The 576716-nt window shown below is 38.1% G+C and overlaps 6 protein-coding genes and 1 pseudogene across 16 annotated transcripts in view; 3 read left to right on the top strand and 4 right to left on the bottom strand.

Annotated features, from left to right (window-relative positions):
* Positions 1-72998: 72998 nt before the first annotated feature.
* On the bottom strand, positions 72999-404563 carry NUBPL (NUBP iron-sulfur cluster assembly factor, mitochondrial; the record flags this gene model as incomplete). 5 transcript variants are annotated; one of them, XM_082853543.1, is made up of 12 exons in its annotated part: positions 72999-73143; positions 82298-82380; positions 87071-87191; positions 106789-106874; positions 142242-142335; positions 218551-218641; positions 218728-218767; positions 261227-261317; positions 264364-264405; positions 319110-319144; positions 322631-322778; positions 404467-404563. In XM_082853543.1, the coding sequence occupies 11 exons, from the start codon at positions 322728-322730 to the stop codon at positions 73081-73083; spliced, it is 846 nt and encodes a 281-aa protein (XP_082709669.1). In that variant the 3' UTR covers positions 72999-73080. The 5 variants fall into 5 exon arrangements, with proteins under 5 accessions (XP_082709669.1, XP_082709667.1, XP_082709665.1 ...); XM_082853541.1 differs by lacking the exon at positions 404467-404563 and adding an exon at positions 377256-377309; XM_082853539.1 differs by lacking the exon at positions 404467-404563 and adding an exon at positions 323356-323463.
* Positions 112593-113909, bottom strand: LOC309970896 (HIG1 domain family member 1A, mitochondrial). Its single transcript, XM_082853597.1, has one exon. It carries the CDS (start codon positions 113894-113896, stop codon positions 113615-113617), a length of 282 nt encoding a protein of 93 aa, XP_082709723.1. The 5' UTR covers positions 113897-113909; the 3' UTR covers positions 112593-113614.
* Positions 377229-378251, top strand: GPR33 (G protein-coupled receptor 33; the record flags this gene model as incomplete). The annotated part of the gene is made up of 1 exon (XM_082853527.1): positions 377229-378251. The coding sequence occupies one exon, from the start codon at positions 377229-377231 to the stop codon at positions 378249-378251; it is 1023 nt and encodes a 340-aa protein (XP_082709653.1).
* Positions 399241-401626, bottom strand: LOC309968686 (ATM interactor-like; annotated as a pseudogene). Its single transcript has one exon. The product of its transcript is annotated as an ATM interactor-like (transcript).
* DTD2 (D-aminoacyl-tRNA deacylase 2) lies at positions 404553-412842 on the top strand. The gene is made up of 3 exons (XM_082853585.1): positions 404553-404676; positions 408260-408329; positions 412306-412842. The coding sequence occupies exons 1-3, from the start codon at positions 404566-404568 to the stop codon at positions 412629-412631; spliced, it is 507 nt and encodes a 168-aa protein (XP_082709711.1). The 5' UTR covers positions 404553-404565; the 3' UTR covers positions 412632-412842.
* A 23544-nt stretch (positions 412843-436386) lies between these two features.
* Positions 436387-549259, top strand: HEATR5A (HEAT repeat containing 5A). Of its 6 annotated transcripts, XM_082853318.1 has the most exons (37): positions 436387-436588; positions 448943-449025; positions 454866-455066; positions 456352-456563; positions 458307-458415; positions 462437-462586; positions 463270-463444; positions 468980-469140; positions 470549-470804; positions 471413-471568; positions 472999-473249; positions 475676-475787; positions 480770-480922; positions 481931-482030; positions 493786-493895; positions 498353-498516; positions 498739-498914; positions 505054-505159; positions 505919-506109; positions 507401-507560; positions 510300-510489; positions 511382-511551; positions 517420-517558; positions 520108-520287; positions 522085-522324; positions 523782-523963; positions 525820-525888; positions 527314-527493; positions 529195-529414; positions 532902-533150; positions 534892-535019; positions 536782-536929; positions 537782-538054; positions 539649-539873; positions 545089-545243; positions 546352-546565; positions 546859-549259. In XM_082853318.1, exons 3-37 carry the CDS (start codon positions 454941-454943, stop codon positions 547164-547166), a joined length of 6138 nt encoding a protein of 2045 aa, XP_082709444.1. In that variant the 5' UTR covers positions 436387-436588; positions 448943-449025; positions 454866-454940; the 3' UTR covers positions 547167-549259. The 6 variants fall into 6 exon arrangements, with proteins under 6 accessions (XP_082709444.1, XP_082709443.1, XP_082709445.1 ...); XM_082853317.1 differs by lacking the exon at positions 448943-449025; XM_082853319.1 differs by lacking the exon at positions 448943-449025 and having other exon boundaries at positions 545092-545243.
* Positions 549260-549262: 3 nt separating this feature from the next.
* The window catches only part of LOC309968689 (uncharacterized protein), a gene marked incomplete at its 5' end in the record, with an annotated part of 48302 nt that continues 20848 nt past the window's right edge, over positions 549263-576716 (bottom strand). The window contains one exon of the mRNA XM_082850049.1: positions 549263-549375. The remainder of the gene's footprint in view (positions 549376-576716) is intronic.

Below are 576716 nucleotides of genomic sequence, written 5' to 3' on the forward strand. Positions count from 1 at the left end.
GGAGAGAAAAGGAGAGAGGGGGAGAGAAGGAGGGAGGGGGAGAGAAGGGGAGAGAATGAGCACATGGGCTACCCACAGCCCCATGGCACCAGGGTGGTAAACATTTGGAGAGAAGCCAACCGTCTGGCACCTCGAATCTTCCACATCTCCCCAGCCAGCTCCTCTGGGCTCTTTGTGCCCCATATCACCCAGGCTTTAAATTACCAAGACCTGGGTCTGGGTTATTTTGTCCAAAACTTTCCTCTGGACATCTAGATTGCAATGTAAGATGTACATTCTTGTTTTTTCTTTTTTTAAAACTTTTTCCTCTTTCTTCAAACCCTTCTGTCGAGGGCTGACTTTCAACAGATGGCAGTGAGGGAGCTGCTCTGCTACTTACGAAACCCTGACCCAGAAGCAGGTCGTCTACGAATGGTTTAGCACCAGGTTCTCCACGAACGTGCGGACGGGCGAGGGGGCGGCCGCCTTTCCGGCCGCACCCCGTATCCCAGGACGAAGGGCTCTCAGCACCGGATCCCGGTCCCAACGCGCGGCGGGGCAGCCATGCCCCGGGGGACGCGGGCGGCGGCCCACCAGTGGGGACGGCGGGGAACCGGCTATCCGAGGCCAACCAAGATGTACATTCTTGGAATCAGATTTCTGAGGCCTAAATGCAGGACAGTGTGGTCTTAGCAGTCTGGCTGCATCCCATTTCCATCAGCCCATCTGATGAACACACAATGAGGTGCGCATCACTTCCGCCCAGCTCAGGAGACGGCAATCGTGCAGGTAAACCTGAACAACCCAGCCAGGGCTCAGCTAGTCCTGACTATTTAGGGAGAGTAAGGAGGACGCAGAGGGTCTCACATGACTTGTGGAATCAATCCCAAGGCTGTCAAATTGCTCCTTCATATGCTGTGAAACTATTGGTTCCAAATCCACCCCTCGATTCTGTAAGACAGAAGACCATTTCAGAAAGACAACCCAAGCCAAATCCCCGACAGCCTCGTAACAAGCGCTATAATATTAATAGTAGCAGTAATAATGATGGTTAACAAGCATCACTTACTTTGTGCCGGGTACAGTTCTAATCTTCACATGGATTTACTAGGAATATGATCTGTGGGGCAAGGCGAGGACCATCCTGAGTCAGGTGGCCTCAGGCAGCTTCCTTGCCCTCTGCTAAGCCTCCGACACAGACTCGTCTTGACTCTCCAACTTCAACATTCTTGCTCAAGTCTTAGCCAGCCTAGGACCTGGGTCTACGTCTCCTTATCAAAAGGGAAGAGTAGCAAGCCCCTGACAGCTTCATTGAATGGGGTGACCTTTAGGAGAAAACCCCAGAAGGAGGGACTGTGCATCCCCAGGAGGCAAGCACTGTTTGTTCATTGCTTTTGTTCCTCTAGAGAGCTGTGAGATGGGGAGGGGGTTGTCTAATTTGGTGAAAATACGATATGTAAAAAGCCTAAATTAATTCATAAAGTTATTATTGTCTTTCTAAAGCAGCCTATCCTGGGGTACCTTTCTGTAACTCCCTAAGTATACCTACAATATGATTTTAAAGTTAGATTTACGGAAACCTCATCAAGCACACATGCACCGCATGGCACACACCTGTGTAAGTGCTCCTAAAATGCTAGTATGCATGAACCTTATTTTTCTAGCATGTGTCCTGTGTAGGGGAGGGGAGGAGGGGAGTAAGAACAGCGTCATGTAGTTGCTCCCTGTGCACTGGCTGCACAGTGGAGCACAGGGTGCCTGGGAACTTTAGCAGCATCATTACACGTTGTCCTCACAACATACACATGGGAGAGGTACGATCATCCCAATTTACAGATGAGGAAACTGAGGCTTGGGGGTCAAATGATGTCTTCATTACTGCACAGCCATCAGTAGCAGAGCTTGGTTGGAACCAGGCTTGTCTGACTCCAATGACCAGAGCTACAGATAAGATGCAAACAAAACAAGATGCAGAAATTCTCCCAAGTTATGCCCTGATGCTCCCTGATTACAGATGTGACTGTAGAATCCTGTCATTTCCTTTCTTTTTCGTCTTCCTTGCTTTCTCAATCCAGTCAGAATGAATTTTAAATGTGTCCCAAGTGGGGTGTGCCTTTGGCTGCAAAGAGCCACTCAGACACTGGAGCAAGTCCAGCCAGTAGGTCTGTGAATAAACGTCCCCTTCCAGAAACATTCTCTACAAGCACAGCTTGACTAGAAGGACTTAGATGCTGGAGCTGGTCTAAAAGGGCCATCACCGAAAGCTGCCAGGTCCGAATAAGAGATGCCCTAGCTGCAGAACCAGTGACACCACTGGCTCTCATACCATGTCTGAGAGGAGCACAACAGGAGGTTCTCCAGGAAGCTTCTTGAAGTTCAGAGGAGTTGACCTCTGTGCAGATTCAGCAGCCTGACGAGCCAAGGCCAATTCCAGGCCTGGCATGTCTAACAAGTGCAGCACTCGAGCCCAAGACGCTCAAATTGTTACCTCATGTTAAAAAAGAGCCCGAAGCTGCAAGCAATTAGCACTGCATCTGTGAGACTAGGGAAAGACAACCAAGAGAACGGGGCTTAAAATGACTATTTTGGTCCATATGGAAAATCGATATGTTGCGTGCATGATAAAATCCTTTTGGATATGTTTTTAAACCTTACATTTTTAAAATTCAGGTTTTAAAAGTTATTCTGGGAAAAGCAGCATGAGTTCTATAGCATCAGGAGATCTGTAAGTAAACTGAAAAGCTGTTGGAACCTTCAGTAGAGGAATTAATGTAATAAATGAACCCGGGCATTAGTGCAAATGAATCAAACTGCATAAATTATAATTTTAATCAGTCATGGAATTTCAATACTCTAAGGGACCTTGAAAATTATCTGTTCCAAGAGCAAGAATTATGGAAAATAAATGGTCAGGTGGAGAAAATCTCCTGGCTAGAGAAATGTGCAAAGAAACAGAGAGTCAGGAGGCAGCATGCACAGTGGTTTGAAAGTTCAGGGCTTTGCAGGATTGCAAGAATTCTTCAATAAATGCATATCAATCAGTGTGATAAACCATATTAACAAATTGAAGGAGAAAAACCATATGATCATCTCAATAGATGCAGAAAAAGCTTTCGACAAAATTCAACACCCATTTATGATAAAAACCCTCCAGAAAGTAGGCATAGAGGGAACTTTCCTCAACAAAATAAAGGCCATATATGACAAACCCACAGCCAACATCGTTCTCAATGGTGAAAAACTGAAAACATTTCCACTAAGATCAGGAAAAAGACAAGGTTGCCCACTCTCACCACTATTATTCAACATAGTTTTGGAAGTTTTAGCCACAGCAATCAGAGTAGAAAAATAAAAGGAATCCAAATCAGAAAAGAAGAAGTAAAGCTATCAGTGCTTCCAGATGACATGATACTATACATAGGGAATGCTAAAGATGGTACCAGAAAACTACTAGAGCTAATCAATGAATTTGGTAAAGTAGCAGGATACAAAATTAATGCACAGAGATCTCTTGCATTCCTATATAATAATGATGAAAAATCTGAAAGAGAAATTAAGGAAACACTCCCATTTACCATTGCAACAAAAAGAATAAAATACCTAGAATAAACCTATGTAAGGAGACAAAAGAAGGTATGCAGAAAACTATAGGACACTGATGTAGGAAATTAAAGGTGATACAAACAGATGGACAGATATACCATGTTCTTGGATTGGAAGAATCAACATTGTGACAATGATTATACTACCCAAAACAATCTATAGATTCCATGCAATCCCTATCAAACTACCAATGGCATTTTTCACAGAACTAGAACAAAGATTTTCAGAATTTGTATGGAGACACAAAAGACCCCGAATAGCCAAAGCAATCTTGAGAAAGAAAAATGGAGCTGGAGGAATCAGACTCCCTGACCTCAGACTATACTACAAAGCTATAGTAATCAAGACAGTATGGTACTGGCACAAAATCAGAAATATAGATCAATGGAACAGGATAGAAAGCCCAGAGATAAACCTATGCACATATGGTCAACTGATATTTGATAAAGGACGTAAGAATATATAATGGAGAAAAGACAGCCTCTTCAATAAGTGGTACTGGGAAATCTAGAGAGCTACATGTAAAAGAATGAAATTACAACACTCCCTAACACCATACATAAAGATAAACTCAAAATGGATTAAAGACCTAAATGTAAGGCCAGACACTATAAAACTCTTAGAGGGGAACATAGGCAGAATACTCTATGACATAAATCACAGCAAGATCCTTTTTGACCCACCTCCTAGAGAAATGGAAATAAAAACAAAAATAAATAAATGGGACCTAATGAAACTTCAAAGCTTTTGCGCAGCCAAGGAAACTGTAAACAAGATGAAAAGACAACCCTCAGAATGGGAGAAAATATTTGCAAATGAGGCAACTGACAAAGGAGTAATCTCCAAAATTTATGAGCAGCTCATGCAGCTCAATATCAAAAAAACAAACAACCCAATCCAAAACTAGGCAGAAGACCTAAATAGACATTTCTCCTAAAAAGATATATAGATTGCCAACAAACACATGAAAGGATGCTCAACATCACTAATCATTAGAGAAATGCAAATCAAAACTACAATGAGATATCACCTCACACAAGTCAGAATGGCCATCATCAAAATATCTACAAACAAAAAGTGCTGGAGAGGGTGTGGAGAAAAGGGAACCCTCTTGCACTGTTGGTGGGAATGTAAATTGATACAGCCACTATGGAGAACAGTATGGAGGTTCCTTAAAAAACTAAAAATAGAACTACCATATGACCCAGCAATTCCACTACTGTGCATATACTCTGAGAAAACCATAATTCAAAAAGAGTCATGTACCACAATGTTCACTGCAGCTCTATTTACAGTAGCCAGGATATGGAAGCAATCTAAGTGTCCATCGACAGATGAATGGATAAAGAAGATGTGGCACATATATACAATGGAATATTACTCAGCCATAAAAAGAAACGAAATTGAGTTATTTGCAGTGAGGTGGATGGACCTAGAGTCTGCCACACAGAGTGAAGTGAGTCAGAAAGAGAAAAATAAATAGCATATGCTAACACATATATATGGAATCTAAGGGAAAAAAAAGGTTCTGAAGAAACTAGGGGCAGGACAGGAATAAAGTCACAGATGCAGAGAATTGACTTGAGGACACGGGGAGGGGGAAGGGTAAGCTGGGACAAAGTGAGAGAGTGGCATGGACTTATATATACTATCAAATGTAAAAGAAAGAGCTAGAGGGAAGCAGCCGCATAGCACAGGGAGATCAGCTTGGTGTTTTGTGACCACCTAGAGGGGTGGGATAGGGAGGTGGGAGGGAGACGCAAGAGGGAGGAGATATGGGGATATATGTATATGTATAGCTGATTCACTTTGTTATAAAGCAGAAACTAATACACCATTGTAAAGCAATTATACTCCAATAAAGATGTTAAAAAAAAAAAAAAGGAAGTTCAGGGCTTTTCACAGACAGGCTGGTTTCGAAGCTCAGCTCTGCTTCTTGATGGCAGTGTGAACCTGGCTGGGTGTTTGATCTTCCTAAGTGAGTTTACACCTCTGCAAAATAGGTCAGTGCAACATAACATTTTCTGAGTCTTAAGGGAGAACGTCTACAGAAAAGACTTAATATGGTGCCTGGGAGAACACATGGTGCCTGGGATGTCAGCATTCAGTACATAAACAGAATCTAAGTGAGCCAGACTGACACACTCACTATATATCCCTGTTGCCTTTCACCCATGTGTCTATGAAAGAAAAAATAATATACAGTAGACCTAAGCAGTCAAATTTCTGACCATGAGAGCAGGACATGGTACCCAAGGACTTTTCTGGATTAAAAGAATGATCTTCATAGAAGGCATCTGCATCTCAGCTGAGAAAGAAGCCAGACCTGTTAAGCAAGAGAGGAGGCCCCATGCAGATGGTGAATCTCCTCCCTTATAAGGGTTAAGTGAAAGCTTCCGGCGATGGCTCTTGATGCAAAGCTGCCCCAAAGTTATATAACTCTGGGCAAATTTCTGGCCAAGGGAAGTTCAAAATGAGCTTCAATGGTATTTCCATTTTAGCCTGGAGTTTGAACCAGTGCTGCAGTAACAGTGACTGATTGAGAAAAGCTGAAGGTTAACAGATATTACTCCGTTTGTGTGTCTGTCTTTACATCTTAATATAACTTAGTTTAGCCTTATAACATTTATTAATCATGCTGAGCAAGACAGTGTAGAATAGCGGGAGAATCGCAGGCTGTGGAACAGAACAAATCCTGGAACTGTCCATTGGTACCGTGAGCTCTTAATATGGGGATAACCATACCTGCCTCAAGGATGCTGTGAAGCGCTGGCATAGGGCCTGCCACATAGTTGGTGCCTAATAAGCATTTGTTTCTTCTTCCCATTTCTTTCACATTTGTTATGTTAAAAAACAGCTCTATTTTTGAATAGAAAAGAGGGCTATACTTGCCTGACTCGGTTTCCCACACCAACAGGACTCCCAGCTGCTCAGACCAAAACCAAGGACTAGATAGCGCTCTCTATTCGGCAACAGTGCACCTGAATCACAGACATGGTGTCTGTGAAGGGATTAGCTGTGGAGCATAATTTCCCAAACCTGAACCTACAGTAGCAGAAAAGACAGCTGGGCTTGGAGCAAGAGACAAGGGTTTTCATCCCATTTTTGCTATTAGGTAGTCTTTTTTTTTCTAAGCACTTTTATTCAAGAAAATTTGAATTATATATATATACACATACATACACACACACACACATACACAAATACTTACAAGAACATATTAAATACTACTTTGTCATGACTGCTGATACTAGCTAGTCTTTTGACTGTAGGTAAGTCACTTAACACTTCACCTGTGTCTCTCACTCCAATTCTACAAAACAAGGAATTTTCTTTTTTAGACTGGACAACATCCAAAGTCCTTAAAGCCCTAAAAACTCCATGTTTCTACAGTTTGGTTCATGCTGTTTGTTAAAATGTGTGACTGTGTTCCATTCCAAATCCTGCTCTGTGTCCGCCACGTTGGTCTGAGTCATGATTTGTTCCCTAAGTTAGAGGCTCCATGTAAACAGTAACTGCACAAACAGAATCTGAGTGAACCAGGGTGCCAGCTGGTTCACTGCTGTAGCCTCTGCTTACTCTGGAGATCAGCTAAAGCCCTGGGAGCTGGGAGTAAACAGATCTGCCAGGAAGATAGGATTTTACTGTGAAAATGAGCTTTCTGACATGTTTAAAGCAGCAGAAATGGTCTGAAGATTGTTTTATACCTAAATGATCCCACATGAATTTTAAAAAAAAATAAAACAACCTCCCATACCTCTGCAGGTATTTAGTTCCTGTGGCTGATATAAATTTCACTTAACTCCCAGCTGACCCCTCACCCTGGAAAATTTTTTGTCAGAATTCAAAATAAAATGAAGGCACATGCCAATTAGTAGCCCCAGTAGTCAGACTGATGGGAGCAAGAGCTTTGGTTTATAGAACATTAACATCTCACAAAACTAAGTATCTGATTCATCACTGTAGCCTTATAGTTTCCCTAACAGTTAGCAGTGTTTTGCACACAGCAGGCTGGGAGCTCTTTGAAGGCAGAAAAGGTATCTTATTCATGTCTAGCACAGGGCCCTGGTATATTATAGATGCTTGTAGTAGTTTGCTAGGGTCACCATAACCAAGTGCCACAAAGTAGTTACTTAAAAAACAGAAATATGTGATTTAAACAACAGAAATGTATTTTCTCACAATTTTGGAGGTTAGAAATCTGAGATCAAGGTGTCAGCACGGTTGGTTTCTTCTGAGGCCTCTCTCCTCTGCCTGCAGATGACCACCTTCTCCTTGTGTCCTCACGTGATCTTCCCTTTGTACATTTCTGTCTAAATTTCCTCTTTTTAAAAGGACACAGGTCATATTAGATTAGGGCCCACACTAATAACCTCATTTTAAATTAAAATAGCTCTTTAAAGACCATATCTCCAAATACAGTCACATTCTGAGATATTGGAAGTTAGGACATCAACATATAAATTTTGGGGGGACACAAATCAGCCCATTATAAGTGTTGAATGAGTGAATGGTGGAAGGATGGGTGGATGAATAGATGGATGGATGGATGGATGGACAACTAGGTAGTCAACGAACACTAGGTAAATCAAGTAAATTTACATAATCACTTGTGGAGATTGGTTTTGCTATAATACTCCAAAGGTTTTTACATTATATATTTTCATCCAACCTTACAAGATACTTTTAAAAATTATTACTCACCAAATTCCATCAAGCTGACAAAACATAGCCACACCCAGACTTATCAATGTCATTTCCCCTGTCTAATTATCCCCATTTGTAATGACTTCCTGTACCCAGGAGAATATCAGTATCTGCTTACAATAAATAACCACTACCTCTCCCATAAATAACTATATACTTAGAATCTTCACATTAGGGAAACAGAAAGAACTAAAATAATTGTTTTAGTTAGATCTGTTGCCTGATAATTTCATTGTTCAGCCTGTTTTGGTTTTCAACCAAACCTGGCCAGCACTCAGTTTCTAGGTTGTCTTAGCATACTGATTCCATTCAGTGAACTATAGAAATGCCCCTATAGAATTGTAGGGGACAAGGAAAAGGCCCACCAGGGTCTCAGGCTCATTTGGTAGCTTTGAGTGCTGTCACACCTCTGATGGCATAGAAATTCATGAACTCGCCCTCCACTGCCAATGATCCTTCTCTATGTTTCCATCTGGCTGTAGAATAAACTTGATCACAGTAAAACTATCAAGGTGGTTGAAGGTGTGTGTCTGGAGGGGGTCAGCAAGGTACCTGAGCTCCTTGCCCTGTCCCACAATGTCCTGAGTCATGGTGCTGCCCGCCAGTCTGATTCACAACTCCCCTGGTGCCAGCCTCTGTCACAATGGGAGGAGCTGCCAGGGGACACGCCCAGCCTTAATGAATGAACTCTTTGTGGCACAGCCAGTATGAGACTGATTCATGGTGTTGTGGGTCCATGTGGGCACTCATTCATTCATTCCTCTCTCATCCATTCTCTACTGGAAACCTTGTTCAGCAGATAAGCCATAGCATGAGCTTCCCTTGAAGAAGTGTGGTAATTTTAAAAGGTTCCTTTATGTTTCATACCAATTCTCTGCTTAAAGATAACAACAGAGAGATAAACAGATAGTGTGAGTTGTATCTGTGTAATATATGAATTAGGTATTAAAATTTAAAGACAAATTTATTGTGGTCCTTGGTGGATGACAATGATGAATTATCTTGGCTATGACCCTTGGGCAGATTAGCTACTCTAAATTTAGGATTAACCCATGCAATTGTCCCCCTGCTGCCTTCCCCTGAGGCTTCCCGAGACGAGGTGGTATGTCCATGGACGTCACTAGGCATGATGCCATTTGATTTTGACTGTGTGTATAGAACAGGCCCTTGAGGTTCTAGGTTTTCCCCATCTGCAGAGTTCCTTCCCCATCCCCACACACCTAGACAGTTGTATCGGGAAATAATCAAATATATTCATGTGCCATAAAACTTCTTGTCAGGGATTCAAACCGAGTGATTTCTGACCTCTCTCTGACTGCCTCTACTTTTAAAAATGTGCTTTAACTCTATCTGTGACATGTTTTATTGTAAACCACTTCACATTCTTTTTGAGAGTGGGTGGCATGTAAATCATAGTTGAAGAAAACCCTTCAAACCGATGTAATATTCCCAGAGCATGAAAAGTTCAGTGAGGAGGCAGCAAGATGCAGGGTCGGTTCCCCTCAGGCCCACCTGGCCAGGCACACCTGTCATCCCCTCATCAGGGCCTGTTCTCTCCAGGCTGAGGGATGATGGAAGAGCCATCCAGAAGTCTGTTAGGAGCCCCACTCTGCCAGAAGCAGAGCATTTAATTCACTCAAGCCTTGCTCTGCTGACAAGCTCACATCATAGAAAGACAAAGATACGGTGACGAGAGCTGTTGCTTGGACCTATTTTTGGCCAACGAGGGAGAAGTAGATGGATGACAGAATGGAGCTGACTAGCACTTGGAGAGAAAGGGGCCTTGCCATCACATGATTGTAAGAGCCGAAGAAGGGAATATGTGCAGCTAATGTTCCTGTGACTGTAGGAAAGCAGAACTCCACAAGTCCAGCGAAAAGAAGGTGTGGTTCGATGGATTGAACAAACCCAGAGGGCAGCATAATGTGGAGGTTAAAGTACACACTCAGGAATCCGTACATACCTGAGTCAGGCTCACAGCTCTGCCCTCACAGCTGTGCAAATGTCACCTCCCCGTAGCTCAGGTTCCTCACTATCATCATGAATAACAAGACCTACCTCATATGTCAATTATGGGAATTAAATGAGATAAGATATGTAAAGCACGGTGCCTGAATCATGGTAAGCACTCAAAGGGTGACAATTACTGTGCTGTTACCACTCTTGCAGGCCTCCTATGTGTAAGGCACTAGGCTAGATGCTTTTTGATCCCTTGGTCAGAGACTCTAATCATATAGAGTTTGATTCTGAAAGGATTGAAGGCTCCACATAATATAATTCTGATTATCTATTCATACCTAATTCCGGAGAGGAAGAAGAGAGGGAGTTATCCAAAGAAATCACTATGTCTCCAATCAGTTTGTATTTACAAGGACACTTACAAAGGCAGGAAGGAGGAATTTGCAGCCAAGAGCAGACACAAAGGAATGGCATAAAATGAAAGAATCAAGTCAGGGAAGTGGAAGGCTGGATTTGGGATTAATGCACACAGAACAGCAAGGCTTAGAACAAGAAAAAGAACAATAGAAGGGCTCGCCTACTGCTTGGGGCAGATGACACCAGTAACTTAGACATAATACAGTGAATACAGAGTTATTCAATTCCTAGTTTGTTTCCATCTTCTCTATCAAGAAGAATGATCTGTGAGCCAGCATGGAGAACACAAACATGGCCAAGGGGAAATTAAAGTCTGAGATAGTGAGGAGATAGGAGGAGGGTACCTGCCACCGTATTTAAGTCTCCAGGCTCCGATGAATTCTGACTCGGCAGCATCTCTAAGTGCTCCCAGATATGCACTGCAACAGGCACGGCAAGATATACAGCCCCAGGGTGCTCAAAGAACACGAGTTCATGATTATAATATCTGAAAAATGGCACTATGATAATATGTAAGAGTTTATGAAGCATGGAAGAACTTCCAGAAACTTGCAGAGGGGCAAATGTTTCAATATAAGTATGAGAGACTGTTAGCAAAATTCTAGCACAGATTCGATGCCTTGTGTTGACCCAGGAAGATGAATGCTGGTCGCACCAACCTCATCCCTCTCACAGGGTTCCTCAAATGGTAACTCTGTGCCACAGACATTATCCACTTAGGAAATGGTAACAAACAAGGCTTCACAATCTCTTTGTGAACCAGGTAGAAAAGTACAGACTCTGTGACAGTACAAGTAAGAACTCAGAGTGGCTCAACTATAATCCTCAAAGAGGACTGGAGAACAGGTTAGCATCCGTCTGTAGAGGGATTTTAATGTCACGGAACTTGGTCTTCAGTGCCTCTCTATACAGACAGGGGTCTTGGCTTGCAGAACAAAGGAAGTTCGCTGACATCTGCTGGGAGAAAGACCAGGAGGCAGTGGTGGGGTGGAAGAGGGGCTGAGAGGGCAGCTGAGGGAGCAAAGAGCCTGTGTTTGGATCCTAGTTCCACCCCTTGTTAGCTGTGTGATGTTAACAGAGTTACTTATACTCTCTGACTCAATTCCCCCCTCTGGAAAATGGGGGGAATAACTATCAACCTCACTAGATGAGGTAGATTAAATTAGTATGTATTAAAGCATTTGGAACAGTACCTGATTGGAGAAGTTATCAAGAGCCCAACTATCTTGTCTGGCTGAAATGGTGGAATCTTATAAAATGAAAGCTATAAAGAGAAAATATTAATAATAAATGCTAATGCCAAATAAGGAAAACAACCTAAAAGTCTAACAATAGGGAATTGATAGTACATATGTATGATGGAATATGATGGCCATGAACATCATGTTACGGAAGAATAATTAAGGCAATGAAGAAAATGAATCAGGGTTAGGGAAAGGAGGTGATGGAGGCCAAGGTACTCTTTGGGGAAGGTGGTCTCTGAGGGATGGTACTAATCAGGAACTGAAATGAGAGGCTGGAGCCATGCAGCCCTGGGAAGAGCAAAGGCCCTAAAGCAGGAAGGGGCTTGGATTGGAAGGAAGCACATGAGGCTGGAGCACAGTGTGCAATGCAGAGAGGAGAAGGAAATGGGGTTGGAGAGGCCTCGCCATGCAGGGTCCTTCCAGCCAAAGGAAGCTCTGGGGTTTTATTTTATGTGACATGGGAAGCCACTGGAGACTGTGAGCAGGAGAGAGTTAAGATTTTAAGGGGTCACATTGGCTACTTTTTGGAGAACAGACTGTAGGGGGTAAGAAAGGAAGTAGGGAAACCTATTTTGGGCAATAATAATTTAATAGTTTAGTGGTAATTTTTTTGTTTTTGTTTTGTTTTTGTTTTTGTTTTGTGGTACGCGGGCCTCTCACTGTTGTGGCCTCTCCCGTTGCGGAGCACAGGCTCCAGACGCACAGGCTCAGCGGCCATGGCTTCACGGGCCCAGGCGCTCCGCGGCATGTGGGATCCTCCCGGACCGGGGCACGAACCCATGTCCCCTGCATCGGCAGGCGGACTCTCAACCACTACGTCACCAGGGAAGCCCCTAGTGGTAATTTTGTAATTTAATTTTTTATTTTTGACTGCGTTGGGTCTTTGTTGTGCACGGGCTTTGTCTAGTTGCGGCGAGCAGGGGCTGCTCTAAGTTGCAGTGCGCAGGCTTCTCATTGCCGTGGCTTCTCTTGTTGCAGAGCACGGGCTCTAGGAGCGCGTGGGCTTCAGTAGTTGTGGCACACGGGCTCTAGAGCACAGGCTCAGTAGTTGTGGCGCACGGGCTTAGATGCTCCGTGTCATGTGGGATCTTCCCGGACCAGGGATAGAACCTGTGTCCCCTGCATTGGCAGGTGGATTCTTAACCACTGCGTCACCAGGGAAGTCCCCAGGTTTGTGGTATTTTAAGAAAAAGACGATGGTGGCTTAGGTTGGGAGGAAATGGTGAGAAGTGGCAGACTGAAAATATATTTTGAATAGTATGACCCTAATTTTGTAAAAAAGAAATACACACATACACATATGCTGGGAAGATATATATGCAAGAATGAATAGTGGTTATCTCTGGATCATGCTATTCATGGTGACTTTAATTGTCTTCTTTGTGATTTCCTGCATTTTTCCAACAAACATGTAGTATTTAAGAAATCAGAAAGAAAAAGAGGACATTTTTGGAAAAGAAAAAATCAATTACCCAGGAACAGGCCAAGTGAGGTGTGGATCAGTTAGAGCCTAAGTAAAGAGATGTCCAGGATCTGACTGACAGCAATTTCAATACTTGTTGACAGTGTAAATGACGAACTAAAAAAAGGAATAACTGCAGGTAATACGACATAATTTAGGGACCGCCTGATAGGGACCTCGCTCTCCGTGGGAGCAGACTGTCCCTTGCACTCTGCTTTATCCAAGCCCACCTGGTATATCATGTGTAGTTCTGGGTGCCACAGTCTAAGATCTAAATGAGCTAGAGGAGGGCACTCAGGATAGGGAAGGGGCTTCAAACCACAGACTGTAATGGCAGGAGGGGTTACCACCCACTGAGCACCCATTCTGTGTCAGGCACTTTAAAAATGTGAAGTAGTTAAGATACGAGATGCTCAGTTTGACTGGAGGGAAAAGGTGGCAAATGAACATCTTTTGAGCACTAATGGAACCACTGCACTAATCCCTTTTTCATACTTTATGACATCTGATCCTTACCATGATATTCCGAGATGAGCATTATCTCTGTTTTGTAGAACCACAGTTCTGTGAAGTTGAATTAGGGAAGCAGCATTGCATCACTGTGGACTCGAGCCAGACAGCCTGGGTTCAAATTCTAGCAGCTGTGTGACCTTGGGCATGCTACTCAGTCTTCCTAAGCCTCAATTTCCTCATCTACAGAAGAGGGGTATGATACCTACCTCAAGGGATTGTTCAAAGACTAAATTAGTTAATACATCAGAGTACTTAGCACAGTGCTTGGCATATAGTAAGCTCAATAAAGATCAGTTATTATTGTTAAGAAAACATGCCTAAAATCACCCCATAAGTTGGGGAACCAGTGGAGAAGAAAAGAATCCTAGTTACTTTCTAGGGGGTGAAGTCTGTCAAAGGGACGGAGGGGGAGGCTTGTACTGACTTAAAGAAGTAGAACCAGACCCAGTGAACATAAGTGTAACAGGGCGTTTGGTAAGGCGCAGCCTGAAATTAGTTAGCTAGGTAATGTCAGTTACTTTCTGCTAAAGTAAATACAGATTTTCCTGGTTCAGGCAGAGTCATTAAGTGGTCACTCTTATTTTCAATGCTGTAAGATGCCGTGCCCCATTGGCCTGGAGGGAGAGTCTAGTAAAGCTACCTGTGGCCTGACAGCGCCTGCCCCTTCGAGCAACACCCCTTGTTATGCAGAGCTGATCTCTGAGAGGTGGAGCAACTGCACAAAGGTCAGGAGCCTCCCGGGAGGAGATGTTATTAGGATCTCCCTCATGGGTTAGGATAGACCCTGTAAGAAACCCTTTGAGAGGAAAGGAACCAAAGATCTCAAAGGGAAACGCACCATGAGAAAAGGAGCAGTCTAGTCTGATTGCCTTGGGTTACCAGCAGGGCTGCAGGGTAACTCTTGCAGGGGTGTGGGGGGGCTTGTTCCAACACAGCCCGTAGCTGCAACTAGACACCCTTCTGACGTGTGAGCGACTTGAGAACAGTGACTGAGACTATGAACTAAAAGACCTGCCACCTTGGAGCGCAAGCACACATACCACACAAAGGCTCTAGGGTGAGAAGAGAATGCCCGCAGCAGTGGGCAATGGTGCTAGACCGTGCATAGCCAGAGTTTATTGTCACCGCCTGGTGAGAGGCAGCAACACCAACAGACCATGCAGACTCCCCAGGTTTTTCTCTGCCTGCATTTGGAACCGGGACTGACCCTTGTGGAATCAATGAAGGGTGTTCTTGGTGTTCTTATATGTTTAGAAGAGGTAGGAAGTGCAGGGGTTAAGAGAGAGATTTTGGACTTCCTACTGGTGTGAGCAGGAAGATATTCCGGCAACTAACAGGGGGAAAAAGACATATCTATTATATTTAATCCCCATGCTAAGCTAGTAAAATAGGTTAAATCAGTTGTATTTATTCAATAAGACTTGATTAAGCTCAACATTAAGAACTTTCTAAAAATCAGAATTGGGATTTCCCTGGTGGTCCAGGGGTAAAGAAACCGCCTTACAATGCAGGGGATGCAGGTTCGATCCCTGGTCAGGGAACTAAGATACCAGGGCAACTAAGCCCGCACACCAGAAATACCGAGCTCGCGTGCCTCAACTAGAGAGCCCGCGTGCTGCAAACTACAGAGCCCACTGCTCTGGAACTTGCACACCACAACTACAGAGCCCACACACCCTGGAGCCTGTAAGCCACAACTAGAGAGAAGCCCGCGTGCTGCAACGAAGAGTCCGCGCACTGCAACAAAAGATCCCTCAGGCCTCAACGAAGATCCCGCGTGCCGCAACTAAGACCCGACGCAGTCAAAAATAAATTAGATAAGTAAATAAATAATAAAATAAATCTTAAAAAAAGAATCAGAATTAATAATAATAGCTAATATTTATTTAACGCTTATTATAAGCCAATATCTTTCTATGCCTTAGCTCATTAATCCTCACAAAACTCCATGAGATGGAGACTACTTTTCATCACCATTTTACAGATGAGGAGACTGAGGGAGGGAGAGACTAAAATAACTTGTTCACACAGTAGACGTTGATGGAACAAGAATTAGACGATAGGGCTTCCCAATCGCAGAGCCTATCCTTTTAACCCCTATATCCTTCCATCCCCTTATAAAGATGGAAAGAGAGTGTAATACAGCATGGCACAGGAGCTGATGGGATTAGAATAGAGGAGTGTTTGGGCTAGAATGCCCATAAACTCCTTTCCTTGTTGCAACACTGAGATTTCACACTTCCTTGCAACCTTAAGAATCTGTGTGTTTCATTTATCTCTACAGAATTGCTATCAAAATGAATTGTTTGTTATGAGTGGAAAATAAGCATAGGAACTATTGCTAAGGAATATAAAGATAAGCCACACGTTGAGACGCATTCTAAGTCTGTAGGTCAAATTGCATTACAATGGCCTTCAGAGGAGTAGTATTTGTTCATTCACCAAATATTTATTACATGCCTTCTATGTGCATTGTTCTAGGTGCTTGGTACATAGCAGTGAACTAAATAGACAAAGATCCCTGCCTGTGTGGATTTTACAGTCTTATGGGGGGAGAGAAAATAAACAGTAAACATTATAGCTGAGTAAATTATATAGTATATTAAAAGGCTTTAAGTACTTGATCATAGTTGCAGTTTTAAATTAGGCTGGCAGGGGAGACCTCTTTGACATCTAAGCAGAGACTTGAAGGAGGTGAGAGAGTCAGCCATGTAGGTATCTGAAGGAGAAACATTTGAGGCAGAGGATACAACCAATGCAAAAGTCCAGGACAAGAGCCTGCCTGGTTGGAGGAACTGCAAAGAGACCCCCATGACTGGAGCAGGTTAGGGAGAGGGTGAGGGGAAGAGGTGAGGCCCAATCAGTGGCAGAGGGGTGGCAGGTCTTCCAGGCCATTGTCAAGATGTTGGCTTCGATACCAAGTGAGCTGAGGAACCGCTGTGGGGTTGAAAGCAGAGAAGTGACATGATCCGACTTACACGAGTATATTAAAATGCACTGCATTTTAGGTTGTTTCAAAATGTTCTTTATCACTGAGATCGTTGTTCATGAGGAAATGGAGCTGACACCTAAACGAAGGTCTGCACAACGTGCTGAGAACCACACAGGTCTTGTGACTGGAGTGGAAGGAGAGGGGGGGTTGGTGAACTTGAGTAAAAATAATTTTGTCATTTAGTTCAGAGCCGATGGGAGGAATAACTAATAACAATAGCTGTAAAGGTCACTGCAAATATTAAGTGCTATCAAATACTAACCACTACTTAAAAATAAAAAGCCTGTCATTATTCTTTGGCCCAGGAGTCAGGACCTCTGGCCGCCTGCAGGCCTCGGTCAGCCTGTTATCGCTTCGGCACCTTTAAAGGACTTTTCCTTCAGCCTGGGTTATCTGATGGCTGAATCTCCCCTCGACAGCTCTGGTGGAAGGAACCAAGCTGTTTACCATGTGTACTCAGCAACAAAACACAATCCTGAGGGTAGGGGTTGATGAACATTTGTTTAAACAAAAAAAATCATTAATTTGTAAGCTGTGCTTACAAGACTCTCTGAGAAGCACTGAATGTTTAAATGAGTGACATGGGGATAGACGTAAAAAGCTCTTGCAATGAGCTGTTTACACCAATCCATTGGGTCATGGAAATTTTGCTTGAGATTTATTTGTGTGGGAATAACACTAGAATACTAGCTTGCCGGTGCCAGCTTTGAAACCGACACAATGAATAGCTATTGTTCTGACACTGTATCCGGCCGCTCACATCCATACACACTGAAGACGACCTTCCTCTCTAGAAATAACTTCCAGCCATTATAAATATTTTTAATTGTTATTGGGATACCCAATGTTCTAGATGCCTGGAAAGGAGGGAAATTGTATAAAGATATTTCAGATTCTCTCCTAAAAGGATTCCACAACTTCTCTATTTCGGTTAAGTCAGGTCACCAGTATTACTGCATTCCTAGCATAATGAGATATGTTAAAATAGTTATATAAGATAAAGGGAGGCGAAAGGAAGTGTTATTAAACATCTATTAAATACCAGATTCTGTGTTATGATACCACTTCATTTCACCATTACAACCCAGTAAGAATAGATACTATCCCCTATTTTGCAGAAGAGGCAATGAAGGTTGAGAGAGATTAAATAACTTGCTTAAATTACTTAATAAGTGTCAGAGCTGGGATGTGCACTTAATTCTGTGGACTCCAAATCCAGGCGCACCTAACACACAGATCTGCCCTCGAGAATACTGTCATCTAGTGGGTAAGGCAAGGCTTACACGTAGAAATCCATTGGAGAAAAATACCAGCAGTACAAAAATCAAATGCTTACAATTCACGTGATCAGGACTCCTGATTCCAATTCTGTAAACGAGTATAAATGCCTACAAAGATCAGGGCCCTGATCAAAGCACTTTCAGGGACATTAGTGAAGGGACCAAAGGAAGCATGATTTTTTTTATCAATGACATAAATGCTTCAGATGATGCAAGATGACTGAGAAGATGGGCACGAGGCTGTAGGCCCAGGATAGCACTGCCCACCTTCTGAGCGGCCTGGGCCCACTTACACCTTCTCCCTAAAGTTCCACGGTCTATAGGATAATAGACTCAGGATGGGGGATGTCCGATGAAAAGTAAAATCCTAAGACAGTAAAGAAAACGTGAATTAGGTCACAAAGACAGCAAACAGAACTCAATGGTAACGATGAAAATAAGCCTGAAAGGTGACTGATGACCTGCGAATGTTTTAGGAAATCTTTAGCTTCTAGGATGTCTGCCCTCTTTCTTGGCGTCCACTGGGGTTTACTCTGGGAATGGCCACTGTGTTATAAACTCAACCTTTGGTGCTCTGCCTCGTGGTTCTGGGATGGGACCCTCTGGCCTGCTGCTCCCTATTAGGCTCTGCAGGTGGCAGGGGACACACGGGGAGTGCGCTAGATGGAGACGGCAAGGCTGTAGAAGGAAGGAGGATGCTTTTTCCTGTTTGCTTTCTGCTTGCCTCCCACTTCTCAGCGCCTCCCCAGCCTCACTTCTTCACCCTGGCGGTGACAGTTCATTCCAGTAGCAGGAGTTGATTCTAGCTTGCAATTTTTCCAGTACTCACAGAACTAGCCTCATAATGCATGACCACCACCAGCGAAAGCTTTTAGGTTTTAATAATTCTGACCTCTTCCCTTGTTCCTCTAAACTTTGGGCTAGTAGCTACTTCCTTCAGTGACCACCCCCAAGATACCCTAATGTAGTCTTGGTCTTCTCAGTCCTGCAACACTTAGTTAATAATTCTGTATATTAAAATTCTCTCTCTTAAAATAACAGATGTGGTTTCTGTCTCCTGACTGGACCCTGACTGATACACAATTAATTTCATTGTTAATTTAAATTAAAGCAAATTAGAAAGCCATTTAATATATGCTAAGGTCCAATACAGATGTCTGGAACAGAAATATTTTGTTCATCCCTCACACCCACACAAGGCTGATGGTTACAAAATGCCAATTTGACCATGTCCCTGCCTGGTTTAAGGTCCTACAATGGCTCCCCACTGTGTACTGGATAAAGTCCAGGCTCCTGGCACCTGGCCTTCCAGCCATCCAGACTCTCCCACTATGCCTTCTCCAAACCTACCACGCTGTTGATCACACCCCATGCCTTTGCCTAGGTTGTTTCCTCTGCTTAGAATTTATCCTTCAAAGTCCAGCTCAGATGTCACCTCTTCTAAGACACCTTCCCTAGGTGTCAGCAACACCCTAGTGTTCCTAAGTCAAAATGTACTCTCCTATCAGACCATGTGCTTCTTGAGGCCAAGGTAGACATAGTCTATCACTGTTTCAGCACCTGGAACAGTGCTGGGCATTCAGTAGGCACTTAATAAATGAACTTGGACTTATCTTTTTTTTTTTTTCACTATCCAAGTTTCTTGCTGCCTACTTGATGCATATCATTTAAAACAAAAACAAAAAACCCCCAATGTTCAGAGAACTTTAAAACTCACTTTCTTTCCACTCCTCTTTGGATAGAATACGTCTCCAGATACAAAGCTGTTCATATATTGTTGTATTGGATTATATCCTTAGGAGGTGAGGACATTATAATTTCCTTAATTCAGTGCCAAGGCAGGCCGACATCATCATGAGCGCAGAAGCTACAGTTGACAAAGGGGTAGAAATGGCCATTCAGGTTGTTGGCAAAAAGAACAGTGGCTCCTCTGGCCAGGGCAGGCCACCACCATGCTGAATGGTCCTCACAAAAGTCCTCTGAAGTCATATACGATCGTGCAAGAGGGTAAGCAATTTGCCTAAGGGAATCTAGAACTCAGCTGTTCTGTGTCACCAACTGTGGGGATAAGGATGTTACTCCTGGGAGTAGCTGGTCCAGGCAACCCAGTGTGGCCAGGGGTCCCGCATGGATTAGGCAGTGGTAACACTTCCTAGTTGACTATGTCCTCAGGGCAGTAGGATTTTTGCTGTCTCACACCTTGGCAGTCATTTCTCCCACCGCTGGCTAATCACGCATGTGCTCCACCACCTTAATGCTCCCTCAAGTCTGAAAGTACCAAGCGGGTAGATGTGGCAACAACAGTGGTACCCTGGAAGCATATAGCAGGCAGTGCAAATCCAACTCCTACCAAGACCACTGTGTACTCAACATTCTGGAGGTGAAACTGGAAAGGAACAAAGGCAAAAAAAAATTACAGTTTCTCTTTGTCCTATAATCTATCTTTTGATCTTTTAATATGTAGATAATATGGATCTGTTCTTACATGGGGAAAGAACATGAGTCAGTTTGCTCAGAGATAACTGTGACCTCTCTAAGAAAGATAGTATGTTTTCACCCACAGAGTTGCTAAGAGAGTTGTGTTTGCACACTTGAAGACATCACAAGGATTCAGCTGAATCTTACTGAGAATAACAATTACCTGTCATAAGTCGGGAGCAATTACACCTGTTAGCGTTTCTGTCACTTTATTTTCAAGAATCTCTGCTGAACAATTGCACAACTATTTGCTTTTTATCATTCTAATATTGAAATTTTGTGTAAACCTGATCTATTGTGAAAAATCCACCTGAGAGTTGTGGCTTTGATGTGGCACTAAGCATTAACATGGAGCACGAAGTCAGTTAACAACAAAAAGAGATACATATCCTGATCGAATGTAATAAATTTAAAGAAACAAGCTAAATCTTTCTCCTTGTAAAGAGCACTTGCTGCGGGATGAGAACTATTTTGAGAAATTCCGCAGAAGGACAGTGATTGACAGTGGGCTGGGTTGTCTTTCTCCAGATCCACTCACCACCCTCTCCAGTCTGACTGTCGCCCCAGAGGCATAACCTATAGACCGTGTCAATGGGCTCTTGTGCTTCCCAGCTTCTGGTTGGCTTCTGCCAATGGGGAACTCGCAGGAGATGGGTCCCTGTTCAAGCTGTCCCTGGCAAATCAGAATCTGTCTTCAGGACCCCTTCAGGTTGACTGTGTCCCTGACCTAAGGTAACTTCTTTCAAGGCACCTTTCTCTTATCTGTATTATGGCCACCCCTCCTCCACCCATTAGGGCCCAGGGTGAGGGCAGTTCTGCTGCTTCTAGTCCTGGGTTACCACATGACCTCTGCACCCTGCCCCAACACACACCCACATCTCTGTAAATAGCTCCCTTATAAATAGACTCTCAACAGATTATTTTAATTTGGTGTGCCATCTCTTTCTTGCTAACTGGACAATGGACCCTAACTGGATAATGTTATATTGCTCAATATGGGGGGGGGGAGGAGAAACATTGCAGTCTCATATTGAAAATCTGCTTTCCAAAGACTTACTATGCAGAGATGCTACTCAAAACTTTTAACATGGTGCTCCAGCAAGGTCCTGGAGGCCCTGCTGAACCAGGCATTATCCTTTTAGTTGCTGGATTATGGAAAGGCCTAGAGCATCCCAGGGGAGGGGCTGGGCAGCCAGGGCAGAAAACGCTTGCAGGGGGTGCTGTCAGGATTGTAGCTATTGACCAACCAACACGGAAGGGTTTAGCGTTTTAACAGCTGGTGCATCCCAGTTGAACATCAGCCTGGGTAATGGGCCTACCTATCTATTTTCACCTTTGGGTTAGCAAGTTTCAACCACAAAGTTCATTTCTATGGTTATTTAACATACTCTGAAGGCAGAAATGCAGACAAAAAATGAGCAGGGGACAGATGTTGCCTTGTATGTATAATGAATGAGCAACAAATTTTGCATTCCCTCCCCCCACCCCAAGTGAACCAAGAAAAGAACCAATTTTAAGCCTCTGGCAGAATGGGTAATGTATTGACAAGCTCGACATATGAACCAAATTTCAAAGGCTGCCCAGCACTATCAGGCGATTTTTAGAACTGTGACATTTGCTTCAAAGATTGTGTCTGTGCTAAGCATTTTGCATCTCTTATGACAGCCCTTTCAATCCTGGACTTTGGTTTCTGAACTTATTTGTTTGAGTCCATAAAATAAAGCACTGTTTGATCCTTAGCCACACACAGGGAGTTTCTTGATCCTTTTAGAGCTGATCTTGTGTAATATAATTGGTTATTCCGTCTCTGAATCAGAATTACTATCACATATTTTTATATTTCCTTCTATTGCTTCTACGGTGACACCATTTACATATCTCAAGTGATTAGTCGTGAAAACAGGCCATATGCTTGTAACACTTAACTATCTGGGTTTTTAATCCTGTTAGCTTCAGCCATGGACAATTATATAAATTCCTTTCTTATTCACCATGTTGAAAATGATGACTAGCTAAACTATCTTGCTAATGTAGCATCAGATTTAAGAAAATAAGATACCTTATGAGTTTGCCAGAATTTCAAAGAGGATCTTTTTTTTTTTTTTTTTTTTGCGGTACGCGGGCCTCTCACTGCTGTGGCCTCTCCTGCTGCGGAGCACAGGCTCCGGACGCGCAGGCTCAGCGGCCACGGCTCACGGGCCCAGGCGCTCCGCCGCATGTGGGATCTTCCCGGACCGGGGCACGAACCCACGTCCCCTGCATCAGCAGGCAGACTCTCAACCACTGCGCCACCAGGGAAGCCCTCAAAGAGGATCTTTAGCTACAGGACAATGGTTTGATGTGAGAGAATATGCATGTCAGCAGCTAGCATTTCAAATACGGGTATTTCTCCTTTGCCCCATTATCAGCTGGAGGTAACATGGTGCCAACAGAATTAGAAAGCAGGCATGGAGCATGTGCATATATGTACAAGAGGCTAAAGGATATAGGATCAATTAAGTTATAGAAGAAAATACGGTGATTATCACAAATTGTACTGTGCTGTAAGCCAGCCCTTGTTTAGTATTAATATCAGTGTCAGCTGATATCTATAATATAATTCACAAATTTTTACTGCTGCTTAGTCTTCTGTTCACAAGAGTAACTGATCAAGGAGGATATCCTGTCTTGATATGAAGATATGTTCTTCAAAGCTTATTTTTTGAGTCTTTCCTTATGAGATTTATGAAATCAAACATTTCTCCTTATTAAAGAAAAATATTATGCCATAAGCCTGTACTTAAACAACCACCTCTGGAAATAGGTAAAAAGAAGTGCAATTAATTAATTGTGCTAACTATTCTTCCCTGAGGACACTAGCCAGGGCTTCAGGCATTAATTAGAATAATATTAATAAAACAGAATTATCAAGCTACAGCTAGTACTTTTCCGTCTTATAAAACATACCTAGAAACGATAGGTATTTGGTCCAGTTAAGTGAGCAAACAAATTCTTTCAACGTTTCTAAGTTTCTGTGTCAAAATTTTCTGAGAACCGTGGCAGTCCCAGGGTCTTTGTTCGTCTCGCTTGCCAATATGTTCCAAAACACACCACACAAAAGATCTCAAGGTGTGGAAATAATAAGTAATCTTCTCGTTTTCTAGTAAAAAGTTAGTTGTTCTGGGAATAAAATGTACCATTACCCAAACTCCAAGTGGGGAAACTCAATCAAACTGCAATAAAAGTATAACGCAAAATAGGCAGCAAAGTAAACCCTTGACTCCTAATGCTGCTGACAAACGGCTGCTGGCCACCCACAGAGACAATTACAGAACCCCTACAATCCATTACCTCAGTCAAGTAAATTTCCATTTACTACTCAGGAGCAGAAGCTATAAATTTTCCTCTAAATGTGCTGCCCTAGCAAATCTGTGGCCAGAAGATGCCAACAGCATTGCTTCAGCCACAGCATTGGCTCTCCCACCTGATACCAGTTCCGGGGCTGCCTCTCTAAAATGGCCTTAGGGGACTTTCTTTAGTCAGAAACAGACAGCAATCAATTTGATAATATAAAAGTGTCAAACCAATTCATTTACAACTTAAAAAAAAGTACTGCTGATATTACAGTCTCGAAAAATGCAGACACCGAGCCATCTGTATTCTCAGCAGGGACACAAAACAGAAGACCATGGAGGCCCAGAAGTCAAGGGGGCCTGCAAGGTCTTCTAGCGGGATGACCATCCTCACTCTGAGAGCACTTCTATGCCATTCCTGGCAGAGAGGCTTTCGCAAGGTAGTCCTTCACTGCTTAGGTCAAATTGGCAATTATTCATACAGATCTAAAACTTCCATCTCTCTAATATTCCCCTTCGGTTTTCACTTTTTGTTTTTCTGAGGAAGTAGAAGTCTAACCTTCTTCTCCCTTACAGCTCTGCATGAAGTTGGCGTCCACCATAATGTCTTCTCTACGCCTTATCTCTTCAGTCTTACTGGCTGCCTCTGTCAGGTTAAGAACATAGGGGATTCAAAAATGAGCATGACGCAGTGTCAGGCACACGTGTAATTAAACTTAATTCATTAGGATGACTGCCATACCCACAGTATAAAGTCCTTTAGAAACTGCCTTTTAAAGTTTGGGGGATTTTTTTCCCCATAGCAATGTAAACCCTTTCTCAACAAAGTCTTACATGAAACACTATACGTGGGTCAGACTGAGCAGAGCTGCTGCGGGTGAAGTGAGATGAGGGCTCAGCCTCCTTCTGCTCCCTTCAGAGGCCCTAGAAACACCCCCACCCCGTGGAGCCCCAGAGCCCTATGCAACACAGTGTAAACAACCACGGCTCTAGAACTTCAGAGAAGGTAATCTGAATATAATCTGCTGGTCAGATCTGGAGAGTGAAGGTGTAAAAAGCAGGTAATGGAAAACTTCCCTAAAGTAAGTGGCACCTGAGCTAGATGGTGAAGGGTGAACAGGATTGAGCAGCTAGAGCAAAGGACGGAAGCTTGGCATTCTGGCTGCACTGAGGGAGTGATTAGCACAGAGAGTGTGTGTAAGGGAGTGTTGTGAACCAAAGCTAGAAAACAGACTGTGGACAGAGGGAGGAAGGCTTTGAATGCTATGCTAAGGAATTTGTACTTTTCCTAAAGGAAAGGCCATTGGAAGCTTTTAGACTGGGGAGCGATATGAAAAGATCTGCATTTTAGAAAGGTAAGTACAATGGTGATAGGGAGTTTACACCACAGAACAGAACAAAGTGGTAGAAATTAATACTGAGGTTGTTGCACTGGGTGAGATGAGAAGAGCTTGTTGGAAGGACATTTTGGAGACAGAATTAGTAGGAGCTGTTTGCTGGTGGATTAAAGGAGACTTCTAAGATAAAGCTAAAGCTTCTTATTCACTCATTCAGTTAACAAACATTTACTGAGAACCTACTATGTGCTGGGCACAATTTAGAGATGAACGAGAATAGTTTTTTTGCCTTCAAGAAGGTGACAGCCTGTTCAGAGACAGACTGGTAGTCAGTTAAGTAGAACACGAGTAGTAAGTATGTCTACAGAATGTGTACATGATGGTATGAGGGCATAAAGGAGTGAGAGGCAGATATACAAGCTGCCTCCCTCTACTCTATTCCACCCTCCTTCCAGTACACCTTACTGTGCATTAGAGACTGGAAAGCTAAGGACTACGTCTCCCAGTTTCCTTGCTGCTCTATTTCCCCACGTGGACTTAGCCTTTGCCAAACAAAAGCAAAGACTGAACGACTTGGAACACAGGTGTACCTGATGTAGAGGTTACCTGTTACTGCTGCCATCATTTATACTAACAAACATGGGTGTGGAGGCTTTTTTATTTTTTAGTGGCAGTCCCCAGCTTCCTGGGTACCAGCTTCCAGCTGACATAGATCTTCGTGGAGGCAGTGATCCCTTGGTGGGCCAGTTCTGCAGTGATAATTTTGGAGTCACCCCTGGAAACTCAGCCTAGAGCCTGCTCCTCTAACCCTTCCAATCATTTTATGAGCACCTGTTCCTCCCCTCTTCCTTTTTTAAAGCTAGCTGAATAGACCGTTAGCTACAACTAATTCCTAATTGAATCAAAGAGATACTTAACATAGGCTGGAGCTGGTCAGGAAAGGCTTCCAGGAGAAGATAAAGCTTGGATGAATCTTAAAGGATGAGAACCAGGAAAAGACATTCTCGGCAAAGCCAGGAAGGTAAGGAAGGGAGAGAATGATGTGTTCAGAGAACTGCATAAGATTCACAAAGGGGAAATCTAGGAGGTAAAGATAGAAGGGCAGGCAGAGGCACATTCATGACAGCCTTACGTCAGGCTAAGCAATCTGAGTTTTACTCATAAGAGTTACTGGAAATTGTAAGCAAAGGAATAATATAAGCAGATTTGTATGTTAAAAAAACATCTCTGCAGAATTGTGAAGTGAAGATTGGCACAGCTAGAGAGTAAAGAGAGGAGACTTCAACAGGAGGGAATCGCAATAATCCTGGCAAGAAATATTGAACATTGAGAGATTAGCTAAGAGGAAGCAGAAGTGGAGTGATGGGGACAGATTTTAGAAGTAACAAGAAAGCAGAATCTCTGAGACTATAAGGCCATCTAATACCAGGGTGTTGTCGAGGGTGATACTCCATTTTCTGGCTTTGGCAACAGGTAGATGATGGTGCCATTTACTTAGATATGGAATAAGAAAAGGGGAGTGTGTTTGGTAGGGGAGATGAAGAGTTCAAGTTTGGATATGGTAAATTTAAGAAGTACCCATAGTACAACTAAGTAAAATTATAAGGAGGCTTTGGGATAGATGAGTTTGTAAGTCAGTTTGAGAGTCCTTCCATGTAAGTGAACACTGAAGACTTAGGTAGAAGGATTGCAGAAGAATGTGTAGCCTGAAAAGGAGGTAGGGCTGATGATAGAGACCCAGGGACAACAACTATTTATAAGATAAGAATGGAAAAAGGAGAAGATTGGGCCAGAGAGATAAGAGAATGAAAAGAAAATGGTGCCTTGGAAGGCCAAGAGAGAGACAGGAAGAAGGGAGAAATGGTCTAGTGTCAGATGTCTCATACTGGTCAATATAAGCACACACACACACACACACACACACACTGGTTTTTGCAAGGCCTAAGCAAAAGCATTTCAATGGGAGAATTGGGCAATGCATTTTAACAGAGGGGGAAATGTAAGCAATAGAAAAAGGGAGAAAATATCGAAGGCTACTTTTTTTCAAGAGACTTCAATGTGATGGGAGGAAAGGAAAGGCAGTTGCTAGGGGAAGACATAAATACGAAAGTCTCATGTGCTTTTTTAGATTGGAATGACTTAGAATAGCATACAATTATTGCAAAGTTGTTGTATGCCAGGCGCTGCTCTAAGTGTTTCACATGCATGAACTCCTTTCAACTACCTAATGTGATAGGTACCATTATTCTCAGTGCTTTTCAGAGGAGGAAACTGAACAAGGATGAGCTTAAATGACTTGTCCAGGGTCACAACAGCAGCTCCAGGATCCATACCTGAGTGTTCTGGGTACAGGGTTACACGCATAATCACTGTGCTTTACTGACTCCATACCTACAGGATGAGCAACCAGGCAGAGGAGAGGAAAAGGTCGAAGATGCAGAGTGTGTGGCGTTCCCAAGGAGCCCAGACAAGACAGAGCCCTCAGGTAGGAGGTAAGAGGTAAGGACGAGTATAAATAAAGGAAAGTTATAGCTGAGGGGGTCAAACAGTTGACGTTGTTGGCACCATACCTCTATTTTTCCCTGCCCAGTAGGAGGTAAGAACATCTATTCAATGGGAGAGAAGACATGGAAAGGGAGAGCCCTGGATCTGAGAAAGAAGAGCCGAGGTAGCTGCTGAGCAAAGGAGAGAGGGCGTTGCTGAGGGACAGTGAAGGGACTGAGGAGCTACCCTGGGCCACAGCTGAGGCTGGAGCCCAGGACTTTGCTCCCAGTTTGCCAGGTGTGCGATATGACTGAACAGAACTCAGGTTAGAGCAACAGAAACTGGGAAGTTCTCTGCGAGTGAGGGAAAGGTAAGAAAATGAATGATATGGGATAGAAATAGAAATAAATATTAATTTATTTAACAAACACTAAATAGTAATTACTATGTGCCAGGCACTCTTCTAAACATTTCTAAATATTAACTTATTTAAAAATGGTCATCAATAGTCATTGTTTCCATTTATTGTTCTGTCTAGGAGCTTCTTTAAAACTCTTACGACCCTCACAACCTCCCTATAAGGAAGCTATTATTCTCATTTAAGGAAAGTAAGTTTCAGACATACTAATTAATTTGCCCAAGATCACAAGATTTAGCATGTGGTGAAACCAGGCTTTGAGCCTATGTCTGCATCTCCAGAGCCTGTGTTTTCCACCACTCCACTCCACCTTCTTTATACAGAATGAGGTGATGAATCAAATGTTTAGGCTGGATAGAGGACATAAAGCCAAAAGGGGACAACTGTTTGGCTGAAAATGGAGGAGCGTAGGGTGGAGGTCTCGGTGTGTTTCAAGGGCAAATAGAAGGGGAATAAACTGAAAAAGTAGAAGGTTGGGGTCAAACATTGATATTCCAGAGTTTAGGATTTCAAAGGGAGAGCAAGAGCCCTGGGTCTGAATGGAGGTGCTGGGTTAGGGTCTTAGATGAACACAGAATGTGGAAATGACAGCAAGAAGGCAGAAGTATGAACAGGTACCATGAGGCTCAGGGGAGGAAGGGTTTTTACAAGAGGATGAAGAACCAGTGGGTTGGAAGGGGCTGTGGAGGGCTAGGGATGTAGCAGCCAATCTCTCCTCCTACCCTCTTCCACATTCCTACTCACCCCTTCCACTTGTAGTAGAGTTAAATGATGAATTCAGCACAACTGGGATGAGGTTAACTATGCAAATGGTGCCACACATACACAAAAGTGTTCAGTACGAGCTATAGAAGAGCAAGAATTTGGTATAACCTGATCGAGGGCATGCATGTATGTACATATGTATTTAATAAATAGTTATTGAGTTCCTATTACACGCCAATAAATTCTACTGGAGACAGAAAATAAACAAACAAATAAAACAAGACTGATGGTAAGTGCTATGGAATAGAATAAAAGCTGGATAAGGGGTATAGGGAGTAAAGGAGTGGGGAGGTATGCATGTTGCTAGTTTATACAGGGAGTTTGGGGAAGGCCTCAAATGAAAGGTGACATTTACGCAGCCTTGCAGATATCTAAGAGAAAACACACCCATGCAAAGGGTCTAAGGTGGTACACGCTTAGTGTGTTCAAGGAACATCAAGAAGGCCAGTGTGTCTGGAGCAGAATGAGCGAAGCAGGGAGCAGTAGGGGAAAAGGTTGGGGCAGGAGCAGAGCATGTAGGTCCTTATGGAACATCAGAGATTTTTTTTTAGCAGAGGATTAACATGATCTCACTATCTTTTCAAAGGCTCACTCTCACTACTGTGTGTCAAACAGTCTGTGTGTAGTAGGCGTTAGGGAGGAAAGATACCATTTAAGAGGCTATTGCAACAAGCCAGGTGGACCAGGGTGCCAGCAACGGAGGTGGTGAGAAGTACTTGGATTCTGCACGTATTTGGAAGTAGAAAGAGCAGAGCTTGCTGTTGGATTGTGTGGTTGGCAGCCTCTATGATGGCCCCCAATGATCCTCACTTCCCCTTGAGTGTGGGCTGGACCTAGTGACTCACTTCTAATGAAAAGAATATGGCAAAAGTGACGGTATGTCAGTTTCAAGACTAGGTTACAAAACGTGACTTCTGTCTAGCTGCCCTCTCTCACTCTCTCTCTCTGGCTAATTCTGGGGAAATCCAGATGCATATTGTAATTTTCCCTTGGAGAGGCCCATGTGGCAAGAAACTGTCAATTCCAGCTAACAGCCAGCGAGGACCGGAGGCCTGCCAACAGCCACGGGAGTGGGCTTGGAAGTGGGCCTCCACAGTCAAGCCTTGAGATGACTGCAGCCCTGGCAGCACCTTGACTATAGCCTCGTTATAGACACAGGCCAAGGGCATGCCAGTGCTTTAGAAAACAGAGGGGTGAGGGGAATCAGCAAATGAGACTGAAAAGGAGTAGATGGTCAATAACGCGGAGAAGACCTGAGACAGAGTGGGGGCCTAGAAGTTTCCAGGTGAGGTTTCTAATGCTGACATACCCTGCTGATAAGTGGGGAAGGATCAGACTCAGAGTGGACCACTGGAGATGGCAGTGTAGAAACCACCAGATAAGCACTACTCTCATGAGTACGTGTGTATGCTGGGGGTGGGGAGGGCTCTAAAGTCTGACTGGAACAGAACAGGAGAAGAAGTGAAGACAAATACAGACTCTTCTGAGGAGCTCTGCTGTAAATGAGAGAAGAAAAATTGGGTGGCAGCTGGAGGGAACTATGTGACCAAGGAAGGGATTTTCTTTTTTCCATGAAAGACGTAACAGCATATGTATGACAGCTAACATGTGTACAGCTAGTGAGAAAGATCCAACTGAAAAAATAATTGATGATAAGTAGAGAGTGGTTTAAGCGCTGGAACCACATCCTTGAGTTGGCAAGAGGAGATGGGATCTACTGCACAAATGGAGAGGCTAGTCATGTATGCAGTAGGCTGGCAGGCGTGGTTGCAGAAGCAAGTGGAGGAAGGCCTCTTCTGATTGCTTTGGTTTTCCCAGTGAAGTGATAATCAAGGCCATCAGCCAAAACGGGAAGCACGTAGAAGTTGGGGGTTTTAAAGAAATATAACAGAAAGATTAAGAGTCCAGACTGTGGGCCAGGCCGCCAGGGTTCACATCCCAGCTCTGCCATCTAACAACATTGTGACCTTAGGCAAGTTATTTAACCTCTCCGTTTCCTCAGTTTCCACATCTATGAAATGTGGATAATTATAGTACCTACCTCAGAGGGTTGCTATGATGATTAAATGAATTAGCACACATAAAGCAAGGTTTTACTTGCATTACAGACAATATTGAGTTTCTGGACGTGTTATGCTAAGGGACTAGTCATGGACCAAAGGGAAATCACCAAAGTGGAGCTACAGGCATTTAGGTCTTTCCCTGGAACACATGTTAGTTTGTTTCCCATGTGGATCAGGGGAAGGGAGCTCTAAGGCAACTTGGCAGCAATGCTCTGTGACCCTTGTGCATCTCAACTCTGGCAGTAGTTACAATCTCCTGGGGAGCTTAACATAAACATCAATGCCTGGACCCCACCTTCGATTCTGACTCATTGGTCTAGGGTGGAGCCTGTGTTGGTACTTTGAAAAGCTCCTTTCGTGAATGTAATGTGCAGCTAGGGTTGGGAAGTGCTGGTCTGCTAGGTGGGCCACGAGAGTTGTATTCTATTAAACATTCTACTCATCCAATACACTCTGATTCCACATCTACCAAGCAACTTTCTAGATCTATTTTGGTTCTGTAAATGGTTTCTCCATAAGAGGAAAGTGTGCTGGTCAGGCCAGAGTATCTAGCCTGAGTGGTAGTCACCTTCTCATTGTAAATGACTAAAGTGTCTCTGTGGTCATGTGCAGTGGCATGAATCTCTGGGGGGCACAGACAAGTGGGAAGTCACCGAGGTGTCACCATCTTCTCAGCCTCATCTGTGGGCGCAGATTAGCAAACCCCTCCCTGAAGACACTTTCATCAACAGGAAGTAAGTGACTAGATGTGAACACCACATTTCACAAGAAGTGTGGTGAAAGGGAGAGCAGAGAATACTGGTTCAGCTCTCATACCTGTGATATTGGCATGGACACTGGACATAACTTCTCACAGCCTAGAGCCATGGTTGCTAATGTATGACCCATGGACCTCCTGTATCAGAACCTCCTGCTAAATTATAATATCTGGAAACAGAGCAGAAATCTACATTCTAATAGGCTCTGTGGGAAAATATTACGTATGAGTAAGCAAGGGAATTTAGAGAGTTGAACAGATTTTTACTTTCCATGAAGATAATAGATGAATAATTCAAATAGTGCAGAAGACCTTAAAACCTACTGTTCCCTTTTCCACCTCCCAGTGGCACTACCCAAAGGGCAAACTTTCTTAATATTTTTCTTTTGGAAGTTATTTTACCTCTTTTGGATAATTTCTTGGATAAAATTAAGAATTATTTCTATTTCTTAATTTCTCAACTAAAGCAATTTTATTGACTCTGATATGAAAGATAAGGATTTCGCTTATACTATCCCATTTCTCTCCTCTCTTTCTAATGCTTTATATTTTTTTACTTTTTCTAACAGTAACCACTGTAACATTAAATAATATTCAAACCTCTATTTCTTTTTACATAGAAATTTACATCCTGTCTTGACTTCCCATCTTTCCTAGTCCCTTCCACATTCTACCTTGTGTCAGGTACATTTTGAATTTTACATTAATAGATTCTTCAATAGATAGACCTTCAATAGATATACCACCTCCTGCCCCCAACCCCCAACTGCTTACACCTGCTTCCATAGGACCTGCTGACTCTCAACCTAGTGCCTTCTCTACTGGGCAGATGACTCCCTCATCCCTGCGACTGGTGCTAGGCCATCACCTTTCCCTGCCTCTCATCTGTCAACTCTTCCCTGGTTCCATTCCCTTCCCTGTCATGGGTTCATTCTTTTTGGTACGTCTGTACTTTCATTTTGGTTGGTTCTTGGGAGTAATGGAAGGCAAATGTGTGCGCCTTGTCCATCTCCATGAAACAGATGTCCTGGAACTCATTTTATAGAACAACGAACTGCTGGTCATTGTTGTTTTGCACCTCAGTTCCAATGCCCTCTTAATTATGTTTGTCCTGCTCTTTTTTATTTAAAGACTGTTCTTGATAGAATATGCATTAGGCAATTTTTCATTTCCTTTGTCATAAGTTTATAACAATCTGTTCTCCTTGCTTTACACTCTTTTAAAATCTACCTTATTGCCATTGAAAGTACTGCACATAGCTCATCCTATCTATAATTCTTGGATATTTGTCACACTCTTGGGTATTTCGCATTGGCCATACCTCAACCTCTCTTTTCATTTTGAGTCTAACTTTTAAAAAGCAAAATAAAATCTCCCAAAGTAAGTAAAAAATATAAAGTTGAATATCTCATTTCCAGAGACAGTGTGATTCCACTGCTCTATAAAGCCTATGCCTACAGGAGACTGCATTTAAACTTCAAGTCCTCTGTAGTATGAATGTATGGCTCTGTGGTTAAGATGTCAGCTTTGGAATGGGATCAACTGTATTCAAACTCTGCTGTGCCACTTCCTTGGTATGTGACCCCCAGGAAGATATATCACATGGCAGAACTTAGTGGGCCATTCTCCATACTCCTTTCCCTTTCCTCCTGGGGATGCAGGTAGACTCAATTTCCTAGCCTTCCTTGCAGTTACAGGTGACCACGTGATTGAGTTCTGGCCACTGAAATGTAGGTGGAAATTCTAGCCCACAAAAACTGCAGAGTCCTCCATTGCCTCAATCACCCTGGCTGCTGGCCTGATATGAATATCCAGGGCAACCTTGGAAGCCAAGGATGGAGTGAGAACTCCACCCCACCCTCAACTGAGGCTGCCAGTGAGATTTTACATGATTCAGAAATAACCTTTCCTTGATTAAGGGATCAACTTCCTTTTTGTTAATCCAATGAGGCTTCAGGTTTATGTTACAGCTGTTTGTTATACTCTAACCAATATACTTAACTTCTCTAAACCTCACTTGTCTCTTCAGGATAATTCTAGTACCTACCGTCATAGTGCTGTTAAGAGGTTTAAAAGACAAGCAATGAATATAAGGTATGCTAATGCATAGTGCCTGGCAAATGGTAAGTACACAATAAAGGTTCATCATTATTATTCTATGAAACCTGTTGTTAATTATTGTTGTCTGTTATGTATGATATAATAGAAGGCTCTCACACACAGTAAGATGCCCATTCCTTGCTGCCTGAAATTCCACCATTCCTTTCTATAAATCAATGTCCTCTCCTTTAAAGCGTAACTTTCCCAGTTTTAATTATATGATTAACATATTTATATGTTTACTGCAAAAAAAATCTATAAAATACAGAACTTATAAAGAACTAAATATTGATCATCTGTAAATCCTGTCATTCAGAGATAATCACTGCTAGCATTTTGGCATACTCCCTCCTAGTTCTTTATCTATTATTATAGGAGTACATATATATAATACACACACATATATAATCAAATTAGGAACAATACTAAACATATAGTTGCTTTTTTCACCTTACATTTCATCTTAACCAGTTTGCCAGTATTCAAATATACTTTGAAAAGATGATATTTGATGGGTGCTTATGGGCATACAACAATTTATTTAACTATTACCTGGATATATCACACTTTAACCATTCTTTACTGTAACACATTTTTGTCATTTCTACCAGAAAAAATAATTGTAGAATCAACCTCTTGTATGGAAATCTTTGCCTCTCTGATTATTTTCCCTTTCTGCTTTCATTTTCCTTTACCTGGGCCCATAAAAATAGCTTTTAATACCACAAATGATATAATAACTGATACTTATTTCATCTTGATCTATGTTTTATCTTTGCTATTTCTTTTGTTTTTCTTGTAGTTTTAAAACAAAAATGCACTTGGAAAAGTTCATACGTCTTTTCTCTGAATGCTTCATGTTAATATATTTATCAAATTGTTTTATTTGCAGAAAGAAAACACAGGGCTATATTTAAACTGTGAGAGTTAGAGGCAAAAGGAGTTCTGAGAGAGGGGAAAGGGACAGGAAGTGGATGTGAGATTAGAGATAAGATCTCTGCCTATCTCAGAATTTCACATCAAGGGAAGTCTCCTCTTCTCCTGTTGTTCCAACCGTCACCAGTAGATGAGCTACTGTAGTCCTTCCTTTTATACTCAATCAGATGCAAAAAGAACATGAAACATTAACAAGCTAGGAGCCTGCTTAATTGAGTTTTTGCTGAGCATATAGATAGCATTAACACCAAGAGTAAACAATGGCACCAATAAAACATAATCCTTGCATTGGACTCTTGTTTATTGAATGGCTTTGGTCAGTGTCTATAGATAAATTAATAATGATTCTAGCTTCCTCTGTCTCTAGCAGCTAAATCAATGCCCACTCTTCAGGTCAAGAAGATGCAATATTTCTACACTACATGGTATCTTGGCAAAATGTTTGGATATGTGTAGGAATGTAGGTTTCAGACTTCCTGGAAGGTTTCCATGAATCATAATTTTATATTCTCACAGATGGTATGGACCATGTAAGTCTGCAATTGGCATGGAGTGTGCAGCAGAGTCATTTTCTAAGATAAATGCTCTTTTATCTCATTTGCATTTACTTCTGAATTGTTATATATCCTCTTGGGTGAAGGACTAGTCACAGGTATTTATTGGAATGACTGTGTCGCTCTGCTTCCCCCTCAAGCTTCCATCAAAGTGTAACATCAAAATAATGGACATGAACTCAACCTTCAAGATGGAGAAGTAAGATGTGGAGATCACTTTCCTCCCCACAAATACATCAGAAATACGTCTACATGTGGAACAACTCCTACAGAACACCTTCTGAACGCTGGCAGAAGACCTCAGATTTCCCAAAAGGTATATATATATATATTTTTTCCTTTTTCTCTTTTTGTGAGTGTGTATGTGTATGCTTCTTTGTGTGATTTAGTCTGTATAGCTTTGCTTTTACCATTTGTCCTAGGGTTCTTGTCTGTCCATTTCATTTTTTGTTTATTTGTTAGATTTTTAGTATAGTTTTTAGTGCTTGTTATCATTGGTGGATTTGTTTTTTTGGTTTGGTTGCTCTCTTCTTTCTTTTTTTTTTTAATTAATTTAATTTTTGGTTGTGTTGGGTCTTTGCTGCTGCAGGTGGGCTTTCTCTAGTTGCAGCAAGCAGGGATTACTCTTCGTTGTGGTGTGTGGGCTTCTCATTGCAGTGGCTTCTCTTGTATTGGAGCACGGGCTCTAGGCGCACAGGCTTCAGTAGTTGTGGCGCACGGGCTTAGTTGCTCTGCATCAAGTGGGGTCTTCCCAGCCCAGGGCTTGAACCATGTCCCCTGCATTGGCAGGCGGATTCTTAACCACTGTGCCACGAGGGAAATCCCTCTCTTCTCTCTTTCTTTCTTTTTTTTAAATTACTTTTTAATTTTTAATAATGTTTTTATTTTAATAACTTCATTCTATTTTCTTTCTTTCTTTCTTTCTTTTTTTCTCCCTTTTCTTCTGAGCCATGTGGCTGACAGGGTCTTGCTGCTCTGGCCGGGGGTCAGGCCTGTGCCTCTGAGGCAGGAGAGCCAAGTTCAGGACAATGATCCACCAGAGACCTCCCAGCTCCACATAATATCAAACAGTGAAAGCTCTCCCAGAGATCTCCATTTCAACGCTAAGATCCAGCTACACTCAACTACCAGCAAGCTACAGTGCTGGACACCCTATGCCAAAAAACTAGCAAGTCAGGACCACAACCCCACCCATCAGCAGAGGCTGCCTAAAATCATGATAAGGTCAAAGACACCCCAAGACACACAACCGGACATGGTTCTGCCCACCAGAAAAATAAGATCCAGCCTCATCCACCAGAACACAGGCACAAGATCCTCCACTAGGAATCCTACAAAACCCATTGAACCAACCTTAGCCACTGGGGGCAGACACCAAAAACAAAGGGAACTACGAATCTGCAGCCTGAGAAAGGAGACCCCAAACACAGTAAGTTAAGCAAAATGAGATGACAGAGAAACACACAGCAGATGAAGGAGCAAGGTAAAGACTCACCACACCAAACAAATGAAGAGGAAACAGGCAGTCTACCTGAAAAAAGAATTCAGATTAATGAGGGTAAACATGATCCAAAATCTTGGAAATAGAATAAATACAGGAAATGTTTAACAAGGACCTAAAAGAACTAAAGAGCAAACAAACAATGATGAACAACAGAATAAAAGAAATTAAAAATTCTCTAGAAGGAATCAATAGCAGAATAACTGAGGGAGAGGAACGGATAAGTGACCTGGAAGATAAAATAGTGGAAATAACTACCACAGAGCAGAATAAAGAAAAAAGAATGAAAAGAATTGAGGACAGGCTCAGAGACCTCTGGGACAACATTAAATGCACCAACATTCGAATTATAGAGGTCTGAGAAGAAGAAGAGAAAACGAAAGGGACTGAAAAATATTTGAATAGATTATAGTTGAAAACTTCCCTAATATGGGAAAAGAAATAGTCAATCAAGTCCAGGAGGCAAAGAGAGTCCCATACAGCATAAATCCGGGAGAAACACGCCGAGGCACACATATTAATCAAGCTATCAAAAATTAAACAAAAAGAAAAAATATTAAAAGAGGCGAGGGAAAAACAACAAATCACATACAAGGGAATCGCCACAAGGTTAACAGCTGATCTTTCAGCAGAAACTCTGCAAGTCAGAAGGGAGTGGCAGGACATATTTAAAGTGATGAAAGGGAAAAAACTCCAACTAAGGTTACTCTACCCAGCCAGGATCTCATTCAGATTCGACGTAGAAATTAAAACCTTTACAGACAAGTAAAAGTTAAGAGAATTCAGCACCACCAAACCACCTTTACAACAAATGCTAAAGGAACTTCTCTAGGTAAGAAACAAAAGAGAAGGAAAAGACCTACAATAACAAACCCAAAACAATTAAGAAAATGGTAATAGGAACATACATATCAATAATTACCTTAAATGTAAATGGATTAAATGCTCCAACCAAAAGACATACACTGGCTGAATGGTTACAAATACAAGACCCGTATATATGCTGTATACAAGAGACCCACTTCAGACGTAGGGACACATACAGACTGAAAGCAAGGGGATGGAAAAAGATATTCCATGTAAATGGAAATCAAAAGAAAGCTGGAGGAGCAATTCTCATATCAGACAAAACAGACTTCAAAATAAAGACTATTACAAGAGACAAAGAAAGACACTACATAATGATCAAGAGATCAGTCCAAGAAGAAGATATAACAATTGTAAATATTTATGAACCCAAGATAGGAGCACCTCAATATATAAGGAAAATGCTAACAGCCTTAAAAGGGGAAATCGACAGTAACACAATCATAGTAGGGGATTTTTTTTTTTTTTTTTTGCAGTACGCAGGCCTCTCACTGTTGTGGCCTCTCCCATTGCAGAGCACAGGCTCTGGACGCGCAGGCTCAGCGGCCACAGCTCACGGGCCCAGCCACTCCGCGGCATGTGGGATCTTCCCAGACCGGGGCACGAACCCACGTCCCCTGAATCGGCAGGTGGACTGTCAACCACTGCGCCGCCAGGGAAGCCCAATAGTAGGGGATTTTAACACTCACTTTCACCAATGGACACATCATCCAAAATGAAAATAAATAAGGAAACACAAGGTTTAAACGATACATTAAACAAGGTGGACTTAATTGATATCTGTAGGACTTTCCATCCAAAAACAACAGAATATACTTTCTTCTCAAGTGCTCATGGAACACTTTCCAGGATAGATCATATCTTGGGTCACAAATAAAGCCTTGGTAAATTTAAGAAAATTGAAATCATATCAAGCATCTTTTCTGACCACAACGCTATGAGACTAGATATCATTTACAGGAAAAAATACAAACACATGGAGGCTAAACAATACACTATTTAATAACCAAGAGATCTCTGACGAAATCAAAGAGGAAATCAAAAAATACCTAGAAACAAATGACAATGAAAACACGACGACCCAAAACCTATGGGATGCAGCAAAAGCAGTTCTAAGAGGGAACTTTATGGCAATACAATCCTACCTCAAGAAACAAGAAAAATCTCAAATAAACAAACTAACCTTACACCTAAGCAATTAGAGAAAGAAGAACAAAAAAAAAACCCCAAAGTTAGCAGACGGAAAGAAATCATAAAGATCAGATCAGAAATAAATGAAAAAGAAACAAAGAATAAAAAAGCAAAGATCAATAAAACTAAAAGCTGGTTCTTTGAGAAGATAAACAAAGTTGATAAACCATTAGCCAGACTCATCAAGAAAAAAAGGGAGAAGTTTCAAATCAATAGAATTAGAAATGAAAAAGGAGACATAACAAATGACACTGCAGAAATACAAAGGATCATGAGAGATTACTACAAGCAACTGTATGCCAATAAAATGGACAACCTGTTAGAAATGGACAAATTCTTAGAAAAGCACAACCTTCCAAGACTGAACCAGGAAGAAACAGAAAATATAAGCAGACGAATCACAAGCACTGAAATAGAAATGGTGATTAAAAATCTTCTAACATACAAAAGTCCAGGACCAGATGGCCTCACAGGCGAATTTCTATGAAACATTTAGAGAAGAGCTAACATCCGTCATTCTCAAACTCCTCCAAAATATAACAGAGGCAAGAACACTCCCAAACTCATTCTACGAGGCCACCATCACCCTGATACCAAAACCAGACAACGATGTCACAAAGAGAGAAAACTACAGGCCAATATCACTGATGAACATAGATGCAAAAATCCTCAACAAAATACTAGCAAACAGAATCCAGCAGCACATTAAAAGGATCATACACCATGATCACGTTGGGGTTATCCCAGGAATGCAAGGATTCTTCAATATATGCAAATTAATCAATGTGATACACCATATTAACAAATTGGAGGAGAAAAACCATATGATCATCTCAAGAGATGCAGAGAAAGCTTTCAACAAAATTCAACACCCATTTATGATAAAAACTCTCCAGAAAGTAGGCACAGAGGGAACTTAACCTCAACATAATAAAGGCCATATATGACAAACCCACAGCCAACATCTTTCTCAGTGGTGAAAAACTGAAACCATTTCCACTAAGATCAGGAACAAGACAAGGTTGTCCACTCTCACCACTGTTAATCAATATAGTTTTGGAAGTTTAGTTTGGAGAGCTAATCAATGAATTTGGTAAAGTAGTAGGATACAAAATTAATGCACAGAAATCTCTTGCATTCCTATACACTAATGATGAAAAATGTGAAACAGAAATTAAGGAAACACTCCCATTTACCATTGCAACAAAAAGAATAAAATACCTAGGAATAAACCTACCTAAGGAGACAAAAGACCTGTATGCAGAAAACTGTAACACTGATGAAAAAAATTAAAGATGGTACAAACAGATGGAGAGATATACCATGTTCTTGGATTGGAAGAATCAACATTGTGAAAATGACTCTACTAACCAAAGCAATCAACAGATTCAGTGCAATCCCTATCAAACTACCACTGGCATCTTTCACAGAACTAGAACAAAAAATTTCACAATTTGAATGGAAACACAAAAGACCCCAAATAGCCAAAGCAATATTGAGAAGCAAAAATGGAGCTGGAGCAATCAGGCTCCTGGACATCAGATTATACTACAAAGCTACAGTAATCAAGACAGTATGGTACTGGCACAAAAACAGAAATGTAGATCAATGGAACAGGACAGAAAGCCCAGAGATAAACGCATGCATATATGGTCACCTTATCTTTGATAAAGGAGGCAAGAATATACAGTGGAGAAAAGACAGCCTTTTCAATAAGTGGTGCTGGGAAAACTGGACAGCTACATGTAAAAGAATGAAATTATAACACTCCCTAACACCATACACAAAAATAAATTCAAAAAGGAGTACAGACCTAAACGTAAGGTCAGACAGTATAAAACTCTTAGAGGAGAACATAGGCAGAACACTCTATGACATAAATCACAGCAAGATCCTTTATGACCCACCTCCTAGAGAAATGGAAATAAGAAAAATAAACAAATGGGCCCTAATGAAACTTAAAAGCTTTTGTACAGCAGAGGAAACCATAAACAAGACCAAAAGACAACCCTCAGAATGGGAGAAAATATTTGTAAATGAAGCAACTGACAAAGGATTAATCTCCAAAATTTATAAGCAGCTCATGCAGCTCAATATCAAAAAAACAATCAATATCAGAAAAACGAACAACCCAATTCAAAAACGGGCAGAAGACCTAAATAGACATTTCTCCAAAGAAGATATACAGATTGCCAACAAACACATGAAAAGATGCTCAACATCACTAATCATTCAAGAAATGCAAATCAAAACTACAATGAGATATCACCTCACACCAGTCAGAGTGGCCATCATGAAAAAATCTACAAACAGTAAGTGCTGGAGAGGGTGTGGAGAAAAGGGAACCCTCTTGCACTGTTGGTGGGAATGTAAATTGATACAGCCACTATGGAGAACAGTATGGATGTTCCTTAAAAAACTAATAATAGAACTACAATACGACCCAGCAATCCCACTACTGGGCATGTACCCTGAGAAAACCATAATTCAAAGAGAGTCATGTACCACAATGTTCATTGCAGCTCTATTTACAATAGCCCGGAGATGGAAGCAACCTAAGTGTCCATTGACAGATGAATGGATAAAGAAGATGTGGCACATATATATAATGGAATATTACTCAGCCATAAAAAGAAACGAAATTGAGTTATTTGTAGAGAGGTGGATGGACCTAAAGTCTGTCATACAGAGTGAAGGAAGTCAGAAGTAGATAAACAAATACCATATGCTAACACATATATATGGAATCTAAACAAAACAAAACAAAAAAGGTTCTGAAGAACCTAGGGGCAGGACAGGAATAAAGACGCAGATGTAGAGAATGCACTTGAGGACACGGGGAGGGGGAAGGGTAAGCTGGGACGAAGTGAGAGAGTGGCTTGCACATATATATACTACCAAATGTAAAACAGATAGCTAGTGGGAAGGAGCTGCATAGCACAGGGAGATCAGTTCAATGCTTTGTGATGACCTAGAGGGGTGGGATAGTGAGGGTGGGAGGGAGATGCAAGAGGGAAGAGATATGGGGATATATGTATATGTATAGCTGATTCACTTTGTTATAAAGCAGAAAGTAGTGCACCATTGTAAAATAATTATACTCCAATAAAGATGTTAAAAAAATAATAAAGTAAAATAACGGACACACGTCTGCCTTTCTGTCTTCACACAAAAGATGGTCACTCTCAATAACATCGTCTTCAAATAAAAAAGGCAACAATAGGAGGTACAATCAAGGTCCCAGCAGGAAACAGATGGCATACTCAAATTAGAGTAATTCACGGAGGGCTTAATGCAGGGACTGTTTACAAAGGTGTGGGCAGGGTATACGGAAAACACAGTGATAGTATGATGCTCTATGCCTAGTAAACAGTGGGGTGGTGACTGGCCCTAGGCCTGAAGGGGTCAGTTACCAGAGCCAGAAAGGACAGAATCATGTGGAAATGTCTGTATTGAATTACTTAGTTTAAAAACTGAAGTAATGTTAGCTTACAATATTGTCTTAGAATATTGTATTAGGTTCAGGTATATAAAGAGTGATTTGATATTTTTATAGATTACATACCATACCAAGTTATTATAAAATGTTAACTATATTCCCCGTGCTGTACATTACATCCCTGTGATATACTTATTTTATAATGGGTAGTCTGCACCTCTTAAGGCCATTCACCTGTTTTTCCCACCCCCACCCCTTTCTCCTCTGGTAACCACTAGTTATCTGTGAGTCTGTTTGTGTTTTGTTATAGTTTTTCATTTGTTTTGTTTTTTAGATGCCACATACAGTGAACACTTATAGTACTTGTCTTTGTCTGACTTACTTCACTAAGCATAATACTCTCCAGGTCCACTCATGTTGTCACAATGGCGAGATTTCATTCTTTTTTATTGCTGAGTAATATTCCATTGTGTGTGTATGTGTATATGTATATATAAAACATCTTCTTTATCCATTCATCTGTCTATGGGCATTTAGGCTGCTTCCATATCTTGGCTATTGTAAATAATGATGTGAACACTGGGGTGCCTATATCTTTTTGAATTAGTGTGTTCACTTGCTTTTGATAGAGGGATGTACCCAGCCCTGTGTGACCCTGAGGAATAAACACCCTGATGTCACTCAACTCTCTGCCCTGATCTCCTGCTGTGATTGCCTTGGCAGAACCCAACTTGAAGCCAGAGAATGGAATAGCCATACAAGTCACTCTCGCAGGGCAGAGAGCAGGAGAGAGTGGGGGAAGGTGAAGAGTGAACATGGAGAGATGCATGGAAGATAGCTGGCAAAGAAGAAAGACCAGAACTCAGTGTGGATGTGCCAGTAAGAGACATCTATGAGACATCCAGACAAGGGGTCAGGGAGGCAGGGCATCTACGACTGCAGTTCAGGCCAAGGCCTGAGGTGGAGACACACACTTAGGACTCAGCACATAGATGCTTTTTAAAGCCACGGCGCTGAAGGCAATCATGAGGGGGTTGTGGAGGCAGGTGAGATCCGTGGGCAGAGACCTAAGTCTGTCCTAGCAAAGAGACTGTAGGGAGAGGAAAGCTCAAGGGGTGTAGAACCTGGAGGGCAGGTGAGCAGAGTGAGCACCGGAGGGAGAGAGGACCCAAGGGCCAGCATCACAGGAGGCTCATGGGTTGACTTGGAGGAAACATGAGACATGGTGTCATTGGCGACCTTGCTGCGTTGTGGTGGAGACTGAGGGCCCAGAGCTTGACTGCAGAGCTTGGCAGAGGGAATGGGAGCAGGGGATGGAGAGTATGAATGTGAACAACTTTTTTGAGGAGTCTGTGCTGCAAAGAGGGGGAAAGAAACGGGAGGGAGCAGCAGCAGGAGAAGTGCAGTCAAGAACAGGCTTTTTAAACAGAGAGATAACATTAGGTTTGTATTCTGATGAGAGTAATCCAGAAGAAAGAGCAAAAACGATGGTGGAGGAGAGAGAGGGGACTATGGCAACAAGATGCTCCCAGGCCCCCCGTGTTAGGGCAGCTGCCACTCAGTTCCAGCCAATTGCGGCCAGATCTCTGGTTTCTCTAAGAGAAGTCAGCAATTGACTTAAAAAATCAAACAAACAAACATGAAGTCTCCTGATATTTAAATGATGACAACTAATTAAAAAATTTTTTTTAAATTCTCTGAAGCCCAAACAAAACTCATCAGCAGGCTGCCAGTTGGCAACCTCTCCTATACGGCAAAGCTTTATCTCTTCCACGGTTACCAGGTGTGGCCTCCTGATTTAGGGACCTTTGAAGGACACTTGCTGTATGATCTCTAAATTCTTTCAACTTGTAAGGACCCCTGCAGTGGTGCTTGGCCAGGGTGAGGTTAATGATACAGTCACTGTCCCCTTCGTAAAGGGCAGCGGAACTGAGGTTGCCAGTGCGGGCTGCACATCCTATACTTAGTCCTCATAGTTAATACTTAGGCTTCACATATGCCCTTTACCTCCTCCCACCTCCTGCTCACTAAGGAAACTTACTATTATCTGCAGGCCAATGCAAATAAAGGTCACCAAGAGACACTTTCCAGCCAAACACCGAATGCTGGCATGCGGTAGAAGGGCTGATTGTTTGCAGGTTCCCAGCTAATAAAAGAAATGCCAATCAAAGGGGGTCTCTGCCTGGTCTGAAACTCGCAAGGAGCCCTAGCTGTGAGCGATGGCCCCAAGCAGGACAGCGCTTGGACTTCCAAGGATGCCCAGCACCTGCACAGAAAAACTGCAGAGCCTGGAGAGTTGACGGTCCTTCACTGACCCAGGGAGGGCACGGGGCCTGCCAGGCAGGGAGGAAGGAGAGCTGACATAGTCATACAACCTGCCTTCTTCCAGAAGCAAGAGTGAGGAAAGCCACCTTGGGTGGGCGGCTGCGATTTTATACTCACAAAACTGGTCTTCAGAATAGGGTTAAAATTGTAGACCTCTCTAATTTTCACCATGTGAATAGAAGCATTAAAAATGCTTCTCTGGCCACAGTGCTGGTTTCCCCTAGTGGTGCCTGGCTCTGCCTGGAAGCATAATATCGGCCCCCGAAAAGCTGTATTTTAAATGAGTTCCTCCTATTTAAGAATGAGTCACTAAAGCTTCAATTGGAACAGAAACAGCTTTCATCTCCGAAACATTCTGCTCTCAGTCACCTTTTGGTTCAGTCCTATGGAGAGCAAGACAGGAAAAATGTTCCAAGTATCCTGTCACACTGTGAAGCTATAAAGCATACCTGTTTTCCCCTCCATCCTGCTAAAACCTGCCCAGGGAGAATAAAGAGGGCAGGCTGAGGAGAAGAGAGAGTCCTCCATCAAAAGCACTTTCAAATATCTTCACCAAGGAGGTTAAAATGGTTCCCCCTGCTCCCAGGGAGAAGGAAACTGGGGAAAAATTGATCAAGAGCTCCTTGGTAGGGCAGGATTCTGGAAAACAGAAAAACCAAACAACCATGGACAACATTTAAAACAAAACTAGATAACAAAGTATCCCCATGAACCCCAAAATATAAATGGGTGGAGACAAACCAACACTCGTAAGACCTGCATGGTAGCCCATCTGTGCAGGAGGAAGAAGAGGGAAGCAATGGGGCTTCTGACTTATGGACCCAAGAACAGAAAAACCACAATATAGTCTATAGGTATCACTGGAAAATATGGAGGACCAATTTGAGAACAGCAGCTAAAACTGGGAGGTTTTACCTTCACTAATAGCAAGTGAGTGCAAGGGGCCTGAAGTAAGAAGGACAGAAGGGGCCCCTGTGAAATCAGGGCTCCCTTCTAGGACGGGACCCATACTAGGGAGGAGCTGCTGGGAGTGCAATCAAAATTGAGCAGAATAGGGACAACAGAGCCAAAGGAAAGAGAAAGTTCAGACCAAAGTAGGGGAGGGAAATGGAGCCAAGAAAGCTGAGAGAACAAGCTGCTACATATTTGAACACTACACAAAATCAACAAAAGAGGGGCTCTGTGAAGTAAGAAACACTTTGCTGAGCCCCCGCCTCATTCCAAAGTTGACAAAAACTAATTTCACTAAAAATGAGCTATAGAAAAATATCAAGGTAGATACCATACAAATTATCATAAGGAAAAAGAAAATAATGAACTCAATAGCATCCCACAGGCAAGGAAAGCAAGCCAGAAAGACATGTCCACAATATACTGATAGAACAAAATTGTAACCTAATAAATGAGTTTAAAATGAGTTCAAAGACATTAAGAAGATGATAGAAGACTTGAAAAAAAAAATCAAAGTTAGAAAAACTCAGAAGTGAGGTGAGAGAACTCACACAAATTAGAAACAAAAGAGAAAATCATTTCAGAAATGAAGAGTAAACTAGAAGGAATCTAAGGACAAATACACAATAATGCCCTAAGAGAAACAAAATGTGCTAAGGAGAAACATTTTAAAAAGCAAAAAGAATCTGGATGATGCCAGATTGTGGGAAACTCTGAAGAGTTCAACAGAAAATGAGAAATATTAAAGATATACAAGGGAGCTTGAATGTATAGGTAAGAGTCCCTTCAGAAGAGAAGCCAAATTGAAAGAAAAAATACTAAAAACTATAACTCAAGAAAAATATCTTCTAAAATAAAAAACCATTATATATAGAATGGATAAATAGCAAGGTCCTACTGTATAGCACAGGGAACTATATTCAATATCCTGGGATAAACCATAATGGAAAAGAATGTTATATATATATATGTATAACTGAATCACTCTGCTGTACAGCAGAAATTAACACAACACTGTAAATCAACTATACTTCAATAAAATAAATTTTAAAAAAACCAAAAAATAGAAAACATATATTTGAAATACATACGGAAAAAAACACACTATGTTCCTGAGAATATCAACCCCAAATGATCAACCCAATATGAGGCCGTATCTGGAAGGGAAGGGAAGGAACAGGAAGGGAAAATTGTTTGGGCACCTAGAAAAAATAATACGTGAATTATAAGGGAAAGAAAATGAAATTGCCATTAGTTTTTGTTTTTGTTTTTTTTGCGGTACGCGGGCCTCTCACTGTTGTGGCCTCTCCCGTTGCGGAGCACAGGCTCCGGACGTGTGGGCTCAGCGGCCATGGCTCACGGGCCTAGCCGCTCCGCGGCATGTGGGATCCTCCCGGACCGGGGCACGAACCCATGTCCCCTGCATCGGCAGGCGGACTCTCAACCACTGCGCCACCAGGGAAGCCCTAGTTTTTTTTTTTCCCCACAGCAATGCTTTTTCCCAGAAGGAAGTAGAGTAAGATAGTCAAAGAAAGAAAGTATGAATCAAGGATTTAATATCCAGCAAAACTCATTTTCAAGTATAAAGGGTACAGACAAACTTAGCAACATGCAAGGACTCAGGGAATACTATTCCTAAGACCCTTTCCTGAGAATGAGCTTCGGACAACCAAGATGGCTAGCACGGCACTGATATAAGGACTGACGGTGGACATTACATATAGTATATTTTACCTGTGGAACAAATACTGTGTGAGGGCTAAGAAACACTGTAGACAAAGTGCAACTATGAAAAACTGGGGGAAAGTAGATGCAAATATATGCATAGATGTATATATGTATCTACAGACACATACCCTTCCTAGCTGTGTTTGCTGAAAAGGCCTAGACACAAAGACTGAGCATCCCTAACACTAGATATGGTTTTAAAATGTAATTTCTCACTAAAAGAACCTGGGGCTCATTAGAGAAATGGTAAATTCCAGGTATAATGTGATGATTTGATATAGATGTGATAATTTGAGTTTCAGTAATAATAAATGCAATGTATTTAAGCAAATAATTATGTTTAAATCCATAAGTTCTTAAATGATCTCTTAAAAAATAAACTGGTCAACATTGAGGTATGACAGGGAACTAATTCATGAGAATTAGTAAATGAAGGGAAAGAAACGCACATTTATCTTTCTTTCTCTACATGAACTATACCATTGATTAATCAATAATAAGGAAGAATCTCTTTATAAATGTATTCCAACTAATAAATGGAAAGAAAGGATAGAATTAAAATAGCATCATTTTGCAAATCTAATGAGTTAAAGAATGTACACATTAAGCATCAAGGTTGTTCCTATCATTAAAAGAGAGACAACCAGATAGCACGTGCCTTCTATGATCTTACCAAATACCACCTAAAATCTTGCCAAAGTGAGTCTGATCCAGGGTCTGGATCCAGTTGCCAATTTTCAGGAAATACAGAGGACATGGGAACATGTTGCACTGCACCAAGAGACTGCAATCAGCACAATCCAGATTTGGGGAAACTCTAAAGATCAAATGGCCTGGATTCTTGTGTACAGATTTTAAGGAAAACAAAGGGACAGAGAGGAAATCTATAAGTTAAAAGAGACTTAAAGACACACTGAGTTTTTTAAATAAGCAAGACTAAACTATAGTGCTAAGGATGCACATATGCAGGAGAACACTAAAAAACGCAGCGAAGTGATTATAATAAAGTCAGGATATGGTTACTTTTGTGGGGAAGGTGGGACTTCTGGGTGGGTGTATTAGTCAGGGTTCTTCAGAAAACAGAACCAACAAGATATTTATAGATACATACATACAAATCTATCTATCTATCTGTCTATCTATCTATCTATCTATCTATCTATCTATCTATAGATTGATTACAGGAATTGACTCACGAGATTGTGGAGGCCGAGAAGTCCCACGATCTGCCATCTGCAAGCTGGAGAACAGAAAAGCCAGTGGTATAATCCAGCGTGAGTCTGAAGGCCTGAGAATCTGGGGACCGATGGTATAAGTCCGAGTCTGAGTCCCAAAGCCTACGAATCAGGAGCTCCAACGTCTGAGGGCAGGAGAAGATGGGTGTCTCAGCTTAAGCAGAGAGCAAAGTTGTCTTTCCTCTGCCTTTTTGTTCTATTCAGGCTCTGAATGGACTGGATGATGCCAGATTGGGGGAGACTCTAAAGGTCATATGGCCCGGAATACATAAATTTTAAGGAAAAGAAAGGGATAGAAAGGCAATCTGTAAGTTGAAAAGGACTTAAAGACACATCAGATTTTTAAAATGAGCATTGGTAAGGGCAATCTTCTTCACTCAGTCTACTGATCCAAATACTAATTTCTTTCAGAGGCACCCTCCTCACAGACACACTCAGAAATACATCATGTTTTACCAGCTATCTGGACATCCCTTAGCCCAGTCAAGGTGACACATAAAATTAACCATCACAGTGGGTGACAAAGTCCTATTTATTGACTTGACAAGCATGTTCATCTCAGAATAATTGTCATACAATCGTTTTATGTTGTTTTCTGTATCTGTGTTTTATAATAATAATATCATATTATTATAATAATAGCCCACCTGAAAGGGCTCTCCACCCTCTGTGGGTGGGAGAAGAGCCTGATGTGAGGTTAGGAGATGGGAGGAATTCCTCTACAATGTTGGGGAAGCAAGCAGGAAGCAAGGTGGCCCTTCCCAGTAGGCTGATGAACCACCAGCACATTTTTGGATTCTCCTTACCGCGTGGGAAATATCACTGGACCCTCCTCGAGAGAACTATTAATTAATAATACTGGATAATTATTATTTTTAAGTCAGGAGCTACGCAAAAGGTACTTTAACTCAGGTTAGGAAAGCTCAAACTAATTTCACAGACACCTTTTTTGTTTGTTTGTTTGTTTTTCTGTGTTTTTTTTGCGGTACGCGGGCTTCTCACTTTTGTGGCCTCTCCCGTTGCGGAGCACAGGCTCTGGACGCACAGGCTCAGCGGTCATGGCTCACGAGCCCAGCCGCTCCGCGGCACGTGGGATCTTCCCGGACCGGGGCACAAACCCGCGTCCCCTGCATCGGCAGGCGGACTCCCAACCACTGCGCCACCAGGGAAGCCCCACAGACACCTTTTGAAATAGGTTGTAAGTGCATGAGGATTGGAAAGGGGGTGTATGACTTTCTGGAAAAAGCGAACCTTGTTCTAGCCCTCACCATCAAATCCTGTTTCACCTAGAGCTGTGGTCAATTCAACTGAGTGTACTACTGTGCTACGGTTATCTAATTCTTGGTGATTTAAAGACTTTTAAAATCTGTAAAATGGAAACATTTCATCCAATTAAAAAGAAAATTTCCCATTGCAAAAAGCTTATTAGCCACTAGAATAAATGACTAAAGGAAGTTTTGCTATCTCTTTCCCATGACAGCTCACAGAGCCGTCTGCTCAGAGTCCCCCAGGTTCAGGCACACATGGAGACAGGTCTGACAGATGTCTCTTTGGTGTCTCCCAAGGAGATTATGACTGCACTGTCACTGCCCAGGTGTGATGGCCATCACAGGAAGGCAGAAGAGCATGGCGGCTGGAACACAGATGTGTGTCAGAAAGACTTAAGTTCAAATCCTGGCCTTGGTCACTTACTAGCTCTGTGACATGGGGCAAATTAATTAACCTTTCCAAATGTTTGTTTCCTCATCTATAGAATGAGGGTAGTGATCACAACTATTTCATTAAGTTGTGTGAGAAATGAATGTAATGATGGATGTAAAGGGCAAAATACCTGACACACACAAGAATTCACTAAGTGTGAGCTATTCTATCTTTATTACTATTAACGTCAAGGTCATCACCAGAAGGATAGTCTGTTAAGGAAGAAAATACTTTAGACCAGTGGTTCTCAAAGTGTAGCCCCCAAACCAGCATCATCTGCATCACTTGGGGACTTCTTAGAAACGCAAACCACCCCCCTCCCTCCAACTCCAGACCTACTGAATCGGAACCTCTGGGGTAGGGCCCAGCGATGTGTGTTTTAACAAACCCTCCAGTAATTCCAGGCAAGCTAGAGTTTGAAAACCATTGATCTCATTCCATCGTCTGTTGAAGCCTCCTGTAAACTTTTGCAGCCAGAGAATTTGAAATTTTCAGGAAGGCTGCTAAAATTTTGTTTTATTGACTGAGCACAATCAACTTGAAATCTAGCCTTGATTCTATCAGCCAGTGATGCTGAAGAGAGAATCCCTGCCTGAAGTCTCACTAGCTTTATAAGTACACTGAAAGCGAGATTGTGGATTGTCATCTATGTGTTCCTCAGCATCTCACACGCTGTCTGACAGGCTGTAGACACTCGATAAATATTCATTGCCTGAACAATGAATGAAGAGTTAGGAGAAAGACTGGAGATGATTATAGCATTCCACCAGCAGATAAGTGCAAATCTAAGGTAATCTAACTTAGGATTTTGCTTTAAAATACTTGCTTTCTAGAACTCAGGGGACAATCATCTGCTTGGCTTAGTCAGCAATGTAAGCATATCTTATTAAAATGTACGACTTCCAACTGAAATTTGAAAAAAGGATCAACAGTGATTTTAAAACCTTTTAAATAACTAAATTCCCACTGAAACTGAATTTGGGGCAGTACTCAGTTAGCCCTTGGATTAAAGAGACAACCAGAAGAAAACAAATGGACAAAGAAGGATTTTAGCTATTGTTTTAAATGCAATTCTGGGGCTAGACCCTGAAAATAAAGAGAGGGAAATTACTTTCTCCCTCTATGTAGGTATATACATATATATATATTATATAATATATATATATAATATATATATTATAATAAAAGTATAAATGATCCTTTATACCCTGAAGCAAGACAAAAATCCAGATTAATCAAAGGAAAATAAAAAAAATATACTGAATATAATTTATTAAGGCAGGAAATTATAAAAATTTTGTTTAAGAAGGTTTCAATAATTCCAAATTTCAATTAATCCGCCTAACTCATTAAACTAATGTATTTAGAAAGCAGCAGTCATTATCTAGTTGAAGCACCACATCTTCACATAGAAAAATATCTTTTCCTTTAAGATATAGTACCTAAAACTAACAAGTGCAATTCTGGGAGGCACAGGAAAATTAAATGCAGTTTGGCACCCATACACACCTAGTGACTCTACAGAAAAATATTAAAGTGATAAAAAAGTGCCAGCAGCAGTAATGCCAGGATCATCCATATTTATTTTGCTTCTTGTATTTGACCATCTATCAGTGTGAAGAGCCCTCAGTAAAAATGAATGGTTTTATCAATATTCTCAGCAAAACATATTTGGTTTCATCATTGTAAGATCTACTGCCACCAACCTTGAAAGTTTGGTCTCCTGGCCCGGGGACACTACCTCTCTTGCAGATCAGTATAATCTGATGAAAAGCATATATTATCTAGAGCAGCTCTATACATTAGAGAAAAAGAAAAAAAGAAAACTGGGTGACTGACAGCAGTTCCTTGGTGGCACCTGATGAAATAATGCAGCATTAACTAATGAATTAATAGGGATATTGGACCTATCATTTTTTATTTTGGGATTAGAAGTAATGGAAGACCCTCAGGCACTAAAGAAGCAACATCCATTCATTTGTAAGTAGGTTGAGAAAGATAAGAGACATCCCAAAGAGCTTAACTTACTCTCAAGGAGAACTTACTGACTCATACATTCATCCGTTCAGTCATTCATTTAGTTCTCTGTAATTCTGTACTTGGGTGTGCCTTTAGATTTACTTTAGTATTTAAAAAGTAGGATGATTGACTTGTCCATTTTTCTCTGCATTCTATTGACTCTCTTTTTGGTGACTGCAAACTTTTCAAGGATTTCCTTCTTGTGAGACATTTAGAAACCTCTCTAATCTTTCTGAAATTAATAAAAATAGTTTAAAAATATTGCTCTTTTAAAATTTGACAATGTTCCCTCCCTTTATTTTTCCACTTAAAAAAGTTACTTATACCCTACAGCAGTGGTTGTTCACAACTGTGATAATGGAAGAAAAACTCAATACTCCTTAAAGAGTCACATGTCTGCTGAATCTTTGCACAGTTAAGGAGAATATAAATTTCTAATACTGAAATTATGGAATTTGGGAGCTGAAGAATATAAAAGGTACCTAAGAAAGAAAAAAATGCTCCAACCTCCACCACTATGTAATGACTCCCAAAGCTCTGTCTGAAGCCCAGTCTCCTTTCTGAGCTCCAGGCTGGACACAGAGCTGCCTTCCTGACACTATCATTCTGATGGTAAAGAGGTTTGCAAGGTCTTCTCACACACAAACACACACACCCACACACACACAGCATTTGCCATCATGAATTCATGAAATGGCCTTTTAAGAGTGGGCCTTTATACGGGAAATGAGCTGGCTTCTCCATCTAGAGATAGACTCAGGAGATTGTATCAGCACACGTTTCCTTCCGTGCCTGTTTCTGATGCCAACCAATGTTGCAAATAGCAGATGACAATTCTGATCCTCCCAGATGCTAGCAGTGCAGTTAGGAGCTGTCCTCACTACATGCTCCGCTTGCTGGCTAGCATCTGAAGGAGCAATTTTATTACTTGCTTGGATTAACTGATGAATATACACGCAGAGGTCTTTTTGAGAAATCTTACTTAATAGTTCTGCAGAAGCTATGCATTTGACCCAAAGAATAAAACGGGTAGTCAGTAACTACAGAGGTGTATTCCAATACTCACTATTGGCTCACTAGCACCTGAATCTCTTCATTAGGGATGAACCTCAGACCACCAACAGCTGGGCAAAGATGACGAGAGATTACAGGGCAAAAACTGAGAGATGGCTGTTACTGCCACAAGCTGGGACCTATCTCTGATGTGTGTATGTAATTCCTGCTGTAACAGGGTCTTTTCAGTTACACATTATAAATCCCCTCGTTTAAATGACTGGGATTACGTGATCAGTACTGTTCCTTTTGCTTTAGCAACCTATAAGATGAAATGTGAACTCACGTAGCCTCGATGGAAGGGAGTAAGCCAGGCTGTATGATCAAGGCCTAATAAAAACCCCTCAAGACGTTACAATGGTTACACATGCTCCACAGGCACCAGAGACTTAACATGGCCAAAACCAGTTACCATCCTCCTCCTAAGATACCCTGTTTCTCTTCCTACTGCCATCTTTCCATGACTGGTACCATCTGCCCAACCACATCTAGACACCATGTCCTACCATTTCTAAATCCTATTTGATTTACCACCCTGAGTTGTTGGGTCAGATATAGTAGTTGAAAGTGAACATTTAGCAGGTGAGGCAAGTTGAAAGATGGAATGGACCACCGTGAGGAGGCAGGGGAAGTCAGGAGGAGGTGGTAATGCTCTCTGTCCTTCAAAGAGTCCTAGGTAGTGAGCTAACCATTTCCGGCCTATATGGGTGGAGCATGTGTGTCTGGAAGAGATCCAAACTGCATGTCCCCCTCCACAGAGACCCTCTGTACTGACATAGTTTTTTTCAACGGCTTCTTGGTACACTGGTACACCAGAAGCTGTCAGGAAGTCCCCTTGGAGACTGATAATTGCTGCAAGTATTGGCTGGCTGCTGAGAGACTAGTAGTGAGAACTACAGGATGTCATGTTCCATGTGGCACCACCAAAGTCCTGAGAGACTCTGCAGTCCTGGCTACCGTGCTGTCTAGCGGAGTCCCAGGGACAGGAATTGAATGCAGGCCTCTCCAGCCACTGCCACTTCCTTCCTCCCTGAATACAGCAGCCACCAGAACACGTGGCCTTGAGAAGTGTGAAGGTCAAAGCCAGCAAGTTGAGTTCAAACTAAGCCACTGGTTAAAGAGACAAGCTGGAAAATGACAGTTAGAGAATGGAGATGTGGGGCAGGGAGTCAAGGCACCAGGAAAGTCAAAAGTGAGAAGAGGCAGAGCTGCTCTGGATGAATTCTGAGGACAAAGTGTGAATGCCTGTTGGGATCTTTACCTGCTCCCAGGATTCTGTTATTGGGCAAGCCGAGATCGTTCAGGTGGTTCAGACAGGGAGCAGAGCAGCAAGTTGAGGTGGTTCATGCTCAAAATCCACGATTCCACTGTGTTGTAACAGGTAAGCTCATCTGCGGAGGAAGAGACACTGGGATGGGTAAGAGATTCCCCAGAACTGTAGATGTCTGAAATAGCCTCCGTGGGAATGGAAAGGGAGTTGACCAGGGACACAGAAGCAGCACCCAGCAACCCCGGGGACCCCGCTGAAGCTGGAAACCACACATTAAGCGTAGCAGCCTTACACTTGAGTGTGTGGTTTCCTACAGTGCTGCTGAGCAGTTTCAGGAGAGGGAGCCAACTGCAGAAGTGATAAAAGCTTTGCCATGAATGAAGTAGGGTACAGTGGTTATACAACATAAGGGAGTGAGGGAGAAGCAAATGAACATTTACTGTGTAGGTCTAGATTGGAGAAGGAAAGAAGGTGTGAGGGTTATTTCTGTTTCAACTTGGCTGAGCCACGGTGCCCGTTTATTTGGTCAAACGTTATTCTGGATGTTTCTGTGAGGGTGTTTTCAGATGAGATTAACATTTAAATCAGTAAACTTTATGTTAAGCAGATTGCCCTCCATAAAGTAGGTGGGCCTTAGCCAATCTGTTGAAGGCCTTAATAGAACAAAAGACTGACCTCCCCCAAGCAAGAAGGAATTCTGCCAATACACAGCCTTTGGACTTGAACTGCAACATCAGAGTTTTCCATGGGTCTCCAGCCTACCAGCCCACCCTGCAGATTTTGGCCTTGCCAGCCTCCATCAGCATGTGAGCCAAGTTCAGTAAAGGTAACAGAATGTGGGAAGAGGAAGAATGGTAAATTACTAAATTCACAGTTAGGGGAGTTTCAGAGTTCAGATGCAGAGCAGATCTGAATGAGAACAAAGTCAGGAGAGTGGAGTAAGAGAATGAGGTGCAGGTGCGTCTGTGGGCTGTCTGCCCACGTGCACCCTGAGGCAGTGCACTCAATGAGTGTGGGAGAATGGAGAGAGAAGACTGAGAGCCAGGGTGCCAGCAGACAGGGAGGGCTGCCTGCTCACATTCCAATGGCTCCTTATCACCTCTAGGGAATGGCAGGAAGCCCTTCATGACCTGGCCCTTCGCCCCTTGCTGGCTCACCTCTGCTCAGCCCCAGGCCAGCCCAGCCTCAGCCACCCTGACTTTCTCATCCGTGGTGTGGAAGACTAAACTCTCAGTCTTCAAGCCTTTGCACATTCCATTCTTCTTGCCCTTCTTGGAAGGGCAATCCACTCCTCACCCTCCCTCCACCCCATTCATACTGGCAGCTTCAAATGAAATCAAAAAGAATTCTCACCTTGACAAGCACACCTAATAAACCCAAGACCATCTGGGCAACAGTCTCTTAAAAGGTCAGGAAAATTTCTTCCTATACTCAGTAATTAGCTGTACCTTGAATGAAACAAACTGCACTTTTCTGTGGAACTGCAAGTTCCACAAATCCTTTAAAAACTTTCAGGCTGATCAATCCAAATCACATCCCAGGATTTGAGCTTTCCAGATTTATTGATAATTCAGGTAGCATCAGAGAACTGCATCAATTACTTGCAAAGATGATAACAGGTGGCAACAGATGGACTCACCTCTAAGCTCTTCATTATCTGCAGGCCCTTGCCCATTGCCAGACTTCGAATCTCAATGTTTAGTGCAGAGACGTGCTTTCTGCCTTGATTTCTTTTCCTATTCTTGATTTCCCCCACTATAGCCTCTCTTGAACTTAGTACTTTATCTAAAAAGTGGTAAATAAAACATGAGCCTGGTTTTAACTTTTAAAGCATAAAGTAGTTCAATAAATAGAGGAGTGGATGGATGTTAATCAGTTACAGTTGATTCATGGCTTTCCAACTGATATCTGGATCAGAGACTCTGGCAGTGAACTTTAAGGAACCAGGAGCTCTGATTTCTTTCTTTGGCCTGAGAAAAATTCACCCCTTTGGCTCATTTTCTTCCCTCCATAAAGATTGTGTGGTGGTGGGGAGAGACCTTAGGGGACTGGAATAACTCCATTCCAAGTGGCCACCCTTGCATGCTTGCTCATCTTCCCAAACCATTGTCTTCAAGTTCTCCCTAGTAATACAGACAACAGCATCATTACAGAGTCACATTGATGAGCAGAGTTGTCCACAGGTGACCCTTCTTTTTACATTAAGCAAGCTGAAGCTCTTAATGGCAGACAAAAAATATGATTCTTTGCTTTCTTAAACTAAACGCTCTCCTTCTTTAATAAACTCCTCATTCACAGCCTTTTCCTGATGACCAGATGGCCTAGCAAACTTAATCAATTCAAGCACTCCACACTTCCTCCCCACTACCCTCCACAGTGGGGAAATCAAGAGGCAAACTCCTTATTCCTCCCAGATGCCTACCTCTCTCGAGGGCGTCCCCCAATCTTTATTCTTTAAAAAGAGCAATGGAGTAGGGAGAAAGCAAATATTTCTTTACAGCTCTAAAATAAATCTTTCAGAGGAGGGCAACAGTAAATGAATAAACGAAATGAGTCAAAATTATACCTTGACTAATATTTAATTCAACAAGAATGTCACTTACGGTTATTCTAGTTTATCTGGTATAGCTGTTTCAATTACAATTTCCCTTCAAATTCATATCTAGTATTCCAGACAGTAAAGCAAAGAAATTCTGATGGGTAATGTAGGGCAATGTGAGTAGAATCTTACCTCCATCAGTTGATATCCACTTAATACTATGGACTGTTCCAGCTAATAAAAGCTTATCATGATTCCTGAGTTTCTTTGGGTTTATTTTCCTTTAACAATCTTACCTAGGCAAATTTATTGAACTTCCCAAACCTATTTCTTCTACCCGAGGAAATGGGTACCTTAGGCTTACCAATATATGAAAAAATAAAGAGAAAGAAATTCATATTGGTAAGCTACTTTCCTGCACAGATAAATTGACTACCAAAAGGAATTATTCCCACAGTTAGGTCTCTCACATCATCAGGAAATGTACCCTCTCCTCCTTCCTCAAACCAGGTTTGGAGATGGTGACTAATGTTCTTATTTACATGGGAACTGATATCTCCTTCATTTATTGTTTAAAATAGTAGCATGTTAGGGTTGCTATGAATTGTAAAGGAAAATTAGCTTGCAACAAGGAGTTTTATTAACAGAGTTGTGAAGTGAAACCAAAACTGAAGTGGCAGCAGCTATTCTGCATTTGGAAAATATGGTCTCAGAAAATGTACAAGCAAGTCACATACACACTTGTTTCTAAAAGCTCAGGACACTAAAGCGTTCCCAAAAGCATGGCAATAAAGCCATCATTCAGAAGTAAAAGTGGATTATACAGGTTCCCGCCTAAACACTTAGGTGGCACATTTTCCCATCCTTTCAATATTTCTTTTATAAAAAGGCAACTTGACTAAATAGCTCCTGTGTCCTATTCTTTACTAACAGGAAGTGGTTATTATGAATCTTCATTTTTTATATTCATTGTAAAATGTAGTTAATTGGAAGCTTTAGATAAATACAAAAAGCTTGTTTATATGAAAATTCCTCCCTAGAAAGGATAAGAAATCCTCCTGGTTCAACAGAAAACAATTACTCACTAATTCAAGACAGTAAAAACTCTCTCCTCACCATAAAAAGGCATAAACTAATAAAAAGTTTTGATATTTTTGTTTATTGGTGATTTTATGCATACTATTTATAAAAATTGGTTAGTGCAGAGGGAGACTAAATAATGTTAACTGTTTCAAGCAATAGTCTGAACGCTAATTAAAGAGTAAAGAGATAGACTTAGAACAACGTTTTTTCCCTCCACAAAACATTTTAACTAGAGGGTCATAGGATATTTATTTTAAAACTTTCTAATCAGTAAAAGAAACATTTCCTTGGTGCAAAAAAGGAACAAACATCACCCAACATTCCCTATAAATTCTTCAGCAAGGAAAATTGGGCGTAATAGAAAAAAAAGAGCACAGATTTTTGTTCCTAAAATAAACTTTATGCAATCACAGGAAGCACTTAGATCCCTTTTTTTCCTCCTCTTGCAGGAAAATGAAACAATCTCGGGGCCACAGAAAATAACACAAGTTTTAGAAAATCCCTGTGGTGTGAGAGAAAAAAAACTTCAAGTGAATCTCTTCTGAGTCCCATCAATGATGTAAAGGACAACAGATGTTCAAAGACTCAGGCACTTCAACAAGAAGTAATTGATTTGTACTGGTGAGAGTGATGACTCCATCCAAGGTTCAGGAAAACAGGACAGCAGAGAGTCACACACACAACACTACAATCAATATGTCTACACACAACTAGCTCCTGGCTTCATTTTGGCTAAAACAGCAAGTGTAAGAAGAGTAATGATGGCAAGAAGTGCAGAAGAAAAGAAGCATAAGAAGAGGGGAAGAAGAAAAAGTGGATAGGACTATTTTATTTTAGATTGCCAGCAGGTTCCACTAAAAATTAGTAAAAATATGGGCATGCCAATCATGGATGGGGCAATTTAAGAAAAATCAATTCATAACTGTGGATACATATGGTACATATGCAAAAATTCATACAGTGCGATTGGGTAGAAGAAAAAGTTTATAACATTTTCATTAAATTTAATTATAGGTGTCAAGAGAATAATATAATACTTTCTGCCTTAAAAGTACTTTTTCTTAGAATATCCAGTTAGGAGGGCATTTTTGCCATTGCTACAAAGGGCACATTAGTAGGCAAACATTTGTATAATCCCACCATAGACTTATCAATTAAGTCCTTCTCAGGATGAAAGATCAAAATATAGTTTATACAGAGTAAATCAGGAAGAACTTCAGACTTTATAGAGATTTCTCCCTCTGTGGCTTTAATGTAAAAGGTGATTCCACAAAACCTTTTTAACACCTTCTATTTGGGCTGTGACATTCCATGACCACACCTTGAATTTAACAGGTCAGAAATAGGATAATAAAATAAGTTGCATTCAATAGATTAAAAATGTAGTTTCACATGACTTTTTAGACTGTTGGGTTTTGGCAACAGCAACTAGGCAGAATGAACTGCTAAATCATTTACGGTGCCAAAATACACATTTCACTTCCTCATGCTCTTCCATCACCCTTCTCCAGCCCTGGTTCCCTTAGGGAGCTCTTCCTGTGATGGTTTTCCAGCTGGTCTCCCTATTTTCCCAGATTTTGTTACTGAATTCCCCTCCCTCGTATCCCCAGCCCATCACCATGGCCCTCGTTTCCTACATGTGGCTGGATCAACCTTTTAAAAATATGGCTTCCATAAGTCACTTCCAGAGTCAAGAACTTATGAGAGCCAGTTTCTTCGTTACCTGACAGAGATAGCTGACACATACATGCACAAACACGTATGCATGTGTGTATGTTTTAATGCAGGTTGTAGCTTTCCACGTACTTTTTAACAACATAACCCAGGGATCATTCCATTTCAGAACATATGGAGGTGCCTTTATTCTCTTTCATAAGCTGCATGATACTCCACTATAGGGATGTTCCACAATTTATTTAACAAGGCTCTGTGGAAGGGAAATGGGTGGTTGACTGAGAAGAAGGAGGAAATATATTTTTTTCTACAAATGATATTTTTAAGGTTACATCATACACACAAAAGAATATGTACAAGTGAATATGTACAAGAAACAAAACAATATCAGTGACTCCACCCATCCTCCCAAGTTAAAAAAAAACAAACTAGTTTACCAACACTGTATTTACCTTTGTGTTCCTTTCATGCCTCACTCTCCTGTCTCTCACCCTAAAAGTAACTCTTCCCTGATTTTAATGTTTATCATTCCTATGAGTTTCTAAGAAAATTTTATCATATATGTTTATATTGCTAAATCAGAAATTAGTTGGTTTTGCTTGTTTTTGAGTTTTATGAGATGTCTTTGCAAAGGTGTTGCTGAAATAGGATCTCCATACTGTAAACAGTCTTCTGTAACTTGCCATTTTTGCACATTATGTTTCTAAGATTCATCCATTTTTAAAAAGTAGTTGTAGTTCATTCATTATCACTGCTGCAGAATATTCTACTGTGTGACTACACTACAATGAATTTATCCATTCTTCTATTGCCAGACATTTGGGTTATTTGCAGGTTTTTGCTACTCCGAACAGTGCTGCTATGAACACTCTTATATGTCTTCTGGTGCACATGTGCAAGAAGTCCTCTAGGAAATACCAAGAACAGAGTAGTAGGTTATGTGACTATAATATTATAACAAAGAGTTCTTCAAAGTGGTTGTTTACCGTTTTACCACCAATGTCTAGAATATGTCCCTTCTAATACTTGGTTTATAAGACTTCTTAATTTTTACAATCCAGTGAGTATAAGTGGCCTCTCATTGGTTTTGATTTGCATTTTCCTGATTACTACTGGGACTGAGCTGCTTCTCTTATGTTTACTGGCCATTCATGTTTTCTCTTCTGTGAAATGCCTGTTTTGTTTCTATTGTCTAGTTTTCAATTAAGCTATCCTTTTTAAATTTTCTTACTGATTTGTAGGAATTCTTGAATTCTTAGGAATAACTAGTTATAGGCGCTGCAATATGTTCTCTCAGTTTCCAGTTTATCTCAATTTCTATATGATGTCCTTTACCAAAGAGACATTCTTAATTTTAACGTAATGCCAAATTTATCAATCTTTTCTTTTCTTTTGTATTTGTTTAAGAGATTCTACACTCCTAAGGTCACAAGGTCCTACATTTTCTGCAAAATTTTAAATTTTTACTTTTAAAATTGCTTTTTATATGGCATAAGGTAGGAATCCAATTTTTTCTGTCCCAGCACTGTTTCCCCAATGATCTGCAATACTCATTTTGTCGTAAATCAAATATTCAAATATGCACACACCGTTTCTACGTTCTTTATTTGTCAATTTTCTATCTTTTATTAACACTGTCTTAATTACTGTCAGTTTATAGTGTCTTGATATCTGGTAGGACAAGTTGGCCTCCTTGTCTTCCTGCTTATTTTTCTTCTTCTTCAGGAGTTTCTTAGCTATTCTTGGATCTTTACTCTTCACGTAAATTTTGAAATCAGTTTGTTAGGCTCTATTAAAAGGGAGAATTATTTTTCACGGAATGTCTTTTTATACCTTTAAAATTTTGTCTGGAAGGCATGTATTATAGATAAAAATATATTTTAAAAATCTTATGACTGCTTGTTGTGTCAAGGTCGAACTGCACTTCATGTCATTCAAGGCCCTCTGTAATCGGATCAGTTTTTCCCATCCTATTATCCTATTACCCATGGCATCCAAATATGAAACTACATCTCTAAGTAGGCTAGTTTTCCCACAGCTCCCCAGGAGACACTATATTCCGCCCACTTACACCCATTTCTTTGCTCATATTATTTCCTCCTATTTAATCCCCTATTCTTCAAACCTGATTCCAGATCTTCTTTCTCCAATCCATTTCCCTAGAACTACTAATGTACTTAGAGTTCAGCTCTTATTCATTTTAACATTTACTTTGTGATAGTTTAGTGTCCTCAGTTAAAGTAGAAGCTCCCTATGGACAAGTATGGGCTGGGAAACAGTTGAAGAAATATTTTTGATTGGTTCTTCTCAATGTTAAATGGATTTTAGACTAATCACTATTGTTGACCTTTGGGTCCAGTCACAATAAGGTCTTTTAGTTTGAATATCTTGGCTTTCTTTTGTACTTGATCTCGGTAAGTAACTAGATTAGTGAACTACAAGAGAAAGCCAGTAATTAATGGAATTTATTTGCAAGGAACTTTTACAACATAATTAGAAAATACTTTCATCCGCAAAGACAGCCTAATAGCATATTCTCATGGTGGTTTACAATGTATCTGTATAGTCCTCCATCTGAAGAGATGATAAAGAAACAAGTGTGTGAACCATAATTAAATCCATTAGGCACAGTGTGAGAAATAATGTTTAAACAACAGTTCAACAGCTGCAACACCCATATTCTACAAAATGTTTTTTTAATGCTTGAAACAGATACAGTTAAAGATAATTTATTGTTCCTATTTTATATTTCAAAATAAATAACAACAAAAAAATCATTATTGCTTGATACATTCAATTTGTAAAAGACAATTGATGTTATTGTAGAGGTCCAAACTAACCTACAGTATTAAAATTACTAAAGGCATAAATGGGCTAAAATAAAAAATATAAATGGGCTAAAACAAAAAATAACAACTACAGAACTTTAAAATATCTACGAAAGATTAAAAATAATAAAGACTAGGAAAGCAGTTTGCAAAAATCTTCAAAAACACAACCACTTTTTGTCTTCTTTTTAAATTAAAGGATATTCTTTTGTTTTAAACATCCTTTATGTATTAATCAAGTTATCTGTTGTTATAAACCTGACATTCCTGGGAATAAAAGTCAGCTACTTTTCAATTAATAAGTTGAAAGTATGGTACATCAATATTTATATAGGCCATCTAATTTCAGACTTTAACAAGGTTTTCAAAGCATTGATATACTTTAAACTGAAGATTGGGTTTAAATGTTATTATTCAAATAAGAGTTTCTGATTAGAAAAGTGGTATATGACCAAATTCTATACTATACTCTATATAGACTTTAAGCCAAATTATTTAAAAATAGCTTTAAATGTGAAAACAATTTGCTGCTTCAGGTCATACAAGCAGATGTGCCAAAAGTAAGAAAAGAAAGCAAATTATTGAACTGATTATGCTTCAAGTTTCCATCTGAACTCCAAACATCAGTAGTCACTCAGACTGGCACAAGGAAGAGACAATGCTCATCTAGTTGTTCAAAAAGGTATCTTTAGTTAAAAAAATGAAGAGAGACTTTGAAAAAGGGATTTGAAAACAACTATACATGGCAACTGTGACATTTCAGGTATTTAAAAAGGGTTATCTTCTTATAAAAATACTATTCTGGAAAGTATAATCCAATATCAGAAAACAATTCATGAATACATCATTCTTTTTTTACTAACCTTATTGAAGTATAACTGATGCACAATAAACTGAACATATTTAAAGTGCACAACTTGATGAGTTTTGATCTAGGTATATACCTGTGAAAACTTCACCATAATCAAGTTAATGATCATTCCGTTACTTCCCAAAGTTTCCTCATTTCCTTTTTAATCTGTCTCTCTCTCCATACCCTTTCTCTCCCAGTACCCATCTCCAGGCAACCACTGATCTACTTTGTCTAGTAAAGTATGCATTTTCTATAATTGTATGTACATAGAATCACACAGGTTGTACCCTTTTTGTCTGCCTCATTCATTCAGCACTATTATTTTAAGAGTTAATAATTCATTTTAATAATTCACTCTCAAGATTTAATAATTCATTTTAAGATTTAATAGTTCATTCCACTTTATTGCTAAGAAGTATTCTATTGCATAGTTACAGACAATTTGGTTCATCCATTCACCTCTTGGTGGACATGTGAGTTCTTTCCAGCATTTGGAAAATATAAAATAAAGTCGCTAGGAATATTTGTATGTAAGTCTTCATGTGGATATATATTTGTTTCTCTTGGATAAATATCTAGGAGCAGAAGAGTTCGATTGTATGGTACGTGCATCTTTAATTTTTTAAGAATGTGCCAGACTGTCTTCCAAATGTAAATGTACTATTTTACATTCCCACCAACAGTGTATGAAAGTTCCAGTGGATTCACATCATCATCGACCCTTGGTGTGGTCAGTCTTTTTCATTGTAGCCATTTTTATAGCTATGTAGTGGTATCTCATTGTGGGGTTTTTGTTTTGTTTTGTTTGCATTTCCCTAATGACTAAAGGTGTTGAGTATTTTTCATGCTACTTTTCAATGGTATATCTTCTTTGGTAAAGTCTCTAGTCACATTATCTGCCCATTTTAAAATTGGAGTTTTTGTCTTCTTATTAATGGGTTGTAAGAGTTCTTTACATAGTTTAGATACAAATTCTTTGTCAGATATGTTTTACAAATATTTTCTCCTAGTCTGTAAATTTCCTTTTAATTTTCTTAATTATGTTCTTCCAACAGCTGTTTTAAATTTCTGAAGTACAATTTATTAACTTTTTCTTTTATAGATTTACAGCGATTTTCTGTGCCCTAATTAAGCAGTCTTTGCCTAACTCAAGATCATGAAGATTTTTCTCCTATGTTTTCCTTTTAGAAGTTCCATAGCTTTAGATTTTACATTTCGGTATATGATCCATTTTGATTTTATTTTTGTAGATGTGTAAGGTACAAGGCAAGGTTCATTTCTTTGTAAAAAGATGTCTAACTGACCACAATTGCTGAAAAGATGATCTATTCCTCATTGAATTGCCTTGGTACTTTTCTTGAAAATCAAGTTGTCATATCTGTATATGTCTATTTCTGAACACTTTATTCTGTTCCATGGGTCTATCTATCTTATACCAATACCACACTGTCTTGATTACTGTAGCTTTATAAATCTTAAATCAAGTAGTGTAAGTCCTCTGACTTTAATTTTCCTTTTTGGAAACTGTTTTGGCTCTCCTAGACCCTCTTTAGTTCCATATAAATTTTAGAATCAAGTTGTCAGTTTCAACAAACGAGTCTCCTGGGATTTTGATTGGGATTGCATTGGATATAGATCAATTTGGGGAGAATAGATATTTTAACAATACTGAGTCTTCCAAACAATAAACATGATATCTCCCACCATTTATTTAAGTTTTCTTTGATTTCTTTGATTAGTGTTTTGTATGTCAGCATAGCAGATCTTGCACATATCTTATTAGATTTATATTTAAATATTACGTTTTGTGCTGTTATAAATTGTACTATTTTCATTTCAAATTCCAATTGTTCACTGCTAATATATAAAAATAAAATTCATTTTTGTATATTGACTTTGGATACTACAACTCTACTAAATTTACTTATTAGTTCTAGTTACTTTTGTGTATATTTTGCGAGATTTTCTCCATAGACAATCATGTTACTTGTGAAAAGACACAGCTTTATTGCTTCCTTTCCAATATGTATGCTTTTATTTCTTTTTCTATTCCACTGACATGACCTCCAGTACAATATTGAATAAAAGTGGTGAGCCTGAAAAACCCTGCCTTGTTCCCTTTCTTAGGAGGAAAGCAGTCTTTCACCATTAGTTAAGATGTTAAGCGCAAATTTTTTGTAGCTGCCTTCTATAAGAGTGAAAAAGTTGTCTTTTATTCCCACATTGCTGAGAATTTTTATCCGAGATGCTGAATTTTGTCATACACTTTTTCTACATCTTTTAGAGAAACATATGGTGTTTCTTCCTTGGTCTGTCCTTCCGTTTCTTTTTTTCTTTAATCTGCTGTTTACATTGATTGACTTTCAATGTTGAACCAACCCTGCATTCCCAGGAAAATGACCCCCTTGGTCACAATGCATTACCCTTTCTATATAATGCTGGATTCAATTAAATAATATTTGCTGAGAATTTTTGTATCTATGCCCACGAGGAGTATTTGTGGTTTTCTTGCACTGTCTTTGTCTGGTTTGGGTATTAGGATAATGCTGGCTTCAAAAAATGAGTTGGGAAGTGCTCCCTCTTCTTCTATATTTTGGAAGCGTTCGTGTAGAACTGGCATTATTTCTTCTTTAAATGTTGGGTAGATTTTGCCAGCGATGGCATGTGGGACTGGAGTTTACTTTGTCAATTTACAACTACAACATACATTTCCTTTGGTGATTTATGACATTAAAGTTATTTCTTTTTTAGTGAGCATCCTTCTTCATTCCTGGTAATGTTCCTTATTCTGAAATCTGCCATACCTGATACTACTATAGCCACTCCACCTTTCTTCTGATGAATGTTCACACTGTATATCTTTTCTATCTACTCCTTTTAATCTATTTGTGTCTTTATATTTAGAATGAATTTTTTTTAGACAATATAGAGTTGGGTCTCGCTCTTCTATCCACTCTGACAATCTCTGATTAGTCTGTTTTGAACATTTATATTCATTGTAATTACCAATATGTTTGGATTAAAATCCTCATCTTGCTAGCTGTTTTCTATTCATTCTAACTGTTCTTCATTCCTTTTATACTTTGATTTCTGCTTGCTTTTGGATTACGTACTTAGGATTCCATTTTATCTCTACTACTGGCTTATTATTTAACCTCATTTTAAAAAATGTTAGTAGTAGTAGGCAGTCAACTGTCTTTTAAAATGATCAGAAACAAGTCAATAAGTATTTTTTTATTTTTATTTTTAACCATTTTCAGAGATCTTCTTCATTTCTTTGTACAGATCAAAATTTCTATCTGGTATTCTATTCCTTTTGCTTTAAGAACTTCCTATATAGCATTTATTGCAGCAAAGTCTGCTATTAATGAATTCTCTTAGCTTTTGTCTGAAAAAAGTGTGAATTGTTTTCACTGACTGCCTTTGAGATTTTCTCATCCTTGTTTTTCCAGCAGTTTTAATATGATATATCTAGGTTTTTAAAATCCCACTTGGAACTTTCTGAGTTTTGTTAATTCCCTAGTTTAATAAATTTTATTTTATTTAGAGAATTCTTAGCAGTTATCTCTTTAAATATTTTTTCTGTCCCAAGGTCCCTCTCTTCCTCTTCTCCTTATGAGATACAATTTATCCCCAGCTCTTATTTGTGTGTATGTGTGTTTTAAACTGTTTATACTCTTCGTACTTCAATTTGGGTACTTCCTGTTTACCTATCTTCCAAGTTCATCAACACTTTCTTCATTTGTGTCAAGTTTACTAACCAGCCCAAAGGTATTCTTCTTCCCTGTTACTTTTTAAATTTCTAGCATTTCTATTTTACTTGTTCTTATAGTTTCCGTCTCTCTGTGAAATTCCTCATCTAATTAAGCTTGTTGTTCACTTTTTCCATTAGCCCCTTTAACATACTAATTAGCCATTTAAAAGTCCTTACTTGATAGTACCAACATCTGAGTCATCTCTGTGTCTGGTTCTGTTAAATGTTTTGTCTATCAAGTAGGGGGTTTATTTTTCTTGCTTTTTATGTTTTATAATTCTTTCATTAAATACTGGTTATCACAAGTAGGACAGTAAAGACTGAGGTAAATAGCATTTATAGCTGAAAATGGGTATGCCTCTTATTTTGCTAGAAATTTAAGGTGTAGCACTGAGTCAATTTCATCAGGAGTTGATCTTATTTAGGTTTTGTTGTTGTTATGGTTAAAGTGCACCACTGGCTTCAGATTTCTCTGGTATTACCTTGTGCCTAAGTTGAAGGATGGGGTTGCCAAAGGATTTTTTCTTATTGTTCCTGCTCTACCCTTAGCTTTTGACCTTCTCTATTCACATTTTTGCTCCCTCCTCCAATAGTAGACTGCTGTTGCTTGATACTTAGTGCTTGCTAGCTTGCTGTGGGGCAGTGGGTTCTTAGTTGTCCTGGCTCAGCCTCAGCTTTGGGCAAGTCCTGTGTCCCTGAGCCTTGGTCATTGGGCTTTCTCGGTGGTCCTCCTCCTCCCCAAGGACAGGATATTTTTAATGGTTCCTGGGGCCAGGATGTCTTTCTCTTCCTATTCCTCTAGGAATAGAGGGTTTTTCTGTTTCCTCTCCCCAGTCATAATGGGTCTTCATCTGATGACAACAAGATTTGTTGCCCTCCCCCAGTGACTTATAGTATTTGTTCCACAGGGAAGGGAGGTCAGGCAGGGCTCTGTTTTTCTCACAGAAGCAACTGCTCTTCTCCTCCAGGCCTATACACTAAGAAAGGCTTTTTTCAGTACCCTACCCCATGCTCAAATCTTCTCTTAGGTACCCAGTGAAGTCCATAGAGAAAAGTCTATAAGGGGGTGTAAACTCCCCTTCTGTTAGTAGCTTCCAGGGGTTCTAGATTCTCCTGTTATCCACACTCAACTTTTAGCAATGTGTTAAAATTTTTCACTGAATTTGTCTTACCTGTTTGTAGGGACCTTGATGTCTTTTGTCTGTGCTCTGCCAAAGGCGGGGAAATCCTTACATCCTGTCTCCTTGGAGGGCTCTGTCTTTCCTTACATTTCAGGCTACTATGTTGCACTGTAACTTAGGTTCTCTGGTCAGTTTAATTAAAAGTTATGATTTTGTAGATCATACAGTGTTTTCTTATTGTAAGGGTGGGTATGATGTTCTTTCCAGTCTTCTCCATCCTAAGCAAAATTGAAACTCTCCAGTATTTTGTTGTTGTTGTTTTTGAACTTCACAAGCTGGCCCTAAAATTTATATGGGAATGCAAAAAATCAAGAATTGCCAAAATATTCTTGAAGAACATCAAGGTGATGATAAACAAGACAGTGAGTTATTGGTGCAAAGACAGACAAATACACCAATGGAAAAGAATACAAAGCCCAGAAACAGACCCACAGGAACACAAACACTTAATTTACAACAGAGGTGGCATACTGCAGAATAGTGGAGGGAAACACAGTCTCACAAGCGACAATTAGATGTCCACCTGGTGAGAAACTTACACCCACCTTACCTAATAACCAACAGGCCAATTCCACATGGACAGTAGAACAAAACGTAAAAGGCAAAACAACTCAATCGCTTCTACAAGTTAATATAGGGTAATATCTTCATGACTTTGAGGTATATATAAAAAATCAACAATCATAAAGGAAAATAATGATAAATTTGAATACACTAAGATTAAGATCCTTTGTTTATCAAAAGATACCATTAAGAGAGTGAAAGGCAAGTCATAGAGGGGAAAGATATCTGCAACACATAGAACTGACAAGGATTCATATCAACAATATAAGAATATATACATGCTCCAACAACACATTAGAAAAATGGGCAAGAAATTTGAATGGTACTGCACACAAGAAGATATTTAACTAACCAATCACTGTATGCAAAGGTGCTCAACTTCATTTGTAATCAGGGAAATGCAAGTTAAAACCACAATGAGATACCACTAAACAACTACCAGTAATTCCACTCCCAGAAATAACTCAACAGAAATTCAAGCACATGAACACCAAGAAAATATATACAAGAATGTTCAGAGCAGCATTATTTGTAATAGTAAAACACTGGAATCAATGCAAATATCCATTTAGACAGTGGAATGGTAAGTTGTTTATTCAAACAATGGGATTCTCTACAGCAAAGGATATGAATAAAGCACAGCTATATGCAACAATAGACATGCATCTCAGAAATATAATACAGAAGAAAAGCAGTCAGTATAGAGCAAAATAAAAGCAGTTAATATAGAGCAAAATACTGTATAGTTCCATTTAATATAAATTTCAAAAAAACAGGCAAAACTATAATGTTTAAGGGTACAGACTTAGGTGCTAAAACATCAGTTTGTTGTTAACTTTGTAAGGGAAGAAGAGGATAGTGATTGTGAAGGAAAACACTGGGGCTTTGGGGATGCTTGTTGTGGTCTCCTCCCTAACCTAGCTGGTAGTTACATGGGTGTTCACTTTGTAGGTAATTAATTGACCTGTATATTTATGTCTTCTGTACTTTACTGCATATGTAGTATACATCATAATAACCTCCATTCACTCTCCCTCCCCCCCCAAAAAAAACTTGTGGCCATTAATGAACTTATTTTTTACTAGAGGTGCTTCAAATAGAGTGGTGGACTTATCTGAAATATATTCTTCAGTTCTAACTTTATAGGATTCTAGAAAGGTATTTTGTGTTTCCTTGGAGTCTGGTTGGGGGGATTCCTCCCCTGTTTGGAACTGAGAGACACAGAATCCAGATAATGGTTCAAAAAAAATTAGCTTTATTACTGACAAAAAGCTGGATTAGAGGGTATGTGACCACAATGGGCCACCAAATACCCTACCTCTAAATTAGATGGACTTGCTTATTACCCAAGTCCAAGGTAGAGGCGGACAGCTTCAGGCTTTCCTGTAGCCTACCTCAGAAAGCTCAGGATTTGGCTGAAATCAAAGAAACACAGATATAAAGAAATTTGCCCATGAGTCACTCCTCTTTCCCCAGGATGGAGTGAGTGGGGGAGCTTGCCTTTCCCTCCTGGACAGGGGAATGGAAATTCTCTACACTCTGTGGAAATGTGAACAATGAGGAAATAAATATTACCCCTAGCAACAGGCAGACTAGCTATGCTTGATAGTCTATCTGAAGTCAGCTCTCTGAAGCTTAGCAAAGGCTACCAGGGGCAAAAACTTTAGAATAAGCTTCATTCTTGCTCTTAAACCTACTTTCCCCTCCTCCACTTTTAAACCTGGGTATAAACCCCAACCACAAGTTTTTTCAGTGGCTTTCCTGGAAGCATCTGCAGAGACTAGTAAGTGAGGGAGAAGGGAGCAGGTGATTATATATGTGAATCTTCTCTAAGTTGTATATTTATGAGTGAAGTCTATCTTTCCCGTTTCTCCATGAGATGTATTAAATTCTGGTACACAACTTTAAGCACCTCTGGAGCTTATTTAAATTATTATTTTTCCAGGTAAAGTCAAGCTTGGTTCAGTTACTTGCTTTTTCATATTTAGAAATACTCAATGATTATCTACATTGGCCTTCTTCCAAAAAGACAATAAAATACAAATACATATCTACAACTTAAAGTTACTTCCTTTTCAGAGTGATGAATGATGATTACTGTGTGTCCACAAATACTTTTATTCATGATTTTAATTAGCATGGATAATTTGGTCCAGGAGATTTCAGTTCAGACACAGCAGCGCAAGTTTGCTTTTTAAAATTATACTCTTATTTTTATTCTGAGATAATTGTAGCTTCACATGCAGCTGTAAGAAATGATACAGAGAGATTCCATTGTGCCCTTTACCCAATTTCCTCCAATGGTAACATCTTGCAAAGCTGTTGCACAATTTCACAACCAAGATACTGACATCCGTACGGTCATGATACAGAGCATTTCCATCCTCACAAGGATTTCTGATGTTGCCTTTGTATAGCCACAAACACAATTCCCTCCCCCATCACCAATCCCCTCCTTAACCCCTGGAAACCACTAATCTGCTCTCCATTTCTATAATTTTGTCATTTCAAGAATGTTTTATAAATTGAATCATATGGTACAAAACCTTTTCGGATTAGCTTTTTCATTCAGCCTAATTATCTGGAATTTATCCAGGTTGTTGCATGTATCCATAGTTTGTTCTTTTTTTTAATCGCTGAGTAGTAGTCCATGGTATGGATATACCACAGTTTTTCTAACCATTCACCCATTGGAAAACTCTGGGTTGTTATGGCTATTACAAATAAAGCTGTTATAAACATCCATGCACAGTTTTTAATGTGAGCATAAGTGTGCAAAAACATGTTTATAATGACATGTAACTCTTTACCTAATTTTCTGGCTGCTTAACTACAAAGGAACTCAGGCATTTGCCAAAGGTCACAGACCACCTCCTTGTAAGTGAGGATTAACTAATGACTCTTATCAGTACTTGCAGCTTTATAACCTTGGGAACCCTTGACTGGCACTCTCACTCTCTCTCTCTCTCTCTCTCTCTCAGCCTCAATCAGACAAGATGCTTTTCAAGGTGTATTCTTTGAAATATGAACTCCAAGAAATGCTCCTAAAGGGGAGGTTGGGAGAGTTCATGGTCAAATAAGTTTGAGGAAATTCTGAATACTATAATCTTATTCCTCTTTTGAAATAAACAAATGCCCTTTGGTGTACAAAAGGAAGGATCCAGTATCCAACTGCCCAAGTTCAAACCTCCACTTGCTAGACAGTAACCTTCAGGAAGACAGTTAACTTTCCCACATCTCAGTTTCCCCATCTGTAAAGTGGAAATAACAACAGTACCCCACTCATATGAATGAAAGATTAACTATAAGGACACGAGAAAACACTTGATAAATGTTAGTTATTATTATTAGTATTGCCATCAGAATCAGAATCATTATGATCTTATTAAAAACACACATGTCCAGACTCCACCCCTGGAGATTGAGATTTATTAAGTCTAGGGGAGAGTCTAGTCCAGATGAAGAAGTAGAGGTTTATCTGGAACAAGAATGTGTCCAAGATAGTACTAGAGGCAGGATTCAAACCCAGACCAAACTGCCTGATGGAGAGATGTCACACTTAACATCCATACTCACATTCAGTAAATTCTTTAACTCTGTAGTCTTGCAAAAAGAGCACAGTTCTCTCCTGAACTGAAGGTTGGGCTTGTAATATAAACTCGTGATTCCTTAAGGGGTAGTTCAATAAAATAAAATGCAGTTCTGTGAAGCTGGTACACAACAGCTTGCAAAACAATTCCTAAATGTAGCAGTAAGCATCGGTATGTAAAAACTTTGTTAAGTCATTGTTTAGCAAATCAAATTTGAAGATAAGACATTATTTCTTTAGAAATACAAGAAAACAACTATGATTGCTATTATTTCTGTAGATTTCACCACCACACTGCTGATTTCCAAAGGTCTTACTGTCAAGCACCAGGCGGATTTCCAAGACACTTGGGGAATCACTCTGGAGGTGGTGGCAATCTTCTTACCACTTCGGTAGCAATCCTCAGGTAGGCTTTGGCCTGGAAAAGAACAGATTTGTTTGTTCTATATTTCTCCCTAGTAGACATCAAATGACTCGCAAACAGTTTGCCATAGCTGTCTACTGAACTGAATAGTAGAAAGGCTGAATGAGATGAGGAAACTCAATAGTTAGAAGATACTGCTGTGAACATTGCATGTAGGGCAGGGGAGAAAGGAGTTTAGATTATTTGGAAGGGGACTTTCCAAAAAAAATATTTAGTAGCAGCAATTACTGTTTTTCAAACTCTAACTCCTGTGTCAGCAAACTAGCAATCCAGTCTAGCTGCAGAAAACTTACACCTTCCTCTTCTGACAAATTGATATCTTGAGTTAGATACTGCCAAACTTCTTTGGCATAAGGGCTATTAGCCATTTTTGAAAAGGCTATCTATTACCACCCTATGTTTATCTTCAGAAAGCATTTTCTTTATTCTCTCTGACAATGGTGTCTAATACCAGCACCAAGCACCCCTAGGCTCCTCCATTTGGTGAGATTTAAGTACCACGCAAGAATTCCTGGAATCAGTTGTCATACTCTTCATCTCTGGCACCCCAGTACAACAGAACACAAAAAGCAGCTCCCAGGTGCTAAGTGGGCCACAACTAACCTAATGCCTGCACAGTCCAGTCAGAACAATGGTCATGGCATTTGCATTTTAAAGTTTTAAACAATTGAAATGTAAATACTACTTATTTCTCCTATCTTATCTATAAAAAGTAACTGTAAGACAATAGTAAAATTTTCTAGAACCAGAAATTTATACATTTATATGTTTACCATTGTATACATACTACTTCTACTTCTACTACTACTACTACTGCTGCTGCTGCCGCCGCCGCCACTGTTAATACTACTGGTACTACTACTGCTACTACTGGAAGTAATGGTAAGAGCTAAATTTTACTTGAGTACTTAATATCTGCCAAGTATTATTTCATCTATCCTCAAGTTACCCTAAGGGGTAAATTCTGTCACGATTCCCACTTTATAGACAAGAAAACCAAGACCGTGAAAGGTGAAGAGTCTTGTCCACAGCATCACAGCTAGTGTGAGATGAGCTGGGCTCTGAACCCAGGCTGACCAGCTCCCTGACTCCGCATGGTAAAAGGACTGTTTGAGTCTTCTTCACCCTGACTTGATGAAGCGTTTAACTGTGTTTCACACATCTTGATTTTTTAAAACTATGCTTGAAAGTAAATATTTCCTCCATTGGGGGAAATATTTTAATATAGACCTCTCTGTATTTACATTATGAAGTTGATACAATGTATTAAGAAATCAGCAATTTGAAAAACAAAAGAATTTTGATATTTTTTATATATATATATATATAAAATCTTGTGCCACAAAGAGAAAGCCATATTTGTAACTCACACCAGAAACTTAAATATTTGCCACATATTAAGATCATAAAGAAAGAACAAAAAATGCATATACACACAAACATATTTGTGTGTGTGTATATGTACCTGTATCTGTGGATACATATGTATATATACATATACATATAAACAAGGAGCTATTGTATAGCACAGGGAATGCTGCTCAATATTCTGAAAAGAATTTGAAAAAGAATAGATACATATATACGTTAAAAAAAAAAAAAAGGTTACTTACATTTCCCCCCTGGGGGGTGGTGAAAAAAGCCAGTCATGTCTGTTATCTCTCAATCAACATGTTGGAAAACTGTTCATTATGAAAATTTTAAGTGATACTGATTACAATAATGACAAACCTTTAAGTGTATGTTGTCTGTATGTATATTGCTATGCTACTTGTTTCATTGTTGAAACATAAAATATATGTTTCACGTTACTACTTTAAATCTTATATTTTCGCTCTACTTCTTGAAAAAAAATCCAATGATTATAGTCAGAAATGTTTGACTTTAAAAGGAGCAATTGGTTATTTATAATATTAATAATTGATATATTTGGGTTTGTATTTATCAAGCTTTTGTGGTCTCTCCAAAAGACCTGATTTAATTTCTTATTCAAGCTATGCTAACTTATTTTCTACTAACTTTTAAAAAGAAGTATAAACTTGACCCCTTTTCTTTGGAAGTTGTATATTTAATATTTGTCAGTTTTTAACCTAGAAACATCAGTATAATTTAAAAACTAATCAGAGAGTAATTCTATTTAGTACCTTTAAGATCTACCTTGACAGTGTAAGGACATTACACATAAATCTACTTTCAAATGCTACTTTTTCATTGATGATACATATTTAAAAAATTTTTTTAAATACATGCACTGGTCCTAAGTGCACAGATCAGTGAAACTGTACACACTGAACACACCTCTGTAACTCACCACCTATGTCAATAAACAATACCTATGTCAGATCACTGAAAAAAACAACAACAACTATGTTCAATCCCTAATAGTTGAATTATACTTTATTTTACCAGGAAACTGTTAAAATTTCATTTGCGTCCTTTTTTTTTTTTTTTTAAAGAATAGCTCTCAAAACATGAATAAGGCCTTATACGTTTTTACTGAGTACATACTATACCAAGTACTAGTATAGGTAATCTCATTTATGTAATCTCATAAGTAATCTCACTTATGTAAAATAAACACTATTGGTTCAATGTGGATGAAGAACTTGGAGTTGTCTGCTCAAAGTCACAAAGTCAGCAGGCTGGAGAACATTCACACGTGGGTCCACCTGACTCCAAAGCCCAGCTCCTTCTACCACATTACATATTAAACAGTAAATCCAAACTACAAGTAATTCTAATCATAATGCTCTATCTAAAAATGGTTTCAGTCTCTGCTATAGTTAACAGAAACAACAGACTTTGTTTAAAAATGGAAATAACATATACTTTATAAAGAAATATTTCTCTTAAATCTAAAAGTGCTGATTTTCAGTCATGCATCTTTTTTTAAAAATCATCTTTATTGGAGTATAATTGCTTTACAATGGTGTGTTAGTTTCTGCTGTATAACAAAGTGAATCAGCTATACATATATCCCCATATCCCCTCCCTCTTGCGTCTCCCTCCCATCCTCCCTATCCCACCCCTCTAGGTGGTCACAAAGCACCGAGCTGATCTCTGCTATGTGGCTGCTTCCCACTAGCTATCTGTTTTACATTTGGTAGTGTATATATGTCAATGCTACTCTCTCACTTCGTCCCAGCCTTCCCCTTCCCCTTCTCCGTGTCCTCAAGTGCATTCTGTATGTCTGCATCTTTATTCCTGTCCTGCCCCTAGGTTCATCAGAACCTACAAGGAATAAATGCTGGAGAGGGTATGGAAAAAAGGGAACCCTCGTGCACTGTTGGTGGGAATGTAAATTGATACAGCCACTGTGGAGAACAGTATGGAGGTTCCTTAAAAAACTAAAACTAGAACTACCATATGATCCAGCAATCCCACTACTGGGCATATACCCTGAGAAAACCACAATTCAAAATGAGTCATGTACCACAGTGTTCATCGCAGCTCTATTTACAATAGCCAGGACATGGAAGCAACCTAAGTGACCATCGACAGATGAATGGATAAAGAAGATGTGGCACATATATACAATGGAATATTACTTGGCCATAAAAAGAAATGAAATTGAGTTATTTGTAGTGAGGTAGATGGACCTAGAGTCTGTCATACAGAGTGAAGTAAGTCAGAAAGAGAAAAACAAATACTGTATGCTAACACATGCATCTTTATAAATACCTTTTATCTCCCAGTAGCTTTTCTAGGTTTTTAAAGCCTAATATTTTACAATGAAAATTTAAAGCTCACTAAGGCAAGCTGAGGCCATATCATTCTATAATCTTAGTTCTAACTTATGTTAAATTAGAGACATAAACCTATCTGACTGCACAAAATACTGAATGATTCCATAATAATCAACTTTGCTACATTTAACCTTTGCTTTTTAACGGACTATCTCTAAGCTTAAACTTTCAATATATCACACTCAAAGCAATGGTTAGATTTTTATTTGCTGAGAAACCACTAAAAGTGCTTAGTTTAACAGTTTCAATTTCCACAAAACTGTTGAGATTGAATTTTTTCAACCAGTGCAATATCATTTCAACCAATACTTTTTGGTTCTTATTGTGTGCAAAGCATTGTTTTGGGAAATCTGTGGGAGGTAACAATAAAAAAGGGAGGCAGAAGTGATCACTGGTGAAGAGGTGGGGCCTTGAGATCAGACAGGTATGGTTTAAAATCCTGGTTCCATTACTTATTAACACTGGCCCTGGGCAAGTTAATTAACCCTTCTAGGCTCAGTTCCCATATGTGTAAAATGGTTATAATAATAGTATCTACCTCAAAGGGCTTGGGGCATATTAAGTAAGAATAAACTATGTGAAGTACTGGAATATAAGAAGCAAATAATAAATACTAGTGGCTACTATTATTACTATTATGTCCTCAAGTAATTTACAATCTCATTGAAGAGCTCATATTAACATATCCTTTTGGACACTTTTTCTGCCTGAGGAATAAGTAAATTAAATCCCTTCCTTCTGTTTAATCCACAACTAGGAAAAGCAAACATATACATGTCATATGTAAAAAATATGATTTAGATTTCTCAGACTATTAATACTCTCTTTCTCATCAACTCAACTCTACATGAACTAACCCTTCTCTCCTATTCAAGATCTTTCATTGGGCCACCTAGAGACACAGATAATACAGCTGGATCTTATTTGTCTGCTCTGTCATTATCAAGTAAAGGAACTGGATGGCAACCAAAGTGCAGAAGTTTTATGGTGAGCTTTTCCCTTTGTCTTTGTTTTTAAATATTTGAAGTTCCAATTTTCCATACACAGTCATTTCATATTAGGACTATGAGGTAATAATGTAGAAATTATAAGATAATAAAGTTTCTATTTACATTTAAAAGTCTTTACCAGGAATATCTTATAGCACACTTTTTAACACATCAATATTAAGATTTTTACTTGACAAAAAGAATGAAACCACAAAATTAACAGTCAATCATGAGTCCATCACTGTGTCCCGGACTCAATCAAAGGCAAAAGGTAGATATAGTTGAATGAACAATTATAATTACACAAACAAGAGGAAATGCTATTGAATTTAAGAGCTCTGAATCCTAAAGTGTCCACTTTCTCTCCCTTCCTCTATTGCTTTCTCTGGCTATTTTACACTACTTATATTTGGAGTTTCAATTACTCCCCTTTCCTCAGTGGTGCACGTATGCAGAAGGTTCTGACCTTTGGCTGAGTAGGCAGAAGCCTGATGGAGCTTTTTATTTTTTATTTTTTTTTGCGGTACGCGGGCCTCTCACTGTTGTGGCCTCTCCCGTTGCGGAGCACAGGCTCCGGATGCGCAGGCTCAGCGGCCATGGCTCACGGGCCCAGCCGCTCCGTGGCATGTGGCATCTTCCCAGACCAGGGCACGAACCCGTGTCCCCTGCATCGGCAGGCGGACTCTCAACCACTGCGCCACCAGGGAAGCCCTGATGGAGCTTTTTAATTGGTACTGTAACCCTTCCCAACTTTTCCAATGATGCCTCAAAGTCAGCACATTTCATACCTTTCGATTAATCACTGTGCTCTTAGTGTTTGTCTCTTCTGAAAGTTAAATATTACTGGGAGAGTTAAATCCCTAATGCCTAATTTTCAAAGATTTTATGGGCAGAGAATGAGAGCCCTGGAACCTGGTGCTGAGAGGAGGGAGTGATGGAAGATGGAGAAGAGAAGGTAGAATTAGAAAGAAGACAAAAAGCTAAAGATGAAACTTTTACTTGTTAATAAATTTGCCTGTAGTAAACCCCTAAAAGCAAACAATAAAAAGTATCAATCTAAGGGGCTAACTATTAACAAATAATTTTGCATATTCCGTCCCATTAACTTTTGCAGAAGTTTATCATGTTGGCAAGTAAACACTTCCTTCATTCTTTAAATGAAGACATGCAGGTAGAATGGGCACTAAGCTTCCATGCATATGGTAGAATTTGTTCAGAGGGCTGTGACCAGCTTCTGAGAGCGTATTTCCATTTAAGTTCATAGAGCAAAAGGGAAGGGGATTATCAGGAGGTAAGATTCACCATAAGAATAACCAGAAGGATCCTGATTCCAGGACCCAGCAACAGCTTCCTAATATCTAGGACAATATCTTTAATGCTGAAGCTGAGAACTCTACCCATATCTCATGAGTCAAATTCTGCTCTGATTTTTAGATGCCACCAAAGAGTGACATTTATTTGAAGCTACGTAAGGGGAAGGGCAAAAATGGACTCAATCCTTTGATAAAGGGCAGAAGAAAGACATTTATTGCTATAGCATCTTATAGAGAACATTTCAGAAGACATAAATACTCATAGTTGTATTCTACTTGGCATTTTTCAAAGTATTTTCACATTATCATCTCATTTAATCCTTCTCATTATGATAACAATTTACAGATGGAGAGAAACGTTCAGAGACATGAGGGAACTTGCCTAAGGCCACACTTAGAAAGTGGCATTCTTCTTAATGAAACCCCAAGCTAATACAGATTAATGCTTTTCCTTTCAAGCAGAGACCTCTTTGAGAATCTAATAAAGCCCTTGTTCAGTTCCTCAGAAAAATGCACACTCATATATTCTGGATATAACTTCATGGGATTCTCAGACCCAGGTTAGGATCCTCTCTGTATTATGCCCTGTGGTTGTGCACACCAGTGGGACCTGAGGGGCAGAGTGTGCCCACCCTCTTCTCTAGATCTCTGCGATATGAAAAGGAGGTGAACTGAAGCTAGCCTACATATACACAATAGAGAGACACTGAAGTAATCTTGCAATTAATTAGGAAGGGAAGCAGATACTGCACCAGGAAGAGGATACATGGACTATGGTTTCAGAGCTGAGTGTGGAAATAGCCTCTAGTACTACCTTAGACAAATTCCTTACTATAAATGAATCTCGCTTCTTCATCTGAAAAATGGAGATTATCATACATATCTCACAAATGTGCTATGAGAATCAAATAATATATTGTATTTAATACACTCAAGTACTGTACTCACTTCTTAGAAGGAATTGAAGAAATCATAGCTATTAGTAGAGGACCCAGAATGTGATACAATGGAAAGAGGACAATATTTGGAAGGAACAGACTTGCCTTTTAATCACATCTTACCATTTATTAGTTCTGTGACCTTGGGACACCTATTTCGCTTCTATGAGCCTCGGTTTCCTCATCTGCAAAATGCGGACTATTTATATATTACATTAAGTTCTTGTGAGCATAGAAAGTATATAAATGTCTAACAGTGTCTAGCATACTCTAACTGCTATTTTATTAGGAAGGTGGTTAATAATAATGAATGTCTGCAATCTAAGAGTAGGAAGCAATAACTTCCATGGAAACAAATTAAATACAAGGCTCCATTTTTTTTTCCTTTTCATGGACATGTCTAAATCTTAAAATTGCTCAGAAGTCTTCATATATAAGGCAGAAGTCTTCACATGTGAGGTTGACAATGTGGTGCATGAAATTCTCACTACTTTAGCAGAGACCTCACCAAATCAAATCTAACTTAAACCCCAAAGAGGCAGCTTGCTCACATTCCCATAAATGTCACCCAGCAACAGTAAAATAATAGGTCTAATGTTTACGTAAATGTAAATGAGATTTTAAAAACATGTAACTCCAACAAACTCTACAAACATTGTTGTTTAGAGTTTTAAATCATATTACCTTTTGATGGTTGCTATATGTTCTCTGTTATATTACATTCCTTTAACTTTTTGAAATGTTTCTTGCTTTTGGAGAATCTCAAAGAAAACAAGCAATAATGGACAGGTGGGAAAATATTTAAAAACGTAAGTTCATAATTGAATTAAACTAGTAGGTAATTATTTGTATTCACCACAGAATGTCTTTAAATTGTCTGTTCTCAGGAAGCATTTAAAAGTGTGTAATTTAAAAACCCTCAATTTTCATACAACTTTTCATTCACTGCATAAAGTACACCTATGGTAGTTGAGATTGCCAGACTTCAACTATGAAAGCAATAAAAGGTTATGGTTTTTGCTTATCCAAAAGATTTCTAAGAAAAGACTGAAAAGGAAATTTAACGTTTATTACCTAAAAGGCAGAGAAAAGAAAAACAATGATAAGTACTACACTGCGTTTACTCAGAGATCATATTCCCAGCAACTCAATCACCTATATCATAACTGCCAACCCTTAAGAAAGAGAAAGGAGCTCTGGGCACCTAAAAGAGATAATTCAGAATGAATCTACTTTACCAATCTGAGACTCCTGACTGTCAGTTTTGCCCTTACTTTATTCGCAGCTCTAACCAAGCTTGGCTCTTTTATTTTCCAGTTCACATGGGATTAGAGGAAGCAAGCTAGAATAAAAGGGGTAGTAGTTATGGACAGACAAAATAATGGTACTATAAAGTTATACTCATTACATAAGGGAAAAAAAGGAACTACTAGAAGACTGATTGGGGCTGCTTGGCAAAGGAGCACAAAAACGACATCAAAACTGATGTACCAGATGATGGCTCACTTTCAAACCTAAATAGCAAGTGCTACTTAGGAAAGAAGAGATATATATGGATGATTTTATTTCTATTTTAAAAAGGAGTAAAATTAAAGAATTTATGCTTAAAGGCATTAAGCTTCAGCAATCTTTGAAAATCTATCAACTGTATCCCCAATGATATTAGCTAATGAAACACTACTAGTTTTCCCACCTCACCTCCTCAATCTTATTTATTAAAATAAATGCAATGAAAATCCCATCTCTAAAGGTTTATACAGTTTCCCTATATCCGACTCAATATTTTCTTGTATTAGGTTTCCTTCTCCCAACAATCAGATGAACTTCTAATACTGAAATATAATAACCTCGGGCAGTTAGATATTGCTAGCCAGCAACATAAGAACTCTACAAGCTCTTACTGTTCGTGTTCTTCATGAAAAAACTGGTTGGGTGACAATTCTTTGTAGGTGACCGTGTCCAGTTGATAATTCAGAGTCAGCACTGGTATGTCTACCATATAAAATAGTAACTTAAAGATACTTTGGATATGTTAACTAATCTTTGTTTAACATATGTATTCCAAATAGACAAACTTGATCTCCCCAACTTTCTTTCTATACATCAAAAAGTATATATCTTGTGAAAAGAAATTAAAATACATATTTAGAAATATAACTTACCTCATCACTTTCAGGCTGTGAAAACACAATCGGCTGGCCTGTATCTGAAGCTTCCCGTATATTAAGATGTAAGGGAATATCTCCTAAAAGAGCCCACCAGATATCCATTAGTACCGCAAAAGTGTATATTGGCTTTTAGAATTTAATTCTTTGAATTGCAGAAAGAAACAAATCGACTCAAATCAACTTGAGTTATGACTATCCTCAAATCGCTAAATCTCTGAAAAACAAATTTCAAATGAAAATTAGGGGCAAAATATTCCATTTGAGGGCAGTTCCATGATCACATATGTATATATGAAAGCAGTGTGGCAGCCAATCATGGAATAAGGCCTCTGATTTATTCTTTGCTGGAAGTCTTTCAGCAACAAATAGCCTGGAAGACATCTGTAAATTTTTCTCCCTGTAATAACTGATATAGACATATCTTGCCACATAACAAGAAGAAATTGAAGAGGAAAAGATGGGGTGGCAAAGTAGTTTAAAAAAAGTCAACAAAATAATCTTCCTGATGGCAGATGACTGAGCTAAGAGAACTGCTGAAAATTAGGCCAGACCTGTTATTTCAACTATCTGCCTCTTTATCAGATAGAATTATTTTTCTTTTATTATGTATTAATCTATATAGCATTATATATAACTTGTGAGCTTGATGAGCTCTCAGAAAATATATAAGAACCCCCAATATACAGACTTGAGGTCAGAGAGGGTATGTGTCTTCCCTGAGGATATATTAGGTAGTAGGATTTAGAGGAAAAATGCTCTGATCCATCATCCAATTGACTCTTTCTACCACACCATCACAAATGAAGCCTTTCAAAAGGCTGAGATTAAAAATGCAGTAGGGCTTCCCTGGTGGCGCAGTGGTTGAGAGTCCGCCTGCCGATGAAGGAGACACAGGTTTGTGCCCCGGTCTGGGAAGATGCCACATGCCGCGGAGCGGCTAGTCCCGTGAGCCATGGCCGCTGAGCCTGCGCGTCCAGAGCCTGTGCTCCGCAACGGGAGAGGCCACAACAGTGAGAGGCATGCGTACCGCAAAAAAAAAAAAAAAAAAAAAAAATTGCAGTAAAAGGAGTAGAAGAGTTGACTTGTTATGGTACTCAGCATTCTTACACCTACTCCAAGTCCACCCAAAGGTTATTGAAACGTGTGTGTGTGCATGTGTGTGTGTGTGTGTGTGGTTTTTTTTTTTTTGCATAATTAACAAATTCTATTTTTATTTTATTTTTTTTTAACATCTTTATTGGAGTATAATTGCTTTACAATGGTATGTTAGTTTCAGCTTCACAACAAAATGAATCAGTTACATATATACATATATTCCCATATCTCTTCCCGCTTGCGTCTCCCTCCCTCCCACCCTCCCTATCCCACCCCTCCAGGCGGTCACAAAGCACCGAGCTGATCTCTCTGTGCTATGCGGCTGCTTCCCACTAGCTATCTACCTTATGTTTGGTAGTGTATATATGTCCATGCCTCTTTATCGCTTTGTCACCATTTACCCTTCCCCCTCCCCATAGCCTCAAGTCCATTCATCTCACACCAGTCAGAATGGCCATCATCAAAAAATCTAGAAACAATAAATGCTGGAGAGGGTGTGGAGAAAAGGGAACCCTCTTACACTGTTGGTGGGAATGTAAATTGATACAGCCACTGTGGAGAACAGTATGGAGGTTCCTTAAAAAGCTACAAATAGAACTACCATATGACCCAGCAATCCCACTACTGGGCATATACCCTGAGAAAACCATAATTCAAAAAGAGTCATGTACCAAAATGTTCATTGCAGCTCTATTTACAATAGCCCAGAGATGGAAACAACCTAAGTGTCCATCATCGGATGAATAGATAAAGAAGATGTGGCACATATATACAATGGAATATTACTCAGCCATAAAAAGAGACGAAATTGAGCTATTTGTAATGAGGTGGATAGACCTAGAGTCTGTCATACAGAGTGAAGTAAGTCAGAAAGAGAGAGACAAATACCGTATGCTAACACATATATATGGAATTAAAAAAAAAAATGTCATGAAAAACGTAGGGGTGAAACAGGAATAAAGACACAGACTTACTAGAGAGTGTGTGTGTTTTATGTAAAGAATTCATTCAGCCAGGCAACAGAAATAATGCAGAAGAATGTGTTACAAAATTACAAACCTACTACAATTTATATTATGAGCTACATGGAGGAACAGATATTTCATGCTCCTCCTACCAGCAAATTTTGAGATCTTAACCAACTGTTTAACTCTTTCCTAAAAGTTCAATAGACAAAATACATGAATACTTCAGTAACCATTTAAAGACCAGCTTTTCAGTAAATTTGATGTCTATTCTATAGATCAACTTTAGACTGTAGGAAGCTATCACAGGGGCAGGCAGGAGAAGATATTACAGAAAATACTTAGAAACCTGCAAAGTTTTTTCTCTTGATTTATGAACTGCCATTATATAGTAAAGAATACTGAATGCTTTCATTTCTACTACAGTAATGAAAGAAAAAAAAGTAAAACCTTCTCCGTTTTATAGCCACCTAGTGACATCACTTCTGCCCTCCAGAGACTCACAATCCGCAGAAGGGTAGAACAAGAAAGAGGAAAACCTTATTAGAAAACAGTGGCACAGTGAGAGCAGTAATAGGCTAACAATCGTATACGGAGAAGGATAAAAAGGAGTAAAGGTAATGAGAGTGGGTATGGTTTGGCCTGGCCTTGAAAAGTATTTTTGAGGGGTTAGGGCTGAAGGAAGCACATTTCAGTGACATAAGTTAAAGGGGTTTCTGTGGCATGATCTGAGAGCTTTAACTACTATGTACAAACTGCCCCTGTAGGTGAATATGGATAAAGTTCTGAAGAGCCATTTTATGAAATAATCATTTGAAACACAGCCCCATGGATGAAAATAAGAGGCAGCCAGAGAGTCAGTAAAGGGTCCTGGGGGTTTCACCCATCCAGGAGGCCATGGCTGTGAGAGCTCTTTCCCTGATTTCAGTTCCTCATTCCCAATTCCAACCTCTTCATCATCAGAGCCCCTGCTCCAGTTCATGGGACATCCCTCTGGGTCCCATGACATTAAAAGGAGGAGATGTGCTCCACATTAGAACTCTAAATTATTTTTCCCATAACACTTTGAGATACAGCAGTCTATAGCATTACCCACTTTCTGTGATCAGTAATCAGTGTTTCTGATTTTCTGATTACACTTGTGAGCTGTTGGTTAAAATGTATCTTCCGTATGTGAAACTGTTTCTCTAGGAGACACGTTTCAAGTTCTAAATAACTGACTTACAAAATCATACCACCCATTCATGAATTAGGGAATTATAATACTGTCAGTATAATTCAATAACGTCATTATAATTACACATTTACTTTATTATATAAGTGAATGTCAATCTGTTATGTTATTATGCAGATTTGGGAAATTGAACTTCCTAGGTTAAATGAAAAACTGTTGCAGAATATAATTAGTAGCTATTATAACAATGTATCAAAATATATCATTAGTATTCACCTGGTACTGTGGTAGCTGCTTTAGTACAAATGCATAAAAACAATAATACATTTAACATCAAATTTTAGAAACTTAATTATAATAAAGAATGTTTTGAAACTCCTTGATCTTTAAGGGATCTTAATTGTTAACTACCCTAAACTAATAATTCACTCTATGCCTCCGTTATTTAGCATCTAACACCTGCCTTTGCTCAGAACAGAAACTCGTAAGTAGGGACTTCCCTGGTGGCACAGTGGTTAAGAATCCACCTGCCAATGCAGGGAACACGGGTTCGAACCCAGGAAGATCCCACATGCCGTGGAGCAGCTAAGCCTGTGCACCACAACTACTGAAGCCCATGCGCCTAGAGCCCGTGCTCTGCAACAAGAGAAGCCACCGCAATGAGAAGTCCATGCACCACAATGAAGAGTAGTCCCCGCTCCCTGCAACTACAGAAAGCCCGCAGGCAGCAACGAAGACCCAACACAGCCAAAAATTAAATAAATAAATAATTAATTAATTAAGGAAAAAAAACAACAACTCATAAGTAGAATATCAAACATGTTTCCTAAAAAGTCCATTAAGTTGCTTTTGGATTTGTTAAAAATCATGTTTTATCCAAAATCTGTGTTTTGCTCCTTTAACACATGATTTTACTTCTCAAAACACTAATGAATCCTTCAATTCAGTAACATGAACTGTATAGACAGTGTAAATTTCAAGGGGCATATTTTATAGACATGGCATAAAAAGATTACAGAATAAAAAGGTTACATATAAGAAGATTACAGAAAACAGAAAATACTGTTTTCTACAGCAAAAGGACTAATAAATTCAGAACTGATCAGGACGGCATTTCTTCATACACACCAAGAACTGACACTTCCAAAGGTTGCTACAACATGCAGAACAGGTATTTCTGTATATATATCTGCTTATACTGAGAGCTGTCTTCCCAACGTAGCAAACAAACTGAGGATCATTATTTAAAATGTGGGCTTCAAATCACAATACTCAAACCACAAAACTCTCCTCTCAAATTCAAGTTATAGGCAGTTTTTATCTATAGCAAGAGTTATCATAATTGGCAGAACAAACCCCCTATTCAAAAAGCCTTCCACTAATGAAGTATCACAAAAAGCCAAAGAAAGGTTAACACACAGAACTGTGCTATACTAACGATTTAAAACACAAAGCCAAAAGCAATTCATCCTTTTCTGAGACATTCTTCATCACCATGCCTTTTCTTTGTAAAAGAATATCCTGTGGTCTTACCTAGAATATCAAGATCAAGGGTCCGTGCTAGTCTCCTTGCACCATCAGCACCAAAAATATGAGTTTTGTGTTTACATTTTGGACACTGGAAAACACTCATATTTTGGACAAGGCCCAGAACCTAGAATAATAAAGACACACTGAAATCAAAACAAAATTAAACCAAGTTTCAATCCATTATTTCAACAAGTTTTTACTGCATGCCTACTAGGTTCCAGTGATACAATAATGAATAAGTTATGGTCTCTGCTCTCAAGGAACTCAAGCTGGTGGGAGAGCAAGACACATGTCATTAACTCTAATAATGAGATAAATGCTAAAGAGTTATAAATGACAGGGATCAAAAAATTCTGTTTGGGAAGAATGAGAGGGACCTCTGAGTTGCCCAGAGAGAATCGCTTCTTCAGGTTGAGTGTGAGAAGAGGGGTTGAGGCCTACAGCAGGAATTCTAGGCAGAAGAAAGAGCATAAGCCAAGGCAGCGGACTACAACTTGTGTGGCCTTTTTGGGCTGCAACCCAGTAAGCTGCCAAGGCAGAAGCTAGTTTGGTAAGAAAGGTCAGGGTCAGATGGTAAGGTGCCAAATGCCATTCCTGTATTTGAGACTTTCTTCTTGAGACAACAGAGATGGTACCAAAGCAGCAGTGATACGCAATAAGATGTACGCTTTAGAAATTCACTTCTGAGGGCAACATGGGAAAAATAGCAGGAAGAAGCACAGGAAAAGAAATAGTTAAGAAGCTAACTGTGGACAAAGCCTCACAGTAAATAACAGCTAACACATACTGAGCGCTTATTCTATGTCAGGCACTGGGATAAGTGCTTTATATGCACTATCTTATTGACTCCTCACAGAACTTTATGAGATGGGTTTTTATCATCTCCTTTCTATAGGTGAGAAAAGTGACACAGCCAGCAAAATACTGAAACTCAGCTCTTATCAAAATGTTATTGTTCAAAGCAAAAATTTAAAGCTATATACAAAGTGTCCATCTCTTTCTGAGTTTCCCCAACTTCTGGCACAAACTAGATACTTCATAAACGTTTGTTGAATAAAACAGACAGGTTCTGCAAATATAATCCTTATTCATGATCCTTTTAATCTTACTTTTTATTGATGGGAAGCTGTGGTTCTCTTCTAGAATAAAAATGGGGAAAACAACTATCAGAGGCTTAGAGATAACAATGTCTGTATCATCCTATCAATCCCACCAATAAGATTATCATTATGGGAGATATCTCTATTAGAACATTTGCATTTTAAATGCAGAAGAGAACCGATAGTCCACAATGAAACATATAAATAAGAAGGTGATCAAATTTGTTATTCTTTCTGAAAAGAGAAACAGGAAAGACTAAGGTTTTCTACAACACATGTAAATGAAGACAAATAGTGAGGGACATGAGTATGTAGGTAAGCATTTTCCAAATATCATATGCCCTTTTGCTGATGTAAAGTATCACAAAAAATAAATCACACTGTATTTTGGTAATTCAGCACCATCTTCAGAAAGTTAGAGGAAAACCTAGCTAAATACCACACAGCTTATTTTATTCACTATGTCTATATAATACACTCATTACTTGGGTAGTTTTACTGCCATTTATGTTAAATGTGATATACCCCCTAACTGTAACGCTTTCAGCTTTAATGTAAAAATATCACTCTAGAAGTGGGAAAAGGAGAAACACAACGTGAAAATTTAAGTGAGGGTATATTCTAGTCCAGAGAGAATGGGAAAAGTATTCCTTCTCTGGAATCTCTTAGACTTCCCAAGATATAGAGGCATGGAGCAAGAGTGTATTTGAAGTTTGTTTGTGATTAACTTACTATTAAGTTGTTCACTATGGACTGTATAAATGTCTCAGACATTCTCTATATAGACTACATAAATGTCACAGACATAAGACTATAACCAAACTCAGTCTTTAATGACATCCTATTATATGCCAGTAACTAGGCTAAACACAAGGTGTAGCATATAGTGGTGAGCAAAACAGACTTGGAGCTTGCACACTAATTGGAGAAACAGATTGAAAACTTAGTGCAAAAATGTATTTTATAAACTGTAACAGCTTCTCTAGAAGCAAAGTACAGAGTATTATGAGACTGTAGAAAAGAGAGGACTCTATCTACCCTGGAGTCACAGAGGACTTCCTGCAGGAAATGTCTGATCTAACAGTTAAAGCAGGTAAAAACAAGGAGAAAGGGAGGAAACACACTCAAGACAGAAGTAGGAGCATGTCTCCTGTCTCCTTCAAGGAACTGAAATGCAGTATAGTTTAGGTATGGGGTGAGTGGTGCGAGATGAGGCCTGAAAAGTAGGCTTACAGGCCGTTTAGTGTCTGGGTTATATGAGTACAGAGACACCACTGAAGGGTTTTAAGCAAGAGAGACCACTGTGCCTATAGTTGTAGGAGACTCATTTCTCAGGACTGTAGGGTTTTAAAAACAACATGGAATGGAAAAACTAAAAGGACTTGTCTTTGTGTGTTTATTTTCTTAGACAAACACAAATCCAGGGCTGTGTGCTCTGAAATCAGTCATTTCAGAGGTGATAGTTTATAGTACTGTCTAAAATACTCTAGGTCTCCTCCTGCACAGTTCTCTGCATAGGATTTTTTTCCTGGGCACAAGGTTAGCATTTTTCTTCTTTGCAATTAGGTGAGGACATGTAACTTGCTCTGGACAATGAAATGTGAGCTGAAGTGACATGTGTCACATCTAGGCAGAAGCTTTAAGTGCTAATTCCCCATTATGTTTCCCTCTGTCCCTGGGACTAGGAAGCTTCCAGAAAGTGGCTGCTCCATCAGCCTGGGTGCCAGAGTAAGAACAATGCAGAGGAGTGTTACAGCCAAATCATAATGGACATGTAGCATGAGAGAAATAAACTCATGTTGTTTTAAGCCACTGAAATTTGAGGGTTGTTAGTACACATAATCCAGCCCATATTGGCTGACACAGGGGTGTAAGAAGAAAGTATTAAAATTTCTATTTCTTCCTTATGATTTCCTTTTTAATTCCAATTTTGTATGTGTGTTATAATGAAAATAACATATTGGCACAGTAATAAACGTGTACTATATATAGATACGTAGAATTTACAATATATATTTATATATAGTATACATTATAAAATCTATATATAGGTACAGATAATTTATATTATATATCTATATAATTTATTATATATCTATATACAGTATACATTATAGAATCTCTATATCTATAATTATATATATATTTTCAAACATCATTTATTAATTAGCATGTATAATCAAAACAATTTAGAGATAAACAACCCTCTCTATGTTTGAAATTAAGAGGTTGTGATACCTAAGCTTGGCTCTATTATTGATAATATTCTTCTAGTTAAAGGATAAATGCCCTAATACTGCTTCCTAGGTTACGTTGAACAAAGTAATTCCTCTTAACTCTAGAATTCCTTCATCTCAAAAACTTCCCACACAAATACCACTTTCCCTAAAAAATAAAAGTTGTAATGGAACAGAAGAGTGAGCCCAGAACAGACTCACACATGGAAGTCACAAATTTATAATAGAGATGACACAGCACTGCAGTGTTAATTGGATATCCATATGGAAAATAAGGAATCTTAACCTTCTATCTCACACCATACACAAATATTAATTACAGATGGATTGGAGAGCTAATATGAAAGATAAAACAAAACACGTTTGGAAGAAAACAGCAAAATAAACTTATAACCTTGGAGGCAGGCAAAGATTTTTCTAGCAGGACACAAAGAAGCACTAACATAAATGAAAATTTTTTGTTAAATTCGACTACTTTAAAATTAATAACTTATCAGAAGACATAGTTAAGAGAGTAAAAAGGCAAGCTATAGAGCAAAAGATGATATCTATAATACACATATATAACAAAGGACTTTTATCTAGAATAAATAAAGAATTCCTACAAATCAATAAGGAGAAAAAAAGCAGATAATACAACAGAGAAACGGGCAAGAGACTTAACAGGAACTTCATAAAAAAAGATACCCAAAGACGAACAAACATGAGAAAAAGTGTTCAATTTTAATTATCATCAGGGAAATGCAAATTAGAACCACAACGAGATACCATACATTTATGCTTAAGACCTGATTAGAACAGAAAAACATCCTTGTGACTACAACAACCCCCCCCCCAAAAAAAACCCCAAATACCAAATGTTGGTGAGGTCATGGAACAACTAAAACTCATAGCTTCAGTGGAGTGTAAAGTGGTACACCATTTTGGAAAACTGTTTGGTAGTTATCTACTTAAAGTGACGTATGCCTATATTAAGGCACAGTATTTCCACTCTGTTATACATTAACAAAAAATATGAACAGTTACCAAAAGACATTATAAAAGTGTAACTAATTATCCAAAAACGAAAAACTACACACATGTCCGTCAACAGTAAAATGGACAAATAAATTGTGGTATATTCACACAATTGAATGCTACACGTCAATGAGAATGAGAGAACTATAGTTACAATCAACAGTATGAGTGAAGCTGTCAAACATAATTTTAAGCAAAAGAAGCCACACAAAAGTATATACTTATTATTCCATTTATATTAAGTTCACAAACAGATAAAACTAATCTATGGTGTTATAATTTGGGTTCTGCTTTGGGGGTAGTGATCAGAAGGTGGCACAAGGCAGGAGCTTCTGGGGTACTGGTAATGTTCTGTTTCTTGAATACAAGCAATGGGTGTGTTCACTTTGCAAAAATTCATTGAGCTATATACACTCACAATTTATGCCCTTTTGTGTATGTATATCAGACTTCAATAAAATGTTGGCTTTTACAAAAGGTGGTCATGTGAACAGCGGCCAATAAAGCAATAAGAACAAATAACCAAAATGATGTTTTATTGGTCATCTTGTGAACCTGCACCCAAAAATAACCATCTGTTTTAAACATTATAGAATTTAAAATATTCTATAAAAACAGAGAGGTTGCAGTAAAACTAAGATGAGGTCTTTGGGAAGAACAATCCCCTATTCTTTCCACATGACACTCCAAGGAAAGAACTGAAATAAAAGCCTAAGCCCAGAGAGCTCTGAAATGATGGAGTTCTAGACCAGCAATGTCTAATAAGGTAGCCACTAGTTCACATGTGGCTACTAAACACTTGAAATGTGGCTAATCTGAATTGGGACGTGCTGTAAGTGTAAAATACACACTGGATATCAAAGACTTAGTATAAGTAAAAGAATGTAAAATATCTCAATAATTTTTTAGAGTTTACAAGCTATTCTTTAAGTTTTTTCATTGAAGTGTATCATGAATACACACAAAAAGTACACAAATCACAAGCGCATGACTGAATGGACTTATCATAAAGTTAAGTAGGCCCAGGTTACCATGATGCTGTCAATAAAACATTGCCAGCACCCTAGAAGTCTCCTTGTATACTCTCCAAATCAGGTTGCCAAAAGTATAAACTAACAACCTGGTGGTTAGATTTCTAACAGCATAAATTAATTTTGTTGTCTTGAATTTGATACGAATGTAATAATGCAATGTATTCTTCTGTGTCTGTATGATTCATCCAGCTAAACCGTGTACATCTGTAGTTCATTTTCAGTGAGTCCTAAGATTCCATGATGACTATATCACAGTTATGCATTCTCTTGTTAGATCATCCGTGTTGTTTCCAGATTTTTATAAACAATGCTTCTACGAACGTTTTAATACATGTCTTTTTTGCTGGGTATTAGGTTATGCATATTTAACTTCAGTTAAAAAAACGCCTGTTTTCCAATAAAATTCTACCAATTTATACTCCCACTAGCAAATGAACGAGAACTCCAGCTATGCCACAGCTTCATCAACATTTGGTATCATCAGGCTTTTTCATTTTGGCAAGTATAGTAAGTATGGAGTAGTACCTCATTATGCTGGATTTTCAATTGTCAATCTGTTTATACCAGGAACTATATTTCCTAGAATCTCCTTCCTTATATGGCTCCTGGTTAAAGTTCACCACAGGTAAAGTGGCATGAGATTTGGGAAGAGAAGGTGTAGGCTTAGGCCTTACACTCTAAAGGTTTCCTGTGGGCAGAGGTGGTGACAGAAATGTGCAGACGTACAGGTGCATTCCAGTTTGTTCTCATTCTGCCTCTGCGCCCAGCTCTCCTGTGCACTGTGGTTTTAATTTGTGTTGCCAAAATTAGTAAGGAAGTTAAGCATATTTTTACATGTTTATTGGTCATTTGTATATTCTGCTCTGTGAAGTATCTGTTCAGGTCTCTTGTCTTTTTTTTCCATTGATTATGTGGTTCTTTTCCTACTGAATTGTCAGAATTCCTAGTATTTTTAAATGCAATTCCTTTTTGCTTGATTCTCAATTTTTATATTGATTTCATGCTGAAATGACAGTATTTTCAATATACTTAGTTAAGTATACTATTAAAATTAACTTTACCTGTCTTTTCCTATTTTTAAAATAATGGCTACTAAAAACTTTAAAATCACATTTGTGGCTTGAATTACATTTCTCTTGGACAGTGCTGCTGTTGACAACTAAAGGCTGACTGTAGAACTTATTTTGATAGTTCTCCTACCTAATGTTGCTCTAAGGTCCTAAAGATGCAAAAAAAAAAATTATCAGGGTCTGTGATTTATGAATATTTTAAAAATTCAACAGAAATGAAACATTTACCTTTAAGACTATTCAGGACAGATAAACTGTCAAGTTTCTTTGCTTTTAGTTGAAATTACATCAACTGAGTATGCTAACACTCGTGTGGTTATCTCTTTCTGTTCAGAAGCTCATACAACAGTCACACACACATATATTTAACTAGAAAAGAGAAAATAAATTACTTCCTAAGATATGCAGACTATGTGGCTGAACAAGTTTTTCAAAACATGGGGTTAGCTGGAAGAAAATTTACAAGAGAGCTTCCAGTATTAAAAAGATTAGAAAATACTGCCCTCTTCATTTAAGAGCAGTCCTCTATACTCAATTATTTTTGAACAGGGGTAGCTAATGTAATAAGAAAGAAGATTATAATGCCCATATTACAATTCATAAAAATTCTGCTTTTAAATAGGAAAGAATACATATCTACACGACCACCCCCTACCCTCACTCCCCAAAAAAGCCTTATATTGTGTGAATACTTTATATGTTGTTAAGCTGTCTGTGTTTATTGTAGAGCTATTTTGTGTATCCTTTGATCATAGAAACATTAGAAAACTGCTGCTTTGCCATAGCTTAATTTACATAATACCACTGAGACGCAGCTGTAAGCATGCTCAATCATTTTTTAATGTCTCATCAAAGTATAAGATCCTTTTTTCTTTTTACCTCAGCTGGTTTTACTGAAAAAAGTAAATGCTACATGCCTGTCTAACATCAGCCACCACAAACCTTTAGCATGTTTTTCTTACATTATTCTAATCCATCACTGGCTCAGGAGGGTACCTCTTTTATTAACTTTTAAAAAATTGACTGTCTTGAAATATCAACATTGTCCTGAAATACTGGATTTTTGTGTCTAAATGTATTGAATTAAGCAGGCTCAAAAGACCCCAATTTTAATTTCTTCTTGGCATTTTAAACCCAGATTCAGGTAAGTAACAAGCAAGATTTTCAGGTTACTACATAATCCAATTTTTCAAGGTTACAATCAGGTTAAATTCTTGCCGGATGGAACCTGTCACAAGGATTAAGAACTATGATTTAAGAAAAAATGAAGGGGAAAAACTCACTGTTAAACAGAGAATGAATAATAACAAATGAAATTATTAGATTCACAAGTGCTTTTCAGTTCTCCATTAGCCTTGAACCAGTTTTTGGTATATTCCTTGAAGCATGTGTACAGATATTATAATTTTAAAAAATGAGATGGGTGTTCTTGTTTTCTCTTTCAGAAGTAGTCTGGTAATTAATGGGGAGGCCTGCGTTCATTCTCCTCTCAGGGACCAACTAACTACCTCCGGATCCATGAAGTACAACTTAACTTCTCCATGCCTTGAATTCTAAAATGAGGGATTGTAATGATTTCTAAAACCTACCACTGTAACAATAACATTCAGAGCTACCCTTCACAATGTCATGTGCTAAGACCTATGCAAAGTATTGTACATGTAATCTCACTTAACTGCCACAACGACCTATGAGATGGGTCACTAAACACTTAAGCTAAATTATTTGCTCAAGGTCACACAGTTAGTGAATAACAGAGCCAAAATTCAAATCAGCTGGGTCTATGTGTGGAAGTCACAAAACCAGACGACAAGTAAATGAACTGCAGGATTTTGTTCATGGAACTAGATGGCCTAAAACTATTGACCAGTCAACCCAGTTCAGTGGGGAGATTTAAAACAGTAATTAAGAGCACAGTTATAAGGGAAGACCTGATTTGAACCATCTTTATCATTCACTGATGCAGCTGAGCCTCAGACATCATTCCCTTCTCCTGGCTACGAAACTCCCCTTTCCCTTAACACCCTCAGTATACCTCTCCTGACTGTCAACAGAACCTATGGTCCCCTTAACTCCTCCCCATTTTTCAATCCACCAATTTTCTGTCTTTATTTGCCCTAGGCAATCAGGACCCCAAAGGAAAGCAAATTTAAAGGAGACTCCTCTTAATCTCTCATGCTGTGATATTCTATGACATTCACATTACTAAACCTCAACTCTAGATAACCCACAGAAATAGCAATTAAGAATGTGGGCTCTGGAAAGCAGACCATTTAGGACAGGATCCCAGAGGCCCACTAAACAGATGGGTAGCCTTATGCGAATTATTTAATCTCTCTGTACTACAGTTTCCTCATCTGCAAAATGGGGAAAATAATGTTATTACTTCACAGGGTTGTTGTGAGGGTTAGATTAGTTTAATTCATGTAAATCACATAAAACAGCATTCTCGTTTAAAGCATACATGGACTTCTGAGAGATGCTAGAGAAAGACAAAAATGAGCAAACATCTTCAGTCTCTAAGATGCAACTATGGCCGAGATGCATAATGCTACCTACTCAGTCTTATAAAGGTTGTCACTGAAGAAAAGTCATTTTTCAAAAGTGGAAAGATTACCCAATTGTGCAGAAGGAAGCCACATGCGATACATCATGTGCAAACTAATAAATAGCATTCCTAGAAAGAATACTAACAGCACCTTCCAAGGCCTGCAAAGCCAATAATGAAAGGTTCTCTAAATACATCAAAGGTATTAAATTTCTCAAAGAATCAAGGGAGAGAACTTGATGATCATAGAGGAAAAAACTATGCTCAAGGATGAAAAGAATAAATGTGTCACTTGCCTCCACTTGCATGTAAGATTACCTATTTCTAAATTGTTTTGTGAGGTAGATAGGCTTGAGGTATTAAAGAAAATAGAACTTTTGGGGTCCAAAAGACAAACTAGATGCTGAACAAGCTCCGAGACAGATATGATGAACACATAAGTTTTGAAGGCATTCAAGGGTGAAGATGTGAAACTCCTGGTCCAAATGGATAACCTACTGCCATGAATGGTGACTGTGCCAGAAAAAGAATAAACTACAATTCTGATCCTCATCACTAAGAACAACATGTAGGGTCTTTGGTAATAAAAATGGAAAACGGAAAGAAAACATTGATAAGAATCAACTATTTTAGGTTCTAAGATCACCTAATTTTTCTTAGGAGACAATATAATCATTAACCCTTACAAATAAATACCACAAAATCCACACCGCAGTAGGACTGTTTTTTTGTTTTTAGCCAGCTGGAAAAGAAAACCTGCTGGCTAAAAACAAAAGCAAAATTCCTATCTCTCTTTTATAAAATAATTAACTATTTGCAAGGCTGAAACAGTCATAGAATTTTCTCTCTCTCTCTCTCTTTTTTTTTTTTTGGCTGAGTTGGGTCTTCGTTGCTGCGCACGGGCTTTCTCTAGTTGCGGCGAGCGGGGGCTACTCTTAGTTGCGGTGTGAGGCTTCTCATTGCGGTGGCTTCTCTTGCTGCAGAGCACGGGCTCTAGGTGTGTGGGCTTCAGTAGTTGTGGCATGTGGGCTCAGCAGCTGTGGCTCACAGGCTTAGCTGCTTTGCAGCATGTGGAATCTTCCTAGACCAGGGATCGAACCCATGTCCCCTGCATTGGCAGGCGGATTCTCAACCACTGCGCCACCAGGGAAGTCCCTAGAATGTTCAAAATTAATTATAAGAAAAAAAAAAGTTCAGTGACCAGCATTAGGCTTTAATATATTTGTTGCCACGTCAACTATAGCACAGACAGCTAGCTGCTCACCAAAATCCATGGTCTCATCTTTCTTGCTTAGCACATAGCTAACCTATGTTTCTCAGGCTCCTTGAGAAACATGAATGTGATCACATAACATAGTTTTAGTTGGGGGAATGAGAGTGTAAGTACGTGTGCCACAACCAGGCCTCATCCATAAAAAGCTCCCATGACATCTCTCTGTACTGTCTTTCTCTTCTGGCTAGCTCAAATGAGGATGGCCCAATGGTGACCTTAGAAGTCACACTTTAAAATGGCAGAGGCTCCAACAGCCTAAATGACTTTGTGGAAGAAAGCCACCATGCTCACCTGTTTATATACTAGTACTGTTACATGAGCAAGAAAGAAGCATCTATTGTGCTTGCATCATTATAAATTTTGAGGTCTACTTGTGACAGCAATTAGCCGACATTAAATAATGCAAATTTTAAATAATGCAGAATTTTAGACTCTAAATAACTTTAACAACTTAATAAATCTAGAGAACAATTTAGGCTCAACTAAAATACTCAAGAAATAAGGAGATCTCAAAGACACTATTTATCTAAATTTTTAAAAATTTCTTGTTAAAATTCTTATTAGCAAATAAAGAGACTAGTCAAAATACCTAGGCCAAATACAAAAACACCTATGAACTATAAATTTATGTTTCATGATAGCAATTATAATAAACATTAGTTATATAACATTATATTGACATGGAGTGATTAGATTGTACCAAACACTGTACTAAGCCCTCACTTAATTCTCACCTCAACCCTCTGAGGGAAATACTATTATAATTCCCATATAATGAATGAGAAAACTGAGGCACAGATTAAGTAACTTGCTCAGGTCATACTGCTAAAAAGTGACAGATCTAGGATTTGAACTCTAGCATTCAGACTCCCGAGCTCACCCTTCTTAACTACTATGTAAAAGTGCCTCTGTAAGCTGTACCCTACTGCCTTAAAATTATAATACAATTTCTAATGTAATTTAATTTGCAACCATAAAAGATATACTTAAAGAATATAGCTCTCTATGTGCTTTAAAAAATCTGTGTATAAGAGGCTACAAATATACAGACAAATAAAAAATCTGGTTCGGTTAGGAGAAGGGACAGTCACATACATCATGTGATGTGAATAGTACTAAAAAGGCCAACACCAAATCATTTTCTCTACCAGTCTCTTCCTTGCCAAACAGTTTTAAATCACAATGCTTAGAGATAGGGCAGGGATTTGTGACTGAGAATCTAACCTCTTATTTCTAGTTCACTGTCAACCTGAGTAAAAAACTAGCTCCTGGTAGATTTATTAACGGCAGCATAACTCTCAAAATCCCTTTGATTTCTGCCTTTTTTTTTTCTAACCACCCTACTCTATGTAATCAATTGCCAAGCCTGTCTATTCTTCTTTCAAAATGTCGATTACATTTATTTCCCTTTCCATTTTCATTGCCATTACTCTAAATCAGACCCTTACTGCCTATCACCTACACTAGCGTTTTCCCAACTTATTAAAACTGTCTTATAAGAAAAATATTTGACATCTTGATTTGATACAAAAATACACGTATATATGTTTATGACTGAGACCATATCCCTATGAAATAACACTTTCTCTTCCTAAGGGCAATTTACCCTGATATTGTTTAAGAACATTGGTTACATCTCTCACTGAATTGATTTCCTGACTCATTTGTGGGTCACAACCTGTACTGTGAATGACTGTGACCATTGCTAATGCTTCCTTACTGCCTCCACACTCTCCTGGCTCCTATTCTTTCTATTCATCTCTATCAGATTAAATCCTTTTAAAGCTCCACTCTAATTTTGTCTATTTCCTATCCAGCATTCTTTATGGACGCCTCTAAAAATCTCAAGAAGAATGTCCAAATTTCTTACTCTAGTGTCTAAAGCTTGACTAAACCTAGGCCTAGCAAAGACATATCCAAACATATTACTTCAGCTATAGACAAATTGAACAACCCTGAACACTTGTGATTTCCTGATTCTTTTCAGACTGAATTCTGTCCCTCCCCCAGTCCTGTGATATACCTATGAAAATCCTCCTCCAATCATTCCTTCAGTATATATTTAGTGCAGCTATATGTTCTGAACACAGAAGGGGGTCAGTGGCTGGAGCTGACCTTATGGCACTATAAATGTGAAAGTACTGACAAAATGTGAAAACAGTTACAAAAGGGGAAACAGAGTGTTACTAAATCATACACTAGAAAGAGCTTACCTAGTCAACAGGGTCAGGGTAAGTCCCCCAGAGAAAGAGCTGTTCAATCTAAGCACCAAAGGGGGCTTCCCTGGTGGCGCAGTGGTTGAGAATCTGCCTGCCAATGCAGGGGCCACGGGTTTGAGCCCTGGTCTGGGAGGATCCCACATGCCGCGGAGCAACTGGGCCCGTGAGCCACAACTACTGAGCCTGCGCGTCTGGAGCCTGTGCTCCGCAACAGGAGAGCTGGCGACAGTGAGAGGCCCGCACACCACAATGAAGAGTGGCCCCCGCTCACCGCAACTAGAGAAAGCCCTCGCACAGAAATGAAGACCCAGCACAGCCAAAAATAAATAAATTTTTTAAAAAAATCTAAGCACCAAAGGATAAAAAGGAGCTACAGGTGAAAAGTGAGGGTAAAGTGTTCTCAGATGGGGAAACAGCATGCTGAAGTCCATGAGAAGAGAAACTATGGAAATCTTCCAGAAGTGAAAGACGACCAGGTTGCCTGTGGCAGAGATAATGCCAGTCAGAGCGGCCTTGAGGTGGGAACAGCAAATTGTGGATGGCATTATATCCCAGGTCAAATATCAGTATAGGGAGTATTCATCATATGCATGCTACATGCCAGGTAGTGAACATTTAAGGATTTTTAAGGCATGTTTCTTGCCCTCCAAGAAGAGCTCACATTCTTCTGATGGGACTGACAGGTAAACTTGTAGTGGGATAAGAGCCAAACTAGATATATGTTCAAGTCGTTCAGAGAAAAAATTATTAATCTTTTCTGGTAGTTTGGGAAAAGCTTCCTAGAGGATGTAATGCCTGAGCAGGGATTTGAAAAATGAATATGAACTGACAATGGCTTCTCAGGGAAGGGACCAGCATGTACAAAATTACAGGGACATTAAAAACAAACAAACAAACAAACAAAAAAGAATGGCTTTTCCATGAAAACCTTCCTTGATAGCCCAGAGAAAAGTGTTCTCATGTCCCTCAGAATTTAGGGCCCCTGCACCATAACAGAGTTAGTCTACAAAATGATAATGTACTTAAGGAAAAAAGAAAAAGGCTTCATCCTCACCTTTTTTTAAATCACCAATGGAGCTTACCACAGTACTTGGCTTATAGAAGGCACTCAATATAAGTAAATATATATTTGTAGAATAAACTAATAGCTATTTATTGAATTAAAATTAAGTGATCCCTTATGTACAGAAAGAATAAGAGAGTATACTTTAATATACTTTTCAGGAGCTGGAAAGGAGATTATCTAAGAAGAGAGGGCTGGATAGTGAAATCCCTGTGACTCTAAAAGTTCAAATGGTAGGGGAAGGGTTCCAAATTGAGGTGCCTGGTTTTCCCTTATAAAAGAAGGCAACAAAAATGGATGAGGTAAACAAGATGAAAAGACAGCCCTCAGAATGGGAGAAAATATTTGTAAACAAAGCAACTGACAAAGGATTAATTTCCAAAATACACAAGCAGCTCATGCAGCTCAATATCAGAAAAACAAACAACCCAATCCAAAAATGGATTTAGAAGACCTAAACAGACATTTCTCCAAAGAAGGTATACAGATTGCCAACAAACACATGAAAGGATGCTCAACATCACTAATCATTAGAGAAATGCAAATCAAAACTACAATGAGGTATCACCTCACACTGGTCAGAACGGCCAGCATCAAAAAAATCTACAAACAATAAATGCTGGAGAGGGTGTGGAGAAAAGGGAACCCTCTTGCACTGTTGGTGGGAATGTAAATTGATACAGCCACTATGGAGACCAGTATGGAGGTTCCTTAAAAAACTAAAAATAGAACTACCATATGACCCAGCAATCCCCTGCTGGGCATATACCCTGAGAAAACCACAATTCAAAAAGAGTCATGTCCTACAATGTTCATTGCAGTTCTATTTACAATAGCCAGGACATGGAAGCAACTTAAGTGTCCATTGACAGATGAATGGATAAAGAAGATGTGGCACATATATACAATGGAATAATACTCAGCCATAAGAAGAAACAAAATTGAGTTATTTGTAGTGAGGTGAATGGACCTAGAATCTGTCATACAGAATGAAGTAAGTCAGAAAGAGAAAAACAAATGCTAACACATATATATGGAATCTAAAAAAAAAAAAAAGGTTCTGAGGAACCTAGGGGCAGGACAGGAATAAACATGCAGACGGAGAGAATGGACTTGAGGACATGGGGAGGGGGAAGGGTAAGCTGGGATGAAGTGAGAGTGGCAATGACATATATACACTACCAAATGTAAAATAGATAGCCAGTGGGAAGCAGCCGCATAGCACAGGGAGATCAGCTCGGTGCTTCGTGACCACCTAGAGGGGTGGGATAGGGAGGGTGGGAGGGAGACTCAAGAGGGAGGGTATATGGGGATATATGTATCACTTTGTTATACAGCAGAGACTAACACAACATTGTAAGGCAATATACTCCAATGAAGATGTTAAAAGAAAATGGATGAGAATGACACAGCACATAAAGTAGTCACCATTAAAAATGTGTAAGATTGAAAAATTGTTATTATTTAAAAAAAATAGTCTATCTACAAATACTGAGATAATCAAGGATTTGGCAGAGTTGATATCATTTCAAGCAGAGAACAGAGAATTTAATAGTCATCTCTTCTTCTCCTTTCCCTATCCGAGCCTTGAGTTTTAAGAAATTATTTAAATTAACTTCAAAATGTTCTTGTAGACATTAATAAACTCTGACCATACCAATGAATTCCAAAGACATCACTGTTTCCATGGTAACTAATGCACTTCAAAAGGAAAAAACAGAGAGCAAGACTAAAACCCAGGGAAAAAATGAAATAAAGTGGTATACACAAGGCATAACATTTCTCCTTTGCATTTATGGAACACTTTCTAATTTCAGACTCCGAGTGCCAGAAGGATCTCAGAGGTCATCAAATCCACATCCTACTGGAAGCCAGGATTCCCTTTACAATGCAGCTATACAGTGGCTGTCCTCCAACTGCTTACAGAGCTCTCTGCTGGGAAGTTCTCACTCATTCACTTGCAAAGATTACTGAGCACCTGTCTTGCTCTGCAGGTTAAGAGATGATTAAGACATTCTCCCTCTTTTTCCAAATTTTTGCTGTTTAGAAGGCAAACAACTAAAACGGGTGAAAAACGAGGGCTATAATAAAGGTACAGGAAGAGTCAAAAAATAATAGAGGGAGTATGCATTTCCAATGACTTTCATTTCCACTCCTCTTCAGCCCCACACATCCATGAGCAATCATATCCTGTACCTTGTCATGACCCAGGACTGCTCCGACTCTGCAAACTTACACTCCGACATCCACTTTCAGATCACAAACAGCTCCTTTACTCCATAACTAATCCTCCACTGGTCCTATGAGCCTTATGCAGCCCAAGATCCTTCACCTGGAATACTCCCTTGCTGACAGCCTCAACTTTTATCCTTCAGTGGCACCCACCTAACAAAACTCTGGCTTCTTCTCTTTTAAAAACTTTTCTCTCAAGGATTTCATGATGCTTTAGAGTGAGCTGGACACATGCCTTCACCCTCATCTTACAGGAATGAGAAGCTAAGCATTCACTTAAATGCTGATAGAATGGCTATTATCCTGACCTTGAAGTGGCAGTAAGAAGGATTATGAATTATTTGTTCTCATAATTTTTGGTGGATAGCTCTAAGTTTTTGCTGATTTATAGTTTAAAATCTCATATGAGTAATCTTATTTAGTTATCTGAGTAGGCATTACTTGCATCTCGTTTATCTTGGAGGGCATAATAGGAAATAATACTGTTAAACTAAGTGCTTCATTGAGACAGTTTTCTATCTGAAATGGGCATTTGGTTACCATTGCTTTAAAATTTTTCCAAGCTAAACTTCAAACACAGAACACCATGGGGGGTTTTATCACTCATTTATCCTCATACAAAACCAGGCCCTCAAACATTTTCCAACTCTGCTAGTGAGAATACCCTCAAATCAACTAGGAGGTAAGCACACAGGCATCATCTTTTCCAGGGTCCTCAATTTTCATAAGGGCATGTTGATCCATCCAGAGCTCCATGGCTTACTAACTGTGTACAGGTCTGCACTAACTGGCAAGGGAGAACAGGTACTTGTTGAAGAGGATCATCTCAGCTCCACTACTCTACAATTTTATACTTTTCAGAAGCTCCCCTGAGATAAAAAACATTTACAAAAGCTTCCCTGAGAGTCTATTCATTCTAATACATCATTGGTTCTTACAATGCATCATGCTCTCATTGAAGAATTCTCTCCATACCAAAACAAACACAAAGTGTACAATTTGGTGGGGATGGGGAAGGAGAGAGAATCGTGAGACCCTCTGAAGCTAATCCCTGGCTACAGTCTAAAAAGCTCTGCTCTAGGCACAAAAACAGACATACGGATCAATGGAACAGAATAGAGAGCCCAGAAATAAAACCACACACCTAGAGTTAATGAATCTTCCACAAAGGAAGCAAGAATGTACAATGACAATCTAGTCAGCAAATGGTGTCGGGAAAGCTGTACAACTACATGTAAATCAACGAAGTTAAAACACACCCTCACACCATATATAAAAATGAACTCAAAATGGCTTAAAGACAAATATAAGACATCACACCATAAAACTCCTAGAAGAGAACATAGGTAAAACATTCTCTGACATAAACTGTAGCAATGTTTTCTTAGGTCAGTCTCCTAAGGCAAAAGAAATAAAAGGAAAAATAAACAAATGGAACCTAATCAAATTTACAAGCTTTTGCACAGCAAAGGAAACCATAAACAAAATGAAAAGACAACCTATGGACTGGGAGAAAATATTTGCACATGATACAACTGACAAGGGCTTATTTCCAAAATATACAAACAGCTCATACAACTCAACAACAAAAAAACAAACAACTCAATCAGGAAATGGGCAGAAGACCTAAATAGACATTTCTCCAAAGAAGACATACGGACGGCCAATAGGCACATGAAAAGATGCTCAACATGGTTAATTATTAGAGAAATGCAAATCAAAACTAACAAAGAGATACCATCACAGAATGCCCATCATTAAACAGTCTTCAAATAACAAATGCTGGATAGGGTGTGGAGAAAAAGGAACTCTCCTATACTGTTGGTGGGAATGTAAGTTGGTGCAGCCACTATGGAGAACAGTATGAAGGCTCCTCAAAAACTAAAAATAGAGTTGCCATATGATCCAGCAATCCTACTCCTCGCCATATATCCGGACAAAACTGTAATTCAAAAAATACACACACCTCAATGTTCATAGCAGCACTATTTACAAGAGCCAAGACATGGAAACAACCTAAATGTCCATTGACAGATGAATGGATAAAGATGATGTGGTATATATATATACAACTGAATATTACTCAGCCATCAAAAAGAATGAAATAATGCCATTTGCGCCTACATGGATGGACCTAGAGATTATCATACTAAGCGAAGTAACTCAGAAAGGGAAAGATAAATACCATATAATATCACTTATATGTGGAATCTAAAGTATGGCACAAATGAACTTATCTATGAAACAGAAACAGACTCACAGACAGAGAGAACACACCTGTGATTGTGGGGGTGTGGTTTGGACTGGGAGTTTGGGGTGAGCAGATGCAAACTATTATATATAGAGTGGATAAACAACAAGGTCCTACTGTATAGCACAGGGAACTATATTCAATATCCTGTAATAAACCATCATGGAAAATAAAACCAAAAAGCTCTGCTCTATAAGCTCAAAAATCTAACCCTGAATTAAGCAAGGCCACTAGGAGCCATAGAGATGGAAGCATCACGTTGGCTTCTTACTGAAATGCTTGTTCTAAACCACTCTCTGGCACAAGTCCACTTGATTTTGATGAGGCACACTAGGAGGAAGAACCCTCTATTTATGGTTACAAAGGTGACAAAAATGTGTTCATTACAATCAGGGTTTCTTTTATTTCTAAGGACCTAGAGAGTTATGCCTCTCTTCTCTCACCTCTGCTTCTCTTGAGCAGCAAGCTTTTTTTTTTTAAAAATTTTACTTAAGTATAGTTGATTTACAATGTTGTGTTAATTTCTTCTATATAGCAAAGTGACTCAGTTATACATACATACATATATATATATTCTTTTCCATTATGGTTTATCACAGGACATTGAATATAGTTCCCTGTCCTATACAGTATGACCTTGTTGTTTATCCATCCTGTATATAACAGTTTGCATCTGCTAATCCCAAACACCTGTTCCTTCCCTCCCCTACCCCCCCACCCCCTTGGCAACCACGAGTCTGTTCTCTATGTCTTTGAGTCTGTTTTTGTTTCGTAGGTATGTTGATGTGTATTGTACTTTAGATTCCACATATAAGTGATATCATATGGTATTTATCTTTCCCTTTCTGAGTTACTTCGCTTAGTATGATAATCTCTAGGTCCATCCATGTAGGCACAAATGGCATTATTTCATTCTTTTTGATGGCTGAGTAATATTCCATTGTATATATGCACCACATCTTCTTTATCCATTCATCTGTCAATGGACATTTAGGTTGCTTCCATGTCTTGGCTGTTGTAAATAGTGCTTCAAGCTCTCTTTTAACCTCATGGAAATGGACAGTTGTATAATGGTTCTATGTTTCTTTCCCTGTGGCTGCTGCAAAATTCATGGCATACTTCTAGCATGTATTTAAGTCCCCTAATGGCATGCAAGTTATTCACAGACTTCACTTCTGACTCCACCTGATTTTAATTGTCCTTTCTTTTATTTTTATATTTTTTATTTTTTTGCCATTTTTGTATACAAAATTCTTAGATACTTTCAAGAAAATGGTGAGTTACAAATGAGTTAAACTGTAGAAGACAGAAGGAAAAAGGTTATCTTTTTCACCTGTTTCCCATCAGTGATCTGTTCAAGTGTATCTACCTAAATAATTTCTTAAAATTCTCTTATTATTATTTTTTCAGTGATAGCTACAAATAGTTGAGAAAGGTAGTACTTGTTCAGAAAATTCATGCCTGAAGGATGTTCTAGAATTCTCCTTGATTAATATAACATGCATATATGTTTGTGCCTATATATGTGTTTTTAGAGTAACCATCAAAATGAAGTAGGGTGTTCATACAGATTTCTGCACAGAACTAAATTAAAATTTGGATTGTATTTCTCAATGATTTGCTTTTTCAGTTAGAAGTGTTTCAGATTTTTGCAACGATGAAGGTGTAAATGCTTACAGGCACGTGGACTTTTCGAAACATCTCAGCTCCCTTATGTGCGTCCATCAATGCAATGTCCTGGGGCGTGGAGATAATCACAGCTCCTAACCAAAAGAAAACAAAAAGAGAGCAAAATGATGCTATCACATAATTCCTTATGGAAAGATTACTTCCAAAATTATGTTGATTATACACTAAAAGAGTCTACTATATTAACTATTTAGGTAATTTGTATAAATTTCACATACATGAATGGGAAAGACAAGGAAATGTCTACTTTGCTCTTGCATATTTTTGACTCCTCCTAAAAGTACAACTGACCTGTGATTCAAGGTCACAGCTGTATCATCAGAACCTTCTTCCTTTTCAGACAATGTGCTACGTAAAAGATGTACAACGTAGGCTTCACTTTCAAGAACCTAACACCCTACTTGGGGAGACCCAAAATTAAGGATTCAACACAATGTGCTAAGCATTTTAATAAGGTAGGCCTAGAATGTTATGGAGTTATAAAACAAGAATAAAGGAAAGGTAACTAATTCAATCTAGGGGAGAGGATAGCAAAGGTGATAATGGATAGGGTCAGGAAGCAGGTGATAAGAAGAAATGGGGCAAAGTTTCCAGAAAGAAGTGGTAGCTAAGCTGAGTTCTAAAAGTTTGTATTACAGAAAACTCACTAGTGTAGAATACACTGTGGAGAATAGTCTGGTGGGGTAAAACTAGGAGCTGTGGCAGAAGTTCAGATGCAAAACAGTGGTAGCCTGAACTAAGGCAGCACTGAGAGTAGATGGAGATGGAGGCTTTCCTGGGTCTCCACTATTATCTCACAGAAACAAGATGGTTTTGAGAGTTTTGAGGGAAAGGGCAGTGCAATTTTTTCTGTAAGTGGAAACACCAGAGACCTGGTTATGATTTGTAGACACTATGAATTTCTTAAGTTTTGTGGTTTCTTCTAGATGATAAACTGAAAAAAATGAACATATCCCAGATCACCTGGATGACCATCATCTTATAACTAAATATACACTGCCATGACATTTCAGCATCCAAACCATCAAATTGGCAGTTCTTTGTCCCAGCTAAGGAGAACAGAGGTATAATTAACAATAAATAACTGATGGCACCAAGTGAAGAGCAAATGATACTATTAAAGAGTACTGTCGGAAGGGATAATTTGAAAAAGTTAAGAATAGAGGAAAGTGGAAGTGGAACCAAGTTCTCACAAAGCATGTAGCAACAATATAGGCACGCCAAACTCAGAAGAACTGTGCAATAACGTCTTTAACATCTTTTTTAACATCTTTATTGGAGTATAATTGCTTTACAATGGTGTGTTAGGTTCTGCTTCATAACAAAGTGAATCAGTTATACATATACATATGTTCCCATATCTCTTCCCTCTTGCGTCTCCCTCCCCCCCACCCTCCCTATCCCACCCCTCTAGGTGGTCACGAAGCACCAAGCTGATCTCCCTGTGCTATGCGGCTGCTTCCCAAAACTGTAAAATCAGTTTTACATTTGGTAGTGTATATATGTCCATGCCATTCTCTTTGTCCCAGCTTACCCTTCCCCCTCCCCGTGTCCTCAAGTCCATTCTCTAGTAGGTCTGCATCTTTATTCCCGTCCTGCCCCTAGGTTCTTCGTGACCATTATTTTTTTTTTTTAGATTCCATATATACATATTAGCATACGGTATTTGTTTTTCTCTTTCTGACTTACTTCACTCTGTATGACAGACTCTAGGACCATCCACCTCACTACCAATAACTCAATTTCGTTTCTTTTTATGGCTGAGTAATATTCCATTGTATATGGGCCACATCTTCTTTACCCATTCATCTGTCAATGGACACTTAGGTTGTTTCCATGTCCTGGCTATTGTAAACAGTGCTGCAATGAACATCGTGGTACATGACTCTTTTTGAATTATGGTTTTCTCAGGGTATATGCCAGTAGTGGGATTGCTGGGTCATATGGTAGTTCTATTTTTAGTTTTTTAATGAACCTCCATACTGTTCTCCATAGTGGCTGTATCAATTTACATTCCCACCAACAGTTGTGCAATAGTATTTAGCTACAAATTCATCTTGCAATTGGTATTTTCATTTCAGCAAAAACTTCATCTTTCATATTAATATCATTAATTTGAATTTTATTGATCTTGTAAGTTTGCTTGAATTTAATTTGTTATTGTTTTAGTTTTAAAAAATTATATAAGAGCTATAAGTTTAGGGAATCTGTGTTTATGCTTAAAGTAGTCTAATAATAAAAATAAGTCTATTTGGGGCATGGGGCAGATTATTTTCCTTTAGAAAGAGGGTCTTTTCATTAGTCAAGTTTCAGAAACACTAGCTTTGGAATTCAAACAGAATCAGTATTCAAATTTTTATTCCATAGCTGACTACTGGTGTGACTAGGGTAATAACTTAATCTCTTTGAGGTTCAGTTTCTTCATCTACAAAATGGCATAGTAATACTCAGGTCACAGGATGCAATAATTTAATGAACTAAGGTACATAAGATACTTGACATGATGCCACAGGGTAAACATTCAATAAACGGTAGCTGTGTTGGTAACACCATTTTTGTTATCTTTAATATTGTTATTAATACAAATGTCTTAGAAGTTGCTAGCAAGGTCATTTTCATATTTGCCATCAGGCAGCTCATCCTACTTTTCAATTTGTTCCATGGATCACTACATTCTTCTATTCTGATTTATTCTTCCGAAAAAACCAAAAATGAATTAACATTTCTCTTTTCCCTCTTTTAGAGATTGATGGAAATAACCTCTCTGCAAAAGTGTACTCAACTCTACTCTTTACAACCAATGTATCTCCATAAATTGCCTCCTTCTAGATTCTGTTATCATATCCAGGCATTTGGAGGGGAACTAATTCCAGTTCTGCCCCCATCCACCTGTGTGACTAACATTGGGCAAATAACTCAGAATCACTCAGGTCTCAGTTTCCTTAGCTGTAAAATTAATGCAAGGACAGACAGTCTTCAAGCTAGCTCTCTGATTATATGAGTTAGCATTCCCTCTTAACTATAGTTTCCAAAACCACCCCTGTTCAACCTGACTGCCTCAGTAATCCTATTTAAGCAAGTGTGAAAGACTACCTCCTCCAAAAATTATGGCCCCTCAGTCTCAGAGCCATTCTCTTCACATGGAAGCAAAACCTCCTTGGCTATTTCCTCCAAATTCTCTCATAACTATATACTAGTATGCAGGGAGTTTTCTATTGCATTAGCCCTAAAAAGTACCTTTAGCTTTCATATAATATAAACATTTTTTGTTTGAAACACCCTTTGTCCACTATTTGTATTACCACTGCACAATATAGTTTCATGGATGGTTATGATTTTTCTCAATTTTTTATCAAACAAAAGTAATAACACAATGCTGTGCACAAAACAGGCACTTAACAAAGGATCAGGGTTTAAATAATTTTCCTATATTTTCAAATCATTCTAGACTACAACTGTAGTTCTTGCCTTCTACTTAATAAATTTTAATTTTTCTCAGGGACCCTGGAACATGAACCAATATGAACTAGCCTAGATTTTCCCCTTTATACCATCACTGATATGTCACTTCAGTTTGTGACGGTTTGTTAGAAAACTTGTGCTCCCTCTACTGACCATAAGGAATGCTAATAGCAACAAAGAGAATGTTTAGTTTGCAATAAGTGGAATTATTTTCTGGGGGTAAAAACACAGTATCATAAAACACCCATCTCAAGAATCCCATGGAGAATTTTCTATCCATTGTCTAGGGTAAATGTCTAAGTCCAAATAATTAAATAATATTGTTTAAATGTTATTTTCCAAGTTGTAATCTGTGTAAGGGCTTTTTAAATCTCAGCTGAGATTTACTGTAAGAGGTTAGGTGTCTATCGGATTCTGGTAAATATGTAAACATCCTAAAAAATAATTATTTTGAGTATTGTCTTAATTGCCAATTCTCTTGAGTATTGAGAGGAAAAAACTGCATATCTGGATTTGGGTTCACAGTGCTCTAATATTTACTGCTACTGATGCTCCTTGATTTATTTAAAGATACTTGCAGCAAAAGAAAATAATCATTTTCTGCTAGCTTAACATAAACACAATTGTTTACTGACTATAAAGGAGATTGGTATTTTTTAGCTCTCCCCTGTCATTCTCCTCTACAACTCCCAAACCTCCTGAATTATAAACATTATTTGCTTTAATATCAAGGAATGCCCACTAATAATAGTATCAGATTAAGTAAAACATAATTTAAAAGGTAAAGTCACATCAAATGTACCCACAGACTGTGTTTCAACAGGGAATATAAGTAATTCTTTCATGAGTCACTGTTTTGGACTCTATGCTCCATTCCTGCAGAGGAGAGAGAGAATTGACTACAGTCACAAAGGGGATATGCTTTATTAATTTAAAGATCAATCATTTTGCTCACTTTAGAAATGAATTTTGTTACAGGAAATTATGTCAATTGCTGCCAAAAAGAATTATAAAACACAATAATTAGTGGAAAGCACAGTATTTCAAAATCATTGGTGAGAGAGAGCACTTGCACTTTGGAACTTAATTAAGAATTCAAGTTTGTCCAAGGAATCTGGATGCGTATCTGCTGTTTAGGGATAAAGATTGGCTCTTCAATAATGGAGTCAACAGGCTTCCAATCACCTCACCTTAATGATGCTAACAAAGAATTCACCAGGGGATCCAGATTACATTCACTGTGAACCACTGGGGACAGGTGAAGCTTCTGGAAATTCTAAAGAGCTTGGGGTGGAACGAAACAGTTCTCTTATGCTCACACTTTGCTCTCTCTCTCTCTCTCTCTCTCTTTCATTCTCATCCTCCCCCCACTTCTGATATTTCCAGTAAAGTTAAGATAAAATCCTGGTTTCCCTCCAGTCTTGAATCCATCATTATGTTGATCAGTAAACACCTAGGGGAGCCTACTTGTTGTACACATATTTCTCTGCAACTCAGAGAACTCTTTTGCTCTTCTGTGAGCGTCTGTTCATGTTGGGCTCTTAGATGTAATATTTTGTATTTCAAATTCTGTTAGATGCACATGAAGCTCAGCCTGCCCATGCTCACAGTGAGCTACCACCAAAGGCTGTCTGTTAATAATGAAACACATCCCTTTTTATACATATTCTTTCTCCATGAACTCCAGAGAGGAGAACTGCTATACCCTGATTACCTTAACTTTATTTAGCCAGGTGTCTTTCAGGAAATAAAGGCTGAGACTTTACATGGAAAAGCTTTGCTCCATTTCCAAATACTATCATACTTAAGACATGAAGACATTCTTCAGAGCTACACATCAAACTCTGATCAAATTTCTAACATCTATGACAAAGTGCAAAAATTTTTAAATGATAGACTGTGGGACTTGCACTTTTTCAACATATAAATGTTTAATAGATTTAAAAGTGGTTTCTAATATGAATCTGACTACCCATTGGCCATTAACTATTCATTGAACTTTAAGATATTAAGGAATTTTAGCTGTCAGACATATTATGAAGAAAATGCCTAGAAATTCTTTGACGACAAAACTGAATGAACTATATCAGAAGCATCCCATCCAAACACAGCCTAGATAATCAAGGAATTCAAACATCAGATAAGCTGGTCTAGACAAAGTGATTCTGAAAGCTGACTATATAAGAATCATTTGGGAGTTTTTAAAATCCTGGGTCTTTCCATGTCATAGTTCAAAAGTTGTTAATTCTCGGGCTATTTCTTTGAACTGTTAACTAACATACTATAACTTCTACCTATAATATATGTTGACCCAAATACAAAAGCCCTGCTTCTTTTTTTTTCACTTCCATTACAGGCAATTTATTTAGTTTAACATTTATGATTCTTTCAGAGAAAATAGACTGCACGTATTTAAAAAGTATTTTTCATTTACGTTTGCATTAGCACTTAAAATACACACTTCTATTTCAAAATGCCATTTAAAAATTATTCTAATATAACAGCAGCAAACTATAATTCTGCAATTACAAAACAGCTAAATGGGGATCTACAGTTAAGTTATTCTCATGTTTACAACTATGATTCTAAAACAGATACTACTTCAAAGCAGCTGTTACCAGCTCTTTAGGTTTGGTTTAAAAACACACACATAGTTGCTGGGAGGTTTATAATGTTGTATTCCATGCACTGTTCTGAAAGGGTTCTTCAAGAGCCAACCAGACCTTAAAAACAGTACTCAGTCCACAAGGCAGTCAGAAAGAGTTAAATTAACTGGGGTAAATAGGATTCCTACATCACATCAAAAGCATATGATATTCTGCAGCAACTGGGAGCATTTTCAGGTTTGGCATGTTGTCCTCTTTAAAACTAATTTTATCAGAAGAGTTTAAGAAGGCGGACACTGTACCACTACCAAGTGCATTTAAAAGTGACATGTTTTTTGGGCTTCCCTGGTGGCGCAGTGGTTGAGAGTCCACCTGCCGATGCAGGGGACACGGGTTCGTGCCCTGGTCCGGGAAGATCCCACATGCCGCGGAGCGGCTGGGCCCGTGAGCCATGGCCGGAGCCTGTGCTCCACAACAGGAGAGGCCACAACAGTGAGAGGCCCGCGTACCGCAAAAAAAACAAAAAAAAAAAAGTGACATATTTCTGTGCTAATCTGACTCCCCTGAATGACCTAGCTAATGAACTAGTCACTAGGCAAATCAAGTCTGCCAGAAAGGAAGCCAATATTCAAATTACCATGTTATTGTCCAACCCACAGAATTTATTTTCAACATAAACATATAACCTCAATATGAGATGTCTAACTAAAGCAAACACCACCAAGACCAAGACAGCATCTCGTCTTCTAAGGTTTAGGTTTTGCCCAGAATTCTTGATACATGGAATAGCCCACACCAAGAGTCATTGCTCCCACAACAAAGCCTTGGGCTGCCACGCGCATGTGGATCAGGTGAACAGACATTTTAGTATTGCCCCTGCTCTTCAATTTATATAATCCATATGCAACGATTGCTGCAAAACCTGCCATTCCAATGGGGACAAATGGTGCCTCTCTAGCTTTTCGGATAAGTTTAGATCCCTGATCTTCATCATATGAAGAAAGAGAAACATCTGTGTCACTTGACATAGTGATTGAAGAATCTTCAGACAACGGCACAACGTCGCAGGCTCCTACCGGCTTCTCGAACCCTGCTTCTTAAATTTAGATTGGAAACATTGTTGTTCATTAACCAATGGCATTATATCAGTATTTGCTTTATAATTTGATTCCCAATCTAACAAGGACTGAAGTTTCAGACTGAGTACCAGGAGTGTCCTTAAAGATAAAACATTGGCCACTAATATGTATAAAATGGATAACTAATAAGAACCTGTTGTATAAAAATAAATAAATACAATTGTATTAAAAAAAAAAGGATAGGGCTTCCCTGGTGGCGCAGTGGTTGAGAGTCTGCCTGCCGATGTAGGGGACACGGGTTCGTGCCTGGGTTCGGGAAGATCCCACATGCCGCGGAGTGGCTGGGCCCGTGAGCCATGGCCACTGAGCCTGCGCGTCCGGAGCCTGTGCTCCGCAACGGGAGAGGCCACAACAGTGAGAGGCCCGTGTACCGCAAAAAAAAAAAAAAGGATAAAACATTGGAATACAATGCCTAGTCTTTAACCCTTGGCTACAATTTGTCTAACAACAAAACAATTTTATTTTGGAAAGAATTTTTATAATTTGATGGCTAAAACAATAATTCTCTTCCACATCATGCGATTCTTTGCCAAATATCCATTAATTATAATCCTGTCCAACATTTGCACGGAAAGACACCTGGAAGAAGTCCAAAATTGACTGTCTCCTTTAAAGTTTCACACTACAAACTGAAAACATAATGAAGATTTACTATCTCTGAATACCAGGAAAAGCTATGACCTAAGTCTACCACCTATTAGGTACAAGCATGTTTCAAGCTTTACAATTTGAGGTAATTATAAATTATAAAATGTAGGGGAAAAACGGCACAAAAATCCGAAGTAGCCAAATATGGCCCATGGTCATTTACTTATTTAACGATGGCAACAGTAAGTTTCTGATTCTCCAAACCCCAATAGGCTTTCATGTTATAAAAACTACTGTCCAAATTGGCAGTCAAAGAGTATTACTGTAAAAGAGATAATTGAGGCCAAACTGCTGTTGGTGGGGAAAATACTAGTGTGGATTTGTACAGCTTTTTCTCAAGAATCTATCATGAGTGAATAGGAGTTCAGTTAATGTGGCAAAAGGCCCAATGCCTTCCACAAGCAATAAATGCCTTTCACTTTAAACGATGACTGAAATATTAAGGTGGCTTAATTTAAAATTCCCACCCCATCTCATTTAAGTGAATGAGAGGCAGAAAAGCCTGTGGCTTTCCTTCTACCTGTAGAGTCCAGACAGGAAGAAAGTGCATCGTCTCATTTTCATAATGTAACGCCAGTCTGGTAGTGCAGCTTCTCTTGAGCCCATGGATATTTAGCATATTGTCTGACTACTCTGCCATATACAGTAGCTTCTCCCTCCCTATAGAAAAGAAATCAAAACAGGCCCCACACTAGGACTACTTGGCTGTTTTCTCTGCCCTCCCCTGGAAGAATAAGAGAGAGGACCAAGATGGGATCATGTTGCTCCCCTTGCGAGTGTTGAGTCTTTGTCGCTTCTCTTTTAAGAACCATTTCCAAAAGTTTTATTCCTGCATCAATCTTTACTTAATGAAGTGAAGGAGAACTTTTTTCATAACTCTACCCTATCAGAATAAACTCTTCTATCCATTACTCCCCACTGCAACAAAATATACTTATATCAGAGTTTATCTCCAAGATAAATATTCTATTCATTAATTTGATGACAGTAAAATTTTGCTTTCTGATAGCATAGATTTTCACTAATTTGAGTGTACTACTGATATCTGCATTAGCTTCAAACTTTTAGAGGGCAGGAATCTTTGCTTTGTATTTCATGTATTGCAAGTCACTAATTCACAGTTATAATGATGATCATGAAGAAAAAAAAAAACTTCTGGTTATTTTCCACTTGCTGTGCTCCACTTCCTTCCTCTCCACCTTCCCCAAGCTCTGCTTCATTCTCTGCCCTGATCAGTGCCCAGGTAGCTGACCTCTGTGGACTGTATCACCTGAGTTTCCTTACCCTCTGGCTTTCAATAAGGATCTGCCAGTAGGAGGTATCAGCGGGATAGGAGGCTGTGGGAGGAGAAAGAGGCTCTAGTACTATTAGTACCACACACAACTGCTCCCTCCCTGCCTTGCAGGAGTTCTGCCCTTGGCTCTGTTCCTCTGTGACCACAAATCCCAACAGGCAGCCCCTCCTCCATGGCTTCAGCAGTCGCCAGGTCCCACCGACACAGTTCACTCTCTGCCCCTTCAGGCAGAGAGACAGTAAAAATTCCTACTGTCACTAGTCTCTGGGTACTTCACCATCTCTTGTTTGTTTCCTTAATGCTGCCCACACCTCGGTAACTAGTCCCTTCATTAAACCCACTCTGTTAATTCCTTTAAAGATGTGTCACCTCTTTCCAGCCAGGACCCTGACTAATATAGCACCTTAATATGAATAAATTACTAAAACTCTCCAGTCTCTCAAAAAACAAAAATATGCTTCATAGATTTCATGAGAGGCATAAACTCTTAATTCCAAGAGTTAAAGTCAAATTAAGATAGTCTTCAGATAGTCATACAGAGGATCTTAGTTGAAGCAAAGGAAGGAAGAAAAATATTTTAGGCAACATTTATTAGAATTCAAATACTAGCATAGTGCATATATTTTCAAAAATTTCAAGGAACTTATAATGTTCCTCAAAGAAATATTAATCCTCTTCCATTATGGATGAGCAGTTAAGTGTTCAATAATTCCCAAGAGTTCATCACTATTCATTAAAAAACAAAAAACAAAAAACTTGGAAGTCAACGATGGAATCTACCCAATTCAATATACGGCACCAACTAATTTACAAGTGAAACAAACAACAAGCAAAAACTCAGCAAACTGTATTACAAAAAAAAAAAAAGTAAGAAAAACAACAAAACAAAACCAGCACTGATAACTCTGGCTTTTCCCCTTGGCAGGTTCAACAAGACAAGAGTAAATCCAAAGACTGTAACCGGTTATTTGCCACACACTATTCTGTCTCCTTTCCCTCTAGCAATTACTACAAATACAAGGCACTTGCAGTATGTAATGATTCAGTCCACATAAGCTCAAATTTAAATCATTAGCCACTAATACTACTGTCAACACATTTATCACTATTGTTGCTACACAATTTTAACACAAATAAGAGGATGATATTTTTTTCGTTAAAGTTTATTCTTATAATAAGCTTGTCATCTATCCCATGGAACAAAATCGAACACGTACAAAGAGTTGCTAATTAGCATTCAGAAAGAAGGTCTTTTTGCTTGTACAGGTCTGCCTCCATGAATTTTGCAAAAGGATGTCTCTTTACAAGTATAAAACAATTTCATTCTCAACATGGCTTGGAGAAATGCAAAGTTCATATAAAGGCTCTTTGTAATTCACAACATTTCACTATCCGCCCCCTCCCCCAAAAAAACCTTTTACTTATTTTTTTTAACATCTTTATTGGGGTATAATTGCTTTATAACGGTGTGTTAGTTTCTGCTTTATAACAAAGTGAATCAGTTATATATATACATATGTTCCCACATCTCTTCCCACCTGCGTCTCCCTCCCACCCTCCCTATCCCACCCCTCTAGGTGGTCACAAACCACCGAGCTGATCTCCCTGTGCTATGCGGCTGCTTCCCACTAGCTATCTATTTTATGTTTGGTAGTGTATACATGTCCATGCCACTCTCTCACTTTGTCACAGCTTACCCTTCCCCCTTCCCATATCCTCAAGTCCAATCTCTAGTAGGTCAGTGTCCTTATTCCCGTCTTAACCCTAGGTTCTTCATGACTTTTTTTTTTCTTAGATTCCATATATACGTGTTAGCATACGGTATTTGTTTTTCTCTTTCTGACTTACTTCACTCTGTATGACAGACTCTAGGTCCATCCACCTCACTACAAATAACTCAATTTCGTTGCTTTTTATGGCTGAGTGATATATTCCATTCTATATATGTGCCACATCTTCTTTATTCATTCATCAGTTGATGGACACTTAGGTTGCTTCCATATCCTGACTATTGTAAACAGAGCTGCAATGAACATATTGGTACGTGACTCATTTTGAATTATGGTTTGCTTAGGGTATATGCCCAGTAGTGGGATTGCTGGGTCATATGGTAGTTCTATTTGTAGATTTTTAAGGAACCTCCATACTGTTCTCCATAGTGGCTGTATCAATTTACATTACCACCAACAGTGCAAGAGTATTCCCTTTTCTCCACACCCTCTCCAGAATTAATTGTTTCTGGATTTTTTTTTTTTTTTTTTTGCAGTACGCGGGCCTCTCACTGCTGTGGCCTCTCGCATTGCAGAGCACAGGCTCAGGACGTACAGGCTCAGCAGCCATGGATCATGGGCCCAGCCGCTCCGCGGCATGTGGGATCTTCCCGGACCGGGGCATGAACCCGTGTCCCCTGCATCGGCAGGCAGACTCTCAACCACTGCGCCACCAGGGAAGCCCTGTTTCTAGATTTTTTGATGATGGCCATTCTGACTGGTGTGAGATGATATCTCATTGTACTTTTGATTTGCATTTCTCTAATGATTAATGATGCTGAGCATTCTTTCATGTGCTTGTTGGCCATCTGTATATCTTCTTTGGAGAAGTGTCTATTTAGGTCTTCTGCCCATTTTTGGATTGGGTTGTTTGTTATTTTGTTATTGAGCTGCATGAGCTGCTTGTAAATTTTGGAGATTAATCCTTTGTCAGTTGCTTCATTTGCAAATATTTTCTCCCATTCTGAGGGTTGTCTTTTGGTCTTATTTATGGTTTCCTTTGCTGTGCAAAAGCTTTTAAGTTTCATTAGGTCCCATTTGTTTACTTTTATTTCCATTTCTCTAGGAGGTGGGTCAAAAAGGATCTTCCTGTGATTTATGTCAGAGGGTTCTGCCTATGTTTTCCTCTAAGAGTTTGATAGTTTCTGGCCTTACATTTAGGTCTAATCCATTTTTTTTTTTTTTTCGGTACGCGGGCCTCTCACTGTTGTGGCCTCCCCCGCTGCGAAGTACAGGCTCCTGCAAAGCACAGGCTCCGGACGCGCAGGCTCAGCGGCCATGGCTCATGGGCCCAGCCACTCCGCACCATGTGGGATCTTCCTGGACCGGCGCACGAACCTGCGTCCCCTCCATCAGCAGGTGGAATCTCAACCACTGCGCCACCAGGGAAGCCCTAGGTCTAATCCATTTTGAGTTTATTTTTGTGTATGGTGTTAGGGAGTGTTCTAATCTCATTCATTTACATGTAGCTGTCCAATTTTCCCAGCACCATTTATTGAAGAGGTTGTCTTTTCTCCATTGTATATTCTTGCCTCCTTTATCAAAGATAAGGTGACCATATGTGCGTGGGTTTATCTCTGGGCTTTCTATCCTGTTCCATTGATCTATATTTCTGTTTTTGTGCCAGTACCATACTGTCTTGATTACTGTAGCTCTGTAGTATAGTCTGAAGTCCAGGAGCCTGATTCTCCCAGCTCAATTTTTCGTTCTCAAGATTGCTTTGGCTATTCGGGGTCTTTTGTGGTTCCATACAAATTGTGAAATTTTTTGTTCTAGTTCTGTGAAAAATGACAGTGGTAGTTTGATAGGGATTGCATTGAATCTGTAGATTGCTTTGGGGAGTAGAGTCATTTTCACAATGTTGATTCTTCCAATCCAAGAACATGGTATATCTCTCCATGTATTTGTATCATCTTTAATTTCTTTCATCAGTGTCTTATAGTTTTCTGCATACAGGTCTTTTGTCTCCTTAGGTAGGTTTATTTCTAGATATTTTATTCTTTTTGTTAATGGTAAATGGGAGTGTCTCCTTAATTTCTCTTTCAGATTTTTCATCATTAATGTATATTATAGGAATGCCAGAGATTTCTGTGCATTAAATTTGTATCCTGCTACTTTAACAAATTCATTGATTAGCTCTAGTAGTTTTCTGGTAGCATCTTTAGGATTCTCTATGTAGAGTATCATGTCATCTGCAAACAGTGACAGCTTGACTTCTTCTTTTCCAATTTGGATTCATTTTATTTCTTTTTCATCTCTGATTGCTGTGGCTAAAACTTCCAAAACTATGTTGAATAAGAGTGGTGAGAGTGGGCAACCTTGTCTTGTTCCTGATCTTAGTGGAAATGGTTTCAGTTTTTCACCATTGAGGACACTGTTGGCTGTGGGTTTGTCATATATGGCCTTTATTATGTTGAGGAAGTTCCCTCTATGCCTACTTTCTGCAGGGTTTTTAATCAAAAATGGGTGTTGAATTTTATCGAAAGCTTTCTCTGCATCTATTGAGATGATCATATGGTTTTTCTCCTTCAAGTTGTTAATATGGTGTATCACGTTGATTGATTTGGGTATATTGAAGAATCCTTGCATTCCTGGAATAAACCCCACTTGATCATGGTGTATGATCCTTTTAATGTGCTGTTGGATTCTGTTTGCTAGTATTTTTGCATCTATGTTCATCAGTGATATTGGCCTGTAGTTTTCTTTCTTTGTGACATCTTTGTCTGAAAACCTCTTTTAAAGTGTTCAAGTAGTTTCTAAAAAATACCATACATTTAGATGGAGCTTTTATATTCATTATCTCATTTGATCCTTATAAGTCTATGGGGTAGGCAGGTGTTCCACAGGTAAGGATAAAGAGAGAGGTACTTAACACCTTGCTAAATATCCCTGCAAGTAAATAAAAGAATTTATTAACTTACAATGGAGCAATGCTAGTGATTCTCACCAGTAATTTAATACAGAGCCTGCATGTAACCAAATAACAACTGCCCACATGCAGACTATTATCCCAGACACCAAAAAAAGTTAATACTAAAAGGTTTCAACTAACCACAAGGATGTTATATATAGTACAAGAAAAAAGACAGCATCAAGATATCCCTAAAATGAAAATATTTTTCTCTCAAAGGAAGAGTGAAATAAAATGTATGTTTTTTAAAATAAATGCTTTAACTTACACATAGAAAAAAAGCTCCTAGGTAAAAGCAGTTGGGGTGGGAGAGATCACAGGAGTGAGTTAGCAGGATGGTAAGAAAGATAAGGGGGCGCAGATCTGTTCACATAAACAGTTACAATTAGTCAACTAGCTTTGTCATTTATTCAATCAATATTAATTGCATAAGCCATTGTCAAAGGTACTCTAAGAAATACTGTGATAAATAGGAAAAAATTATTGCATTCAAGCAGCTTACCACCTAGTTGGGAAGATAATACCAACACAGATAAAACACTCATTCATTGATCAACACTTCCTGAGTGGTCACAGGAAGGCACTGAGTTTAGCATCCTGAGAAACACAAAGATGAATGAAACAGAGCCTTAGCCCTCCAGGGTGTAACAGTCTGGTAGAGAAGATAACACAGTTACGCAAGTTTTGAACAGAGAACATAAGAAGTGCTATAGGAACGGTCCAAATAAAATGCTATGTGAATTCCAAAGAGGGAGAAATGTTTCCTAAATGCAGGTTTGGGGAAAATGCTAAGTAGTAGGCATTTAGAATAAAGGGTATGCAGGATTGGGGTACCCACTGACTGGGGAGGAAAGACATTTTAAGTGAGGGTCAAATGTATGCTAAGTTAGAGATTTTGGAAAGTAAAGGAAGGAAAGAGGGGGCAGTGAGTATATAAGGTTTTTGGGGGAGTGATCCCATGGTATATGAAGGAGTTTAGTGGGAAAGGAAGGGAAGTCAAATCACAGGGGGTCTCAAATGGGAGTCTAAGAAGCTTATGTGGTTTGTGGGATATGGGACATAAGAAAAAGCAGAACACAGCATATCTTAAAAGAGATCTAAAGTCAATGATAAGAGGAAAGGAAGATTAGGTTCATAAGTAGAGAAAAGATAATTCAATTAGGTCTAGAAAGGGAGACATGATTCTGACAGTCTGCTCCAGATTATATAAATTGATGAAAGCCATGGTTCAAGCCAGGCCAGTAACCCTTTGGTTGGTGCCCTTCCATCCAAATCTTGGGAGCTGGCTTAATTCTGGTATATACTTAGATATATTAGTTGTGAAATGACATTGGCCTGAATAAAACCAAACCTCAGGAACTAAGCCTTTAGCAAACACACATACACAAAGACACAATCATCATATGCATCTGTCCCCCCCAAATTCTTTTGGTAGGATACTTTCTTTGTTTGCTATTTTTTTCTAATTATAGAATTAAGACATACTGACTGTAGAAAATCTAGTCTTCTCATTGCCATTAATTTTAACATTGACATAATAAGCCATAGTATGACTGTATTAACACTGATACCTACAATGCTATACTGAGAGCTAGTGTGCCTGGAAACCAGCCAAATGCCCAAGACCAGTATGGTCAGCCCAAAGACAATATTGGTCTTCCCAAGAATCATTTGGGGCTCTCCTCCTAAAGCCCAAAGGAGACTGCTTCTAGACTGCCTCCAACCTTCCCAGGATGTATAAAGGGGCCCAAAGCAATCTCTTAGGAGTCAAAAACAAACAAGCAAAAAATGTGAATATAGGAGACACCAATCTAGACCATTGGTTGGATACTCACCATGTATGGGTGCACAGGTTTAGGCATATTCATTGACAAATTTATTTTTATCAGAGATTGCCTAGATAAGAGTAATTATAACCTAAATGGGTTGAATGGACCGGAATTAAACATAGAAAACCAATGAGTCAAATATTGTTGGGTTTTGTATTAGGGCAGCTTGATGTAGAGGTTAAGAGCATGAGCTTTAAACTCAATCAGAACTGATATGAACCTCAGTTATGACCCACTGTAACTGTGTGGTCTTGGGAAAGTTACTTAACCCTTCAAAGATTTAAGAAAATAGGGATAATATAACACCTGTGATCATTAAATAAAAAACAAATATATGGAAGGCTGTCATTAAATGGCAGTTTATTAATAACAGCCAATCATCATGGTACCAATTTACACAGAAATTTATTGTCTTTAAAAGAATGCGTGCTTTCTCAGCAAAGGAAACCATAAACAAAATGAAAAGACAACCTATGGATTGGGAGAAAATATTTGCAACTGATATGGCCGACAGGGTTTAATTTCCACAATATACAAACAGCTCACACAACTCAAAAACAAAAGAAAAAAAATCCCAATCAAAAAATGGGCAAAAGACCTAAATAGACATTTCTCCAAAGACACACAGATGGCCAACAGGCACATGAAAAGATGTTCAACATCGCTAATTATTAGAGAAATGTAAATCAAAACTATAATGAGATACCACCTCACACTGATCAGAATGGCCACCATTAAAAAGTCTACAAATAACAAATGGTGGAGAGGGTGTGGAGAAAAGGGAACCCTCCTACACTGTTGGTGGGAATGTAAGTTGGTGCCGCCACTGTGGAAAACAGTATGGAGGCTCCTCAAAAACTAAAAACAGAGTTGCTGTATGATCCAGCAATCCTACTCTTGGGCATATATCCAGACAAAACTATAATTCAAAGAACCATGCACCCCTATGTTCACAATATCACTATTTACAATAGACAGGACATGGAAACAACCTAAATATCCATTGACAGATGAATGGATAAAGAAGATGTGATGTACATATATACAATGGAATATTACTCAGCCATAAAAAAGAATGAAATAATACCATTTGCAGCGCATGGATGGACCTAGAGATTATCATACTAAGTGAAGTCAGAAAGAGAAAGACAAATACAAATACCATATGATATCACTTATATGTGGAATCTACATACGACACAAATGGACATACTTACAAAACAAAAACAGACTCACAGACGTGGTTGCCGAGGGGGGAGGGGGGAGGGGGAGGGATGGAGTGGGAGTTTGTGGTTAGTAGATGCAAACTACTACATATAGAAACATTAAACAACAAGGTCCTACTGCACAGCACAGGGAATTATATTCAATATCCTGTGATAAACCATAATGGAAAAGAATGTGAAATAGAATGTATGTATATGTATAACTGAATCACTGCTGTACAGCAGAAATTAACACATTGTAAATAAACTATACTTCAATTTAAAAAAAACAAGAATGAGTGGTATCTACTTTTTAAATTATAAAAATATACACGTTCATTATAGAAAACTTAGAAAATACTGATAAACAACAATTTTACTGTCATAGTCCAGATATAGCTAAGTTTATGTATTTTCAAAAGCATCTTTAGTACCTGGCCCTATTGGATTTTTTTAATGAAGCAGACTTGGCAAGTGACATATATGTTAAGTTTCCATAACAGAATTATAGAACACTAGAAGTTTCATTTTCAGATTTCTTTCCCAAGAAAAGACAAAGCAAACTAGGTGTGGTGCTATCTTCAATGTGCTACAATGAATCTTATTTATTCTTTAAGGTTCATCTCCATGATGTGTTTTACAATTCTCTTCAAACTCATGATCTCTTCTTCCTTTGATCCTCCATACCATGGGGTTTACATCTCTCATACAGCACTTCTCATACTCCACATTGTAGCTATCCATGTTTTTTTTTCTTACCTGCCACTCCCTCTCCCTGCCCTTCCCCTTGCTCTATCTCCTAGGGCTGGGACCTTTTTTTTTTTTTTTTTTTTTGGAGTATAGTTGATGTACAATATTACAGGCATACAATATAGTGACTCATAATTTTTAAATGTTATGTTCCATTTAGAAGTATTATAAAATATAATATCCTTGTAGCTTATTTTACATCTAATAGTATGTACCTCTAAATCCCCTACCCCTATACTGCCCCCACTAGTAACCACTAGTTTGCTCTTTGTATCTGTGAGTCTGTTTTTTTTTTGTTATATTCACTAGTTTGTTGTATTTTTTTGGATTCCACATAAAAGCAACATCATACAGTATTTGTCTTTCTCTGTCTGACTTACTTCACTTAGCATAATACCCTCCAAATCCATCCATGTTGTTGTGAATAGCAAATTTTCATTCTTTTTTACAGTTGAGTAGTATTCCATTGTGTGTGTGTGTGTGTGTGTGTGTGTACATCTTCTTTATCCATTCATCTGATAATAGGCATTTGGGTTGCTTACATATCTTGGCTTTTGTAAATAATGCTGCTATGAACATTGGGGTGGCATGTATCTTTTCGAATTAGTGTTTTTGTTTCTTTCAGATATATATATATATATATATATATATATATATATATATATATATTCAGAAGTGGAATTGCTGGGCCATATGGTAGTTCTACTTTTAGTTTTTTGAGAAACCTCCATAATGTTTTCCCCAGCGGCTGTACCAATTTACATTCCCACCAATAGTATACAAGGGTTTAGGGATGGGACTTTTAACTGGAGGACTGCGAACCTTCTGAAATCATATATAAAAATAGTGTTTCTGTAGGTACAAATACATTTTCATGGACGGAATCCATTTATATAACAAATACTCAAAAAAAGGTCCAAGAATGGAAAAAAGGTATGGAACGCTTGTCTAGGGCAGCAGTCCCCAACCTTTTTGGCACCAGGGACTGGTTTTGTGGAAATACATTTTCATGGACGGAATCCATTTATATAACAAATACTCAAAAAAAGGTCCAAGAATGGAAAAAAGGTATGGAACGCTTGTCTAGGGCAGCAGTCCCCAACCTTTTTGGCACCAGGGACTGGTTTTGTGGAAGATAATTTTTCCACAGATGGGAGGGGGATGGTTCAGGCAGTAATGCGAGAGATGGTTCAGGTGGTAATAGCATAAATGTGGAGCGAAGGGGAGTGACAGATGCTAGAGGAAAGTCTTGTAATTTAATTATCCTTGGATTCTCTACAGTAGGGGTCCCAAAGCCCTAGGCGGTGGACTGGTACCAGTCTGCAGCCTGTTAGGAACCAGGCCACACAGCAGGAAGTGAGCAGCAAACAACTAAGCAAAGCTTCATCTGCCACTCCCCATCGCTCCCCATCACTCACGTTACTGCCTGAACCAACCACCCCGTCGCTCACATTACTGCCTGAACCATCCCCTCCCCTCTGACCGTGGAAAAACTGTCTTCCACGAAACCGATTCCTGGTGCCAAAAAGGTTGGGGACCGCTGCTCTAGAGTGCTTAGCACCTACCTTCATATGGATAATATTTGCTGATTTACAACCTTAATGTTGACTATACTTCAATAAAAACATAAAAAGTAAAAAAGAGAAATGAAAACAAAAACTTGAAAAGAAGAAGAAACAGTAGCAAAAGTAGCAGCTACCTACTATGGAATATATTGCAAACTTTGAGTTGATGAGTTTTTCCCAAAAGAAGATTCTAAGAATGACAACAAAATAAAGTACGCACTGGTTTCCTTATTAAAAAAATAAAATAAAATTTTATTAATAAATCATAAAATCAATGTTAGGTTTATGTTTAATGCAATCTTAAAAAATATGTTTTCCAGGCTTCCCTGGTGGTGCAGTGGTTGAGAGTCCACCTACCAATGCAGGGGACATGGGTTCATGCCCCGGTCCGGGAATATCCCACATGCCACAGAGCGGCTGGGCCCGTGAGCTACAGCTGCTGAGCTTGCAAGTCCGGAGCCTGTGCTCCGCAATAGGAGAGGCCACAACAGTGAGAGGCCCACGTACCGCAAAAAAGAAAAAAAAAAAAGTTTTCCTCATGCTTCATTCTCTCATCTTATTATAAAAAATACTGTTTCTGAAAGGAGAATGGTGCTTACCAGGGGCCAGGGGGAGGAGGGAATTCAGAGTTATTGTTTACTGGGTAAAGAGATCAGTTTGGGAAGATGAGAAAGTTCTGGAGATAGATGGTAGTGATGGTTGCACAACAATATGAATGTACATAATGCTATTGAACTGTTATGTATATTTTACAACAATTTTAAAAATACTGCTTTTTATTCACATCTAATATGAATCACCTATTAGAGGGTAGACTCTTCATCAGAGATAAGAAAGAAAGAAATATACTGCTTAAATTGTAGGATATAAGAAACAAAGCCTCAAAGGAAAAGTAAATATTAACACCAATCTACACATTGTTGGTTTTAGAATATAAGCACAAATTATAACAGGGTGATATAATCAAAAATCCTGTCCAAAGAGAGGGGCTGTTATCTCAATAAACAAAGGAAAATTGCTTAGGGAAATCAGTTTATCTGTGTGAAGTAAATTAAACTTTTTCAAGGTACCAATTCACAACTCAGGGAATAACTGAAATTTTAGCTCAATTTTACCAACAGGATCCACATAAATAATAAAAGAGTTTTGGAAATCTGCAACAGGCATTTCAAACTTCCAGGAGTACAATTCAGTCAATAAACATTTATAAACATTCTTTTTTCTTAACATTTTATTGGAGTATAATTGCTTTACATTGTTGTGTTAGTTTCTACCGTATAACAAAGTGAATCACCTATACCCATACATATATCCCCACAGCCGATCCCTCTTGCATCTCCCTTCCACTCTGCCTCCCTATCCCACCCCTCTAGGTGGTCACAAAGCACTGAGCTGATCTCCCTGTGCTATGTGGCTTCTTCCCACTAGCTATCTATTTTACATTTGGTAATGTATATATATCAGTGCCATTCTCTCACTTCTTCCCTGCTTACCCTTGCCCCTCCCTATGTCCTCAAGTCCATGCTCTACGTCTGTGTCTTTTTTCCTGTCCTGCCCCTAGGTTCTTCAGACCTTTTTTTCTTTCTTTTTTTTAAGATTCCATATATATGTGTTAGCATACGGTATTTTTTTCTCTTTATGACTCACTTCACTCTGTATGACAGACTCTAGATTCATTCACCTCACCACAAATAACTCAATTTTGTATCTTTTTATGGCTGAGTAATATTCCATTGTATATATATGCCACATCTTTTTTTTTTTTTTGCGGTACGCGTGCCTCTTATTGTTGTGGCCTCTCCCGTTGCGGAGCACAGGCTCCAGATGCGCAGGCTCAGAGGCCATGGATCACGGGCACAGCCACTCCGCGGCATGTGGGATCTTCCTGGACTGGGGCATGAACCCGTGTCCCCTGCATCGGCAGGTGGACTCTCAACCACTGCGCCACCAGAGAAGCCCCGCCACATCTTCTTTATCCATTCATCTGTCAATGGACACTTAAGTTGCTTCTATGTCCTGGCTCTTGTAAACAGTGCTGCAATGAACACTGTGGTGCATGACTCTTACAATTGTGGTTTTCACAACGGTATATCCCCAGTAGTGGGACTGCTGGGTCATATGGTAGTTCTATTTTTAGTTTTTTAAGGAATCTCCATACTGGTCTCCATAGTGGCTGTATCAATTTACATTCCCACCAACAGTGCAAGAGGGTTCCCTTTTCTCCACACCCTGTCCAGCATTTATTGTTTGTAGATTTTTTAATGATGGCCATTCTGACTGGAGTCATTGTAGTTTTGACTTGCATTTCTCTAATGATTAGTGATGTTGAGCATCCTTTCGTGTGTTTGTTGGCAATCTGTATATCTTTGGGGAAATGTCTATTTAGGTCTTCTGCCCATTTTTGAAATGGGTTGTTTGTTTTCCTGATATTGAGCTGCATGAGCTGCTTGTATATTTTGGAGATTAACCCTTTGTCAGTTGCTTCATTTGCAATTATATTCTCGCATTCCAAGGGTTGCCTTTTCATCTTGTTCATGGTTTCCTTTGCTGTGCAAAAGCTTTTAAGTTTCATTAGCTCAAAATTGTTCATTTTTGCTTTTATTTCCATATCTCTAGGAGGTGGGTCAAAAAGGATCTTGCTGTGATATATGTCATAGAGGGTTCTGCCTACGTTCTCCTCTAAGAGTTTTATAGTGTCTGGCCATACATTTAGGTCTGTAACCCATTTTGAGTTTATTTTTGTATATGGTGTTAGGGAGTGTTCTAATTTCATTCTTTTACATGTAGCGGTCCAGTTTTCCCAGCACCACTTATTGAAAAGGATGTCTTTTCTCCATTGTATATTCTTGCATCCTGTATCAAAGATAAGGTGACCATAAGTGTGTGGGTTTCTCTCTGGGCCTTCTATTCTGTTCCACTGATCTATATTTCTGTTTGCGTGTCAGTACCATACTGTCTTGATTACTGTAGCTCTGTAGTACAGTCTGAAGTCAGGGAGTGTGATTCCTCCAGCTCCATTTATCTCTCTCAAGACTGTTTGGCTATTTGGGGTCTCTCGTGTTTCCATACAAATAGTGAAAGTTTTTGTTCTAGTTCTGTGAAAGATGCCACTGGTACTTTGATAAGGGATTGCATTGAATCTGTAGATTGCTTTGAGTAGTAGAGTCATTTTCACAATGTTGATTCTTCCAGTCCAAGAATATGGTATATCTCTCCATCTGTTTGTACCATCTTTAATTTCTTTCACCAGTGTCTTATAGTTTTCTGCATGCAGGTCTTTTGTCTCCATAGGCAGGTTTACTCCTAGGTACTTTATTCTTTTTGTTGCATTGGAAATGGGAGTGTTTCCTTAATTTCTCTTTCAGATATTTCATCATTAGTGTATAGGAATGCAAAAGATTTCTGTGCATTAATTTTCTGTCCTGCTACTCTACCAAATTCATTGATTAGCTCTAGTAGTTTTCTGGTAGCATCTTTAGGATTCTCTATGTATACTATCATGTCATCAGAAAACAGTGACAGCTTTACTTCTTTTCCAATTTAGATTCCTCTTATTTCTTTTTCATCTCTGATCACTGTAGCTAAAACTTCCAAAACAATGTTGAATAACAGTAGTGAGAGTGGACATCCCTGTGTTGTTCCTGATCTTAGTGGAAATGCTTTCAGTTTTTCACCATTGAGAACGATGCTGGCTGTGGGTTTGTCATATATGGCCTTTATTAGGTTGAGGTAAGCTCCCTCTATGCCTACCGTCTGGAGGGTTTTTATCATACATGGGTGTTGAAAGCTTTTTCTGCATCTATTGAGATGATCATATGGTTTTACTCCTTCGATTTGTTAGTATGGTGTATCACATTGATTGATTTCTGTATATTGAAGAATCCTTGCATTCCTGGGATAAACCCCACTTGATCATAGTGTACAATCCTTTTAATGTGCTGCTGGATTCTGTTTGCTAGTATTTTATTGAGGATTTTTGCATCTATGTTCATCAGGGATATTGGCCTGTAGTTTTCTTTCTTTGTGACATCTTTGTTTGGTTTTCGTATCAGGGTGATGGTGGCCTTGTAGAATGAGTTTGGGAGTGTTCCTCCCTCTGCTATATTGTGGAAGAGTTTGAGAAGGATAGGTATTAGCTCTTCTCTAAATGTTTGATAGTATTTGCCTGTGAAGCCATCTGGTCCTGGACTTTTGTTTGTTGGAAGATTTTTAATCACAGTCTCAATTTCAGTGCTTGTGATTGGTCTGTTTATATTTTCTATTTCTTCCTGGTTCAGTCTCGGAAGGTTGTGCTTTTCTAAGAATTTGTCCATTTCTAACAGGTTGTCATTTTATTGGCATATAGTTGCTTGTAGTAACATCTCATGATCCTTTGTATTTCTGCAGTGTCAGTTGTTACTTCTCCTTTTTCATTTCTAATTCTGTTGATTTAAGTCTTCTCCCTTTTTTCTTGATGAATCTTGCTGATGGTTTATCAATTTTGTTTATCTTCTCAAAAAACCAGCTATAGTTTTATTGATCTTTGCTATCATTTTTTTCACTTCTTTTTCATTTATTTCTCATCTGATCTTTATGGTTTCTTTCCTTCTGCTAACTGTGGAGTTTTTTGGTTCTTTCTCTAATTGCTTTAGGTGTAAGGTTAGGTTGTTTATTTGAGATTTTTCTTGGTTCTTGAGGTAGGATTGTATTGCTATAATCTTCCCTCTTATAACTGCTTTTACTGCATCCCATAGGTTTTGGGTCGTCATGTGTTCATTGTTACTTGTTTCTAAGTATTTTTAAATTTCCTTTTTGATTTCTTCAGTGATCTCTTGTTTATTTAGTAGTGTATTGTTTAGCCTCCATGTGTTTGTACTTTTTACACTTTTTTCCTGTAATTGATATCTAGTTTCATAGCATTGTGGTCGGAAAAGATACTTGATACGAATTCAATTTTCTTAAACAAAGGCTTATTTGTGACCCAAGATATGATCTATTCTGCAGAATGTTCCAAGAGCACTTGAGAAGAAAGTGTATTCTGTTGTTTTTGGATGGAAAGTCCTGTAAATATCAATTAAGTCCATTTTGTTTAATGTACCACTTAAAGCTTGTGTTTTCTCATTTATTTTCATTTCAGTTGATCTGTCCATTGGTGAAAGTGGGGTGTTAAAGTCCCCTACAATGATTGTGTTACTGTCGATTTCCCCTTTCATGGCTGTTAGCATTTGCCTTATGTATAGAGGTTCTCCTATGTTGGGTGCATAAATATTTCCAATTCTTATATCTTCTTCATGGATTGATCCCTTGATCATTATGTAGTGTCCTCCTTTGTCTCTTGTACTAGTCTTTATTTTAACGTCTATTTTGTCTGATATGAGAATTGCTACCCCAGCTTTCTTTTGATTTCCATTTGTATGGAATCTCTTTTCCATCCCCTCACTTTCAGTCTGGATGTGTCCCTTGATCTAAAGTGTATTTCTTGTATACAGCATATATACAGGTCTTTTTTTTTTGTATCCATTCAGCCAGTCTATGTCTTTTGGTGGGAGCATTTAATCCATTTACATTTAAGGTAATTATCAATATGTATGTTCCTATTACCATTTTCTTGTTTTGGGTTTGTTATTGTAGGCCTTTTTCTTCTCTTGTGTTTCCTGCCTAGAGAAATTTCTTTAGCATTTGTTGTACAGCTGGTTTGGTAGTACTAAATTCTACTAGCTTTTGCTTGTCTGTAAAGGTTTTAATTTCTCCGTTGAATCTGAATGAGATCCTTGCTGGGTAAAGTAATCTTGGTTGTAGGTTCTTCCATTTCATCATTTTAAATATGTCCTGCCACTCCCTTCTACCTTGCAGAGTTTTTGCTGAAAGATCAGCTGTTAACCTTATAGGGATTCTGTTGTATGTTATTTGTTCTTTTCCCTTGCTGCTTTTAATATTTTTTCTTTGTATTTCATTTTTGATAGTTTGTGTCTTTGCGTGTTTCTCCTTGGATTTATCCTGTATGGGACTCTCTGTGCTTCCTGGACTTAATTGACTGTTTCCTTTCCCATATTAGGGAAGTTTTCAACTATAATCTATTCAAATATTTTCTCAGATCCTTTCTTTTTCTCTTCTTCTTCTGGGACCCCTATTATTCTAATGTTGGTGCGTTTAATGTTGTCCCAGTGGTCTCTGAGCCTGTCCTCAATTCTTTTCATTCTTTTTTCTTTATTCTGCTCTGCGGTCGTTATTTCCACTATTTTATCTTCCAGGTCAATTCTCCGTTCTTCTGCCTCAGTTATACTGCTATTGATTCCTTCTAAAGAATTTTTAGTTTCATTTATTGTGTTGTTCACCATTGTTTGTTTGCTCTTTAGTTCTTCTAGGCCCTTGTTAAATATTTCTTGTACTTCCTCCATTCTATTTCCAAGATTTGGACCATCTTTTTACTATCATTCCTCTGAATTCTTTTTCAGGTACACTGCCTATTTCCTCTTCATTTGTTTGGTTATGTGTGTTTTTACCTTGTTCCTTCAACTGCTGTGTAATTCTCTGCCTTCTCATTTTGCTTAACTTACTGTGTTTGGGGTCTCCTTTTCACAGACTGCAGGTTTGTAGTTCCCATTGTTTTTGGTGCCTGCCCCAGTGGGTAAGGTTGGTTCAGTGGCTTGTGTAGGCTTCCTGGTGGAGGGGACTGGTGCCTGTGTTCTGGTGAATGGGGCTGGATCTTGTATTTCTGGTGGGAAGGACCATGTCTGGTGGTGTGTTTTGTGGTGTCTGTGAACTCGTTAAGATTTTAGGCAGACTCTGCTAATGGGTGGGGTTGTATTCCTGTCTTGCTAGTTGTTTGGCATGGAGCGTCCAGCACTGGAGCCTGCTGGTCGTTGAGTGGAGCTGGGTCTTAGTGTTGAGATGGAGATCTCTGGGAGAGCTCTCACCGACTGATATTATCTGGGGCCAGGAGGTCTCTGGCGGTCCAATGTCCTACACTCAGGTTTCCCACCTCCGAGGCTCAGGCCTGACACCTGCCCAGAGCACCAAGACCTTGTCAGCCACACGGCTGATCCAGAGAACTTCCAGGAGCGGAACCTGCAGCTTGTTCAGTCCACGAAGAACTTCCTGCGAATCAACAACACCCGCTTTCCCAAGTTCAAGTTCAAGAGCCACTCAGAGGAGTTCAGACTGGGCATGATCTCCTCAGCCCAGTATTCCAAGAACTACCTGTACCTGCCTGCTGGGGAGAATTTGCAGAACATCTTTGACGAGCTGCCGTTGCTCGTGCACCTGGATTTTGGTGGCTTTGAGCAGCCTGCCTGCATTACCACCAGGAAGAACAAGAAGAGTGTGTGGCAGTCCAGGAGCCGCCAGGTGTCCTGGACTTCAGGACCCACCGGCCAGCAGGTGCACTCTAGCAGCAAAGTCAGCAGCCACCAGGGGCTGCAGGCAGCCACCACTAGTAGTCTCAAGTATCTCTCCCCACCGTGGGCAGGGGCTGCCACATCCATGAGCCTCCTTTCTCCTTCCTCCTTCTCCTGGGCTACCAGGCAGCCAGGTGAGGCCCTGGGGAGGCCACCCTCTCAGGCTCTTTGCTGCCAGCCACCTTAGTGACCATTCTTAATATTTAAAAATACAAAAGTCCCAAAACTACTTAAAAAAAAGAAGCAGACTATATAGAACACTTACTACAAAAAAGATGAATTATTTTCCTATGTTACTTCACTTTACCCCCATTTCACACTTTACAATTTGCCTCAACAAAGAAAAAGCCTCAGACTTCAGAAAGGTTATAAATCTATCTAAAACATCAAAAATACACATAAGTATTAGTGACAATATTTCCAAACAATGTGTATATATTATCAAATACTTAATTTCTAAACCTTCTGATAATTGTCAGTGATATCTCTTGGTTATTTATTACCAATAAATAACTGATTTAAAAAGACATTTAAAACTTCCATTATTTTCCCCAAAGTCCTCATATGTATATAAGAGAGATTTACAACTATTTCTCCATTGGGATCTAGGAAAATCCTTAGAAACAGATTCAACATAAAAGCTAATAGTAACATTAAAATCCATAGCATAAAAAACATATCCACTACCATACTGAAGTATTGTGCATTTGATGTAAACTAATGTTTACAGCTCTCAACTTTAACATTAACTAATTAGCAGGATATCAAATTTTCCCATGGTTGTATTTATCAAAAAGCCAAATTTTCCCAATATATATTCTTATTAAGCATTTACTCAATAAATTATTACTGAGTGCCTGCCACATATCAAGCACTATGCTATAAGTGCTGGAGAGCTATGCACTAAATAGCCATGTTTTACCTAAACAATACTTAAGCACTACTTCTTTTCTAGAACACAGACATACATCACCACCTTTTCAAAGTGTCTATGTTTTGTAAACATGTTTATTCTGGAAATACTTTGAAAAATTTAGTTCATGAATCAGATCTCTAAAGGTAAATTTATATGTTTTTTAATTTAAAAAATTTAATGTTTTTTAAGAGATAAAAATGTTTGCCTGTCATGAAGTGTGTTTTTTTGTATGGCAATAACAAAACATCAAAGATAGCATAAATTAATTTAAACTTTAAGAGTTACCTGAAATAGCGGGGCAGAGTCAAGATGGCAGCACGGGAAGATGTGGAGCTCACATCTCCCCACAACTAGGGCACCTGTGGACGCTGGTGGGGACCTTGATGCCCAAGGAGATGTGGAGGAACCAGAGTGACCAGGTAGGACGTGGGGGGAGTGAAGGAAGAGGAGAAGTGAAGGCCAGACAGGACCCATGCCCCTGAGGGGTGGCTGGGAGGGGGGAGGGGTTCCCACACGGGATCCCCTGGGGAACCTGGGGAGCCTGTAGGATCAGGGGGGAGTGTGTCTAGCGTTTCCCCTGCCCACTCAGGCCCCTGGAAGCCTGCTGGGCTCCTGGGCCTGGTCCTTCATTCTGCAAGGGCCCCTCCAGCTGTGGGGGTCCAGGTCTGGTCCTCTGCCTCCTGGGGCCTCCTCTGGCCACGTGGCTCCAAGAGGCATGGGGGAGCGTGTGGAGAAGAAGAAACGCCAATGGGAAGGGGTCCTTCGGGATCGGAGGATAGGGGGCAATGCGCCTAGAGTTTCCCTCGCCCACTGGGGCCTAGTGAACCTGCTGGGGTCCTGGACCTGGTCCTCCAACCTCCAAGGCCAGAGGCACTCCTGGGCCCCTCCTGCTGCATTGAGCCTAAGCCCCACCCCTTACCCCACCCCCAGGGTCTTTTCCAGCCCCATGGGTCCTAAGCATAGGCTCCACATACTACCTAAACCCCACCCCCTGCCTAAGGCCCGCCCCTCACAGCCAAGGTCTTTTCTGGCTTTTTTTTTTCTCCCCTCTTTTTTTACTATTGTGGTTCTGTTTTACCTTCTGCTTGTTGTTTCAACTATATTTTTATTTTTTATTCTTTCTAACATATCTGTTAGTTTTCTAATCTTATGTTTTACTCTTTGTTATTGTTCTGCTCCTTTTCTTTTTTTCCGCCCAGCACAGCTTGCGGGATCTTGGTTTGTGAGCCCGGGGTTGGGCCAGAGCTCCTGCGGTAGGAGCTCTGAGCCCAAACCACTGGATTAACAGACAATCTCAGACCCCAGGGAATATTAATTCGAGTGAGGTCGTCCAGAGGTCCTCATCTCAGCACCAAGACCCAGCTCTAACCAACAGCCTACAAATTCCACTGCTGGAAGCCTCAGGCCAAACAACCAGTAAGACCGGAACACTATCCCACCCATCAAAAAAAAGTGGGGGGGGAGGGTGACAAAAAAATATGTCACAGATGAAGGAGCACGGTAAAAACCTACAGGACCAAATAAATGAAGAGGAAATAGGTGACGTACCTGAAAAATAATTCAGAGTAATGATAGTAAAGATGATCCAGAATTTCGGAAATAGAATGGTGGCACGGATGGAGAAAATACACGAAATGTTTATCAAAGATCTAGAAAAACTAAAGAACAAACAAACAGCGATGAACAACAAAATAACTGAAATAAAAAATACACTAGAAGGAATTAATAACAGAATAGCTGAGGCAGAAGACCGAATAAGTGAGCTGGAAGACAACAGGGGAAATAACTGCCAAGGAGCAGAATAAAGGGAAAAGAATGAAAAGAATTGAAGACAATCTCAGAGACCTCTGGGCAAACACTAAACACACCAACATTCAAATTATAGGGGTTCCAAAAGAAGAAGAGAAAAAGAAAGGGTCTGAGAAAATATTTGCAGAGATTATATTTGAAAACTTCCCTAATATGGGAAAGGAAATAGTCACCCAAGTCCAGGAAGTGCAGAGAGTCCCATACAGGATAAACCCTAGGAGGAACACACCAAGACACACGTTAATCAAACTAACAAAAATTAAATTCAAAGAAAAAAAGCAGTAACGGAAAAGCAAAAACAACATACAAAGAAATCCTCATGATGTTATCAGCTGATTCTTCAGCAGAAACTCTGCAGGCCAGAAGGGAGTGGCAGGATGTACTTAAAGTGATGAAAGAGAAAATCCTACAACCGAGATTACTCTATCAACCAAGGATCTCATTCAGATTCACAGAGAAATCAAAAGCTTTACAGACAAGCAAAAGCTAAGAGAATTAAACACCACCAAACCAGCTCTACAACAAATGCTGAAGGAACTTCTCTAGGCGGGAAACACAAGAGAAGAAAAAGACCCATGAAAACAAACCCAAAACAATTAAAAAAATGGTAATAAAAACACAGATATCAATAATAACCTTGAATGTAAACGGATTAACTGCTCCAAACAAAAGACACAGGCTGGCTGAATGGATACAAAAACAAGACCTGTATATGTGCTGTCAACAAGAGACCCACTTCAGACCAAGGGACACATATAGACTTAAAATGAAGGGATGGAAAAAGATATTCCTTGCAAATGGAAATCAAAAGAAAGCTGGAGTAGCAATACTCTTATCAGATAAAATAGACTTTAAAATAAAGACTGTTACAAGAGATAAGGAAGGACAATACATAATGATCAAGGGATAAATCCAAGAAGAATATATAACAATTATAAATATATATGTGCCCAACATAGGAGCACCTCAATACATAAGGCAAATGCTAATAGCCATAAAAGGGGAAATTGACAGTAACAGAATCATAGTAGGGGACTTTAACACCCCACTTTCACCAATGGACAGATCAACCAAAATGAAAATAAATAAGGAAACAAGCTTTAAATGATACATTAAATAAGATGGACTTAATTGTTATTTATAGGACTGTCCACCCAAAAGTGGCCGAATATACTTCTTCTCAAGTGCACACAGAACACTCTACAAGATAGATCAAACCTGGGCTCACAAATCAAGCCTTGGAAAATTTAAGAAAATGGAAATTGAATCAAGCATCTTTTCTGAACACAATGCTATGAGACTGGTAATTAATTACAGAAAAAAAACTGTAAAAAACACAAATACATGGAGACTAAACAGCGTGCTACTAAATAACCAAGAGATCACTGAAGAAATCAAATAAATAAAAAATTACATAGAAATGGGGAATTCCCTGGTGGTGCAGTGGTTGAGAGTCCGCCTGCCGATGCAGGGGACACGGGTTCGTGCCCCGGTCTGGGAAGATCCTACATGCCGCGGAGCAGCTGGGCCTGTGAGCCATGGCCGCTGAGCCTGCGCTCCGCAACAGGAGAGGCCACAACAGTGAGAGGCCCGCGTACCGCAAAAAAAAAAAAAAAAAAAAAGAAATGAACGACCACAACAACCCAAAACGTAGGGGATGCAGCAAAAGCAGTTCAATGAGGGAAGTTTATAGCAATTCATTCTCACTTCAACAAACAAGAAACATGTCAAATAAACAATCTAACCTTACACCTAAAGCAACTAGAGAAATAGGAACAAAGAAAACCCAAAGTCAGTAGAAGGAAAGAAATCATAAAGATCAGAGCAGAAATAAATAAAACAGAAATGAAGAAACAATAGATCAATAAAACTAAAAGCTGGTTCTTTGAGAAGATAAACAAAATTGATAAACCTTTAGCCAGACTCAACAAGAAAAAAAGGGAGAGGATGCAAAACAATAAAATTAGAAATGAAAAAGAATTCATAACTGACACTACAGAAATACAAAAGATTATAAGAGACTACTACAAACAACTATATGCCAATAAAATGAACAACCACAAAGAAAGGGACAAATTCTTGGAAAGATACAATTTTCCAAGACTGAGCCAAGAAGAATTAGAAAATATAAACAGACTTATCAAAGTAATGAAATTGAAACCGTAATTAAAAATCTTCCAACAAACAAAGGTCCAGGACCAGATGGCTTCACAAGCTAATTCTATCAAACATTTAGAGAAGAGCTAACACCCATCTTTCTCAAACTCTTCCAAAAAACTGCAGAGGGAGTAATACCCCCAAATTCATTCTATGAAGCCACCATCACCCTGATACTAAAACCAGACAAAGATATCACAAAAAAAGAAAGTTACAGACCAATATCACTGATGAACATAGAAGCAAAAATCCTCAATACTACCAAACAGAATCCAGCAACATATTAGAATGATCACACGGCATGATCAAGTGGATTTATCCCAGGAATGCAAGGATTCTTCAGTATATGCAAATCAATCAGCGTGATACACCATATTAACAAATTAAGGAATAAAAACCATATGATCATCTCAATAGATGCAGAAAAACCTTTTGACAAAATTCAACACCGGTTTATGATAAAAAATCTCCAGAAAATGGGCACAGAGGGAACCTACCTAAAAATAATAAAAGCCATATATGACAAACACACAGCAAACATCTTACTAAATGGTGAAAAACTGAAAGCATTTCCACTAAGATAGGAACAAGACAAGGATGTCCATTCTCACCACTCTTATTCAACAAAGTTTTGGAAGTCCTAGCCACGGCAATCAGAGAAGAAAACGAAATAAAAGGAATACAAATTGGAAAAGAAGAAGTAAAACTATCACTGTTGGCAGATGACATGATACTATACACAGATAATCCTAAAGATGGCACTAGAAAACTACTAGAACTACTCATTGAATTTCGTAAGGTTGCAGGATACAAAATTAATGCATAGAAATCTGGCGTTCCTATACACTAATGATGAAAAATCAGAAAGAAAAATTAAGGAAACACTTCCATTTACCATTGCAACAAAAAGAATAAAATACCTAGGAATAAACCTACCTAAGGAGGTGAAAGACTTGTAATCAGAAAACTATAAAACACTTATGAAAGAAATCAAAGATGACATAAACACACTGAGAAATATACCATGTTCTTGGATTCGAAGAATCAATATTGTGAAAATGACTATACTACCCAAAGCAATGTACAGATTCAATGCAATCCCCATCAAACTAACAATGGCATTCTTCACAGAATTAGAACAAAAAATTTTACAATTTGTATGGAAACCCAAAAGACCCCGAAAAGCCAAAGCAATCTTGAGAAAGATAAACGGAGCTGGAGGAATCAGGCTCCCCAACTTCAAACTATACTACAAAGCTACAGTAATCAAGATAGTATGGTACTGGCAGAAAAACAGAAATATAGATCAATGGAACAGGATAGAAAGCCTGGAGATCAACCCACGCACATATGGTCACCTAATTTATGACAAAGGAGGCAAGAACATACAATGGAGAAAAGACAGCCTCTTCAATAAGTGGTGCTGGGAAAACTGGACAGCTACATGAAAAAGAATAAAAGTAGAACACTCCCTTAACACCATACACAAAAATAAACTCAAAATGGATTAAATACCCAAATATAAGACTGGACACTATAAAACTCTTGGAGGAAAACAGGCAGAACACTCTATGAAATATATCACTGCAAGATCCTTTTTGAACCACCTCCTAGAGAAATGGAAATAAAAACAAAAATAAACAAATGGGACCTAATGAAACTTAAAAGCTTTTGCACAGCAAAGGAAACCATAAATAAGATGAAAAGACAAACCCTGGAATAGGAAAAAATATTTGCTAATGAAGCAACTGACAAAGGATTATCTCCAAAATATACAAGCAGCTCATGCAGCTCAGTATCAAAAAAACAAACATCCCAATTGAAAAATGGGCAGAAGACCTAAACAGACATTTCACCAGAGAAGATATACAGATTGCCAAAAAACACATGAAAGGATGCTCAACATCACTAATCATTAGAGAAATGCAAATCAAAACTACAATGAGGTATCACCTCACACCAGTCAGAATGGCCATCATCAAAAAATCTACAAATAAATGCTGGAGAGGGTGTGGACAAAAGGGAATCCTCTGACACTGCACTGTTGGTGGGAATGTAAATTGATACAGCCACTATGGAGAAAAGTATGGAGGTTCCTTAAAAAAGTAAAAATAGAACTACCCTACGACCCAGCAATCCCACTACTGGGCATATACCCTGAGAAAACTATAATTCAAAAAGAGCCATGTACCACAATGTTCACTGAAGCTCTATTTACAAGAGCCAGGACATGGAAGGAACCTAAGTGTCCACCAACAGATGAATGGATAAAGAAGATGTGGCACATATATACAATGGAATATTACTCAGCCATAAGAGGAAATGAAATTGAGTTATTTGTAGTGAGGTAGATGGACCTAGAGTCTGTCATACAGAGTGAAGTCAGAAAGAGAAAAACAAATACTGTATAAGACATATATATGGAATCTAAAAAAAAAAAATGGTTCTGAAGAACCTAGGGGCAGGACAGGAATAAAGATGCAGACGTAGAGAATGGACTTGAGGACACGGGGAGTGGGAAGGGTAAGCTGGGACGAAGTGAGAGAGTGGCATGGACATATATACAGTACCACAAGTAAAATGGATAGCTAGTGGGAAGCAGCTGCATAGCACAGGGTAATGAGCTCAGTGCTTTATGACCACCTAGAGGGGGTGGGATACGGAGGGTAGGAGGGAGACACAAAAGGGAGGAGATGTGGGGATATATGTATATGTATAGCTGATTCGCTTTGTTATAAAGCAGAAACTAACACACCATTTTAAAGCAATTACACTCCAATAAAGTTGTTAAGAAAAAAAAGCTCTTAGAGGAAAACATAGGAAAAACACTCTTGGACATAAACTACAGGAAGATCTTTTTTACCCACCTCCTAGAGTAATGAAAATAAAAACAAAAATAAACATATGGGACCTAAGGAAACTTAAAAGCTTTTGCTCAGCAAAGGAATCCATAAACAAGATGAAAAGACAACCCTCAGTTTGGGAGAAAATATTTGCAAATGAATCAGTGGACAAAGGATTACTCTCCAAAGTATATAAACAGCTCATGGAGCTCAATATCAAAAAAACAAACACCTCAGTTAAAAAATGGGCCAAAGACCTAAATTTCACCAATAAGATGCTCAACATCACTATTTATTAGACAAATGCAAATCAAAACTACAATGAGGTATCACCTCACACCAGTCAGAACAGCCATCATCAAAAAATCTACAAACAATAAATGCTGGAGAGGGTGTGGAGAAAAGGGAACCCTCTTGCACTGCTGGTGGGAATGTAAATTGATCCAGCCACTAGGGAGAACAATATGGAGGTTTCTTAAAAAACTAAAAATAGAACTACCATATGACCCAGGAATCCCCTGCCGGGCATATACCCTGAGAAAACCACATCAAAAAGAGTCATGTACCACAATGTTCACTGCAGCACTATTTACATAGCCAGGACATGGAAGCAACCTAAGTGTCCATTGACAGATGAATGGATAAAGAAGATGTGGCACATATATACAATGGAATATTACTCAGCCATAAAAAGGAATGAAATTGGATCTTTTGTAGAGATGTGGATGGACCTAGAGTCTGTCATACAGAGTGAAGTAAACCAGAAAGAGAAAAACAAATATCATATATGAACGCATATACATGGAATCTAGAAAAATGGTACAGATGAACCTATTTTTGTAGGGCAGGAATAGAGATGTAGACGTAGAGAACGGACATGTGGACACGGGGGTAAGGGGAGGGTGGGACGAACTGGGAGATTAGGTTTGACATAAATACACTACCATGTGTAAAATAGATAGCTAGTAGAAACCTTATATAGCACAGGGAGCTCAGTTTGGTGGTCTGTGACGACCTAGATGGGTGGGATGGGGGGGTGGGAGTTCCAATAGGGAGGGGATATGGGTGTGCATATAGCTGATTCACTTCATTGTACAGCAGAAACTAACACAACATTGTGAAACAATTTTACTACAAAAAAAAAAAAAAAAGAAAGAGTTACCTGAAATAGGAATATTCTGTGAGACTGATAACTGCACATCTCCAGTTCCTGGTGGCATGTCAACAACTAAATAGTCCAGTTGACCCCAATCTACCTAAAAACCAAGATGACACAAATAACATCACTGTATAAACAAATGTGGTGAATAGTGATATAAACAAAAATAAATGAATTAATAACAAAGCTAAAATAATAGCTTTCACTTGAACCATTAGTAAATGCCAGGGTCTGTGCTGAGGGCTGATAAATGGATGAAGAAGAAACAATCTTTGCCTCTAGCAGAACTTTTCTGACCAATAAGGTTAAATTTTCAAATGACACCACAAAACACACACATACCATAATGGCGAACCCCTTGCACAATGGACTTCTATTCAGGACCACTCATTTATTCTCACTGAAAATAGCCCGTATTTTACCTAAGGAGGTCTTAGCTTTTTGTCCTTTGTGGTTTTTGGTACAGTGTTTCCTATAGCAGATCTTAATATAAGTTTTAAGTTTATTATTTTTCCTTCATAAAACACACTAATAATGAAAACCAAAACTTAATAAGAGAATTTTAGAAATATACCTAGAGTTCCAAATTAACATTTTGATTATTTCTTTTCAGGCACTTTTCTAAGTATCTATATCTAGAAAAATCAGCTGTTTAACCAAGTCCTTAATGCTCAGCCTCAATTAGATAGGGCTCAAGGGTACCTCAGGCTCTTTTCTCCTCAAGTGGTTCTTCCTTCTGAGTCCCCAGTTTCAGTGAAAGGCCCTAGGATCCCCTTAGTTACCTAAGGCAAAGGCTTGGGATAATACTTAACTGTTCCCTTTCCCTTGTTATCCCCAGTTACTGATTATGCCTTCTAAAAATCTCTCAAATGTATCCATGTCTCTCCTTCTGCATGGCCGAGAACCAAACATAGGTCACTGGCATCTATCACTAAAGTCTCCCAACCAATCTCTCTGGTCTAGCACTGCCCATACAGTGTGTTCCTAACACCAGTGAAAATTGGTTTGATAGTGCCACTTTTTTGCTTAAAACTCTTCTATTGCTTTTAGGATAAAATCTAAGTTTTAGCTTCAGAACCTCTGCCTGGTCTTCTTCACTTGCTAATTCCTCCTCATTCTTTAGATCGTAGCTTGAAATTTACTTCCCATAACTTCCATTAAAGATTAGATATGGTGTTCCTACTATGTAGGAACAATTCTTCTAATCGTTTGTTCATTCATTCATTCATTCATTCACCCAACAAATGTTTATTGAGTACCTACTATATATTAGGCATTGAGCTAGGTATTGATAATTAAATGGTATCATGGTCCCTAGCCTCACAGAATTTACAATACAGAGGGAGACAGATATTAAGCACATAATGATATAACCTGTGCAAAGAAGTTAGAGAAACCGAAAGATCAACATAGCTGAAGAGCAGTGCAGGGGGAAAGATGGCATTCATTTACTGTTATTTCAGTATCTGTCTTCTCATGAAACTGTAGATGACAGAATACGTAACAAAGAATGGATACATAGGAGAGGCTCAATAAGTTTTCTTTCAAGAAATGAATGAATAAATAAACACATGCAAAGATCCAAAAATTTTTAAATGTAAATCATACTGTGTATATAATCCCATATCCTGTTTCTTAAAACTTAATAATGTGAAATAAGCCTTTTCCATATAATCACATATTTTTAAAATTTAGATGATATTGGGCCAGATGGATTCATTCATGTATTAACACATTTATTCAACACATATTTACTGAGAATTGATGCCAGGCACTGTTCCAGGTGATGAAGATACAGCAGTGAAAAAAACAAAGTCCCAGCCACCAGGCAACTAATGTTTTAGTGAGGAAGACAGGTAGATAAACAGGCAGAAAGACAAGCAAATCAAAGACAAGTGCTACAAAGAAAACAAGTACCCCTTACTACACAAAATTACTTGGTTCCTGATTTGGATATATCCAGATCAAATAGCAAGAGACAGTTTTAGGGACTTCCCTGGTGGTCCAGTGGTTAAGACTCCGTGCTTCCAGTGCAGGGGGCACAGGTTCGATCCCTGATGGGGGAACTAAGATCTCACATGCCACATGGCATGGCCAAAAAATAAAATTAGAAAAAAAGAGAGAGCTAGTTTTAAAATCTTCAATTCCTGAATTTCAGAGGGCAAGTAGTAAGAGTTCAGACAGCTAAGGATTTATCAAAGAATTTCTTTGAGTCTCTTCAGTTCCCATGGTCCGATGGTGAGGAACACATGAAGAAGAGGGAAAAGGAATAGAGTGGTAGAAGATGCTACTTTTGACAGGGTGGTCAGAGCCTGGAGTGAAGTGAGAAAAATAACTGATGCAATTCTCAGAAAGCATTCCAGGCAGAAGCAGTAGCAAGTACAAAGGACCTGAGATGCGGATATGCTTGGCGCATTCAAGGGATAGCTAGGAAGGCAGTACAGCCTTTCTAAAATAGCACTCCCCCAACCATCAGTCTCTTTCCTTCTCTGAATGTGTCCTTCTTCAACACATTTATCAGTATATGTCATGATATACTGACATGTCTTTTAGGAATTCTATAATATTTCTCAAACACAAGTACTTGACACTGATTTAATGACACATTTTAAGAGAATGATGAAATGATGAACATGAAGTAGTTCGTTTTCAATATAGGGTTTCTTGGTTTGAAAAATAGTTACCCCTAAGTTACCCATGACCATCATCTATGAAACTATTTACAAAAAAGACAAAGGATACTTTTCATTTTATATCCTCTGCACTGAAATTCCTAGCACTGGCAGACTGACAAGTCTCTTTGTTTCAGAGGACATCAAATGACTGGTGCCAACAATTTATCATTGTTGTTCTTTGGCATTTAATCATATTTATCACATTGGCTCCAATTTCTTATTTCTTTAAAGAGAACTGCTATTATGGTTCCAAGGAACTAAAAATATATCACTGTTAAGACAATTAATTTCAAATGACTCAAACTGAATTCAAATTTTCTGGGGGAAAAAAAAAACACCTGGACCAACACCTTCATCTCACATAGTAGGCATTTCACAAAGGCTTGCAGACTTGAACAGAACTGAAGTCAGTATCTGAGTTCCAGTTTTAGAGCATTCACTAATATTAATATTGAAATATACTGGCTGCCAGGAAGTTCCAGTTCTCTTACAAAATAATCACCAAAGCATTGATTTTAGAATGATTTAGGGATTCTCTAGATTCTTCTCAGTGTTTGTTTACGCATATAAATTATTTATTACTAAATATAGAGAAGTAAGTACTAGCAAAACACCCAGGTATCTCATTTAGTAAAACCAAGCGACCGATCCAGATTTTGTGTGGCCTGAACCATATACAATTTGGGTGGTCTTCTCTAAGAATTAGAATGCAGTTAGGAATGCAAAATTTGGTACAAAAGTAAATATTTATTTAGAATGTACAAGAAATCATCATAAAATGCTGGAGCCTTAGAGATTCAAGTTCCTTTCTCTGAGGTCTCTTGAACAACAGAAATGCTTACATAGAAATGCTTCCTGACTGCAACCGGCTTCCTCTCTCCACTGAGAACACTCTACAACTCCCAGCACCTCTTAGGAGGTGCTTAGGAGTGTGGAACCCTGAACTTAAGCTTCATTAGCCTCAAGGTAACCCCACCTCTAGTAAAACCTGCTTGGCTCCCTCTCAGGCTCCAGACTCAGAGGATCCCAGCAGAACAGACTGAATCAGTCTAGAAGTGGAGTTACCAAGGTAGTTCAGAGATGCCCTGTGGATAAGGAGGCAGTGCTGCAGCAGAGAATTCAGCAGTGCAGCCAGGAAATCAAATATGTGCATTACATCTAAAGAGGGACACAAACAGCATAATGGGAGGGTAAAAAAATAAAATAAAATCCAGTGGTCAGGGCAATAGTGAAGGATGGGATGAGGTACAGATTAGGGGCAGCATTCAGACCTGAGTCTGCCAACAGAGGCTTTGTGCAAGATGCCTCTTTTACACAGTAGTACATAACCTTTATTCCCCTCTAAAGGGTTTGAGATACAGGACTTCTGGAATCAAATATTGATATAATGTAGCCACTGAGCTTTTGTCCAAAGCCATTCATATAACATTAGAACAGCTGTTTTTTCATGTGTCCTATAAATATGCATTTGTAATTGCTATAACAGCACAACCTATGGTATTGCTTTTGTTTTTTACTGCTCTTTCTCTTTGTTTATTAAGACAACCAACACTTGAAGTTTATGCTATCAGAAATAACTACTGGGACTTCCTTGGTTGCACAATGGTTAAGAATCTGCCTGCCAATGCAGGGGAAATGGGTTTGAGCCCTCGTCCGGGAAGATCCCGCATGCCACGGAGCAACTAAGCCCGTGAGCCACAACTACTGCGCCCCCATGCCACAACTACTGAAGCCCATGCACCTAGAGCCCATGCTCCGCAACAAGAGAAGCCTGTGCACCACAACAAAGAGTAGCCCCCGCTCACTGCAACTAGAAAAAGCCCACACACAGCAACAAAGACCCAATGCAGCCATAAATAAATAAATACATTTATTTAAAAAAATAATTACTAAATCTCTGTTAAATTATTTTTATTTCTTTCTTGTCAACCTTACACAGGGAAAATATTCCAAACTAACACTGACTGGGGTAATTTTAGGCCAACATGTCTTCTCCAAACAATACTTTGTATTTTATATTCAGAATAATGCCTGATAATCTGAGGGTAACTCAAAAACTCAAATAAAGGCAATTCCCTCTTTTCTGAGGAATGACTGGGAGATAAAAGTGTGTCATATTTGGACAGATAAGGCTATGAAGACATCAGGACATCAGTTATGAAGAGTGTGGTGCTATGAATGGGTAAAGAAGGTGGACCACTTTCTTCCATGGATACTTCTATTAAGAAGCTGACCAAAGCAGCAGCTATCAGGCCTTGCTTCAGAGGATGCCAGGAGCACAAGTGCAAAGTGGCTGAGTTGTAAGTGTTGAAAAGAAAGGGCCCATAGATGCATTCCATTTTTGGCTTCTCAGCTGGCGGGAGCAGTGTACCACAGTCAACCTCCAGGGTAGCAGACTCCATCATCAGCACTACACAGGCCACGTTTAAGTACCACAGGGTCAACATGTGCTTTTCCAAAGCAAAGGCAGAGTGTCCCAGCTATCCCAGGTCTGTCAGCAAGGCCAATGTGAGCCAGGTGAAAACAATATCAGCAGGGATGGGCCCTGGGCCCCTGTCGAATCAGGGAGGAAAATCACTGCCAAGAAAGAGAGGCAGAGCTATAAACTGCTAGAGCCAAACTGGTGGCCAAGACTCCTGAGGGCAAGAAAAAGGTAACTTAAGAATGAAAAGAGGAATCACAAAGCAGGAGAAATGAGACAAAATCTAGACTGAGTAATTTAAAAGTGGGCTGTGTCCCGGCAGCCCATTCATATAATGCTTAGAATATTCCATCAGTGAGAGGGCAAATTCTTAAAGGAAGTTGGGCTGAGCCAGACACTGCCTCTTTCCTTCCTGTCTGCTCTTAATTAGTCACTGAAGAGTTGGTTTTGACTCTTATGCCTACTTGACTCATAATTAGTAGATCTCAAGGTAGTGTCCTGATGTCTGACTCTGTCTGTCTGGCCTGGTCTGTATCTGTTGCTACTTCTATCCTGTACCTAAGTCCTGCTACCTGTTCCTGACTTCCTGGTTCTCCAACCACTGTTAGGCATGTTTCAACCCTAATAGCAAATAGAACAGTGTACCTGTGCTTTGCTTAGAATCCCAGACATGAAACCATGCCACTATTGGCATAGGAGATGCAGCTAACCTTGTCTCAGGCCCATGGACAAATATGTCAGGCAAATCATCAAGCTCCTAGGATTTTTGATTCAACTAATTTCCAAGGTTTGAATGGGTCTTCAAGCTCTAAGAATTCTACGGTAATTATTTTTATACAAAATTATCTCCCCAACTTCAGTGTAAGCTTCCTGACAGAAGAACCCATTCTTTATACATCTCCAGACTCCCTTTCCACAGCCAATCCCCTCTCTAATGAACCAGTGTTCAGTGTTCAATCAATAACCACTGACTGATTCTAAGTCAAGTTGCTCCTTACAATTTTTTTTTTTTTAAACTTCTTTATTGGAGTATAAATGCTTTACAATAGTGTGTTAGTTTCTGCTTTATAACAAAATGAATCAGCTATACGTATACATATATCCCCATATCTCCTCCCTCTTGCGTCTCCCTCCCACCCTCCCTATCCCACCCACCTAGGTGGTCACAAAGCACCGAGCTGATCTTCCTGTGCTATGTGGCTGCTTCCCACTAGCTATCTATTTTACATTTGGTAGTACATATAAGTCCATGCCACTCTCTCACTTTGTCCCAGCTTACCCTTCCCCCTCCCTGCATCCTCAAGTACATTCTCTACATCTGCGTCTTTATTCCTGTCCTGCCCCTAGGTTCTTCATAATCTTTTTTTTTTTTTTAGATTCCATATATATGTCTTAGCATATGGTATTTGTCTTTCTCTTTCTGACTTACTTCACTCTGTATGACAGACTCTAGGTCCATCCACCTCACTACAAATAACTCAATTTCATTTCCTCTTATGGCTGAGTAATATTCCATTGTATATATGTGCCACATCTTCTTTATCCGTTCATCTGTCGATGGACACTTAGGTTGCTTCTATGTCCTGGCTCTTGTAAACAGAGCTAAATGGAGCTGCAGTGAACATTATGGTACATGACTGTTTTTGAATTATGGTCTTCTCAGGGTATATGCCCAGTAGTGGGATTGCTGGGTCGTACAGTAGTTCTATTTTTAGTTTTTAAGGAACCTCCATACTTTTCTCCATAGTGGCTGTCACATTCCCACCAACAGTGCAGTGTAAGAGGGTTCCCTTTTCTCCACACCCTCTCCAGCATTTATTGTTTGTAGATTTTTTGATGGTGGCCATTCTAACTGGTGTGAGGTGAGACCTCATTGTAGTTTTGATTTGCATTTCTCTAATGATTAGTGGTGTTGAGCATTCTTTCATGTGTTTGTTGGCAATCTGTATATCTTCTTTGGAGAAATGTCTATTTAGGTCTTCTGCCCATTTGTGGATTGCTCCTTACAATTTTATTATACTACTAAAATTAAATTTTTTGCCATGTGAGGTACCTTTTATATAAAATATAAACCTAAAATAGAACACAAAATAGGATTAAGTCTGAACCATATTTTTTGCTCTGCCCAGTGATTTATTCATAAAATCATGCAATATTTTATTTCGGTTGCAAGAAGAAAACTGCTATAAAGGTGAAATTATTTAAATATAAATACCACAATAAAAATCTGAATAACAAAAAAATTTCTACTTGAGTTGATGGCCTACTGGCTTGTGGAAATAAATGACACAACAAAATATAATGAACTTATCCTTGAGACTATTTTGATAACAGCTGACCCAGTTATAAGATGAAAACACATTATTTAAGTTACAACAATGATCTAAAAGTTCTTCCCTAATATTTTCATTTTTTTCGGATGAAAGTTCTCTAATCCATTTTCAACTTTCTTCCATTCTGGGACTTCTCTGGTGGAGCAGTGGTTAAGAATCTGCCTGCCAATGCAGGGCTCGAGCCCTGTCCTGGAAAGATCCCACGTGCCGTGGAGCAACTAAGCCCGTGCGCCACAACTACTGAGCTTGTGCTCTAGAGCCCACAAACCACAACTACTGAAGCCCACGCGCCTAGAGACTGCGAACAGCAACAAAGAGTAGCCCCCGCTTGCCGCAACTAGAGAAAGCCCGCGTGTGGCAATGAAGACCCAACACAGCCAAAAATAAATAAAAACAAATAAATAGATTTATAAAAAAAAAAAATTTCTTCCTTTCTGTAGGAAAAGGGGGTAGGGGTGGAAAACTTCTTGACTAAATCCCTCCAAAGGCACTACCAACCCATGTGATAGCAGTAATGTTTTGAGAAAGAAAGAGAAACTTTACTCTTTATCTTTCCCTTTATCATCATCTCACATTTCCTTAATTGTTCTAGCAGATATAGAGCAAGATTGACCCTGACAACCTGGAAATAGCATCAATTCACAGAGGACTTCTTACCCAAAAGTTGATATATGGGTCAATCTTTGGTACCTAGTTTCTAAAATAATGTTTAAAAGATTATCCAATTCCCAGGCTAGCCTACAGACGTCCCATGTAAATCCATAGTACAACTGAAACAGTAAAACTTCACAATATAAAAATAATGATGTTATCACAAAAGTAACAATATTTTAGTTAATTATGAGAACATCTCTCTAAATTCTCCAGAGTCTTGCTTTAGGCCACAGATGTTCATCACCTAGGAAGGAGATGTTAGTGAAGGATAGGACTGCTACCAAAAAGGCCTAAAATATTACAAACTTTCCTGAGAATCATGATATTTTTATTTTTAAAAATTACTAAAAGAAATTAAAAAATAAAAACTCTCCCTATATACCTAAAGGCTGAAGCTTCAATTTTTTTTTTAAGTAGGAGTAACAAATCACTTTATTAATCTAATCTGGGACAGTTTATAAAATATATTTAGATGTGTGGTACTCCCTTTAATTAGGAAAACTATAAAACCATAATACTCTTTAAAAAAAAATCCTTAGAAAAAATATTGTACTTGGGAGGATTCAAGGTCCTGAAGGAGCAGGATAGTAGCTGCCATAGAAGCTGCATGGAGCCCCAGAGAGGATTCCTAGTCATTGTCCAATGGCTTTGATGGTTCTTAAAGATGTTACTGAACTTGAGGGACACTATGTTCCAGCAGAGCAGTCTACCCAGTGTAGTACTGCATGCTAGAGATGATCTGTCCCAGTCAAGCTTATTTCTTTAGCTCTAGTTACCTGTGACCTGGAGTCCTACATTTGAGTCTTACGGGCCATCAGATCAAACTGGCTAGTGAATAGGGAAGAGGTGAGGGGAAGGGTCTACAGGTAACAGGTAAAGGGGTACAAATGGAAATGAACAGGTAAAGGGGTACAAATGGAAATGAACAGTTAATGAGAGCCTATTATAGGGTAGATACATTTACATAACATTGTAAAATGGGCATTATAAACTCTTATTTTACAGAGATAAGAATATTCAGGATTAGAGAAGTTAAGAAAATTGCCCAAGGCCAGGCTGATGGTGAGTGATGGAGATGGGATATAAATCCTGGTCTGGGTGACTCAAGTCATGCTCCCAAGTCTCCCAGAGAATTGGGTGCAGTGTCACTATTCTCCAAGCCCCTGAAGATTTCTGCTACCACAACCCCAAGAACAAATGAGCTTTATGAGACTTCCCCGGTGGTCCAGTGGTTAAGATTCCATGCTCCAAATACAGGGGGCCCAGGTTCGATCCCTGGTCTGGGAATTAGATCCTGCATGCCACAACTAATAGATCCCACATGCCGCAAAGAAGATCCCGCGTGCCGCAACTAAGACCCAGAGCAGCCAAATAAATAAATAAATATTTTTTTAAAAAAGAACAAATGATCTTTACTATAACACTTTTTCAGAGTATGATAAAATACATATATAAAGTAGACACTATAGACCCACAGAAAATTATTTACTTAGATAATATAAGTAAGAAATAGAAGAATTATTTGTTTCCTTTTTTCCCCCCTCCCATTTTCCTAGTTAATTATAATGATGTTTCTTCTATTTCTGAGCATTTTTTAATGGTATATCACAGTATTCTTTCCTTACATGATCCTTTAAGAGTCTTTTATATATTAAAGCATGGTCTTGGGGCTTCCCTGGTGGCGCAGTGGTTGAGAGTCCGCCTGCTGATGGAGGGGACACGGGTTCGTGCCCCGGTCTGGGAAGATCCCACATGCCACGGAGCAGCTGGGCCCGTGAGCCATGGCCGCTGAGCCTGCGCATCTGGAGGCCACAACAGTGAGAGGCCCGCGTACCACAAAAAAAAAAAAAAAAAAAAAAGAATATTTTATCTTTCAATAATCCACCACTAAATTCTAGTTTTTTTTTGTTTTTTTTTGTTTTTTTTTGCTGTACGCGGGCCTCTCACTGTTGTGGCCTCTCCCGTTGTGGAGCACAGGCTCCGGACGCACAGGCTCATCGGCCATGGCTCACGGGCCCAGCCGCTCCGTGGCATGTGGGATCTTCCCGGACCGGGGCACGAACCCACGTCCCCTGCATCGGCAGGCGGACTCTCAACCACTGCGCCACCAGGGAAGCCCTAGTTTTGTTTTAAGTCAATAACCATCATTCTACCCACCGTCTATTTTTATTCTGAAAATTAAAGATCTAACTCACATCAAATAGAAAACCAACTGTGAGAAACTGTAGCTCCATATTCAGTTACATTTTAAGTATGAGCTATTATAATGCAGCTTTCAGATTTCAAATTCTGATTCAGACATTAATCACTATGATTAAAAAAAAACAGCACTGGAAAGGAGGAGTTTGGTAAAAATCAAGACTATGAATCTAGCTGGGTACAGATAAGAGTCCAGATATCTACTCATCAAACAGAAGAATTCTAGTGTGGAAAACTGGCATACCTAAATTCCAATCATTTTTATCACTAATTAGCTAGATTACCATGGGTCAGCCAGTTAACCTCTCTGGCCCTCAATTTTCTCATCTGTTAAAGTGTTTTAGATTAGATGATCACTAAGGTTCCTTCCAACTACTTAAAAAAAGAAAATGTGACCATGACCTGTTTATGTAACTTGAAAAACATCTGTGAGAGATTTGCTTACAGAAAAAAGTAAATAAAAAGTATTCTTATCAAAAGCACCAAAATATCAAAACAAGCTATTTTTTTAAGGGAGCACTTTATATAAAAACAAGAAAGCTAAAAGCAAATTGGTATATTTAACACATTTATTTCATGGAACGATCATATTTCTTATGGAAAATTCAGCTTAAATTTACAAAGAACTCAAATCTAAATTTGTTTTGAACTACAATCTACTCTGCCATCCTAAAATACCTCGTTCTGGCTCATCTAGGAATTAATGTGTTATATCTATATAAAATGTCATAATTTACAAAATAGATGCATTCCTGAAGAGTTGTTGAGGGAACCACCACTAAGTTGAGTGGGGAGGGGACTCAATCACAAACCTTAAAGGTCAAGAGATATAATCCAATTTTCCAGCTAATACAAAACACTCATGACTGAGATATACTCAACCAAAAAAAGAAAGCTCGAATCATTCCAATGCTTATCACACATTCAGATACAAATTGTGGAATAATTTGTACAATAATAATAATATAAAATAAAAGCATGGAAGAAAATTGTCACAAGAATCTTTTCTATTTTTTTCTTTTGCTATACGTGAAATTGGTTTACTTTTGACTTACTTTATTACTCATACTTCATAACTTAAGATATGCTTTGTTTTCTGATTTGTCTTTTGTTGCTATGTGAACCGCTATTTGTAAGACATCCTCCTTTTAAAAATATGAATAAGCACCTATTAAATCCCAAGGATTTAACTTGAGACTACAGAAATATATTTGAGCTTTTAGAAAAATAAAAAGGATTATATTTGTAGCATAATTTTTTTTAACTGATATGTTTTCTGTAAAGAAAGAAAGAAATCAGCAGTTTCAGTTTCAGGCATAATGGTTGTGTGAAAGTGTCAATAAATAGGTCAGTCAGAAAGTCACATATCAAGGTTTTATTATTAATTCATTGTTTGAACTTATCCAAGCTGCTTAACATTTTTATGCCTCTGTTAGCTCATCTTACGATGGTTATAAACAGAGAATTTTAGAGCTAGGAGGGACTCTAGAGATTATCTTGTCCAATGTCCTTATTGTACAGATAAAGGAACTGTAACTCCAAAATCAAATGATTTGCCAATGATTTGCCTCTGCCAAATATGGATAATAAAAATAACTTTGTCTGATTTATAGAGGTTTCTTTCTGAAGAGGAAATGAAATCACAGATTTTCTAAAAAACATTAAATAATTAAATAGTAGTATTGTATTGAAAAAAGTTACTTTAAAGAGAAGCTTGTCATATCATGCAAGTCAAAATTAAAATTTCTCTCAATAAGCCTATCATGTCTACTCTTCTAACCAGGTGCTAGGAAAATATCTGTCTATTTCTGAGGTCACCACATTCCAAAATGACCTGAACAAGTAATTTAAAAATATATTTTCCATATGTTTACATGTCATAAGCTGAGTTAAGTGGCTTTTTGCAAATTAAAGGGAAATTTCTCACCAGTAAAAATTAAGCATGAAAACACTGGGTCAAAGTACAATTTAAAAGATGTAAATGACTAAAAATAAGGACTAGGAAGTGAGCAGAAATCACATCTGTTGTTTGAATATATTAATTAAATTTCTACATTTTAGTGACCTGTATCTTGCTCCTGTTAAGTAGACCTGCCACCTACAAAGCTGAAGAAAAAACAATAAATGTACTGTCATAAGTGACTTTTCCTAGCGAAAACTAAACAATGCAGCAGCTTTTAGCTATAACTAAGTTTAACAAAGCATTTTGAGAAGGATTAAGGATGGAGAAAGAATAGAGATGAAGGTGATACAGATATAGATTGGAAGTAGGTTTGAGGATAGAGGGGGGTAAAAAAAACACGTAAAACAGTCTAATTCCCATCTCATCAACTTCGCACTTTCCGACTTCCTACGCTACATAATTACTTCAGACGTACCCAAAAGACATCCAAGAAACCTGAAATCACTAAATTGCAAAGAAACAGAAAAACAGACCGAAGTTTATGCATCTCATTAAAAGACCGTTAAATGAGCAGCTGTTTCTCCATTCTCATTTATGCACACTGGTCATTATATGCAGGCTTGTTCACAATAATCTTGTACCCTGATGAACAAGTGAATGTGGTACTATATCTAGTTGTTCTTTCCTCAACAGGTATCTTCATATTCATCTTAATATTTCAGATCACACATTAATATGCATGCCTAAAACCAGAAGATAAATAAGTGGATACACAGAATCATCATTATAGAATTTAACCCTAACTTAGAAATTAATACCAACATTTACATGTGCCACGCGCTGTTCTAGACACTGGGAATACAGCCATGAACAAGATACCTGAAGCTCCTGTCTCCATGAAACGGGGATAGGAGGACAATAAACAAACCAATTAGTATATCACCTGTAATCCTGATGAAAGTTATCTTTCTAGACCTCAGTTTGCTGTCTATAAAACTGGAAAACTAATATTACTTAAGTATCATCATACCCTTCTCAAACAAAAATTACCCCCAAAACCTGTAAATAAATAGAACTTGTGCCCTAATTCTCCCTAACATATCCCTGCCTCCAGTGGCACGTGCATAATAACAGAATGCAGGCCAGAGTAGGAAGTAAGCAATGCCATGAAGTACAAGAAAACTAACTGTATCATGGTGAGGCTCAATACAAACCTGTGTTCTATACAGAAACTAACTCTAGTTAGTAAGCTATGGTTTCTCAGATAAGATAATAATGATACATACATGCTATTTTGGAACATATTTTCTCTTAGCTGTGTACTGATGTCCAGATAAGTCATTTTTAATTTAAATATCATGGCTGTCCATTTAAAAACCTTTGTTATCAACTAGACACTTGTTAATCAGATTATGAATTTCAAGTCACATTTAACATGAGAATTCTTTTTTTTCTCTTCCAGTGAAGAAATAATTTTATTTAATATGAGTACATACTTTTGCAAAATTGCATCAAAATAGGCATATGGTATGAGGTTTGATTCTTGTATTTAAAACAGCAAACTAGTTATGAAGGAACAAATAAAACTAAAGGTTGAAGTTCTGACCAAACTACTTCGGCATCAGAAAGCAAGACTATCTGGATGTAAGAAATTAACTCCTTGAATCAGGTATAGTCTCAGTAATTCTGAAATATTAACATATAGGACAATAAGTCAGAGTAAAGAAATATATGCAGATACCCAACATAAAATGTAAGTTGATTTTATGGCCTGAATCAATCCGTTGGTATCTCTCCCCTCTCTCTCAATTCCCCAATGAAAAAATAAAAATAGGGGGGAAGAAAGACCAATAGTGAGCAAACTAAGACTAAAACTTGAGCACAAACCAAAAAACTGGAAGAAATGTGTACTAACAATAGAGTCAAACTGCTGTCCTCCTATTTAAATAGTAGTCTTGTTCACTTTTATATCTTCAGGCTAAGTATAGTACCCAGGTACATATATACCCAATAAATGTCTCATTTTGTTGAAAAACATAGACAATCAAAAGAGACCTTCCACATCCTCCCACCACCAAAGCTACTAACCTTCTGTCACCACAGCCCACATTCTTTCCATATAATGTACCGCCTTTCCATAACAGTTACCCCATCCCCACTGTCCCATTCCTCTTCCAACATCCTCCAAAAGAAGAAGAGACATAGACATTTCTTACACAGACTCTTGATGAAAGCTCAGAACATAACATTTTCATGGTTTTGCAAAGATGACCTACACAAGTGATCTATGAAGAAAACTTGAGAATGACTGGTTAGCATTCCTCAGCTAGGCTCTTTCAATCAGCAATCATCTTAGGCTTGTGCTAGATATTTGGCCAAACATTGTAACATAAATTCAGCAGCAAATATCTATGAATCAAAAAGTCATGTTTTGAAATTTGATGCTCAGATGCAAAAATGTTGTGTTGTAAAAATAAAAGCCTTACTGGTATTCTCACCTTCATGGAGGGCTACTCCTCCCCCATTAGCAGTGTGGGCCAGGGAAGTTCCTATACGCAGGATCAACACATCTCTCAAAAACTGAATCTGGATGCATTTAAACTGCCAAATAATTTTGGCAACAAAGTTCTGCACATGAAATTTTCATCAATACTCCCAATTTTGTTCTCTGCTTTTTATAACAACTGAAATCACTGAAATTTGCCATCTGACGTAGCCATTCACAGAAACATGAAGCACCTAAAATCAATACTGATAGTGGATGTTTGTTGGCCCTGGGTTTCACACTAGGAGGTGCTATAGGCATCGTCACCATAAGAGAAGTAGAGGCCTACTGATGGCCATTAAACTGAAGGAAAAACCAACCACCCATGAAGCTACAAGTAAGGCGTCTAGCTCTTTCAAGAACTACTTACTCATTCTAATTTTTTTTTAACATATACACTCAATTTCATAGGTTCTGTCACATCTTTAAAAACCATGAGTTTAGTTAAGTAAGAAACTTCCTGAGATACAGATGATTCAGCAGTATTATCTTTACCTAAGGCCTATGCATAACATGTTATGCTCCGATATAGTTAGAAAAGATTTTTACAAGATACCCTCAACTCTGTATTTTGAAAACATAGGACTTCTGTCCTTTTCCCCAAAAACTAACTGTGGCAACAATTCAATTTCATTTGGGGTAATTATAGCATGACTAAATAAATTTTCTAATACGTTTCTGTTAAAAAAATTTTAAGAAACTATTTCCCCAAGAATATACAACACGGAAAGAATAGTCTCTTCAATAAAAGGTGTTGGGAAAACTGGACAGCCACATACAAAAGAATGAACCTGGATCCCTATCTTATACCATATACAAACATCAACTCAAACTGGATTAAAAAGTTGAAAGAGACCTGAAAGTAGAACTCTTAGAAGAAAATGGGGGTAAGCTCCTTGACATTGGTCTTGGCAATGACTTTCTGGATTTAACACCAAAAGCAAAGGAAACAAAAGCAAAAATAAACAAGTGGGACCGCATCAAACTAAAAAGCTACTGCACAGCAAAGGAAGCAATTAACAAAGTGAAAATGCAACCTATTTAATGGGAGAAAAAATTTTCTAATCACATATCTGATAAGGGGTTACTATTCAAAATATATAATGAATTCATACAACTCAACAGCAAAAAATCAAACAATCTGATTTTAAAAGAAGCAGAGGAGCCAAAGAGACATTTTTCCAAAGAAGACATATAAATGGCCAACAGGTACATAAAATGGTGCTCAATATCTCTCAATAGTCTAGTCATCAGAGAAATGCAAATCAAAACCACAATGAGATACCACCTTCACACCTGTTAGAATGGCTATCATTAAAAATACAATGAGATAACAAGTGTTGGTGAGGGTGTGCAGAAAGAGAACTTTCTGCACTGTTAGTGTGAATGTAAACTGGTGAGCCCACTATGGAACACAGCATGGATGTTCCTCAAGAAATTAAAAATAGAACTACCATATGATCCAGTAATCCCATTTCTGGGCATATTTCCAAAGAAAATGAAAACAGAATATTCAAGAGAATATCTGCACTCCCATGTCTATTGCAGCATTATTCATAATAGCGAAGATTCTGAAACAACCTAAGTGTCTGTCAATGGAAGAATGGATAAAGAAGATGTGATACACACACACACACACACACACACACACACACACACACACACACACACACACACACACACACACACACACCCCAGAATATTATTTGGCCATGAGAAAGAAGAAAATCCTACCATTTATGACAACATGGATGGACCTTAAGGACATTAAGCTAAGTGAACAGAAAGTAGACCTGAAACTGTAAAACTCCTAGAAGAAAACGGGGCAAGGTCCTTGACATCAGTCTTAGCAATGATTTTTTGGATTTGACACCAAAAGTGAAGGAAATAAAAGCAAAAATAAACAAGTGGGATTACATCAAACTAAAAAGCTTCTGCTTAGCAAAGGAAACCATCAACAAAATGAAAAGGCAACCTATGGAATGGGAAACAGTATTTGCAAGCCACATACCCAATAAGAGGTTAATATCCAAAATATGTAAGGAATTCATATAATTCAATAACCCAATTAAAAAATAGGCAACGTACTTGAATAGACACTCTTCCAAAGAAGACATACTAAAGGCCAACAGGTATACGTGTAGGTGCTCAACATCACAAATCATCAGGGAAATGCAAATCAAAACTACAATGAGATATCACCTCACATCTGTTAGAATGGCTATTATCAAAGAGATAAAAGATAAATGGTGGCAAGGATGTGGAGAATAGGGAAAACTTGCATACTATTGGTGGGAATATAAATTGGTACAGCCATTATGGAAAACAGTATGGATGTTCCTCAAAAAATTAAAAATAGAACTACCATATAATCCAGAAATCCCACCTCTAGGTATATATCTAAAGGAAACAAAATCACTAGCTCATATATCTGTACTCCCATATTCACTGCAGGACTATTCACAACATCCAAGGTATGAAAACTGCCTAAGTGCCTTACATGGATAAAGATATGGTACATATATACAATGGAATATCATTCAGCCTTAAAAGAGAAGGAAACCCTGCCGTTTGCAACAACATGGATGAACATGGAGGGCATTATGCTCTAAGTGAAATAAGCCAGACAGAGACAGACAAATACTGCATGGTACCACTTATATGTGGAATCTGAAAAGGAAGTTGAACTCACAAACAGAGTAGAACGGTGGTTGCCAGGGGTTGAGGTGGTAGAAGAAATAGGGAGAGGGTGGTAAAAAGGTACAAATTTTCAGTTATAAGATGAATAAGGTCTGAGTATCTAATGTATAACATGGTGACTAGCATTGGTAATAGAATTTGCTAAGAGAGTAGAACTTAAGTGTTCACACCAACAAATTTTAAAAGTAAAAAAAAAAAAAGGAAATATTTGAGGTAGTGAATGTGCTAATCAACTCAATGGTGGGAATCCTTTCAAATCATCATGTTATACAGTTGAAATATATTTTAATATTATTTATCAATATGCCTCGATACAGCTGAAAATAAAGAAATATCCAGGATTCAGTAAAAACATGGATGGATCTCACAGCACTATGTTGAGAGAAAAACGTAAGACATAAAAGATTCTATTACATGAAGTTTAAGGATAAGCAAAACTTATAAATACTGAAAGAAGTCATGTCTAGAGTAGATCTTAGGCATTCTCATCACATACACCAAAAAACTCATGGGTATGTGAGATGATGAATGTGATAACCTGACTGTGGTAAGCATTTCAAAGCATACACATGTCACATCATCACATTGTATACTTTAAATATATATAGTTCTATATGTCAATTATACCTCAAAAAAGCTGAAAAATACACATGTATGTATAAATAAATATCAATCAATCATATACTGGTTACCTCAGAGAGTGAGCACTGAGTGGGAAGGAACAAGAGGGAACCTCCTGGATATTAAAAATGTTCTAGATCTTGATCTGGGTAGCAATTATGAAGGCGTGTATAATATATTAAGATTAGTACACCTTATGTACTTTCTTGTGAAGTAAATAGCTTTTAAAATATTTTTAGGGCTTCTCTGGTGGCGCAGTGGTTGAGAGTCCGCCTGCTGATGCAGGGGACATGGGTTCATGCCCCGGTCCGGGAAGATCCCACATGCCGCGGAGCAGCTGGGCCCGTGAGCCATGGCCTCTGAGCCTGCGCGTCTGGAGCCTGTGCTCCGCAATGGGAGAGGCCATAACAGTGAGAGGCCCGCGCACCGCAAAAAATATATATATATATATTTAAAGTTATGGTGGTGGAAAAAGGCAAAAAAAAAGTCAAGAAAAATCTGGAGTGAAAAGTAACATCACAAATGGTTGCCCAGACCCTTGGGAAGCAATTTGGCTTTGTAATATCAACTCTGCAATACACAGAAGATATTCTTTCATACAAATATTTATAATCGGGAGGAAACAAAAACACTGAATTTCTAACAATGGGGAAAAGTTGGGAAGACTGAGTTATATATACTCACTCTGGAGTATATAGCTATTGTAAGGAGTTACCTTTATCGAGCGTATGTTTTATGTGTCACTGTAGCAGTTTGTGAAGCATGCTTCAGATATTTATCACACAAGTGAAATATAAACAAACACTGTGCCTTTCTGACTGTCCAAGATTATGAATGTATATCTACCTTGATTTTTAAAACCAGGGGAGCAGTTCTGCTTCTCAGTTATAAGATTAGTGGGAGACATCTAAGCAACAGACACAGAAGAGAGAGATACTATTCCCCCGGACTCTTCTGCTATCTGAACCATACATTCAAATGTCTTTAGTCCCTGGTCCAGATATCACTTGCGAAACCAAACAAGGTAGGAATGATAGCATCTAATCCATAATTTTCCTATTGCTTGAAGCAGCTAATAGCTGCCTTTGCCACATTCTTCCTGGTTTGCATCAGTTGAAAAAAACAACTTAACATATATCCATTTTGCATGGAAACTTACTAGATCTACAGAAATAACAAAAATGACACAAAGATATTGGCCTAGAGCAGTGTTTCGCAACCAGGTACAATTTTGACATCATCCTCAACCCAGGACATTGGCAATGTCTAGAGAAATTTAAATTGTCACAAGTGGGGCTGCTATGAGCACCTAGTGGATAAAAGCCAGATATGCTCCTAAACATCTTCCAGTGCATAGGACAGCCCCTTTTCCCCTCCCAGCAAAGGATTATCCAGTCTAAAAATGTCAAAAGTTAAGTTGAAAACTTTGACGTAGAGCTGCCATGACAGGAACTATAAAATTTTATGTCATCAGAACATCCCTGATTTATCTTTTTAGCTATAATCTGGAGGTCAAAGGCCAGATCCACAGAGACTATAGAGCATTCATAGAAGAGGGGTAGTTAGCAGAAGCCTGAGTATGTACAGAACCACTTACTGGAATCTTATCTGTGACTGAGGTATACAGTATTCCTGCTGCAACATTTCATATCTTTGATAATAAATAATACAGAACATCTATTTAAAATGAGGTAGGCAAAGCAATACTCAGAGGAACATTTATAGACAAGTATATTTATGATTCAAAAGAAGAATCAACTAAAAAATTAGAAAATAATAATAAACCCTGAGAAACTAGAAGAGGAAAGTAATTTAAAAATGAAGACATTTATGCTATACAAAACCAAAATGCTGAAAACAACTTTGACAATAAATCACTACAGAGATATTATAAGGGAAGAAAATTACAGACCAACATCCCTCGTGAACACAGATTAAAAAAAACCTCTTAAACTATTAGAAAAACAAATCCATCAAAATATAAAAATAATAAAACATGACAGAGGGATTTAATCTCATGAATACATAGTAGATCTAATTTATAAAAACTAATGTAATTTATCACATTAGCAGAATAAAAGAGAAAAACTGTATGATCATCTCAACATATACAGAAAAAGCATTAGACAAAATTCAATACTCATTCATAGTAACAATTCTCAGCAAATTAGAAACAGAACGATATGAAGCTAAGAGATGGTATCCATAAAAAAAACTACAGCTTACTTAATGCATTTACTTAATGATGAAATATTAAATGCTTTTCTAAAAAAGTCAGGAACAAGATGAAGAAATCCATTCTCTCCACTTCTACACTGTACTACTGGAAAAGTTAGTCAGTGTAGTAAGGCAAGAAATAAAAGGCATAAATATTAAAACTGAAAGCTTCTTTATTCCTAGACGACATGATTACATATGCAGAAAACCCAATGGAATCTAGAAAAATTGCTATAATAAATGATCTTAGGAAGAGAGCAAGATACTAGGTCAATATAAAAAACTCAATTGGGACTTCCCTGGCGGTCTAGTGGTTAAGACTTCACCTTCCAATGCAGAGGGTGCAGGTTCGATCTCTGGTCGGGGAGCAGATCCCACATGCCTCATGGCCAAAAAACCAAAACATAAAGCAGAAGCAACATTCTAACAAATTTAATAAAGACTTTAAAAGTGGTCCACATCAAAAAAATCTTTTAAAAAAACCTCAATTATATTTCCATATACTAGCAATACACAATTCAAAATGAAATTAAAAACAAAACAAAAAGATATCTAGAAATAAGCCTAACAAAGATGTGCAAGTTTATTACACTCCAAAATACTATTGCAAGAAATTTCAAAAGACCTAAATAAATGGGAAGATACATAGTGTTCATGGATCAGAAGACTCAATATTGCTAAGATGGCAATTCTCTCCAAATTGAGCTATCAATTCCATATCTCCCTAGCAAAATTCCAGCAAACATTTTGAAGAAATTGACAGGCTGATTCTAAAATTTCTATGGAAATGCAGACAGTCTAAAATTCCCAAAACAATCCTTTAAAAAGAAAACAAATCCAGGAGCCTTACCCCACAGCTATCAAGACTATGTAGTATTGGTGTGAGGCAGATTAACAGAATACAGAATCCAAAAACAGACTCCCCTACCCTCACACACACAAATATCTATCTACCTATCTATCTACCTCTCTATCTATCTATCTATACATACATACATACCTACATATACACATACATATATTTTTCTTTCAACCAAGGCTTCAAGTCAATTAAATGAAGCAAAGTGTCTTCTTACATTTAGTGCTACAAAACTGGACAAATGTACAGAAAAAAAAGCTGAACTTCTTTCTCACACCATACACAAAACTTAATCTGAGATGAAGCACAGGCCTAAACATAAAAGCCAGAACCAAAATTTAAAAAAAAATCTGTCTGTCAAAAGGCACCATTTAGAAATGACTGGCAAGCCCGAGAAAATATTTTTCTCTCTTTCTCTTTACCTCTCCCCTCTTGCATTCTTGCATGCACACATACACTCTCTATCTTGCTAGCTCTCAATAGGTAGGTAAGTAGGCAGATAGATGAAATTACATCAAATTATATAATAAATATATGACTGATATCCAGAATATTAAAAACTCTTACAGATCAACAAAAAAACGATCATTTAAAAATGAGCAAAAGACTGCACAGACTCTTCACAAAAGAAGATATTCTGATAGCTAACAACCATAGGGAAAGGTGCTCACATTTTTCGGCCATCAGAGAAATGCAAACTTAAAACACAGTAAGATACCACCACACTCTTAACAGCATGGCTAAAATCAAAAAGAATGATAGCACCAAATGTTGGCAAGAACACAGGGCAAATGGTATTCTCATACACTGCTGGTGGGAGCATAAATCACTTTGGAGAAGTCTTTGGTAGTTTCTTATAAAGTTAAATGTACATCTAATCTTTAACTCAGCAATTCCATTCCTAGGCATTAACACATACAAAAATATATGTTTTATATGTTCATCACAGCAACTTTATTTATAATAGCCAAAAAAAACCCCCCAAAAACAAAAAGAGAGACAAACCAACTGTCCCTCAACATAGAGTAAATAAATTGTGGCATATTCATATGATTAAATACTATTCAGCAAAAAAAAAACAACAAATTACTAACATGCAACACTGATAAATCTCAAAAACTTTATGTTGAATAAAGGCAAAACTATTCTATGATTTCAAAAATTCATAAAGTGGTTGCCTATGGCAACCACTGATTGAAAAGGGGCACAAGGGAAGTTTCTGTTGTAATGGAAATGCTCTTTATCTTGTTTTGCATATTAGATCGAATACATGGGTGTACCCAAAATCAAAACCTCACCAAAATATCCACTTATCATCCTTGTATCTTATTATATGTAAGTTATGCCTTATTAAAACAAAGAAAAATAACCAATAAACTAAATCAACAAAATCAAAAGCTTTTTTTTCTCAAAAAAGACCAATAAGACAACATTTTGACAAGTCTAAGAATAAGAAAAGAGATTTGATATTTTAAGAGATTACTAAGTACAACATCATACCAATAAAATTTTCAAACTAGATGAAATGGATCATTTTGTAAGAACTATAAATTAACAAAAATGACACAAGAAATAGAAAAAATGAATGAATAAATAACACAAGAAAATGGAAAATAGTCAAAGACCAACTCATATCCCAAAAAGCATTTGGTCCAGATAGTTTAGAGGAAGAGTTCTTCCAATGTGGAGATTAATACACACACAAAAAAAGAAAACTAGTGTAATCCTACATTTTAAAACTAGTGTTCTTCATATAGCAGTGCATTCAAGGAATATGATCCCAGAAATGCAAAATTTGTTGAACACCAAAAGACCTATTAATACAGTTCATTAAATTAAGTGAATAAAGAAAAAATGTTTAAAAATCATTACCACAAGTGCCAAAAGAAGGAACTGATAAAATTTAATTCTCAGTCTTCATTATTTTTGGAATTTGGAATATAATTTTTTTTTTTTGCAGTACGCGGGCCTCTCACTGTTGTGGCCTCTCCTGTTGCAGAGCACAGGCTCCGGATGAACAGGCTCAGCGGCCATGGCTCACGGACCCAGCCGCTCCGTGGCATGTGGGATCTTCCCGGACTGGGGCACGAACCCGTGTCCCCTGCATCGGCAGGTGGACTCTCAACCACTGCGCCACCAGGGAAGCCCTCTTGTCTTTTTTATAACAGCCATTCTGACAGGTGTGAGGTGATATTTCACTGTGGTTTTGATTTGCACTTCCCTAGTGATTAGTGATGTTGAGTATATTTTCATGTAGCTGTTGGCCATCTGTATCTCTTCTTAGGAAAAATGTCTATTCAGATCTTCTGGCCATTTGTAAGTTAGACTGTTGGCCTTTTTGTTATTGAGTGGTATGAATTTGTTATATATTTTGGATATTAACCACTTATGAGATAAATGATTTACAAATTCAGTAAATTGCCTTTTCATTTTGTTCATGGTTTCCTTCACTGTGACAAAAACTTTTTAGTTGGATTTAGTCCCATTTGTTTATTTTTGCTTTTGTTGCCCTTGCCTTGGGAGTCAGATCCAAAAAATAAAAACACTGCCAAGGAGTCAAGGAGCTTATCACCCAATGTTTTCTCCTTGGATTTTTATGGTTTCAGGTCTTACGTTCAAGTCTTCAATCCATTTTGAGTTAATTTTTGTATATGGTGAAAGACAGTGGTCCAGTTTCATCCTTTTGCACGTGGCTGTCCAGTTCTGCCAACATCATTTACTAAAGAGACTGTCCTTTTCCCTTTGTATATTCTTGTCTCCTTTGGTGTAATATAATTGACACATATGCTTGGGTTTATTTCTGACCTCTCTAATTTATTCCATTGATCTATGTACCTGTTTTAATGCCAATACCATACTGTTCTAATTACTGTCATTTTGTAATATAGTTTTAAATCAGGGAAAATGACGCCACCAGCTTTTTTCTTCTTTCTCAAGATTGCTTTGGCTATTCAGCATCTTGTGGTTCCACACATGTTTTAGGACTGCTTGTTTTATTTCTGTGAAAAATGCCACAGGAGTTTTGATAAGGATTGATTGCATTGATCTATAGACTGCCTTTGGTAGGAGAGACATTTTAACAATATTAATTCTTGCAATCCATGAACACAATTTCTATTTATTTGTGTCTTCTTCAATTTCTTTTGTCAAAAAATACTTTTCAGTGTACAGTGTAACCTCCTTGGTTAAATGTATTCTTCAGTATTTTTTTAATGCAACTGTAAATGAGATTGTTTTCTTAATTTCTCTAATAGTTTACTGTTAGTGTAAAAAACACAACAGATTTTTGGACATTCATTTTGTATCCTGCAACTTTAATGAATGTGTTTATTAGTTCTAACAGTTTTTTTGGTGGTGTCTTTAGGGTTTTCTATATAATAGACAATTTTACCTCTTCCTTTCTGAATTGAATGCCTTTTTCCTGCCAAATTGCTCTGGCTAGGATTTCCAGTACTATGTTGAATTAAATTGGAGAGAGTGAATGTTCTTGTATTATTCCTCATCTTAAAGAAAAAGCTTTTAGCTTTCTCCACTGAGTATGACGTTAGCTGTGGGCTTGTCGTATATGGCCTTTATTATATTGATATATACCCACTTTGGTGAGAGGTTTTTTTTTTATCATAAATGGATGTTGGATTTTGTCAAATATTTTTTCTGCATCTATTGAGATGATCATATAATTTTCATCTTTTATTTTGTTAATGTTGTGTATCACATTAATTGAACCATCCTGGCATCCCTGGAATAAATCCCACTTGTTCTTGGTGTATGATCCTTTGAATGTATTGTTGAATTTGGTTTGTAAACATTTTGTTAAGGATTTTTGCATCTATGCTCATAGGGACATTGGCCTATAATTTTCTTTTTATGTGGTGTTCTTGTCTGGTTTTGGTATCAGGGTGCTGCTGGCCTAATAAAATGAGTTTGGAAACAATTTCTCCTCAATTTTTTGGAAGAGTTTGAAAGGATAGGTAGTATATCTTCTTTGAATGTCTGCTAGAATTTACCAGTGAAGCTGTCTGCTACTGGGCTTTGTTTGTTGGGAGTTTTCGGATTACTGATTCAATGTGCTTACTAGTAATTGGTCTATTCGTATTTTTTATTTCTTCATGATTCAGTCTTTGATGATTGTATGTTTCTAGGAATTCATCCATTTCTTCTAGGTTGTCCAATTTGTTGACACAAATAGTAGTTCATAGTAGTCCCTTATGATGCTTTGTATTTCTTTGGTGTCAGCTGTAAGTTCCCCTCTTTCATTTCTGATTTTATTTACTTGACGCCCTCTCTGTTTTTCTTAGTGAGTTTGGCTAAAGGTTTACCAATTTTGTTTATCTTTTCAAAGAACAAGCTCTTAGTTTCATCGATCTTTCCTATTGTCTTTTTAGTCTCTATTTCATTTATTTCCACTCTGATCTTTATTATTTCCTTCCTTCTACTAACTTTGGGTTTCATATGTTGCTCTTTTCTATCTCCTTTAGGTGTAAATTAGACTATTTAAGATTTTTCTTTTTTCTTGAGGTAGGCATTTATCAATATAGACTTCCCTCTTAGAATTGCTTTTGCTGCATCCCATAGATTTGGGTATGTTGGATTTCCATTTTCAATTAGCCGAAGGCATTTTTGATTTCTCCCTTGATTTCTTTATTGACCCATTGGTTGTTCATTATCATGCTGTTTAACTCCACATATTTGTGGTTTTTCAGTTTTCTTCCTGTAATTAATTTCTAGTTTCATACCATTGTGATCAGAAACAATGCCTGATATGATTTCAATCTTCTGAAATTTACTGAGAATTGATTTGTGACCTAACATATGATCCATCCTGGAGAATGTTCCATATACACTTGAGAAGAATGTATTCTGCTGTTTTTGGATGGAATGTTCTGGGTATATATTAAGTCTATCTAGTGTAAAGTGTCACTTAAGGCTAGTTCCTTACTGATTTTCTGTCTGGATGATCCATGCACTGATGTAGGTGAGGTACTGAAGTCCCCTACTATTATTATACTATAGTCAATTTCTCCTTTTAGGTGCTAATATTTGCTTTACATATTTAGGGGCTCCTATGTTGGGTGCATAAATATTTACAAATGTTATATCTTCTTGCTGGATTGACCCCTTTATTATTATGTAACACCCATCTCTGCCTTTTATTTAAGTCTTTGTTTTAAAGTCTATTTTGTCTGATATAAGTATAGCTACCCCAGCTTTCTTTTCGTTTCCATTTGCATGAAACATCTTTTTCCACCACTTCACTTTTAGTCTGTATGTGAGTGAGTCTTTTGCAGGCAACAAATATATGGGTCTTGTTTTTTTTTTTTGGGGGGGGGGTCTTGTTTTTATATTCATTCAGCTACTCTATGCCTTTTGATTGGAGAATTTAGTCCATTTGCATTTAAAGTAATTATTGATAGTTATATGCTTATTGCCATTTTGTCAACTGTTTTCTGGATGTTTTGTAGTTCCTCTCTGTTCCTTCCTTCTCCTCTTGCTTTCTTCCCCTGTGGTTTGATGACTCTGTATAGTGTTTTGCTTAGGTTCCTTTCTCATTATCTTTTGTGTATCTATTATAAGTATTTGCTTTGTGGTTACCATGAGGCATATATATATAAAAGTTGACATACAAGTTTTATATGTATATAAAAAATTGATAACAAGTTAAATTTGAAGTCATTCTAACACCCTACATTTTTACCCCCCCATCCTATGTTTCATGTTTCTTGATGTCACATTTTATATCTTTTTTAATGTGTATCCCTTAACTAATTATTGTAGTTATAGTTATTTTTACTACTTTTGCCTTTTAACCTTTATAAGTTTTTAATCCAATACTTTTAGTATAAATTTATCTTTACCAGTGAGATTTTTATTTTCATGTGTTTTCTTGTAACTAACTAGTGCTCTTTTTTTTAGCTTAAAGAAGTTTTTATTAACATCTCTTGTAAGGCCAGTTTAGTGGTGATGAACTTCTTTAGCTTTTGTTTCTCTAGAAGGCTCTTTATTTCTCCTTCAAGTCTGAATGACAATCTTGCCAGGCAGAATATTCTTGATTGAAAGGTTTTTTTTTCTTTCAGCACTGTGAATATAGCATTCCCTCCTGGCCTGAAAAGTTTCTGTAGAGAAATCTGCTGATAGTCTTACAGGTGTTCCCTTGTACAGGCATACCTCATTTTATTGTGCTTCAGTTTATTGCACTTTACAGATGTTGCATTTTTTTACAAACTGAAGGCTTGTGGCAACGCTGCATTGTCAGAGGATGGTTTGCAATTTTTAGCAATAAACTATTAAGGTTTGTACATTTTTTTAGACATAATGCTATTGCACTGTTAACAGACTACAGTATAGTGTAAATGTACCTTCTATATGCACTGGAAAAACAAAATATTTGTGTGACTCACTTTATTGCCATATTCACTTTATTGTGGTGGTCTGGAACTGAACCTGCAATATCTCTAAGGTATGCTTGTAGGTCACAAGTTGTTCTACTCTTGCTGCTTTTAAGAGTCTCTCTTTATCTTTCAATTTTGATATCTTATATTTATATACTTATATTTATAATTATAATATGTCTTGGTGTGGGTCTCTTTGGGTTCATCTTGTTTGGAACTCTCTGGGCTTCCTGGACCTGGATGCCTGTCTCCTTCCCCAGGTTCAGGAAGTTGCAGCCATTATTTCTTCAAATAAGTTTTCTGCCCCTTTCTCTCTCGTCTTCTTTTGGGACCCCTGTAATGTGAATATTATTCTGCTTGATGTTGTCCCATCAGTCCCTTAATCTATCTTTACTTTATTTTTCTTTTTTCTTTTTCCTATTCTGTTTGGGTGAGTTCAACTGCTCTGTCTACCAGATCACTGAGTCTGTTGCTTCATCTAGTCTGCTTTTAAGCCCCTCTAGTGTATTTTTCAGTTCAGTTATTGTATTCCTCAGCTCTATGACTTCTGTTTGGTGTTTTCTTATATTTTCTATCTCTTAGTGGAAGTTCTTGCTGTGTTCAATAGAATAGATTCTTCTCTTGAGGTTGGTGAGTATCTTTATGACCATTACTTTTAACACTTTATCAGGTAAATTACTTATCACCATTTCATTCAGGTTTCTTTTTTAGAGTTTTATCTTGTTTTTCATTTGGAACATATTCTTCTGTTGCCTCCTTTTGCTTGGCTCTCTGTGTTTGTTTCTATATGTTAAGCAAAACAGGTATCTCTCCCAGTCTTGAAGAAGTAGCCTTGTGTAAAAGATGAACCTTATCATTTAACTATGCCATAGCTTTTGGCTGGCTCTCAAGCCTTTGTGATTATTTAAGCAGCCTGATTATTTTCTTAATAAGTACAAGTTGTCAAGGGTGTCAAGAACTGTCTTTCCAATTGTTTCAGACCTATGGGACCCAGAAACACAATCCTCCCTGGCTACCAGATATAGGTGCTCAAGGGATGTCCCCTGTGTGAACTGCACATGCCCACTGGATTTGGTGGGGCCACAGGTGTGGCACAGGGGCAGGGCGCTCACCTGGCTGGCTTTGGTGGAGCCATGGGAGCAGCACAGGGGTGAAGCACACCCACCTGCACTAGGATAGAGGGTGAGTGCCAGCACTAGCAAGGTAAAGGGAATGCAAATATGGTGCCTGCCAGTGCCTCAGTCCAACAGGTTCTTGCCCCACCAGCAGATGCTTTAGGATTAGGAAATGAATCTACTGCACATATGTTCTAGGCACTTCTCAAACTGCTGCTTTTCTGCTGGGTCCCAGGGCAAGTGAATCTGTTTGTGAGCCCTTTAAAAGCAGAATCTCCATTCCCTACAGTCTTATGGGCCTCCTGGATGCAAGTTCCATTGGTTTTCAAAGCCTGAGGTTGGGGCACATGACATGGGGCATAAACAACTCACTCCCCAGGGAGAAGCTCCACATTTGTGAGATTCCCTTCTGTCTGTGGGTCACCACACAGGGGATGGGGTTTTTGGTGGGACTGCATCTCTGCCTCTCCTACCTGTCTCAATGTGGCTCTTTCATCCTTTGCTGTGGATGAGTTAGTTTTCAGTTTCCCAGAGGAAACTGCTCCATATGTAGTAGTAGATTTGTTGTGTCCATGGGAGGAGATGAATCAGGTCCTTACTATGCCGCCATCTTGAACCCTCTAATCATGATGTGTTTTGTCCTTCTATGCTTGATTATCTTTGTCTGCATGCTGGACAATGTATTTGAAAAACATTATTTGAAAAAACAAACTGGTGCATTGGACGATGGCATCCACCTCCATAGAGAACTTTTATTTGCTTCTGTTAGAGCTGTCAATCCAAGACCATCTTAATCCAAGGTCTAGACTTAAGATTTCCTGATCAAACAGATGATAGGAAGTAGTACTACAAGTTTTTAGGGGGGATAAGTTAGCATGAATTCACTGCTATTCTGAGGGCTCAGCATTTTGTAGTTCCAGCTCATAGTAAGGGACAGACTACTCTTGCCAGACTCCAGGTTTTGATTTAAATCCCTCGGTCTTGTAAGGCATCTGAAAGCAGAACTCAGCTTCAAAGCTGGTAGGCTATGATCAATAAACATCCTTAGAACAAAAGTAGTTTTGAGAGAATGACCTATTTCTGTCAGTTCTGATCTTCTCACACTTCTAAGAATTTGTTTTCCATATTTTATTCAGCTTCTTTAGTTTTCCTTAGCAAGTGCTGGTCTAAATTACCTAGGCTGTCATTATATAAACACAGTCTTGTTTGTTCTAAATCATTAAAATCTGTAAACTGGGGATAAATGGAAATGTTCTTAACTTGCTGAAAGGATCCACTAAAAATGAAAGGTAAACATCATACTTAACAGTGAAAAAGGAGAGACATTGCCAGTGATATCATACTTGAGACAAGGATGCCTACTATCACTGTTACTATCTAAAATTCAACTGGTTGTGCTGGACAATGCAATAAGAAAAATAAAACCATTAAGAGATACAAACACTACAAAAGAAAGGACCAACTACCTAGAAATTCTATTGAAAAGCTATTAGAATAAATGATTCTGTTAAGGTGACCAAATACAGAAAAGTACACAAAAATCAAGTTCCTAGACAACAATTATTAATTAAATATATATAAGCAAAAAAGGTTCCATTAATGTGGAAATGATAACAGTTTAGGTGTAACTAAAGTAATATGATGTTTTAATCTTTCTGTTCTAATAAACATAAGACACTTGTATTGGGTTGGCCAAAAAGTTCGTTTAGGATTTTCCATTAAGATGTTATGGAAAAACCCAAATGAACTTTTTGGCCAACCCAATACATCTAAATGTAGATTTCTGTGTTATGGATCATTTATAAAAGCCTTTGAACTATTATTAACTTGACCAAAATAAATATGTGCTATTTATTTTGTATTTGTTTACTTGCATATTATCTAACTCCCATACTAGATTATGCAAGAGGGTAGGGACTGTGCCTGTTTCATTCATCATTATATGTTCTGCATGTAGTGTCTGGTATATAGGAGGTAAGATATACGTATCTGTTAAATAATTATAAGTGAATGAACTAATTTAATTTCTGATCCTTACACTCCTTAATGCTTTTAATTTGGTATAAAGTTCACCTTTTATACAGGTAATCAGTGTCATAAGAGGATACCAAAATCTCAGGTTCAAAATCAGATAACAAATAAATAATAACTTTGGCTTTCAAGTGGTTTTAAGAGCAATTTGAAAATTATCATAGAATCATCTACTGATAGCAACAATGACATCTCACAAAAAAGAGGGAGGGGCAGAAATCAGCCAGGTTAGTGATTGCAAAGTAATACCATTCAAGCAGGGACAAGGAGAATAAGAACCCCAAATTTTGATCACTAAACAGCTATTCACTTTCTCAACTATAGAACTGTCTCCAGAATCTCATTATAGTTGATGCTTTTGAAAGTTTCTCTGTTCACAGTAATCCTGGATCTGATTTCCTACAGGCTTTGTAAAGACACTTTCATGTTCTAAGGTGGTTCTAACAAAACACTTAATGCATCTACTCAGTAAATACTTTTCAAATAAATCTATCAAAAATTTTATAGCACAACACAGGAAAAGAAACAAGCCCATTTAACAGGCTGTCGGTTTCCATTTCCTCACTTGGGTTCATGGGAATTAAATAAATATCAAGTAAAAAGCACCTGAATCTGCTAAAAATCTGAGTGTTTCAAATGCTGTGACACAAAGTAGTAGAAACTACTAGCTTCAATTTTTCCTTCTACAATATAACAAAACTTGGATTTCTGCTGACAACTTCTTTACTAGGTTTCAGCGCAAAGCAATTTAGAAATAGACAAGTCAGAGATGCTTTAAAAATAAATTAAGGTTTATAATGGAAATGCTGACAGATGCTCCTTTATAATAATGCCTGGTGAGACAATATTTTACAAATGACTACATCACAATATGTGTGCAAGTGTTGTATATTAAAATGCAATAATGCCTAGCTCATAATTAAATCAGGACCATGAAAAGTTCAGTAGATGTTATAAAATGTGATGTGACAAGAAAATATACTAAGTTAAAATATAATGCAAGCAAGGATTTATTAACATTTGCCATTTAGAAGATTTAAACAAGAGAGAATCTCAGCATAAATACTAATGATAGAAGTCAGAGAAGTACAAACTCAGTACAGCCTAAAAATAGTTGACTTCCAATGTGACCAGTGTATACCATAGTTACTTAAGAAATCATATCCATTTTTGAGATGATCATATCCCTAGACTAAGACCAAAGTATAAATTTATAAATACATATATAACTCTTTTTTAAAAAACCTCTAGTACTCCTTCTTCTAGAATCCGTGATCAGCACTCAGCTTTCTGCTGCTGCAAACCTTTCCTGCTATTACAGATCATGCTGTCTTTGTTTTTGATAGCTACAAGCCACCATTTCCAGCAACCCCTGCTTTTGAACTCTCCACACCTATACTACAATATATAATGGTGGTCAAAGCAATTTGGGTCCAAAGACCCAGCATAAGCAATTCTACCACTGTCAAAGAAATATGATAAGCCTTCATTTACTGAGAAGCCAAAACTAAAGAATCAATTTCATGTTTCAAAGCAAAGTAGAAACCCAGGAGCATTACACAGACTTCTTCATTATAAAGCTATATGTACATATTAACATACACCTCATGATATCAGTGCATAGTTCATCTTAAAACAAATACTTTACAATGAATTTTCTTAAATGATACCATTTTCTCTAATTTCATCTAATGAAAATAGTGAATTTGTCTACTTGCATTGGTGTGTCCTACTGAGTTATTCACTAACTCAGTGGCTCTCAACAAGGGACACTTTGCTCCCCAAGGAACATCTGGTGATGTCTGGAGACATTTTTCATTGTAATGAGTGAGGAGAGGGGTGTTACTGACATCTGATGAGTGTTCAGCAGCTAGAGATGCTGCTAAAAATCCTACAATGTACAGGATAGCCCCTTCCAAAACAATCACCTGGCCCAAAATATCAACAGTGCCGCTGTTGAGAAACGTTCCACTAATTCCTTTTTTTCTTACCAAGCAGCAGTTCACAGTTTCCCTTATCTTGAATCCAAATAAACGCTCAAGCCATCAACCAAAAATCAGAACTAAACTTAAGGCAAAGAGGAGGAGTAAGGTATGCAGATGATCTCCAAGAACAACTGACTCATTCATTCAACAAATGATGGAAGTACTGTCAAATTACAGTCTGATACAGTACCAGGCATTGAGGACACCATGGTGCTAAGACAAGATCTCTCCTTTTATCTAGCTTATGTTCTAGTGATTCTCAGGCTGAAGAAATAGTCAAACTAAATAAAAAACCTTCCATGCCTGACACATTCTGGAAAACTGGTGTAGCTATGCACACAGCTCCCAATGATAGAGCATTCATTCTGTTTTTGGAAATGTCTTCATTTTAATGAGCCAAAATAACCTTCCCTGTAGCTTTCACCCTCTGATCATAGTTCTGCTCTCCTGAGTCATAAAGAACAAATCCCTGTTCCACATGACAGCCCTTTACACATTTAAAGACAGCTCTCATATACCTCTGAATTTTGTCTCCCAAAGGCTAAAACAATTCCTCCGGTGCCTCTTCATAAGACAGTTCTTCATAAGACACGATCCTTAAGATTGGAAGGAAATGAGGAAAAATACTAAGGTTTTGTAAGAATTTAGGCTATTAATTAGTAATTAATAAATTTTCTTGAGCTATCCTTTTCAAACCCACAAAACTGTTTTTAATAAGAAAGAATATAACATTTACTACCCCCATGTACAATATACTTGACACTTTATATGCATCATCATATTTAATTATCACAACAGTCCAGTGAAGTACATAATACTATCTTTACTTTAGACATGAAGAAATCAGACTCAGAAAGATTAAAGGAATTTTTCCAAGATCAGATGCTCTTCCTAAGCCCATGCTCTTTTCACTATACCATGTTACCTAAAAATGGTGCTGGTTTTCACATTTTAATTCAATCACTGAGTTTTAATTATTTCCATGAACCAGTTTTAAAATGAAGCGAAATCTCAGAGTAACTTATGCTTGCATTAAGAAGAAACTTGCTCTAATAAAAAAGCATTCTAACATCAAGTGCCTTTTAATAAGAATATATACATTCTTGCCCTACCTACACAATTCTCCACATATATACATTGAATTCCATTTGATTAACAAATTCTATGTAATATATGATTTCACAAGTTGCTATCCCTTAAGAAAACAATCTAATTAAGAAAGACAACATTCATTTGAAATCTATATACCTATTAGCTATACTGAAATAATACACAATGCCAAAAATTCTTAAAACTCATTCATGGGAGTCAGGCAGAATAATATAATGGCAGAGATTAGTAACAGACTGGATTTGCCTCTTAATCTCTCTGGGCCTTTGTGTTCTAACCTAAAATTGGAGAAAATAATAAAAACTACCTCACAGGGTTGTTGGAATACTGTAACAGGTTCTGAATTGGTCTCCCTACTTCCACCATTCTCACCCCTTCCTTCCCACTCCACCTACTTCTATTCTGTACACAAGCGGCCAAAGTGATCCCCTTTAAAACAAAAACCATATCATGTCACACCACTGCTCAAAAACCTCCAATAGCTTTTTTGTCATTTTGGAACAAAATCCCAAATCCTTATCAGAGCCTATAAGACCCTAGATGATCCAGTCCCTGGCTTCCTTACTCATGTATTCCCTCCACTCTGAATGCTCTTCCCCCAGATGCCTGGATGGCTCAATCTCTTTCCTTCTATTCAAGTCTGCTTTAAATGTCACCTTCTCAGATAAACTTTCCCTAGTCATTCTCTATTTCTTTCCAATAGCATTGATCACTAACCAATATTATATTATGTTTTTATTTATTTGTTTATTTCTGTCTCTCCTACCAAAAAGTATAACCCATTAGAACAGGGTCTTTGTTTGTTTCACCACTGTATCTCCAGCACCAAGCATGCTGCCTGGCACACTGTAGGTGATCAATAGTCAATCCATGAGTGAAGTGAAATAACGCAAATAAAGAGCTTAGCACAACACTTGAGAACAAGTGAGAACATTTAAACAATGTTAGCTATTACTACTATCAACAAAAGTATTTCTGTTATTTTTCATACATTCATTAAACAAACTATCTCTAAACACTAAGTTTGTGCCAGGCATTGTGCTGTGTAGTTTTTTACATGTTGATATTGCCTTTTGGGAAGTTTCTGAAAACTAGCTAGAGAGCCACTGGCATAAGATGATAATTGCACTTCACGAAGTAATTAAATGCCTCCAAAAGGCTTCCAGAATTCTACCCCTTACAGAATTTACGGTTTTTCCTTTAACTTGATCTGGTTGTATCCCATTAGCCCAGGCACAGTACCAGGCAATAGCAGTCGATAATAAAATGTTAACAGTGGGGCATTATAATTTCCTCCTTTAATAGTTTTTCAGGCTGTTGATTTTTCTTAAAACCAAAACCCAAGACAAACTCCAGCCATGAACAATTACAAAATATATGAATCACCAAAGCTACCCAGAGGCACTGATCATATTAACAAATCAAATGAGGTTACATGAGAGGCAACTGAAGTGTAATAGAAAGAGTCCCTTCCCAGCTCTATGTGACCTTATACAAGCTATTTAGCTTCCCTATGCTTCTGTTTCCTTACCTTCAAAACAGAAAAAAAAAAATTATTCTACCTCATAAAGATATTATGAAAATGAAATAAAATAAACAAGGTGAGATTCCAGGCACAAACTAAGACACCCTAAATGTCTGCTCTCTCAGCTCATGGAATATAAACTCAGGCAGTAGTGTGGAATCTACTAAAAATGCTCCATACTTTTGTATAATGTCCACACTATCTAGCACAGATTCAGTAAATATTGGCCTAGTACTATATTATACAGGGGAAACACACCTAATTACCCAGTGTTTAGATGGTAAAACAATCAGAAACCAATTTGTCTCGGGCTTTGTGAGTCACTGATGAAGTGAAACTGATATCCATGCACTTTACAAAAGGGAATCAGCATTTCTCTAAACTTGAAAAACCCCTAACATTGTCATTATTCATATGACTCCCCAAAACTCATGTCATTTTTCACTCATTTGTTCATTCAGTCAACACACCTTGAAATTCAACTACATGCCACCTACTATTCTAGGTGCTAGAGATGAAAAGAATCAGGCTTGGTCCCTCATCTACCCTTAAAGGAATTCAAAGGCTTTTTAAAATAGTCAATCTTAAGGGTTATGGAAGCTCTGAGGAGGAAATCAATCATTTTAGGAAAGGCTTCATAGAAGTACTCTCCAATAGAAGTTTCTGCAAGGATGAAGATTTTCTTTAACATGTACTGTCCAATACAATAGCCACTAACCACATGTAGCTATTGAACATCTAAAATGTAGCTAATATAACTGTGAAATGGAATTTTTAATTTTAATTAACTTTAATAGCCACAGGTAGCTAGTGGTTACTGTACTGTACTGCACAGCAGAGCTTTATAGGATAGGTAATAATTGAGCTGAAATATTGAAAAAAGGGAGTAAGGAATTGCTGGGGTGGGCGATAGCACATTCTAGGAAATGAGAAAGGCACAAACGACATGAAGGGCGATGAGGAGGATACATTAATGTGTTCAGGGAAGGCTGCCTGGGATGTGTGGCATGTGGAAAGGAGAAAAACAAAATGAGGTTAGATAGGACCAAAATATGAATGCCCCTGAATACCAAGGTAAGGAAAACTTTATGCAGCAGACAACAGGAAAACACCAAAGACTTTAAAGTCAGGGAATATATGACTATATCCACACGCTGAAAGACAATTTTGACCATAAGAGGAGCAATACATTGAAAGAAGAGACCAGAGAGGTAGAAAGATCAGCTATGGATGAGACTACTGCAGTCCTCCAAGTTAGATGATGAAGACTCTGGCTACTGCAATCACAGTGAGAACAGGGATGAAGGAACGAATTCAAGAGACATTTTGGAGATAAAATTAGCAGGCTTTAGAGAACTATGAGATGTGGCAGACAAGAAAGAAATCAAAGTCCAAGCTACTGGGGTACCAGCCTGGAAAACCAGATAATTTAGTCACTTTCTACACTGACTGAAGGGATAAAGGAAGTTTAAAGGCTCTTGCTTACAGTTGTTTATAAGAAAACAATCTAAATATCCATGAGTATCTTGAAAGCTAAATAAATTATGGAATTGTTAAAGACAGTACAAGTCTACTAAAACATTTTTAAAGAATACATAATACCAGGTTAAAATGTCACGATATGATAAATGAAATAAGTAGGCTATAAAGCAACACATACAGCATTATCCAATTTTGTTTTGTATATTGGTAGAATTTTTTTAATTGAAGGAATATGCCAAAAAGTCAACAGTAGCTTACTTTAATAGTGGGTTAATGGGCCATTATAATTTCTTTCTTGAACATTTTTTTCATTGTCTAATTATATTACAACAAATATAGGATATTTTTTATTTAAAAATAAACTTTTGCTCTAAAGCACTGTACCTTACAGCACTGGGGCCTGTGATAAATCTACTGAAGCCTGCAGCTTCACCAACGGAGGAAATTTGACACGACCATACCCCAAAGTCTACTGCAGGTTCATTATGGGAGACTAAATTCACAACAAATTTAATGAGGCAGTTTTTTTCCACTTGAAAAATTTACCACAATTACAAAGTGTAAAATGGATTCTTTCCCATTAAGTTTATTTATAATGTCTTATCGTGTATGGTTTATGTCTGTATACATGCAACTACAAGTGGGAATTTGCTATAAACCTGTATTTTATTCTGTGTAGTCATGCCAAAAAAGATTTATTCTGTTCATACTAAATTTCAATTACTCAGGTTCATTTGATATAGAGCAGACACTATATGTGAAGAAGTGGTTCAACAAATACTAATCTCTTTTATAGGTACATCCAGTCCCTTTTTGCACTTAACAAAACCTCGCTTTCTAAGCTCTAAATTTAGATTTACAAGGAAATCCTGACCTGGTATAGATAAGCCTACTAGAAAGGCATATGGCTATGGCAAATCCTCCTACATCCTGGATGTGAATAAAATACAATTAGATAAGCAACTTCCTTCATTAAATAGGAAATGAATAGAATTTTTCAACTACAATTTTAATCACTTTACTTTGCCATAAGATAGGTTGTTTTTCTCTTGGAAAACCACATGTACATTAAAAAGGGAGTCTTAACCTAATATTCCTAGCCATATGACAAGCCTTATTCTGATCATTTTACAGGAGGAGAAAATAAAGGGCTAGAATTAAAAGCATTTTTCTATTTCAGATGTTTAGAAACCTGGTTTGGTTTCCTTAACTAAAATTAGTTGTATATCTTATTTCCATGTTTTCTATTAAAACACACTGGTAGAGAAGCAATCTTTTCTCTGGGACATCTGTAAATAAGCCCCAGGGCTAGGTAGTAGAAATGGGTTCATTCAATAAATATAACGAAATTGAGGTCGAACAGTGAGACGGTAACAGATCTGGGACTAAGGCCAGGTCTCCTGGCTTGAAATCTGACAAGATTACAGTTCTTAAATTAAAATATATTTTCCCTAAGAGTTGAAACAGGGAACACGCTTTTAGGATACCAGTTAGTGACACGTGGGAAACATCAGCTAGCTCCCAAACCCAGAAGCTGCCTTAGATGTTTTAGCTAACTACCACATACTACATAGAGGGCAAGAGTCACTAAAATAAAATAATCACTCCACAAACAAAGGGAATTCAGAAACCTGCAACAGCAATTAGCCACCAGTATCTTACTATGTTTCTGTGCTCTGATGTCCATTTCCATGGAAACAGAAAAAGAAGTGAGAGGCAGCCAAGAGAAGAGATGTCAGAACTTGTCAGGTTCAGTGGCTAGAGCTGAAAGCTGCAAATGCCATTTTTTTCTTACAAACAGCATCAGCTGACTTCTGGCACATAATCGATTCTCAAGCTAGGCAATGTCAGCTTGCTTGGAGAAGCATAAAGCTAAAAAACAGGCTTAGGTTTTTGTTTTGTGTTTGAAGGCCTGGATTAAGGGAGGAGATGCAAATTAAAAGCAAACTGTTCAAAATTCTAAATTTCTAAAGCATAAGAATGCAACAGAATTGTTTCAAATTTCACAAAGTGAAGATAAGGATTTCTTAACTGTGATGCGGGGGGAAAAAGTAGGATCACCAAAGAGCATTATCTGTAATGAATAGCAAGAGGGTAGAGGCAGGGAAGAGACAGAAGGCAGAGGAAGCAGCAAGTACAAAGGCCCTAAGACAAGAGAATGTGTGATCCTTTCAGGGCACTGCAAGCACACAAGAGCTCTTAGTGTTGGGGAGAGGGTCATCACAGAAGGCTTTCCCAAAGGAGGTAACACCTAAGCTAAGACCTGAAGGACTAGATGGAGTTATAGAAGAGAGTATTCCAGCAAGAAGGAAGAGCATGAGGGAAGTCCTAGAGGCAAGAGAGCAAAATGAATCCAGGAATAGCAAATAGTTTAGGACAGCTGGAGCAGAGAGTGGGAGTAGGAGAATGAGTTGTGAACAGATCAAGAAGGTCCTTATTTCCCAAGTTGGATTTTGAACTTTTGTCCCAGAAAACAAATTTTCACTGAAGAGTCTAAATCAGGAAAGTACATGATGAGATCTGCATTTTAAAAAGATTAGTCAGGGGACTTCCCTGGTGGCACAGTGGTTAAGAATCAGCCTGCCAATTCAGGGGACACAGGTTCAAGCCCTGGTCTGGGAAGATCCCACATGCCGTGGAGCAGCTAAGCCCATGCACCACAACTACTGAGCCTGAGGTCTAGAGCCCACGAGCCACAACTACTGAAGCCCACACACTTACAGCCCGTGCTGCACAACAAGAGAAGCCACCGCAACGAGAAGCCCACGCACCACAATGAAGAGTAGCCCCCGCTCACCACAACTAGAGAAAGCCTGCGCACAGCAATGAAGACCCAATGAAGCCAAAAATAACTAAATTAATTCATTTTAAAAAAAGATTAGTCAAACTATCTCAGATTACAGACAGATACAAATGTAGAGTCTGTTACAGCCTTCCCAGGAGAAAGATAAGGGTGGATCACACAGTGGGGGAGGGGCAGCAGAGGAGATGGGAGAACAGGACACAGTGAATATGAGCAGTGGGAGAAAAAGAAGGATGAATCAAAGATGACACCCAGGATTTTGGCCTGAACAGCTACATCACTGAGTTCCCGTCACAAGCACAGAAGGAGGAGTTTCAGGTGTGTGTGGTACACTGATGAGCTCTCGTCTGGACTTCATGGCTTTGAGATATCGATGGGACGGTCAAGCAGAGCTATCCAGCAGGCAGTTGCACATGGGATGGGTGTGTCTACCACTCAGGAGAGATATCTGGGATGAATATTGTATCTGGGCTTCAGGGCTGGATACCATTGCCCGGGGAAAGCACAAGATCAGAAGGGATTTCAAAAGATGAATTATAAAGGCCTTAGAGCCTGTTCAAATGTTGGCTACACCACTTACTAATTATATGATCTAGGGTTACTTAGTCTCTAAGCCTGTGAACTGGGATAATTATACCTGTTCTAAGGACTAATATTTTTTTAAATTAGTAGAGAAAGAAGAAACTATAAAGGAGAATGAGAAAGAGAAGATAAAAAGTTGGGCTTCCCTGGTGGCGCAGTGGTTGGGATTCCGCCTGCCGATGCAGGGGACGCGGGTTCGTGCCCCGGTCCGGGAAGATCCCACATGCCATGGAGCGGCTGGGCCCATGAGCCATGGCTGCTGAGCCTGCGCGTCCGGAGCCTGTGCTCCGCAACGGGAGAGGCCACAACAGTGAGAGGCCCACGTACCGCAAAAAAAAAAAAAAAAAAAGTAGATATCACAGGAGAATGCAGTATTATGGAAGCTAATGGAAAAGAGTATTTCAAGATTAAAATTAATACATCAAATACTGCAAAGAGATCAATTACAATAAGAAATGAAAAGTGTACAAAGGATTTTTTTTTAAAAGACATTTCTGATGCAAATCAAAACTACAATGAGATATCACCTCATACCAGTCAGAATGGCCATCATCAAAAAATCTAGAAACAATAAATGCTGGAGAGGGTGTGGAGAAAAGGGAACACTCTTGCACTGCTGGTGGGAATGTGAATTGGTACAGCCACTATGGAGAACAGTATGGAGGTTCCTTAAAAAACTACAAATAGAACTACCATATGACCCAGCAATCCCACTACTGGGCATATACCCTGAGAAAACCATAATTCAAAAAAGTCATGTACCAAAATGTTCATTGCAGCTCTATTTACAATAGCCCAGAGATGGAAACAACCTAAGTGCCCATCATCGGATGAATGGATACAGAAGATGTGGCACATATATACAATGGAATATTACTCAGCCATAAAAAGAAACAAAATTGAGCTATTTGTAATGAGGTGGATAGACCTAGAGTCTGTCATACAGAGTGAAGTAAGTCAGAAAGAAAAAGACAAATACCGTATGCTCACACATATATACGGAATTTAAGAAAAAAAAATGTCATGAAGAACCTAGGGGTAAGACAGGAATAAAGACACAGATCTACTGGAGAACGGACCTGAGGATATGGGGAGGGGGAAGGGTGAGCTGTGACAGGGAGAGAGTGAGTCATGGACATGTACACACTAACAAACGTAAGGTAGATAGCTAGTGGGAAGCAGCCGCATGGCACAGGGATATCGGCTCGGTGCTTTGTGACAGCCTGGAGCGGTGGGATAGGGAGGGTGGGAGGGAGGGAGACGCAAGAGGGAAGACATATGGGAACATATGTATATGTATAACTGATTCACTTTGTTATAAAGCAGAAACTAACACACCATTGTAAAGCAATTATACCCCAATAAAGATGTTAAATAAATAAATAAAAATAATAAATAAATAAAAGACATTTCTGGTGACCCAGGCTAAAGCAGTGTGAAGGTGAATATAGACAGAAGTATATGGTAAATGAGGGAGTGAGAGACAGACTTATTAAATTCTTTCAAGAAGCTTGCCTGCAAGAGAGAAGAAAAATTAGGCTGGTATCTAGTAGAGTCAAAACAGAGTTGCTTGTTTTTGGTATTTTATTGGGAGAAATTTATGCATCACAAGTTAAGATGCTTTCAACTGCAAGTAACAGAAAACCTAACTAAAAACGCTTAAGCCATTTAGGACATGTATTGTTTATTTAATAAAAAGTCTAAAAGTAGACAACTCTGGGGATTTTTCAGAATCTTAGTGATGTCATCAGACTAGGGAATCATGTCCTTACAACATATTCCCAACAGAAAGAAAAGAAAAAAATAAACCTTGTTGCTCTGTTAGGAAGCAGAACACCTTACCTAGAGCTTTCCCCCCACTGCCCATCAGACTTTCCCTTATATCTCACTGCTTAGACTGGGTCACATGGCCACTCTTAGCTATAAGAGAAGCTGAGAAATTGTCTTACTTTCTAGACTCAATTTTGAGGCAATAAGAGAGATGGGAGTTGAGAATGACTTTTACATAGCCAGCCAATACTGTCTCCCTCATACATGTTTATGTGCTAATGTGAAAGTGTTGGTGAAGAGAAAGAAGCCAAAGATTACAAATGGAGGAGGGCAAGAATGAGTTCAGACACGGGCTACTTTGTAAGAGGGCTAGATGGAAGTTCAGAAAGTTTGTACCATACAAATTTAATTTTCTCTGTTAAGAAGAAAATGGGATCATTCAATAAAAGTTAAGGGAAAGTTAGAAGAAAAGAGGTCTTCAGAATAACAAAGCAGATTTTTAAATGGAGAATACGAGACGGTTGCCTAGCATAAGAGATTTCTGGGCCAGAGAGGGAAAAAAAACAATGGAAAAAAAACTTTGTACGGATTACTGGGCAACAGATGATTCAGTCAATATTAGATATCATTAATTCACATTGCCACTCACAAGGAGTTCTTTAGCAGGACCCAGCAGCCTGAGAGTAAGAAGAGAGAAAGTAGAATGCTGAGTCCATTCTAGATTAGAGTTAGGGTGGGTGGTACAGTGGAAAGACAAGGGTACAAAGGAGGTGAAGTTATCAGCAAGCCAGTGAAATAACAGGTCATGTACATCTATGTTAGGAAAGAAATGAAAGGTATGAAAAGGCAGACAGAGTGGAACAGTAAAGGAACCTGGGGTGTAGTAGCCATAAAAAGAAGGCTAAAAGGATGAAAAGCTACGGCAAGATGAGTAAAATGAGTACTTCCAGGGAACAAGATTGAGGGTGTACCATAAGAATGGATGGCTGACATAGAATGGAGGTTGAGGGCACTCACATTAAGAAGGTGAAGAAACTGAAAGGCTAGGATATTAATTGGATTGTCCACGTGGACTCTGAAGTCACTTTTCCAAGATGGTGGCTAGAACTCAGGTAAAAGGAAGTGTCAATATCTTTAGCAAATAAAAAAGAATGACCGAAGAAGAGCAGAAGTTGACTATACTTTTAATAACCATGATTATCAAAAAAGAATATAAGTATGGAGGGTTACTAGAGCAGAAGCTGCCTTAGGAAACAAGAAATGTGTCAAAACTTACCCTAAACCCATGGGTACACAGTAAGTGAAAGAAGAGATGCATCCACTTAAGAAGACTTCATGAAAAGCAATGTCTACAAGGAATTGCAGTTTTCAACTAAGGCAAAGAGACAGAGGAGTTTTCAGTTAAGGATACTAAGGAGAATTCATTTAATATAAATTGGAGGTCCAAGAAACAGAATCAGAATCACGAAACAAAACTTTGGGAAGAGGAAGGTAAGTTTAGGTTTAGGAGAGAGGAAATCCTAAACAGCGTAAAGAAGAGAAAATACTTTAGTGACCAGAGAGGTTTATATTTGGGTAGATATCAAAAGTGACAGGTATCTGGGATGTAATAGAATTAGTAGGCCTCGAGATGTCCAAAAGAACCAGTCTCAGCAGCCTCTCTACAGCTCGGAAAAATTGTACTTTCAAGGAATTCCCATATTGAGTTACAATACCTAGAAATTCTCAGCAACAGTGTTTTCAACATACTAGATTAGTATCCAAGTTTAGCTTTAGACATACATTCATACTGGAAACCAGTTTTATTCACATTTTATCTGTATAGTAAATAATCTAATCTTGCTCAAAAAGGCCCCCAAAAAACTGACCTTTGACTTCAGCTTCTGGGAAGTAATCTCTAAGATCTTTGTTTTCTTGGGGCCATGGGTTAGCCAGGTACTAACAATGTGATTTAGGATGGGGGCTTTGGGTCACACTCAGAGGGGCTGGAGACTAAAGGCTGAGATCAGCCACATGGATAATCAATAATGACCATGTCACAGAGGCCCAATAAAAACTCTGAATACCAAGGCTCAAGTGAGCTTCCTTGGTTGGCAATATTCCATGCACCGTGTCACACATCAATGCCAGGAAAGTAATGTGTCCTGGCTCCACAAGGAGAAGACAACGGGAGCTCCATACTTGGTAATTCCCCAGACACTGCCCTAGGAGCTTCCTCCTTTGGCTGATTTTAATCTGTCACCTTTCCCTGTAATAAACCATACCCATGGGTATAGTAGCTCCCAGTGAGTTCTGTGAGTCCTTCTAGCAAATTATTGAATCTAAAGATGATCTTGGAAACCCCTGAATTTGTAACTAGTGTCAGAGTGAGGGCAGTCTTGTGGGAACCCTCTTACTTTATATTTGGTCTAAACTGAGATATCTGTTCTCTCTAAATCAACTTGTTTGCAAGGAAAAAAAAATAACTTGAAAAGAACTCAATATATGAGGTTAGCTGAAATTTGTCACTGAATAGTAACTAGTCTACTGTGCTACTAACGGCCCTCTACTCCCATAAATTCTTCTGAGCTGTGAAGAAGTCTCAACAAATAACCACTAAGAAAAGTACTGTTGAGTTTTAATCTGGATCTAATAGCCACTCACTATATCACTGAGACGGAAAGTCATTTCTCTTTAGTGTATTACAGCTTGTTCCAGGTAACTGGGAAATGTCATTGTACCTCAGTGAAGTGTGATCAAACCCAAATAATGAATACCTATAAAACAATTTTAATTCAATTTTTTAATTTTTAAAAAAGGCATTTGATAACTACTATACTTTATAAATGAATTATATGACTGCAGTTACTGACATCACAACATAGAAGGGTTTGTTGAACTTCGCATTACCAAACACTACCAAAAAGACTTTATAACTAGCCTGCATATAAAAACTGTACCAAAGTAACATATTGTCTAAATTTTTTAAAATGCAATTGAAGTAGAATGAAAAACAGGCATTTAAATAATGAGTGTCATTGTAAAGAGATTTACCAAGACATTCTCTCAGATATGCCTTATAAGGTGCAAAGTATAAAATACAAAATCTACAGTCAAATGACACAGGAAAACTCTCAATATATTAATACCCATTAGTATTTCAGAGATGATATTAAAAAGTGTGTTTTTACTCTTTTAAGTGAAAACTTAAAACTTTAAGACTTCACTTGTACCGTTTAGTTAAAAGCTCAGCGTAGGGCGGACTTCCCTGGTGGCACAGTGATTAAGACTCCACGCTCCCAATGCAGGGGGCCTGGTTTCGATCCCTGGTCGGAGAAGTAGATCCCACATGCCTGCCACAACTAAGAGTTCACATGCCCAACTAAGGAGCTGGTGAGCCGCAACTAAGGAACCCACATGCCGCAACTAAAGGAGCCGGCAAGCTGCAACTAAGAATAACAGCACCTATTACACAGAATTTTGAAGATTAAATGAGATAATACAGGTAAACAGTATAAGTCTTGGTACACAGTAAAAACTCAATAATAGGTAGCTACTTTCAGTAGTTTAAAATTATCTAGTGATAATACATTAAGTCAACCTATTTAAGCTGATGCTTTCTACACTGAGGTAACAAATACACCAGACTTAGACTCTACCAAAATGAACCAATTTTAAAGTTCCAACATATTTGTTTCTTTGATATATATATATAGGCTTCGTGTAAATACAAAAAAGAAATTTTTCTTAAAAAAGGATGTTTTAATTCACCATGACTCATTTCGTTTGGTGCACTTTTTATCAACATCAAATTAACTAATATTATAAAAAAACAAGAATTAAACACACAATCATCTATGAATATAAATTAGTATAGCATTATTTTCAAACTATGAATGATTACATAGCACTGACACTTTTTTAAAATCTATAAGTAAAGGTTCACAGGAACGAAAAGAATCTATGGCAGCAAGTTTCATGCCTTTCTTATTTACAATTTCTGTAAGTCTAACCATGGAACAAATGAATAACATCAGAGGAAAGGTTGCTGTAAAAAATAAAAGGGAGGCCGTAACAGTCTTTGCAATGACTGGCATCCCAAGAATTATACACTGGGAAGAATAATCTGGCAGCCTCTGGGTAGGTAATAAGGAGGAAAATTAAGTTAGTGATGAGGGGATGAAAGAGGATGAACAGGTTGCCAAAGCTGTCACCAGCAGTTTAAAACAGTCTTTCAACAATAAAAAACCTGACCCAAATGAACGAAGTAGAAGCACTCTGCAATGACTGTGAAAAAGATGGGAATACAATTCAATCAGCACTGAAGTAATCACAATCAAAATAATTACTGTATCCCCTCAAATAGAAAACACCATACTGTAAGATACACCATATTTTACTTACCACCAAAAAGAATAAAAAGTTAATAATTAAACTGACATGATGTCAAGATTTATTGATTATAAAATATACTCCAATTTCAAAGATACTAAAATTTGAAAAACATGTATCTTAAAATCAATTAAATACAGACCAGATGGCAGACAGCAGAAGCAAGAAAAACTACAGTCCTGCAGCCTGCGGAACAAAAACCACATTCACAGAAAGATAAACAAGATGAAAAGGCAGAGGGCTATGTACCAGATGAAGGAACAAGATAAAACCCCACAACAACAACTAAATAAAGTGCAGATAGGCAACCTTCCAGAAAAAGAATTCAGAATAATGATAGTGAAGATGATCCAGGACCTCAGAAAAAGAATGGAGGCAAAGATCAAGAAGATGCAAGAAATGTTTAAAAAAGATCTAGAAGAATTAAAGAACAAACAAACAGAGATGAACAATACAGTAACTGAATTGAGAAGTACACTAGAAGGAATCAATAGCAGAATAACTGAGGCAAAAGAACGGATAAGTGACCTGGAAGACAGAATGGTGCAATTCACTGCTGTGGAACAGAATAAAGAAAAAAGAATGAAAAGAAATGAAGACAGCCAAACAGACCTCTGGGACAACATTAAATGCAACAATATTCGCATTATAGGGGTCCAAGAAGGAGAAGAGAGAGAGAAGAACCTGAGAAAATATTTGAAGATATTACAGTTGAAAAGTTCCCTAACATGGGAAAGGAAATAGCCACCCAAGTCCAGGAAGTGCAGAGAGTCCCATACAGGATAAACCCAAGGAGAAACACGCCAAGACACACAGTAATCAAACTGGAAAAAATTAAAGACAAAGAAAAATTATTGAAAGCAGCAAGGGAAAAATGACAAATAACATACAGGGAACTCCCATAAGATTAACAGCTGATTTCTCAGCAGAAACTCTACAAGCCAGAAGGGAGTGGCATGATATATTTAAAGTGATGAAAGGGAAGAACCTACAACCAAGATTACTCTACAACCAACCTGCAACCTACAACCAAGATTATCTCATTCAGATTCAATGGAGAAATCAAAAGCTTTACAGACAAGCAAAAGCTAAGAGAATTCAGCACCACCAAACCAGCTGTACAACAAATGCTAAAGGAACTTCTCTAAGTGGGAAACAGAAGAGAAGAAAAGGACCTACAAAAACAAACCCATAACAATTAAGAAAATGGTAATAGGAATATACATATCGATAATTACCTTAAACATGAATGGATTAAACGCTCCAACCAAAAGACACAGGCTTGCTGAATGGATACAAAAAAAGACGCATATATATGTTGTCTACAAGAGACCCACTTCAGACCTAGGGACACATACAGATTGAAAGTGAGGGGATGGAAAAAGATGTTCCATGCAAATGGAAATCAAAAGAAAGCTGGAGTAGCAATACTCATATAAGATAAAAGGGACTTTAAAATAAAGAATGTTACAAGAGACAAGGAAGGACACTACATAATGATCAAGGGATCAATCCAAGAAGAAGACATAACAATTATAAATATATATGCATCCAACAGAGGAGCTCCTCAATACATAAGGCAACTGCTAACAGCTACAAAAGAGGAAATCAACAGTAACACAATAATAGTTGGGGACTTTAACACCTCACTTACACCAATGGACAGATCATCCAAACAGAAAATTAATAAGGAAACAGAAGCGTTAAATGACACAACAGACCAGATAGATTTAATTGCTATTTATAGGACATTCCAAGCAAAAACAGCAGATTACACTTTCTTCTCAAGCACACAGGATAGATCACATCTTGGGTCACAAATCAACCCTCAGTAAATTTAAGAAAACTGAAAATATATCAAGCATCTTTTCTGACCACAATGCTATGAGATTAGAAGTCAATTACAGGGAAAAAAAGGTAAAAAACACAAACACATGGAGGTTAAACAATACATTACTAAATAACCAGGAGATCACTGAAGAAATCAAAGAGGAAATCAAAAAATACCTAGAGACAAATGACAATGAAAACACGACGATCCAAAACCTATGGGATGAAGCAAAAGCAGTTTTAAGAGGGAAGTTTATAGCAATACAAGCCTACCTCAAGAAACAAGAAAAATCTCAAGTAAACAATCTAACCTTACACCTAAAGAAACTAGAGAAAGAAGACCAAACAAAACTGAAAGTTAACAGAAGGAAAGAAATCATAAAGATCAGAGCAGAAATAAATGATATAGAAACAAAGAAAATAATAGCAAAGATCAATAAAACTAAAAGCTGGTTCTTTTAGAAGATAAACAAAATCGATAAACCATTAGGGAGACTCATCAAGTAAAAGAGGGAGAGGACTCAAATAAATAAAATTAGAAATGAAAAAGGAGAAGTTACAATGGACACCGCAGAAATACAAAGAAAGGATCCTAAGAGACTATGACAAGCAACTCCATGCCAATAAAATGAACAACCTGGAAGAAATGGACAAATTCTTAGAAAGGTATAACCTTCCAAGACTGAACCAGGAAGAAATAGAAAATATGAACAGACCAATCACAAGTAATGAAATGGAAAGTGTGATTAAAAATCTTCCAACAGAGAAAAGTCCAGGACCAGATGGCTTCACAGGTGAATTCTGTCAAACATTTAGAGAAGAGCTAACACCCATCCTTCTCAAACTCTTCCAAAAAATTGCATAGGAAGGAACACTCCCAAACTCATTCTATGAGGCCACCATCACCCTGATACCAAAACCAGACAAAGATACTACAAAAAAAGAACATTACAGACCAATATCACTGATGAATATAGATGCAAAAATCTTCAACAAAATACTAGCAAACAGAATCCAACAATACATTAAAAGGATCATACATCATGATCAGTGGGATTTATCCCAGGCATGCACGGATTCTTCAATATATGCAAATCAATCAATGTGATACACCATATTAACAAATTGAAGAATAAAACCATATGATCATCTCAATAGATGCAGAAAAAGCTTTTGACAAAATTCAACACCCATTTATGATAAAAACTCCAGAAAATGGGCAGAGACAGAACTTACCTCAGCATAATAAAGTCCATATATGACAAACCCACAGCAAACATCATTCTCAATGGGGAAAAACTGAAAGCATTTCCTCTAAGATCAGGAAAAGGACAAGGATGTCCACTTTCACCACTATTATTCAACATAGTTTTGCAAGTCCTAGCCACGGCAATCAGAGAAGAAAAAGAAATAAAAGGAATACAAATTGGAAAAGAAGAAGTAAAACTGTCACTGTTTGCAGATGCCATGATTCTACACATAGAGAATCCTAAAGATGCTACCAGAAAACTACTAGAGCTAATCAATGAATTTGGTGAAGTAGCAGGATACAAAATTAATGCACAGAAATCTCTTGCATTGCTATACACTAACAACAAAAGATCAGAAGGAGAAATTAAGGAAACACTCCCATTTATCACTGCAACAAAAAGAATAAAATACCTAGGAATAAACCTACCTAGGGAAACAAAAGACCTGTATGCAGAAAACTATAAAACACTGATGAAAGATATTAAAGATAATACAACAAATGGAGAGATATACCATGTTCTTGCATTGGAAGAATCAATATTATGAAAATGACTATACTGCCCAAAGCAACCTACAGATTCAATGCAATCCCTATCAAATTACCAATGTCATTTTTTACAGAACTGGAACAAAAAATCTTAAAATTTGTATGGAGACACAAAAGACCACAAATAGGCAAATCAGTCTTGAGGGAAAAAAACGGAGCTGGCGGAATCAGGCTCCCTGACTTCAGACTATACTACAAAGCTACAGTAATCCAGGCAGTATGGTATGGCACAAAAACAGAAATACAGATCAATGGAACAGGATAGAAATCCCAGAGATAAACCCACGCACCTATGGTCAACTTATCTATAACAAAGGAGTGAAGGATATACAATGGAGAAAAGACAGTCTCTTCAATTAGTGGTGCTGGGAAAACTGGACAGCTACATGTAAAAGAATGAAATTAGAACATTCCTTAACACCATACACAAAAATAAACTCAAAATGGATTAGAGACCTAAATGTAAGACCGGACACTATAAAACTCTTAGAGAAAAACATAGGAAGAACACTCTTTGACATAAATCACAGCAAGATCTTTTTTGATCCACCCCCTATAGTAATGGAAATAAAAACAAAAATAAACAAATAGGAGGTAATGAAACTTAAAAGCTTTTGCAAAGCAAAGGAAACTACAAACAAGATGAAAAGACAACCCTCAGAATGGGAGAAAATATTTGCAAATGCATCAACGGACAAAGGATTAATCTGCAAAATATATAACCAGCTTATGCAGCTCAATATTAAAAAACAAACAACCCAATCCAAAAATGGGCAGAAGACCTAAAAAGACATTTCTCCAAAGAAGACATACAGATGGGCAAGAAGCACATGAAAAGCTGCTCAACATCACTAATTATTAGAGAAATGCAAATCAAAACTACAATGAGATATCACCTCACACCAGTTAGAATGGGCATCATCAGAAAATCTACAAACAACAAATGCTGGAGAGGGTGTGGAGAAAAGGGAACTCTCTTACACTGTGGGTGGGAATGTAAATTGATACAGCCACTATGGAGAACAGTATGGAGGTTCCTTAAAAAACTAAAAATAGAATTACCATATGAGCCCAGCAATCCCACTACTGGGCATATGCCCAGAGAAAACCATAATTCAAAAAGACACATGAGGGGGCTTCCCTGGTGGCGCAGTGGTTGAGAGTCCACCTGCCGATGCAGAGGACACAGGTTCGTGCCGCGGTCCAGGAGGATCCCACATGCAGCGGAGCGGCTAGGCCCGTGAGCCATGGCCACTGAGCCTGCGCGTCCGGAGCCTGTGCTCCACAGGGAGAGGCCACAACAGTGAGAGGCCCGTGTACCACAAAAAAAGACACATGCACCCCAATGTTCAGTACAGCACTATTTACAATAGCCAGGTCATGGAAGCAACCTAAATGCCCATCAACAGATGAATGGATAAAGAAGATGTGGTACATATATACAATGGAATATTACTAAGCCATAAAAAGGAACGAAATTGGATCATTTGTAAAGACGTGGATGGACCCAGAAACCGTCATACAGAGTGAAGTAAGTCAGAAACAGAAAAAAAATATATCGTATATTAATGCATATATGTGGAATCTAGAAGTATGGTACAGATGAACCAGTCTGCAAGGCAGAAATAGAGACACATATGTAGAGAGCAAACGTACAGACACCATGGGGGAAAGTGGGGAAGTGGTGGTGGTGGAATGAACTGGGAGATTGGGGTTGACATATATACACTAATATGTATAAAATGGATAACTTATAAGAACTTGCTCTATAAAAAAATAAAATTTTAAAAAAATCAATTAAATACAGTTTCTGTTTAAATAATAAAAAGGGGTCAAAATCCTATAAAATCTGCAGAAACAATCATAACTCTCCTTATAGACTGTTTAGGATCTATTCAAATCTTTGGAACTTGAATAGCTCCAGCAGGCTTCTAACATATGATTCTGACCCATGATTCTCCCTCTCCACCTGATGAGATAGAATAAGGCTTTGCCCATCCAAAGGGGCCACAGCTCTTTTAAGGACCCAGTAAGTAATCTTACTTTTTCATCTTGATCTTTATTAAGACTCCTTAATTATAACTGCAGAAGACATGGTCCTACCTTTCATAATTACCCTCATCCCAGACTCAACCCAAATCACTGAAGCTTATTCTTAAAAGCCTGTATCAACAACACAGAAGAATGAAAAAGTTAGAAATTCTGAAGTGTTCAAGGTAGAAATGGGATACTATATGGTTTGGGCAATTACCCTACTCTTAATTTATTCATTTTCTAAGGCAAATTATTTTAGCCTCATTGGTTTTTGCTGCTAATGATTTGTGTCTAACATCATTCCCCCTTTGATTAGTATATTTCACTGGCTTGGCACATTTTTCTAGTAGTGATTCCTTTTGCACTAATTTTGATTGCTGACTTCAACTGAATGAGACACTCCATTTTATCAATTCTCTTAAAAACAAGCCAGGATTCTGCATGCTTCCTACTTATGTCAGAGCTACAGTAAGAGCCACCCTTAACATGAAATGACTGTCCAAGGACTCCTATTACTTCCCTCTGGTAGATACTTCCCTCTGGTAGTTACACAAAGAAGGAAATAGGAAAAGCTTCTCTGTGTTGTCAGACACGAAAGAATACTCAAGCATCTTTGCTTTATCAATGAAATACTGGCCAAGTGTAAACCACAATAATGACTTCAATTTCCTGGTAACTTTCTGTCCTTTCTTTCTTGTTACTTCCTTTCCTGCTCTCTTTTCAGATTCAGGCCTGGAGTTAAACCAGATGCTCCGCTTTTCTTTAATTGTCCTTACTTCCCTATTTAGGTACCAGAAAAATCATAAATGAAATCTGTTGTTGTACTCCATTTGGACTGAATAGTCAAATTGTGCCTCTCCCCCCATTCTATGTTCAGAAAGTAAGAATCCTGATTCTCTATGTTCACTGTTGAGAATGAAAAATTAATATGAAGGGACAAAATCCGGGCAAGGCCCCATCTCTCTCCTTCGGAAACACTTGATCCACTGACAGGGAAGTAAAACCAGTAACCTGAGTCCACAGCTTCAATCATTCCTAGAGTGTGGGTGAACCTACGAATAGGCTAAGAACACGTTTTTCACTCAGGCAAAAAGATCTATCCAAAGTAAACAAGAGCTTTGAACTGAAAAGAAAGGGGATGATCAGAGATGAGAAACCTAATACCCTACTGCAAAGTTCTAGGGAAGAAGGACATGTAACTAGATAGGTGACAAAGCCTAACCTTGCCAAAGGGGAAAGCCATGTGAAGAAATAGCTAATGATGTACCAAATGAGAAGGGGAGGTGACATGCTGGTTCCTGCATCCAGACCAGAGCAAGATGTGACTGAAAGGCCTAAAACCTGAGGAAGGAATTCAAGGACTTCATGACAAAGAATAGGAAAGTACCTTCATCTTCCAAAGGTGCCAGGACTAGGGCTGATCCAAGGCCAATCACTGATATAGAGCAGAAGATAATCTGGCTCAGCTATATACGGTCAGAGGGCTGCAGCAGGAGGCCTTCCTTGCGTGTCAGGTTAGAAAAGAAGCTCTGAGAAGCAGGGCCTGCCCAGACTTAGGAATTGCTCCAACCCAAAACTACACAAAACAAGAAGTGAGAATATCAGTAGTTGACAGTGGACAACAATAACTCTTCTTTTTTTTTACTTTGGTTGCTTTATTTCTATGGTTTTCTTGATAAAATTACCCATTTAAACCTTCTGGTCATTAAGTAGTTTTATCAGGTGAAAAGTGTCTCTACACCTGTGTTAACAGACACCAGCACACTGGTGAAGTAATGACACGTTAGATCTACTCTAACGCTTGAGAAATTTGCGTAAATGGCTTGGGGTGGGGGATTAGGGAAGTTGGTGCCCGTCTAGAAAACTGTAATAGCTTTCTGTCTCAGATATCTACAATAACAACGTGCAAAAATAAATTACAATATTCAAAGCTGCATATATAAGAACTCAATCATCACTGTGAGCTGGAGGAACTCATGTAACTCATCTCTGACAACCGGTAGAAAAAGAAGGGCATTTTAAGTAGAAGGAAATAACCAGCAATTTATATTCATAAGCCATTTCTAACTCCTGAGAACTTATTCCCTTTCAATGTGACTGCAGGGTTCCTTCTGTGACATGGAACCTAAATGAATCTGTGAAATCTGGTCTCTTGTAACAATACCACCAACTTGAATGGTCAACGCTATGTAACACTCAGCTTTCTCCTCTAAGTTCCAACTTTGATTGCCTTAAACAAAACACTATAAAACAATATCTGAAAACCATCAAAATTTCTAACATTCTAAACATTTTGCTTATGACCACAAGTCAAAAGTAGGTCTGTAACTAAAAGCTTTGACATTTTGAAAGTTGGAACTACATCTTACATATCCTTGGTCCTCAGCATCTAACCAATGGCCCAAACATAGTAAGTAGCCACTTAAATATCTGCTGCTAAAGATGACAAAAAAGTCCAATGATATTTTAAAAGTACAACGGTAATTATCTGATGCCAACTCAATAAATAATGAGTGAATAAATGCAGTGATCAAAAGAAATCCCTGTTAGGTTAATCAAATTGAGCTATTTACTAGATAATACTGCCTCAGAAAAGTATTTCAAAGAACTAGGCTTTAGTTATATTATCTCTCTATTTCCTTGTTGACTAATCTATAGTTTTAAAAGCGAAAGGAGAATTCAAAACTAGGCTTAACATGCTTGGCTCTGTCGCCTCAGATTAAGGTCCCAAAGAAATCCAAGAGCAGTAACTGAGATATTATATAGAAACTCTGCCTCATGTTTAAAGAGTTTCTAAGGAAAAATTTTGTCTTAGGTGCCTGAAAGACTACTATCCTGTCCAACTGAATTTATTAGTGTTCTTTATGCTTTAATGCTTCATGGAGGCCTAATAAGTCTTTTTAAATATGAGACTGCTAAGTACCTGGTGATGCAAAAATCATAGAGAGAAATGAATAAGGTCAGATGCCCAAAAGTGACAAGGAAAACATTCAATAACTTCATCTACAGTTAGTGCATGGTCTGAAAACCTTTTCCATGCAAGGCAATAAATTTCTTTGGTATATTTAGATATGGCTAACTTAATTATCTTCAGAACATCACTTAATATTTTATCTCTTTGTCTAAGTGTCTGGGAACTTCTGAAATTTAATATATCATGCTATAAATCTGAATGAGGGAGGTAATTTATATTAGGTATTAATGTCAAAAGAAGAAAACATAATTTCCTTAGAAACTGTTTAAACTATGAATGACTAAAAAAAAGGTCATTTAAAGTCATTTTCTCATGCCTCCATATATCTTAAGAATCAGAAAACCTCTGATCTATTACCACTGCCAAATAAGAAGGATTTAGATATGCTCCAATTAAGTACAGATGCCTTACAACTAATTAGTAATTATTTAAAGTTAAACATTAAATTGTTCAAAAGTTTACTTTAAAGCGAACTATTATAATAATTGGTGTAATAATAATTTTGTATATAGAATACTGTTTGAAATCAAGTGGGTTATAGATTAGAAAATATGTTTTTGTTATATTGACTTTACATTGAAATGGCACTGGTAATAAAAATTTCTTATATATTTCTAAAGCACATTGGCCAGTACATAATAAACCTCTGTTGCCTCCAACATTAAATACAGAAAAGAATTTGGCTGTTAATTATACTGTTAAACACTGGGAAAAATACACCCATTATAGCTTCTTGTATAATCACTTGCCGTTTGAGAAATGATGTATCAAGCTCCTTTGGCTCTTCCCATGAGAGGTACTTAGGGGGCTCAAGAAATTTTTTTCATTTTATACAAGATTAAGCAGAGCTTAGCCCACACTCAAAAGCAAAATTCTTTAGGAAACCAAAGGCTGAGAACATTCCTTATTCAGAAATTCCATTGTCAGGGAAATCACTAATACCAACTATCAAGGGAAAATGTCTCATTCCTATTGCAGGATCAGCTAAAGTGAAACTGCTTCTTTAGTTGCTAGGAAACAACCAACTCATTATATGCCATTATCAGAGCCCTAGAGAAGAAACTGGCATCTGCTTCACATTTGGGGATACTGGAGAATGAACTAAAAGCACTGAAACTGCTGCCAAAATCCCTGGCCTCCAGGGTTTACACTGTGACCACAGCAGGTGCTGACACCAGACTAGCCTTTGAAGTTCTCCTTTCCATACTCTTCTTCTAGTAACTAAAATTATTTTTCCAATATCCTGCATTTTTAAAGTCAAAGATTCTAACACTTCCTCATTTGAGTAAACTTAATTACATTTATGTCAAGCACAACTTAAAGGCAAAAAATATTACTCAGGAATCTTAACAAATAACAGAAAAATTTTAAACTATTAGTTATTCATTGAGTGAAATGTACTAGATATTTATGCCTTTAATTATTTAAAGTCAAAATGGAAAATAAAAGGGAATTGTTCCCAAAATCAGGAGAATAAAAAGAAAAACATACCCATCAATCTAGTACTCAAAATGACATTCTAACATTTATCTGCCTAGTTTTCCTAATCGATCATAAAGTTTAACTTCTATTTTTATGGGCTGGAATGCTTTTTTGCAATGTATTACGAAGTGTTCATGAACATCAACATATTTATTCATCAGTCTCTTCCCTTCCTTTTAGCAGATGAGGTTGGAAGGAGGTGGGGTGATATTATGCAGATAAATTACTAGACATTGGCAACTGAAACCATGAGACTCCCTATACAACTGCTTCTGTATCCAGAAAAATAAGTTATCCTTCAGAAGAAGCTGCAGACATTGGTAAAAGAAGTTGACAGACTATCTTCCTTCACAAAATTACAAAGAATGCTCCTGGCAGAGCTCCCCTATCCTAATATAATTCTTTGCCCCATCTCCCACTCTGATGCTCACCCCATTTCAATTATTCATACCTGCCACTCTCAGCTAAATAATGTTCCCTTGATACTACTTCATACTTTTATTCTCAAACAATTCAGTTCCACTCCACCACCGTGACTACCTTCTCCCAGCCTGACTCTTACCTGTGTCTTATGAAACATCATTTCCACTAAAGTTGCCAGATTCAGCAAATAAAAGTAGAACAAAATAAGGCCATCTGCAGCAACATGGGTGGACCTAGAGATTCTCATACTGAGTGAGGTGGGTGAGACAGAGAAGGACAAATGTCATAAGATATCACTTATATATGGAATCTAAAAGATGGTACAAGTGAACTTGTTTACAAAACAGAGTCACAGATGTAAAAAAGAAACTTATGGTTACCAGGGGAGAAAGGTAGCAGGGATAGGGAAGGGGGGAGGAGGAATAAATTGGGAGATTGGGGTTGACACATACACACTACTATATATATAATGGCTAATTAATAAGGACCTACTGTATAGCACAGGGAACTCTTCTCAATACTCTGTAATGACCTATATGGGAAAGAATCTAAAAAAGAGTAGATATATGTATATGTATAACTGATTCACTTTGCTGTACAGCAGAAAGTAACACAACATTTTTTTTTTTTGGCTGCGTTGGCTCTTTGTTGCTTTGAGCAGGCTCTCTCCAGTTGTGGTGAGCAGGGGCTACTCTTCCCTGGGGTGCGCGGGCTTCTCATTGTGATGGCTGCTCTTGCTGCAGAGCACGGGCTCTAGGTGCGCAGGCTCAGTAGTTGCGGTGCACGGGCTTAGTTGCTTTGCGGCATGTGGGATCTTCCCGGACCAGGGATCGAACCTGTGTCCCCTGCACTGTCAGGTGGAGTCTTAACCACTGCACCACCAGGGAAGTCCCTAACACGGCATTTTAAATCAACTATATTCCAATAAAAATTTTTTGAAAAATTAAGAGAAGAAAAAGTAGAGGACACTAACTCAGTTAAGTTTGAATACCGGATACACAATGAATACTTTTTTAGTATGAGTATGTCCCAAACAATATTTGGGACATATCCATACTGAAAAATTATTTGCTGTATATCTGATATTCAAATTTAACTAAGTACATCCTGCATTTTATCTAGCAACCCTATTACCACCCCACCATGAGATAATTTGATCCTTGACATTTTTCTCACTTTAATAGAAACCTGCCTTTCCTCAACAATACTACATTTCCAAAGTCAGAAGGAAGGAAAGTGGGGGGGAGGGGGGGAGGAAGGGAGGGAGGAAGGAAGGAAAGAAAAGAAGGAAGGAAAGAAAGGTCCAACTTGTCTAATGTCCCTCCTTCCCTAAACAAAATCAATTTATCTGTTACTTTTTACACCTATTCCTCCCAAGCTACTGAGTCACTTCTTCCCCACAACAGATGATTTCCAATTATGTGATGCCTCCAATTTTACACAGCCTCCTGATCCCTCCTGACTACCTGTCTTCCAGGAAACCAGACCTTGAATTCAATGTTTCCTTCATTAATGCCCTGGATGTTTTTCCCCTTTGGCCTTTCTGCCATGCCATTCCTGGATCCAACAACAGGTTTGCCCATGGCAGCTTTCAGGCTTCAGAGAGCTGCTAAAGAGTCACAAAAATCCAGCAAATCTAAAATATCATAATATTTAGCATCCAGTGGGCCTTTGCTATTACACAGGGATCGTTTGTCTCTTCATCTTTTTTTTATTGCTCTGAAACCTGTTAAAAAGCACTGCCTCTGGCCCATAGTATGCCTAAGCTTGATTTCAGAACCACCAGCATAATTTAGACTCACCTGGGATAATCTGTTAACAATGCAAACTCCTTGGCCCTCCCTCAGACCTACTGAAGGAAAGTATTCAAGTGGGGGAATGCAACAGAAAGGCTACAAATTTGAATTTTCAACTAGCTCTCCAGATAATTTTTATGAATACTGAAATTTGTGAACCAAATTTGCTCTATTGAGTAAACTCACTATCTTTTTCCTTCCACTGAGAAGATCAAGGAAAAAACAATTTTGGTTTATCTCTTTTTTCATGTCAGGTATGATGGGGTTCCCCCATCTATTCTTCTTTCCATTCTACTCACCAAACTTGGAACTAGAGACTTAGTTTCCAAAAATAATTCATAACCCCATTTTAACTCCATTCCCTTTTGCCTCTTTCATAATATTCCTCTTTCAATAATCCCCTCCTTCTTCACTGTATCCTATACCTTGGAAAAGGTATGGCTGTCCCATTTGGAAAACAAATGAAAAGGGATTTCATTTGATATCATTCCTCCTTAAGCTTCTATCCTATTTTCCATTCCTTTTCCCCACCCCCCTGAATGGCCTATTTTATATAATGGGCAGAATACACCTCCACCTCCAAGTTCATGCTATAAATCCATTCTTAAACCCCTATAATCTGACTTTTTTCATTCACTGTTCTACTAAAGGATCACAAATGGCTACCTAGCATTTACTATTCCTTGCCCTTTTTCAATCCTCATTCTCACTGACCTATCATTCTTAAAACTCTACAAACCAATGGTTCCCAAACTTGTCCACACACTGGAATCAGTTGGAAAGCTCCAAAAATGCTGATGCCTGGCTTACATACCAAGAGTTCATGATTTAATCTGTCTGGAGTGTGACCTGAAATTTGAAAATTTTAAAAGATTCCCAAATGATTCTAATATGCAGATATACTGGAAAACCATGGCTGCAAACACTTTATCTTTATGACATTAGTATCCTTAGTCCTTTTCCTACTTGAACTACTTCTTTTCCTCTTTACTAACTCCTTTTCCTCACAAAATCACCACCCCAAACTATGAATATTAACCAAAGAGAAGTCTTCAACTCATTACTCTTCTGTTACTATAATTAATATAATTCAAGTCATGAAAGTAGAAGAGATGTCTCAGGGAGGATGGTGGTGATGACAACAATAATAATGATACCTAATATCAACAAATCTAATACCCTACTTATTATAAGATGTATCATTATTTTATGTAGCAAGAAAAGAGAGGAAAACACCTAAGATGAGAAGGAGTCTAATAGAAGAAGCCTACAAAAAGTAGGGACCCCAAAAGACTAAACTCTCTTAAACTAAAGGTAACTAAAATATAAGTCCTCAAGTTAGAAATAAATTTCAAGGAAATGTGCATCTCTCCAGGCCCTGGCAGAGGCAGAAAAACATTACCTAAAGACAATAAATCAGAAATTGGTACACATGGAGCTTTTCAATCTGAATTCTTACCACCTGAGTGGTCCCAAAAACCTCTAACAGAGAATTCTATTTAAAGTTGCCTCAGGTTGAAAATGTCCCACGTGAATGGAGGCACAACACAAAACATCTCTGAAAGAACCAGAATTCAAGCCACTGATAAAGGAATTCTAAGAAGCCATCACTTGCAAGATGCATCCTGATTTGAGAAATGTTAACATATGGAAAAAATCTAATTTGTGTTAAGACTGATAAAATACAATAACAACAGGGCACATTTATGTGACACTTACTATGCTGTCTAAGCATATTACACATATTAACTCATTTAATCTTCACAGTGCAGTAGTTACCATTCACCCCATTATATACATAAGGAACTAAAGCCCAGAGAGGTTTTTGCCCAAGGATATGCAGCTATTAGGTGTGCAGTAGCGACTGGACTCAGGCAGATGTGGCTCCATAGTCCATGGCCTTAGCTACTGAGCTATGAACATAAATTGTGGAGAACACCAACATATAAGGGGTAGGCAGATAAAAAGAACACAGATATAAAGGAATTCATGAAAGCTGCCAGAGGAAAAAGACATATTACCCACAGGAGAACAATTCAGAAATGATGACAGATTTCTTACTGGAAATAATGAAAAGCAGAAGACAATGGAACAGCACCTTTAAAAGATTGAAGGAAAAAAATGCCAACACCGAATTCTACATGCACTGAAAAGATGAAGAGAAAATAAATACATTTCCAACAAATAAAAGTTAAAAAAACTCTTCATCAGGAGACCCATACCACAAAAAAAGACTAAAACAACTTTGTCAGGATAAGGAAAATGGATGAAACTCAGATTTAAGCATTTAAGGAAATGCAAATGCAAAGAAAAAACAAAGTTGTGGGTAAATATGAAACACTGTTTTCTTAATTTCTTTAAAAGATGACTATTTAAATAAATTTATAACACTGTATTGTGAGATTTAATAAAGTATATGTATTTAAAATATATCACAACAATACACACAGAATGGGAGGTGGTACTTCGTTGGCCAGAAAGTTCGTTCGGGTTTTTCCATAACATCTTACAGAAAAACCCAAATGAACATTCTGGCCAACCCAATAAATGGAACAATACTGTTAGAAAGTAATTAATCATGTGATTAACAATATAAACCTTAAGAAGACTGTGAAAAGAAAGCATTTTATTATCTCTAAAATAGTCACTGAATACTAATAGGAAGAGGTTTAGTTTAAAAGCCAATAAAAGAATTTAAATGGAATTCAAGAAATATTTCATTAATCGAAAAGAGTACAGTAAAAGAAAAGCAGAGAAAAAAAATAGATAGAACAAATGAGAAAAAAAGTAAAATGGCAGACTTAAACCCAACCATATAAATAATTATAGTAAGTGTAAATGGATTAAGCAATCCAAATTAAAAGGCAAAGATTATTAATTAGATGTCAGACTGGATAAAACAGCAAGACACAACTAAATGCTGTCTACAAAGATCCACCTTAAGTATAATGAAATAGAAGATTAAAAGTAAAAAGATAAAAAAGATATTCTCTGGAAATGGAGTATGCACAAGAAAACTAATGTGGCTACATTAGTATCAAATAAAGTAGACTTCAAGATGAGCATTTACCAGAGATAAAGAGGAACATTTCATAAAAATAAAAAGGTCAATTGACCAGGAAGATATAACAATTCTAAACAGGTGATTAGAGCTTCAAAATATATGAAGCAAAAAACAAAATACAGAAATGAACAAATTCACAATCACAGCTGGAGATTTTAACACTCCTCTCCCACTAACTGACAGAATAACTAGACAAAAAAAAAAATCAATAATGATATGAAACATTTGAACAACACTGTCAACCTGACCTAAATGATATTCACTGAACATTAACCACAACAACTGAAAAATACACATTCTTTCTAAAAGCACAGTGGAACAATCACAAAGACAGATCACATGCTGGTCCATAAAATAAGTCTCAAAAAATTTTAAAAGACTGATATCTTAGAGAGTAAATTCTCTAACCAAAACAAAATTACACTAGAAATCAATGCCATTAAGTTATTAAGAAGATTCCCTACTGTTTAGAAATTAAGCAACACACTACAAGTATCCACAGGTAAAAGAAAAGGAAATTAGAAATTATTTTGAATTGTTTGACAATGAAAACATATCAGAATTTGCAGGATTCTAAGCAATGACTAGAGATAAATCTATAGCCATAACTACATACATTAAAAAACAAGAAATGCTTATCATCAATTACCTAAGTTTCTACCTTAAGATGATAGAAAAAAAGAGCAAATAAAACCTGAAGTAGGGCTTCCCTGGTGGCACAGTGGTTAAAAATCCACCTGTCAAGGCAGGGGTCATGGGTTCAAGCCCTGGTTTGGGAAGATCCCGCATGCCATGGAGCAACTAAGCCCGTGTGCCACAACCACTGAGCCTGTGCGCCACAACTACTGAGCCTGCACTGTAGAGCCCACGAGCCACAGCTACTGAGCGTGCATGCCACAATTACTAAAGCCCATGTGCCTAGAGCTGCTGCTCTACAACAAGAGAAGCCACTGCAATAAGAAGCCCACACACCGCAACGAAGAGTAGCCCCCGCTCACTGCAACTAGAGAAAGAGAGAAAGCCTGCGCACAGGAATGAAGGCCCAATGCAGCCAAAAATAAAATAAATAAATTTATTTTTTTAAAAAACCTGAAATAAATAGTAACAGTATGACCAGAAAACAATGAAATAAGAAATAAACATAAAATAGCGAAATCTTAAAGGGCCAGTAGTTGATCCTTTGAAAAAATTAACAAAATTGAAAAATCCCTAGCAAGAAAAATCAGGAATAAAAGATAGAAAAAACAAATTGCTAATATTAGGAATTCAGAGGGAACACGGCTACATCCTATATCCTATCTGAAAAGGTAATAAGGTAATACTATGAACAAAGTTCATGTATATATTCTACAAATCAGGTGAAATGAACAAATTCCTGTAAAACTCAAGAAAACTGAAACAAGATGAAATTAAAGCTCTAAATAGAATTAGTCCTCAGAAACCTCCCCACCCACAGTGGCTGAGGGCAGGGTGGTGGGGAGGGGGGGAAGCGCTACTCCAGCTCTAGGTTTCCTTGGTAAACTCCACAAAATACAAACTTTAAACCAAAGCCAATAATCTTTCACAAAATAGAAGAGGAGGGAAGTACTTCCAAATGTATTTTATGAGGCCAAGATAGTTCTCATACAACACCTGAAAAAGACATTACAGGAAAAACAACTTAGAAACCAATATTCTTCATAAATATTGATCTAAAACTCCTTAATAAAATACTGGCAAATTGAATCCAGCAACATATTAAAACTAAGTATACTATTATTTATTGTAATTAAAATATCATGACCAAGGAGAATTTATCTCAGGAATGCAAGTTTGGTCTAAGATCAGAAAATAAATCAATGTATTATAAATTACCACATTAATAGAATAAATGAGAAAAACCACATGATCATTTCCATAAATGAAAAAAAGAAGCATTTGAAGAAGTTCAACACCCATTCAAGATATAAGCTCCTCATCAAACAAAGAAACAGAAAGGAATTTCCTCAACCTGATAGAGGGCATCAATAAAAACCTACAGCTATCATCTTTCTTCTTTTTTCTTTTTTGAATTTCATTTTATTTATTTTTTTATACAGCAGTTCTTATTACTCATCCATTTTATACACATCAGTGTATACATGACAATCCCAATTTCCCAATTCATCCCACCACCATCCCCACCCCCCGTCGCATTCCCCCCTCGCTGTCCATACGCTTGTTCTCTACATCTATCTCCCACTTTTTGCTCTGCAAACCGGTTCATCTATACCATTTTTTTAGGTTCCACGTATGTGCGTTAATATACGATATTTGTTTTTCTCTTTCTGACTTACTTCACTCTGTATGAGTCTCTAGATCCATCCACGTCGCTACAAATGACCCAATTTCGTTCCTTTTTATGGCTGAGTAATATTCCATTGTATATATGTACCACATCTTCTTTATCCATTCGTCTGTCGATGGGCATTTAGGTTGCTCCCATGACCTGCCTATTGTAAACAGTGCTGCAATGAACACTGGGATGCATGTATCTTTTTGAATTATGGTTTTCTCTGGGTATATGTCCAGTACTGGGAATGCTAAGCTCATATGGTAATTCTATTTTTAGTTTTTTAAGGAACCTCCATACTGTTCTCCATAGTGGCTGTATCAATTTACATTCCCACCAACAGTGCAAAAGGGTTCCCTTTTCTCCACACCCTCTCCAGCATTTGTTGCTTGTAAATTTTCTAATGATGCCCATTCTAACTGGTGTGAGGTGATACCTCACTGCAGTTTTGATTTGCATTTCTCTAACAGTTAGTGATGTTGAGCAGCTTTTCATGTGCTTCTTAGTCATCTGTATGTCCTCTTTGGAGAAATGTCTATTTAGGTCTTCTGCCCATTTTTGGATTGGGTTGTTTGGTTTTTTGATATTCAGCTGCATGAGCTGTTTATATATTTTAGAGACTAATCCTTTGTCCACTGATTCATTTGCAAATATTTTCTCCCATTTTGAGGGTTGTCTTTTCGTCTTCTTAATGCTTTCCTTTGCTGTGCAAAAGGTTTTAAGTTTCATTAGGTTCCATTTGTTTATTTTTGTTTTTATTTCCGTTACTCTAGGAGGTGGATCAAAAAAGATCTTGCTATGATTTATGTCAAAGAGTGTTCTTCCTATGTTTTCCTCTAAGAGTTTTACACTGTCTGGTCTTCCATTTAGGTCTCTAATCCATTTTGAGTTTATTTCTCTGTATGGTGTTAGGGATTGTTCTATTTCATTCTTTTACATGTGGCTGCCCAGTTTTCCTAGCACCACTTACTGAACAGGCTGTCTTTTCTCCATTGTATATCCTTCACTCCTTTGTCATAGATTAGTTGACCATAGGTGCGTGGATTTATCTCTGGGATTTCTATCCTGTTCCATTGATCTATATTTCTGTTTTTGTGCCAGCACCATATTGTCTTGATTACTGTAGCTTTGTAGTATAGTCTGAAGTCCGGGAGTCTAATTCCTCCAGCTCCGGTTTTTTCCCTCAAGACTGCTTTGCCTATTTGGGGTCTTTTGTGTCTCCATACAAATTTTAAGATTTTTTGTTCTAGTTCCATAAAAATAGCATTGGTAATTTGATAGGGATTGCACTGAATCTGTAGATTGCTTTGGGTAGTATAGTCATTTTCACAATATTGATTCTTCCAATGCAAGAACATGGTATATCTCTCCATCTGTTGGAATCATCTTTAATTTCTCTCAACAGTGTCTTATAGTTTTCTGCATATAGATCTTTTGCTCCCTAGGTAGGTTTATTCCAAGGTATTTTATTCTTTTTGTTGCAACGGTAAATGGGAGTGTTTCCTTAATTTCTCTTTCAGAGTTTTCATCATTAGTGTATAGGAATGCAAGAGATTTCTGTGCATTAAGTTTGTATCCTGCTACTTCACCAAATTCATTGATTAGCTCTAGTAGTTTTCTGGTAGCATCTTTAGGATTCTCTATGTATAGAATCATGGCATCTGCAAACAGTGACAGTTTTACTTCTTCTTTTCCAATTTGTATTCCTTTTATTTCTTTTTCTTCTCTGATTGCTGTGGTTGGGACTTCCAAAACTATGTTGAATAATAGTGGTGAAAGTGGACATCCTTGTCCTTTTCCTGATCTTAGAGGAAATGCTTTCAGTTTTTCCCCATTGAGAATGATGTTTGCTGTGGGTTTGTCTCTATGGACTTTATTATGCTGAGGTAGGTTCCGTCTCTGCCCATTTTCTGGAGTTTTTATCATAAATGGGTGTTGAATTTTGTCAAAAGCTTTTTCTGCATCTATTGAGATGATCATATGGTTTTATTCTTCAATTTGTTAATATGGTGTATCACATTGATTGATTTGCATATATTGAAGAATCCGTGCATGCCTGGGATAAATCCCACTGATCATGATGTATGATCCTTTTAATGTATTGTTGGATTCTGTCTGCTAGTATTTTGTTGAAGATTTTTGCATCTATATTCATCAGTGATATTGGTCTGTAATTTTCTTTTTTTCTGGTATCTTTGTCTGGTTTTGGTATCAGGGTGATGGTGGCCTCATAGAATGAGTTTGGGAGTGTTCTTTCCTATGCAATTTTTTGGAAGAGTTTGAGAAGGATGGGTGTTAGCTCTTCTCTAAATGTTTGACAGAATTCACCTGTGAAGCCATCTGGTCCTGGACTTTTCTCTGTTGGAAGATTTTTAATCACACTTTCCATTTCATTACTTGTGATTGGTCTGTTCATATTTTCTATTTCTTCCTGGTTCAGTCTTGGAAGGTTATACCTTTCTAAGAATTTGTCCATTTCTTCCAGGTTGTTCATTTTATTGGCATGGAGTTGCTTGTCATAGTCTCTTAGGATCCTTTGTATTTCTGTGGTGTCCATTGTAACTTCTCCTTTTTCATTTCTAATTTTATTTATTTGAGTCCTCTCCCTCTTTTACTTGATGAGTCTGTCTAATGGTTTATCAATTTTGTTTATTCTTCTAAAAGAACCAGCTTTTAATTTTATTGATCTCTGCTATTTTCATTGTTTCTATTTCATTTATTTCTGCTCTGATCTTTCTGATTTCTTTCCTTCTGTTAACTTTCGGTTTAGTTTGGTCTTCTTTCTCTAGTTCCTTTAGGTGTAAGGTTAGATCGTTTATTTGAGATTTTTCTTCTTTCTTGAGGTAGGCTTGTATATCTATAAATTACCCTCTTAGAACTGCTTTTGCTGAATCCCATAGGTTTTGGATCATCGTGTTTTCATTGTCATTTGTCTCTAGGTATTTTTTTATTTCCTTTTTGATTTCTTCAGCGATCACTTGGTTATTTAGTAAAGTATTGTTTAGCCTCCATGTGTTTGTGTTTTTTTCCCTGTAATTGAATTCTAATCTCTTAGCATTGTGGTCAGAAAAGATGCTTGATATGATTTCAGTTTTCTTAAATTTACTGAGGCTTGATTTGTGACCCAAGATGTGATCTCTTCTGGAGAAGGTCCGTACGCACTTGAGAAGAAAGTGTAATCTGTTTTTGGATGGAATGTCCTATAAATATCAATTAAATCTGTCTGGTCTATTGCGTCATTTAACGCTTCTGTTTCCTTATTAATTTTCTGTTTGGATGATCCGTCCATTGGTATAAGTGAGGTGTTAAACTCCCCCAATATTATTGTGTTACTGTCAATTTCCTCTTTTATAGCTGTTAGCTGTTGCCTTATGTATTGAGGTGCTCCTCTGTTGGGTGCATATATATTTATAATTGTTTATCTTCTTCCTGGATTGATCCCGATCATTATGTAGTGTCCTTGTCTCTTGTAACATACTTTATTTTAAAGTCTATTTTATCTGATATGAGTATTGCTACTCCAGGTATCTTTTGATTTCCATTTGCATGGAATATCTTTTTCTGTCCCCTCACTTTCAGTCTGTATGTGTACTTAGGTCTGAAGTAGGTCTCTTGTAGACACCATATATATGGGGGTTTTTTTGTATCCATTCAGCAAACCTGTGTCTTTTGGTTGGAACATTTAATCCATTCACGTTTAAGGTAATTATTGATATGTATGTTCCTATTACCATTTTCTTAATTGTTTTGGGTTTGTTTTTGTAGGCCCTTCTCTTGTGTTTCCAACTTAGAGAAGTTCCTTTAGCATTTGTTGTACAGCTGGTTTGGTGGTGCTGAATTCTGTTAGCTTTTGCTTGTTTGTAAAGCTTTCGATTTCTCCATTGTATCTGAATGAGATAATCTTGGTTGTAGGTTATAGGTTGGTTGTAGAATAATCTTGGTTGTAAGTTCTTCCCTTTCTTCACTTTAAGTATATCATGTCACTCCCTTCTGGCTTGTAGAGTTTCTGCTGAGAAATCAGCTGTTAATCTTATGGGAGTTCCCTTGTATGTTATTTGTCATTTTTCCCTTGCTGCTTTCAATAATTTTTCTTTGTCTTTAATTTTTTCCAATTTGCTTACTATGTGTCTCGGCATGTTTCTACTTGGGTTTGTCCTGTATGGGACTCTATGCACTTCCTGGACTTGGTGGCTATTTCCTTTCCCATGTTAGGGAACTTTCGACTATAATCTCTTCAAATATTTTCTCAAGTCCTTTCTCTCTCTCTTCTCCTTCTGGGACCCCTATATTGTGAATGTTATTGCCTTTAATATTGTCCCAGAGGTCTCTTAGGCTGTCTTCATTTCTTTTCATTCTTTTTTCTTTATTCTGTTCTGCAGCAGTGAATTCCACCATTCTGACTTGCAGGTCACTTATCCGTTCTTTTGCCTCAGTTATTCTGCTATTGATTCTTTCTACTTTACTTCTCAATTCAGTTACTGTATTGTTCATCTCTGTTTGTTTGTTCTTTAATTCTTCTAGATCTTTGTTAAACATTTCTTGCATCTTCTCGATCTTTGCCTCCATTCTTTTCCGAGGTCCTGGATCATCTTCACTATCATTATTCTGAATTCTTTTTCTGGAAGGTCGCCTATCTCCACTTCATTTGGTTTTCTGGGATTTTTATCTTGTTCCTTCATCTGGTACATAGCCCTCTGCCTTTTCATCTTGTCTATCTTTCTGTGAATGTGGTTTTTGTTCCACAGGCTGCAGGACTGTAGTTCTTCTTGCTTCTGCTGTCTGCTCCTGTGGATGAGGCTATCTAAGCGGCTTCTGCAAGTTTCCTGATGGGAGGGACTGGTGGTGGGTAGATCTGGCTGTTGCTCAGGTGGGCAGAGCTCAGTAAAACTTTAATCCATTTGTCTGCTGATGGGTAGGGCTGGGTCCCCTCCCTGTTGGTTGTTTGGCCTGAGGCGACCCCAACCCGGAGCCTACCCAGGCTCTTTGGTGGGGCTAATGGCAGACTCTGGGAGGGCTCACGCCAAGGAGTACATCCCAGAACTTCTGCTGCCAGTGTCCTTGTCCTTACGGTGAGACAGAGCCAGCTCCCGCCTCTGCAGGAGACTCTCCAACACTAGCAGGTAGCTCTGGTTCAGTCTCTATGGGGTCACTGCTCCTTCCCCTGGGTCCTGGTGCCCACACTACTTTGTGTGTGCCCTCCAAGAGTGCAGTTTCTGTTTCCCCCAGTCCTGTCAAAGTCCTGCAATCAGATCCCACCACCCTTCAAAGTCTGATTCTCTAGGAATTCCTCCTCCTGTTGCCGGACTCCCAGGTTCGGAAGCCTGACGTGGGGCTCAGAACCTTCATTCCAGTTCTTGTACTTCTGTGGTATAAGTGTTCTCCAGTTTGTGAGTCACCCATCATCAGTTATGGGATTTGATTTTATTGTGATTACACCCCTCCTACCATCTCATTGTGTCTTCTCCTTTGTCTTTGGATGTGGGGTATCTTTTTGGGTGAGTTCCAGTGTTTTCCTGTTTATGATTGTTCACCAGTTAGTTGTGATTCCAGTGTTCTCACAAGAGGAAGTGAGAGCACATCCTTCTACTCTGCCAATTTGAACCAATCGCTATCATCTTTCTTAATGAAGAAATATTTAATGTTAATGTCACTAGATGTGACATTTCCCTTTTATTGTACAGCTTGGTAAAGAGAATAAATATCATCAAATAAGAAAAAAATATCTGGATGAAGACTAGCATGTCTGCTTTCATCTTTTCTGTTCAACACTGTACTGATAGTACTAGCCAGTTCAATAAGAAGACAAGAAAATGAAATGAAAAGAATAGATTGGAAAGAAAGAAATGAAGCTGTTTTACTTGCAGACAATATAATCATGTGCATACAAGGTACCAAGAAAGCAACTAAATAACTACTTGAAAACAAATTTGGAAAAATTATGAATACAAGATTAATATATAAAAATCAATAGTATATGTACTATGTGCTAACTGTAAACAATTTGAAATTAAACACCCCAAAAAAATTCCATTTACAATATCATCAAAGAACACTTAAGATAAATCTAACAAATGAATTACAAGACCTATACACTGAAAATTATATAATATTACTCCAAGAAATTAAAGAAAATCTAAATAAATGTAGAAACATACCATGCTCAGGGTTAGAAGACTCAATGTTGTCAGGATCTCGATTCACCCAAAACTGATCTATACTGATAGTTCAATACTATCCTAATGAAAATACCAACATGCTTTTCTACACAAATTGGTAAGTTGAATATAAAATTTATACAGAAATGTAAAAGAACCTAAAATAGTCAAAACAATCTTAAGAAAAAACAAAGTTGGAGGACTCTCACTTTCTGATATTAAGCCTTCTATACAGCTTCAATCATCAAGAGAGTATGGTTCTACTCTAAGGATTAAACTATTCATGGAACACAACACAGTGTCCAGAGATAGACCCATACACATATGTTTAATTGATTTTTGTCTAATGTATCAAGTCAATTCAGTAGGCAAAGGGAAGTCTTTTAAACAAAGTGCTAGAACAATTAGATAAACTATTATAATGTGTGTTTTCCAACACTGCCAAGCAATTAAGTCAATTCTGACACTATCTACCTCGAAATAGCATCAGATCCCATACGTTAAGGGCTTAGTCCCACAAGACTTCACCCAATTCAGATGCCAATCACAAGTCCAGGCTATTACACGTGCTTCTGGGCTGACTGGCTATAAATGGGAGGTTCGCATGACCCCCTCCTCAAGTTCAGTTGAAAGCATACCTCATTGTATCACACTTCACAGATATTGCATCTTTTACAAATTGAAGGTTTGTGGCAACCCTGCATCAAGCAAGTCTATCAGGACCATTTTTCCAAGTGAGCATTTAGTCACTGTGTCTCTGTGTCACATTTTGGTAATCCTTGCAATATTTCAAACTTTTTCCATTATTATCATATTTGTTAATGTGATCTGTGATCACTGATCTCTCATGTTACTATTGCAAAAAGATTATGACTTGCTGAAGGCTCAGATGATGGTTAACACTTTTTAGCAAGAAAGTATATTTTAATTAAGGTATGTACTTTTTTTCTTTTTAGACATAATGCTATTGCACACTTTATAGACTACAGTATAATGGAAACGTAACTCTCATGTGCACTGGGAAACAAAAAAGTTTATGCAACTGCTTTATTGTGATACTCCCTTCACTGCGGTGGTCTGGAACCAAACCCACAATATCTGAGGTTGCCTGTATTTTACTAGAGCAGCTCACAGAACTCAGAAAAATGTTTACTTACATTTAACCAGTTTATTATAAAGGGTATTATAAAGGATACAGATGAACCGCCAGATGAAGAGATAAATACAAGGTTCAGAAGGGCCCTGAGCACAGGAGCTTCTGTCCCCATGGAACTAGAGTACACAACCCACCCAGCGTGTGGATGTGTTTTACAACCCAGAAGCTCATCGAATCTTGTTGTTCAAGAATTTTCATAGAGTTTAATCTGCAGCCCACCCCCCTTCCCGTTCCCAGAGGTCAGTAGGAGAGGCTGAAAGTTCTAACCCTCTAAATACTTGGCCTTGCTGGTGACCAGTCCCACCCTGAGGCTATCTAGGGGTCCTACCCCAAGTCACCTCACTAGCATGAACTAGCAGGTGTGCTCAAAACGAGGCTCCTTACGAATGACAAAGGACAATCCTATCACTCAGGAAATTCCAAGGGTTTTAGGAGCTTTGTGTCAGGACCCAAGGACAAAGAATAAATATATTTCCTATTATGACACAACTATGAAAAAATATAAACCTTGATCATTATCTCACTTCATACAAAAAAATTAATTCCAGATATACAAGCCAGACCTATAAATCTTAAAGGTAAAAATATACACAAGAATCTCAACCTTGGAGTAGACAGACAAAGATTTATTAGAGAGGGCAGAAAAAGTACTAAGCATTAAGAAAAAAAAAAATTGGAGGGGGGGGTTAGATTGGGTTTCACAAAAATTTAAAACTTCAGCTCATCACAAGGCAAGCCACAGACTGGGAGAAATATTCCCAATACATGTACCTGACAATGGACTCATAACAAGAATATATTAAAACTCTTGCAACTCAATTACAAGAAGAAAAATGAGCCAAAAAAAAAAAAAAAAGTGAAAGACTTGAACATACACTTCATGAAAGAAGATACAGCAATATCTAACATGCACATGAAAAGTGGCTTAAAATCATTGACCATAAGGGAAGCACAAATTAAAACCATCAGAAGATACCATTTTATACCCACCAGTGAACAGAATGACCACACCAAACACTGACAAAGATGTGAAACAACTGGAACTCTTATGAACACTTGTACAAGTATTTATAGCAGCATTATTCATAATGGCCAAAAACTGGAGACTACCTAAATGTCTATCAACAGAAGAACAGCTAAAACAATATTAGGTTATATTCATGCAAAGGAATACTACTCAGCAATAAAAAGGACTCAGCTACTGATACATGCAACAAGGATGACTTCAAAAGCATTAGACTAAGAAAGAGAAACCAGATACAAAAGGCTCTATACTATAAGGTTCCCTTTATATGAAGTATAAGAACATGTAAAACTCATTTATGTAAAACTCATTTATGGTGTCAGAAATCACAACAATCATGGCCTATGGGTGTGGGACTGACTACAAGAGAGTCCAAGGAAACTTTCTAGGGGCATGGAAATGTCCTCTATCTTGATTGGGGTATGGTTACACAGTCATATATGTTTATCAAAAATCACTGAACTCCATATATAAGATCTGTGAATCCTATTATATGTATAAGTTTAACTCAATAAATTAAAAGAAAGAGGGAAAAAAACTTTAAAAAACATTCCAGTTCAAGATGGCAGACCTACCACAAGTATTTTTCATCTCCCCACAAGATAGTAACTGGGAAGGGACAGGAGAAGAGCTTCTGGAACATTGGTATTCTATTTATCTTGTCCTGAATGATGAGTATAAAGGTGTTTTCACTTTGGGATAATCCATCTATCTGGACACTTATGATCTGTACCTTCTTCTACATATGTGTTATATTAAATTTTTTTAATCAGCCAATGAACCAGGTACCCTCCACAATCCACTGCTATATAGACCATCTATCCAGCTACTATATTTTCACAAAGGATGTTAAATTTACCAAATGCTGGTCTGCTTTCTAAAGCAAAACAAAACACTCCTTAATTAATAGCTCAGATGATTAGCACTGATCACGGTATGATCCAAAAATATCAGCTTTCAGCTCCTATTAAAATGTGCAGATGACAGAAGCAACTTTACAAAAGACTGTATGGCAAACATGCAGGCCAATATCCTAATATCCTAGAGGATACTCTAGGTATCCTCTAAGTATCTCAATAAAATAAGTAATGGATTCATTTTCTCACCCCTGATATTCATTCTGATATTTTGTAGTATGTTTGCTAAAAATGTATCTTCAGCACTTGTCAGAATAAACTGTAACTTTTATATGATTTATGTGCCAGCAAGTCAAATCGCCACATCTCCAATAGGTCCTCTGCCAAACTACCAAATTCCCTAAATATATATATATATATATATATATTTTTTTTTTTTTTTTTGCCGTACACGGGCCTCTCACTGTTGTGGCCTCTCCCGCTGCGGAGCACAGGCTCCGGATGCGCAGGCTCAGCGGCCATGGCTCACGGGCCCAGCCGCTCCACGGCATGTGGGATCTTCCCGGACCGGGGCACGAACCCGTGTCCCCTTCATTGGCAGGCGGACTCTCAACCACTGCACCACCAGGGAAGCCCTCTAAATATTTTTTAAGCTGAGCATTTAATAAATGTTAAAAGAATAATGAATTAAATCAGATGATTGAAGAGCTGAGAGCCTGGCTAAACTCAGAAATCAAAAATGTATGATGCCAGCAATTAACAGAAGTATTCTACATTCTCCAACAGTATTCAGCAGTAGATACAAAAGGCTGGGTTATGGTGGGACACTGAGAATACAGAATTGGCATCCTGCCTCCTCTCCCCTTCCCCAACACCCCACAAAATAAAAAAATAATATACTTCTGGTTCCTTCAGACTTTTGATCTTCTCACCTCTGGTCTCAAAAAGTTTTCTTTGTTTATAAAAGCAGGTACTAAATCTAAGTGTGACCTTCAGGTGCAGTCTTTCTGCAGCCTAATTATTCAAACTGTCAGGTTTAATCTCATTTTGTGGGAAACCCCCTTTGCCCCTCTCCTGAGGGCAGTTACACACTTGCTCTCTCTCTTCCAGGCTCAGGGGCTCATTTGCAGATGCTTTTGTCACCTGTTGGAATCTGAGATTTAAAAGGATCCCTGAGATTTAAAAAGGACAGAAAAGAGAGAACTTGCTCACCCCTTGCTGGGCACGGGCTATGGGGATTCTACATCTCTGAGCTAGGAACACCAACCCTTGGCCTGGACTTCTGTGTCTCTTCTCACTGACTTGGATCTCTAAGTGTCTGATCACTGTGGAAAGCGGAAGTACTTCCATCTTCTTGTGGCCATCCATAAAGACTTAGGAGGAATTCTCAATCATTTCCTGTTGAGAATTCTAACACTATCATAGGAGGCGGGAAATATTGTCAATGAGAAAATGTTGCCTGCCATATCAGTAAACAAGGATGTTGCAGCCATCAAGCCATCACATTACCGCCTCCCTGAGAGTTAGCCCTGAGGGAACGCAGGATAGAAACAGAATGCCCCCCATCTAGCAGTCAGCTGCTGCAGCCACCCCTGATGGTGCACCCTGAGGAAACTCAGAACGAGAAAGCACAGGATACTGGCCCCAGATAACTGAGGGCCCCAGATATCAAAGGAATGATTTCAATGAGCCCAAACTCTTGTATCCTCCCATACATAGAGAAGCGCTAAATTCCTTAACTTGAGATATGTGGTTTTCTTAAATTGACAGTAATCTTTTGATGTTCTGACTACCTGTCTTTGCTGCAAAAACTCTTATATATCCTGGCCCCTCCCTTACCTCTTCGAAGCAGTCCCTTAGAGTTACCTGAGAGACTGCATCCTGGGATGAAGTCCTCAGTTTTGTCCACCAAATAAAACATAATTCTCAACTTACAGGTTGCACAATTTTTTCAGTTGACAATATTAAAATCAAAATTCTCCTTCTGGTGTTTCCAGATTTCCACTGACTCTAACTTTAATTATAAACTGAATAAATATTGTTTTAGAATTTCTTTAAAGAAAAAAAAAATCCTGGCTTAATCCACAGAAATAAAGGTCAAGATCACAAAGGAACTGGAATGGATGGGGTCAGGAGTATAACTGAAATAACCAACTATGGGATCTGAGTGTGAAAGAGGAAGAAATGCAGCCAAGAGACTTAAATGTGCTGAGAAGACAGGAGGATTCTGGGACCAAAGATCAAAGAGCACATTTATCAGAACTCAAGCAGCAGAAAAAAGACAAGATGTTACAATGAAAAAAGAAGAGTTTCAGAGTTCAAGACATATTATATCTACTTACTTTCACAACTGGAAATGAATATAGGAATATGTATGATTAGAACTGCCAGCCTATGGCATGGTGCCTGACCCAAAGTAAAACATGAATAAATAAGGCGTAATTGTTATAAGTCAGTGGAGAAAATCCAAAGTACTTATAATAGTTACCTAGAACATAATTAACTATAAATTCACAGTTACTAAGAAAAAATAAAATTTATCCCTATAAATAACATAGAGCTCATCTGATATTTTTAGATTATCCAATCAACTGTTCTTTTCCTTAAGGACAAATTCAAGTTGATTGGACAGATACTATATAAATAAATATGTAGCCATATGTACTCAGAGTAAAATAAAATTTCATTTTGTTCTGAAGCAATTTTAATCATAAGCACTGTGGTTTATAGAATTTTTTCTACATCTAAGGAATTTCTACACTGCCGTTATAACTCAATATTGGCCACTACGAAATTAACCATAAATCTAAAGAAGGCAAATTACTTATAAAATAAATTTCCTTGCCTTGATGTAGACTCAACAGAGTCTGAACAGAGAAACAGAATAATATAAAATAAGACATTAGATTTTAGTACTAATAGGCAACGGGAAAGATTCAATCATGTGACAGTGAAAGTTGGTCTTGGCGCCACACACCTCATTATAAATTCAGTATATTGACTGGGTTCTTTTGCAAAACATCTCAAACCTGACTGCAAATTTTAACGACTCTCCAATCAGAAAATATTAACCACAGTGTGCCGATAATAAAATGATGCTTAATGCAATTTTCTTACCTGCCTCAACAGTTTCTCAATGGCTGACATTACCATAAGGCCTCTCCAAACAATGGGTGCAGTCTCTTCAATCAGGAAGCCCATGGACATACTGCAATGGGAAACCAAAAATACAACTAATTTATATAAGTTAATATTATTCTGAAAAGTAACATAAAGTAAAAAAGATATGCTTACCAAGCAATACCATAATTCAAAAGAGGCCGCATTAAGTTACCTGAAATAAGAAAAAAAACATCTTTTAGAAGAGTAAGTCATTATACGTAAACATATTGCGTTTTCTTATCAGAGAGTGTCAAATTAAAAATTAAACATTATACCAAAGCATACAACTAATACACCCAATGGGTGCAACATCTAAAAATAGATGGGATATAGTTTTATTAAGAAACACTTCATCTACTATTTTCAAATGTTCTAAAAAATAACCTCAATAAGTAATTTTGTCCACCAGGTTTATTCATATATATCGATAAATAAATTATATACATATGCTTATCTAGTATGTGTATACATGTATATTTGCAAACACACACACACACAGTTATTTCTTTTCTTTACTTGAAATTTTTGAAAAGTATAAGATCCAAAAAAAGTAACAAACTCTATTTTGTATTTCAACATAATAAAAGCCAAATGTGAAAAACCCACAGCAAGCATCATACTCAATAGTAAAAGACTGAAAGTTTTTCCTCTAGGATCAGGAACAAGATAAGGATGCCCACTTTTGCCACTTTTATTCAACATAATACTGAAAGTTATAGCCAGAGCAATGAGGCAAGAAAAAGAAATAAACAGCATCCAAATTGGAAAGGAAGAAGTAAAGTTTTCTCTTTTCACAGATGTTATGATCTTATATATAAAACCCTGAAGGTTCCACAAAAAACTATTAGAGCTAATAAATAAATCTGGTAAAGTAGAGGATACAAAGTCAAAATACAAAAATCAGTTCATTTCTATATACTAACAATGAACAATCTGAAAAGGAAATTATGAAAATCCCATTTATAACAGCATCAAAAAGAATAAATACTTTGGAATTTACTTAATCAAGGAGGTAAAAGACTTGCAAAATGAAAACTACAAAACATTGCTGAAAGAAATTAAAGAAGACATAAACAAACGAAAACGTATGCCATGTTCATTAACTGGAAGACTTAATATTAAGATGTCAATACTACCCAAAGCCACCTACAGATTCAGTGCAATCCCTATCAAAATCCCTATCAAGGTAATATTTCTTGCAGAAATAAAAAATCCATCCTAAAATTCATATGGTATCTCAAAGGATCCCAAATATGCAAATCAATCTTGAAAGAGAAGAACACAGCTTGAGGACTCATACTTCCTTATTTCAAAGCTTACTACAAAGCTACAGCAATCAAAACAATGTGGTACTGGCATAAAGGCAGACATATAGACCAATGAAACAGAATAGAGACCAGAAATAAACCCTCACATACACAGTCAAACAATTTTTTCACAGAGAGGCCAAGATCATTCACTGGGGGAAAAGCTGGGAAAACTGTATATACACATGCAAAAGAATGAAGTTGGACCCTTACTTAACACCACAGACAAAAAATTAACTCAAAATGGATCAAAGGCCTAAATGTAACAGCTAAAACTATAAAGCTCTTAGAAGAAAACATAGGGCAAGAGCTTCATGTCATTGGATTTGGCAAGGATTTCTTGGATACACACCAAAGACATAGGCAACAAAAGCAACAATAGACAAATTGGAGTTCATGAAAGGTTTTAAACGTTGTGCATCAGGAGATAATATCAACAGAGTGAAAAGGCAACCCAAAGAATGGGAGAAAATATTTGTAAATCATATATCTTATAGCGATTAATAACCAGAATAGAATATAGAGAGAACTCTTAAAACTCAACAACAACAACAAAATTCAAAACTGGGCAAAGGAAGTGAATAGACATTTCTCCAAGGAAGATATACAAATGGCCAATAAGCACATGAAAAAATTGTTCAACATCAATGATCATTAAGGAAATGTGAATCAAAATTACAATGAGAGGCCACCTCACACTATTAGGATGGCTGCCATAAAAAAAAAAAAAAACACAGGAAATAACAAGAGTTGGCAAGAATAGAGACAAATGGCAACCCTTGTGCACTGTTCATGGGAATGTAAAATGGAAATGTTATGGAAAATAATATGAGTTCCTCAAAAAATTAAAAATAGAATTACCATACAATCCAGCAATTCCACTTCTTGGTGGAATTGAAAGCAGGGATGAAAAAAGGATTGAAGGGTATCAGTGTCTTGAAGAGATATTTGTACACTCATATTCACAGCAGCATTACTCACTATACCTAAAATGTGGAAACAACCCAAGGGTCCTTTAATGAATGAATGGATAAGCTAAACGTGGTATAGATATGCAATGGAATATCATTCAGCCTTAAAAAGGAAGAAAATTCTGACATATGCTACAACATGGATGAACCACGAGAACACTGCTAAGTAAAATAAGTCAGACACAAAAAGAGAAATACTGTATGGTCCCCTTATATGAGATACTGAAAGTAGTCGAAATGATAGAGACAGAAAGTAGAATGGTGGTTGCCAGAGGGAGGGGAAAGTAGCAATGGAGAGCTATTGTTTAATGGATAGGGTGTTTTGGTTTTACAAGATGAAAAGAAGTATGGAGGTAGATACGTTTTATCATATGTTCTTTCTCCTCTTTAAAGAGACTGAAATTTAAAATTATGATAAAGCATACAGGCATGGTTTATATAAGAAATCCATTACTGAACTCTATTCACTGGATTCCCTACACACACAAAAAGCTATGGCCCTTCATTAAAAGATTGGTGAATAAGTATGCATTTTTATGTTCCAAGCTAAAATAAAATGTTTAAGTATATACTTTTTAATGGTTTCCCTCTTTAACTTCTGACTAAACTAACAAGCTCAATCTCCCTCATAGATAATTTGATAGCAATATTCTTTTCCATGTAACTAACTTTGTCAATTCTTTCCAAAGCATCCAAGTTAAATTTACAGAGAAATAACTTTCCTCCATTGGGCTCTGCACAATTTTCTACTTTCCATTTTCTCCAATAACAAATGCATACCAATTAAAAAGTCAAGTAGTACTATAAAAATTATTACCAAATGTCAATAATCCCCCAGCACTGTCACATTTCTTACTCCCCAGAGCCAACAACTATTAGTTGATTTCTTTAACTTCTTATGATGAATTAATCTTAGGCTTACAGAAAGTTGCAAGTATAGCCAGAGTCCTCATATACCCTTCACCTAGCTTTCCCTAATGTTATATTTTATATAACCATAGTACAATTATCACAACCAGGAAATTAATGTTGATACAATTAGCTAATCTGCCAAACCAAAAGTTTGACAATTTTTAGTTATCTCATGACATATTAAAGTATTTAGCTCTTTTTCACAAACACAGGCATACTTTTCATGCACCCATCTTCCCAATGCAATTATATCACCATTTTTATTAGACATCATGTAAATCTTACTAATAGGTGAGCAATATAGCACACAATACTATTTTTCCTTTCTCTCCCTGAATTGATAAGAAGATCTTTGCGCAGCATGTATGTGTTTCCTTCATTTTCTATGTATTTATTAGCAACTTCTTCCTATTTTCCAGTTGTGCAAATATCAAATACATTAATCAAATGCACTAGGCATTTGAGTTCATCATCTTGAACAAGGCTCTGCTGTTCTGTCCCTTTATAATGTCTTTTGAATAACAGAAGTTTTTACTTTTTATGTAATCAAATTAATCAGTTTTTTCCTTTATGGTCTATCCTTATTGGGTCTTGTTTAAGAAAGCCTTTACTAATACAGTCATTGAGATCATATCTTATATTGTCTTCTAAACCTTCATAGTTTTGCATTTTACATCTAAGTCCTTAAACCATCTGAAATTAATTTGTGTGTGTAGTGTGAGGATCCACTACTTTATTTGCACGTGGATAATAAATTGTCCTACCATCAATAGTCTGCAATGCTAGCCTTGTCTTAAATCAGGTTTCCATATATATATATAAGTCTGTTTCTGGACTATCTATTCGATTCTACTAGTTTATCTGTCTATCCTTGAGCCAATACCAAACAGGAGGCATATACTGCAGTTTTATAATAAGTACCCGTACCTGGCAGCACAAGTCTCCTGTGTTTTATCTCTCTTCAAGAGTGTCTTACCTATTCACAGGCCCTTTGCTCACCTTTATAATTTGTATATTCAACTTGGTCATCAATTTCGACAAGTGGACTTCTGACTGGATTTGCAAGACTATTAGAAGGAACTGAGATTTTTATAAAATTTAGTCTTCCTATCCATGAACATCATTTGTTTTCCAATTATTGACATTTTGAAAATCTTTCAATAAAATTTTAGAATTCTTTTCCTCTTGAAAATTGTACATTTTCTTTGTTAGGTTTTTTCCCAGGTACCCTGTATTTCTGAAGCTATTTGTATCTTTTTTTATGATCTATATGAAGTTTATTATAAAATTATCATAAACATCAATCTATATTAAAATCTATAGTTGATATAAAATGTGATATCATCCAGTATACATTCACCAAGGATTTGGCGAAAAAATTATCAATGTTGATAAATAATAATAATAGCAACAATCAAGTCTGTCCTGATAGATTCTAAATGCTTCTTCAACTTTTTATTTTTTATTTATTTATTTTTTTGCGGTACGTGGGCCTCTTACTGCTGTGGCCTCTCCCGTTGCGGAGCACAGGCTCCGGACGCACAGGCTCAGTGGCCATGGCTCACGGGCCCAGGCGCTCCGCGGCATGTGGGATCCTCCCGGACCGGGGCACGAACCCGTGTCCCCTGCATCGGCAGGCGGACTCTCAACCACTGCGCCACCAGGAAAGCCCTTCTTCCACTTTTTAAACCCAAGGATATTCTTCAAAGTTTACACCATATTACTCTTGCCCCATATTGGTATACACCAAAATTCCAATTCATGAGAGTATTCATTCACACACTCATTAGACAAAAATTTACTTTATAACCCCTAGCTGCTAGAGACTGGGATAGGCCCTGGTAAAACATCAGTGAACATCAGAGATATGGTCTAATGGAGCTTAAACTCCAGCAGACAGGAGAGATAGTGGTCTTAAAAAGGCTTATTCTGTCTGCATAGCCTATGTATGAAAATTTTTTAACACCTTTATTGGAGTATAATTGCTTTACATTGTTGTGTTGGTCTCTGCTGTATAACAAAGGGAATCACCTATACATATACATATATCCCCATATCCAATCCCTCGTGCGTCTCCCTCCCACACTCCCTATCCTACCTCTCTAGGTGGTCAGAAAGCCCTGAGTTGATCTCCCTGTGCTATGCAGATCCTTCCCACTAGCTATCTACTTTACATTTGGTAGTATATGTATATCAATGATACTCTCTCACTTCGTCCTAGCTTACCATTCCCCAACCCCATGTCCTCAAGTCCATACTCTACATCTGCGTCTTTATTACTGTCCTGCCCCTGGGTTCATCAGAACCATGTTTTTTTTTTTTTTTAGATTCCATATATATGTGTTAGCATACGGTATTTGTTGTTCTGACTTGCTTCACTCTGTACAACAAGCTCTAGGTCCATCCACCTAACTACAAATAACAATTTCGTTTCCTTTTATGGCTGAGTAATATTCCATTGTGCATATGTGCCACATCTTCTTTATCCATTCATTTGTCAATGGACACTTAGGTTGTCTCCATGTCCTGGCTATTGTAAACTGTGCTGCAATGAACATTGTGGTACATGACTCTTTTTGAATTCTGGTCTTCTCAGGGTATATGCCCAGTAATGGGATTGCTGGGTCATTGGGTAGTTCTATTTTTAGTTTTTTAAGGCACCTCCATACTGTTCTCAATAATGGCTATATCAACTTACATTCCACCAACAGTGCAAGAGGGTTCCCTTTTCTCCACACCCTCTCCAGCATTTATTGTTTGTATATTTTTGATGATAGCCATTCTGACTGGTGTGAAATAATACCTCATTGTTGTTATGGTTTGCATTTCTCTAATGATTAGTGATGTTGAGCATCCTTTCATGTGTTTGTTGGTAATGTGTATATCTTCTTTGGAGAAATGTCTATTTAGGTCTTCTGCCCATTATTTGATTGGGTTGTTTGTTTTTTTCATATTCAGATGCACGACCTGCTTGAATATTTTGGAGATTAATCCTTTGTCAGTTGCTTAGTTTGCAAATATTTTCTCCCATTCTGATGGCTGTCTTTTTATCTTGTTTGTGGTCTCCTTTGCTGTGCAAAAGCTTTAAAGTTTCATTAGGTCCCATTTGTTTATTTCTGACTTTATTTCCATTTCTCTAGGAGATGGGTCAAAAAGGATCTTGCTGTGATGTATGTCATAGAGTGTTCTGCCAATGCTTTCCTCTAAGACTTGTATAGTATATGGCCTTACATTTAGGTCTTTAATCCATTTTGAGTTTATTTTTGTGTATGGTGTTAGGGAGTGTTCTAATTTCATTCTTTTACATGTAGCTGTCCAGTTTTCCTGGGACCACTTATAGACAAGGCTGTCTTTACTCCATTGTATATTCTTGCCTCCTTTATCAAAGATAAGGTAACCATAGATGTGTGGGTTTATCTCTGGGCTTTCTATCTTCTTTCATTGATCTATATTTCTGTTTCGGGGCCAGTACCATACGGTCTTGATTACTGTAACTTTATAGTATAGTCTGAAGTCCAGGAGCCTGATTCCTCCAGCTCTGTTTTTCGTTCTCAAGATAGCTTTGGCTATTCGGAGTCTTTTGTGTTTCCATACAAATTGTGATATTTTTTGTTCTAGTTCTGTGAAAAACGGCATTGGTAGTTTGATAGGGATTGCATTGAATCTGTAGATTGCTTTGGGTAGAAGAGTCATTTATACAATGTTGACTCTGCCAATCTAAGAACATGGTATATCTCCCCATCTATTAGTATCATCTTTAATTTCTTTCATCAGTGTCTTATAATTTTCTCCATACAGCTCTTTTGTCTCCTTAGGTAGGTTTAGTCCTAGGTATTTTATTCTTTTTGTTGCAATGGTAAATGGGAGTGTTTCTTTAATTTCTCTTTCAGATTTTTCATCATTAGTGTATAGGAAGGCAAGAGATTTCTGTGCATTAATTTTGTATCATGCTATTTTACCAAATTCATTGATTACCTCTAATAGTTTTCTGGTGGCATCTTTAGGATTCTCTATGTATACTATCACCTCACCTGAAGACAGTGACAGCTTTACTTCTTCTTTTCCGATTTGGATTCCTTTTATTTCTTTTTCATCTCTGATTGCTGTGGCTAAAACTTCCAAAACTAGGTTGAATAATACTGGTGAGAGTGGGCAACCTTGTCTTCTTCCTGATCTTAGTGGAAATTATTTCACTTTTTCACCACTAACAATGATGTTGGCTGTGGGTTTGTCATATATGGCCTTTATTATGTTGAGGTAAGTTCCCTCTATGCCTACTTTCTGCAGGGTTTTTGTCATAAATGGGTGTTAAATTTTCTCACAAGCTTTTTCTGCATCTATTGAGATGATCATATGGTTTTTATCCTTCAATTTGTTAATACGGTATATCACATTGATTGATTTCCATATACTGAAGAATTCTTGCACTCCTGGGATAAACCCCACTTGATCATGGTGTATGATTCTTTTAATGTGCTGTTGGATTCTGTTTGCTACTATTTTGTTGAGGATTTTTCCATCTATGTTCATCATGATAATGGCCTGTAGTTTTCTTTCTTTGTGACATCTTTGTCTGGTTTTGGTATCAGGGTGGTGGTGGCCTCATAGGATGACTTTAGGAGTGTTCCTCCCTCTGCTATATTTTGGAGGAGTTTGAGAAGGATTGGTGTTAGCTCTTCTCTAAATGTTTGATAGAATTCGCCTGTGAAGCCATCTGATCCTGGGCTTTTGTTTGTTGAAGATTTTTAATCAGAGTTTCAGTTTCAGAGCTTGTGATTGGTCTGTTCATAATTTGTATTTCTTCCTAGTTCAGTCTTGGAATGTTGTGCTTTTCTAAGAATTTGTCCATTTTACCCAGGTTGATCACTTTATTGGCATATACTTTCCTGTAGTAATCTTTCATGATCCTTTGTATTTCTGAAATGTCACTTGTTACTTCTTTTTCATTTCTAATCCTGTTAATTTAAGTCTTCTCCCTTCTTTTCTTGATGAGTCTGGCTAACGGTTTATCAATTTTGTTTATCTTCTCAAAGAAGCAGCATTTAGGGGGATTTGAGAAGATGGTGGAAGAGTACGATGCGGAGATCACCTTCCTCCCCACAAATACATCAGAAATACATCTACACGTGGAACTGCTCCTATACAACACCCACTGAACACTGGCAGAAGACCTAAAACATCCCAAAAGGCAAGAAACTCCCCACATAGCTGGGTAGGGCAAAAGAAAAAAGAAAAAACAGAGACAAAAGAATAGTGACGGGACCTGCACCAGTGGGAGGGAGCTGTGAAGGAGGAAAGGTTTCCACACACTAGGAAGCCCCTTTGCGGGCAGAGACTGAGGGAGGCGGAGGGGGGAGCTTCGGGGCCACAGAGGAGAGAGCAGCAACAGGGGTGCGGAGGGCAAAGTGGAGAGATCCCCACACAGAGGAGCGGTGCTGGGCAGCACTCACCAGCCCAAGAGGCTTGTCTGCTCACCCGCCAGGACAGGTGGGGGCTGGGAGCTGAGGCTCGGGCAGGGAGAGGACTGAGATTGGCAGCATGAACACAGCCTGAAGGGGCTAGTGCACCACGGCTAGCCGGGAGGGAGTCCAGGAAAAAGTCAGGACCTGCCGAAGAGGCAAGAGACTTTTTCTTCCCTCTTTGTTTCCTGGTGCGCGAGGAGAGGTGATCAAGAGTGCTGCTTAAAGGAGTTCCAGAGACTGGCACGAGCCACAGTTATCAGCGCGGATCCCAGAGATGGGCAGGAGCCGCTAAGGCTGCAGCTGCAGCCACCAAGATGCCTGTGTGCGAGCACAGGTCACTCTCCACACCTCCCCTCCTGGGAGCCTGTGCATCCCACCTCTGCCAGGGTCCTGTGATCCAGGGACAACTTCCCCGGGAGAACGCACAGCGTGCCTCAGGCTGGTACATCACGCCAGCCTCTGCTGCTGCAGGCTCGCCCCGCATCTGCACCCCTCCCTCCCCCCGCCTGAGTGAGCCAGAGCCCCAGAATCAGCTGTTCCTTGAACCCCGTCCTGTCTACATGAAGAACAGACGCCCTCAGGTGACCTACACGCAGAGGTGGGTCCAAATCCAAAGCTGAACCCCAGGAGCTGTGTGAAAAAAGAAGAGAAAGGGAAATTTCTCCCAGCAGCCTCCAAAGCAGCGGATTAAAGCTACACCATCAACTTGATGTACCTGCATCTGTGGAATATGTGAATAGACAACGTATCATCCCAAACTGAGGAGGTGGACTTTGGGGGCAAGATATATTATTTTACCCCCTTTTCCTCTTTTTGTGAGTGTGTATGTGTATGCTTCTGTGTGAGGTTTTGTCTATATAGCTTTGATTTCACCATTTGTCCTACGGTTCTGTTTGTCCGTTTTTTTTTTCTTTTTTTTTCTTTACTTTAAAAACATTTTTTTCTTAATAAGTATTTTTTATTTTAATAACTTTATTTTATTTTATCTTACTTTATTTTATTTTATGCTCTTTCTATTTTTTCTCCCTTTTATTCTGAGCCGTGTGGATGAAAGGCTCTTGGTGCTCCAGCCAGGCATCAGGGCCGTGCCACTGAGGTGAGAGAGCCAAGTTCAGGACACTGGTCCACAAGAGACCTCTGAGCTCCACATAATATAAAATGGCAAAAATCTCCCAGAGATCACCATCTCAACACCAAGACCCACCTTCACTCGATGACCAGCAAGCTACAGTGCTGGACACCCTATGCCAAACAACTAGCAAGACAGAGCACAGACAAATCGATTAGCAGAGAGGCTGCCTAAAATAATAATAAGGCCACAGACACCCCAAAACACACCACCAGACATGGACCTGCCCACCAGAAAGATCGAGCCTCATCCACCAGAACACAGGCACTAGTCCCCTCCACCAGGAAGCCTACACAACCCACTGAACCAACCTTAGCCACTGGGGACAGACACCAAAAACAACAGAAACTAAAAACCTGCGGTCTGCGAAAAGGAGACCTCAACACACTATGATAAACAAAATCAGAATACAGAAAAACACACAGCAGATGGAACAAGGTAAACACCCACCAGACCTAACAAATGAAGAGCAAACAGGCAGTCTACCTGAAAAAGAATTCAGAATAATGATAGTAAAGATGATACAAAATCTTGGAAATAAAATAGAGAAAATGCAAGAAACATCTAACAAGGACCTAGAAGAACTAAAGAGGAAACAAGCAATGATGAACAGCACAATAAATGAAATTAAAAATACTCTAGAAGGGATCAATAGTAGAATAACTGAGGCAGAAGAACGGACAAGTGACCTGGAAGATAAAATAGTGGAAATAACTACTGCAGAGCAGAATAAAGAAAAAAGAATGAAAAGAATTGAGGACAGTCTCAGAGACCTCTGGGACAACATTAAACACACCAACAATCAAATTATAGGGGTCCCAGAAGAAGGAGAGAAAAAGAAAGGGACTGAGAAAATATTTGAACAGACAATAGTTGAAAACTTCCCTAATATGGGAAAGGAAATAGTTAATCAACTCCTGGAAGCACAGAGAGTCCCATACAGCATAAATCCCAGGAGAAACATGCCAAGACATATTAATCAAACTATCAAAAATTAAACATAAAGAAAACATATTAAAAGCAGCAAGAGAAAAACAACAAATAACACACAAGGGAATCCCCATAACAGCTGATCTTTCAGCAGAAACTCTGCAAGCCAGAAGGGAGTGGCAGGACATACTTAAAGTAATGAAGGAGAAAAACTTACAACAAAGATTACTCTACCCAGCAAGGATCTCATTCAGATTCAACAGAGAAATTAAAACCTTTACAGACAAGCAAAAGCTGAGAGAGTTCAGCACCACCAAACCAGCTTTACAACAAATGCTAAAGGAACTTCTCTAGGCAAGAAACACAAGAGAAGGAAAAGACCTACGATAACAAACCCAAAACAATTAAGAAAATGGGAATAGGAACATACATATCAATAATTACCTTAGATGTAAATGGATTAAAGGCTCCCACCAAAAGACACAGACTGGCTGAATGGATACAAAAACAAGACCCGTATATATGCTGTCTACAAGAGACCCACTTCAGACCTAGGGACACATACAGACTGAAAGTGAGGGGATGGAAAAAGATATTCCATGCAAATGGAAATCAAAAAAAAGCTGGAGTAGCAACTCTCATATCAGACAAAATGGACTTTAAAATAAAGACTATTAGAAGAGACAAAGAAGGACACTACACAATGATCAAGGGATTGATCCAAGAAGAAGATATAACAATTGTAAATATTTATGCACCCAACATAGGAGCACCTCAATACATAAGGCAAATACTAACAGCCATAAAACGGGAAATCGACAGTAACACATTCATAGTAGGGGACTCGAACACCCCACTTTCACCAATGGACAGATCATCCAAAATGAAAATAAATAAGGAAACACAAGCTTTAAATAATACATTAAACAAGATGGACTTAATTGATATTTATAGGACATTCCACCCAAAAACAACAGAATACACATTTTTCTCAAATGCTCATGGAACATTCTCCAGGAAAAATCATATCTTGGGTCACAAAGCAAGGCTTGGTAAGTTAAAAAAAACTGAAATCGTATCAAGTATCTTTTCCTATCACAATGCTATGAGACTAGTTATCAATTACAGGAAAAGATCTGTAAAAAATATAAACACATGGAGGCTAAACAATACACTACTTAATAACCAAATGATCACAGGGGAATCACAGGGGAAATCAAAAAATACCTAGACACAAATGACAATGGAAACACAACGACCCAAAACTTATGGGATGCAGCAAAAGCAGTTCTAAGAGGGAAGTTTATAGCAATACAATCCTACCTTAAGAAACAGGACACATCTCAAATAAACAACCTAACCTTGCACCTAAACCAAGTAGAGAAAGAAGAACAAAAAAAAACCCCAAAGTTAGCATATGGAAAGAAATCATAAAGATCAGATCAGAAATAAATGAAAAAGAAGTGAAGGAAATGACAGCATGAATAAAATTGAAAGCTGGTTCTTTTAGAAGATAAATAAAATTAATAAACCATTAGCCAGACTCGTCAAGAAAAAAAGGGAGAAGACTCAAATCAATAGAATTAGAAATGAAAAAGGAGAAGTAGCAACTGACACTGCAGAAATACGAAGGATCACGAGAGATTACTACAAGCAACTCTATGACAATAAAATGGACAATCTGGAAGAAATGGACAAATTCGTAGAAATGCACAACCTGCCAAGACTGAACCAGGAAGAAACAGAAAATATGAACACACCAATAACAAGCACTGAAATTGAAACTGTAATTAAAAATCTTCCAACAAACAAAAGCCCAGGACCAGATGGCTTCACAGGCCAATTCTATCAAACATTTAGAGAAGAGCTAACACCTATCCTTCTCAAATTCTTCCAAAATACAGCAGAGTGAGGAACACTGCCCAACTCATTCTACGAGGCAACCATCACCCTGATAGCAAAACCAAAGATGTCACAATGAAAGAAAACTACAGGCCAATAACACTGATGGACATAAATGCAAAAATCCTCAACAAAATACTAGCAAACAGAATCCAACAGCACATTAAAACGATCATACACCATGATCAAGTGGGGTTTATTCAAGGAATGCAAGGATTCTTCAATCCTTGCAAATCAGTCTGACGTGATACACCATATTAACAAATTGAAGGAGAAAAACCATATGATTATCTCAATAGATGCAGAGAAAGCTTTCAACAAAATTCAACACTCATGTATGATAAAAACCCACTAGACGGTAGGCATAGAGGTAGCTTAGCTCAACCTAATAAAGGCTGTAAATGACAAAACCACAGCCAACATCGTCCTCAATGGTGAAAAACTGAAACCATTTCCACTAAGATCAGGAACAAGACAAGGTTGCCCATTCTCACCACTATTATTCAACATAGTTTTGGAAGTTTTAGCCACAGCAATCAGAGATGAAAAAGAAATAAAAGGAATCCAAATTGGAAAAGAAGAAGTAAAGTTGTCACTGTTTGCAGATGACATGATACTATACATAGAGAATCCTAAAGATGCTACCTAAAACCTACTAGAGCTAATCAATGAATTTGGTAAAGTAGCAGGATACAAAATTAATGCACAGAAATCTCTTGCCTTCCTATACACTAATGATGAAAAATCTGAAAGTGAAATTAAGAAAATACTCCCATTTACCACTGTAACAAAAAGAATTAAATATCTAGGAATAAACCTACCTAAGGAGACAAAAGACCTGTATGCAGAAAATTATAAGACACTGATGAAAGAAATTAAAGATGATACAAATAGATGCAAAGATATACCATGTTCTTGGATTGGAAGAATCAACATTGTGAAAAGGACTCTACTTCCCAAAGCAATCTACAGATTCAATGCAATCCCTATCAAACTACCACTGGCATTTTTCACAAAACTAGAACAAAAATATCACAATTTGTATGGAAACATAAAAGACCCTGGATAGCCAAAGCAATCTTGAGAACGAAAAACGGAGCTGGAAGAATCAGGCTCCTTGACTTCAGATTATACTCCAAAATTACAGTAATCAAGACAGCATGGTACTGGCACAAAAACAGTAATATAGATCAATGGAACAGGATAGAAAGCCCAGAGATAAACCCACACACATACGGTCACCTTATCTTTGATAAAGGAGGCAAGAATATACAGTGGAGAAAAGACAGCTTCTTCAATAAGTGGTGCTGGGACAGCTGGACAGCTACATGTAAAAGTATGAAATTAGAACACTCCCTAACACCGTACACAAAAATAAACTCAAAATGGATTAAAGACCTAAATGTAAGGCCAGACACTATCAAACTCTTAGAGGAAAACATAGGCAGAGCACTCTATGACATAAGTCACAACAAGATCCTTTTTGACCAACCTCCTAGAGAAATGGAAATAAAAACAAAAACAAACAAATGGGACCTAATGAAACTTAAAAGCTTTTGCACAGCAAAGGAAATCATAAATAAGACCAAAAGACAACCCTCAGAATGGGAGAAAATATTTGCAAATGAAGCAACTGACAAAGGATTAATCTCCAAAATTTACAAGCAGTTCAATAACAAAAAAACAAACAACCCAATCCAAAAATGGGCAGAAGACCTAAATAGACATTTCTCCAAAGAAGATATACAGATGGCCAACAAACACATGGAAGAATGTTCAACATCAGTAATCATTAGAGAAATGCAAATCAAAACTACAATGAGATATCATGTCACACTGGTCAGAATGGCCATCTTCAAAAAATCTAGATATAATAAATGCTGGAGAGGGTGTGGAGAAAAAGGAACACTCTTGCACTGTTGGTGGGAATGTAAATTGATACAGCCATTATGGAGAACAGTATGGAGGTTCTTAAAAGACTAAAAATAGAACTACCATAAACCCAGCAATCCCACTACTGGGCATATACCCTGAGAAAACCATAATTCAAAAAGAGTCATGTACCAAAATGTTCTTTGCAGCTCTATTTACAATAGCCAGGACATGGAAGCAACCTAAGTTTCCACTGACAGATGAATGGATAAAGAAGATGTTGCACACATATACAATGGAATATTACTCAGCCATAAAAAGAAACGAAATTGAGTTATGTGTAGTGAGGTGGATAGACCTAGAGTCTGTCATACAGAGTGAAGTAAGTCAGAAAGAGAAAAACAAATACCGTAAGCCAACACATATATATGGAATCTAAGAAAAAAAAAAAAAGGTCATGAAGAACCTAGGGGTCAGATGGGAATAAAGACACAGACCTACTAGAGAATGGACTTGAGGATATGGGGGGGGGGGGAAGGGTAAGCTGTGACAAAGTGAGAGAGTGGCATGGACATATATACACTACCAAACGTAAAATAGGTAACTAGGGCTTCCCTGGTGGCGCAGTGGTTGAGAGTCCACCTGCCGATGCAGGGGACACGGGTTCGTGCCCCAGTCCAGGAAGATCCCACATGTCGTGGAGTGCCTGGGTTTGTGAGCCATGGCCACTGAGCCTGCGCGTCCAGAGCCTGTGCTCCGCAACGGGAGAGGCCACAGCAGTGAGAGGCCTGCGTACCGCAAAAAAAGAAAAGAAAAAAAACAAGATAGCTAGTGGGAAGCAGCCGCATAGCACAGGGAGATCAGATCGGTGCTTTGTGACCACCTAGAGGGTTGGGATAGGGAGGGTGGGAGGGAGGGAGATGCAAGAGGGAAGAGATATGGGAACATATGTATATGTATAACTGATTCACTTTGTTATAAAACAGAAACTAACACACCATTGTAAAGCAATTATACTCCAATAAAGATGTTAAAAAGAAAAAAAAAGCAGCTTATAGTTTTATTGACCTTTGCTATAATTTCCTTCATTTCTTTTTCATTTATTTCTGATCTGATCTCTATGATTTCTTTCCTTCTGCTAACTTTGGGGTTTTTTTTTTTTCTTCTTTCTCTAACTGCTTTAGGTGTAATGTTGGGTTGTTTATTTGAGATTTTTCTTGTTTCTGGAGGCAGGATTGTATTGCTATAAACTTCTCTCTTAGAACTGCTTTTACTGCATCCCATAGGTTTTGGGCCGTCGTGTTTTCATTGTCATTTGTTCTATGAATGACATTTAAAGTCAAGTGGGCGGAGACAAATAAACAGTCAATTATGAGATAACTGTTGTAAGATATAATCTTACAAATATGTAAACAAACTACTCTTGGCCAATAAAATGAGGAATGCTTAATTTCAATTAAAGAGAATGGGACAAACTTATGAAAGAGGTGACACTTTAAGGAATAGGCTGAATCTTTTTTTTCCCATTTCTGTACAATTTTTTTAAATTAATTCTTTTGGAATATAGTTGCTTTACAATATTGTGTTACTTTTTGCTCTACAGCAAAGTGAATCTGCTATACATATACATATATCTCCACTTTTTTGGATCTCCTTCCCAGTTAGGTCACCACAGAGCATTAAGTAGAGTTCCCTGTTGTATCTTTTTTGAAACTGCATTTTCTCTTTACTGCTAGTATATAGAAATTTAATTTTCTTGTATATTAATCTTATATCTAGCCACCCTGCTAAATTCCTGTGTTCATTTTAATAACTGTTCTATAGTTTTTTAAATTTATATGTAAATAATTATATTTTCTTCAAATAATGACAGTTTGCTTCTTTTATTTAATTTCTTATTCATGTATGTTATGTGTTTGAACTTATTTTGCAGATTAGGAGTGCCTGTATAATGTTAAATAAAAGCTGTGAAACCAGCCTCCTTCTCTTAGTCATAATTTTAAAGGGAATGTTTTTAATAGTTCACCAGTGAGTATGATTCTTGCTATATAGTTTTTAGAGATACACTGTATCAGGTTAAATAAAATTCCCTTTTGTTCCTAGTTGGAGAAGAGTTTTAATCCTAAGTGGTTGTTGGGTTTTGTAGGATTTTTTTTGGCATCTTTCTGAATTATAATATACTTTTTCTCCTTTAAGCTGCTAAAATGGTGAGTTACATTAACACATTTTTTCTAATGTTGAACCAAACTTGCTTCCCTGTATTAAATCCAGTTTAATCACAGTATAGTTGTTTAATACAATGCTGAATTTGGCTTCCTAATATTTACTTAAGTCTTTTTACATACGTTAATTAGGGAGACTGTCCTGTAATTTTCCCTTTTCATTCTAGCCTTATAAGGTTTAACTAGTCTCATAAACTAAGTTGTAAAGTATTATATATTTTTCTATTCTATGAGTGAGTTTGTTTAAGACTGGAATTACTAGTTTGTGTTGGCTTGCTATCTTCATGGTAATAAAATTTTTAACTACTGAATCCATTTTTAATAAATATGGAATAATCTAGATTTTCTATTTATTTCTGAATCTGTTTTGGTGATACACATTTTTCCAGGAATTACCTATTTCAAGAAAATGTTCAAATGTATAGTCACAGAGCGGTCCAAACATTTTCTCATATTTGAAACCAATGGTTGCATTTGTCAAGTCCCATCTTTAGTTCCAATTTACTTATAGGTTGTCTCTCCTTTTATTTTTTTTAAGTCTACCTTGCCAGGCATGTGTCTAATTTATTAGGATTTTTTTTTTTTTTTTGGTTCTGTTGGTCCTCTCTACTGTATCTTTGTTTTCAAATTCATTAATTTCTGCTCTTAATCATGTCTTTCCTTCTACTTTCTTTGGGTTTATTACATTATTCTAACTTCTTAAGTTAAATAGTTACCTTACTTATTTTCAGCCTTTCTTCTTTTTAAATATAAACACTTAATGACCATTTATCTCTAAATATTATTTTAGCTTTATCTCACGTTTTCATTTTCATTATTTCCTCTTTCAACCATGAGTTATTTAGAAATTGTTTTTAATTTCCAAATGTGTAGATGTTTTGAGTTACTATTTTGTTATAAACCTCAAAATTAATTGTGTGATATTAGAGAACGTGATCTGAATGATACCAATCTTTGAAATTTACTGAAACCTGTTTCATGGGCTAGCACATGGTCAATTTTTACCAATGTTCCAGGTATATTTGAAAGGATGAGTCTATATATAGCCATTGAAGCAAACTTATTTATAGGTAGTAATTCCTTACTTTCAGTAATACTTTTGCTTTAAAAGTCTTTAAAGTCTATTTTGTCTATTAACATTACACCCACTTTCATTTTGCCTGATTTATCATTTCCAATCCTTTAACTTCTAACCTATGTACATTTTTATGTTTTAGGCATATCTCTTCTAAATAGCTTTAACCTATCTGGATTTTGTTTTTGTTTTATTTTGGTTTTCTTTTCTCCGGTCTTACAATATTATTCTTTTAACTGAAGAGTTGTAAAATATTAATATTTATGTTGCTGATACATTTGAATTCATATCTACTATTTTGTTTTGTACTTTCTCTTTGCTTAACTTTTTTGGGGGACAGCCTTATTTTTTTTATTGTGATTCTTTCCCTCATTACATTTTTCCCACTTTTAAAATAGAAATCATACACTCCATTTCTATTCTTAAAATGACTACCCAGTTATTTAAACAAATATTTAAAGCATAAAGGTAATCAATACCCCTAACTTTTCTTCTTTGAATGCTTAAAATCTAATCACTCTCCCTTCCAGGCCAATTTATATGCTATTGTTTTCCTAAATTTTAGTTCTGTCTTGGAAAACTCTCATTCTCTCTTTAAATATTGCCTCTGTCACATTTTCTCCATTATCTCCTTCTAGAAGTCTGATTAGACCTGTGAGGGACCTTCCATGCTGTCCTCCATGTCCCTCAAACTTTCATTTTTTGTTCCCCAGTCTTCTCTATATGTTATATTCTGGGTATTTTCTTTTCATCTACATTCTAGTTAACTAATGTCCTCTTTAGTTGTGTCTAATCTTCTGCTTTATCTGTCCTTTTTTTCTTTTCTTTGCATTCTAACCAGAGCCGAGGACAAGTCCAGCATATATCCCAGTAGCCACCAATGTAAGGAAGAGTTATTTCAATGGTCATTTATTAAGGATGTCATCCTTTGGGCATCCCAGCTTTTATATGGTGATTCTCCATTGAAACTTACTCCCTTCTTAGGTGCCAAACTTTATCTCCATTCCTTCATAAACAGACCTATAAAATATAGGCCCTAAGCCACCAAGGATCAGCAGGTAATACCTAGGTAAACATCAATTCCAATGCTCACCTATACCAATTAGCTCACACTTTCTTATTATTTCTAAGTTCTGAGAAATTATCTTCCTTTCCTACTACCTCAGTCATGTATTGAAAAGTACTTTTTGTTAATATTCCATGTAATATTTTAAGGTATATTGTTACAAGAAGCATTTTTCTAAACATTGTCTGCCACACTGCCAGAACTAGAAGTGGAAAGCTGCTGACTTTTATTCAGTGATCTTATATCCCCCAAGATATCTTACAGAATTCTCATTATTTTTCAAGACATTTTCTGATCATATCTTTGAATTTTCTAGGTAGACAAACATATTACAAAGAATTCACGACAACTCTCTTTTCCTTTCCACCATTAATAACCCTTACTTCCTTTTCTTGTTTTAGCGCATTGGCTAAAACCTGCAGTAGCAATAGCAGCCTTATCTTGTTTTTAATGTAACATGGAAAAGATTATACCAAAATAAATTAAGAGAATCTGAGTATCATCTATTGACTTTCTCCTCCATTGAAACAGATGGTCTAAGTAGTTTGACTCTATTCAAAACAAGGGCTTAAAGTTCAAACTGGAATTAGAAATTGAAACTAGGTGATATGCACTAAATGTTTGTGGCCCCCCAAAATTCTTATGTTGCAATCCTAACCCCCAATGTGATGGTACTAGGAGGTAGGGCCTGTGGGGTGATTAGGTCATGACAGTGGAGCTCTCATGAATGGGGTGAGTGCCCTTATAAAAGAGACCCCAGAGAGTTCTCTTGCCCTTTCTACCACGAGTGGACACAATGAGAAGATGGTCATCTGTGATCCAGGAGGCAGGACCTCACTAGACCAGAATCTGCTGGCACTTTGCTCTTGGGCTATCCAGCCTCAAGAACTGTGAGAAATGAATGTCTGTAATTTAAGCCACCCAATGTATGGTATTTTTGTTACAGTAGCCTGAATAGACGAAGACACTGGGTCAGTCAAAAGCCTTTTCACGGGACTTCCCTGGTGGCACAGTGGTTAAGAATCCACCTGCCAGTGCAGGGGACACAGGTTCGATCCCTGGTCCAGGAAGATCCCACATGCTGCAGAGCAACTAAGCCAGTGAGCCACAATTACTGAAGCCCGCATGCCCTAGAGCCCATGCGTCGCAACTACTGAGCCCACGCACTGCAACTACTGAAGCCCACGTGCTCTAGGGCCTGTGTGCTGCAACTACCGAGCCCGTGTGCTGTAACTACTGAAGCCCACACGCCTAGAGCCCATGCTCCGCAACAAGAGACGCCACCGCAATGAGGAGGCCATGCACCACAACAAAGAGTAGCCCCCATTTGCCGCTACTAGAGAAAGCCCGGGCACAGCAACAAAGACCCAACATAGCCAAAAAAAAAAAAAAAAAAAAAAAGGTCTTTTCACAAGATTGAAAATCAAAACCTCTAACACTGTAAAGGAACAATCTTTAATCTACTTTATTAGTATGTTAAATCCTAATCTAGAGAAAATATGTACTTTAAATATTTCTTGTACTTTAGTGAATAAGCAATTGTAAACCAAAAGCTCAGCACTGTGAGCAGATTCATCACCATGTTACTTCAGTAACACGGTGAATAATGTATACTGAATTATTCAGTGAATAATGTATACTGAAACTCCTAAACATGTAGGGCATATACATTAAAGAGAAAGTTAAAGGCACATTCTTCACTATCTTCTCCTATGTATCAGTAAACAAAATTGATACTGCTGGAAAGCATTTTACTCTAATTAATAAAATTACCAGAATGGAATGTTGGCATAGGCTGAAGCCATACTTTTAAATTAATAGAGAAAGACTCTGAACAACAACTCATGATTACAAGTACAAATTAGTTTATTTGCCCTAGACTTTAAATTAAAGAAAATGTGTACAGCCATTCCTCCACATAAACTTAATAGAAAAACTAACAAAGTACTACTGAAAGTTTACATAGATTCTTTGGAATCCATTGCCCCATGAGTAACAGCATTTTGAAGAGACCATCATTAGCAGAACTTACCATGACACAGATCATTATTTCCCACTTCCTCATATCTTCACAGTAGCTCATGCATTGAAGCACAAAAGATTCTTACTGTAAGTCAAACTATTTCAATTGCCACAATGCCACTCACAGAATGAATGACACACTGCCACATCCTCCTCATTCTACTACAACGAAGTTCTATCATTTCTAACAGGTGCAAATTTAATTAATGGATTATATGTCACCAGTGGATTTCAAACGGATTTAGAGATTACTTTTATATTATAAATTAATTGTCAAGCTAGAATAGACACTGTGACCATGTCAAAATGAAAAGCTAGGTAAAAAAGAAATAGGCATAAGAAAGGCTGTTTTAAACCTTTCTATTAAAGTTGACATCATTAAATGTTCCAAGGATAATTCTGATCTAGAATCAGGTCTTCTTTCTGCAGCAATCCCATTGTTCATGAATCAGCTAAATAGTAGACATTCCCATTTACTTGGTATTAGCAATAAGCCTGAAAAAATCTCTGTACCTTCTACTCTGCTTCCTAGCTCCAAAAATAAAGGAAACATTTTAAATACAGTTGAACACCAATGTCAGGAATATATGTCTTTAAAAAATTATAACTTGGCATCATAACTAAAGGCATTAAATCCATTTTTTAAATGCAGACAGTACAGCCAAGAATATACAACCTCATTTCATGAGTTTTAAGAAATATTTAAACATAGAGTCAAGTAAATAATTAAAGTTTTATAAAAACAAGACTTTATCCACATATTAATGAGAAGACACTCAAAGGTACAAGAACCTTCAGAAAGTAAGAAAGGACATCCAGTGCAAACTTTACAATTTCACTTTCTCACATCTACTTTCCTATTCCTTCTTTTCTTTCTGAAACCAAGATCCTTTCTTAGGAGCAATCAGATGTAAGAAAGGAGTTGCAATCACTATTTTTCTTTCAGGAGGACATCAAGTGGCTGGGTGAGACAAAGTAGTTCTACCAATTAATAGTACCCAGGAAAGGTTTAGAATACCCTACTTGTTTACCTCGAAGAAAAGAAGGATTTAGAGAGAAAGTGAGTAAAGATGAGAATGAAATGGGTCAAAATTCAAGTGCCAACCTGGAGGGCCCATAGACAATAATACTGCAAATAGAAGTGGAAAGGAGGGGGATCTAGAATATTAGAGAAGGGAGCAGAAACTACGACTACAAAGAAAATTATTCAGTGTTTTTACAATTGCATACCTATCACTCAATATTAAAATTTTGTTTGTCTTCAGCATACTTTCCATTTTTGTACCACCCTGCAACCCTACTACATCATCCCAGAAACCCACTCATCTCAGAGCTGAAAGCCATTCAGGCACATCTTTCTTAAAATCTAACCTTTTTCCCAATTAGAAAACTGCCCTTTTCTTTTCCAACCCATCCCTTCCCCCAACTAACACTCTCATTTTCTCATGTGGGTGGTTTCCATTAGGACAAGAACCGGATATGAGTAAACGACGTTGAGAACTTAAGCTTTGTTGAGGATATAAGTATTTTTTAAATGGAAGCTGCTTCGTAGAATATAATGGAATAATGTATAAAGAGATTTTTTGAGCAATGGTTATTACCTCAAATTCTTGTCTAATCTAGGGCTAGGAGTTTCTTCATTTAGTTAACCGTTCAGCAAATATTTACTGAGTATCTAGAAATATAGGGATAAACTTGGCATCCTACTTCTGAACCTTGTCAGTTTATACTGCAGAGTTTAATAGGAAGAAGTGAACGGAGGGGCTAGAAAAAAAATAGGTGATAACAGGACTATAGGTAAGGATGATAAATCCTTGCTTTACATACTCCAACAACCCATACACCACCATCCTGGCCTCCATCCTGCTTTACACCTGCCCTCGGCATCACTAATTGAGCACTAACTGATCACATTCTTTCCTGCTGAAACCAGGTGTGGATCAGAATTTTTTCAACATTATGTTCCAGATAACCAGTTGGTATTTAAAATGAAAACTATGTGTTATCTCCATGTTAAAGGAGTAGTCAGGCATCTGTGAAAGAAAATTTAAGACGACAGAAGGAACCACTTATATTCAGTCTAGAAGAGTAACAAAAATAGCAGTTATGTGTCATACAGCACTGCATAGATACTTTTAAGATACTGTATTTCACTGAATCCTAATAACAATCCTATGAGGCAGTACTATTTCCATTTCACACTTGAGGAAAGTGGAAGGCTATCCCCAGCCTCTGCTTATCTAATATCTAAATCCCTTTCTTCCATGGTAGCCTCCAAACCAGCTCTCCATAGCCATCCCCTCTTCTAATCTCCTCCAGCATCTGACACTTAACAAATGTTACACTGTATGATTATCTATCTTTTTCATGCCTCTATCCTGCCTCCCCCACTAAATACCATATTCCCCTTCCTTACTACTTCCTTATATGGTGCTCAAAAATACATGTTTACATAATGGCCAAAACAATTTTGTAAATAGCCAAACAGTCGAAAGTAAATAGACATTAAAAGAAAACTGCACACTCTATATTTGGTCACCCAGGCATTTTTAGTACAGTAAAATATTATTATAAGAAATTACCCACTTCTAGCTGTGGCCTTGGAAAGTTGTCTTCACATGACATATGACATGTTTATATGTCATACTTCATATAAAGTAGTTAAAGATCAGAAAACTAGACTGCCCAAAGTTATACAGCTAGCAACGAAATCAGTAAGGATCTTAGTCTAGGCCTGTTTCATCCTAAGCCCCATATTCTTACCACACACATCTCCAAAGAAGCAGGTTTAAGGTCATGCCAACATACATGAGATCAAAAGATAACACACAGTTGGAAGGTTAGCTAATATAGGAGCAGATTTTTCTTCTATTGCTTGATGATGCCCAGACAAGTTCCCTGAAATAATTTAACAAGCTCTGATACACCAAGTTATTCTGTAATGAATGTGTATCATCTTTTAAGCCAACAAAAAGGTCATAGTTAGGGTTACAGCTGTAAAATTGCAGTGGACTATGTTTGGTTATTTTGATATATCTTTTAACTAAATTTCTGTAATCCCTATCTTTTTGTTTATATGGTGACATTTCCAGCCTTCTTATCAAATTTACATGACATACAACACCGGTTTTATTAGCCCACCTAGTTTCTAAAAATCTCAAATTCATTTTTAAGCAGAAACAGTGAGCTCCAAGTACAAGGGATTCAGGAGCTGTAATTTGAAACATACTAGCAATACATGCCCACAAGGCAAAACAAGAGCACTTTAGCAGCAAATTAGCAAAACAGGAGTGACCTACCGGAACAAGAAAATGTTATCTTAGCCATGTGACAAGGGCTTAGCACAAAACTGTACTTCTTACAGTAACTAAAATACCTATTAATGTGTATATTGTGAAGCAACAAAAAAGTCTAAACATTAAAAAATTAGACAAAATTATGACAGCCAGCATTAAAAAAAATAATAAGAATACAGAATACAATAGAGAAAATAAAGAGATGTACAGCAGAAGAGAAAACTCTGGCTTCAGTGCAGTCTTTACACAAAAGAATAACATTAAACTCAATTTGTTTTAAGAGTAAAGGAAAAGATACAAAGCATAAAAATGAAAAACCATTTTAAGAAGACTACCAAAAAAATTAGTATTTTTAAATAAAAGATAATACATCTACAAATACTGAGGGGCCAACTCCTTTCTATAAACATTTTGTATATACAATAAAAGCCTTACTGCATTACCCATTTAAGTTATGCTAGAGATCTGGGGACTTATATGAATGGCCCATGTATCAGAGTATCTAGATAAGAAACCAGAAAAAAAGAATTAATAGGAAGCAGTCACTGATGTCTGTGACCCCACAGTAAATTGAAGACTACTCAGAAGGGTAATAAACCTTTGCAATGTTAGCTAGTATTTTATTTTGGTTACGGGATACCATTAAAGCATTTATAGAATAGTAACTGATTTAAAAATTCCATTCTCTGCCATTTAAAATTATAGGCAATTAACTTATGTAATAGCTATAACCCTAAGAAAGATTAAATATAAATTACATTTCTGTAAAAATGAGTTTTATTTTAAGGTATCAATGAACACTCACCACATAAGAGATTTCTCTCCATTCACTCTCTCATTCAACATATTACTGAGCACCTACTATATACCAAGCATGAGGTTTCAAACTAGGGATACAGTGGTGAAGAAAAATAGACACAGTATCTTCCCCCATGAAACATAAAGTCTATGGGACAGACAGACACTAATCACACAATCACTAGACAAATGTAAACTTTTAACCCAAACAATTCTTACAAAGGAGAGCACAGAATTCCCTAGTTGCAGAGATCTTTGGTATAAAGGAAAACTTCTTCATTATTCAAAGAAGCACACCACAAACTTGATAGTTTTATAAAGTTTAGTTTTTATATATTGGTATCTTTTAAATCAGGGCACAGATATTGAAAATATTATTATTGGACAGGAAAAATGCCATCAGTTATCTAAAGAGAAAGGAAACTTTAAATGTGTATTACTCAATACCTGAGATAGCCCCTTTCTCAAAAATGTCACTCATGCTAAAAAAAAAAAAAGCTAAGTTAAAATTTGAGAAATAATTTAGTTTTCAAACAAATATACAAAAATCTGGAATAGTATTAAATTTCAGAAGTTTTTAGACATAGGCATTTTTATGATATCTAGCCTTCAAAGAAATAGCCAATGGATAGGAAGTATGAAGACAGCATTCTGCATAAAAAGCTTTGTTAGGTTTTCTCTTTACACACATTTGCAGTTACTTGGACTGACCCCAATGACAACTAGTTCATGTCTTAAAGACTTCCTCTGTATACATGGCTAATATTTTTGACAACACTATCACTACTGAAAAAGTGAAGCTTTAATTTGAATCTCCTAACAGCAAAGAGCTAAACTTGTCAAAGTCTCCTGAAAGATATGCAAATGTTAGAGAGATTATTTACTCCCCCTTGACCACATAAAATGTATACTTAAAAGCATTTTAAAAAAAAAAAGATGTCAGCTGTCTCAACTCCGGGTGCATAGTGTTTGATCTCCTCAATAACTCCAATTATACAGTTAGGTGAATTAAGTTGCCTAAAACATTTAAAACTACATTTACAAATCAAATAAATCGGATACTCTCAAACCTTACAAATGCCTGACGGGGTAGCCTTACCACCTACCAAAATCATTCTAAATACCTAAGCAACAATTGTAAATTTAATAAACAGAACTAATAAATGAAATAAATCCAATTATCTTGAATGCTCTAACACTATTTAGAAACTTACCAAACGATTTTACATCTTTTAAATTAAAATCCTCCTAGGTATGGTGTAGCAGCAAACTGGGAAAAAACTCTGGTTCCTGAAGACCTTGTGGAATAAAACTGTCTTATCAGTCCTGTATGGATTGTGTCATCTTATATGAAAGAGAAATAAACCTTGTTTAAGCTAACACTGCATTGAGTTTTCTTTTACTCACATCTAAAAATAATACTAATTAATACATAATATGTTTAATATCAAAGAAACATTTCAAATTAAAATTACAGAGCTAACATGACATTCCCTAATAGGTTTAATTCTCTTAAATGCTTCTAACACCTTTAAAAACAAATACATACATATAATATCACAATGATTATAAAATTTCTTCCTAAACTTAATACAAAAATGTTAATACTAATGGATTTGATTTGTTTCATAAAGTAGCACGTTTACCAAGATATGGTGAGGGATACAGATTATCAGTCAGGGTCAAACAGGGTCACAGAACCTAGGGGCTTCTTCCAGGAGAGTTCTACCTGGCTAGCATGCTAAATTTTGTTGTGTTGTTGTTGTTTTAATGGTACTAGGACTTTTCAAGCCAATGGCTTTGCTTACAACTCTATATCATACGTTCCTTCAATTTTTTTAAGCAACCTCCCAACATGTCATTTAATTGCCTATTTCAAATTGGTGATATTCTGTACGCTATACTCAGATTCAACTAATCTCTTTTCTGACTGATTGGATTCTGCCTTCTTTTCTTATCTTTCTCATCTGGCTCAATGCCACAATGCTACATTCACTTTATTGGCAGGAAAGATGGAACAGAGAAATTCGTTTATTGCTGTTGTTTTTACAAATGATAACCAACAATTAGGTATGACAGAAATCAACTCTGTAAAACAGAACCTTACATGTCTACCATTATTGATTACTTGACTTCCACAGCTGGCTACTTATAGAGCCTTATTTATTACCATAAAAGGTAATCTTTTCAAAGGGTAACCTTTGTAAGGGCAAGAAACATTCCACACTTTCAATGGGTTTTTGAAAATGAGTATGTCTAAGTGAAGGTGCAGTATGTAAATTCAACTATCTCACAGTGACTGCAGTTTGTCTATTCCTTGGAGCTGAGGAACTTAGATTTTAGGGAAAAAATCAGACATGCAATAGGGAAAGAGATTAAGAGAATCTGATGAACACAGCTGTTTTCTTTCCATACCATGAGAATTAGGTAAGCGTAAGCATAAAGAAGTAAGGAAGTGTAAAGAACTGATTACACTGCTTTTCCTCTTCCACTGTATTGCTCACTGTTTTGTACCAGATGATTAAAAATCCATTTACTAATATCACTTCAGAATATGCCTAGAAATAATGTTCAAATTCTGCAACCTTATTTAAGTGGGATACTGACAAAGTGACCCATGGCCAGGAAGACAATAAGAATGATAAGCATACTCAAAACTGCCTCATATGAGAAAAAGCTGAAGGCCGGAAGTTGTTTAGCTGGGAAAAAACTGATTATGGTGTACAAATATTTCACAGGTTATGAAAGGAAAAAGAATTAGATTAGTTGGTTCTCATGAGGGCAGACCTCGTAAAAGCATGTGAAAGTTATAAGAAAGCAGATTTGTGGGATGAATTGGGATATTGGGACTGACATATATACTATGTATAAAATAGATAACTAATGAGAACCTACTGTTTAGCACAGGGAACTCTACTCAGTGCTCTGTGGTGACCTAAATGGGAAGGAAATCCAAAAAAAAGGGGATATATGTATACAAACAGCTGATTCACTTCACTGTACAGCAGAAACTAACACAACATTGTAAAGCAACTATATTCCAATAAAAATTAATTTTAAAAAATAATAAGGCAGATTTTTGTTCAAAATTATAATAAATAGAGCTATTGTGAAACAGCAAAATCTACCTCACTGGAGGTGTTTGACAGAAGCTAGGTCATCACTTATCACACATTTGTGGATTCCGTTATTTTCAAATTCACAAACTGAGAGTTTCACACATAGCCAAAGATGCAAGGCAGCAGCCGCTTTCCCCAATGTTCCAAATTCACCAATAATTACCAAATATCATCCAATAAATGTTCTCTTTCTGTGTAACAAGGAATGACTCACACTTCCCCCAAGATTTTCTTAATGATTTATAGAAAGACTGAATTAAACCTAAAATATCCATCCATGTCTATTAATGAGTTAAAAGTGAAAGAGGCATGTAACATACAGCTTACATATAAATACAGCTTACATAAATAATTGTCACTATTATGCTTCAAAGTCAAATAAACACTCTGATATACATCAATATTTTCTTCTTTCTCTGGATAATTTTCTTATGCACAAATACATTATGGGTTACGGAGTATCTAGATTCTGGCCTATTACCCTGGGCAAACTTTATTAATTTTTTTTTTTTTTTTTTTTTTTTGGCGGTACACAGACCTCTCACTGTTGTGGCCTCTCTCTCGTTGAGGAGCACAGGCTCCAGACGCGCAGGCTCAGTGGCCATGGCTCACAGGCCCAGCCGTTCCGCGGCATGTGGGATCTTCCCGGACCAGGGCACGAATCCGTGTCCCCTGCATCAGCAGGCGGACTCTCAACCACTGCGCCACCAGGGAAGCCCAAACTTTATTAATTTTTTATATCACCCTCCTTATCTGTAAAATAACAGAGACCTGCTGATGCCCTTAATCAAATTAGGTAATCTAACATTATTTCTCCTTCCCTGCTTTCATCAATTCTCCAGTGCACACAGAAGAAATAACTTGGGAGTGACTATATATACAGAAAGGCAGAAAGATGACAATCTGTAAGTTGGATTTCTTCTCATTTCAAATCCTAGGTTTGCATCTTGAAACACCTCTGTTTCTGAGGGAGAGGGGCCAGGTGGTTACTATAACCCAGCTCCCCTGACTTTGCTGATTATCTGTCATTTGCCCCTCCAGTTCACCCTCTCTCTGACCCAGGGGTTCTTCTATGGACTGCATCAAAAGCAGATCAGAAAGAGGAAGTGTGTGGGGGGGTGTTGGTTTGGGTATTTCATTTCCTGGTTTTCTCTCTGTGGGGTGATCTTGGGCTGGCTGGGTGCCTCTACCGAGTGTCACTGCTCCTCCCAAGACAGCCATCTCTACAAGGACTGTCTCCTTACAGGTTTGATATGCTCCCTCCCCTCCCCTCTTCAGGCCTAGAGGTAACTGCTCAACTGTTATCAACAGGTATTATCCTACCTCTTGGGGTTTTCCCACATTTCTTACACATATTTATAAACAGTCCCTCTCAAATAATTTGAAAAGTGCTTCTGCATTTTTGTTGGAAAGTGACCCCAGGAAATAGATCTTTGAAATAAGATTGAGATTACTCTAGAAACTCAGGAATAATCTCCATAGCAGGAGAAAATGGGACCAAAGGGAATGCATTTAGTGTTATCAAGATTCATGATTATACAAATCAGATGAAGGGCAAAACTGGGAGATCCTGTGGTGTGATGGTTAATTTTAGGGCAATTTGACTGAGTCACAGGGTACCCAGATATTTGGTTTAACATTATTCTGGGTGTGCCTGTGAGGGTGTTTCTGGATGAGATTAACATTTGAATCAATAGACTGAGTAAAGCAGATTACCCTCCCCAGTGTAGGTGGGCCTCATCCAATCCATTGAAGGCCTGAACAGAACAAAAAGGCAGAGTAAGGGAGAATATACCCTCCCTGTCAGGCTTCAAGCTGGAACATCAGTCTTCTCCTGCCTCCAGACTCAGACTGGAATTTACACCACCAGCTCTCCTGGTTCTCACACCTTTCGACTTGGACAAGAATATACCATCAGCTCTGCCGGGTCTCCAGCGTGCTGACTGCAGATCCTGGGACTTCTCAGCCTCCTTAACCACATAAACTAACTCCTTATTATCCATCTATCTATCTGTACCTCCTATTGGTTCTGCTTCTCTGAAGAGCCCAGACTAATACAAATGGCCACGGCACTTAATTGCTATGAAAAAAAGGTGACTGTAAAGACTGTGGACTCATCTGACTTCCTAGGGAGTATACAGGAAGAAAAAAGAAAAGCTATGAACATAACTTTGCTTCTGGCCATGAAAAAGTAAAAAGCAGGATTTACCCTGTAACTACCTCCCGTAGCACTCCACCCCCCTGCCCCACCAACACCAGCACACTTTGAAAAACTAGAAAACTGGACCGAAACATATAAAACTACGTGTTCAGACACGGGACCACAGGCAGGAAGACCACAATCCTTGAAAGAAGGGAAACAAGAAGATGAGTCCTACGACTGCCCCAGTTTACTGCCCTAGAGGCAGTTTCCAGGTTGCAGCACAGGAAGGGGGAATCCAAACAAAGCCCAGTAACATTGCTGAACTATTCTGAGTCAGGTGAAGCCAAGGCAGCGAGAATTTACGGGGCAGTGTATCCGAGAGGAGAGAGCAACACAGAGAACTGCACAGGGGACCTGAGGAGTCTCTAGCTGGGTATTCATCTGTGAGTGAGAGGAAATTCCCTGGGACTGAGGAAAGAATCAGCAGAGAGCTGCAATTCCCAAAGATCACATGCAGCTGGAAACAGGTTCTATGCTCCCACCAACCAGAGAGGGAAGATCTCCTAATACATGGTAAGAGTCCTCTGAAAGGAATCATAGCAGTTCTGGGGTAAGCTAGCCCTAGATTAAAGGCTGCTCTGGACCCACTCGAAGTTTAAAAGCTGTCCTCAAAAGAATCAAACTGATTCCAAGTAACTTAATTGCATATAACAGGAACTGGCAAACTCTTTCTGTAAAGAACCAGACAATAAATATTTTAGTCTTTTTTCTATGGATGGACCTCCTGAACTGGGCAGAGTGTGTCAAGATATTCATGACAATTGAGGCTGAATAAAATCACTTTCAATTAAAGAAGACACAAATACTTAGGTGGGCCTTGCTGACTATCTTCCTAAAGCCAATCCCATTTATTGTATAAATAAACTAAGTCTTGGTGAGTTTAAGTCAACTTGCTCAAAGTAAACAAAGGTAATAACATAGCTTGCAGTCAGGAGTTGACTCCAAGTCTCTCAGACGCTAAAATCTATGGTAACAACTATATCTTACTGCCTCCCTTGTAATAATTCTTTTGCTATCCCCATCTAACTGAAAATTTCATCAGAGCATGCTATCATCTTAATTGAAGCATCCTCTGTTGCTACTGACTACTTGCAATAATGGTGAAAGGGGGTGAGCATTTACTGAGAACCTTTAAATTTATTATCTCACTTATTTTTCATACAGCCTTCAAAGTTGTAGACCTTGCCCATGCACACACAGCAGTAAGTGGTGCCATCAGAAATGGCGGTTGGGTCAGTGAGACTCCAAAGCCCAAGATCTTCCCACCACAGCACACTGTCTTAATAGCAGGTTCTCCAGAAAACCCCCAAGTCCCCACAGCCCTCTGTTACAGCTACCATTTACTATCTCTGCCTGGAATTACAAAGAAACAGAAGTGGGTAGACAGGAAGGAGGAAGGTTACAGAAATGAGACAAGCCTCAGGCACATTTGAAACATAAAGGGCTATTTTGGGGTAGAGGTAGTAGAAGGTGGTAGATTATGTTGTGATTTATAAATGAAACATCCCATACGTATTTTGCTTATGACAGATAGAAGATATCACCCATAGTCTCAATGTCCATTTTTTAACACGAAAATAAAAAAGATAGGGGCTTCCCTGGTGGCGCAGTGGTTGAGAGTCTGCCTGCCGATGCAGGGGACACGGGTTCGTGCCCCGGTCCGGGAAGATCCCACATGCCACGGAGCGGCTAGGCCCGTGAGCCATGGCTGCTGAGCCTGCGCGTCTGGAGCCTGTGCTCCACAATGGGAGAGGCCACAACAGTGAGAGGCCCACATACCACAAAAAAAAAAAAAAAAAAGATAAACATAATCTTTTCATTAATTTTTTTAATATGCCCAAGTCTTTTGCTCTTTTAAGCCTTATCAGGATCCAGGGTTGGCTGGACTACATCACAGAAATATTAGAAGGTCCTCTCTGTTTGCATGGTTCTCTGTTCATTGCTTCATACGGTACTTAGTGTGCTGACATTTCCCATCACTCCCACTGTGAGCTCCTCAAGAATAGTTTACGTCTTACTCATCCTTTTTTCCCTGGAGCACAGCACAGTACCATTATAGACATACTCAATAAATGATTCCCAAATGACTGATTTCCCAAAGGTCAAATATAAATACTTTATAAAATATATTTCTTCAAGAAGCACAACACAAGTTGTACATGGACGTCTTCAAAATAGTAGTTTAGTAAATTGAAAACTTGGATATACTGTCAAATTTAAAACATAATTTTTAATTCTTATTTAGCCTCTCTGAAAATGTTGACCACTTCACCCTAAAACTCCCCCTTGGTTTCCGGGGTGCAGTTTTTTCCTTGTCTTCTTCCTACTTCTCTGGCCACTCCTTCTCAGTTTTTCTCTGATCACCTTAGGTTATCTCCCCCAAATTCTATCCTCAGTCCTATACCCTACTTGACTCTCTCTAAAACTCTTTTGCGTTACATTATCTAAATCAGGATTTCTCAACTCCAGCAGAACTGACATTTTGGACCAGATAATAATTTGTTGTGAGGGGATGTCTTGTACATTACAGGATATTTAGCAGTATCTCTGGTGTCTACCTACTAGATCCCCCAGTTGTGACAATCAAAAATGTCTCTAGTCATTGCCAAATGCCTCTGGGGAGTGGGGTGGGGGGGTGGAGAGGCAAAATCACTCCTGGTTGAGAATCACTGATCTAAACTAACAACTTCAACTATCACCCATATATATACACCACCAACTCCCAGATCTGTATCTCTAGCCCAAACCTCTCTCCTTAACTCTCAACACATTCCAATCACCTGATGACTAACTCTCTTTGGACATCAAATTCAACATAAACCTTAACTCATCACTGTTTTCCTTAAATTTATTCCTTTTTCCTATCTGTTCCATCTTGATGAGTGACGCAACTATCTATCCAGTCACTCAACCCAGAAATCCTGAAGCCATCCTAAAGGCCTTTTTCTCATTCATATTCAATGAATTACCAAATCCTATTCATTCAATCTCTTTAATACCTTAGTTGGGTCCCTCTCTCTCCATTTCTAACACAGACTTAAATCAGGCCTCATTACATCTCACCTGGATCAATGTAATAGCATCTTAATTGGCTCTACCTCTCATCTAGTCCTATTACTGTTCCTCCACAATCCTGCCAAAGTGATCATCCTAGAATTCAAAACTGACAGTGTCACTCCCCTAAAATTCATGATAGCTTCTCATAGCCTTAGAATTGCACTTCAGCTCCTCAAACAAGCACAAGAAGGAATTTATGATAGTACCCTGACTTACCTTTTTGGCTTATTCTTGCAACTCACCCACGGACACTCTTCACTTCTGCCATGCCAAACAACTTGCATTCTGTTAACACATTATAGTCCCTCTGCCTGGACTGTCCTTCTCACCTTCAATCCTCAACCCCTTCTTACAACGAACTCCTGGTTCATCCATTTTTCAAAAGTTAGCTCAAAATCACCTCCTCCAGGAAGTTTTCCCTAAATTCCCACTTTAGAGTCACCATCTCTGGGTTCACAAAAAAAGGGCTTATACTTCTATAACAGCATTTACTTATGCTTATGATGCTTATGATCACTAGCTAATGTCTTACTCTAAGCTCCTGAGAGCAAGGATCAAATCTTATCTGGGCCGATAGCCAAAGAACCAAGTATTTCTCATGTCTACTAACTACATAGAAGATACCCAATAAATGTTTGCTAAATGAACGGAAATAATGTCTCCTTCAACATTTCACTTTTGATACAATTGCAAATTTTAAAAGTAGGTCTAAAATAAGCATAGTTTAAGAGCAAACATTTTTATTTTAAGCCAGTGCTAGTTAAGCTACAAGTAACAAAAATTTTAGGGATGCTTTACTTAAATATATATATGTATACAGATATGTGCGTGTGTATGCTTTTTTAGCCACAGGATCTGTGATAAGAAAAAAAACCCAACTGTTCCTCTAATGACTATGGTGCCCACTAAAATATTCAAACGGAGCCATCTGAACTCACATCCTCCTGATGACTAAGACTGGTATCTCAATTTTTAGTTTCTGTTCTTGTCCAATCTGACAGAACATTCTTGCTTACGTGAGGCTTCTGGATCAAGTGTACAACACACAGTATCAAATTGTGCAACTGTTTGTTTGAAATAAGAAAGTGGCTTACAGCTGGATCTATCTTTATCTTATAACCAAGAGTTAAAACTTAGCCCTATTAGCCCTTCTAATAGAATACCAATCCCCGTAATACTACTATGCTTAAAACAAACCAGCATTACATGTCCCCCATAAACCCTAAGCATAAAGAAGCCAAATTTTCAGATCTAGACTTTGATACTCAGCTTTCCGCCTCCATCCCCAATTTTTAGAAGCCCCACATGCATCACCCCAGGTCCTCTTAGCCTCACTCATCTCTCATTCCAGCCAGCACTATGGCAACCAGCTCTGCTTGGACTCTGACCAGTGTCACAGAGGAACTATCTGACAGTACCTTCCTTCAGGCCTATACACTGTGTGCCTCTCACCTGCCACCCCAAAACTTTTGTGTTGAAGGACAAGACATCGCCAGACACCATAGGTCTCTGCCAGGACTTACTCATACAGAGCTCAGAAATGCAGGTGAATTAATACTCCTGAGGTGAGCCTTTGGTCACTGGAAGATGGATAACATTAGATAAATTGTTCCCCTCTTCTCCCAGATAGACTGTCTTGAGATGGAGTCTACACAATCCCATGCAATCAAGCAAGCTGTCACGGTTAGCGACAGCCAGCTAGATAGCACATTTTCATATTGGCTCTCCCTCCCTTTCTCCTTCCTCAGTCCAGTTCCGTACTCCCTAATAAATTATTACTCTACAGGGCTCTGCTTTCTGGGGAACCCCGTTTAAGACATTCCATCACTTCAAGAAAAGTTTGTGGTTTTTACACTGCAAGGGAGATCCCAAAGCCCATTAAACCGCAAGCTGCTATTTCTGCTTTCTTTTCCTTAACTGAAAGACCTCAGAGACAGCAGAATAAAATCAAAACCTACCATCACTGCTTCCTCACTCACCATTTCTCCACACCTATTACAATTACCAATCTCCAGAATAAACAGTCTCAAATAAGATCTTTACATTAATACACTCAAATAATAATCTCTGTCCATGCATTATTTTAGCCTGGCAATGTGGATGGTCTGAGGAAAAGAATGATGGTGTACGCTGAGACACTAGTTCCTTCTCTTTTTTCAGGTTGTTCTTAGTCTTAGAGCTGGCATTCTGGACACTGTCCTTTCCATCATGGCCCAAATTCAGGCCCCACAAGACTCTACCCCTTATGAGTAAGCAGATCTGTACTCAACATATCAAAACTAAAATGTGAGGCAAGACTGGCACTGTCCTACCACACTGAAACAATGTGAGCAACCATTTCACTCCACGTAACATAATTCTCAAAAGTCAAATGCCTTAACCATATAGGTTCTTTCTCTTTCCCTAAAAATGGAAAAAAGTAGTATAAGACAGCCACTCATATATCACAATGATTAACTGCTAAGATAATATCTTAAAACTGTCCATATTGTTCATTAAAAAATATATATTATGATTGCAAATTAAGTTACTAATATACCCAAAGCAGAAACTAAAATATGCAGTTAATGTACAATAAATTTAGCAGGAAACTTCTTCACCTAAACAAGTAAGATTTACTGAGCATCTACTATATAACCAAGCATAAGCGAAACAAACCAAGCCAGAAAGCCTCTGCTCTGTGCATGTTGTATTGCCTAGTAGAGGAGATTTAAAAAATTAAACAGGGGACTTCCCTGGTGGCGCAGTGGTTAAGAATCCGCCTGCCAACGCAGGGGATACAGGTTCGAGCCCTGGTCTGGGAAGATCCCACATGCTGCCGAGCAATGAAGCCCGTACACCACAACTACTGAGCCTGCGCTCTAGAGCCTGTGAGCCACAACTACTGAGCCCACATGCCACAACTACTGAAGCCCACACACCGAGAGCCCATGCTCCACAATAAGAGAAGCCACCGCAATAAGAAGCCCGCACACCGCAATGAAGAGTAGTCCCTGCTCGCAGCAGCTAGAGAAAGCCCGCGCACAGCAACAAAGACCCAACCCAGCCCTAAATAAATAAATAAATAATAAATTTCTAAAAATAAATAAATTAAAAATTAAGCCAGATAATTCAAAAACTACCCTTGCAATTGCAATAAGGAGAGTGATGAGTCAGAGAAGGAGTCATGGAAGAAGAAACATTAAAACTGAGACCTGATAGTAGAAACTTGTTGTGGGGCAGGGGTGGAAGACAACAGAGATGAAAGGTGTCTCAGGCAGAGAAAATAAAACACACGAGGGTCCTCAGCACGGAGCGTGGCATTTTTGAGCAACAGAGGCCACTGTGACTGGTGTTCACTAAACAACAAGGCAACTTATTGGAATTGAGCCTGTAGAAGTAGAGAGAAGGCAGAAACCAGATCACAGAGAGCTTTATAACATTGGTAATGTTACAAATGGTAATATAGGTAACAATAACATTAAGAATTTTGAATATAATAAGCTCTATCACTTTTCGTGACATGAAAATGTAACTTTGGGCTACAATTCCTAACAACTTGTAGGCTAGTGAAGTTTCCAAACTGAAAATCAGAGGTTTATAGCTAAGCTTGTTAAGTCTCCCAATGAAACATCACTATTGTATTTTCTCCCAGTTCTGTAATGATTGCTCTTTTAAAGAACAGATTGATTCACTGGGTCGATACCACAGACACTTATTGAAGAAACCCTGTATTGTTATGTCCAGTACTGATAATATTGCCAGAACAAATCTTCCCAATTTTTTTCCCATTTTTTAAAATTGTGGTAAAACATACATAACATAAAATTTACCATCTTAATTATTAAGTGTACAGTTCAGTGGTATTAAATATAATGTTGCCCAACCATCACCACCATCCCTCTCCATAACTCTTTTCATCTTATAAAACTGAAATTCTATACCTATCAAACAATAACTCCCCATTTCCCCCTCCCCCAAGCTCCTGGCAACTACCATTCTACTTTCTGTCTTTATGAAGTTGACTACTCTAAGTACCTCATATAAGGGAAATCATACAGTATTTCTCTTTTTGTGACTGGCTTTATTTCACTTAGCATAACATCCTCATGGTTCATCCATGTTGCAGCCTATGTCAGAATTACCTTTTTAAGGCTGAATAATACTACATTGTATGTATATACCATATTTTGTTTAACTATTCATCCACTGATAGACACGTGGGTAGCTTCCACATTTTAGCTACTGTGAAGAATGCTGCTATAAACATGGGTGTACAAAATCTATCCAATCTTGATGAACAAGATGTAATTTCAATCCATTACCCTGTATAAATGCATACCACATAGACAAAATCTAGAATAGAAGTCCAAAAGGAAAGTGAAAAAGATGCCTTATTTCATCGCTTTTTTCTTTTGGTAGTGTGTCTAATTTCTCTTCTCTCTTGCTAGCCTCACCAAATCTAGACCATCAAAACTTTTCATGCCTCTTAGTATAATTTCATTATTAATGACCTCTTGCCTTTTCCCATGGAGTTCCCAATTCACAGATGAATATTTCCCAAATCTTCCACCTTCAAAAGTCATTTTACATCCTGCTTTCACCGAACTACTTTCCTTTTTAAATGCTTTACTTTCCTGTTTAACCCAAAAAGAAAAAAAAAAGGGGGGGAGGAAGCAGCATATGTTTTATTAAAATATTCCTGTAACTATGAATCAGCAATGATGGGTTCTATTTTAAAATGCAAAAATTTCAGAGACTACTAAGTAAAAATAGAATATTATAAATAAAATTGCAAGCTATCTCCCCTCACAATACCTAACAGTAGTAAGTTTCTTTTAATTTTTCTCATCTGAGAGAAGATATTGAAAATGTGCTGATAATGTTGAGAAACATTAAAAATGATCAAAAGATTAGGAAATAAGAAAAAAAACAAACAAACATTTTTTCCAGTCTGGGATTAGACTGGAAAAGATAATATGAAGTATAAATAGCCTTAAAAGATATAGCCACATTACAAATGTACCCTCCTATTAATCTACACATCTTAAGGGCAGCCCTCTGATATAACTCAAAAAGTGAAGGAGGCATAAAAGGACACCAATCTTGTCGTGGGGCAGGTGCTAATCAGAAACTCAAAGATGTAAGGACTATTTGACATATACACAGATACATCCAGTCAACACCATTTGCTGCCATCCTGTGAAAGAAAACAAAAATTAACAGGCAATAGCTACTAAAATACACTTAGTTGTTCTGTAGATAAATAAAGCATTCTTCAATGACTTCATCTGCTGCAGCCCCTGGCTAAGACGGTTTGCAGCAGAGCAAGTAGAATTCCAAAAAGAGGCTGCCTATTCTTCAGCTCAGGACTGTCAAAGAAAAAAGGAAAAGGGTTTTACCATACTAAAAAGGTATTTAGTTCAGCCTATTCAGTGACCTGTGCAAGAAACAATAAGCCAAGCAAAGGATGGACTTTTGTCTGATAAAGTAGGGTGATAGGATTCTTCAAAGAACATAGATCTCATCTCTGAGATATTTTAAAGATAAAAGTGCCTAAAGCCAGAACAAACCAAAACAACTTTTTAAGGATCCCTCAACCCTGATTTACACTTTGCCTTAATATTCTAGGTATAAAAGAGGTTGTAAACAAAATCCAGGAAGCCAGCAAGAAAAAAGTCATTTCTATAACACTGTGATTATGGAATACATCCCAGAATCTTTCCCAAAGATAATCAGAGGAACTCTAGCGTCAGATGAAACCCAAGGGTCCACAAGACAATGACCAGAAGAAGCAAATTATAAATGAGAAGCTTTGGGAGCTCCAACCACTGGATCAGAATTTAATCATCTATGTCAATAACTTCAGTAAACCCCTAACTCTCTGCCTTGGAAGGAAACAAGGTAATTTCAGGAATGAGTAGAATTCACTCTCATTCTTTATGCGCTTAAATTATCTTAAAGAAATCTTAGTCACTTCCTGGTAGTTCTTACCGGAGATGAGTGCTATTATTAAAGGTCATTTGCCCAAGCTGATTTTCCACATTTTCTCTGTCTCATAAGCCCATACACACATTCAATCCTAAACTTGGAAAATGCTTAATACCTTAGGACAGAGAGAGCAGAATACTGTGACATGAGTGCAAAATTTCTAGCCCACAACAAAAGAAAAGTGAATCCTACTCAAAAAAAATTCTCATAGTCAATCATTAATGATCACTGTGTCATCCTCAATAAAATTACTTGACATTTCAATTTTAGTAACCTCTCTCCACAGGCCTTAACATTTTCCTACTTTATTAGCTAAGTACGCTAAAAGACATTCTTTAGTAAAACTAAGTAGTAAAAAATTCACAAGAATTCTGAAGGTGATTTATCATCACAAAACTGTGAAAGAAAGCAGATTCCTACCAGTAAAAGTCACTTGAGAAAACTTAGTGAAAAATCCTCAACAAAAAAGAATATTACATTAATGAATTAACAATACATTTCTATGTGCAACCACCACTTAATATTCACTCGCAATTTCAGTTTAAAACCTTTCTAGTCAATAATTTCTAGGACTGTACTTTGGCTATACTGTAATATGAAATCTGCATATTATGTTATTTAGAAAGTTAAAAAAGACAAAAATGACTGGTATTTGTTCTTTAAAAAAAAAAAGTTAATCCACACTTAGATGATAATTTCTCAAACTACACATGGATTTTATTCTAAATTCCATTAGGTTCCCAAAGCAACTGTTCACTTGCAGCCACTATAATGTCAACCTGTTGAGGTTTCTGTACAATACTCTTTCTACAAACTGGCTAGACGTTCCATTACCATAATTTTGCATACTAACATAGACAAAACACTATTGTCATTTTAAGCTGATAGAAATATTCCCAACCTAAGAAATCCAAAACTATTACAAACTTAAATTTTTCTTCAATTACTGAATTCACTTCTCTAGAATCATATGTAAAATTTCACTTGGTAATCAGGCTAAAATATCGTAAGTACAAGAAATGTGGTTTCTCTATAGTCTCCTCAAAAAGAAAAAATATATAAGAGAATGAATCTGTCAACCTTAACATGGAGTTTTAAAATGAACAAGTTGACCAAAACTACATTACCATATGTCTGCTTAAATAATGAAGACAAAAAGACAATCCTGAAGTCCCACTGCGCCTATGGTTGTCTAGCTAAGTCCAGGAACAGAGGAACATTTATAAAGCTAAGATTCTGCTCACCCATTCTATCTCTGCAAAATCTGAACTGCTGAAAACAAATCTTTTTTCTTATTGTTAATTAGATAATTCCACGGTGCATTGTGTTTTCTATAATAGAGAGTAATACAGGATAAATTAACTTGACAAAAATGTAAAAATGTCAAAATGATGCCAATTAGTATAATGGTGGCTGGTTTATCTAAGATTCAAAAACCAATTTAAAAGATGGGCTTTCAAGAATCCACATTCTTTTAAGTGAATGCCTTAATCGTTCAGTTTATTTCTTGGGGGACTTAAGATCAGCTTGTCAACACACAAAAAAGTACTATTTTCAGGCTTTCCAAGATTTCCAGTAGCTCATTTTTACCAGAAAGCCTATTTAATGGCAGCCAATTTGCAAACATCAAATTTAAGATTACAGCTTCTGTAAAACAAGAAGAAAGACATCAAAGTTCACTTCAAGTATTTACATTGGCATAGACTGAACAGACTACTTAAGAAAAAACTGACACCAAGGGCTCCATTTTGCTATCACTCGTGCTACATGCACTAGTTTTCACATTACTTTAATCAAGAGATAGATATAACAAGTCTATCATTTAAAGTACACAAATTCATTACTCCTTTATATAAGTTTGACATTTTGGCTCACGGCACATATTGCAAACTAAGTATACACTCCACTAAAAGGGCAAAGAACAAAGAAACTAGAATAACTTAGCTTCCTTAAGTTTATATTATAACGAAACAAGAAAACAACTAAGTGGGTGCTTGTAATGTAGGACTGCTAGGGTCAATTTTATCATCACTAGAGCCTCAAGTTTCCTTCAAAGTGATAGGGAGAATCCTTATTATCTGATAAATGGTTATTCAGAACTTAACGTAACTGATTTCAACAACTACAGCACAAACAAAAGCACCTTAAATAGCAGACAATGTCTAATTACCTAACTTTTAATGACAATGATAAAAAAGAAAAAACTTATATTATGTACACAGAAAATCCAATAAATACCCTGCATTAAATACAGGCATTTTGTCCTAGATTCATGGACAATAAAAGGTCTAATAAGAAACAAAAGAAATTATTCAATTTTATACTCTTACTATAATTAGAAATAAATTTTAATAAACTAATTTCACTGAAAACTATTTTTCAAGAAGAGTTACCAGTTGTTCCAATTTTTCATTTTTTGATCATAGAATTTCCTTGTTCTTAAAGCTTTATATTTAATAGCTTTGTAAGAAAATATAACAAGATTATTAAATAATCTTGTAATATTAAAGATTTACTCAAAATATTAAAGATTTAGTATATTAATATTAAATAATATCAATATAAATATTAATTTATATTAATATTAAATATATATATTTAGTTTTTTATATATTTTATATAATATATATTTATATATAATATTAAATATATAAAAATATGCATAAAATATATATATTAAATATATAAATATAAAGTAATATATTATTTATGTTAATTATAAATAATATTAAATAAATATTAAAGATGTACTCAAAAAATTACTCTGTCCTATTGATGGCAGTGAAGGCTGGGGAGAGAAATTAAAGTTCTATGGTTTTTTCAAAAACACTTTAAGACAAATATAACAAATATCTGATTAGAGAAAATAATTTTCAGCTCTTCTAACACAAATATATTAGATACTTTCTATTCAAACACCCCCATACATTCACACATTTTTATATACAGAGAGGATGATGAGCTGAATCTGACCACTTGTGGTGTGCCAAGCACTGTGCTTTGAATGCACTACACTTACGGCAACTTTGTAATTGAGCGATTATGTACAGCAATTCTGTCTGGTAAGTACAACTGTTAACGCTATGTACACGTGGGGGTGTTGAGGCACGAAGAGGCTGAACAATTCATTCAAAGCGACACAGTTAATCAGTGACAGAGTTAGAATTTAAACCCAGACAGTCTGGCCCCACATCTGATTTCGTAATTATATTATAGTGTGTATAAGGTACACATGGTGCGTGACACAATGCCTGACACTCCGCAGGCACTAAACAGAAGTGTAACTGTTGTCATACTGCTTCTCTCTTCTTCACTTACTCTGTGATAATTCTGGATCTCCTTTCAGATTCATCATCTTCGGAATAGAAGGGCCATACACATCCACATCTAGCAAACCAACGGCCTTTGACTGTAAGAAAACAGAATTTACCGTCAGACTTTTCCCCACCCTTCATCAAAGATAAAGTGCACAGAAACAGCAGGTCTGACTACAGAAAAGACAATTTGCAAAATACTCCAAAATCATAACATAAACTTTCAAAGCAACAGTAAGGTAAAAGAACATAAACTGCTCAGGGTAAATATCGTTTGTTGGTTTACTAATCTCTTCTAGATAACTGACTAAAGAAATCCACTGCATCCACTTTAAACATTGTGGTTCAGATCTCCCATACACTCACAAACAGACTAAAACCTTTTGATCTGAAAACTAACAAACTACTTGCACACAATGTTAAAATAATGGTTTACAACAGCAAACATAACCCCAGCAAGAAGGAGCACTAACTTTTGGAAAGACCATCTAACACACCAAAGAATACAAAATGAAGGGAAAAAGCATAGAAACAAGACCATAATTAAAGCAAGTGAGAAATGCTGATGCAAATCTGGCATGGAAATGCTAACGAGGATGGCAGCAGACATAGTACAGAGACAACCTCTTACGTGCCAGTCACTGTTAAAAACCCGAAGTCTTCCAGAGAATTCATAAACAACTAAAACTGTTTTCCTTGATGATCCACCCAGCTGCCCAAGGGCAGAATATCCCGACTGATCTCTTCACGAGCTGACAGTTCATCAGCAGGTTAACAAAGAAAAACAAACAAAATTCACTATTCCCAAATATGTCTTTTTTCCTTCTCCCCCCACCACCCCCTGCTCTCTCTTCTTTCTCAATGCTATTGGTTTTTCTCATATACAAGCAAACAGAATGCTAATACTAACTATATGCCTTTGAGTTATGTTTCCCCAAGACATACAACTCTCCGCCCTCTCTCCCTGTATCCTGGCAAGATAAAACTCTTAACCTCTCAAAAAAAAATTTTTTAAACTAAACAATCTCTCATCTTCCACGTTATCTACCTATTTCCAGACACAAAATCACTTGTTAAACCCCACTGTCTGGTTCCTATAAATAGACAAAACAAGGTACATTCAAATTTATGTCCCTAACTTTACAGTGACTCAAACTGCAATTCTAAAAAAATCATTTAATGTCCCTGTGTGACTCACAGAGGATTGGGATTAATATCTCCCTCTACCAAAAATCTCAGCTTACTGTAAAATAAATGAGAAAGGAGGAAGGACACATTACCTTTAATGGAATGGTGATATATAAAATTTGGGTTTAATACTTAAAAAAAATCATTTGTAGTGTTAGTTTCCACCTTTCTCATCAAAAGTAGGTATAATACCACCTTACAGGGTTGCTATGAGGAGTCAATGAGAAATGTAAATAAAATCCTTACCAGAGTGCCTGGCACCCCAGAGGAATTCAAGTGGTGGGGAGATATAATCAGGGAGAGTCTAGGTGTCTATTTGGGTGATTTAGGATGGCATGTTTTTAGAGATTCTGATTTGTCCACAGAGCTGGCTGTGGAAGCCTAGTTTATCCAGTTTCTTAATATAACATTGCTGATTAACTTCCCTCCATCCTTTTCTTCCTCCCTCCTTTCCTGTGTCCCTCTTTCCCTTTCTCTTTCCTCTCTTCCTACTGATCTTCATACCCTTCTCTCCTCTGTTTCCTTTCTGATGTATCTAAGCACTGGAACTAAATTTAGGTCAGTCAGTAGCTTTAAAAAGGTAGGAACATTCATTGAGAAATTCTCACTGATTTTAACTCCTTTTTAAACCACAAACAAAAGAATTAAGTTGAATTAAAAATAGAATTAAATTCACTACAGATAAAAACATTTTCAAATGAGGGGGCCTAAAACCTTAAGAAATGTGGATAACTGTTAACTATTATCTATGGGTCTGCTAATGCTATAACTAACATCTCTTTTCCATATGTTTTCTTGTGACACCTACAAAATTAATGCAACCATAAAATAATAATAATGCAAACAAAAAATATTCTAAGATTCTTTTTCCTTGCTCTCATTTATATTAATGTTGTTTTAGAATAACTTGAAAGGGTTAGGTCTCAGTTTTCAAATTAATCTTCTAAAAATACCTGTCAAGTAAATTTAAATTTATGTTTTCATGAAACAAGAAAACAACTAAGTGAGTGCTTGCAGTGTAAGACTGCTAGGGTCAATTTTATCATCACTAGATCTTCAAGTTTCCTTCAAAATGTTAGGGAGAATTTAGCTATCATCTACCTGTCCTGTCTTCTAGAAGAAAACCATGCTTGTCTAAAAGTGAGTCCTTGGCATCATGGGGTAAGACAAAACTGAAGATCTGCCCTAAAATTTGCTGTGGTAGGAATGGATTTTACATATACCTACATAGCTGCTAATACACATTATCACATAAGAATAAAGAGGGCAGGGAGGGAGATCACAACATGATAGAGTTCCTCTTTTTTCCTGGAGAATGGAACTAAGAATAATGGAAAATCCTCTATGTGTTAGGTTCTCTGCATACTCTCTACAAGTCTCTACTGACCAACTAAATTTAGTACCAATGCTTACATATACCAAAAAGGAAACAGAGGAGAGAAAGGTATTGAGACAGGAAGGAAAGGGGGCAGGGCACAACCATTAAAAGAATTACACAACCATTAAGAAGGATATGACCAAAACTGACTAGAACCTACTAGGCCCAAGATAGCAGAAGATTTGACTTCCAGTATATCTTGAGCCTCATTATGCACTCATTGTAATATATTAGCATATGCTAAATGACACACCCACAGGTGCCATGAGAGTTCCCAGGCCAATTGTAAAAGGCCAAAAAGTAGGTGGTGTCCCAATTCCTGGAAATTAGAATATTCCTCCCACTCATTAGCATACAAAATTACCCAGCCCATAAAAACTAACCACCCACCACAGCCCAGCACCACTCACTTTTCAAGAGGACTCCATGTCCTGAGGCCACCTTTCACCTTCTAAGATGGAGTGTGTCTCTCTCTAAATAAACCTGCTTTCATTTTACTATGGCTCATTTGCTCTTGAACTTTTTCCTGCACAAAGTCAAGGACTCTCACTTGGTGGCCCAGCCCAGGTACTCACCCAAGAGCTGGGACATGACCAAGCTCTCACACCCCATTTTTCCTGCAACATACAAAGGTCAGCAGGAGGAGGGGAAAGAGAAAGGGAAAGAGGGACACAGGAAAGGAGGGAGGAAGAAAAAGATGGAGGGAAGTTAATCAGCAATGTTATATTAAGAACCTGGATACACTAGGCTTCCACAGCCAGCTCTATGGACAAATCAGAATCTCTAAAAACATGCCATCCTAAATCACCCAAAAAGACACCTAGACTTTCCCTGATTATATCTCCCCACCACTTAAATTCCTCCGGGATTCCAGGCACTCTGGTAAGGATTTTATTTACATTTCTCATTGACTCCTCATAGCAACCCTGTAAGGTGGTATTATACCTACTTTTGATGAGAAAGCTGGAAACTAACACTCAAAATGATTTCAAGTTTTCTTTCTTAGAATGAAGCAGAATGGAAAATTAAACACAAAAATACCAACCACATAAACCTCCACCATAACTTGAACATGATCTGTCTACAAAAGACTTAGATAAAAAGCAAGAGTCAGCATGATTCTCCCTAAAGGGCCAAATAATAGGAAATATTTTGAGAGGACCTTCACGATGGCAGAGGAGTAAGACACGGAGATCACCTACCTCCTCAAAAATACATCAGAAATACATCTACATGTGGAACAACTCCTACAGAACACCTACTGAACCCTGGCAGAAGACCTCAGACCTCCCAAAAGGCAAGAAACTCCCCACGTACCTGGGTAGAGCAAAAGTAAAAAGAAAAAACAAACAAAAGAATAGGGACGGGACCTGCACCAGTGGGAGGGAGCCGTGAAGGAGGAAAGGTTTCCACACACTAGGAAGCCCCTTCGCAGGCAGAGACTGAGGGTGGCGCAGGGGGGGAGCTTCGAGGCTGCGGAGGAGAGCACAGCAACAGGGGTGCGGAGGGCAAAGCGGAGAGATTCCCGCACAGAGGAGTGGTGCCGACCAGCACTCACCAGCCCAAGAGGCTTGTCTGCTCACCCGCCGGGGCGGGCGGGGGCTGGGAGCTGAGGCTCCGGCTTTGGAGGTTGGATCACAGGGAGAGGACTGGGGTTGGCTGCGTGAACACAGCCTGAAGGGGGCTAGTGAGCCACAGCTAGCCGGGAGGGAGTCTGGGAAAAAGTCTGGAGCTGCCAACGAGGCAAGAGACCATTGTTTCGGGGTGCCGAAGAGAGGGGAATCAGAGCACCACCTAAACGAGCTCCAGAGACGGGCGCAAGCCGCGGCTATCAGCGCGGACCCCAGAGACGGGCATGAGACACTAAAGCAGCTGCTGCCGCCACCAAGAAGCCTGTGTGCAACCACAGGTCACTATCCACACCTCCCCTCCCAGGAGCCCATGCAGCCCGCCACTGCCAGGGTCCCGTGATCCAGGGACAACTTCCCCGGTAGAATACATGGCACACCTCAGGCTGACGCAATGTCACACCAGCTTCTGCCGGCGCGGCAGGCTCGCCCCACATTCTGTACCCCTTCCTCCCCTAGACCTGAGTGAGCCAGAGCCCTCTAATCAGCTGCTACTTTAACCCGGTCCTATCTGGGCGGGAACAGACGTCCCTCAGGTGACCTACATGCAGAGGCGGGTCCAAATCCAAACCTGAACCCCAGGAGCTGTGCAAACAAAGAAGAGAAAGGGAAATCTCTCCCAGCAGCCTCAGAAGCAACGGATTAAATCTCCACAATCAACTTTACGTACCCTGCATCTGTGGAATACCTGAATAGACAATGAATCATGCCAAAATTGAGGCAGTGGACTTTGGGAGCAACTGCAGACTTGGGGGTGGCTGTATGTGACTGACTAGTTTCTGATTTATATGGTTATCCTAGTTTAGTTTTTAGCACTTGTTATCACTCATGGATTTCTTTATTGGTTTGGTTGCTCTCTTCTCTTTTTTAACTACTTTTTAAAATTGTTTTATTTTAATAATTTTTTTATATTTTTATTTTAATAACTTTATTTTATTTTATTTTTCTTTCTTTCTTTTATTTCTCCCTTTTCTTCTGAGCTGTGTGGCTGACAGGGTCTTGGTGCTCCGGCCAGGTGTCAGGCCTAAGCCTTGGAGGTGAGAGAGCCGAGTTCAGGACACCGGACCACCAGAGACCTCCCGGCCCCATGTAATTATCAATCGGTGAAAGCTCTCCCAGAGATCTCCGTCTCAACACTAAGACCCAGCTCAGCTCCACTCAATGACCAGCAAGCTCCAGTGCTGGACACCCCATGCCAAACAACTAGCAAGACAGGACCACAGCCCCACCCATTAGCAGAGAGGCCGCCTAAAATCATAATAAGGTCACAGACACCCCAAAACACACCACCAGATGTGGTCCTGCCCACCAGAAAGACAAGATCCAGCCTCATCCACCAGAACACAGGAGCCAGTCCCCTCTACCAGGAAGCCTACACAACCCACTGAACCAACCTTACCCACTGGGGGCACACACCAAAAACAACGGGAACTGTGAATCTGCAGCCTGCGAAAAGGAGACCCCAAACACAGTAAGTTAAGCAAAATGAGAAGACAGAGAAATATGCAGCAGCTGAAGGAGCAAGGTAAAAACCCACCAGACCAAACAAATGAAGAAGAAATAGGCAACCTACCTGAAAAAGAATTCAGAGTAATGATAGTAAAGATGATCCAAAATCTTGGAAAACAAGACAAAAAGACAACCCTCAGAATGGGAGAAAATATTTGCAAACGAAGCAACTGACAAAGGACTAATCTCCAAAATATACAAGCAGCTCATGTGCTGAATATCAAAAAAACAAACAACCCAATCCAAAAATGGGCAGAAGACCTAAATAGACATTTCTCCAAAGAAGATATACAGATGGCCAACAAACACATGAAAGGATGCTCAACATCACTAATCATTAGAGAAATGCAAATCAAAACTGCAATGAGGTATCACCTCATACCAGTCAGAATGGCCACCATCAAAAATTCTACAAACAGTAAATGCTGGAGAGGGTGTGGAGAAAAGGGAACCCTCTTGCACTGTTGGTGGGGATGTAAATTGATACAGCCACTATGGAGACCAGTATGGAGGTTCCTTAAAAAACTAAAAATAGAACTACCAAATGATCCAGCAATCCCACTACTGGGCATATACCCTGAGGAAAACATAATGTAAAAAGAGTCATGTACCACAATGTTCACTGCAGCTCTATTTACAATAGCCAGGACGTGGAAGCAACCTAACTGTCCATTGACAGATGAATGGATAAAGAAGATGTGGCGCATATATATAATGGAATATTACTCAGCCATAAAAAGAAATGAAATTGAGTTATTTGTAGTGAGGTGGATGGACCTAGAGTCTGTCATACAGAGTGAAGTAAGTCAGAAAGAGAAAAACAAATACCGTATGTTAACACATATATATGGAATCTAAAAAAAAAAAAAAAAAGTGGTTCTGATGAACCTGGGGGCAGGACAGAAATAAAGACACAGACGTAAAGACAGACTTCAGGACACGAGGAGTGGGAAGGGTAACCTAGGACAGAGTGAGAGAGTGGCATTGACATATACACACTACTAAATGTAAAACAGATAGCTAGTGGGAAGCAGCCACATAGCACAGGGAGATCAGCTCAGTGCTCTGTGAGCACCTAGAGGGGTGGGATAGGGAGGGAGGGAGGAAAATGCAAGAGGGAGGGGATATGGGGATATATGTATACATATAGCTGATTCACTTTGCTATACAGCAGCAACTAACACAACAATGTAAAGCACTTATACTCCAATAAAGATGTCAAATAAAAAGAAAAAGGAAATATTTTAAGCCTTGTGGATCATTTGATCTGCAACTATTCAACACTGCCGTTGTATCACCAAAGCAGCCATAGACAACATGTAGATGAATGAGCATGGCTATGTTCCAATAAAACTTTATTTACAAATACAGGCAGGATTTAGTCCACAGGTCATAGTTTGCCAACGCTGATTTAGAAAATAAGCTTTTCCATGACAAAGTTATTCAATCACCCAACAATGTAATTTTTGTAAAGCCAAGAGCAGACAGGACACAATCATCTCTTTTAGTGTCAGAGGAGCTACCTCAGTAAAGATCTACTTCCTCATCCTTAATTGGCTAGTTTTCAAAAATAATAAAGAGCACACTTTTCAGGCTGTTTCACTGGAACTAAGTTAGCATGCCTTGCTTTAATTTTATATATTGTGAATAAAATCAGTGTCCATTAAGTAGAAACACCAAACCCTGTATTAATTAAAGAATACTGTACTTTGATTTGGCACAGCTACTGACTGATAAAATTACCACAATTACAAAAGCAGCCTACACATATTTTCAAGTCTAGAATTCAGTAATGTTCAAAAGATGCCAAATAAACCTCATTTGTTTTTCATAATTTACTCCATTGTTTTTAAATCGGCTCCTTTTTTTTTTTTTTTTTGCGGTACGCGGGCCTCTCACCACTGTGGCCTCTACTGCTGCGGAGCACAGGCTCTGGACACGCAGGCCCAGCAGCCATGGCTCACGGGCCCAGCCGCTCCGCGGCATGTGGGATCCTCCTGGACCGGGGCACGAACCCGCGTCCCCTGCATCGGCAGACGGACTCCCAACCACTGCGCCACCAGAGAAGCCCATAGGCTCCTATTTTAAGTGTATAAACAGTTTCTCAATTTAAATTCTCAAACACTTTTATATTGTAGGAAAATAAATGAGCAAGGTAGAGGCTATAAATAAACATATGCAGCTGGGTGTCCAACTAACTAAGTTTTGTGAATCCTTTCCAACTTATTTCACCTAAAATAATTATATTTAGTCAAGAAAACTCCAATCAGGGTTTTCCTTATCATTAATTTCAGCCAGGCCCAAAAGAATAATCACCACAAAAGCCTCACCAAATACACAACAGATAAAGAAAATGATTATTAGCAAATATAACGATACATGTACTATTGTAAAGTAGGATTGCCATCTTTAATGTCACCATAAACTTAACCTAATGTGTTGGTACGCTTTTTTCTGACTCTCCTGCAGTATGCAAAGTCTAACAGATGACAAAAACAAGACAGATCAAACCCCAACACACTAGATTTTGGGATTTGTTTCTTTATAATTCATAATACCCTGTGAGACCTGTAAAAGGTGGCAGAATTATTCAGAGTGATTATACTGTTTCATTACCACTGCATGAAAGCTGCAATTTGAGAGCCTACAAGTCCTATTTTTTGTGTGTTGGATTTCAAAGGTACTGACAAGAGTTTTGATACTGCTTTGTTCTTCCAACAGAATATACACTAAAGAAGATTGTAAAGCTTCATGATGTTCTTTTTATCCATGTCATGTGCTAATAGAACCCATCAAAACAACGTCTTAGAGTGGCCCACCCCAACGTTTGCAAGTAAACATTCATTTAAGATTAAGACCTGGATCTGGGGGTAAGATGTCGGAAGAGTAAGAGGCGGAGATCACCTTCCTCCCCACAGATACATCAGAAATACATCTACATGTGGAACAACTACAGAACACCTACTGAACGCTGGCAGAAGACCTCAGACCTCACAAAAGGCAAGAAACTCCCCACATACCTGGGTAAGGCAAAAGAAAAAAGAATAAACAGAGACAAAAGAATAGGGACGGGACCTGCACCAGTGGGAGGGAGCCGTGAAGGAGAAAAGGTTTCCACACACTAGAGGCCCCTTCGCGGGCGAAGACTGTGGGTGGCGGAGAGGGGGAGCTACGGCGCCGCGGACGAGAGCACAGCAACAGGGGTGCGGAGGGCAAAGTGGAGTGATTTCCGCACAGAAGAGCGGTGCCAACCAGCACTCACCAGCCCGAGGGGCTTGTCTGCTCACCCGCAGGGGAGGGCGGGGGCTGGGAGCTGGGGCTTCAGTCGGAGCGCAGGGAGAGGACTGGCGGCTGGCAGCGTGAACACACCCTGAAGGGGTTAGTGCACCATGGCTAGCTGGGAGGGAATCCAGGGAAAAGTCTGGACCTGTCGAAGAGGCAAGAGACTTTTTCTTCCCTCTGTTTCCAGGTGCTCGAGGAGAGGGGATTAAGAGCGCTGCTTAAACGAGCTCCAGAGACCGGCGCGAGCTGCGGCTATCAACGCGGAACCCAGAGACAGGCATGGGGCGCTAAGGCTGCTGCTGCCGCCACCAAGAAGCCTGTGTGCGAGCACAGGTCACTATCCACACCTCCCTCCAGGGAGCCTGTGCAGCCCGCCACTGCCAGCGTCCCGAGATCTAAGGACAACTTCCCCGGGAGAACGCACGGCGCGCCTCAGGCTGGTGCAACGTCACGCCGGCCTCTGCCAATGCAGGCTCGCCCCGCACAACGTGCCCTTCCCTCCCCCCCCGCCTGAGTGAGCCGGAGCCCCCAAATCAGTAGCTCCTTTAACCCCGTCCTGTCTGAGCGAAGAACAGACGCCTTCCAGCGACGTACACGTGGAGGCGGGGCCAAATCCAAAGCTGAAACCCGGGAGCAGTGAGAACAAAGAAGAGAAAGGGAAATCTCTCCCAGCAGCCTCAGGAGCAGTGGATTAAATCTCCACAATCAACTTGATGTACCCTGCATCTGTGGAATACCTGAATGGACAATGAATCATCCCAAATTGAGGAGGTGGACTTTGAGAGCAAGATTTATGGTTTTTTCCCCTTTTCCTCTTTTTGTGAGTGTGTATGTGTATGCTTCTGTGTGAGATTTTGTCTGTATAGCTTTGCTTTCACCATTTGTCCTAGGGTTCTATCCGTCCGTTTTTTTTGTTTTTTTACTTTTTAAAAAAATGTTTTTCTTAATAATTATTTTTTTATTTTAATAACTTTATTTTATTTTGCCTTACTTTATTTTCTTTTATCCTCTTTCATTCTTTCTTTCTACATTTTCTCCCTTATATTCTGAGCAGTGTGGATGAAAGGCTCTGGATGAAAGGCTCTTGGTGCTGCAGCCAGGAGTCAGGGCTGTGCCTCTGAGGTGGGAGAGCCGAGTTCAGGACACTGGTCCACAAGAGGCCTCCCAACTCCACATAATATCAAACGGTGAAAATCTCACAGAGATCTCCATCTCAACACCAACACCCAGCTTATCTCGACGACCAGCAAGCTACAGTGCTGGCCACCCTATGCCAAACAACTAGCAAGACAGGAACAGAACCCCACCCATTAACGGAGAGGCTGCCTAAAATCATTAGTCCACAGATACCCCAAAACACACCGACAGACATGGACCTGCCCACCAGAAAGACAAGATCCAGCCTCATCCACCAAAACACAGGCACTAGTCCCCTCCACCAGGAAGCCTACACAACCCACTGAACCAACTTTAGCCACTGGGGACAGACACCAAAAACAACGGGAACTACAAACCTGCAGCCTGCAAAAAGGAGACCCCAAACACAGAAAGATAAGCAAAATGAGAAGACAGAAAAACACACAGCAGATGAAGGAGCAAGATAAAACCCCACCAGACCTAACAAATGAAGAGGAAATAGGCAGTCTACCTGAAAAAGAATTCAGAATAATGATACTAAAGATGATCCAAAATCTTGGAAATAGAAAAGACAAAATGCAAGAAACATTTAACAAGGACCTAGAAGAAATAAAGATGAAACAAGCAACGATGAACAACACAATAAATGAAATTAAAAATACTCTAGAAGGGATCAATAGCAGAATAACTGAGGCAGAAGAACGAACAAGTGACCTGGAAGACAAAATAGCGGAAATAACTACTGCAAAGCAGAATAAAGAAAATAGAAGGAAAAGAACTGAGGACAGTCTCAGAGACCTCTGGGACAACATTAAATGAACCAACATTTGAATTATAGGGGTCCCAGAAGAAGGAGAGAGAAAGAAAGGGACTGAGAAAATATTTGAAGAGATTATAGTTGAAAAATTCCCTAATATGGGAAATGAAATAGTTAATCAAGTCCAGGAAGCACAGAGAGTCCCATGCAGGATAAATCCATGGAGAAACATGCCAAGACATGTATTAATCAAATTATCAAAAATTAAATACGAAGAAAAAATATTAAAAGCAGCAAGGGAAAAACAACAAACCACCTACAAGGGAATCCCCATAAGGTTAACAGCTGATCTTTCAGCAGAAATTCTGCAAGCCAGAAGGGAGTGGCAGGACATATTTAAAGTGATGAAAGGGAAAAACCTACAACCAAGATTACTGTACCCAGCAAGTATCTCATTCAGATTCAACAGAGAAATTAAAGCTTTATAGACAAGCAAAAGCTAAGAGAATGCAGCACCACCAAATAAGCTGTAAAACAAATGCTAAAGGAACTTCTCTAGGCAAGAAACACAAGAGAAGGAAAATACCTACTATAACAAACCCTAAACAATTAAGAAAATGGTCATAGGAACATACATATCGATAATTACCTTAAATGTAAATGGATTAAATGCTCCCACCAAAAGACACAGACTGGCTGAATGGATACAAAAACAAGGCCTATATATATGCTGTCTACAAGAGACCAACTTCAGAACTAGGGACACATACAAACTGAAAGTGAGGGGATGCAAAAAGATATTCCATGCAAATGGAAATCAAAAGAAAGCTGGAGGAGCTATTCTCGTATCAGACAAAATAGACCTCAAATAAAGACTATTACAAGAGACAAAGAAGGACACTATGTAATGATCAAGGGACAATCCAAGAAGAAGATATAAGAATTGGAAATATTTATGCACCCAACATAGGAGAACCTCTATACATAAGGCAAATGCTAACCACCATAAAAGGGGAAATTGACAGTAACACAAACATACTAGGGGACTTTAACACCCCACTTTCACCAATGGAAAGATCATCCAAAATGAAAATAAATAAGGAAACACAAGCCTTAAATGATACATTAAACAAGATGGACTTAATTGATATTTATAGGACATTCCACCCAAAAACAACAGAATACACATTCTTCTCAAGTGCTCATGGAACATTCTCCAGGATAGATCATATCTTGGGTCACAAATCAAGCCTTGGTAAATTTAAGAAAATTGAAATCGTATCAAGCATCTGTTCCAACCACAACGCTATGAGACTAGATATCAGTTACAGGAAAAAACACAAACACATGGAGGCTAAACAATACACTACTTAATAACCAAGAAATCGCTGAAGAAATCAAAGAGGAAATCAAAAAATACCTAGAAACACATGAAAATGGAGACAGGACGACCCAAAACCTATGGGATGCAGCGAAAGCAGTTCTAAGAGGGAAGTTTATAGCAATACAATCCTACCTTAAGAAACAGGACACATCTCAAATAAACAACCTAACCTTACACCTAAAGCAATTAGAGAAAGAAGAACAAAAAAAAAAAACCAAAGGTAGCAGAAGGAAAGAAATCATAAAGATGAGATCAGAAATAAATGAAAAAGAAATGAAGGAAACGATAGCAAAGATCAATAAAACTAAAAGCTGGTTCTTTGAGAAGATAAACAAAATTAATAAACCATTAGCCAGACTCATCAAGAAAAAAAGGGAGAAGACTCAAATCAATAGAATTAGAAATGAAAAAGGAGAAGTAACAACTGACACAGCAGAAATACAAAAGATCATGAGAGATTATTGCAAGCAACTCTATGCTAATAAAATGGACAACCTGGAAGAAATGGACCAATTCTTAGAAATGCACAATCTGCCAAGAGTGAATCAGGAAGAAATAGAAAACATGAGCAGACCAACCACAAGCACTGAAATTGAAACTGTGATTAAAAATCTGCCAACAGGGCTTCCCTGGTGGCGCAGTGGGTGAGAGTCCGCCTGCCAATGTAGGGGACACGGGTTCATGCCCCAGTCCAGGAGGATCCCACATGCCGCGGAGTGGCTGGGCCCGTGAGCCATGGCCGCTGAGCCTGCGCGTCCGGAGACTGTGCTCCGCAACAGGAGAGGCCACAACAGTGACAGGCCTGCGTACCGCAAAAAAAAAATAAAATTAAATTAAAAGTTCTTAAAATCTTCCAACAAACAAAAGCCCAGGACCAGATGGCTTCATAGGCGAATTCTATAAAACATTTAGAGAACAGCTAACACCTGTCCTTCTCAAACTCTTCCAAAATATAGTAGAGGGAGGAAAACTCATTCTACGAGGCCACCATCACCCTGATACCAAAACCAGACAAGGATGTCACAAGGAAAGAGAGCTACAGGCCAATATCACTGATGAACATAGATGCAAAAATCCTCAGCAAAATACTAGCAAACAGAATCCAACAGCACATTAAATCAATCATACACCATGATCAAGTGGGGTTTATTCCAGGAATGCAAGGATTCTTCAGTATACGCAAATCAATCAATGTGATACACCGTATTAACAAATTGAAGGAGAAAAACCATATGGTCATCTCAATAGATGCAGAAAAAGCTTTTGACAAAATTCAACACCCATTTATGATAAAAACCCTCCAGAAAGTAGGCATAGAGGGAACTTTCCTCAACATAATAAAGGCCATATATGACAAGCCCACAGACAACATCTTCCTCAATGGCGAAAAACTGAAAGCATTTCAACTAAGATCAGGAACAAGACAAGGTTGCCCACTCTCACCACTGTTATGCAACATAGTTTTCGAAGTCTTAGCCACAGCAATCAGAGAAGAAAAGGAAATAAAAGGAATCCAGGGCTTCCCTGGTGGCACAGTGGTTGAGAGTCCGCCTGCCGATGCAGGGGACATGGGTTCATGCCCTGGTCCGGGAAGACCTCACATGCCACGGAGCAGCTGGGCCCATGAGCCATGGCCGCTGAGCTTGCGCATCCGGAGCCTGTGCTCCGCGACGGGAGAGGCCACAACAGTGAGAGGCCCGCGTACCGCAAAAAAAAAAAAAAAAGGAATCCAAATCGGAAAAGAAGAAGTACAGCTGTCACTGTTTGCAGATGACATGATACCATACATAGAGAATCCTAAAGATGCTACCAGAAAACTACTAGAGCTAATCAATGAATTTGGTAAAGTAGCAGGATACAAACAATGCACAGAAATATCTGGCATTCCTACACACTAATGATGAAAAATCTGAAAGTGAAATCAAGAAAACGCTCTCATTTACCATTGCAATAAAAAGAACAAAATATCTATGAATAAACCTACCTATGGAGACAAAAGACCTGTATGCAGAAAATTATAAGACACTGATGAAAGAAATTAAAGATGATACAAATACATGGAGAGATATACCATGTTCTTGGATTGGAAGAAACAACATTGTGAAAATGACTCTACTACCCAAAGCAATCTACAGATTCAATGCAATTCCTATCAAACTACCACTGGGATTTTTCACAGAACTAGAACAAAAAATTTCATAATTTGTATGGAAACACAAAAGACCCCGAATAGCCAAAGCAATCTTGAGAACGAAAAACGGAACTGGAGGAATCAGGCTCCCTGACTTCAGACTATACTACAAAGCTACAGTAATCAAGACAGTATGGTACTGGCACAAAAACAGAAATATAGATCAATGGAACAGGATAGAAAGCCCAGAGATAAACCCACGCACATATGGTCACCTTATCTTTGATAAAGGAGGCAGGAATGTACAGTGGAGAATGGACAGCCTCTTCAATAAGTGGGGCTAGGAAAACTGGACAGGTACATGTAAAAGTATGAGATTAGATCACTCACTAACACCATACACAAAAATAAGCTCAAAATGGATTAAAGACCTAGATGTAAGGTCAGAAACTATCAAAGTCTTAGAGGAAAATATAGGCAGAACACTCTTATGACATAAATCACAGCAAGATCCTTTTTGACCCATCTCCTAGAGAAATGGAAATAAAAACAAAAATAAACAAATGGGTGGCTTCCCTGGTGGCACAGTGGTTGAGAGTTCGCCTGCCGATGCAGGGGACACGGGTTTGTGCCCCGGTCTGGGGGGATCCCACATGCCGTGGAGCAGCTGGGCCCATGCGGCTGGGCCCGTGCGGCTGGGCCCATGAGCCATGGCTGCTGAGCCTGTGCGTCCGGAGCCTGTGCTCCGCAGTAGGAGAGGCCACAGCAGTGAGAGGTCCGCGTACTGCAAAAAAAATAAAAAATAAAAAAAAATATACAAATGGGACCTAATGAAATTTCAAAGCTTTTGTACAGCAAAAGAAACCATAAACAAGACTAAAAGACAACCCTCAGAATGGGAGAAAATATTTGCAAATGAAGCAACTGACAAAGGATTAATCTCCAAAATTTACAAGCAGCTCATGCAGCTCAATAACAAAAAAACAAACAACCCAATCCAAAAATGGGCAGAAGACCTAAATAGACATTTCTCCAAAGAAGATATACAGATTGCCAACAAACACATGAAAGAATGCTCAACATCATTAATCATTAGAGAAATGCAATTCAAAACTACAATGAGATATCATCTCACACCAGTTAGAATGGCCATCATCAAAAATCTAGAAACAATAAATGCTGGAGAGGGTGTGGAGAAAAGGGAACACTCTTGTACTGCTGGTGGGAATGTGAATTGGTACAGCCACTATGGAGAACACTATGGAGGTTCCTTAAAAAACTACAAATAGAACTACCATATGACCCAGCAATCCCACTTCTGGGCATATATCCTGAGAAAACCATAATTCAAAAAGAGTCATGTACCACAGTGTTCACTGCAGCTCTATTTACAGTAGCCAGGATATGGAAGCAATCTAAGTGTCCATCAACAGATGAACGGATAAAGAAGACGTGGCATATATATACAATGGAATAGTACTAACCCATAAAAAGAAACGAAATTGAGTTATTTGTAGTGAGTTGGATGGACCTAGAGACTGCCATACAGAGTGAAGTGAGTCAGAAAGAGAAAACTAAATAGCGTATGCTAACACATATATATGGAATCTAAGGGAAAAAAATGGTTCTGAAGAACCTAGGGGTAGGACAGGAAAAAAGTCGCAGACGTAGAGAACTGACTTGAAGACATGGGGAGGGGGAACGGTAAGCTGGGACAAAGTGAGAGAGTGGCATGGACTTATATATACTACCAAATGTAAAACAGATAGCTAGTGGGAAGCAGCCGCATAGCACAGGGAGATCAGCTCGTTGCTCTGTGACCACCTAGAGGGGTGGGATAGGGAGGGTAGGAGGGAGGGAGACGCAAGAGGGAAGAGATATGGGAACATATGTATATGTATAACTGATTCACTTTGCTATAAAGCAGAAACTAACACACCATTGTAGAGCAATTATACTCCAATAAAGATGTAAAAAAAAAAAACTCAATAATTAAAAAATATATATATTAAGACTACTCAAATGTGTCCTTTCCATAGATGTATCCAGTTAAGAATCACATGAGTCTCTACACATTACATTACACTTAAACTTGGACTGGCAACTAGGATTTATTCAATTTAAAATTGAATCAAGCCTCTACTTTCTTCTCTCTCTCTACCTAGCTTTAAATCAAGCTGCCGTTCACAAGAATTTTAATCTCTCAGTAGAGAAAAATATGTTTCTTAATTCTATTAACTAACATTTAATAAGAATCTGAATGTCAGAAGAAGTAATGGTTGTACAGTGATGAGAGAACAATTTCCTACTACTTATCAAAGGACTGTCTAAATCTTCAATTTCAGTCAAGAAAGAAAGAGGAACAAGGGCAACATAAAGGAAAAAGTTCACATGGCTGGACAGAGGGCAGAGATGAGCTCATGAAAAGTACAGAAGAATCCCAAATGATAAACTGTTTGTAATCAAGCTGGAAAAGTAGAAATGGAAGAATATCGAATTAAAGACTATTTTAGAACAACAAAAACAAACAAACAAAAAAACACCTAAGAGATCATCGTAGTCTTCTGACCACTTTTTAGTGAAGAAGAAACAGGCCCAGAGATAAATGTCATAGCTGGATCTAGCTTCCAAATCTCTTTCCAACATACCATAAAGCTTAACTGCTAACAATCACTAACCATTCCCCTTTGTCTCTCTCATCTCATCCCCTACTATTTTTCCCCTTTTCACTCCACTCCAGACACACTGCTCCCTGCAGTGTATTTAACACACCAGGTATGCACCTGCTTTAGGTGCACGTGGTTCTCTCCATCACTTCTTTCAAGTCTTGATTCAAACATCACCATGTAGTGAGGCCTTCACTCGTCACTCTATCTAAAACTCCAACTCCCTCATCATAACCGTGCATATTTCCTACTCCCCTTCCTGCTTTTTCTTTCTTCTTAGCACCTATATCAATATTTAACATACTATATATTTACTTATTTATCTTGTTTATTGTGTCTCCCCACTAGAATGTTAATTTCACTAGGGTAAGGAATTTTGTATGTTTTATTCACTGCTGTACCTAGAATCTAGAACAATAGGCAGTTGTGGAGAGAGACTGTTCTATCTCAAGAAATTCTGATTCAGTAGGTCTGGGCTGGGGTCCAATAAACTGCATTGTAACACTCTGGGGTATAAGATGACCAAAATGTGAAAAACAGTAATATAGATAGTATGGAAAGGCAAAGATGAAAATTTGCTATAAGGCCCCACATCTTGGGACCAGCAGGATCAGAGTAACAGTGATCTACAGTAATCAACAGTAACAATGAAGAGGGTTTTTTTTTTTAACTATAAAAAAGTAGTTCACATTCTGCCATATGGGTAAATAGTCAGTCACATATTGCATGGGACATATGCATATAAAAAATTATTCGTTGTTTATCTAAAATTCAAATTTAATTGAGTGGGTGTCCTATATTTTTATTTGCTAAATCTAGCAACCCTACCCTGGCATCTCTTCTCAACAGTGCAGTGAGAATGATTCAGAGTTGAAACATAAGTCAGATCGTGTCTGCTCAAAACCCTTCACTGACACCCCCTCCTGCATTTCACTCATGAAAAGCCAAAGTCCTTATGACAATTCACCAGACCCCACATAATCTATCCAGCTCCCCATACCCCTGCCTCCCAGCCCTGTTCACTTTCCTCACCTGTTATTACTCCAGTCCACTTCTTACTCCAAGGGCCACAGTGGGCTTTTCACTATTCCTTGAATAATAAGCTAGACATGATCCCACATAGTAGCCTTGGAACTGGCTGTTCCTTTTGCGTGACACAATCTTCCCACAGATAGTCACACAGACTACACTCTCACCTTCTTCACGTTTCTGCTCAAATGTCATATTCTCAGTGGAGCTTACCCTATGTTAAAGTGCAAACCCCCCCTCACACACAAGCATTTTCCCTCCCCCTTATTTCAGACTACTTTTATCACTTTCTAACATAATATTTAACTTACTTATGATGTCTAACATCTATTTATTGTAAACTCCATAAGGGTAAGGATATCTCCAAGCACCTTAAACAGTAATCATAAGATAAATATCCATTTAATGAATAGATGGATGAATGGATGAACTAATGAATGAATAAACAAACCTCCATTTGTTCCTCTGTAGAGTATCAGGGTTGATTACTATATGATCCCTACGGCCCCTCTTAAGCTCTAACATTCTACGAGTTCATGAAATTCCCTCTCCTAATACCTCTATACTAATGTTTTAAGTTATAGGATTCAAAATTAACTAATGTAGGTAAAGTTTAAAATATTCTGGTGTTAAAGAAAGGGTCATAAATTTCCTTGCGGTCTATTCCTAACCACCATTTTTCCCCCAAGAAAATCCAGTGTCATCTTCATTTTTCTATTGATCTCAACTCCAGAAAAATGGAACTTCATGGAATAAAATCTAGTGCAAAGACTGTCTATAGTGGGCTGCTGTAAAAAAAAAAATGATAAGAGTACAGTACCTTAAAAAAAAAAGTACACTACCTAAATCTTTGAAAACTAAAGACACAATCCAGTATGAAAGGGCTCATTAAAAAGAGGGCAATTTTTAGGGCTTCCCTGGTGGCGCAGTGGTTGGGAGTCCGCCTGCCGATTCAGGGGACACGGGTTCGTGCCCCGGTCTGGGAAGATCCCACATGCCGCGGAGCGGCTGGGCCCGTGAGCCATGGCCGCTGAGCCTGCGCGTCCGGAGCCTGTGCTCCGAACGGCAGAGGCCACAACAGCGAGAGGCCCGCGTACCGCAAAAAAAAAAAAAAAAAAAAAAAGAGGGCAATTTTTAAACCCGCTCACTACCAAGTTTAGGTTCAATCCAGGGTTTTAAACATAAAATGGCTGCATAGGAGTTTTGGTGTGTGTGTGTGTGTGTGTGTGTGTGTGTGTGTGTGTGTGTGTGTGAAAGTAAATGAGGAGTAAGACAACTAAGATTAAGAAAAGAAAAACCTTAAATCCTTGGCCTTCTAATTAAAGGGGGAAAAAAAGTATTGATGTTCTTAGTAAGCAGTCTTCAAAATCAGAGAAAAATTAGGAAGCCTTCTATGACCATGGTAATACAAATGCAGAAAAAGATACTTCTAGATACTAACCCCTAAAAATAATAGTCATCTTATCTGCAACATCAACCAGCCACTTTTTTGACAGAATCTAAGCCTTAAGACCTAGAAACCTAACCAAACAAGAACCTTTCCCAAATCAGATAAGGTACTGCAGCAAAAGCACTGAAAACCAACATCGATTCCTTCAGAATATCCTTAACTAAACTGCAGTGCAGGGAAGAGCATTCACAATTCTGATAGCAGCTCTTGCAAATAAAAGCAATGCAGCAACCACAGGAATCAGATGTAAACAGAGCACATGATATACCCTCCAGACTCAAAATCACAGGAGCCAAGCAGCTGGTTTTAAAACCCATGTCTTCATGTGCCCTCTGCTCTCTTCTCAGCTACCCTTCTAACACTGCCCTACTGAGGATTTAGGGGCCTCCTTATTCCTCAAGGAGATGTGATGGGGGAAATAAATTACTGAGAAAAAAAATTGAGAAAGGAAAAATGAATTGGTGAGAGCCAAGTTAGGGAGGAAGGGGAGAATAATTAAGAAAAAAGGACAGACTGTTCTGTAAGAAAGATCTGGATAACTTCTTATTGTACAGAATCAGGTCATGAAATTCAAAGGATGTGTACCAGTTTTGCCACCAATATGTTACAAACTAAAGGAAACTAAGGAAGAATATACTAAATGTAAAATTTGGGTAACTGTTCTCTTTCTAACTCACAACAAATTCAGCAACTTCCATTCCATCCCAAAGTGAGAGAACGAATTACTGGCAGCAAGTTGCACTTTACCAAAAGAAATTTAAAAGGTAGGCCAAAGGGTGCTGAGAAGGAAACACACAGCCAACAGCTTCTTAAGAGCTATTCAAAACAAAATTGCTACTGCTTCTAATGGGAAATGTCAAAGCACATTGTGCATAATGCTTTCTACCTAAAACCATACAGAAAATAGAGGGGAAAAGCAGTTTGGGGCTTCTACCTTCTGAAAATTACCTTATAAAACCGTACTGTTATTTTATTGTGCTTGGTAAGTGCAGTGCATGTGTCTGTGTGCTTATGCAGGAGGAGGAAGAGTAAGTAAGGAAAAATTCCGAACACAAGATGGGCTTTAGAGTCTAGTTACACACTCCCAACACTCTGTTGCACAATTAATTTAAAAAAAAAAACACACGGCCTTATCTTTCACTTTAATATTTGACATTAAGTTTCTTACTCAGTACACTGAATTATTCTTATGAAAGATACCAGAGAAGTAGACACACACGTCTCAAGTCAATTAATACTATTTATATACATCAGTGGTGATCTGTTAGCAAGCAAAACTGTTTATATATTCCATAAAATGTATGAACCTTGAGGATTTAGATAATTCAGTTAATCACAGATGCATCCATATCATGAGTGAAATAAACAACTGTATTGTATTCAAATATTTATATTACTACACAACAAATAAAAATAAAGTTCAAAAACTATGGAAAACCCTCAAGGTACCATTATGATCATCAAGTATAAAATGATGTATTACCTAAATCCAAGTAAGTTATATTTATATAATTAATTACAATTAAATACTTACTGTAATATACAGTATACTTTATATGTTTTTTACAGTATATATTTTTTTCATTATTTTTTTGTGGCTGAGTAGTATTCCATTGGAATAGATCTTCTTTATCTATTCATCTATTGATATTAATGGATACTTAGGTCGCTTCCATATCTTGGCTTTTGTAAATAACGCTGCTATGAACACTGGGGTGTGCACATTTTTTCAAATTAGTGTTTTTGTTTTCTTGGAATATATGCCCAGCAGTGAAATTGCTGGATCATATGATACTTCTATTTTTAGTTTTTTGAGGAAACTTCATACTGTTTTCCACAGTGGCTGCACCAAGTTACATTCCCACCAACAATGTGCAAGGGTTCCCTTTTCTCCACAACCCTTGATGCAAATTTTTTTTTTTTTTTTTTTTTTTGCGGTACACAGGCCTCTCACTGTTGTGGTCTCTCCCGTTGCGGAGCACAGGCTCCAGACGCGCAGGCTCAGTGGCCATGGCTCACGGGCCTAGCCGCTCCACAGCATGTGGGATCTTCCCGGACCAGGGTACGAACCCACATCCTCTGCATCAGCAGGCGTACTCTCAACCACTGCGCCACCAGGGAAGCCTGATGCAATATTTTTAAGTGAGGATCAATGAAAAATGTTTTTCAAAATATTAACACCTAACTTGAAGTTCAAAAATGGTTAATCTATTAATTCTATTCCCAAGTAGCAAAAATTTTTTTTCATAAATGAAAAACAATGTTACTTAATACCATATGGGGACTTCCCTGATGGTCCAGTGGCTAAGACTCCACGCTCCCAATGCAGGGGGCCTGGGTTCAATCCCTAGTCAGGGAAATAGATCCCACATGCCACAACTGAAGATCCCACATGCCTCAGCCAGATAAATAAATATTTTTGTTTAAATACCATATGACTCACATAAGTAATTATTATTTTTAGGATTTTTTAAAAATAACTAATTTATTAAAGGCATAGTAGAATGCACAAAAAAGCTATCTGGGATTTGCATCACTAAATAGATGGGCAATTTAGCTAAGTTACTAACCTCACCAAACCTCAGTTTTCTTACCTACAAAATAAAGATTAAGAAGATACATACCTTACAGGATTTTTGTGAGACTGCAGAACAGTGTGAATTTGTGAAACTTAAAGAACAGTTAACAGTTATATAGAACTATAAGCCACATACTTCCTAAATACTGTAGGTATGTTAGCTTATGTAATCCTCACAACTACTTCATGAGGCAGGTGTACACTATAATGTCAAGGCACAGCAAAGATTAGTAATTTACCTAAAGTCACACAGCTGTAGTGCAGGAGCTGTGATAGGAACTGTGATAGGAACCCAGGCATTCAGAGTCCACAGGTACCCCTACAGCATGGTGCCCCTCTCCTACAAGACATATTAAGTCAACTTCCTAGCACAAAGTAAATACCCAATGTTAGTGTCTCTTCTCCCTTTCACCAAGACCTCTTTATGCACTGAAACAGGAAAAATGAGCATTCATTCTCAGTGAGTAGTAATTTATCACCCAAGACAATCATCCACAATAACATTCTAATTATTAACCCAGGCAACAAGCTTTGAGAGTAACAAAATGATCCTTAATGTGCACTTACTGCTTTTATCCGAATTGTCTGTTTTTTGTTTTATAAGAGAAAAAATCCTGCCTACTTTAAGGTTTTATATGAGATTACTGTGAAAAACAGGCTCTACTAAATACTAAGTAATGTATTTCACAGAAATTGGATTAGAGATTTTGGTATACTCGCTGATTTTCAAATTATATACTTATATAGATTACACAGAACAGACACAGCCAAAAATGCAGTTAAGAAAATAAACAAAGTTTATATGCTCAAGCTTAGAAGATGTTTGGCTGGGCCAAAAAAAATCAGCTATTGATTACAATGGATACTAAGCAACAAGAAAAGCAATTTATTATATTTGCTTCTTATTTTCTTTTTGTTGTAGCTTTACAGAAATTTGTTTCTTTGCTAAATCAAATACCCAGTACTTACTACAGGCTAAGACATATAAAAATAGCCAGTTACTGAATCCTTACTATATGCCAGCATTTATGCTGGACACATTACATATATACTGTATATTTCACAAAAGCTATGTAAAGTAGCTATTATTGTTGTTGTTACACATTTCACAGATGAGGGACCTGAGCTCTGTGAGGTCAAGTGCCTTGCCCAAGTTCACACAGTTAGTAAGCGAAGAGTTGGGATTTAAATTCAGGTTTGCCTAAAACCAAAGTCCACATTTTTCCTACCAAATATACCTAAACCTAGCTGTGCATCAGAATTACCTGGGGAGCTTGTTAACAAAATTGATGGTCAAATCCCAGACCTAAAATAATTAAATTCTCAGAGATTCTGATTTATTTAACAAGCTCCCCAGGTGATTCTTATGCAGCAAGCTGGCACTGGTCCAAGGAGTAGCCCTTAAAAACCACTGAACTGGGTCGTATGGTAGTTCTATTTGTAGTTTTTTAAGGAACCTCCATACTGTTCTCCATAGTGGCTGTACCAATTCACATTCCCACCAGCAGTGCAAGAGGGTTCCCTTTTCTCCACACTCTCTCAAGCATTTATTGTTTCTAGATTTTTTTTCCAGCAATCCCACTATTGGGCATATACCCGGAGAAAACCATAATTCAAAAAGAGTCATGTACCAAATGTTCATAGCAGCTCTATTTACAATAGCCAGGACATGGAAGCAACATAAGTGTCCATCATCAGATGAATGGATAAAGAAGATGTGGCACATATATACAATGGAATATTACTCAGCCATAAAAAGAAACGAAATTGAGTTATTTGTAGTGAGGTGGATGGACCTAGAGTCTGTCATACAGAGTGAAGTAAGTCAGAAAGAGAAACACAAATACCGTATGCTAACACATATATATGGAATCTAAGAAAAAAAAAATGTCATGAAGAACCTAGGGCTAAGACGGGAATAAAGACACAGACTTACTAGAGAATGGACTTGAGGACATGGGGAGGGGGAAGGGTAAGCTGTGACAAAGTGAGAGAGTGGCATGGACATATATACACTACCAAACGTAAAACAGATAGCTAGTGGGAAGCAGCCGCATAGCACAGGGAGATCAGCTCGGTGCTTTGTGACCACATAGAGGGGTGGGATAGGGAGGGTGGGAGGGAGGGAGACGCAAGAGGTAAGAGATATGGGAACATATGTATATGTATAACTGATTCACTTTGTTATAAAGCAGAAACTAACACATCATTGTAAAGCAATTATACTCCAAAAAAGATGTTAAAAAAGAAAAAAAAAACCAAACTACTCCTCCCCAGCCCATTAGGTTGGTGATTAGAAGGTAAGATATCAGGATACTAGGCCTAGGTATTAATAGATTAAGGAGTCAACTCAATTTTAGATAGGGAAATACATTTTGGTAAATGGCATTTCAATCTCTTCATTCACCACCAAACCTACAGCCAATCTTTAATTCTTCCTTCCCTTCTAATCTGTCTCTTAAATCTGTCTGTTCCTTTTTCTTTTTACTACTAAATGGAGGATATTAACATCTCCAAACACTACTCATTGCCAACCCCTGAGAACTCCTACTCCCACCTGCTGTTTTCATAGGCAGAGCTCACCTCCCACTGTAAAGGTGGAAAATATCAGACTCCCCACTTTCCCAGTCTCCTTTGCAGCTAAGTCACAGTCATGAGATCCAATCCTGATCAGTGAAGCTAGGAGTGCCTGGTCAAAGTTTTCTTCTCTAACAACAACAAAAAACAATAAGAGAACCCACCCTTTTTCTTCCTGTTTGTGAATGGATAAGACCATTTTGTGACCATAAAGATTAAACCAAGAGAAATGCAGAAATGCCACCCCAGAGCCCTGATATAGTTGGGCAGCTTTTTAACCAACTCTTTAACTTCCAGATTTCTTTTATGTGAAATAATAAACCCCTATTTTTAAGCCAATTTAAGTTGATAAGTCTGTTCTCACCCTTGCTATTGCAAATGCCACCCTTACCTCCAATATGTCTCTAATTTGTTCTTCACCATCACTATAAATCTTACAGCACAGATTTTATCATGAACTGTACACTAGCAGATAACTTTCTAAAGTATCCCACTGACTACAGGACAAAATCCAAAGTCCTTTACATGTCATATGCATCCAGTCTATCTTCAGCTGGATCCCCCATGAGCCCTCTCGTCCCAGTATACCCTAAACTATAACCATACAGACTACTTCTCATTCCAAACTATAATTCCTGCTTCCATGACTTTGCTCACATAGTTCCTTCTATCTAAAATTTTCTTCTTTTCTGCTATTTTTCTACCTGCCAAAATTCTACCTAGCCTTCAAATTACTGCCTCTGCTTAAAACGGGAATTAATTTCTCTCCACTCTGGTATTAACGTACTCTGTTTATACTCACCAACTGCTACACTTGCCACATTCTTCCTTATACGTAAATATATACGTGTATCTGTCTCCCCCACAAGGCTAGAAGCCTTTGTGAAGGTAGCCCCCATGTAAACACAGTAAACACAGTGTCTGGTACAAGATGGTCCTTGGATTGTTCAGTTTTGAATTTGTCCAAAATCAGTCAGACGTTCTCAACTACGCTGCTTAGGAGCCAAAAGGGATGAAGACTGTATTTTAAAGAGAAAGAAAAACTATCACAAAAATATTTAGGGTATTTGTGAAAATTATTTTTGTGTAACCTGAAAACTGTTTTGAACCTAAGGTACAAAATAAAATGTTTTAACTGTTAACTGCTAAATGAGAACCAGAAAGACAATGCAAAGCCTTAGAAAATGCTTAAAATAATTACTTGTATATGCCAATTCATCTCTACTCTCTTAAATTCTATGCCAGCCAGTAAATTGCCCTGCTTCTATCTCATTATCATTTTAGTCCAATAGAAACACTGTTGGGAAACGCAATTCAAAATCACAATGAGAAACCACTTCACACCCGAGGATGACAGAAAATAAGTAAGTATTGGTGAGGATGTAGAAAAACTGGAACCTCTGTACGCTGCTGGTAAGAATGTAAAATGGTATACCACTCTGGAAAACAGTCTGGCAGTTCCTCAAATGGTTAAACAGAGTTGTCACATGACCCAGCAATTCCACTGCTGGGAATATCCCCAAGAGAACTGAAAATATATGTCCACATAAAAAACTTACATACACACACACACAAAAAAAAACTTATACACAAATATTCACAGCAGCATTATTCATAATAGCCAAAAAGTGGAAACAACCCAAATGTCCATCAACTGATGAAACAGATAAATAAAACGTGTTATATGCATACAATGGACAATTACTCAGCAATAAAAAGAAATGAGGAAATGAAACATGCTATGACATGGATGAACCTTGAACACATTATGCTAAGTAAAAGAAGTCAGTCACAAAAGACCATATATTGTATGATTCTATTTATATGCAATGTCCAAAATAGGCAAACCTATATAGACAGAAAGTAAATTAGTGGTTGCCTAAGGCTGGGGTACATGGGGAGACTGAATAATGGCTAAGCAGTATAGGGTTTCTTTTTGGGGTAATGAAAATTTTCTAAAATTGATGGTGATGGATGCACAATTCTGTGAATATATTAAGAGCCACTGAAAAGTAAACTTCAAATAGATGAATTGTATGGTATGTGAATCATACTTCAATAAAACCATTAAAAAATCCTAGGACTCCAGTCAGTTATAACAATTAGCAAGCCTGAAACAAAGACATAGGTTACTCCTTAGTAGGTAAAACAGTAAAGACTAAAAAGAAAGTATGTGCATTTCTATCTTGACCAAAAGTTGACTGGAGAAGTTCAATATATTTGCTGAATTTTCACAATCGGGGCAATTCTACTGTATATCAAACTTGAAAATGCACACGTTGTTTTTCAAATGCATTGGGAAAATGTATCTGACATCAACTCAGTTGTACAATCAAGAAACCTGGAATGGAGGTCATCCGACTTCTTCCTCTCCTCTCTCATATCCAATCCATTGTCAAGACCTACCAATTTTACCTTCTCCTCCATTTCCACCACCAAAACACTAGTCCAAGACATCACCATGCTCTCCTACTTAGGTTACCATAATAGCCTAAATTGTTCTCTTGTGCCCATTCTAACATCTCCTCCATTCTCCATGCAACACTGAAGTAATTTTTAAGCAAATCTGATCATGTCCATCCCCTGCTTAAAATTGCTTCCCATTGTCCTTAGGATAAATTCTAAAATTCCTGACATGGTCTCCAAGGCTGCTACTCTCCTTCTCATACTGAGCACCACCTCACTGGCCTTCTTTCGGTTCCTCCAGCTCCCCATGCTCCTTTCCATTCAGAGTTTTCTGGCACAAAGGTCCTTGCTCTCCAGGAGTTTCCATTCTAATGTGGGGGGCAGGGGCACATAGGGGAGTCAGAGGAGGAGACAAGAAGGAATAAGATAAATTAGAATTTGTGGCAATAACAATTATTGCCATGAAAAAAATAAAACAGTAATGGGACAGAGAGTAATGGTGGTTGTTGGAAAGCAGATATGACTGATGTTACTCCCTCAGGGAAGTCTTCCCTCAACCCTCAGATTAGAATCAGTATCCTGTTGTATGCTTTCCTGAAAACAGAATTTCTCCTTTGCAGTACTTATCACAGATGTAAATAAACAAGGTGGACTGTCTTATTCACCACTCTATCCAAAATACCTACCACAGTGTCTGACATATAGCAGATAGTTAGTAAACACACTTTAAAGGAATGCCTTGGGCTCTCCAGTTTCACAAACTGAATCATAAAACCACAGACCATGTGATGTAATCAGTTAACCTAGCCAACTCTGGCAGAACCAAAACAAAGAGTTACCAAGAAAATCGAGAGGTTATCTGCCCCACCTCTGCTCCAGGAGCCTCAGCAATACCCTCTCTGCAACCTTTGATTTACTATTGCCTGTGTTATAGTCCCTGCAACGATTCATAGGACACACACTTAAAGAACATCTGGCTTCCATCTTCCCTATCTAATCAGGTATAAAAATAAAACATTTATATTATCACAGTCATTTCCACGGGAAATATGAAAATGTCAGAGCCCTAATTCAACGACTACAAGCAGAGGTAGCAGCTTTGCGGGGGATTTTGTCAAAGGCAGATGTTAGCTACTCAAGTTCCAATTATAGGACTTGTTTCCAAGCAAGTCTATTCTTTCCTGACTTAAATTTCCTCCTTTAAAAATGACATTTCATAGACTCCCAAATTTCCCTTTTTCTTTTGATTACTTATAACATCCTTTAGTAACATGAAATCAAACCCCTTTCTCTCCATTATGAAAACAATTTCTACTACCAAACTACTTTTGCAAAAATCTGATGCTCAAAACATATATTACTTATAATGGGGAAAAATTCTTTTAAAAGATTGGTATTCACAGCTCTCTGGTGTGACCACTGTAAAGACAAAATTGGGAGCTAATTAAGCTCAGTGGTTCTCATTAAATGGAGAAAAACAAGTAATATTAAGATTTGGCCCTTGAGTGCTTGGTCAAATGCCTATGAACCAGAGTGTTTAGGGAAAGTTCTAGCCACGTACTGTTGCAAACATTCCTCTTATTCCAAATATGTCCTCCACCCCAACCTCACCCCACCAGAGTGGGCTGATCCTTCCTTTGAAACTTAATCCTTTTAAAAGAAAAGAGATCAGTAGTCTAACTAAAATGCCTCTCTGCTGTTTAAAAAAAAAACTACACAAATTTTCCCCCAAATGTCCTTCCCCTGGATGAGTGCCACCCTTAGTCATGCACAGCTGGTGTTTGCTCACTAAAATACTCCATTCAGAAACAAGCCCCCTCTATCCTATTATCACTAGCAACTATTAATTTTCAAATTGTCTCTACCATGATAAAATTTCTATGCTATGTAGCTTTTGGAAATAACCAGTACCCAATTCATCCTGACACATTTTTTTTTAATTCCTCAGAGAAATCCTTAAAGAATGAAGCTTACCACTATTTTAACCCAAACAGAGTACAGGAATTGGCTAATAAAATAACAAGTAGACAACTGTTTAAAAGCAATGTGCAATACCAATTAGGACATTTAAAACCAAAGTCAATTTTTTAAACTTTCTAGAGGTTTAGCAAATTAGATAAGTCTTAAAATACATGCATTCCACTATCACAACCTTAAAACGTACTACTGTTAAAAGGCCATTTTCCCAAATCTACTCTTACTTCCCAGATGATCTTATTCACTTTCATAGCCTTAACTACCACCTATCAACTACTCCTCTGAGCGCTGTATTCCTCAGTGTATCCTTTCAGGTGTCTACAAAGCATTTTAAATTTAACATATGTAGAGAGAACTGACTTTAACCCCTAATCTCTCCTTCAGAAGTCTCCAACTCAGGCTTTGCTCCTGGCCATACCTGAGGATAAGTAGGTAGTCTGTAACCTGAAGAGAGTTCTCAGCAGAACTGATCATGCTTGGCACCTTGATTTCAGACTTCCAGCCTCCAGAACTAAAAAAAGAAATTCCTTTAGTATCTGACAGCTTCCGCAAGAAGTAAATATGACTGGCCGCCCATATAGAGGATGTAAAATCTACTAAAAGTGCTTTGTATGGGAGATCTTCAAAATGGCGGAGAAGTAAGACATGGAGATCACCTTCCTCCCCACAAATACATCGGAAATACATCTACACGTGGAACAACTCCTACAGAACACCTACTGAACGCTGGCAGAAGACCTAATCCCAAAAGGCAAGAAACTCCCCATGTACCTGGGAAAGGCAAAAGAAACAAGAAAAAACAGAGACAAAAGAATAGGGACAGGACCTGCACCAGTGGGAGAAGGCTGAGAAGGAGGAAAGGTTTCCACACACTAGAAGCCCCTTCGTGGGCGGAGACTGAGGGTGGCCGAGGGGGGAAGCTTCGGAGCCACGGAGGAGAGCACAGCAACAGGGGTGCAGAGGGCAAAGCAGAGAGATTCCAAACAGAGGATCAGTGCCGACCAGCACTCACCAGCCCAAGAGGCTTGTCTGCTCACCCTCCAGGACGGGTGGGGCCTGGGAGCTGAGGCTCAGGCTTCAGAGGTCAGATCTCAGGGAGAGGACTGGGGTTGGCGGCATGAACACAGCCTGAAGCAGGCTAGTGTGCCACAACTAGCCGGGAGGGAGTCTGGGATCCCAAAGTCTAGACCTGCCTAAGAGGCAAGAGACCATTGTCTCGGGGTGTGCAAGGAGAGGGGATTCAGAGCACCACCTAAACGAGCTCCAGAGACGGATGCGAGCCGTGGCTATCAGCGCAGACACCAGAGATGTGAAATGCTAAGGCTGCTGCTGCAGCCGCCACCAACAATCCCCTGTGCAAGCACAGGTCACTATCCACACCTCCCTTCCTGGGAGCCTGTGCAACCTGCCACTGCCAGGGTCCCGTGACCCAGGGACAAATTCCCCAGGAGAACACATGGCGCGCCTCAGGCTATTGCAGCATAACGACAGCCTCTGCCGCTGCAGGCTCGCCCCACATTCCGTAACCCCTCTCTCCCCCCGGCCTGAGTGAGCCAGAGCCCCCTAAACAGCTGCTACTTTAACCCCGTCCTGTCTGAGCAGAGAACAGATGCCTTCAGGCAACCTACATGCAGAGGCGAGGGCAAATGCAAAGCTGAACCCCAGGATCTGTACGAACAAGAGAAAGGGAAATCTCTCCTAGCAGCCTCAGAAGCAGTGGATTAAATCCCCACAGTCAATTTGATCTACCCTGCATCTGTGGAATACCTGAATTGACAACAAATCATCCCAAAATAGAGGCAGTGGACTTTGGGAGCAACTAGAGACTTGGGGTTTGCTTTCTGCATCTCATTTGTTTTTGGTTTTATGTTTATCTTAACTTAGGATTTAGAGTTGATTATCAGTGGTAGATTTTTTTATTGATTTCGTTGCTCTCTTCCTTTTGTTTTTTATATATAGTTTTTTTCATTTTTCTCTTTTTCTGAGTATGTATGTGCACGCTTCTTTGGGTGATTTTGTCTGTACAGTTTCCCCTTCACAATTTGTCCTAGGCTTCTGTATGTATGTTTTGCTTTTGTTTTGTTTTGTTTTCTTTTAGTATAGTTTTTAGAGCTGGTTATCATTGCTGGATTTCTTTTCCGGTTTGGTTGCTCTCTTCTTCCTTTCTTTCTTTTTCTCTTTTCTCTATTGCTTTATTTTTTATTTTAATAACTTAATTTTACTATTTTCTTTCTTTCTCTCTTTCTTTTTTTCTCCCTTTTCTTCTGAGCTGTGTGGCTGACAGGGTCTTGGTGCTCTGGCCAGGTATCAAGGCTGAGCCTCAGAAGTGGGAGAGCCGAGTTCAGGACACTAGACCAACACAGACTTCCTGGCCCCATGTAATACCACTCGGCAAGACCACTCCCAGAGATCTCCGTCTCAACAATAAGACCCAGCTCCACTCAACTACCAGCAAGCTACAGTGCTGGACACCCTATGCCAAACAACTAGCAAGACAGGAACATAACCCCACCCATTAGCAGAGAGGATGCCTAAAATCAGAGTAATGCCACATACACCCCAAAACACACCACTGGACACAGTCCAACCCACCAGAAAGACAAGATCCAGCCTCATCCACCAGAACACAGGCACCAGTCCCCTCCACCAGGAAGCCTACCCACTGAACCAACCTTACCCACTGGGGGAAGACACCAAAAACAACAGGAACTACAAATCTGCAGCCTGCGAAAAGGAGACCCCAAACACAGTAAGTTAAGCAAAATAAGAAGACAGAGAAACACAAAGCAGATGAAGGAGCAAGGTAAAAACCCACCAGACCAAACAAATGAAGAGGAAATAGGCAGTCTACCTGAAAAAGAATTCAGAGTAATGATAGTAAAGATGATCCAAAATCTTGGCAATACAATGGAGGAAATACAAGAAACGTTTAACAAGGACCTAGAAGAACTAAAGAGCAAACAAACAATGATGAACAACATAAATGAGATTAAAAACTCTTTAGAAGGAATTAATAGCAGAATAACTGTGGTAGAAGAATGGATAAGTGACCTGGAAGATAAAATAGTAGAAATAACTATTGCAGAGCAAAATAAAGAAAAAAGAATGAAAAGAATTGAGGACAGTCTCAGAGACCTCTGGGACAACAGTAAACGCACCAACACACGAATTATAGGGATCCCAGAAGAAGATGAAAAAAAGAAAGGGACTGAGAAAATATTTGAAGAGATTATAGTAGAAAACTTCCCTAATATGGAAAGGAAATAGTCAATCAAGTCCAGTAAGAGCAGAGAGTCCCATAGAGGATAAATCCAAGGAGAAACATGCAAAGACACATATTAATCGAACTATCAAAAATTAAATACAAAGAAAAAATATTAAAAGAGGCAAGGGAAAAACAACAAATAACATACAAGGGAAGCTCCATAAGGTTAACAGCTGATCTTTCAGAAGAAACTCTGCAAGCCAGAAGGGAGTGGCAGGACATATTTAAAGTGATGAAAGGGAAAAACCTACAAGCAACACTACTCTGCCCAGCAAGGATCTCATTCAGTCAACAGAGAAATTAAAAGCTTTGCAGACAAGCAAAAGCTGAGAGAGTTCAGCACCACAAAAGCAGCTTTACAACAAATGCTAAAGGAACTTCACTATGCAGGAAACACAAGAGAGGGAAAAGACGTACGGAAACAAACCCAAAACAATTAATAAAATGGTAATAAGAACATACATATTGATAACTACCTTAAATGTAATGGTTTAAATGCTCCAACCAAAACACACAGACTGGCTGAATGGATACAAAAACAAGACCTGTATATATGCTGTCTACAAGAGACCCACTTCAGACCTAGGGACACATCCAGACTGAAAATGAGAGGATGGAAAAAGATATTCCATGCAAATGGAAATCAAAAGAAAGCTGGAGTAGCAATTCTCGTATCAGACAAAATAGACTTTAAAATAAAGACTATTACAAGAGACAAAGAAGGACACTACATAACGATCAAGGGATCAATCCAAGAAGAAGATATAACAATTGTAAATATTTATGCACCCAACGTAGGAGCACCTCAATACATAAGGCAAATGCTAACAGCCATAAAAGGGGAAATCGACAGTAACACAATCATAGTAGGAGATGTTAACCCCCCACTTTCACCAATGGACAGATCATCCAAAATGAAAATAAATAAGGAAACACAAGCTTTAAATGATACATTAAACAAGATGGACTTAATTGATATTTATAGGACATTCCATCTAAAAACAACAGAATACACTTTCTTCTCAAGTGTTCATGGAACATTCTCCAAGACATATCATATCTTGGGTCACAAATCAAGCCTTGGTAAATTTAAGAAAATTGAAATCATATCAAGTATCTTTTCCGACCACACTATGAGACTAGATATCAATTACAGGAAAAAATCTGGAAAAAATGCAAACACATGGGGGCTAAACAATACACTACTAAATAACCAAGAGATCACTGAAGAAATGAAAGAGGAGATCAAAAAATACCTAGAAACAAATGACAATGAAAACTTGATGACCCAAAACGTATGGGATGCAGCAAAAGCAGTTCTAAAGGGAAGTCTATAGCAATACAATCCTACCTCAAGAAACAAGAAACATCTCAAATAAACAACTTAACCTTACACCAAAAGTAATTAAGAGAAGGAAGAAACAAAAAAACCTCAAAGTTAGCAGAAGGAAAGAAATCTTAAAGATCAGATCAGAAATAAATGAAAAAAAATAAAGGAAACAATAGCAAAGATCAATAAAACTAAAAGCTGGTTCTTTGAGAATATAAACAAAATTGATAAATCATTACCCAGACTCATCAAGAAAAAAAGGGAGAAGACCCAAATCAACAGAATTAGAAATGAATAAAGAGAAGCAACAACTGATACTGCAGAAATACAAAGATCATGAGAGACTACTAGAAGCAACTGTATGCCAATAAAATGGACAACCTGCAAGAAATGGACAAATTCTTAGAAAAGCACAACCTTCTGAGACTGAACCAGGAAGTAACAGAAAATATAAACAGACCAATCACAAGCATGACATTGAGACTGTGATAAAAATCTTCCAACACATAAAAGCCCAGGACCAGATAGCTTCATAGGCGAATTCTATAAAACATTTACAGAGAGCTAACACCTATCCTTCTCGAACTCTTCTAAAATATAGCAGAGGGAGGAACACTCTCAAACTCATTCTATGAGGCCACCATCACCATGATACCAAAACCAGACAAAGATGTCACAAAAAAAGAGAACTACAGGCCAATATCACTTATGAACATAGATGCAAAAATCCTCAACAAAATATCAGCAAACAGAATCCAACAGCACATTAAAAGGATCATGCACCATGATCAAGTGGGGTTTATTCCAGGAATGCAAGGATTCTTCAATATATGCAAAACAATCAATGTGATACACCATATTAAGAAATTGAAGGAAAAAAACCAATGATCATCTCAATAGATGCAGAAACAGCTTTCGACAAAATTCAACACCGATTTATGATAAAAACCCTCCAGAAAGTAGGCATAGAGGGAACTTACCTCAACATAATAAAGGCCATATATGACAAAGCCACAGCCAACATCTTCCTCAATGGTGAAAAAATGAAACCATTTCCACTAAGATCAAGAACAAGAAAAGGCTGTCCACTCGCACCACTATTATTCAACATAGTTTTGGAAGTTTTAGCCACAGCAATCAGAGAAGAAAAAGAAATAAAAGGAATCAAAATCGGGAAAGAAGTAAAGCTGTCACTGTTTGCAGATGACATGATACTATACATAGAGAATCCTAAAGATGCTACCAGAAAACTGCTAGAGCTTATCAATGAACTTGGTAAAGTAGCAGGATACAAAATTAATGCACAGAAATCTCTTGCATTCCTATACACTAATGATGAAAAACCTAAAAGAGAAATTAAGAAAACACTCCCATTTACCACTGCAACAAACAGAATAAAATACCTAGGAATAAACCTACCTAAGGAGACAAAAGACTTGTATGCAGAAAACTATAAGACACTGATGAAAGAAATTAAAGATGATACAAACAGATGGAGAGATATACCATGTTCTTGGACTGGAAGAATCAAACTGTGAAAATGACTATACTACCCAAAGCAATCTACACATTCAGTGCAATCCCTTATCAAACTATCAATGGCATTTTTCACAGAACTAGAACAAAAAATTTCACAATACATATGGAAACACAAAGACCCCAAATAGGCAAAGCAATCTTGAGAAAGAAAAACAGAGCTAGAGGAATCAGGCTCCCTGACTTCAGACTATACTGCAAAGCTACAGTAATCAAGACAGTATGGTACTGGCACAAAAACAGAAATATAGATCAATGGAACAGGATAGAAAGCCCAGAGATAAATCCATGCATCTATGGTCACCTTATCTTTGATAAAGGAGGCAAAAATATACAATGGAGAAAAGAGAGCCTGTTCAATAAGTGGTGCTGGGAAAACTGGACAGGTACATGTAAAACAATGAAATTAGAGCATTCCCTAACACCATACATAAAGATAAACTGAAAATGGATTAAAGACCTAAATGTAAGGCCATACACTATAAAACTCTTAGAGGAAAACATAGGCAGAATACTCTATGACATAAATCACAGCAAGATCCTTTTTGACCCACCTCCTAGAGAAATGGAAATAAAAACAAAAATAAACAAAGGGGACCTAATGAAATTTAAAAGTTTCAAGACAAAAAGACAATGCTCAGAATGGGAGAAAATATCTGCAAATGAAGCAACTGACAAAGGACTAATCTCCAAAATTTACAAGCTGTTCATGCAGCTCAATATCAAAAAAACTACCAACCTAATCCAAAAATGGGCAGAAGACCTAAATAGACATTTCTCCAGAGAAGATATACAGATTGCCAACAAACACATGAAAGGATGCTCAGCATCACTAATCATTAGAGAAATGCAAATCAAAACTACAATGAGGTATCACCTCACACCAGTCAGAATGGCCACCATCTACAAACAATAAATGCTGGAGAGCATGTGGAGAATAGGGAACCCTCTTGTGTTGTTAGTGGGAATGTAAATTGATACAGCCACTATGGAGAACAGTATGGAGGTTCCTTAAAAAACTAAAAATAGGACTACCATACTACTCAGCAATCCTACTACTGGGCATATACCCTGAGAAAACCATAATTCAAAAAAAGTCATGTATCACAATGTTCATTGCAGCTCTATTTACAATAGCTAGGACATGGAAGCAACCTAAGTGTCCATCATCAGATGAATGGATAAAGAAGATGTGGCACATATATACAATGGAATATTACACAACCACTGAAGGAAACGAAATTGAGTTATTAGTGAGTTGGATGGACATAGAGTCTGTCATACAGAGTGAATGAAGTATGTCAGAAAGAGAAAAACAAATACGTTATGCTAACACATATATATGGAATCTAAAAAAAATAATGGTTCTGAAAAACCTAGGGGCAGGACAGGAATAAAGATGCAGACATAGAGAATGGACCTGAGGACATGCAGAGTGGGAAGGGTAAGCTGGGACAAAGTGAGAGAGTGGCATGGACATATATACACTACCAAATGTAAAATAGATAGCTAGTGGGAAGCAGCCATATAGCACATGGAGATCAGCTTGGTGCTTTGTGACCACCTAAAGGGGTGGTATAGGGAGGGTGGGAGGGAGATGCAAAAGGGAGGAGATATGGGGATATATGTATATGTATAGCTGATTCACTTTGCTATACAGCAGAAACTAATATCCCATTGTAAAGCAATTATACTGCAATAAAAATGTTAAAAAAAAAAAGTCTCCAACTCAGGAAATATCACTACCATCCACACAGTTGCTAAACCAAAACCAAAGAACCTAAAAAGAAATATAATTCTGGGACTTCCCTGGCGGTCCAGTGGTTAAGACTCCATGCCTCCACTGCAGGGGGTGTGGGTTCAATCCCTGGTCAGGAAACTAGTAAGATCCCACATGCTGCGCGGTGCAGCTTAAGAAAAAAAAGCACATAAATAAAGGTTTCTATATTTAAAAAAAAAAAAAAAGAAATAAAATTCTGATACATGCTATAATATGGATTAACCTTGAAAATATTATGCTAAGTGAAATAAGTCAGAGATAAGAGGACAAATATTGTAGGACTCTACCTATATGAGATACCTAGAATAGTCAAATAGAAAACCAAAGTAGAATGGTATGGGCTTCCCTGGTGCCTCAGTGGTTAACAATCCACCTGCCAATGCAGGGGACACAGGTTCGAGCCCTGGTCCGGGAAGATCCCATATGCCGCGGAGCAACTAAACCCGTGTGCCACAACTACTGAGTCTGTACTCTAGAGCCCGCGAGCCACAACTACTGAAGCCCATGTGCCACAACTACTGAAGTCCGCGTGCCTAGAGCCCGTGCTGTGCAATAAGAGAAGCCCCCACAATGAGAACCCCACGCACCGCAACTAAGAGTAGCCCTCACTCGCCACAACTAGAGAAAGCCCGCACAGCAACAAAGACCCAACACAGTCAAAAATAAATTAACTTTTTTTTTTTAAGTAGAATAGTAGTTGCCATGCGCTAGCGATTGGGGGGGAGGGGGCGTGGCGGGGAACGGGGAGTTATTGTTTAATGGATGCAGTTTTGGTTTGGGATGATGAAACAGTTCTGGGGATCTGTTTGGAACTTTTTTTTTTTTTTTTTTTTTGCAGTATGCGGGCCTCTCACTGTTGTGGCCTCTCCCGTTGCGGAGCATAGGCTCTGGACACGCAGGCTCAGCGGCCATGGCTCACGGGCCCAGCCGCTCCGCGGCATGTGGGATCTTCCTGGACCAGGGCACAAACCTGTGTCCTCTACATCGGCAGGCGGACTCTCAACCATTATGCCACCAGGGAAGCCCTGGAACCTAAGTATTTATATCACTACCTCCACCACCAACGTAGATGCCAGTCCAAGTTACCGTCTTTAGCCTAAACTCCTGCATTAGCTACTAGCAAGTCTCCCTGCTTCCACTGTTATTCCCCTACAGTCTAGGCTCTACAGTGCAGCCAGATCCTTCTAAAAATTAAGTAAGATCACATAACTACCCTGGTTTAAAAATCCACATCATACCCAGAAAAAAAGTCCAAATTTCCACCATGGCTTATAAGGCTGCATGACATGCCCCTGCCTACCTCTCCCCTGGTCCACTCTAGTCACACTGACCTTCCTCCTATTCTTTAAACAATCCAAGTTGAATCCACCTCAGGGTTTTTGATCTTCCCCTGGCCCAATTTCTCAATTCATTGTGGTCTCTGCTCTAACATCTTCAGAAAGCCTCTTCCTGACAACCCTATCTAAAACAGCACCTCCCATCACTTTCTATTTCCTTACACTGCTGTGTAGTCTTTCATAACTCTTACTACTACCTAAAAGTATATGTTTATTTATTATACCTCTTCCACCAGACTGTAAACTCCTTTAACTCAGAAACTTGGACTTTTTTACCATTATATCTCCAGGACCCAGAAAAGTACCTAGTACATGATAAGTACTTAGTAAATACTTGAGCAAATGAATGAAAGTATCTCTATTTGTAGAAGCACCGAGTATTATATCCCTCATTTTCCTTTTTTTAAAAAATATTTATTTATTTGGCTGCACCAGGTCTTAGTTGCAGCACACAAGATCTTCGTTGCCACATGTAGGATCTTCGTTGCACCATGTGGGATCTTTAGTTGCAGCACGCAGGATCTTTTAGTTGCAGCATGCAGGATCTTAGTTGCAGCATGTAGAATCTCGTTTCCCGACCAGGGATCAAACCCGGGCCCCCTGCACTGGGAGCTCGGAGTCCTAGCCACGGGACCACCAGAGAAGTCCCTACCCCTCATTTTCATATCATACAGATAGACTTTATTGAACATTAAAGGAAATCATGTTATTTGAAACAATCAAGAGGAGCCTCAACCATCCAAGTTCCCATTTTACATTTTTAATCGGAATCAGACCTTAAAAATGGAACAATGCAGTCAGTGTGGCTCACAACACAAAACTCTTCTATCAATGTGAATTTCACCTCAGTTTCTAAAATTAACTGATTTTTTTTTAAAGGCTCTTCTATTAGCATTAGGTAAGTCCCCAGACAGTTTCTGCTCAGATCTTCCTCCTCTGTTCACCAGTCCCCCACTGAGGAAATATGACTGTCAAAGCTCAGACTTCTAAAGATTATCCTAAATATAAAGCTCTCCCTAAATTTGGCTACATATTGATCATTTCAGATGATGTATTACATGTCTATAATATCTGAATACTTAATTACCTTAATTGCTCACAGATGCTTTTAACTTTTATGTCTCTGACACCGTAACTTAAACCACATTTCACTTGGCAATGGTATGATATAATAATACTCATACAAGTCCCTCTCCATCACTAAGCAGGTAAATGGAAATTTAGCATTTGTTGTTCTATTGCATATATAAGCATAGAGGCCAAAAGACAAAATCACAAACCAATGGAATTATGCCCATCCAAAATGAGAATTTTCATTAATGTTTCTTGGCCAGAATACTCTTCAGCTACATAGAATGTTTTAAATAGCCTAATAGAAATAGGATACAGATACCCTATTCTCCCTTTAGTAAGCTGTATTTTTAATCATTTTTAAAGAAAATACATATGTGGAGAATAGGATTACATTTGTTGGTTATCTTTTATTTAAGCCACCCCAAATAGCCCAAAGGATAGGACTAGATAGAGCTTTGGTCAGTTTCCATGGTGACTGGCAAAGAGCCCATCACATTCCAGATAACATTCCAGCACAAATTTGAGAGCAAGACTGTTCCAGTGTTTGGAGAAACCTTATGTGTCTTATTCTACTCAGGAAAAATCTAAACAGAGAGCAACCCTATCTCCATGCAGGGCATCTAGGCTGCCTTCCAAGACTACCTGAGTACTTTCCTACCTTAATTTCAGAATGTTACATTGTTTAAGAGCCACAGGCAGTAAACCAACTAGTCATTTATTGCTCTTACAAAATCCCAGCTTGTTATCTGTCCTGACAATAATAAAATCATCTTTTAAAGGAACAGTAGGATAGAGTTCTTCCTTCCAGCTCAGTTGAAAAATAGGTGGTTGTACTTTATTACTCAAGTAGAAAATGCTGCCTGCTCTCTTTAAGCGGCCATTTCAGACGTTTATAGACGTACAAAAGAGACTTATGTCCTTTTGGAAGACAAGAGAGGAGAGAGACTTTCTGAAGAAGCTTCTTAAGGATAACAGCTAAAGAACTATTTAAAACAGCAATCCATTTTCTGTAAAATTGATTGATGTGGTTAATTTGGCAAGGCATTTGAGAGATGAAGGAGGAAGCAAGAACACAGTGAGAGGTTCAAGCTTGTAATTATTTTGTCTTATTACACCAACAATAAATAAAGACTCTTTAAAAGTTTTTCCCTTTCATCTGAATGCTCATTGACCCATTTCTGCACAGCAGTGCTAACCCCAGCCCTTTCACACAGTGCAACTGCCAAAAGTGAACTATCACACATTCCTGACCAAAAAGAAATAGGCTGGAAAAAATCTGTAATGTGAAATATTGCAAGGCCAAAACTGAAGCTGAATGCCACAATCGAAAACAATACTGCTCTGATTTCAACTTTGTTCTCATAGTTTTTAACCTCATCAAAGCTTCTTTTAAATCTAATCCTTGCTCACTTCCCTAAATTTTTTGGCACACAATAATAATATTTCAAGTATAAGTTTTTTGGTTTTGTTGTATATGTTTTAACTGAAATAAAATATCGATACACAGAATGTAAACTCCCTCACTTCAAAGCTTCTCTAAGCATAACTCTCCCAAGGCAAAAATGTCTCCCTGGTAATTTTATAAACATTTTAGAAAGCCCAGTACTCATTCAAACCTTTAGAGAATTCCACCAAAGTGTAATCTGTTTTCAATCACCTAGCAAGCATTTACTGAGTATATGATAGGCCAAGCAATAGTGGCAGATGATTTAAGACATAATCCCTGACCTTGTGAAAGCTATGGTCATTCTAATGGCAGGAGATAAACATATGAACTAATGAGGAAGAAGTGACATTATTTGAAGCCACTAAGAAGGCTTCAGAGAGTAAGTGATTGCCAACATGAGACCTGAAGAATGAAAGGAACTGGGCAAAGAAAGCAAGGAAGACAGTTAATGCAAAGGAGCAGCTGAAGCAAAGCCAACTGCAGAGTGGAAATTTAGGTAGACCCAACCTTTAAGCAATAAATTAAGCAATTTGGACATAGACCTGTATGCATTAAGAACTATCCTACAATCAACGTAAGGAATCATTATTTAATTCAAGGTGGGAGAGATTATATAGACCAATTAAGAGGTTACAGAAAACTCCTCTAAGTGAAAGGTAATAAAATTCTTACCTAAGTTCATGATAATGGAGAAAAGGAGACATTTCTCAAATTTAAAAAGGCCAGCACTTAGTAACTGATATATAAAAGTGAGTGGGGTTTGGAGAAATGAAAGAAAAGGATAATATCAAGGTTTTTAAGTAGGACACCAACAGATCTGGTGTGATGTTTTTAAAACACGGCCACATATTAACTAATACCCCTCCCATTATGAAGTGAGGTCTATGTCTCCTCCCCCTTGAATCTGGGAAGGCACGTGAGTCCTTCAATCCAGAACCCAGCCTGACTACCAAGGCTAGGTCACAAAAGGCCATACAGCTTCCTCCTTATTCAATGGGACATTAACTCTCGAAGCCCTGAGCCACCATGTAAGAAGTCCAACTGCACTGAGGTGAGGAACGCTGTGAAGAAGCCCTTGCAATATGGAGAGGCCATGTAAAGGCACTCCAATTAACAATCCCAGCTAAGCTCAGCCTTCAAATCATCCCAGTCCAAGTACCAAGCATGTGAGTGAGGAGCCCCAGATAATTCCAGTTCTTAGCCATTTCTATCTTTCCTGGTGAAGCCCCAAACATCATAGAACAAAGACAAGCCATCCCGGCTGTGCTCTGTCCAGAATCTTGTCCCACAGAATCTGTGACCAAAATAAAATGGTTGTTGCTTTATATGACTAAGTTTAGGGTAGTATGCTACACATCAATAGATAACTGAAATGGGTAATGGTAATATATAAGTGAATTATCAAAGAATACAGGAACAGGAGGTTTAGAAGAGGAAGAAAATTATGTGGTTCCATTTCGATGATTTAAATCTGACATATCTGTAGAACACCAAATGGAGATGTTGAGCAAACTACTGAAAATAAGGGTCTGGATCTTTAAAAAAGAGACAGATGATGAAGCAGTATATGAAGACAAAGGGAAGACATGTAAGTATGAGGGAAAAAATTTTTAAATATAGGAATGGAGCAATATGCAAAGTTCGAGAGGAAACTGAAAGGGTCAGAGAAAGAGAGAAGAATCAAGAGAATGATGTAAAAGCCAGACAAAGATTCTCTAAGATGTCAGCCCCTGTGGTCAGCAGTATCAAATGTGGGAGGAAATCAAGTAGAATCAAGCAATTTGGACAGAGAATATATATTTGGTGGATAGTTGGTAACTACAAGAGGAAATTCAACAGCATGGTAATAAGAAGTCAAATTACAGAAGTCTAGAAATAAATGAGAATTGGGTAAACTGACACAGCCAGTGTAGACTACCCTCTCAAATATGGCTGTAATGGGAAAGTCAGAGGGGGCAGAAGCTTGAGGGGACCCAGGGGCTAAAGAAGATCTGCTGATTCATTCACTCACCCACCAAAGACACATTTATATTTCTCAGTGTGTATGAGTAAGATGAGTAGACCTCTAGACCAAGGGGAAGGAATTAGTAATGATAAACTGAAGATAACCAAAAGGAATGAATGAGTCAAATCCTAGGATCAAGAGTTCAGGTAGAAGTTTCGGGTCTGAAATCTCTTTCTCTGATGCAGGAGGGGAAGGAGGTCATGATGACCACAGAAAGATACACTTGATAGAGGGAGAGAATAGTAAATAAGCTACCAATGAAAAATCCATTTTTCACCTTGAATAGGAGGCAAGACCATGTGCTGGGAGTGAAGAAACTGGAATGTGGTAGACAGCTTGAAAATGGGAAAGATTTGGACGAGCATCTGTGGTAAATGAGAAGAGAAGCAGACTGGAGACAAGTCAAGGCATACAGAGATCCTGCCTCCAACTGAAATGACAGTCTCCCAAACAAGCACTCAGGCTGTAAATTAACTAAGATGAGGACAGGGGCAGGGCTTTTTCAGCTCTGTATCCCCATGTCAAGCAAAGCACCTAGGAGATGACAGGCCCTCAACAAATGTTTGATGAATGAATGAATGAACAAACCTATATATGAAGGAATAAGATAAAAGTACTTCATTGGAAATCTATTCATTCTTTTCATTGATTACAAACTGATAATCCCCCACGAATGTATGTATGAATATGTGTAGCTATTACAATTATCAAATATTTACAAGAGAAGTCATTATACATAAATTTATTTATAACTGTTATAAATAAATCCATTTCTTATCCTAAAAGAAATTCTTAGTTTTAATAAAGACTTTTGCTCTAGTTACAAATGTATCTTTTGAGTCTCTCTCCTCAGTAAATGTCAAAATTTGTGAATTCAAATTCACTTATAAAACACACTTCTTACCAAGAATTACTTTTGAACTAAAGAACAAAAAGGAGCAAAAATAATGATTTTGCAATTGTTCCTTCTGGATCTCTCGCCCTAGTTTCCCCTCTAGCTTTAAAATAGCTATACTTTAAACACTAATGGTGTACCCTTCCTCCAAAATGGCTAACCATAATAACAAAATATTTTTTCATAAGAAATGTATAATACTATCAAGCTATGATAAAAACATTAAGAACAGGTTGCTTTAATATAGAGTAATTCCTCTACAACACTGGCATTAAAGAAATATGAGCCCAATCTTACAAACTCGAGCTAAATAGTATTCATCAGGATTTCCCATTAATTGTGAGAAACAGTTTCATCCATATTTAACCCAAATTCACATCATAAATAATATTCCAGATTATAATAATGTGTCCAGGCTGGCATTTGGAGTACTAGAACAGCTTAATAAGAGGAGTTCTTATTGGCACTTACTATGTGCCAGACACTGTGCTAAGTGCTTTATATGCACTATCTCCTTTAATACTCACAGCCTTAAGAGGTAGGTACAGGCAAAAGTTATACGGTTTGCAAAAGGCAGAGCCAGAATCAAGCCCAGGTCTGTTTGATATCAAAAAGCTAGAATGTTAACTGCTGTACACATAACTATTAATGAAGAAAATCACAGTGTTTTTTGGGGGGGCTTTTTGTTTGTTTGTTTGTTTTTTTAATCACAGTGTTTTAAGTGGCGGTATAACATGTTCTGTTCCCAAGATCATTGAACTTTTCAAAAACCAAAACCTAAATCTTGAACTAAAACTTCCCAGTTTTTCCTAACACGATCACAGAACTTCAAAGGCTTAAGATAATCTTAATTATGTTTAAAGAGCCATTCATAATAATTTGTGAAAAAGAGCAGTACATCTGCAAAGAATAAGTATAGAGACATTATGTGATCATGGGGAAAAAATAAATGTTTTGAGATAAACATCAATGGAAAAAACTAACCAAAGAAACACAAACTCTTTAAAGATAATACTACTTTCTTTTCCATCTTTCAGTCCAATTAAAATTCTACTTAATGATGCATTCTAGCAAAGGAAAATAAGTAAAAACTTAAAATAAGTTTTTGTTAAAATAGTCAAGTAAGTAAAATGCCTATCAACTTTTGAGATATTACTTACAAAAAGATTTTATTTAGCTACAACACTAAAAGTGACTTAGAACTTACTATGTATCAGCCATTGTGCTAAGCACTTCACATTATCCCACTTAGATTTTAATTTCACTTGCTCGGGGGAAAAAAGACATAATTTAGCATTGAACAAACGATAGGTAGCTTATCCAACACTTAGAATCTACCACATATATGAAATATATAAGTATATATATTCACAACCACTCTTCACTTAACACATTCCACTCTCATTACCAACATTTACCAAGAGCCTACTATATACCATCACTGGACTAGGCACTGAGGATAAAAAAAGGGAACAAGACCAACAGCATTGGCCCTAAAAGGTTCACAGACTAGCACAGGAGTTAAACAAGTAAACAAACCTCTGAAATAATGTGGGAAGTACTAGCCCTTTCCTCAAAGCATCACAGCAGAGAAAATGGAGAGCAGGAATCACCTCATAGAAGATCCATAATAAGGGTCTGAATAAAACAGTGGCATTAAGGAATTAAATGAGAAGACATATTCTAGAAAGCTTTGAGTGGTAGAAGCAGCAGTAACAGGTGACTGATTTGGAGGTGGGAGGGAACCACATGACCCTCATAGGACAAAGACAGTTATAGGAAAGAAGAGACTGGTTTTACACATGCTGAGTTTGAATGTTTGTAAAGCATTCAAGTGTACATCTACAGTAGATGAGAGAGCCAGGTCTGGCACCCAGGAAAGATATCCAGGCTGCTGATGCATTTGGAATCCAGGGCACATGGGTAGTAACTGGGGCAGTGGGAAAAGATGAGATTACTGGATAGAGTTTAAAATGAGAAAAGGGCCAAGTAGAATCATGGAGCACACCATCTTTTAAGAAACAGGAAAAGAACAGTGTGCAGGCCACCAAGCCACAAGAAGTCCTTGCATCCCATAGCACTCCTCAAAAACCAAAGCAAAACAAAACAAAACTTTGCACTCACATACTATTAAACCCATCTATGCACGCAAATCATCCATGTAGCAAACATTTGTTGTCTATTTCCTAAGTCATAAATCACTGTGCTAGCTGCTAAGGATAGCCAAGAATAAAGACGACACAGCTCTGAATCATAAGAATCTAGACAACATAGGAGCGGTATAACAAGTAGGTTAATAGCACAGGATCTAGGCTGCATTCAAACCTGGCTCTGCCATTTACTTCCTGGGTAAGCTTGGGCAAAATACTTAGCCTCCAGGTGTTTCTGCTTCTTATCTACGACAGGGATCATAACAGTATCTATTCCTATATGGTTGCTATGAAGAATAAATGAATTAAGAACCATGTCATGAGGAACAGTGCTTGACATATTATAAATGTTCAATAAATGTTAGTTTTATTATTTGTTATTATAAAAATGGCCAGAATGGCTACATGGGTACATAATAATAGTAACAATAAATAGTGCTATTGGATTTCACAAGATGGAAAAAAGACCCTCACTTGGAGGGAATTCAGGGGAGCACTTCACTAAGCTGCCTCTCAGGGTAAGGCTAGCTCATACAGTACCTCTGTGTGAATTAGAAAGCAGTCTGTGGTTGCACATGAAGAGGAGGGTAGCCGAGATTTCTGTCATCACTCGATTCCCTTGACAAGTACTCTTGGGCAGGATATAACCAGCATAGCCATACATGGCAGCCTGGAGGATAGGACGTGTAAAGCTGAAGAAGAAGTAGAGAACGCTCCAGTAGAAACATAGAAGAAAGGCTGTGAGCTATCAAGAACATAATATATCCAAGCCCAAACTGGCAACAGCAAGTAACCCTGACTTGCTAGAGCACAGGGACCATTTAGAAGAGCTGAAGATAAACCCAGAAAGGTGGATGGGAGCCAGATCATAGAGGATCTTGAATCCCAGCAAAGGCATTCAGCAGTGACTCTGAGTGGGGAGAAAATGAGGTTCCAGTGGTGCTTAAGTAAGAGTAATCTGGCATTATGTACTGAATGGATTTGAGCTTGGGCAGGTAAGAGGTCATTGCAGTGGTCTGCTGGTCTGTGAGTCCCTCAAAGGGGCTTATTCATTTCTATGTCTTATTCATTTCTAAATCCTCCAAAGTAGCAAAGTGCTTGGGAAGGAGCAGGCACTCAATAACTGTCTGAGGTATAATTCAATGAATGAGCCAAAAAGAAGTAATGTGACCCTTAATTAGAGTGGGAACAGTGAAAATAGAAAGATACATATTGGAAAAATATTGCAGAGACTAAAAAAGTTTATTTGCTGGCTGATGAAATGTGACAAGGATTAGGGCAGAATCAATAAGACTGTAAAACTGATAAATACTAAGTGCACTGCATTACAGGGTTCTGTGAGAGGCAAATACAATTATGTTCACGAACATGCTCTATGAAAAAAGACTGCTTTTCTCTGGAATAAAAGTTAGTCACCTTAGACAGAAACACTATTACATTTGACCTTGAACACAGCTCATCATTTTAAGACATTTATCTTCCCCTTGTCTTTACTAGATTATAAAAACTTTAAGAGTACACAGTGTGTATACTCTGTTATAAAGCACAATAAAACCTTATTAAGTGTTACTTTAATTTACACTTACCCACAGGAAAAACTATTATTAAACCTAATTCAGCTATAAACCACCAAAATACACAAACAGAGACATACACAGAGATATATACACATCTAATTATATATACACACACAAAACACTGTTTTGTGAATGTAGTCTTAGTAGGCATGTTTACTTTTCTTTATACCCAGGGTGTCTGGCAATGAGTGTTACAGGTGCTCAATAAATGTCTGTTGAACTAAAATGAACAGAAATAAATTGACTTAGGAATCTCACAGAACTTATTAGTAGTTTCTGGTGACCTTTACCTTTCCCTCTCCAGCTTCAGCACACTTCTCACTGTTTATTAAATTTATACTGTAGAAAAATGAGATCTATAATAAAGGTGGTTAAGAAGACAGAAAAAAGAAAAACTAAAATATATGGACTGTCAATATGTATGACCAGTGGGTATGCCAGTAAATGTTTAACAATGGCCCAAGGTGAGGAGGGGAGTCTAATTTTCAGTATTTTCCAATTTCTATGGTTTAAGTACTCCCACCATGGCCTATTTCAAGCTAACAACATGATATCAACTGGTTTGCAAAATTCTTGGAAATTTAACAATCAGCTCTCAGAACAAGCATGAGCCAGCTCCAACATACCATGGGATATAATATTTAGATGCATGGCACACATGACATAATCCCAAATTCTTCTCTGCAATACTACCTTCTACATCCTCAAAGGAAAGTACAAAGGGCAAGGAAAAGGCAAGGAAAACCCACACCCTATTCCTATAAGGCCTTTACCTCCATCTACAAAGTAGTCTTCTTTTCAACTGGTGTATGATCCAGCACAGAAATTCCTTTAGCCTAGGCCAGTGACACCCAAACTTTTTTGATCATGCACCCCAATCAGTAAAAAATGTTTAGGTATACAACCTCAATATATGTTAAGATATCTGTTGATATTTTTTACTAGAGCTACTATACTAATTTAGTATAAATTAATGAGTATATACAAAAACATAAATTTTAAAAGATAAAAATTAATAAAAAGAAAAATTTCCACGTGTGCTCACTCCCTCTTGCGAGAGCACCAGAATCACAACTAACTGCTAAACAATCATCGACAGGAAGACACTCGAACTCACCAAAAAAGATACCCCACATCCAAAGACAAAGCAGAAGCCGCAATGAGATGGTAGGAGGGGCGCAATCACAATAAAATCAAATCCCATAATCACTGGGTAGGTGACTCACAAACTGGAGAACACATATTACAGAAGTCCACCCACTAGAGTGAAGGTTCTGAGCCCCACGTATGGCTTCCCAAGCTGGGGGTCTGGCAATGGGAGGCGGAATTCCTAGAGAATCAGACTTGGAAGGCTAGGGGGATTTGATTGCAGGACTTCGACAGGACTGGGGGAAACAGAGACTCCACTCTTGGAGGGCACGCCCAAAGCACTGTGCACATCGGGACCCAGGGGAAAGAGCAGTGACCCCACAGGAGGCAGAACCAGACCTAGCTGCTAGTGTTGGAGGGTCTGCTGCAGAGGCGGGGGGAGGCTGTGGCTCACCTCAGAGACAAGGACACTGGCAGCAGAAGTTCTGGGAAGTAGCCCTTGCGTGGGCCCTCCTGGAGTCCGCCATTAGCCCCACAAAAGAGCCAGGTAGGCTCCAGTGCTGGGTCACCTCAGGCCAAACAACCAACAGGGAGCGAACCCAGCTCCACCCATCAGCACGCAAGGGGATTAAAGTTTTACTGAGTTCTGCCAACCAGATCGACACCCAGCTCTACCCACCACCAGTCCCTCCCATCAGGAAGTTTGCTTCTTAGATAGCCTCATCCACCAGAGGGCAGAGAGCAGAAGCAAGAAGAACTACAATTCTGCAGCCTGTGGAATGAAAACCACATTCACAGAAAGATAAACAAAATGAAAAGGCAGAGGACTATGTACCAGATGAAGAAACAAGATAAAACCCCAGAAAAACAACTAAATGAAGTGGAGATAGGCAACCTTCCAGAAAAAGAATTCAGAACAATGATAGTGAAGATGATAGAGGACCTCAGAAAAAGAACGGAGGCAAAGATCAAGAAGATGCAAGAAATGTTTAACAAAGACCCAGAAGAATTAAAGAACAAACAGAGATAAGCATTACAATAACTGAAATGAAAAATACACTAGAAAGAATCAATAGCAGAATAACTGGGGCAAAAGAACGAGTAAGTGACCGGGAAGACAGAATGGTGGAATTTACTGTCATGGAACAAAATAAAGAAAAAAGAATGAAAAGAAATGAAGACAGCCTAAGAGACCTCTGAGACAACATTAAAGGCAATAACATTCGCAATATAGGGGTCTCAGAAGGAGGAGAGAGAGAGAAAGCACCTGAGAAAATATTTGAAGAGATTATACTTGAAAAATTCCCTAACACGGGAAATAGCCACCCAAGTCCAGGAAGTGCAGAGTCCCAGGCAGGATAAACCGAAGGAGAAACATGCCGAAACACATAGTAATCAAATTGACAAAAATTAAAGACAAAGAAAAATTATTGAAAGCAACAAGGAAAAATGACAACATACAAGGGAACTCCCATAAGGTTTACAGCAAATTTCTCAGCAGAAACTCTACAAGCCAGAAGGGAGTGGTAAGACATATTTAAAGTGATGTAAGGGAAAAACCTACAACCAGAATTACTCTACCCAGCAAGGATCTCATTCAGATTTTGCTGGGTAGAGTAAAATTTCTCAATGCAGAAATCAAAAGCTTTACAGACAAGCAAAAGCTAAGAGAATTGAGCACTACCAAACCAGCTCTACAACAAATGCTAAAGGAACCTCTCCAAGTGGGAAACACAAGAGAAGAAAAGGACCTATAAAAACAAACCCATAACAATTAAGAAAATGGTAATAGAAACATACATATCGATAATTACCTTAAATGTGAATGGATTAAATGCTCCAACCAAAAGTCATAGGCCTCGCTGAATGGATAAAAAGACAAGACCCATATATATAGTGTCTACAAGAGACCCACTTCAGACCTAGGGACACATACAGACTGAAAGTGAGGGGATGGAAAAAAGATATTCCATGAAAATGCAAATCAAAAGAAAGCTGGAGTAGCAATACTCATATCAGATAAAATAGACTTTAAAATATGTTACAAGAGACAAGGAAGGACACTACATAATGATCAAGGGATCAATCCAAGAAGAAGATATGACAAATAAAAATACATATGCACCCAACATAGGAGCACCTCAATATATAAGGAAACTGCTAACAGCTATAAAAGAGGAAATTGACAGTAACACAATAATAGGGACTTTAACTCCTCACTTGCACCAATGGACAAATCACCCAGACAGAAAATTAATAAGGAAACACAAGCTTTAAATAACACAACAGACCAGACAGAGTTAATTGATATTTATAGGACATTCCATCCAAAAACAGATTACACTCTCTTCTCAAGTGCACACGGAACATTCTCCAGGATAGATCACATCTTGGGTCACAAATCAAGCCTTGGTAAATTTAAGAAAATTGAAATCATATCAAGCACCTTTCCAACCACAACGCTATGAGATTAGAAATAAATTACAGGCAGAAAATACGTAAAAACCACAATCACATGGAGGCTAAACAATACATTACTAAATAACCAAGAGATCACTATAGATATCAAAGAGGAAATCAAAAAATACCTTGAGACAAATGACAATGAAAACACCATGATCCAAAACCTACGGGATGCAGCAAAACCAGTTCTAAGAGGGAAGTTTATAGCAATACAATCCTACCTCAAGAAACAATAAAAATCTCAAATAAACAATCAAACCTTACACCTAAACAAACTAGAGAAAGAAAAATAAACAAAACCCGAAGTTAGTAGAAGGAAAGAAGTCATAAAGATCAGAGCAGAAATAAATGAAATAGAAACAAAGAAAAGTATAGCAAAGATCAATTAAACTAAAACCTGCTTCTTTGAGAAGATAAAATTGATAAACCTTTAGCCAGACTCATCAAGAAAAAGAGGGAGAGGACTCAAATCAATAAAATTAGAAATGAAAAAGGAGAAGTTACAACGGACACCCCAGATATACAAAGGATCCTAAGACACTACTAAAAGCAACTCTATGCCAATAAAATGGACAACCTGGAAGAAATGGACAAATTCTTAGAAAGGTATAAACTTCCAAGACTGAACCAGGAAGAAACAGAAAATATCAACAGACCAATCACAAGCACTGAAATTGAAATTATGATTAAAAATCTTCCAACAAACAAAAGTCCAGGACCAGGTGGCTTCACAGGTGAATTCTATCAAACATTTAGAGAAGAACTAACATCAATCCTCTACAAACTCTTCCAAAAAATTGCAGAGGAAGGAACACTCCCAAACTCATTCTATGAGGCCACCATCACCCTGACACCAAAACCATACAGAGATACTACAAAAAGAGAAAATTACGGACCAACATCACTGACGAATAGAGATGCAAAAATCCTCAACAAAATACTAGCAAACAGAATCCAATAACACATTAAAAGGATCATACACCATGATCAAGTAGGATTTATGCTGGGATGCAAGGATTCTTCAATATATGCAAATCAATCAATGTGATACACCATATTAACAAATCGAAGAATAAAAACCATATGATCATCTCAATAGATGCAGAAAAAGCTTTTGACAAAATTCAACACCCATCTATGATAAAAACTCTCCAGAAAGTGGGCAGAGAGGGAACCTACTACAACATAATAAAGGCCATAAATGAAAAATCCACAGCAAACATCATTCTCAATGGTGAAAAACTGAAAGCATTTCCTCTAAGATCAGAAACAAGACAAGGATGTCCACTCGTGCCACTATTACTCAACATAGTTTTGCAAGTCCTAGCCACAGCAATCAGAGAAGAAAAAGAAATAAAAGGAATACAAATTAGAAAAGAAGAAGTAAAACTGTCACTGTTTGCAGCTGACATGATACTATACATAGAGAATCCTAAAGATGCCACCAGAAAACTACTAGAGCTAATCAGTGAATTTGGTAAAGTTGCAGGATACAAATTTAATGCACAGAAATCTCTTGCATTGCTATACACTAACAACAAAAGATCAGAAGGAGAAATTAAGGAAACAATCCCATTCACCATTGCAACAAAAAGAATAAAATACCTAGGAATAAACCGACCTAAGGAGGTAAAAGAATTGTACTCAGAAAACTGTAAGACACTGATGAAAGAAATCAAAGATGACACAAACAGATGGACAGATATACCATGTTCTTGGATTGGAAGAATCAACATTGTGAAAATGACTATACTACCCAAAGCAATCTACAGATTCAATGCAATCCCTATCAAATTACCAATGGCATTTTTTACAGAACTAGAACAAAATATCTTAAAATTTGTATGGAGACACAAAAGACCCCAAATAGCCAAAGCAGTCTTGAGGGAAAAAAATGGAGTTGGAGGCATCAGACTCCCTGACTTCAGACTATACTACAAAGCTACAGTAATTAAGACAATATGGCACAAAAAAACAGAAATATAGATCAATGGAACAGGATAGAAAGCCCAGAGATAAACACACGCACATATGGTCAACTAATCTATAACAAAGGAGGCAAGGATATACAATGGAGAAAAGACAGTCTCTTCGATAAGTGGTGCTGGGAAAACTGGACAGCTACATGTAAAAGAATGAAATTAGAACACTCCCTAACACCATACACAGAAATAAACTCAAAATGGATTAAAACCTACACGTAAGACCGGACACTATAAAACTCTTAGAGGAAAACATGGAAGAACACTCTTTCACATAAATCACAGCAATATCTTTTTTGATCCAACTCCTAGAGTCACGGAAGTAAAAACAAAACTAAACAAATGGGACCTAATGAAACTTAAAAGCTTTTGCACAGCAAAGGAAAGCATAAACAAGATGAAAAGACAACCCTCAGAATGGGAGAAAATATTTGCAAATGAATCAATGGACAAAGGATTAATCTCCAAAATATATAAACAGCTCATGCAGTTCAATATTAAAAAACAAACAACCCAATCCAAAAATGGGCAGAAGACCTAAATAGACATTTCTCCAAAGTAGACATACAGAGGCCAAGAAGCACATGAAAAGCTGCTCAACATCACTAATTATTAGAGACATGCAAATCGAAGCTACAGTAAGGTATCACCTCACACCAGTTAGAATGGGCATCATCAGAAAATCTCCAAACAACAAATGTTGGAGAGGGTGTGGAGAAAAGGGAACCCTCTTGCACTGTTGGTGGGAATGTAAATTGATACAGCCACTATGGAGAACAGTATCGAGTTCCTTAAAAAACTAAAAATAGAATTACCATATGAGCCAGCAATCCCACTACTGGGCATATACCCAGAGAGAAAACCATAATTCAAAAGGCACATGCACCCCAGTGTTCATTGCAGCACTATGTACAATAGCCAGGACATGGAAGCAACCTAAATGCCCATCGACAGACAAATGGATAAAGAAGATGTGGTACATATATAATAGAATATTATTCAGCTATTAAATGGAAAGAAATTGGGTCATTTGTAGAGACATGAATGGATCTAGAGACTGTCAAACAGAGTGAAGTTAAGTCACAAAGAGAAAAACAAATATCGTATATTAACGCATATGTGTGGAACCTAGAAAAATGGTACAGATGAACCGGTTTGAAGGCAGAAATAGAGACACAGATGTAGAGAACAAACGTATGGACACCAAAGGGAGAAAGTGGCAGGGGGTGGGAGTGGTGGTGGGATGAATGGGTTGATTGGGATTGACATGTATACACTAATATGTATAAAATGGATAACTAATAAGAACCTGCTGTATAAAAACAAATAAATAAAATAAAATTTTAAAAAAAAAGAAAAGATAAATTTCCCTTCTACATTCCAATGGCCTATCTTGCATACCCCTTGGGGTTTACATAACCCAGTTTAGAGATCATAAGGCCAACATTAAAAGTAAAATGAATAACTTCCTAGACCTGTTTCCCCTAGACCAACAAATTAATCTTATTAGATCTTCCCACTCCAATGCTGAAAAGGGGCAAGTACCAACCCAAGGAAAATAGGAGAAAAGGGTTAGCAAGGTCTTTGGCAAAGTTGGCCTAAGCACATGGAAGCAACCTAACTGTCCATCAACCAATAAATGGATAAAGAAGAAGTGGCACATATATACAATGGAATATTAATCAGCCATAAAAAGAAACGAAATTGAGTTATTTGTAGTGAGGTGGATGGACCTAGAGTCTGTCATACAGAGTGAAGTCAGTCAGAAAGAGAGAAACAGATACCATATGCTAACACATATATATGGAATTTTTTTTAAAAAACTGGTTCTGATGAACCTAGGAGCAGGACAGGAATAAAGACACAGATGTAGAGAGTGGACTTGAGGACAGGGTGGGGGGGCAGTTGGGGGGGAGGCGAAGCTGGGATGAAATGAGAGTGTAGCACTGACATATATACACTACCAAATGTACAACAGATAGCTAGTGCGAGATCAACTCGGTCCTTTGTGACCACCTAGAGGGATGGTATAGGGAGGGTAGGAGGGAGGCTCAAGAAGGAGGGGATATGCGGATATATGTATACATGTAGCTGATTCACTTTGTTATACAGCAGAAACTAACACGATATTGTAAAACAATTATACTCCAATAAAGATGTAAAAAAACAAAAGTTGGCCTAAGGGTAAGCAGGTCAGAGACCCCTCTTACAACATAAGCTCCATGCAATTAAGACTCCATGGGAATGAATCACTAGATCAGCTCCAAAGACACCATCCTAACTGGAGGTTTTCAGCCCATAAGGCAACATACCCTAGTACCATGTCCCAATAAATGTCCTTGGACATAAGCCATCTATATATATCAGCTCAGGCAATAAGAAGGGCTTGGAGGAACCTTGAGTTTTCCCTAAAGACCAAACATGTCCTCTAAATAAGTGTAATATTAATAACATCTTAAGTTGGGCAATACAGATTATAAGACTGCCAGATACATATAAATCATATATTTATATATGATTTATCTTCTATACACAGGCAGTCCTCTGGCAGATCACAGTTTAAGCCAAACATGCTGCTCCCAAATAAAAACACTATTAATCAAGTATACATGCTGTATAAAAGTGATCTTTCCTAAGTATATATAGATTAAGAGGACAAGACAGTAGCCAATTGTAAAACACTGTATTATGTCAGATTATCTTTGAGTTCCATAGCATGATGCTCAAATTTCCTGGCTATCTTCTTTTTAATTTCTAAACTAACTTTGCTACAAAATATCAAGAAATGAAAAAAAAAAAACCTTCATCTGGATAACAGAATACTTAAGCCCTTCCTAAAGTAGATTTTACAAACATATTTAAAAACACTTAAGGACACTAAAATGCTTTCTGAAAAACTGGCCCAGGGAAAAACATTGCTTTTCCTTCCTTGTTGCTTATTTCCCTGTCATACATCTAAAGCATTAAATATGAAGCTGACCATCCCTGCTCCCTGAAAGGGAAAAAAAAAGAAAAAAGAAAAAAAAAATCTGAGCTACCATCTCATCAAAACTAGCAACATCTAACATGAAGGAATCAACCTCTTTTTAACTATTCTTTTCATCCTTCGATTGCTTCTTATATAATTACTTCGCATTGTCTTAAGAATCAAAGCTTTGGCTGAAATGATAACCAAATTAAAAGATCCCCACACCTATGAATTTATTTACCTTCTCATCCATTGAATTTTCCTTGTTTCCTCCCTTCTTTAAGGAAGATGGGGTCCCTTCTCCAAGATAACTAAGTACTCTAATAAAAACTATTTTTTAAAAAGTATTACTGGCGGGACTTCCCTTGCAGTCCAGTGGTTAGGACTCTGAGTTTCCACTCCAGGGGTCAATGGTTCGGTCCCTGGTTGGGAAACTAAGATCCTGCATGCTGCAGGGCGCAGCCAAGAAAAATATATATTACTGGCTTTCATTTCAATAAGGTTGCCTAATCATACATGAATATCTCTCTTCCAAATTCCCATTGAAACAAGAGGAAAAAATAGCTTAAAACTAAATTAAAAATATAATCACAGTGGAAAACGGAACAGGATCCCATCAGCAATTTAGAGTTTTAAGAAACAATACATCCATGGTTCTGAAACTTTAGCATGCATCAAAATCATCTAGAGGGCTGATTAAAACAAGACTGTAGGGCTCCACCTTCAGGGTTTCTGATTCAGTAGGTCTGGGGCTCAAGATTTTGTATGTTTAACAAGTTCCCAGGTGATGCTGATTCTGCTGGTCTGAGGACCACATTATAAGAACCACCATGCTAAGTAAATAGAGATCATTAAAAGGAACATTTTTTATTAATTCTAATTAGCATCCTCAGAGAGACTCAAACGAATGGTGCAACCTTTTTTTTTTTTTAAGTGGATAGCAATTGGAAAATAAAACAGTTCTGGAAAACTGGAAAAAATATCATTTCCAAATTAAAAATAAAAATTGGAAGGGCTAAATAACAACTACAACCCAATATAGCAGTGTGGAAAATGGTCTAAGACATCTTCCAAAACACAGAGCAAAAGACAAGGAGATGGAAAACATGAGAGAAAAATTAACAAGCATGAAGGGTCAATATCTACCTAATAGGTTTCTGGAGAAAGAACAAACACATCACAAAAAGTAATCAATGAAGAAATTTTCCCTGAGCTGAAAAAGACTCAAGCCTTGTACTGCTTGGCCAATTTCCAAACAGGTAAAAAAAATGTAAAGCCAACAACCAGACACATATTTGTGACATTTCTAAACTTAAAAGACATAAAGAAAACTCTTAAAAGCTTTAAAGGGAAAAACACAGGTTATTACAAAGCAATATAAATCAGACTAGCATCAGACATCTCATTAGCATGCTAGAAGAAAATGGAATCTTGTTTTCAAGGTTCAGAGAGGAAATTATTGTAAACCTGGAATTCTACATCTAGTCAAACTATGATATATTAAGGCAAAATAAAGACATCTTCAGAAATTTAAGAACTAAGAAAATTGACTTCCTGTGTCAGTTTCCCACTCCTACTGTAAGAAATTATCACAGAAGTTCAAAATAGGTTTCAATGAGCTAGAATTAAGGTGCTGAGAGGATTACATACCTTTTGGAGGCTCTAAGGAAAAAGCCATTTCCTTGGCTTCTAGAGGCTGCCTGAATTCCTTGACTAGTGGTCCCTTCCATGCTCATCATCATTATTAAATATAACCAGTACTTACGGCAGATTTTTGAGCTCCTTAAAGACATGCAAATGACTACAGCTACACTATATGCCCAACAGAGTAAATGAAAAACATCAGTATGCTCTTAATCATTGCCTTAAGAAACATTTTAATAAATTAGTATTTCTATTAATAAACACCTACCGAATCATTCACTGATAAAGCAAGTGCAAGGTTCACTGTAAGAAACAAAAAAGTAATTAAATTTAGTAACTTTCCTTCTACTAAAATTCATTGTCTTTTAATATGTTCAATGTAACAACCAAGGCAAATAAAGTTTTAATATATCTCCATTATAAAAAACAAGGACATGGAGAGAATACAGAAAGTAAAAAACACAAAAAAGAAAGTAACATTTCAACATAAACAGTAGATGTCTGCCCCCAAATTATCATTTTAATTAATCCATTTATCATCTGTTACAATTGTATTTAAATAATCCAAGTTTTTTTTAAATGATGTTAATGGTATATATCATTCAATTATTTTCAAAAATATATTTTGAGGAAAAATTACTTACTTTTTAATAAATAAAAATGGATGTGATCCTATTGCTTTTTAAAAATAAATGCTGGTAATGCAGGAATTCCAAATATCTAACTCACAAATACCCACGTAAATGAAAGCTTGGACCAGTGAGCAGAGGGAAGAGAGGAAGGTAAAAGGCAAGGCAGTGAAACATTTTCCCAAAAGTGTCTATTGTTAGTGAATCTCAAAGACATAAAGGGGGAAAGCAGTAGTCCCCAAAACCACTTTTAGCCCAGCAATAAGGATATGCTACATCTGAGATGAAAAAGAGGTTCAAAAGTAACACATTCCCAAAACTGATAAATAAATAGACCCTCATACTGTGGATCACAATTCCTTACAGAACAGTGTTATAAATGATGCCGATATTGTTTCCTTTAAAGTATTTAAGAGCATAAACTTTCAAGGATGACCTGGTTCAAACCCCAGTTTCACCACTCTCTGTTTTATAATCTTGAGTAGGATATTTTACTCCAAGCCTGTTTCTTCCTCTATAAAATGAGGTCCTATTTCATAACTGTTGTGAGAATTAAATCAAATACTGTATGTATTATAGTATTATGCCTAAGGCATGGCACTTGACAAATTAATTTTTATAAATTATAAAATAATTCTGAATTTCAGGTTAAACATAATCCAACTTTTAGGCAGAAACTTTTAGAGAGTAATTCATTTTAATGTGAGGGTCTTTCTGCATTTACACAATAGAATCACAGAGCATGTCTGTATTAATCAAATGTCATTATTTTAATCCAAAATATCTCCAGCATACATATTCAAATAGGAAGTATTTTGAGATAGTTTGGAACAGGAATAAATACATATAATGGAAAGAAATAGAATACCAACAGAGTTACATAGAAATAATCTATTTCTAAGGCTTATGTATGCAGATAGAGCTGTTATGAAACAATATAGGCCAATTATTTGGGACAAGTGGTATGATGCTAACAAAGAAAAAAACGCAAGGAAGGGACACTTACTGAAGCACTTATGTGTCAAACACTGTACATTTTCTCATATATTTTCCTGTCTAACTGCTGTCACATTCCATGGTAACAGACGATCTTACAACCAAAAACAATAAACAATTTGTTTTACACAAGTGCTAGCCTACAGACCCAACAAATTATATTGCACAAAACCCAAAGAACTTATAGCTATTATCACGAAAACACTTTCCATCTTTAACCAGTCCAAGTAAACAGAGCTTGCAAAAGGATTCACACCACTGAATACAGGTAAATGTACTCTGAATTTTCAAAACACAAGTAGAGGTGGATTCCAAAGAGCTTTGGAGCTCCAAAGAGCTCCAAAGAGCTTCCAAATTTTAAAAACAAAATACCAAATAGGTGGATTGTAGATCCTTAAGAAAGAAAGCCAAAAAGTGTAGGATATAGCATAAATTCATTAAGAACAATCACTAACTATTTTTAATAATAATATAGTATCTATCAAATAGTATATCAGGGGTCTATCATAACTACAATACTTAGTAAATCTTAATTTCTTCAAAACATCTGAAAAACTCTTCCACAATTACATTCAGGTCAAAATGGGAAAAAACTGAGCTAATAACACTATACAGTTGGATTTGTAGCTGGTTGTACAACTATAAAACTGCTGCATCTAGGAATTACCAAATATGGCTTTGAGTCAAGACACAAGATCTCTAGTGAAAGTCACAGAACTCTGTACCTGGCCCTTTTAATTTGAAAATGTCATTGGTTTCAATGGAACTAAGGAATTTTAAGGTACATATATGCCCCAACTTTAGGTTACTATCTGAGAAAAAAAAAAAAAAAATTTAGAGATCTTAGGGGGGCGGGGCAAGATGGAGTAGGTAATTAAGAGGTCCAAACTACTAAGTATAAAATAAATAAGCTACAAGGAAATATTGTACAACACAGGGAATATATCCAATATTTTATATTAACGATAAATGGGATATAACCTTTAAAAATTGTACACTATGTTGTACACCTGAAACTTATATAATATTGTACATCAGCTACACTTCAATTTTAAAAAAATGCAGAAATTTGAGTCAAAACCTAAAAAAAAAAATACATAAACAATCTTTAACAGTGTAGAACTGTGCCAAAATTAACAAAATAAAATAAGGATGGTTACTTTTTTTAAATCAACTGCAAAAAAGATAGGTTGGATAAGACCTGAATTAAGCCATTCCTATTAAAATGATTGAAAATTTTAAATGAGGCAACAATAAGACTTGAGAGCTTTATAACTCCAAATTAATAATACAAGTTGCCTCTGTTGAGTTGAATTGGGAGGAGGGGAGTTACCTTTTTACATTATTACACTGAAAATTTTTGTTAGAAATAAAAAGTTTCTTTTGAAGACATCTGGGAATACCTGGTCATTAGTCTTGGATGGTAACTCTTCTATTTCTGGGGGCACTTCTTTTATGGGTTCTGAAAGCAGCATTTCAGTCACAATGAAATCTATAATCAATTTTAAAAAGCCACCAAAAAACAAATTCTCTGCTCCAGTATATTAATATAAAAGATACAAAGCTTAAAAGATATTTTAAATAATTAAAACATTTGCAAATATTAGATCTATGTTGACTTCATAAATGCTGAAAATTATATTATGGTTAAATGAAAATAAGCCACGGTAATGTAAACAATCTCATTGCAACTACTTAGCTATGTGTACACTGAAAAAGACTAGAAAATAACGTCAAAGAACAGAAATAAATTTAGTGTTAAACTTACTAAATGTTTAATAATAATAGTAACAGCAACCAAATATAGAGTACTTACTATGTATGAGACAGTGGGCTAAGTAGTCAGCTTGTTTAATTAATTTGCATAACCATCCTATGAAAAAGATTATAATCATTGCCATTTTACAGTTAAGTAAACTGAAGATGTAATGGGCAACCTGACCACCTTTTCCTCAGTTAAGGAGTCAAAGACCTGGCTACATATCTAGTTTTGTCTAACTCCAAAAATCTAAGCTCCCAATCACTACCAACTCCTCATCCTAAGGAAGCAGCTGTTAGGAACTTCACAAATACTTTTTTAAGAACAAAACTATAATTTTAATATGGTGCACTTTCCAGTTGGCATAAAGTCCTAATCAAGATGAGAATTAATATCCTATAATACCTGCTGTAGTAGACTTTCCAACTCCACCCTTTCCAGAAGCCACAACTATAACTTGTTTAACACCGTCTATTGGTTTCTGCTTTGGAAGTCCTCGAGACATGATTTGTGTTCTTCTTTGTTTTAGGGTCTCACTCTCAGCACCAGAGAACTTAAGAAGAAGAAAAAAAACAGTTTTAAAACAAGCCATCTCCATTATCACGCTGTAAAAGCAAAAACAATTCGGTATTTGCAATTAACAGGGCTTTCTTTTCTACTCTAATTCTGCTCATCTCCACTATTTAAGCCTTTAGTGTTATTTACCTATTGCTATTGATCACAATTGCACAGACACATTGTTTAAATTGAAATTTATTTGCCAGGATACGCAGACGTTAAAAATGGAAAGTAAGCTGCCTCTTTCCGGAGTTAAATCCTCCGCGTGTTTTCCTTCTCTTTAACCTATTTTCTAAATAAACCAACACTAAGAAAACAAGTGCAAGTCACATATCCATGTTCTAACCATCTATTTTACGCCCCTCTAAGCCTCGGCCTGGTTCCCACTGGGGGCCCGCCTGGAAAGTGAGGACGTCCAGAACTGGGGTCTCACTGAGCCGCCAAGTGGGCGGGTGCCCACGAGGCAGTGAAGTGAGTACTCCTCGGCAAGAGGCAATTGCAGAGCACCCGCAGCCCCGGCGCCCCAGCGTCTCGGACCCGCCCGCCTCCACCTGCTCTGCAGCACCACGGACCTGGCGCCCCCAAACCAACACTCGGCCTCCCCCAAGCGGGACACAGGCCCCGCCGCAGCCCCGAAGCGACGCCCCCCCAAAAAGCAGCAAACGCCGCCAAGTCCCCATGACGCAGAACGCTGCCTTGAGCCCAACCCGGAAACCGTCGCGGCAAGCGCTGGGTGATGACGTCACATGGCAACGCTCGGCTTCCTCTCCTTAACGACTAGCCTCCTTTGAGTTTCTTCAACACAGGAATACAACTTGTCGTGATCTCGTCTGTAGCCAGGTACAAACATTTTACAGCGTTTTACCAAATGTTTGGGAAGCATTTTCACGTACCTCCTCTAATTTGGCCCTCACAGGAGTTCTGGAGTAGGTAGGTAGGAGACTTTTACTAGGATCCTCTTTTCATAGGTAAGAAAACTGAGACTTATAAAGTTTAGAAAACTGACCCAACTGAGAAGTAGGAAATGGTGGAAGTTAAAAATGACTCCAGGCGTTCTCACAGCGCAGAATATAGTCACTTAAACACTGCCACTGTTAAGGATTTTATCTTTTTTTTTTCCCCCTGAGTGATCTACAGTAATAGTGGGCTTTGTGTTGACATTTACTGCTGTGTTGCTGATAATTCTCTGAGAGAGAAGTCGGGGTGCTTTGCTAGGGTCGAAAAGGTTTAATTAAATCAGAAAGCGGGTCTAATGAAGCAAATTTCACTCAAGAAGCAACTTAAAGTGAGACAAAGCTTGAGGAAGGAGATGGAATTCATCCAGGTAAAAGGAAGGACATATCCCTACATTCAAAGAAGGTGAAAGTGAAGGAAATCGCTTTAGGAGAGAAAGCTGGAAAGCTGATACAGGAGCCCAGACCCAGCAAAAGAATCATTTAGGGTGTAGAGTGGTTTACCTTCGCATATTTTCCACAATATTTTCTAAGGTTGATTTTCATTTCTTTTATATGCTTATCTGTAGAGAGTTTCTTGTGGAATCATTCAGTTTATTTTGCTCTAATCTGATCTTTAATTTCCTTAGTTTTAATATAGGCATAACATATCAACCTCAAAGAATTATTGTAAGAATTAAATGAAATATTACCAGCAATATACATTCAATTTAGTAAGCAGTGAAAAGAATTTTCAGTTCCTTGCTTTTTCTCCCCCAATCTCACAACTTTGTCACTGCATTCAGCATTCTTCTTCTTACATTAGGTTTAACACCATTACTTATTGTTTTATATCACTTTCTTATTTTATTACTTTGTGATGTGTTTTCACAGTTAATTTTATCAATTTTTAAATTTGCATCTGCTCAATTTTTATAAATTATAAGCCAAAAAAAAGGGCTAAGGGGAAATAGCTCTCAGAATAATCCATTTACTAAACAAGAAATATTGAATATCTCTTTCTCTCCAGGTAGCTTTTCGAGTTCTTCCAGAAGTCTACCAAAGATTCATTCATTTAACAAATATTTATTGAGCAACTATTATGCACCAAGCACTACCCTAATCTTAGGGTTTTCAATACTAAACCTGACATAATCTTTCCACTCAATGACTTTACAATCCAGTGCAAGAGACAGAATAAGTTTACAAACAATTACAGTATGGTGTGATAAGTATAGGAGAAAATCACTGAGTGATACAAAAGTATAAAGGAGGGGCACTGAATTCAATCAGAGAAGGCTTCTGAATAGGGTAACATCTAAGCTTAATCCTGCGTGTGGGTAATGTGTAGGAGTCAGCAGGGAGAATGGCTACAGGGTTGTTGTGCAGAAGTAAGAAATGAATTGTTAAGAACTGCAAATAATCTGTGTGGCTTAAGGATAAACTGTGAGGTGCAAGACTGAAAGAGATGAGGATAGAGATTGGTAGGGTGATAGCTACCCAGATCATGAAAGGCTTTATACATCATGCAAAGGAATTTGGACTTTATCCTGAGGGAACCATAGAAGGGTTTTAAGCAGGAAAGCAGCACGATCAGATTTGTGTTTTAGAAATACCACTATGATTGACAGGCAGAAAAAGGATAGGAGGGGTCAGATCAGAGGCAGGGAGACAGGAGGTTACTGCAGTAATCCGAAAGAGATGTTGAAAGCTTGACTTAACATCTCTAAATTTCACTTTGCTTATCTATAAAATAGATAATACCTATTTGTAGAGTTGTTATGCGGTTGAATTTAAAATAATGCACATAGAATGCCTATCACATACTCAATAACTATTAGCTGTTGTGTTGCTTATTGGGTTGTACAGAGTTTATAATATAGGCAACTAGATGAGCGGTACTGACACTCTGAGAGAGAGCATAAGGGGAAGAACAAGTGAGACCAATGTCTGTAGAATGAATGAATGGTTAATTTGATTTATCCTTCAGCAGATTAGGGTATCAAGAGAGTAGTAGAGCTGTCCATTGTTTCTTCTCCAACAACCACTGCCACACACACACACACACATACACACACACACATGGTCCCTTCTCAAGAGTATTCTCCCTTAGTTCCTAAGAACTGCTAAGTCATTTGACCCCATCCCCATGGTCACTGATTGGATTAAAGATTGACATACCACCAAAATTGGACCAATCATATTCTTTCCCCAGAGAATTTAAAGCAAAAGAGATGCTACTCAATCTTAGTTTGCCTTTGAACTGATAAGGCTAAAGTGACCATTTTCTACTTTGTACACAGAGAAGTATAAAAAGCCAATGCCAAGAAAGAAAAATAAAGCAGACCATAAGAGATCATGTGCCCAGAAAGGAAGGGATAACAGCTGTACTGATCCATAACAGCTTTCCAGTTCCTGCTTCTAGTCCACAGTGAAGTTCAGCTATACTTCCTATCCTTAGGTCCATGAGATATACTTACATCCAACCAACAAATTCTCTTTCTACCTTGGCCTAATTTGGGTGGGTTTCTGTGTACTTGTAACCATGGTGAGATATATTTTGTAACATTTATAGAGGATTTTCCCCTTATAATTCCTTGTACCTCATATAGCCCTTCCCCATTCGGACATGACAAGCACAGTGGTGACAAACACAATGACAAAAACCAATAGCTGAGGGTAACAAAGTGGAAGCATGGCAGGAAGATGAATTCCTGGTTATATAGTGAAGCTGCTATGCCAGTCCTGGCCTGTGTCTCCAGACCTCTTGTTGTGTGAGATAATTAATTGTTTAAACCATTGTTGGTTAGGATTTCTTTCATTTGAAGTGAGAATAATCTGTGCCTATTACAGCTCCTAAGAAAGAACCCCATACACTTTTACTGCCTCTCCCCCAAGATTCAGCCCCAGTGAGGAAGGGGAACAAGAAAGCCCCAAATCAGTTTGGGGGATGTAAGAACAACAAAATCAATGCCCCCATTCCCAGATAGAACTCAGTGTAGTGGCAGGACCACAGAATGAAAATGGTTGAGTGTTGTGTTTAGGCAGACAGCCTGAGGCAGCTTCATGGGGTTAGCCCCCTACAAAGAGCCACAGGACTGGCTGAGAGAAAGCTGATCCTTAAAGAGAGCTTAATGTCAAGAAAATGGTCAACACTTGGCAACAATCTTCATGGTTAAGCATGTGGCATCACAATGGATGCTGGTGTGGATAGATAACGACCTTGAGGATTAAATTCACATCACCATGTGGACATCTGGACACTACATAGACACAACCCTGGTATCTATGGTGGAATCTGTACTTATCAAGATTAAGTTTCTACCACCTTGAGAGAATTTTACAAATACTGATCAAAACAAAGAGGATTGTTTTGTATGTCTCCTATGTGTGGGGTAATATCTTATACTGTTTTCTAGAAAGGAAGTATTTGTATCTGCTAGATTACCCTCCCTAAAATACATATATATCCATATATATATATACATATATGTATGTATATATTTATATTCTCAGGTGACCAAGGACTCATTGAAAGTTCAGATACCCACAAATGAGGAGCCTGCCTTATTCCCTGCCCATAAGCCTCAGGACTGCCTCAGTGTTTCATTCCTTTGCTCAACTCACTAAGGAAGAATAAGGTATTGTGGACAGTTTCCAGTCTCTATTGAATATTCTAAATAAAGCTCGAAAACTAGTGCTAGTTCCTTCAGTTTAAGGTGACTGTCCCCAACTGAACCTCTCATCCTGTTCAAAGGGCTCCCTGAAAAGAAAACCCCACCCCATCTATGGACTTGTCTAAATGACGACCCTATTCATTGACCCTACTTTGCCCCATGGTGTGATTTGTTTCCAAATCTCTCTATTCATGACTAAGCATGAAACTGGCTTTATCTTCTTCTAATACAAATTTCACATTAAAATATAGAGTAATTCTGCTTAGGAGAATAGCTTCCCAATGAGCCAGTCTCTCTGTAGGAAACCTGGTCTAGAAAGTTTGTGGATTTTCCCATATTGAAGGCTTTGCTGGCCTTTCAGTACCTCAGCTCACATAAAGTAGTCCTGTCAAAGAAGCTCTTTGGGCTTCCCTGGTGGTGCAGTGGTTGACAGACCACCTGCCGATACAGTGGACACGGGTTCGTGCCCCGGTCCGGGAAGTTCCCACATGCCGCGGAGCGGCTGGGCCCGTGAGCCATGGCCGTTGAGCCTGCGCATCCGGAGCCTGTGCTCCGCAACGGGAGAGGCCACAACAGTGAGAGGCCCGTGTACCACAAAAAAAAAAAAAAAAAAAAAAAAAGAAGCTCCTCATTCTTATTTTTTTTAATTACACAAAGCAAATGTATGTACAGAGAGTTCCTATGAAACCTTTTGTAAGCTGAAATGGTGTAAGGCAAAGAAGCAATCATCTTAGGACACATCTTACTAACAGATGCACAAAATAAATCAAGATAAAGCACAGATGTTCACAGACACAGTTCAAAGCTATGGTAGCCTGATGCTGAGTGTAGTTCCCGGAAAAGGAGCTTGGGATGCCACTCTCGCTGCTCAGGGAGGCACTGCCTCCATATCCACTCACTGTAAAATAAATGCTGAATGCTATTTTCACTTTTCACCTTTTTTCATAAAAGCAACAATCCTCTTCAGATTTCTTTCATTTAGTGAAAATAGGTACTTATATAGGTCCTTCATAAAACCAAAGTAGCATAAAGTGAACTTTGTAGAAGAGGGGGAGATATCTGTATGTTCTTAGACTGAATGGGCATCTGGGAATACGCCTCCAAATGACTAAAAATCCACCTCTAGAATGAGACAGGATGGGTTTCTAAATGCCTGTATCCAAAGCAGGATAAATCATGGGTGATTTGACATTTGAATTTCTGATTTATAAGATTGAACTGAATCCTTGGACAAAGGTCAAGGGCTCATGTTATAACTGAATATAGTCTCTTTTTAATGCTTAAAGCTTCAAAGAAGATCCTAACCTGAAATGGAAGCCACACTATCAGAATTTAGGAAAAGTATTTGTCACCTCAGACAAATACGTGTTATACCCAGGGCCTTAGTATTCCCAGGCTTTTGCTTTTTTATTTCATTTTCTCCAAGTACCAAACCTATATTTTTTCAGCCGTGTCCTTCCTACCCTTCAATTGCATACTAGAGATGAGAAGACATAAGTTTCTACAAGACTTTGCTAAAACATTACTTCATTCTGTACTCAGAAGAGAATTTTCCTGTGTACTTTAGAGAACATTCCAAGGACAATGACAAAGCAGAGCCCCATCAAGATACCAAACCTACACTTCAGCTAATGTGAAGTTCTATTTTCCTCAGGAAAAAGGAGGTAATGTAGATTTTTGTCTGTTTTAAGCTGTGACCACAATGTGAGAATGTCCTCTATAATCATGTGGCTTACATAATATCTTAGTCTACTTGGCATTGTAGTACCAAATCTCGTCAATTCATTTATTGACCTTTTCTATTTAGGATTTATTAACCATAGATATTATACATGATATGTCATAATAAATTTTTGCAGGCACAAAATTTATTCAATCCTTTTATGTAAGTGAAGAACTCCTACCAAATCACTCTAATGTCTCAAAATATAGTCTGATTTAGAGCAATAGAGCAGAAATACCGACATTAAGGGTTACAATATCAATGTGCTCTAAGACAGACTGGCAAACTTAAAACTATGAAGTGTATCTTTGTCTTCCAAAGCCTTCCACACAACTCTTAAGCTGTTGGAAATGCTCCAGTTCATACCAACCAACCTTACAGGCAGTATTTGGGTCCATTTTCCATGGCATCTTCTTCTGCAGCTTAAAAATAAAAACAAAATAGGATTTTCCTGACCACCCATTCAGGCTAAGGAACTTATTCTCAGTCATAGAGGCCATCCACTAACTATAACTCAACAATCCAAACACTGAAGTGATAATTACTAATCTCTCCCATCTTAGGCTTTCCAGTCTTTGCTAGTCTTCAAAACAGATAAAAATGTTTTTATACAGAAAATGTTCATTTTGTGCATAATTGTTCTAAATTGTTTAATAGCTGCTGTTTTGACTTGTTAAGAATACAAAGAGCTCTTTTAATTACCTGGTGAAGTTTTGTCAAGTACTCAAAGTCAACAACCTTATTACATTAATGCCACACTGAATCTCTTTTGTGAATTTCTAATCATATCCAAGAATTACTATTTTATTTAACTCGAGCTATTTTTGTGAGGCAACATGCTGGCATGTGCTGTTGAAAATGACATTTTTAATAGATACCATTTATCAATATAACAAAATCAACACCATTTGCTGCTGAAATATACCATTTGCTGCTAAAACATATATATATATATATACGTGTATATATATATATATATATATGTATATATATATATGATTGTATTTTTCTCTAACATTTTTCTGAAGTACAACTCTTTAGCACTTTTCCAGAGTCTGATGTAGGCTATCTCATTTCACAGCTGACAGCACTGGAGAAAGAGCAGAATAGTAAAGAAAAAGTAATGTGCTTAGTAGTTTACCTTTATTTGTTTGTGATACTGTATTGCTAACTGGAAAATTCTATTAAGCCATTCCCACCAATTCCTTCTGGATTATAGAATTAATTGAGTACAATTTCTTAGTGGGCGTCTCTCTTTGTAGCTTATGTCATATGTCAAATTAATCAGTTCTTTTCCAACAGACTCTAAGATAGCCAAAATGATCCTTGCCTCTTGGCATTCACGCCCTTGTGTAATCCCCTCCCCTTGAGTGTGAGCAGGACATGTAACTTGTTCTAACCAATAGAATACAACAAAGGTGATAGGATGTCACTTCTGTGATTACATTACATAAGACTGTAACTTCTAGTTTTCTAGGAGACCTCCTGGCTGGCTCTGACAAAGCAAGGTGCCATGTTGTAAACTGCCTATGGAGAAGGCCACGTGGAAAGGAACAGCTGACAGCCAGCAAAGAACTGAGGTTCTCAGGAAAACAGCCTGCAAGGACCTGAATTCTGCCAGCAACCACGTGAGACTGGAAATTGATCCTTACCAGTTGAGCTTTCAAATGAGACTCAAGCCCTGGCTGACCCCTTGACTGCAGTCTTGTGAGAGATCACGAAGCAATGGATTCTGTTACATTCTGACCCCCAGAAACTGTGAGATAATAAATGTGTTGTTTTAAGGCACCAAGTTCATGGTAATTGGTTACACAACAATACATAACTAATACTACTCAGTAACCCAGACTTCAATAAGCATATAGTCAAGGGGTCTTCCCTGGCAGTCCAGTGGTAAAGAATCTGCCTCCCAGTGCAGGGGACGCAGGTTTGATCCCTGGTTGGGGAACTAAGATCCCACATGCCTTGGGGCAGCTAAGCCCACCCGCCACAACTACTGAGCTCACACGCCTCAATGAGAGAGCCCACATGCCGCAAACTACAGAGTCCATGCACTCGGGAGCCCGCACCCCACAACTAGAGAGAGGAAAAACACGCATACCACAACTAGAGAGAAGCCCGTGCATCAACGAAAGATCCCGGACACCTCAACAAAGACCCCTCATGCTGCAACTAAAGACCCGACACAGCCAAATAAATAAGCAAAATAAATTTTTTAAAAATGCGTAATCCACAAAGAAAAGATTGAAATATTTTTTAAAAAAATAAGAATATAGTCAATGTATGATTTCTTATAGGTGATTCTCTTTTTATTTATTTTTTTTGTCTGCGTTGGGCCTTCGTTGCTGCATGCGGGCTTTCTCTAGTTGCATCAAGGGGGGGGGCACTCTTCATTGTGGTGCACGGGCTTCTCATTGCAGTGGCTTCTCTTGTTGCAGAGCTCGGGCTTTAGGTGTGCAGGCTTCAGTAGTTGTGGCGCAGGGGCTTAGTTGCTCTGTGGCATGTGGGATCTTCCCAGACCAGGGCTCAAACCCGTGTCCCCTGCATTGGCAGGCAGATTCTTAACCACTGTGCAACCAGGGAAGTCCCTCTCTTTTTTTTTTTTAATTGAAATATAATTGACATAAAAGGGCAATTCTTTTTTGCCATATGAAAAAATATGCGTATTTTGTTAAGAAATCAAGTCCTTTGTGTATTTTGAACATTTGTCAAGAGTTAAATGTTATTTGATCACTGATAATTTATTAATTTTTATAATATTAATTATCAAACCCCATAAAATAAGATTATAGTATCAGATGCTAGAGAATAGGGACATGGAGGCAGTGAACTGAAGACTCTCTTTACATCACAAACCAAGATCTGTTTTTCTTAGTAACAACTGAACTTACTTCTTTTTGTATGTGTGTGGATTTTTTATTTTTTTAATTAATTTCTATTGGCGTATAGTTCATTTATAATGTTGTGTTAGTGTCTGCTGTTTAGCAAAGTGAATCAGTTATACATATATCCACTCTTTTTCAGATTATTTTCTTAGATAGGTCATTACAGAGTGGATACAGATATGAAGAAAGCAATTTTTTGTATATAATGTATAAATAAAAAGTAACACAAACAATTTTCCAATGACACTCTAAATAACAGCTAACTGAATAGTTGTAAATCAGCCCAGTTTATGAAAGATGATCCAGTACATATGAAGCATTCAATTAATCATACTGCACACATACATAGTTATCTACACCCCAGGAAAAATATAATACATAGTGCTTATTAGAATCTTTGAAAACAATCCAAGTCAATGCTGCAGAGAATTCTGCAGTATTTCTCTCTAAAAATATCTTCATAGAATCTCCATTGGACCATAATCTGTAAAATTCTTACTACTTACTGAATCTGATATTGAAAGATTCCGAAGCATTTTTACACACATTATCTTACTCAGGTTTCATAACTGCCATGAGGTTGGCAGTGAAGTTATTATTAATCCCATTTCTGGATAAGGAAATATGGAGTCAGAGATGTTAGTTTATTTTTTTTTTAGGGCAAATTGTTGAAAGCAAGATGGAAATACAGGTCTCTCATTACCTTTAAGGAATATTGTTGAAAAAACAATATTCCATTTGGACCAGCTGTCATAGAAGAAGCACCTAGGCAAAATAGCACCACTTCTGCAGGAAAAAACCTAAATTTCTACTCAACTGCTTAATTCAGTAGGCATTTTCCACCTTTAACCTTCTCATATAAATTTAGGCTTCATTAGCTTTAGTTAAAAGTAACGGGCTTCTCTGGTGGCTCAGTGGTTGAGAGTCCACCTGCCGATGCAGGGTACATGGGTTCGTGCCCCGGTCCGGGAAGATCCCACATGCTGCGGAGTGGCTGGGCCCGTGAGCCATGACCACTGAGCCTGCGTGTCTGGAGGCTGTGTTCCGCAGCGGGAGAGGCCGCAACAGTGAGAGGCCCGCGTACCGCAAAAAAAAAAAAAAAAAAGTAACTTATTTCAGAAACCCATAAAGATATTTAATGGCCTTCTCTTGAACTGCATTAAAATTACATTTTAATTTATAATGTATTCAAATTTTCCTTAAAATAGTGTTTGTATCCCAATTATAATAGTTTATAATCCCCTTTGCCCTTTATAATTCCACCAATCCTTGAAATTATGTCTCAAACCCTACTTCTTCCATAAAACCTTCTCTAATAATTTCATCAAGCATTAATCTTCACCTTCTTAACAACTTTTAACATTTTATTTAACAGAGCATGAATTTAAGGTGCAATTTGACTTCATTCATTTTATACAGCTAGCCTGTTTCAGATCTCTCTTGTACAACCTGCTTTCAATTAGAGTTCTATATTGCTCTAACACAGCCAGATTTATTTAAAATGAGTCACAGTATTACTTCTATATGCATTTATAGCATTTTATCCAAAATTTGATCCAACTTGGAACATTATTATACATTGCCTTTTACTGTTTTCTAATTGTTTCTTGTCTTACACAGGACTCTATGGTATTTGAGGATCAGAGCTATATCATAATGATAATTTATATCATCTATAAATAGCCCAATGCTAGGCACATTATAGGGGCTCAGGAATTACTCACTGGTTAGCTATTATGACAGCAAAGCATAGTGGAAATATCAGTGGAGTAGAGAGGTTGGAAAGCCTGGAATATTGTCAGAACTCTGCTACTAACTAGCTCAGTGATCTTGAACAAATCATTTAACTATTACTTCGTATACAACATGAAGAGATTTAACTAAATAATCTGTAGATTTATCTTCCAAGCTCATATTGAATTAAAACAAGAATTGAAGAGAACAAAGTTGTGAAGCTTCACTTTTCCTAAAATAATGTTGAGAAAAACCAAGGCAAAATCATTTAGAGATGGGGCTTCCCTGGTGGCGCACTGGTTGAGAGTCCACCTGCCGATGCAGGGGACACGGGTTCGTGCCCCAGTCCAGGAAGATCCCACATGCCACGGAGCCTGCGCATCCGGAGCCTGTGCTCCGCAACGGGAGAGGCCACAACAGTGAGAGTCTCACATACCGCAAAAAAGAAAAAAGAAAGAAAAAAATAGTTTAGAGATGCTACAGAGAAGAAAAAAATCACACAGTTTATTGCCTTCCTTAAATAGGACATAAGTCACAGAATAATACATGGATTTTTCACATTTAGCATCAGTAGTTCACCTTGGAAATGGTTTCTGTTCTGTCTTTTGGAATCTAGATTCTTGACTTTTCATGGTCCATAGAGTCTGCAACTCTATCCCCAGGTACTGCCCAGGAAATTATTGTTCAAAGTCCCTCTGAATAAACAATACAAAATGGAAGAAACAAAGACTATTATAGGATCTCTTCTGGCCTGGATCATAGAAGACCCTGTTTTCCTTCTTGACAGAGTATTAAAATACATCAACCTATAGAGACATCCATTCCTAAAAATCTCAGATTAAAAATATAAAACATTTCTTTCATCATATCTAAGATCAATAGATTTAACAAAAATCCCAGTCATAATCCCAAAAATTACCAAGCTGACTCTAAAATTTATATGGAAATTCAAAGGACCTAAAATACTCAAGACAATCTTGAAAAAGAACAAAATTGAAGGACGTCTGACTTTAAGACTTAAAACTACAGTAATCGAAACAGTGTAGTAAGGGCATAACGCTCAGTAAATAAATCAATGAAAGAGAGAACAGAAATAGATCTACACTTACCGTTTTCTGTTTTTCAGAAAGGTGCCAAAGCATCCAATCAGGAAAGTCTTTTTAACAATGGTACTCAAACAACCCTGACTCCCACCAAACACCATCAAGCTGGATCATAAACCCAAACATAAAAGTCGTGTCTTAGGAGTAGTCAAAAGTTTCTTAGATGGGTCATAGAACACAATAACCATTAAAGAAAAAATTGAAAAATTAAGCTTGATCAAAATTTAAAACTTCTCCTCATTAAAAGATACCATTAAGAAAATGAATAGGGACTTCCCTGGTGGTGCAATGGTTAAGAATTCGCCTGCCAACACAGGGGACACGGGTTCGAGCCTTGGTCCAGGAAGATCCCACATGCCGCAGAGCAACTAAGCCCGTGCACCACAACTACTGAGCCTGCGCTCTGGAGCCCGTGAGCCACAATTACTGAGCCCACGCGCCTAGAGCCCGTGCTCTGCAGCGGGAGAAGCTACCGTGGTGAGAGGCCTGCACACCGCAACGAAAAGTGGCCCCCGCTCGCCACAACTAGAGAAAGCCCACGCGCAGCAACAGAGACCCAACGCAGACAAAAAAAAAAAAAAAAGAAAATGAATAGGCAAGCCACAGATTGGGAGAAGATAATCACAAAGCATGTATCTGATAAGGACTAGTTTTTAGAACAGCACTGTCCAATATGCTAGTCATTAGCCAATGTAGCTATTTCAATCTAAACTAATTAAAATTAAATACAATTAAAAATACACTTCCTCAGGCTTCCCTGGTGGCGCAGTGGTTGAGAGTCCACCTGCCGATGCAGGGGACACGGGTTTGTGCCCTGGTCCGGGAGGATCCCACATGCCGCGGAGCGGCTGGGCCTGTGAGCCATGGCTGCTGGGCCTGCGCCTCCGGAGCCTATGCTCTGCAACGGGAGAGGCCACAACAGTGAGAGGCCCGCATACTGCAAAAAAAAAAAAAAAAAAAAAATAGACTTCCTCATTTGCAGTAGCCACATTTCACAATAAATATATTGGACTATACAGAAAATTCTATGCGACAGAACTGATCTATAATGTAAAAAAAAAAAAATACCCACGATTCACAATAAAAAGACAACTCAACTGAAAAATAGATAAAATGTTTGAAAATATGTTTCATAAAAGTGAAGATAGGGACTTCCCTGGTGGGACAGTGGTTAGGAATCCGCCTACCAACACAGGGGACACAGGTTCGATCCCTGCTCCAGGAAGATCCCACATGCGACGGAGCAACTAAGCCCGTGTGCCACAACTACTGAAGCTTGCGTGCCTAGAGCCTATGCTCCGCGACAAGAGAAGCCACCACAATGAGAAGCCCATGCACTGAAACGAAGAGTAGCCCCTGCTTGCTGCAACTAGAGAAAGCCCATGCGCAGCAACAAAGACCCAACACAGCCAAAAAGTAAAAAAAATTTTAAATTAAAAAAAAATGTGAAGATACATTAATAGCCAGTAAGTACGTGAAAAAAGTACTCAACATTATTAGTCAACAGGGAAATTCAAATTAAAATTACAATGGTATATCAGTTACAACACACCACTAGAATGGTTAAAATTTAAAGGAATGACAAAACCAAATATTGACAAGGTTGTGGGGTAACTGAAACTTTCTTATGTTATTGGTGGGAATTTAAAATGGCATAACCACTTTGGAAAATAGTCTGGCATTAGAAGACCTAATTATACAACTATCCTATGACCCAGCAGTTCCACTCCTAGGCATAAAATGAAAACATATTTCCCTCAAAGACTTGAATGCAAGTGTTCATAACAGCTTTATTCATAATAGCTCCAAATTGAAAATAGCCCAGATGTACATAAATAGAAGAATGGATTTTTAAATTGTATATTTATAAATAACAAGCAATGAAAAGGAACAGACATGAAACAACATAAATAAATCTAAAAAAATTATGCTAATGAAAGAAATCTTACACATGAGAGCACATACTGTATGATTCCATTTATATCAAATTCTAGAACAGGCAAAAATAATCCATGGTGGAGAAAAAATTAGAACAGTGATTTCAGAGGAGGTGAGGGCAGAGATTATTTGGAAAGGGGCATGAGGGAAATTTTCTGGAGGGATGGTAATGTCCCATATGTCATAGTGCTTTGGACTACCCATACCTATGTGTAAAAGTCAGTGAATATACACTTAAGATTTGCACATTTCATTACATGTAAATTTCACATTTTAAAAACTGTACTGAACTCTAGTTATTGGTTCACATACTGAATGAAGTATTTAGGGAGAAGAATACTGTTACCTGCTATTAACTTTAAAATGCATCAGAAAAATTAGATGGGCTAATAGATGGATAGACAGATGAACAGATGGCTATGTGACAGAACAAGTAGAGTAAAAAGTTAATAGTAAACCTAGGTGGTATGAATAGGTTTCACTGTAGAATTATTTCACTCTAAAATTCTTTCAACTTTGCTATATGTTTGAATTTTTTATAATAAAATGTTGGTGAGAAAAAAAAAGCTACCCCAGGCCTTCCAAAGACAGAATTTCAGTATTAAATCTCCAAAATAAAAATTAAGACAAAAATATAATGTCAAAATCATATTTTCTCTTGCTCTTTTCCACAGCTTCATCGTACAGGTCTCTGAGCTGCACTTCTCTATCTCATATGAGATAATTCCATCCCTTCAAGGATTCTGAGTGTTATCAAAAAAGAAACACTCAGGATCTTTGCAACTGCAATTTTTACTTAAAGCTCTGTTTTTATCTTCTGTGCTTTTATCTTCTGTGCAGGTTCTGATTTAGAGTTTCTAGATTTTGGTAATCCCACCCAACTCAAAATGGGGGGACTTCCCTGGCGGTCCACTGGTTAAGACTCCATGCTTCCATTTCAGGGGACAGGAGTTCCATCCCTGGTCAGGGAACTAAGACCCCACAGTGTGGCCAAAAAAAAAAAAATCAAATCAAAATGGGGATGAGCACTGACTAGTAATATTATTTCCAAAAATAAAGTACAAACAAGGAGTCAGGAATAAAAGAAAATGATTTAAAAAGAATGTAAATAATGCTATTCTCCAGTAAAAGAGTACAGTATAAAAAAGGTGGAGGGAGAGAAAATTTACAGTAACGAAACCTGACAAACACTACCTCAGCCAGGTGATCAAGTCAACATCAACAGAGAAAGGTCATGTTGATCGTATGTACCTGTTATATAATAAAGAACTTGACGGCCCTTTATCCCTGGTTCCTGGGAAGGAGACTCTAAATCCTTGGAATTTCCCATGTGATAGGGGTATCTTTGTTATTCATGAGTCCCTTGGACCATATCTGAGTTTATGCTAATAACTTAGGATGGAAGCTGGTCAGGCCAGAGAGACCAACTATGTGATTAGAGGGTTGGGGCTTTGAGCCAGGTGATATCAGCCCAGCCTGACCCCATCCATGGAGGGGAGGTATACTGGAGACTGAGTTCAATCACATGGTCAATGATTCAGTTACTCATGCCTATGTAATGAAATCTCAATATAAATGCAGGACACCAAAGCTCAGAAGAGCTTCCTGGTTGGTGAGCACATTGATGTGCCAGGTGGGTGATGCACCCTGATTCCATGGGGAGAGAGCATGGAAACTCTGTGTTGGAGATCCTCCCAAACTGCTCCCTATGTGTCTCTTCACTTGGCTAGTCCTGATTTGTATCCTTTATAATAAAGCTGTAATCATAAACATACCTCTTTCCTGAGTTATGTGAGTTGTTTCAGTGAATTAGCAAAACTGCTAATTCAGGGGTTTGTGGGAACACCTGAATTTGTAGCCGTTTGATCAGAAGTGCAGGTGGGCAGGGAAACCCCAAACTGGCATCTGAAGCATGGACAGTCTTGTTGACTGTGCCCTTAATCTGGAGTCTGTTCTAACTCCAGGTGGTTGGCATCAGAATTATGTTGCAATATTGCAGTACCCTTGATATGATGCGATGAAAATGGCATTGTATCTCTGTGGTCTTCCTCCCCAAAACCCACAACCCCAGTCTAATCATGAGCAAAACAGAGAAATCCCAGTTGAGGGACATTCTATAAAATACCTAATCAGCACTCCTCAAAATTTTCAAGGTCATCAAAAGCAAGGAAAGTGTGAGAAACTGTCACAGCCAAGAGGACCCTAAGGAGACATGATGATTAAATTTAATGTAGTAGCCTAGATAGGATCCTGGAACAGAAAAAGGACAGTAGGTAAAATACTTCAGAAACCTGAATAAAGTATGGATGTTAATTAATAATGATGTATCAATATTGGTTCATTAATTGTGACCAGTGTAACACATTAAGGTAAGATATTTATAATAAGGAAAAGTGAATGTGGGGTATGTGAAAACATTCTGTACAATCTTCACAACTTTCTGTAAACCTAAAATTATTCTAAAATAAAAATTTTATTTAAAAAAAGCATGTAGAGGAAAAATCAAAATGGATATCTAAGGGCCTAGAACACAATACTACACTAAATAAATCAGTGGTTAGTGATAAGTTGCTGTTAACTGACAGAGTTTAGTTGCTACTACAAGCATCCAGGAATCTTAAGTCAATTCAACAATTTTTAAATGCAGTACTTATTGAGCTATCTTTCCAGTTAAGCATATGTAGCTGAACACATTTATTTGCTCTCACTAATGGTAAAAGGAAATATAAAATTTATAAACCCACAAGAACAAAGAAAATGGGAGAGAAGATAATAACCAACAAGTGAGGTCAAAGTCTTGGAAGACAGAAAGCAGATGGAACAGAAGCAATGGACCCAGGAGGGCAGAGGCACTGCTGTTAAGTGCCTGCAGAGAAGCTTATTGTACTGGCAGTGCCAAAGAGAGCTTAAGACTTTGTGGCATCAGTTACCATGGAAAGCAAGAGTTAGGTATGAAAATGAAAATATAGGAATTTGTTGAAAGTCTGCACAACAAGCTGAAGATCCCTAGGTTTACTCGCTTAGGCCATCACTCTTTATCCTCCACCACCCCCTTACAGAATACCAGAACTATTTTGTCAGAAGAAAATCAAAAATAGACTCCAGAGTCAGAAAGACCAGACACAGTGAAGGGTGATGGACTGGGGCTGGAAAGAGCAGCAATGCTCCAGAGTTAATTTGTACAATAGTTAATTTGTACTAGCTTATAGGAACTGCTAAATTTTCAGGAATTTTGTAAGCCAATTGTTAAACACAGCCATGAAAAAAAATTAAATTATATAAGCTTACAACTAAATAAATTGTATCAAAAATAGACATAATATATACTCAAAGGCTCTAACTTCCTAATTATTTTCCCTACATTTTACTATTTATACTCTTGAGATTATTTATATCTATTGTATATGCATGACAGAAATACTATATAATGATGAACTACTGTGCATGTCTTCCCAACTCTGCATTCAGTGACATCATGTTAATAGCCTGAAATTGGACATGGTAGGAATATTTATACCACAGATGTTGGGTTGTTACAAATCAGGGCTTTTTCTTCTTTCAGAGAGCTAGTTGCTATTATTTGCCAGAACATCACTGAAAAGGATTAAGCAAAAGTCTACCTGTGGGACCCATAATCACTTTTACCATCACTATCCCTGCTTCTAGAATGCTTGCAGGTATCCGCATACCTCTTTGAGGATTATTTTTTGGAGAATTAAAATCCTAAAAGAAAATATCTACAGATGCTGCTCTTTTGGAGTTTCAAAAAAAAAAAAAAAAAAGAGCTTACTTGCTACCTAACCACCCTACAAAGTAGTCCACTCACATACATAAAGCTTCCAATCAACTTTCTAGGACCTTTGGCAAAAATAAAAAGACATCTTTATATCACCTGACAACTGAAGAAAGCCTCCAACCTTAAAAAAAAAAAAAAAACAGAAAAGAGTAACTCAGAAGAAATAGAGACAATGCAGGTAGCAGAAGAAAACTTTTCAAAACAATAATTAACAGTCTCAGATTTAAAATAGAATGTTACATCCATGAAAACAAGATGTATTTCTTAAGAACTATCAAAGAAGAGATCTCGGAAATTAGAAATTGGAGAGCCGAAATAAACAATTCAGTAGAACGGTTGAAAGCTAAAACTGAGGAAATTTCCCAGAATATTAGAACAGTGAGAAAAGGATGGGGGAAAAAAGGGAGAAAGAGGCAAGAAAATTAATCTAAGAGCCCCAACTAATAGGAGTTCCAAAAGGGGAATAGAGAAAATTAAGGGGAAAATTTTATCAACGAACTATGCTTCAGTTAGAAGTCATTTGGTTGCAGTTGACAAAATAGCCAAGCAAAAACAGCAAAAATAATAAAAGTGTTTAATTATCTCATATAACACGAGGTCCGGAGGTAGGCTGTTCCACATTTGGGGCTTTGACGCAATCAACTCTGCCGTATCTCAGTATTTTGGCATTTTGGCCTTAAGTTTGTCTCCTCTACATAGCAAGATGGCTATCACAATTTTAAAGTGACAACATGCCCTTTCACAAGTACATCCAAAGCAGGGAAAAAGAGACAACACAATGAACTCTTTCCATGCATCTGACTCATATCAGAAAATAAAACCATCCCCTGAAACCATCCTTCCCCCAGCAGACTTCTTTTATTTCACTAACCAGAAAAGCATTACATGGCCACCATTAGTTACAAAGTTAAACTGGAAAAACAAGTATCTGGCAAATGGGAATGGGATTACCATGTCTAGCTTTAACATTCATTATGTATTTGTGCTCTGGGACTAGGCACATTGCTGTTTGATTAAAATCAGAATTCTGTTAGCAAGGAATATCAGGAGAATGTCTGTTGACCAGGAAACTAAGAGTGTCTTCTATAATAATGCAAGGAAAATGTCAAGAACTGAAGGATACAGATTTCCAGACTGAAAGGATATATCAAAGGCCAACCACAGTGAAAACATCAAAAGGTCAATACAATGACACATCTTCTAAACACTTCTGTTTGTTTTTTTTTTTTGCGGTACACGGACTTCTCACTGTTGTGGCCTCTCTTGTTGCGGAGCACAGGCTCCGGACGCGCAGGCTCAGCGGCCATGGCTCACGGGCCCAGCCGCTCCGCGGCACGTGGGATCTTCCCGGACCAGGGCACGAACCCGTGTCCCCTGCATCGGCAGGCGGACTCTCAACCACTGCGCCACCAGAGGAGCCCTTCCAAACACTTCTTAAAGGTACATTCAGAAATTAGGAAATTAGAAGGACACTACACTTCTCAACAGAAACTAAAGAAATTAGAAGAAAATAAAGCAGTTCAAAACTCTGAGATAAAAGCCATTTTCAAGCTAGTATTCTGTACCCAACTAAGTTATCGAAGACTGTTTTTAGATACTCAAGGCTTCAAGAAGTTCACTTCCCATCTATCATTTCTTAGGACACTACTAGAGTATGTGCGTCAGCAAAACAAAGAAGTAAACCAAGGAAGTAATAGGATTCTAGAGGTATTGATAGCCAGCCTAGACAATTCCTAAACATGATTAAACAGAAAGAAGGTAGGGTCCAAGAAGGAGGTTTCCAGGAAGAAATAGAATTTATAGAGTGCCTAATGTGTTCAACCATCTTCCTAGAAAGAATTAGCAAAAATTTTTTAAAAACCTAAGAAATAAAAAAATGAAATATTGACCAACTTGTGGAAAAATAAAAGACTGTGCCAGAAAGAAATATACTTAGGAAACACTATGATATTTGTAATATATTATTTTAAACAAATTTTGAATTAACCAAAAATTTTAATATAACTAAATTGGGAGGATAGAAGGAGAGTATAGCTGTCAGTCAGATCCCAACAGGAAGTAGATGGTACCCTCAAATTAGGATGAACCAAAAGAGTGTGTTCACAAAGGGATTATTTACAAAGATTGGGTAGTATGTAAGACAATCACAGTATTGGACCCCCTAGGCCCAAAGGAGGAAGGAAGGGAGTAGTGGCCAAAACCCAAAAGAAGAAAGCTGTAAGGCCCCTTTGTATGAAACAATGACCTTTGTCACTGGGAGGGAGTTAGGGTAAAGTTAGGGTTAGCCTCTCTCACTTCCCTTCCTCAGACTTCCTATCTGCTCCCCACTGACCAAACCCAACAAGAAGCCAGACAGTATGGGAGCCACAGATGTGATCCATACAGGTGAGATTCTTGGGACAGAGAGTGGGTGGATGGTGGAACTGGAGGGACAAACAGGAGACATCTGGCACAGAGGTGAAATGTGATTGTGTGAAAGAGCTAAATCCTCATCTACCATAATAAGTCAGTTTTCAAAACTGATGAATCAAAAGATTGTAGTATATGGATACTATTTATCTGCACAAAAGCAAATACCACAAGAAATACTTGGTAATGAACATTCCTGAAGAAGGTACTATATGGAGAAAGGTACAGAAGAAGGAAAGTTCAAGGAGTAGTCAAAGAACAAGTGGCCTAGTGTGTTTATACCATAAGGAATCTGTAAAGGAAAAGTGGGAGATAAACTGAAGTGAAAGGTTGGGGTCATATCACAGCACTTCCAAATGCCAGACTGAGTATTCTGTATTTAAACAGTATTGAGCCTTAAGTAAGGGAGTGACATAATGAGAGCTGAGCTCCAAGTAAGATTGATCTGGCAGTGATAGGTAGGATTAATTAAAGTAACAAAAACCTAGAGAACATGATACTTAGTAGCTTCTATTTCATGGTCCCAGTTAGAGTTTTCAAGTACCTAATTTATAACAGTGGTAATGAGAATAGAAAGGATGACATTACCCTAAAAGATATTTGGAAACAACATTGTAAGCAGTTGTTTATTAAAGTGGGTATAGGAGGAGGATAGGGAAGAGTTAAAAACGAGCTACAAGGATTTGAGCCTGGATAAACTGGAAAATCAGAGTGCTATGAAAACCAGTGATGGCATTAGTCCAGGACAGGAGCAAGCCTGGGTAAATATTGATTTAACAAATATCCACTGAATACCCACCACACACCAAGCACTATTGTAGGCAATGGGGAAACAGCAGTGAGCAAAATTTACAGAAGTCCTTACCCTCATGGAGCTTACATTCTGGTAGAGGAAGACAGACAGTGGATAAAACAAGTAAGCGCTATGGAGGCTAGAGGTCCTAGGAAGAAATCCAAAGCAGAAATGTGGAACTGGGAGTTTGAGATGATTCATTTACATTTAGTGATGAGTTTGAGATGGACCTGCGATATCCAGATGGAGATGCCCAGATAACTAAAACTCAAGAGAAGTTAGAGCTAGAGAAGTGAAATAGAGATTTTGGAGTTAGAAACAGGAGAGGCAGAACATGATCTAAGGGGTCAGCTTACTGTTCACAGGGTAATATCTTTTTGATTTAGCTACTGCTTTCCCCAGTGTGAGCTCTAGTTTTGCAGATAGAAAGAAATTCTATTTTGTCAGTGTCTCCAAAGCTGACTGGGTTTGGGACAACTAACGCATGCTAAAACACAGATTGATGTAAGGTCAGAATTTTAATTTTAAAATGACAAACCACTTTCAGCTCAACTGTAGGGCTCACTTTATTTAGAAAAGTGTACGTAGGTAGCTAGAATATCTGACTCCTTTTGCTCATCACAGAATCAGAGCCAGGAGAATTAGCTGAACAATGTCAAAGCTGTGATAGCCTCATGCACTCCTTAACCCCATAGAGGGACATCTGAATGGAACAGTAATTCTTCTGCCTGGTGATCTGTCCACCATCTTCTCAGAGAGAAGTAGAAACATGATGTCAATCTTCTCCCCTTTGACTCTCTTCCTTCTAGGCACCTTACAGACTCTTCACTGCATTCCTTTTTACTTAGGATAATACATAGTTCTTTTGGAACTAGGATACACTTAGATACTATTGTTATGATTTATGGAATCTTGAAGTTTGACAGGAATTAGAATGGCAATAGCTTCATCTCTAAAGTATTTAGAACCATCCAGGAACTTTTCCAGGGCTCACGGGTGGAAGCTATATGTCATAATATCCTGAGAGGACTCAAGAAAACACTTCGGAAAAACATCTTAACCTACAATCATGTTCTTCCCACCTCCTTCTACTCATTTTGGCACGTGACTTATGTCTTATGACTTATGATGTGAGAGGCTGAACTGAGAAGTGAATGAAAATGTGTTGATGTTTAAGATGTGTTACTCAGGGGGCTTCCCTGGTGCAGTCCCCCTGGTGGCGCAGTGGTTGAGAGTCCGCCTGCCAATGCAGGGGACACGGGTTCGTGCCCCGGTCCGGGAAGATCCCACGTGCCGCGGAGTGGCTGGGCCCCTGAGCCATGGACGCTGCGCGTCCGGAGCCTGTGCTCCGCAACGGGAGAGGCCACAACAGTGAGAGGCCCGCGTACCGCAAAAAAAAAAAAAAAAAAAAAAAAAAAAAAGTGTTACTCTATTTTTTAGCACCTACTATGTGCCAGGCACTTTGCTAAATGCTAAGGATATAATACTACCTCATGGGGTTTGCAGTTTTTTGAGGCAGGAAATACAAACTTTGTCAAAGTTAATTCCTGTGAATCTGTCTTACATGTCACATCACACCCCTGGCCCCCACAATGTCAGGACTCATCATGAAAACAATGAAGTTTTCTAAGATTCTACAAGCCAGATCCATCTCTACTGTTACCTCAACAAGGCCATGGGTATTGAGGGGGAATGGGTGGCCCGGTCATAATAATAGCTACTGACAACAAAGAATATATGCAGAAAAGAACAGGTGGAATCATGAGCATGTATAGGCAAGAAAAGAGAGCCAAAAACAGAACCATGAAAAATGGTTCTAGGAGACAAACAAGAAGAAATGAAGCCAGCAAAGGAAATGGGAATAGTTTGAAGAGAGATAGGAAAAGCAGATGACACTATGCCACAGAAGGCAAGGAAGAAGGGAGGAATGAGCATTGGATTCAGAGACAAAGAAGTCATTGGTCATCTTTAAGAGGGTAATTTCAATGAGATGGTGGGGTTTGAAGCCAGAAAAGAAGATGATAATGAGTGGGTGTGTGGTAGAGAAGTAGCAACAACATGTGTCTCCTAGAAGAGCAAGAAACTAGCCCTTCTACGTCTCTCCTCAAATAACCTGAGCTAAGGAGGGGAAGAGGCCCTCCTCATCCAGGAAGGCCATCTCTTCCATATTATAGAGTGACCAGCTCTTCCAGTGTGCTCAGATTCTCCCAGGTTTAGTGGTGGGGCCAGTCCTAGGTAAACTGGTACTGTTGGCACCTGATACTCATATGGGTATGACACTTTATTTTGGTGACGTTTTAGATACCTGCTGGTAATCATCGTTTTAAACAATTTTATTGCGGTATAATTTACATACCATAAAATTCACCAGTTTTGGTGATCATTTAAAGCAAGGCTCAACCCAGGCTGTACATTAAAATCACTGGGGAGCTTTTAATGAATACCAGTGACAAACCCTCACTCCCAGGGATGTCCAGGTGTTGTTACTTTTTGAAAGCAAACCCAGTTAGGGTCTTCCCTGGTGGCGCAGTGGTTAAGAATCCACCTGCCAATGCAGGGGACACGGGTTCAAGTCCTGGTCCAGGAAGATCTCACATGCCACGGAGCAACTAAGCTCATGCACCACAATTACTGAGCCTGTGCTCTGGAGCCCGCGAGCCACAACTACTGAGCCCGCATGACACAACTACTGAAACCTGCACACCTAGAGCCCGTGCTCCACAATAAGAGAAGCCACAGCAATGAGAAGCCCGTGCACCACAACTAAGAGTAGCCCCTGCTCACTGCAACTAGAGAAAGCCCATGTGCAGCAACGAAGACCCAACACAGCCAAAAACAAATAAAATAAAATAAAATAAAAGCAAACCCAGTTAATTCTAATGTGCATCCAGGATAAAGAACAACACACAATATCAATGCTCTTCTAACTTTTCAAGAAGGAGAAATGAAGTAAGCACTCAAATGGATATGATAATGTAGGCTTCTTAAATTGAGAAAATATTTGAAAAGAGTGGGAAGAAAAGAGTATTTCAAGTATTTTTTATTTTGAATTCTAGTGCCAAATTCTAGAACTTAGATGAATTTTTCCTTTCATTAAAATGCAGTATAGTAATTATCTTGCTAGGAAAATTATAATGTATGTCCACATTTTGCATGAAATACTGCTTCTGATTACACAACAGTCCTACAAATAAGAAAGTATAATTTTTAATTTTATACAGATGAATACATGTTTCCTTTGAATGTGTAAAAGAGAATGTTTCAAAATTCAAATCTTCAGTCAGCATTCCAACAGCTTTTACATGCTAAAACGTCATTGATTTCTGTGTAAAAGGGGATTGTCTTTTCTATAGCAGTATTATTCTCTGACTCCAAATCAATTAAAGATACCCTGCTATATCCACAAGAGAATCCCTAACAAATCAATGCTAATTCCTGAAAATGTTCCAGCTTTTTAAAACTTTATTCACTAAGACACTGGACTGATTCATATTGAACAGGACTGGCATACAAAAAAAGTACATTACTCGAAATTATTTATTGTATATGCTCATTACTAGTTATGAGTGAAAAAGATCCTATATAAAAGCTACTTTTTGATTAATAATAATACAGTGATTATGAGTCAGTTTACAATTTCACTGAGCAAGAAATATAACTTTATTTTCCTACAACTTAAATTAGTTTCTATCTCAAACCCTAATTCTGCCTGTATGGAGCATGGCATAGGCTCTATTCTTGTCTGTCTCAAATAGTCATGGGGGGGCTTCCCTGGTGGCACAGTGGTTGAGAGTCCGCCTGCTGATGCAGGGAACATGGGTTCGTGCCCCGGTCCAGGAAGATCCCACATGCCGCGGAGCGGCTAGGTCCGTGAGCCATGGCTGCTGAGCCTGCGCGTCCGGAGCCTGTGCTCTGCAATGGGAGAGGCCACAACAGGGAGAGGCCTGCATAACGCAAAAAAAAAAAAAAAAAAATAGTCATGGGGTATACCCTCTCCTTGGGGCTTTGTCCAAAAGGCAAGGCCCAAGACCTTCAATGTGAGACCCACCAACATCTATCTTTCCATTTCTTCCTTTCTGTCGCTACTCTTCCACTCTTCCAAGGCATCCTGATGAAGGGCATCTATGAAAAACCCAGAGCTAGCATCTTACTTAATAGTGAAAGACAGAACACTTTTTCCCTAAGACCAAGAGAAAGACAAAGATGTCCACTCCCACCAGTTCTCCTCAACATTGTTCTGGAGGTTCTAGCCAGGGCAAGTAGCCAAGTAAATGAAAAATCATCCAGATTGGAAAGTAAAAAGCAAAACTATCTCTATTTGCAGATGATATGATCTCATACATAGGAAATCCTAATGAATCTACTAAGAACTGCTAGAGCTGGTAAAACAATTCATAAGATTGCAGGATACAAAAATCAGCTGTATTCCTCCACACTAGCAATAAACAACCCCAAAACGATAATCATCAGACAAATGCAAATCAAAACCACAGTGTGATATCACCTCACACCTGTCAGAATGGTTATCATCAAAAAGACCACAAATATTCAATAATAAAAGTTGGCAAAGATGTGGAGAAAAGGGAACCCTTGTACACTGCTGGTGGGAATGTAAATTGATGCAGCCACTGTGGAAAACAGCACGGCGGTTCCTCAAAAAACTAAAAATAGAACTACCATATGACCCAGCAATTCCACTCCTGGGTATACATCTGAAGAAAACAAAAGCACTAATTCAAAAAGATGCATACACCCCAATGTTCATAGCAGCATTATTTACAATAGGCAAGATATGGAAGCAACCTAAATGTCCATCAACAGATGAATGGGTAAAGAAGATGTGGTACACACACACACACACACACACACACACACACACACACACACACATATACATACATACATATAATGAATTACTACTCAGCCAGAAAAAAGAATGAAATTTTGAATAAACTCATAGAAATGGAAAGTAAGTTAGTGGTTGCCTAAGTTTGGGAGGTTTGGATAGAAATTGGGAATGACTGCTAATGGTTATGAGGTTTCTTCTGGGGTAATGAAAATGTTCTAAAATTGACTGTGGTGATGGACGCGTTACCCTGTGAATATACTAAAAACCATTGAATTCTATTGTTTAAATTGGTAAACTGTACAGTATGTGAATTATGTCTCAATAAAGCTATTTAAAAAGTAAGCAGTTGATTGAGGATATTTCTGGAAATAAGAATAAAAAGTGATAGATTTAAAGTAAGCAACACTATATATATTTCTTACCTCTAAAATTTTTCAGTATATTTGAATACACTGGAAAAAAGTCTAAAACTCTAGACTGTAATCACCAGATAACAACAACTTCACATGAGACAAAAAAGAAGTCATTTCACACCTATGCTTAAGATTCTGCCATAGATTGAATCTCATTGATTCTAAGGAGAAAATGTGTTTATATTTTGATAGCTAGCTTGTAAGATGGTTACCACAATTCCAAACCTTCCAACCTGACATGGCAATGTGCAGCAGAAAAAGAGGGTGCTTCATCCTGTGTGCCTCTTTTTAAGAGTAAGGAAACATTTCCCAGGTTGCAGATTTCCCCTCATTCCTCATTGGTCAGAATTATGTCTCATGCTCCTTCCTAAGTCAGACTTTGTGTGGGTGTGGGAGGGGATTGTTATAATTGACTCAGACCAGTCAGGATTTACCTGTGTCAAGAGGATGAGGAGTAGATACCAAAACAAAATCAGGACTCTGCTGGCAAGGAAGAAGGGGGAAGGGATGTTGGGTGGGCACCAGTAGACCCTCCTACACACCAAAGACAAAAGAGAAACATGAGATAAAAACTTCACTGCACCTTCTTCAGCTCAGAACAAGGTATGTGCCCTTCATTCTCTGCCAAGTCAAAATAAAGCAAGAATTTTATGGCCTCCTGGAGCTATTGGATTTCTCCAGGGATTTTTTTCCCCCTCAAAAAGCAACCTTTACTTACTGGAAAAGGAGTTCCACGGCACACATTTTAGGAAGTCATCACAAACTTATTTACAAGTCTTTGCTAGCACATTATTAGCAAAAGCCACTCTTCCCTACCAGTGGTCCTTCACCACACAATTTTGGATGAATGCATAGTTATAGAACACTATCAGTTTCTTACTACCTGGGATTAGTGTCATTCAGTTACTTAACAAATGTTTATTAAGCACAGCTAACCCGGTGCCATACTAATGATGATTAACATCTGCTGAACGCCTACTACATGCCAGGTACTGTAGCTATTACTACAGCTTTTATTCCACAGATGAGTGAGTTGTCAAATGGTTAAGTATCTTGCCAGAGAACACAAAAATAAGTAAGGCATGAATCACTATTTTACAGACAACAAAGGAAACTGAGACTTACAACAAGCCATTTGCCTGAGGATAAGTAACATAGGAGAGGAGCTGGCAGAATCAGGACTCGAACCAGGAGAGTCTAATTGCAAAGCTGGTGCTAATAAACTGCTGCACTGTATATTCATGGAGGATATTTTGTCTTAAAAGATGTAAATAGGCTTTCCCTGGTGGCGCAGTGGTTGAGAGTCCGCCTGCCGATGCAGGGGACGTGGGTTCGTGTCCCGGTCCGGGAGGACCTCACATGCCGCAGAGCGGCTGGGCCCGTGAGCCATGGCAGCTGAGCCTGCACGTCCGGAGCCTGTGCTCCGCCACGGGAGAGGCCACAACAGTGAGAGGCCCGTGTACCGCAAAAAAAAAAAAAAAAAAAAAAAAGTCTGAATTCTAATAAATGATCATTTTCTTTTTGATGAGTAAGAAATAAATAAAATCCAGACACAAAAAGAATAAATAAGTAAGCTTTTCATTTATAAATATGTATAAATCTGAAAATGCTTAGTAAACATCTATGCACAATACTTAAAGATAAATCTGAAAGCTGAGTACAAAGCCTGACTCCTAATATAAAAACAAACTAATTAAAGCCAAGGATTTAGAATTTGAAACAACTCCTGTTGTTGAATCTCAATATCTATCTCAGATATAAGTAGAAAACTTTCACAGCATTAATTCCTTCTTAATTCTCTATACAAAAGATTATTCTTATTATCCAATATATATTATCTCTCTATAAATTATCTATATATTTAATATATCAACTGTATGTAATATATAACTATCATATAATAAATTATCTAATATATTTATATATAAAATCTAATATATATTATCTATGTAGAGAGAAAATGTAAATGTGGCAAATATATTGAAATTAAATACTTTTTATCTTACCTAATTCCACTGCCATGGAGATATGCAATCAATCCAAGAAAGTCATGACTGGACAGCTTTTATTAACCTGAGTTGAAGAGGAAAGATGAGCCATGGTCTATGAAGAGCTGCTGTATTTGGCCAGTATACCTGTGCAGACTCCTGGGCATTGATAGAAAAGAACACAACCTGAGAAAGAACTCTCTGATGTGGGAAATGTAGGCCACCCTATATAAAGTGTGATCTGAGACGCAATGAAATGCTCACCTACCATGGTGTCCCAAATACCATCCGTGGGAACATTCTTTTGAGTTAAGAATATTATCTCTGGGAGACTTCTGTTAAAATGCACATATTCAGTAAAAGTGATAAAATATTGACTTGCTGATACCTATAAATTCATTGTCATGATTCGTTTGTTTTAATAACTCCCTATCACCTAACAGAGAACCATGTTTTGGTCCTTCGGCTTCTACCTACCTCTCTCAACCTCATTTTTTGCCATTCTACTCTTCCCAACAAACCCTTCCCTCTACCTCCATGGCTGGTGCGTTTTCAGTCCTTCAGGTTTTCAAATTAAATGTGATCTTTAAGAAAAGCCTTCCCTCACCACTCAAACCAAAGCAGGGCCCCACTCTATCAGAGCTCTCCTCAGAGCACTACTAACAATATGTTATTCTTTTATCTTTTTTCATTTATTTGTTGGTTACCTGTCTCTCCCTAGGAGCTTCAGGTCAACGACCTTGAGTACATTTTTCTCCATTATAATCCTAGCCCTACATAGTGCCAAGCACATAGTAAAGGCTTGATAAATATTTGTTAAGTAAGCAAATAAATGATAAAGTGATATAACACTTCTATAAGTTTGTATCAAAAGACCTTAAAATGTTGACACAGAGTGATCAAATAATTCTTCTAGGAATTTATCTTAAGGAAATGATTGGAAATGTAAAGATTTATACACAGATATTTTATCACAGACTTGTTTATACAAGGAAAAACTGGATCTGAATGTCCAGAAATAAGAAAAGTATTAAATAAATGACATTTTAAAAGAATACTTAATGCCATTGATAAAATGCTCATGATATAACAGTAAATGGAAAAATCAGGATAAAAAGAGTTTATACAGTGTGATCTCAATTTTGCAAACAGTAAAAGAGTATAAATGCATCGGAAAGAATTGCTATATGTAGCAATGTACCAAAATATTAATGGCACTTATCTATAGGTGATGGGTAAGTGGCTTTTATTATTAATGATATTCTATATTTTTAAAAATTCTCTACAATAAATATGTATTGCTTTTATAAGTGGATGAAAGCAATACATTTTAAAATATAAACTTAAACACCTAATGTGTGAAAAACTAATTACTGTGCTAATTATTGAAGGATTCAACACTTTTGAATGAATGATCAACACTTTTCCCACTCTCCAGCGGTCTGTAATTTATGACATAAGTAAACTTATTTCCAAAACCAAATGGGATCTGGCAACTGGAGCCATTAGCAGGTCTTGAAGAGGATGGATGAAGACGAAAAAATGGTGAGATTGGGTGAGGCAGGGTTTGGCAGCACAAAAGAGAAGAAGGGAAACAAGAAGGGAGATGAGGGAACCCGGAGGATAAACTTCAACTATTTTCATCCTTTCAACAAATACTTACTGAGTGCCCACTGGGCCAGGTATTTTGCTAGGCCATAGTATTTCAAAGATGAGTAAAACATAGTTGCAGCCTGCCCTGAAATTACAGTGGAGCAGGCTGGTAAGAAAAGCAATTATATTAGAGCTCTATTATATAATTATTAACAAGATATTCTGTGAGTATAGACAAGGGGCACCTAGCTCACATCAGAATGGATGTGGTCAAAAAACACTTCTAAGGGAATATAAACTCATGCTAACTCCCAAAGGACAAAATACAGATTTCCAGTCAGGTGAGACAAAACACAAACAAGGTACAGAAGCATGAAACTGCATGGCTATCAGGAGGCTTTACTCTGCATGTAGCCCTAACTAGGACCCCAGGTATCTGCTAGAAGCAAAACGTCATTTGCTCTGGGCTCCATACAAAATGCAGATGCCTAAATGAATGGCAATTTTGCAGCCTTCCCTGAACAAGCCTTTATTGTGTAAATCCAGATGTAATTAATGTTTGTGGACAGACTGGTATGTCTCAAGTATTTTAACCTGTTATTTCTTTCTTTTCTTGGCTGCACTGTGCAGCATGCGGGTTCTTAGTTCCCCAACCAGGGATTGAACCGGCGCCTCCTGCAGTGGAAGCGCAGAGTCTTAACCACTGGACCGCCAGAGAAGTCCCAACCTGTTATTTCTTTTATACTCTAAGAGATGACAAAGCTCTTTCTCCGGACAAACAGCATGTCAGGGTATTTGACTACAGGTGGCAGCTGGTCTGGAGCAGCCAGACATAGCAGCAGATCTGGAGGGCAGAGAAAAGACTTTCTTTCATTTCGATTGCCAGCCCTTTTCCGTCAAGAAAGAGGGGAATCAAGTTGATTTAGTATACTGGGTACATTGTACAATCAATACATCACTTGTTTTTATGTCTCAATCTTCCCTCTTTGAAGGGCATTTAAATTCAGCTTGGTGGGATTATGTGGGCTAAGCTGTGATGACTTAGTTTCTCACTCCTTTGCCTCATGGGATACACTAGGGCTACCCTTACATCAAAGCCTGGAAGTAAAGAACTGGAGAATCTGCAGCCACTGACCCTGCTCTCCAAAATCATAAGATCTCATGTGGACCATAGAAATATATGAAACAATTGCCATAAACACCAAATGAATAAATATTTAGTAAATAAAAAAGTAATAAAATATTTATAGTTTACCAGAAGATCCTCTAGGCCACTTTTTTTTTGCTTTACTTTTTTACGCCTTAATCTAAAGCCTAAATCCTGAATGGGCTTTTAAATCTCATTTTGAATAATTCAGTTTGGGGAACAACCCATAATGTCAATATGCCAATGTAATAGCTAAAGAAGCATTCTCACAAAGTTATATATTAAAATCAATTCAGTAAGCTCCCAGAAAGGGAATCTACTATATGTTTAACCTCTCCATACTAAATATACTACATGACTCATGTACACCTATTGATTAAATTTATGTCTAGCCCAATTGCCACTCTTCTCACTAGATTTAGGACCTTTAGAATATGTCTACATAAACATTATAAAGAATATGTATTTCCTCTTCTTTGAGGATGGCATATCCAGATACAGAATATTAGATTACAAGCACAAAATCGGCATTATGTTCAAAATAAAGAGAATATTCAACTGATTTGTCAAGTATAAACTTATTCTGGTTGGTTGTCAATGAAATGTCAACATCTTTAAAAGAGGGAATTTTGAAAAAAGGAAATAAAATTTATACACAGACAAAATATTCAACTTCAAAGAAAAGCAAACTAAAATAATAATAAAGATCATTTTATTAGTAAAAGATGGTTGCTGATAACAGGTTGTTTTAGACTTTCTACCATGTTATGGTGTCAACACTCAACTTTTTCTTTGAGTAATTTCCCCTTCCTTATTCCAGTGATCTTGGAGGGATTGACAAACACAATTGTCCTGTCTGCCTCCCCCTTGGATGAGCACATGACACAGGTCTGATGAATCAGAGTCCTTCCCCAGGACTGATATTTGAACAAAAGTGGGAAGTTCTCTCATTCCACACTTTTCACTGCCTTTGGACCAACATAAGCCTGGAGTTCCTTATTGGCCAGCTTCTCCAGTTGCGTGGAAGAAGTCCATTTTCTGTAGGAGAGAAGGGGCCAACAAGTAGAGGAAAACAAAGGGGAGATAGTGTAAGAGAGAGAGAAAAGGAGAAGGGAAAAAGAGATCTGGCCTAATGGTATCATTGATGCCACTTAGTAAAGCCCAAAGTTAGTTCAACGCCTACATTTTCTCCAGTACATGAACAAGTAAATTCCCTTTTTTTGTTTAAACTAGTTTAGGTTAGGCATTTTGATTTGCAATTAAGATCACCAATATAGTGCCTCTCCAATTTTAGTGACAATATCCACTATTAGGAGAAATAATTATGCACATGTAATTGCTATGCATTACTATTAGATTTTCTTTTGGTCTCATGCAACAGAAATATGACTACAGTTTCTTAACTAAATATGGATTAATTTATTCTTGTAACAAGAATTCCAGAGGAAAGAGTCCAGAGCTGGTACAGATGTTCAAGAAAATCACCAGCTGCTTCTAGCTTCCTGTTCTACCATCTTAACTTGTAGCCTTCATCCTCAAAGTTGCAAGAAGGCTGCCCTACTTATAGTCAAGGAGAAAGGAAGGAGAAAAGGGAAAGGTGTGTGCCAGCTGGTTCCTTTTAATTAGTGAAACAAAATTGTTTCTAAAAGCTCAACCCAGCTACCTTCATAAACCAGAACACAGTCCTAAAGACATACCCAGCTGCAAGAGAGTCTGAGGAAGTGAGGTTTTTATAACAACTCATATCTCTATCAAAGAAAGTCTTTTATTAACAAAGATGAGAATGAATATTGAGTAGGTTTTATTTCGGTGGCCTTATAAGTTGGTACAGCATTTGTGGAAAGCAATCTTTTTTATTAAGAAGTTTATTGTTTATTATTTATTTATTTTATTTGGCTGCGTCAGGTCTTAGTTGTGGCACACTGGATCCTCGTTGAGGCATGCGGGATTTTTCATTGCAGCACACAGCCTTCTCTCTAGCTGTGGCGTGTAGGTTTTCTCTTCTCTAGTTGAGGTGCACAGGATCCGGGGTGCATGGGCTCTGTAGTTTGTGGCACACAGGCTGTCTAGTTGAGGTGCGTGAGCTCAGTAGTTGCAGTGCAGCATGTGGGATCTTAGTTCGCTGACCAGGGATTGAACCCGCATCCTCTGCATTGTAATAAGAATTCTTTACCACTGGACCACCAGGGAAGTCCCTGGAAAGCAATTTAGACTAACTATAAAAGTATTCATACCTGTGATCTAATGTACTGCTTCTGGGAATTTATTCTGAAATAATTCAGAATATGAAAAGCTATAATTATAAAGATATTTATATTGATGATCTTAAAAATAGAGAAAAAATCTGTATAACAACTATAATATCCAAAAATAAGGAAATAATCATGAAAATTATAGTAAGTTTTCAGATTGTATATTGTACAGGCAACAAAAGTTTTAGTTCTTAAGACTGAAACAATATGGGGAAATGTTTAGGATATAATAAGTAAAAAAATTGACTACATGATTTTATGTACACTAAAGTTTTATGTACATTAAAAATTGCAAAGGAGGGACTTCCATGGTGCTGCAATGGTTAAGAATCCGCTGCCAGTGCAGGGGACATGGGTTCGAGCCCTGGTCCGGGAAGATCCCACGCCGTGGAGCAACTAAGCCTGTGCACCACAACTACTGAGCCTGAGCTCTAGAGCCCGAGCTCCGCAACAAGAGAAGCCACCACAATAAGAAGCCTGCGCACTGCAATGAAGAGTAGCCCCCTCTCAGTGCAACTAGAGAAAGCCTGCACACAGCAACAAAGACCCAACACAGTCAAAATAAATAAATAAATTTATTTTTTTTTAATTGCAAAGGGAAAAATTACTGAAAGAAAATATACCAAAATGTTAACAGTGGTTATATTAAACTATTAAGGTTATAATTTATTTTTCTTCTTTCCTCTGAGTTACAATTTTAATTTTTTCCTTTACTTTAATAATAAATTAATAATTAGAACATTTATTTTTAAATCAGTTTTATCAGCATATCTATCTATTCTTTGAAGTAGCTTTCAGATATATTAGATACATTCTCTGTCAGTTGACACTATTCTAGTGTTCCCCATTGTTCAGCATAACACTGAGATCAAAATGGTACCAAATAGATATTGCTGGCAGATTATTAGATGCTTATTTTTAAACAGTATTAACAGTGTATTAATCCAAGTTCTCCAGAGAAACAGAATCAATAGGATATATTTATGGAGAAAGAAAGAGACATAAGAAATTGCCTCATGCAAGAATGGAGGCTGGCAAGTCCAAAATCTGCAGAGCTGATGTCCCCATTCAAGTCTGAAGGCCATTAGGCAAGAGAATCCTCTCTTGCCAGGGGAGAGTCAGCCTTATGTGATAGTCAGGCCTTCAACTGATTGGATGAGGCCCACACACATTACGGAGAGCAATCTTCTTTATTCAGTCTACTGTTCTAACTGTTAAATCAGTTAAATCTCATCCAACACCTCACAGAAACACCCAGAATCATGTTTGACCAAATATCTGGGCACCCCATGGCTCAGTCAAGTTGACATAAAATTAACCATCACAAACAGTTATAGGCTAATCCAAATATATTTCACACGTTAGACTAATTTATGTGTTTTTAGATCACCTATGCTTTTCTGTTTTCTGTTTGTGTGTTTATACATTTTTCATTTGCCCAGCAGGACTTTACCTCCATGCCTTTGCTCATTCTGCTCCCTCCACCTAAATGCTTCTCCTGTCATTGCCACATTTCTAAATCCTGAGTATCTTTAGGCCCTGCTCAAATGTCACATCTTTCATGAAGCCTTCTCTGATTCCTCCTGCCTTCACACCCTCTACCCCGACCACTCCCCACACACACATCAAACTAGAAGTAACTTTTCCTTCTCAGCACCCATAGTGCCCTGACTCTGCTTCTCTAATGGCATGTTCCACATCTACCTTGTTTTACAGACTTTTATGAATAGGTTTTTTTAGACGATAAATTTCTTGAGAAAAGAATTCATGTCCAATTCAGTCTTGAATCTCCTGAATATCTAACACTGAATAGTTGTTCAACATTTATTTGTTGAACTAATGCATTTTATAATTTTCCTTACAACTAAAAGGGTCAGGAATTTCTTGGTTAACAAATAATTCAAAGACAATTTTCCAACAAAGTAATAGAGTTCAAGAAATTGTCTCTTGATAAATCCATGTATTGAGTAGTCTAGGAAAAACACACCTTTAACTGGTTAGAAACTTCAGTCACTTTATAACAACTATGTTCTATATATTTAAATATAATTTTAAGTATTAATTGTCAAATTCACTTAATGCAAAGTATTGGGGAATTGTTTTGATTATAGTAGTATTTTTCCTTTACTGCCACTTTTCCCACGTTTGAAGTCTGAAGCAGTTAATCCTTTCATTATTCATCCTTATTAAATATGTTTAGTTATTGCACTTGCTCTTTGGGTAAAGGCATAAGTTGAACAAAACTATAATCTAGCTGGTCAACCATGGAATGTGCGAGAGAAGTCACATCATCTTTCTGTTACATTATTTCTGCAGGATCCCATAGAATCGACAGATCTCCAGCAACAACTGTATCTGTGAATGCCTTCCTTGAATTCGGATTTCACTACAATTAGTACATTTTACTACTGGTATTTAACTAATCTCTCAGATTTGTCAAAATTTTCAAAGGCTTTCTCGTTTCTCCCTCTAGTGGTCAATAACATTCATTGAAATGGAAAACCAGACGGGTGATCTTAAACGTGGGCAAAAGGTAGGGGTGAACATTCAATTTTGGTGTAAGTAAATGTGAAATGTATTCAAAACTACGTTTCATAATCTGAGAAGAGGTTCATTTGGGATACAGCTTCCTTAGACACCACACATAAATATTCTTTATACTTATTTTCTGAATAACTTCTATTTCTATTTTATACTAATAATTTTTAGACATTCTGTATAATTAATTTCCTATTCCAGAAATTAGGTCCAGAAATAATTTGGTTTTCATACCAAATTATCTGATATATTTGAGTAATAAGTAAATTACTAGATAATTTTAATTTTTTTAATGTTTCCTTAATAGAATAAAACTTCTTCCTTCACCCCCACTTAATTTCCATTGGCTCCTTGACATATGTAATGTTTCCTCTTTTAACCTCTAATTTCTTACTTATAAAACATTATGAAAAACTTGTTTAATTAGAAATAAATTTTAAAATTCCATGATACTGGGCTTCCCTGGTGGCACAGTGGTTAAGAATCTGCCTGCCAATGCAGGGAACACGTGTTTGAGCCCTAGTCCAGGAAGATTCCACATGCTGAGGAGCAACTGAGCCCGTGTGCCACAACTACTGAGCCTGTGCTCTAGAGCCCGCGAGCCACAACTACTGAGCCCGCATGCCACAACTACTGAAGTCCGCATGCCTAGAGCCCGTGCTCCACAACAAGAGAAGCCGCCACAATGAGAAGCGCGTGCACTGCAACGAAGAGTAGCCCCTGCTCACCAAGACTAGAGAAAGCCCGCGTGCAGCAACAAAGACCCAACACAGCCAAAAATAAAATAAATGAAATAAATAAATTTATTTAAAAAAACAATTCCATGATACTTTTGTGAAATAATAAGATGGTCAAATGTGAATGAGATAAAGAAGGAATGTATGTGTGTGTGATAAATTCTGATTTCAGAGGTGAAACTATGGTCAAGTACTTCTGAATGGAAAAACTTTTAATTTTTTAAAATGTATTTATTAAAAGTAGTACATAGTGAATCATCTTAAAAGGAATACTGTCAAATATTATGATATGGAAATTGGCCTGCTCTGCCAAGATTCACAAAATAGTACTCCTGTTTAAGAAAAGATCATTTTATTAAAAATAGAGTTACCAGATAACTTGTCATCCAAATCAGGACACTTTTGAGACTGGAGAAGACACTATTAATAATGTGGAACAACAGGTATAAACTGTAATTGTTCCAGGAAAATTGGAGCATTTGGTCAGTCTAATGATCTCTACTTTATTAAAAATATTAATTATTTAATTTATTAAAAACATAAAGCAAATTGTAGCAGTCATTTTACTAAGAAGGATATGGTGAGTCATGCAGATTTATTTGCTTTAGGCTAAAGTTATCTCTTCTAAGATAACTCAAGGACCAAAGACCCTTTTAGTAAGCTGGCATCTCCTCCATGGCCCTTTAGGTAACGTGGGGCAGGCACTCAACAGAACCTCTTTTACCAGGAGTGACCCAGCTCTTTCCCGACCTCTGACCTAGCTCCAGCCTGTCTCCAGCTGCCCCAGGGCTCAGCCTTCATTCTAAGGACACTGCTGACCCTGACCCTGGTGCCACAGCACACTGTGCCTCCTGACACTGCCTTTATGCTCCCCAGCTACCATTAACACCCTTGCTCCCACTGAGGGACCACCAATCCACACATGACTGAACTGCCTGGGACTTTGTGCTGCCATGAAAAGGCCTTCTGTTCTACCATCTCCTCAGAGTTTTACACACTTCACTTTTAGTGCAAGACTTCATCCTTTACCAAGCTTTGGCATGAAGGAAGCAAATGAAAAGAGTTGTTTTATCCTCAAAAAGAGGTTAATAACATTAGGCAATTCCTTTAGGCTTATTAAGTCACGAGTCAAGCTGACTATGGAAAATTGTTAAAGAAATATTCTGTAATGTTAACTATAAAAAGCTACTGAACCCTAGCCTAGCAAATTTTGAGAAAGAATTTCTAAGGATGCCAAAAACACATTTTTGAAAAGGGCTACAATTTTTTTTCCCTAAAAAAGTAAAATACAAGGACCAGGTGACAGTGAAACAGGAGGAAGGGAAGCAAGACACAACCCTTAAAGAATGACATAGCCATTGTGAATATGATATAAACTGGTTAGAACTGACTAGGCCCAAGGTGGCTGAAGGTTCGACTTCCAGTAGACATCGAGCCTTATTATGTGCTCATTGTAATACATTAGCATATGCTAAATACACACCCACAGGCGCCATGACGATTCCAAGGCCGACCATAAATGGTCAAAAAGTGGGCAGTGGCCCAATTCCTGGTAATCCCCACCCCTTCCCCAAAATAGTTGGAATAATCCTCCCACTCAGCCCATGAAAACTAACCACCCCATATTTGGGGTCAGCTTTTGCCTTTTGAGACTGACCGCATTCTGTCTGTGGAATGTGTATCTCAATAAAGCTACTTCTTACCTATCACTTTGCCTCCTACTGAATTCCTTCTGCACTGAAACATAAAGAACCTGAGCTTCATTAAGTCCTCAGATCAGGTGTGTGATCTCAATTGAAAGACAGCAGGTTTGAGTTCCAGCCTGTGGGTTCAATGCCCAATCTGAATTTTGGCTGGGTTCGAATCCCACTTGAGTTGTGCAGTTTTTTGGGTTTTTTTGTTTTGTTTTGTTTTGTTTTTTAAAGAAGATGTTGGGGGTAGGAGTTTATTAATCTATTTATTTATTTTTGCCGTGTTGGGTCTTCGTTTCTGTGCGAGGGCTTTCTCTAGTTGTGGCAAGCGGGGGCCACTCGTCATCACTGTGCACGGACTTCTCACTATCGCGGCCTCTCTTGTTGCGGAGCACAGGCTCCAGATGCGCAGGCTCAGTAGTTGTGGCTCACGGGGCTAGTTGCTCCGCGGCATGTGGGATCCTCCCAGACCAGGGCTCGAACCCGTGTCCCCTGCATTAGCAGGCAGATTCTCAACCACTGCACCACCAGGGAAGCCCGAGTTGTGTAGTTTTAACAGCAACTTTGTCTCTTACAGAGGTTGATCTATATGGCAATCAGCTCTGCCTATTATGGAGGGTGATTTCCTCTCCAGCATGCAATCTGCTCATCATATGCACTTGATGTGTAACAGGCACCTCAAATTCCACATGAGCAGAACAGAAACCATCATCTTCCCCACAAACCATCATTCTCTTTTTCCATTCTTCTTTTACTAAATAAACTGCATCACCACCCAGCCAGATGGAGAACCAGAAATTCAGGAGTCATCTTTGACTCCTCCCTCTCCCTTACCCTCAGATTCTATCAATCCTCCATCAAAATGCTTCTCAAACCCACTGCCTTGGTTCTATCTTCACAACACACATCTTGGCAGGTCAGTATCATTTTTCACAGTAGAGTCTCCACTATTGCCCCTCTCCAATCCATTCTCTACACAACAGGCACATAAATGGTATTATGAGCTGAATTGTGTACCCCAAATTCATATGTGGGAATCCTAACGCCCCAGTACCTTACGATGTGACTGCATTTGAGACAGGGACTTTAAAGAGGTAATTAAAGGATATTAACTAGACTTGTGGTGATCATTTTGCAATATATAAAAATATTGAATCATTGTGTTTACACCTGAAACTAATATAATGTTATATGTCGATTATATCTTGATTTTTAAAAGAAATTCCTAAATGCCAAAAAAAGAGGCAATCAAGTTAAAAGGAGACCATTATGGCAGGCCCTAATCTAAACTGACTGGTGTCCTCATAAAAAGAGAAAGTTTGGGCACACAAAGAAACACTAGGGGCATACACACAAAGAATTGACCATTTGAGGAGATGGCAAGAGTGGAGCCACCCATAAGCTAAAGAAAGAGGCCTCAGAGGAAACCAACCCTACCAGCATCTTCATCTTGGACTTCCAGCCTCTAGAACTGTGAGCCTATTAATTTCTGTTGTTTAAGACACCCAGTCTGTGGTATTTTGTTATGGAAACCCTAGCAAATTAATACATGTGGTATCTTCCCCCTTCCCATCATCCTTCAAATAAAATGCAGTACAATTAACACGGCCTGTAAAGCCCTACATGATCTGGTCCTATGCACATCTCCTGCCCCATCCTTCTCCCAAGCTCTCTGCCCTCTAGCCTTACTGAATTCCTCAGTCATACCTGGGGCCTTCTCACAAGTTGTTTCCTTTGCTGGAAACGTCAGTTCCCCACTCTCATTACCCACCTAACTTCAAGTCTCAGCTCAAATGTCACTCCCTCAAGGAAATCTCCCTGACGCCCGGTCTAGGTCAATTTTCCCTTTACATCACTAAACACAGTTGTCACTATTTGCCTCATATGTCCTGTGTTCCCCACTAATTCAGAAGCTCCCCAATAGCTGAACCACTCTTGTCTGGTTTACTTCTCTATCTACAGTGCCTCTATACTACTTGATACATAGCAATATAGTTGACCATATGACCAATGCTCTCTTTAAATATTTACAGCTTCCTCTGTTGAAGAATTGAGACCTCAATTGACTTAGTTGGATAAGCCATTGGGACAGCACCATAAGATGCCAAATATGCAGCCCTCCTCCCAGCGGGCTCTACACCAGCACCCACAGCTCAGAGTGTCCTTCTCAAGAAGTGTAGTCTGAAGGAGGAATGGCCAACAACAGACCTCAAAGTTCCTCTCTTAGACCCTGCTCCAAGTGACTTAGGATATGACCTAGGATCTGTCTCTATCCCAGACCATCTGATAGTGTTTCTGTCAACTGGTATTCAGAGAGGGACTATGAACTAGCCTACCAAACGCTACATACAGTATTTTGAACTGCAGCCAAGATTGTTTACAAAAATAATTATTGGAATGTTAAAGAGAGTATTTTAAACCTAGAAATGTAGTAGGAGGAACACATATTTTCAAATAGGAATCTGGAGTATTCCTCATGTTCTGATAATCTCGCTGAAGTGGGAGGTCACTAGCTGAATTTTGTTCCATAAGGAAGAGAACAAACACTGCTAGGGTGCTAGAAATGAAGAACTTCATAGAAATGAAAGTGAACTTTCTGATCTGAGAAGCTATCCTTTAAGTGTTTCTTTCCTCTGGGAGTCTCCTGTCCTCTGGGTCCTGAACCAGTATAATATACATTTTCTCTCTCTAGAGCCTCAATATTCCATGATCTTCCATCAAAGTCATTGTGACCTACAACTTCTATGCAGGTTCTTGTGCCACCTTCGTTCTGGTGCCTCCAGGGATGTCTGAAACACAGGGTTCCTGGTCCTGATGTATGAGGCAATTACATGTGGAGGTCTTGCTTGAAGGCAGCCGGAGACTGCCTGCATGATGGTGGCTGGCTAGCAAAGATAGGTGGGAAAATGTCAGCCTGCAGGCTGTTCGTATGAAATCTGAAATTCGGTTCCATTTATAGTCTAGTTGTTTTTAAATTGCTAAATGCTTGTTATGGTCACATATTTTATCTCATACTATAATCTTCAAAATAGCCTGCAAGGGACAATTACATAGCTATTAAAATGATTATGTAGATATATCTTTATTAACATATTAGCTTGTTGAGATGAAAGACATTTATAACATATTATTAAATGGAAAAAGTCACCAAACAGGATGTATAGTGCGTCCCTTTATTATAGAAATGTAATACATATTTAGATGTATATACCACCATCAAAAGCAAAAACTAGGACTTCCAGGGTGGTGCAGTGGTTAAGAATCTGCCTGCCAATGCAGGGGACATGGGTTCGATCCCTGGTCTGGGAAGATCCCACATGCTGCGGAGCAACTAAGCCCACGAGCCACAACTACAGAGCCCACATGCTGCAACTACTAAAGCCCGCGTACTCAGAGCCCATGCTCCACAACGAGAGAAGCCACCAGAATGAGAAGGCCGTGCACCACAATGCGAGTAGCCCCTGCTCGCTGCAACTAGAGAAAAGCCCGTATACAGCAACGAAGACCCAATGCAGCCAAAAAATTAAATAAACAAAATTTTTTAAAAAAACTAGTGAGCTATAAACTTTTTTAAAAATTCTTTAAAATGAATAGGGGATATCTGAGGGACTTCCCTGGTGGTCCAGTGGTTAAGAATTCACCTTCCAATGCTGGGGACAGGGGTTCGATCCCTGGCTGGGGAACTAAGATCTCACATGCCGCAGGGCAACTAAGCCTGCGTGCTGCAACTACTCAGCCCGCATGCTCTGGAGCCCCATGCAGGGCAAGTAGAGAAGCCCACGCGCCAAACGAAGAGCCCACTTGCTGCCACGAAAGATCCTGCACGCCACAACAAAGATCCTGCTTACTACAACTAAGGCCTGATGCAGCCAAAAAGATAAATAGGGGACATCTGAAACTTAGAGAATCTAAGTGATAGGACTGAGGCTGTATCTTATAAAAAAAAAAAGTATAAGACTTGAATTCAAGTACATCTGAAGCCAAAGCTCCAAAGCTTTTTCTACTCTTTTGTTAGATTATTTTTTGGGATTACCCTTTAAGCAGTGGCCCAGGCTCTTCAGAGGAATGCTTTATTTATAAGTAAAGAAATCTGCCCTACACTTCCTAAAGGCCTCATGAAAATAAGGTTCTGGTAGGCAGTAGTAAACTCTTTACCTCCAAATTGGCTATAGCTAATGATGACTCCGTAGGCCTGAGTTGCCTTAGTTTTTATACTGTCTGTATGCACAAATTCAGAGAAAAACATAAGTAAGCCACATTTGACTATGGCTTTCATAAGAATATCTTAAAAGATGCAGTTTTATAAGTATATTAAAATATTTAATTACATTCCTCTAAGTATCTCTGGACCTTTGATATTATTAGCTCATAATCTCAGTTAACAACCATTTTATATTGTCCTTATTTCACTTACTGAGCAATAAAAATGTCTCATTTCCATCATGATGATGGAGAAAGAAAAGAAACATGATTCATAAGACAAGGAACTCTGAATTCCAGTCTTATATTACCTTCTGATAATTGTGTTTTTGAAATAAGGAAAGTAAGAGAGGGCACTAGGATACTGCCTAAGAGACATGAAAGTAAAATGAGCCATAAAAAGACTGATTTTGATATCAAAAACTCAAAGAGGATTTCCTGTCCAAATAGCAAACAGTAAGAAATATTTATCTTCAGGAAGCCACCCTTACTAGCTATTTTAAGATCAAAAAAGTTAAGAAAGTTGTCATTCTAGTTGTCTAGTTCTCATTAGTAGAAACCTATACTAAGTTTAAAAATTATATCTCTCACTTAACTTGGAAATCTCAAAATAATAAGAGTGGAGGAGGGTCAGAAACCATATTAATATTGCCTAGTCCATTTTAGTTTTAACATTCAATACTTAAATGCAAAATATTTTCCTTCTACTATTTATTTATAATATTATTATTTATAACACATTGTAAAAGAACACATTTCTTAAATAAACTAAGTCCTAGATCTGCGCTGTCCAATATGGCAGCTATCGAGCACTTGTTTGAAGTATGGATAGTTCAAATGAAAATGTGCTTTAAATGTAAAATACACATCAGATTTTAAAGACTTAGTGCCCCAAGAAAGGATGTAATTACTTCATCAATAATTTTGTACTGATTACATGTTGAAACTATAATATTTGAACAGATCGAGTTAAATGAAATACATCATTAAAACGAATTCTACCTATTGCTTTTTACTTTTTAAATGTGGCTCTGGAAAATTTTTAATGTGACTTGCATAATATTTCTATTGGACAGCACTGCCTTAGATTTTTCGCCTTTCAGTAGTTAGTAACCTGAATCGGCAGTAAGAGTGTCAGACTCCATTCCTGTCTTCTTGGGATATCTTTAGCTTACAGTTTACCTTAAAAGGGGATCAGAAACGTAAAATCTTTACAAATATGGTTAACAAAATGGAAAGCATGAAACTATGAGCACATAAGTATATATGCACCTACTAAATCCTTTCACTTTCCCCCATCTTCATCACCACTACTTGGTCCAAGCTGCCTTTGTCTCTTGCCTGGACTAACATAATAGTCTTTTGAACAGATTTAGCAGATCCTCTTTGATGCTAACCCACAACTACTTGTTATTACCTTGTCAGTTCTTGCTAGCCAAACTTCCTCTTCCAGGATCTACTTTCTTTCAACCTCAAAACTTTCTCTGGCCAAAGGGTCCCACGCTGCTCATATGTGTGAAAAAGGAAGTACCAAGAAATTAACACCCTCCGGGAGCATCCATAAACCAAAAATTGACAGGAATTCGTGTATAAATACCCAAGCTCCTTGTCCCTTGGGTGAGGTAACCCAGGGGTATGTGTTCCACACCGTTTCCCAGAGTTCCTCAGTGGAATTAAGCGTTAATTACCCACAGCTGTATCTTGTTTAATACTTCACCCTTCATTTGCTTCTGCCCATCTCTATCTCCCTTCCCCACCCCTTACCAGGGCTTCCTGAGATCATTTCAGAAAAAAAAACTACTTGTTCTAAGTCTACTTCTGGCTGAACACAAACTGAGATAATTGGTCTTCCCACTGTCACTCTCACATTTCAGCAACCCATTCTCCACCTCAAAAGCCAGGCTATCTGTTTTTTTTTTTTTTTGGCTGCATTGGGTCTTCGTTGCTGCATGCAGGCTTTCTCTAGTTGGGGTGAGTGGGGGCTACTCTTCATTGTGGTGCCCGGGCTTCTCATTGTTGTGGCTTCTCTTGTTGTGGAGCATGGGCTCTAGGCACAGGCTTCAGTAGTTGTGGCACGCAGGCTCAGTAGTTGTGGCATGCAGGCTCAGTAGTTGTGGCTCACGGGCTTAGCTGCTCCATGGCATGTGGGATCTTTCCAGACCCGGGCTCGAACCCGTGTCCCCTGAATTGGCAGGTGGATTCTTAACCACTGCGCCACCTGGGAAGCCCCAGGCTATCTTTTTAAACTACCACCATAACCATATCACTTCTTACCTAAAACCTTTCAGTGATTTCCAATGCTCTTAGGATAAAGACCATCCAACACCTTAATTTGAAGTTTCTGGATGTTGATTCCAATGACTGCTTTACTACCTGTGTTCCTCTGCCACACTCTAGAGATTTTACCATCAAACAGAACTGCCACACCTTGAACATTAAAAATTCCAATATCCCACTTCAACCACAGTCTTCTATAGTCATATAAACACTACTATGCCTACACCAGACCTCCAGTCCCTCAACTCCACCCTCTCTCTCCCTCTGTCAAACTCATGGTGGTTTTCCCATTCTACTTAAACCCCTAGAAATATCACTTCTGCTATTTTCTTATCAGCATTCTCAACCCTGCTGGCCTCCTCTCCTGGTAGTATTAGTATGGAAACCATCAGCCAAGAATATTTTGACACTCTGCTTCTTCTACACCCAGGCTGGAAGTAAATGTAAGAGTAAGTAGCTCATAATTTTACTTTTGCACAGTGAGGTATTTTTCCCCATTCCCAGGGGGAACCCACAAATAAATGATCCCTAATCTCAAATAGACCCTTAACATAGCTCAATAATTTTTTGTGTGTCTCTTATTACTTCCATAGGAAATTCTAAATTTTCATTATTTTCCATCACCCTTCCTCTGTTCACTTTCAGCAGACTACGTTGAGTCTGAGTTTGCAGAGAAACAAATCTATCCAAGCCCTTGACTCTATCATGCTGTCAAAAGCCCATCTCTCCACCTGTGCTCCAAAGCCCAAACCTTTCTCCCCCAAGGCTGAGCCTGACTCCAAGTCCTTTCATAATCAAAACATAGACCAACTTCCCAGCCTCACTTTCTGCCTCTCCTCCAGATACATCCTACCTGCAATTCTCAAACATGGGGAGGATCTGGAGCCTGATGTGGTGGATCTTATCCAATAAGGCCGTGAGCAGACAGAACCCAGGAGAGAGTCTCCTGAATAAAGATGAATTCCTGTTTCCAGGAATGCTATCACAACAAGGACCCAGCCAAGGAGGAGAATCCAAGCCATAAATCGTGGCATGAAGTTGGAAGGTCATGAGCCAAAGATTCTAATAAATGGGGAGACCCAATTTGGAGAGCGAGAGCACGTAGAAAGTAGAAAAGGGTCAATAGGAGGAAACAGACATGGAACAAGAAATGAGTTAGGTACAGCATAATGCTCTCCTCTTAATCACTGCACAGTTGTCTCCTTTAGGTCATTCCAATCCCATTAAATGTCACCTATGGAAAGGTCTTTCCCAACAGCCCCACTTGACTAGACACTTAGTTACTCATCACATTTCCATGTTTTAATACTTTGCATAGTACTTTAGGTGCTAGCTGATATTTCTTTTTTTTTTTTTTTTTTCTTTTTTTTTGGTACGCAGGCCTCTCACTGCTGTGGCCTCGCCCGTTGCGGAGCACAGGCTCTGGACGCGCAGACTCAACGGCCATGGGTCACGGGCCCAGCCACTCCACCGCATGTGGAATCTTCCCAGACCAGGGCACAAACCTGTGTCCCCTGCATTGGCAGGCTGACTCTCAACCACTGCACCACCAGGGAAACCCCTAACATCATTCTTAATGGTGAAAAACTGAAAGCATTTCCTCTAAGATCAGAAACAAGACAAGGGTGCCCACTCTCACCACTATTATTCCAGATAATTTAGGAAGTTTTAGCCACGGAAATCAAAGAAGAAAAAGAAATAAAAGGAATCCAAATTGGAAAAGAAGAAGTAAAACTGTCACTGTTTGCAGATGACATGATACTATACATAGAGAATCCTAAAGATGCCACCAGAAAACTACTAGAGCTAATCAATTAATTTGGTAAAGTAGCAGGATGCAAAATTGATGCACAGAAATCTCTTGCATTCCTGTACACTAACGATGAAAACTCTGAAAGAGAAATTAAGGAAACATTCCCATTTACCATTGCAACAAAAAGAATAAAATACCTAGGAGACAAAAGACCTGTATGCAGAAAACTATAAGACACTGATGAAAAAAATCAAAGATGATACAAACATGGAAAGATATACCATGTTCTTGGACTGGAAGAATCCATTGTGAAAATGACTATACTACCTAAAGCAATCTACAGATTCAATGCAACCCCTATCAAACTACCAATGGCATTTTTCACAGAATTATAACACAAAATTTCACAATTTGTATGGAAACACAAAAGACCCCAAATAGCCAAAGCAATCTTGAGAAAGAAAAACGGAACTGGAGGAAGCAGGCTCCCTGACTTCAGAATATACTACAAAGCTACAGTAATCAAGACAGTATGGTACTGGCACAAAAACAGAATTATAGATCAATGGAACAGGATAGAAAGCCCAGAGATAAACCCACACACATATGGTCACCTTATCTTTGACAAAGGAGTCAAGAATATACAATGGAGAAAAGACAGGCTCTTCAATAAGTGTTGCTGGGAAAACTGGACAGCTACATGTAAAAGAATGAAATTAGAACACTCCCTAACACCATACACAAAAATAAACTCAAAATGGATTAAAGACCTAAATGTAAGGCCAGACAGTATAAAATTCTTAGAGGAAAACATAGGCAGAACACTCTTTGACATAAATCACAGCAAGATTCTTTTTGACCCACCTCCAAGAGAAATGGAAATAAAAATAAACAAATGGGAGCTAATGAAACTTAAAAGCTTTTGCATAGGGGCTTCCCTGGTGGCACAGTGGTTGAGAGTCTGCCTGCTAATGCTGGGGACATGGGTTCGAGCCCTGGTCTGGGAAGATCCCACATGCCACGGAGCAACTAGGCCCATGAGCCACAACTACTGAGCCTGCGCGTCTGGAGCCTGTGCTCCTCAACAAGAGAGGCCGCGATAGTCAGAGGCCCGCGCACCGCGATGAAGACTGGCCCCACTTGCCACAACTAGAGAAAGCCCTCGCACAGAAACGAAGACCCAACACAGCCAAATATAAATAAATAAATAAATTAAAAAAAAAAAAAAGCTTTTGCATAGCAAAGGAAACCATAAACGAGACGAAAAGACAACACTCAGAATGGAAGAAAATATTTGCAAAGGAAGCAACTGACAAAGGATTAATCTCCAAAATATACAAGCAGCTCATGCAGCTCAATATCAAAAAAAACCAAACAACCCAATCCAAAAATGGGCAGAAGACCTAAATAGACATTTCTCTAAAGAAGATATACAGATATCCAACAAACACATGAAAAGATGCTCAACATCACTAATCATTAGAGAAATACAAATCAAAACCACAATGAGGTATCACCTCACGCCAGTCAGAATGGCCACCATCAAAAAATCTACAAACAGTAAATGCTGGAGAGGGTGTGGAGAAAAGGGAACCCTCTTGCACTGTTGGTGGGAATGTAAATTGATACAGCTACTATAGAGAACAGTATGGATGTGCCTTAAAAAACTAAAAACAGAACTACCATATGATCCAGCCATCCCACTACTGGGCGTATACCCTGAGAAAAACACAATTCAGAAAGAGTCATAAACCAATGTTCATTGCAGCACTATTTACAGTTGCCAGGACATGGAAGCAACCTAAGTGTCCATAAAGAAGATGTGGCACATATATACAATGGAGTATTACTCAGCCATAAAATGAAATGAAATTGAGGTATTTGTAGTGAGGTGGATGGACCTAAAGACTGTTATACAGAGTGAAGTAAGTCAGAAAGAGAAAAGTAAATACCATATGCTAACGCACATATATGGAATCTTAAAAAACAGTACTGATGAACCTAGTGGCCGGGAAGGAATATAGATGTACATATAGAGAACAGACTTGAGGACACGTGGGGGACAGGGAAGCTGGGATGAACTGAGAGAGTAGCATTGACGTATATACACTACCAAATGTAAAATGGATGGCTAGTGGGAAGGTGCTGCGTAGTATAGGGAGATCAGCTCAATGCTTTGTGATGACCTAGACGGGTGGGATAGGGAGGATGGGAGGGAGGCTCAAGAGGGAGGGAATATGGGGATATATGTATACTTATAGCTCATTCACTTTGTTGTACAACAGAAACTAATGCAACATTGTAAAGCAATTATACTCCAATAAAGATATAAAAAAATTTTAAATAAATAAATACTCAATAAATGTTTCTTGAATTGCACTGCCTGGAGATTTGCTCCAGCCCACCGGGCTTGCTAGTGTTCTCTGATACAGCTTACATATTAATACTAACTATCATGTATTTAATACCTACCATGTGCCAGGCACTAAGTCCTTACTTATAGTATCAAATAATTATTATTAATAATTCTTAATAATATTTAGTAATAATTATTAATCCTCAAAAGAATACTCAGGAGTGGTGTTTTCTTTCGTTTTTTTACATTCACAAATGAGGAAACTGAGACTTAGAGATGTTATATATATGGTAAGTAAAAGAGGTAGAATTTATATCTATAGTTTTGTTTTCTATCCTATACTGTTTTGTGCAATCAATATAGTGCCTATAAGCAGTTCATTAGTATTTTTAGTGTACATTATTTCTGCCCCAAATCTTTTATTAACTAATAATGGAATCTAGGACAAGTTCTCAGATATCTCGATGGGTCTTAGTCTCTTCACCTATAGCACCAGGAATTAGATGAAGTTAACTCCTCGGTCCCCTCTAGCTCTAAAATTACATGCATCTGTGAGTTCCTAGACTTTCAAGCATTTGATTTTGCAACTCTATCTGCTTCTGCATTTCTATCTGTTTCATACTGTGATCACATCCAAACCACATAAAACAGTTTCCATTTCCATGAATTCTTCTCTTGAAACCACTGGACTTATTTTGAAATATGAAAAGTACAATGAATGGAGTCATATCACCAAAGCCACAGAAGAGAAGCTCCTTCCTCAAACAGTCTACGTCTTTCTCAACAGAGTTAATACCATTGGTTTAATTACCTATTAGATAAAAATACTCACTAGTGAGAGTATTTCTGAGGGGAGTAATGGAAGAACAAAATTTTAGGCTATCTAATTGTGGTACTAGCCCTTGTGCATATTTTGGTGGAGGGTGGGGGTAGGGAATTAAACACTAGTCCAAAATATATTTGTTATTTACAAAATTTACTAGTTGTAGAGTTTGGAAATATAAGAGGGAGGAGGGAGGAAGAAGAACCTGATCCAAATCCCTTTTTGCACCAATGAAATAGTATAGGGAGGCTGAAGGAGCCCTTGGTTCTTTTCTTGGTGAAAACCTACTGTGAATCACTTAACCTCTCTAAGTGTCACTTTGCTCATCTTCAAAATTAGTGGGTTTGGATCAAATAATATCTCAGGTTGTTCCAAGTCTGTGAATTAGCTCAAAGGGTATGAAAACCTGGCAAGAAATTGCTTTTAAAAGGCAGTAGCAAGTTTGAAAACTTATCCTTAACTTGAAGCAAAGAAGATCAGTTCTTAGGTTGAAGGTCATAGCCCCAAATGAATTAAGAACTAAAATTTAAGCCTATTTTTTAAAAGCTACAGTAGCAATGAAAGCTTTAAAATTCTAAGTCTAACCTAAATAACAGATTCCTGAGCTTCACTGCTGAGCCACACAGCAGTTTTGATGTATTTTCTCCACTGGTGGTGCAGAGATGAAGAGGAAAGCAAGCAGGAAAGAAATCAGGACACGGAGGTCAGCACAGAGGCTGATCCTAAAAATTTCAGAGGTGGATTAGAGAGAGGAAAATAGAAAATGTAGGGCTCAGTCAATTCATAAATGTATTACCTGTGTTGTAGGATTTTCTTATAATGCGATTGTCTTCTAGGATATGGTAACCAATTCTGCGCTCTTTCCAGCCATTCTCAACAACTGCACAAATGCAGATCATTCTGCCCGTCAGTCTTCATCTTCCCAAACTAAATAAGATTAGTTTTGGGCCTGTTATAATACATTCCATTTCACTGTGAAACTCGATATTTGAGTTTTCCTTTCTGATCATTTTCTCTCCAGCAGGATTAGGTAGCTCATTTCCAAATTTTATTTTTTCCATGCTTGATATTTACTACCTCCCTATGTACCCAACACCATGCATCCATATGCTAACAAACATGCTAGAATCGAGGCAGAGTGGGTGCCTGGTGGGATGACCAAATATGAGAAGGTAATTTTTAATCAGTGTTTTAACACTGGAAACAAGCTTTGTTATGGAGTAACAGCACTTAAACAGAATAACTTAAATAGAATAACTTTGTTTATGGAATTTTTGTAATCTTTCCTTGAAATGGAGAAATGATTTGAAGAAGTACTCATCTCTCTACCTACGCCTCTATAGCACACATTCCGCAGAAAAAGGAACAGGGAAACAACAAGTCACTGAATATTTAAATAGTAGGCTCGAGGCTGGGGAGTAGCATCAGCAAGAAGAAAGGCAGATGAGATGAAGGCAAAGTGTCACTGACTTTTGCCTCTGTCCCTGGAGAGGAGGTTGCTGATATAGAGTCCCTCTGGCCTTCCCAAGACAGTCTGGCATGAAGATATAACTCCAAGGTAAGATTCCTGAGCAAGCAGCTTTATCCTACAGCTGTCATCTGCATAGATTCCCTAGGCTTTCTCCAGATCAGTTTCCCGAGGTTCTTGTGGTTCCCTCCCCCATAGTAGCTGGATGTCCCCAAGCCCAGGCGGGGGCTTCCTGAAAGCCACTTGTGCCAAAGCTGTCACTATAGCAAGGTTTCAAAATAACTCTAAATCTGACAGCCTCTGCCCCTATAGATGAACATTTAGATTTTTTCAGAAATCCCTGGTGGTACTCTAGAATTCAGTAGGGGGCTTTGGGAAGGAAAGAAATATGACATTAAAAGGGCAAAATGAGGCTCTTGCTAGCCTTAATATAACAAATCGAGGGGACTTCCCTGGTGGTCCAATGGTTAAGAATCCACGATTTCACCGCAGGCGGTGTGGCTTCGAGGGTTCGATCCCTGGTCGGGCAAACTAAGATCCCGCATGCCACCCAATGCGGCCAAATAAAACCAAAACAAGTTGAGAAAACTAAGGGGTAAAAAGTTCCTGAATGCCTAATATGTGCCATGAAGGGAGCTAAGTGGTTCATATACATTATCTCACTTAGTCCTCATAAAAAGTCATCGGGGTTTACAAGGTGAAAGGGGCTCAGAGTTAAGAGTCCAAAATCACAGAACTGTTTAAGTGGTAGAGGTAGGATCGAAACCCACTTCTGTGGAATGCCAGAGCCCCAGTTCTGCCCCACTAATTTATAAGCAAGTACTTCAAAAGTGTTTTAAAAGATGTTTAAGGATGAAGAAATCTCCTGGTCATGTGCAATAAATCAAAGTTCTTAGGAAGCTTTATACGCTCTTCAGAACGACTACCAGTGTTGCTTTTGCTCAAGTCCTGCATTACTTTCAGATGCCCTTCTATACAGAGCTCAGCCACACAATTTTTAATAAAATCTTCCCTATAATTCAGTTTCTCGTATGCACATACACAGAGAGACCATACACATACACACACACACACAGACATACAAACACTACACATATACACACTGCACAGATAGATACACACAGACCACAGATACCACAGAGACCACACACAAATACACCACACTTGCACAGATCACAGATACACACACACACAGCTCCACACACACCCCATGAATTTATACACACACTAGAGATACACACACGCCACAGAGACACACACCATATATGCACATACATACACACAAATGCACCACAGATATATGGACAGACTACAGACACACACACACACGCACACACATATACACACACAAATAGACACACACAGGCCATACACACACAGTATCAGAAATCCTCCGTGGGATTTTGTTTCTCCTTGTCTACTCAAGCCCCAATGTCTATACAGTTTCCACCATATCATCTCATTAACATCTCACCTCCTGCTACTGGCCTCTTCTCTCCATCCTACTCCTTCCCAAATAGGGAACACAAGCTCTTTTCTTTCCATTCCCCAGAGCAACCACCAACACAAGAAGTTGTGATTAATGAGGTTAAGGGAGACATTACACCATGTCAAACCATAACAAATGGATTCAAATTAAATATTAGACATTCCTTATTTTAAATCCCGTGTCATCTCTGCTTCTCAATATCTCATTGACTCTTCCTCCTCTGCAAGCCTCCTTGCCTCCTGCTGTGTTTTCCTGGGGCCCCTCTCTGAAGACATCCTCCCTCCTCCCCCTCTTCTCATGGTCCCAGGACCTTCACCCAGCCTCTTCCTTGGGCTCCCACTCTTTCACTAATCATTGCCTATCCATTACATGTCCCAAAACTTCACTTTTTATTCCCAAACAGACTACCAAGATATCTTCCTGAAGAGAACCATTTTTCTACTTCGGGGGAAATTTTTGCAACTCCCTTAGCCAGCAGAATTAAGGTTGTTATGGTTTCAATAGCAATTATTTTATTTCTTCTCTCTGTATATTCTTAGGATGTTTTTGATTAGTGAACAAAATCATTAGTAATTTCCATTGCTTTATCCAATTTATCAAAAAACAGTTTGTTGATGTGACTCTGTTATAATAGCTATTTTCCAAAATATTCTCACATTTATATTTTCAATACTATAGGAGCAGTTATTCAAGAAATGGGATATTTTGGATAATCAAATACTCCATTTCATGGAGCATTATCAAAATACACTACACATGAATTACCAGTTTTCAAAGAAGTAACATAAAACATTTATTGGGTTCCCCGCCTGCCACAGTGGAGGTGTGGTGGGAGATGTTGAATATGAAATTTAACCCCTGTAAGCCTCACTTTCTCCTCTGTTTAAACATTTGCCTTTGTATGGAAAAAAAGAAATTATTTTTATATGAAGTTTCCTGCATACAACAAGTACTGGATAAATATCAGTTCCTTGACTCCTCTCTGTCTTTCCCCTCCCCAAGTAAGAAAGAACTACTGCTATATTCTACCATACACTTTCCTCTTTCATTGATGATTTTGAAGGTACTTCACAATCTTACGGTGCCGAAGGGCTCCTGTATGAATATCAGTTCTTACTGTTATGTGCTGAGTGTTAGGATACTAGGTAATAGCATTTACTATATATAATTAGCTCATGGGAGAAATCTAATTATAGCTCCCTATGATTACTAACTTGCAGCCATTGTTGTCATTTTTGTTATTCAATTTCGTTATTAACATTGCCTTGACCAAGTCTTAGTCAAGTAAAACTGATTCTTCACTGACTTATTCAAGAATCTGTGCCCATCAAGAAGGGTCAGGCTTCTGGTTAATGTCTAAATAGAAGTTTTTGGGGTTTTTTTGGCTGAGCCAAGGTGGCACACGGGATCTTTTTTACCCGTGTCCCCTGCATCGGCAGGTGGACTCTCAACCACTGCACCACCAGAGAAGCCCCACAAGGGATCTTAATTACCCGACCTGGGATAAAACTCGTGCCCCATGCAGTGGAAGCGTGTAGTCCTAACCACTGGATTGCCAGAGAATTCCCTAAATAGGATATTTTTAGCTGCCTAAATTAATTACTTAACGAAGTGAGAATATTCCAAACTTATTTCTATTTCACATTAATTTCATTGCATCTGTAGTATTTCTATTTTTGATGCCCAAATTAATCTGATCTTAATTCCTCACACAAAATAAAAGAAAAATATCTGATTTGCATTTTTGTAAAAATATTGTTTGTCATTTAAAAAATATTGTCATTTTGACTATGAATATGCAAAAATTACTATATTAATTTCTATATTTAACCATTTCTTTTGCTTCTTTTTTGTTGTTATTTTCAGTTTCTCATTCCAATTATGGATCTGATCAACTCTAATGATTACCTGCTCAATGTCTCTACTTCAATAAGAAACAGCATTCACATTCCAACACCTGCCTCAAAAGTGATTGTTGCACTTCTTTTGTTCACGTCATTTATAATTGGCACTATCACCAACGGTTTCTACCTATGGGTGCTAAAATTCAAAATGAAAAAGACTGTTAATACTCTCTTATATTTTCATCTCATTCTCTCTTATTTTATTTCAACATTATTTTTGCCATTTCTGGCCATCTCCTACCTTCAGGAAAATCACTGGAGCTTTGGAATGACCACATGCAAGGTCTTCAATAGCATTTTGTCTGCAGGGATGTTTGCCTCTGTTTTCTTCCTCTCAGCCATCAGCATTGATCGTTATCTTCTCACTCTTCACCCGGTGTGGTCACAGCTGCACCGAACCCCACGCTGGGTTTCCAGCATCATCTTGGGAGTCTGGATATTTGCCACTGCCCTCAGCATGCCCTATGTGGTTTTCAGGGAGGTACATGATGACCATAAAGGAAGAGTGACCTGCCAGAATAACTATGCTGTGTCTGCTAACTGGGAAGGCAAAAAGATGCAAACATTAAGAAAATGGATTCATGTAGCCTGTTTCAGCAGCCGCTTCTTGCTGGGCTTCCTTCTGCCTTTCCTCATCATCACCTTTTGTTATGAAAGAGTAGCCAAAAAGATGAAAGAGAGGAGCCTCTTCAAATCCAACAAGCCCTTCAAAGTCATGATGACTGCCGTTATCTCTTTCTTTGTGTGTTGGATGCCCTACCATGTATACCAAGGTTTAATTCTCACTAAGAACAGATCACTACTTTTCCAGTTGACTCTGATACTCACAGTGATAACTACTTCTTTCAATACTGTCTTTTCTCCCACACTCTACCTATTTACTGGGGAGAACTTCAGAAAGGTTTTCAAGAAGTCTGTTCTTGCTCTTTTTGAGTCAACATTCAGTGAAGATTCTTCGGAAGAAAGGACACAAAACCTAAATTCAGAAGTCGATATTTAAATTCTGGATCCCAGAGAAAAGAATGGATTCTTAGTCAATGATATCACCAGAGACTGACCCTCAACTCTTGTATAATATAGTCCCTATATTAGAGAGACACCTGGGCTGTATTATAGTTAGATCTATGAATATTATAAGGGCTGTAAAATGTGATGGGTGATGTTGCAAATGTGATTTTTTTTTTTTACTTTCATTGTGGTAAAATATATATAACATATAACACCATTTTTCATTGTACATTTTAGTGGCATGACCTAAATTCACAATATTTTGCAACCATCACCACTATCCATTTCCAAAATTTTTTATCACCCAAAAGAGAAACTCTACGCATTAAGCAATAACTCCCCTTTCACGCCCCTACCCCCCACCCTTTCCCCTAGCTCCTCATATCCTCCAATCTGCTTTCTATCTCTATGAATTTGCTATTCAAGATATTCCACATAAGTGGAATCATACAATATTTCTCCTTTTGTGTCTGGCTTATTTAACGTAGCATAATGTTTTCAAGGTTCATCCATGTTGTAACATGTATCAGAACTTCATTTTTTTTATGGCTAAATAATATTCTGTTTTATGTATATACCACATTTTGTTTATCCATTCTTCTGTTGAGAGACATCTGAGCTGTTTCCACCTTTTGGCTATTGTGAATAATGCTACCATGAACACTGGTGTACAAGTGTCTGTTTGAGTCTTTATTTTCAATTATTTTGAATTGCTGGGTCATGTGGCAATTCTATGTTTAAGTTTTTGAGGAATTGCCACTTTTTTCCACAACAGCTGTACCATGTTGCATTCTCATCAGCAATGTACAAAAGTTCTAGTTTCTCCATACCCTTACCAACACCTATTATTTTCCTTTTTTTCAATTATAGCCATCCTAGTTGGTGTGAACTGATGCAAATGTGATTCTTAACCTTTGATTTTTGAGGCTATAGGAATATCATTTTCTGAATACCAATAGAACCCATCAATCTGAATTTTCTGTCACGGAATTTTCTACCAAATAGACATTTAGACCAAGGTCTTTATTCAGATAGCACCTAAATTATTTAATTGGTATGAACAAAATTTAACGTGGAGATGACAAGGCACTCATCTTGTCATCTCCATGTTAAAGAATAAAGAATTTATATTTTAATGTTTTAAGTATAAAGATACTTTAAGTGTCTTTTTAATATTTATGGATTAAGCTGTCACAGAAATATGGGACTAACACAATTATAAATGTTTGTGAGCCTCCCTGGGTAATGTCACAGTACGTTTAATTCTAAAACAGCAATAACAAAATTAACTTTGTTTCCCTGGTTTTCAAGTTTTGCATCAAGTTTTTGAAAAATATTACAGCACCTAAGTTATATAGGACCACATAGTATCAGTGACCTATTACCTTTTATGTATTTAGTTAGTTCTATCTGTCGGTCAGTACATATCAATCAATAGATAGTTCTATCTAGTTCAACTAATACAGAAGGCAGATATTTAGGCCACAACACAAACTCAGTCCCTAAATATTTCAGCTAGCTTTGCACAGACAATTCCAAGCCACAGGCGTACATCCTCCTCAGAAATCCCCCAAAAGGATGATATTAATTACAAAGGGTTACAGAGAGGAAGGGAAATTAATTTTCATTACTAACTTTTCATAGTGGGAAAGTAATAGTAGTTCTATGCCCTAGAAATTCTGCTAATTGACTTGGCATCACTGCTTTCTGGGGCAACTAGAGGCTTGGCCTCTCTCACTTTGAATATAAGGGACAAAAAATTTTGGGTAGGTGAACAGTTTCATTGTTGGCCCCTATTTCAAGTTTTGGAGCCTTGAATAGTGTCCCAGAGACGGAGAAGTAGGATGGAAGACCAGGCTGTGGCTCTGAGTGGCCCTTCAGCAAGAAGGGGCTGCTGCTCCTTCCCTCCACACATTCTCCCAGGGCCTGACAAGCCCACTGGAGTTTATGATGCAGGACTTAAGAAAGCAAGTTATTGGTTGGAACATAATGATTCTTTGAAACAAGAATCCTACTTTGGAAACCTAACAGCCACAGAGCCTTTGGTCTCCCTCCTCATATTTGCTACAGTAACAAACAAGGAAGTGCTCTTTCCAGGCTCTTTTATGTACTTTGTTCCATCTCTCTACAGACTGTAAACTCCTCAAGGACAGAGAGAAGCCTATCAATCACACTATTTCTTTTCTATAGTACTACATGTAAGTGATATCCAGTAAAATATACTTAATGAAAATTGAATATGGGTCATGACAATATGTGATTTGAAAAAGGACTTTGGGTATAAAATAATAGGATTGAACCAGATTTTTATTTTAAAAAGATTTACATCACACTTACCTTGTGCCCAGGCATGGTTCAAAATGCTTTACAAATAGTAACTCACTTAATCCCACAGCAATTCTATGAAGTAGGTCACATTGTTATCACTCTTTTACAGGCTGTGAAACTGAAGCACTTGCCCAAGGCCGCACAGTAAGCAAGTGGAAGAGCCAGTATTGCAAGTCCAGGCAGTCTGGTGCTAGAATCAAACCATGCTCTTAATCACCCTACCCACTGCCTGACGTCACTGTTAGGAGGCTGTGAGGCAGGGCTTCCAGCCCAAATATACATAGTCCGTTTATTTCATCAGAATTCACTATATTGACGGCAAAAATCAAAAAGAAGTTCCTAGAAAATGTCAGGATCCACATACAAAGTAAAAAAAGAAAAAGCATTGAACTTGTAACCAGGAGATTTGGGTGGTGGTCTGGCTTTGCCTCTAGCTTGGTGTTTTATTTGGGGCAGGTTATCCACATTTTCTGGGCCTTACCTTCCTCATCTATAATATGGGACAGCTCGGAATGAGATTATGTATATGAAATTACTTCTAAAATATAAAACACTGCATAAGTATAAGATATTATGAGGACGGTTTTTTAAGAAGTCACTTCAATTTTAAAAAGTAGGGTGTAAACTTGAGAAAATTCTCCCCAAATGTATTTTTTAATTTCCCTTAAAACTATGGTCAACTTTTAGAAAACCTGCTTGTTATGGTTGTGTTGATCTCATCAACATCCTCACTACTGTGAATTCTCCGGACCCAAGAGGTTTATAAACAAAGAATTGGTGGCTTTCCTTTGTGGAAATTGTGTGTGGAGACAGTGTATTAAAACAGTGTGCCTATTAGCAACAAATTATATGAACCTGCTTCATTACATTTGCCTCAAACTGGCTCAAGAACAGAATACAGGGATGATTAGAGATAGGTTTCAAACGTTAGCTTATGTTCTCTCCTCAAGAAATGGCTCCTGGAAGAGCTTCAAGATGACGGAAGAGTAAGACGTGGAGATCACCCTCCTCCCCACAGATACACCAGAAATACATCTACACATGGAACAACTCCTACACCTACTGAACGCTGGCAGAAGACCTCAGACCTCCCAAAAGGCAAGAAACTCCCCACGCACCTGGGTAGGGCAAAAGAAAAAAGAAAAAACAGAGACAAAAGAATAGGGACGGGACCTGCACCAGTGGGAGGGAGCTGTGAAGGAGGAAATGTTTCCACACAGTAGAAGCCCCTTCGCGGGCAGAGACTGCGGGTGGCGGAGGGGGTAAGCTTCGGAGCCGCGGAGGAGAGCACAGCAACAGGGCTGCGGAGGGCAAAGCGGAGAGATTCCTGCACAGAGGATCGGTGCCGACCGGCACTCACCAGCCCGAGCCGGCAGGGCTGGGAGCTGAGGCTCGGGCTTCGGTCGGAGCGCAGGGAGAGGACTGGGGTTGGCGGCGTGAACACAGCCTGCAGGGGGTTAGTGCACCACGGCTAGCCAGGAGGGAGTATGGAGAAAAGTCTGGACCTGCCGCAGAGGCAAGAGACTTTTTCTTCCCTGTTTGTTTCCTGGTGCGTGAGGAGAAGGGATTAAGAGCGCTGCTTAAAGGAGCTCCAGAGACGGGAATGAGCCACGGCTAAAAGCGCGGACCCTAGGGATGGGCATAAGACGCTAAGGCTGTTGCTGCCACCACCAAGAGGCCTGTGTGCGAGCACAGATCACTGTCCACACCCCACTTCTGGGGAGCCTGTGCAGCCCGCCACTGTCAGGGTCCCGGGATCCAGGTACAACTTCCCCGGGAGAATGCACGGCGCGCCTCAGGCTGGTGCAACGTCCCGCCGGCCTCTGCCGCCGCAGGCTCGCCCCACACTCCGTGCCCCTCCCTCCCCCTGGCCTGAGTGAGACAGAGTCCGTGAAGCAGCTGCTCCTTTAACCCCGTTCTGTCTGAACGAAGAACAGACGCCTTCCGGCGACCTACACGCAGAGGCGGGGCCAAATCCAAAGCTGAAACCCGGGAGCAGTGAGAACAAAGAAGAGAAAGGGAAATCTCTCCCAGCAGCCTCAGAAGCAGTGGATTAAAGCTCCACAATCAACTTGATGTACCCTGCATCTGTGGAATACATGAATAGACAACGAATCATCCCAAACTGAGGTGGACTTTGAGAGCAAGGTTTATGATTTTTTCCCCTTTTCCTCTTTTTGTGACTGTGTACGTGTATGCTTCTGTGTGAGATTTTGTCTGTATGGCTTTGCTTCTACCATTTGTCCTAGGGTTCTATCCATCTGTGGTTTTTTTTTAGTTTTTTTTTCTTAATAATTATTTTTTATTTTAATAACTTTATTTTATTTTATCTTACTTTATTTTATTTGACTTTATCTTCTTTCTTTCTTTTTTCCTTCCTTCCCTCCTTCCTTCCCTCCTCCCTCCCTGCCTCCCTCCCTCCCTCCCTCCCCCCTCCTTTCTTTCTTTCTTTCTTCTTCTATCAGTTCTTTCTTTCTACTTTTTCTCCCTTTTATTCTGAGCCGTGTGGATGAAAGGCTCTTGGTGCTGCAGCCAGGAGTCAGTGCTGTGCCCCTGAGGTGGGAGAGCCAACTTCAGGACACTGGTCCACAAGAGACCTCCCAGCTCCACATAATATCAAATGGCAAAAATCTCCCAGAGATCTCCATCTCAACACGAGCACCCAGCTTCACTTAACGACCAGCAAGCTACAGTGCTGGACACCCTATGCCAAACAACTAGCAAGACAGGAACACAACCCCACCCATTAGCAGAGAGGCTGCCTAAAATCATAATAAGTCCACAGACACCTGAAAACACACCACCAGACGTGGACCTGCCCACCAGAAAGACAAGATCCAGCCTCATCCACCAGAACACAGGCACTAGTCCCCTCCACCAGAAAGCCTACACAACCCACTGAACCAACTTTAGCCACTGGGGACAGACACCAAAAACAACGGGAACTACGAACCTGCAGCCTGCAAAAAGGAGACCCCAAACACAGTAAGATAAAAAAAATGAGAAGACAGAAAAACACACAGCAGTTGAAGGAGCAAGATAAAAACCCACCAGACCTCAGAAATGAAGAGCAAATAGGCAGTCTACCTGAAAAAGAATTCAGAATAATGATAGTAAAGATGATCCAAAATCTTGGAAATAGAATAGGGAAAATGCAAGAAACATTTAACAAGGACATAGAAGAACTAAAGATGAAACAAGCAACAATGAACAACAAAATAAATGAAATTAAAAATACTCTAGAAGGGATCAATAGCAGAATAACTGAGGCAGAAGAACGAATAAGTGACCTGGAAGATAAAATAGTGGAAATAACTACTGCAGAGCAGAATAAAGAACAAAGAATGAAAAGAACTGAGGACAGTCTCAGAGACCTCTGGGACAACATTAAATGCACCAACATTCGAATTATAGGGGTCCCAGAAGAAGAGAAAAAGAAAGGGACTGAGAAAATACTTGAAGAGATTATAGTTGAAAACTTCCCTAATATGGGAAAGGAAATAGTTAATCAAGTCCAGGAAGCACTGAGAGTCCCATACAGGATAAATCCAAGGAGAAATACGCCAGGACACATAGTAATCAAACTGTCAAAAATTAAATACAAAGAAAACATATTAAAAGCAGCAAGGGAAAAACAACAGATAACACACAAGGGAATCCCCATAAGGTTAACAGCTGATCTTTCAGCAGAAACTCAGCAAGCCAGAAGGGAGTCGCAGGACATATTTAAAGTGATGAAGGAGAAAAACCTGCAACCAAGATTATTCTACCCAGCAAGGATCTCATCAGATTTGATGGAGAAATTAAAACCGTTACAGACAAGCAAAAGCTGAGAGAGTTCAGCACCACCAAACCAGCTTTACAACAAATACTAAAGGAACTTCTCTAGGCAAGAAACACAAGAGAAGGAAAAGACCTACAATAACGAACCCAAAACAATTAAGAAAATGGGAATAGGAACATACATATTGATAATTACCTTAAATGTAAATGGATAAAATTCTCCCACCAAAAGACACAGACTGGCTGAATGGATACAAATACAAGACCCATATATATGCTGTCTACAAGAGACCCACTTCAGACCTAGAGACACATACAGACTGAAAGTGAGGGGATGGAAAAAGATATTCCATGCAAATGGAAAACAAAGGAAAGCTAGAGTAGCAATTCTCATATCAGACAAAACAGACTTTAAAATAAAGACTATTAGAAGAGACAAAGAAGGACACTACATAATGATCAAGGGATCAATCCAAGAAGAAGATATAATAATTGTAAATATTTATGCACCCAACATAGGAGTACCTCAAAACATAAGGCAAATACTAACAGCCATAAAAGGGGAAATTGACAGTAACACATTCATAGTAGGGGACTTTAACACCCCACTTTCACCAATGGACAGATTATCCAAAATGAAAATAAATAAGGAAACACAAGCTTTAAATGATACATTAGGGCTTCCCTGGTGGTGTAGTGGTTGAGAATCTGCCTGCTAATGCAGGGGACACAGGTTTGAGTCGTGGTCCAGGAGGATCCCACATGCTGCAGAGCAACTAAGCCCGTAAGCCACAACTACTGAGCCTGCATGTCTGGAGCCTGTGCTCCGCAACAAGAGAGGCCACGATAGTGAGAGGCCCGCGCACCGCGATGGAGTGTGGCCCACACTTGCCACAACTAGAGAAAGCCCTCACACAGAAACGAAGACCCAACACAGCCAAAAATAAATAAATAAATTTAAAAAAAATAAGTAACTGTTTAAAAAATAAATAAATAAAAATAAATGATACATTAAACAAGATGGGCTTAATTGATATTTATAGGACATTCCATCCAAAAGCAACAGAATACACATTTTTCTCAAGTGCTCATGGAACATTCTCCAGGATAGATCATATCTTGGGTCACAAATCAAGCCTTGGTAAATTTAAGAAAATTGAAATTGTATCAAGTATCTTTTCCAACCACAACGCTATGAGACTAGATATCAATTACAGGGAAAGATCTGTAAAAAATACAAACACATGGAGGCTAAACAATACTTAATAACGAAGTGATCACTGAAGAAATCAAAGAGGAAAAAAAAATACCTAGAAACAAATGACAATGGAGACACGATGACACAAAACCTATGGGATGCAGCAAAAGTAGTTCTAAGAGGGAAGTTTATAGCAATACAATCTTACCTGAAGAAATAGGAAACATCTCGAATAAACAACCTAACCTTGCACCTAAAGCAATTAGAGAAAGAAGAACAAAAAAACCCCAAAGTTAGCAGAAGGAAAGAAATCATAAAAATCAGATCAGAAATAAATGAAAAAGAAATGAAGGAAACGATCGCAAAGATCAATAAAACTAAAAGGTGGTTCTTTGAGAAGATAAACAAAATTGATAAACCATTAGCCAGACTCATCAAGTAAAAAAGGGAGAAGACTCAAATCAATAGAATTAGAAATGAAAAGGGAGAAGTAACAACTGACACTGCAGAAATACAAAAGATCATGAGAGATTTAGAAAATATGAACAGACCAATCACAAGCACTGAAATTGAAACTGTGATTAAAAATCTTCCAACAAACAAAAGCCCAGGACCAGATGGCTTCACAGGCGACTTCTATCAAACTTTTAGAGAAGAGCTAACACCTATCCTTCTCAAACTCTTCCAAAATATTGCAGAGGGAGGAACACTCCCGAACTCATTCTACAAGGCCACCATCACCCTGATACCAAAACCAGACAAGATTGTAACAAAGAAAGAAAACTACAGGCCAATATCACTGATGATCATAGATGCAAAAATCCTCAACAAAATACTAGCAAACAGAATCCAACAGCACATTGAAAGGATCATACACCATGATCAACTGGGGTTTATTCCAGGAATGCAAAGATTCTTCAATATACGGAAATCAATCAATGTGATAAACCATATTAACAAATCGAAGGAGTAATACCATATGATCATCTCAGTAGATACAGAGAAAGTTTTTGACAAAATTCAACACCCATTTATGATTAAAAAAACCCTCCAGAAAGTAGGCATAAAGGGAATTTACCTCAATATAATAAGGCCATATTTGACAAACCCACAGCCAACGTCGTCCTTAGTGGTGAAAAACTGAAACAATTTCCACTAAGATCAGGAATAAGACAAGGTTGCCCACTCTTACCACTATTATTCAACATAGTTTTGGAAGTTTTAGCCACAGCAATCAGAGAAGAAAAAGAAATAAAAGGAATCCAGATCGGAAAAGAAGAAGTAAAACTGTCACTGTTTGCAGATGACATGATACTATACATAGAGAATCCTAAAGATGCTACCAGAAAAGTACTAGAGCTAATCAATGAATTTGGTAAAGTAGCAGGATACAAAATTAATGCACAGAAATCTCTTGCATTCCTATACACTAATGATGAAAAAAATCTGAAAAAGAAATTAAGGAAACACTGCCACTTACTACTGAAACAAAAAGAATAAAATACCTAGGAATAAACCTACCTAAGGATACAAAAGACCTGTATGTAGAAAACTATAAGACACTGATGAAAGAAATTAAAGATGATACAAATAGATGGAGAGATATACCATGTTCTTTGATTGGAAGAATCAACATTGTGAAAATGACTATACTCCCCAAAGCAATCTACATATTCAACTGAATCCCTATCAAACTACCACTGGCATTTTTCACAGAACAAGAACAAAAAATTTCACAATTTGTATGGAAACACAAAAGTCCCCGAATAGTGAAAGCAATCTTTAGAAAGAAAAATGGAGCTGGAGGAATCAGGCTCCCTGACTTCAGACTATACTACAAAGCTACAGTAATCCAGGCAGTATGGTACTGGCACAGAAACAGAAATATAGATTAGTGGAACAGGATAGAAAGCCCAGAGATAAACCCATGCATTTATGGTCACCTTAATTTTGATAAAGGAGGCAAGAATATACAATGGAGAAAAGACAGCCTCTTCAATAAGTGGTGCTGGGAACACTGGACAGCTACATGTAAAAGAATGAAATTAGAACACTCCCTAACACCATACACAAAAGTAAACTCAAAATGGATTAAAGACCTAAAGTAAGGCCAGACACTATCAAACTCTTGGAAGAAAACATAGGCAGAACACTCTATGACATAAGTCACAGCAAGATCCTTTTTGACCCACCTCCTAGAAAAATGGAAATAAAACCAAAAATAAACAAATGGAAGCTAATGAAACTTAAAAGCTTTTGCACAGCAAAGGAAACCATAAACAAAAAGAAAAGACAACCCTCAGAATGGGAGAAAATATTTGCAAATGAAGCAACTGACAAAGGATTAATCTCCAAAATTTACAAGCAGCCCATGCAGCTCAATATCAAAAAAAAACGAACAACCCAATCCAAAAATGGGCAGAAGACCTAAACAGACATTTCTCCAAAGAAGATATACAGATTTCCAAAAAATACAAGAAAGAATGTTCAACATTATTAATCATTAGAGAAATGCAAATCAAAACTACAATGAGATATCACCTCACACAAGTCAGAATGGCCTTCATCAAAAAATCTACAAACAACAAATGCTGGAGAGGGTGTGGAGAAAAGGAAACCCTCTTGCACTGTTGGTGGGAATGTAAATTGATACAGCCACTATGGAGAAAAGTATGGAGATGTCTTAAAAAACTAAAAATAGTACTACCCTACAACCCAGCAATCCCACTACTGGGCATATACCCTGAGAAAACCATAATTCAAAAAGAGTCATGTACCACAATATTCATTGCAGCTCTATTTACAATTGCCAGGACATGGAAGCAACCTAAGTGTCCATCGACAGATGAATGGATAAAGATGTGGCACATATATAGAATGGAATATTACTCAGCCATAAGAGAAACGAAATTGAGTTATTTGTAGTGAGGTAGATGGTCGTAGAGTCTGTCATACAAAGTGAAGTCAGAAAGAGAAAAACAAATATCGTATGCCAACACATATATATGGAATCTAAAAAAAAAAAAAAGGTTCTGAAGAACCTAGTTGCAGGACAGGAATAAATACATAGACGTAGAGAATGGACTTGAGGATACTGGGTGGGGGAAGGGTAAGCTGAGATAAAGTGAGGGAGTGGCATGGACATGTGTACACTACCAAATGTAAAACTGATAGCTAGTGGGAAGCAGCCATATAGCACAGGAGATCAGCTGGGTGCTTTGTGACCACCTAGAGGGGTAGGGAGGGAGACGCAAGAGGGAAGACATATAGGGATATATGTATATGTATAGCTGATTCACTTTGTTATACAGCAGAAACTAACACACCATTGTAAAGCAAATATACTCCCATAAAGATGTTAAAAAAAAGAAGTGGCTCCTTGATATATATATAAAACTGAATCACTTTGCGGAATAGTTTAAACTTACACAACATTGTAAGTTAACTATACTTCGAATAAAGAAATAAGAAACTCTATTAAAAATTTAAAAGAAAGAACAAAAGGAAGGAAGGAAGGAAGGAAGGAGGGAGGGAGGAGGAAGGAAGGAAGGAAAGGAAAGAAAGAAAGAAAGAGAGAGAGAGAAAGAAAGAACGAGAAAGAAAGAAAGAAAGAAAAGAAAGAGAGAGAGAGAGAGAAAGAAAGAAAAAGAAAGAAAGAAAGAAAGGGAAGAAAGGAAGAAAGAAAGAAAGAAATGGCTCCTTGGTTTATTGAGATGAATGGGCTGCCCAGCTGCTAACATATCTGAGAGGGGTTTGGTATAAGGTAGGATGGTATTTGCAACACAAAGCTGATTCCATATAGCCTGAGAAAATAGGGGCAACAATTATTCACAAGTATGGTTTATGTATCTGGCACTGTGGTAGGCTCTGGGAATACAACAGTGAATAAGACACAATCCCTGTCTTCACAGAGCTTAAAGCCTAGTGTGGTGGTTCTGAATTGGCTCCACATTATAATTATCTGGGACACTTTTTTAAATTACCAGTGTCTAGGTCTTACTCAAACCAGTTAAAACCAAAATCTCTAGGGGCAGGACCCAGGAATCTGTATTTTCTTTTTTTTTTTTAGGTTCTCAGTTTGACTGTAAAATACAACCAGAATAGAAGACCAATGTTTAATGGGAAAGAAAAAGGAGTAAAAAGGTCATTACAGTACAAAGGAGTAAGTGCCATGTTTGGAGTAACAGACAAAAGCCTCCAACCCAGGTTTCACCAGTCAGAGAAGTTTTCCCTGTTGAGTGCTGCAGAACGGTGTTAAACATCTAAAGCAGGAGAAGGACAATAAGACAGAGGAAGCAGAATGTGTAAAAGCCCCAGAGGAAATGAGCACAGTGCTATAAAGCAGCACTACCCAAACTTGAACACTCATGAGCATCACCTAGTGATCTTGCTGAAATGCTGATTCTAATGCAGGAAATCTGCAGGAGGCTGAGATTCCACATTTCCAATAGGATCCTAGGGGATCCGTTACTGCTGATCCAGAGCAAGAGTATGATTGGAGAATAGATGTGAGAAGCAGGTATGGCCAAGATGAGCTGGAAAGGTCAACAAGGCCTAGATCCCAAAAGTCCCTGCTAAGGAGTTTGGACTTGATCCTAGACTTTATCACGAGGGCAATAGGGAGCCACTGAAGGGTCTTTAGCCAAAGAGTGGTAGAATTAGGTTTGCATTTTATTTTTTTTAATAAATTTATTTATTGGTTGATTGATTTTTGGCTGCATTGGTTCTTCGTTGCTGCACAAGGGCTTTTCTCTAGTTGCAGTGAGTGGGGGCTACTCTTTGTTGCGGTGCATGGGCTTCTCACTGCGGTGGCTTCTTGTTGCAGAGCACGGGCTCTAGGTACACAGGCTTCAGTAGTTGTGGCATGTGGTCTCAGTAGTTGTGGCACGCAGGCTCTAGAATGCAGGCTCAGTAGTTGTGGCGCACGGGCATAGTTGCTCCGTGGCATGTGGGATCTTCCCTGACCAGGGCTCGAACCCATGTCCCCTGCATTGGCAGGCGGATTCTTAACCACTACGGCCCCAGGAAGTACCTAGATTTGCATTTTAGAAAGACCAATCTGACAAGTCAAACTAGAGGTGAGTGATCAAATGGGACAAATTTGCAGTAATCCGGGTAACAGATGATGGGGCCTGAACAAAGAAAGTAGAAGAGGGGAATGGAGAAAAGTGGAAAGTCTTGTCCTATAAATTCTGTTGGTTGAGGGTTCAAGGGAGAGGGGGAAATTGAGGAGACTTGTATCAGTTAGTGTTCTTGAATGCGAACAGTAGATTTCATTCTGGCTGGTTTAACCCAAAACTGGTTTATAAGAAGATATTAAATAGTTCACAAAATTATTGGGATGTCTGGAGAAACGTTCAAGGCTAAGCTTCCAGGGACAGTGCCTGACGCCTGACGCAAGCCATAAAACTATCCCGGTCAGGAATCTGTCTATATCAGTCAATGGTACCAATTACTGCTGTTGCTGTCATTGGGCCCCAAATACCAGCAACTTAGTTTTACTGCAACTGCTACTGTCACCAATGCCACTTCTGCATCTGATCCTGAACCTCCTGTGCTTGAAAGCCCTACCAACTCCAAAGTCAGGAAAATGGAGGTCCCATGCAGAGCCTGTTTATTCACATTGCTCACTTCCCAGCTTAATCTTGCATTCAGCTATCCAATTGGCATGCCTGCATCCTAGCTGCAAAGGAGGCTAGGGAGCTGCATTCCGATTTCTACATGGAAGGGAAAAGTATACTCATAATGTGGGAATTTCTCCAAATAGAAATGTTATTCAAAAGATGACGGGGTCCATTCACTTTAACCTAAAAAAGCTTTCCGGAGTGATTAGCTTCAGAAAGAGAAGCAAAACTGCATTGTGCTGAGACGTGACAGGGAGGCGAGAATCCAGAGGCTTTAAGAGTAGCAACTCTCTTAAACTTAGAAAATTAAGGCGTTATTCCCCCTCCTTCTTCTTCCCACAGAAAGGAACTCTCACACATTCCACCAATTAGAGATGAATTTGTGTGAAGGGACTGCTATCAAAATGCAAATATACCTTTTAAGGAGGTTATGTTTCATTCACAAGTTAATGGGAATTACTTTAATCAGCTTCACGCCAGCAGAGTGCAACTAAACACAGTACTTAGAATATTAGATTTTTGATTGTGGCCTAGAGGAAGGGAATCTTCTGAGTTGTAGGTCAAGCATGGAGCAAATTTTGGAGATGCTAAAGGCAGCATAATACATATAGGGAATTGCTATAAAAGAGAAAGGAGACGGAGAGTTATTCCGAAGAGAGAGTTGGTGACTAAAAAAAAATTTGCCTAGATGTGGTATGGCCCTGAAAATCCGGTTTATGCCAAATTGTTTAAACTGCAGACCATATCTTCCCTGCAGTTAAGCCCAGTCACCCCAGTTTAGTTCAGGCTTTCCAGCAGGTGGCTCCCCTTCCAAGTCCTGTCCTTCTTTTACTGGTGAAACCCAGCAGGACCCTGCAAGGTCCTCCCAGATACAAAATCCCCTCAGCACCCACACCCCTATTTCTTTTTTTGTAGAAAAAATTTTAGTCTCCTAGGCTTTCCCTGAGTTCCAAAGAGCAGATTCAAACAGTTACTAATTAGGGAAGTGAGTGAATGCAGGAAAGTAGTCAAGAAACAATGGTTCAGCCACATAACAGAGTCCTAGTTACTCCTCAAGGGATATGTATAAGAATCTGATGCATATCTTTGAGTTGTCCTGCAGGAACTAAGACTCCCACCCATGTGGAGGATGGTGACTACATGCTGAGACTGCAGACTGGTTAGAACAAGAAGATTGATGATTGAGATTCCTCGAGCACCACCCTATCACTCACCACCAACCAATCAGAAGAAAGTCACACACCCTGTAGCCTCTCCCTCCTCCTCCCCGCAATGTTGCCTTTAAAAACCATCTGGCAGTTTTGGGGGTTTTTAGCGTGAGCTTCCTGTTCTCCTTGCTTGGCTTTGAAATAAATCTTTCTCTGCTCCACACTCTGAAGTTTCCATTTGTTTGGTCTCACTGTGCATCAGGCACATGGACTTGGGTTCGTTCAACAACATTGGGAGGGAAAGAACACAATGGTGGAAAGAGAAATCGTTTTCTAATTAAATTGTTTTCCTTGTCTCTTCCCTAAATTCTGAGCCCCCTGAGAATAAGAACAGCATCTTATTCCTCATACATTTCCAACACCTAGCTTGGTGTCTGGCATGATAAATAAACGTTAATAAACAATTGGATAAATATGTGAATGCAGTTATTAATTAATTCTGAAGTTGGAATTTTCTCTACTTGTGGGGATCTTTAGATTGTCCTTCCTCACGCATGCTGAGAATCTACAGTATTTCTTTTGCTTCACTTGCCAAAAGGAGCAAACAATCAGGGAGCTGCCACCTGATAAATACTGCTTTCCCTTTTTTATCTCAAGCAAATGCAACTGAAGAATTAGATGTATATGAGCAATTCATTATTGAAATTCTATTATTTACTTCCTGCTGGAGTCAGTATGAGCTTTACTTAGTTACAACACTCAAAGACAATAAAAATCTTTCATTATTTTTTCTGTATCAAGTCAAATCTGATTCCAATTTTCTTCCCCCACAGTACAAAGAGAGCTCTAAGGGCTTAGGGCCGTAGTGGCTCCCTCTAACGTGCCTCTTAGTTAAGTCTGCAAGAGTCCTTGAAGGCAGTGGCTCCATCCCTTTGTGAAATAAAATTCATATTTTATGACAAGATAATAAAAATTTAAACATAAAAATTTTTTTTTGCGGGCTTCCCTGGTGGCACAGTGGTTGAGAGTCCGCCTGCCGATGCAGGGAACACAGGTTCGTGCCCCGGCCCGGGAAGATCCCACATGCCGCAGAGCTGCTGGGCCCGTGAGCCATGGCCGCTAAGCCTGCACGTCCGGAGCCTGTGCTCCGCAGCGGGAGAGGCCACAACAGTGAGAGGCCCGCGTACCGAAAAAAAAAAAAAAAATTCTTTGCCCTTTGACCTCCTCTCTCCTCTGCTACTGTCCATTGTGTATCTGCATTATGTATCAACCAAACCTCCCCCACCTGCAGAAATACCCGCTCAACCGTAAAAAGCAACACTCTCCTAGCATCAACAAGACAACTCCTTAAAAGGTGACATTCTTTCTCCATCTTGTAAGGGGCCGCTAGATGATGCTTAGATCTGGATTGTATAAACTGTCAATAATGCATCATTTAATGCACAGCTTTCTGTTACGAAAAACTTATATAACTGTGCCTTGACTTCTAATGGGTGGAACAGTTCTCAGAGTTTTCTGAGATGCTCTTCCTGGATTACAATCCTTGAATTTGGCTCAAATAAAATTTTCAATTTCTGTCTTAGATTGACTGATTAATTTTTCGTAGACACCTTCCTGCCATGCAAGCTGGGCTGCGTAGGAGACATTTTCACCAAGGCTAGGATCGCAGCAACCATTCTCCTCTGATGTCTTGCCATATTCCCAATGGTTGGAAAAAAAGGTGGGGAGGGGTCAAGGACCTTGACTCATCTTACACTGATAACTCACTAAGTCAAACTTCACTTCTGTAAACTCTTGGAGAAATTAAATAGTTCCGCTAAAAATGTTAACAGCAGCTATGTCTCTCTTTGTCTTCTCAGCTGTTACCTTCCCACAAAAAGATGACAAAAGAGACCTCAATGTGGCCTTTACAACCTCTTCAGTCAGTGTGCCAGATATCTTTTGCTGGCCTTCCTGATCTACACTCAAGCATTCTCCACCCTGCTTTCTGCCCTGGAGGCTGAGACATCAACAGGTCCCCAGGCTTCCTAGCTATTGGCTGTTTTTTGCAATGGGGAGCTCTGGCAGGAAGTGGAAGGAAGGTAGAAAATGCAGTCAGGTGTTTATTTCCCTAGCTCCCTTCCTAAAGGGTCACCTAAATTTGGCTATGCTTCTTAGCAGAAGGTTCATTCCTTCTCTTAAGGGTCTATGTAAGTCTCTACCCCTGGATTCCAGACTCTCTCCTTTCCTCTCTTCAGGCCAAGGGAATGGTAACATCTCACCTGTTACCATACCCAAGGGAACGGTAACATCTCAGCTGTTACTACACTACCCACTGTGGTGCCCCTACACCCACACCTTTGTAAATAGTGCCTTTGTCAATAAAACTTTCCCAGGTTATCCTATTTAGAGTGTGTTATTTGCTGATAGGACCCTGACTGATACAGTCAGTGTGATAAAATAACTTATTTTTTCTCTGACTATAAATAATCTTCAATATCTTCTTTTCCAAATAATGTATTTGTTTATGGCACTTATCCATGGATTTCAAAGAACTATATAAAAAATAATTCCCACATTTCTTGGTAGAACGGTATGAGAATAATTTTTTAAAAAGAATAAAATCACAATTCTCATACAAACATAAAATCAACATGTGTCAAAGATTTTTATTTCATTCATACTTAACTCAGCGAGGAAAAAACCAGTAATATATTACAGCCAGTTCAAAAAAGAACTCAAATCTCCTCAAATAAAGAATTCCAAATAATTTATGCAGATACTCCCTAGCCAAGGAGGTAGATCATAACTCCCTACCCCTTGCATATGGGCTGTGTTTAGTGATCTGCTTCCAAAGACTAAATCATGGAAGTGGGTCTGTGTGTAAGTTTACAGTGGAGAAACTTGGCAAACACACTACCCTAGTCAGGTAATTAAGGTCAACATCACCATCAATAAGACCTGTTGACAGAATGTACCATTGATATGATGTAATCAGAAGGTCACTTCATCTCTATGGTCATCCTCAAAAACCCATAACCCTGCTCTAATCATGAGAAAAACATCAAATCCCAATAGAGGAGCATCCTACAATATACCTGACCAGTACTACCCGAAACTGTCAAGGTCATCAAAAACAAGGAAAGTGTGAGAAACTGTCATGAACTAAGGAATCTTGTCAGCTAAATGTAATGTGGTATCCTGGATGGGATACAGAAAAAGGATTTAGAGAAAACCTAATAAATCTGAATAAAGTATGGAGTTTAATTAATATACCAGTGCTGGTTTCTTAGTTGTGACAAACATACCATAGTAATTTGAGATGTTAATAACAGAAGAAATTGGGTGAGGGGTATATGGGAACTTTCTGGTATCTTTGCAACTTTTCTGTAAATCTACATCTATTCTAAAACTTAAAGTTTATTAGAGAGAGAGAGAGAGAACTACTCAAGGTGCTATATACTTTTAGTCAGGTAAGGAATGCTGAAATGAATTTACAAATGGATGCAAAATTGGCAAAACCAGTCAATACCCACAGAGTAATAATCAAATTTTACATTTTTATAGACAGTATCAGTGTTCAAAGAGTTAGCTTCTATCTCTACAGAGTTGTAAGATAGTCTAGTCAAAGACAAACCCTGTATAGCCCTATAGGACCAGGTAAATCCCAGAGGTTCCAGCATTCTGTTAAAAAGATATCTAGAAATCTCTTTTGCCCATTTCAAAATCTTTCACAATTTTTTTCTACAAAGGATGCAGGTGTCAAAATTATTTTAAAAGGCCCTTACAACAGGCTGTCCTGACTTGACAAAACAGCTAACAGAAGTATACAAATATTCAGAAGGTTATGCAATGCTTTGCCAAGTTATCACAACATTATGAACTAAAAAATAACCCAAACATCAACATAATTTATCAGCCTGCCCTGGGGAAACCCTACAGATTGCCAAAGATATGCATCATTGCCTTACAGTTAAAAGCACTTGCTATGTTACGTTACCTAGGCAACATACCAGCAAATGGTACAGTAATAAAATAAAAATTTAAAAAGCAAGTTGAACAAAAGAACAGTCAATATCAAGTTCCAAACTCAATTCCATTTCCTACCTGGTTGTACAAACTATTTGTGTTAAGAAGGGACTCAGCTCTTAGGTGGGAACTATCATTTTCCCAGGCCTCATATTTTTGTATTGGAGGGGCTTCAACAGCCCATGATTAAGCCCATGATTAACACCATGGCATCAGTTTCTGCCTATGTAAGAAGAGGCTCCATAACAAAATATCAAATATATGATTATGGTTGGAGCATTTGCCCTTGGAGTTTTTATTTCAGACTCTTATTTACATATGTATGTTTCCTTTTTCCTCACAGTCTTAGTGCATGTGCCAAGTGTCTTTTTTTTGTTTTTGGCCACGCCTTCCAGCATGTGGAACTTCCCTGACCAAAGATCGAACCCACGCCCCTTGCAGTGGAAGGTGGAGTGTTAACCACTGGACCACTAGGGAAGCCCCAAGTGTCTTTTTTTTTTTTTAGAATTCTCACTTCTCTTCAATCGCTGAGTTTCAGCTCTTACAAATAACCTTAGAACAATTCAGGTAGCTAAGGTTTTTTGGGGGAAACAGTTCTTACTTGTACATGAAGAACTACTGCATCCTCAATTTTCTGTAAATAACTCAATTGGCTCAATTAACATTGTCACAGAAACACAAAAATTTTTTAAAGCCATAGGTCCCTGTGTATATATTTACAAAAGGCATAATCAAACATGCATTTCTCCTTACTAGGAGAACTTAAATAGATGTTTGAACATTAAGGCAGTAATGACTCTAAAACATAATGAAATTCTAAGTTAAGGCTTTATGTTTGTTTTGCCATATTCATAGGCAACTGTGACCAAAGCAAACTTTTATCTACTAGGTTGAGTTCATCTGCCTAGGATATATTATTTATCCACTACCAACAATTCTTCTACGGGATAGCAATTAGTAGCAAACCACTGATTTATTATACTTTAATGAATTATTAGTCTCCCCCTTAGGTTTTATTTTGAGGATTTAGCCTTCAGCAGCATAAGCATGTGCCACAGAAGGAACAGAGTATTTTTTTGGGTAAACTTAGAAAAATTTACAGACTGCACTGATTTTTACTTGCTTGAGATTTGGCCAGCAATCAAGAACTCAGGATCTCCTAAATACAGAAAACCTCAAAAGCATACTTGACCACAGACCCATCTCAAAACATAGATGCTCTTGAATACTGAAGCAATCAGTCATCACCTTACTTCCTTTGAAGACTGGTATTATCCTCTCTAAACAAAGCAACAAAATGCAGAATACCACATCTTAGATGGATCTATTCTATAATTGCTATCCTCAAGGCACAGATACTATCCTTGCTGGACCAATGTGTTTCCTCATTCAAGGAAAAAATGAGAGGTGGATGAAAAGAAGATTCACTTTAAAATAGTTGTTGATTGCACTCTTGCCCTATCAAGCTTATGCAAAGAATTGAAATTTAGTGGAGAATTTCCTTTTCTCCTTATTTTATTTTTTTTAACAATTAGAGTGATAAAACTTGGACTCAGCTGGTGGGTGCTCTTTGAGGAGCAGCTCTGGAGCACTGCGCTGGCCTTTTGTAGGGAGTAAGGGGGACGCTCATAGGACACACTCCAGTATGAGCTAATAGGCATGATTCCACAGCCCAGCGTTTCCATAGTTGGGGCGACTTACTGTCACTTAGACTGAAACGATCGCTATTTACACTAAGTGCTTGCTGCTACTTCTTTAAGCAAGAATTTTACAGCAACACGTCTTGTGAGGAAAGTACTATACACTTACGCTGCTATCAGTAAGAGTTCACGTAGAGGAGGGATGGCATTGACTATATGAAAATTGTCCCAAAAGCTAAAGACAGGGGCTTCCCTGGTGGCGCAGTGGTTGAGAGTCCACCTGCCGATGCAGGGTACACGGGTTCGTGCCTCGGTCCGGGAGGATCCCACATGCCACGGAGCGGCTGGGCCCGTGAGCCATGGCCACTGAGCATGCGCGTCCGGAGCCTGTGCTCCGCAACAGGAGAGGCCACGGCAGTGAGAGGCCCGCATACCGCAAAAAAAAAAAAAAAAAAAAAAAAAAAAAAAGCTAAAGACAGCTGTAGTTTTCCTTTGTGTCTTCAAATAAGGAAAGAGTAAGATGTCAAAGCAGATGAAGCTGATGGTGTTTAAATCTGATGGTGCAGCATCAGACATCTTTAGACATTATTAGGAAACAGGAATTTCTAACAAGCACTGGCAAAAGTATTTTAGGTGCAATTTAAGTAAGTCATATGTCAACTAAAATGTTTCAAAAATTTGAAAAGTTTGTACACTAGTCCTGGTGAGCTTGATTCAGCTAAATGGCTAGATGGGTTTTTTTTTTTTTTTTTTTTATGTTGTGCTGGGTCTTAGTTGCTGCACTTGGGGATTTTCTTTGTGGCACATGGGATCTTTGTTGTGGCACGTGGGATGTTTTAGTTGCGGCATGCATGCAGGGTCTAGTTCCCTGACCAGGGATCGAACCCAGGTCCCCTGCATTGGGAGCACTGCGTCTTACCCACTGGACCACCAGGGAAGTCCCCTGCAAGATGGGTTTTAAAGGTGTGAAATACATTTTTTTTTTTAAAGAAGGGACGTCTACACTGAAAGGGCAAATGTAGGCAACACAAAAAACAATCACTGTTTTAGATCAACATCTTACACTTTATAATACACTCATACATTTTTACACAAATTTCATGTTTATAAGTGCAAAAGGCAAAGAACCTCAAAGAATCGAAGTAACTGTATCATCAACTGCATTCAATAGAGTTGATACTGTTGTCCCCATTCTCCATCTTCTAAATCCAGAAGGGAACCGTAAATGCCATCCCCCATGTGAACTCCACTTTCAGAGGTTGGAGACTGGGTGTAGTTCTGCACACAACTGGGTTCCAACAGAGCTGAATTGAGTTTCCATTGTGTTCCAGGCCAAATCCGCCAGAAGAAAGTCATCCATTGCTGTCTGAGTTTCATTGCTGTTGAAGAATAAGCTCCCCAAAGTTTCAAAGCCAGAATTCATGGTCTGTGTTTCTGCACTGCTTAACTGAAGTTTGCTTTCTAGAGCAGGTAGGTGTTTAGCAGCAGAGATTCTTTCAGTTTGGGTCTCTGTGTCAGATGAATCAATACTCATGGAAAAGCTGGAGTGTTTCAGAATACTTCCCAGAGGCAGATGAGGGCTACTGTCTAAAAAGAAGTTCAAGTCCCTCTGTGTCTGAGTGTCAAACATTTCAAGGCCTAAGAAGTTAGAATTTCCTCTACGACTGTAGGACTGGGCAAAGGTGTCTGCAAGTAAGAAGTCAGTTTGGGTCTCTATGTCCAGCGATTCCAAGACTGGCTCAGTGGTTATGGGGCTAAGTTCACTCTTTTTAGTTTGAGTCTGGATTTTTGAGGCCGAAAAGAACTCTTCAATATCAAAATCAACTGCAGGATTCTGGGTTGGGCCAGATGGGAGCTGGGTGTCAGGTCCATTACTTGTGTCAGACGAAGACTACAATTGTCCAGTGTCTGACCAGGAAGATTACTTGACAAGATGTTTTCCAGATCACTTAATAAATCCCTGGTTCATGTCCGATTATCTGTCATGTTCTGTGAAGAAAGTGTACTATTCTGTGTGCTGAATGAAGTTCATGATTGGTTCAGATTTCTCAATATCTTGATTTAAAGTTTTAGGGTGGTTCTGAGGTAACAAACCATGTGTTACAGTCTCTGCTACTAAGCTGCTGCTTATAATTTGTCTGTAGAAACATCATATGATGAATGAACACTCTCAAAAATGTCTCCACACATTACAGCTTGGTCTATCTGTACTCGATCATCTGTTGGACTTCGCATTCCACTGGTCTGAGTTTCTCTCAAAAGAGATCCCACCTGATGGGAAACTGGGATCTATAAATACATCAGTCTGAGCAGCTATAGATGAGATTACCTTAGAACTGGGCAAAACTTTTGAGTATGAACACTAATGGGAAGGGAAACTTGAGAACCAAATGTCAAATCAGTTTACGAACAGATACAGAGGAATCAGGGCTAGCCCACTGTGCAGACAGTAAAAAGTGTTGTGTGGTGTGAGACAGGTCTGCCTGTGCATTGATTGAAGAAATGCTGTTTTCTTGACATGTGTTCCCTAGTTCTTGTAAAGAGTTAGATGGACTTTTACCCAAGTTCACTTGAACACCTGTGCTAATTGGCTCAACAGCAACGGGATTTACAATTTTTGAAAGACGGAGGCTCTCCTTCAGAGAGCAAGCCTCTGAATCTGGGCCGAGGATCAGGGTTCCTACGGACAAGGGCAGTAAGTGCACAGAACCGGGGGGACAGAGCCCTGATGATCGACACCCAACACTACAGGCTGGGCTGAGGAGTCTGCTGTAGGCACAAAGACAGGCACTTCAGGCTTTGGTAAAAGCAACTTCTGAGGATACCTTGGACGTGTTGGAAGAGTCTGCTTTCTGGCATTAGAGCTGCAAGATTCTTCAAAAGAAGCCATTAGCTTTATTTCTGAAGTTTCTAGCTCTTGAGCATCGGGTGTTGGGGTTGATTGCTTGCTCAGTGATTCACTGGTCTTACTGGACAACTTCTGGTTGTCCAGGCACTTTTCCATTTTCCTTTTCTTACTAGATGGATCCCTGTGTTCTGCAGGGATCGCACGGCCAGTTTGGTAGATGTGGGACTGTAAATGCAGTCCTTCTGGCATAGGGACAGCCACATGTGCACTGGAAGGTATTGCCGCAATCCTCTGGATGTCTTTTCAAGTCCTACTCAGTGCCACACGAATTGCTGCACTTAACTATGTTTGTGCTGCTTTTCCGCATGCATTTTCATAAAGTGCTGTTTTCTGAGAGAAAATTGAGAACTTGGTCTGTCAGGGCCTCTCGGGCATCCTTCAATTGGACAACAGCAGAACCTCAGGACAGTTTTCAAATCTCTTCCTATTGTTGGATTCTCTATGCCATCCTGCTGGTGGTGGCTCTTGACCAGGTGCGTGTTGAGCACCGGGCTGTTGGGCAGGATCTTGCCACCACCGCACGCCGGGCACAGGCTGTTGGTCCACACGGCCCGGGACAGCTCCCTCACCCACGGAGGGATGAGCTCCCCGGCCAGCTGCCTCTCAGCGGCCTTGGGGGAAGGGGACCCCATGGGCCCGAGGCGGCGGCAGCTCCCCTTGCAGCCTGGGCGCCCCAGGCCAGAGCTGCGGGCCCTGCCGCCACCGTCTCAGAGGCCACCAGGTGCGCCATGTGTCTTGAAGCCCGAATTCACCTGGGTCTTTCACACCTGTTTCAGATACCCTGGTAGAAGAGTGACTATCTCTCATAGTAAATTGGTAAAGAGACTTCTGAATATAATCTAGTATACCCTGCTTGCATAAGGGAAAATGTGTTGATCATGCCTTATGTGAGAATTTCCACTCCATGTCACAGCAATATTTCTTACTACAAATGAATAAATTAGTATTCTGGTTCTATCCCAATTCATGTGCAATTTAGTTAGTATGAACTAATTTCTCAGAAACTGATCACCTCCCTAGGCACTGAGGAAAAAAAAAACAAAAAAAAACCTCTCTAAGCTTTGAGGTAGGGGGCTAGGTTTCTTCCAAGCCTTCCCTGAAATGAAACCTCTATCTCTTCCTGTAGCATATCTACTGATTAACATACCTCCAAGTAAAGCCTCGGGCAAGAGGTTCATTCTAGAGCTAAATCTTACGTAAAGCTCTGCTTAGTCCAAGAAACAGATTTCTTAGTCTATGAAACAGATTACGAAACAGTTCGTTTTTCTTTCTTTTCCTCTTTACAATCAGGAAGCTTACTATCAGCTGCAAAGGATCTTTCAGAAGTGGTTCTCTGTTAAAATTTGGGGCAGCCAACTTGAATGAATTAAACAACTTAAAATAACTAAATTATTATACCGTCTCAGAGGGCCTAGAATGCTTTCATAACGAATGCACTAGCTGCATGGTCTCCTTTCAGCACTGTAGCTGTTTGAGAACTGTTCTTGCCCAGACAGTGATTTCTTGTATACTCACAAGGCAAAGCTCTCTTATGTTCCAGTGAATCTTCTTCCTCTAGAGCCAACTTAATGTTGTGCTTTGCCTCTTACATCTAACTTGAAGGAAATTGTACAACATGCTCCACGTCAACATTACATGTGATGAACATAACTGTTTTATAACAAAAATTGAAGTTGTATATCTGTGAAAACTTTGCTACGTTACCATCTCAGCACTCCAGTCAAGAACCACTGTCTTGTCTATTTGTTTTCAATTTTCCACATTCCAGCTGACATAATTCCATTTTCTTTACTCCTTATGCTTTATTTTTATTCACATTTCACTATTTTATTGCAGGTATGGCTGACCTTCTTAAATTCTTTGTGGAATGAAACTAGATGTTCAAAAAAATAAATAAAATACAGAAAGTAAATACTTTCTCTTTAGTGCCTACTCTCTACTGCCCTCTGCAGGTAGAAAGAAAGAATAAGATCCTCACTTAACAGGAAGATTTAAAGTAATTGGTGTTTTTTGAGAGGCTAACCATTACCAACCAGACTCCATCTACTCACAGGAAGGATTTCTCAATTTGCTAACGTCCCTTCACTGTGGAAAAATTTCTGGGAACCACAGACTATTTTCAAGAGAGTTCCCTATCTCCTACACCCATATACAAATGGACATGAAGTCCTCTCTTTTTCTGGGTGAAGGCTAAGGGCCCTCTATGTCAAAGTTCCTTCAAGCCTGTAAAACTTGAGTCTGGGAGTGAAAGAGAAAAGAGACATAAAGGTGCAGACAATGCAATTTGTCTGTGCTCTGCAGACAAATGTCAACAAATGTAGGAACCCCTGCAATCCCTCAATCAGAGATAATGTGAGATTTTGCTTTCTGTTTTTACAAAAAGTGAAAGGCAGCCTGCAAGATAACCAGCAAACAGGCAGCTTCAATTCTGTGTAGAAAGGACTGTTCATTACACATAGATTATTTTCTTCAGCTACACTACTTTATATGGATAGCAACACTGTCAGTGATGTCATCTTCTGAAACAGAGACCAGGATGTATAGGCATATTGTGCCAACCGAGCCCAAATCAATGACCTGGGTAATGCAGTCAGGGTAACACTATTATTCTTCATCTAAACCCTCCAAGCCCATAGAAAAATAATGCTAATCTGATGCAGGTTCAAGGAATACATTATGTGGGAAAGAAAATCAAGCCCTTGTTTAATTTCATTTACATTCTAATATGTACTTACAGGAAACACCACAGAATTCAGTATCATTATATGCATCAGACTATGCCATTTTATTTTTGAATTAGTAGCATGTTTAAAAATTTATTAAAATCAAACACTTTCTTGGATAAGAATATTTTTAGCAAGGATATTCTCTAGATTGATCTCCAAATATGTATTCACATAGCCTACCAACACCTTTCCACAACTGCGAGAACAGAATGATTTATAGCATTCTTGATAGAGGAGGCAGCGTTGTTTTATTATTTGGGGTAAGGAGATTTTTTTTGAAAGATTTATAGCTTTCAGTTCCACCTCCGCTTGTTTTGTGATTCAATTGACTCATTCTATTTACCTATCTTCACAATGGGCATAATATGGACTTAGCAGATTTAAAATTTTTCAACGTCTGTAAACTTAAGCTTTCTGAGCTGAAAAATGTCTCTTTAAAAGGTATGCTGGGGGCTTCCCTGGTGGCGCAGCGGTTGAGAGTCCGCCTGCCGATGCAGGGGACACGGGCTCGTGCCCCGGTCCGGGAAGATCCCACATGCCCGTGAGCCATGGCCACTGAGCATGCGCGTCCGGAGCCTGCGCGTCCAGGGACTCTGCTCCGCAACGGGAGAGGCCACAACAGTGAGAGGTCCGCGTACCGCAAAAAAAAAAAAGGTATGTTGGGAAGAGAACCACTGGGTCTTTTCACTCGCTTAAAAGCATACACTGAGCGCCTTCTACCGAATTGCACGTAGGTTGGGGTAAGGGTTAGTACCTACTTTTAAGACCGCACATCCGGGCCACCGATGAGCCAGTCAGAGGCCCCGCCCTTCTGGAGGCGGAGCCACGGGCGACCAGCACGTACCTCCGCTACGTCGCGCCCCGTCCAATGCTCCCTGAGCGCCGGGGGCGGGCCTGTGCGGCGCGTGGCTGGAACCTGGGGAAATCCGCGCGGGCTTGAGCCATGGCTGAAAGTGGCCGGCCACCTCAGGCCCGGGCCCTCCTGCAACAGTGCCTGCACGCCCGGCTGCAAGTACGCCCCGCCGAAGGGGACGCCGCGGCCCAGTGGGTGGAGGTAACGTCGGCTCCGCAGCTCCGGTTATCCTGTGGCGCGCAGGGGCGGTTCTCACCGCACTGTCTAGGCGATTTGTGCCCTCGCGTCTCCCTCCGACCCGGTCGCGTGGCGCGTGGCACGTGCTGTGGGCAGGGCGGGACTCCCGGCCGGTCCGCCCAACGCTGCCCTCAGTGCCTACCTGTGGTCGCCTCTCTCCTCAGTCCTGCACCACCGGCCCTGGCCCTTTCTCCCTCGGACTTATTTTCCGAGAGGAAGAGGGTGTACCCTGCTTGCCACCCCGGGAATTGGGAGCTTCCCCTCACCGTTTGCCTACCTGAGCTCTGTGGACTTTAGACCTAGTAGCTCAGACCTCTTGCTTCAAAAGAGCAAAAAGCCTTGCCACGCCCTGCGCGATGCTCGGGCTGCTGGTGAGTTGTCCTGATCTGGTTCGAGCTTCTAGGTTAGATTTGTTGCAAGCGTTCAAGATCTGTTTTGACTTGTGCTCCGGATCCCGTCGAATTCCCTCTTAGGTTGACTGCAGCTAGGTGTTAGCACAGTCGTGAGATTGCCCATGAAGCAGTTCTTTTTTCAAGAAACTTTAAAAAAGTTGACTTATTTCCCACCAGGAACAAAGATGACTACTTTTATAATAATGTTGCATTGTTATCGAACACATTTCCTCCAGAGAATTTTAAACATTTACACCAATATGATGTCCTTCTGCTTGAATATTTGCCTTTGTAAAAGAGCCTGCCCATATGCAAAATTCCATGCAAAAACAAAATTTTCTTTAAGGCCCCCTACTTATTTTTTGGAGTAAGTTGAAATGAAGGAAAAAAATGTGTAATAATGATAAATAAAACTGGTGGAGGTACTCAGAAACTTTAATGTAGGAGCATTTCATTCATTCATCTGCTGAATTCCGTCCCAAATCTAGCACTCCTTAACACAATCCTAGTTATTATTTTAAATACTACCCATGAACTATATGTGGGTGACTATTCTTAAATCACTATCTGTTAACTCCCTTGTAATTTGGAAATATTTATAAGCATAAACAGTCCTATATTTTTGCCCTCCCTTTTTCTTTCTCAAAAATTCATTTCTTATTTCTTTTGTTATGGTCTCTTAAAAATTTCTCTTCCCTATTTTGAGATTTTATTATTTTTGCCATACTGTCCAAAGAATTGCCTATTTTTATACTTGCTTCATGGGACTATAAATCCCAAACTATTAATCATTTAGATTTCTTCCATGCTTCTTTATCCTTTTATATTCTTCATGTCACATCTCCTTGTGCAAAATCACGGATAGTTTATTGCAGCCTTCCAAACTATCAGTGTGTTTATTAACTTTAAAAGCTATTTTAAAGCTTTCTCTTCCACTCCCACACATGGCTAAATTAGTATGAAGAGCTGACGAGTAATTAGATAGAGAGTGAATTCTTTCCTCTTTCCCAAGCATCAGCTATTCTATTACTAAAAGTTCTAATTTAAAAAAAAATTTTTTTAATTGTTTTTAAGTTTACTTTTTGATTTGAAGGTTACTTTGCGTCTTCTTGGTTTCATTCATTTAGACCTTTGCTGTCACAGGCTAATGTTTTTCTTCCTGGAAGGTGAACATTTTTAACCTACAGTGAGAATTATGTGTACTTTCCTATATATTTGAAATGTTCTATTTATACCAAAAGAAGCTACAAGGAAGGTGATTCTGACTTGAGGAGGGGAATTTGTAGATCACAATTTAAGAGCTATTTTTGGAATAAACTAAAAGAAAATACCTTAATGAAGAGGTAGTGTGGTGAGTAGAAGGAAAGAACTAGTGTTTTTTTGTTTGTTTGTTTGTTTTTGGCCAAGCCATGCTGCATGTGGGATCTTAGTTCCCTGACCAGGGATCTAACCCCTGCAACGGAAGGGTGGAGTCTTAACCACTGGGCCACCAGAGAAGTCCCAACAGGTGTTCATTCCTGCAATTACTTAATTCTGACATTGCATGTGTCCAAATATGAGTATGCTTGAGAAATTTTGGCCTGTGCTGAAACAATCCCAGTGTAGAGAGCTGTGACAGTGGTGCAGATATCTGTATTATTCAACCTGCCACCTCCTTACTTATGGGTGTGCCCTGGAGGCACTTGTTTGTTCAAGAGCACAATTATACTTATAAAAGGTTACTTCTTATCCAGGTAAGTCAGGTGTGAGTGCAGAGCTGCATTTATGTTTATTTACAAGAGTATTTAGATAACACATAGAGCCTGTAATATACAGTAGAACTTAAATGCAATCAACAGAGTCCCTGTCATGTACAAAACAGTCTGTAAAGTGCTTTGGGAGTTAAGATGTAAAATAAATTGTGTTTCAGTCCTTAAATTTCTTTTTACATAGTCAATACGCACTTGTATCGCTCTTACTATGAACCAGGCACTGTTCTAAGCACTTTACAGATATTAACTCAATCTTTGTAATAGCTGTTGGACTCAGAAGGTTAATCTACAAAATAAAAAATTTAATGATTCACTCTGCAGCAAAATCAAAGTCATTTGTCAAGTGTCTCTTTTCCGTACAGTCTCTGTCCTACAAAAGCTAATAAAGAACTATCCAAGTCATTGTATAAAATAAATAAGCTTACATTCCTGATAACAGAAAACCTCTTGATGTAGAACTTAATATGAATGCAGTTTCCAAGGTTTAATCACTGTGTATTTAATGTATTAACAAAAATAACAAAAAATAATTGGACAGCAGCTTCTTGGAGTTTATTGACATAGAATCAGACCCTTATTTTCATTATAAGTAAATGGATTAGGAGGAACAAAGAATGATGATGTCAAAAAACGTATCAGTTACAGTGTTGTTTATACATCAGCCATATCTGATATAATGTGAATTCATTTGGTGTTGAATAAATGGGCCCCTGCAAACTAAATATTTATAAGTCTGTCAGCCATACTTAGGAAGAGGCTAGTTCATAGTACTAATGATTTTGATCAGAAGTACATGTTTGGGGACTTCCCTGGTGACGCAGTGGTTAAGAATCTGCCTGCCAATGCAGGGGACACAGGTTTGAGCCCCGGTCTGGGAAGATCCCACATGCCACGGAGCAACTAAGCCCATGCGCCACAAGTACTGAGCGTGCTCTCTAGAGCCTCCAAGCCACACGTGCCACAACTACTGCAGCCCACACGCCTAGAGCCTGTGCTTCACAACGAGAAGCCACCGCAATGAGAAGCCCGCACACCGCAACGAAGAGTAGCTCCCACTCACTGCAACTGGAGAGAGCCCACATGCGGCAACGAAGACCCAACGCAGCCAAAAATAAATTAATTAATTAAAAAAAAAAAAGAAGTAAATGTTTGAAGGTATAACTTCGGGTCTTTACTGCTCTTGGCTGTATTTTAAACTTAATTTTTGAAAAATGATAACTGAGGTGACTGAATATTGAAAAAGATTTTATTTTCTCACATATTTAAGAAATTAAATCTATTATCAAAAGTTATTCCTCTTCTTTTGCGTTTAACCTTTTATCTATAAAAGTTGTGAAATTTTATTCATTTACCTCTGTATATAGAAGCTTCTTTCTAATCTGAATTTATTGTGGTTTCTCATAGGTCCAGAGAGGATTAGTGATCTACCTGTGCTTTTTCAAGGGAGCTGATAAAGAGCTTCTTCCCAAAATGGGTATGTGTTTGATGTTTCTTTTTTAAGAGTGAGAGTGACTAGCAATAGATAGATGAATCAGAAGGGAAAAAAACACAATCTTAAATTGTACTGTTATATAAGTTATAAATGACTTAACTCTGTGTACTGTTGTTGACTTTAGCTGTTTGCCTTTTCCAAAGCTTAATGTAAGCAAGTGTGGTAGAATTCTTTTAAAATATCTGCAGCATTTCAGATTGTTTATAGATTGGTTTAGAAGAGTGTACACACACACACACACACACACAGACAACACACTGAGATTCAGCCAAGGATACAGAAACTTGTTGGAAGCAGGGTGGCCACATAGGGAGAAATAGATGCTGCATTTCTTAATATAGTCTCCTTATCTCTCAGAGTCCCTAACAGGGGCATAGAGGTGACACTGTATGTACAACATATGGTTCCCATCAAATATGTGAAGATCAGGCTTATATCATTATTATAAAAGAGTTTACATTAACCATTTATGCACTTCTTTGTAGGAAATGTGTGTAAAGATGATTATTAAACCAAGCTCAGTGTCATCACAGCCACACCTCCTCTGTGGGCAGAGAAAGAGTCAGTGTTCAGGCATCTCTGAACAATAATGTACCTGCCTGCAGCTTTCCAGTGTCCTCGATATTCTATATCACTGCACATTCCTTGTGATAATTACGTAGGTTCAGATATACCAAATCAAATTATATACTATCTCAAGACAGTATTTGATAGAATAATTATGTACAAAAAAAGAAGCCTGAAATAGTCAAGCTGTCCCTAAGGTTGGGGACAGGTTATATTCTCTCTATTAGTAAAGGCAGTACCCATTAGTTGGATTAATAAATATAAATTATATAGATGGGTAGTTGAAGCAGGCGGAAGTTAACCTAGAAGAGCTTTAAGTAGTGGAACTCAAGCGTAAATAGCCCAGTGAGGAACAGCTTGGACAAAGGGCTAAAGCTTCTAGAGGGGATTTTATGCTGAGACATCAAGCGTGTTTAACAACTTTGTCAGAGGATGAAAACTAGACTTGAGAAGGGACTGCAGTAGGTGAGGATGGAAAGCAAGTAACTGTAATAATTTGACCTACTAGAGAATGGACTTGAGGAAATGGGGAGGGGGAAGGGTAAGCTGTGACAAAGCGAGAGAGTGGCATGGACATATATACACTACCAAACGTAAAATAGATAGCTAGTGGGAAGCAGCCGCATAGCACAGGGAGATCAGCTTGGTGCTTTGTGACCACCTAGAGGGGTGGGAGGGAGGGAGACACAAGAGGGAAGAGATATGGGAACATATGTATATGTATAACTGATTCACTTTGTTATAAAGCAGAAACTAACACATGATTGTAAAGCAATTATACTCCAATAAAGATGTAAAAAAAAAATGAAATTTGAACCTGAAGGATAATAGGGAGCTTTAAAGGGTTTAAAGAGAAAATGAAATGAGGTCTCCTGTTACAGAGGGTTATTGCCAGGACTTAATGCTTGGATATTGGACATTCTGTCTGTTTTTGCCTTGAATTAAAGCTTTCTTGACCATGAAAGCTATATAGTAGAAATCTTCAAAAACAGGAAGAGCATTTTTGGCCAAATTGTGGCCAAATAAAAACACTGAGGAAGTCCACTTCAACTCTTCTAGCGGATAGTCTAACACAAAGCTTTTATATGTCATGATTCTCAGTAAAGAGCTGTGACTCTAAGAATCACATTCTACTGGTGTGAGTTGTAAGCAAAATAAGTCCATCTATTATTGATAGTAGTAGCTTGTACTTCCCTCTGTTCCAGGAGGCAAAGTAAGCCAGTGTGATGGGATTCTCTTAAACCCGACCTCATACTTATTACATGGATTCAGATCTTTCCAATCAAATCATGTAGCCCTTGGGAACATAACAGCCAGTTATATCCATAAAGTCTGAAATAGCATGGCTAATGTATAGATGTGCAGAATCTTCCTCAATTCATCTTCAGTATAATTGGACAGAGATCCAGGGCCCTGTCAAAACTTAACTTCCCATATACATCATTAGAGATATTTGATCGACAACCTGTCTTAGAATCTTTGAGTTTCCAAGATGCCATTAATTGATTGTCTCATTTTAATTCTACTTACTGACATTTGTATTTGTATTATATTTACTTCTACATACTGATATTTGTATACCAACAGCATTAATTGAATTCTCAGTTAGATCCACTAGAGGGAAGTGTGTGGAAGTATAATAAATTATACTTACCTCTCTGGCCTGTTATTTCAAAACTGCCTCCTTAGTCTGTCACTAGCCTGAGGCCTGGATAGCTGGATAGTGATTTACGTGGAATGAAATGCTCCAGAGAATTATAGTTTTCTTAGAAGCAATCAATAGGACTGCAGGCTATATAGCAAAGTCCTATTTGTAATAGAGAAAATTAGAGTTATTTATTTATTTTTGGTTGTGTTGGGTCTTCATTGCTACGCACGGGCTTTCTCTAATTGTGGCGAGCGGAGGCTACTCTCCGTTGCGGTGCGCAGGCTTCTCGCTGCAGTGGCTTCTCTTGTTGCAGATGTTCTAGGCGTGTGGGCTTCAGTAGTTGCAACACGTGGGCTCAGTACTTGTGATTCGCGGGCTCTAGAGCAGAGGCTCAGTTGTTGTGGCGTTCAGGCTTAGTTGCTCTGTGGCATGTGGGATCTTCCCAGACCAGGGATCGAACCCATGTCCCTTGCATTGGCAGGCGGATTCTTAAGCGCTGCGCCACCAGGGAAGTCCCTAGAGGTATTTTAAAATAGGCATTAGTTAAATGAAAACTGATAGTGCTTAATGCAGAGCTTAGGAATTCATTTGGGTGTTCACCTTAGCAGGTTTTCACCAGGTTAATTCCTTGATTTGTAGAGTGGGGCCACTGTACTGAATCCTTGCTAATATTTACTACAGGCTCTCTAATAGTTGAAACCATTGACTACCCCACCAGAAAGCATACCTTTTCAAGCCTGGTTATTCACACAGGAGTGTGAGGTTTCAATAGTTCTTTTACTGTTTGTGTCCTCTCAGGACTATTCTTTACAAGCAGAAGTTATTTATACCCTTTATAGAGGTAGGAAGACCCTAAGGGTGTTTATATTAGGCATTTCTTTTGCTTATTGTTTTGAAAATGGCTAATGTTGAAATGTAAAGATTTTCTAAGTTTAGATTTTTTAGCTACACATGGATATTTATGGTTATTTTGACACTTCTTATTAGCTATGAGTATACTTGCATAAGTGCCATAAAAATAATAATACAATATTTTCCTGTATGTATATGAAGATAATGCCAGTAACTCTATACCTTTGGATTTACTTTCCCAGTTGACAGTGAATTTCTGATGATTCTTGCTTTCACCTTTATCCTTCTCACACTGGTGATGTTTGTAAAATAATTAGTCTTTGTTAATAATGTCTTCCAGGTTATAAAACTGCAAAATCAACTAGTTTATAACAGGATTGAACCTGGAACCTTTGTCTCAGCTTAGAATTCTAGGCAACTAAGTTTAAAATAATAAATGCACTAAGGTTTTTATTTAATGTTCTTTGTTATAAAGTAGAATAAGTGTGTGTGGAGGATCTGTCATTTTTTTTCCCAGTGGGATTTGTTTTGAAATATAAAAAGGAACAAAAAGGCAAAATCTTCTCATGTATCCCCCAGGGCAACAATATCTTGAAGTTCCAGTATACAGTTAATTCTTTAGTCCTTTCTGGATTATCTTATTGTTAGGAGATCCTAACTGCCAAGTCAGATGTAAAACATCATGCCATTTTCTGCACGAAATTTTCCTTGTTTTTCATGCTTAGATCATTTAGCTTACTGAAGCAGCTTTTAAAATCTAAATAGAAACTTTGTTTAAAAGCATGAGCTGACAAACTGGATTTTAAACATGAGGTTTGCTGACTAGAAGATCGTTGGTTTTCTTCATGTTTGTTTTCTACCTCAAAATGTTCTCCTTTCTTCCCTACCCAGTTAATACACTGTTAAATGTGAAATTAAGTGAAACAGAAAATGGCAAGCGTGTCTCTGTATTGGATCTACCTGGAAACATTCTTATCATCCCTCAAGCCACCCTTGGGGGGAGAGTAAAAGGAAGAAGCATGCAGTATCACTCTAACTCTGGAAAAGAAGAGGGGTTAGAACTTTATTCCCAATTTGTGACTCTCTGTAAAAAAGAATTAGCTGCTAACAGCAAGTGTGCTGAAGCTGGGGTTGTGGTGGAACATGGCACTTACGGCAACAGGCAGGTGTTAAAGCTCGATACCGATGGACCATACACACACCTAATTGAGTTTTGAAAAATTAAAAGTTTCTACAGTTGTAATTAGATTCTCTTCCCCTTCTGCTTGAGTACACTAATCTGCAGCATTTTTAGACAAGAAAATCCTGGGTCCCATCCATACCTCTGCAGCCTGCTACTTGGACGACCTTGCCACGTCACCTAAACTCTGGATCTCAGTCACCTTCCATCCTGCTTTCCCCTAAACTCACACTCAAAATTTTGAAAAATGCCTTGTATTCGCTTTATGGTCATTGATAAGAACATGGAAATGTTTTTAGAGAGCTGTATTTAAGCATTTTGTGCAATCAAGAAAAATATGTTTCTTACACCCTCAAATGTATGTAATATGTAGTAAAAATCACTATTTGTGTTACGATTATAATTTTGTCAATTTTGTTTTAGTATTTCAGATTTCCATATTTTGAATGAAAGAATATGCAATTTACTATTCCTTCTAATAATATCTATGAAAATATAATACAGAAATGTTATTGTACATTTTAATATTATTTTCCAAGGACATCCAAGTGCTTTAAATTATTTTAAGAATCTTTAGTTGATATAGCAATAGGTATGGGGGACTAAAATTTGTTTTTATTTAATATACTAATGGCTTAATATTCTGTTTCTCAGTTTTTTACCAAAACAATGTGTTTGCATTTTCTGTCTTTGGTTTTTAAAAGTTACTGTTTCATTAAATTAATGTTCATAAATTTTTTTAGGAAGTTCCTTTCTTGTTGGTTTAGATTGCTATAAAAGGAATAAAAGGAATAAAAAGGGAGGCTTTCTACTGGAATGATTTGAAAACAAGTTGACTTGTTCATTTCCATTTTATCGACTTAATGATTTGGAGCCAGTATCATTTTTTCTATTAGTGTATTTTTGTGTCCTCCCCCCACCCCAAAATTCATATGTTGAAGTCCTCCAATGTGATGGTATTTGCACATGGGGCCTTTGGAAGGTAATCAGGGTTGCTAGAGCATGAGAGTGGGGCCCTTATGTTGGGATTAGTGTCCTCATAAGAAGAAACACCAGAGAGCTTGCTCACCCTTTCTCTGCCCACCATGTGAGAATGCAGTGAGAAGGGAGCCATTTACAAGCCAGGAAGAGAACCCTTACCAGAAACCGTGCTGGCACCCTGATCTTGAACTTCTAGCCTCCAGAGCTGTAAGAAAATAAATTTCTGTTGTTTAAGCCACCATAAGTCTATGGTATTTTGTTCTAACAGCCCAAGCTAAGACAGTCACATAAGATAAACATCTAATAAGCTAGACTTTTCAAAGCCAAGAGAGGAAGATATACAAGAAATTAAAAGAATAAATGAATCAATAAAAGGTAATGTTCATTTTTTACAAACTCATTTGACTTGATTTAATATTTTAAAGTGTGAAAATGAAATAGTGTTTCTAGTTATCAAAAAGATGAAAACAATGACTTGAAGAAACATCTTAAGTAGCTGTTGAAAATTCTTTGTGTCTTATAATTTCTTTAGGTTTATGTTCCTAAGATACTTAAAGTTTCTGTTATCACAAAAAGTCCTATTTTCTCTATATCCTTCCTGTACTATTCTATTTTGGAACTTAAGGATCAATAACTGACTTGGTAGTGAGCTCATTTGTCCTTAACTTTTGCTTTATTGATTCGCAATACACTTATTGAAATGTAATAAACTATTCATAAACTTTCAAACTCCAATTTTCTCAGAGCTTCTCCAAGGAGGTTTATATGTCTTTCAAAAAGATTATGTGTTACCTATTTTAAATCATTTTGATGTGTGTGGGTGAAATGCTGACTCACAGCCCTAGATTGCTATTTTATAGTTCAGGCAATTCTCCTTAAGAAGAAATTTGCTTGTGGTACTTGTGGAGAATAGAAATTTCAACTACATGAAGAGTTATTAAACAGAAGATGACAGCCAAGTTTGTTTCATTTCCAAGGAGGCTAGAACAAAAGGAAAAAGGCAAGAGAAATAGTAGATAGGAAAATAACTACACCTTGGCTTTCTGTAGCTCTCCTGGCCCAAGATGCTCAAAGAACATTCAACAGATACCTAATTTTATCTTCACAGTATATAATGACAATAATGCTGTGGAAAGTAAGAAAATGCTTAAATAATTTTCCCAAGATCACACATTAGGGAGCAATAATTTCTATCCCCCTGACTTTTCTTGTAGTGAGAGTTAAAATTGATCTTCATAAAGGCTTAGCATCTCCCAGTGTGGATACTTGAGAAAAAACAGCCAATAAATTGTTTTATGTACTAAATTAGGTGGCGGTAGGGTTACACCTAATTTGGGTGCCTTCTGCCTTTGTTTTTCAAAGATTCTAGAATGTTTAAATTAGAGTATCATTTCTTTCTTTTAATGGAAGTATAGTTGATTTACAGTGTTGTGTTAGTTTCAGGTGTACAGCAAAGTGATTCAGTATATGTATATACTTTTTCAGATTCTTTTCCCTTTATAGGTTATTACAAAATATTGAGTATAGTTTCCTGTGCTATACAGTAGGACCTTGTTGTTTGTGTATTTTATATATAGTAGTGTGTATCTATTAATCTCAAATTCCTAATTTATCCCTCCCTCCCCTTTCCCCTTTGGTAACCATAAATTTGTTTTCTATGTGAGTCTGTTTCTGTTTTGTAAATAAGTTCATTTGTATCATTTTTTTAGATAACATAAGTGATATATTTGTCTTTCTCTGTCTGAATTACTGCACCTCGAATATCATTCCTAAATACTATTTTATCTGTCCATTTGGCAAACTTCATGGGTTCAATTATATAAAATACTGTGTATAAGACATGGACTACCAATGAGTATGAATTTATCTTGAATATACTCATACTAGGTAAATCAAACACTTTTACATTTCTTCATTCAAGTCAAAAGAAGGCATTGACATTTATGAATAATATCTGTATTAATGATTTATTGACTCCATAATGAAAGACCTAAGCTTATCAGATATAAGAATCAAATACTATAGAATCCTATGCCACTTGTTTTGGAGGATAACTCACATTGGTGTTAGAATGATGACATGTCAAACTTTTATTATCTATGATTAACATGGCAGAGGACCTGATTTGTTACATTATAGTTATTTCTTAAAAACTCACATGATAGTGAAATTAGTATTTCTAGAAGTGCTTTATCTATTAATTTATTGAAGTAAGACTACTTTCTGAAAGGGAAGAACTATTAGAATACTAACATTTTCATTCTGAAGCCACACTTTGATGATGACTTTAAATGTCTGTTTATTTTGATAGTCTAATTATTCTCCCTTCCTCCTATTTCTCCTACATCTAATCCTTTTTTGCAGACCATCTCCAAGGTAATGTTTCTAGAAAATTCCTTTCTGTATGATATTCCACTGTTTAGAAACTTTTATAACTATTTTTTATCTACAGGACAAAGTCTAAACTTCTGAGGTTGGCATGAAGGTTCTCCTTACTCGTTAGGAGTGAATGAAATGAAGGGAGAAATGTAGAGGACCAAAGTCAGAATCCTGAGAAAACATAAAGAAAAGGCAACATATGAGAGGCCACAGGATAGTATAGAGATCAAAGAGGCAGAGAGAACCAGAAAATGTATTGTTAACAAGATAGTTTTCAAGGTTTAAACAGTCAGTGCCAAATACTGAAGAAAAATGGGACAACACAAAGACTGAGGAGAGACCTCTGGGCCTAGCAGTTAGGTGTTTTCAAACTTATGGAAAATTGGCATAAAATTTGCAAGAGTTACTACAATTAGGAAAAGATTCTTAATCTTTTGTCTTCAGGTAGAGTGTCTCAAAGTATGCCACTGGACCACCTGTACAGGAATCACCTGGGGAGACTTAACTTTTTACGAAATGCAATTTTCTGGGACCATCCCAAATCTACTGAATTAGAATCTCAGGAGTTAAAATCTATCAGTCACCTATCTCCCCCAGGTGATTCTTGTATATACTGGAATCTCAGAACCACTGTTATTCGAATGAAGCCCAGACTTCTAAAGCTGATATTACAGTTTCATAATCTGGCTCCAGCTTGACTTTCTAACCTTTTCTCCCTCTACTCCCCAGTAGAAATTCTCCAGGATAGCTCTTTTTATATCCTTCCTAGATCACGCTCACTCTTCTTCAGAAGACAAGCAGAGTTGTCTTCTGCTCTCCTCTAAATCCATCATTCAATATCTAGCTCAAGTCAATCTCTTCTGACCCCACAGTAATTTCTCCTGCCTCTACCCGCTTGGGCATTATGGTTGTCCCACTCTTGACACTTGGAATGTGTCTTATGAGATTGAGTACTTCACCTTTTTTTTTTTATGCTTATATGTCCTAACTACAAGAATATAAACAATATTGGGCAGAGACAATATGACAGTGAGCACACATAGTATAATATTTTTCTTTAAATCTCCACAGTACTTCCATAGCACCGTGTTGTCCATGCTCAATAATTCATAGTAAATGTTACCTGAATTAACATGGAGATTCGTCAGTGGCTAGAATACTCTTGATTTTGGTTCGGTTTTACCAGTATTTCACACATAGATTTCTTTGTCATTAAGAAATAAAGAGGTTGGAATGTGCAGGAAGCAAGTTTAATACCACTACCCCTTTCTTTAATACAATAGATAACACCAGAAAAGTTAAAAGACAAACTAAAACAGGTTTTTGAGATTCAACATAAATGTGGGCATTGCTATTTCTACTTTGTTAGTTTATTACATCAGTGTGTTAAAGAGAAAAGCCACAGGCCCAAAATGGTGTCACTTGTGCTAAAGCCCATGATACCAAACCTAGATTTAAGATCTAACCTAATTGCAGTTTTAACATTCACCAGAAATGTAGTGTTTTTTTTTTTTTTACTGAAGTATAGTTGACTTACAATGTTGTGAAATTGTAGCACAATTGTAGCAGTTAATTTCTGCTGTACAGCAAAGTGATTCAGTTATATATATTTTTTTCCATTATGGTTTATCATAGGATATTGAGTATAATTCTCTGTGCTATACAGTAGGACCTTGTTGTTTATCCATTCTGTATATAATAGCTACATCTGCTAATCCCGACCTCCTACTCCATCCCTCCCCCAACCCCCTCCCCCTTGGCAACTACAAGACTGTTCTCTATGTCCATGAGTCTGTTCTTGTTTCATAGATAGGTTCATTTGTGTCATATTTTAGATTCCACATATAAGTGATATCATATGGTATTTGTCTTTCTCTTTCTGACTTACTTCACCTAGTATAATAATCTCTGTTGCATCCATGTTGCTATAAATGGTATTATTTCATTCTTCATTATGGCTGAGTAGTATTCCATTGTATAAATGTACCACATCTTCTTTATCCATTCATCTGTCAATGGACATTTAGGTTTTTTCCATGTCTTGGCGATTGTGAATAGTGCTGCTATGAACATAGGGGTGCATGTATCTTTTTGGATTAGAGTTTTGTCTGGATATGTGCCCAGGAGTGGAATTGCTGAATCATATGGTAATTCTATTTTTAGTTTTCTGAGTAACCTCCATACTGTTTTCCATAGTGGCTGTACCAACTTACATTTCTACCAACAGTGTAGGAGGGTTCCCTCAGAAATGTAGTCTTAACCAGTCTGGAATTTTTTGGTCAGCACCAATTCGGTAATCTGCCATGTGGGCCCTCTCCAGCCTCCAGAAGAAGAAGCCATCTATATAATAAAACCCTTGCCTTTCCCTTCACCCTTTCCCCCTACAAAGATGTTCTGGCCTAAAAATAGTCCTTTCTTTTCTTTTGCTAATAGCTACTTTGCCCCACCCTTATTCCTATAAAATCCTTCTATTTTGTACAACCCCTCACAGCACCTGAAAAGTTGCTAGATGGGATGTTGCCTGATTCGTGAATTTCCTAATAGAGTCAATTATATCTTCAATTTACTCAGTTGGATTTTGTTTATTTCAACAAGGGTGATCACTTTACATTTTCTTAAGGCTTACTCTATATTATCTTTCTAATATAGTATAAATGTATTTATGTACCTAAGAAAGATTACAAGAAGCAAGCCATTCTTAAAACACAGAAGGAAAAAAAAAACAAATTTCATTTAAGAAAACCTGTATTTGAGTCCTTTTTAAAATAAACTTTTTGTGAATCAAATATAAAAGTATTTTATTCATAAATATTAATTTTGATACAAGCTTTAAGACCCTTCTATATTTAATTACAAAATAAAGCAGTTCTGTGGAATGCATCACAAATAGCCAACTTCATGATAAATTTTATCCTACTTCTTTTTACTGGACTTTTCCATATGAATGAATTTTTTGCACTGTGTTAGCTAGCATTTTTCTCTTAAGAAGCTTAATAAAATTTCACCTATTATATCAGCTTTTTTTCTGAATGTGAAAAGAAAAATTTATGTAGAGAATGCACCACACCGTATGTAAACAGTATCTGGGAACCATTAGCTAATACTATTATAAACAGTTGGGGTTGGGAAAGTAATTGTGGACATTTTTTTTTTGAGGGGGAGATATGGAGTCTTTTTAAGGCACGTGGGACTAGACTAGCAAAAATGCCATCCTTGACTCCAGCTTTGAGATATTGTTTACTTAGCTTTATACTAACATAAATAAACTAAGACACACTTTCTACTCCAGGCATTCTTTTAATTTACTTTGCAGCCCCAAGGTAAGTTTCTTTAATGAGTAGATATGATCATCACAGTTTCATTTTCTCAGTGCCTGAATTATTTTATATCCTGATTACATTCAGGTAGTCTTCATGGCTTTGATTTCTTTTCATCATATGCATACTTGCCTTTTTTAAGCCAGGTGTTGAAAATGTTCTAACATTTTCTTAATACTGCGTCATGGATAGTTGCTCTCCACTTGAAAGTTATAATCCTCAGAATCTGCAGGTCAGCAGTGGAGCTGGGAGCTGTGTGAAATACAAATTGTTCAAGATATGACGCTTAACCCCAAGGAATTTACCATCTAGTAGGGGACATGATAGACACAGAAATGAACTAGGTACTGTGTGATCAGTGATATCTGGACAATGCTATCTCTGAGCTATAGAATAGCAGCAGAGGGAGAAGATACTTCTGGCTAGAGTGGTGAATCCCTGTGTTAAAACAGGCATGGCAACTTGAGCCATCCCTTGTAGAATGGGTAGCATGTTTATAGGCACGAGGTGTGGGGGAGGGCACTTCAAACTTTCTGGACTGATAGACAATAAGGTGCCATTGAAGGCTTTTAGAGAGAATAATGACATAATGAAGACTGTTTTTAAGAGGAGAGACCTGACAGTGGTACATAAGGATTACAGAGAGAAGGAAATTTTGTGACAGGAAGACAGATTTTTGTTTTTATTTTTTTGAGTAGTGCAGACATAAAGGGATTTGGTCTCACTTATAGTAGTGGCTGTGATCTGGTCTCACTTATAGTTGTGGCTGTGAAGATGGAAATAAACGTAATTGGAGATATTGAAAGGTGTTTTGAAGAAAAATACACTTCAGGACAGCTGATTAGCTGTGGTGGAGCTAAAAGGAGGAATCAAAAATCACTCTTAAGATTTCATGTATGGGTTACTGAGGAAGATGAATTCAGATTTTAATACATTGAGTTTGAGGCACCTAAAGTAGAAACGTCTACCAGATTTGTTACTCAGGGCAGAGAGAGTATAGATGTGAGAGTCTTGTTTATAACAGTGATAGTTGAAACCCTAGAAATAGACGAGATTTAATCATTCCAATATTACTGAGAGCCTACTCAGGTAAGTATAAGAGGCACACTAAAAATGAAAAGGCAGTTTCCTCAGGAGATTACAAAATAACTGGTGTGTTAAGATAGTTAACTGGAACACAGAGAAACTAGAGGTGCCAAAAGAGAGGTAAAAACAGTACTATGGAAATTTGGAGACGGAAGAGATTTCATCTAGTTAGGGAAACACTGGCATTTCAGTATAATTTTGAAGATGAGATCTGCGAGAGATAATGTAGAGAACAACAAAGGATTTGAGGTCCAACCAAATTTATAGTAACAGAAGGAAGAGGAAAATTGACAAAGGAAAGAAATGTCAGACAGGTAGGTGGAAAAGTGGGAGAAGTGGAAACACCAGTGTCTTGGAGTTAAGGTTTCAAGAATTGGGGAAGTGGGTCCAAACATAGAGAAGTTGAAATTATTGCATAGTTAACACCCACATATCCACCACCTAGATTCTACAATAGGCATCTTGCTATATTTGCTTTACTACCTATCTATCCATCTGTCCATTCCAAGAAGAGGTTATTTTGTTTGCCAAGGGTTTTTAATTTATTCCTCTTCTTTTCTCCCCTTTTGCCTCTGCTGGTTAGCTTCTCCTCTCAGAGGCCTAGGTTTTTTGTTTTTTGTTTTTTTTTAATCAATTTATTTTTGGCTGCGTTGGGTCTTTGTTCCTCCGCTCAGGCTTTCTCTGGTTGTGGTGAGCAGGGCCTACTCTTCGTTGTGGTGCGCAGGCTTCTCATTGTGGTGGCTTCCCGTGTTGTGGAGCACAGGCTCAGTAGTTGTGGCGCATGGGCTTAGTTGCTCCGCAGCATGTGGGATCTTCCCGGACCAGGGCTTGAACCCTTGTCCCCTGCATTGGCAGGTGGATTCTTAGCCACTGTGCCACCAGGGAAGTCCGAGGCCAAGGTTGTGTGTGAGCCTGCTGCATTTCACTGATATGCCCAGATTTACTATACTTACATTATAGGAAAGCCTCTCTACTCCATGTGCCTTTGTCTTTAAAGGTCCCAAATGGTGACCCATGGGAGAAATAACTTTTCCACCTTTCCAGTTAGGTTAGTTAACTATCCCTGGAAGTCTGCACCTGGGACTAGAAAAGAGCCTATTTCTAAATGACCCATGATTTGCTGAACTTTCTAGTAGTTTACCAAAGTATGGTCTGAGAATCTCCCTAATCAGAATTACTAGGAAAACTTGTCAAAAATGCAAATTCCTATGTCTCACCTTGGACTTACTGAATCAGAATTTCTGAGAAAAGGCCTGGAAACTGCATTTGAAGCCACTTTTCCCCACCTGTGACTCTTATACAGACTAGCATCTGAGAACTAATTGTATAATCTTTGTGGTGATATCTCTGAACTAAGAGTCAAGAGGCTTCTGTTGAAGTCTTGGCTTTCCCATGGACTGTGTGTGTTACACTAGCCTAGGGTAACTCAATCCCATCACGACTCATCATAAGGGAGGAGATTGCACCTGACAAATTCTGAAATTCCTCTCAGCTCTACCATTTTGTGGAACTCTGAAAACTGAATTCTGTAAATCAGGAGTTGGTTAAACTTTAATCAGATGAACTGAAAAAAAACAGTGTGTTACTCATCAAAATAACTAAATTCTTCTTACATCTTATGAGTTTTCATTTGGTTTTTAAAAGCTAGACCATAGAATGGGCTTCAGGCATTTCACTCAGCCCTTTGCCATTTCATAGTTCTGTGTTTCCGTGGTGATTCCAGTGTTCATAGCGGTTACCACTCTGCATTCCTTTTACATTGTTGGTAATATCCTTTTCTTCTTCTTCTCCTCCCTATAAAAAAAGTGACTTATTTTCTCAGGGTTCTGAGTTGGCAGAAGTTACTGCAAGTTTTAAAGCTATATTTACCAGTGAAAGAGAAAAGTGTCTGATTGTCTTAAGCAATGATTAAATTTTGTGCCCTCAGTCACCTTGGTGTTGGGTAGTGTTTTTTTTTTTCCATTATAAATCTGGGCCTAATTTTAATTTCAAGATGATTTCAGAATATTATTTTAAATGTTACTCAGTGTTCTTGCTGTTATCTCATAAGTGATAATGATGAGTGTCCATACGCTCCAAAGTGATTTTTTTTAATCTTTTCCTTTTTGGTGGTGGTGTAGATTTGCTATGTGCTAAACTTTTCCAAACATTTTGTTGATAGATAGATTCTTATTTACTGAGGTCATAAGATCAGAATAAAGTTTATCTAGTACATAGCTCACATATTTGTGTTTATCCTAAAATATGTGTAGGAGTAGAGTAATGACATATTAATTCCTGTATTCTCTCCTCTCTTTTTCCTTGATATTTTCATTTAGAAATAGGGAAAAGAAATTATGCAAGCATTTCAATAGTGGGCCACTGGTACTCACAGTTCGATTTATATTTGAGATTATTTAATTAACCAGGTACTTATGACCTAGTATGTGCAAAGCAGTAGTAAGCATTATAAGAAGCAATAAGTACATTGCAAGGTGCCTACCATTAAGCTTACAATAGTAATTCATCCTGCATTACACAATAGTCAGTAGAAAAAATATTGGACTTTAGCCCTCCTAGAATTTCTTTGTTAGACACACTCAGAATTCAAAAGGCATAGTCTTTTTTTTAATTAATTTATTTTATTTATTTTTGGCTGCTTTTGGGTCTTCATTGCTGCACACAGGCTTTCTCTAGTTGTGGTGAGCGGGGGCTACTCTTCATTGTGCTGTGCGGTCTTCTCATTCTGGTGGCTTCTCTTGTTGCGGAGCACGGACTCTAGGCGTGTGGGCTTCATTAGTTGTGGCACGGGGGCTCTAGAGCTCAGACTCAGTAGTTGTGGTGCACGGGCTTAGTTGCTCCGTGGTATGTGGGATCTTCTCGGACCAGGGCTCGAACCCGTGTCCCCTGCATTGGCAGGCGGATTCTTAACCACTGCGCCACCAGGGAAGCTCCCAAAAGGCATAGTCTTTTAAATAAGAATCTGTTTAGAAGCAATTGTATACCCAGTACTGGGATACATAGCGGATAAAAAGATAAACATATTTCCCTCCTTTGTAGGTTCATATCTTTATATATTTCAGGAGACAGAGAGATTGGGTCATCCAATGTAGATTTGGAAGTTAGCTACACATACATGGTAGTTAAAGTCACCAAGGTTAATAGTTGTGGTTCCTCAAAAATTAAAAATACTACTACCATATGATCTAGCAATCCCGCTTCTAGGTATATATCCAAAAGAACTGAAATCAGGGTCTCCAAGAGAGATTTGCACACCCTTGTTCATAGCAGCATTATTCGCAGTAGCCAGAGGTGGAAGCAGCCTAAACATCCATTGAAGAATGAATGAATAAACAAAATGTGGTATACACACACAGTGAAATATTATTCAGCCTTAAAAAGAAAGGAAATTCTTGGACTTCCCTGGTGGCACAGTGGTTAGGAATCCACCTGCCAATGCAGGGGACACGGGTTCGAGCCCTGGTCCGGGAAGATCCCACACACCACGGAGCAACCAAGCCCGTGTGCCACAACTACTGAGCCTGCACTCTAGAGCCCATGAGCCACAACTACTGAGTCCGCGTGCCACAACTACTGAAGCCCACGTGCCTTGAGCCCGTGCTCTGCAGCAAGAGAAGTCACTGCAATGAGAAGCCCATGCACCACAGCGAAGAGTAGCCCCCGCTCACCACAACTAGAGAGAGCCCGCTTGCAGCAACGAAGAGCCAACGCAGCCAAAAATATAAATGAATAAAAGAAATTTATTTAAAAAAAGAAAGGAAATTCTATTACATGCTGCAAAATGGATAAACCTTGAGGACATTATGCTAAGTGAAACAAGCCAGCCACGAAAAGAAAACTTCTGTATGATTCTACTTATATGAGGTATCTAAAGTAGTCAGAGTCATAGAAACAGAAAGTAGGATTGTGGGTGCCAGGGGCTGGGGGCAGGGTAAATTGTTGTTGCATAAGGAGAGTTGTTGTTTAATGGCATAGAGTTTCAGTTGTGCAAAATGAAAAAGTTCTAGAGATACAACAGTGTATGTAGAGTTACAACAATGTGAGTATACTTAAACTATTGAACTATACGCTTTTTAAAAAGTCACCAAAGTGGATGCCGTTGTCTAAGAGAGTGTGTAGAAAAGATGTCAAGAGAGAAACAGTAAGAAGCTAGTTATTTAAGAAATAGGCAGATTAAGAGATGCCATCAAGAGGCTAGCTAACAAAGAGTGGGACGAGAAGAAGCAGAAAAAGTCTAAGAGAATGCTGACATGTAATCCAAGAGAAGGAAGAATTTCTATTTAGGTCGTGGTGAACAATAGCCAATCAAGTAGAGAAGTCAAATAGGATAAAACTTTTTATAAGCCATTTGGATTGACAATTAGGAGGTCACTATGAACAGGTTCCTTGGAATTATGTAAGCCAAATGTCTTGAGGATTGAATGGGACTAAGAAAATATAGTAAATGTAGATGACTCTTTCAGGAAGTTGAGTATGAAGGAAATTGAAGAGTTGTAGTTTTGTGGGAAGGCAGTATTAAGGTTATTTTTTTAAGATGCAAAAAATCTGAGCATGTTTTTAGAGGAAGAGGAAGTAGAGAGAGAAATTGAAGAAAGAAGAGAGGTTTATGGAGTAAAATTATGGAACAAAATATACAGAAAGCGTAGACGGAGGAGTGCTTTTGGAAAACTGGAAAACTTTGGGTATCTCTGAGATAAGAGGAAAAGACTGCTGAGTATAGGATGAGAAGGAGAGCTCTAGTGGAATTCAGACATCATGACCTCTACTTTAGCTGTAAAACATAAGATGCGGTCATCTGGGAGAGAGGAAGATGGCTTGGCGTAGTGGCTGGAGGACAGTAGTGAATGTTTGACGTAGTCACTTTAGGAAATGGGTAAGTGAGCCAACTAGCTGAGGCTAGAAATCATAAATAATTCAACAAATTAGAAAACACAGTTACACAATTTTCTTGACATTCCAAGAGCAGATTGGAAAAAGCAAATGGGTTGGGTTGATTCACATTCAGGGATTAGCAGAGGAGATGCAGTGTGTTAAGGTCATGGAGTGGAAGGAATTGGGAATGTTAGTAAGAAAATGGTTGAAACAACTGACCTCATAAACCAAACTGGATAAGGAAAGGGAAAAAAAGAGTAAAATCACCTAGGAGTTTACAGACCAGATGAGGGAAGAGGTAGAGAAGACTAGTGCTTTTCAGAAGTTAGAAGGAGAATTTCTAAGAGGGAATAGGGGACGTGGAAAGATTAGAGACTGGTCGTAGTATGAGATCTCTGAGGTAGAGCTATTATGAGTGACAACAAAATCTAGAATGAGGCCATGGGAACGTGTAGCTGCAGTGGAGGATGTCAAGGAATTTAAAAGCTAGTACCCCATTTGGACAAGAAAGGTAACCCAGAATGGTATGACTCAGAACAGCAGGAAATACCCATGACCCTGAGCCCCAATTTTTTAATCACTGTGGAAGTGTGATATGAAGGTCAGCAAAAGGCAGAGATGTGGATGGGGAAAGAGTGATGTATCAAGGGGATGTCAGAAGAGGAACAAAGAACTATATTCTGAAAACCACGAGAGAGCCAGAGAAATGTCAGCTCCATTTCCTGGTCTCGAAATAGGAATAATCTTCCCTTAAAGGGACCTTCATGGTCAGGAGGAAGTGGGTTTCCATCATAGCAAAAAGATCAAAAGATTGTTAGGGAAAGGTTAACAATATAGGAAAGTTTATTAGCAACAGGATGGTATTTTATTTATTTATTTTTCAGGATGGTATTTTAGAAGATTAAAGTGAGATTAGTGGGAGAAAAAGCAAGCTGAGTTGTGTAGGAAAGAGAGAGCAGAGGAAAGAAAAAGTGACTAGAGACTTATATGAGGAAGACAGGACACAGAAATACTGAAGATTGCAGGGAGGTGAGAGAAGAAATGTGAATGGAATTATAATGTTAATTTTTGGCTGACTATTGTTTGTCGGAGATGAAGCAAAAGAAGTTGAGAGAGAGAGAGAAGGCATGTTAATACAACCAAAACACTAAGTATGTCTATATATTGTTTAGAAGAGATAAAGTAAAAGATGGTGACATAAAGGAAATGAAAACACTAAATTTTGGCTTCATATTGTTTAGGAGAGATGAAGAGAAATGGAGATTATATGGAAGTAATATCTAATATTAGTGCAGGCTCTGCTTTAAGTTTTAGATTTCAGGTTTAAACATTTTGTTCTGAGGAAAAGCATCTAGGCACCTTCTCCCACCCCGACTTTCTCCACCTATTTATCTTTCAGGACTGGAAATACATTGATTGCCTGATCTACAATGACCATAATTCAGTTCCACTTCCCCACATCGGTCCAGCTTTCTTACTTGTTTGTTTATTTATTGATATATAATTCACATGCCATAAAATTTACCACTTTAAAGTGTCTAATTGAATGTTTTTTAGTATATTCACATGGCGGTGCAATATTGTTGTACTGTACAATATTGCAATAAGGTTGTACATCACCATTATCTAATTCCAGAACATTTTCCTCACTCTAAAAAGAAGTTTTATACTCATTAAAGTCACTCCGCATTTCCACTTTACCCCCAGATTCTATAAACCACTAAGTGACTTTGATCTCTGTGGATTTGCCTATTCTGGACAGTACATGTAAATGGAATCTTGCAATATTTGGCCTTTTGCGTACACCTTCTTTCATTCAGCATAATGTTTTCAAGGTTCATCCCATGTCCTTTGTAGCATGTATCAAAACTTCATTCCTTTTTATGACTAAATAATATTCCATTGCATAGATATACCACATTTGTTTATACATTTATCTAATCGGTAGACATTTGCATTGTTTCCTTTTTTGGCTTTTATGAATTATGAATAATGCTGCTGTAAACATTCGAGTATAATTTTTTTGTGTGGATGTATGTTTTCAATTGTCTTGCATATATACCAAGAGTGAATTGCTGGATCATATGGTGACTCTATGCTTAACTTTTTGAAAAACTGCCAAACTGTTTTCCAAAGCAGCTGCATCATTTTACGTTCCTACTGGTAGTGTATGGGGGTTCCAATTCTTCTACTTTATCACCAACACCTGTTATTTTCCATTTTAAAAAATTTTAGCCATCCTAGTGCCTGTGAAGTTGTATGTCATAGTTTTGATTTGCATTTCCCTAATGACCAATGTTGAACATATTTTCACGTGCTCATTCTCCTTTTGTGTATCTTCTCTGGAGAGATGTCCATTCAAATTATTTGCCCATTTTTTAATTGGGTTATTTGTCTTTTCATTGTTAATTATAAAAGTTCTTTATATGTTCTAGATACTTGACCTTTATCAGTAAATGATTGCAAATATTTCCTCCCATTTTATGAGCCGTCTTTTTATTTTCTTGATAATGTCTTTTGAATAACAAAAGTTTTAAATTTTGATGAAGTCCAATCTATTTATTTCTTTGGTTGCTTGTGCTTTAGGTGTCATATCTAGGAACCTGGCATATTCATAAATAGCTCCCCTTTGACTCTCAAAAGTGTCCCAGGGCTTCCCTGGTGGCGCAGTGGTTGAGAGTCCGCCTGCCGATGCAGGGGACACGGGTTCGTGCCCTGGTCCGGGAGGATCCCACATGCCGCGGAGCGGCTGGGCCCGTGAGCCATAGCCGCTGAGCCTGCGCGTCCGGAGCCTGTACTCCACAACGGGAGAGGCCACAGCAGTGAGAGGCCCGCGTACCACAAAATAAAAGTGTCCCAGTAGACAATAAATTATATGGGCACCCTACTAATAACAGTCTCAGGGATAGTTAATTAGAAGCCCCTGGGCAGGTGGATGAGTAAATACTCACTTATTTTACCCTTACTTCACCATAGCCAGTGTTAGCATTTGGCTTCTCTAAAGAAGATCTGCCAGCAGTTGTAGTTGCCATTTTGCATAGTTATTCATCAAATTTACGTTGAGCAACTACTATGTATCAAGTACCTTTCCAAAGGGGGAAAATTACACCTGGAAATCGCAAAAAGAAATCTTTAAAAAAATGCTTGCTTTTTTTTTTGGTAAAAGTAATAAACACAATTACAGATAATGAAAAGATTAAAAAGCCTGTATGCTCATTGCTCAAATATCATTATTTCATTTTTATTTATTCCCTTATAATCTTTGTTTATAAAACACTGATATTTTAGCATTGTTCAGTTATAAAGGGATTTTATATTTGGCTTTTTAAAAACAATATTTTATCATAATACTTAAGACAAAGTTTTTTTTTTTAATTTTGATCTCAGGGAGCATAAGTGAGAGGAAGCAGACAAAAGGAGAAAAGGTGTAAGTCAATAAAATATTATTAAGCTGAGCAAGTATGGTCTATAAATGGATTTGTGCTCTGGTCTGTGAACGCCTGTAAGTTAACAAATTGAGTTCGAGAGAGTATGTAATTCTATTCCATATTATTAACATTTTTCTTTTTCTTTCTGATCTGTGACTCTGGCTCCACTGATTATCTTAACTATATTATATGGTTAATTTAATTTCTAGCTATTGTTCATAGTGGTCAGTTAAATATTCACATCTAGATAAGGTTCTCTATTCTAAGTTTATAGCTAAACAAGAAGTTTGCCCTATAAACTAATTTTTATTAGAATTTCCTTCAAGAATATTGTGTCCCAAAGAAGTTATAATAGATCTGTCTTCATAAACACAGTAACTGATAAGAATTTCCGTAAGTATTTTTTATAATATTGTATATAGTTTTTCCTCATGTATGATAATTCAGCAAGAATACTATTTATCAACTAGTTAGAGTTCTTCCCTTTTACTGGGTAAATTCAATTTCTTGAGCTAGACAAATAATCTTATTATGAATTTTACAACAAATTATTTGAATCATCACATTATCTCATGTGGTTATTATTCAAAGGCATTTAATTTTTGAGTGGACGCTCATCCATCGTAAGTTTTTACATTCAAATGTCTGCAATTGGTGAATAAGGTTTTGGTGGGATATCTTATATGCTACTTATAAAGGATGAAACATTCCTAAATTAAAGCACTAAATTATTCTCTTAAATTGCCTGTCTACAGGTAAACAGTGTACTTGCCTAAAGAGCTTGCAGCTGAAATTAAGTGTTTGTGTAATATGCTTCTTCAGTCCTAGCTCTGGCTTGACCTATCCCATTCCTTAGGTTTTGGCTCATGTTTAGAACCGAGCCACTAATGTCATTGAATTTTGCTCCTTCACCTTGATAAACTCCATGATTCATTTGGCTTATGATGGTGTTTCCTGTGGTTCCCATCAGGAACTTCCTGGCAGAGAAAAATTGACAAGCTGACCAAGAAGTCTTCTCATTCCTCTCAGCCCCACTTTTATTGATTCCCCACAGACACCTCCTTCCCCCTTCCTGGAGTCAGCTTTGGATCCCATCATCCAGAGCCTTCTCTCCCTGGCCACGGTAAGTTTGTTGCTGCCCATTACTCCCCCTTACCACCGAAACCTTCCTGTCCTGTTGTTCACTTCTTCAGGGTCACAATTTGCCCTGTCTTCCAAGGTGAAAACTGTATTAAAGAAGGAGTCAGAAGAGATCTCCAGGATTTTTTCTCCCATCTCTGGTTATAGCATTCAACATTGACTTCCTAAAGTCTCTTTCCTTGTCTTTCTTTTATGAAAGCCAGAGGAATGATTCTAACCATGAGATTTTATTTATTTATTTATTTATTTATTTATTTATGGCCATGCCCTTGCAGCTTGTGGGATCTCACTTCCCCAACCAGGGATTGAACCTGCGCCCTCAGCAGTGAAAGCACAGAGTCCAGGGATTTCCCTGGTGGCGCAGCGGTTAAGACTCCATGCTCCCAATGCAGGGGACCTGGGTTTGATCCCTGGTCAGGGAACTAGATTCCACATGCATGCCGCAGCTAAGAGTTCGCATGTCACAACTAAGGAGCCCACATGCTGCAACTAAGGAGCCTGGGAGCTGCAACTAAGGAGCCTGCCTGCTGCAATGAAGACCCAGCGCAACCAAATAAATAAATATTTAAAAAAGAAAGAAACAAACAAAAACGCAGAGTTCTAACCACTGGACCACCAGGTAAGTGCCTAGCCATGAGATTTTAAAGGCAGATATGAAGGAAGAGCGGTATCATAGCAAACTACAGAACCATTTTAGGTCCTCTTCACTCCTTGCCAATTACTTGTCCCTACAGGCAGGGGACAGCAGTTTTTCCCCCAGCCCTCAGGTCCATGTGATTGAGTGTTAGCAATGTCGTACCCAGGAACTGATGTTTATAGGGCCAATGGTAATAAAATTAGTATGAATACAAATTTGATGTGCCATATGCATAGGACTTTGCTTGACATATGAGTAATAGTTCAAAGAAAACCAAATAAATGAAAATAATTTCATGGAGGTAGTAGGATTATGTCTTTGTTTCCCTGAGTTTAAAAAAAGATTGTGTTTTCAAGTTGATGTTAATAATAATATTTAAAAATAAATATGTGACCACATACCTAAAAAAGAAAGACTTAAAGGTATTTAGCATATTTTATACAGTTTTTAATATATGTGGTACTATGATACTATGGAAAAGATGTCAGACAAGGGTTCAGAAGGCCTGGTTTTAAAATCTTACTTCTGGAATTTTGTTCCAAACATGGACAAACTACTTACCTATTCTGGGATTTGGTTTCTATTTCTTTCAAATAATAACTACTCTATTTACCCTGAAGGGATTTTTGTAAGAATAACAATAGAATCTTTGAATTTTAAAACTGAGATCTTAGCGATCCTCTAGTACAACATGCTTATATTCCAGAGGAGGAAATTGAGGCCCAAAGATGTTAATTGATTTGCTTATAAAATACATGATGGCAACTTTGGAACAACATCATAAAGTTTATGCACATGTAAAACACTGTATTTCTTAATCTGATCAGAGAATGAGAAGTTGGAAGGGATGTTAGGGGTCCTAGTCAAGTATGAACATAATTGCAGTCGATTCTTGTGTAAAGTATCATCAGATATGTAGTTACAGATCGACCTTTGCTCAGTATTCCTCCTTAGAAGCCCTTAATTTAACTGCTTCTTTCCAGGTTAGATTGTCTACTACTACTTACTTACCCTCATGCATCAAGGTCTGTGCTATGTTGTAAGTACTTCTTGGCTGAATTTTTATAGTGGTAGTTTGCCTACTGAAGAAAATCCTGCCCGTGGCCAGAAGTTCTTAATGGAAATTTAGTGCTAAAAGCTATCATATACTACAGCAAGCTCAGCAGTACATTGACAAATAATGCTTGATAGACCAAAAAGTAGAAAGCTGTATCACAAAAGGCCAGCAGATCTTTTGTTGGAGTGAGGGCTATCAGTGTCATTTCAGGCTTAAGATCACACTGAAATCAACAGAGTGGAAGCTGTACCCAGCCCGTGAGTTTTGTGACATAAGCTTTCCACATGTACACTCCAGTCTCCTCGATGGCTTCATCAACATTGAGCAAAGTCTGCTCCCAGGAGCACTAGTTCTGAAAGATATTAGTGTGCACTCCTTTTTTTTTTTAAGATATTATATTCCATTGTCAAATAAGCTTGGGAAACACCGCTTGAAATGCAGCCTACTAATATGCCTAATGACTCTTTAAGAAACGGCTATAAAATGTTAACATATAGTGTTTCTCAAATTTATTTAAGAATGCCTTTTTAAAGGAACAACTGTTAACATCTTGAGGAGTGCAATCTAGAGCAAGACCATAGAGCTACGTGGGTATACGAGAGTCCCATTGTTTGGGTAATATTGTTCTACTATCATTGAATTTTATAATCTCAGGGGTAAAAGGAATCTTAAAGGGAGTATATCATCTTCAGTTTCCCAAATGTATAGTGGTTGGAACCTAGAGTTGTATCAGATGGGTTTGAACAGTAAATTAAAGTGAGATATCACATAGCCAGTCAAATGGGTAACTACTGGTTTACTTCATCATTTTTACATACACCATTAATTACCAACAATTCTACTTCTAAGATTGCTTCATTTATTGGTGGGGAAAATTATTCCTTTATAGAAAGCCAAGAAGATGTAGTATGATGCATTATAGGATAAATATAAAGAGAAAGTATGTAAAATTCTCCATTCCTTCAACAGATATCTGATGAGTGCCTTCTGTGTGCCCAACAGTGACACCAAGTATATTGACAAAAGCTGAAGTAAGTTGGGAGTAGAGAGATAAGGTAAGTGACTAATAATGCTGGCTATCATTTCACAATGGGCAACATGCCAGTTATTTTGATTATATTTTGAATCTTCAGCACACCTCAGAGAGGGAGATATTATTCTCATTTTAAAGTGGGGAAACTGGGCTTCCCTGGTGGCCTAGTGGTTGAATCCGCCTGCCAATGCAGGGGACACGGGTTCGAGCCCTGTGCCGGAGCAACTAAGATCCCACATGCCGCGGAGCAGCTAAGCCCACGCACCGCAACTACTGAGCCTGCGCTCTAGAGCCCACGACCCATAACTACTGAAGCCCGCGTGCCTAGAGACCATGCTCTGCAACAAGGGAAGCCACCGCAGTGAGAAGCCCGCGCACCACAACAAAGAGTAGCCCCTGCTCGCCGAAACTAGAGAAAGCCTGTGCACAGCAACGAAGACCCAACACAGCCAAAAATAAAAATAAATAAAATACTAATAAAATAATTTTTTTAATTAAAAAAATAATAAAGTGAGGAAACTGAGATATGAAGCAGTTTTCTCTAGGTCAAGCCTACTAAGTGGTGGAATTAGGATTTGAACACAAGTCTCCAGATTTGAAAGCTGTGTTCTTTCCATTAATTATGTTACAGCTTCTTCTTTATTGTGACTTAAAATCTCAATTTGAGATTGAACAAAGTATAATAGTAGTTGAGAGGTGAAACATTTCCACCTGGTTAAAATTAAACTGGTTGTTCCTCAGAGTTCTGTCCTTGTCATTTTCTCTCTTTATTTTTTCTCTTTCATTGTATTAGCTGTCCACTCCATGTAGAAACGTTTTGAATCTAGTGCTCTTGTTCTGAACCCTTTTCTAAGCTGTAGTCCTCCATTTCTCCTTGGATGCTCTACTGTCACTTCAAATGTGATGTGTTGACAATGAAACTTATTATTTCCTCCTAAGTTAATTCGCTTAGTCACTTGGGCTCAAAGTTTGGAGCCATCTTTGAATCCCTTGTAAAATTAATGGTTGGACTCAATGATACATAATATCCCTTCCAGCTCTAAAATTCTAGTGTTGTTATTCTTGTACCACATACTCAGTCAAAATGAATCACTTTCTCTGCTTTGGCCAAGAACAAATAATTTTGCGCTCAAATTATTTTCCAGTTATTTCAGTATCTTACAGAGTATATCCTACTCATCCATTCTTATGCATTCTTCAAAGCCCATTTTAAATGCCATCTCTTTCTATAAACCTTTCATGAGCCTCCCAACTGGACTTCACAGCATTTGCTCTCTCCTTCAGGATCTGGAATATCTTTGTATCTTTCTCAGCGTAGTTTACAGTACCCTACACACACACACACACACACACACACACACACACATACACACACACACTCTTGTGGGATAAGGAGGGTGCCTAGAGGGATGCTTGGCAAGGGATGGAGCCTGAGCAGGGTGGAGAGGGCTTACAGACAGGGCATGGGCACAGGGTTTGGGAGCAGGGATAAGGAAAGAGAAGGAGGGGCTTGTGGTGGCTAATTTTGGGGTTTCAGAACCTTAGTGGGATAAGGGCAGCATCCTCCAAAGGGAGAGATGGCAGCAATGGGTGATTGCTTAAATATAGGAGAGGTGTTCAAACAAGTAAATATCTCAAAGATGATAGGATCCATCATTCTCTCTGTAGGAGAAAGGAGTTACAAATGTGGAAGGGAGGAAACTAGAATAAACTGTGTGATGCTGGATTGGAGGTTTTACTGTGAACATGTGGTTTTTCAACATACAGAGTTAAATAAAGAAATCTAGCTATAAATGTGTATATGTGTGAGTATACATATATAGATGCACTGTATATGTGTATGAATGTACAAATATTCCTTAGCTACAAACCCTAAAACAGCCTGAGCAGTGATACCTCAGTAGTAGTGAGCATGCCTCCTGCTTCTAAATTCCATTCTTGGGGACGTTCCTGGTGGCTCAGTGGTTAAGAATTAGCCTGCCAATTCAGGGGACATGGGTTCGAGCCCTGGTCCGGGAAGATCCCACGTGCTGCAGAGCAACAAAGCCCATGCACCACAACTACTGAGCCTGCGCTCTAGAGCCTGCGAGCCACAACTACTGACCCCGTGTGCCACAACTACTGAAGCCTGCGCGCCTAGAGCCTGTGTTCCGCAACAAGAGAAGCCACCGCAATGAGAAGCCCGTGCACCGCAATGAAGAGTAGCCCCCGCTCGCCACAACTAGAGAAAGACCGTGCGCAGCAACGAAGACCCAATGCAGCCAAACATAAATAAATAAATAAACAAACAAACTAACTAAATACCATTCTCAACTCAAAGGAACCAGGACTCCTGGATAAATGGCTGCATCCAGGTGCCAGAAAGTAAAGGAGTACTCAAAGAATGATGGAGGTGTGTCAAAAGGGCACAGAATAGTAAAATGTTAATGCATAATATGGATGGTGGGATATATGTTATATAAAACTCTTTCCAATTTTCTGTATTTAAAAAATGTTTTACAATAATACATTGTGAAAGGATTTAAAACACACAAAGACACAGAAGCCAGCATGAATGGGTGAATCCCACTGACCAAAGTTGGGACAATTTGAACTCCAAAATAAACAATGATAAATTATAACACATTTAATAAAATAGGAAACTCTGAATTCATACTGATAGAAATAAATTAATTGAAAGTTTGATGAGAAACAAAAAAATGTACATAGTTTCAAAGAATTTCCCCCACAAAATACTTCCTAATTACAAAGAGGAAAAAAGTAACTACTGGAGAAGCCTGGCAGACACTACCTTATTGAAATAAACACCCGTAATCAGACATTAAAATCATGTGCCACCTCACAGGATGCAATGAGAACAGAGCATCACTTCTCTGAGAGTCCTATCAAAGACATCTACCCTGAATCTAATCATGAGTAAGCATCAGACAGATGCAAAGTGAAGGCCATTCTGTAGAATAATTGGCCAGGAATCTTCACAAGTATCAAGGATATGAAAGTCAAAGAAAGACCAAGGAAGTGTTCCAGATTGAAGGTGACTAAAGGTACATGACAAGTAAGTACAGTGCTTGATCCTGAACTGCATCCTTTCATCATAAAGAGCAGTATTGGGACAACTGGCAAAATGTAATGTATCACATAAATATTTTGATTTTGATAGTTATATTGTGATTATGTAATAGAGGTGCTTATTAGTAGAACTACACACTGAAGTACTTAGGGACAATGTGGCATTGTGTCAGCAACTTAGATCACAAATGGTTCAGGAAAGAAAAGTGTTTTCTGTACTATACTTGCAACATTTCTGTAAGCTTGTGCTTGTTTCAAAATAAAAATTGAAAAATTACGTTCAAAATGCTGAGTATACTAGAAAAACGCACTTGACTTGGGGCCAAGAGGTTGTTAATCCCAGTTCCGCCAGTGACTGGGTGTGTGACCTTGAGCAAGCTACTTTACGTCAGGCCCCAGAGTTTCGGGCTGTAGGACACAAGGCTCTCTAAGGCCCCTTCCCAGTCTAGCATTCCACCACCTACACCCACGGCACTCCCTGCCTGAATTTCTACAGGCTCCAGTTGTGTCTTAGACTTCAGATGCCCCAAGGATTCTGGGTAGCGTCGAAAACAAACAAAAATGGGTGTGGCCAAGCTCTCCAGACTGCAAAGACGCTGACCTGGCCTCAATCTAGGCCGCAGTCTCCGCCATCGCTCTTTCGGAGGTGGAGCAGTCACGCCTGCCAGTGTGGGCGCTCGATAGCTCGGCGGCCGGCTGGCGGGGCTTCGGCGCGGTACGGGGCGCGTTCCCAATCGCTGGCTGCCGCCGCACTCCAGGCTCCGAGCTTTCAGTCCCGCCCCGCGCGTGCCCCTCCCGCCGTCGCTACAGCCTGCGAGTCTCAGCGCTGTGGGTCCGATAACTTGGCGAGGCTGGGACGGTCGCTGAGTCGTGGTCGTGGCGGACCCCGGGAGCGAGCAGTCGGGAATCCCCGCGGTGGAGGCGGCTCCCGGCGCGAGGGGGCGGTGTCCGTGCTGCCTGCTGGCTGCGAAGAACCACACACCGGGGCCTGCACTGTAAGTTGAGCGGCTTGAGGGTCCCCGGGGTGGTCGCGGCAGCGAAGCGGTGGAGGAAGCTGGGACCCGGGGAGCAGGAACGGGACGAGGGATTAGGTGATTTGGCCGAAGGGGCCGGAGCCCGCCGAGAAGGGGCCGAAGTGCGGCGCGGGGATGGCAGAGTAGCCGTGCACTCCGTCCTTCTTCTTGGGCTCCGGGAAAGTCTGGTTTTCCCCGTGCACAACAGGTAGGCGTGGACTCTGGCCGCCGGCGGGAGCCCCCAGGCTTGCGGGGAAGGTCGGAAGGTCGGAGCCCGCTTCGCCGGCGCGCCACTCCCCGGACCCGCCCTGGCGGCGCCCGCCGCGCCGGGGGTTGGCCGGGAGCGGGGCCCCAACCCGAGCTTCGGGAGAGGTTCTCCGAACGCCCGCGCGCAACCCTGGAGGCGCGTTTCCGGGAGCAGTGGAGTGGTTTATGGATAGTGCATTCTCGCAAGGAAAGTAAGCCTTTGCCGGGGTAGCATTTGCTTAGTACGAGGAAGCACTTCTTCTTACCCTACTTTCGGCCAGCACAGTGTCATTTCAAGGGATTATAAAGTCTTTGGAAACTTTATGAAACGCTTTATGGTATTTACTAGTCACAGTAATGTATACCTCCGATAAGGTAAGATGATTTTTGTAACTGTCAAGTCAGAGAATACGTGTCAAATGATTTGCGCTCCTTTATTAAAGGTCATAGTTATACACTGTTTTTATGTGCAGTCATTTATTCAACAAATACTCAGCATCTTTTATGTGCAGGCTCAGCGCCCTTAAGGAAGTTAACAGCCTAGAGAAGACGTTAAAAGGGAAAAAAGGGGCCCATAAGTATGGTTCAGAACTTTGTCAGAGAAAATACTCTGGTGAGATTATAGTGTAAGGAAAAAGTGTGCTTGGAGCTGGGATTAGGTGGATGGGGAAAGGAGAATTGCCCTGTTTCATTTTCAAACATTTTAGAAAGTATGTCTTTGAGAAAGTGGTTTCAGGTCAGCATTGAAGCCGAGATTTGTCTTACATTTTAATACCATAGATTTTTTCCCCTTTAATGAAATGGGTAAGCAGGCAGGGTTTATAACAAGAATAGTGACAGTTGGAAAAAGTACAGCTATTTTATATAGATATAGTATTGGAAGATTCCTAAACTGACGGGAGACCTGAATTTTAGCTTAAGCTCCTCCACTGCTGTTTATGGATCTTTGTTAACTTTTCTCTTCTTTTCTTTTTGTTTATCATTGTGTCTGACTTAAGAACAGAAAATACATAATACAAAGTACCTTAAAATTTTTAGAAATTGCACTAATAATACGTTCTCTAAGGAAAAAATTTAAGAACTCTCGTCTTTAAGCAATACACCTATCTTCCTTTCTTCCATTCAGCTTTATTTCAAAAAGGGGATTGAGAGAGTTGATAACCTTTATGAGCTTTTCTTAATTATCTTTTGAATAAAATAAAAGATTAAACTCTGGATTTGTTCAGGTCCCTTCATATTCTAAAATCCTTGTATTCTAAATCCTGATTAACCAGTTTAATGACATCGGCATTTTTTTAAAAAGGCTTTATTGACTTTTGTGTTTCATTAATTATCCATAGTATAGTTGATGGCTTTGAACAGCCCCTTCGTGGGACCTTAGTCCTCTCACATAAAAGCATTTCTGCATTTTAAGGAGACTGCAGAAACTGTTATTAAACTTCATTTAAGAAATGAATGAACTGAGGCCTAAGGAATTAGTAGAGACTTGTTTATATCATTTAATTGAATCTTTTGTCTAGTTGTAGTGTTAAATTCTTTGGGTTACACTAGGGGTCAGCAATTGACAGGCTGTGGGTCAAATCCAGCCTGCTGCCAGTTTTTATAGATAATGTACTGGAACATAACCACACTCATCTATTTATGGCCGTTTATGTATTGTTTATGAGTAGTTGTGATAGAGACTGTGTGGTCCACACAGCCTAAAGTATTTACTCTCTGGTCCTTCACAGGAAAAAATTGCTGACCCTGGACTAGAACTCTGTAAACTCTTAATCACTGTATCTTTTGTGGGAGGAAGTAGGTTAAGTTCAGTTTTAATTCTTCATCTTTTTAATTATGTTAGGTGAACTACTGGATCCCATAAATGCTTCCACATCCTAGATGTGTAATGAGGGAAAAAGGTCATGCCTTTTCTATTATATTTACCTAATAATTTTTAATTTCAGCAATCCTAGCCTTTTGGAAGGCTAGAGAAAGGGAAGGATTTTTACGTGTTTTCTAACAACTTTATAATTTTAGTTTTAATTTAGATCTGATGTGGAAATTTTTTTTTCATTTAGTAAAGTCTCTTTTTAATATTTGTGTTTTTCACAAGTAACAGTAAGTTATTTTTACTCAGACTTTTTTTTTTTTACCATGAATCTAGTGACATTGATTAAAAGATCAGACAGAAAATTGTTGACAGTGTAACTGTGAGCATGAAGTCAAACGTATATATACAGTAAGACTCAAATTGGAAATTGGAACCGTCTAAACAGATATCCAACAGATTGAAACTGGAGCATGTATCCTGAATCATGTTAGGGATTTTCTTTTAGTAGTAACAACTTAAAAGATAATTATTTCTAGAAAAGAAGCATAATATAGCCATATTAAAGTATTATGTTAGTGTTACCTGCCTAAGAAATTAGAGCTAATTATGTGACAGGAAAGAAGGAAAACTTGTATGAGGTGATATTTAAATATTTAAAGCAGAGTATATACTTTTGCTAATCTTAAAACCATGGTATGGTTCTAACTTCACTAAATAAAATATTTTATATATGTACTTCTTTGTACTTATTTTCTAGATTATGCTTCTCTATGGATATACAACAGCATCTGTCTATATCCTTTTCTCTTGGGCTTGTAGATTTCTGTATGTTGAATATATGCATGTTTTTGTATATATATTCATAATAATACCTCACTTGTTCAATACATTTTTTATGTAAGTAAAATTATCAGGGGCTTCCCTGGTGGCGCAGTGGTTGAGAGTCTGCCGGCCGATGCAGGGGACACGGGTTGGTGCCCTGGTCCGGGAAGATCCCACATGCCGCGGAGCGGCTGGGCCCGTGAGCCATGGCCACTGAGCCTGCGCATCCGGAGCCTGTGCTCCACAATAGGAGAGGCCACAACAGTGAGAGGCCCGCGTATCGCAAAAAAAAAAAAAAAAAATCAGAAAATTGAAATTACCCATTGAAATGCACAAAAATTTTTTAAAGATATTTTGGGAGGAAATCTGCAAAGCAAAAAAACAAAAAAGATGAGAAAAGTATATGCAGGTATAAAATCCCGTAAACTTACAGAGTCCAAAAGGCTTTTTTTCTTAACTCATTTGGCAGCAAAACATCACCTGAGCTGATATGAAGCTATTTATAGTCATTATTTATCCCACCTTTATGTGAATGTTTATCTTTTGCTGCAGAAATATCAGTGAGTTTGATTATGGAGTGCTGCCCCAGGGCAACTAGGGGTTAGAGGTAATAGATGGTATGTTCAGTGTATTACTTGGGTGGGCCATGATGGTGGCAGCCAGAAAGCAGAGGAATAATGGAGTTGTTCCAGGGAGCTGCACTTGCAACGTTAAGAGCCTACTTAGGCATCTGGCAGGGAGTAGGAAGCAGTGTCTGCTAAAAAACAAGAACCCTCAGGTAGGGCTCCAAGAGAGTCAGAGCTGTAGCTAAATTATAGACTAGGCATTTCATAAGATATGTTGTAATAGAAGTGGGAACCGTGAGGAAAAGCCAAGATGTCAGACCATAGTGTGCATTAAGGGTGAATCTGTGAATGCTAACCAGCGTGCAAGAGCCATGAATAGTTAGAAGGGGAAAAAGGAGGGGATTCTATAGCAGGTGGACTCTAATGGCTGACTAGGAAATCCTAGGTGGCAGATTTCATGAGCAGCAAAAACAGTGACATTTTGGAAAATTGAGCAAGGATTCCTGGCCTCTGATGAGCTGGGGGAATAATGGCATCTTGGGCACTTTGCTCTTGAACTAAGTATCCCCATATTGCCTGCTTTTTAAAATATCTGTATTAAATAGTATTTTGGTCACTTCCATCACTGATACCTGCCTGCTCTGACTTCTCCTGCTCTCAATGAGTTTGCTTCTTCACTTTTAATATGGTGCTCTACTCCACCCTAACTAGAATCCAGATAACTGGATTATTAGTCATGTCTAAACTAAACTAAGAATAAACTGGCGTTGAGAGACAAGAAACTTACGTCAGTAAAGGTCATGATCTTTGAAACAATTGCTGTATATCTTCTTTTTTTTAAACTTGTTTTGTTTTTTATTGTACTTCTTGTTACTGGATTCATAATTAGGTACCAAGTAGTGAGATTGCTTAGATAGTGACTTTCAAATTGAGTGTGGTAGGAGATATTAGAGTAAAATTTCTCTTTTAAAATTTGCCTTCTGGAATTCCAAAGTGAAATCTTTCTTCCCAGGGGGAGGTGGAAGAGTTGGTTTGTGGAATAAAGAGTGATAAAAATTGTCAAGAATAGCCAAAGACTAATCTAACACTGTTAGTACTTATTGATTTACTGTCTAGATGGAAAGGGCCCTCTGGAAGTTGATGTCTCTAGTAGACTTCACACTTTATCAAAAAGCCTAAAAGTATTGGAGACCTAAGATGAGGGTGAAGTGATAAGAAAGAACAAAGTTATAAAGATTAGATGCTTCAGTGGGCATGGCAGTAACTGTCAGTAATAGCAGTGATTAGAGACTATATGAAGAGAATGTAGAAAGTAGTTGAAGGAACATGGACATTGAAACTAGACAGATGTAGGCGTTAATCTTTCTTCCACTTAAATAGCGTCTTCATGTTGGACAAATTGCTTAACTCATTATCGTCATCTGTAAAATGAGGATGATAATATCTGAGTCTCAGTGTTATGAAGATTAAATGAGATAGTGAATTAAAAGTTTCTAGTAAGTAAATCCTCAAGAAATGTTAGTTCCTGTTCCACCATTTCCTTATTAGAGTTGGTTCCTGCTGCTCAGTTCCCCTCCCCCTCCACCCATACTTCCTTTTACCCTTCAAGGTTTTCTCTTTTGTAATCTGCAAGGAGAATTCCCAGGGCTGGACATCAAATGGGGCCCCTATTGGCAATCTCCTTCATCGAATCCAGCTTCTGCCATTCTTCTCGTCCCTAATGGTAATCTACAGCACTTTGGAAAAACAAGAAAGGAAGGCAAAGGAAATTGCATCCCTACTTCTGGCCCTTTCTTACCCCAACTTAGAAATTTCTGTATAACTCCTGTTTCTTTCCTATTCCATCCTAGCTTCTCTGTCCTATAGGATGTGCTCCCCATCAGTTTTTGGAGTTGAGCGTATCTGCCTTTCCTATTGACTTGTGTTATGCAGTGGTGAGAAGCAACATTCTTGCCATTTCTACCAAGTTTGCAGGAAATATTGTTTGAATCTTGGTACACAATGTATTTTCATTGTATAGTAAAACAAGGTATTAGTGCTGTGCCTGGGGCATGGTGCAAGTTAGATTTTTGTCATATGACAAAATGGATTAAGTTGATTTTATGGGAATTGTATTCAGAATCCAAAAATGAAATTTTAAAATTTATGGTGCAACAAGCCATTTTTAGATTGTTAAAATTATGAATAATACAGATTTTTATGTGAACTGATAAATCTTAAATATACTAGGTTAATTAAAACTATTTTTTTCTTTACTCATATTCCAGGAGTAGAAAAGATTCTGTTTATATTTAGAATTCTGAATGTTAGATAATTTGATCCAAAATATTAATCAGAAATGGCTACTTTTTAAATAAATTTATTATTTTTTAAAATTTTATTTATTTATTTATTTTTGGCTGCGTTGGGTCTTCGTTGCTGCATGTGGGCTTTCTCTAGTTGCGGCGAACGGGGCCTACTCTTTGTTGTGGTGCGCAGGCTTCTCATTGCGGTGGCTTCTCTTGTTGCGGAGCATGGGCTCTAGGCACACAGGCGTCAGTAGTTTTGGCATGTGGGCTCTAGAGCGCAGGCTTAGTAGTTGTGGTGCATAGGCTTAGTTGCTCTGCAGCATGTGGGATCTTCCCGGACCAAGGCTCAAACCCGTGTCCCCTGTGTTGGCAGGTGGATTCTTCACCCCTGCACCACCAGGGAAGTCCCAGAAATGGCTACTTTTAAGCAGAAGTGTGACATTGACTTGTTACGCATTCTTCTACTTCTTAAAAAAATCCTATCACAGTATAAGCAAAAGGGAATTTTAAATTTTTTCACTTACAATAGTCTTTAATGATTAGTATTTAAAGATTGTGTACTATAGAACACTGAGTTCACAGGGTTCCCAGCTGGGCAAAACAAGAAAAAGGTAAAGGTGGGGCAAAGGTTCATACTTAAAAGATGTTGAGAAACATCAAGTGCCATATATATACTGGGTGGGCCAAAAGGTTCATTCAGTTTTTTCTGTAAGATAGCTCTAGTAGCACTTAGTTGTCTTTAACTTCATTTGAAACGATTTTGTTAGATTACATGTGACAGCTGTCATATCTGCATGCATTTAAAAAAAGACTTACCAGGAATCCAGATTGCAAAAGAAGTAAAACTGTCACTGTTTGCAGATGACATGATACTATACTTGAAAATCCTAAAGATACCACCAGAAAACTACCAGAACTAACCAGTGAATTTGGTAAGGTTTTGCAGGATGCAAAATTAATGCACAGAAATCTCTGACATTCCTATACACCAACAATGAAAAATCAAAAAGAGAATTAAGGAAACACTCCCATTTACCATTGCAACAAAAAGAATAAAATACCAAGGAGTAAACTTGCCTAAGGAGGCGAAAGACTTGTACTCAGAAAACTATAAAACGCTGATGAAAGGAATCAAAGATGACATAAATGGAGAAATATACCATGTTCTTGGATTGGAAGAATCAATATTTGAAGATGACTATACTACCCAAAGCAATCTGCAGATTCAGTGCAATCCCCATCAAACTACCAATGGCATTCTTCACAGAATTAGAACAAAAAATTTTACAATTCGTATGGAAACACAAAAGGCCCCGAATAGCCAAAGCAATCTTGAGAAAGAAAAATAGTGTTGGGGGAATCAGGCTCCACAACTTCAAACTATACCAAAAAGCTACAGTAATCAAGATAGTATGGTACGGGCACAGAAACAGAAATATACATCAGCGGTACAGGATAGAATACCCAGGGATAAACCCACACACACATGGGTACCTAATTTACAACAAAGGAGGCAAGAGCATACAATGGAGAAAAGACAGCCTTTTCAGTAAGTGGTGCTGGGAAAACTGGACAGCTGCATGTAAAAGAATGAAATTAGAACACTACCTAACACCATACACAAAAGTAAACTCCAAATGGATTAAAGACTTAAATGTAAGACCAAACACTATAAAACTCTTAGAGGAAACATAGAAAAAAACACTCTTTGACATAAACCACAGCAAGATCTTTTTTGACCCACCTTCTAGAGTAACGGGAATAAAAACAAAAACAAATGGGACTTAATTAAAAGCTTCTGCACAGCAAAGGAAACCATAAACAAGACAAAAAGACAACCCTCAGATTGGGAGAAAATATTTGCAAATGAAACAACAAGGGATTAATCTCCAAAATATACAAACAGTTTATGGAGCTCAATATCAAAAAAACAAACAATGCAGTTAAAAAATGGGTGGAAGACCTAAATAGACATTTCACCAAGGAAGACATACAGACGGCCAAGAGGCACATGAAAAGATGCTCAACATCACTAATTATTAGAGAAATGCAAATCAGAACTACAATGAGGTATCACCTCACGCTGGTCAAAATGGCCATTATCAAAAAATATAGAAACAGTAAATGCTGGAAAGGGTGTGGTGAAAAGGGGACCCTCCACTGTTGGTAGGAATGTAAATTGATACAACCACTATGGAAAACAGTATGGACGGTCTTTAAAAAGCTAAAAATAGAACTACCACATGACCCAGCAATCCCACTACTGGGCATATATCCTGAGAAAACCGTAATTCAAAAAGAGTCATGTACTGCAGTGTTCACTGCAGCACTATTTACAATAGCCAGGACATGGAAGCAACCTAAATGTCCACTGACGGATGAATGGATAAAGAAGATGTGGCATATATATACAATGGAATATTACTCAGCCATAAGAAGAAACGAAATTGAGTTATTTGTAGTGAGGTGGATGGACCTAGAGTCTGTTATACAGAGTGAAGTAAGTCAGAAAGAGAAAAACAAATACCGTATGCTAATGCATATATGTGGAATCTTAAAAAAATGGTACTGATGAACCGAGTTGCAGGCCAGGAATAAAGATGTAGACATCGAGAACGGACTTGAGGACACGGGGTGGGAGGGGGAAGCTGGGGCGAAGTGAGAGTAGCATCGACATATGTACACCACCGAATGTAAAATAGTTAGCTAGTGGGAAACAGCAGCATAGAACAGGGAGATTAGCTGGCTGCTTTCTGATGACCTAGAGGGGTGGGCTCTGGAGGATCAGAGGGAGGCTCAAGAGGGAGGGGATATGGGGACGTATGTATGCATATGGCTGATTCACTTTGTTGTACAGCAGAAACTAACACGGTATTGTGAAGCAATTATACTCCAATAAAGATCTATTAAAAAAATAAAAAATAATAAGACATCAAAATTGGTGAATTTTTGTATAGCCATTTTAATATTGAAGATGGAAGAAAAACAACATTTTTGGCATATTATGCTTTATTATTTCAAGAAAGGTAAAAACACAACTGAAACACAAAAAAAGATTTGTGCAGTGTATGGAGAAGGCGCTGTGACTGATCGAACATGTCAGAAGTGGTTTGCGAAGTTTCATGCTGGAGATTTCTTGCTGGATGATGCTCCACAGTCAGGTAGACCAGTTGAAGTTGCTAGCGATCAAATCGAGACATTAATTGAGAACCATCAACCTTATATGAGGTGGGAGATAGCCGACATACTCAAAATATCCAAATCAAGTGTTGAAAATCATTTGCACCATCTTGGTTATGTGAATCACTTTGATGTTTGGGTTCCACATAATTTAAGACAAAAAAACCTTCTTGACCGTATTTCCATATGCGATTCTCTGCTGAAATGTAATGAAAACGTGCCGTTTTTAAAACAAATTGTGATGGGAGATGAAAAGTGGATACTGTACAACAGTGTGGAACAGAAGAGATCGTGGGGCAAGCAAAGTGAACCACTACCAACCACACCAATGGCTGGTCTTCATCCAAAGAAGGTGATGTGTATATGGTGGGGTTGGAAGGGAGTGCTCTATTATGAGCTTCTTCTGTAAAACTAAACGATTAATTCTAACAAGTACCGCTCCCAATTAGACCAACTGAAAGCAGCACTCAACAGAAAGCATTCGGAGTTAGTCAACAGAAAACGCATCATCTTCCATCAGGATAACGCAAGACCGCATGTTTCTTTGATGACCAGGCAAAAACTGTTACAGCTTGGCTGGGAAGTTCTGATTCATCTGCTGTATTCACCAGATATTGCACTTTCGGATTTCCATTGATTTCGGGCTTTGCAAAATTCTCTTATTGGAAAAAAATTCAGTTCCCTGGAAGGCTGTAAAATGCACCTGGAACAGTTCTTTTCTCAAAAAGATAAAAAGTTTTGAGAAGATGGAATTATGAAGTTGCCTGAAAGATGGCAGAAGATAGTGGAACAAAAGGGTGAATACATTTTTCAATGAAGTTCTTGGTGAAAATGAAAAGTGTGTCTTTTATTTTTACTTAAAAAACTGAAGGCACTTTTTTGCCCACCCTATATATATTTTATGTGTATGTACACACACACACACACACACGCTCCTGGCAATACGTAGTGCACATTACCATATTACATGTGTGGGGACCCTCTGTAGGAAGGAAAACTGCCAACTTGGCATTTCCCAAAACGATTTGGATTTGGATTTGGATTTGGATTCTGCTCCCTCACACACAACACTTATCCTCATTTCCTCATTCTTTGGCGCTATTGTTCTACAAAACACTCTTTAGGAAACACTGCTTTACCTATGGCACGCCCTCGACGTTTAAGATTTATGTACTTATAGTTTCCATAATTATAATTTTTAATAAGAGCCTAATACTCTTTGAAAATGTCAAACTTAAGTTAACCATTTCTCTGATGTTGGACTTGCAGGTTTCCAGTTTTCACTTTTCATAGTGCTGTAATCAACACTTACGCTTGTGATATTTTCCTTTTTCTTTCTCTGGCATGAATTTTCAAAAGCTGATGCTTTTGACAAATGGTTTTTATATTTCTATGGCTTCTTTATATTTTCCAAAAGAGTGGAATCTGTTTGTACTGTCACTATGAATCTATCAGCTTTTCTAAAATCTCAGTATTGGCTATGAAGTTTTTATATTTATAATATTTAGTTTTAAAGTACGTATAATTTTGAATCACTCAGCTAAATCAAATCCTTACTGAGCTTAAATCAGTATTATACACTTAACATTTTAAAGTATTAACTAATGGTTAACTAATTTATTTTTAGGGTTATTACAGACAACTAGAAAGACTAAATTCATGTCAAATACTAATATCACAGATTTGAATTTCATTGTCGTATTCCTGCTATTTCCTAAAGCAGTTTCAGTTGCTATGGGCTTATCTAAAAATAATAATCAAGTTAAATTTTTCTTACCCAATTTAATAGATGAATTATAGGAGAGTAGGGGACACTAATCAGCTATTAAAATTATCTATATTATCTAGTCTCAGCATTCTTTACTTATAAATTAATAGTGCTAGTTTTTTTGGGTTTTTTTAAGTGTTTTGGTTATTTTTGGTTAAAGAAAAACAGCCTTTTCCAAGGACAACAAAATGAACTCAACGTCAGAAGGAAACAGGGTGTGGGCTTCTTACAAGCCATTGCTCCAAAACTTGTATGTGATTTTCCTCCTGGAAAATCAGGGGTGATTGGCCAGCAGAGGGATGACTTTGGTGGTGAGTGGAGCTGCAGCCTACCCCTGGTCACCATTTTATAATGGTGATGTGAGGATTAAATGAAAAATCCATTTGTCACAGCACCCCAGCCTCCAGAGATTCTGATTAAGTTGGTTTAGGCTCAACTTCAGTATTTTTTAAAAGCAGCCAGAGGCTGTCATCAAAAAATCTACAAACAATAAATGCTGGAGAGGGTGTGGAGAAAAGGGAACCCTCCTGCACTGTTGGTGGGACTGTAAATTGATATAGCCACTATGGAGAACAATATGGAGCTTCCTTAAAAAAATAAAAATAGAACTGCCATACGACCCAGCAATACCACTACTGGGCATATACCCTGAGAAAACCATAACTCAAAACGACCCATGTACCACAATTTCATTGCAGCTCTCTTTACAATAGCCGGGACATGGAAGCAACCTAAGTATCCATTGACAGATGAATAGATAAAGATGTGGCACATATACGCAATGGAATATTACTCAGCCATAAAAAGAAATGAAATTGAGTTATTTGTAGTGAGGTGGATGGACCTAGAGTGTGTCATACAGAGTGAAGTAAGTCAGAAAGAGAAAAACAAATACTGTATGCTAACTCATATATATGGAATCTAAAAAAAAAAAAGGTTCTGAAGAACCTAGGGGCAGGACAGGAATAAAGACGCAGACATAGAGAATGGACTTGAGGACACGGGGAGGGGGAAGGGTAAGCTGGGACGAAGTGAGAGTGGCATGGACATATATACGCTACCAAATGTAACATAGATAGCTGGTGGGAAGCAGCCACATAGCACAGGGAGGTCAGCTCAGTGCTTTGTGACCACCTAGAGGGGTGGGATAGGGAGGGTGGGAGGGAGATGCAAGAGGGAGGAGATATGGGGATATATGTATACGTATAGCTGATTCACTTTGTTATAAAGCAGAAACTAACACACCATTGTAAAGCAATTATACTCCAATAAAGATGTTAAAAAACATTTTTTTAATTAAAAAAAAAAAAAGCAGCCAGAGTTGAGAAGCACTAGTCTGCATTGTTATAAGTCTACTGTCTTGACATGTTTAGCTTTTAATTTTAAGTTTACCAACCTCATCTGTATTGTTCCTTTTGCTGTTTTCCCAGTGCTGCCTTTTTAATTGTTTGACCCTTACCCTTGGGGGACTTGGGAGGTGAAACCTATTTTGTGATTTACTAAAAGGTGTAGGGGGAAATAGGGAGAGAATGAGCCCAAATATAAAGTAATGCCTCCCCACCCCACCCCCTGCCATGCCCTGTTTATTCCACACTTTTTGTCTCTTACATCTTAATGAAAAATGCTGTTTTTCCTTTTTTCCCCCTGGGGAAGGGCTTCCTAGCATTGAGGAAGGAGAATGAGCTTTGTTGCCAAAGAGACCTGGGTTCATTTTCAGCTCTACTGTTTATTGGCATGTAAGTTTTTTCTTCCATAAAATGGGGATGAGTAATGCCTTCCTTGCTTTCTTCCTTGTGATGATTAGAGGTGATATAAATTAAGCACCTAAAAGTTCCTGGCTCAGTGAGTAATAGCTACTGTTGTCAATTTGTGATTTGGGAATCTGTTTGGAAAGTGAAAGGCATTGCCGTGAACTACAGCAGGCAATACATTTGTCCTTCCCACTTGTGATGTTACGAAGATGATGCTAACAAATGGTATTATGGATTATAAAAGTTAGGAATCTAACGGAAGTTTAGTTTATTTATTGGTTTCTAAGGGTGTCATTTTAAAAGTTTTTAAATCATTAAAAATTTGGAGACTAGAGAAGATAGCATTACCCATAATGCTACTACTCTAATAATCATTGTTAACATTTTTGAATCATGATTTGGAAAAATACCAGGAGCATCTCACAATTTAAATGATGGCTAGAGAAGCCAAACATTTTATGAAGCATAACTATAATAATGGAAAAAGTGCTATACCAAGAGAAGACAGTATAATCATGAAAGGCTTCCTGAAGGAAGGCTTTTTTTTTAAGGTGAATTTTGAAATAGTTTATTGTAGGAAGAAGCAAGGTATTTCAGATTCAAAAATGGAATACAGACAGGATTTTAAAATCATTAAGAAGAAACTGTTAACTCTAGAATTATAAGTGATTTCCTTCAATATTCATTTTACCCTACAACCAGTGAAATACAGTGTGTCAGCAAACCAACTTTAAGACTGTGCCTACGGATATTTAAAGTACAGTAACAGAAAGACCTCATTTTCTTTCTACCAAGGGCAACCTTCCTTAGGCAACATCTTAATTATGACCTAATGCTCTGTGTAACTTGTGAGTTCCTATTTTGTAACCTATAATTTTGCAAATCCTGAATCACAGGTCATAGGGAATAATAGGTCAGTAAAGAATGATCCATCTTCTTTCTAGATTAAATCTTGGGATTCAGAACGAGCTGCCCGAAGTGTGTCACTTTTGCATGAGGATTGTTTTGAACTAAAGGCAGTCGAGATGCTTTGGGTTCAAGAGAAAATACTGCCCCTCCCATAACTACTTAGAAGAATTTAAATTTGGGATTTTTCCCAGAAAAGAGTTATTGCTGGAGGTAATTTTAATCTAAGTAGACCCATCTCTATGTGAGAGCAAACATCTAGTTACCAAACATTTACTCTTCTTAATCGTCCTGTGAATGACTCTTCCTGCCCTTCGAAGCCCCAAGCCACTGTCCCATTCCTTAGCTTAGAATGGCATAATACCTTATTTTACCTTTCTGTCTTTCAACATTTCATGTATCTGGGGTCTTTGACCCTCTTGTGTATGGGGTTCCTGTATGTCCAGAACTAAATTTTTCTCCTGTTAATCTGTCTCATGTCAATTTAATCTTAGACCATCCAGAAAAACCTAAAGGGTAGAGGAAAATTTCCTTCTTCCCCAACAAGCTAATTACTGTTTTGGGGTTTTGTTTTGTTTTTTGAAAGGAATAGGTTTTAAAAAGATTTATGAATGTACCTGAAGTATGGGAGATTCTTGAGAGGTTTTTTGTTTGTTTGTTTTACTGTATGCTTTTTGAACAATACTGAGAAGCTAAAGACTGGAGGCTGAGTTGAAGCTGTTGTGATGTCTTTTAGAGACGTGAGTTGAGAGTCAAAGAAAAGTAATTTAAATTTAAGTATGAGAAAGATTCCGAAACTTTAACTGCTTGATACATTCTGGAATTAGTTCCATTTACTGCTGAGTGGCTTATTCATTTTGTAAATTGTCTTTTAATGCTCTGGAAAGAAAAAAACAACAAACCAATTTGACAAACCTATCTTATTTTGTGTTTGATGTTTTCTTTGCATGTATGTGATTTTTTTTCTCTTTTCTCTCTTCAAAATGACATAATAAATCATTTTAAAAAACTAAAACGACCAAAAAGATTAGGGAGACTTATTCCCCCCTGCATAAACTTCAGCATATGTTCCCAATATAGTTCTGTAAACCCTATACAGATATGGTGATCATTTCATGTTTGCAAATGTCAAATCATTATGTAGTATACTTGAAACTATTATAATATTGCATATCAACTATATTTCAATAAAAATGAATGAATGAATAAATAAAATGCCTGGCTTCAAGGTGTTTGACAGGCTTGATTGGTTAAAAGGGTAGCAGCATAGTATCTCGTGGTTAAAGCACATATATCTAGAGTCAGATTGCTGAAGTGTATGACCAGGTTCTGTGTGACCTTAGGAAAGCTACTCAACTTCTCTGTGCCTCAATGTCCTCATCTTAAAATAGTGCTAATAAAAATAGCTACCCAAGGACAGTTTTGCGAATTAATTATTCAAGAAAATGTAAAGCGCTTGGAGTAGTGCCTGGACTATAATGAGTGATCAATAAATAATTAGTTTCTGTCAAAAATAATGGCTGGCATTACAGTTGGCACACAACAGTTTGATGGAATCTTTTTTTCAAGTAGCATAACTGTACCTTGAAAAATGATATATGTTCACTTTTAATCACTTCGTAATCTCAACAAACATAAAAATGGAAAATAAGAGAAAAACTAGAAAAATAAGCATCCTTCAGGTATATATAGCCATAGGGTTGTGGTTAGATTAAAACATAACGGTAGATTGACTTCGTTTGTATTCATCATCCTAAAGTGAAACTGTAGGTTAGAGCAGGAGCATCTGTTATTTGCAAAATGCATTTGCTTCTCTCACTGATGGTAGGTATGTGGAGATTGCAGGTGCATTTTTAGATTTGGGGGTTTAGATGTGGGATTACCAGTGTGAATTGTCTGCTTCTTTTAGGAGTGATTTATATGAGGAATGTATTGAGGGCATTGTAGATAACTTTATGCCCTGCTTATGATCTCAACCTTTTACTGAATTATTTATTATTGCATTGTGTTAGCTATTTTGCTTCTTGATAGATCATTTTACACCACAATATTGCTGCTGCCTAAGGAAAAAAATGTCTCTTGAGCAGTCCTAATGACCTCTAAAAAGGGTAATTTGATTCTTGAGATTTTGAGTTGCCCTGGTGGTTATAAGAAGTTTTCTCTATGATACTCAGGTTTTTTTTTCCTCTCACAGTCATATATACTGAGTGCAAACTTGCTTTTCACCTTCGGTACACTTAGTAGCTTTCTTCTGGAAATTATTTCTGTAACATTTATTAACTTTATCCTTAATTGTATGTATTTTGGTCAGTTCACTTCAATAATTTAAGAAAGTAAAGGCGGGTTTTTTATTATTTTTTTTGCGGTATGTGGGCCTCTCACTGTTGTGGCCTCTCCCGTTGCGGAGCACAGGCTCCGGACGCGCAGGCTCAGCGGCCATGGCTCACGGGCCCAGCCGCTCTGCGGCATGTGGGATCTTCCCGGACCGGGGCATGAACCCGTGTCCCCTGCATCGGCAGGCGGACTCTCAACCCCTGCGCCACCAGGGAAGCCCAAAGGAGGGTTTTTTAAACAAGAAGCTAAAATTCACGTTATCTTTATAAAAGTAAATTTGTTGGCATGGTTGTTTATATTGTTCTTGTTCCTCAAAATTGACATTTATGAAAATAATCTAATGTGCGCTTCTGTTTTGTTTTGAGGGCAGTTGGTGCTAGGTCATGGGTGGCACTGGGCGTGTGGGCAGGACTAATTAGGGAGAGACAACCCAGATGGCTAAAAGCAGCACATAGGTTTGAGAAGACAGTGGTGATCAAAGCTGTCTTTTGGCCTCTGGGGCAGCGTCATAGTGAAAATATAGGATATTAACCCAAGCCAGAGGACGAAAGTAAGGTAAAGAGTAGGGGTTGAAAACTTGAATACCCATAGAAGTTGGCAAATAATGTAAGTGAATGAGGCAGTCTAGCTGGCGACTGTGCCTGATGGAGAGTCCCTGCCCCTCTTAGATTCCGTCATTCATTGCGGTATGGGATATGGACCCAGATTTTTGTGTAAAATCTTGTGTTTAAATGTTAGTAACTAATTTTTTTTTTAACATCTTTATTGGGGTATAATTGCTTTACAATGGTGTGTTAGTTTCTGCTTTATAACAAAGTGAATCAGTCATACATAAACATATGTTCCCATATGTCTTCCCTGTTGCGTCTCCCTCCCTCCCACCCTTCCTATCCCACCCCTCCAGGCTGTCACAAAGCACCGAGCCAATATCCCTGTGCCATGCGGCTGAGTAACTAATTTTTTTCCCTAGTACGTACATTGCAGGCCAAATTTAGCCAACAGTGTACCAGTTTGCGACTACTGTCTTTTAGAGGGGCTCTTTTACTTATTTAACAATAATGATGATGTGATACTCTAGGTAATTTTATACCCATAAACTTTCTTGGAGAAAAAAATAAAGGAAAGAAAAGCCTTCCCATGTCTCTCCCATCTGATTTTCTAATACATCTTGCTGGCTTCTCTACAAAAGATTGAGATTTATTTAGGGGAATATGAGCTCTGTATTTTATATGGTTTAGTTTAATTACCTGTAGTATTCTGTCTGTATTTCAGTGCAGTTCCAATTACCTGTTTCTGTTCAGCTTGGAGTTTTATTTATAAGGTATCAAATTTATTTTTGATACATCAGTGAATAGGAGTATCCATCTTATGTATATGGTACTGTCTCTGTCATTTAATGTTCTTGATGATAGCTGTTACTCCTATAAGTAGTAGTAATGATTTTTTTAAAGCCAACTTATGTTTTTTAAAAAATTTCTCTTCTTAAATAATTTTTCCAACTTTTTATTGTGATCTTTTAAAAAATACAGAAAAATTAAAGAACAGTAAAATGATTACTCACATACCCACTACCAACATTCAACTGTTAACATTTTGCCATATTTTATGGCTAATTGATTGATGTACTTAACCATTTGAAAATGAGTTACAGACATCATGGTGTTTTACTGCCATATACTTGAGCATGCACCTAGAAATAAAAAATTCCATAACCACAAATGCCATCTTATAGATTTGTGTATGTGTGTATGTATTGTGCACACATGCTTATGTGTTGTATATAAGCAACACAGGAACTAGAGTGTACCCAGGAGATGATCATGAATCTGAAACAAAACAAAACCTCCTCTGTCTTATGTTGATTATTTCCTGCAACAGAAGTGAAGGCTACATTGGATCTGGGTCAGAGCAGACATGATCTTTATTGCTGTGATCCCTGGACAACATCCATCCAAGTGCCTTCAGAAACATGAGTTTGCTTTCACAGCAAGGCTCTCAGCGATAAGGAGACTATCTATACTTGTTGGGATGGGACTCTTTCCCAAAACTCCTAGCCTCAGGCAGTGTCTTTGTTAGATTGGGAGAACAGGTTTTAATAGGAATAAGTCCCTCTGCTCCTTGAATCTCCAGGTAAATGACAGGTTATTTATGGAGGCAAAGATCCAGGGAGACATCAAGCTTTACTATAGAATTTTAGCAGGAGGTCTGGAGATTTGGTCATTTGTTAATATGTACCCATGACCCATTTTAGTAAAAAGGTGCTTATGCTACAGAGAAAACTGAAAATCTTGAGTAGTCTAACCTTAAAATTTTCAAAATTTTAATGGAACGTCTCTCTGTTTAGCAACTTTTTGCATGTGAATGTCAATAATCCTACTCTGTTTTCCTGTCTGCTCTCTAAAAAAGGGGTTTTGTGTCAGTGTTAACTAGGGTTTACTATTGGGATTTTCCCAGTTTCACCCTAGAGCTGTTACAAAAGATGTCTCCATTTATTTATGCTTTGTGCTTTTCTGTGGAAGATTTCCAGTATTGTGATTGTGTTCCTTTTCACCCTCCTTTTAAAATATTATTTTCCTCTATTATAGGTTTTTTTCCTTAGGTATATTGACCGAAGTTTAATGAGAAGAATCGTGACCAGCTAGGAGAATTTTCTGCAAGGAATGGAATTAGCTCATAGCTTACTGCTGAATGAAGAAGCATACAATCAACTGGGTGACGTTCAGAAGGCAGAGTTTATTTTTGATTGGTTGAGATATTTGGAGAAGCTCTTGCTAGCAACCAGCAGGGTGAGTAAAATTGCAAAAACTGTTTTTTTGAGGTTTTTTTTACTTGCCAGATAATGTTTAAGTTCCTTTGATTTGATATTCTAGTTCTGTCCAGTATAACCTAAATTAGCTTTCAAAGGTTAGACCTTAGTAAGACTTTATATTGAAATAGGAGGTTTCTTCTGTTCAAAAGAGCAGGAAGAAATTAGCCAGTATTTGTAGTATTACTTTCAAATATATTAAAAACTAACTACAGAGCACATTGCGTTAGATTTCATTAGCATTGTCTTCTGTGCCTTGTGTCACTCCACATGCATGACATCCTGGTGCAGTATAGCGCTAAATAATGTGATGGGAGTTTCACTTTAAAAAAAAGTGTGAACTCTTTAAGGGGAGTAAGAATTGAGGAGCCTTTGAGTAAACACATTCCGTTTTAAAAGTTTATGAAATGGCTACCAGAAAGTGAAGACTAATCACTCATACCCTTTACCGACATTCAGCAGTTGTTAACATTTTGCCATGTTTAACTGTTTTACAGAGCCATGTGAGTTGCTACTTTACTTCTAATACTTTTGCATACATCTCCTAAAAATACAGATATTCTACAGAATGACAGCACCCTATGTAATGCAGAAATGGTGCAAAGACTACTCATGGAGACATTTAGAATTTAACAAATGACAAAAATCCATACACTAAATTAACAAATATTTTATGGTGGAAGTTTAGGCCTCAGGGAGCACCTGAATACCATTACCACTGTGATGATATTCTGTACTCCTTTTTCAGAGCGTAGACAAGTAAAATGGAGTCACACTATCGGCATTTAGATGCATAAGCTTGCAAAAAGAAAATTGCACTAAACTTAGAAAATGATCTGAGTAAAACAGGTAACCCATTACAAGATCAGCTCTGGTGATAGGTTTTAGGTTGCTGCTTATTGATGCAGATATATATTGGGCAGAGGCTTAAGAACTAAGAAGCTCTAGTTAAGATATAAATTTGCTCTACCTTTCAAACCTAAGAAGAAGGACATAGAAAAAATAGAGCCCTTGTCTTTGTTCACAAAGACTCCAGTATATTGTAGTTCAGAATTTATTTTTTGGAGATATCAGCAGGGCAACAAACTACCTGTTAATGAGGTGTAATAGCCATGCCACCAACTTATTTGTACTATTTAATCAAAATAATTTTGCATTTTTCTAGAGCCTTTTAGTTAGTTCTTAATTCTATGAAAGAAAAATCATATTAGAGGATTATGTGTAATTATGTTGACTTGAATTATCTTTGTTACCTTCCTTTCTAGAGTGATGTAAGGGAGAAACAGAAAACTCTTGTGGAACAGCTCCTATCTTTGTTGAACAGCTCTCCAGGGCCTCCTACTCGCAAACTCCTTGCTAAGAATCTAGCCATTCTTTATAGTATTGGAGATACATTCTCTGTTTATGAGACAATCGATAAATGTAATGATCTTATTCGAAGCAAAGATGATTCTCCAAGTTATCTTCCCACCAAACTGTAAGTTAAATGTTAAAACTGAACATAAAAGAGTTCTTCTTTGTTGTATCATTTTTATAAAGAACCCAAACTTTGCTCTGCAGTAGAAATTAACACAACATTGTTCATCATCTGTACTTCAGTAAAATAAGTCTTTAAAAAAAAAAACCCCTGGACTTCCCTGGTGATGCAGTGGTTAAGGATCCACCTGCCAGTGCAGGGGACACGGGTTCAATCCCTGGTCCTGGAAGATCCCACATGCCGCGGAGCAACTAAGCCCATGCACCACAACTACTGAGCCCACACGCTACAACTACTGAAGGCTGCGTGCTCTAGGGCCCCTGTGCCACAACTACTGAGCCTGCATGCTGCAACTACTGAAGCCTGCACGCCTAGAGCCCATGCTCTACAACAAGAGAAGCCACCTCAGTGAGAAGCCTGCGGACTGCAAACAGGGTAGCCCCTGCTCGCCGCAACTAGAGAAAGCCCACGCGCAGCAACAAAGACCCAATGCAGTTAAATAAAAAAAAAAAAGAACCCAAACTACTTGATAATTATTATGAAACTGAATACAAATTGTTTTACTCATTTTTTAAAGAATCTAACTTTCAGAAAGATCTAACATTTTCCCATGGACTGAGAAACAGTTCTTTTAAAAAATGCTTTAGGGCTTCCCTGGTGGCGCAGTGGTTGGGAGTTCGCCTGCAGGGGACGCGGGTTCGTGCCCTGGTCCGGGAGGATCCCACATGCCGCGGAGTAGCTGGGCCCCTGGGCCATGGCTGCTGGGCCTGTGCGTCCGGAGCCTGTGCTCCGCAACGGGAGAGGCCCCGGCAGTGAGAGGCCCGCGTACAGCAAAAAAAAAAAAAAAAAAAAATGCTTTAGACATTTGAAGCTTAGATTTGGGGATCAAAACTGTCTGATAAAAATTTTAGCAGTTGAGGGACTTCCCTGGTGGTCCAGTGGTTAAGACTCCAAGCTCCCAATGCAGGCGGCCCGGGTTCGATCTCTGGTCAGGGAACTAGATCCCTCACACTGCAACGAAGATCCCACGTGCCAAAACTAAGACCCGGTGCAGCCAAATAAATAAATAAATATATAAAAATAAACAAATAAAATTTACTTTTAGCAGTTGAGTGTTTAAGGCACAAGTATTTTAAATTCTTCACGTTTTGTATGTTCTTTTAGTTTATTAATTCTTAGTAGTGAAAATTAATAGTAAATATATAGGAAAATACTCTTCTAAGAACCTAAAAGAACAACTTAGTTTCTTTCTCCATAGGACTCAGTTCATTTTATCACCTGTTTTTTAGAGAAGGCAATTTGCCATGTATGGTTGCATAGTACTAATGTTATAGAAATTTTTGTTTATTTAATTTTTAGCTTATAGTAGAATGTATTTTCCCATAAAGTTTTCACACTTGATGAGAACATTGTTCTTTTTCTTTTATCTTTAAGACCATCTTTGATTATCTGATATATGAAACTCAGTTGTATTAAAAATTATTTTGTAAAAAATTTGAGGGGATGGAATCTTTGGGCTGAGATTTAGATTAGTTGAAGATACATCTTTTTAAAATTCTTGTATTCAAAATGTAATTATTTGATACTCACCTAAGTGTCATTCCTAGGATTTAACAGTGGAATAGATTCTGGGAAATTTTATCCTTTAAAAGTAAAATTAAGTAGTCATCTTTACATGTGCTAAGATCCTTTTATTCCTGTTTTTTCATTCATGACTAATTTCTAATTTAAATGTCGTTCCAGCGCCGCTGTGGTGTGTTTGGGTTCCTTGTATAAGAAGTTGGGTAGAATACTGGGTAACACCTTTACTGATACAGTGGGCAATATTCTTAAAGCTATGAAGAGTGCAGAGGTAAATACAGACTTTAATGGTTTCTTAAGTCAATAAAAGAGCTTTAGCTATGACAAGCATACATAGTATGTATGTAAATATATCCATAAATGACATTTCTAGGTAGTGCACATATGTACTTTGTATATTGAATCTTTATTAGAAAAGCAATAGTGCAATAAAATTTTGTGTATTCAGATAAATTCAAATGGGCACAAACTAAGGTGTTTCTCTGGCGACCTATCCCTGCTCCCTCTTCTTGCATAACCTTTTCCATCTGATACTACTTAATAGTGCCAGAGCAAGTGCTTGTCACCAAGGATCCAGATACGTAGTTGGTAACTACCATATACCTGATGGATGGATTAGTATTGTACCAGCATCAGAAGGGTGTAAGGAATAAAATCAGGGTAGGAAAGAGTGTGGAGGACATAAGCATGACTAGGGTCAGGATAACCTTTCAGTCGCCAGGATATATATTGTCAGCCTTAGCCTCATTGATTTATTGGCATCATTTACCATTGTGAAACACCCTTTGTTTTTGTAACTGTCTCTTTATTGGACTTCCAAGATATACTGTAATTTCTTGCCAACTATAGTTTAACAAGTTTTGAAATTAAAGCATTTGTATGTTTGTATATCAAAAATTTTAAGTCTGTGGTACCTTATATTTAAGGATAACTCAGCACCTTTAAATATAAAAACATCACACCAGTTCCTGTTCTTACCTTGCTTGGAAAAAGTCTAGAGAACAGCCCTGAAACAATTTATAAAAATGCTGGCCTGTTACACACATTTCTTTTTAACTGTATCAAGATAAAACATGGGAAAATTCAAATGTAAAATCTGCCAAATTTGGGCTTCCGTGGTGGCTCAGTGGTTGAGAGTCCACCTGCCGATGCAGGGGACACGGGTTCGCGCCCCGGTCCGGGAGGATCCCACGTGCCACGGAGCGGCTGGGCCCGTGAGCCATGGCCGCTGAGCCTGTGCGTCCGGAGCCTGTGCTCCACAACGGGAGAGGCCACAACAGTGAGAGGCCCACGTACTGCAAAAATAAATAAATAAAATAAATAATAAAATCTGCCAAATTTCAAGAAGAATGTAACTGATTCAAGAATTTTGAGAAGTGAAGTCCATAACATAAAACTGGTGAGAGAATCAACTCAGCAGATCACTTTTGAACATCAATAGTTTACACAAAGATTGAAGAAGGTAATTCAGGAGGAGAGATTTTTTTTTGTAGTTTTTATAAGAGTTTATTACCATTTTATAAAATAAAAAACTTTGCCCAATATGTTTGAAAAATCTGAGAAAATTCAGATATTTTAAGATGGATAGAAGTTGAGATAATTTATCAGTGGCAGGTCTTTTAGTGGTGAAAGGAAAAGGAAATCTTTCTGATCTGAAGGCACCCTGATGCTGGAGGTGAACAGATTTACAAAATGATACTGAGCACCATAAATGGTAACATGTGGACACAGGTATAGGCTATACGTTAATTCTTTATTTATGTAAGAGAAAGCTCATGATGAAGACAAAGAAATGGAAGGCATTGTGGGTTTTAACATATATAGAATTAGAATATATAAAAACAGCAACATAAAGCATATGAGAGGGTATATGGAATTGTACTGTTTTAAGGGTCTTGCCACTATGAAGTGGTAAATAGTAGGTTTAATTAGAATGTAACCTATTAGGGATGTGTAGCATGATGGCTACGATAATCACTATTTAAAATAGTTATAACAGGGGCTTCCCTGGTGGCGCAGTGGTTGAGAGTCCACCTGCCGATGCAGGGGACACGGGTTCGTGCCCCGGTCTGGGAGGATCCCACACGCCGCGGAGCAGCTGGGCCCATGAGCCATGGCCACTGAGCCTGCGCGTCTGGAGCCTGTGCTCTGCGGCGGGAGAGGCCACAGCAGTGAGAGGCCCGCGTACCACAGAAAAAAAAAAAAAAGTTATAACAATGTAAATATTTATACACCCCTCAGAGCATCTAAATTATAAAGCAAATATTGGCAGACCTAAAGAGAGAAATACACAGCAATACAATCATAGTGGGGACTGCAGTTATCCCCCCTTTCATCAATGGACAGATCACCCAGACAGAAATCAAGACGCAAACCTTGGAGTGAACTACACATTAGACCAGTTGGACCTAATGGACATAACCTGATCATTCCACCCAACAGCAGCAAAACATACCTCTTCTAGGGCACAGAGCATTCACCAGGGTAGATCACATATTAGGTCCCAAACAAGTCTGGGCAAGTTTAAGAAGACTGAAATCGCATGAAGTATCTTTCCCACCCATAATGATATAAAACTAGGCGCCAATAACGGCAGGAAGGCTGGAAAATTCTCAGTTATGTTGAGATTAACAGCAAACCACGAGGAGAGATTGTTAACATCCATAAATCTGGTTTTATTTAAAAGGATGTGTCTGTAAGATCTTTTATTTACTGAGGTATCGCCACTTTAAACTTTTTTTTTTCTCTTAACTCCATTGATTAAGCTATACTTTTTAGGCCTCATGGTTAACAGAGGATTACTCTATAGGTTTCAGAAAATTTTAAGTTAGGGACTTCCTGGTGGCACAGTGGATAAGATTCCAGGCTCCCAATGCAGGGGGCCTGGGTTCGATCCCTGGTCAGGGAACTAGATCCCACATGCATGCCGCAACCAAGAGTTCGCAGGTCACAACTAAGGAGCCTGCCTGCCACAGCGAAGACCTGGTGCAACCAAATAAATAATTTAATATTTTTTTAAAAAAAGAAAATTTAAAGTTATTGCTAAGTACTTTATTGCTCCTCCACTTTTACCTTTATGATATAGTTGGTTCAGTACCACAACGTTTTGGAGATGTCAAAAGGGATTTCCACCTTTGATACACACCAGTAGTGATAAATAGCATTTGAAATTGGCGTAAAAGAAAGTTAAGAAGTTTCCCGTTAGGACTCACTTTGTTAATATCTACCTATAATTACTATCGTGCTCCTTTGAACAAAAATAAATTAACAACATTACTATGAAAATGATACTTGATCTTTCTCCAACTTTAACTTACCTATAGTGGCCTTAACTTCCTGAGACATAGAAAGCATTTGGAACATTTAGTAAAACATCTTAATATAAGCAGCTACTATTTCTTGAGTGTTTACTAAGTCCAGGCACTGTGGTGAATGATTTCCCCACAGGGGCTTGTTTACTTCTCACACTGGCACAGTGGGGTTCATCTTATCCTCGTTTCATTTTTTCATTTCTTTTTTTTGGCCACGCTGTGCAGTATGTGGGATCTTGGTTTCCTGACCAGGCATTGAACCCATGCCCCCTTCAGTGGAAGCACAGAGTCTTAGCCACTGGACCGCTGGGGAGGTCCCTTATCCTCATTTTATAGATGAAGAAATAAGTAAGAACAACTTAAAGTCACACAGCTACTAAGGTTCAGAGCCAAGATTCAAACCCAGGTCTTTTAAAATCTAAACCCAGACTTTTAACCTCTGAGTTAAAATACTCGAACCAATAAATGGTAAAATATCAATAGCTAGGAACTCAACTGAGCATTTACTGTGTGTCAGGCACTGTTCTAAGCACTTCACATGTAGTAACTCGTTTGATCCTCACAACAATCATTTAACTTTTATCTTTAAGATAAAGAAACAGATTTGCCCAAAGACATATAGCTAGTAGGTGGCAGACCATGCACTCTTACCATGTTACCTCATTTATAGCAACCATTTATTGAGTGCTTGACAACATGCAAGCCATATGCCTGGTGCTTCCCATATAATTTCATTTAATCTGCACATTAACCCTATAAAATTTGTATTATGTTGAAGTGTAATATATACAAGTAACACTTTTAAAATAGTAAACACTGTAAGAAATAGCAATTATTCATATGTCTTGATGTCAGAATAGGTAGGTTAGTGTGTACAAAAATCTGAGTATTTCTCTAATATGAGATAAATTTCAATGCTTAATACTATTCTTCACAGAGAATTTTTTTTTCCTGTCCTTTAAATTTTTTCCTCTTTGATAGTCACAAGGTCGATATGAGATCATGCTGAGTCTGCAAAACATATTGAGTGGACTGGGAGCTGCTGCTACACCTTGCTACAGGGATGTTTATAAAGCTGCTAGATCCTGCTTAACAGATAGATCCATGGCCGTTCGTTGTGCTGCTGCAAAGGTAAAATAGTCTAATGAGTAGAATTTCTAAAAATTAATATAAAGACAACTAAATCAGTTTATCCCAGTGAAAACACTAGTAACAGCTACATGATCTTAGAGCTGCAACCTTGGTATTCAGATAGGACTATCTCATTTTAACATATGAGGAGACTGAGGCCCTGAGAGTTATATGAATTTCCCAGGGTTCTTAAAGTGGTTAGCAGCACATTGTTGGAAGTGGGGAGTTCAAGTTACCAGACTCTAAGTATTCCTTCCATTCCACTATGCTTCCTCTCTATAATTGTGTAAAATTTACATGTACAGTTTATGTTGTTTGAAAATGATTTGGTTTTGTTTTTATCATGCTTTCTTAACATAGTTGGTTAGATAGTAAAGTGTTTATGTTGGAATTATTCTCACAATTGCTTATAGCCAACAGATAGGTTCTACAGACATTTTTCATAGCCCACTGAATTAGAAATGGGTCTTTCTCCTACCCTTTGTGGACACGTTGCTTTGTATAGTATAATTTTTATGACTTTTTAGTAAGTATTCACTTGTTGTCCCTACAATCATTATTTAGAGACTTTGGATTTGTGTATTATTTTTGCTAGATCTTGATAGGTTCTGCAACTTATGTAGATCTGAACCTGACATTTATATTTTGTTTTTCATTAATTTCTTTTTTTCCTGATTGAACAGTGTCTCCTTGAACTTCAGAATGAGGCCGTCTTTATGTGGAGTACAGACCTGGACAGTGTGGCCACACTATGTTTTAAATCCTTTGAAGGCTCCAATTATGATGTGCGGATTTCAGTTTCAAAGCTACTAGGCACAGTGTTGGCCAAAGCTATAATTTCTAAACATCCAGGAGCAGGTAAATTCATGTAATTATTTTCATAATGTCTTCCATAATTTTTTCCCAGTTGATTTAAACAAACATATGTAGCATTACTGCTACCCATTATTACTTTTGAAAAGAGGCAGAATATCATATAAATTTTAGTTTGGAAACATGTCTATAAGTCCTAAGATTTCATTTTAAAACAATTCAGTGAAAGTTTGAGGAAAAAATTAAAAGAACTCTTAAATAAATGTGCTTTATTCAGTCATTGTCTTCCTCTACACCATGGCTTTTTTTTTTTTTTTAAGTGAATTGTGGAGTGTTATCCAATAAGAGATATGATCTAATTCTCGAGAATTTTTTTTTTAAGCAGCATGCATCTGATTACGTACATTTGGCTTGCCACCTTCTAGACTGGTGTAAGGGAGCAATGATGTAAATAATTCTAAACAGCAGACACTTGAAATTTACTGTATTTGCACAATTTGTGTTTGTGTTTATTCCCTATTTATACACTCCTAGGCAGTGAGCAAGGATGGAGTATTTTTGAAAACAAAAGGGTTTGTCTGGGTTTAATCTACAGTGTTTATAAAACATCGGTGAATAATTAAAAACTTGCTTTATTATTCTGTCTCCAAAGAATACCAGTCTCACGCTAATGAAAATGTGATTGTTCTGTAGAACATTGCTCCTCAATATCTGCAAACCGAGAGTACTAGCATCACCTGGGAGCTCTTAAGAAGTGCAGAAACCCAGATGCCACCCAACTTACTAAATCGAATTCTCATTTTAACAAGATCCCCAGATACTTTGTATGCACATTAAAGTTTTAGAATCATTGCTCTAGAAATTGTTTATTGTGACATTAAGAAGTGTTCTGGTTTCTTCTAAGCCAGTGTTTCTCAACCAGAGCTGAGAGAGGACAGTGAGTACAGCATATCAGAATCACCTAGGAAGCATTAACAACTGTATAGTCCCTTCATTCTCCAGTTGAGACCCACAAGTTTAAAATTTATAATAAATGTTTTTTTTAGGTTTTGGTTCTTCTAATCTTGTAATTCAGAGTTGTTCAGGGCATTTAAAAGGTTAAATCTTAAGCCATCTAAGAGATTGAAATTAGAAGAAGACATGTTTAATCAAACCCTCTTGAAAATGTGAATTGCTCATTTCCATAAATGTGTCATTAGCACTAGTACACAGTTGCAGTAAAAACAAGCAAAATACAGAATTGCCTAACAAATGTGAATAATATTTAAATGTATATCCTCCTAGAGTAGCACTAAACTAATAACAGCATTTTTGCAATCAGACTAAGCAAAGTGAAGAACCAGCTTCACCCACACTAAAAAATCTTTGGCCTAATCTTCTGTTAGGAATTCTGTCATCTTGCATCTGTAAGTTCTAGGCTTGTGTTATAATTAAGTTATTTTCATACAACTAAAAAGTGATCTAGATGTCATAGTAGATTTTTTTAAAGTAGGAGACTAATAGTTAGCAACACAGTGCTTAATAATTTGGAAAAGAAACACAATGGAGGTTTGTATACTCAGCCACAATATTCGAAGATTATGAGGTACAGAACTGAAATGATTTTCTAGTAAAATCAGCAGACTTCTAATAAATGGTATATTTTACCAAGGCATTTAAAAAGCAGGGATTGAGTATGACATTTTCCTGACATTGGCATAAGTTGCCAAGGATTTATGGGATCCTTTAAAGTTACTTCTTGACCATGAACCTCAAGTCGTACTATATGTCCCTCGTCCATTCACTGTCCCACTTTCCTAATTGACTGTTTTATACCTTTATCTTCTCCCACGTTACTTTCATTTGACAGCCTATCTTCCATAGGCTTCCCTACTAAATCTACCATCTTCCAGCATCTATACCCATATACTCTGACTTCTCCACCGTTACTAAGATGAATTATCTCATCTTCTATTAAAGCCATACGTTCAATATGTATTAGAGCTCATCCTCTCACCTGCTCGAGGACATAGCTCTAGGAAGTCTCCCCTCTCCTACATCAACTTTTCCTTCTCTGTTGGATTATTCCCTATAAAAACATGTGCTTTTCCCCCTCTCATCTTAAAAAAAAGGTTTTCTTCTTGTATTTTACCTCCCCAGCCAGCTGGAGCCCCATTTCTCTTCCCTTTGCAGCAGAGTTCCTCAGAGGAGTTCTTGATACTCTGTTTTTAGTCTCTCTCTTCTTTCAAACACACTTCAGTTAGGATTTTCCCCCAGTTAACTCTTTTTTTATATATAAATTTATTTATTTATTTTTATCTGCGTTGGGTCTTCGTTGCTGCACGTGGGCTTTCTCTAGTTGCGGCGAGCGGTGGCTACTCTTCGTTGCGGTACGCAGGCTTCTCATTGTGGTGGCTTCTCTTGTTGTGGAGCATGGGCTCTAGGCACACGGGCTTTAGTAGTTGTGGCCGGTGGGCTCATGGGCTCTAGAGTGCTGGCTCAGTAGTTCCGGCACACAGGCTTAGTTGCTCCGCAGCATGTGGGATCTTCCCGGACCAGGGCTTGAACCCGTGTCCCCTGCATTGGCAGGCGGATTCTTAAGCACCTCGCTTAAGGGAAGCCCCAGTTAACTCTTGAAAACTGTTTTTGTTAAGGGCATCAATGACCTCCACGTTCATCAGTTATTCAATAAATAAACAAGCATTTATTGGGGGTTTATACAGGGCCACGATCTGTTCTGAGTGTGTAGGATGTGTTATTGAACAAAACAGATTAGAAGCCCCTGCCCTTTGGCACTTGCGTTCTAATATTTAGCCATGCTAAGCCAGGGGGCAGTTCTCAGTTGTCTTACTTAACCTTTCAGCAACATTTAACTCAGTTGATCTTCCTCCTCATTCTCTTTTCACTTGCCTTTTAGGACCTCACGCTCCCTTGGTTTTCTTTCTTTCTAGAAGTTTCTGTTCAGTCTTTGATGATTTCCTGTCTTCTTATAGGAGACACCCATCACCTAGTCCTTGGTCTTCTGCTCTTTACGTAGGCTCACTCTAGATGATCTTACCCAATCTCATGGCTTAAATACCATCTATATATCAGGGATTCCTTGATTTTTGTCTTTAGCCCACACTTCTCTCCTGGATGCCAAACTCTCATATCTAGCTGCCCATTTGACATCTCTGTTTGGATGTCTATTTAATGTTTCAAATTAACTTGTCCTAAGTGAATGCTTGATCTCCCCTCCCCCCATGTACACATACCTGCTCTCCTTGCAGTCGCAGTCTTGCTAATCTAAGTTGATGACAGCTCTGTCCCTGCAGTTGTTCAAACCACAGTTTGTAAAGTCACCCTTGAATCTTCTCTCTCACACTCAGTAACTATTCTACCTAACAATATTAAAACATATCTACAGTTGGGACTCCTTGGAGAAGTGGCTCATGGGGTCGGGGCAAGGAAAGTCTGAGGATGAACCTGGAGCGTCTTGTGCCAGAAAGTGAGGAGCTTCCACTGGCCAGCTTTCTAACAAAAGCTGGTTAAATCCAGGATAGTATTAGAATTAATAATGATAGAAATGGATTATAACCTGTTAAAGAAAAAAGGAGGGCTTCCCTGGTGGCGCAGTGGTTAAGAATCCGCCTGCCAATGCAGGGGACCCGGGTTCGAGCCCTGGTCCAGGAAGATCCCACATGCCGCGGAGCAGCTAAGCCCGTGCGCTACAACTACTGAGCCTGCGCTCTAGAGCCCACAAGCCACAACTACTGAGCCCACGCACCTAGAGCCTGTGTTCCACAACAAGAGAAGCTACTGCAATGAGAAGCCCACGCACCACAAGGAAGAGTAGCTCCCGCTCACCACAACTAGAGAAAGCCCACACGCAGCAACGAAGACCCAACGCAGCCAAAAATAAATAAATAAATTTATTAAAAAAAAAAAAAGTATCACCACAGAGGTGGCATAGTGATTAGAAATGGAAAAATTTTTTACAGTGGACAAGACTGGAAGACACCTTATTCAGGTGTTCAAAGATAATATCGCCAGTGTAGGGACAGATTGACACCAAGCGTGACATTTCTTTTTGATATTATGCATTAAGAAGGCTTACAGCATTACTTAATGTAGTTCTCTTGAGGAAAAACTCAAATTGAGGGCTTTTCTATAACTACAACTAGCCATATATGTACTCTTCAAAAATGAGAAAGTGATAAGGAAGATACGGAGTCTAGGTGAAGGGTACATACGAGTTTATTTTACTATTCTTTCAGCTTTTTTGTAATTTTGAATTTTTTTCTAGTAAATTTTAAAAATATGTAAGTGTGTATACCCCGATTTCTATCGTATCTACCTTGATCTAAGCCACCATCACCTCTTGCTTGAATTACTAAATTGCCCCTAATGGTTTTCTCTACTTCTGCCTTCACCCCTCTACAGTCTCCTCTCAGCACAGAAGCAGAGTGACAGATTATATCACTCCTTTGCTCAAGGTTCGCCACTGGCACCTCACTTTACTCACCTCCTTATTATAATGATCGACAAGGTCCTATATCTTCTGCTCTTGCACCATCCTTACACTTTGGTCCGTCTCCTACCAGAGCCCTCCACTGAACTCACTACACATAAAAGATACCTGCTTTATATTTTGCATGGCTTTTAATCACTGTCTAACATACTATATACTTAGTCCTTTGTTATGTTTATTGTTGTCTCTCCTTTTTAGAATTTATGATCCGCAAGAGCATGGATTTTGTACTATTCACTTATGTTTCTCTTCCACTTGCCAATATAGATTTTTATCTGTTTCATCTTCAGGTTGAGGAGTATATTTTTTGTTCGTGACTTGGATTAACAGAAGTTTATTTTTCCACTATTTATGACTTAAGTCAATAATGAGGATCAGGGCTTGTGACCAACATTTTTCAGAAGAATGTAAGGGCGAAAATGGGTTCTTTTTTTAAAGGAGATGTTATTCCCTAGATATTCACAGGGAGAAACTCAGCTATGTCAAACTAAAGACAAATTTAAAACATTCTGCCTAACTAAGCTCTTAATTATTGCAGCCTAAGGGTTGACTGGACAGTTTTAGTAATATTTAGCTTTGCTTTCTTCAGAGACTGAGGATGTAACAAAAGTTGTACTTGCAGTTGAGAATTTTTAGAAAACAGGCCATGGTGGTTACTTTATGTAAGTTTCATTAAGAGTTGTAGAGCATTTAGAAAGATAAAATTGTGATTTTGGCCTTTTTAGTATTTCAAAAGAATTTTCAAAGTTTTGTATAGCATTCTCACTCATGGAGAACTAGGGCCGTTTATTTATGTTTTCCCTTGTTTAACTTGAGGACAAGAGAGCAGTAGGTCATAATCTCAAAGTGGCATAGACTCTAAGATGTCATTGACATGATACATCAGAGTCCATTATGATTTGACCTCTGAACCGTCGTGTGACTTTATGTTTTAGTGTGTGTAATGTCCTGTAAATTTTGCCTTTTGTTTGGATTTTTAGTTTATTTTTGTTTCTGTTAACATACTGTTCAATATCATGCAAACCAAGATCACGCATTAAAATTTAGTCTGTAAAATAGAATCACATGTTTTGTTTTGTTCTTTGTTATAGCAGCCTCACGTCAAAGCGTTCGCAGAGTATCTCTGGAGGAAGTTCTGGAATTACTAGGAACAGGGTTTCTACGTGGGAGTTCAGGATTTCTTCGAGCCAGTGGAGATATGCTGAAAGGAACCAGTTCAGTCAGTAGGGATGTCCGAGTTGGAGTTACTCAGGTTAGAATCACAAATCGGTATCTAAATGTAATTCTCACTGGCCTATAGTGAAAGTTTTAGTATCTGACTCCAGGTGGAAGTGATACTGTGCAAGGTCTTCACTTATGCTCTCATGTTTATAAATAGATGGGGTGAGGCCAAGACGCTTTATAAAAAACTAGATTACAAGAGAACCTTATTTATACAAAGCCAACTAAATAGGCTATTACCCACAATGTGTTTTCAGTTCGTAATGATGGGAGACTATTGTTTATTTCCTTTGAAACATAAACAACATTTTTTTGTTTGTTTCTAGGCCTTGGGCTTCCATGTGTCTTGCGGTTTAACATGTTTTCCATTGTGTTTGTGTGTGCTTATACAGTTCTGATTTAAGCTTTTAGGTACATAATATTTGGCATGGACAATATTATATTTCTGTTTTATATGGTTTCTACTTCAAAATAAAGATTACAGCATGTAATCTACTTAAGTGCTTAAATTCTTGGTCCTAAACAAAACTTAAAAAGCTAAACCTTGGGAAGAGGGTCTTAGAATAAGGCAATATAGAGGTCTTTGCATTCTTTCCTTGAACTATCTTGTTTTATAAATGCCATTATGGTTCAAAGCAAACACGTTTTTTTTTAAATTCACATATATATCCTCATTATTTTATACTGTATGATATTAGATTTCATGAAAATATAAGACGTCCCAGTATAATTGTAAACTGTGTATTTTAAGAAAACAGATTACATAAGAAAACTACTGTCGGTATCGCTGGAGCAAGCCAAACCATTAACATTCATGAAAATAAAGAGCAGTGATTCGTCACCATAAACTTTCTTTTCTGGTTTCTAGAACTGAATTCCCTTAGAGTTATGGTATTAGACCATAGTTCATTCTTACACTGTGTTCACATGTTTGATTTGGGTTTTCTTGTTCAGAATGTTAAAGACCTTAGGGACTTCCCTGGTGGTCCAGTGGTTAAGACTCTGGGCTTCCACTGTAGGGGGCATGGGTTCGATCCCTGTTTGGGGAACTAAGATCCCACATGCTGCTCAGCGTGTGGCCAAAAAATTGAAGGAAAAAAAAAACCAACACAGAATGTTAAAGAGTTTGAATGCTTTGTTTGGAGAAGTCACAGGCACATTTTACTTATTAGCTAGCTATGCTGGCTATCCTGAAACTTTGTAGTCTGACCAAAATAAAACAGGCAGCATAAATGAAACCTCAGTTGAAAGACTGCGTACTTCAATTTTGGCTTAACAAACAGAAAAACAGTACTACGTTTATATAGCTAAGGTGGCTCTATAAATGAGGAAAGACTAAAAAGAAATGTTAATAAATTCTGCATATTTCATGGAAGAGAAAACATTAATATAGAATTGAAATTATTTCATTTTGAAGATAAAACTCTTTTCTTTTTTAGGCTTACGTGGTGTTTGTTTCAACACTAGGAGGAGCATGGCTAGAGAAAAATTTTGCTGCCTTTCTTTCTCATACCCTAAGCCTGGTTTCACAGTCACACCCTAAGGCCACCCAAACTCAGATTGACGCTGTCTGCAGTCGCCGTTGTGTTTCATTTATCCTTCGAGCTACTGTTGGAGGTCTTCTTGGAGAAAAGGCTCAGATTGCTGCTGCCAAGGATATTTGCCAGGCTATCTGGAAGTTAAAGAAAGTTATGGGTATGGATCTTCTAAGAGAGTCTGTTTTAACAGTGCTAAAGGGATTGTCCTTTTGGAAAAGCTGGACTGGTATATAATTATATTAATACCCAAAAAACACTTTTATAATACAGGTCAGTTGTTTCAGAGTAAAGCAGTCTATATATAGATGAGACATAAATTATCTACCTTGATAAGAACTATTATATATATATGTACTGATCTTAAAGGCTGGTGGATAGTAGTTCCTCAGAATTCATAATCTTCCTATAGAAGTTAAGATACATTGTCTTTGAAACAATTAGTTCATCTCAGTTCTTGTACTGTCCTAAGTCTACTCTGCTTGAGTATTGATAAAATTGGAGTTCTCCCTTTCAGTGCCACTTGCTAAAAGAGTAATAAGGCATCTCTGATCAGGTTGCTTGAACTAAATTGGTTATATTAGTTTAATTCTTTCTCTATAGATGCAAGTCCCCATTTTAGTATTTTAGTTACTGCCTCAAGGGTTTCACATATATCAAGCGGAGGTATTAATTTTTATCTTCATATGTTTCTGCTCCTAGTACCTACCCTCTGTAATAAATTTTAATAAAACAGTGATGTCTGGTTAATTCTTATACTTCTGTCAGATGCTGTAATGAGTGACGGTAATCTGGAAACCCGGCTTGGCTCCGCAGATGTAGCAGCCAGCCAGCATATGTTGGTATGTGCTTTACAAGAACTTGGAAATCTCATACACAGTCTCGGCACCACAGCTGCACCTTTGCTACAGGATTCAAGTGCAGGTATCTGTTGTTTGTGACTAGTATGAATACTTTGTTTTTACTTTTACTTTAGACAACTTTTCTCCAAGGAAGAAAAGCTCCCTCATATAGCTCATTTATTATAGATTCCACTATAGATTTATTAGAGTTGTTTTATGAAATATAGATAATCAAGATTTTTAAAGGTTTGTTTTTGTTTTTTTTCTTTTGCTTTTGTAACTAAAGATGGTTCTCTAGGTCTCTCTCTATCTCCAACCCCGTCTGGAGATATTTAAGGTAACACAGAAAAATGGAGAAGTAAACCTGAACTCGTATCTCTCATCTGCAGTGAAAGTATTAGTTTCTGTATGGTACAAGTAATTTACTTCCTTAAAGGTCTCTTCAGGCATTCTCTTTTCTTTCTCTCTTTGAAAATTATTTAATCACTTTGAGAGATAATTCACATACCATAAAGTTCACCCTTTTAAAGTATACAATTTAGTGGTTTTGGTATACTCACAGAGTTGTGCAAACTCTACCACTATCTAATTGCAGAATGTTTTCTTCACCCCAAGAAGTCCTACACCCACTAGCAGTCATTTCCCCTCCCCCCGGCCCTGATAACTACTAATCTATTTTCTGTCTCTATGAATTTGTCTATTCTGGACAAGATTTAATATAAATGGAATCCATAGAGCATGTGGCCTTTTGTGACTGGCTTACTTAATTACTTTTTAAAATCATCTTTAATGGCTTTTGTGCTACACAATTCCTGCTGACTGAAGCTTACATTATATTCGGTTTGTAACCTATTTTTCCTAGGGCATATATTGTTTAAGTAGCAGTTGACATGAACTGTTAACATGTTTTGATGAAGGTATATGTTGAATTATAGCAAATGTAGACTTTTTTTTCTTACTGGTAGTGGCACTTCACTGTCTGCATAGTGGCTTAGTAGCCCACTGGGGATCTAGTGAAGCCTTGATTTTCTTCAACATTTTGTTCTCAGGTTAAGAGAAATATGGTACATAGGGAGAATACTGATTATGTAGAGAAATGTGCCAGACAGGATTTAAAAGAAAAGGAGGATGAAGCAAAATGTGACATTTCTTCTCAAGATGTTTTTGTTATTTATTGATAATTTTTTTTATATTGGTAATTTTTAATTCCTAGTACCAAATTAATGATCTCAAGATAAAGTAAGCAGAACATTGGCTTATTTAGGAAATAAAAATTTCCTTTGTCTCCTGACTTAATTTAAGCCAATTTTCATGAGATATATTGGTAGAAGTAACTCTTGGGTACAAAAAAATTATTTATAATTGTGTATCACTTAATATTTTAAATTCTGATTTGGCTTTTGATAAAGATAATATATTTCATATCTATGTGGTTGCTTACTCTTTTGACTGTTTGATGACTGAGTTTTATCTGTGTAGCTGAGTCATCATTTTTTTATTCTGTCCTTCTAGGCGTCCTTGACAATGTCATTTCAGTTACTCTTCATCCTAGCATTTCTGTTCGACTAGCAGCTGCGTGGTGTCTACACTGCATTGCTGTGGCACTACCTTCCTACCTAACACCTCTCCTAGACCGTTGCCTTGAAAGGCTTACTGTGCTTAAGTCTTCACCTGAAGCAGTGACTGGCTTTAGTTTTGCAGTGGCAGCTCTGCTGGGAGCAGTGAAACATTGTCCTTTAGGAATTCCTCACGGAAAGGGCAAGGTAATGATTTCATTCTTCGCATATGATAGTGACATTTCAAGTTTTTCTTAAAAACATCATTGTCTTCTTGTGTATCACCCAGTAAAGAACCATGCAGGACAAATTTCTGAGCTGTCAGCTAATACTACTACTTAAGTGTTAAGTATCATCAAAGTAATTACTGTGAAAAACCAAGGGATGGTTAAAAATTTTGTATCTACACTTAAAGAGGAGTTACTTTCTCTGCTTTTTGTTAGAAATATCTCCAGTTAGTAACAGATTTTGTTCCTGAAGGCTTTTTTTTTTTTCCATACATTCAGCTCTGCCATAGAAGTACATTTTAAAATTGCATTGTAAAGGACAAATAGAGCTTCAAAAGAAATCTTAAAACTTCATTTAATAATTTTATAGTTAGTGGTATTCTTGGTGGTATTATTCTGGAATTAGTTTACATACCTGGTAAGATGAAGTAGATAATGAATGTTCGTAGGAGCCAAGATTTTCCATAAAAAAAAAAAAAAAGCTACCGTTGTAGAATCAAGAAAATTAAGTAAAAGGCCCATATGTTAAATTTAAATTGAAAATATTAGTATGAGTGTTTAATTTCCTTTCACACTGTCCAGACATAAAAGCAATGGCAACCCAGTAGCAGGAAACACCCCTAGTGCCCAGATTATGGCCCTAAATACCATTTCCAACCGAAAAGGAATTAGGGCCCGTTGGAGGAATGGCTGTTTCTAGATCTGGGACAGGAAATGCACAGTATAAGCCTGGAATATCTTGTCATACTGGAAAGCAGGGAAGTCATCAGAGACTGTGTTCATTTTAAAAGGATGCAGGAGATAACTTTAGACTCTCCCCCGACCAAAGAGGGGATAATGTGTGCATCCAAAAAAATAATGATAACAATGGATAGAAACATAGTAAATATATAAAACACCAGGAGCTCATAATGATGACAGATTGCTTTGCTACTGAAAAATAATGGCTTTTGAGTGTAGCACTTTCAGAAAGATAAACGATACAGAACCTAGAAAGTAAATAACCCAGTTTTAATGTACAAAGAATTGTAAAGAGAACTAAAGAAATTTTGTTAATCAAATATAAAACACACACACACACAAATATATATATATAAAAAACACAAAATAGGCAAAGCGTGGTGTGGGAATTTTGTTTCTTTTTGAATAGGAATTGTCAGTTGTCAGAGAATATTGTTTGACAGTGAAAAGCCCTCATAATCTGGGCCTCACACACATAAGAACTTTTTAAAAAATCACCATTGTTCCTTTCCTTTTTCTTGTCCCTCCACGTCATTATTAATGAATATTATGGTATATTCTCTGCAGTTTAGGCTTTGCAGACAAGTACACCGTTACTTCAAAAATTCTTAAATTATCTTGAATATTGCCAATGCCTTTGGGATAAGGTGATCGGCAACTTCGGGAGGTGATGTTATTCAGTTAAATTTATTATTTTAGTTGTATTCTAAACTAACACATCACATCTTGCTAATCAAAGAATTGCCATTGCCTGTATTAATTAAATTTAATGTCCTCAGATCTTATTAATTTAGGCAGACAGGCTTGGTTTGTTTTGTCCCCACCGTTTTTAAAGGGTGGGGGACAAGTAGAGGCTGCAAGCAGTCCTAAGTTAGTAGTAAGTTGGTTGGTTGTTTAAAAATATGCTAGCCTTCCTCTTTAGAAAAGGTATGTGCCAACTCACAGTATTTGCTGCTCTTCTAGAGGTGATTGGTTACAGAGATGTTTTCTTAGACATGTTAGATGCCTGTCGGCATTTGCACTCTATAAGCATGCATTATCCATAAAGGTGAAATATCTAGTTTTTCCTCTGTGTTGTTTTAGAACTATTTCTTAGACTTTTAAAATATAACATTTTAATTCATCCCCCTTTACTGTGAAGCTACTTCATTGTGCGATTAGTGAGTACTTTTAACTGTGGTTATATAGTATATTGCCTCGGGAAAGACTATTATCAGCCACTCAGGTATCAAAGTAGTGTGCAGAATTTTAAAAGGAGAGAGTCCTGTAATGAAACTTCCTCTGGTAATTACAGATCTATGAAAATGGTGGCTTAAAACTAAAAGTAAGTTCAAATTTTATATAGCGAAACTTGAACGGTTGTACAATGTTGTCACATATACTCCACAAAGAATTATAGGGTTGCTGTGTACAACCTAATATACCTATTGTATACCTATTATACAACCTATAATTTATCCTTGAAAAGTTACTTTTTTTAGTTTCACGTACGACATTGTCCAATGGTATAGTCTATGTGAATGACAGTCTTTTATCATGGACATTTATTATGTGTAAGAGTTAATTTTTCAAGAGATTGTTATAATTAGTTGCTGTCATTTGTCCAGTAACCTATAAACTGATATACTTTTTTTTTTTTTACCTTGTTCTTCTATACGTCAATAGATTATTATGACATTAGCAGAGGATTTGCTATGTTCTGCTGCTCAAAACAGTCGCCTTTCAGCTCAGCGCACACAAGCTGGATGGTTGTTGATTGCTGCCCTGATGACCTTAGGTAAGTCTTGTGGAGGGTTTACATAACTACAGACTGCTTGGTGTTTTCTGAGCATAAATATTCTAATGTATGATTTGACAAGAGTAACTTAATATATACCAGAATTTAAATATCCACATAAACGTTTTTCTCCTAGCAGTCACCTTAGGAAGCCATATACTTATTTACTCCAATCCTTAGAATGTTTTCAGATGTCTTTATTTGAAATTCTCTTCAAGACCGATTTATGAACCTTAAGTAGGATAAGCCAATTTGATCAACTTTCACGCTAAACTCTGAATGAGTCTGGCTTTTCCCAAAATCATTCCCATCTATCTTCAGAAAAAAAATTTTCTACAATATAAGGATAGGCAAGAGAACATGCGATGGCCCATGAATCCAATTCTGTAATTGTTCTGAGAATTTGGTCACACTAATAAGGTAGTTACGGGCTTCCCTGGTGGCGCAGTGGTTGAGAGTCCCCCTGCCGATGCAGGGGACACGGGTTTGTGCCCCGGTCTGGGAAGATCCCACATGCCGTGGAGCAGCCTGCGCGTCCGGAGCCTGTGCTCCGCAACGGGAGAGGCCACAACAGTGAGAGGCCCGCGTACCGCAAAAAAAAAAAAAAAAAATAAGGTAGTTACATTGACGGGGATAAGGCATGTTTAAATTATATTTATTAAATTTAAATTATTATTTATTAGTGTAATTATTTTATGATCATGACTATTATATTTACATCCTGTAACTTTAAAACTCTATTTTATTACTTTATAAAAGCTATACTTTTAAGTCTCTTTGTATAGTTGTGTGGTTTACTGCTAGGATATGAAACTAGATGGATTTGACCAATAAATCATTTTGACACCTCTGAAGTAATTTGATCTAAAAGGAGCTTAATTAAAATAATCATAAATGAAGAGCCACTTTAAGTAATGTTTTTGAGATGATTAAAGAGATTTATTGGACTAGATCTGAGTTCAACCTATGGGCCAAATCTGGCTTGCCACCTGTTTTATACAGCCTGTGAGCTAAGAATGGTTTTTATGTTTTTAATGGTTTAAAAACAAAAAGGATATTTTGTGATACATGAGAAATATATGAAAGTCAGTTTTCAGTGTGCATAAGTAAACTTTTTATTAGAGTACAACTATAATTATTTGTTTACATATTGTCTATAGCCTTTAGGCACTGCAGTGGCAGAATTGAGTAATTGCAATAGAGACAGTATGGCTTTCAAAGCCAAAAATGTTTATTGCATGGGCCTTAATAGAAAATGTTTGTTGGCCCCTGGCATAGATCATGATTTCACAATGTGATGGGAATAAAGTGGTCAAGATTTTATTTGCTTTTGGCTAGGTGTTTCATGCCTGCTGTATTGATATTCTTGGTTAATTAAAGGGGAAGATAAACTACTTAATAAATGGCAATATTTTAATGAACAAAAGCTTTCAAAACAGGGTAATCCCATTGGAAGAAGAGTACAAGAGATCCTTTCTCCTTTATAAAAGAGATTAGCACAACATGTTTTAATGCACATTCATATTCAACATACCAAAAAGGAATAAAAATTAAGTTGATGTTTTATTTAATTTGCTGTTTTCTTGGGCTTTTTTTCCTTAATGCATGATTCTTTCACTTTATTATCAATTTTTAGAATGTGTTACTGGTTGCTAGTAATTTTCAAAGGGTATCAGTGAGGTTTTGCTTTTAGATATCTTTATAAACTCATAGATTTTTATATGTTTATATGTTTCAGTTGAATGCAGTTATTATTTTTTTTTGACATCTTTATTGGAGTATAATTGCTTTACAATGTTATGTTAGTTTTTGCTGTATAACAAAGTGAATCAGCTGTACATATACATATATCCCCATATCCCCTCCCTCTTGTGTCTCCCTCCCACCCTCCCTATCCCACCCCTCTAGGTGGTCACAAAGCACAGAGCTGATCTTCCTGTGCTATCCGGCTGCTTCCCACTAGCTATCTGTTTTACATTTGGTAGTGTATATATGTCAATGCTACTCTCTCACTTCATCCCAGCTTACCCTTCCCCCTCCCTGTGTCCTCAAGTCCATTCTCTATGTCTGCATCTCTATTCCTGTCCTGCCCCTGTGTTAGCATGCTTTCTCTTTCTGACTTAACTTCACTCTGTATGACAGAATCTAGATCCATCCACCTTACTACAAATAACTCAATTTCATTTCTTTTTATGGCTGAGTAATATTCCATTGTGTATAAGTGCCACATCTTCTTTATCCATTCATCTGTCGATGGACACTTAGGTTGTTTCCATGTCCTGGCTATTGTAAATAGTGCTGCAATAAACACTGGGCTGCATGTGTCTTTTTGAATTATGGTTTTCTCAGGGTATATGCCCAGTAGTGGGATTGCTGGGTCGTATGGTAGTTCTATGTTTAGGTTTTTGAGGACCCTCCATACTGTTCTCCATAGTGGCTGTATCAATTTACATTCCCACCAACAACACTGCAGTCATTATTCTTTGATCTTCAAATTGTTTCATCTTTAGTCATTGGGAGCCCCTAGTAGTTGGTTCATATGAAACTAGTGTTCTTTGATAACATCTTTATTTTTGGCATGACAAGATGTCCCAGCTTTTACATCATAATTTCTGCCTTAGAATGAGGGGCAGTTAGATACAAAATTCTAGAAATGACTTACTTCCAAGGAGTGGGATGTTAGGGGGAGGGGATCAGAGGACCCTGGTCAGAAGGCACCTAGGAGATTGGCATAGTTGTATATATTTAACTGTGATTAAAGTTATGTATATGTATTTTTAAAAAAATAATAATTTCTGCCTCAGCTTGCAACGAGTCAGTTCTCCAAGGAGCTCTGATTATATTTTGTGGGAAATGGAATTTAGATGACGGTCTGAGTGCTTTATTAATTTTTGCCTGGCAGTTTTAACACCTGTTTTGCATTTTCAGCATTTCCTCCACCATTTACAATTTTCATTATTATTTTTAAAAAATTCACTGTTCTGAACTAATGTAAACTCACAGACCACATTTAAGTCCATTCCTCAAATGTGAACTCCAACATTTTTAACCCCTTTTTGCTATACTTCCCAATTTATCTGATGCCACATACAACACCTTTGATTCACTTGCAGGTATTTACAATGTGTATTTGGTTTTTGTTAGATCCAACATTATTCTTGGTGTGAATGAACTTACTCTTGTTTATTTTTTTAACTTTGTAATTACTACAAACATTTTTAGTAACTTAGTTTACATATGTTTCTGAAATAAATTATCTTGTTACCTCTCTGGGACGTGATGCTACACTGTTCACTCCTGAGTTAGAGAGGTATCTTAAGGGTACAATGGCAAGTATATATGGAACTTTTGTCAACTGTGGGTATTCCCAGTGACTTCATCCTTACTTTGTTTTTTGGTATCTGACTAAATTTTGCATTCAGAATTTTCTCTATTTCCACAGCCCATTATATGAGTATGCCTGTGTGTGCATGTGAAACCTCTTACAGTCACTTACTCTTAATTGCCTTACTCCAGTTTCCTTATTTTATCCCAATTCTATGGGATGTTTTTAGTACTACTTCATCAAAGAAAGTAGTGAGCAAGGAGTGAATTAGGTTTATTTTGCTGTAGGGATTAGCCTAGGGCCTCTTCCTAAAAAGCACGTCAGGAGAAAAATGAAATTATTTTGTTAATATACTAAATTGCATGCTTAAAAAAAATAATGATTGGCTTGCTGTTGCCCTTTCATGTTGCCCTTTCATTTTGCCGTTATGCTCTCACCTCTTCATATGCAAATAAGACAAGTTTTGAATGATAACTACATAATGTCAGATATATAAATGCTTATCATGGGTGGAGCACTGTTCTATATAAACTCATATAAGCCTCAGAAACTGTCACATGAGGTACATACTGTTGTTATCCCCACTTATAGGTAGGAAATTGAGGCACAAAATGATTAAGTGACTTATCCAAGTTTAAATAGCTAGTAAGTGGATGGAGCCAGGATGTTAACCTAACCTAGGTGGTCTCCTTCAGAGCCCAGTACAGTTCTATGCTGTGCTGCCATACTGCAGAAGAAAAGCATGCAGTCAGCAGAACATGGAAATAAGAAGTAGGGAGTACTTACAGGAGAATTTTAAGGTAACCCCAGAATTTTAAAGAATATTACTTGGGGGGAGAAGCTGTGCGTTTGGGTTTTTATATGTCGTAGTTCTGTTTTCTTAACTGATAATGCTGCATGCTATCAAATACTTACAGTTAGCTCTCTGTACCCGTGGGTTCCAAATCCACGGATATAGAGGACAGATTGTACTATGCCACTTTATATAAGGGACTTAAGTGTCCTTAGATTTTGGTATCTGGCGGGGGGGGGGGGGCTGGTCCTAGAACTTATCCCCCACAGGTACCAAAGGACAACTATAAAAAGCTATCATTGTACAGTACATTGCCTTTCATTACTGGGTTTGTGTATTCAGTTCTTAAATGTTGCTTTGAAATATTAAAAAAAAAAAGTTCCATTTAGACATATCACATCTGATTTTTGACCTGGAACAAAGTTGCTATCAAAAGTTAGAATTACTTTCAGGATACAATGTTATTTCTTACGAACAGTAGTACCTGGTGTTTACGTAGCACATTAGTTTTTCAGGCTACTTTAAAGTACACTCTGTTGTTTGGATCTGGACAAACCTTTGGAGGTAAGCAGTGCAGGTAGTTCTGGCTTCATTTTACGGTTAAAAGAAATTGAGGCTCAAAGAGGTCACAACAGTAGTAGGAGAGAGGACACCAGAGCCCAGACTTTACTGTTAGTTCCTTGTTTTTCCTCTCTGTACTCTAGTACCTTCAGATAGTCATTGATCAGTAGTACATTCATTGGAACTAGAGTGACAAAGTAATCCAGCAGTAGTAGATTAAAATACGTTTACTTTAAGAGGGAAGGGTTTTAAAGAATAACCACTTTGGGTTCCTTTACAAGTGACAAGTTGAATAAATTACAGGTCCTGCGTTTGTCAATCATCACCTTGCTCGAGTTCTCCTGTTGTGGAAGTGTGTCTTCCCAGTGTCTCCGAAAGATCTAGGAACAGAAAAGAGCCGAGGAGATTCATTTACATGGCAGGTAACCTTGGAAGGACGAGCTGGTGCTCTCTGTGGTAGGTTGAGTTTAGTCTTTTCTCTCCTTTTCCTCTGGCTTTTTCCATCCTTTAACTTTACATATATTTGTATGTTTTATTTAAGTTGGGGGGAAAAATATGCTCTGGGGATTTTTTTTACTGAACATAATTGATTAGTTGGTGATTATAACAGAAGTATGATGTAATAAACCAAATTTACATGTCCTTATCCTTAGGATGCATGTTTTATTATAATGCGATCAGTTGAGAAATGTTAAGATTGTTTTGTGTTACGTAGGCATTCATTCCTCTAGGGTTGAATTTAATTAGCATTGACTAAGTATGGTTTCCATTTAGTTTTTTATATGTGAAAGTTATACCCTTTTACAACACATAGACCATTAAAAAATAGCATCCACCATGAAAATTTGAGCTTAAGGAGCTGTGGGTTCCCTGAAAAGACATGGAAGCACTGATTTTTTTTTTTGAAGCATGTTTTCTTAAAAACCATCATTTTTAGGAGTAAAAATGCCATGAATAAACAAACAAAACCAAAATCAGTGCTTCCTTGAAACTGAATCTAACTTTTAAATATTCACTTTATTCTACATATGAAATAACTCCTTATAAAAAATTGTGTGTTTCAGGTAACATCTATAAAACCTAACATGCTGACTTAAAAGTCAGCCTTGGTTCTTTAGAACTAGTGTAGAACTGGCAAACTTGAGGGTCTAAGCTGCTACTTCTGAGCTCAAGGGCTGAGTAAAATCCCAGGAAAGCAACATTTTGTTAATTTGGTTGTTGGTCTCTTTTAGTAATTCTAGGAAGTTTGGGTTTTTTTTGATTGTTGTTTTGTTTTGGTTTTTTAAGTTTGATCGGAAGTAGAAGACACTAGTTTCCTTTTATTTTACTAGAGTTTCAAGAATTTTTTTGATTTTAGCACCTTTCTTTATTCCTCTGACAAAAATACAAATGCCTTACCATAATTGAATGCTTTCTTCATGGTTCATTACACTCTGCTAAGTAAAAGTCTGTTGTATTTTTCAGCTATCAAGAGCTTTGTTTCCCACTGTGGTGATCTCCTTACTGAGGAAGTAATTCAGCATCTTCTTCCACCACTTCCTTGCGCTGTGGATTTGCTAACTCTGTAAGGATCGCTATTTAGACTTGATAAAAATTTTTAATAGCAATCAGTTACCCTCTAGTTATGTAGTATCTTATTAAGTACCTTAATAATGCCAGGTTTCTGTGATTGGTGAATGATTTTCCATTTGCAGAGGAAGGCAAACATTTAGTTACGTGATTTTTTTTTTTTTTTTTTTTTTTTTTAGGCTAGGATCTTGAAAGAAAAGTACATATTAAAAGGGAAGGAAAGTTATTTGGTGGATAATGTATCTTCCATACAGTCAGATTTAACCAAGAAATTAAATATTAAACCTGTTAACCTTTTCAGGTATGCGTTTGATTGGTTTGTTAGTGCTATTCTGTGTTCTTAAGAACCAGATACTTGTTAACAGTTTCAGGTTTTTGTTGTTTATATTTTCATACATTTGACTTACATTTTTTAAAAAATCCAATTTATGTCCTGGTCACTTATAATTTCCCAGTTAATAAAATGTACAGTTTAGAGAAAGTCTTTCAAACAAGTATTTAATGATATGACATTTTATGTATACAGAAAAATACAGTTAAGATTATGGCTTATGAAGTGTCATAATAAAGTGAAAATCTGTGAATTCAGCACAACTAGCACAGAGGTTAATGAAGGTTTGTTGTAAAGGGCCAGAGAGTAAATATTTTAGGCTTTTTGGCCCGGACAGTCTCTTTTGTACCTATTCAATTCTGCTGTAGCTTAAAAGCAATCATAGTTAATCTGTAAATGAATGAATGTGTTCCAGTAAAACTTTATTTACAAAAATAGGCAATGGGCCGGATTTAGCTATCCCTGGACAAGAACATTGATACTATTGAAGTTATATGTGTGCTCCTCTCTACTACCGTTCTTTCTGCCTTAGTTTAGAGGTAATCACTATCCTGAATTTTAAAGTTGTCATTCTCTTGCATTTTTAAAAAGTGTATCACATATACATGTTTCCCTAAACAGTACCTTGTTTAGTTTTGTTTGGTTTTGATCAGGCAAATGGTATCATAGTGTTTCTGAGACTTGCTTGTTTTACTCAACATGATATTTCTAAACTTCCTCTATGTGTCAGCTTGTTCATTCTTTTTGGTTGCTGTATAATATTTAATTGTGTGAATGTACAGCAGTTTACCCTCCTGTCAATGAAATATCCAAACTATTTTCCAAACTTTTTGCATATATATATCAATAGTATATGGGAGTACCCTTCAGTCCACTTCTTCACCAGCACTTAAACATTAACTCTGGTTAATGCATTAGGTGTAAATTGGTATCTTGTTATGATCTTACCTTATATATCTGGTTCCTGATGCTTTAAGTGCCATTCTATATGTTTATTGTTCCTCACTATTTCCCCTTCTGTGAAATCCCAATTCATGCATATCTTTACCTATTTTTAGGTAAGATTGTGTTTTGATTAATAGACATGCTTTCTTTTTTTTTTTTTTTGGCTGTGCCACACGGCTTGCAGGATCTTAGTTTTCCAACCAGGGACTGAACCCAGGCCCCACAGGCATTCTTAATTTAAATGTCAAATTTATCAATCTTTTACTTCTTGCTTAGTACTTTCTGTCTTTTGATTTAAAAAATCTTTCTCCAGGGTTATAAAGATACTTTCTTTTATTTCTCTCTAAAATGTTTAAGGTTTTTGTCCTTCACATTTAAGACATTAATCTATCTGGAATTTATTTTTATGTTTGTAGTGAGGTAGGGTTCCAATTTCATTTTCTTTTTTAATACGGATAACAAATTGTCCCATACTTTACTAAAGAAATCCAAGCTTCCTCTCTCTGGTGACTGCCATTCACCTTTGTTGTGTATTATATTGCCATATAGACATGGTCTGTTTCTGTGTTCTCTGTTGTATTCCATTTGTGTGTTTGCCCATTTCTGTGCCCATACCACATTGTCTTTATAATAAATTTTAGTGTCTGTTAGAATAAAGTTTTAGGCCTTATTCATCTTTAGGCATAATTTGGCCCTTTTTGGCAATTGATTGTCTCTTGTTGAAGTTTTAATTAGAGTTAAATTGAATCTATAGATAAACATGAAGATAATTGGTATTTCTATAATACCCATAAACATGTTGTTGAGGTTGTTTACAAAGTATAAAATTTTTTCTGTTGTTGAGGTTGTTTACAAAGTATAAAATTTTTTCTATGTAAAAGTCTTAATGTCTTTAAAAAATCTATTCCTAGCTAGATACTTCATATTTTTCTTTGCAGTTATTAAATAAGTATGTGGGAGTGTGTGTATGTGTGTGTGTGTATAATGTCTTTATTGCTATTGTATTAAAAAATGTAATTGATCTTATATCCAACCACCTTGCTAAATTTTCCTATATCAAGCATTTGTTTGTAGCTTCTTTAGGATTTCTCCCTTTATGATATTTACTCATATATTCATTTGTATTCTCTCTTTCCTCTTAACGTGCTAACTAGATGACTACCACTTAAAACTGAAGAGAAGTGGCTTGTTAAAGGGAATGTTTCTCATGTTTCACGAATAAGAATGACGCTTGATACAGGCTTTTTAGTAGATGCTCTTTATCAGATTAAGAAAGTATCCTCTTCATAGTTATCCACATTTTGTTTTGATTTGGTTTTTTGTTTGTTTGGTTTGGTTTTTTATCGTGAATGAGTTTTGATGTTTTATAAAGTGGTTTAATCTGAAACTTTAATGTAAAAAATTTTATTGACTATAATTTTTTACTTGGTTGCATTCTTGGGATAAACTGAGCTTGGAACTAATTATCTTTTTTTGTAAACTTCTGGATTTGGTTTGCTTATGTTTGGATTTCTCCACATACATTCATCAGTGAGGCTGCCCTATAATTTTCTTTCTTGGATGCCCTCCTCAGATTTTCATCAGTTATACTAGCCTCATGGAGTGAGGTAGGTGAATGTTTCATCCAGTTCTGTGGAGGAGCTTTTAGGAGATTGGAATAATGTGTCACATGAAACCACCTGTCTGTAAAACAGTCTGGACCGGCTGTTTTCTTTGTGGGAATTTTTTTTTTAACTACATATTTCATTTCCTTAATTGCTTTAACTATTTGAGGTCTGGTTTGTGGGTTTGCTTTGCTTGTCTGTTAGATTTTTTCCAGGAATTTTGCCATTGCATCTTCATCTTCACATTTTTTGGCATGAAATTTTTCTTAATGTTCTCTTATCGTCTTAATCTCTGCTATATCTATAATGTCCCTTCATCCATTCCTGATTAGTTTTCAGTATGCCTTCTCTTTTGTTTTTCCTCATCCATCTCATGAGAGATTTAACTTTTATTAACCTGTACAAAGAATAACTTTGCTTATGTTGAACTTGTTTTTTTTTAATTTAATTTTATTTTTTTATACAGCAGGTTTTATTAGTCATCCATTTTATATATATTACTGTATATATGTCAATCCCAATCTCCCGATTCATCCCACCAACACCCCCCACCCCCGGCTTTCCACCCTTTTGCCAATATATTTGTTCTCTACATCTCTGTCTCTATTTCTGCCTTGCAAACCGGTTCATCTGTACCATTTTTCTAAATTCCGCATACATGCGTTAATATACGATATTTGTTTTTCTCTTTCTGACTTGCTTCACTCTGCATGACAGTCTCTAGGTCCATCCACGTCTCTATAAATGACCCAGTTTCGTTCCTTTTCATAGCTGGTATTCCACTGTATATATATACCACATCTTCTTTATCCATTCATCTGTCAATGGGCATTTAGGTTGCTCCATGACCTGGCTATTGTAAATAGTGCTGCAATGAACACTGGGCTGCATGTGTCTTTTTGAATTATGGTTTTCTGTGGGTATATGCCCAGTAGTAGGATTTCTGGGTCATATGGTAATTCTATTTTTAGTTTTTTAAGGAACCTCCATACTGTTCTCCATAGTGGCTATATCAATTTACATTCCCACCAATGGTACAAGAGGGCTCCCTTTTCTCCACACCGTCTCCAGCATTTATTGTTTGTAGGTTTTTTGATGATGGCCATTCTGACTGGTGTGAGGTGATAACTCATTGTGGTTTTGATTTGCATTTCTCTAATAATTAGTGATGTGCCTTTTGGCCATCTGTATGTCTTCTTTGGAGAAATGTCCACTTCGGTTTTCTACCCATTTTTTGATTGGGTTGTTTGTTTTTTTCATATTGAGCTGCATGAGCTTTTATATATTTTGGAGGTTAATCCTTTGTCCGTTGTTTCGTTTGCAAATATTTTCTCCCATTCTAAGGGTAGTCTTTTCCTCTTGTTTATAGTTTCCTTTGCTGTGCAAAGGCTTTTAAATTTAATTAGGTCCCACTTGTTTATTTTTGTTTTCATTTCCATTATTCTAGACGGTGGGTCAAAAAAGATCTTGCTGTGATTTATGTCAAAGAGTATTCTTCCTATGTTTTCCTCTAAGAGTTTTATAGTGTCCGGTCTCACATTTAGGTCTTCAATCCATTTTGAGTCTATTTTTGTGTGTGGTGTTAGGGAGTGTTCTAATTTCATTCTTTTACATGTAGCTGTCCAGTTTTCTCAGCACCACTTATTGAAGAGACTGTCTTTTCTCCATTATATATCCTTGCCTCCTTTGTCATACATTAGTTGACCATAGGTGCATGGGTTTATCTCTGGGCTTTCTATCCTGTTCCAGTGATCTATAATTCTGTTTTTGTGCCAACACCACATTGTCTTGATTTCTGTAGCTTTGTAGTATAGTCTGAAGTCAGTGAGTCTGATTCCTCCAGCTCTGTTTTTTTCCCTCAAATTTGCTTTGGCTATTTGGGATCTTTTGTGTCTCTATACAGATTTTATGTTCTAGTTCTGTAAAAAAAATGCCATTGGTAATATGATAAAGATTGCATTGAATCTGTAGATTGCTTTGGGTAGTATAGTCATTTTCGCAGTATTGATTCTTCCAGTCCACAAACATGGTATATCTCTCCATCTGTTTGTATCATCTTCTTTCATTTCTTTCATCAGTGTCTTACAGTTTTCCGCATACAGGTCTTCTGCCTCTTTAGGTAGGTTTATTCCTAGGTATTTTATTCTTTTTGTTGCAGTTGTGAATGGGAGTGTTTCCTTGATTTCTCTTTCTGATTTTCTGTTATTAGTGTATAGGAATGCAAGAGATTTCTGTGCATCAGTTTTGCATCCTGTTACGTTACCAAATTAATTGACTAGCTCTAGTAGTTTTCTGGTGGCATCTTTAGGATTTTCTATGTATAGTATCATGTCATCTGCAAAGACTGACAGTTTTACTTCTTCTTTTCCAATTTGGATTCCTTTTATTTCTTTTTCTTCTCTGATTGCCATGGCTAAAACTTCCAAGGCTATGTTCAATAATAGTGGTGAGAGTGAACATCTTTGTCTTGTTCCTGATCTTAGAGGAAATGCTTTCATGTTTTCACCATTGAGAACAATGTTCGCTTTGGGTTTGTCATATAAGGCCATTATTGTGTTGAGGTAGGTTCCCTCTGCCCACTTTCTGGAGAGTTTTTTTTACCATAAATGGCTGTTGAATTTTGTCAAAAGCTTTTTCTGCATCTATTGAGATGATCGTATGGTATTTATTCTTCAATTTGTTAATATGGTGTATCACATTGATTGATTTGCATATATTGAAGAATCCTTGCATCCCAGGATTAATCCCACTTGGTCATGGTGTATAATCCTTTTAATGTGTTGTTGGATTCTGTTTGCTAGTATTTTATTGAGGATTTTTGCATCTATATTCATCAGTGATATTGGTCTGTAATTTTCTTTTTTTGTAGTATCTCTGTCTGGTTTTGGCATCAGGGTGATGGTGGCCTCATAGAATGACTTTAGGAGTGTTCCCTCCTCTACAATTTTTTGGAAGAGTTTGAGAAGGATAGGTGTGAGATTTTCTCTAAATGTTTGATAGAATTCACCTGTGAAGCCATCTGGTCCTGGACTTTTGTTTGTTGGATGATTTTTAATCACTGTTTCAACTTCATTCCTTGTGATTGGTCTGTTCATATTTTCTATTTCTTCCTGGTTCGGTCTTGGAAGGTTATACCTTTCTGTGAATTTATCCATTTCTTCCAGGTTGTCCATTTTATTGGCAAAGAGTTGCTTGTAGTAGTCTCTTAGGATGCTTTGTATTTCTGCAGTGTTCATTGTAACTTCTCCTTTTTCATTTCTAATTCTGTTGATTTGAGTCTTCTCCTTTTTCTTGATGAGTCTGGCTAAAGGTTTATCAATTTTGTTTATCTTCTCAAAAAACCAACATTTAGTTTTATTGATCTTTGCTATTGTTTTCTTTGTATTTCATTTATTTCTGCTCTGATCTTTATGATTTCTTCCCTTCTACTAACTTAGGGTTTTGTTTGTTCTTTCTCTAGTTCCTTTAGGTGTAAGGTTAGATTGTTATTTGAGATTTATCTTGTTGCTTGAGGTAGGATTGTACTGCTATAAAATTCCCTCTTAGAACTGCTTTTGCTGTATCACGTAAGTTTTGAATCATCATGTTTTCGTTTTCTTTTGTCTCTAGGTATTTTTTGATTTCCTCTTTGATTTCATCAGTGATCTCTTGTTATTTAGTAACATATTGTTTAGCCTTCGTGTGTTTGTGTTTTATGGGTTTTTTCCCTGTAATTTATTTCTAATCTCATAGCATTGTGGTTAGAAAGGATACTTGATATGATTTCAGTTTTCTTAAATTTACTGAGGCTTGATTTGTGACCCAGCATTTGATCTGTCCTGAAGAATGTTCCATGTGCACTTGAGAAGAAAGTGTAATCTGCTATTTTCAGATGGAATGTCCTATAAATGTTAGTTAAATCTGTCTGGTCTGTTGTGTCATTTAAAGGTTGTGTTTCTTATTAATTTTATGTCTGGATGATCTGTCTATTGGTGTAAGTGAGGTGTTAACATCCCCCACTATTATTGTGTTACTGTTAATTTCCTGTTTTATAGTTGTTATCATTTGCCTTATGTAGTGATGTGCTCCTGTGTTGGGTGCATATTTATTTATTTACTTATTTTTAATTAATTTCTTTTATTTTTGGCTGCATTGGGTCTTTATAGCTGCGCACAGGCTTTAGTTGCGGCGAGCAGGAGCTACTCTTCATTGTGGTGTGTGGACTACTCATTACAGTGGCTTCTCTTGTTGTGGAGCATGAACTCTAAGCATGTGGGCTTCAGTAGTTGTGGCTCACGGGCTCTAGAGTGCAGGCTCAGTAGTTGTGGCACACTGGCTTAGTTGCTCCGTGGCATGTGCGATCTTCCCAGACCAGGGCTCAAACCCATGTCCCCTGCATTGGCAGGAAGGTTCTTAACCACTGCACCACCAGGGAAGCCCCTGGGTGCATATATATTTATAATTGTTATGTCTTCTTCTTAAATTGATCGCTTGATCATTATGTAGTGTCCTTCCTTGTCTCTTGTAACATTATTTTTAAGTCTATTTTATCTGATATGAATATTGCTACTCCAGCTTTCATTTGCTTTCCATTTGCATGGAATATCTTTTTCAGTCCTCTCACTTTCAGTCTGTATGAGTCCCTAGGTGTGAAGTGGGTCTCTTGTATACAGCATATATATGGCTCTTGTTTTTGCATCCATTCAGCAAGCCTATGTCTTTTGGTTGGGGCATTTAATCCATTCATATTTAAGGTAATTATTGATATGTATGTTCCTATTACCATTTTCTTAATTGTTTTGGGTTTGTTTTTGTAGGTCCTTTTCTTCTCTTGTGTTTCCCACTTAGAGAAGTTCCTTTAGCATTTGTTGTAGAGCTGGTTTGGTGGTGCTGAATTCTCTTAGCTTTTGCTTGTCTGTAAACCTTTTGATTTCTCTGTTTAATCTGAATGAGATCCTTGCCGGGTAGAGTAATCTTGGTTGTAGGTTCTTCCCTTATATCACTTTTAATATACCGTGCCACTCCCTTCTGGCTTGTAGAGTTTCTGCTGAGAAATCAGCTGTTAACCTTATGGGAGTTCCCTTGTATGTTATTTGTCATTTTTCCCTTGTTGCTTTCAGTAATTTTTCTTTGTCTTTAATTTTTGTCAATTTGATTACTATGTGTTTCGGCATGTTTCTCCTTGGGTTTGTCCTGTATGGGACTCTCTGTGCTTCCTGGCCTTGGGTGGCTATTTCCTTTCTCATGTTGGGGAAGTTTAATCTCTTCAAATATTTTCTCGGGTCCTTTCTCTCTGTCTTCTTCTTCTGGGACCCCTATAATGTGAATGTTGGTGTTTTTAATCTTGTCCCAGACGTCTCTTAGCCTGTCTTCATTTCTTGTCATTCTTTTTTCTTTATTCTGTTCCATGGCAGTGAATTCCACCATTCTGTCTTCCAGGTCACTTATCCTTTCTTCTGCCTCAGTTATTCTGCTATTGATTTCTTCTCATGTATTTTTCATTTCATTTATTGTATTGTTTATCTTTGCTTGTTTGTTCTTTAATTCTTCTAGGTGTTTGTTCTTTAATTCTTCTGTGTCTTTGTTAAACCTTTCTTGCATCTTCTTGATCTTTGCCTCTGTTCTTTTTCCAAGGTCCTGGATCATCTTCACTATCATTATTCTGAATTCTTTTTCTGGAAGGTTGCCTATCTCCACGTCATTTATTTGTATTTCTGGGGTTTTATCTTGTTCCTTCATCTGGTACATAGTCCTCTGCCTTTTCATTTTGTCTTTCTGTGAATGTGGTTTTCATCCCACAGGCTGCAGTATTGTAGTTCTTCCTTCTGCTCTCTGCCCTCTGGTGGATGAGCCTATCTAAGAGGCTTGTGCAAGCTTCCTGATTGGAGGAACTGGTGGAGGGTAGAGCTCAGTAAAACTTTAATCCGCTTGTCTGCTGATGGGTGGGACTGCGTTCCCTCCCTGTTGGTTGTTTGGCCTGAGGTGACCGAGCACTGGAGGCTACATGCTCTTTGCTAGGGCTTATGGCGGACTCTGGGAGGCCTCATGCCAAGGAGTACTTCCCAGAACTTCTGCTGCCAGTGTCCTTGTCCCCTCAGTGAGCCACAGCCACCCCCTGCCTCTGCAGAGACCCTCCAACGCTAGCAGGTAGGTCTGGTTCAGTCTCCTATGGGGTCACTGCTCCTTCCCCCTGGGTCCTGATGTGATTCCGGTGCTCTCACAAGAGGGAGTGAGCGCACGTCCTTCTACTCCGCCATTGTGAACGAAACTTGAACTTGTTTTCTATTTCATTAATTATTGCTTGTTATTATTCCCATTTTCTTAAATTCTTGTTCTTCTTCTGACAGCTTAATTTGAATGCTTAGCTCACTGAATTTCTTTTAATTCTTTTAGTATAAGCTAAGGCCATAATTTTCCCTGTAAGGATCCAGTTGCTGAATTCTACAAGTATTGAAATTATTATTTCTATTTTTTCCATTTTATGTGTTTTAAAATTTCATTATAATTTCTTTGAAGTTGTTCAGAAGTATGTTTTTAAGTTTCTGAATGTATGCAACAGTTTTTAGCTTGCAGTTTTGTTACTGATTGTTAACGTAATTGCATTGTACTTAGTGTATATGATCTGTATGTTACTTGTCCTTTAAATTTGTTGAGACTTGCTCTATACAAATGTTCTTTTAGTCACATTGTTCCGTCTATTTTCACTAACCTTTTCTCTGTTTAACCTATCAATAATTGAGAGTGATGTGTTAAACTCCACTGTGATATTGGGTTTATCAGTTTTTCTCCAAAGTTTTATGTTTCTTTTTTCATATTTTGAGAAAGTAATTGTATCTTCCCGATGAGTTGAATCTTTTATCATTATACAATAACTCTCTTCGTCCTTAGTAATACTTTTTGATTAAAGTCAAATGTTTACAGTATTATATGTGTGGTATGTCTTTTTCCATGTAACTGTGTTTTTAGGTGTATCATAAACTGCATATAATTGGAGTTCTTAAAAATTGAATCTCACAATTTCTGCTTTAAACTGGCAGTTTGTGAATTTCTTTATCCAATTTGCTGTATATTTCGTTGGATTCATGTCTTTAAGGAGTTCTGGAAAAGTGGCTGTTATCTCTTTAAATATTGCCTGTTTTCTGTTCTTGTTAAACTTTCCTTCCGGAGCTGTCATTAAACAAATTTTCAGTCTTTTTGTATTGTCTTCCATGTCTCTTAATCTTTTTCTAATATATATATTTTTTCCTTTTCTTTCTGCTGTTTTCTGGGTGATTTATTCTGCTGTCCCTTCCAGTTCACTAATTTTCTCTTCAGCTGGGTTTAATTCAATAGGCCTTTGCCTCTGCCAGGACCTGGGACCATTTAAACTACCTTCAGGAGATCCCATTTATCAACACTACCTTGCCAGGGTCACAAGCTCAATTGAAGTTCTTTTGTTGGTATTGGTGTTCCCACTCTGATTTTAGCTCATGTTTTGTTTCATGCATTTTATGTTTGTTTGTTTGGTGGGGTGGGAGTTAAGCCTTGGAAAAGTCCCTTTCTTCAAGTCTAGCAATGCTAATTATCTTTTATCCAGGATCTAAGTGTATTTATAGAGTAAGGCCCTTCAGAGACTCTAATCTGCCCTACTTATAGAAGCAGAAACCCCTAGGAATGCTTTCCTAAGTTCTAATTTTGTTGTATACATCTTATTTTCTTTAAACACACGCATGCAAACAACCCTCTGAACTAAATTCTGTTGTATTTAAACTAAATGAATGTTGCAGGATTTTTAAGGATACAATTTGTAATTTCTTAATGTCTTGTCAATATGATTTAAATAGTTTTCATATGTCAGCTGTAATTCTTCCAATCTTGTTTTAGAGAAGTACAAAATTACAGTGGATTTATTCTTAACTTTCATAACTAAAAACCTTCTACCCAGGTTTTATAAATGTTGTTTACTAACCTGAAAGATAAAAAATGGAACCCACTTTTTCTCTTTTAATAAAATGACAAGTCAAAGATAACTCTTCTTTTCATCTAGAAACGAGTAAAAGCAAGCAGTATTTTTCTAGAAAATACAAATGAATAAACATTGCCAGAATTTCTTAGAGTACCTGGAAACCTCATTCCATAACAGCATAGTGGATTTATTCCAGTGGCACAACAAAAGTAATTCCATTGAATTTGTGTATTGCTACAGGGGATGAAAACTGTACACCAGTTGATAACATGGTACCTTGGCAAAGAGTAGTAATCCTTTAATAAATATTTGTTAGTTGAATGAATATCAGTAAAATGATGTCTTAATACCAGTAGTGAGAATGAATAGAAGATTTTAAAAAAGTCCATGAACATGAAAGAAGAGAGTGAAGACAGGAAGTGTTAAGAGATTTCATGACTGGAACTTTTAGGGAAACATTGGCTTAGCTTGTGCTTTATTAAAAGAGAATTTGTTTTATGATTTTGTGGATTCATTTTTATTTGGTGATCACATTCCAGATCAAGTTTCTAACAGACACTTGGATTTTTCTCTAGGTATTTGTGTCTTCAATTTGTTTGTTTCTTTGGCCTGTTCCTTTTCTATGTAATAGATTTTATTTTTCACAAATGCAGTGTTGTAAATTTTGGAGTTTAGTAAGAGTTGCAACTTCTAGATAAGATACAGCCTTAGAAATCTTAGCTGAATATATAGTTTTATGAAGTGTGTAGAAAAGATAGCAAAATAGTTTTCATGTGTGATGCTTATAATTCCTCTTTTAACTTAAAGTCACACATTATAAAAAATAATAAAAGCAGTGCTAATGTTCACTAATAATATATAGCTACTTTATATGTCAACATGTTGAATATTTATACGTTGTTGTATAACGTACACACTTAAGATGTGTTTTTTCTTTTACTTTAAGGCTTTCTTCAATACTAAAAACATACGGAAGTCCGTTGAAAACACCATCAGTAGTTTATAGACAGAGGCTTTATGAATTGTTGATTTTATTACCTCCTGAGACCTATGAAGGTATGTGCCTTATACCAAAATGTTTTACTGTTTGTGGCTAACACAGTGCCTGGAAAGTAATACCTGAACGAATGAATTATATGGCAGTTATTTAGTGCTTTGTTTCTAGGAGGTTTAGGGAGTTCAGTCTTAACCCATGTGTTCACGATTTTATAGTAAATAAAATACATTAAAAAAAAAAACTACTACTTCATTTCTTGCGGTGTTCTCTCTTCTGAGAAAAAGTCCCTAGTTTCACTGTGTGGGAGAGAATGAGTCACAAAGATTGGGCTTGATTCTACTCCAGGGTTTTCTGCAGAATATATAATTCAAATCTATTAGAAATTTGGCCACTCCTAGTTTCCTTCTAGAGTGGTTATCTGTTATATACGTTTCCTTCCACTATTCCATTCTTAACTCTGCCCAGATAGAAGTTTAATTTTGAACAGTATACCAAGGTATAATTGATTTTATTAAGTTTATAATGTAGGTTTTGCTTTTATTAGGCCCAGGATGGCTTTGGAATACTAGAATACTGCATTTGGTAAAATAAACTTGCCCCTATTTTACAATTAGTTCTAAAACTTTTCTTGTAAATTTAAAATACAGTTTTAAGAAAATGCATTGCTACTACTACTGAATAACTTAAGATGCTTGTTTTAAGAGGTGAAAGCTGAAAATTGTCTCTAATGGGAGCATCTATTTTTTTTTAATTTTTATCATTTTCAACCAACCATATTAAGTCAATGTTTCTTAAAATCTATTTCTTGTAAAAATACTGCTTTTATTGTTTTATATCTTTATTCTGCAAATAAATGCAATATAATATATACCACAGTAGTTCAAAATATTGATACTAACTTATAACTTCTGTCTTGGCCTTTATCATTATGTGAGTGATATTATTCCTACCACCTCTCTTCCTGGTTCACAAATGTACCTAGCAAAATGTTTGATATAAAATAAGAATTTTGTATTTACTTCTCTGGAAAAAAAGTGGATACATTGTACATTGCCCTTTCTCAGAAACTGTATCAAGAGTCATTTCTGTATGCCAGGTGGTGTACTAGAAATTGTTTATATTACCCCATTTATCTTAGGATAATACAGTGAGCTAGTTACATTTTCCTCATTTGACAGATAAAGGCACAAAGCGGTTACAAAAACCAACTCAAGTTTATGTATCCAGTAAATAGTAGAATCAAGATAACAGAGATCTGTTTCATGCTGTGCTGCCAATCCATTTATAAGTAACCTAGTAGAGAATAAATAGACAAAGCTTAGTGATAGGTCTGTCTCAAACTACAGATGAAAAAATTGATTTTTTGAAGTCTTCATTAAACATATAGGAATATTAGGATATCAACTTAAAATCCACAGTGTATCTTCTGATAAATGATAATATAAGTCCCTTGCAGGACTTAAAGAGAAAAACAAAGTCTTGTACTGTTTTCTCAGAATTGTAGTTTGGGAATGCAATCAGAAGTCTTAAAGGAATAATTAATATACTAGTGTATAGATTTAAAATGAGTTCCAGAGTGTTCACTGGGAAATGAAGTCAGGAATTACTATGAACTAACTTGTTGAAAAAGGAAAATCTAGGGCTTCCCTGGTGGCGCAGTGGTTGAGAGTCCGCCTGCCAATGCAGGGGACACGGGTTCGTGCCCCGGTCTGGGAAGATCCCACATGCCGTGGAGCGGCTGGGCCCGTGAGCCATGGCTGCTGAGCCTGCGTGTCCGGAGCCTGTTGCTCCGCAACGGGAGAGGCCACAACAGTGAGAGGCCCGCGTACCTCAAAAAAAAAAAAGAAAATTGGGTTCTTAATTTTTATTTCCTATCTTAGTTTTGTTATGGATCTCCTTTCAAGTATTTTAATTTTCTCTACACTGAAAATTGCTCCTCATTAGCATCAGAAAGTGATGTATTTCTACAACAAAGGCATATTTGCATTTTAAAATTGAATCATCTTTGAGTACTTTGTTCAGGGAGAGTTATGCCAGCAGTCAGTCACTTTAAATGAGAAATGGAGATTTACCACTGTTGTCACATTTAGCTGTAGTACCAAACATACCTTGCGTATTGTACTACCAACAAAATTATTTTTCTGAGTATCGTATACTGGTAATTAAACTAACAGACATTCCTTTAAGCAACTCTCGTCTGCTTCATTAAGTTTTTATTATCCCTGTCTGCTGTCCCCAATTCCTGTGTAACCTCTCCTTTCTCTAACCTCAGCAGTTCTCTTTTCATCCTCTATGAAACTTAGTACTTCCTACCTTCATTTTATAGTTAACATGTGTGTGTCCAGTATCTTATATCTTCTTTTTTTATATATATGAATTTATTTATTTGTTTTTATTTTTGGCTGCGTTGGGTCTTCGTTGCTGTGCGCGGGCTTTCTCTAGTTGCGGCGAGCAGGGGCTACTCTTCGTTGTGGTGCTCAGGCTTCTCATTTTGGTGGCTTCTTTTGTTGCAGAGCACAGGCTCTAGGCCTGAACTACTAAGCACAGGCTTCAGTAGTTGTGGCACGTGGGCTCTAGAGTGCAGGCTCAGTAGTTGTGGCGCATGGGCTTAGTTGCTCCATGGCATGTGGGATCTTCCCGGGCCAGGGATCAAACCTATGTCTCCTGCATTGGCAGGTGGATTCTTAACCACTGCGCCACCAGGGAAACTCTTCTATCTTCTTGAAGGGAGGATTATATATAATGACATCTTTGTATATTATATTAAACACAGTTTGAATGTATGAATGAGCATGATAGTTAAAAGCTTATGTTCTGAAGCCTGGACTGCCTGTGTTTCAGTCAAACTCTGCCATGTAACTGCTGTGTGACCTTGGGCAATTAACAGACTCTCTGTTCCTGTTTCCTTACCTAATAAAATAACAGTACTAACTGGACCTCTTGAGGTGGTTATGAAAACTATATGTAAAGCTTTTAGGACATTTACTGACACATATGACATCCTCAATAAATATTTGTTGTTACTACTCTTACCACTACTAATAATACAGAAAATAATGGGAGGTGAGCCCTTCCTAACTCATCCTGTCACTTCTAATAAGTAGACTCAGTCAAGTCTTCATTTCGTTCTGACGGTGTTGCTTAAAACCAAAAGTGAATGTTTCTCCAAGATGATTTTTACACTTTCCTAAAGTACTTAAGTTACAAGCTAGCAAAAGTCATTTATGCTCTAGGTGGATAAAATTTTCTATTGCGAATCCATCAGAAAGTAGGATAAATATCTTTGAAATGGTAACTTAGGTCAGTGTGATAATTGGACCAGTTTTTCCAACCGTATATGTAAAAGAGACAGCCATACGTTGTCTCATGTCTCAAGGAAAATCTCAGTGCTGCCTATGAACTAGGTTGGCACCCAAAATACAAACAAACCAAAAAAAAAAGATGAATCCTCCCTAGATCCAGGTTCCAATTTACAAAAAAATGCAGACATTAAAGGAACAAATTAAATTACCTTGGGGGCTGTAACCTATAAAAACTTCTATAGAACAAATAATCTTATTTCTTCAAATAAATTACAGACAATAAAAGTTGAGGGGAGAACTTGAGATTGAAAGAGACTTAAGATATATCAGGTAGCTACAACATGTATACTTCACTTAGGTCTGGATTCAAACATAAAAAGCAAACAAAAACAGGCATTAATGAAGCAGTTGACAATTTGAGCACTGAAGGTGTATTTGATGTTTAGTGATTTTTATTTATTTATTCATTGTATTTATTTGGCTGCACAGGGTCTTCATTGCGGCATGTGGGATCTTTGTCGCAGCATGTGGGCTCTTAGTTGTGGGATGTGGGATCTAGTTTCCTGACCAGGGATCGAACCCAGGCCCCCTGCATTGGGAGTGCAGAGTCTTAAGCACTGGACCCCTAAGGAAGTCCCTGTTTAGTGATTTTTAAAACAGGAAATTGTGATAATGAGATTGTTTAAAATGTCCTCAAGTCTAGTGATAGATGATGAAATATTTATAGATGAAATGATATGCTTTCCAGGGATTGCTTCAAAATAATATGGGGAGTGGTGAGACAGTAGATTGGGAGTATAGGTGAATGAGGTTAATCCAGCTGATTAGGATGAGTGACAGTCATACGCTGGGGTGGTGGGGTGTTAGGGTGTCATACTATTATGCCTTCTTTTTCTGCCTTTGTATCTATTCCTCTTTTTTCATTCTGTTTTTATGCTTTATGTCATTTAAATAAAATGGGTGTAGTATTTATTCAGTATCACATACACATATACTTTGAGATGTCTGTTCTTATCCTTGTGACCAGCAACACATAGTTGAGCCATTCATCGGTAGGACATCCTCAAGGAGGAGATATATTAGCTTTGGCTGTGATAGATTAAAGTTAGCTGATATGTAGATTAAAGTTCAGCCTGGGCTTTTTTAACCCCATTCTTGGACCAGTTAACTGCTATTACTAAATTGCTAATTGCCCTTTTTCTGTGATTCAACAGGATACCTTTGTGCTGTCCTCAGAGAGCTGGCTGCTGACTTGACTGCCCCTGATATACAGGTGGCAGCATCCACATTTTTACTTCCACGCCTCTGTCATCAGGATGATCTTCTAATATTAAGTCCTTTGCTACAAGATACTGACCATAGATTTATTGAAGAGCAGGTATGGTCATTTTTCAATAACGCTTTGGGTTGATTCAATCTGTAAACAGTGGTTTTATTTTTATTTTGGGGCATACCTTGTGGCATGTGGGATCCTAGTTCCCCGACCAGGGATCAAACCCGTGCCCCCTGCAGTGGGAGTATAGAGTCCCAACCACTGGACCTCCAGGGAAGTCCTGAACAGTGGTTTTAAAACCTTATATGTAATTTTTTTTTCTTTTAGCTCCTGCTTGGTAATGGTATTGCTTGTGGAAGTCTCGAATATGACCCTTATTCTATTTACGAGAAAGATGTAGAGGGAGATTCGGTGCCTAAGCCCTTACCTCCAACACTATCAGTTATTAGCTCTGCAGTCAAGCTCTTTGGAGTTGTATGTGCTCATGTGGGAGAAGCTCAAAGGTAAACCATCTTCAGTAGTTCACTTATCCTGAAATAACATTTCAAGATTGGTAATTGGTTCAATGAATGCATAATAGAGAACCGGTGGGTAAGAATGATGTTGTCAGAAGTTCTCATTAATATCAAAGATTCCTTATAGATGACAGGTGAAGGTAAGATTAAAGGCTCTTGTTCATTCACCTGGCTAATATTTAATAAGAAGTAATTAAGTCAATGATGAGATTAAACAAAACTGCTAGGCACTATTGTGGATGCAATGCTTTTCCCACATTAGCTTCTCATCTAGCTGAAAATACAAATGAAAAACTCAGTGTCACAAGAACAGTGATTTATGAGCTATTGTTACAAAGTAAAACACTGGTTTTCTGCTTACACAAGGTCTCATAGGCTTTCTTACCTTGGAGGCCTTATCAAGCCATCATAGATCCAGGGATTAGTCTTCATTTTAGTAGATTTCAAAAATTAGATTAAAACAGATTAGTCTTCAATTTGGTGGATTCACTTCACTCAAAATGAACTTTGGTTTTTAAAAATCAAAGGCTTCTGGGACTTCCATGGTGGCTCAGTGGTTAAGAATCCGCCTGTCAATGCAGGGGACACGGGTTCAATCCCTTGTCCGGGAAGATCCTACATGCCACAGAGCAACTAAGCCCGTGCACCACAACTACTGAACCTGCGTGCTGCAACTGCTGAAGCCCGCACACTGAGAGCCTGTGCTCTGCAGGAGGAGAAGCCACCGCAATGAGAAGCCCACTCACCACAATGAAGAGTAGCCCCTGCTCGCCACAACTAGAGAAAGCCCGCGTGCAGCAATGAAGACCCAACACAGCCAAAAATAAATAAAATTAAGAAAAAAAAAAGCTTCTAATGATTTCTCATTGAGAATGAGTTTCTTAATAACAGGATAATAACTTTCTTGGGAATCAAAAAACACTTCTGATAGCTAGTATCCAGGAAATTTCTATCTGAGACACTATGTGGGAAGTGAATCTCTCCCATGGGCTGTGCTGGTTAACAGTTTGTAAATTATTAACTATCCTCATTCATTCCCATTCATTCTCTGTCTCTTTCATGCTAGACAAGCAACACGCATTTGACTAGCTCATAGCTTTTATATCATTTTATCTGTTGTCTTCCAGAGAATACCAATTAGGTAAGGAGGTTACCTTGGTCTCTGATGAAGACTCACAAAAATATTTGAGTCTTGTCGGCAACACATTTCTGAAACAGGCTTTTGGATAGTTTACTTTCAGTGGATAGAAAAATGAATAACATTTATGTTGATTTTTAATAGCTTCATATCTTCATTTAAAATGATAGTATTGATAGTTTTTACTCAGTATTATATGTTACATGTATATTTTGAGATTAATTTCAAGAGATGATTTGAAATTTGTAGCCTATAGTTCACTGTGTATACTGTAACTATAAAGTTTGGGTTGTATTTTAAGACAGTATATGACTAAATTATAAATGAATGCTATAGCACTAAAAGATGAGAGGAGAATCACAGTGAACTGGAATTTTCAAAGAAGAATTGATGGAGAGGATGAGATTTGTACTAGTCTGTAACTGTACTATTATCTAGTGCATACAGTTAGTTTAAAATAATTTGGATTAATACAGCAGTAACTACAGTAGATGGAACAGGGGTAGCCTTGTGGGCAAAAGATTTAAATTAAGCATGTTTTTAAATGACTCCATTAACCTCTTTTTGATAGGTCTCAGATAAGAAGTGAAAAAGAAAAGTATACTTCTTAGAAGCTTTCCTTTTAAAAAATTGATTTTATTACTCTCCTAAAGAACGTGGGGGGTTTTTTTGGTTTTCTTTTTTTTTTATTTCTCCCAGATTTATTGCCTAATTATAGTCTCAAGGAAATAGTTTCTTATTTCTGTTGTTTAAAGTTTAATAAACTTTAAAACGTGTCAAATTTCTTTTTATCCCACCTGGATGAAAATAATATATAGAATGAATATTCAAGGGAGGAGAGGTTTTGTTTGTTTAATAAAAAAGTTGAGACCTGGTGAAAGCAAAACATTCTGTTTGGATTCTAACTGAATAAAAATAGTAGGCAGTGGTTTGGAGAATTTTAAAGGAAGTTGTCTGGCAGGATCCCAGATTCAGCAACTATCAGCAGTCTCCAATGGGTGCCCTTAGAGCACCACAGAGAAACATAGATAGGAAAGTTAAGTTTCTAATTTCCTGTTATCCTAGGTATGATACTTGTTTAAAATGGCAGACCTTTCTTCTTTGGGCCATAGATTTGCATTTCTAGAGAAGAAATATCTTAATCAAAGTACCTGTATTCAACAACAAGTGAATATTTTAAAGCATTTTGTTATCGTGGTTATCTTTGTGTTTAAACAGTTTAAAAGAAACTCTTGTAGTTAACATGACGTTGTCCTAAGATTAGAAATAGGTTTTTCATATTTTATTTGTGTACTTAGAAATTAAATTGTCTTTAAATCAGTTGATTATCTTTATTTTTTATTAAATTTATTTATTTATTTGTTTGTTTTTGGCTGCATTGGGTCTTCGTTCTGCACATGAGCTTTCTCTAGTTGCGACGAGCAGGGCCTACCTTTCGTTGTGGTGTGCGGGCTTCTCATTTTGGTGGCTCCTCTTGTTGCGGAGCACAGGCTCTAGGCATGCCGGCTTCAGTAGTTGTGGCACACAGGCTCAGTAGTTGTGGCTCGCAGGCTCTAGAGTGCAGGCTTGGTAGTTGTGGTACACGGGCTCGGTAATTGTGGCTTTCAGGCTCTAGAGCGCAGGCTCAGTAGTTGTGGTGCATGGGCTTAGTTGCTCTGCGGCATGTGGGATCTTCCCGGACCAGGGCTCAGACCCGCGTCCCCTGCATTGGCAGGCGGATTCTTAACCACTGTGCCACCAGGGAAGTCCCTAATTATCTTTATTTTGACTATAGGATTCTAAAAATAAGAGAACTTCGCATCGATAATTTTAAAGCACTAAAATGTTTAAAGTTCTGGAATATCAAGATATTTTACACAGAGAAGAAGTTATTACTGATCTTGTGTATGTGTTGTTTATGGTTACTTTTCAATGTATTTTGCACCTAATTGCAAAGAATGAATTACTTAATTCACCTGAAGATTGTTTCACCCTTGACTGTACATTGCAATCATTGGGACAACTTTTTAAAACGTAGATTCTGACTTAATAGTAATGTAATATATAATAGTAATACATTGGGCACTGAAATTTTTAAAAACTCCTTAGGTGATTCTGGTGTACAGCCAGGTTTGAGAACCACTGCTAAAAATGCTATAAAATAATGTAGATTGTGAGTTGATGAAGAGAGAGGGAAAGGATAGTTATAGTTCTCAGTAGTGAAAATTTTCACCATTATACACCCTCTCTGAAAATATAAGTAAGGTAAATCAGCATTTTCAAATTTTATGTCTTTGCTGTTTACTCAGTTACCTATGTGTTTTTATTTCATCCAGACTCAAAACTTTTAATATCTAATTTCATTCTGAACTAATAACTATATGTTATAATTGATACTACTTAGGAATACCAATTCAGTATTGCTGAAAACTGGTCATCTCCATCTTCCTGAAGATTCAGAATGTTTTGTTGTGATCTCTGTCAGAATTTGGGGGTAAGGGGTGGAGAAAAATATTTTGGGCTCTGGTAGTCTCATTTACAATCTTTGGCCCATGAATGTGGGCAAGAAAATAGTACAGGTCAGGTTTTATTATAATGTAACAAAATTCTCAAGCTCTAACCTTAAGTATTTTTACTACTTTCAACATGACACAGTTCCATTATAGCAGGTGACTAGGATGTGATCTAATAATGATGTTTTAGGTTTTAAATTCATAAGGCTAACCATATGGTTATCCTTAATTTTTCTTCCTGCAGGCAGTTTGGGCATAAATGTATTCTTGAAACATAATGACTTAAATATAATCTTGGAAAATAGGCAGAAAAAACTTTTATATGATACATTAATCAAATTATTTATAATAAAAATTAGAAATGGCCTAAATGTCCCAAACTAGGGAACTGGGTAAATAAGGTATTGTATTGCCAGACCATATAATACTAATAGCTATTTAAAATTATTTCAGTACATGTGGAATCTAAAAACATAATGAACTAGTGAATATAACAAAAAAGCAGACTCACAGATACAGAGAACCATCTAGTGGTTACCTGTGGGGAGAGGGAAGGGGGAGGGGCAATATGGGGGAGGGAATTAAAGGTACCAACTATTACGTAAAAAATAAGCTACACGGATATACTGTGCAACTCAGGGAATATAGCCAATATTTTTAAATAACTATAAATTAAGTATAACCTTTAAAAATTGTGAATCACTATATTGTACACCTGTAACATATAATATTGTACATCAACTATACTTCAATTAAAATAAAAAAGAAATATCACAGGAGGCCAAGAGAAAAAAGAGAAAAAAAATTATTTCAGTGCAGTAATTAATAAGATGGGATTAATGTTTAGGGAAATGAAAAAGAGTTACTAATAAAGTATATACACTGTGATCCCAGTTTTCTAAAAATGATATCCATATACCTGGGGTGGGAACGGGACCGGTGAGAGACTAAAAGATGCCAAATGTTAATAGTGGCTCTTTCCAGATGGTGGAATTATGGGTGAATTTTATTTTTCTTTCCTGTGCTTTTCTGAGTTTTTCAGGTTTATTATGATGAACAGAATTAACCTTGAAATAAGGAAATGAATATTTAACTAAATAGACTACTTAGAGTTACTGTGGTTTTTCCCCAAATTTTTAGTGATCCACCATGTTTATTATATTCTCTGAGTTGATTTTATGTATATTGCTTTCCTCAAGTCATACACATGTAAATTCACACCTTCCCTTTTTTCTGACTTAACTTCTTCCACAGCTGGGTTTTTTAAAGCACAATACCCATATCTATTCTGTTTTGATAACAGAATTGTTATTTGGAACAAAACTGTATTTGGGTCTTGTGGCCTCACCAGAACGATATTTAGTTACAGGCTCAGAGATACTATTGCAAGTACGTTAGAGTTGAGTAAAAGTATACCCATGTGCCATCTTCAGCCAGTCATGCCCTGTTTTCACTCACTGGGTGCAACTGTCCTTTATATTGTTCAACAAGCACATTTGACTGCTGACTACATGACAAACCCAGATACTAGAGAGATGAAGATAAATTATAAGGTCTATGCCTACCATCAAGATAGTTCACAACGGAAGAAGTATTCTTAAAAATCATTTCAGTTTTCCTGATTTAAAGGGAGAGAAGTGGGGGAAAGGAAGTTCAGAGCTCTGAAGCAATGTTTCTAAACACTGGAGAAACTGGTGGGAAAAAAAATGGGGTGATTTATTTCATGGTTACATATTTTTAATCTCAACAAATGGATTTTAAAAAAGGACATGAAAAACAATTTATGGAAGCTACATTAAAACCCATGGACACATTCAACCCCACACCAAAAGTAATGTGCATATATTCATCATAGTTAGAATTGTGAAAATAAGAAATTTGCTCTCCACCAGGAGGAGAATGGTTGAATAAATTGTAGTATTTGTGTAGTAAAATTTGGCTTCCTGAAAATTATCAAAGAATAAAAATGATTTGAAAAGTGCTAAAGAGGTAATGTTAAGTGAGAAAAGCAAGTGTAAAAACTGTGTTATATATAGTATGATCCCAAGTACATGTTTAAGGTATGGTTGGGGTTCGAAAGGCTGTGCTGCTTCTCATTATCTGAAGTCAGTGCTACCTTTAAAATGAAGGAATGTATTTGAATCCACTATGTCCTGTTATTAAGAGCAAAAATGTTGACGCAAGTGACTTACAAAATATTTGTTTAGAAAATAGTTACTGAAATAGCTGAATTTGCCCGGGTAAATCTGTATTAAGTGATACTTTTGTTGTTATTTCTTCACAAAATAATGCTTCTCCCCCACGGTCATAATGATACATATTCAAAATATTTTTGCATTGGTTGTGATATTTTCATTTCCTAAAATGCTTCAGTGTGTTTGACAACAGTTTATCTCATTTTAGTAGTTCCAACAAAATGCAGCAAAACAAATTTGTAGTGGATACTCAGTACTGTCCTTTGACTTACTTTATCTTTAAATCTTGTTTCTGATTTTAGGCTTCTCATATTGGAACAGCTTTTGGACAGTATAAAGCATACAAAAGGAGCTCGTCAACAAGTAGTTCAGTTACATGTTGTTTCTTCAGTTTCTAGTTTCTTGAAGGTAATTCTGTTTTTTAAAAATTCATGTTTGCTTTATTATTTTTCTTCCCTAATGTATGGCCAACTAAGTAGGTTGGGGAAGGTGTTTTTAAAGGGCTGGTTCCCCCCCCCCCCGATTTTTCTTAATGTTTCAGGATTTGTAATTCCCCTTTTACCTTTTTTTTTTTTTTTTTTTTTTGGCCACACTGCATGGCATGTGGGATCTCAGGTCCCTGACCAGGGATTGAACCCGCGCTCCCTGCATTGGAAGAACAGAGTCTTAACTACTGGACTGCCAGGGAAGTCCCTCCCCTTTTATTTTTTCTCCATATAAAACTTGTTAGTCAGAAATCAAACTTACAATCTTGGCTTAGAACCATGCTTTAACCTACCAACCCTAATATCCCAGATCTGGGATTGGCAGACTATGGCCTATGGACCAAATCTGGCTCATTGTTGCATTTATGGCTGATGGTTTCTAAGTAAAATATAATAGGCTTCACTGATCATTTATTTTATGGAAATCCCTATTAATGTTCTTCTGAACACATATATACTACAGTGATAATTGATTACCATATTGTTTGCCTGGAGGTTTAAAATTCTAAAGTACTTCATGAGAAAAATTATGTATGTTTACTGTGGATTTTGGTATTCTGATTTTTTTTTAAAGGAGTAATCACCAAATATGAACATATTTGGTTAACCAGAATATACATTCCAAACTGGATAAGAGAATTTACTAGAGTTGCAAGTTTGGATTGTTTTTTACATATTTCAGTATGTGGCTGGCTCTAAGGGACATTTGGGTCCAGAAGAAATGAGAAGACCTGTCCTCGCATTGGTGATGGGAGCCTTAGAAAGTCCCAGCCCCCTCTTGAGATGTGCAGCTGCAGAGGCATGGGCTAGATTAGCCCAAGTGGTTGATGATGGAGCTTTTACTGCTGTATTAGCTCAAGTTAGCTTTGACAAGTAAGTGAATTTCTTGCTTAATACTCATGGACTATGTGTCAAAACTGGGTGTAGCTTGTTGGTTTGTTGGAACTTATGAAACTTCATTCTGATAATTAACTTTAAGAAATTGAGAAATATACTTTAAAATAAAGGAGAACTCGCCCCCACCCCGCCTTGGCCTGCTTGTTTTGGAACATAAAACTATTACTAGTTGTTTGGCTTTAGTTTTTATATGAGGAAGATCACTATCTGTATGAGTGATGTAATAGGCCATCAGTGGACTCTGGGAGTAAGAAGCTTATGGAGTTTTATCATGTTAAATATAGATGATAGGTAGTAAGAACAACCTAATGGGAAGAGAGAAGGCTGCAGGTCAGGAAACATAAACTATATTTTTGTTTCTACCAGCTTTGTAACCGTGAGCATGTTACTTAATCCTCTCAACCAGTTATCCTCTATTTCATATAGAAGGTTATTAATGCTACCCTGCCTACTAAGAATATTAAGGTAAATGAGATAATAAACATGAAAGTAGTATGAAAAAAAAAACAACTGCAAATAAAGTTCATGGTTATATTAGTTATACATATATAAAGCTATATGATTAGTGGTGGTAGTAATGCAGGCAGCGCTTTCACCTTCTAGTCTATTGAATATGTGTATCTTGATTTGGTTATGAGCTCAACGTCTGATGTCAGATTACTAACTCGGTTCAAATCCCAACTCTTCCATTTAATAGTTGGTTACTTTGTAAGAGTCACTTTGGCTAAAATGACTAAGTCACTTTGATTTCCTCATCTGTTAAAAGGAACTGATAATATCAGTAGTGTGAATCTCAAGATTGTTGAGCAGATTAAAGGACCAAATATAAAGCGCTTAAACTAGTATACGATTCATAAGAAAACTAATAAGTAATGAGTTCTCTTACTATATTTAATTTTTAAATCAAAGTTCTTGAGTTGGAACTCTCTTTATATGGAATTAGAGTATCTCAGCAATGAGAGTTTTTAGAGTGTAACTTCATGATAAAGTAATAATGCCTGCCATATGAATTTAGTGTGTGTGTATTTCTGAGAGACATTGAAATTGCTTATATTTAAATAATTGTTAATAATGGTAAAGACATTTTTATTTAAAATTTTTTCTTTTAAAGATACCTTTCAGGTTATTTCAGAATTTTTTTTATCAGTTAACGGTAAATATATTTCTGAATTTTGCAACTCTTCATACAGAAAGTTTGCCTAAGTGACTGTGCATGCATTGGTTTTGTTTCAGTAATTGTCATTTATTTTTGTTTCCCTAATCACAGACTGAAATCAGCAAGGGACGCAGTAACCAGAACAGGACACTCATTGGCTTTGGGATCCCTACATAGGTACTTGGGAGGAATAAGTTCTTCTCAACATTTGAATTCTTGTGTTGGAATCCTTTACACTTTATCTCAGGACAGCACTTCTCCTGATGTGCAGGTAAGTACTTCATGTGATACCTTCCTTGAAATTCTTGATTTGTAGATAATGCAGATTATGTTTTTATTGACCATTACTAATTTATAAAATAATTCTTGCTCCATAATAAAATCAAAGCCATTGTTAACTTTGATGGATTTTTAAAATTCAAATTCAGTATCTTTACTTCATACTCAGTGTCTAAAGTCAAATTCAATATCATTTTCTGAAAATGGATCTCCCTTCCATCTTAAAATAACATCTGCTGTTTTGTAGAGCTTAACAGGTACCATGCATTGTATTACATTCTTCTAAACATATGAACATATTTAATCCTCACAGTAATCTAGTATGTATATTCCCATTATACAGAAAGAAAACTGTGGCTTATAGAAGCTAAGTACTTGCTCACAGCTAAAAAACTAATATATCGTGGAGTCAGGTGAAGAACATAAGTCATGGACTCTGAACTCATGTTCTTAACCACTTTACCATATTATTATACATATCTTACCCATTTCTGTCAATCATCATTCTCCTGATATCTTAATCACATCTTGAATGATTGTTACTCTTCCTGCTTTTTTAATCCCCTTATTGTATCTCTGTCCCCCCTGTGTGTCCCTAATTACTACAGTAGCCGCCTACCTGGTCACTTTATGTTTAAGTTCTTTTCTTTTCAACTTTCCCTAGATGTGAAGCCAAAAATGTTTTCCTGAAAGATTTTCATCTTGCCACTTCCTTACTGAAAAGCTGGGGAAACTGCATATTGCTTCTTTTTTTTTTTTTTTTTTTTTTTTGCGGTATGTGGGCCTTTCACTGTTGTGGCCTCTTCCGTTGCAGAGCACAGGCTCTGGACACGCAGGCTCAGTGGCCATGGCTCACGGGTCTAGCCGCTCCGTGGCATGTGGGATCCTCCTGGACCGGGGCACGAACCCGTGTCCCCTGCATCGGCAGGCGGACTCTCAACCACTGCGCCACCAGGGAAGACCTGCATATTGCTTCTTAAATCAACTTCTCATTGAAGTCCCATCAACTGACCCAGAAACTTTCTCTGTTATTAACCCAAAGTACTGGTCTTCTCCTAAGCTGATCTTCCTACTTTCCTCCCACACATGTCATTCTCGTATCTGCACTTAATGTTTTTCCTATTGCTCTCCTCTGTTTCTATTCCTTTCTGATAATCCACATTTTTTAGTATTCCAACATCCAGTTTAACCACCTTCCTGTTAAACTTCAACATCCAACATGGCTTTCATTCTTGAGTTACCATATTACTAATAGTTTTTTTTCACATCATCTGTTACTTGAGTTGATTTATAAGGTGTTCCATTCTTTCTTCTTCATTCCTTTAGTACAGTACGTTTTGCTTCTGTTTATTATATTTCTCCTTTTCCCCTTCAAGAAGTCTGTTCTGAACACACATCCTTTTATATTGACTATCTTTTGTTGATTAATTTAAATTTTTCTTTCCATGGCATCCAGTGTCATCAAATCTGACTCTTCTTGATTGCTGCTATCTCTCAACTAATGGGAGTTCATTTTTGTAGCATTTAAAGTACTGTAAGCTTTTCATATACATCTATTGATAAGAGGGGTAAAAGTTTCTCAGTTGATTTCCTAAAAGGAGGACTCTTCAGATACTTCTTGTTATAAAAAGTTCAAGCATACATAAAAGTAGAGAACATGCTATAAGGAACCTCTTATACCCATCATCTAGCTTCAGTGGTTATCAGTGTATGGCCAGTCTTGTTTGAACCAGAGTTGCCTAACTTACTTTATAAAGGGCCAGGTAGTAAATTATTTAAGCCTTACATGTTATACAGTCTCTGTCAACTGCTCAATTCTGCCATTATAGCAGGAAAGCAGCCATAAATAATATGTAAACAGATGAGCATGACTGTGTTTCGACAAAACTTTATTTCTAAAAATAGGTGGCAGGCAAGATTTGGCTCAAAGGCATTTTGTTTGTTTAATATATAAATACATATTTATATATAACATGTATATTTGTTTTATAAATATAAATATTTATAATATTTATATTTATAAATATATTTATTTTTATATACTTATAACACTGCACCTGTTAGAAGTGTGCATCTCTGTGAATAAAGTGTAGAAACTGAATACACCATGTAACCAGCACCTAGATCAAGAAACAGAGCAATACCCCAAACACTCTCCTCATGTTCTCTTCTAGTTACTACCTGTCCCACCAAGGATAACCACTATCCTAATTTGCAACAGCATATATTAGTTTTGCCTGCTTTTATACTTTATATCAATGGAACCATATGGTATGTACATTTTTATGTCTGGCTTTCTTCAACACTGTGTTCAAGAGATTTGTCTGTAGTTGTTGCATGTAGTTGTAGATATTGTTGAATCTTTTAAAAACTTGAATTTTCATTTTCTATATAGATTAAACATTAAACAGTTCTCAACAAACCAGATTTAGTTCAAGCTGTTAGCTAAAGAACCAAACACTGTATGGAATTCTTAGTGCTGAGATATATGCACATATGCCATTCTAAATTAAGCATTTGTGTCTCGATTGTTTTTTATTGGATATTTAAAGAGAAAAATTTTCTTAAAACTCCTGAAGTTCTCCATTTCTCTCTCCAAGTTAGTAATAACACACAAATACTTTACTGTGCTATTACATTATCACTTGCTTCAACAAAAGAACAACTCATTGTGTTTTATGTTTCTTAATGCTGCTATAACATTTTAAATTGTTTTTCTCTGTCTTCACAGACCTGGGCACTGCATTCTCTCTCATTGATAATTGATTCTGCTGGCCCACTCTATTATACACATGCAGAACCAACCCTTTCTCTTATTATTATGTTGTTGTTAAATGTGCCTCCTACTCATGCTGAAGTTCACCAAAGCCTTGGTCGCTGTTTGAATGCCCTTATTACTACACTGGGTCCAGAACTACAAGGTATGCATAGCTGCTTTTGTGATGTTTTACATAAAAATATATGCGTAAAAATGAATTCAGTTCCTATTATTGACTCAAACATTTCTCAGTAAAGTGAAGTTTAGCGGAATGCTCTTTTCAAATATATGGGCAGAATGTTGAGAACAGTCTTGGGAAGACTTTGACTCCTGGATGACGACATGATAGAAAAAACATAGAAACTTAATCTAAGCTTCACCAACTATTACTTAATTGGGTGACTTTGGGGAAATCCTCATGTCTCTAAGCTTTAGTTTCCTCTTCAAATAAAAGAAAATGTGAAAAACCCTTGTGATTGGCACATAGTAGGTGCTCCGTATATTTTGTTAAAATAAATGCTAGTCTTATTTTTCTTACCTTGAAAAGATAAGGAGTACCATATTTAGAAAGATTAGATATGTCCTAAAAATGCTTCCCTTAACAAGTAAAATGACAGACATGAAATGGAATAGTTTAAAGAACTCTATCTCTTTTAAGATATAAATGACAAAGCCCCCAAACTCAGTTATTCTGATCTATTCAAATGCAAAGTACATGATTTTAATATATGAAAGCAACTCTCAGTACAAGCAGGGTGAAGTTTATTAGCATTTTCTAATTCTACTTTTCATGAAAATTTGATGTAAACTGAAGATAGTCGTAGGTTCTTCTTTGCCTAATGATTTGTTTTACCATAAATCTTTCAGACTAAAAATAACGAACATAATCTAAAAATCTATAACCTGGATTATCCCTGCTTTTGGAGAAGAAATTTACTTCACAGAACCTTAAGTTTCAGATTGGGGGAAAAAAGAAATTTTAAGCCCAGTAATATATGTTTAAAGGGTAATGATTTTATAGGCCAATTATTAAAAGCTTTCTGCTTTCATTTTAGGTAACAGTACTTCCGTTTCTACCCTAAGGACTTCCTGTCTGTTGGGTTGTGCAGTGATGCAAGATAACCCAGACTGCCTTGTCCAAGCTCAGGCCATCTCATGCCTTCAGCAGCTTCACATGTTTGCTCCACGACATGTCAACTTGTCTAGCCTGGTCAGCTGCCTCTGTGTGAGTATAAAATTGTATATGTCCTTAGTTTCTATTATTGGAAATTTAAATTTAATTATTCTCTAGACTGTACAATAGCTATTTTCCCTCATTTCTGGTCTTCTTTGGGCGGTGGGGGGCAGCTTCATATAATCATATCTTAAACCTCTCATATATTGAACTTAGTATTTGGAATATTGATTCATTAATCAGTAAAGGCATACTGAGTGCTAATATCACAGGTAGTATATAATGCTGTAGGACCTGGAAATATTTATGTGGTAACATCTATTTTTTCCTACTTCTTCTTCCTCTTTCCCAAATTATTACATATAAAGTTCTTTTCATCCCAGATGGGCAAATAATATTTTTCCTTAATATTCTAGCAGCATATGCATCAATATCTGGGTTCTAATAGTGTGTCTAATGAATATAGAAAGGTGAAGGTGATCAGTAAAAAAGTTCTGATGAGATGGTTCGTAATCATCAGTGGTTTTAAGATTTACCGTGAGCGTCACCAGTTTCTATCTGGACTTACCTGAAAAGGTTGAGTTACACTTGGAGTTAAAACTTGACACCGGGGACTTCCCTGGTGGCGCAGTGGTTAAGAATCCGCCTGCCAATGCAGGGGACACGGGTTTGAGCCCTGGTTTGGGAAGATCCCACATGTTGTGGAGCAACTAAGCCCATGCGCCACAAGTACTGAGCCTGCGCTCTAGAGCCTGCGAGCCATAACTACTGAGCCCATGTGCCACAACTACTAAAGCCCATGCACCTAGAGCCTGTGGTCTGCAATAAGAAAAGCCACTGCCATGAGAAGCCCATGCACCGCAACGAAGAGTAGCCCCCACTCGCCGCAACTAGAGAAAGCCCGCACGCAGCAACGAAGACCCAATGCAGCCAAAAATAAATAAATAAATAAAATTTTTAAAAACCCCAAAAAACTTGACACCGTTGCTTTTCAACTTTTTCTGGCCCTGTAATGTTCACAGCACACTCCCCTTAGTAACATGAGAGTTGAGAATCATTACTTTAGACAGACCTTTCATTTTCAAGCTAAAGACAAAATATGCATTTCATGCCTTGAAAGAACCTCAAAAATCAGTAAAACCAACCTTCTAAATAAAAATATAAACTAAAGACCAAAAAGTGAAATATTTTGCCCAAGGTAACATACCTAGGTAGTAGTAGCTCTAAGCCTAGAATCCAGGTTTCTGAACTCCTTGTCCAGTCCTCGTTTCATTATTTCATATTGACTTTGTAGTTATGGACCCTCTTAGCTGTGCTCCCTCCTAGTTATGTGGCCTTAGGGACGTCCCATAACCTCCTCCAGCCTCAGTTATCGTGTTTGTAAAACATGAGGATTACACAAGATGCCACCTATAAATGCACTTGTCCTCGGCACTTAATACCCACTCAGTAAATTGTAATTGTTTTTATTTTCTTAACATGTAACTTAAACATAGAATTGTATTTATCTCCATATTGATTTTCATAGTCATAATTATGTAAGACTCTTAAAGAGAGGACATGACTGACTTTTCTGATAGAAACTTTGTTTTCTATCTGGGTTAAACATGTATTAGAGAAAACAGCACTTACTGGAAAAGAATTTTACCTTTATCATTCAGCAACTTTTCCCCAGGAATATTACTCTTTATATTTGAAGAACAATTGCCAATACCAATTACTGAAAAATACCCACTACTCTGCAAGTTGATCTAAGTTTCTACTCTCCGTTTAAATATAACAACACTGGGACTTCCCTGGTGGCGCACTGGTTAAGAATCCGCCTGCTAATGCAGGGGACATGGGTTCGAGCCCTGGTCCGAGAAGATCCCACATGCCACGGAGCAGCTAAGCCCGTGCGTCACAACTACTGAGCCTGCGCTGTAGAGCCTGCAAGCCACAACTACTGAGCCTGCATGCCACACTACTGAAGCCCACACGCCTAGAGCCCGTGCACTGCAACAAGAGAAGCCACTGCAATGAGAAGCTCATGCACCGCGATGAAGAGTAGACCCCGCTCGCCACAACTAGAGAGAAAGCCCGTGCATAGCAACGAAGACAAAACATAGCCTAAATAAATAAATAAAAACAATACTGCCATTTTTTCTTCTTGAACATAGTAGAAAATTTCCATTAATACCCTTTTAAAATTTCTTCTTTAACTGATACATGAATTCATTTATTAAGTAAAGTTTATTGAGAAATAAAAAGCAAGACTAACTACTAATTCATTGTGAATTAGATCTGATCAAATTCGGTAGTCTTTTCTTTTACCAGACTGAGAAGGTTACATACAAAGAAGAATAGAGACTGTTCTCAGATCTTTTTTTTAGGTACATTCAGAGCAACTGAGAAAATCAGAAGTAACAATTACAGGTCTTCTTCATGTTACTCATAATACTTAAGCTATAAAATGATTTTTCTTATACAGAAATTAAATTCAGAAATTGCTATCACTAGCAATTTTGTGTTAGCAAAACTTGTGTTAATTTTGTATCTTTAATATTTTGATTAGTAAAGCTTTTATTCTAAATTTATTATTGTATTTTAAAGTATGCCCTGTAGTAAGAAAATTGGGGCTTCCCTGAGGTGGCACAGTGGTTGAGAATCCACCTGCCAATGCAGGGGACATAGGTTTAAGCCCTGGTCCTGGAAGATCCCACATGCTGTGGAGCAACTAGGCCCGTGTGGTACAACTACTGAGCCTGTGCTCTAGAGCCCGCAAGCCACAACTATTGAGCCCTTGTGCTACAACTGCTGAAGCCCGCGCACCTAGAGCCTGTGCTCCACAACAAGAGAAGCCATCACAATGAGAAGCCCGCGCACCACAGGGAAGAGTAGCCCCCACTTGCAATAACTAGAGAAAGGCTGCGGGCAGCAACGAAGACCCAACGCAGCCAAAAATAAATAAATAAAATAAATAAATTTATTAAAAAAAGATGCGTTTGCTTTCCTATTAACAACTTTATGATCAGGTTTCTTTTCTACATAGAACTTATTTAGCATGAAGTGTTTTCATATTAACTGAAATTCCCTGAGTATTCAGAATACATTTAATCATTAGGAAGGAATCTTACTGCAAAGGGTTTTCTTCTAACTGCATGCTATTTAACTTCCATTCTGAATCTGGCGTTAGCTACACTCGCAATTCTGACTACTCACAGTTTTAAAACTTGGCTTCCAAGAGTAAGAAATCTATAATTAACTTGTGATGAGGTAAACCATTAACTTGGTCCCTTGCTGGACACCTGTTCATGTGAATGTAATCCAGATCACTCCTTTCACACTCATGTCTACTTGTTCTGGTTTTGTTACTGAGGCTTAATGAAAGATTCCAAAGGAAAACCTAATTACACAAATGTGCATTTTGAAATTATTGTATTTTTTTATATCTTTACATCTTGAGTTGACTGTTTTTAAAATCTTACCTCAACTCATATGTTAAGTTGGAAAATGAAGTATTTATGGCATATTTTTTAAAGCTGAAGCTAAGCCAGTTTGAATGATAGCTCTATTAACATTTACATTTTAATGCTTAGCTGACTGTTGTCAAAGTCATCCTAGTATTTATCTTTTGGTTTTGTCATGACCAGTCTGTCATTTGTTTTTTGTGCAGGAGATCTTGTTGGATAATTCTGTGTTGGTAGGTCCCTGACCCTCGATTCCTAACTTTTTTTGAGGTTTGCAGTGCTGTTTCTTTGTGTTGTGTTTTTTTTTTTTTTGGTTGTAGATGTTCTTGTTTTCCTCTGCATCTCTTTGTTTAAGCTAACCATTAATGCAAAGTCCAGTGTGTATAGCATGTTACATGGTGTTTATTTAATACCCATGTAAACAAATCCTCCCTAACCTTCTCCAGCTGGTGCACTCACTCCTTGCACTTAATTTTGCATCATTTTGATTTAATGTATTCATTTCAGAAAGGAATTGTAATTACAGTTTGGTTTAATTTCTGTATTTTGCTTGCTTGATTTGTTTGCCTTAATCCACTCTATTCCTCTTCCCAATATAAATGCTGGAGAATGACATGGAAATATTAAGCGTCCCATTTTGCTTTGTGTGACGGCCTTTTAATATTTTTCCTACCAAACAAGTAAAGAGTACTTTTGAGCATGCTTTTTGTAAAAGATTGTTTGACCAGCCTGAATAAACGCTGCACCTGCCTTGTATTATATGCTTGTAAAACTCCAGTTAAAGTAACTAATAGATTTATTAACTTTTCTTTAAAATTGTCTTGAGTGCTTTTTTGTCATTGTTGTTAAATATAGCCGTAATCTTGGGCATGAATTAACCTAATCGTTTACATTTTAACTTCTCTGTTATCCTGTATACTAGTTTCTAACAGCAGAGTTCTTAAACATGACTAGAATGACATGACCTTGAGACTTTGTGAATGGCATTCCTGTCTTTCCACTTCTGAGTTCATGATATAGCTTGAGGGTATAATAGAACATATTTATAAAGCAGTTCTCATCTGTATGTTTCACTGCTAATATATTCACAAACTTTTCTTGCCTTTTATCTTCTGATAAAATTAAGGATTTAGCTCTCTTTGCATGTATCATATATCACAAACCAGCTGCCACTACGTACTGTTTTCCTCAGAATTTTGCCTCTGGTCTTTTCAACAGACTCACCTACTTCAGTCCTGTCTTTGACGCATAAACCAGATCTAAAGGCACATATATGAATTATGCCATTATTTCTAAAATTTTGCTCAGAAAAATCACTATTATAAGAACATTTATTGTCATAAGCCACACCAAACTGGTCGTTATTTTCATAGTTAGGACAAAATAAATTTCAAAATCTCTAGGCTTTATTCTACTTATGAAATCATTAACAATTGGTATCCAGAAACCTTTGACTTGTTTTAATTGCTCATTTAAGGTATATCACCAATTGTATCATTTACCCTAGGTAGACACAACCTATTGAGATTTACATGGTTTAAATACTTCTCAGTAAAAATATGTATTGAGCCTATCATTCTGAGCAGAAATATTCTCTATTGCTAAGACATTTACATATCTATGTACATATATGTATATTCATATATAAGTAGATATACATGTATAAAAATTGCTATCTATAATGTTGTTTCTAGAGAGCATTTTCGGTGAATATGTTTTCTGAGTAAGACTCTTTCTGCCTTTATTTGAAAATGCATTTACTTACTATGTATGACATCTGAATAAACTACTACTGATAGACGCTGCATTAATAATAACTAACATTTATCGAGTGCTTACTATTTGCCAGGTACTGTGCTAAGCACTTTTGCATGTTTCTTTGTGTTGACTTCACAACAGCCCTGTGAGATGGGGGTAGTGTTATCTCCATATAACAAATGAGGAAACTGAGACACAGAGAGGTTAAATAGCTTGCCCAAGGTCACACAGCTAGTAAGTCATGGATCTAGGACTCAGACAGTTTGACTCCAGAGCCTCCATTTTAACCAGTATGCTACAGTGCTTATATGGATTTGTATAAACTTCTACTTAGAGATTCATAAAACATTATAGTTCCATGAGCACATATATATAAGCTGCAAATAAATTCTTTCTCCATTGTATCTCTTTTGTCTCTCAAAACTGTTTTACTCATATAAATTTTATGTCTTCTAACATTGTCAGGAGGCTTTTGCTTGGATTTGTTTATGAATATTGCCTAATAAATACATGTATTACTCCTTAAGCTGTTTCTAAGTTATATAATAAAAAATATGTGCTAGGATAGTTGAAGTTTCTGTGTATTTAGTAAATTGTGTCCAGCCCATCACTGGGCTGGACACAATCAGGAGGGGTCCAGTGAATATCTGTTAGATGTATTGAATGCCACCAAGAATTTCAGCTCTTTTACTTCCCAAATGGTGTTTTTCAGGTGAATCTTTGTAGTCCCTATTTGTTACTGAGACGAGCAGTACTGGCTTGTTTACGTCAGCTTGTTCAGAGAGAAGCAGCTGAAGTTTCAGAACACGCTGTTATGCTTGCTAAGGATAGCAGAGAAGAGTTGACTCCAGGTAGTTCTTTTTATCAGTATTATCTCCAGCTCAGATGACTGTTTTAATCTTAAATCTTCCATATAAACATGAGTTTTTAAAACAAAATTTAGAAGTTAGTATATAATGTCTTAAACCTGCTACAAGTGATAATTGCTAACAATGATTATCATTCCACCCAGTGATGTTACTGGTTTAGATAATGGTTCTCCATCTTAGGCCCCCTACAGCAGCGACATCCACCTCACCTTGGAACTTGTTAGAAATGCAGATTATTGGACCCCATCCTAAATCTGCTAAGCCAGAAATCTGGCAGTAGAGCCCAGCAATCTCTTACTTATTTTTCTACAATAATGATAATGGTACTGAAGTTTGAGAGCCATTGGTTTCAAACGAGTTTTTTTACAATAATGGATTGAAACTGGATTTAGCGCTGAAGTCATTTTATCATATACGCCTGTCTTCCCCCTAAATCTCATTCAGTAAAATTTCTCATAGATGAATCTGCTTCAAGTTAAAGGATTTTTATACCCTTTCTATATTTTAGAGCTGAATTAAAGGATTTCTTGGCCAGTAAGATTTGTTTTAAGTATGTCTCTTCATTTAAAAATTATGTGAATAACTCAAACATGCATATAAATTCAAACAGCCTATAAAAATAGTAATGGTAATATCTTACACTTTAAAAGTATATAGTTTCCCAAGTGCTGTCACACTTTTAGGTCTCAGACTTCATAAACCTTTCCAATATCTAAAGCTCTCAGATCTATAATGTATTATACTGTCATGCTGTGCTCTTTAAATTAGTTTTTTTATTATATTAAAACCTTTGCTCTGACTTGAGCTTATCAGCATTGCTGAACTGTTATAGTCATCAGACAGGTTGCAGAACATGGTTAATGTGTGATATTCTCCCCAAAATGACCTTTAACTTATATTCACCACTGGAATTATCTGTATTTGTTGCTTTAGGATTTTATTATGTAACTGTACTGGTACATAATTATTGAATTAGCTGTGTGATTAAAATTATAGTAAAGGGGCTTCCCTGGTGGCACAGTGGTTAAGAACCCGCCTGCCCTGGTCCGGGAAGATCCCACATGCTGCAGAGCAGCTAAGCCCATGAGCCACAACTACTGAGCCTGTGCTCTAGAGCCTGAAAGCCACAACTACTGAGCCTGCATGCCACAGTTACTGAGGCCTGCGTGCAGAGAGCCCGTGCGCCGCAGCAAGAGAAGCCACTGCAACTAGAGAAAGCCCATGCTCAGCAATGAAGACCCAACACAGCCAAAAATAAAAGAAAAATTTATAGTGAAGAACTCATATTCCTTTTTAAAAGTTTTGTAATTTTTCAAACCCATGGAAAAGTTGAAAGAAATGTGCAGTGAACACATAGATTCACCTACTATCTTTACGATACTCATTTTATATATCTCTCAGTATATATACACACGCACACAAACCTCGTGCCAAACCATCTGAAAGCAGGTTGCAGGCATCATGATGGTTCACCCCTAAATACTTATTTGCATTTTTCAAGGACATTCTCCTACATGACCACGTTATTTCCATACCTAGTAAAATCAACATTAATTTAGTAGCTTCCTAGAATGTACAGTCCTCGCACAAATTTCCCATTATAGTCCTTTATAATACTCTTTCCTACCCCTCTCACCCCCATCCAAATTTATGATCCAGTCATGACTCACACATTACATTGGGCTGTTCCGACTCCTAATCAGAAACATTCCTACCTCCTCCTTCTGATCTTTAAAAGATAACTCCTCTTTTAAAATAGTAGCATAATCTTTAGAACTAAATGCTTTCATAATTGCCAAATGAGTTAAATCTTCAAGAGAAAATGTATACGTTCTTTTGACATTTTCAGAATTAGAGGAAATAGACACTAGATCAAGGTTTTTATTTCTTTTTTGAGATGATTTATTACTTTGCAGTGAGAATATTGTGTAGTAATTTATATTAATTCAGTAGTCTTCTTTAGATCCACTGTAGTTTAGTTGCAGTAATTAAACACTGTTCTCCATACAATAGTTGTTTTCTGTCTGAGTTTTACTCTGTTAATAAATGTAAAGCTTTTGTACCAGAATACGTAAAACTTAATTATGATTATTTATTTGAATTAACTTTAAAGAAAAGATAAAATAATCATACCAAGAAACATTGTATAAATTTTCATAAGTATTGGGTTTTTTTTAATATAAGTATTAGAAAGTATTTTTTATAAAGTATTAGAAAGTATTTTTATAAGTATTAGAATGCTAATTGGGTTTAAATGTTTACCTAATTTAAGGAAAACATATTAGTTAACTCTTAATAAAGATTTATCTTTCAATGACATTGCATAAAAAATAACTTTGCAGTGTTGTGAATAATTACCAAACTTGAATTGTGAACTAAAATAGACCTCAGTAGGTTGAGGTGCAATATTTGGACTAGTTCTTTAGAATATATTTGCATGTAATAATTTTAATAACTACTGAATGTGTGTGCTTCTCATATGGCAGTTTTGTTTTCTGTATTACTTAGATCATCGATTTTCTTCTTGTCAGATGCTAACATCAGAGAAGTAGGCCTTGAAGGGGCCTTATTGACCTTACTTGACAAAGAGACAGATGGGAGATTATGCCATGATATCAAAGAGACATTAAACCATATGCTCACATCTATGGCAGTGGATAAACTCTCCTTTTGGTTAAAGCTTTGTAAAGATGTACTTGCTGCATCAGCTGGTAAGTATTGGTGATTACCAGCCAACATAATAAAATTAAAAGTAAGAGCATTATCTAAAATTGTTTGCTAGTGACAGTTTATCAATCTGGATACTTGGGTTATAATTGCTTGTTGTTTTTTTTTAATGGAGATTCTAGTCCAACACTTAAAAGCCTACTTTTTTTTTTTCTTATAATTGTCTTATATGACTTTCCTGTGAAAAACAAACTAAAAATTAGAATTGTTATTTATGCTATAAAAGGGATAGCCTAACTTACAGCAGCCCCATCATTTATTTTCATACATATGAGAAATATTTGAGGTGTTGCCTCAAATCAACTTAATAGAAAACTCACCAAGAGTTATGACATTTTGAGCAAGCCAGTTTCTCTACTCTTAATAATGTTAATTTAAATATATTAATAGTGTTGTTTCTCTAATGTCTTTGTTAGTACAAGATAATTATTAGTGAGAAAGTGTGTTAGAGTCTTTAAACTTTATATCCTGGACTAAGAAAATAAATGAGGAAGAAAGAGGATATAAACCAATTCTGTTCCAGGTATTGTACATATTTTATATGATTTAATCCTTTAACCATCCTATGAGTAGGCAGTATTATTCCATTTTACACGAGAGAAAACAAGACTTGGAAAGGTTAAGTAATTTTCCCAAAGACACACACAGATGTATTCAAACCTTAGCCTACATGACTTTAAAATCTTAACTTTTCATAATATTTCAGTAGCTCTCAACTCAGTTACTTAAGCCTTATAATTTAATGTCACTTTGGTCTCTGAGTTAAGTTATGTGAAAGGAAGAAAGGTACCATAAAATTTTTGTCATTTTTAAAACTAGTCTTCTCTGTCTACCTCTGTTCTTCTTGGTACTCTTCCAGTGATTTATACCTGCTCTTTCAACCATTATGCTCTACATGTTTTCCTTCTTCAATGTTCTCCTCTATCCCCACTACTTAAGAACTTAGAAGGACTTCTTCAAAATAAAAAAATATATGTGCATAGATAGGTTGATTATACTTTTCTGGTATCTTACCAGAAAATTTAAAAAAAATTTTTTAAAATTTTTAATAGCTCAATTTTATTTCACCATTTATTCTTTATCCTTTGTAGTTTGCCTCTATCCCTTTTTATTAGGAAAACCCACATTTCAGTCTCTGTTTGCTTCTCAGTTTTAAGACAGGAGTTCACCTTAACTTTATTTGTAACATCATTGCTATCTATTGTATCACACTCAAAAAATGTTGACATACAAGATAATTTAAGGAAAACAAGTTGGTTTGTTTTATAGCATAAGTTCCAATTTAAGTCGAGTTAAACAGTTAAGTTAGCAGTTAGTATAATATTAAGGGGAAATAATTTACTACTTAATGGCTCTGGCCATCAGGACAATTTGAGACTGTAATTACAGCAATGGGTCTGTACTGAAAAAAACATTTTTGGACATTTTTAGTGGGTTCAGGAACCTTCTTAAATTCATTCAAGGCCCCAGTGTTAAAACAACATCTCTAGTTCTATCCACCACACTCCCTACTAGGGAATTCTGAGCTTCCTTAAGCATATCCATCTACATACAGGGGACTGATAATTATTCTAGTATCATGTTCAGTTTTCACTTTAAATATAATTTAACAACTTTGTCATTTTTTAAGAATAGTTCTTTTTAGCATTTCTTTAGATACCACTGTTACTAGTAGTCATTTTGATCAACAGTAATTCTAGTCTGTACTTGAAGTCATTGTGTCCCTTTATAAATATATCTTCCAACTGATTGTGATTATGTGTATTCTCCCTTGATAAAAGATTTTACAACTGTAACTTGTGTGGATACAATGCAAGAAGAGGAAGGAGATAAAGGGGATGATGCTTCAGTTCTGACCATCAGAAATGATGGCAGACCTCATCCTTTTACCAATCCGCGATGGGCTACAAGAGTCTTTGCTGCTGAATGTGTCTGCAGGATAATTAACCAGTGTGAGAATGCACACAGTGCACATTTTGACATCGCTTTAGCACAAGAAATGAAAAAAAGGGATTCAAGAAGTAAGTGGCATAATAATGAAAAGACCAAATGATATACATTGAAATGCTGTCTGCCTATAGTATACTTTTAATGTTCAAATACATTTTTAATGATTAAACTTCTTAAATTCGCATTCACTTTTGTTTAGTGGACATATGTGATATATTAAGTTTATAGAGAATAGTCATGTTCTTGGAAAGTAGTATGTACATTAGCTAGTTGCCAAATTTTATTTTCTAAATTTTATTTTCTGAATTGTAACTTAGAGCAGTTTTGCTCATAGATTATTTTGGTTTCAAGGATATTACCTAGAAAATATTTAAGTCTATCTCAATGTAAAGTAAACTGAGTTGTAAGACCATTTTGACCTTTTATTGTTCAGTTTTATTATTTTTACCTAAATGCGTGTGGGTTATGGTTTAATGTCTAATTTTTTAAAATCACTTAAGCACATATGTTCAAAGACTCAATGCTCATGTCTCAGTGCCTTGGAAATATTCTTTACCTGACAGAAGAATCATAAGGCAAGATGTTATGGTCAGTCAGAGAGTATGAATTAAGTATTTCTATTTTAATTGTTTTTCAAGCAAGCATTTATTGAGTCTCTTATTTGTGATGAGCACTATTTTGATATACGTGCTTACTGACTCCTGTGCTCCCAATTAAAACTAATTAGCACTTACTAAGATGAGTTGGTTTCTTCAGTGTGACCTATAACTAGTATACTTCTTTGAATTAGTCTCACATATTTTTTAGGTAAAGGTTAGTTGTACCTGTAAACATTTTATTGTTGGAACAGTGTTAAATGACTGTCTTATGTCTCTCCCCAGTAGAATTATTATACCAAAGAATATGTTGTAGGCGTGAAAGGAATTATCATTTATAATTTCACAGCTAGAAATATTTTTATGCTCCCATCATTTGTGTGTGTGGCAGGACATGCAAAAAAGTAAGGTAATGTAGTCCACATAAAGAACCACATAAAACTTTTTTTAAAGGGACATTAAGTCTTTTAGCCTCAACTTGATGTAAAGAGGATGATTAAATTACTGCCTAATTCATCAAAACCCAGTCTCCTAAGTACCTTCTAATGTACTTTTATCAGAAAGTCTGAACAAAATTTTTACTGAAGGTACTATTAGTACTCTTTTAAAGGATGCTAATTCTGCCTTTGTTTTTGAATAGCTGCATAATTACATTGTATATTATGTATATTATATTATATATGTATATATGTATATATGTATATATATATATATATGTATATATGTATAGTATATTATGTAGGGATAGTTGTTTGTATGTGAGTATTTGCACTGGTGCAGTAAAGCCAGTTTAAAGTAAAATGTAAATCAAATCAGAAGTACTTAAAAGAAAGTCTAGATAATGAAATTAAAAGGAGGAAAAATTATCACTTAACGTAAATCTTAGTTCCAGTGTATTCTTTTTCTTAATAAGATTTTTTTTAATATTGCAGATGACTTTTTGGTGCTACATCTTGCTGACTTAATTCGCATGGCTTTTATGGCTGCCACAGATCACAGTGATCAGCTCCGTCTTTCTGGCCTTGAAACACTGTTAGTTGTTATTCGGCGATTTGCAACTATTCCAGAACCAGAGTTTCCAGGTCATGTGATTCTGGAACAGTATCAAGCCAACGTAAGCTCTTTCTGCTAGAGAATTTTATTATTATTAAAAGTCTGTGAAACTAATTGGCATGTCACCTTTTAATACGTAAATGAGTATGTATCTCTGCTAATATATCACCAGTATAATCAGTATATGTTTAAAGAAGAAATCTTCATGTAAAAGCAAAATAATACATAAAACAGGTCTTTTATAACACTAAAGGTTAATTTTCATAATTAAAACCTTTTTGGTAATTTTGGGGGAATAAAGGGCTTTTTTTAAAAATTAACATTCATTTACTAAGTTAATCTTTAACAATAACCCTGTGGAATAGGCACTGCTCTTTTTTTTTTTAATTTTATTTATTTTTGGCTGCGTTGTGTCTTCATTGCTGTGCGTGAGCTTTCTCTGGTTTTTGCGAGCAGGGGCTACTCTTTGTTGCAGTGCACAGGCTTCTCATTGCAGTGGCTTCTCTTGTTGCGGAGCACGGGCTCTAGGCACGCGGGCTTCAGTAGTTGCAGCACGCTGGCCCTAGAGCGCACAGGCTTCATTAGTTGTGGCGCATGGGCTCTAGAGCACAGGCTCAGTAGTTGTGGCGCACAGGCTTAGTTGCTCCACGGCATGTAGGATCTTCCCGGACCGGGGCACGAACCCGTGTCCCCTGCATCGGCAGGCGGACTCTCAACCACTGCGCCACCAGGGAAGCCCTCTGTAAGCTTTTTAACTGGTGTTTTTTTGACTGGTGCATTAAGCAGCCTAGGAGGAACAAGGAAGATAACAAAATCATCACATATTGTATCACACACATCACATGTAATCCTTCAGTAGCATTCATCCAAGGATACCTCTCATGATTCAAAGGCAGCTTCTGATGGCTGGCAGTTAGGGAATCCAGAGCAGTTCACCAGTTGGTTAGCAGGCTCCATCACATCTTCCCAGCTGGTAATGCCAATGTGTGTTTAGGGAAAGAGCAAAAGGAAGGGACAGGAGTTAGATACAACTAATCACATTAGACTAAAATATTATAATACAGCTTACTTAAAGGGAGCTCTGTTATATATGTATATTTATTATTAATTAATTTATTTGTATGTTTATTTTTGGCTGTGTTGGGTCTTTGTTTCTGTGCGAGGGCTTTCTCTAGTTGCAGCAAGCGGGGGCCACTCTTCATTGTGGTGCGCGAGCCTCTCACCATTGTGGCCTCTCTTGTTGCGGAGCACAGGCTCCAGCTGCACAGGCTCAGCAGTTGTGGCTCATGGGCCCAGTTGCTCCGCAGCATGTGGGATCCTCCCAGACCAGGGCTCGAACCCATGTCCCCTGCATTGGCAGGCAGATTCTCAACCACTGCGCTGCCAGGGAAGCCCCTGTTATATTTTTAATGCTCTTAAAATTGCAAATGATAGAAATAAAATTACCACTCACTTAAGGAGAAAAGGAAAATTGTTTTCAGGAACCGTAGTTGGCTCTGCTTTCTTCTGCACTGGCTTTATTCTCAAGTTTGCCCTCTCCAAGTGGTATCAAGATGGCTCTCTTAGCTTCCAGAGTCTTTTAAAGAGAGAGCTTCTTTCCTAGTACTCCTAGCAAATGTCCTCAGGAGAGCTTTCATTATCCCAGTGTGGGTCCCTGGAGCCAGACAGTGCTCACAACTCCATAGCAACAACATGGGCTGAGAGTTGTGGAGAGAGAGAGTTCCCCAAAGGAAAACTTGGATGCACTTAGCTAAAAATGGGAAGATATGCAGGGCAGGCAAAAACAAAAGATGTTCATAATACATATGATAAATAACTAATTTTAAAAAAAACTAATTTTAAAATAACATTAAAATGAGAAAAAGTTTGTGCTATCTTACTTTTTGATGCTTGAATGAGCCTGTAATGTCTTGCCAGGTAGGAGCGGCACTTAGACCAGCCTTCACCTCAGAGACGCCACCTGATGTCACTGCCAAAGCATGTCAGGTAAATGGTTAAAAAGATAAATTTTAAGAAAAACCCTCTCTTAGGAAGCAGCTCTCCAGTTAGTATTTGATACCAAGGTTCTACGTTATAGTTGTCTAACCATTAATCTCAGTTGCCCCTTTTCCTTTACTTTTTAAGTTTAGAGAACTTTTTCTTTCTTATAACTGCATGGTAATCCAATATATGGGTATGTCACCAGCTCCTTAGTGATGGAAATATGGGTTTTTTCGTCTTTTGCTATTATGGATACTGCTGCAGTGAATGACCTTCTTTCTGCATAGGTCATTTCACTGGGTCTAAGCATATCTGTGAGATAAATTCCCTAAAATTGAATTGCTGGGTTCGAGAGTATATTACAGGAGTTTACCAATTTAAACTCCTACCAGCACTGTATGTAAGTGCCTATTTCCCCAAAGTCTCAGCAGCATTGTGAGTTGTCAAACTTAGATTTTTGTGTATATGATGGAGTAAAAAGGGTATCTCAGGATAGTTTAGATTTGTATTTCAAGTGAGGTTGAGCTTTTTTTCATATAGCTGAGAGCCATATAATATACAGTTTTAAATAGTTGCTTTTCTTGGTGTGGTTGTCAGACATTCAATATCCAGACCTGAATGGCCTGAAATAATTAAAAGCAGAACTGATGTGAATTAAATTAATTATAATTTTACTCAGTATTTTCAAATTTCTAAATTCATTTGTATTTAGGAAATGTTTGAGAGCCTTCAAATATTCATAGAAGTGTGTTGTCCTGGGTCTAATTTATCATCGTTTTTATTATATGTGTTCTCGCTGTAAGCCACTTGAAATCTTTTGTGAAATGAGATGCACACTAAATAAATATAAAAGAAAAATAAATTTTCTGTAGTAAAAGAGAAATATGGTGACACCCAGGAAAACCTTTATAGATAACCTCTGATAATTGAGTAAACTTTTTGAATTGGAGAATTATTAATGATGTTTTGTTTTTAAAACTAAAAATATCTTCAAAAGAATCAAAATCTTCATTGAGGTTTAAATGGTAGGTAATTTATCTTTCAAGAAAGATAAAATAATTAACCATGCAATTAATCGCTGTTTTTAAAATAATAATAAGATGAGATAGTCAAGATTGGAGATATAATTCAGATGTTAATCCAAACATTTATGAAAGTGATGCCTTTCATGGCTTAATTTCACTATGTTAATAACATCTGAAACTCTGATTTATATACTTATTAGCACAGTTTCCTTTCTTCAACCTTAAGACTTCATTCCCTTTTGAAATGCTGGCTTTGACTATCATTATCACCAGTATCCCTTGGGGTTTCTTGATAGCAAGATGATTTCAATGACCAGATTCCTGAGATATGGGTGAGTTTTGCTGAACTCACAAAGGGGGTGTTTATAATTTTTAAATATAACCTTTGATTTTCTTAAAAAACTAGGTTTGCAGTGCCTGGATAGCAAGTGGAGTTGTAAGTGACCTTAATGATCTCCGAAGAGTTCATCAGTTGCTTGTTGCATCATTAACAAAAATTCAGGTTGGAAAAGAAGCTCTAAGTCACTTATATAATGAAAGTGCTTCTACCATGGAGATCTTAGCTGTGCTAAAAGCCTGGGCAGAGGTTAGTACTTGTAGAATTTTGGAAGTTGTTAATAAACATCTTAGGCCATAAACTGAAGTTAGCTATTTAAAACACAAATAAGTCTATGTTTAAGTTTGACAGAAGACTTTCAATATGAAGTGTATTTATATGCTAATTGATATTTTGGCCAAGGATTCTAAAGTGCCCTCTGTTGTCTGTTATCTGCTGCTTTAAGCAGGGGCAGTCATGAGAGACATTAATAGCCAGTGGAAATCAACTTTTATTGAAACCTGAATTATTGGAAATGTGGGTTTGCTCATCTATTCTATCAACTCTGTAACACATATGTTAATATTTTTTAGTGCTCTTTCATAAAGTGACTTGAATATTAAGTTGGTTTATTTCCTAAGATTAGAGAAATCTTAGAGGGAAGTGCTTAACTCTTCTTTATTTACTTTTCTAATCAGGAAGAAAGCTATATAATTTTAAAATTTACGATGGAAATGTTTACACAGAATAGTACAGTGAACTCATATATACCCGTCATCCAGCTTCAGCAGTTACCAGACTTGGCCAGTCTTGGTTCATGTATCACTTTAATGAAGTATATAGTCTCAGATTGCAACTGAGAGAATTAACCAACATATAAGTAAGGGTTTCCTTCAGTGGGGCTAATTAAAATCAGAAGATTGTAAAGTGTCTATTTTTGTCATTATTTAGTGTTGACAAATCTCAGGAAGTAGTTCTGCCTAGATTTAATAAGTTGGATCTAATGATCTTTAACAGTCAACTCTAAATGCTTTAAACATATGCTTTTAATAGAGCAGACAGAGATTCTATAACTTCTGTAACCTATTTTGTAAATTACTCTGTGCTTATATAGTGTTCTTTGTAATAATTTGAAACTCTATACTCTTGCTTAAGCCATTACTTTCTCCTATTCTCTCCTTAGTGAAAGTAATGACTAGCCAACAAGTTCCATGTAATTGAGGTCCATAATTATCTGAAATCCTTGGAGCCAGATATATTTGGGATTTAAAATTTGGATGCATATTTCATGTATTCATCTAGGATGTCTGGGACAATACAATAGAATCTGTAATCAAACACTTAAATATATCTGTGTGAAATGTTTGAATATTCACATTGTATAAATAGCTTCACATAAATTTTTTTGTGTTTTGCCACCAGATTGATTTGCCGACAAACTTAGATTTTTCAGAGCTTTTTGGATTTTGGAGTTATGGATAAAGAGATAGTACACATTATGTACAATGTTGAATACTTTAACATTCTGCAGTCCATGTTAAATCTATATAGTTAAACTTTTTATAGTAATTTAGTGGTAACATTGAAAGAAGATATTCAGCTTATTTCAATTCAGAGATGGCTGCCTGTAGCCATATTTTGAAATGGATTACAAGGCCATGTCTAGGCTTAGTAAAAAAGAGTACCATGATCATTTAATTATAGCTGTCATGGTTGTAAACTGCAAGGTGGTAGCATATTTGTCAAATGTTTATTATCCCTAATATATCTCACTGAAGATAATGCTTTTGGATCTTTCTACCCTAGTTTTGTATGTGTGGTTACATATGTATACCTTCTTGGTATCACAATGCATTTTAAGTCCAGGAGGCAGGCTCAAGGTAAGTCTGCCTCTTCAGCAAGATAAAAATATTGTTAACACCTTTTCAGTGGGTACGAGATTTTCCTATTTATAAAGTAACCTTTATACAGGTCTACATAATTGCTGTAGAAAGACATAAAAACCACAAACAACCTTTGAAGACTACCTGTTCAGAAGAGAGTGTCGGAAACGGGTCGATTTCATCAGACGGGCTGCTTGACTTAGTCCACGCAGATCTTGGCACATTAAGTAGGCTCTGGCTTGCTGCGCTTCAGGATTTTGCTCTCCTAACTTTGCCTTCAGAATTTGCCTCCCAGCTTCCTGTTGAAGGTAAGGGGGGAAAATATTTACATAATCCCTAGAATGACAGTCAATAACGTGTATTTTCAAAATTTCTCCGTTAGCAGGTAATGTTTATCTGAAACATTTTCCCAGAATAATTTTCATTCATAGAATAAGCACGGGAGAGTTGCTTCAGGGTGGAGACCCTGAAGTTGAATCTCTAAGTCATAAGGCATGCTCGTCTTACCTCACAAGACACTGCCAAATCGCTCTCCAAAGTGGTTACAACAATGTATGTGCAACATACATTGCATACAAACAACATACATTACAAACAGCAACATGCTTCTGTTTTTCTACATCTTCCCATCATTATATGTTATCATTGTTAATAATTTTTGTCAATCTGATGAGTATGAAAGAGTTTCATTGGTTTATTTCCTAGATTGGGAATCTTTTTTCATTGGTTTATGGGACGTTTAAGTTTCTTTTTCCATAAATCACCTAGTCATAATCTTTGCCCATTTTCTACTATTTGACATTTTCTTACTGACTTATTAATCCTTTACATATGTTTAATACTATTCCTTTGTGATTCCATATCTTGCAGGTATCTTCTCTCAGCCTGTAGTTTGCTCTTTCTTTTATCTTTTTAAAAGTAATATAATCAGTTGTTTATGGTTTTTGTATAGTGCCTAATACTTCTTTGTAACTTAAGGTCATAAAGAAATATAAGCTTTACAGTTTTGCTTTTTACATTTTGGACTTTAGTCCAGCTAGAATTTATGTGTGTGGAATGAGGATAGGGATCAAATTTTATTTTTTAATTTAAAAAAATTTTTAAATTAATTTTTATTGGAGTATAGTTGCTTTACAATGTTGTGTTAGTTTCTGCTGTACAGCAAAGTGAATCAGTTATACATATACATATATCTACTCTTTTTTAGATTCCCTTAGGGGTCTAATTTTATAGTCAGTTATTAATATTGCATTTTATGGATTGGATATTTGGTAGCTGCTTTTAATTTTCATGTTATTCCAAAATGGCTATTATTTGTTTTTACTCTTTGCTATGAATTTTAGGGTCAGCCTATCAAGTTCTGTTAGAATCTTAATTGGAATTATACACAAAGAGATATGTGGAGTGTTTATTGTACTTTGTACCTTTCAATAGCATTAAAAATGGAAACAAAATGGAAATAAATTGATTTATTGACATAATTTATCAGCAAATGTTAATGACACATAAATCATCAAAACGTAGTGTTGGGGGGAAAGCAAGTTTAAAAAGGATACACACAGTATGAGGCTTTTAAGGAAACTCACACAAGAAATAACAGCATCTATTATTTATGAATACAAACGTCTAGAGTGAAAGTGTAAGACCATAATGAGAGTGATTCACAGTGACTTGAGGAAAGTGGTTACAAAAGGAGGGGCAAGAATTAGTGGTGTACAAAGTTTTAGGAGTTTTTTGTTTGTTTTTTTAAGAAAGAGATTTAAGAAAGACAAAATGTTAATCTTGGAGATAGGTAAATAGGTATCTATTTTATACATGCATACACATACTCTGGTTTCTTTTCAGATCCTATAAGTCTTTCACCTTCTAAACACGCATATACACATCACATATTTGTTTTAAAATATTTTGTGATTAAAAATAAAAAGTGGGGCTTCCCTGGTGGCGCACTGGTTGAGAGTCCGCCTGCCGATGCAGGGGACACAGGTTCGTGCCCTGGTCCGGGAAGATCCCACATGCCACTGAGCGGCTAGGCCCGTGAGCCATGGCCGCTGAGCCTGTGCGTCCGGAGCCTGTGCTCCACAACGGGAGAGGCCACAACAGTGAGAGGCCCGCATACTGCAAAAAATAATAATAATAAAATAAAAAGTTAAGAATTAGCCTGCAAATTTCTTATAATGTTGTAAGGATACATCAGCCCTGTGACCCAACAGTTGTATGCTCAGGAGAAATAAAATCATTGATAACAAAATATTGATAATGTAGCAGCATGGATGAATCTCTGAAAACACCGTTAAACAAAAACTTAGTCACAGGGACTTCCCCTGGTGATCCAGTAGTTAAGACTTCGCCTTCCTATGCAGGGGGTGCAGGTTTGATCCCTGGTTGGGGAGCTAAGATCCCACATGCTTAGTAGCCAAAAAAACCTGAAACATGATACAGAAGCAGTATTATAACAAATTCAATAAAAACTTTTTTTAAACTTATTTATTTATTTTTATTTATTTATTTGGCTGTGTTGCGTCTTGGTTGCTGCGTGCGGGCTTTCTCTAGTTGCGGCGAGCGGGGGCTACTCTTCCTTGCGGTGTGTGGGTTTCTCATTGCAATGGCTTCTCTTGTTTTGGAGCACGGGCTCTAGGCGTGCAGGCTTCAGTAGTTGTGGCAAACAGGCTCAGTAGTTGTGGCGCTCGGGCTTAGTTGCTCCACGGCATATGGGATCTTCCTGGACTAGGGCTCGAACCCGTGTCCCCTGCATTGGCAGGCAGATTCTTAACCACCACACCACCAGGGAAGTCCCGAAAAAAAGCTTTTATAATGGCCAACATCAAAAAAAAGGGGTTTCCCTGGTGGCACAGTGGTTAAGAATCCACTAATGCAGGGGGTACAGGTTCGAGCCCCGGTCCGGGAAGATCCCACATGCCGCAGAGCAACTAAGCCCGTGTGCCGCAACTACTGAGCCTGCGTTCTAGAGCCTGCGAGCCACAACTACTGAGCCCGCGTGCCTAGAGCCCATGCTCCGCAGCAAGAGAAGCCACTGCAGTGAGGAAGCCCACGCACTGCAACGAAGAGTAGCCCCCGCTCACCGCAACTAGAGAAAGCCTGTGCACAGCAATGAAGACTCAACGCAGCCAAAAATAAATAAATAAAATAAATTTATTTTTTTAAAAAACCTCAGTCACAAACAAGTGCATACTGGATATTTTTCCATTTCTGTGAAGTCCAAGCACAGGCAAAACGTCTGTGGTGATAAAAGTCAAAAAGTAGTTGCCGGGCTTCTCTGGTGGCACAGTGGTTAAGAATCTGCCTGCCAGTGCAGGGGACACGTGTTTGAGCCCTGGTCCGGGAAAATCCCACATGCTGAGGAGCAACTAATAAGCCTGTGCGCCACAACTACTGAGCCTGTGCTCTAGAACCTGCGAGCCACAACTGCTGAGCCCTCGTGCCACAACTACTGAAGTCCGTGTGCCTAGAGCCCGTGCTCTGCAGCAAGAGAATCCACGGCAATGAGAAGCCCACACACTGCAATGAAGAGTAGCCCAAGCTCGCCACAACTAGAGAAACCCTGCGCAGCAACGAAGACCCAACACAGCCAAAAAATAATAATAAAATAAATGGATAAATTAAAAAAAAAAGTAGTTGCCTTGAGGTGTAGGGGACTGACTGGAAAGGGTCACAAAGGAAATTTTGGGATGATGGAAATGGTCTATATCTTGTAACAGATAAAAGGGAAAATGTAGTGTGAGCTAATCTCTTCGTTTATTCCTCCTGAAACTGTTTGCTTTCCCTTTTTTGTAGGTGGTGCTTTCTACACAGCAGAGACTAGTGAAAACGCAAAATCGCATTATTACAACTCCTGGGCGTTTATCCTCCATGCTACAGCACTGTGGCTTACAAGCACAGGCTTTGTTGTTGCTGACCCAGATGAGGGAGCACCTAATCTCTCAAGGCCTGTAACACCAACTTCCATGTGTCAGGGGTCATCATCTGGGGCTCCAGTAAAGTCCCCTGAGGATGTCTACACTGAGAGATTCCATCTTATTTTAGGTCAGTAAAAGACCTTACTAGCTTCTGACCCTACAGAGTTTTTCTTGAATTGTGCCCCCTGCCTATCAGCTCTTGGTGGCTATTACTTCATTCTTTATTAGGCATTAGTGATAGCCTTGATGTATACAAGTGAGTAAGCTTGTATACATCTTATAAAATTGCAAATTTCATTATATTAAGTCTAGAATGCCATTACAGGCTGGCTTTAGCATCGAGTTGAATGTATGTAAAATTTGCAAAAGAAGCCTAGTTCTTTCCACGTGCTTTTTTTTGTTTGTGGTACGTGGGCCTCTCACTGTTGTGGCCTCTCCCGTTGCGGAGCACAGGCTCCAGAAGTGCAGGCTCCGGACGCACAAGCTCAGCGGCCATGGCTCATGGGCCTAGCTGCTCCGCGGCATGTGGGATCTTCCTGGATTGGGGCACGAACCCGTGTGCCCTGCATCGGCAGGCGGACTCTCAGCCACTGCGCCACAACAGAAGCCCTGGAACTTCATTTTTAAAGTGAAGTATCTCTCTAGGTACAGTGAGTTTCCAGAATAAATATTTTTTATACTTACCTTGTTCTGAGGAAACAAGTTATTAGATCATTACCTATAAATAAGTTATTGATTTAAGTGACATGTGAGAGTTATAAAGGCAAGTGATTAAGTAAGGTTTATGGTTCATAGAGCTTCTGTTATTCCTTACCAGGCCAAACATGACCGGATTTCTTATTTCCTTGGGTATGTTAAAATTTTGTTTTCGCTTGCCTTGAGATGAGAGCTTTCTAAAAACAAACATTTAGGACTTCCCTGGTGGTCCAGTGGCTAAGACTCCGTGCTCCCAATGCAGGGGGGTGCTCCCAATGCAGGGGGCCCGGGTCCGGTCCCTAGTTTGGTCAGGGAACTAGGTCCCACGTGCCGCAACTAAGAGTTTGCATGCTGCAACGAAGATCCTGCATGAGGCAATGAAGACCCAGGGCAGCCAAATAAATAAATATTTCTTTTAAATAAAAAAATTTTTAAAGATAAAAATGAACTTTTATATAATGAAGATTGGCAGGGCATAAGCTGTGCAGTACAGTTACCTCAGTTCAAATTCTTGGTGTGCCCCATTGTAATGGACCTTTAGCAAACTATTTAAGCTCTGTGTGCTTAAAAGTAGTGGTAATAGGGCTTCCCTGGTGGCGCAGTGGTTGAGAGTCCACCTGCCGATGCAGGGGACACGGGTTCGTGCCCCGGTCCGGGAAGATCCCACATGCCGCTGAGCCTGTGCGTCTGGAGCCTGTGCTCCGCAACGGGAGAGGCCACAACAGTGAGAGGCCCGCGTACCACTAAAAAAAAAAAAAAAAAAGAAAAAAGAAAAAAAAGGAGTGGTAATAATAGTACCTACTTTCTCAGATAGTGTGAGAGTGAAATGATATACTTAAAGTGCAATGCCTGATACATGGTAATCACTCAATAAATTTTAGTCAAAATAAAGTTATGAAACTCTACATGTTAAATTCTCTGGTGCAATTTTATTGTAATTTTTGCAGTAGTGAGCAAGCCTAATTGAGATTATTATTTGTGTATATGTTGATAAAAACAAACTATTAAGAGGTTGCCTTATCACTTAATTGTTTAGTCTTAAATTCATTGTGGTTTATTTGCATTACCTTTTTGCTAAGTTTATTTGTATATCTTATCAAAATAGAAAATTATTTAACTTCATAAACTAAGAATCTCAAAGAAGCCTCGTTCTCTTTTTCTGCTTTCTACAGGAATCAGTGTGGAATTTCTGTGTTCCTTACGTTCAGATGCAACCATGGAAAGCATTACTGCTTGTTTACATGCGTTACAGGCCCTTCTAGATGTTCCTTGGCCCAGATCTAAAATTGGCAGTGATCAGGTGATTTCTTGTTTCTTGTTTGGCTTCTGTACATGTCAAGGAACAGGAACAGAAACATGTCCAGGTTACTACAGTGAATAGGGAGTAAACACGGAGAAGTAAAAAGGAGACTAAAAAACTGCACAGCTAGGCCTCAGAACTGAAATGGCATCAGCAACTATGCTGACTCAGGAGCAGTCATGCCTTTCTGTCTCTGCTTCTGTCGCACTTATTTCTGCTGCCACCAGCCAACCACTCCGTGTAGCAGCTCTTCATGTGAACTTACTGCAATGATGGGAAGGTTCTATATCATACTGTCTTTGTCTCTTTCCGCTTCAGTGCACCCTGCTCTTCATATATACCTGTATCTTATACCCCATTTCCCTGAGAGAGTTTCTTCTTGGTTCACGTAGTTATTGTCAGTTACGTAGTATTCCTCTTGGCTGAGTTCTCTATCCAAGTCTTTTTAAGAGACGACTGGCTAGTCTCTAGGTGGAGTCAGACACTAATATCAGACCCAGTTGTGACCATGGTTAAAAGATCACTGTACACAGCTGATTCACTTTGTGATACAGCAGAAACTAACACACCATTGTAAAGCAATTATACTCCAATAGAGATGTTCTAAAAAAAAAAGGATCACTGTACAAAGAATGGCACTTCCTTTAACTGCTTTCCCAAGAGCAACTCTGTATTGGGCAGGCACCCTTAGCATCAGGTACTACCAGTATATTGAATTGTATATTAAATTGACTCTTGGATGTTAAGAAAAATGGATGGTATGATTTCTTTTCTATACAGACAGTTGTTTAACTTATTACTACTATCGTTTATTAGGTTTAAAGTATTAATCAGGCTCCTGCCTGACTTGGATTGTACTTGAATAAATTTTAAACTTTTTCTGCTTGTTTATTCTGTATGTTAAAACAAGTATCATAGGGGCTTCCCTGGTGGCGCAGTGGTTGGAAGTCTTCCTGCTAATGCAGGGGATGCGGGTTCAAGCCCTGGTCTGGGAGGATCCCACATGCCGCGGAGCGACTGGGCCTGTGAGCCACAACTACTGAGCCTGCGCGTCTGGAGCCTGTGCTCTGCAATGGGAGAGGCCGCGATAGTGAGAGGCCTGCGCACCGTGATGAAGAGTGGCCCCCGCTTGCCACAACTAGAGAAAGCCCTCGCACAGAAACGAAGACCCAACACAGCAAAAATAAATAAATTAATTAATAAACACCTACCCCCAACATCTTTTAAAAAAAAAAAAAAGTATCATAATGACAGTTTTACTATTATTTTCAAAGATGAAAGAAAGCCACCAGAGTAACCAATAGAAAAGGGGAAAATGAAATAGTATTTGTCCAGTGTATTTTATTCTTTAGAGAGATATTCATTCTGTGCTTAATAACTCATCCACTTTTAATGTCATACTTCGCCATCATTCTTTATTAGTACCAGAAAACTTTAATATAAATCTAGGAATCTACATGGCAGTCCTTATATACTTTTAGCCACGTTTTTCATCTTGTTTTAGAAATCTCGTTTGTTTTCCCACTTTAGGACCTGTGTGAAAATGATCTTTTGTCATAGTGCCATCTCCCACAGGATTGGACAAAAACCAACCTGGAGTTGGTTTAAAGTGGAGCAAGTGTTACATAACTTTATTGCCCTAACACCTTTATTTTTTATGGACCATTGTTTCTTTCTCTGAATTTTGTCATGGCATTTAACATTGGTATTTTTTTTTTAAGTATGTAATTTTCCATATAGTCTCACCTGTTTTCTGTGATAGGACTTGGGTATCGAGTTGTTGAATGTACTACATCGAGTAATTTTGACCCGAGAATCACCTTCCATTCAGCTGGCTTCTCTTGAAGTGGTAAGGCAGATTATCTGTGCAGCTCAAGAACATGTGAAGGAGAAAAGACGAAGTGCAGAAGGTGAATGTTCCTATAATGCCAAATTAATCACACGGCATCATTATTTTTTTAAGTATTGCTTATGTGTCTTATGTCGTTCTGAGAATCTGTTGTGTATAGTACAAATCTCTAGGTATGGCTTCAAATCCTCTCATGCACCTCTTCGTGTTAGCTTGGATGTTGTCAGTAGCTAAACTACTATTCCTTGGGAAAATTAGAATTTTAACAGCCCTGGAAGGAAAAAAAATTCTTTATACTGATTGAGTACCTACTTTTAAGTATTTACCAATGTACATGGAAAGAACTACTGACAATTCTTTAATAACTTAAGTTTTGCAAAGTGATTAAATTGTTCATTTACAAGTCAAATTTGGTATTGGTGAGTTTATCACTTAAGATTACATTTGACTACCTATAACAGAAAATGCAATATAACAGTAGATTTAAAACACGAGAACTTATTCTCTCATCTAAAAGAAGTCCAGAAGTTGGCAGTCCTGGGCTGAGATGGCAGCTTCTTAAAGACATCAGGGACCTCAGTTCCTATCTTTCTGCCCAGCCACTACCAATATTAAGGTGGTAAGGTCAGTGCTGGAGCTCTAGCTATCAGGTTCACACCTTAACAGCAAGGAGTTAACCAGACAATATTTTAAGGCTGAGAAGGTCACTGAGGATTTCTTTTGATCCATTGCAATAAGAAGTCCACATAAAGACAACTACTTTTACCTCCATAACTTTCTCTTTCATTCTTTAAGACCCAAGACTTCACCCATTTAAATGTGTTACCTACAACAGAAATGAACTAAACTGCCATCTACCAGAAGCAAAACAAACCTGAAGCATTTATTCAACATTGTTCTTTTTGTCTTTTAGTTGATGATGGGGCTGCTGAAAAAGAAACCTTGCCAGAATTTGGAGAGGGAAAGGACACAGGAGGACTTGTGCCTGGGAAATCTTTGGTCTTTGCAACACTGGAATTGTGTGTATGCATTCTAGTTAGACAGCTCCCAGAGCTAAATCCTAAATTGACAGGTAGCCCAGGAGTAAAAGCTACAAAGCCACAGATGCTGTCGGAAGATGGAAGTAGGTTGGTTTCCGCTGCATTAGTTATCCTCTCTGAACTTCCTGCAGTGTGCTCTCCTGAAGGTATGTTGTGGTGTTTGATTTGCTTTATTTGACCTGGAAGGAGAGAAATGGTTTTGATAGATAATGGAGGTAATGGTTGCTTATCTTTTCCTCATTACACAAATGCTGACCCCCAAAGCTTTGCATATGGTCTTTAATCCTCTAAGGTTAACATTACAATATTCCAGTAATCTGTTTTACTAAAAGGGCGAAAGTAAATACAGAGACAGCATGTACTCTACATAGATAGTCTCTTCCATGGTTGAGAATATTGTAAACCCATCGATGGCAATTACTAGCTCTTGGGCATTTTTTGGTATACAGTATCTAATGGACTTTCCCTACCTCAGTGACAGCAGAAGCTTCTCATCATATCCAGTTCTGTTTTGAATCAAGTCCATGCTTTTAATATAGTGTTTAAGGCTCTGCAGAGTACAACTGCCTCCTGATTCCTTCTGTGTGAACCTTACACCCAGGAGGCTTCATGCATATCCCTGTTCTGTACTATTGTCGATGGTGTTACTTGATCCGAAATGACCCCACCCCTTCTCTCCTTTGTAAAATTTTGCCTTCCTTTCAAGTTCAGCTCCAGCCCTACCTCATCTGTGAAGGCTTCCCTAAAAACTCTGGCTCATATTGAGTTTTGTTTTGTTTTGTTTTTCTTTTTTTTGTTTGTTTGGTGTGTGTGTGTGTGTGTGTATAGCTTCCATATGTAGATACGTAGTTTTTATGTGTCATATAGAGGTATATGTAATTGATTATTATAGAAAGAGAAGATAAATATATATGCAGACATATGTCTTGTTTCCAGTGAAATTTTGTATCCTCTAGTACATAATAGGGACTCAGTATTTAATAGATACTTCTTAATTGGTAAGCATATTCCTGCTTAAATGTGTCTTGACCAACTTACATTCTGTCCTATTTTTAACATGACTTTAAGCTTCAGTTTAACTTTTAAACCTGTATTCCTTGTTCTCACACACTGTCTTATACCAATAGTAGCAGAAAAAGTGACTAGCAGAGGATTGGGGGCAAAAATATACGATATGAGTTTTATTGATAGCCTCTGGGAAAATTGATTGACTATTTTAGCTTTAGTCTCTTCTCTTTCACTTTAAACAAAGTGACTTTTTAACTACTTAGTGGCCATGGAAACTTTAATATTTTGTACTGAGTGATTCACTACAAATTGCTTCAAAAGGGTTTAATATAAAATCCAAATGGATAGTGATAGTGGTTGCACAACATTGTGAATGTACTTAATGCCACTGAACTATTAAAAATGATTAAAATGGTAAATTTTTTGTTCCATATATTTTACCACACTAAAAAGTAAAAATAAATTCAATGTTTGTCAACTACCAAATTAAAAAAAAATAACACAGCAATGGATAATGGTACTGTGATATACTTTAAATAACATCTCCAATTATAGCCAAAATTTAATCCACCCTTTAAAATCTTAAAGTTATTTAAATTATCTTAACAGTTATAATCCCTAATGGAGAATAATCTTAAGAGCTAGAAATCTTTGACATTATCTAACTCATTTGGTGATTTCCTTTGAGGAACTGTATATAGACTGAAATAGTGTTTTTTAAAAACATTACAGGAAGCATCTCAATCCTCCCTACTATACTGTACCTCACAATTGGAGTCCTCAGAGAAACTGCTGTGAAGTTACCTGGGGGCCAGCTATCTTCAACAGTTGCAGCTTCCCTGCAGGCTCTGAAAGGAATATTATCTTCTCCCATGGCCCGAGCAGAAAAGAGCCATACTGCTTGGACTGACCTTCTCCGTAGTGCTTTAACAACAGTTCTTGACTGTTGGGATCCAGGTAATTTAGGCTCTTTGGAAGCAGTTGTTCAGTTTGTTTTAAAAAGCAAGAGGGACAGTTTTTTGAGAATTAGCTATTTACTTGATCATGTTTGGCAGTCTCACCTAAAGGAGGCCACAGTTCACTACATACTTGTTTAGAGGATATGTATTGTAGACAGAAAATATCTATGGTCTCATTTTAGTATCTTTTTTTTTTTTTTTTTTTTGCGGTACCCGGGCCTCTCACTGTTGTGGCCTCTCCCGTTGCGGAGCACAGGCTCCGGACGCACAGGCCCAGCGGCCATGGCTCACGGGCCCAGCTGCCCAGCAGCATGTGGGATCTTCCCGGACCGGGGCACGAACCCATGTCCCCTGCATCGGCAGGCGGACTCTCAACCACTGCGCCACCAGGGAAGCCCCCTCATTTTAGTATCTTTAACGTTAATGCAATTAAATGACTGGCAGCCTGTATGTTGACAGTGAGAGACCTTCAAATGTAATAATATGTTAATTTTAAAATACAGTATCATCCATGTCTAGCTGACAGAACTTTTTTAATATGCACAATGTACTGAAAACTGCATAAGGTATACATTATAAATATAATACAGGACTGATCTGTCCCTCCAGGACCTACTAGCTAAGTGACTAGACAAGTTATCCAACTTCTCTGAGCCTTAGTTTTCTCATTAACAAAATAAGGAGATTGTGTTGCAGGAGACTGTTAGAGCAATAACATAACATGCGAAAAGCATCTCGCTTTTTACCTGGCATATATCTATAAATGATAGCTAGTATTATGTTCAATATCCATTAAACTTAGTTTTTCCCTTTGTTATTGTTGAGTAGGTCTTATTTTCAACATTATGTCATGGTAATTGTAAAAAGTGTTTAGACATATTATAAATTATCTCCTTTTTAAAAAAAATATTTATTTGGCTGCATCAGGTCTTAGTTGTGGCACACGCGACCTTTTGTTGCGGCGTGTGGGTTTCCCTCTAATTGTGGTGCACAGGCTCCAGAGCACATGGACTCAGTAGTTGCAGCGTGCAGGGCTGTCTAGTCGTGGCTCACGGGCTCTACAGCGCACAGGCTTAGTTGCCCCGTGGCATGTGGGATCTTAGTTCCCCGACCAGGGATCGAACCCACATCCCCTGCATGGGAGGTGGATTCTTAACCGCTGGACCACCAGGGAAGTCCCTATCCCTGCCTTCTTTGTTCTGTTTATCAGTGTCACAATTCACCATATTCTATTTTGTATGGTAAAAAGGTTTCAGTTGAATTCAGCATTTATTGACCACGTACTTTGTGCCCAAAGTTGGGAGTCTAGGGGAGGCTAGTGCCATAAGGTATGATTAATACCATAGGAGCTCCTTGAAGGCAACAGTAATGTCTTATTTATCACTGCCTTTCTAGTATTAAAAAAAGGAGATAGGGACTTCCCTGGTGGTCCAGTGGTTAAGACTTCGCTTTCCAGTGCAGGGGGTATGGGCTGGATCCCTAGTCGGGAAGCTAAGATCCCACATGACTCGTGGCCAAAAATCCAAAACATAATACAGAAGCAATATTGTAACAAATTCAATAAAGACTTTAAAATTGGTCCACATCAAAACAAAACTTAAAAAAAAGACCAAATGGCAAAAGTTAGAGTAGTCAGCTCTGTTTGAGTGAATCAGGCAGAGTGTCACAGTAGGGTTCTCTGGAAGCTCATGCTGAGATGGAGTTTGGGGAGCAAGAGGCTTATTAAGGAACAAGGCCTGTGAAGGGAATGGGGAAAGCAATCTTGGGCTAAAGAAGCCAAGCTGCAGTGCCAGCATCCAGCAAAGCTCAGCATGCCTGCTGGGCGGCTCTGAATATTGCCTGTCAGTGCCTCCCATAGGACAACAGTGTCTACACTCCCTCAGATGTGGCTGCCCCCTGAAGACTGTGATCCCAGTCAAGCAAACTCGGGGGCTGAGGCCAACCCTGAGGAGCTAACAGCTGACTGCATGCCTCACAGCTGGGCAGCACCTGCCCTCACGAAGGGGAGCTCAGTGCTACACCTCTGTAGCTACCACAAGAGTCTTCTCAAAACAGTCAGTTTCTTAAAGGATTAGAAAGCATTCTCCATTCTCCACATGGACATCATAGAAAAGGATTCTCACGCAACATTTTGATCTAAGACCAGCAGACCTAAATAGCATGGTACATTTGGGGACGGCAAGTAGAGCAACGAGAGAATGTGGGTTTGAGGGGAAAGAGTAAGAGGGTGGTGAACGGTGATTAGCAGAGATGGAAGTTGGACGGTAAGTGGGGCCAGATGATGGAAGGTTTGGCATGATTGGTAATTTGGGCTGCCTTCAATAGGCATGTGTTCTTAAAACTGGAGTAAAGTGATGGGATTTGCATTTCTAAAGACTCACTCTGGCAGCAGTATAGAGAAAAAAGCAAGACTGTTGGAGACAAGGTAGTAGCAGTAAGGATAACAAGGAATGAAATAATGAAAACTAAAATGTTTAGCAAGTATGAACAGAATTTACTGATAGTTTGGTTTAGGAGTTGAAAGGGGTAAGGTGAGTTGGGTGTTCATGGTGCCCTTAACAGAAATACCAAAGTGAGGGTTTTCAGGGGAAGATAGTGAGTTTATTTTGAAATGCCTACAGGATAATCAAGTGGAATGAAATATGAAGCGGTCTGGGCTTCAAGAAAGTCTGGCTAGAGATGGTTTTAGACTGCATGCGTTTGGGAGTTGTCAGTGGGATGGTTGAAATCACCTAACTTGGGTTTATGCAACAAGATGGGAGGAGATTCCGAATATAATGCAGAAACAGAAGCCAAAGAAAAGAGAGTTTTAATGACTCGAGAGTGGTCAGCAGTGTAAAATACACTGTGGAGATCACGCTCACAGTGTTGAGGTACAAGAGAGGAGTAAGGGAGGGGAAGGATCAAGTACAGGCTCCTCTCGACAGGGAGACGAGAAAGCTGAAGGAAGATACAGGGTCAAGGAATTTTATTTTATTTTATTTTTTAGATGAGGCTCTAGTATGAGTTCATGCTTATGGGGAAAAAAAAGGTGGAAATGGGGTTGGAGTTGGAACTATTAGGGAGGGAAGCAGCATCCCTTTTCTAGGCAGAAAGGAAAAAAATTCACAGCACATTTAGAAGGATGAATCTGCCAGTGTGAGGGAGGAAAGGAGGTAAGGATGGAAAGTTAATAGGCATAAGTTGTTAGGTTGAGTTATGATGAGCTTGCCTCTTTCATCACACACACACACACACACACACACACACACACACACACACACACACACACACAGAGATGGTTTTCTGTTGTCTGTCAGAGAATGAGGTTAGGACACTGAGGATTTGGACTAGCTACTGAGAAGAATTAAGGAAGGAGCTGATAGGGAAAACATTTGCTACATAACAAATTGCTCCCAAACTTAGTAACTTCAAACAACAAACATTTGTTACCTGACAGTTTTTGAGGGTCAGGAATTGGGGAGCAGCATAGCTGGGTGGTTCTGTCTTGGGGTGTCTCTTGAGGTTACTGTTAAGATGTTGGCCGGGGTCCAAGGGGACTCGCTCATGGCTGTTGGTAAGAGGCCTCAGTCTCTCACTGGCTGTTAGTTAGCAGGAGGCCTCAGTTCCTTACCACATAGGCCTCTCCATGGGGCTTAATGCTAAGCGAACCTTGCATGTATTGTAGGTAAAAGAGAATGGGTATAATGGAATTTGGGCAGGGCTGGGAGAATAAGGGAATTTTAGAAGAAATGGGAAGAGGAACGCAGGAGAACTTTATCTTATGGAGAATAAAAAGACGTTTTTACTAAACAGACTAGCTATTGTAGTTTCAAGTTGCTATAAATGACTAAGAATAACTTGGCTGTATGTGAAGCACTATGGCATCATGGTTAACAGTATGCTTTCTGGAATCAAACTGAATGCCTTACTAACTGTGTGATTTGGGCAAATGACTGAATTTCCGTTCCTCAGTTTCTCATCCATAAAATGGGGGAAATAAGTGTACCTACCTCACGATGCTAATGAGGATTAAATATAAAGTGCTTATAATAATACTGTCATAATTTAAATGTTAACCATGCACCTATTTTACCTTAAAATTATTTTTATAAAATAAATCCTACCCATCCATAGTATTTTGCTTTCACTGCTGCTGTGTCTCAGGTGTCAGCTCAAACACTAATTTCCTAAACCTTTCTCTGACTGCCCAATGTAGCAACTCCTGAGTTGCTTTCTATTATCTTTTAATATATTTTTTATATTCATAGACCTTGTGACTAGCTGAAATCCTTTATTTACTTCTTGGTATATTCTGTATCTTCTCTGTAAATTGTATTCTCAGTGCCAAAAAGAGTGCTGGCACATAGAAAATGTTTCTTAAGTATTTGATGAGTGAATGTTACCAAACCTTCTACATATATATGTAATTTTTTTCATAAGTAGTAATCCATTCTTACACAATTTAATGAGTTGAATTTGCCACACCTTTTCCTTTTCAAATAACATTGATTTTCCACAAGAGGTTCATTAAAATTATTTAATGAGAGTATGACTTTGGGAAATGAAGTAAATTACATCCAGTAGAAAATTCCTTTAAATGATTGTGGCACACACAGATATTTTCAAATTTTTCTGTACTGTTAAGAAATGGTATATGTAGCAAACAAAGTGCTAAGTTATTTTCGCTTGACACGTGTATTATCAAAATATGAATACTTTAAACTTAACAAAGAAAAAACAACTGTCCAAGCATTTCTGTATTTCTCCACAATAAAAATAATAATATAACAGCTAATTTATATTGAGCATTATGTGCAACATGCTATTCTGAATGCTTTGTGAGGATTAACTCATTTAATCCTCATAACCTTATAAATTTAAGTACTGTTACTTTCATTTTACAGATGAGAAAACTGAAGATGGGGTTAAATATCCAAGGTCACATAACTAGTTAATGCATATTCCTAGTAAATGTATATAAGTATTTACTGATGTCTTTACTTATGCAGACTGTAATTTCTTTGGTAATTCTTGACTCTAGAATTACTTAAAATGCATATTTTAAAGCTACAGCATTTGCCAGGATTCTTAGTCAGTCAGTCCATATCACTGTCTGTAATCCTTAGGTACACAAAAGAAATTACTACCAAACTAGAGACAGCTTCACAGCTGTATATAACAGTAAATATGACAGTGCTGGGATCTGTTTCTCATAGATTATTTCTTTTTAGTAGCTGGAACACACCAAGAACTTGATGAAGTCAGTCTGCTTACTGCTATCACAGTATTTACTTTGTCTACCAGTCCAGAAGTAACTACGATCCCATGCCTTCAGAAGCGCTGTATTGAGAAATTTAAGGCTACTCTTGAGATAAAAGATCCTATGGTAAGTGTGTTTAGAAGATAGATGTTTGTAATAGGAACATGTTTAGGCTTTTGCAGAACTTTTCCTTATGATTTTGTTGAGTCCAACAGAAAGTACCAGACTGAAAATTATTTTTAGGTTTGGATTAATTCATGTTCTTGGGTTGACAAAGTCAAATAATAATGGTCTTGTTTTTTGGCCCTGAGGTTGGAATGTAGTTAGTTGGAGAAAGATAAAGAAAATGTTTTTTAAAAAATTTAAAAAAAAAAAACCTAAATTTGAAATAGGGGCATCTTAAAATTGATATATCCCTAGAACTTCAGTGGATTTCCTTTCAAAAAAAAAGGGAAGGAAGACTCTAGCATGTGCCTTCAGTATATGACTGTAAAATAATGGGACCTATTTCAAAAGCAGCATATACAAATTAATCCCATTCCTTTCTGGCCCTTTTATTTGCTAAATTAATTTCCTATGCTGTTATGTGGTACAAAATAAGTTTGTAGCACATGATCACAAATAGACTCCTAAAGTTTAGTAACCAGATTTTCTCTCAGAAAAAAAATAATCATTCAAATGAATAAAGGATGGTTTCTATATTTGCTGTATAGTCATCTCCTTTTGTTCTCCTGCCCTATCTGTTTCCTCTAGCCTAACAGGAGCTTTACGTAGCAGTCTCAGAGTGGTGCCTCCAGTATGTGATGACACATAATTAATATGGTCCAGACATGGTTCCTTAAAACCTTCATAGCATCAAATATATGTGATTTTCATCTAAAACATTTTCCAAAATATGTTTCAAGTTTGTGTGTTTGTTTGATTTTTTACATTATAGAGAGACAAACGAGGGGGAAAATGGGAACTAGTCAAAAGAAGAAAAATTAACCACTTTATTCCCACTCCAAGCTGTCACAACCACTGTTAGCATGCAAGTTTGAATATCTGTTAGTGCTTGGACTTCCAAAATTAAAGATAAATTAGAAATAAAATAAATTTAAGTGTGGGAGGGGAGGCTTTAAATTTTTTTCATTTACATTAATTTACTTTAAAAATTTACATTAAAACTTACATTTTAATATAAATGTAAATTTATATTTACAGTTTATACTATTTTTGTCTTTTTTCTGATTAGGTACAAATCAAGACCTATCAGCTCCTACTTTCCATTTTTCAGTATCCGAATCCAGCTGTTTCCTACCCGTACATTTACTCTTTAGTATCCTCTATCGTGGAAAAACTGCAGGAAATAGACAAAAGAAAACCTGAAGACACTACTGAGCTTCAGATCTTTCAAGAAGGCATAAAGGTCTTGGAAGCACTGGTAGCCATTGCTGAGGAACAGCATCGTAAGTGCTAGCACTAAATGCATACTAAATCAGAATCTGTCCAAAATCAGAAATTTAATGTTATTTAAACTGTAAAACATCCCATTAGTCACTTAGCATTATATTTTCACACTCGTGGAAGGGCAGGTGTTGATGTTAATCAATCAACAGTATTGATACTGTTTTGTATTAATTTGGGAGAAGAGATTGGAAGAACTGCTTCCCTTCAAGTAGGGGAAATATGTCCAGATCAAGTGTATAAGAAACATTTACATCCCTGAACCTGGGGCTTACATCATTTGTTTACTTTCCAGGCTCTCAGCTGGTGGCCTGTCTTCTGCCCATCCTCATTTCCTTCCTTTTGGATGAGAATGCTCTGGGATCAGCAACTTCCATAATGAGAAATCTACATGACTTTGCTTTGCAAAATCTCATGCAGATTGGGCCTCAGTATTCATCAGTTTTTAAAAGTGTAATGGCTTCCTCTCCAGCCTTGAAAGCCCGCCTTGAAGCTGCTATAAAGGGCAATCAAGAAAGTGTCAAACTCAAGATACCAACATCTAAACATACTAAGAACTCTGGAAAGAATTCAAGCATCCAATTAAAGACCAACTTCCTCTGATGTTTTTTTTGAATAGTAAGCACCTTAACGCAATACTTGATCATTTCTTTCACTTTGGGGGCAAAAGTGGCATTTTAGACACAAGTGCACTTGGAGGCTGTTTGTTTTAACTTAAATTGCTTTGAAAAGTCACAGCAAACTTAACATTTTTTGTGGGTTTCTTTTTTTCTTTCTTTCATATAATAAAATCACAGAGCTCTGTCAGAATTCTTGCCAGGAATTTCAATAAAGTGCTAAAGAATTAAACTTAGAAAACCAACCACTGCTTTAAAAACAAAGTTTATTTCTTCTAATAGTCCATACACACATAGTACTATGACATATATAAATCTGACTCTAATATAAATTATCTGCATTTATATTGTATCTCGATTGCCAGTTTAAAATTCGGCCTTATTCAATAATTGTATTAGACTTTCTTGGATTTCTCAAACAACGTAAATGATTGGCAAGCTATTTAGGAAACTTGGTTTAGAATTATCTAAAATATGTAATAGTACAAATTAATTAATGCCCTACAGTGTGACTTAAGATTTGGTGTCTATAAATATCATGGCTTTTTACCATCTATTGGTTTTATTTGTATTGAGTTCAGAAAATTGAAATTTTAGTCATTTTAAATAGAATAGGGCATTTCCACTTCAATTTCTCACATGGATTTTCTTTTACCTCTGTTCCTAATAATTTTCATCATTTTCATTTATGGCAAACATTCATACCAATGAGTTTAATATAGATTCATATCTATATTTAAATTAACTGTGGGTTTATATAAATGTCAAATTTAGTACAACAAATTTAGATCCTCAATGAATACAAGTATGTTTTTTTTAACATGAAACATATTTTAATATAGAAAAAAATCTAATGATAAAGTCATATTGGTTGAAGGATAATTTTTAATTATTGATGGTCATTGACTCTCCTTCCACTTCAGTGTTATACTGTGTGAATCAAGCACTGTGTCAGAACAGAGCATTTCCCTGTTAAAAATTAAAACCCGAAGTGAGAGGGGCATGTTCAGAATGGAGAGACACTTGGAGTCAAGAGAAAGCAATGTGATGGTACTCTATTTTATTATGTTTGTATATAAATACACTTGTAAATCGTTCAGAATGAAAGCATTTGACAAATTCTAACACTACAATCAGTTTTTCTAATTTACATAAATAAAGCTAATTTTCTTTATCATTCTTGTATTTGAAATTATTTTACTCACAAAAGATGACTGGTTAGTCTCACAGAGTGCAGAAAATCATTTCTGTGGAGCAAATAATATTTTCTCTGAAACTTAGCCTGTTTTCTGAGGTGAGCCCTTTCTTTGGAACATTCTTTGCAATGGTTTGCATTCTTTGTCTTTCTAATTATCTCTATGAATTTGACTGTATACTCATTATTGTTTCCTTCACCTGAATGCCCTTCTCTCCCTTGTTCTATCTGGCTGACTCCCAGTCCTTTTAGGCCTGGTTTAAATGTCACTTCCCCTTGATAACTCCTTAACGCTTCTTACCCTCCTCTCAAACCAAGCAAATGTAACTGCTTCTTCATCTGTGTTCCTGCAGTACTTTATATATTATTCTATGCACTGAACATCACATTGCATTTTAATACTCCCTTTTAGACTGTGTCTTAAAGGGAGAAATTTTGTCTTCTGTAACTGCCTGTGTGGCATCAACTAGACACTTAAAAAACTGTTGAACTGTACTGGTGTAGGATGAATTTGAGCTGAGAAATTTATTCCTTTGCCAAGGCAAATGCTGGACTGGGATATTCTCAGGATATAGTTTTTTTTATTTTTTTGTTTCTTTTGTATTGTTTTTTATTTCATTTAGTTTGTTCTTAAACATTAAGATTTCTGCTCCTCATTTAAATGACCTGGTATCCTGAATTGTCTGGATTTAAAGGTGCTATATGAATATCAATAGTTGCAAAAAAATATGTCCAGTGTCATGGAATTAGGAACTTAGAGTTGGGCACAATTCTATAGGCTTTTTTTAATGTATCATCTTGTTTAATACAATATTGAATTAGTAAAGATACCCTTACTGATACAGAAATTAAGGCTTAACGGCTGAGACTTGAACCCACCTTTCTGATCCCAGGTTCCAAGCTAGAGACAGAAAAGGTCCGTTGGTGGTCCTGATTCTATCAAGGTAAAGCTTTTCTCTTCTTTCACTGTTCCACATTCCTTCCAGAGCTTTCTTCACTCCTAGTTGAAGATATTTTCATTTAATATTTCTCCAAATTGCCACCGAAAGTTTTCTGGCTAATACAACAGGAAAAAGTGGGAAAAATTTGTGATGTCTACAATTTCAATGGGAATAATGATTACATGATTAGTTGTTGATATAAGTTCTGATTTGTTTAAAGGTGAATAGTTAAGACTGAAAAACACATCAAAAATTCTTTACATCTGTTTTATTTTAACATGTCTCCAGTTGTTATAAAGCAGTTGCACTTCAACTTGGTAATTCTTTACAAATTTAATGTGTTGATGAGCAACCTGGATGAAACAAAGTGGTATATATAATGTTTGCTTGAGCTTTATGTTTTTCTAAGGGAAGAAATACAGCCAAAACTACTAGTTGAGTCTCATTTTATTTAACCCACTATTTAAAAGCTTATCACGGAAAGACTTATAGAGTAACATCAGAAAGACCAGATTTCTATAAATAGAGCATCCAAAGCAAAATTTCTACTTCTATAAATCAAACTTCACCGCCCACCTAAAAGGAACATTAAGGCACTTTAAAAGATACAAATAAGTGCTATAAAAGAGATACAAGGATAGTGCTATGGGAACCCAGGGAAGACGCTTCTGAGAGGGACTTCCTGGAAGGAATATCATATGGCACAGGCTTAGAGAATAATACATACTTGACGGAATAAATGTATAACGTAAGAGTCTTTTGTAACATTAATTTTGAAGAGAAGAATTCGCTTTGTCTTTTTATTACAATATTAGTTTACATTTTGAGGGAAGAAATTTCAACCCTCAAGCTAATAAACTATGATAATGTTAATACAAAACTAACAATATATGAAATAAAGTCTATACTACCCAAAAACTATAGTTAAAATGTTGAATCATTTCTGGCCGTTTAATGATTATATATTATGCTAACAGTCCTAAAGCTTCAGTAGTCTGCCTATATGTATCTTTCAGAGTCCTGTTAACATAATTGTAGAATCAAGGTAATTACATATATTGCATTTTCTCCATCAATTGAATGTACTTTCCTCTTTACAAATAACTTGTTAACCCTTGCAAGACCTCAATTTATCAGAAATATGGTTATTCAACTGCTGGCTGACAGTTTAATGAACTGTGCCTATCTTGACTTTTCTGTTTATCAATCTACTTAGCTGATGCCTCGGCTTTTAGCTTTGAGGAAATGGGAAATTTTGTGTTGTGATGTAGAGCTGGAATGTATCCAGTACAGACCACAAATACAATCCTAGGTTCTGTAAATTCAAAGGAGCTAGCTTCCTTTAATTGCCTTTCTGTTTGCTCAGGACTCCTGGCTGTTCTACTTAGGACATTATAAAATGATTCCACTGACTACTTGGAGAAAATTCTAATTACTTAATAGGCATTCTTAGCACATATCCACATATCGTTCTCTGACAAAATATTTCAGAGAATACTTATTTTTTTAAAGGATTCTATTAAGAAAATTTAAGAGGTCATTGCTACCAATGAAAAACTAATGTTGACAATGTTTTGCTTAATGGGATCAAAATTTAATACTTTTCTCTGAAAAAAAATCTAGATGCAAAAAAACTTTAGACACACACACACAATATATACACACACACACACACACACACATATATACGCATATACACACACCTATCAGCAGTAGTGGACTGCTTTATAACATAAAACATTCCAAGAAAGAACAAAACAAGTGAGATATTTTTTAAAGCAATTTAAAGTATGCCAGTGACACAGCAAAAGCAGTTTTGTTAGTGTTGTTATTGGGCTAGTACAAGTGTCCTCAGAAAAAAAAAACCAAAACATTCATATGCAACCAAAACTGATGCTCTCTGGTGAACAACGAGCCTATAAGTCCCAATATTTCTCTGTTAGTTACTTGTTTCTAATCTTAACAAAGCTTTGGGCCTTGTAGTTTGCAATCAAATGCTGGAAGAGTGCTCCCTGCTCCCTGAATTGCCAGGGTGACTTGTTTTCTCCTACCTTTTCCTCCCTAGTAGTGTCAGGTACTAGAAACACATCATCTAGGCCTTCGTTTAAACACAAAAGCTTCGTAAAAACAGATTTGCTAAATTATGGAAATGCTTTTGTTTCAGCAGTCAACACACTCTTGAGTCAATATCAGATGAGAAATGGTTAGAACATGTACTTCCTATTCCCCAGTCAGCTGTATTGTGACTCTGCCATTTGCTATAGTTTTCATTGCAAATGCTTTCTCTTTTCAGTAATAATGTGACCGTTCTGAGTTCTCAATTTTGTATAAAAATTTTTGTAGAATTTTCTACAATATGAAAATGTTCCTTTAGTTGTTTGATTTATATGCTTAACATAGTACTGGAACTTCCAGAAATCACCTACTGTCTGTCTCTGGGCAAACATATGCCTAAACCATTTATCTTACATATGACACCTAAAGCACAAGTGGCTTTATCTTTGAAGTCCAAAGATAAATTGGACTTCATCAAAATTAAGAACTTTTGTGCTTCAAAGGACACCATCAAGAAAGTGAAAAGACAGGACTTCCCTGATGGTCCAGTGGGTAAGACTCTGTGTTCCCAATGCAGGGGGCCTGGGTTCGATCCCTGGTCGGGGAACTAGATCCCGCATGCATGCCACAACTAAGAAGTCTGCATGCTGCATGCCACAACTAAAACCCGATGCAGCCAAAATAAAAAATACATATTAAAACAACAACATTATAAGAAAGTGAAAAGACAACCCACAGAATGGGAGAAAAAAATTTGCAAATCATAGCTAAATATATATATATAGAGAGAGAGAGAGAGAGAGAATATCCAGCATATGTAAAGAACTCTCAAAACTCAACAATGAAAAGACAACTCAATTTTAAAACGGGCAGAGTTAAAACAGACATTTCTCCAAAGAAGACATACAAATGGCTAATACACACATGAAAAGATGCTCAGTATCCTCATTCATGAGGGAAATGCAAAACCACAATGAGATACCACCTCACTTGATCACTAGGATGGCTGTGATCAAAAAGACAATAACAAGTGTTGGGGAGGACGTGTAGAAATTAGAACTTTCTTATACTGCTGCTGAGAATTTAGTGCAGTTGCTTTGGAAACAGTTTGACAGTTTCTCAAAAAATTAAACATAATTAACAATATGATCCAGCAATTCCACTCCTAGGTATGAAAGAATTAAAAAGTCATGCAAAAACTTGTACATGAATATTCACAGCAGAATTATTGATAATAGCCAAAAAGTGGGAACAACCCAAGTGTCCACCAACTCATGAATATATAAACAAAACTGGTATATCCATTCAATGGAATATTATTCAGCCATAAAAGGAATGAAGTACTGATACATGATACAGTGGAGATTAACCTTAAAGACAGTATGCTAAGTGAAATAAGCTAGACATAAAATGCCTCTTGTTATATGGTTCCATTTTATGAAATGTCCATTGATACGAAATATTTATGAATAGGCAAATCCATGTAAACAAAGTAAATTACTGGTTGTCAGGAGCTGAGGAAGATTGGAGGGGAAGGTGACTGCTAATGGGTATGGGGTTTCTTTTTGGAATGTGGAAAAGGTTCTGGAATTAGATAGTGGTGTTGGTTGCATAACCATGTGAATATAGTAAAAACCACAGAAAAGAACACTTTAAAAGGATGAATTCTGTGGTATGTGAATTTGTTATGGGTTGAATTATGTCTCCCAAATAGATGTCTTAAGCCCTAGTACCTCAGAATGTGACCTTATTTGAAAATAGGGTCATTACAAATGTAAATAGTTACAGTGAAGTCATATTGGAGTAGGGTGGGACCTTAATCCAATTTGACTAGTGTCCTTGTAAGAAGAGGAGAACGCCATTGGAAGACAAGGAGACACACAGACACAGAGGGAAGACAGACATGTGAAGATGGCGGCAGAGACTGAAATTATGCTGCCACAGCCCAGAAATGCCTTGGCCTACCAGAAGCTGGGGGAGCAAGATCCTCCCCTAGAGGCTTTGGAGGGAACATGACCTGTCAACACCTTGATTTGGGGTTTTAGCTTTCAGAACTATGAGAGAATAAGTTTCTGCTGTTTAAAACGAGATTGTGGTACTTTGTAATGGCAGCCCTAGAGAACTCACACCGATTTATATCTGAAGTTTTAAAAAAGGAGTTACTGGGCTTCCCTGGTGGGGTAGTGGTTTTAATAACAAAATTAAAAATAAAAAAATTCAACAATGGGGACATATAAAAGTATAAAATAAATGTCCATGAGTCTATCCTAATATAAATTATTGAATAAATAAATGGTGGAAAATAGACAAATCTCCCATGTAGAAGAATTCCAAATAATTTTATGTGAAACCTAATTCCCCACCCCTCAAGGGGTTGCACATAGTAATTTCCTTTCAAAAAAAGGGGGAGGACTTCCCTGGTGGTGTGGTGGTTAAGAATCCGCCTGCCAGTGCAGGAGACACAGGTTCGAGTCCTGGTCCAGGAAGATCCCACATGCCGCAGAGCAACTAAGCCCGTGTGCCACAACTACTGAGCCCACGTGCCACAACTACTGAAGCCCACATGCCTAGAGCCCATGCTCTGCGACAAGAGAAGCCACTGCAATGAGAAGCCTGTGCACCACAACTACTGAGCCCGCGCACCTAGAGCCCGTGCTCCGCAACAAGAGAAGCCACGGCAATGAGAAGCCTGCGCACTGCAACGAAGACCCCATCCAAAACCATCAAGGTCATCAAAAACAAGGAAAGTCTGAAAAACTATCACAACCAAGGAGGGCCTAAGGAGACAATAATGTATCATATTCTGGATGGGATCCTGCAACAGAAATGGGACGTTAGGTAAAAACTAAGGCTGTCTGAATACAGTATGAACTTTAGTTAATAATAAAGCATCAATATTGGTTCACTAGTTGAAAGGTACCATATTAACTTAGTATGTTAATAACAGGCAAAACCGAGTGTTTAGGTATATGGCAACTCTGTACTACCTTCACAACTTTTCTGTAAATCTAAAACTATTCTAGGGCTTCCCCAATCCACCCACCAATGCTGGGGACACGGGTTCAAACCCTGGTCCGGGAAGATCCCACATGCCGCGGGGCAGCTAAGCCCGTGCGCCACAACTACTAAGCCTGTGCTCTAGAGCCCGTTAGCCACAACTACTGAGCCCACGCGCCAAAACTACTGAAGCCCGCCTAGAGCCCGGGCTCTGCAACAAGAGAAGCCACTTCAATGAGAAGCCTGTACACTGCAACGAAAAGCAGCCTCCGCTTGCTGCAACTAGAGAAAACCCACATGCAGCAACAAAGACCCAAGGCAGCCAAAAATAAAATAATTTAAAAAAAATTAAAAAATAAAAACTATTCTAAATTGTAAAGTTTATTTTAAAAGAAAAAGAAAATCAGATTCAGAATGTCTGGGGTATGGCCCAATAATTTGCATTTTTAAACAACGTTTGTTTTGCATCTTGCTTCTGATGGGTGGTCACAAGTCCATTTTTGGAGCAGCACTACCCTAACTAAGGTCAGCTCCCACTGTGGCTTTCAGCCTAAAACAGAATGGCTGTGAGGTCACTAGACCTCTGCCTGCAGTAAATTTGCTGATTAACACTACAATAAATATTTACAAAGTAGGTCAGCTGTGCCTCTGTTCACCTGTGTTTTTAGGGATTAGTCAGAAGAAAAGGTAACTCTGTCTCTGGTCACCAGCAGGAAAAGGTGTGGTGGAATAGAAAAGTAGTTATCTGGCTTCCATTTTGAGGGTTAACACCCATCTTAATGGGTGTCAAAACACCTTAGTCACTTCCATTTTGTCTATGCTGCTCCCTTTCCATGTGCCACTTCCTTGAGTTCCATCCCAGATAAAAGAATTCAAGTGCCTAGCACTACCCCACAAAATGAATTGCTGAAGATGGCCACAATAAATAATGTTCCTGGACCCTTGTTTCCAACAGTCATTTCTCTAGACTTAATCATCAGCCAGTCACATTCCTAATGCTTTTTCTGTTCCCTCATACAGATACCACCAGTTCCTCTTGCAGGTGAGAAGACTATAGCATTGAATGGGATACAGCAGTGTTTAGATAAGAGATCATAAAGATCTAGGTATAACAGACTAATGATCCCTAGTAATTTATGCTACTTTATTGAAAACTCAGTATCCAGGGGAGAACTGGTAAGAAAAACAGGGCAGATCTCAGACCTAGAAGGACAAATACTGCTGGGAGTTAGGTTCTTTCGAAGTCCTTGGAAAACATATAACCATGAACATCAGTGATATAATTTTCATTACATAGTCATTACCACACTCTTTGAGGACAGGGAAATAATGTACCCTTCTCTTCGGTGTTTATACCCCATATTGTATTTCTACGTGTCCCCTGCTGCAGTGTTGCTCAGCCAACCTGTACACATAGGTCTCTCCATCTTTGCACAATCCTGTTTTCTTTCTTTCTTTCTTTCATTTATTTATTTTTGGCTGCGTTGGGTCTTTGTTGCTGCACGTGGGCTTTCTCTAGTTGCAGCGAGCGGGGGCTGCTCTTCATTGTGGTACACGGGCTTCTCGTTGCGGTGGCTTCTCTTTGTTGTAGAGCACGGGCTCTAGGCACGCGGGCTTCAGCAGTTGTGCCTCTCAGGCTGTAGAGCGCAGGCTCTGTAGTTGTGGCGCACGGGTTTAGCTGCCCTGCGGCACGTGGGATCTTCCTGGACCAGGGCTGCATTGGCAGGCGGATTCTTAACCACTGCACCACCAGGGAAGCCCAATCCTTCTGTTTTCTTAACCACTTCTATTATTGTTCATTACATTTCCCTCCCCTTCATTAACTCTATTCTGTTCAGAGTCCAGAAGTAGAGACCACTGACTAATGATGACCTTGAGTGAGATCACTGCTAATTAGAAATGATCATATCTGTGAAAAGCACTTCCCTTGAACTCATAAAACAACCACAGTAGAATCTTAAGTACCTATAGTGTGCAACGCACTATGCGCATATAAGGAAGTACCAGTATAGAAAGAGCACTGAACTCTTAGCACCAATGGATCTGGATTCTAATTTTGTTCGTGTGGGCAGGTCAGCCTCCTGGCCTCAGTTTCTTCTCTGCTAAATAGTTGAGCATAGTGTGACCAACTATCCCTATTTGTCTAGAATTCCCAGGCTCAGCACTGAAAGTTCTGTGTCCCAGGAAACTCAGTACCAGGTGAGCCAGGATGGTTAGTTCCCCTCTTGGACAGGCTATCTGAGACCCTTTCTGGTTCTGACAGTTCTGGGTCAAAGCCTCAGGTGCTTCTCAAGGCATGTTGTCTATGCCCTTTTGAGAGTGTGGACTGAGTCACAGAGAGACAGGGTAGTGGCTATATGCAAAGAACTCATAAGGCTTCCTGCCTCCTGAGCTGTGACTCACGGGGGATGCTGCAGGGCATCATTCCTAACATCTCAGGGAAGCAGATCAGCTGAGAATGGTACACTCAGGCAAGAGACATTCTTAGGTTTCTCAGTGGGAAAGAAATTCAAAAACAACGGATTAATGAGAGGAATTTGTAGCAAATGTTGAGGCTGCCAGCATTTTTGCAAGTGAGCCAATGACCTTTTAAGCTATATCTACAACTGACTAGCTTCTTGGCCACCATCCCAATGAAGGTTCCTTTCCCAGTTTAAACTACATTCAAAACTGGCTTGGCAGCAAGGCTTTTAGCATCCTCAGATATAGACTTACTCCAGCAGGAGAGGATATGAAATCAACTTTCTAATAAAAGCTTAAAAAACATTTTTTTAACACAAAAAACAAACCAAAAAAACCCAACAGCAACAGAGCGAGTGACTGCCACTGCTAATGTCGACAACTGAATCTGTTGTCCTATTTTCATGAGTTTCAAGAAAAGGATCCTAGGGTCTTCCCTGGTGGTTCAGTGGTTAAGACTCTGTACTTCCACTGCAGGGGGCACAGGTCTGATCCCTGGTCGGGGAACTAACAATCTGCATGCCAGGTGGCACGGCCAAAAAAAAAAAAAAAAAAAAAACAGCAACAAAAAAAGGATCTTAGCTTAACTTGAATCGATAGGGAAGACAGCTGAACTCTAGGTCTTGAGTGGATTTACCACACTGCACAGGACTACAGAGGTTGACCCTGAGTTGACTCTGAAAAGAGATGCAGCTTGCTGTAGATTTATATTTAATTTAAAAGCAAATTTCATAATCACCTTGCTCATTTTTCTGTGTGCCTCATTTCATTTTGTCTTTATGTTTAAGATTAACACCTATTTCAATCTCACCTTCTAGAATTATGGCCTAATTTCCTTCTCAGTCATTCTTCTTAAACAGCTGGATCCAAAACACAAGCCCCAAATACTTTTTGAGTGGTGATAGGATGAACCTACATGGAGAAAGTCAAAAGAGCTAGATTAATACAAGCTATTTAAGGAACTTAGAAACAAATCAAGGAACTTCTCTAACTCAACAAATTAAGATAGCAGTTATGTAGTCTCTTACCCACCCTTGGCCAATCAAAAATACAGTAAAATGAAGTTAAACTGGTTTAAGAAGTATGTGCCAAATAGTAGTATTTCCCCCAACCAAATTTACTTCTTTCCCCTTTCTGTTAGCTCTACTTTAGTAGAATCTAAGGCTATTAACAAAGGAAACTTTTAGCCACAAGTTCATGAGTTAATTATCTGGAGACTAATCATGACTCAAATGAGAATTCCTGTTTACACATACCCACAACAGCAGTAAAGGGATCTAATAGCATGAATAGCTACAGGAAATATTTTTGGTGATAAGAGGTCAACATGCGAGAGACTGGCTAAATAAGGCGGCTCTAGGCATGTGACTTTAAATTCTTTCAGTTGAAGAGTATCTATTATATGTTACTCAATAGACTGTGAGGAAATTAAAAGATATGTGCTGGTTTGCTTTGTCCACCCTGGCAGGTGGCCAAAGTTCTCATAATTGGCAAGACTGGGCCACCTGCCCTGTCCCCTGGCCTCTGGGTTTGTTAACCTCTCATCTATGGAGCTGAGGAGAGCTTTTAACTTCTTTAAATCCTACCTGGGAAGGAATTTCTTTTTTTTTTTTCTTTTGAATTTTATTTTATTTTTTTATACAGCAGGTTCTTATTACTTATCCATTTTATACATATTAGTGTATATATGTCAATCCCAATCTCCCAATTCATCACACCACCACCCCCCACCCACCGCTTCCCCTGCTTGGTGTCCATACGTTTGTTCTCTACATCTGTGTCTCAATTTCTGCCCTGCAAACCAGTTCACCTGTACCATTTTTCTAGGTTCCACATATACGCATTAATATATGATATTTGTTTTTCTCTTTCTGACTTACTTCACTCTGTATGACAGTCTCTAGATTCATCCACATCTCTACAAATGACCCAATTTCATTCCTTTTTATGGCTGAGTAATATTCCATTGTATATATGTACCACATCTTCTTTATCCATTCCACTGCTGATGGACATTTAGGTTGCTTCCATGTCCTGGCTATTGTAAATAGTGCTGCTATGAACATTGGGGTGTGTGCATTTTTTGAATTACTGTTTTCTCTGGGTATATGCCCAGTAGTGGGATTGCTGGGTCATATGGTAGTTCTATTTTTAGATTTTTAAGGAACCTCCATACTGTTCCCCACAGTGGCTGTATCAATTTACATTCTCACCAGCAGTACAAGAGCGTTCCTTTTCTCCACACCCTCTCCAGCATTTATTGTCTGGGGATTTCTTAACGGTGCGATTCTGATGGGTGTGAAGGGATACCTCACTGTAGTATTGATTTGCATTTCTTTAACAATTAGTGATGCTGAGCATCTTTTCATGTGTTTTTTTTTTTTTTTTTTTTTTTTGCGGTATGCGGGGCTCTCACTGTTGTGGCCTCTCCCATTGTGGAGCACAGGCTCTGGACGCGCAGGCTCAGTGGCCATGGCTCATGGGCCCAGCCGCTCCACGGCATGTGGGATCTTCCCGGACCGGGGCACGAACCCGTGTCCCCTGCATCGGCAGGCGGACTCTCAACCACTGCGCCACCAGGGAAGCCCTCTTTTCATGTGTTTGTTGGCCATTTGTATGTCTAAGAAATTTTAAACAAAAAACAAAGAAAATTCAGAAGAAATATGATGAAAGGAAAAAGAATGCTCAAATCAGCAGTCTTCTAGAGGAGCAGTTCCAGCAGGACAAGATTCTTGCATGCATCACTTTTAGACCAGGCCAGTGTGGCCAAGCAGATGGCTATGTGCTGGAGGGCAAGGAGCTGGAGCTCTAAGGAAAATCAAGGCCCAGAAAGGCAAATGAGTCCTCCTCCTTCCTATCTTAGTCCATGTAATAAAGGTGTTTATTGTTCTTAAAAAAAAAAAAAAAGTAGAGAGCTTGATCGTAATTATATAAAAAATGCAAAGCAAAAATATGGAAAGAAATAGAATAAAACATTAACTGAATTGCTTCTAGGTGACAGAAAGAAAGGTGTATCAGTCAAGGTTCTTAGTTGCATATACATAAAACTTTAAATGAAAAGAAAAATGAGAATTTACTGAAGGCTCTCATGGGTTCAATGAGTCAATGGGAAAGGAACACCAAACTCAGAAGACATGCAGGAGTCAAGACAGCTCTGGAAGACCAAGCAGTAGGAAGCTGCTGGACATTGCCCCCATTGATCACTGCCACAGCTAGCACAATCGAACCATCATAGGCCATCTGGCTAGAGTAGGGTCCAGGCAGGAGCATCTCATTGGCTAAGCCAAGATCATATCTCACACTGGCTGCAGAAGGGCTACAGTTCAAGAAAAAGGAAGATGTTCCCACATAAGGTTCCACTGTGGGAAGCAGAGCATTGCATCTCATGTACATGATTATAAACAATAAAGGATTTCTCCCATAAAGGAAGAAGAGTTGGAAACTGGACAACCAAAAAAAATGACAAAAGTCCACAACAATTTTTTCTGTTTTTATGTTTTCAACACTCTACAAATCATCTTCACAGAACCTGTATGTGAAAACTGATAAAATAAACCAATACAACTTTTCTCTTCCTTATAGCATGATGGGTAGGAGAATAATGCCACCCCAAAATATGACTGTAGGAGTTCAGAACATGCCACTCCAAAATGTGCCATTTTGGTACATTGGTTATTTTGAGCTGTTAGCATTTGAAAAGCAGCAAATGCAGGGGTAGGCTTTCATTGAACTCTCCTTTTCTGCCTAAAGACAGATCCTCCAAAAAGAAACCTGGTTGTCATAAATCCCCACCCTGCGAATTTAATCAACCAGGGAAGATTGATTCTTATCACAGAAGAGGAGACTAGAAATTGAAACCACACCCAGACAAACTGTCACTCACATTTATTTTTCTAAAGGCCCATTCACCTTTCCTAAAAATCATTTACTCATCCCTAAGATGCCTACATCTCCCATCCTCTTTCCCTATTAAACTGGTATTTAATCCTGAATTCTAAGACACCTCAGTGATTACTTATTTTTCCCTGGGTATCTTCCATGTATCCATGAGGTATACGTGTTGATAAACTTCTGTTTTTCTTCTGTTTTGTTAATCTGCCTTTTATTTCAGGGGTCTCAGCTAAGAACTCAGAAGGGTAGAGGAAAAATTATTTTTCCTCCCCTACAAGCACTGTGGTAAATTAACAAGGATTTGTTTTCAATCTTTAAGACGTGTCTGAAATTGGTATAAAATCTTTATCAAATTAAGAAAGCTCTATACTCCAACTCTGCTAAGAGTTCTTGCTTTTTTTTTAAATTAATTAATTTGTTTTCACTGCGTTGAGTCTTCATTGCTGCCTGTAGGCTTTCTCTAGTTGCAGCGAACGGGGACTACTCTTCATTGCGGTGCGCGGGGCTTCTCACTGGGGTGGCTTCTCTTGTTGCGGAGCATGGGCTTTAGGCGCACAGGCTTCAGTAGTTGTGGCACGCGGGCTCCATAGTTGTGGCGCACGGGCTTAGTTGCTCTGCGGCATGTGGGATCTTCCCGGATCAGAGCTCACACCCGTGTCCCCTGCATTGGCAGGTAGATTCTTAACCACTGAGCCACCAGGGAAGTCTCAGAGTTCTTGCTTTTTAAAAAAATCATAAATAGGCACTAAGACTTATCCAGTGTTTTCTTCTCAATTTAGATAATGATTTTTCTACTTCAGGTTCTTAATGTAGTAAATTACACTGGTAGATTTTCCACTTTTGAACCAGTATGGCTTTACTAGAATAAACTACTAGATTTTGATGTATGATTTTTTAAATACTTTTTTTGGATTTGTTTAGCTAATACTTTATTTAGATTTTTTTTTTGCACTTACATTCATAAGTGTTTGGGGTCAATAATTTTCTTTTCATGTATTGTCCTTATTTTTAAATAAATTTATTTATTTTTTATTTATTTTTGGCTGCACTGGGTCTTTGTTGCTGCATGTGGGCTTTCTCTAGTTGTGGCGAGCAGGGGCTACTCTTCATTGCGATGCGTGGGCTTCTCACTGCAGTGGCTTCTCTTGTTGCGGAGCACGGGCTTCAGTAGTTGTGACACGCGGGCTCTAGAGCTCAGACTCAGTAGTTGTGGTGCACAGGCTTAGTTGCTCCAAGGCATGTGGAATCTTCCCGGACCAGGGATAGAACCCGTGTCCCCTGCATTGGTAGGCAGATTCTTAACCACTACGCCACCGGAGAAGTCCATTATCTAGTTTTTGAATCAAGACTTTTGGCCTCTGGAAAAGTCCCTATCACAAGAAAAAAAATACTTTTTTGCAACTATATATGGTGACAGTTATTAGCTAGAATTATTGTGGTGATCATTCCACAATATATACAAATATCAAATCACTATGTTCTACACCTGAAACTAACAGGTGTACAACACCTATTATATAAAACTATACAATGTTATATGTCAATTATACCTCAATTTTAAAAAACTGAATATAAATAAATGAATGAATGAACAAATGAAAAAAAGACTTTGGCCTTCAAAATGAACTGGCCATTTCTGAACTTTTCTATTTTCTAGAACAGTTTGCATGAGATAGATATTAAGTATGCTTTGAAGATTTGGTAGAACTCATTAATGAAATCAGTTAGGGCTGGCATTCTTTTTGGAGGGCAAATATTTGATGGCCATCTGAATTTCTTTAATACTTAGCTTTAATTAGTTTCTTTAAACCTGCTACCAGAAGTTGTGATTTTAAATTTTAAAAACTAGTTGAGGGCTTCCCTGGTGGCAGTGGTTAAGAATCTGTCTGCCAATGTAGGGGACACAGGTTCTATCCCTGGTTCGGGAAGATCCCACATGCCATGGAGCAACTAAGCCCATGTGCCACAACTACTGAGTGTGCGCTCTAGAGCCTGTGGGACACAACTACTGAAGCCTGCGTGCCTAGAGCACATGCTCTTCAACAAGAGAAGCCACCGCAATGAGAAGACCACGCACGGCAACAAAGAGTAGCCCCCGCTTGCCGCAACTAGAGAAAGACCACGCAGCTACAAAGACCCAATGCAGCCAAAAATAAATAAATAAAATTAATTTATTAAAAAAAACTAGTTGATAGTCAATTATTCCTCAATTTTTAAAAGATTAAAAGAGACAATAAAAAATTAAAAAGTTAAAGAAAGTTGATAGACATTTTAAGATAAGGATTCGTTAAAAAAAAAAAAAGTTGTACAAAATCCAAGTGTTTCTGGGCTCACTGAATGCTGTTTCTCAGTGCCAGAAACAAATACTGTGATGCGTATAGAGATGAGAGTATACATACTTTCTGCACCCAGGAATTCAGAACGTTCAGAACGTTCAGAACGTTGAAGTGGACTTGTATTTACTTGTCCCCTCTTTCTGAGAACATAGAACTTCATCAGAGCCTTAAGAAATACAACCAATGAGGCTATGAGGTATTTCTGGTGAAATATGGCAGAGCTATTTCCAGGAAACAGGTTCCTTCCCCTCAGCGTAGGAGAGAACTCTGCTTTCTCACCCAAGAAGTCTGAAAAAACTATTTGTTGATAAGAAGTATATCAAGAAATTAGAAAAATGACTTACCTTGCTATTCCAGTTGCTGGCTGAAAAAAGACACTGGAGATCTCATAAGCTGGAAGCTTTTCTGATCAATCTCAGAAGTCTTGTATGCCCTGCCAGGATCACTATTTTAAGCCTATTCCTGGGGCTCTGTGCCATCTTTGCCTCAAACAAGGGAACTGAAACCCTCGGCCTTTTCTCCATAGCCAAGGGGGATTTTTATCTACCTCCTTCACTCCTCTTCTCCCTTCTCCCATTGAATAGTCTGTGTTTCTCAGGTTGTTTCACATTCAGTCGAGGGTAGTGTGTAAGATGGCATGTCCGCCTGCCGAGATCCAAAACTCTGGGTAAGACTTGTCTCCCAGTATGAGGAAGGTAGGAGAGGTGAGGTGGTGGGTACGCGCCATATAACTACAATAGAGGGGAAGTGTGTTTCTGACCTCCCAAATTGGATGTCTGAATGTATTTCAAACAAAACAAAATAAAAAAAAACATGGTTAAACAGTGATTAGAGTCTCAAACTACCAGCACAGCCTTACATTTTGGGGATATTAACTACAAGTACCCTGGAAGCTGGAATTAGAGGCCTAGTACCTTCTATAGTATAACATCCCCATCTAGCCTGTGAACCCACTCACCATTTGGAGCACTGTATGAGAAAATGCTTTCTAAGTCCCAAATCTTAGGAAAATAAACCAGAGAAACAAATTAATGACTCCCCACTACCTTACTCTTACACTGATGTGGGACTCTTCAATTTGTCTACTCAGGTAAATGTGCTGACTTCATGCATTTCCAATGCATATACATTTCTACTGCAAAAGACAAACTTAGATAAATTTTTAAATCTATTTTTTAAAGTTTTGATAATCCTCAGTGACAATAGGGGTGCTGAGAAACAGGCACACACATATGCCATCGGCAGGAGTGTAAATTGGTGCAACATATTGGAGGCCAATTAAGTGATACCTATTTTTTTTAAGTAATACCTATTTTTAAAAATATATATGAGCAACATAAATGTCCGTTGCTAAGGCTATGATTAAAGCATACTAATATAAATATTGCAATAATATGAAACTAATTTTTTAAATGTAGCGAATCAATTGTACTGTTGTGTGAAAATGCCCAACAAACACTTAATTGTTAAAAATAGTTGCAGAATAGAATGCATATTATGCTCTTATTTATGATTTTATTAATAGATCATATATATTTATTTGTAAACAAGTTGTTTTATTTGTTGAAGCATGTATGTGTGTGTGCATGTATTTGGTTGTATAAGCATGGACATTTTCCAGAAGGATATATGAGAAACTATTAATGGTGAGTAAGGACTGGGACCAGGAAATCACGTCATACCATTCTTTACTGCTGAATTTTCTTGCACGAACACAAAGTTTATCATTTAAAATACTGATGAATTGGGACTTCCCTGGCGGCGCAGTGGTTAAGAATCTGCCCGACAATGCAGGAGATATGGGTTCGAGCCCTGGCCGGGAAGATCCCACATGCCGCAGAGTAATTAAGCCCCTGAGCCACAACTACTGAGCCCGCATGCCACAAGTACTGAAGCCCAAGCACCTAGAGCCTGTGCTCCGTAACAAGAGAAGCCACCGCAATGACAAGCCCACGCACCGCAACAAAGAGTAGCCCCTGCTTGCTGCAACTAGAGAAAAGCCCGTGCGCAGCAATGAAGACCCAACACGGCCAAAAATAAAAGCAAATAAATAAATAAATTTATTAAAAAAAGAAAAGAACTCAATTGTCATAAATCCCTTGCCTTGGAGCAACTATTATCCCTGTAGATGATAAGTCGCCACACCCACCCCTACACAGACTTTCTCCTAAGAGCCCATTCAGCTTTCCAAAAGATCATTTGTTTTCCCCTCAGTGCCCTTTCTCCCCAGACCCTTATTAAGAAGTCAACTGTTTTCGTTTAAGCGCGTTTCTCTCTCTTTCCCTTAGTAAGGTGTTATATATGTCCCAAATTCTAATTCCATCCAAATTCCACCTCTTTGAGTCACATTTTCTGTGAACTCCAGCGTATCCTTACTTGAATAAAAATCTGTCTTTTCTTTTGCTAACTTGTTGTCAGTTTACTCTGAAGACTCTCAAGCACAGAATCTAAAAGGGTACAGGAAAAGTTTTTCCTCCCCAGCAGTACCAAACTATAGTAACAGTTGTATTCTCTTCTACCACACACTTGCAGTAAAGAACAAAACAGTTTCACTTAAGAATGCCCTTGATGAAGCAGTAAAAGGTATTATTTTTATTAAATCTTGACCCTTGTATACACATGTTTTTGATATGACTGTGTGGTGAAATGGGAAATACACAGAATGTCCTTCTGCTACATTGCACTTCTGCCACAAAGCACTAGAGGAATTGAGCTGTGAGCTAAACTAGCCGCCTTTTTTCTTTTTAATTAAAAGAACTACTAACAGACAGCCATCTTATTTGCCCCTGGGCTTTAGGCTGGTATTTTCTACCAAAGGAACAAAGTGAGCCTGCTAGTTAAAAATAAAGAAATAAGCAAGTGACATTTGTTGCCAATGATAAAATATAGCTTTTTGGAAAACCTGTACAGCTTCCTGATGTGTTAACTTTTCTGATGAGATCAATGGTGACAACCAATGTCATCTTTTAATATTATATAGTGAAACATGTTAACATTTGGAAGATCTGCATAACTCACTCAGTGAGCCAATATTTTTCTGAATGGCCAGCAAATTCATGCAAGGGTAGAGGATCCATTCTAAGTTCAACACAGATGAATGGATTTTTATGTAATGAAAGACAAAAAGTTCATTTATGTGGTGTCAGATTCCATACTGCAACTAGACTATAAATTACCACTTGTTGAGTTTTAGTATAGTACCTGTTTAAAAAAAAAAATTCAGCTGTGTAAATTTGAAGATCTAATTGGCTTTACTCAACAATTCATGAATTGGAGGGCATCCCACCTAGAAAGCAGAAGGGCACTCTGATGGGTTGAACAAAATGTAAGGTTTTTAAAGGCAGAAGGAGGGTGGGGCAAGGAAGCTATTAACAAAGGAAAAGAAAGGATTGTTTCAGGCCAGGTCACCTTTTTCTAGGGGAAGGATGAGGGTCTACCATGCAGATTACCTGTTCTTCCTTTCTCAGGGGAGGAGGGTGATATAGAGAGGACCCATGTGACTGATTACCTCACTGGTGCTGACTAGAAAATTCCAGACTGGCAGATTAAGATTACATTCCTGGGTAAGGTCAAAACTACTATTACATCAGGTAGTTAGTCTAGGTTTGGTATCATAAGCTTCAGCATAAGTGACACCATTTGTGGCCTGTGGTTTTCTCTATAACATACCCTAAAAGAATATCCACAAATTATCTGAAAGTAACATGTAAACAAAAGCACTTTTTGGTTTTCAATAATATTTAAGAACATAAAGAGGTCCTGAAATCAAGAAGTTTGAGAACCACTGTTCTAGCTATTCTTACAAATCTACTTCTCCCTTTTACCTTCATAAACTCTCCAAGTTCTTCTAAAGACTCAAGGTAAGCAAAAGACAGAGAAACTTCTAGGCCACTTTTATTATCTGTGTTGATACCTCCTCTGAGGATAAGAACTAACTGCCTGATTAGGATGGGGGAAAAGAGAAAGAAAAGTTAATATCTCAAAATATTACCTAGCACACATGTAAAGCAATTTGCATAGTGCCTGCTCCAAGCAGCGCTCAATATGGCTGGTATCACCATCATCATCTTCATCACAGTTATGATTATTTCATCTTGTCCATGTTTCTAATGGTATTATATGCCAATGACTCTTGTATTTCCAAACTCTTGAGACAATGTATCCTAGAGTCTTTTAAATTCAGATCTTTCCATTTCCTTATGATTCAAAATACTGTCACCTCCCCAGACAGAGTGGGAGCCTGTGATGCTTGTAAATAGGTCACACTTGCAGAGATGTTTCCTCTTTTATCCCTGGGGAGAGTTTAGGTTTTGAAATTATTATCTCTCTGAAGGTCTTTTACATATATATATATATTTTTTAATTTTTACTTTATTGAAGTATAATTAACTTACAATGTTGTGTTACTTTCAGGTGTATCTCTGAAGGTCTTTTAAATCAGGGGATGTTCTTAAGCAGAAAGACTGAACTAGAAATTATAAACGAAAACCAGAAAGCACGGCAAGGAAAGGATTCACTAACTGACCTCCCACCATCCCTGAAACAAAAAGATTCTCGGGTAGAAAGCTCATAAATGAGGAATAAGTACTAGGAGCAATGCTTCCTATCACAATTTCAATGGAATTTGTAGAAATGTGATTCAACAGATTTCTGAACCACAGGTAGCATGTGAGAATGAAAAACTGACAAGACCTTGAAACTGGAGAGGACTGGGTTCAAATTCTGACTTAGGGACTTCCCTGGCGGAGCAGTGGTTAAGAATCCACCTGGCCAAGGCAGGGGACACGGGTTTGAGCCCTGGTCCGGGGAGATTCTACATGCTGCGGAGAAAGTAAACCCGTGTGCCACAACTACTGAGCCTGTGCTCTAGAGCCCGAGAGCCACAACTACTGAGCCCATGTGCCACAACTACTGAAGCCCACACGCGTAGAGCCCATGCTCCACAACAAGGGAAGCCACCACAATGAGAAGCCGGCACACTGCAATGAAGAGTAGCCCGCGCTCGCCAAAGACAAAGACAAACAGCTAGACAAAGCCGACGTGCAGCAACAAAGACCCAACTCAGCCAAAAATAAATACATAAATAAATTTAAATAAATAAATTAATTAATTAAAAAAATAAAAATTCAAATTCTGACTTAGCCCTTTACTGTATGTGTGATGTTAGTAAAAGGTTGGCTCTCCAAGCCCTAGTTTTCTGTTAAATGTGGATTCCACATGGCTCAATTTCATACTGAAAGAAACAAGGCCTAGTAGCCAAAACTCTTTCAAGAGGAATTCCCATCTTTTTACTTGCTTTTCTCAATGAACATCCTTTTTAAAAGATCCAATGTGTCACCCACAGCAATACTTAAAACCCTCCTTCTTCTTCTTTCTCATTCTCCCAAAGCTGCTCCAAAGCCCATTCTCCAAACCTCCACAAATCCCTCCTCATCCCTAGTCAGCTTGGCTAGTGTTTTATTTGTACCTTCTTTCTCCCTCCCCAACCCCCTTAGTTCTTTATTATGAATATTATTTTCAATTTCAAATTCTCTCCAATTTGCCCTTGGACTGCATTCTCCATAACAAAGGAACCCTGCCCCCCCCACCCTGCCGCAAGCCAACATCCTACCCTGCTTCCCCCAGCCTGGACCTATGCAGACTCCCCCTCTCCATTCTCTTAAACTTGAATCACAAAAACCTAAGGACCTTCACATCATCTGAAATTTGGCAGAGCCTTTGTAAAGTTAATTTTTCTCCAAAGATGGATCTTAAAAATGCCTCAACCCCCATAGATCTGGAGCCAAAGTCATGTCAGTTTAACTTGAATGCTCAGTGACTCAAGAAAAGGATTACCAGCAACTTGATATTTTTCCCCTTTAGATTTTTTCCCAGAATAAATTAAATTAGAATCCCTCTCAGTCTTCACTCTTTTTTTTCTTGGCTGTGCCACATGGCTTGTGGGATCTCAGTTCCCCAAACAGGGATTGAACCCCAGCCCTCGGCAGTGAGAGCGCAGAATCCTAACCACTGGATGGCCAGGTAATTCCCAATCTTCACTCTTTTAAGTAATATCTATTTTTAAATGATTAGTTGTCAAAAAAGAAAACAAAAACAAAAAAAGCCCGAAGAACCAGAGTAGAAGGGAGAAAATTCTTCCTAGAAGCGGAGGAGAGGGAAGAAACTAAAGTGGGAAGGACAAAATTCTCTCTAAAGATCAAAGAGGGAAGAATGCACACACAAGATTAATACATCTTGTTGTTATAAAGCAATGTTAGTGCAATAAAAATTTTTTAAATAGAAAGTAAATCTTGTGTCTGCATCGAGTTGTTGTAAAGATTAAATGAACTGATGTATAGTACCATACATATAAAAGAACTTCCACAAATATATGACCCTTTCTGCATCTCCTGATTCTTAATCCCAGCCATTCATTCAACAAACATTTACTGAAATCCTATTTTGGATGCTACAGGAGATATAAAGTGAACATGCAACAGTGAAGGGCAAAATCTGACTCCATGTTGGATCTGTTTCTTTGATTTTAACCTTTGCTTTTTGTTGCTTTTGTTATTATAATCATACATAATGGCCTGCCACAGGAAACCCTGCTCCTCTGCCTGTTAAACTACAGTGCCTTTGTTCAGCTCACAGAGAGACATTCTGACCCTGTCCACCTGTGAATGACTGCAGAAAAGAAGAAATTAACACATCCCCTCCTCAATTCGGCCAAGCAAGGAGATATTTTGCAAGATAAACGGCCTTTTTACTTTACTTCCTCACCTCCTCCCACTCTCTGTTCTATAAAAGAAACTGGCATCCAGACCCCAATAAGATGGTTTTTTGGGGACACTAGTCTACCATCTTCTTGGTCTGCTGGCTTTCTGAATAAAGTCGCAATTCCTTGCCTCAACACTCATCTCCCCATTTATTGGCCTGTCGTACGGCAAGGAGAGCGAGCTTGGACTCGGTAACAAAGCAAGCATGATCCTTTAGGCAGAACGTTAGAAATCAATCCTGGAGACAGGAAGAGCAGTTTGAAGCCTGCAACTGCTCAAGCAAACTTGCAAAGGACTTGAACTAAGCAATGAGAGACCCAATGAATGGGAAAGACACTGAATTGGTAGAATGGATTGAACTTGACTGATGATTTGAGGTGGAAACTTGAAAAATAGAGAGAGCTGAATTTCAGGCTTATATCCTGGTTTGAGAAAAGACTGGAGAAGGAACTGGTTGGACATATGATAATAAGTTTAAAGAACCAGCAGAACCTTCACAATAGCATGCAATTGGACATGCAGTTTTGCAACTCTGAGAAGAGTGGTTAAGTCCGTTCAACAAACTTTTACTGACCAACCATGCTGTGCAAGAAGGTCCGAACAGGATGCAGAAGTTATCAAAATGAGTCTTGTGCTAACTTGATTATGTGATAGAAATACAAATCTGTATCTTGTTTTTTTCATTTATAAGATAAAAATGGCAATATTTATCCAGCTCCTAAAATCTGAGCATTGTACAGTCATGGAGGGACACTTGAGGTCTTTATGAGAAGCCCCTGAGACTCCTAGCGGGTCTTGGATTCTTTTTGAATTTTGCCTGTATATATTGATATATTAGTACAGGTTGATTCATATGGAATAGGTGATTTTCTACCATTTTGACTTACTAAAAAGGGCAATTTCCCATGGTTGGCCTAAACAAGGCTATGTGATGCAGAACACTTTAAAGGAGGATATTTCTGAAGATAATCACATTATTTTCCAAATCTGTTGGAGTGGCCATTGGTCCTAGAAGGTTATTACCTAATTTTACCACTGAGCTCAAAGATGGTTTAAGATTTCACTGAAATTTTAATAAGTATTCTAATTATAAAAGATGGTCTGCTGTGAGAAAAAAATGCATTTTGTCTACGTTTTTAAAATTATAACACACATTCACATTGCACTTTACAATTTACAGAGTTTCTATCTACTCTTTCTTATCTTACATTCACAAGTATAGTGTGAGATAAAAAATGCCAAACTAATTATCCCCATTTTATATATGAGGAAATAGGCTCAGAGAGATTAACTGACCATGCAGGTTTTCAGTGGCAGAATGAGGAACTGAACCCAAGGCTAGAGAACCAGATAGACAAATTAGAAATAATGATATACATACACATAAGAATTTTTTATAAGAGGTTGGCTATTTTATGCTAATCTGGAGGCATTTCTATCTTTGTGCTGAGTATATTTTGAAATTAATTTACTTTTGTATGGAGGGGTGCCAGTGGAAAGGTGGACACATATTGTTCTGAAGTAATTTCTTATTACCAGGCCATCATTCCCTTGTAGCATCTTCGTTCTTCTTATTGAGAGACTGACAAAGACTCTCTCCTTGACCAAACTTTAGTCAGGGTCCTCTGAATACTCTTCTTGACTAGGCCTTAACCTTTGGATTTCCATGTCTGTCTTTGCATCACCCACTTTTAGCAAGAATCCTGTTGAGTCACTTTAGAGAGTATCCCACACCCTTTACATCTGATCACGCTGGCTTACCTTCAGCAAGAATCCTATTAAGTCAGTTTAGTCAGAATCCCTCCTTACCTCTGATGTTTCCTCTTAGTGATATGCCATCCACTGACTCTCACACTCTTCCTTGGCTATAAATCCTCACTTGATCACACTGTATGTGGAACTGAGCCCAGTTCTACACCGAAGTCTCTCTTCCCCTATTGCAATAGTTCTTGAATAAAATCTGTTTATAATGACTGAACCACTCTCTGGTTCTGGCTTCTTTTAACCAGACATCCAGAAGTGACAGTGATTTCTGATTTTCTCTTTTATTATAGTGGTGGACTCAATGATCAATTAAGGCTGAAAAGCTCAGCTGCTGTTTTCCTATGGTAAGTTGAAAAGTAGAAGTTGACCCGAAGAGGCTTACAAGGAACTTACTGAATCTGGTTTCAGATTTCCAAAGAAATATTGGAGGTGGTAGGAGAAAATAGGCACAGGGTTGCCAACTTTTTATTTAGACATATAAGAGCTTTAAAAAAAAGCCAACATATCACTATATCACCATACTTTCCTAAAAGAAGAGATATGGTAAAACTAAAAAATAGTAGGTTGGATATAATCTCAGAAGAGATTTCCCCTCAAAACTGACAGTTGTGAATCTTACTCAGACATTCTCACTAGAGACCAGAGAAAACTTGGATATGTACTGGCACAGGTGAAAATCAAGACACCAGAGGGCCTTCTACATTCCTCTCACAGGGTTCAGAACACACTACCCATATTGAATATTTTAAGAATGAATTTTAGAAATGGCAAGTGCAGGAAGGACTATCTGACCTCCCCACTTACCCCTGAAGCAGGTCATAAGACCCTCATGTGAAAGAAGCCCTCCCTATACTCAGAGGAAAGAAGCATCCTTGTCTCTGAAGATGGAGGGACACCAAGAAGAATCCAGATGAATAGGCCTTGCTAGGCTTTCTCCAGTTCACTACCCTGAGCTCATATCCTTTTAGCCTACCATAGTTTTCCATGACTTTTCCTCGCTTTAACAAACCTAGTATAAAAACTCTCAGGCTTAACTGTTTCTTCAGGTCTTCATTTCCTTATGAAGGCTCCCATGTGATGAAAACTTACATAAAATAAATGTGTATGCTTTTCTCCTGCGAATCTGTCTTTGTCAGTTTAATACTCAGGCCCAGCCAGGGACCTTATGAGGGTCAAGACAAGTTTTTCCTCCTCTACACCTCCTACTTCTTTATCACTAAGAGTTTAATACATCCTGGTTAGATCTTTGATAATAATTCCATAACTTTATATGGTGTCAGGTGGTACTAAACTTTGTCTGGGAGGAAAAAATTTTCCTCTATCCTTCTAGGTTCTTTTGGCTGGTCAAAGAATTAAATTGACATGAGCTAGATTAGAGAAAATCAAACAAAAGTTTAATAAAATGTATAAATGGGAGAGACCTAGGAGAACTGAGTAACTCATCAAAATGGCCAAATCCCTCACCTTAAATACCATCCTCAGCTAAAGACAAAAGAGGATGCTGGGGGCAGTGATTTGGGACCTCAAAGGGGAGGAAGACAACTGACATGGAGATGGAAAAGGAAGTGTTTGGTAAACAAATGTTTGCTAGGCCATGCTGAGACAATGGGACAGAGAGGAGTTTTAACAAACAGACTTTGCTAGGTTTCTCCCTGTCCACACACCTAGTTCATACTGTAGCTGTCTTAGGTAATAGCTCCCTTCCTGCATCAGGTCCTCCCTCTATCCATTCTTTTAGGCAGTTAGGGGGAAGGTCAAAGGTTCTTCTTGAGACTTTTCAGCCTTAAAAATAAACTGCCTAGGGCTTCCTTGGTGGCGCAGTGGTTAAGAATCCGCCTGCCAATGCAGGGGACACGGGTTCGAGCCCTGGTCTGGGAAGATCCCACATGCCGCAGAGCAACTAAGCCCATGTGCCACAACCACTAAGCCTGCGCTCTAGAGCCTGCACTCTAGAGCCCGCGTGCCACAACTACTGAGGCTGCGTGCCACAAATATTGAAGGCCACGTGCCTAGAACCCATGCTCCGCAATGAGAAGCCCGTGCATCGCAATGAATAAGTAGCCCCTGCTGCCACAACTAGAGAAAAGCCCGCGTGCAGCAACAAAGACCCAGTACAGCCAAAAATTAAATAAAATAAATAAGTTTTTTTAAAAAATTAAAAAAAAAATCAGCCTAAATGAATCCTCATGCCAACGAAACACAATTTGGGGTGGCAAATTTTGCTCCCCTACAAGTTATTATGGAGATCATTTTGTAATGTATATAAATGTCAAACCACTATATTGTATACATGAAACTAATACTGTATGTCAACTATACTTCAATTAAAAAAAAATAATTCCATGAGTTTATCATTAACAGAGAAGTTTGCTTTGTCCATAGCATTTCACCAAAATTCAAGTGTTGAGGAGAGGTGCCAGCTTCAGAATCAGAATTAGTATTAGGAAGATCCTTAAGGAAGTTTATGGTTTGTGTATTCCACAACCTCTACTATTCTCTGTGGTTCAAATGCTATCTGGAGTTCAGAAGGATCTAGGCATAGGAGTGTGTGTGTGTGTGTGTGTGTGTGTGTGTGTGTGTGTATCTGTGTGTGTAGTCTAGCATGGAATAAAATTTCTTTCAGGTGAAAAAGCTACTCATTGTATTATCTTCTGCTTCTTTTCTCAGGAAAACTTTAAATATCTAAAACAGCTCCTATTTTCATATAGATCAGGATCTGCTTAGAAGCAAGATTTCCTTGTGAGTCAGAGGCAAAAGATTTAGTAAAGGATTTGAATGCCATTCTCTTCATGAAGAGGGTTAACCCTTATTGTTCTTTAACTTAAAATTTTTTGCTTTTAAAATTATATGTGTCTATTGTAGGAAATTTAGAAAAGCGTAAAATAAAGTAAAAATAACTCAGAATCTCAACACATGGAGAAAACAATCATGAATATTTTAGTATATATCATCCATTCTTTTTCTACAAATATGTATAAACTTTTAAAAATTGGAATCAGAATTTATCTACTATTTTTAGTGCTTTCACTTATATCATTAGTGAGCAAAACATGATTTTTGATGCTCATTTAGTATTATTGTATCCTATGAATTAACTATAACATACTTAGTCGTTCTCCTGATTTTGGTTGTTTCAATTTTTCAATATTGTATAAAAAGCTGTTCTGAACATTCCTGTTCATCTTTATTGATGCCCTTATTTTTTCCCTTAGAATAAATGCCAGTGGAAGGATGACTGAATCAAAGGATATGTATATTTGTAAGGGTTTTGAAACAAAGTCCTCATCAAAGAGGGCATTCCCACAAATGATGTTCAAAAGTTCCCATTTCGGGACTGCCCTGGCAGTCCAGTGGTTAAGACTCCACGCTTTCACTAAAGGGGGTGTGGGTTCGATCCCTGGTGGGGGAACTAAGATTCCGCATGTGGTGCAGCCAAAAAGAAAAAAAAGTTCGCATTTCATTGTGCTTACCCAGTGCTGAATATTTTTATCATTCTAAATCTCAAGCAATTTGATGGTAGAACAATAATATCTCATTGTTTTTATTTGAATTTCTTTAATTACTAGTGGATTTAAACATTTTTTTCACATTTGTAGGTCACTTTGATTTCTTATTTTGTTATTCTTCAATATTTTGTTTATGTTTTTATGTAGTCAAAGTTATTATTTTCATTCATTTGCCATCATTGTTCTTTGTCGGCTTTTTGTTTGTTTGTTTTGTTTAGGAAAACTCCAACCTGGCAACAGATTCATATTCATCTATCATTTCTTCTAAGTATTCTGATTTCTGTTTTTGAACCACATCTAGAATTCCCATTATAAGGTTAAATAAAGTGGAAAATCTTGCTTTATCCCAACTTTATCTGGTGTTTCATAGATCAGTATGATGTTTTGGTTATTGGTCTGAAATTCCTTAACTCCTAAATTATTACTTATCATTATATTATCATGTCCTCATAGTTACTCTCCATAAATATTACTGAGATCTATCTGTTACATTTCTGTATTCTAGAGACAGAACTTAAACCAAAGTGCAGATCATCAAGTACACAAATAAACATTAAAAAGATATCTTGAATATGATATTCTGATTTAAGGTGTTATTTTAATGACCCTCATAAAATGCAAGATATGCATATAGTTTACTATTTGGTTCTTCCCCCTTATTCATATTGTTACTACTATTCTTATTTCTACAATTGAACATTCTTAGTATATTTGCAGCATATTTGACATTGCACCAATTAGCTCATCTCTACTTCATTTTCTCTGGGTTAAATATTATGTTCAAATTTTAAGAGAGTCTGAACATATTAAATATTGAAATGTGTAATATTCCTATTATCATTGCTGGGTTCTTAAATATGGCAAATTTATGACAGCATAGATAGAAAAACTAGATGAAAGAAGGCAGAGAAACTTTGTCAAATATCCTGTAGTTTCAGCAGTAAGTATTTTAGTAATGATCATTTTCATAGAGCAATTAATTTTCAGCTAAAGGGAATTCCTTCACTGTTCCAGACAGCAAATGTTTATTAACTAGGTTCTCAGGTTTAATTCTCAGAAGGGTTTTGCTTAGCAATATCTCAAGCTACATTGAGGGTGAATTTGAAGAATGGCAGTGTTTCCCATATTCCTTGTGATACTTCTTTCCTGACTCTGCTTAACTTTCTGTATCTACCTTTATATCATTTCTCCAACTCTTGTCTTTTAGTTTTTGCTTTCAACAACTTATTTTCCCCCACTTCTCTTCTGTTTTTTCTTTTTTTTTGGCGGTATGTGGGCCTCACTGCTGTGGCCTCTCCCATTGCAGAGCACAGGCTCCAGACGCGCAGGCTCAGCGGCCATGGCTCACGGGCCCAGCCGCTCCGCGGCATGTGGGATATTCCCGGACCGGGGCACGAACCTGTGTCCCCTGCATCGGCAGGCGGACTCTCAACCACTGAGCCACCAGGGAAGCCCCACTTCTCTTCTTTATAAGTGCCTCCAGACTTGGTGAAACCATAAAGATTTCTGCTTCAAAGATTATTGTAGAACCAGTGCTATGCACGACAATGGTTACATGCAAAACAGTTTTGAGTATCAAGGTCACAGACAGGAGCAGTACTTCAATACTGAGAAGAAAACAGAGTGTGCTTTG

The sequence above is a fragment of the Leucopleurus acutus genome, assembly GCF_964270905.1.
Source record: "Leucopleurus acutus genome assembly, chromosome: 1".
Taxonomy (NCBI): Eukaryota; Metazoa; Chordata; class Mammalia; order Artiodactyla; family Delphinidae; genus Leucopleurus; species Leucopleurus acutus.

What these genes read in the sequence shown, in the direction of transcription:
- HEATR5A (XM_082853318.1), top strand. Translation starts at nt 454,941, where the DNA reads ATGGAATTAGCTCATAGCTTACTGCTGAATGAAGAAGCATACAATCAA. An exon ending in GCTACAGGATTCAAGTGCAG is followed by an intron (nt 471,569 to 472,998) that starts GTATCTGTTGTT and finishes CTGTCCTTCTAG; the next exon opens with GCGTCCTTGACAATGTCATT. An exon ending in GCCTGGTCAGCTGCCTCTGT is followed by an intron (nt 511,552 to 517,419) that starts GTGAGTATAAAA and finishes GGTGTTTTTCAG; the next exon opens with GTGAATCTTTGTAGTCCCTA.
- LOC309970896 (XM_082853597.1), bottom strand. Translation starts at nt 113,896, where the DNA reads ATGTCAAGTGACACAGATGTTTCTCTTTCTTCATATGATGAAGATCAG.
- DTD2 (XM_082853585.1), top strand. Translation starts at nt 404,566, where the DNA reads ATGGCTGAAAGTGGCCGGCCACCTCAGGCCCGGGCCCTCCTGCAACAG. An exon ending in CCGCGGCCCAGTGGGTGGAG is followed by an intron (nt 404,677 to 408,259) that starts GTAACGTCGGCT and finishes GGTTTCTCATAG; the next exon opens with GTCCAGAGAGGATTAGTGAT. An exon ending in AGAGCTTCTTCCCAAAATGG is followed by an intron (nt 408,330 to 412,305) that starts GTATGTGTTTGA and finishes TTCCCTACCCAG; the next exon opens with TTAATACACTGTTAAATGTG.